We start from the raw sequence: 576,716 nt of genomic DNA, 5'->3' as shown, positions 1-576,716 counted from the left end.
ATAGAGCACCCTGTCCCTGCCATCATGTGGTAACATTCCATTGAAATAGGAATTGAGAGGTTCATTATATTACTGTCTTAGGCCAGGATTTATCAAAATGTGGTAAGTACCACATGCGATAGCTAAGTTAGTGCAAATTGCAATACCATTTTCAGATTCTGTGATAAGTGCCAGACCTGTTGTATTTCCTGCATTCAACCACTGGGGGACCATTGTTAATGGTCCCAGACACATGGGGGTGGGGGGGGGGGGGGGGGGGGAGAGAGAGAGAGAGGGAGAGAGGGAGAGAGAGAGAGAGAGAGAGACTGGCCATAATATCATGGCCCATCGGTAGGTATTTATATCCCTATAGTAAGCCCACCTAGTAACTCGAAGTGGGGTTTAGGTAAGAGTGTAGGGGGTTAGGGGCCACTTTGACATTCTACGTGACACCAACGAACAGAACAGTGGTCTCTTGTGAAGATTTGATGGCCTTCGGAGTGAGGAAACTCACTCCAAGATGAGATTTGGGCAAGGTTCTCTCAACCTAGCTTGATGGAGTGAGTTTCCTCACTCCGAAGGCCATCAGATCTTCACAAGAGACCACTGTTCTGTTCGTAGGTGTCACGTAGAATGTCAAAGTGGCTCCTAACCCCCTACACTCTTACCTAACCCCACCTCGAGTTACTAGGTGGGTTTACTATAGGGAAACAAATACCTACCTATGGGCCATGATATTATGGCCAGGCTCTCTTTCTCTCCCCCGAAATAGGCCTTACAGGAGACATCACAAATGGCGAGGAAACCTGATCGCATGATCACAGCAGCTATTGCACAGCCTAACGCAATTCAAAGAGGTGTTGTTAAAATCGGTGTTATGGCTCTGTGATAGCTCTTCACAGACAGGCTAACCCAGCCCACTCTCCTCCTATTTTCTCAATTTGCATCACACCATACGATATGGTGCTATCGCATGCGTTAAACACATTTATGCATGCGTTAAGAGCCTATTGCATGCGTTAATGGGGCTTTTCGCATGCGATAAGCCCTTAACGCATGCGAAAACACCTTATCGCATTTTGATAAATGACCCCCTCAGTTTGGTTTACTGTTTGATTATATGATTTTATTATGTATGTTCTTTTGTAATCTGCTGAGATTTGTGGAACAGTGGAATATAAATTTATAAAATAAACAAATAAAATCTATGCAGTCATTCATTCATCTACAGAATGTGAGCTTTTCTGCCTGGGCTTTTATCAACTAGTGCTCTAGGTAATCAAAATAAACACTTAGGGCTTGATTTTAAATGCCCTGCGCGTGTAAATCCGGCCAGATTTACGCGCGCAGGGCCCTCGCGTGCCTATTTTGCATAGGCCGCCGGCGCTCGCACAGCCCCGGGATGCCCGTAAGTCCAGGGGCTTCGTAAAAGGGGCAGGGAGGGGCAGGGAGGGGTGGGACCGGGGGCGTGCCTCTGGCCCGGGGGCGTGGTCGAGGGGCAGTTCAGGGCGGGATGGGGGGCGTGCCTCTGGCCCGGGGGCGTGGTCAGCAGGCAGAAATCTGCCAACAAAAGGTAGGGGGGGTAGGTGCATGGGGGTGGAAAGAAAGTTCCCTCCGAGGCCGCTCCGATTTCGGAGCGGCCTTGGAGGGAACAGGCAGCGCGCGCCGGGTTCGGCATGCGCAGGTTGCACAAATGTGCACCCCATTGCGCGCGCCAACCCCGGATTTTATAAGATACGCACGGCTATGCGCGTATCTTATAAAATCAGCGTACTTTTGTTCGCGCTCGCGCAAATTTATAAAATCTGCCTCTTAATATCAGTAACTTAAGAATGATCTTTATATAGATAAAGTATGGAATATTTCAGGAGAGTGCAAGTCAATTCAAAATCAGTCTCTCAGAACATTGTTGACACACAAAATTAACAGATTAACACTTCCAGTTTACACACCAATCAGCTAGTTTGTTTATTTGCATAACATTGTCCTAATTGGTTGGCATTATAATTTTTTCTTATATATGTTAATGAGCTGAAATTCTTGAAAGTCATGGGATTTCTTGTAAATTGAACCCAGAAGGCAGGAACAAAACTAAGGCTTAATTTTGATATCTTTTTTACTTCTGGCCTACATTCTAGCAATTCAGTATATTTTAGCATTTCAGTAACCTTGATAGTTTTACAAATCTGATAAGTGTTATTTCACAGTGCAGTAATAATACATTTATAGGAAAACTTTTTCAAAGCACCCTAACATTTTCCCCTTTTTGTCATATTTAGTATGACAACATAATAACTTTGATTCAAATGAGAGAGATAAGTCAATCTACTGAGACTAAGTTCTAAATCTTGGATCATAGGTAATATTGACATTAAGAATCATTTAAACATTTGACTTGAAAGTCCTCCCCCCTAGAGAGGAGAGGCAGGAAATGGTCAATTGTCTTTTGTCCATAGTAACTGTATAATCAACAATTAATAAAGTTAAAATTAGTTAGATTAATGTAAATGTTGTGGGAAGTAGATAGACTTCCAAAACTTAACTGTTTTCTGAAGGTCACTACTGGTCAGAGCAAATGCAAGGCACTAATATAATATTCTTAGTAGATCTAGTTCATGAATTCCTGTTACAATCCTACTTGTGGGATAGGCCCACAAGCAGTCCCTTACCTCCTTGTTTCCATCTCTCTGCTCGTTGCAGCCTGGAGACCACCCCCCCATCTGTCATTGCGGCCTGGAGGCCACCGCTGCTCTCTGCCATTTGCCGCCCGGAACTGCATTGACCAGCTTCACGGCCTGAGTGCCGCCTCTGCCTGCTTCTCACGGCCTGGAGGCCGCCGCCGAAGTCTCCACTCTTCACGGCTCAAACCGCTGCCATCCATGCCTTCTATGCGGCCTGGGAGCCGCCACCGTTCAGGCCTTCTACGAGCCTGGGAGCTGCTGTCAGCCTCTTCATGCAGTCTGGAGTCTGCCGCCAAACACCGCGTGTCTTCGCAGATAGGCTGCTGCCAGCTTTCCTCTTCAGTGGCCTGGAGGCTGTCCTGAAGCTCTTTTTCACATAGCCAGGAGGCCACCATCATCTGGGTCCTCTTCCACAGCCAGGAGGCTGCTCTGGAGCTCCTCTTCATGCAGCAGGATGCCACCATCAATTTTCTTCCTTTGTGGCAGGGAGCTGCCGTCATCAGGGACTGCTACTTCCTGTGCAGCAGGATGCCACTCTCCAAGGTCCTGCCCTCTTTCTTAGGCACGCAGCCACGCTTCCTCTCTTCTCTTAAAGGGCCAGTGGTGGGCAATCCTTCTGAGCTTCTCCTGCTGACATTCCAAGGCATTTCCTCTTCAGCTCTATAAAGAGGGCCTTCCTTCACTTAGTCTTCGCCTTTGCAAGGAGTTGGTCATGGAGTTGGACCTCTCCTGGATCTTCAATTCCAGCATTTCAGGAGTCCTCCATGATCCTTCTTCACTTCTTCAAGGCACTCTGTTCCTCATTGGTATTCCTTGTCTTCATCCATGGTTCTTGAACCTTTGTCTTGATCTTCTTTCCATGTCTTGGTCTCTTGACGGATCCCGTCCTCTTGTCTTCAGATGTCCTGATGTCTTCCTGTCTCCAGATGTCCTGATGTTCCCTTGTCTCCAGATGTCCTGATGTGTCCATGACTTCAGATGTCCTGTTGTCTTCGTGTCTCCTGATGTCCAGACGTCTCCCTATCTCCTGATGTCCAGACGTCTTCCTATCTCTGGATGTCCTGACATCTCCCTATCTCCGGATGTCCTGACATCCCCTTGTCTTCGTATGTCCAGGCGTCTCTGTCCTCTGATGTCTTAATCTGTTATGTTCCAGATGTCCTTAAGGTCCTCCTCTCTAGAGGTCCCTGATGTTCAGATGCCATAGATGTCCTGATGCCTAGATGTCCTGATGTCCCGAGATACCAGTGTCCTTTTGTATCCGATGTCCTATGTTCCAACCCTGATGTTCCGAGTTCCGAGTCCTGACCCTGATGTTCCAAGCCTCGCTCCTGATGTCCTTTGTCCAGTTCTGATCCTGAAGTACCCTTAGTTCCTAGCTCTGGGTTCAGCTTTGCTTTCTTCCCGGACCTCGTCTCCAGCTGACCTTCCCTGGGAGTAAATCCATTTGTATCCGGTGTCCATTTCCGGTGGCTGGAGCCCTCTTCCGGTTGGATCATTCCTCAAGCACTCCCCGGATGACTGCTCCTGACCTCAATCCAGATCCTGAGCCTTTGTCATTATCTGAGTATCCTCAGTTCTTATCCTTGTCTGAGTCTTCCCCAGTTCCAAGTCCTCATTGGAGTATCCGGAATCCTCTCCTGACTTTCTAGAATCTATCTCTGATCTTCATCCATGTCTGAGCATCTTGTGTCTGAGTTCCAAGCCACATCATGACCTTGTCTCGTCTAAGTTCCAAGTGTCTTTGTCTTATCTGAGCTCCCAAATACCAAGCTTCCTCGTCTCGTCTGAGCCCCCAAGTACCAAGCGTCCTCATCTTGTCTGAGTCCCAAGCACCACATGTCTTCATCTCATCTGAGCCTCCGAGCTTCCTTGTCTTGTTCAATTCATCAGCATAGTCCGAGGCCGAGGTCCCATATTGTTACGAGTTCCAGTACCATTGCTTATCCTTGACCTCTGGGAAGCGGTAGGCTGCACCTGCCGCTTCCCACTGGCAGGTCCGAAAGGGCTATCGAGTGGCCGGAGGGCTACACCAGAGACCAGCATTGCGTTGTTGGGTCTCTACCAGTGCGTGCAGGTTCAGCAGAGGTTAGGCTCGGGGGCCAGCCTGCTCCTCCCATGCTTGGACACGTCTTGCCTGCTGCGGTGCTTCCACGGAGCTCCTCTCTGCAGTTGCGTTGTGGTCCAAGGGCACACAGCTCCCTGGAACCGGGAGCGCTCCCTCAACAACTCCAAGGTTAGGAAATAAGTAATGCATACGTTTTTATCAACTGGATGGATCTGATGGAGTTAGTTGTCTTCTTTTCACTTGATGAGGATAGCTAGCTGGGTAATAACTGGAAGTGGATGTAATCATAGAAGAGTCAACATAATCAAATAATACTAACATACCCTCTTTTTCAATAGTCAATCTGAGACACATATCACTTTAAGAAAATTTAAATGACCATCATACTGGGCTTCATCGTTAACATACCACTTTAGGACTCAACCTTCTTTATAATCATCAGTCATTCTTTAACTGTGTAACCAATCCCAATGAACTCTCTTGTATCTAACAACTTGTAATTTTAAAATAAAAAAAATTGTCCTTATTTTTTACAATTTTTTTTTAAATGCTGTGATTAACAAACACATGATCCAAACACTTATCTGAAAATGCACTGCACTTTGCATTAGTCATTTCAATGTTGAAGCCGCCGTTGAAATTCAATCATCTCCATAACAGAGGTGCATTTCGATTAGATTTTCCTACATTGCCAAAGCCCACATTTTGACTAAAATTTCTTCTTAGCCTATGCCCGACATGGTACCATGTTTTGGAACAATGTCCTTTATCAAGGGCTGAAATGTTTGCATCGCGCGACGTGTCGCATCGACGAAGGAGCGAGACAAAGGAGTTCCTTTGTGCACCCCTTCATGCGCGATGAGTGTATTTATTTATTTTATTTATTTATTTATGGATTCTTTTATACCGAGGTACGTATAGCAATACATCACCTCGGTTTACAGTGAAACAATAACTTAGCAACCAGCTGTACATATAACAGTTTAGATGAGCTGCAATTTTTTGATAATGATGTTTCTCAGGCTGTTATTCATTCTATCCCTGTTATTTATGGAAGAGGGATTTACGGCAATCTTGCCAACTCTATTCATACTAAATCTTCCTGCTTAGTGAGTATTCCAACCACTTTATCAGCTTCTGCTTTGAAGTCTGTAAATTTGAAAATCTTGTTGATAAATGCCCAGTCTGTCAGAAAGAAATTTCAAATTGTATATGACTTATTAGTCTTTGAAAAACCTGATATTTTTTGCATTGAGAGTTGGCTTCAAGACTCTGATAATGTTATTCTTAACCAGCTATGTGCTACTGGTTATTCATGTGTTTCTCAACCACGCGTTAAGGGACGGGGAGAGGGGTTGCTCATTATTTTCAAAGAATTGTTGAACTTGAAATTTCAAAATCTTAGTGGGGCATGTTATAAAATACAGGGTCGGCGCACACAAGGCTGTGCAAAATCGGCAGCTTGCATGCACCGAGCCGCGCAGCCATCCTCCATTCCCTCCGAGGAACAGAGCGGCCTCTTGGGGAACTTTCCTTCCAGCCCCCCCCCCCCCCACCTTCCCCTCCCTTCCCCTTCCTTCCCCTATCTAACCCATCCCCCAGCCCTAACTAATTCCCTCCCTATCTTTATTTTACAAGTTACGCCTGCCCGAGGCTGGCATAACTTGCGTGCGCCAGCCAGCTGCCGGTGCGCCATGTTCCAGTCCAGGGGCTGGTCCGGAGACTGCGGCCACACCCCTGGAATGCTTTTGGGCCAGAATTATGCCTGCAGCCCCGCCCTGGAACGCCCCCGACGATGCGCCGGCCACGACACACCCCCTGAACGCCCCCCCCCCCCAGGAAAGCCCCGGGACTTATGCGCATCCCGGGGCTTGTGCGCGCCACCGAGCCTATGCAAGATAGGCTCGGCGCGTGCAGGGGGTAGAAGGGGCAGCTTTTCGGGGGTTACACACATATCTTACGCGCGTAACCTTTTGAAATTCTGCCACTTACTGTACGATCATGATTTCCTTACTGTTGGTTCAGTCAATAATATTTCCTCACATAGACTACAGACCTTGAAGTTGCAAGCACCAATTGTGTCACATTGTATACAGTTCAATCATTCTTTTCAGGATCTCAGATGGCGGGTGATCAATCAAGTTAAGCCCAGTCCTGGGGGAGGGGGGGGGGGGTTAGGGGGAAATCCTACAACATCTCTCAATTTAAGAGAACAGCAATGGACACATCGCCTTAATAGCACACAACCACAGGGGTTAAATGTGTCAGTGGAATGGTATTCTCTTATTTAACAGTAGGGATGTGAATCGGGCTTCGGACGATTGAAAATATCATCAATATTTTCAAAATCGTCAGAAATCGGGGGGGGCTCCCAAAACAATAGGAAAACCCCACGATATTGATCGTGGGGCTTCCCTTATCATTTTGGGGAGGGCGGGAAAAATGGCACACAAAAATAACCCCTAAACCCACCCTGACCCTTTAAAAGTAACCCCTTAGCTTCCCCCACCCTCCCGACCCCCCCAAAACCTTTTTACAGGTACCTGGTGGTCCAGTGGGGGTCCCGGGAGCGATCTCCTGCTCCGGGCCATCCTCCGGCTACCGGGCCGTCCTTTGCCCTTACCTTGTGACAGGGTATCCGTGCCATTGGCCGGATCCTGTCACATGGTAGGAGCACTGTATGGCTGGCGCCATCTTGTGCTCCTGCCATGTGACAGGGGCTGACCAATGGCACCGGTAGCCCCTGTGACATAGTAAGGGCAAGGCTATCGGCGCCATTTTGGTCATTGATATTTTTGAATCGTCCGAAGCTCGATTCACATCCCTACTGTTAAATAAGAGAATACCATTCCACTGACACATTTAACCCCTGTGGTTGTGTGCTATTAAGGCGATGTGTCCATTGCTGTTCTCTTAAATTGAGAGATGCCTCCTGACCCCCACAAGACTTGCCAAAAGTCCAGCGGGGGTCCGGGAGCGACCTCCTGCACGCGGGCCGTATTGCCAATATTCAAACTGGCGCCAGCACTAGCCTTTGGGGGTCCGGGAGCGACCTCCTGCACTCGGGCCGTATTGCCAGTATTCAAAAGGTAGCACCAGCGCCATTTTGTATACTGGCAATACGGCCCGAGTGCAGGAGGTCGCTCCCGGACCCCCGCTGGACTTTTGGCAAGTCTTGTGGGGGTCAGGAGGCCCCCCCAAGCTGGCCAAAAGTCTCTGGGGGTCCAGCGGGGGTCCAGGAGCGATCTCCTGCACACGTGCCGTCGGGTGCCAGGAACCAAAATGGCGCCGATAGCCTTGCCCTTACTATGTCACAGGGGCTACCGGTGCCGTTGGTCAGCCCCTGTCACATGGCAGGAGCACAAGATGGCGCCGGCCATCCAGTGCTCCTACCATGTGATAGGATCCGGCCAATGGCACGGATACCCTGTCACAATGTAAAGGCAAAGGGCCATCGGCGCCATTTTGATTAGTGGCAGCCGATGGCCCGGGAGCCGGAGGATGGCCCGGAGCAGGAGATCGCTCCCGGGACCCCCACTGGACCACCAGGTACCTGTAAAAAGGTTTTGGGGGTGTCAGGAGGGTGGGGAAACTAAGGGGTTACTTTTAAAGAGTCGGGGTGGGTTTTTTGTTTATCGGCTGGGCAGCCGATAAACAAAACGCGATCGGACCTGATGGGAAAAAATCCACATGTGAATCTGAACCGGAATCCGAACCGATTCCGGTTCCGATTCACATCTCTATTTAACAGTATTTAAGATAGAGACATTGCTGATGAATTTTGATAGACCCTAAGTGATGTGGACAGTTAAATATTTTTCATCACCATGAGGTGTTAATCACCTGCGCCCATGTGTCCACAGGTGATTGATAGTTTTGCTCTTTAAATATCAGTCAGCGGCCAGTTTCCGGTTTGAATGTTGGAAAAGAACGCCATTTGGAAGACTATTGGGGTATAGACCTTACAGTAAGTACCTGTTTCTTTATAAACACATTTGAGTACAAAACTTACTATGTCAAGTGGATGCCCAATAAAAGAGACTCTCTGTATCTTCAGATTTTTGTTTTCATATTTCTATACTCGCAGATGCATCATTCAGCCCTTGATAAAGGATGTTGTTCAGAAACATGGTGCCGTGTCGGCATAGGCAACACGCAGATCGCAGGAAGAGAGGAGACCAGTTGCCAAGACATCGAATGAAGGCAGGGACTATCCTTATAGTCCCTGGAAGATGATGTCATCAATGGAACCCATGTGGCTTTTCCTGCTGTGGGCCCTTTAAATCCAGCATGGAAATGCGTGAGTTTGCCCAGGGGGTCTTAAGCGAAGCTGAGCATTGGTGGCGTTCTAGTCACAAGAAAGCAGGGATGGCATCGGCTGATGACTCAGAGCCGTGGAGGACTGTGACGGGGTGAGGGGGTGGGGGGGCTTTGCATCAGCAGCAGGGAGCCCAGGCCTGCTTCTGCAGCAGTGGTGCATTGAAAGGTGAGAGAGGCCAGTCACGGGGCCAGTCATGGGTCTCCCCGTCCGGCAAGCATAACATGTTGCAATAATTATAACACATTTTGATAAATAACCTTGTTAGTCAGCTGGCAATATGAATATTTGATCATTTATTTGACTAAATTCTAGTCTGATAAATTAGGAACATTCCAGGGGCAAAACTGAAAGGAGCTAACCAGCTAATTCCAGTATTCAGAGTTAGCCAGTTAACTTAGCCAGGTAAGTCTGGTGGGCCAGTAAACCTGTCCTAAAGCTATTTATTTATTTAATTGTTTAAGTTATCTGATTAAAGAGACAGTTACCTTTAATAGTGTGGCTGCATTATTGCAGCTAAGGCCTAGAATAATCAAAATGCTATAAATGGGGGGTGGGGGGGGGGGAGCAAGAATGCTGACTATCACCTCTTTTATGTCTGGCATGCCTGGTTGTTCTGAGGAGTTGCTACTGAAGCAGGGGAGCAGCTTTCCCTCAGCTCTTGGGAGCAGGATCTACCACTGGTTCAGCAGTCTAGCATCTCAGATGAAGTGGCGCCAATGCTGGATGATGATGAGCTTCTAGTACCTGCACAGGAGGGGGTTGAGGAGTTTGCTGTGCCATGCCTTATCAATGCAGCAGGCTTGGGTCTACTCGGTTTGCCAGTGAATATCAGTGGAGAAGCAGCTTTGATCTCTCCATTTTCTCTGCCTGGTGTCAGCTGAAGAGCCTCTGGCTCTTCAGCTGACTTTGTGCTGGGTGAGTTGATAACCATGTTTTAAAAACCTGCAGTAGTTACATTGGACGCTGTTTGGGAACTAATGGAGCACTTTGCTAAAATTCTAATGGGTAGCCGACACTCAGCTTTGCCTTCGACCTCCTAGGCACGCCTGCGCATTTCCGTGCTGGATTTAATGGGCCCATGTTGGGAAAAGCCCTGCGGGTCTCATTGATGACATCATCTTCCAGGGACTATATAAGGATAGTCCCTGCCTTCATTCAATGCCTTGGCAACAGGTCTCCTCACTTCCTGCGTGTTGTCTCTGAGTTCCTTTCCTTTTTGTTGCTTCTGTTTATCTTTGGTTTTGACTTTGGACCGGACTCGACATTGCCTGCCTCTCTTCTGGACTTCCATCTTCGCAGAGGCCCCACATTTGTCCAGCCAGCCCCGGTACTCAAGGGCTCAACCTGAAGGGAATGTGGGCTGGTAGTGGTGAAGCTCCAGCAGGGTCTCTGCTTGCCATAAGCCTCACCTACCAATGGAGGGGACTTGAGAGGCTCTTCCCCACAGGTGGCATCAACTCCCCCTCAGTCCAAGGATCCACCAGCTCAACACAATGTGCAGCGCAAATGTAAATTTTACAAATTTATTCAAAGGGGTGGGATTAATGAAAAAAAGGGTCATTACCACACATGTTTAATGCCAGAAATAACTACACCTTTGTTCCTGGCATTAAGCTGTGTGATATATATCACAAATTCTGTTGAGAGAGAGAGAACCTCTGGAGTATCACACATAGTAGTCAAAATTTTATACTGCTATAGGAGGGCTAGCTAGTAACTTGAAGTAAGGATTTGGTGGTGGCCTACGGTTTTGAGGTCAGTTTTACATGCAGAGTGAGACATATGAACAGCACAGTAGACCTTGGCGAAGATTTGAAATGATTTGGAGTGAAGATGAGATTTCTACAATGTTCTCTTGCCCTAGCTTGATGGACTCTCTACCAGGGTGCTATCAAGCTAGGGTGAGAGAACACTGAAGTAATCTGATCTTAGTCTGACTTTCCTCACTTCAAATCACATCAAATCTTCACCGAGGTCTACTGTGCTGTTTGTATGTCTCACTTTACATGTAAAACTGGCCCCAAAACCCTAGACTACCACCAAAACCTCATCTCAAATTACTAGCTGGCCCTCCTATAGAGGTATAAATAGTTGACTACTATGAAAGCCTTATAAAGAGTCTCTCTCTCTCCCTCTCTCTTTCCCCCCAAACATGAGAAATGACTGTCTGGGGGACGTCACAACTTATAAAGTACAAATATTGCAGGGTGCAATAACTTCAATACATGGCATGATAAAGTACCTATAGGTAGTGCATGCTGTGGTAACTCTAAAATTATCATAGCCACACCCCTTTTCCTTATCATGGGCATATCCATGCAATAATTATCACATTTTGAAGAATCTGGGTCTAAATGCTTCTGAATATGAACCTCCTTATTCTAATATATTCATGGATATTGAAATGTATTCTACAAATAATAAAGTGCTGTGTGAATGAGAATGAAAGATAAAACCTTAGTCATTGTGGTTAGTTTCTTCATATCCTACAACTATTTCTTGACCTGTATTTCTACATATGTGAGTAGAATAACATAACCTACAATATTGTATATTTAGTTGACTTCCTGCATGTTAAATTATGAGATTTTGAAACACTCATTAGTGGTTGGTTATCTATTTCAGAAAATACCATAATATTTAAATTACACCTAAAATAATGGAGGGGGCCTGTGAGGCTCTTCCCCACAGGTGGCATCAACTCCACTTGTGGGGAAGAGCCTCACAGGTGGAGCCACTATGACATTGTAAGACAAAGAAGATAAATAAAGTGATGCCAAGTTAGAAAGTCAGATTGTAGACATTGGAAGAGTAAGGCCTATGCAGTAAAATAGATTCCAATGACCCCCTTCCATAACCGCAGAAGATTACCACAGGTAGTTAGACAACAGTGCTTATAAATTAAAAACATGTCCAATCTATCTGCTCTCAGAATCCCCTGTTCAAACTAGGAGTATCTCTAGATCTTGAAACTTGACCTTCCTGATCACAGCTGTGTTGATTTTACTGTAATAAATACATTTCCTGGACTCTATTTGTCTTGACTAGACTGTAAGCTCCACAGAGCAGGGACTATCTTTTATGTGTACTTGTTCAGAGCTGCACATACCTAATAGTACTATAGAAATAAGTAGTAGTAATAGTATTTCTGAGATTGAGTGCCATATTTCCTCAAAGAAAATACAAAATAACCATTTGGGGCACATAGATTGCAAAAATAAAGGTTTTCTTAAAGTGTTCCAGTTACTATAAGAAATGTGCCTCCGTATTCTGAATTTACTTATTGTGATGAAATAGTAGTAATATATGAATTAACATTGCTAGTCCTTTCTTCCTAAAAGGAAAAGAGGAGTAAAACTTGCCCGACTTGGTTCTTTTTTTCACTTAGAGACCAGTGTACTAACCCGCAATATTTTCCGCTGGTTAGCAGTCATTTTATGAAAGTTTGTCACAGATGCAAATGAGCTCAGGTTTGTGTGAAATGTTCTGTGCATGCCAGGCAATGGCAATGCACGAAACATTTCTCCTGCTGGTGGCCCCTTTGGAGGATGCTACGTTTTAAAGCGTCTGCATGACGTGTCATCTCTCTCTGTCTCCATAGCAACTACTCTCTGAAGGTGCTGGTGGCTCCACCACCCCCACACCGGAGCCCCTCATGGACCATAAAAAGTGAAGGCCAGAAAGGGAGGAAGGAGCTGCAGCGATCAAGTTCTTCTAATAAGAAAAATATTTTGTCATCTTTGGGAGCTTTAGGGGGGAACGGAGCATCAAATCATCAGCAGGCCTATATTTACAACACTTGGGTGGGGGTGGGCCACTAGGCCCACTTGAATCTTGCTTGCTTTTTTTTTTTTTTTATTTATTTCAGTTTGGTTGGTTAAAGTTATCTGGCTACAAGAAGCCGGATAAATTAACCCTGCTCTCACCACATCTAAAGTCAGCTGAATAACTTATTCCGCTAACTTCAAAACTCCCCTTACTAATTTGGCTAAATTTTAGCTGAATAAGTGCCAAAGATATTCAAAACTTTGCATTTAGCTGGATAACTTGCACGTTATCTGGTTAAATGCCTTTGAATATTTGCTTCTACATAAGTACAGCCCTATGTTCTCATATCATAGAAATCTCATTATAGAGACATTATAACTTGCAAAATTGCCATAACTTTCAAACTGAGTTTAAACATGATTGCAAATTGTGGCACAACTGAAATATACAGTTTTTACTGTTTTACTGTAATCTGCCTTGACATTATCTTAGGAAAAAGTGGAATATCAGTGTTTGTGAATAAATGACTCTGGAATTTGTTGCCAGAGGATGTGGTTTGTGCAGTTAGTGTAGTTGTGTTTAAAAAAGGTTTGGATAAGTTCTTGGAGGAGAAGTCCATTACCTGCTATTAATCAAGTTTACTTAGAAAATAGCCACTGCTATTACTAGCAACAGTAACATGGAATAGACTTAGTTTTTGGGTACTTGCCAGGTTCTTATGGCCTGGATTGGCCACTGTTAGAAACAGGATGCTGGGCTTGATGGACCCTTGGTCTGACCCAGTATGGCATGTTCTTATGTTCTTATGTTTCCTTCCTGTTTATAATTAATGGGATATTTTTTGTATTGCTACGGCAGGCACAAGACTGCATCTAGAATGCATTAAAGTTGGGGACAGATTTAGGATTTTTGCTGCTTCTAAGCACTGTTGGTGCTGTTGGATCCCCCCAACCCTGTCAGATCAGTCAATACAGAACAGAATGTCTCGGGCACAGACCCACAGTTTCGTGCAGCGGGATATTGGTAGATTCTGTGACAAAAATGAAACAATTCTGAAGCACATTGCCAAACATTTTTATCTTTCATTTTGCGTTATATAAATAAAGTACTTTTCCAACCCTTTGCAATTTTTTTCTTTTTAAGGGTGAGGAAAATGGATTTCAAATATCAGAATAGGGGTGAGATCTAGGAGCTCTCAGGTACTGGGAAAGGGAAAGGAGAGGAGAGGAGAAGAACCAGGGATGAGGAGAGGAAGGGAAGAGGGCCAAGAATGGGGTGAAGAGAAGATGAGATGACTGGAATCTGGGGAGGAGCATGATAAGGAAAGAGGACTGGGGATGGGGAGGATGGAAGATGGGGAAGATCACGAATCTGGGATGGGGAAGAAGACGGAGATGGAGGGAGTTCTAGGATTAAAGAAGGGGAGGAAAGAGTATGAGGGATTTGGGGTGGTTTCCAGGATCCGGGAAGAAGGAAGAGGTCCGAGGGAAGGGAGGTTCCAGGATCTGGGCGATAGAATACAAGATCAAGGGTAAAGGCAAGGTTCCCTCTACTGTGCTCTGATCCTGTTCCCCCGTGCATTCCCTGTCTAACCTCTCACATAATCTAGCATGCATAAACATAAACACACACACATCCCTTCTCTTTCACACATACAAACCCTCTGCCCCTGTCCCCCCCCCCCCCCCCCGCTCTCTCATACAGAGAGCCATGCCCCACTAGCCAATCCCCTCTAATCTCTCTCCTCACTGATCCCCATTCAGTCTCTCCAAACCTCCACCAAATGATCTCTCTTTGCTCTGTCTGCTGCAGGCACAACCACTCCCCTTCAGTCCCTGAATAGCAGAAGAGGAGGGGCTGTTCCTTGCTCTGCTCTGTCTGTTCTAGGCTCAACCCCTTCCCTCCAGCTCCCTGCAAGCTGTCTGGGAAGGGATTGGTTGGATCAGGAAGTAGGGGGCTGTTCTTTGCTTATCGAGATTCAGCACAGCTGGAAGGCAGCAAAGCTTCCGCCAGCCCCCTGCACCTAGATTTTTGTCATTTTAGGTACAGGCCGAATTGCCTATTGATAAATCTAGACCTGTATGAAGTTCAGCCACAACTCACAATGACATTTTTTAAAATTTTATGCAACAACAACACATAAGATATTATATTACAGTAATGGCCTGACAATATTTAATTCATATAACATTGTGATGGAGTCTACACTCTACACAAGAGGAGACCAAAAGATACAGATAGCTGAGCAATTAGAGGGAATTCCCAGGGGACAAAGTAAGAGAGCAAGTTCACTTTAAGGAAGAGAAGGGCCCTGGGAGTTGGAGTCCAGAGAAAAGGAATGGCCCAGACTCCAAACCACATCCCAAGGCTTTTAGAGGGAAGAAAGGAATGGTTAAGTGAAGTAGCCAGAGGACATTTGGATTTTGTTTCTGACTGAAAGTTAATAATGCTCTTTTCTGAGATTGGTCTAATAATACTTGGTGTATAAGGACACAGAGACTGTGAGTGTTGCATTTTCCCAAGTAGGAGGAGGGAGATGAGGACAGATCCAGGTCGGGCCCTTCTACACTTAGAAATATGAAATCCTCTGGCAGTATTAATTGGACTCTTTATTATTTTTTCCTGCTAGTGACTTCCAGAAAACCTTTACCCTCAGAAATCAATGACAGTTTAGGTCTGTGCTCCTTGAATATTGTAGTTTTTTTTTCAGCACAGGGAAATGTATACTGCACATTCCACTAGTGACTTAGTCCTGCAGTGCTGAAGGCAAAAATGGTATCTGAATTCAAGAAAGCATGGGATAAACACAGGGATATCGGAAGGATAACGGGAATTGTAAAATGAAATTAGTTGGCTGGATGGGCAGACTTAGATAGGCCATATGCTTTTTTTCTGCTATCACGTTTCTATGTTTCTGAAACAGAATTCTATGACTAGCACATTCAAATTTTGGGATTTTCTTGAAACCTTGCAGTATTTGAGTTTTATCAGCATAATTTAAAACCCTCATTTCTACTGGTCTGGGTTTTTTTTACTGTCCATTTCACTGCTACAAGGTGGTGCAATATTTCAAAGATTGTTAACTGTTGCTTTTTAGCTTTACAGATGTTTTATTAGTCAACTCCCACACATTAGAGCAAAATCCTTGCAAGCAATGATTTCAGTCAGGCTAATAACCCTTACATTAGTTTCTGTTTTTTGGCATCTTCAGTTCCTTCCCCTGGCAACATGGTTTGTTTCTCTGGCTTTGTAACTCAATATTTTAATTCACATCCATTGTGTCCCACGCAGAGATTATGTCCTCTGTTTCCTCTGCCTTTGCTATATGCTCATGCCGCGACCGGGCCTGCTCACCTGGCATTACCGTCCACCAGTGCAGGCTTACCCGCTGCCGCTAACCCCCGGCATCCCTGTCGCTCACTGCGGCCTCCCTCGGCGTCTCCATCCCTACAGGCCTCACAGCGGAGCTCCCATCGGGGCTCCGCATCATCAGCCTTTCATATATAAGGCAGGGCTCAAACCCCTGATCCATGCCTTCGTGTTCCAAGTGTCTCCTGTTCCAGCATCTCCCGCTTCCATGTCCTTCTCAGGTAGTACCTATCCGGACTGACTTCTTGGTACTGACCTCTACCTGCCTGACCATTTTTCTGTCTGCCGCCTGGAACTGACCTCTGCCTGCCTGACCATTCTTCTGCCTGCTGCCTGGAACTGACCTCTGCCTGCCTGGCCATTCTTCTGTCTGCCGCCTGGAACTGACCACTGCCTGCCTGACCACTCTTCTGCCTGCTGTCTGGAACTGACCCTCGCTTGCCACGACTACACACAGACTGACTCTGGTATTGACCCCCACTTTGGCTGACCTCTCTTGGACTGATATTCTGGCATTGTCCCTTGTGCTTCACTCGGACATTCTCTTCCTGCCCCCAGTGACCTTCGGGCCTTCACACTTGTATAATAACCACGGCATCCACATGGCTGGACCTGCAGGCGCTGCCTGCCTCATCCAGAGGACCTCTCTGAACTGTTGCCTTCCCGAGGTCTCCGGAGCTTCAGGTTCTGGTCTAGTCCACTCGCTCTGCATCAGCCGCGCACCTTTGCTAGGGGTGGGCACACCTCTCCGATACCTCTCCAAGAGACCACCGGAGACCCATCTAAGTCCAGGTGGTCTGGGTACCCAAGGGCTCAACCTGCGGAAACCCCGGACTGTTATTGGTGAAGCTCCAGCTAGCCTCTGTCTCCTTGTGTGCTCCGCCTCCTGGTGGCAGGCGCTCTCTGGGTCGGACCAGAGGGCCTTACCAATCCTGCACCAGGCCAAGGGTTCACCTCCAGTGCAACAATTTGATTTGATTTTTTCATAATAAGATAGTAAAATGATGGCAGATAAAAAACAAGTAGCCCATTGGTCTGCCTAGTAGAAAAATTTCCTTTCTGGTTCTCTACCACTTTGCATAGATAAACATGTACATTTTCACACTTAAGCAAACACTAACTTGCCCCATTTTTTTTTTTTTTTTTTTTACCATCTGCTGAATAGTGAGGACACTCATGCGCCCTTAGAGCTGACACCTATTTATTTTATTTATTTAAAAGTTCTTATTTTCCACATCTTCCACAATGTTCAGTGCAGAGTACAAGTTAAACATACATAGTAATTCAATCAGACAGTACTTATAACATTAGTAAGAACAAAAACATCTATGTCCTCCCATGTCTCACCACCAAGTTTTGTAATAATCCACAGCTAACAAAACTAGAGAAGCTGATCTCTGAAACACCCAGTCATTTTGTGCTCATGGATATAAAGATTATAATCAAGGCCCCAATGTAGGTTATCTGAGCATTTTTGGAAGCTTGATGCAACCATACTGACATTGTTAGTGTTGTGTACCCTACTACTGACAAAAGCTGACAACCTCTTGTAATAATACTGGTGAATATTTGACTGTGAAAAAGGGATGTAAATGTGTTTAAAAATCAACAATTTAAACTGTAGAAAAAAGAACATAAGAAGTTGCCATACTGGATCAGAACAGGGGTCCATCAAGCCCATTATCCGGTTTCCAACAGTGGCCAATCCAGGACACAAGTACCTGGCAAGTACCCAAAACAATAATTATCTGAATGATATACACCTGGAAGAGTACAGCTGTGAGGCAGGGGGAGGGAACACATCCTGCAATGTGCCATGTGTTCTCTACCCTCTACCCACTGCAGATGTTCTCAGATGTCCCCCGCTCCTGCACTGATGTGCCCACATACACCCTGCACCAACCAATAGTGGCTCTGCCTTTGGATCCCCCAGAAAAACAAAACAAAACAGAAGTCAGCTATAGGCCAACTTCAGTGGTTCCCTGGATCCTGGCAGAAATATAAATGTTTGACTTAAGGTTTAACTTATCATTTAATTGATTAAATGGTTAATATTTAACATGTTCAGCTCAAACAATACTAGCAGTAATCCAAATTTCAACCCTTCAGACACATTTTCTGAAAAGGCTTGATCAGGTTCGATGAGAAACTCATGAGCAAGTCACAGGCATCTATAGCTGTATACTGAATACTGCTTGCATGAGCTGACTGGTAGCCTTATAATTTTGAAAGCACAGAAAAGGACACAAGGTTTCAGCTTATGACTCCTGACCCATATGTACCCCGATGGTAAACATAATTACAATCTTCAGATGCTGACTCCTGAAAGACGGATGAACTGCATCTTCCTCCTAGGGACATATAGCAAGCTTAGATTATGCTGAAAAGCTGGAATCTTCTATAACTCTAACTCAAGTTACATCACTGAGTTAAGGGGTTCACACTCAGTGCTGAAGTAACTCTTGGCCTTCCTCTATCTGCATTACATGCATGCCCTCAACTTGGAGAAAGAATAAAACAAGTTTACTTACCTACCTGTAAACAGGGTTCTCTTTAGACAGCATAACATGTGAATAAGTCATCCAATAGCACCAGCAGAGACTCAGCTCTCAGAACTCAGTAAAGACTTTATTGAGCATGCTCCCACATGCATTTATTGCCTTGTGAGCCCCTCAGTCTCTTCCAGAGCTTCAATTTTAGTGAGGTAGTTAACTCTCTAAGGAGGCAGACGGGTATTAAATATTGTTAGTCATGTTGCTGTCTATGGAGAACTCTATATGTAAGCAAACTTGCTTTCTATGTCAACAAACAGGCATGAATTAACCATTATGTGTGGGGAGGTCCAAGTTCAGGATTGCATAGTGGACTAGCCACTTAAGTCAACTGGTCCCAGGGTAGAGTGGACTACTGGGAAACCAAACTGTGCAAAACTGCCTGTCTGAAGTTATTGTCTCCTCAGGACATGCTGCCCAGACAGTAGTGGGACTTGAAGGTGTGAACAGATGATGCAAATGCCCTCAATAAAAGTAACCCTGAAATGAGCCACTGAAGTCTTCATGGTTCTCAATGACTCATCATGACAGAGTTTGTAATCTGCAAGTCAGCCAGCGCATAACAGTGTGTAACACAGTCCAGTAGCCAACTGGTCAGAGTTTGTTTGGCAATTCCCTTCCTAATCTATAGGGATCAAAGGACACAAAGGGATGGATTTTCAAAGGGTTACGCACGTATATTATGCGCGTAACCCCGAAAACCCGCTCCTGCTCGCTCTTAGCCTATTTTGCATAGGCTTGGAGACATGCACCAGCCCCAGGACATGCGTATGTCCCGGGCCTTTATTTATTTTTATTTTTTATTTAAATTCTTTTAATATACCGATGCTGAAGACAAATGCCTTATCGTACCGGTTTACAGCAAAACCAGGGGTAACCAATTAAATAGAACGTTACAATGAACAGGGTGCAGAATTCTGGACAATTAAGAGAAAAGAATTAGCTTAACATGGTGCTACTAAAGCGTAAAGTAAATAACAAGTAATGTATAATGGTAACTAAGCCTATAATCTAATTCGAACAGAACAGTTCTTCAGGTAAGGGGAAGAAGGCCTTGAAAAAGGAGGTGGGGCGGGGTGGGGCTGGAGCCTCCAGGCACAGTGGCCATTTTCCACAGTGACCGGGATCGCGGGCCGGCCATTGGCCGGCGCGCGCAACCTACGCCTGCCCGGAGGCAGGCAGAACTTAAAAGTTAAAGGTAAGGGGGGGGGGGTTTAGGTAGGGCTGGGGGATGGGTTAGGAAAGGGAAGGGAGGAGAAGGTGGGGGGGGGGGGCAGAAGGAAAGTTCCCTCCGAGGCCGCTCCGATTTTGGAGCGGCCTCGGAGGGAACGGAGGAAGGCTGTGCGCCGTCCCTGGATTTTTTAACATGCGCGAGGCTGCGCGTGCATGTTATAAAATCGGGCATAGATTTGTGCATGCCGGGTTGCGCCACAAATCTACGCCCACGCATAATTCTTAAAATCCGGCCCAAACAGTTGAAAAGCTTGATGGTGATGTTGAGTCCTCTTTAAGTAATATGTCAGGGCTCTCTTAAAGTCCAAGGAATAAAGAGCCTGTTCTTCTTTGTGTGCATGTCATCTTGATAAAAATGTAGGTTGCACAATAGATTGATTAATGTGGAACATAGACACTACTTTTGGAAGGAATTAGAGGTAAGTTTGTCAAACCACTTGATTATGAAAAAACTGAAGGTATGGTGAAAATGAAACCAGAGCCTGTAATTTTCATTGACTTTTTGTGCCAAAGTGATGGCCACAAGAATCAACACTTTCCAAGTGAGAAACTTTAAATCCGCTGACTCAAGAGGTTCAGAATGTTTCATTAGTTGAGTTAGGATAACACTGAGGTGCCAAGACACTGGAGGTTTACTGGCCAGAGGTTTTAAAAGCCTCAGACCTTTCATGAATTTTGATACCAAGGGGTGGAGAAAGAGTGGAGCCTCTTCCACCTGCTGGTAATATGCTACAATTGCACTAAGATGAAGTGCTAAAGATTCAGGATAAGAGGCAGAATAGATACTGAGACAAGGCCCTCAGGCTACAGGAGAAAGGATCCAGCTGGCAGTTCCTATACCAAGATGAGGACGTCTTCCATGTGAAATCATAGGATCTTCTAGCTGAAGGATTCCTGGAGGAAATCAGGATATCCTTCACTTCTTCGGGAAGGAATAAGGAGGAAACTGCACATTCAACATCTTCCTTGTGAGGGGCAGTGATAGAGGTTCAGATGGCAGAGTCTGCCTTCCTCCTGTGCAATGAGAGTCAGAAAAGTTGGCAATGGATATAGAAACTGAATTGAAAAACAGATGAGATGAAACACTTACTAAGGCCAGGCTGATGCTACAAAGTTTATCCTTGCCTTCTTTCAAAAATACTTTCTGGACAGTTATGCTGATTTACAGGAATCAATGGGTATGCACAGAGTAGACCAACACTTCAGTCTAGCTCAAATGTGTTGGGAGCTGATCTGTAGCTCCTCAGATGCATGAAGCAGAACTTGTAAACCTTTCTGTTGTCCTCTGAGGTGAAAAGATTGATCACTGGCCTTCCCCAGAAACTGAAGAAATCATCAGCCATTCCTTGATCCATGGTCCACTTGTGCAGTTTTAGCACTCTACTGAGCCAGTCTGCCAATGAATTCTTGATCCCCTAAAAGTAGGTTGCCTGGAGATAGGAAGGAAATCACATTGTCATTCAAGCCTCACATCAGATTTTGAGAGCTTGGCAGAGGGTGTAAGAGCCCATTCCTCCCTGATTGTTTATGTAGAACATGGCCACTTGGTTGTCTGTCTGGATCAAGATTCACTTTCCTGAAAGAAGGTAAAGGAGAACCCTTAGAGCCTAGCAGATGGTTTCCAGCTCAGGGTGGATGATTTGTAGATAACTCACTACTAGGGACCTTGAACCTTGGGTCCACACCTTACTGATGAATGTCATCCACCCCCTTGGTGGTAGCATTGATAGATGCAGTTTCACTTAATGCAGTGGAATGTGCAATGAGAAGCCCACATTTAGAGCCTCCAGATTCATCCACCGCTGAAGAGTTGCTTTCAACTGAAATTTGTTGGGATAATGCCTGATAGAGCTGAACCCATTAATTTTGGAGGCCCCCTTGAAGGACACATATGTACAGATGAGTCAGAGGAATCACAGGAACTGCATCAGTCATGTGTCAGAGTAGAACCTAGACTAATATTGCTGACACTTGGTCCTGTTGAAGGAGAGACCTTATCAGGCATATCAGTAATATTGCATTTTTATTTATTTATTTATTTATAACTTTTTGATATACCGAGGTTCAATTAACAAGATTAATTATCACTTCGGTTTACATTTCAACCAGCAAAAAATAACAGAGACAAAGTCTTGTTTTACAATGAACAGGGTAGAAGTAACCTGGATTAAAACAATGAACAGGGTAGAAGTAACCTGGATAAACATAAAATGGGTGAAGCAAGAATAGAGAATTGGGTCTGTATAACTTGGGCGAAAAGCAGGGAAATTAAATAGGGGAGGACTATGAAGGCCTCAAGTTGGATAGTGTACTCATGATGCGGATAAGAACCAAGGCTGAAGTGAGTAGTTATGGGAAGGCTTGTTCGAATAACAAAGTCTTAAGTCTCTTCTTAAAGGTGATTGGACATCGTTCCAGCCTCAGTTCAGGAGGGAGCAGGTTCCATTGCTTGGGGCCCGAGGCGGATATAGCTCTCTTACTGAGGGAGGTCTTGATGGAGGGTGCTTGAAGAGTGCCTCTCTGGGCCAGTCTAATTGGATGGACCGAGGTGTGGAGTTGCAAAGGTATTGTAAGATCCAGAGGAGTAATGTTGTGTATGGCTCTGTGAGTGACTGTTAAAAGTTTATGAAGGATTCTAAACTTAATTGGTAGCCAATGTAGATTCTTTAAAATTAGAGTTATATGGTCCCTCTTGTTGGATTTTGTGAGGATCCTGGCCGTAGCATTCTGTAGTAGCTGGAGAGGATTGAGTGAAATATCAGGCAGGCCATGAAGGAGTGAATTACAATAGTCAATTTTGGAGAATATGATGGCTTGTAAGACTGACCTAAAATCGTGGAAATGGAGGAGGGGTCTTAGGTGTTTTAGAACTTGGAGTTTAAAATAACATTCCTTTACTGTGTTGTTGATGAAGCCTATGAAGGTCATTTGGCTGTCTATGATTACCCCGAGGTTTCTTACCTTGAGTGAGAAAGTAGGGGACATTGACTGTTGAACGTTATTTAGTGGTACGCTGCCATCTTGTGTGATTAGGATGTATTCTGTTTTGTCGGTGTTGAGTAGCAAATTAAGCTTTGAGAGGAGGTTGTTGATGTGGATGAGACAAGCATTCCAATGGAGAAGGGTTTTTTGTAGTGAGTCGGTGATCGGTATCAGAATTTGGACATCGTCTGCATAAAGGTAACATGTAAGTTTCAGATCGGAGAGTAGATTGCAAAGGGGGAGAAGATAGATATTGAATAGTGTTGGGGATAAAGATGAACCTTGAGGAACTCCTAGGGAAGAGATGAAAGGGGGGGATTCTTTGCTGTTAATCTTGACTTTGTATTGCCTATTTTGAAGGAAGGACTTGAACCAGTTTAGTGCGGTATTTTTTATTCCAATCTCCACTAGCCTGTCCATGAGACACTGATGGTTCACTGTGTCGAATGCAGCCGATAAATCTAGGAGGATGAGAAGACAGGGCTGTTTCTTTTCCAGGTTCATGAGGATGATATCTGACAGAGAAATAAGGAGAGATTCTGTATTTCTAGCTTTATGAAATCCTAGTTGGGCTGGGGAGAGGATATTGTTATTGTCCAGAAACTCGGAGAGTTGTTTGTTGACAATTCTTTCTAGGATCTTGGTGATGATAGGAAGGTTTGCAATAGGAGAAAGTTTGCTGGGTTGTCTGTGGAGAGGTTAGTTTTTTTTTAGAAGGGGTTTTAAGATAGCCAGTTTAAGAGGGTCGGGGATATGACCTTGTGCTAAGGAGGCATGGATGATAAGCGAGATGGGCTTAGAAACTTCTGTGGCGCTTGAGATGAGAAGATTGGCAGGAATCGCATCGAAAGGGTGGGAGGCTGGTTTTAGTTTCCTCAGTAGTGATTCTATTTCTAGTGAGGAAGTTGATTCGAATTCCTCCAGGAATGCTGTCTGAGGCAATGAGGCTTTGAAAGGTTGATTAGTCATAGAGATGAGAGGGGGTGCCGTGAGAAGAGGACATGATTGGCCCGGGGATGTTAGTGTTGTTCGGGCAGCCAGTAAGTTAGTTATTTTGTCTTTGAAGTAGTTGGCAAGTTCTATGGATTTGAGAGCTGCTTTGTCATCTGGGATAGCCGGAACTGGAGGTTTAGTAAGAGAAGAAACCAGTGAGAAAAGGGCTTTTGGATCAAAGATGAAATTGTGGATTTTCTGGGAGTAGAAATCTTTTTTTGTCTGAAGCATTTTGATCCTGTAATGGTGCATGAATGATTTGAAAGATGCTAGGTTTGAGGAGGAAAGATTCCTGCGCCAGCTCTGTTCCCTTTTTCTAAGTTCGCATTTAATGGATTTTAATTCTGGAGAGAACCAAGGTTTTTTCATGTCCTTGTTAGAGGGGATAACCTTAGTTTTTAGGGGGCAGGTCAAGTCTGCCACTTTACTCGTTATTTTAGACCATGAGGATAAGACAGTGTCTACGTCTGTGAGGTCCAAAAGATTAAGCTCTGGAGAGAGGTGAGAGATTAAGGTTTCCTGCTTGCATAATTTTCTGAGTTGAATTGTGGCTTTCTGTGAAGAGTAGAGCATAGAGAATTGGTTGAGGAGTGATGTGGAGATAAGTTTGTGGTCAGACCAGGGAATTGGCTGACAGACAATGTGGGATGCTTGGGCTAGGCTTTGATTGATAAAAATTAAATCCAAGGTGTGCCCTGCTTTGTGAGTGGGCTCCTTTATAAGTTGTTTGAAGCCCATGCAGGAAAGAGTATTAAGGAAGGATTCGCAGTTAGAGGGAAGCGGAGTGGCGTCCACATGGAGATTGAAGTCGCCTAACAAGATGGCCGGGGCGTCAGAGTTGATGTGTTTAGCTATAATTTCTATCAGGGGAGATGGGTCAGAATCTAGGCATCCAGGTGGGGTATAAGTGAGACCTATTTGAAGTTGAGCCGATTTGAATACTGCAAATTCAAGGGAGCTGGACGAGGTAGTTGATTGAAGTGTTAGCCCCAGATTTTTTTTTTGCAGCAAGGAACAGACCACCTCCTCTTTTCTTCTTTCTGGGAATGGAGAATATGTCGTATATGTGGATAGGTAATTGGTTCAGCAGAACCGTATCTTCTGGTTTGAGCCAGGTTTCTGTAACTGCACATAGGTCTGGCGATTCATCCAAAAGGTGGTCATATAGAAGATGGGTTTTTTTTGTGAGTGATTGGGCATTTAAAAGAGTTAGGGAGAAAAGGGTAAGACCTAGTACTTGGTTAAATGGTGAAAGCATGATGGGGATGATTCTTTTTTGTTGTTGTTGATGTTTGGTGATTGTTTGGCATGTAATAGTTGCTGCTGGTCTTCTGTGATAAGGAATGATCGGAATGGTGGGAAAGGGCATGGTGGAGGGAGGGAGTTTGGGCAGGATGGGAGGCAGGGAAGAGCAGAATGCACTTAGCTATAGAAGGAGGCTGTCGGTGAGAGCTAAGAATGCTGGAGAAGAACAAATTTTGCAAAACAGCCAGTTAGGACTGCAGGGTATGTGTCTCGGTCAGTGTTGCATGTAGAACTGCTGTGGTGGGGTAGTGTAGCGAAAGGAGGGCCTTTCGTCTGAATCCTCACAAAGACTCACAAAGGGGCGCACTAAGGGGCAGGACCCTTAGGTCACGCTCCTTCTGGCGCGAGATGCCCGGTGGCGATGCCCCGGGGAGCATCTGTAATTTAAGGGCCTGAAAGCAGTGTTGGGCTAGACCGGCTGGGTTGGGGGTGGGAGCAGTATCACTCACCACGTGGTCCTGCTGCTTCTCTTTATTTTGCAGGTTTCTGAGCCCTCATCTCCCTTTTTTTCTCTTAATTTCCCGGTTCACTGTTCACTGCTGGCTCACAGAAGGGAGGGGTGAGCGGGCTCTTGCCCTGACTGAGCTGTGCCGACTGCACGAGCCCCTGCAGTGGAGGAGGAGAGAGACTGAGAAAGGATCGCAGCAGAAAGAGCGACGCCCAGGGAAGCGTCTGTAATTTAAACGCCTGAAAGGAAGAAATTCTTTTTAACAGGAAGAAATGCTTTCTCCTGAAGTAAGTCTATCTAGGCTTTTCTGAACTGAATTCTTTGAATTGGAATCAGGTTTGATTTGGTAAAGTTGACCAGGAAACCCAGAGGCTGGAGGAGCCATATGGTTTTCTCGAGGGATTCCAGAACTCCTGACAGAGCTGAATCCATTATCAGCCAATCATCTAGGTACGGGAATACACAGACTCCCTTTCCAATGAAGTTATGCCACCACTACTTCAAGGCATTTTGTGAACACCCTTGAGGCTGCAGAGAGTCCAATGGAAGAACCTTGTATTGGTAGACAATGTCCTTCATCCCAAATCTAAAGAACTTTTGATGGATGGAGTGAATGGGTGTGTGTGTGCATAACCATCCTTCAGATCCTGAACATATATCTAATCCTTTGATTGAATGAAAGAAGAATCATCTGGAAGGAGTTCATCTTAAACTTCTCCCAAACTAACAACTTGTTCAGTCTCTGCAAATCTAGAATTGGCTTCATAGTAACATAGTAATTGGCAACAGATAAAGACTAAAATAATCCATCCAGTCTGCCCAGCATTGGATGCCCAGCATCTGGATGTCATTGTCCAGGTTACTGTAAGAGTAAGGAAGCCCCATCTGAGTCATACAAACAGGTGAAGCCAGACTCTGCCCCCCCCCCCCCACCCCTTGTATATTCATTCCTTCTAGCAGTGAACAGAGGACCGGTCCCTGCCATAGCAGCATAAGAGCGAACTGCCCCTTCCCTATCGCCATCATGAGTAAATTTCAAACTTCACTGAACTAATGTAAATAGCTAGATATGTAAGCTATACGTTAATTGTAAGATATGTCCAGATGGATCTCTTGAATATACCACTAGCTGTTTGTAACTGCTGTTCTGTGCAGGTTACCCCATGCAGTAATGTTACTCCAAAAATTACATGGGAAGAGTGGAGTAAGTGGCTCACACATATAGAGGAAACACAACATAAATAATGTGTGGCAAACAATGTACATTGGTCAATACTTATTAGCAGCAGGCTTTTTAATTGTGAATGTACACACAAGTGAAAATCACACTACATTTGACTATTTTGCCTTTAAATATGTACCACTCCAAAAATTACCAAAGGTTACCTCGGTTCTTTATTTCCATCCTTTAGCAAACAGGGAACCTCTATATTTATCCCATTCCCTTTGAATTCTGCTATCATTCATTTCTTCACAACCTCTTCTGGAAGAGCATTACAGATATCTACCACTCTTTCTGTGAAAAAATATTTCCTGGTGTTGTTCATGAGTCTACCCCTCTTGGATCTTCATATCATGACAGCTTCCATTCTGTTGGAAAAGGTTTGATTTTTGTCCATTATTATTACTTTTAAGGAATTTAAAAGTCTTTATCATATCTCCCCTATCTCTCCTCTCCTCTAGGATATATATATATATATATATATATATATATATATATATATATATATATATACACATTTAGGCCCTTCAGTCTCATCTTGTATGGCTTTTTAACCCCAAGTATTTTCTAATCCCCTAACTTCTTGGGGATTAGGAAATACTTGGAATATAATCCCTGGCCATACTTCTGAAAAGGGACATGATTAACCACCAAGGAATGACTCCACCTTCCAGCTGCAGATGGACAGATTGAGAAGGGTCTGAGCTGGAAACTGAAATCCATTGGGTTGGAGAAGGACGAGAGAAGCAAACATGAAAGCCATATTCCACAATTTTCAAGACCCATTCCAGGAGGTAATTACTGAACCTTCCTTCATCAGAAAAAGGGGAGAGACAGGTCTCAAAATCATCAAAATCTGTCCCAGACTTAGGCTGCATCTGCTGCTGACGCATTTCTTCTGTTGATTACTACTGCTGATGAGTGGTAGGAGCTCAATGACACTGAAGAGAGCAGAAGGGACAGTTTTCTGTTGGTAAAATACTGGCATCAAACAGTAGCTAGTTGGTCCCCAGCCACAGTGGATAATGATTGTAGGATGGATTGACACTCCTTAATCAGAACCATTAATTGCCACCCAATAAATTATCCCCTGTGCCAGGAACATGTGTGAGATGATCTTGCCCATTCTCTCACTTCCTTGTAATCACACAAGCTTTTGAGCTTCAATAGAAGTGGCCGAAATCCTGGCCACAGTGTCAAAAGCTTCTTAAATGGAACAGATGAGGTGATTCTCATGTGGTAGGCTCGCCTAAATGGGTGTCTCCACCCTCCGCCTCCCCCCAATGAGCTTACCTGATTCTGGGACCAAGCAGTCTAACCAGGGATATTTGATAAGTGTTTGATTGTAGCAACTGTGTTCCAGATATTGCAACAAAATGACTGCTGGGAAGTTTCACTTCCCCATTTCGAGCAGAGAGATGCCAGAAGGAAGCTGTTTCAATTTAAATCCAGGAATTTGACATGACTGTGGGAAAATTGTGTTTATAAAGAAAACCAGCAGCTGCAGGTTTAACACCACCAGGAAAACAAGGAAGGAATAACTCATCCTGAGTCAGGCTGTTGAGATTGCCTGAGGAGGTTGCATAACAAGTTGAATCAATGAAAATCCAGCAGAACAAAGGGAATAATGTCAGTGTGTCTCCCAGCCAATGAGAGGAAGAAGAAAATAAATTGTGTCTAGTTTATTTCTTGGAAGCCGGCAGCCATTAGTTCTGAGGGAGACTGGCCAGAGAAAAGTAGTGCTTACTGCTGAGCACCTTGAGATCTGGGCTGCCAGCAGCAGCTTAGAGAAGCAAGGCTGCAGTTTAGTTTACTTACTTTATCTAATATTTGATGAATTGCAAATCATATTGAAGTAAATCAATGTGATGTACAATAAAATTAAATTAACATAGTATATAATAAAAGAACAAAATATAATAAAATGAATATCACAAGATAAAATAATAAAACTAATACATAATAATAATAATAATAATAATAATAATAATAATAAACATTTAATGTAAAAATTAGAGACAACAAGCACCAGAACATAATAACATTTATAGAAACCTAAAATGAAAATAGTGAGGTTCAATTATAGAAAACACTTGAATACAAATAAAAAAACTAAAACCAAAATGTTATAAAAACATTAAAAGAATATACAGTGTCTTGAGTTTTAAGTAGTTCTGCCCAAGTAAAATCGAATCTAAAGGAAAGGTTAATAAGAATAGATGTGTCTTCATAATAGATGTGTCTTCAAGGCTTTCCTGAACTTGGTATAATCTTTAGGGATGTGCAGAGCAAAATTTTATGTTCATATTTTTTATGTCCGAAAGGGGGTCCCACTTGCGGCCAATATGGACATAAAAAAAATCCAATGAGTTGGGTATATGTACATATGTGCAAAAAAAAAATTTAAACCCCCTCACCCTCCTTAATCCCCCCCCCAGACTTACCACAACTCCCTGGTGATCGAGCGAGGAGTGAGGACGTCATTTCTGCAATCCTTGGCGAGAAGCATGTGAACGAGCCGGGAATCACGTGGCGCCGCGTCACTGACGCGACGTCACGTGATTCCCGGCAAGTTCGCGCCGGACGGCTTGTTCGGCCCAAAAAGAACTTTTGGCCAGCTTGGGGGGGTCAGGAGGCCCCCCCAAGCTGGCCAAAAGTTCTTTTTGGGCCGAACGAGCCGTCCGGCGCGAACGAGCCGGGAATCACGTGACGCCGGCGTCACTCGACGTGCCGCCGACGTCACATGCTTCTCGCCAAGGATTGCAGAAATGGCGTCCTCACTCCTCGCTCCATCACCAGGGAGTTGTGGTAAGTCGGGGGGGGGGGGGGGGGATTAAGGAGGGTGAGGGGGTTTATATTTTTATTTTGGCTCAACAATCGCGATTTCCCACATATCGAACATATCTATGTTCGATATGTGGGAAATCCGATCGTTTATGTCGAATCAATTTTTTAAGTAAAAAAAAAATATGAGTTGCGTTTTACTAATGCGGTCAATCCGAATGCACACCCCTAATAATCTTTCTCCGTTGTAATACTAATGGAAAAGGGTTCCAAAGGGTGTGGGCTAGATATGAGAAGCAAACCTCTCAAGAGTCTGCTCTAGTGTAATATACCTCAAGGAGGGGAGAACCAATAGTTCTTGCTGGGATGAATGGATTGCAAAACCTTACCAGTATAATATTTAGTTCTCATTTTTCTGGTTGTCTAATTGTTTTTCTGGAACTTTAGAGGCTCTTTCTTGGTTGGAAGATTTACTCCCATCACTGGAAGCACTTGAGTAGAAGTACTCACTGGTGTGAAAACATTTCTTGGACAGAAGATGCTCTAATCTCCTTCTCTAGTCTTCATGGCTTAATGGAACAAAGACATTCTTTCTAGCTCTGATAGCTTGGCTCCATTGACTGAAGGACCCTCTGTATCAGAGTGAGAGGAGAGACATCCTCTTCAGAGCATCAACTAATTCTCATTGAGAGCTGCAAGTAAAACTGAGGAGGAACCTGGCATCTTGCTAGCAGCTGGCTCTGAGGAACTCTGGGAGTCTGGGCCATTCCTTTTCTCTGGACTCCAACTCCCAGGGCCCTTCTCTTCCTTAAAGTGAACTTGCTCTCTAATGCATCGCTTTCTCCCCTGGGAATTCCCTCTAATTGCTCAGCTATCTGTATCTTTTGGTCTCCTCTTGTGTAGAGTGTAGACTCCATCACAATGTTATATGAATTAAATATTGTCAGGCAAATACTGTAATATAATATCTTATGTGTTGTTGTTGCATAAAATTTAAAAAATGTCATTGTGAGTTGTGGCTGAACTTCATACAGGTCTAGATTTATCAATAGGCAATTCGGCCTGTACCTAAATTGACAAAAATCTAGGTGTAGGGGGCTGGCGGAAGCTTTGCTGCCTTCCAGCTGTGCTGAATCTCGATAAGCAAAGAACAGCCCCCTACTTCCTGATCCAACCAATCCCTTCCCAGACAGCTTGCAGGGGAGCTGGAGAGAAGGGGTTGAGCCTGGAACAGACAGAGCAGAGCAAGGAACAGCCCCTCCTCTTCTGCTATTCAGGGACTGAAGGGGAGTGATTGTGCCTGCAGCAGACAGAGCAAAGAGAGATCATTTGGTGGAGGTTTGGAGAGACTGAATGGGGATCAGTGAGGAGAGAGATTAGAGGGGATTGGCTAGTGGGGCATGGCTCTCTGTATGAGAGAGCGGAGGGACAGGGGCAGAGGGTTTGTATGTGTGAAAGAGAAGGGATGTGTGTGTGTTTATGTTTATGCATGCTAGATTATGTGAGAGGTTAGACAAGGAATGCATGGGGGAACAGGATCAGAGCACAGTAGAGGGAACTTGCCTTTACCCTTGTATTCTATCACCCAAATCCTGGAACCTCCCTTCCTTCGGACCTCTTCCTTCTTCCCGGATCCTGGAAACCACCCCAAATCCCTCATACTCTTTCCTCCCCTTCTTTAATCCTAGAACTCCCTCCATCTCAGTCTTCTTCCCTATCCCAGATTCGTGATCTTCCCCATCTTCCATCCTCCCCATCCCCAGTCCTCTTTCTGGACAATTAAGAGAAAGAATTAGCTTAACATGGTGCTACTAAAGCGAAAAGTAAATATCAAGTAACGTATAATGGTAACTAAGCCTATAATCTAATTCGAACAGAACAGTTCTTCAGGTAAGGGGAAGAAGGCCTTGAAAAAGGAGGCGGGGAGGGGTGGGGCTGGAGCCTCCAGGCACAGTGGCCATTTTCCACAGTGACCAGGATCGCAAGCCGGCCGTTGGCCGGTGCGCGCAACCTATGCCTGCCTGGAGGCAGGCAGAACTTAAAAGTTAAGGTAAGGGGGGTGGTTTAGGTAGGGCTGGGGGGTGGGTTAGGAAAGGGAAGGGAGGAGAAGGTGGGGGGGAGGGTGGAAGGAAAGTTCCCTCCGAGGCCGCTCCGATTTTGGAGCGGCCTCGGAGGGAACGGAGGAAGGCTGTGCGCCGTCCCTGGATTTTTTAACATGCGCGAGGCTGCACGTCCATGTTATAAAACGGGCGTAGATTTGTGCATGCCTGGTTGCACCACAAATCTACGCCCACGCATAATTCTTAAAATCCAGCCCAAACAGTTGAAAAGCTTGATGGTGATGTTGAGTCCTCTTTAAGTAATATGTCAGGGCTCTCTTAAAGTCCAAGGAGTAAAGAGCCTGTTCTTCTTTGTGTGCATGTCATCTTGATAAAAATGTAGGTTGCACAATAGATTGATTAATGTGGAACATAGACACTACTTTTGGAAGGAATTAGAGGTAAGTTTGTCAACCCACTTGATTATGAAAAAACTGAAGGTATGGTGAAAATGAAACCAGAGCCTGTAATTTCCATTGACTTTTTGTGCCAAAGTGATGGCCACAAGAATCAACACTTTCCAAGTGAGAAACTTTAAATCCGCTGACTCAAGAGGTTCAGAATGTTTCATTAGTTGAGTTAGGATAACACTGAGGTGCCAAGACACTGGAGGTTTACTGGCCAGAGGTTTTAAAAGCCTCAGACCTTTCATGAATTTTCATACCAGGGGGTGGACAAAGAGTGCAGCCTCTTCCACCTGCTGGTAATATGCTACAATTGCACTAAGATGAAGTGCTAAGGATTCAGGATAAGAGGCAGAATAGATACTGAGACAGGGCCCTCAGGCTACAGGAGAAAGGATCCAGCTGGCAGTTCCTATACCAAGATGAGGACGTCTTCCATGTGAAATCATAGGATCTTCTAGTTGAAGGATTCCTGGAGGAAATCAGGATATCCTTCACTTCTTTGGGAAGGAATAAGGAGGAAACTGCACATTCAACATCTTCCTTGTGAGGGGCAGTGATAGAGGTTCAGATGGCAGAGTCTGCCTTCCTCCTGTGCAATGAGAGTCAGAAAAGTTGGCAATGGATATAGAAACTGAATTGAAAAACAGACGAGACGAAACACTTACTAAGGCCAGGCTGATGCTACAAAGTTTATCCTTGCCTTCTTTCAAAAATACTTTCTGGACAGTTATGCTGATTTACAGGAATCAATGGGTATGCACAGAGTAGACCAACACTTCAGTCTAGCTCAAATGTGTTGGGAGCTGATCTGTAGCTCCTCAGATGCATGAAGCAGAACTTGTAATCCTTTCTGTTGTCCTCTGAGGTGAAAAGATTGATCACTGGCCTTCCCCAGAAACTGAAGAAATCATCAGCCATTCCTTGATCCATGGTCCACTTGTGCAGTTTTAGCACTCTACTGAGCCAGTCTGCCAATGAATTCTTGATCCCCTAAAAGTAGGTTGCCTGGAGATAGGAAGGAAATCACATTGTCATTCAAGCCTAACATCAGATTTTGAGAGCTTGGCAGAGGGTGTAAGAGCCCATTCCTCCCTGATTGTTTATGTAGAACATGGCCACTTGGTTGTCTGTCTGGATCAAGATTCACTTTCCTGAAAGAAGGTAAAGGAGAACCCTTAGAGCCTAGCAGATGGTTTCCAGCTCAGGGTGGATGATTTGTAGATAACTCACTACTAGGGACCTTGAACCTTGGGTCCACACCTTACTGATGAATGTCATCCACCCCCTTGGTGGTAGCATTGATAGATGCAGTTTCACTTAATGCAGTGGAATGTGCAATGAGAAGCCCACATTTAGAGCCTCCAGATTCATCCACCGCTGAAGAGTTGCTTTCAACTGAAATTTGTTGGGATAATGCCTGATAGAGCTGAACCCATTAATTTTGGAGGCCCCCTTGAAGGACACATATGTACAGATGAGTCAGAGGAATCACAGGAACTGCATCAGCCATGTGTCAGAGGAGAACCAAGACTAATATTGCTGACATTTGGTCCTGTTGAAGGAGAGACCTTATCAAGCATATCAGTAATATTGCATTTTTAGCAGGATGAAATGCTTTCTCCTGAAGTAATTCTATCTAGGCTTTTCTGAACTGAATTCTTTGAATTGGAATCAGGTTTGATTTGGTAAAGTTGACCAGGAAACCCAGAGGCTGGAGGAGCCATATGGTTTTCTCGAGGGATTCCAGAACTCCTGACAGAGCTGAATCCATTATCAGCCAATCATCTAGGTACGGGAATACACAGACTCCCTTTCCAATGAAGTTATGCCACCACTACTTCAAGGCATTTTGTGAACACCTTGAGGCTGCAAAGAGTCCAATGGAAGAACCTTGTATTGGTAGGCTATGTCCTTCATCCCAAATCTGAAGAACTTTTGATGGATGGAGTGAATGGGTGTGTGTGCGCATCACCATCCTTCAGATCCTGAACATATATCTAATCCTTTGATTGAATGAAAGAAGAATCATCTGGAAGGAGTTCATCTTAAACTTCTCCCAAACTAACAACTTGTTCAGTCTCTGCAAATCTAGAATTGGCTTCATAGTAACATAGTAATTGGCAACAGATAAAGACTAAAATAATCCATCCAGTCTGCCCAGCATTGGATGCCCAGCATCTGGATGCTATTTTCCAGGTTACTGTAAGAGTAAGGAAGCCCCATCTGAGTCATACAAACAGGTGAAGCCAGACTCTAACCCCCCCCCCCTTGTATATTCACTCCTTCTAGCAGTGAACAGAGGACCTGTCCCTGCCATAGCAGCATAAGAGCGAACTGCCCCTTCCCTATCGCCATCATGAGTAAATTTCAAAATTCACTGAACTAATGTAAACAGCTAGATATGTAAGCTACATGTTAATTGTAAGATATGTCCAGATGGATCTCTTGAATACACCACTAGCTGTTTGTAACTGCTGTTCTGTGCAGGTTACCCCATGCAGTAATGTTACTCCAAAAATTACATGGGAAGAGTGGAGTAAGTTGCTCACACATATAGAGGAAACACAACATAAATAATGTGTGGCAAACAATGTACATTGGTCAATACTTATTAGCAGCAGGCTTTTTAATTGTGAATGTACACACAAGTGAAAATCACACTACATTTGACTATTTTGCCTTTAAATATGTACCACTCCAAAAATTACCACAGGTTACCTCGGTTCTTTATTTCCATCCTTTAGCAACCAGGGAACCTCTATATTTATCCCATTCCCTTTGAATTCTGCTATCATTCATGTCTTCACAACCTCTTCTGGAAGAGCATTACAGACATCTACCACTCTTTCTGTGAAAACATATTTCCTGGTGTTGTTCATGAGTCTGCCCCTCTTGGATCTTCATATCATGACAGCTTCCATTCTGTTGGAAAAGGTTTGATTTTTGTCCATTATTATTACTTTTAAGGAATTTAAAAGTCTTTATCATATCTCCCCTATCTCTCCTCTCCTCTAGGATATATATATATATATATATATATATATATATATACACATTTAGGCCCTTCAGTCTCATCGCATATGGCTTTTTTAACCCCAAGTATTTTCTAATCCCCTAACTTCTTGGGGATTAGGAAATACTTGGAATATAATCCCTGGCCATACTTCTGAAAAGGGACATAATTAACCACCAAGGAATGACTCCACCTTCCAGTTGCAGATGGACAGATTTAGAAGGGTCTGAGCTGGAGACTGAAATCAGCTGGGTTGGAGAAGGACGAGAGAAGCAAACATGAAAGCCATATTCCACAATTTTCAAGACCCGTTCCAGGAGGTAATTACTGAACCTTCCTTCATCAGAAAAAGGGGAGAGACAGGTCTCAAAATCACCAAAATCTGTCCCAGACTTAGGCTGCATCTGCTGCTGATGCCTTTCTTCTGTTGATTACTACTGCTGATGAGTGGTAGGAGCTCAATGACACTGAAAAGAGCAGAAGGGAAAGTTTTTTGTTGGTAAAATACTGGCATCAAACAGTAGCTAGTTGATCCCCAGCCACAGTGGATAATGATTGTAGGATGGATTGACACTCCTTAATCAGAACCATTAATTGCCACCCAATAAATTATCCCCTGTGCCAGGAACATGTGTGAGATGATCCTGCCCATTCTCTCACTTCCTTGTAATCACACAAGCTTTTGAGCTTCAATAGAAGTGGCCGAAATCCTGGCCACAGTGTCAAAAGCTTCTTAAATGGAACAGATGAGGTGATTCTCATGTGGTAGGCTCGCCTAAATGGGTGTCTCCACCCTCCGCCTCCCCCCAATGAGCTTACCTGATTCTGGGACCAAGCAGTCTAACCAGGGATATTTGATAAGTGTTTGATTGTAGCAACTGTGTTCCAGATATTGCAACAAAATGACTGCTGGGAAGTTTCACTTCCCCATTTCCAGCAGAGAGATGCCAGAAGGAAGCTATTTCAATTTAAATCCAGGAATTTGACATGACTGTGGGAAAATTGTGTTTATAAAGAAAACCAGCAGGAAAAACAAGGAAGGAATAACTCATCCTGAGTCAGGCTGTTGAGATTGCCTGAGGAGGTTGCATAACAAGTTGAATCAATGAAAATCCAGCAGAACAAAGGGAATAATGTCAGTGTGTCTCCCAGCCAATGAGAGGAAGAAGAAAATAAATTGTGTCTAGTTTATTTCTTGGATGCTGGCAGCCATTAGCTCTGAGGGAGACTGGCCAGAGAAAAGTAGTGCTGAGCACCTTGAGATCTGGGCTGCCAGCAGCAGCTTAGAGAAGCAAGGCTGCAGTTTAGTTTACTTACTTTATCTAATAGTTGGTGAATTGCAAATCATAGTGAAGTAAATCAATGTGATGTACAATAAAATTAAATTAACATAGTATATAATAAAAGAACAAAATATAATAAAATGAATATCACAAGATAAAATAATAAAACTAGTACATAATAATAATAATAATAATAATAATAATAATAAACATTTAATGTAAAAATTAGAGACAACAAGCACCAGAACATAATAACATTTACAGAATCCTAAAATGAAAATAGTGAGGTTCAATTATAGAAAACACTTGAATACAAATAAAAAACAAACCAAAATGTTATAAAAACATTAGAATATACAGTGTCTTGAGTTTTAAGTAGTTCTGCCCAAGTAAAATCGAATCTAAAGGAAAGGTTAATAAGAATAGATGTGTCTTCATAATAGATGTGTCTTCAAGGCTTTCCTGAACTTGGTATAATCTTTCTCCGTTGTAATACTAATGGAAAAGGGTTCCAAAGGGTGTGGGCTAGATATGAGAAGCAAACCTCTCAAGAGTCTGCTCTAGTGTAATATACCTCAAGGAGGGGAGAACCAATAGTTCTTGCTGGGATGAATGGATTGGAAAACCTTTCCAGTATAATATTTAGTTCTCATTTTTCTGGTTGTCTAATTGTTTTTCTGAAACTTTAGAGGCTCTTTCTTGGTTGGAAGATTTACTCCCATCACTGGAAGCACTTGAGTAGAAGTACTCACTGGTGTGAAAACATTTCTTGGACAGAAGATGCTCTAATGTCCTTCTCAAGCCTTCAGGGCTTAAGGGAACAAAGAAATTCTTTCTAGCTCTGATAGCTTGGCTCCATTGACTGAAGGACCCTCTGTATCAGAGTGAGAGGAGAGACATCCTCTTCAGAGCATCAACTAATTCTCATTGAGAGCAGCAAGTAAAGCTGAGGAGGAACCTGGCATCTTGCTAGCAGCTGGCTCTGAGGAACTGTGCACCAGCTGCATTGATAAGTTCTCTTGAATGGTGCCTTGGTCTCTTCTGCACCTGTCAGGTTGGCAGCCCCTGCAGTTCAAACCAGGCTGGGAATGGTGACTCACTGCAGGTTTATTGAAAAAAGGCAACTGTTATGTTTGGTGGCTCACATGACAGTCCCGGAAGCTGTTGCACTCACCCCCTGCCTCTGTCTATTATGAAGACACATCTATTCTTATTAACCTTTCCTTTAGATTCGATTTTACTTGGGCAGAACTACTTAAAACTCAAGACACTGTATAGTCTTTTAATGTTTTTATAACATTTTGGTTTTAGTTTTTTATTTGTATTCAAGTGCAAGGAAGAGGGATTCAGTTTTGTTAGGAACTGGGGAACCTTTTGGGGAAGGGGGAGTCTCTTCCGAAGGGATGGGCTCCACCTTAACCAGGGCGGAACCAGACTGCTGGCGCAAACCTTTAAAAAGGAGATAGAGCAGCTTTTAAACTAGAACAAAGGGGAAAGCCGACAGTCGCTCAGCAGCGCATGGTTCGGAGAGATGTATCTTTAAAGGATACTAATGATGCATTAGAATTAGGGCATCCCGACAGTGAGGTTCCAATAATTAGAAAAGTAGTCCAAGAGCCTGTAACTAAAAACTCACCTGAGCTAAAAAATTCTAACTTATCCCTATCAATTAAAAAGCAGAATAAAAATACAATCAAAAAACAAACTTTGAAATGTTTGTATGCTAATGCCAGAAGTCTAAGAAGTAAGATGGGAGAACTAGAATGTATAGCAGTAAATGATGACATAGACTTAATTGGCATCTCAGAGACATGGTGGAAAGAGGATAACCAATGGGACAGTGCTATACCGGGGTACAAATTATATCGCAATGACAGAGAGGAGCAGTCGGGAGGAGGTGTGGCGCTTTATGTCCGGGATGGCATAGAGTCCAACAGGATAAACATCCTGCATGAGACTAAATACAAAATTGAATCTTTATGGGTAGAAATCCCTTGTGTATCAGGGAAGACTACAGTGATAGGGGTATACTACCGTCCACCTGGTCAAGATGGTGAGATGGACAGTGAAATGCTAAGAGAAATTAGGGAAGCTAACCAAATTGGTAGTGCAGTAATAATGGGAGACTTCAATTACCCCAATATAGACTGGGTAAATGTATCATCGGGTCACGCTAGAGAGATAACGTTCCTGGATGGAATAAATGATAGCTTTATGGAGCAATTGGTTCAGGAACCGACGAGAGAGGGAGCAATTTTAGATCTAATTCTCAGTGGAGCACAGGACTTGGTGAGAGAGGTAACGGTGGTGGGGCCACTTGGCAATAGTGATCATAATATGATCAAATTTGATTTAATGACTGGAAAAGGAACAGTGTGCAAATCCAAGACTCTCGTGCTAAACTTTCAAAAGGGAAACTTTGATAAAATGAGAAAAATTGTTAGAAAAAAACTGAAAGGAGCAGCTACAAAAGTATAAAATGTCCAAGAGGCGTGGTCATTGTTAAAAAATACCATTCTAGAAGCACAGTCCAGATGTATTCCACACATTAAGAAAGGTGGAAAGAAGGCAAAACGATTACCGGCATGGTTAAAAGGGGAGGTGAAAGAAGCTATTTTAGCCAAAAGATCTTCATTCAAAAATTGGAAGAAGGATCCAACAGAAGAAAATAGGATAAAGCATAAACATTGGCAAGTTAAATGTAAGACATTGATAAGACAGGCTAAGAGAGAATTTGAAAAGAAGTTGGCTGTAGAGGCAAAAACTCACAGTAAAAACTTTTTTAAATATATCCGAAGCAGAAAGCCTGTGAGGGAGTCAGTTGGACCGTTAGATGATCGAGGGGTTAAAGGGGCACTTAGAGAAGATAAGGCCATCGCGGAAAGATTAAATGATTTCTTTGCTTCGGTGTTTACTGAAGAGGATGTTGGGGAGGTACCCGTAATGGAGAAGGTTTTCATGGGTAATGATTCAGATGGACTGAATCAAATCATGGTGAACCTAGAAGATGTGGTAGGCCTGATTGACAAACTGAAGAGTAGTAAATCACCTGGACCGGATGGTATACACCCCAGAGTTCTGAAGGAACTAAAAAATGAAATTTCAGACCTATTAGTAAAAATTTGTAACTTATCATTAAAATCATCCATTGTAGCTGAAGACTGGAGGATAGCAAATGTAACCCCAATATATAAAAAGGGCTCCAGGGGCGATCCGGGAAACTACAGACCGGTTAGCCTGACTTCAGTGCCAGGAAAAATAGTGGAAAGTGTTATAAACATCAAAATCACAGAACATATAGAAAGACATGGTTTAATGGAACAAAGTCAGCATGGCTTTACCCAGGGCAAGTCTTGCCTCACAAATCTGCTTCACTTTTTTGAAAGAGTTAATAAACATGTGGATAAAGGTGAACCGGTAGATATAGTATACTTGGATTTTCAGAAGGCGTTTGACAAAGTTCCTCATGAGAGGCTTCTAGGAAAAGTAAAAAGTCATGGGATAGGTGGCGATGTCCTTTCGTGGATTGCAAACTGGCTAAAAGACAGGAAACAGAGAGTAGGATTAAATGGGCAATTTTCTCAGTGGAAGGGAGTGGACAGTGGAGTGCCTCAGGGATCTGTATTGGGACCCTTACTGTTCAATATATTTATAAATGATCTGGAAAGAAATACGACGAGTGAGATAATCAAATTTGCAGATGACACAAAATTGTGCAGAGTAGTTAAATCACAAGCAGATTGTGATAAATTGCAGGAAGACCTTGTGAGACTGGAAAATTGGGCATCCAAATGGCAGATGAAATTTAATGTGGATAAGTGCAAGGTGATGCATATAGGGAAAAATAACCCATGCTATAATTACACGATGTTGGGTTCCATATTAGGTGCTACAACCCAAGAAAGAGATCTAGGTGTCATAGTGGATAACACATTGAAATCGTCGGTTCAGTGTGCTGCGGCAGTCAAAAAAGCAAACAGAATGTTGGGAATTATTAGAAAAGGAATGATGAATAAAACGGAAAATGTCATAATGCCTCTGTATCGCTCCATGGTGAGACCGCACCTTGAATACTGTGTACAATTCTGGTCGCCGCATCTCAAAAAAGATATAATTGCGATGAAGAAGGTACAGAGAAGGGCTACCAAAATGATAAGGGGAATGGAACAACTCCCCTATGAGGAAAGACTAAAGAGGTTAGGACTTTTCAGCTTGGAGAAGAGACGACTGAGGGGGGATATGATAGAGGTGTTTAAAATCATGAGAGGTCTAGAACGGGTAGATGTGAATCGGTTATTTACTCTTTCGGATAGTAGAAGGACTAGGGGACACTCCATGAAGTTAGCATGGGGCACATTTAAAACTAATCGGAGAAAGTTCTTTTTTACTCAACGCACAATTAAACTCTGGAATTTGTTGCCAGAGAATGTGGTTCGTGCAGTTAGTATAGCTGTGTTTAAAAAAGGATTGGATAAGTTCTTGGAGGAGAAGTCCATTACCTGCTATTAAGTTCACTTAGAGAATAGCCACTGCCATTAGCAATGGTTACATGGAATAGACTTAGTTTTGGGTACTTGCCAGGTTCTTATGGCCTGGATTGGCCACTGTTGGAAACAGGATGCTGGGCTTGATGGACCCTTGGTCTGACCCAGTATGGCATTTTCTTAAGTGTTTTCTATAATTGAACCTCACTATTTTCATTTTAGGGTTCTATAAATGTTATTATGTTCTGGTGCTTGTTTTCTCTAATTTTTACATTAAATGTTTATTATTATTATTATGTACTAGTTTTATTATTTTATCTTGTGATATTCATTTTATTATATTTTGTTCTTTTATTATATACTACGTTAATTTAATTTTACTATGAGCCAGGAGACCAAGGTTCAAGTCCCGCTGTCGCTCCTTGTGACCTTGGGCAAGTCACTTTACCCTACATTGCCTCAGGTACAAAAACTTAGATTGTAAGCCCGCTGGGGATAGAGAAATACCTACAGTACCTGAATGTAAACCGGTGTGATATCTCAATTGAGATGAATGTCGGTATAAATAAATAAATATAGAAATATAGAATTTTATTGTACATCCCATTGCAGCGGCAGCCACTATCACCAAATACCACCAACCATCATTGATATCACCATCCCAGCTAGACTGCTGCCTTCCTATAGATGCGTGTCTATGGATGTGCATACATAATATGCTGCATGGCGGGAAACCCTGAGCCATGCCTCCAGATGACATTAGCCTCCTGGCTAAGGCCCCACAGCAGTTCCTCATCTAAGCAATGGGTCTTCTACTCTTGAAGTAGCTTGTGTTGCTCCTGCATGTTGGTTCCTAATTCCTGTCTGTATTCCTGGTTCCTATGCCTTGACTTCCAGCCCTGTCTTGTCCAAACTTGTCTTCTCCAGTTTACTTGTCTAGCCTCACTTTGTAAAACTCTTCTTGTCCAGTGTCTTCATTGTGTACAGGGCCAGCGTGACTGGGTGTGCATACCGTGCATTTGCACTGTGTGGCACACCCAGTGGGGTGGCATCGGGAGCAGGGAGTGGCCCGTGTTGCCACCAGTGGACCTATCCCCACTGGCAGTGGAAAAAGTGGAGGCCCGTGGTACCGCTGGTGAGATTGGGTCCACTGACAGCAAAAGAAAGTCACATCCAGGTGCTCCTCCTCTTTCCTACCTGCATGGCCCCAGAAGAAAAACATTGCCGGAGCCACACAGGCAAGAACAAGGAGGAGCATCAGCCGCATACTGAAGAGGAACAGCATTTGTGTCAGGGCCGCTGCAAGGTGGGATCCCACCTGCGGCATCTTGAGAAGAGGAGGCCTGGCAACAAGGTCACTGTGGATCCCACCTCACAGTGGCCCGAGAAAATCAGAGCCACTGCGGAGCCCACCCCATGAAGTGGCAGCCCAGAGGTGAGAGAGAGAGGCTAAGGCCTTGTAGAATGTATGTGTGTGTGGGGGGGGGGGGGGGGGAGCGTGAGTTAAGAGATTGAGTGTGGGTGAAAGAGAGTGAGTTGAGAGATTGTGTGTGGGAGTGAGAGCCTGTATGATTGGAGAGAGTATGTGAGAGCTTGTTTGTATATGTGTTTGTGAGAGACAGCATTTGAGAGTGAGAGCCTGTGTGTTTGTGTGAGACTGCATGTGAATGTAAGAGCCTGTGCCTGTGTATGTGTGTGTATATGAGAGAGAGAGAGAGAGTGTGAGAATGAGAATCTGAGTATGTGTTTGGGGGAAGGATGGAAGAAGGGAAGAAGGAAAGAAGACAGGTGGATAGAGAAGAAATAAAAAGAAAGACCCTGTAAAAGAAATTGGCAAAAGACCAAGAAAGGGAAGGTGGGGAAAACAAGCCTATGACTAACCAATTAGAAAACTAAAATCAGACAGCAAAGGTAAAAAAAAAAAAAATAATAATTTTTGAATTTTTAGTGATTGGCATATGTTATCTGGTTTAGGTTGCTAGCAAAGCAGAAGTGTATGCTTTTTGTATTTGATAACAACTAATTTAAAAGTTTGCATTATTTTAATTGTGCAGCTATTGTTTTAGCAAAACGTTTCATAAAGCAGGGAGAGAAGATAGAGGTAGTAATCTGTCTCATAAGCTTTTTTCTCTCCTCCCTTCCTTCTTGCATGAAAGGATTGTAAACTGTTCCGGTTCTTGTGCTTAAGCAATCAAAATCACGTAGTTAGACGAGAATGAAATGTTTTTTTATTGTATAAGTTAATCAAAGTAGTAGTTTTCTACTTTAATTTGTAGCTCAGTTGCTTATAGCTATTCTTACTTTGTGATGTGATTTAAAAGAATTAATTAACCTCTCTTCGTATGTGATATTTTCTTTTTTTTTTTTTTTTTTTTATAGATTGACAAGAATGAAGACTGCTCTGCTTGATAAAGGGCAAAATCTGACAAGGTTTTTTTTCTCTCTTTCCCAGTTTTTTAACTGATCTGTTTTAAAAATTCTTATTTTTTTGCTTAAAAATGATCCCAATATTTTTTTCCCTTTAAAAGGCCTACTTTCTGAGCTCTAATGTAGATAATTGTTTACTGTTTGTGGTTTGTCATTATGTGTTCTGTTTGTGTATCATTATATGTTGTACATGTTACATTCTGTACAGATGTTTACTGACTATACAAAAGTGCAATGAATAAACAATAGCTTCTGACATCATTTAAGTGAAACAGACATCATGCTGAAGTTTTCTGGGCAAAATGTTTTAAATAATGTGTTCTAGAGTATAATATGCTAAGGGATGATAATTGATTTTTTTTTTCCTTTTCTCTTGTTAACTTTTGTTTTAATTCAGGAACTTGCAGGTAATGAGATACTGTGGGGTTTTGTTTTATTTTTTGCTACTGGGTTGTTTTTTATTTTTACAAGTACTTGTGAATTTATTTTCCCCTTTCCCGCCTTCCACTTTTTGTGGTTTACATTATGTGTTATGATCTTATATGTACAGTTTGAATGAATGAGGACCTAGGTTCTTTTTGTCTGAATATTGTGTGTTATCTTATAGAAAAGTAGGAAAGCAAAAAAGGGATTGGACATTACGTAGCTGCTTCTTTGAACCACGACAAAACAATATTGGATATCCATATGAATAGTGTATGTAGGGATTATTACATACAAGAAGTTATTGATGTTTATTGTAGAGTTTCTTATTTACTTATTTTCAGTTTTTATTCATCTCATATTAGGTATTAATCCATAAACACAGAGATAAGAATTAATGGTGAGAATGCAGCGGCTATACTTCCAGGATTGCTTCCAGAGTGCTATGCTAAGAGATTTGTACCCACAAATGTTGGTACCTATTCAAACCAAATCACACTACCTCAACACCTTTCCAAGGTGAGTAACTGACTAACTGAACTGAAATTTTCAACCTTTTTACTTAGGTATACACTGCTCCTAGCTTATTTCTAGCTTCTGGCTACTTTTTTTGTTTGTTTGTTTGTTTGTTTTTAAATTCAAATACTGAGAGATCCAAGATGGCTGCTGCGATGTGAGCACGGACGCGACTGAGCTCCGCGTCTCTCAAAGATTTGCCTAAGTTTTCTTCTTGAATATTTTTCCATGCCACATACGAAACGGAAAGCAAGGATCCGTGAGGTCCTTGCTTCTACACCACAGATATCTTACCGCCAGACGCGAATTGAGGAAGCGTTCCAAGCAGTGCAGTCTGTGCCGGAGAGCGGGGCTGCTGGTGAAGTAAGCAGAGAGCAGCTGTCCTTCACTCTGGCCGAGGAAATATCACTTAGCCCCAGTGAGCCAACAACTCCTATGCCCGGCAGACCCCCGAATGAAGGGGGGGTGGAACATCAGATGCAGGAGATGCCGATACTGCCGGTAGAAAAATCAGAAGACTCCCAGAGAAGAGGTATGGAATCCAGGCCTACTTCAGTGAGTTCTGTTAATTCAGACTCCAGGGAGGGAGCGGCAGAATCTGGGCTGGCTGAACCGGGCATTAAAGGCTTGCTAGACAAAGGAGATAAGGGGAAAAGTATACAAGTAACGTTGAACTATCCCTTAAGAGTGCCTGAAAAAATAACGATTGAAGAAATTTGGAAAGCCCTGACCACAATGAATATGGCTATAATTGACTTGACAAATGTTGTTAAAGAAAACATGGGAAAGACTAATTCTTTGGAGGAAAAAATATCCACTGTTGAAAAATCCCTGGTAGAAAATGAAAAAGAAATTAAACAGATTAAAGAAGTACAAACTAATCTTATAAAATCAGAATCCTTTGTTGAAAGGAAGATGGATGCAATGGAAAATTTAATGAGAAGAAACAATCTTAGAATATTAAACTTTCCGAGAACAAAATGGATGCCATTGAAAGAACTGATAAAGAGTTACTTTATTAATATATTGGCTTATTCAGAAAATATGGTACCTGTTTTTTCTAAACTATACTATCTACCAGGTAGACAGGAAAAAGAAAGAAAAAATACAGCAACGTGATGAATCTATGGGAAATAATACTCCTAAAGATAATCTAACAGAATTTTTGGAAAAGTCTTTTGAAGCAATAATTGAAGACAGAGCAACAGTTTTTATTACTTTTCTCCAAACATCTGAAAGAGATGATGTCCTAAGAAGAGCTTTCAAAAAGCAAACAGAGCTTTTTTATGGTTATCAAATACGTGTCTTCCCAGACATAATAAAGAAGGTCCAAGAGAAAAGAAAAGATTTCCTGAAAATGAGAAATGAGATTGTGTCCAGGGGAGCCAAATACTATCTTAGATATCCTTGCCGCTGTGTGCTGATTTATTAAGACAACAGGTATATTTTCACAGAGACGGAACAACTACGTATATACTTGGACTCTCACTCCATATAGTTCTAGTAGAATAGGCTAAACGTGAATGTTAACTGCACTCTCACAATGTGCTAGCATAATTTAATTTTTGAAATTTATACCTATTAATCCATTATGAACTGGGTCTCCCTTTTTCTTATAATGGTTGGAATGTGTTATACTGATATTGTTTCCTGATTTGTAAGATTTGAAAATTGGAGTTCTGTATAACAACCAAAATTTTCTTATATATGTTTCAATGTAATTTGAAAATTTGAAAATTTAATAAATAAAAAATTAAAAAAAAAATACAAACACTAAGTTCTGCTTACTAGCTGTCTTACTGACTGACGGACTATTTAAAAATAAAGTCTAACTTGTTTATTCGCTACCTTACTATTAAAAACACAAACACACTAAATAATATTCCCAAATAGTTAACTTTGCCCCAATACTTTAAAAAAAGACAATGTCCCAAGCAAAAACTTACTGATTCCTTTCAGCCACCAGCAAGGTGATCCTCTCCTCTCAGTGCTCCCACTGGAATGTTTATAACTTCCAGATGTATAGGCTGTTCCAGTAAATCCTTCCTGAGTAACTTCTCTGCTAATGAGGATGGTAAAGAATCTTCACTTATAACAAGTGATATTGAGAAGGTTGAAATTGGTGATGCTGTTTCTGTCTGGGAAACTTCTCCTGATGAGAAACCAGTTGGACTTGGCGGTGTATGCCTTCATGGTTTGTTCTATATATTCCCAGTAAATGGTGGGTTCCCAGGCGTAAATATTCACTTCTGGTGGAACAACTGAAAATCTTTCTCTGGCAACCACTGTGCTGATTGCTACATTCCAGTTTTTTGAGTCGACGCTCCAGTCCGCATGTTGGAAGGATGTTGAGCTAGCATAGCTGGAATGTGATGATAAAGAGTCAGGAGATCTTTCATATCCCCTTCTTGGAGACCCAAAAAAATGATATGCAATGCCCCTTCTTGGCCTAACTCCAGTTAGAGACCTCTGAAGCACTGGTCTGCCCTGGTCACTTGCACTATCTGCCTCCTGTTGTATAGGTTGGTGAGGCTCCTCAACTCTCTCCACTTGCATTTTTTCTTTAACGAAGAATTCCTGTTCCTCCGCATCCATTACATCGCCCCAGGAGGAGGTTGATATTTCTACTGGCATGACTTTATCTGGCCCTTGGAGGCTGGATTCCTCAAACTCTGTCTCCTTTCCTAAGGACTGCACTTCCGCCTGCGCTCCCAGACCCACTGGAGGCTTGGTTGGCAGCACCTCCAGCAATTCATGGAATGAGATATTTGTGTCTCCTGTGATAGGAAAAATGGGTATTTCTTTTGCCACGCTGGTCACCAACTTTGCGTTTTTATCCCTACTCCCTTCCAATCCTTATGAGGGGAACACAAATCATTCATGCCAAGTCACTTGACCCAAGGCCTCCACTAGCTGGTGGCTGGAGATGGGGACTGGGTGTGTGCTGTATAGTTTAGCTTCTATGTACAGCAAACTGGAGCAACTACAGCAAGAGAGGCTTACTGGTTGCGGGTATTGCAAGGTAAAGCACCTGGCACACTCCAGGGCTCCCATTGTTTGGCATCCGTGGTGAAGGAATTTAATCCTTCCTTTCAGAATGAAAGAGTTTGTGGTCTCACAGCCGTAGGGACCCTGAAGATGATCCGGCTCTTTTTCCTTCCGGGCGCAGCAGCGGAGGGCTGCCTCCTCCTCCAGACTTAAAGGATTCAGCCATGATGGTTATAATCTCTTTCCCCGTAGTGAGTGAAGAAATAAGATGAAAATGCTGTTCTCTTCCGATCACGGTCTTGCGGTTAGCTTGACTTGTGCTTGCTCCTTGTAGGCCGCTCCATGTGCGCGGTTTATAAGCTCATGGAGATGCTGGAGATGCTGCACTGCTTGATGACATCATGAGACAACATTCTCCCTTCCCCCTTACAAACATTTGGCAGGCTTTCACTTCTTGCTCGTGGTTTTGGCAGGAATGATAGCCATGTTTTGGAAGTGGTTTTTCGTCTCAATGCCACACAAGTTGTTACAATGCCACACAAGTTGTTACAATTGTAAAATAGCAGTACTCATATCCAATTCATCTCAGTTCACTCCCTGCACATCTCCTAGCCCCATGTTCCTGGGTACTATTTTATGTAATCCCACCCCAGTGTGCCTGTCCTGCTGGGTGAGTGCACAGACTTATTAATTACTCTTCGGGGCTGGAACCTCTCCCTGGCTGGCTGTTTCACAAGGGCTCCTTCTCCCAAAGCTGGATCCTTCAGGGATGGTTGCTTTACACATTTACTTTGTTTCTCCTGGGAGGATGTTTGTCCTTGATATGGGTACAGTGAGTGCAAAAAGAAATACTTCGGAGTCACTTTGTTAGTGTCCGAAAGAAAAGTCTTTACTGTTAAACTGGTGATAAATGTCGCAAAACTCAATCTGCAGCATGACAGAATTCTCTTCTCAATTTCTTTACAGTATCTTTCCCTATCTGTGCAGGACTCACTTGTGTCAGGAACAGGGAAACTTCCAAGCTCTTGGATTAAGTTGAGTGGAGCTCCCAGATGTGCAGATTCTTTTAAGATGGGCAAAACCCCTTCCAAACTGATACACTGGCAAAAAGTCTGAGGCACAAATGAGTAGGGATGTGAATTATTTTTCTGACGAATTGAAATATCGTACAATATTTCTAAATTCATTAATATATCGGGTAAAAAAAGAAATGATCACTTTTCCCCCCCGAATTTTCGTAAAAATCATTTTTCAGGTAAGCGCGCACTAACGGGAGTTAATGCCAGCTAACAGGAGCTAGCGAGCACTAACAAAAAAATGTTTATATTTGTTATTTTTTGTTACTTTTAGCTATTTTTGTTAGTGCGCGCTAACTCCTGTTAGCGCGCACTAACCCGAAAAACGCATTAACTCCATTATTGATGTGGCATTTATGTTCTGTTAGCCATGTTCTTAATTTTTGTTGGTACGGCCAACATACATTTTTGGACATGGGCACTGTAGTGCATAAACAACGTGATCAGTATTACAGTCGACGTCATTAAAGAATTTTACCTTATATCCGGTGTTTAGATCTTGCCAAACCCTTGACAGACGGAGGAATCCCCCTTTAAAAATGGTACGAGTCCAGCATTTTTTTTGGTCAGTTAAGGGTATAGCACCCGCACCGCGCCAGTAGCTTGCAGCACCGTAACAGTAAGTATGGAAAACACATAGGAATTACTCGCTACCCATTTTTATTTTTTCTTTTAAGTCCGCTCTTTAAATTTAAAATTCTTCTTTTGCCATAGCATTCATCATTAGCGCTATTTGACCACTGTCAGTTAAATCAGAAGTCTGATGGCAAAACTGATAGCATAGCGACCAATAAGTATGTGTCACAGAGGAGTCCAAGATGGCCGCTGCTGAAGGACGCTGAGTCTTGCAGTTCTGAGCGTTCTCTTGAAATAAGTTCCTTTTTCCTGGTAAAATCTTATTTGGTTTCAATTATGCCACATAAGAGAAAGGGCAAGGTGAGGATATATCCTCCGGACTCACCTTGCATCTCAGGACAGCGAATAATCACAGATTTCGCGATCCCAGGAACTAGATCGGGGGAACCAAGCGCCGCTGTGGCAATCTCAGGAGGAGCGAGATTATCACCTGGCGAAATCACACTGAGTCCTCCGGATCCCCGAGGCCCGCTGTGTAGCTCTCCACTTCTAGACGCTGGAGGTATTGGACACACTGACCCAAGTTTGGTCAGAGGAGTTCAAGGTGGAGGAACACCCAGCGTTGTAGGAGCAGAGGTGGGAGCCTCAGCCCAACCTATATCGCGTCAGGAGTGGGAGACCCAAGGAGGGAGAAATCTCGGCGTGGGAAGCATACCACCAGGAACATCAGACCAGAGGTCTAGACGGGAGGAGGTAGGAACTGTGGCTCCAATGCCTTGGGAGTTTGTGAAACCGGCGGAGATAACTTTGGAGTCCCTCTGGGACTTAATGATGGTTAATGCCTATACTTTAAGAGACCAGTCTCAGCAGATGGGAACAATGGTGAAAAGACTGGAGTTGGTAGAGAAAGACCAGAGAGAGAATACCAATCATAATAATGTGGCTATCCAAGAAATAAATGTGAAAATGAAACAGGTTCAAGATTTAAATATGACTTTAATGAAAGATCGATTATCATCGCAAAGAAGATTAGAGTCTATTGAGAATTACCTAAGACATTTGAATGTTAGATTGGTGAATTTTCCCAGAGTAATGGGTGAACCAGTATTATTAACGTTTAAAAGATATATGACTGAGGTTCTAAAAATCCCTGTGGAATTGCATCCCTCTACAAAGAAAGTTATGTTTTTGCCAGTTAAAAGTGTTATAACACAATTACCTGTGGGTGAAAACAGGGTAGATTTAGAAAACCTCACGGAATATCTAGAAAATTCAGCCTTGGAAGTGACTGAGAGAGCAGTTTTGTTTGTGTCTTTCTTTTCTGATCCAGAGAGAGCAGCTGTTATGAAAGCTTATTTTCAAAACATTAATACTCCCTTTATGGGGGCCACAGTTAGGGTCTATCCAGACCTTTCTAGGGCAACCCAGCAACGGAGGAAAATGTTTATAGATATGCGGCCTGAGGTTTTAGCCAAAAGCGCAACTTTCCTCTTACGATTTCCCTGCAAATGCGTTATAAAATATGTAGGAAATACCTATATCTTTTTCCTACCCGAACAGTTGAGACAGTTTCTAGAAGGAAGGACATAACCAGGTATTATTGGGGGTAATAATAGGGTTCCTGTCAACAGCAATGTTATAGTTATTTCCGTTTATCTCCTTGTATTTTCTGTTTTCCTCCCCCCATAATTTCCAATGTAATACAGCAAATGTTTTTCCCTACCATATAATTGGATTATATATGGGAGAAGTGATATGTTGATATCTTTTTCTTTGAATTTGCTTTCTGTATTTCCTTACAAAGTGTTCTTTGTTAATAATTTGAAAAACAATAAACAAATAAATGAAAAAAAAAAAAAAAGTATGTCACAAACCTTTCACTACTAGCCTTCTTAGTAAATTGCATTTGCAAGACTTAAGAACTCTTTGATCTCTTTATGCACAGATCAGTTTACAACCACGTCCACATCTATTCACACCGAGTCACCCTGAAGAAGGAGCCGCAGAGCTCCAAAACATTGCGATGTCGGCTTGATCTTCAGAAGAATAGTGGACATTTACAGATAAGTGTGACTCTTATGATGAAAGCTCTCACAAGAATCATTCATAATACTAATATAAGTGATCTAATGATTGAAAAAACCCAAAGGTTTATAGGGTTCATCTTCACGATAGCCACATAATAAATAGTGGCTACTTATGAAGGTCACTTGTCACTCAATGAGTTTCTTTATGTAGCAAGTCGAGATTCATATTGTATTTGCTTATCCATGCTACCACGTGGGTTTTCTTCATTATATCATTGTATCCTCAGCATTTCTGCTACCTCCTTAGAAATATATTGTTTCCTTATGCAGAGATTTGTTGCTATCTCTATAGTCTTTTTTTGGTGCTGATAAATTTATCTATGAAAGATCCTGGATTCCTCACAGGGCTTTCTCTACACTATCCATCATCTTGAAATCAGCCCTCTTGAAGTTTGGAGAGTCTTGACTTGGTGTAGTTTACATTAGATCAAAGGCTAATATTGAACTACACAATGCAGAGAACATTCGTCCCCTTTTTATCCCTACCATGAGGCCAATGATAAAAAGGTCATTAGTTAATACTAGGACTTAATAAAGCCTTCCCACAAGTGGGCTCTTCAGTTACTTGGCCACTTTGTATTTTATTGACTACTATTGATCTGGGGGGGGGGTCAGAGATGGGGGGGGGTCAGATATACTGGCAACCCAGGGCAAAAACTAAGGAGCAGGTCCAGCCAGTTCCAGAGACAACGAAGTTCTACCTCAGTGACATCATTCACCTTTGCCAAAGGGGCCCCTTTTGGTATGCCCCAGGCATTGCCTAGCTTGCCTCCCCCTAAAACCAGCCTTGTATTTCCCTAATGTCAAGAGCTCCTCCTCCCCCTTTACCCCTAAACTGTCTCTTCTAAAGAAATTCTACCTTTTATGACAATATCACAATCCTGATTTCCATTAGATTCAGTAATTGCAACCACAATCAAATCTGCCTCTGCCATGGTAGCCTCTCAGACAATGATTTTATTAATAAAACTTTGAAAATTTTCACACATGACTTCTGATTTTCTTTTGATCCTGATCTATTTCTCCCCAAGAACTATGCCACTAGCTATCCCTCCTCCATTTGTGAATTTCTCTTCTCCCCGATACTGCATAGTTGATTTGAGGGTTTTATCCCTTCAGAGCTTACCTTCTTTACCTCAAAATGAAGGCAAAAAGGGAATTTTTTGCCAAAATTTTGCAATGATAAAAGTATTACTTTTTTTTTTGCTTTCAGTCTTGATGCAACATTTTTCACACCCCTCTAACTGCTACCTAAAGGCTTCAAACAAGATTGTATATCTGAAAAATGAAAACAAGTGTGGTCAGTGATTCTTGTATTTAAATGTTCTACTCAATTTACTAATTTGATCAACCGGACAAGATGGGTCTCAGGACTGTCACCAGCCATCCTGGAAAGGACCATTCTTTCTAACCAGGGGAGGAGATCTTTAAGGTGGGTGTTAAGGCTAGAATTTTATCAGTATACTAGGCATAATATGAAGCTTTGACTATCTCTCTCTCTTCCTTCATTGTACCCTGAAATAATCCAATTCAGAAACAGTGAGATAATTTTTCAGGTATATGGAGTGAAAGGGGGGGGGGGAGGGAAAGCCCCCAAAAGATTTTCATAATGCCTCTTCTGAAAGACAGCAGTATAACACATGGCCAAGGAGCCAAGACCATCACAGATTCAGAGGAAGTTTACAAGAGAATAAGGATTATAGGTAAACATCACAGTCTTCTTTTCTTCACTAGACCTTTTCTTACATCCTTGAAATCTCAAATTTAGCTATTACAATGAAGTCCTGTTGCAGACAGAGCTGGTTTTTGTTATCACCACTTAAAATCTAATTAATCCATATCGAAGCACAATGATTTCTGTTGTGTTTTAGGGTGAGGGGTCATAGAGCCTTCTTTGTTCATCCCTAGGCTTGTAATCATCAGGCATTGGGATATAATTTTACTTAGCAAATTGAAAGGTAACAGATCAAATCCTTATCACAAACTTAACTCATGGTTCTGGCAGAATCCCTAGCCCCCACACGAAACTCTATATTCATTGAAGAACAAAAACGTATTTCAGAGCTTTCAAGGGGTTAAAACCAAAAGCTTATATTCAGTGCAACAAAGAACGAAGATCAACATCGCAACATCAGCCACAATAGATTGCAGCTGTTACTGAGGAAAATATCTTAGCTGTTTTAAAAAGTATATTGCTGTAATGGCTTTCATGAACAGGACTAATACACAGCTAAGTGGACTTTTATTAACTTTGTGTGGATGGGTTTTATCCTGTGTCACTACCTATGTACCTCTGTGGAAGAACCTCAACTTGGATTTAAATGAATTAGAGATCTGGACCATGGGACTTTGGCAAGTTTGTGTAGTCCAGGATGAAGGAGGAATACAATGTAAGGACTACGATTCCTTTTTGGCTCTTCCTTCAGAACTCAGGATTTCCCGGATTTTGATGTTTCTAGCCAACGGATTAGGGGCTCTTGGCCTTCTGTTCTTAAGTTTAGGGTTGGACTGTTTAAAGTTTGGAGAAGGAAAACAGGAGCTAAAGAAACGACTGCTTTTTCTTGGAGGGATATTCTCCTGGGCATCGGGACTAACAACTCTAGCCCCAGTTTCTTGGGTTGCATATATTACAGTACAGGAATTTTGGGATGAGACCATTCCAGAGATTGTTCCCAGGTGGGAGTTTGGGGAAGCATTATTCATGGGATGGTTTGGAGGATTTTTCCTTATATGTGGTGGCACATTACTTATTTGCACAGCCTGTTCTACTGACATCCAACAACCATCATCTGTGCATTATAAACCCACTGATATTCAAGATCATTGTCTAAACTTGGAACCAAAATATCCTGACCTGAAAATCTAAGACTCTGAAAAGGACAGAAAATTATATGTCTGTTGGCTTTAAACTGTAATACAAATACAGGAAGCTGATTCCAGCAGTGATGTGTAGGATTATTTGCTACTTAGTTCATTCATTTCACACATTAAGCTTTTATGTCTCAAATTCTTTCTGCATGTACATGTAAGATTATATTTTCTGGCAGAACTGGTAATGCTACGTTGGTCATGATGCAAGACATTAAAGTTGCCAATATTTAAACAATGTTAACATTCTTATTCTGTTGGTTACTTTTTTATTTTTAAGAATTGTAGCAGTTTCATACATAGCAGCTGATATATATAAAATGAATCTCCTCATTATTATAGGTGTTAGATAAAGCAAATCCTTCACCGAAACCTCATACCTGTTGGATTGGCTCTTGTCTAGCAAGCTGCCTTCTATAACTCAGTAACATAATATTTCTTTTCTTTTTTTTTTTTTTCCATTAAATAGCCTTTGAATTTCTCAGACAGATTAAAATACAGATTAAAATGATAAAGAAGGTACTCTCTGTGCTTTGTGGCTCATCCTAGCAAAGTCTTGCAACCCATCTTGAAAAGGGAGCAGTGCTTTAGTTAGAATCAGAATTACTGTGCTCTCAGCAGCCTTGCAGGCACTTCATCCTGTGCTGTACTCCCCTACTAAGGATAGTTAGTTGTCACTGCACTTTGAGCTGTTGTCTTAGTTAATATTCTTTCCTGTCTTCAGTTAACACAGTGTTTGCAGACATTCCCGCTGCTTTGTCCTGCAAGTTGCATGAAAATAGTGAGGGGAGGAAGGGGGGGGGGGTGGGAGATTGTGTGAAGTAGAAATGATTTTGTTAAATAAAGTTATTAATATCACATAAGCACTTAGAAAGTGAAGAAACAATCTTTAGTCTTTTTTTGCTGAGTGTTTGAAGCAAAGGCAAAATCAGATCAGAAATCTAATCATAAACATTCTAATAAAGTATTTAGTCCCATCTATGAATGTTTGATCCTTATTGTAGTGCTATCAGCAATAGTAAAATTTTAGAAACATAGAATCTTATTTGTATACATAATTTTTTTTTGAACAATGCATTTTTTACTTTTTATTTCTGCATAGTAAGTCAGCATAATAGATATCTCAATACACCAAATATATTCTCATAGAACATTAAACATCCAGTTCAGCTTTTTACTACATAAAACATAATTGAAACTCTAAGCTGATATGTTTTAAATCTCCAAAGATCAAACATTTTGTCACAATGCATGCCTTTCATCGTTCTTTTTATAGTATTGCCAAAACCTCCCCATATCTGTTCATGCAAGGTATCATCATTTCTCAACAAGTTATTGCAATATATATAGAATTATGTGACATCACTGGGTTATGTACCTGCTATTGATATATAATATGCTTTACTTTCTCTACTTTTGATAGGTGCATTAATATAGTTAAGCATTCACACACAGGTATAATAGCAGTCAATCAAATTGTGATTTTAGATAGCTGCTTTCAAAAGCCAAAATGAGAACTTCTGATTCTAGGTGTTTAGAAATTGCGAATTTATGCTTATTTTTCAATCAATTAGGTATTTATGGTGAATTCTAAAAACAAGTGTTTACTGGTATTTTCATGATGCAAAATAAAATTTTTAGTGCATTTTTAGGTTGATTCAATTTAGTAAGCTGTAAACAAATTTATCTTCAAATTATTGCATGTCTATTATTTAAGTTAAAATTGCAAATTCAACTTCACAATCCTGTGATGTGGGCTAAATGTATATGGCTAGGAGGAGTTACAGAATGCATATGTCTGGGCGGGGGGAAGCACTGGCAGTAGCGTGGGTGCATGTGGTGGAGGTGTGTGGCTAGAGCAGTGATTCTCAACCCTTTTTTTTTTTTTGGTCAGGACACAGCTTACAGATGATGCTGACATGCATGACACACTGAACGCATGTCCATCACAGGGCTAAATGTAAACATATATTCTGCATCCACAGGAATCTACTACCTCCCAACAATGGGTACAGGGCAGAATTAGGACAACTCACTATACAAAAAAGATAATCCAATTATATGGTCATCTCAGCAACAGAAACACAAATTCCCTCTGCTACCAGGCGCATCGTAAAATAATACAAAAACATGAAAAAGAAAAAAACTCTGCATAAGTTTAGCAAACTGCCCATGCTACAGCAGCACTAACTCCAAGGACTCAAACAGCAATAGCCCTATCCATGAAAAGGCAGCAGTGCACCACCAATGCATATCCTGTGGAGAAAACACAACAAATAAGATTGATACAAATCCCTACATCAGAGTGCTAACTCTGGTCCTCAAGAGCCACAAAAAGGTCAGGGTTTCAGGATGTCCAAAATGGATATTCATGAGATATATTTAATAAAATGGAGGCAGTCCATGCAAATCATTTATAAATATATTGAAAAGCATGTTTGCCAGTACAGATCCACTCCCCTCCAATGAGAAAATTGTCCATTTAATCCTAGTCTCTATTTCCTGTATTTTAACCAGTTTCTAATCCACAAGAGGACATCACCACCTATTCCATGAATTTTACTTTTCTTAGAAGCCTATCATGAAACACTTTGTCAAATGCCTTCTGAAAATCCAAATACACTACATCTACTGGTTCACCTTTATCTACATGTTTATTAACCCCTTCAAAAAAGTGAAGCAGATTTGTGAGGCAAGACTTGCCCTGGGTAAAGCCATGCTGACTTTGTTCCATTAAACCAAGTCTTTCTATATGTTCAGTGATTTTGATCTTTAGAACACTTTCCACTATTTTTCCTGGCACTCAAGTCAGGCTAACTGGTCTGTAGTTTCCTGGATCGACCCTGGAGCCTTTTTTAAATATTAAGGTTATATTAGCCACCCTCCAGTCTTCAGGTGCAAGAGATGATTTTAATGATAGGTTATAAATTTACACTAATAGATCTGAAATTTCATTTTTTAGTTCCTTTAGGACCCAGGGGTATATACCATCTGGTCCAGGTGATTTACTACTCTTCAGTTTGTCAATCAGGCCTACCACATCTTCTAGGTTCACTGTGATTTGGTTCAGTCCATGAAAACCTTCTCCGGAATGGGTATCATCCCAAAATCATCTTCAGTAAACACCAAAGCAAATAAATTATTTAATCTTTCCATGATGGCTTTATCTTCTCTAAGTGCCCCTTTAACCCCTTAATCATCTAACGGTCCAACTGACTCCCTCACAGGCTTTCTGCTTTGGATATATTTTTAAAAGTTTTTACTGTGAGTATTTGCCTCTACGGCCAACTTCTTTTCAAATTCTCTCTTAGCCTGTCTTATCAATATCTTACATTTAACTTGCCAATGCTTATACTTTATCCTATTTTCTTCTGTTGGATCCTTCTTCCAATTTTTGAGTGAAGATCTTTTGGCTAAAATAGCCTCTTTCACTTCACCTTTTAACCATGCTGGGAATCACTTTGCCTTCCTTCCACATCTGGACTGTGCTTCTAGGATGGTATTTTTTAACAATGTCCTTGCCTCTTGAACATTTTTTACCTTTGTAGCTGCTCCTTTCAGTTTTTTCTAACTATTTTTCTCATTTTATCAAAGTTTCCCTTTTGAAAGTTTAGCACTAGAGCCATGGATTTGCTTCTAGTCATTAATTCAAATTTGATCATATTATAATCACTATTGCCAAGCAGCCCCACCACCGTTATCTCTCTCACCAAATCCTGTGCTCCACTGAGAATTAGATCTAAAATTGCTACCTCTCTTGTTGGTTCCTGAACCAATTGCTCCATAAAACTGTCATTTATTCCATCCAGGAATTTTATCTTTCTAGCATGTCCTGATGTTACATTTATCCAGTCAATATTGGCATAATTGAAATCTCCCATTATTACTACACTACCAACTTGGTTAGGTTTCCTAATTTCCCTTAGCATTTACTGTCCATCTCATCATCTTGGCCAGCTGGATGGTGGTATACTCCTATCACTATACACTTCCCCAACAGACAAGGGATTTCTACCCATAAATATTTGATTGTGCATTTAGTTTCATGCAGGATCTTTATCCTGTTAGACTCTAGGCCATAAACAGACATAAAGTACCACCCCGCCTCCCAAATGCTCCTCTCTATCATTGCAATATAATTTGTACCCCGGTATAGCACTATCCCATTGTTTATCCTCCTTCCACCATGTCTCTGAGATGCCAATTAAGTCTATATTATCATTCACTGCTATACATTCTAATTCTCCCATATTACTTCTTAAACTTCTGGCATTAGCATAGAAACACACCTCTTTGCCACATATTCCCTCTGTCCTTCAGCCCCACACTTTCTCTCCAATACACTTGTCCTTGCCCAGCAGTCCTGACCCCTGACTCTTCATGCCTTCTTGACCAACAGACTCCTGAACCCTTATCTCCCCACATTTCCCTGCCTAGTATCTCCGTCTTCCCCCATCCCTCACTAAAAACACCCACCACCATTTCACTCTACCCCTCCATCTTCAGCAGCTTGCCTAGACCTGCTTTCTCCCCCACCCCACTCAGCAATCTCCTAATCCCCTTTCTCTCCCCCACATCTCCCTGTCTAGCAGCATTCACACCTGTTCTCTCCTCCACTCCTCCCTGATAGCAGCACCATTTCCCCTTCTACCTGGCTCCCAGCCAGCAGAAAAGCTTTCAGTCCAGTCCAGAGTTTCCCTCTCTCCTTAACAGCAGCAGATGAGGTCAAGAAGCATTGGGAAGAGGAAGAGGTAGTAGCAGCAGAATTCAGCAGTGGATTTGTGCATGTAAATCATGCATCTCTCTCCCTTGTGCTCCAGCTGTCTGCCACTTCTGGGCCCTGCAGCTGAAAACAGCATCAGCAGTTTCACTGCCAGATCTGACAGAGGAAGATAAAGTTGGTGTCCTGCTGGGTGCAGAAGAGCAAGAATTGGTGATGTCTTGCTGAAATCTTGGTGAAAGAGAAGGAAACAATCTCCCAGTGGGCCAGGAAGAGGATAAGAAAGCAAGAGCAGCCTCCGATCATACCAGATAAAGGAGAAGTGGTCTGATAAAGAGATAACAGTCTACTGCTAGCCCCATGATACACCTCCCAGAACCTCGCAACACACCAGTGTGTGCCGAAACACCTGAGGAGAACCACTGCTTTATTGTGAATAAAATAGTGATCATTACTATAGATTCTCTTGACTTTAGTTGATTTTGCAATCTCATGCAAGCACTTTTGGTTGTTTGCTGCAACAATATAAGGCGGCATGTATAATTCATACCATTATTTATGGAGACAGAACAGAATGGCTTAACGCCGCTTTACAACTGCATGTACCACAAAGAGACCTCAGATCCGCTAATAAAGGTATATTATCAATTCCATCCATTAAAACAGCACACCTTAGCCAGATTCGAGAAAGGGCACTATCCATGTTGCGGCCCCGGTTGCGAGTGCCGCGACCGGGACCTTACCTTCGCTGCATTAGCCCCTCCTCCCTGTGTGTGCACGCGCGCGAAAGGCCAGGAGTTAAAGGGCCTTTCCTGCCTTGGGCGCCCTGCCTCCCTTTCTGATGTCAGATGCCCCACCTCCCTTTCTGAAGTCAGACCCTGGCAAATACTTAAGGCTGGTGCCTGCCTCAGCTTACTGCCTTGCAACAAGTTTGCTTATCATTACAGTGTGCCTCTGGAATTCCTGCTTGTAATTATTCCAGTTGCCTGCTTCAGTTCCAGCCTTAATCCTGGTTCCTGTTCCAGTTGCCTGCTTCAGTTCCAGCCTTGATCCCGGTTCCTGTTCCAGTTGCCTGCTTCAGTTCCAGTCCTGGTTCGTATCCGCCTTCAGTGCCAGCCTTGGTCCTGTTCCTGACTTGCCTGCCTTGACCTCGGATCTTCTCATCGGATTCTCCTTTCGCCTAAGTCCCAGTGGCCCGGCTCCTACGGGCTCCTCCGGGGGAGCGTGGGCTTCCAGGGTGAAGATCCTTCTCTTCAATCTGTCCAGTATCTGCCTCCCGGCCTGTTCCACTAGTCCGGAGACTATTTCCATCTTCTCCGTCAGGCCGGCCTAAGAGTCCACTAAACCGCTTTAACAGTTTGCAAGGCCATGGACTCGGCGGATTTATCAGGTCTTCAGGCAATCCCTGGAATTGCCCAGCGTGTGCAGCAACAGCAGCATTGCATGGATGTTCTTGCAGTGACTGTAGAACGACTTGCTAATCGTCTGGACGCCATGCCAGATCCAGTGCCTGCTCTGCCACCAGCTTCAGCGGTAAACATTGGTTCAATTACTCAGCTACCGGCACCGGCACGTTACGCTGGAGAGGCTAAGACTTGCCGAGGTTTTCTGAACCAATGTTTTATACGATTCACGCTGCTTCCTCAACAGTTTCCTACTGATGCCGTAAAGGTGGCGTATATTCTGTCGTTGCTTGATGGGAAGGCTCTAATTTGGGCATCTCCACTCTGGGAGCGGAATGATCCCTTGCTCAGTAATTTCTTGCAGTTCATCTCTAATTTCAAGTTAGCCTTTGATGACCCGGCTCGCTTAACCACCGCCACCTCAGAACTACTGCAGTTACGCCAGGGTTCCCGCCCTTTAGCAGATTATGACAGCCTCCGGGCTGTGTTTATGGAGGGCCTGTCCGGGCATATCAAGGATGAGTTGGCCGCCCGCGATCTTCCAGAGGATCTCAACGGCCTCATAGATTTGGCTGGTCATATTGATCGTCGCCTCTAACAAAGGGCAAGAGAACTAAGACCCACTCGATGTACCCCGTCTCTAGCTCCTGTATTCTCCAGACCACTATCTTCAGTCCCCTCTCCAGGAGCAACACGTCCTGATTCTGCTTCTGAAGAACCCATGCAGTTGGAGCGTACTCCGCTTACCGCAGAGGAGAGACAGCGCCGCCGTACTCTAGGCTTGTGCCTCTACTGCGGTCAAAAAGGCCATTTCCTTGCTCGTTGTAAAGAGCGTTCGGAAAACGCCAGAACCTAGGAGGTTGTGAGGAGCTCCTCCTAGGTTGTGCTGGTACCGCTCCTCAATATACTGTACCCATCACACTCGAATACCCAGGGGGATCATTGGAGACCCTCGCCTTTTTGGATTCTGGAGCAGGGGGCAACTTCATCCTGGAGGATTTGGTACACCAGTTACAGATCCCCACTCGGCCTCTAGAGGTACTGCTGCGGATTACCGGGGAACACTTCTTTCAGGGAGAATCTCTGCTTCCACGATACCCTTGACTTTACGCACCGGGGCGATCCACTCGGTGGAGATTGCCTTCCTTGCTCTGGAAAAGGCCGTCCACCCCGTGGTGTTAGGCCTACCATGGTTACAGAAGCACTCTCCGATTATCCAATGGGACACATTACAGATCGTGAAATGGAGCCCCTTCTGCTTCGCTAACTGCCTGAAGGTTCCGAGAGTGTCTGTTCTCCCTCTCTTGCACACCACCATCGCTCTACCTGCACCATATGCCGACTTCTCCGACGTATTTTCCAAGACGAAGGCGGAGATCCTGCCTCAACATCGGCCGTTTGATTGTGCCATTGAGCTTTTACCAGGAACGACACCTCCTCGGGGAAGAGTATACCCCTTATCACTACCAGAGACTCGGGCAATGTCCGAATACATCACGGAGAACCTGGCAAAAGGATTTATCTGACCTTCAAAATCTCCAGCAGGGGCGGGCTTCTTTTTTGTAGGTAAAAAGGATGGGTCGCTAAGACCATGCATTGACTATCGGGGTCTCAATGCCATCACCAAGCGAGATCGTTATCCACTCCCACTGATTCCTGAACTCCTGGATAGATTACAGGGAGCCAGGATCTTCACAAAGCTGGACTTGCGGGGCGCATATAACCTTGTCCGTATTCGACCAGGGGACAAGTGGAAGACTGCCTTTAACACCAGGGATGGGCACTATGAGTACCTTGTCATGCCCTTCGGACTATGTAATGCCCCGGCAGTATTTCAACATCTCATGAACGAGATACTTCATGATTTACTGAATACGTCTGTCATCGTGTACCTGGATGATGTATTAATCTACTCACGGGACTTGTCTTCTCATCGCCTACATGTCCGTCAGGTATTACAGTTACTCAGAGACAACGGATTATACGCCAAGTTGGAGAAATGCTGCTTTGAGAAAGAGTCTCTTCCCTTTCTGGGATACATAGTTCCCCACCGGATTCAAGATGGACCCTGAAAAGGTAGCCGCCATCAGAGACTGGCCCCAGCCGAGGGGGCTAAAGGCGGTGCAGCGTTTCCTCGGCTTCGCAAATTTCTATAGACATTTCATTCCACACTATTCTTGTATCGTTGCTCCTCTCACCGCCCTAACTCGGAGAGGAGCTGACGCGGTGGATTGGCCTGATTCAGCCTGTTAAGCGTTCAAAATCCTCAAAGAGGCTTTTCTACAGGATACGTGTCTTCGTCACCCTGATCCGCTTCGTCCATTTGTCGTAGAGGTGGACGCATCAAACATCACAGTGGGAGCTGTGCTTAGTCAATGCACTGATTCCGGTCAGCTCATGCCATGCTCATACTTTTCCAGGAAATTCTCTGTTGCTGAGAATAATTATAGTATTGGGGATAAGGAGTTACTAGCTATCAAGCTCACCTTTGAGGAGTGGAGACAATGGTTGGAGGGAGCCATCCATCCCGTTACAGTATATACGGACCACAAAAACCTGGAGTTCCTGTCCCAAGCCCAACGCTTAAACCCTTGACAGGCCCGCTGGTCTCTATTCTTCAATTGCTTCAATTTCACACTACGCTACCGGCCGGCTGCCAAGAATGTTCGAGCGGATGCACTTTCGCGCTCAACTGAGCTGGAGGAAGAGCAGGACCAGCCCCAAAACATCCTAGACCCCGCAAAGATCAATCTTTCTGGGACCACTGTATGTTCTCTTGGTAAGACGGTGGTTCCCCGACAGTCTCGAAAGGCGGTCTTGCTCTGGGCCCACAATTCTCTTACGGGGGGTCACGCTAGCCGCGAGAAGACTCTTGACTTGGTAAACCGCTTCTACTGGTGGCCAACCTTGAGGAAAGATGTCCGCGCTTTCGTAGACTCCTGTCCCACCTGTGCGATACAGAAGGCGCGGACGGGGAAGCCTTGGGGTCTACTACAACCGTTGCCAATTCCAGTGGAACCATGGACCCACATTGCCACCGATGTCTTGGGGGACCTTCCAGCCTCAGAAGGCAATACAGTCATCTGGGTAATTATAGACAGGTTCTCCAAAATGGCCCACTTTGTTCCCCTATCCAAGTTACCGTCGGCTCTCAAACTAGCCAGCTTGTTCACTCAACATATCTTCAGGATCCACGGTCTGCCCCAGGACATTGTCTCTGATCGCGGGCCGCAGTTCACCGCCCGGTATTGGAAGGCATTATGTAAAAAGTTCAATGTGCAACTCAATCTGTCCACCGCCTTTCACCCCCAAAGCAATGGGCTGACGGAGCACACCAACCGCTCTTTGAAGACTTTTCTTCGCTCCTTTGTCAACGAAAGACAGAATAACTGGGCGCAGTTATTACCGTGGGCAGAGTTCTCGTATAACAACCATTCTCATGCAGCCACAGGCAGTTCACCCTTTTTCATCGTTTATGGGAAACAGTTATGACCACCTCTGCCACTGCTGCTTCCTAGTGCAATTCCAGCAGTACAAGCATCCGCCCAGCAGTTGCAATCTCTGTGGACGTCCATCCAAGGGAGACTTGCCAAAGCAGCCAGGGCCATGAAAAATTGGGCAGATCGTCACCGACAGCCGGCACCCATCTTCCTTCCCGGAGATCGAGTGTGGCTCAGCACAAAGAACATGCAACTCCGAACCCCATCCCGGAAGTTGGCTTTGAAATACTGTGGCCCTTTTCGTATAGTTGAGCGTGTGGGGGCCGTTTCTTACCGGCTACGCCTCCTCGATGCGTATACATAATGTATTCCATGTCTCCTTGTTAAAACCTCTCATCCTCTCCAGGTACCATCAACAAGTTCCTGATGTGGCGGATCCTTCTGTGTCCGATGAGCCAACCTATCAAGTTCGGGAGGTTCTGGATGTCCGCTTCCACCAACGATGGGAATATCTACTTGCCTGGGAGGGTTGTGGCCCGGAGGACAACACATGGGAACCAGCTCGTAACATTCTAGATAAGGAACTACTGCTCAAATTCCATCGCCAGCATCCCGGTAAACCTGGGCCTTCGAAGAGGGGGTGTAAGAAGGGGGGTACTGTTGCGGCCCCGGTTGCGAGTGCCGCGACCGGGACCTTACCTTCGCTACATTAGCCCCTCCTCCCTGGGTGTGCACGAGCACGAAAGGCCAGGAGTTAAAGGGCCTTTCCTGCCTTGGGCGCCCTGCCTCCCTTTCTGATGTCAGATTTATTTATTTATTTATTTAAGGCTTTTATATACCGACTTTCTTGATACAGATCAAATCAACTCGGTTTACATTGAACTAAGCAGAACTATAACCAACAATTCAACAAGAGACATTTAGAAGGAGCATAAAAGTTACATTATAACAAGGTTGCCTTAACTGGGAGAAGGAAAAAAAGAGGGGGAGAAACGAAAGATAGATTATTATATAAAATAAATTACTATATACAATGGAGTATGGGATGGAGGCAGAGGCCAAACCTCATGATAAGTTGTGAGCAAGATTAGCATTTGATTATTTACATAAGTGATATGATGATTCTAAATCAGACTGTAGAGCTAGATGCCCCGCCTCCCTTTCTGAAGTCAGACCCTGGCAAATACTTAAGGCTGGTGCCTGCCTCAGCTTACTGCCTTGCAACAAGTTTGCTTATCATTGCAGTGTGCCTCTGGAGTTCCTGCTTGTAATTATTCCAGTGGCCTGCTTCAGTTCCAGCCTTGATCCTGGTTCCTGTTCCAGTTGCCTGCTTCAGTTCCAGTCCTGGTTCGTATCCGCCTTCAGTGCCAGCCTTGGTCCTGTTCCAGACTTGCCTGCCTTGACCTCGGATCTTCTCATCGGATTCTCCTTTCGCCTAAGTCCCACCGGACCGGCTCCTACGGGCTCCTCCTGGGGGAGCGTGGGCTTCCAGGGTGAAGATCCTTCTCTTCAATCCGTCCAGTATCTGCCTCCCGGCCTGTTCCGCTAGTCCGGAGACTATTTCCATCTTCTCCGTCAGGCCGGCCTAAGAGTCCACTAAACCGCTTTAACAGTCCATCGCGGGAACAAAGCTATGGAACTCACTACCAATACAACTAAGAATGCAGCAAGAAAAAAAAAAAAGTTTAAAGCAGAACTTAAAACTTGGCTATTCTATGCGGCATATAATGAAGAGAAGAAATAGGCATCAATGTAATTGTACAATCTCAGGTGGCTCTGACCTTTTAACCTCAATACTTAAAGCATGCTTTATGTTTTAGTATTTATTGGTTTAATATTTATGGCTTCTGACATTATTTTATTAGGATATCTTTTACTCTTACTTGTAAAAATTTTATCTCTTATTATTACTGTTGTTTGTAATTTTCTTTTATTGCTATGTTAACTGCTGTGAAGGACATGCCGAGACAACGGTATATAAGTACAAATAAACCTTAAACCTTAAACAAGGGAATGACATCACAAAGTGGCCTTATCAATCAATTACATTGTCACATCCATTCAACATTCAAGACCATTATCATAGCAAGCACTCTGTTCTTTGATATTTTTTTGGGGGGGGGGGGAGGGGGGGAGTGTTTCTTCCTGTTCCTTTGATTTTCCTAGACTGGGATCTAGCACTGAATCTTCATTCACAATTACCATGGACTTCCCCCTCCCCCACCCCCACCTCATTTTATATCCTCCAGTCCAGTTAATGCTGTAACAGTTCTTAATTGAGGGCAATGCACCAGAGCTCTTTCTGGAATGCTGGAGTCATAGACCCTAAATGTGGGCATTAAGTATTCTTTATGTTTTAACAATGCTTGTAATTTACCAGAAAAATATGTTAAGGCATACCTCATTAAAAAGTAATGACTCTAAAGCTGATGCTGAGAATGAAGCACTTAAATTTGCATATTTCATTTTTAAAATACCCACTATTAAAACTCCAAAAAAAAACATCTTGACAAAGCTGGAAAATGATCTTGCCACACCCCTGAATTGTTCTTTTGAAACTCTGTTTCCTTACAGTACTCCTCTGTAATAATCATTCTGGCAAGGATCCTTTAAACGAAACAGAATACAGTATTCATGACCAATGAAAACACATTTTCTCAGCTTCTAAAGGGTTAATGCCAAAGCTTATATCCTGTGTCACATAAGAGCAAGGTTATCATAGCACCATCAACCACAAAACATAATAGCTGTTGCAGAGTTGCAGCTATCTTAACTCATTTCAGAAGTGCTATATTCTACAACGATGCTGGTTAACAGAATTAAGATGCAGTTTTGTTCAATCTTTTTCTCTCTCCTTGGATGTGTTTTATCCTGTGTTACTACCTACGTACCTCTGTGGAAGAACCTCAACTTGGATTTAAATGAATTGGAGATCTGGACCATGGGACTTTGGCAAGTTTGTGTGGTCCAAGATGAAGGAGGAATGGAGTGTAAGGATTATGACTCGTTCTTGGCTCTTCCTTCAGAGCTCAGGATTTCCCGGATTTTGATGTTTCTAGCCAACGGATTGGGGGTTCTCGGCCTCCTGATCTCAATCTTTGGTTTGGACTGTTTGAAGATTGGAGAGGGAAAACAGGAGCTAAAGAAACGACTGCTGATTCTTGGAGGGATATTTTTCTGGATGTCCGGACTAACAACTCTAGCCCCAGTTTCTTGGGTGGCGTACAGTACAGTGGAAGAATTTTGGGATGAGACCATCCCAGAGATTGTCCCCAGGTGGGAATTTGGGGAAGCAATGTTCATGGGATGGTTTGGAGGATTCTTTCTTCTGCTTGGAGGCTGCTTGCAAATTTGTGCAGCCTGTTGTACTGACACTCAACAAACATTTCCTGTGCACTATGTACCCGCAAAACTTCAAGATCACTGTGTATACTTGGAACCCAAATATCCAGACCTGAAAATCTAAGACTCTAATATGAACTATGCTGTAATTCTGTAGTGCACAAGGGGAAGGGGAGGTGGGAGTAGAGTCCAGCATTAATATGCAGAACTATTTTATTTCATGATTGCACTTATAGTTAAAATTCTTCTTCCACCACTGTTACATTTTATGGATACTTTCTTCCTATAAAACTGTTAAATTATTTTTGTATCTCCATACTGAACTTTTCATCTAACCAGCCTCAGTTAATAATATTTATCACTTTAACTGTGTTCTTGTTTAAGTAATGCCCTCAATGTAGTCGTTATGCAGTAAAGATGAATTTACTTGACTATAAAACAAATGAATCTGTTTATAACAGCCAATGCACAAACCATTTTAGATTAATATTTTGAAAAGTATTGATTGCATCCATTGTAATTATAGATAATATATAAGACAGACAATACTTATTCTCTACTCTATAATAATGTACCTTATTGAGTAATTATATGTTGTGGTATTTCAAAAGTATTTGCACCTGTCGAAGCTACTGTATATGGATGAGCACAGCATACTCTGTGGTTTCTTACCAGAGAAAAGCTTTAAGAACAAAGATTGGATTTATTAAATCTGTCTTATTCAGGCTTGTGGTAAAATTATTTTTGTTAAATGTGTAATAGTGATACTGTACAGGTAGAGCGGGGTCTGTCATATCCCAACAAGTGTTTTCTTATGGGCAAATTAATATTTTTGCTGAAGGATTACATTTCCCATTTTTAAGGGCTTAAATGTTTGAGCTAATTATAATGTAGCACTCATCTAGCTCCTTTTACAGATGGCAAAATTTAAAAATATCATTGATGAATTTATTTATGCTTTTTTTTTTTTTATACCAGAGTATGGATGATTTCTTTTAAATTAATATTGATAAGATTAAAAGCTTTAAAAATTACTTTGCTGCAGATTTATAATGCTAATATGTATTCAGACAGGCTTCGACAAGCGAGAGGTACTTGCCAGAGCCCTTGTTTATATTATTTTATGAATACAAAGAGCTTGTCACTATAGTGGATGCTGAGTTTACTTCAGTAAATGCCCTACGAGTCGAGTCTTAAGGATCTAAATATGCAAATCCCAGAGGAAAGGAGAGACATTCAAATGTATAAAATATAAGTAATACAAGAAATAAACCTTCTTGAATGGAAAGAAAGTTCTAGAACGAGGGGTTATGATATGAGACTCTGAAGGGATAGCTTCAGGAGCAAAGTCAGGGTGGTGCATGCATAGAACACCTTTCCAGTTAAAATGATAACAGACATTTAGAGGGATGGAATAAGCACAGAAGATCCTTAGCTGCCAAAGAAGAGTAGAGTAGCAGAACCATGACCTAGTAGCATGTATGCAAGTGTTAAAATGCCCTACTTGAACATGGTAACATGTTCAAGTCGATATTCAAAATATTTACCTGGCTGAAATGGGTTTCAAAATTTCCCAACTTTAGCTGGCTAAATTTCTGCAGGTAAAATCGCTTCCTTGCACAAATTTAACTGGATAAGAAATGGGCAAGGTCAAGATGTTCCAGGAGTGAGATTTTTAAATTTAGCTGGATTGTTCAATATTCAGTGCTACCTGGCTGAATATGAGTGGATAAATTTTGTGCGGGCAGATTCAGCTAGGTATTCAGCAGCATTTTTAACTAGATAAGTTCTAATAAAGAGCTGGAGAAAGACAACTAGTTACATTTACCTGCTTAGCTTTACCTGCTCAGCAGGTTTTTAAATATCGACCATATAGTAACATAGTAAATGATGGCAGAAAAAGACCACCCAGCCAATCAGTCTGCCCAGTTATTCTGTCCACACTGTTAAGGATACATCCCAGCTGTCAGTTACTGACTGTTTCCATCTGCAAGATGTCTCCTTATTCAGGAATCTTTCTTGTCTTTCTCCTTTGTATTTCACCATCTTGGGGAGAAGAGCACACAAGATCCCCTTTTAGTAACCTCCTACAACCACCTTTCACGTACCTAGCCACAAAGCTCTGTAATAATCTAAATAACTAGTAATAATAATAATAATAATCTAGCTGTTGCCCAGACATCCAGCCTTCTAAATCTCCTGTGTTGTTTGCTAGACAGATCCAACTGCATGAGCATTTCCACTAGGACCTCTAGTAATTACAAAACGTGCAGCCTGCCAGACAGACTTATTTTCAGGGTTGATTTTATCATCACAGCCGGATCTAAATAGCTACAATGACTAGCAAGCCTCTAAGGTCCCTTACATAGACTGCCAGATACCCAGCTATGTGACAGCCTGTGTTTCCACTAGGACTTCTAGTATTTACAGAATTTGCGGCCTGATAGACAGGTAGACCCAGCTGCTAGTTGATTCTACCATGGCAACCTGCCAGACAAACCCAGCCACGTGAATGCCAGCATTACCAGGATATCTAACATTTCATATTAGCCTTTTTGTCAAGCATTTTGTCAGCCCTAATACTCATTCTTGAATTAGGTGAGTACAGCACTATGAATACTTAAATACATGCTACTAGTAGGTTGTGCTTTCTACTCTCTCCACTTTTGGCAACTAAGAATCCATTGTGCTTATCCCATTCTGTCTTAAACGCCATTACTATTTTAGCTGCCCCCACCCACCTGGGAGGGCATTTCAAGCTTAATCCACCCTTTCTGTGAAAAAATGTTTCCTGGTGTTTCTCAGTTTACTCTTTTTGAGATGCTCTTGAAACAGGTTTTCTTCTTGTATGTTATTATCTTTCAGATATATGAATGTCTATTATATTTCCCCTGCTGCACGTCTCCTCTAGCATCTATATGTTTATGAAAAGATGAAATACTCCACAATTGGGCACAATAATCTCACTAGCAACCTGTACACAGCATAATCACCTTCTCATTTCTACTAGTTATGTTCCTCTAAATGCACCCTAGTGGTCATCTGGTCCTGGTCACCGCTTTGTTGTACCTTTTCCCTACCTTGAAATCACCAGATATAATCACCCTGAGGTCTGTTTCCTACTTCAACAGTATCTCATTCCTTATCGTTTGCCATGTCCTTGGATTTCTGTATCCAAAATGCATAACTGTGGGGGGTTTTTGTATTGAAATATAGTTGCCAAGCAGGTGATCATTCTTCAAGGTTTTAAAAATTGCTTCTCATACTACTCCTTCATCTTGTCCACCATGCTGCAGATATTAGCATCCTTACAAATAAAACCAGAATAATCTCAGGGGACTAGAGAAGGGCAATTGGAAACTACAGACTGGTTAGTGTTAACTTGGTAGTGGGAAAATTAATGGAAGCTCTACTGTTTATAAGGATAATGCACTATGTACAATCCACCCAGTGGGTTGCAGGATCTGAGGCAGATCATGGCAAACAAATCTGATTGATTGTTTTGATTGAGTCTGTAACAATTTAGATCAAGGGCATGTGATAGATGTGGTCTACTTGAATTTCAGGAAAGCTTTTGATACTTTCCCGGTTAAGAGACTCATTAATAAATTGGGCAATCTGAAGGTGGGTCCGGAAGTGGTGTACTGGATTAGAAACTGGCTGAGTGATAGATGACAGAGGAATTCAGTCTGAGGTGAGAAAAGTTATTAGTGGAATGCCTTGGGGACTGATCCTGGGGCAAGTTCTGTTCAATATTTTTTCTAAACGATAGTGCAAAGGAGTAGGAAGGAAAAATGTGCCCTTGTGCAGATGATCTTAAGATCTGTACAAAATTGGACACCTGAGGGAGTAAAAAGAATAAGAAATGGTGTAAGAAAGCATGGCTGAATGCTTGGCAGTTAAGATCCAATGCAAAAAAGTGCTCAGTCATGCATTTGGGTGCAGAAATCTGAGAGAGAGCTGTATATAATAGGGGAGAAGAAGCTGATGTACATTGACCAGGAGAGAGACTTAGGAGTGATAGTGTCTGATGATCTCAAGATAGTGAAACAATGGGATAAGGTGGTAGCCAAAGTTAGAAGGATTCTCTGGTGAATACAGAGAGTCATAACTTGCAGAAAAAAGTTGTTAATGCCTCTGCACATGTCATTGGTGAGACCTCACCTAGGATATTTAATTAAGTTCTGGAGTCTGTATATTTAAAACGATATAGACAGGCTACAAGTCTTTCAGAAAACAGTAACCAAAAGCCATATAAGACTTAAGGGCTGAAGACAGAAGAGACATTTAAATAACTGTAAAGTATTAACAATACACTAGAAATAAACATTTTTTCAATGCAAAGGAAGTTGTAGAACTAAGGTCATAACATGAAATTCCAAGGGGATAGACTCAGGATCAACACTAGAAAATATATATATTTTTTTTTACACAGAAAGAATAATGGATTCTTGGAAAAGCTTCTCAAATGAGTAGTGTTAGCTAAAATGGCAATGGGTTTCAAAATGTTATGAGGTAAACACAGAGGATTCTTGGAAAAAATGAAGGGACAGAGAAAGTAAGAAATAGTGGTACCACAGGTCATGGGGGTAGCCAAGGAGTAACCTGCACAGAGCTATGGTTACAACTCTAACAGCAGTGGCATGACTTCATTGGGCTTCCAATATACCACTGGAATAACCTGCACGGAGTAGCAGTTATAACCCAAAGAACAGTGGCAAGACTGCGTTGGGCTTCCAAGAAGGCACTGAGGTAAAGTACACGGAGCAATAGTTATAACCCTAACAGTAATGGTATGCCTGTGTCAGGCTTTCAAGAAAGCATGAGGTGATCATGGTTAAACCTAAACTTCAATGAACATTGGGATGTCAGATGTTTTCAACAATGGCTTTGCTAATTTTGATAGCTTTGTGGCATTAAGACAATGAAGGGATATTGGTGTTGGATTTACTGTTGTTCTTATAAGAATCAAAGAGGAAGATGACAAGGTCTGAAATGGCCTGCCACTGGAGGTGTTAGAGGCCAGTGCTTTACGAGATTCTGGGCATCCTTGGGACTGTTATGGAGCGCAGTGGTAGAAAAGGAGTTTAAAGTTCAGGAGTGGGTAGCTGGCAGACGTCTGAGCATGAGAATTCATATGCTTATCTACCCAACCAGGCCAACTGGATGGGCCAATATTGGGGCAGATATTCAAAGCTGGTCGTGAAAGTAACTAATAGGGTCATTCATCAAAATGTGTTATAGCATTAACGCTTGCGATAATAACAGTAGCGCATGTTCAAATGCAAATTTTGGCAAGGGGCGGGATTAGAGAGGGGTGGGATTTATGAAAATGAGCAGCAATATTGCATGGTTTTAAGACCAGAAATAACTACACCTTTTTTCCTGGCATTAAGCTATGCGATATGACCGAAATGGCCATAACACAATTCGCGATAAATGTTTTGAATTGCATTTTGGCCATTTCAGGAGGGGGGAGATAGAGAGAGAGAGAGCCTCTGGGGAGGCCCTCACGGTGTGCAACTATTTATATGCCTATAGGAGGGCCAGCTAATAGCTCGAGGTGAGGTGTTGGAGGTGGTTTAGGGGCCAGTTTTTCATGCAGAGTTCTACGAATAGCACAGTACACCTTGATGAAGATTTGACATCATCTTGAGTCAGAAAAGTCTCACATTGATGACATTTCTACTATGTTCTCTCACCCTAGCTTGATGGACTCTATAACAGGGTAACATCAAGCTAGGGTGAGATAACATAGAACAAAATTTCATCTTTGTGAGACTTTCCTCACTCCAAATAACATCAAATCTTCCCCAAGTGCTGTTTGTACATCTCAGTCTGCATGAAAAACTGGCCCCTAAACCATAAACCACTACCAACACCTCACTTTGAGTTATTAGATGGCCCTCCTATAGGCATATAGTTTCACAATGTGAGGGCGTCCCCAGAGGTGTGGAGTGTTTTCTCTCTCTCTCTCGCAGCACGAAATAGTTTACCACACCACATGATGCTACCAATGCAAAGCACTATGTTACTGTGAGGTGCGGTAATTCTAAAATTTCCATAAACATAACCCTTTTTCTTAGCACGGGCATTATCCATGCATTATTATAGCATTTTGATTAATCTAGGGGATAGATGGTTAGAATTAATCTGGCTAAGTTACAATGAATGCTCAGTGGTACGGCAAAGCTGCTGAATATACGCATATATGTGTGCACTTCGCCAGATAAGTCTACCTGGCTAAATTTAGACTTGTTCTATGGGTATTTAAACTTGGACGTAAACTTATATAGCTAACTCTGAATATCGGTAGTTAGTTGTATAAGTTATAGGGCTAACTCGCTCTGCCTCTGATCCGCCCAGTACATGCCTTCTTTTTGTGTGTGTTACCTTTAGTCATAAAAGGGACTTATATGGCTAAGTGGTGGTCGCTGAACGTAAGTGCATATTCAGCAGCCGCTACTTAGCCACATAAGTCCCACTTATCTGGCTAAATAGTGCTGAATGCACTTTGAACATTTGGCCCATTGTCTTTTTCTGCTGCCATTTACTATGGGATCAATTTTGGACAACTTATCAGGCTAAACTTAGCTGAATAACTTGTCACAGATATTCAGTGGGACACGTCTCCCACTGCATATACTTGGCTAAATAATTTTGCCAGGATAAATTAGCCATGTCGCTGAATATAAATGGCTTAAGTTATTCTGAACATAGCTTGGTAAGTATAAAAAAAACCCCTCTTGGACTACAGCAGCCTGATGGGACCCCCTCCACCCACTCATAGCCAAAATTGCATGGTGGCCAACATTCCCTTCTCACTGGACTCCCCCCCCCCCCCAAAGCAGCTCAGCGCCTAAATATAAAAAGAGTATTTTCATAAGGACATTAAATTTACAATCCTAAACACTGGTTATCTATGGGAGTAGAATTAGGGCACAGAAATATAGTTACATGCTAATATTTAAAAAAAAATCTAAGTATCTAGATTTAGAGATCTAAATTAGACACCTATTTCACTCAAAGTGAGGTTACATTTTCAAATGAAAAGTCTCCCAAATTTAGGAGCCTAAATTTAGACCTGCTATTCATTTGCCTAGATTAGGATAGATGCCGAGAGCTTAAAATAAGTGCTTAAAATCTAACTTTTTCCCCTGCCCTAACTCTGCACCTGTGGCCACCCACTTTTTAGACTCCTAAATTTTGGAGTCTAGTGAAACTAGCCCTAGTACATTTTTGAAAGGGCCAATTTAGACAACCTAAATCTAAATATTAGAATCCTAAAACTGACACTTTGTACAGTCTAAAATTGGGAAGATCTAAGGTTCTGCATATGTTTTGCTTTGCATCTCACACTGTTAATTTCTGAAGCACGTGCATTGTAAGTTATGCGATATGACCGAAATGGCTACTTTTTTTCCAGTAATAATTATTTTTTTTCCAGTAATAATTTTAAATAATTTAGGAAATAATCTTAATTTCCATTGAAAACTGGCTTCTTGGAAGCTTAGCACTGATTTTCAGCTCTATGCATCTATCATAGGCCCTGATGTAAAAATATGCCCTGGACTTCAGTGGACATTTTCTTTACTAAGACACTAAAAAAAAGTTAAGTCCAGGTGCAGTAAGGGGTAGATTTTAAGAGGCGCGCGAACAGCCTACTTTTGCTTGCGCATCAGACTCAAGCAAAAGTACGCTGGATTTTAGTAGATACGCGCGGAGCCGCGCGTATCCACTAAAATCCTGGATCGGCGCGCGCAAGGCTATCGATTTTGTATAGCCTGCGCGCGCCGAGCCGCGCTGCCTCCCCCCATTCCCTCCAAGGCCGCTCCGAAATCGGAGCGGCCTCGGAGGGAACTTTCCTTTGCCCTCCCCTCACCTTACCCTCCCTTCCCCTACCTAACCCACCCACCCGGCCCTGTCTACACCCCCCCCCTTACCTTTGTCGGGGGATTTACGCCTCCCGGAGGGAGACGTAAATCCCCGCGCGCCAGCGGGCCTGCTGCGCGCCGGGCCGCGACCTGGGGGCGGGTACGGAGGGCGCGGCCACGCCCCCGGGCCGTAGCCACGCCCCGTACCCGCCCCCAAAACGCGGCCGACACACCCCCGAAACGCCGCGTCGACCGGGCCCGCCCCCGACACGCCCCCGACACGCCCCCCTCCGAAAACCCCGGGACGTACGCGAGTCCCGGGGTCTGCGCGCGCCGGTAGGCCTATGTAAAATAGGCTTACCGGCGCGCAGGGCCCTGCTCGCCTAAATCCGCCCGGTTTTGGGCGGATTTAGGCGAGCAGGGCGCTGAAAATCCGCCCCTAAGTTAATAGCATGCAAATGTGAGATTTACTAAAAGCATATAAATATAAAAATATGTGCAAAAAAATGAAAAGCATGCATAAATCCTGATTAATGCATACAAACTCTGGTTTATGAGCACAAAACATGATTGAGCAGCATAACTTGATTTATTCACATTGCGGCCAATGCAATATGGTGCGCTGAGCCGAGCACACTGTTAACCTGCAGTCGGACGTGGGTAGAATAAGCGCTAATCAATCCCATAATGCAATAAGGGGATTAGCGCATATTTAATGCGCATCCAATGCGGAGTGAATCTAATAGCAATCCTCACATGCAAATGCATATGAATGAGGCTATTAGACATTCACTCCTGATGCAAAAAAACAAAAAAATGTGCGTCTTGGACGCACATTTAACTGTCATCTATTAATGCCTACCTGGAGCAGGCGTTAATAGCTGTGCGCATCAAACAAAAGTACAGAAAAGCAGAAAAAAATGCTTTTCTGTACTGCCTCCTACTTAATATCGTTGTGATATTAAGCAGGATGAAAAATAAAAGAAATAAAAGTTAAAAAAAAAAAAATTGACAGTTGGACCCATCACAAAAACTGACATCGATAAACTCGGCGTTGGTTTTCCTTAGCGGTGGATGGCCGTCACGAAAACTGATATCGATAAACTCGGTGTTGGTTTTCCTTACCGGCGGACAGCCACGAAAACCGACGCCGATAAACCCGGCGGCGGTTTTCGTGACAGCCATCCACCGCTAAGGAAAACCAATGCCGAGTTTAGCGGTGTTGGTTTTTCTTAGCGGCGAACAGTTTTCCTTACTGCCGTACGCCGGTCAGGAAAACCGACGCCGTGTTTATCGGCATCAGTTTTCGTGGCTGTCCGCCGGTAAGGAAAACCAACGCCGATAAACTTGGCGTCGGTTTTCCTGAATGGCGTACGACAGCCAAGAAAACCGATTGGGTTCGTGTTGGCAAGGATGCACTAGGGTTGCACAAGCGACCCTAGTGCCTCCTTGCTAATGCGACCTCCTAATTTTAATATTGCACGGCACCCCCCCTTGGGGGCGCCTGGGGTGTGTTAAGAGAGTGGGCGCTGACTATGGGCAGAAAACATGATTTTTGCTCCTAAAAGTTGTCCTTAAAAGTTAGAAGCACAACATGAATTCTGTGTATCGACAGACTGATTTTCAAATGATTTAGGCTCCTAAATTTGGACTTAAGGTTCTAGATTGGACCTTCCGAAAATTTACTAGGGCTGAATGCCTAAATTTGAGATCCTAGTTTCACGAGGATCCTAAATTTAGGATCTTAAAATGTGGGAACCTAACTTAGGCATAGATTTTTCATTCCGCAGCCAGAAAAGGGGCGGGGGGAGGGGGGAGGTGATAGTGTGCACCAGCCGCATCACGGCAGTGCATTTTCGCCTGCCATAGTTGCAGCCACGGCACACACTATTGCCCCCATAATGCCCCTGCAAAAGGTATAGTTATTTCTGGCGTTACTGCCGGTGATAATGTGTAAAACATTATCGCCCACAGCGCAACCCAGACCAAAATTTTTTAAATCCCACCCAAACCCTTCCCCTTTCCTTCATTTAAATGTTATCGTCACGATGCAATAAGGCCCTAACGCACGCAATAACGGCCCATCGCGTTTTGAAAAATGACCCTGCAAGATCCCTAAATCTAGGCAAATGAATAGCGGGCCTCAATGAAGGCCCCTAAGTTTTAGGATCTGACATTTTGGTGAATTTTCAACTGAAAACATATCCTCCAAAGTCTGATGAAAATTGGTGTCTAATTTAGGGGTTTAACGTATGTGCCTAAATTTAGGAGCTCTGCTTTTTTGGGAATAGTCTGAAAGGTTTTGCTGCTAAAAGTCAGCAGCAAAGCATGAATTCTGCTTATAAAAAGTGTACTCCTAAATGTTAGGAGCATTAATTGTGCTCCAAAGAGTAGTGTACATTAAATATTGGTTAGGAGCACATTATGCACACAAACATATATCATATTTTATATGTACAGGACCCTGATACCATGAACTCTATGCTCAGTCTCACAGACTAACACTAACCCCAGAAACTTTATTCCAAACAGGGGTTAAATTTCCATCATTAATAAAACATGAGTAAAGCCTACATAACTTTGGGAGTAATGGATAATGCTTTTATTGGCATGAGATTTGCATGGAGGAATGCAAATCTATGTACATATCTTTTGTGTTTAAAACTCCTTGCTACATCAGAAGAGTTCCACACACAAGAATGTGTGCAGAACCATGCGCACAGCCTACCGCATTTTGTTACATCGGGACTTTAGTCTCCTAAATCTAGGCAAATGAATTGCACATCTAAATTTTGGTTCCAAAGTTTTAATACCTAAACCTAGGTGACTTTTCGGACACAAATTTAAACTCCTAAGTTCAGCTGAAAATCTTTCAAAAATGTGGGCATCTTATTTACGCACTCATCATTTTTTGAAATTTCACTACTATGATCTGAAAAAAGATATTATTCTTCCTAATCCTTCCACAATATAGCTCACAGAGATGTTGAATAATTCAACAAGTATTGGGTCAAAGCGGGTAATATGAAAAGTTAGAAGTCCTAATTGAAATGTAGGCAGTCACATAGTTGGATCTGTTCGTCAGACTGTGATACAATGATAACATTAATTTGCAGCTGATCTGCCTGGCAGACCATGCAAGGGACAAGCTAAGAGGCTAGATGTTGAAGTAATAGCCATATTAGTATCAATAGTTAGATCGTAGGAATCAGCTCTGTGGGTGCAGTGTGTGTTTGAGCACCCGCAATATTAAGCAAACTCCTTGACCATGTCCTTTACTGTGTTGAGTTTAGCACCCCAAATCATTTGGAAAAGTTGGCTTCTGTGAATTAGATTATTATTACAAAGCATCATGGGCAGGAATAGGAAGGGAGAGGAGTTAGATGTGTACTAAGTGGTTGTACATTGTATGCTCATCTGCCTAAGGTGGTGAAGTACAAGGAAGAAAGATGACAAAAACTGTCCTGGATAAGAGAGATATTTTAATCGTGGTCACGCTTTATTTATTTATTTATTTAACATTTTTATATACCGGGATTCATGCAGAATTTGCATATCATCTCGGTTTACATTGTAACTGAAAAAGACATGCAAGAAGAGTGCAAGTTACATAGAACAGGGTTCTTAAAAACTTGGAACAGAATACATGGGTAAAATAACTTATAACATAATAGATGAAGGAGAGACTGAATATTATCTTAGTTGTAATGTATTATGTTTCAAGCTTGGTTTGAGAGTCTTTGGATATATTATTTGCTGGTGCGTAGGCATTGATGTGTTTTATTATCATGATTCGAACGCTTGTTCGAATAGCCAAGCTTCCTGGCTGGCAGCTGGAATATATCTGTAAGGCCTACCAGACACTTTAATAAGTGTCCACTTTAATAACTGCTAGAAATGAGTATAACAATAGGAGTGTATGGATGTTCATGGCCCATTCAAAAAACTATAAGTGCGCCAGGATTCAGTAGGGGAAATGATTCTGCCGGCTTTCTCTCTGAAGGGAGAAGGGGGGAATTTTCCTTTTGCTTCTTTTTGGGGAATGTTTTCCTCTTTGGTTTTAGAGTGCTGGTATGAGATTCAAAGAGTGGAACCTGCCTCAGTGGTACAAACTAAGAAGCAGTGCAGAGAAGGGCGACCAGAAAGGTGGAGGGTCTTCATCGGATGTCATACGAGGAGAGATTGAATAATCTAAATATGTACAACCTGGAGGAAAGGAGGAGCAGGGGTGATATGATTCAGACTTTCAGATACTTGAAAAACATTAATGATCCAAAGACAACGACAAACCTTTTCCGTCAGAAAAAAATCGGCAGAACCAGAGGTCACGAGCTGAGGCTCCAAGGAGGAAGACTAAGAACCAATGTCAGGAAGTATTTCTTCACGGAGAGAGTGGTGGATGCCTGGAATGCCCTTCCGGAGGAAGTGGTGAAGTCCAAAACTGCGAAGGACTTCAAAGGGGCGTGGGATAAACACTGTGGATCCATCAGGTCTAGAGGAAGCGTATAAAGAGGAGGCAGCAAAACACTGCACGGAGCGGCAGTAGCCACAGAGGCATTCACGGAGCGGGATGCCAGTGGCCAGTGGTTGGTGTTCCACCTTCACGGAGCGGAAGGATGGAGGGCTGTCATCTCCAAATTTAAAAAAGAAAAAAAACAACAAAAAAACAGGGATGGGTTCATGGGCTATATGTATTACCAATTATTAGGCTTATTCAATTACCAATTATTAGGCATTTCAATATTAGATGATAGTTAATGTGACCTTCAAGGCATACTTCACTTTCAATGCATATCCAGCATAGCTCTCTGCTTCAACGGCAGGGGAGAAGTAAAACTAATACTTCACGCATATCCAGCATTGCTCTCTGCTTCAACGGCAGGGGAGAAGTAAAACTAATACTTCACGCATATCTCTGCTTCAACGGCAGAGAGCTATGCTGCCGCTTAACCAACTAATCAAACTTAATATTTCACTTGGAAGCAGCTCCATTACTGCTCTCTACATTAATGGTGGGGGTGAAAGGGAAATAGAACCTAAGGTTACTAAGAGCCAAGAGAAACAGATAAGTATGAGAAAAAAAGAAGTGTGAGGCTTGCTGGGCAGACTGGATGGGCCGATTGGTCTTCTTCTGCCGTCATTTTCTATGTTTCTATGTTTCTATTCCAGCCCAGGGGATCGAAGGAACTGTCCAAGATGTTGCTGCACCAGCAAAGTATAGTGTGATCACTCCAAAGGGGAACCAAGGATCTCCGGATAATCTAGTAAGGATGCTGAGAAGACAGGAGGCTTGTACAAGTCTGGAGAGTCCTAATTCCTGCTACATTTCTCAAGGGCCTTCCAGAAACGGCTTGTCTGATCTTTGTCTTTTGAACTGTTTCTGATTTTTGTATTACTTTACTGCTTATAATTTGTATGCCAGTAGACTTGATTTTATTTTGGAACAACCAGCTTTTGTGTGAGGACTTTGAGTGACTGTGACCTTTTGCCTTGGGCCTAGATTCAACACTCCCCTCACTGCAGCCAGATTTTTTTCCCAGAACTCTGCAGCTCCTGAAGGTGGCCTCTTAGTCTATACTGTGCAAGGGGGGTTGCATATCCTTAGCAGTGTGCTCTGTGCTGGTGGCTCCTCTTTTAAACTTTTCCTGCTCATGCTCCATGGCCAATGGTTCAAATCCTGGTGTATCTAACAAAAACAGTGATTTGAAAATCTATTGAACAATTTGTGATGGGTTTTAGGATTTTCCCCATAACTTGGTCTACTTTTGACCTGCACAGAGGGACCATGGTTAAAACTTAAGGGCTGGATTTTTAAACCTATGCTACCCGGCGTGCACAAATGTTCGCCCAATTTTATAACATGCGTGCGCAGCCGCACGCATGTTATAAAATCCGGGGTTGGCGCGCACCAGGGGGTGCACACTAGTGCGCCTTGCATGCGCCGAGCCCTAGGGGAGCCCCGATGGCTTTCCGAAATAGGAGCAACCTCGGAGGGAACTTTCCTTCCACCCCCCCACCCCCCCACCTGCCCATCCCTTCCCCTACCTAACTCACCCCCCAGCCCTACCTAAACCTCCCCAACCTTTATTTTACTAGTTGTGCCTGCCTCTGGGCAGGCGTAGGTTGCGCACGCCGGCCGAGCGCCAGCACATGATCCCCCGGCCTAGTGGCCCAGCGGAGGCCTCTGGTGAAGTCCCCGCCCCAGACTGCCCTGCCCCTTTTTTCAAGCCCTAGGACATATGCGCATCCCAGAGCTTTGCGCACGTCACCGGGCTTATGCAAAATAGGCTCGGTGCGTGTAACCCCCCCTACATACATAAATCCAGCTGGATTTACGCATGTAGGGCTTTTAAAATCGGCCCCTAAGTGAACATGAGAAAAACAATTTATTTTTTTTTTTTTACAATAGCATCATTAACCTTGGTGGCTGTGGGGAATGATACAAAACTTAGCAATAAGACATAGGAGGGACCGCGGATGTTGGCATAAATATTGGTCTTGTAATGAGCAAAACTGAATATGGCAAGGTCTGAAATGCTCTGCTACTGGAGATGATAGAGGCCATCAGTGAACAGATTTTGGGCAATCTTGAGACAGATATGGAGGACAGTAGTAGGAAAAGAGGTTGAGAAAATAGGAAAAGCAGGTTGAAGCAGTAGTAGGAAAAGATTGAGAGGTCAGGTAAAAGACATGGGTTGCATATGGGAATTTAGGATGCACACCTACCCAAAGTGGATGAATTTCAACTCGGCAGATTGGGTGGGCATTTTTGATCTTTTTCTGCCTTCATCTTCTATGTTATTATGTATAGATGGGAATGGCTGGACAGACTGGATGAGTCAATTGTTCTTTTTCTGCCATCATCTATTATGTTACTGTGTTATGGGAGTTTGGACAGTGCTTCAAAAGGTAGAAAGGAAAACAACAGTTTTCATGAAAACTTGAAAAACAAATTTTTGAAAAAACTAAATTATTAAACACCCCCCCCCCCAGTTTTAGAATAACTGTAAAAATTAATGAAATGTGGTTTTATAACATGCTTCTCTTGCAAATTGATTTCCAAAGCAAGATGTTTGTAAGGCTAAGCTGGAATTGGATTTAATGCAGAAACAGCATTTATATCACAAACAATGGTGCAATAGTTCCACCTGATGGTCAGATTAGCAACAGTAGAAATGCATGAAAAGGAACTTCTAAACTTACTGATAGGAAGGGATACTCATTGATTTGCAAATTATGCTCTTTCATTGTCCGGTTAATTTCGGACTTAGCCAGACAAATCATGGGATTTCAAAATTCCACCAGTTGGACTGCTCCTAACATAGCCGGATAACTTTTTAACAGCTCAAAACCTATCTGGCTATGGCAGGGACAGTCTATGGGGTATTCTGAGCCAGTGCAATGTTATCTGGCTATGTTAGCCAGATTATGCCAATTTTCAGCATTATTTGGCCACCATAGCCAGATAACTTTAAAACTGCCAGAGAGCAAGCCTAAAATTAGCTAGATAAACTTAACTGGCTAACTTTTAGATAATCAGGTATATTCAGCAGCATGCCCATGCCACTGAACAGCAAAGTCAAGTTATCTGGATGTTTATGCAACTAACTTTGGCGGAAGGTTGGCCCCAATGTCTCTTATATTCGAGGGTGGGAATGGGTAGAGAGGAGAGAGAGACAATGCCTCACTGTGAATGGTAAATTACAAGAGACGTCTTGTTGGGTGCAGTATGGGGCCTGACTGAAGAAGGAAGTGAAGCCAGGATTACCAGCTGACTTGAGACAGACCAAGTTAATTTCTCAAATAAAAACTATGACAAAACTGGGATACAGATGTAAAGGTATCATTAAAGCACCACATACTAGTGACTTCAGTGTCTCCACAGATGCTACTGGATGAGGTCAGAGAGTGTATGACTATAGTTGCATGTCTGACACGCTTTAATGAAAGATGTCTAGCTGCAGTGAGTGATTTTAAAAAATCCTTGAACACACTTGGCTCAGAGTTCCTTCTTACCCAGAGGTAGGGTTACTAGACCCCTATGATCAGGGAGAGTTATCTTGGAGTCCAAGAGTGGATTTCTGAGATATTCTGAGGAGCCAGAGAAGAGATCTCAAGGAAGAAGGGAAGTTAGTCTCATTCTCCTCCTCTGTCTGAGAGAGATTTCTTCGATATCATGGAGAAAGAGGATTTTAATGGTGGGGAGTCAGAGGGAAAACTGTCTTGCAGGAAGGAGATCCTATGCAGTTGCTGATTAAAGGAAAGAATAAGAATTGCCATACTGGGTCAGACCAAAGATCCATCAAGCCCAGTATCCTGTTTCCAACGTGGCCAATCCAAGTCACAAGTACCTGGCAAGTGCCCAAACATTAAATACATCTCAAGCTACTATTGCTTTCTAATTAATAGCAGTTTATGGATTTTTCCTCTAGGAACTTACCCAAACCTATTTTGAACCCAGCTATACTAATTGCCCTAACCACATCCTCTGGCTATGAATTCCAGAGCTTAACTATGCACTGAGTGAAAAAGAATTTTCTCTGATTAATTTTAAATGTGCTACATGTTAACTTCATGGAGTGCTCCCTAGTCCTTCTATTAGATGAAAGAATAAATAACCGATTCACATTTACCCATTCTAGAACTCTCATGGTTTTAAAGACCTCTATCATATCTCCCTCAGCTGTCTTTTCTCCAAGCTGAACAGCCCTAACCTCTTTAGTCTTTCCTCATAGGGAAGCTGTTCCATCCCCTTTATCATTTTGGTCACCATTCTCTGTACCTTTTCCATTGCAACTATATCTTTTTTAAGATGCAGTGTCCAGAATTGTACACAGTACTCATGGAGCTCTATAGAGGCATTATGACATTTTCCGTTTTATTGACCATTCCCTTCCTAATAATTCCTAACATTCTGTTTGCTTTTTTGACTGCTGCAGCACACTGAGCTGATCAATGTATTATCCACTATGATGCCTAGATCTTTTTCCTGGTTGGTAGCTCCTAATATAGAACCTAACATCGTGTAACTAAAGTACCCAGGAAGGGATATTTGTCAAGAGTACCTACTGCTAGGGAAAGCAGTTTTGTTAGTGACTGTATATGCTGCGTCACAGTGAAGAGAAATGAGGCCCTGGTGTGTTGAACTGTGGCGAAGAGAAAGGAGGCCCCGGCATGCCGTCTTGGCGAAGAGGAAGGAGGCCCCAGCCTGCTGCGTTGCGCTGAAGATGGAGGTGAAAGTCCTGGCATACTGCATGCAGAGCAGGCCCTGGTGATTCTATGTGTAGTGGTTGTATGAGAGACTGAGAGGCTGTAGGTAGAGGTATGTGTTTAAGACTGCAAGTTGGGGAGTGTGTGTGTGTGTGTGTGTGTGTATGGGAGAGCATGAGTGAGGGTGTGTGTGTGTGTGTGTCTGCCAGAGAGAGGAAGTCTATGTGAGGATATTGTGAAGGAATGTGTATGCGTGTGTGTGAGAGATTGGAAGCTGGTGTGCTTGAAAAAGGGAGTATGTGTATGTGAGGGAGTGAGGATGCTTGCTATGTGAGAGAAGAAGCTTGTGTGAAGGGATATGTGTGTGTGAGAGAGAGAGATAGGTAGCCTGTGTGAGGGTGTATGCATGAGAAAGAAAGGGAGCCTGGGTGATGGCGTTTGTATATGTGTGTGAGAGAGAGAGAGAGGGAGAGAGCCTGTATGAGGGTGTACATATGTGCACAAGAGAGAGGGAGTCTGTGTGTGTGTGTGAGAAGAGAGAGAGAGAGAGAGAGAGAGCTAATTTGCAGGGCTGTGTGTATGAAAGAGAAATAGGTAGCCTGTGTGAAGGTGTATGCATGAGAAAGAAAGGGAGCCTGTGTGAGGGGGTGCGTATGTGCAAGAGAGAGAGGGAGCCTGTGAGTGTGAGAAAGAGCGACAGAAGGAGCCTGTGTGAGGGGCAGTACTAAGAGAGGGGACAAACTCTGGAAGTGGAGATAGAATGGAAGGGGTTGAGCCTAGCGGGAAAGGGGAAAGATAGTGGAGGGTGAAGGAGTTTTGGGGCCCGAGACGACATAGTGAAAGGAGACTGGCCAGGGTTTCCCCCACAGCCAGTGGCAGAAAAAGGTTCTGAGGTGTCACCAGCGTTTTCCCCACATCCGGCGGCAGAAGAGACCTTGCTGTGCAGCCAGAGAAAAGGTCCAAAATGTGCGTGTGAAAGAGACTTGCCCTGTGAGAGTGATTAGGTGAGTGTGTATGAGAGGGTGTGTATGTATGTGGGTAGATGCCTTTATGAGAGGGTGTGTGTCTGTATGAGAGGGAGGGTGGGAGTGTCTGTATGAGAGGGTGTGTGTGAGGGTGAACGTGTGTGTATGTATATGAGAGGATGGTGGGGGGGTATGTATGTGTATATATGAGAGGGTGGTGTGTGTGTATGTTTGTATGTATATAAGGTTGTTTGTATGTGTGTGTATGTATGTATGTATGTGTGTGTGTATATGAGTATATATAAGAGGGTTTTTGTGTGTATATATGTGTGTGTGTCTATGAGGGAGAGTGCATGCGTGCATGTGTGAGAGTACCTGTATTTATGTGTGTGAGAGATGTTAAAGTTTGTGCACCCTCCTACAATGTACGACAATCTCAGGAGGACTGGAAATCTAAAGTTCCCAGGAATGGAGAGTTGTTAGTTTTGATTATTGGATGTGATGTGAATGCTGTTTTGAAATATTTTATTAGTGTTTGGTAATATTTAAAACATTTTTATACATGTTTTTAATTGGCTGAATTTATCAGCAGATTTGACATTCTTGTTATTGGTATGTTTAATATTTTATATTTTTTGATTGCGTTTGCATTGCTGACAAAATTTTGCTTCTTGTGATTTCCAGTTCAGTTTTTGTCTGCATGTTTCAATTTATATTCTATGATCTCTTTATTCTGTATTTGGTGAGAGTCTATCTGTGTCTGCTTGTGTGACTGAGGCTTTAGGTATTCTGCTAGCATGTAATTTCTGTGTAGGGATTTGCAATGACCTGGCTTTAATCTGTTTTCCTAATAGGAGGTGTATTGGTGTTTAGGGCCTGATGCTTTTCAGTCTGGCTTTTTCATAGGTTGAGTGCTGGCAGTTCTGATATGGAAGGCTTGCTATATTGGAATTGTAGTTCCATTTATTCCTGGCTTTCTGTGGGCCAAGTCCACACCCAGTGTACTTTACCATAGACCTAATATTTATTTATTTATTTATTTATTTAGACATTTTATATACTGTGGTTCCATGTAAAGATGACAATGGTTTACAAAAGTAACATTCATAGTTATAATCAACAAATAATGATGGGTTACAGAGGTACCATATGGGATCCAGTAAACCGCCTTGATTACTTTGAGAAAGGTAATTTATTAAGTCTATTAAGCTATTATTATTGAAAGTGTGTTTTTTTGCAGTGTATGCCTATATAATATACATGTTGTTGTAAGTGATATTTTTACTTCAGAAGATTGCACTTTGAATGTCTGTTTCCCATATGCATTCTGCCTTTTTAGGTTAGGGAATTTAATACATTTTAAATTGGAAAAGAATACATATGTTTAAATTATGTGGGGAGGGAAGGGGGAATGAAAGGCTGTAAAGTTTGTTTAGGGCATCTAATACCCTTGTATCAGCCCTAAGAGAAAGTGTGCCACACACACAGACTCCCACCATTCACCAACCTTTCACACCCCCAAGGGGCAGATCCTGGAGAAGGGTGGGCGGCAGCAATAGGGAATGGAGGAGTTCCATTTCTAGACCCAGGAGATGGGGCGGCCAAAAGCTGCCCCGCCCCATTAAACATTTCTCTGGCGCCCCCTAGTGCAGACGCTGAAGACTGAGAACAAAAATTAAGAGGCCCAAAAACAGTGGTTAGAGCAGTGGGCTGCAAACAAGGGAAGCCAGGGTTCAAATCCTACTGCCATTCCTTGTGACCTTGGGCAAGTCACTTCACCTTCCATTGCCTTCCCCCTCCCCTGGCCCTCAGTGATTTCACCTGTACTGGGCTATTGGGAGGGGGGGGGGGGGCAGCATTTCATCCTTTGCCTCAGGTAGCAGATTGCCTTGAGCTGCCCCTGATATGCACCATTCATATTGGCCTATAACTGCCCTCAATAGGACTTATCTGAAGTTCCTTGTTGTATCTGAGATGCACAGCTAAGTTGCAGGAGCCTGTATGTGTTTTGCCTTACCTGACTGAGAGCACCACAACCTGATTCTATTTTGCTGAGGGATTCTCTGCTGTTGTACACAATAAAAAGGGACTGGAGTGAAACGAGCCAAAGTATCACTCACAAATCAGCTGACAAAGCACACTGATTTCTGGGAAAACCAAAGCAGTATGAGGAGGCAGACAGGACTCAGGGGACTGATCCAAAACAAAGGAAGGCTGAAATGAGTGAGTCCAGAGAGATTATCTTCCTGCAGGAGGTGCATGCAACAAGTAAAGGCAGAGAGGGCAGACTCTGAATCCAGCCAGGGATTGAACTTGTACCTGGATCTTAGTTGAGCAGGGAAAGCACTTAAACGTTTAAGAGTGTGACTGTGCTCCTGGATGGACTCTCTCTCACTGTGTCCTTGTCACAAGTCAGTGATGAGGTATGCAGCAGAATTCACATATTCATAGAAATCTAATAGTAGCCATGCTGTGAATACTTCTGCTATGGCCCCTGGCATTAGGCTGAGACCACATATCATGTCACTTAGGACAGTAGAACTGGGATTTGAACAGGTGAAGTGACTGAAAGAGAAAGGCTCTGCAAGGTTGTGACCATCCCCCCCAAGACATCACTGAAGACTGGCTGCAGGTTTTATGTTAGATTTGCTGGTGTTTGTTCTCCCTGAGAAGAGGGCTCAGAGCCTAATCATGGCCAATGATTTTGTTTGAGTAGTCACAGACAAGGAGGATCAGCAGCTTGAGAGGAAGCAGTTCCTGGGACCCTACTGGAGGGCCAGCCCACATGGACAAACTCTTGGAGTATAACAGAGACTGCTGAGATTGGTAGCTTAGCAGCGGGGAGGGGGTGGGGTAGAGATAGTTGCAACACTATTCTCCCTTATTCCTTTTATCCCTTTGCAGACTCTCTCTCTTACACACACATCCTCTTACCCCCAGTAAAGATCACCCCTGCACTCTCTTTTTTGCCTCTGTCCCCTGGACAGATCCCAGAACTCTCCCCTTTCATTCTCCAGCTATGCCACTGCCAGCATCTAACCCGCCAATCTCTGAAGCTGGAACTGCGGCAGTTCCTATGGGCCGATTCCACTGCCACTGCTTCCGCCTTTCTGCAGCCAATGCCACCGACTGCTTTTTTCTAGCCCACACAGCCAACTCCTCTACCTCTTCTTTCTGGCCCATGCAGGCTGATTCAGCTGCAGCTGCTTCCTTCTGTCCTGACATACAATGACCACCCGGAGATTTCCAGTATGCCTCCAAGAGACCGGGTAATTTCAAGAAAATCCTGCCGTCTCCGTAGTGTTTATGCATATTCCAGAGTAATAAAGGCAATCTTGTGTTTGTTTCTGGGATACCAATTGTGGATACACTGTGCCAAAGAAGTCATCCCTGATGGAGGCATAGGTACTTATAGCTTTATGTTATTTATTGATTTAAAAATACATACCCCGCATGATCATAAATTCTCAGTGGCTAGGAAAGAACATACAAAATAAGATAAAACAACTTAAAACGTCAGCATACGAAACTAACACATTTTTAACATAAACCACATGACTTAAGCTCGAATAAATAGCAAAGGTATAACTTGCTGTTGTACCACTGAATGATGGCGCTAATGGTCAGGACAGCTTGATAAAAGCTGACAAAATCTTATAACCACAGAATCCAAAAAAACCATGTATGTGTCATCCCCTCCAAAATCTGTACAGGTACCTCAAACTATACTCTTGGGATTTTCAGACAACTGCTAAAATCCAATTCTCTGAATAAGAAAAGGAAGAGTAATGAAGTTTTCAAGTTGTGTCGCTGCCACCTAGTGGATACTTGCACAATTACACAATCACTGTTTTCGTCTTGCTGGAATAATTCTGATTCAGATAACTTATTTAAAATTTCATTGGCATGACAATTTTTAAGTGCTGGTTAACATAAGGGGGAAATTACTAAATAATAATAACAACAGTAAAATAAATATACAGGGTACAAAAAGGACAACAAAGACAAGACTCAGTCCATATTGTTCCTAGTGGCAGGATGCCACATAATTTAATGCTGTTTCTGATGTTTCTCCTATTTTCTCCCAGGATTATACAAAGTTTTTCCTGTTCATTCTTTTGTGGGAAGTCTAAGTCTTTGATTTTCTCTGGAAAAATGTGTATCTCTGATATCTTTGCATTTTTACAATACAGGAGGAAATGCATTTCTGTTTCTATTTGTCCAGTGTTGCATTGCCCAAGAGTCTGGCTTCTTGGGGGTTTCCAGTTCAGTTCTTGTATACATCTTTTATTTCTAGTCTGTATTCACTTATTCTGTATTTGGTGAGGGCCTGTCTGTGTGTTTTACATGTGTGACAGCAGTGAGGTAATTCTACCAGCAAGTATTTTCTGAGTAGGGATCTGTAGCAATTCAGCTTGTTCCATTTTCTAATCTGCACCTCCCAATAGGAGGTATATTGGTGTTCTAGGGCATGTAGCAATGTTTGTGTAGCCGTTGTGCTCTGTTTGAGTTCTGGGTGTGATTGCTGCTTTGGTACAGCCAGCGGCGGATTCACGATGTCAGACCGGCCCGGGCATTTGCTGCCCAGGCCGGCCCAGGACACGTGGTCTGCCGAGCACGGCTCTGTCACGGCCGCGCACGGCAGACCATGTGACTGGAGCGATCGGCCCACCGGGGGATACCCGATCCCCTGGTGGGCCGATCCGCCCTTGGGTACAGCAGATTTGCTAAGTATGTGTTGAGTGGGGTTTTTTTTTCAGGGTTTTGTGAGAGTGGAGGGGGTTTGTGTCCCCATTATTGAGATGACAACAGAATTTGAATATTCTTTTTTGTGTAGGGAGTAGTAAAGAGAAGTATCCTAATTCTGATGTAGAGGAATAGGACAGAAGCCAGAAAAGGCTATCCTAATAGCTGGTATTGTAGGAGCTTTGTTGAAGCATAAATTGCAACTGTACTGGGATGTGAACAGAGTCAAAATCAGAACTTTTGTTTCCTCTACCCAGTTAGTGTTAGATTTGTCTGAAGCACAGAGTCAGATTCTCAGAAACTATGTTCAGAGAGAACTGCGAAAGGGAAATCCTAGAAAATTGTACATTCTACAAAAAACATGGAAGGGGCCGCTGAAGAACGCATAGGCCATTTCTTTTGATAGATAAAGATGGGAAGAGAACTTTCAGGGTGTTGATGCCATGTCAGGTGAGAGCCACACTGAACTTTCTAACTGAGAAACTGTAAATCAAGCTATGGCGCAAGTGTTGGATGTAGTAATGAAACCTCATACAGAGACCAATTTCTACAAGGGAATGAGAATTTTTTCTCAGGTATTATCCCTATTCCTAATGTTGAGGATTCATATGAACTTTGAATGGACTTTGCCACTGAAATGTTATTTATGTCAGTGCACAGATAAAAGAAAAGTAAAAATGTCTTGTAAAGAGCCCCACAGGGCCTGCCATTGATATTGCCAGATCAGTGTACAGGAGCAATCTAATAGCTACAGCCATAGATTACCTTAGAGCCCTAGAGTTGTCATATAGCACTACCGAGACTGGAGAGGACTTTTATCAGTGGGATACAAACCTGAAATCTGGCAAAAGTTCTCCCGATATTTTAGAACGTGGCTTATTCATTCTATTTTCACATATACCTGAAATAGGAAAAAACTTGTAACAAACCTTCTGAAAGATTTTTGGAAGAATCCCAAGGATCATTTGTCATTTGAATTACCCTCTGGAGCACAGTGCATGGACAGTGGAAAGGCTGAAATCCTCACAACTATAAAAAAAAACCAAAACAGGTTGTCATGATTGGTACTACTGAGAAGTTGAATTTACCAGGAGGACAGCTGGTATAATGTGGGAAACTCTCTGTTCCTTCTGCCTTTGCAACTCAGGTAAATGTGAAGGTGTGCAATGATACGTTATTATCACCTTATAGTCTGGTGCAACATTAGCACATATGTATGCTATACAATTGTGGCACTTTGCACTGAAAATAAGGGCCCTTATCAATGGTGCAAAGGGATATGCCCCAAAGAGTATATATTCCTTACAACTCTCAAAAATGTATTTGAGAGATGATGAAATGTTTGGAAGTAGCTGGGATGAATGTGATGAGATCATCCAGCATCTGTTCTCTTCACACTGATGCTAGTCTTGCTAAACTGGTAGTTATACTCTACTAGAAGCATGAGAATAAGCTGACCCATTGTTTTTGCCAACTGTAGCTGGAGTTATCCTGTTGTCAAATTGTAATTTCTTGCTTTAAAATAAGCATTGATATATGAATTTCATGTGAATGTTGGCAACCACCCTTTAATGTTGCGCACACAGGCTTTGGCAAGGTGTTGCCTGCAGGAGACCATGAGCATCTGTTGCGTGGGAACGAGAAGAGTGTGCCCTTGGACCTCGGCAAACCGGGAGAGGAGCTCCAAGGAAGCACCATGGCAGGTGAGATGGAGCTTCGTCTGGGGGGTGACCAGAAGCCCAGGCCCCCTCCGACCTACACGGCCTCCATGAGGCCAACCACACAAGGTTGGTCTCTGAGTGGTCCTCCGACCACTCCTCGCCCTTTCGGACCTGCCACTGGGTAACGGCAGAGGTGGCAGGCCGGACAGGAGGCAAGGGCAAACAAAGACTCTGGAGTTGAAGACTCAGACGAGGAACTTGGAACATAGAGACTCAGATGAGGAACTTGGAACATGGAGACTCAACGATGACGAGACGGGACTCTTGGAATATGGAGGAATCAGACAGAGTCACAATATCTGGAAATCTGGAGTTCTGAAGTGGTACAGCCCCACCACGCACCCTACACTACCAGGCAAGGTAGGTCGTGGACCACGCTTGAGGTTTCCCAAGACAGGTTGCTTGAAGATTCAGGTGGAAGACATGACAAGACTCAGAGAAGCCTGTACCGAGACACGCTCACCCGGCCAGTCAAGGCAAGGCACGACCACGTCAGAACGAAACAGGTTTAGGCAGAGTTCATTATCAAGACGGAAGCAGACGCAGAGGTTCCAAAGTATTGGACAGGATTCAGGATGAGGAGAAGAAGCTCTGAGATGGAACTCAGAGCCAGGAACACTGAGACGGAACTCAGTGCACAGAACACTGAGGCGGAAACCCAGTGCAAGGAACACTGAGGTGGAATTCAGTAAAAGCCAGGATCTTCAGGAGGCTTATGCTGCCGGGATGAAGGACATCTGGATACAGATCAGGAACAGGAACAACTGGAACATCAGGACTTGGAACATCAGGACTTAGTACATCAGGACTTGGAACATGGAACATCAGGACTTGGATCACAGAAAATCAGGACTTTAGATGAAGGACATCCAGAAGAGACCAGGATCACAGACAACGAGGGATCCCACAAAGAACATAGAAGCCAAGCAGGAGCAGAGATGAGAAGTCCTAGGGAGGACTAGCCCCTTGCAAAGGCAAGGAAGGAATGGAAGCATGACCCTTAAATAGGGCTGAAGATGAGGAGTCGCCCAGGGAGGAGTTCAGGTGGGCCCTTTAAATATAGCTGACAGACATGGCCTCGCCCCTTAGGGGAAGAGGGCAGGACCCTGGACAGCAGCATCCTTGCCGCTGCATGCAGGGGCCGGAGCAAGCCGCAGCCAGGCCCGATGCTGGAGTAGCGACATCCCGGCCGCGGAGCGGACAGCTGGGAGCGGCTTCCTGCCACAAGCGAGGCTGGGGACTGCGGCCTCTGGGCCGCAAAGTGGAGATGACGTCAGCGGCTCCTGCTGCTCTGGAACGCCAGCACGGCCCCACTGTGCCGAAGAAGGAAGGCGGCCTCCGGGCCAAGGAAGGATGGCAGCAGTGGCTCCTGCTGCTCTGGGAGGTCCAGGGATGACAGCGGCCTCCAGGCCACGAGGTAAGTGCCTGCTCACGGCTGGGCCCGCGAGCAGGAGTGCAACATTTAATCTGTAAGTTAATTGTGGCCAAACAGTATGGATGGTTTTCAGCTTTGTCCACATATGATTATCATCTGCACTTTAGGTCTGGATTGAATAATATTGCTGCAGATGTCCTGTCTCATCTCCCTCATTCTTTGAATAACCAGAAAAACTCTGATCCAAGTTACAGCAATTGAAGTTAAAGAAGTGCGGCAGTAGATACAGCTCTTGGAAACATCCACCACAGCTAACCTTGATGTTCTGCCAGAAGCTGTTCCTGATGTCTGTGTGACATTCAATGCTTTGAAAAGTTCAATACTTCCTCATATTGAGTCATAATGAGTTTCAGTATGCCTAGAGAACAGATTCTAGTCTAAAGAACATTATTTATGCTATGGAAAGGGTTAAACACAAGTTTATCATAACTTGGAATAATCCTGATGATTCTTTCATCAAGAAATAATGGAAGCTTGCTATGAGAAATGGATTATTGCAGGAGTGGACAAGTCCGGTCCTCGAGGGCTGCAAACCAGTCGGGTTTTCAGGACACCCCTAATGAATATGCATGAAATAGATTTGCATACAACTGAGGCAGTGTGTATGCAGGTCTCTCTCATGCATATTCATTAAGGATATCCTGAAAACCCGACTGGTTTGCAGCCCTCGAGGACCGGAATTGCCCACCCCTGGATTATTGTATCATATCACCATGGTACAAACCCCAATGATTGAGAAAAGTATTACAGTAAGTGTCTGGAAAATTAGTACTAACAGCTTTTGATGATGAAATGGGACATCTAGGAGTAGTTAAGGATTTAGAGGTGATAAGGCAAAACTTTACTGGTCAAGAATTGCCATGATATGAATCAAAAAGTCACAGTATCATCACCCACAAATCAGAGAATCAGATGCTGACAACAATGTTGTGATTTCTGGAAAAGTCAGAGAAACAGCACATAGAGAGACAAGATCTGGGACCATCTAGACTGAAGGATGGATGGACTGATTTCTCTGTTCATCCAAGCTGTTTGAGAAGTGCCTACAGTAAAGAAGGACAGAGAAGACAGACCTTGATTCTAGTCAGAAATTGGATATATCTGTTCCATAGTCAAGCAGAAAAATCTCCCTGGTTGTGTGCACTGTGATTGTGCTTCTGGAAGAAATATGTCAGCAGGAGACACCACTTATTGAAGTCTGGCATTAAGTTTTGAGTGAGAGCGGCTTGTTTCTGTATGTTCTAAGAAGAGGAGAGGGTATCAGCCTACTTAAAAGCTTATGCCCTAGTCATTGTTTGTTTGAGTAGTCAGAGAGAAGGGAGACCAGCATCTTGAAAGGAGGCAGTTTCTAGGACCAGACCAGAGGATCAAATGGAAAAATGATGGAAGTGAATGAGTGAAATGATCAACTTTCCAGATGACAAAAATATTCAAAGTAAGAACATAAGAACATAAGAAATTGCCATGCTGGGTCAGACCAAGGTTCCATCAAGTCCAGCATCCTGTTTCCAACAGAGGCCAAAACCAGGCCACAAGAACCTGGCAATTACCCAAACACTAAGAAGATCCCATGCTACTGATGCAATTAATAGCAGTGGCTATTCCCTAAGTAAAATTGATTAATAGCCATTAATGGAATTCTCCTCCAAGAACTTATCCAAACCTTTTTTGAACCCAGCTACACTAACTGCACTAACCACATCCTCTGGCAACAAATTCCAGAGCTTTATTGTGCGTTGAGTGAAAAAGAATTTTCTCCGATTAGTCTTAAATGCACTACTTGCTAACTTCATGGAATGCCCCCTAGTCCTTCTATTATTCGAAAGTGAAAATAACTGAGTCACATCTACTCATTCAAGACCTCTATCATATCCCCCCTCAGCCGTCTCTTCTCCAAGCTGAACAGCCCTGAACAGCCCTAACCTCTTCAGCCTTTCCTCATAGGGAAGCTGTTCCATCCCCTTTATCATTTTGGTTGCCCTTCTCTGTATCTTCTCCATCACAACTATATAATTAAAACACAAGCAAACTGTAAGGAACTATAGAATAAACTTGTCAGACTAGAAAACTGTGCATCAAAATGGCAGATGAAATGTAAGAAAAACAAGTGTAAAGTGAAGCACATAGGGTAAAATAATCCTAAACCTAGGTACAAAATAAACAATTAGGAGCTAACATCCAGGAAAAGGATCTTGGTGTCACTATGGAAAATACTTTAAAATCCTCAGGTTAGTGTGCTGCAACAGTTAAAACAGCAAATACAATGTTAGAAATTATTTGGAAAGGTATAGAGAACAAAATGGATAATATCATAATGCCTCTGAATAGATCTTTGGGATGACCATACCTTGAGTACTGCACTCAGTTCTCATTGCTCCAATCTCAAAAAAGATATAGTGGAACTAGATAAGGTACAGTGAAGGGCAAAAAAAAATGATAAAGGAGATGGAACATCATCCTTATGAAGCAAGGCTAAAAAGTTAGGATAGTTCAGCTTGAAGAAAAGATGACTGAAAGAGGAAATGATAGAGCTTTATGAAATTATGATGATGTGGAACATGTAAATGGGGAATGGTTATATATTTCTTGATCTGTAGCCTGCACAATTCAACGAACTTGGTGGGTAACAGTTCACATACATGATAACTACATAAAATAAAAAAAATAAAATTAATGGGAATTAAAAATAATTTTTACATAATTATGATCACATTTATTTATTTATTTATTTATAATTTTTTATATACCGCCGCTCATCAAAGATATCACGTCGGTGTACAATGAACAGGAACTTACGCCGGAGCGTTATACATTTAACAGATTATACATTTAACAGGTTATATATTCAACAAGTTATATATTAAACGAAAGTATGTATATAAATATTTAAATATAATACAAGTAGAATCTATTAAAAACACAGAACTATACTTTAGGGGTATATTAGTTGAGGTAAGTTAAACAGAACTAGGGAGCAAAGGGATTCTAGTAAATTGGGGCTGAGGTAAGGGAAAAGGGTTAGGAGGAGATGTAGCAACGGGATTCTAGTAAATTGGGGCTGAGGTAAGGGAAGGGGGTTAAGAGGAGATGTAGTTCTACATTAGATGTAGTAAGAGGGGGGAGAAAGCATTTCAAATGTAGTTAATAGCAATTGTAAAGAGAGGTATTTACAGTAGGAACAGAGGTAGGAGAGTTAGAGATGGTGTTTAGACAGGGGGAGACGGGTAGAGAAGGCAGTGAGAATATGGGAGAGGATCAACATATATATTTCAAGTATAGGCATGTGTGAATAACCATGTCTTGAGTTTTTGCTTGAATGTTTTGGGAGATGGCTCAAGGCGCAGTTCAGTGGGTATAGTATTCCATAACAAAGGGCCAGCAAAAGAGAACGCTCGTGCTTTGGTGGAAACATGGTTATATAGTTTAGGTGAAGGGGTTTGTAATGTGGCGAGGTATTGATTTCTGGTGGGTTTAATAGAAGATTGAAGTTGTATTGATTTATTAAACCATTTCATTTCAGGGTTGTGGAGGGCTTTATGGATAAGTGTTAGAGTCTTGTAGTGTATGCGGGATTGAATGGGGAGCCAGTGTAATTCCTTCAAAACTGGCGTAATATGTTCCTTTGAGTTTGTGTTAGTAAGGATACGGGCTGCAGTATTTTGCAGGATTTGTAAGGGGCGGATGGCATTTTTAGGTAGGCCTAACTAAAAACATCAACATTATAAAATCAGTAGATTAAAAACAAACTCACCATAAAAATAACTGACGTCTCATTCTGAAATGCCTGCTTAAAATAAAAAGCTGTTACTTGTTTCCTGGATGAGGTGTAGCACTAAATATTGCAAATCTCATCTGTAAGATTATTGGATCTGCTACTTAAAATATTCTTTCTCTGGTCTCTGCAAAGTATGCCTGTCTGGCTGATGGGATATCCAATAAATTACAACAAGTTGACTTCAAGCTATGCTGAGGTTTGTAAATTTTGATTAGTGAATTTATGCATAAAGGAATATCCCTACTTAATGCGCGATGAATTAGTGTCACAATTTTGAACTGGATCCTCCACTGTATGGGGAGCCAATGTAAGGGGGTGCAGTACTGGTGTGATATGATTGAATAATCTTGCTCGTGTTAACAGTCTTGCTACAGCATTTTGCACTGTTTGTACACCTTAAAAGGCTGGAGTCAGCATGCTAACTTCTACAGCCCAGAGGATTTTGCTTGGCCAGTCCTCACAGATTCCTCATTACACCAGGAAGTAATCTGAGTGTGTCATGGAATGACAAATTTCAGAGATGCAAGATGGTCAACTGCTTGAGATAGTGCGTTGTGCCACTGGGCAATTAATTCAATAGTGCTATTTTGTGTTGGTATGATAAGATTGGGTAGCACAAGTTCTTTTAATTTTTCACTATTAACATATATGAGGTTTTTACACTAGGAATATAACATAGCATATACTCCAAACAGTAGAGGTAAATAACATTTCATATGTTTGGTTCATTTCAGGATTGATTGGTTTTAGTTATATGACATTTTTCTAAGCAATTAGCAGACCTCCTCCCCTCCTAGTCCCTGAGCATGTGTGTGACATTAGCTGATAACCTAGGGGGACAGAGTTGATTCACAATTACGCAGTCAGTTTTGTATAACCACATTTCAGTAATATAAAAACTAACTCATGGCTATTTTCCCTTTTACCAATCTGGCATTCAATAGTATCATTGAAAGATGGTTGCAAATTATCATTACTGGGCTAAATAGATTACCATGTGACAACAGCCGAAAATCATGAGCATGTCTACCTAACACATCATAATGACCTTACCCTTGAATTACTGTGATTTTTTTTCACTTCTGCTGATAAACATGTTAAAATATAATAGGACAGCAAAACACAACTTTACCTGTTAGTAGTCTTACAGACAGCCTAGCCAAGCAGTCCTGGTCTCAGTCCCGCCAGGCATGCACAAAGGAGTGTGCTCCTTTGTTTGTGTTCCTTCATGCATGCATGCCTGGGTGCGTTGCGCCAATCATGCTTCCACGACTCTTCTATCCTCCAACTGGAGAGGTAGGAGCAGGTCACAGTCCAGCATTGGGAAAAGCGGCAGATAGATCTGCAGACTCAAAAGCAACAGGACCCAAAAGGTGGACATGGGATCATAGACTAAGCAGCAGACAGGGGAGCTTGGGTCATGCCATTCACGCTTCCTCAACTCTTCACTCCCGCATTCGGTGATATGATTTGAAAGTCAGGAGTAAGTCACAGTCCAGCATCAGGGAATGTGGCAGATGGATCTGCATGCTCGGCAGTAACAGAACCTGCAAGCTGGACATCAGCAGAAGTAAAAACTGTAGAAAGAATTTCTTCACTCAGTACACAATTAAGCTATGGAATTTGTTGCCGGAGGATGAGGTTAAGGTAAATAGCATAGCTATTTCCTGACTGGAAACTCCATAATCATTGGCCAGAAAGACTTTAGGAAAGCTATCACTTATCCCTGGGACTGTACAACAAGAAAATATGTACTGTTTGGGATTTGCTGGGTATTGCCTAGAGATCCAGACTGGCCACTGTTATTGACAGGCTGCTGTGCTTGATGGATTCTTGGTCTGACCCAGCATGGCATTTCTTATGTTCTTAAGCTCTTGGAGGAAAACAGACTGCTGTGAAACTCAGAGCTTACAATGCATGTAAAATCTACTTGGATTGAGTTAGGGATGTTTATCTAAATCCTGACTAAGGGCTGAATTTATACTGTGTATTAAGTAAGATCTTTAGTGCACCAATTCTGCTCTTTATGGTCAAGTCCCAGTATGTTGTGAAATTTCCCTGTGAATTATAGTTGTCACTTTTACGTTCTTAAACCCAGACATGTCTAAAGCCAGTCATCAAAATCAAAGCTGCAGTGATATAACTATCCTAAGGATTTTGTGAATATGTTTTTGACCTTGTAAAGCAGGAAGGTAATACCATGGTTGCATGCAATGGGTTATTCAATGGTTCATATACACAGGGATTCTAACATTCCTTCAGAACTTACTGAAGGATGAAATCAACTCAACATGTTACCCCTCCCCCTAGTAATTTGGATTGGGATAGAGGGAGGCCAGCAGGAGTAATATATAACTTCTCTAGTGAGTGCATACTATTTGACCTCACCCTGGTGCAGTCCCTCCCCCTGCAATCCTTACTCTTCTCTTTCAGGCTCCCCTTCCGTTTCCCCCAACTCTCTCTGCCACCACCCCTCAAATCCTCTATTCTCCTCCACGGCCTCGATGGGGGGCTAAAGATACTTACTCCCACCATGTGCAGTCCTCTCTCTTCCTCCATTCACTCCCATAGCATCCCTCACTCCTCTTCTCCCCTCCCCCCTCAGCTGTCTCATTTATCCTGTTGCTTCCTGCTCCCACTTCCTCTTCATAGGCCCCCAAGTGAGATCAAAGATGTCTTTACTGCTGCTTTCTTCCCAGGCCCCGACTGAGACCAATGTGCCATGGCTGTTTCATTTTCCCAAGCTCCAACTGAGATGATGATACTGCCCATCTGCTTCTCCCTACTAAGCAGACAAGAAAATCTCCTTCACCAGGTGAATGGATCTTGAAGCCCTGCATTTGTTCATCAGCCTGTTTATGCATTTTCCAGTCATAGTTTTCATCATAGTACCCCCACTCTGAATGTTTAAATTACTTTTCAAAACTCATTGGGCCCAATATTCAAAGAAATATGTTTATGTAAATCTTATCCAGCTAACTTACATGGGATATTCAGCAGCATGGCTTATCCTGCTGAATATCCCCATCAAAATTGCCACTTAAGCTGGATAAATTGTATCCAGCTAAGTTAGACATGTTCCATGGCAGGTCTAACTTATCTGGTTAGCTTAGCCAGAGAAGTACAAATATTGCTACTTATCTGGCTACATTAACTGGATAAGTAGCACTGCTCCGATCCACCCACAACTTATCTGGTTATCTATTTAGCTGAATAAGTGACTTATCCGACTAAGTAGAGGCTATAGAACATACCCAGATATTCAGTGGTCCCCACTTAGTCGGATAAGTCACAACTTATCCAGCTACATGGCTTTGAATATTGAACTCACTATACTTCACAAAGTTGTGAAAAACTGTGAACTCAATATTTTCAGGGTCCTCAGACTTAAGATTCAATTGTTTCCTGAAAACTTTCTCTTAAATTGAATTATAAAATGTCAAAATTGCTTGTCCTATAAGAACAATGTTATAAATGGGAGACTGTTTCCAGAACAAGGGCCTAATACCCCCATTTCAGCAACATAACCAAGACTTTAGTATCAAAGTACTGTAAAAATCACTGATACATTTTCAAGTATTTTTTTTTTCCGAAGAATAAAGTGCCAAGATATGCCTAAGAAGACATTACACTGACACTATTTTGAGAAGAGGGCATTTCTGATACTGACAACATCTCACCAGGCCTCATGGTCATAGGCACACCAATGTGTGTCCGTTGGGAGATGCTCGGGCATGTTAAAGTTGAAAGAAGTGTTGTAAATTGGATAATGTGTGTCTATTTAGAAATTATTATTATTTAAAACCTTTTATATACCGACATCCGTTTGCACATCGCATCGGTTTACAAGTAACTTAATAACTTTAGGCGAAGCCTTTACATTGAACAGTAACTGTGGTATTAGGAAACAAAAACAACTAAATAAATATGGCTATAATTTACAAGGAGTAGGAAGATGGCTATAATTTACAAGGAGCAGGCACCTCTGGAGGGGGTACTGCTTAGGTGAATGGGAGGGAAAAGGATATTTACACAAAGTTTAATAGAGATTGAGAATGGCATAATATAATGCTATTTGACAAATAATAAGTGGAATTACATTGGGAGCAGAGGGAAAGGGGGGAAGTAGAGAAGAGTAAGCACGAAAGGAAGATAGGGTGAGAGGTGGGCGGGGGGGGGGGGGGACGAGGGAGGAAGGATCAGATAACATTCGGAGAGAGGTTCATGTTGGAAGGATAGGCTTGTAGGAACAACCAAGTTTTTAGTTTTTTTTTAAATTTAGGGGTAGAGGATTCAGTACTGTAATGCGCTAATTCTGAATTGTAACTGGAAAGGCCTTGAGTCTAGGAGTTCCTGTACTTTCTTTAGCAAATGAAATGCCAGGGCTGTTTACCAAATGAATCCCATGAAGCCTAATCTTTCCATTCAATGTGGACTCCTGTTTTGATAAATTTGTCTGTGTCAGGGATTAAACTTCCTAAACAGATATTATTAATCTTTTCTGTAGCTATATTGCTTGCTTGTGTAGCTATATAGACACCAGTCAATTTTTAAAGCTAGCATAGAAGGACAAAAAGAGCTCATATGTGATATTTGGTTTTCTATAATATTTTTCACAAAAGCATTATCTCAGAGTACTTAAAAAGCCATGCTTACTTACATATGTCATAATTAGGCAAATGAGCTATAAATTTAAAGAAAGATTAAGCATGGCCATATAATAAAAACACAAGAAATGACATTCTGGGTCACACCAAGGTCCCTCAAGCCCTGCATCTCATCTCAAATAGTGGCAAGTCTAGATCATAAGTACCTGGCAGATCCCAAAAAGTAGATCTATTTCTTGTTACTCTCTCCCAGGGATAGCAATGGCTTTCTGTAGTCTACCTGGCTAATAATGTGTTATGGACTTTTTCTCTAGGAACTTGTCTAAACTTCTTTTAAACCCTGCTATGCTAGTCACCTTGACCACGTCCTCTGGCAAAGCTTCTACAGCTTGATTATGATTTCAGTAAAAAAGTATTTGATATGAGTTGTTTTAAATCTGCTGGTTGTTAGTTTGATGGAATGTCCCCTTGTTTTAGCAGTATTTGAAAAGGTAAATAACTGTACTTTATTTACTCATTCTACCCACTCATGATTTTATAAACTTCTATCATGCACCCTCTTGGCCATCTCTTTTTCAAGCTGAAGTGCACCAGTCTGTGTAGCCTCTCATTTTAAGGGAGCCATTCCATCCTTTTTATCATTTGTTGCCCTCCTCTATACCTTTTCTACTTCTGCTGTGTTTCTTTTGAGATGGGGTGACCAGAACTGCATATAGTACTCAAGGTGTGGTTGAAGCATGGATTGATACAGAGGCAATACATTTTCTGTTGTATTTTCCATTCTTTTTCAGATCATTTGACCTCCAAAACACACTGAGCCAAGGATTTCACTGTATTGTCCACAGGTCTTTTTCCTGGGTGAACCCAGCACTGTGTTCTTGTAATTGGGATTATTTTATCCTATATGCATCATTTTACATTTTTCCACATTAAATTGCATCTGCCACTCAGATGCCCAGTCTTCTAGTCTCTCAAGGCCCTTATGCAGTTCCTCATAATTTGTTGCTGTTTAACAACTTCGAATAATTTTGTGTAATATGCAAATTTGATTACTTCTCTTGTTCCCTTTTCCAGATTATTTATGAATATATTAAACAGCACCAGTCCTACTACAGATCCCTGTGGAACTCCACTAATGACCTTTATACATTTGGAAAACAGACCATTTAATCCTTCCCTCTGTTTCCTATCTTTTATCCAGTTCACAATAGGTCACTGCCTCTTATTCCATGACTTTTAATTTCCTGAGGAGTCTCTCCTGGGGGGGACTTTGTCAAATACCTTCTGACAAAGTCCCCCCCAGGAGACTTCTGACCCCCAATCGCTCCCGGTCATTCATTTCTTTCCCGGATCCCTGTGCTGTCTTGTGTAAAAATGGAACTGCTTGACTGTTTGTCAACTTATGCCCCTATCACCCTCTGGCCACACACTAGCCAAGTAGGAGATAAAAAGCTGTGATCTGGAGGAGTCAGGAGGGTGAGCTAGTTTGAAAGAGTGAGCTAGTTTGAAAGGGTCTAGAGGTCAGAAAGGGAGCTGGGAGACCTGGGGGGAGGGGCAATTTAGGCAAAGAAGGGCAATTTAGGCAAAGAAGTGGGCTTAGGAAAAGGGGATGGGTCTCCACCATACAATTAAAAACAAATTTTTAAAATTTTCTGGCATTGTAGCTGCCTTTGGAGGTGGCAGGGTTGGGTGGGGGAGATCTCCCAAGACCGCCAGGGATTTTTGTAGACTTTGGGTAGGAGAGACTCCAGGCTGCTCTAGCACTTTTGAACACAACATCAAGTGCATTAGGATACATTAGTGTCTCAATGCTCCTGAGGAAATTTAGCTATAACTCCAGAGTTGCAGCTAACTTTCATGATAATAACAGGACTTGCGATTTTTCAGCCATGCCATGTTATTTTATTACCATGAAACTGCCTAGTAATAATTGCTTTGCAAAGCAGTTCATTAAACTTTAAGCATTTAACCTCCTGACTACCTGAGGGTGAAGACAAATAAGAAACTGATCTGGTTCTCAAAGGAGGTGGCTGATAAAATAAAAGCAAAAAGAGCAGCTTTCAAGAAATATAAAGGATCCCAAAATGAGGAATACAAGAACGAATATTACTTGAAACTGAGGGAGATGAAGAAGGAAATCAAGAAAGCTAAAAGTCAGGTGGAAAAAAGGTTTGCCAAAGAGGTAAAGAGAGGAGACAAAATATTTTTCAGATATATCAGAGAAAGGTCCAAAATGGTATAGTGAAACCAAAAGGTGACAATGAACAATGTGTGGAGATAGATGAAGAAAAGGCAGAAATATTAAACAAATCAGTTTGGTGTTCACTAAAGAAGACCCTAGAGAAGGACCTTTATTGGTTAGCAAAACCAATGGTGGAGATGGGATGGATGAAACTCTATTTACAGAAGAGAATGTATGGGAAGAGCTAGGAAAACTGAAAGTAGACAAGGCCATGGGGCCAGATGAGGTACATCCCAGGATACTAAGGGAGCTCAGAGATGTGCTGGTGGGTCCACTGTGCGACCTGTTCAATAGATCTCTCGAAACGGGAGTGGTGCCGAGTGATTGGAGAAGAGCGGTGGTGGTCCTGCTCCATAAGTGTGGGAGCAGAGAGGAAGCAAGAAACTACAGGCTGGTTAGCCTCACCTTGGTGGTGGGTAAATTAATGGAAACTCTGCTGAAGGAAAGGATAGTGAACAATCTACAGTCAGGAGGATTGCTGGACCCCAGGCAGCATGGATTCACTAGGGGACGTTCCTGTCAGACAAATCAGATTGATTTTTTTGATTGGGTAACTAAAGAACTGGATCAAGGAAGCGTGCTTGATGTGATCTACTTGGATTTCAGTAAAGCTTTTGAAACGGTCCCACATAGGAGGCTTGTGAATAAAATGAGAAGCTTGAGAATGAGTGCCAAGGTGGTGGCCTGGATTACAAACTAGTTATTGGACAGAAGACAGTGTGTGATGGTGAATGGAACTTACTCTGAGGAGACTAGTGTTAAGTGGAGTGCCACAAGGATCGGTGTTGGGACCGGTTCGTTCAATATCTTTGTGAGTGACATTGCGGAAGGGATAGAAGGTAAAGTTTGTCTATTTGCAGATGATACTAAGATCTGCAACAGAGTGGACATGCTGGAAGGAGTAGAGAGAATGAGAAGTGATTTAAGGAAGCTTGATAAGTGGTTGAAGATATGGCAGTTGGGATCCAATGCCAAGAAGTGCAGAGTCATGCATCTGGGGGGGAGGGGGTAGTAATCCTTAAGAGCTGTATGTGATGGGGCTGTTGCACACGGAGCATAAGAGGGACCTTGGGGTGATAGTGTCTAGCAATCTGAAGATGGTGAATCAATGTGGCAAGGCGATAGCTAAAGCCAGAAGAATATTGGGCTGCATAGAGAGAGGAATAACTAGTAACCCCCCCCAAAAAAAACCGGTTGATATTCCCCTTGTACAGGTCCTCGGTGAGGCTTCACCTGGAGTACTGTATCTCAAAAGGGAAAGGGACAGGATGGAAGCGGTCTAGAGAAGGGCAACCAAAATGATAGGGGGTCTCCATCATATGACTTATGAAGAGAGGTTGAAGGACCTAAATAAGTATACCCTGGAGGAGAGGAGATGCAGGGGAGATATGATACCAACCTTCAAATACCTGAAAGGTTTTAATGATGAACAATCAACAAACTTTTTCCATTGGAAAGAAATCAGTAGAACTAGAGGGTCACGAAATGAAACTCCAGAGAGTACTACTCAGAATCAACATCAGGAAATATTTCTTCACAGAGAGTGGTGGATGTGGTGGATGCCTGGAATGCCCTTACTAAGGAGGGGTGGTGTAGACAAAAACGGTGAAAGATTTCAAAGGGGCATGGGATAAACACTGTGGATTCCTAAAGGCTAGAGGATAGAAATGATAAAATGAGTGCATGGGGGTAAGTTGCTGGTGTGGTGGTTACTACCCTTAACAAATAAGCCACAACTTCATCATTGCTCTATGCTTCAACACAGGGAGAAAGGACAAAAAGGGAATTAAATATAGACAGCAAATAACTAGGACATTGCATTTTGTGTTCTAGGAAAAATAAACATAGGGGTAAACTTGCTGATGCAGCTGTTACTTCCCTTAATCAATAAGCCTGAAACTCTTTATGTAATTCCAACATTACTCTCAACTCCAACATTACACTCTGCTTCTATGGCAGAAGGTAACAGGGAATTGGACTCTAACAACAACCAACAAGGTCCCTGACTTTTATGGTCTGGGAAACTGATAAGAATGGTGGACTTGAATGGCTAAACAGGACCAATGGATGGACCATTGGTCCTTTTCTGTTGTATTTTCTGTTTCTATGCTCAAGATCACATGAATCATCAATGGGATTTGAACACTGGTTTTCCTGATTCTTAGCTTGTAGCTCTAACCACTGGCTACTCCTTCCCACTGTGAACTAGTAGAGACAGCAACTGAACATGAACCAGGGTTGCCGACTCACGCAGGTTTGGTTTTGCCCCATTGCATGCATGGAGTTGTAGTTAATTTCCTAAGAAAAGTAGGATTACATTACATGCAATGCAGTAAATCCAGGACTGCATTAGATTGCATAGGTTCACAGCCCTAACACAAGGGTCCAGGAGGATTACATAGCTGTGTGTTGTACTAAACAATGGCAACCTGGAAAACTGAGCACTTTCCATTACAAAGAGAAGAGCACTGAACATATATATTTCGGGCCTAACAATGGCTTCCATTATGACTGAAATTGTAGATGTTGCCTCCTAAGCTAGAGTGCTTTACTGTGAAGGGAACAGGATGCCCATGGAGAATCTATGACTGGCAAGTGCAGAACTTCTATTTCCACAAATATAATAATGGGCAGATGATTTATATCTATAGAAGAAGAAACTCAAGAACAAGAGATAATGGTTTGAAGTTATAAGGAGGGAGAGGGAGGCTCAGAGGAAATACTTCTTGACTGAGAGATGGTAAATGTCTAGCATAGTCTAGTAGCAGAGGTGGTGGAAGCTAAAACAGTGACAGAATTCAGATATGCCTGGGATAGTGGTAAGAATAAAGGAGGGAGATGGTCTGGAAATTAAGTAGATCTGTGATGACTCAGTGGGCAGTAACTGGGCAGACTGGAGGGGTCAAGTGTTCTTTAGCAGCTGACAATTACAGCGTTACTTATGTTGGTATTGTAGGTCACTGAATTTGCAGTTTCACTTTTCAGTTGTGCTGTTGAACAATCAGTGGAAACCATTATTACGATAAAAGAAAGTTTATAAAAATAAAGAACTTATAAACAACATTTTGTTAAAGAAATGTATTTTCCCAATCACTGAAACACATGGAACGTGCTGAGACAAAGTTAATCTATGTGATGCAGTATTTGCATACTATTACAGACAAAAGACAAAACCAGAACAGAAACATATTCCGGATACAATCTGATTAAATATTTAGTTCAGTTCTGAGCATTTGATATTTAATACAGCATAGATATGTCAATAGTAAAAAATAAAAAAAAAATAAAAAAAAAATATTGGTTTTGAGTCCTATGAATATTACTGTTTAACATTGTTTATTTGGCTAAACAATATTATTGGCTTTGTAGATGTAATACTTAGATTTTGCTATACATAATAACATGCTAATAATTAAAATTGAAAACTAAATATCACACTTTTACTGTGCTCAATAAAGCCTAGTTTTCTAAAAGTAATAGTTATGATAATAAGGCTGGATTTGTTTTGGCAGATCCATTTTATCATTAATATTTATCATTCAATCTGCTGAATGTTTTGTCAAAATGAAGAATATTTAAGGTTGCAAAAAAAATAACAAAATGGCTAAAAGTAGTTTTAAATCGGTTTATAATACTAGTACTTATGTTGAAACTGAGTGACTATACATAAAAGTTTAAAATGAGAAATTTAAAAAAAGTAAAACCAAGAAGCAAAACTCGACAACAGGCCTTGACCATAGCAAGGATTTATCAGGCTGTGAGGAAATTCCCCTCTTAATACTTCTATGAAAGTGACCTGCCTTATAAATAGAGAACTGCTGGTTCAATGTAGACAGCTGTAAACAGTTCCCAGTGATAGTCTCATCTCTTTCATGACAAACATTTAAAATGTCCAGAACTGAACTACATTAAAAACAGAACATAAATAAGACTGCAAATAAATAAATGAAGAAAATAAATCATAAGGTAGAACTCTACACATCATCCTACAAACATTTTACAAAATCAAATTGGGAAAGTAAAAGAGCCAACCTTCATTACACCTCTACATTAAATAATTTCACACTTGTTTTCCATGTTTGACCTCACAAGCATTAAAAGATATTGCTTTAGTAGTCTTAGAATGCAGGAAAAATGAAAGAGGCATATCAAAGAATCTTCTTAAGTCCACTGAACTGACTTGTTCTTGTTCAAAATGGTTTGAGATCTAGAAATACCTTCTATATTCGTGAATGCGCGCACACACACACACACACACAAACACACACACAACATTATTAAGCCTTAAAACATGACTTCTCATTGGTTTTGACATCAAATGACTGGAAACAAATTGCCATCGAAATGGCCAACAATTCACATTGTATGCGACAGTAAACATGATGATATGACCAAATTATTTTCCTGTAGTTTTCCAAACAGTTGATAAGGCAAATGCAGACTGTAACTTTCATTTTACAAGCAAACCCTCAAAACAAAACTTAAAACCCCCGAGAGATAAGTAACCTCCAGAATTAATATTGCCTTCAATATGTGACTTCAGGCAATATTACCTTCTATTGGTTAGTTCTACATCCCTCAAATATTTTTGTTAATTGATTTACTCATGCATCCAAAGCCTAACATGATTGCCACTCTTCATATGACACACAAGAGAAATGTCTAGGTACAGAATTTGTTTATGCAGGTGCCTAATGTTCTCATCTCTCAACAAGACTAAAATTATTTTCTGAAAGAGCAATAAATCAATGAAAGTTGGTCATTAATAGTTTCTACAGTTGTGAAAAGAATCCTTCAAGATTTTCGAATCAAAGACACCGAAGTAACAAGATGCTGCACTTCCTAGATAATACAGGAAGAATCCTTGCAGGAGAAAAAACAGACTTTGTTCAAAATTCATGCCTATCAGAAAAAGCAACCAAAACATGAATTATGAGTGAAGAGTCTGTTTTTATTTTTGCATATTCTTTACCCATGTTTCCTTCAGTGTGCAGTGCTGTGTTTCTTTTGTGTTTGGCCTTTCTTGGATATTTAGCACTGCCAAAATCCCCAGTGTTTTAGTCTCCTGTTATGAAGCTTACTGTTTCTAAGCAAAGGGTACTGAAAAGCCTATTTTGTTTACATTATAATGATCTAACTTTGATGCATGAATGTGCACCGTTTCTTACCTGTAACAAGCAGGTCCGACTTTTCCATTAGGCAAACTAGATGCTCGTTTGGAGCGCCAAAACTTTGGGGGTAGCAAAGTCCCCACTAGCACTAGGTCCAGGACCTCTGGACCCATACAACCAGCAGCTGAAGAAGAGGAATAGGTTCGGGGCAGAGCTGCTGATGGAGCCCATCCTACCAGCAACCAAACAGGAAGAGGCCTGGGGCCACTAGAAGAGCCCATCCTGCCAATGGCTAAAGAATACAGGAGGAGGCCTGGTGCTGCCAAATTAGGAAATGAAAGAGAGAGGGATTCGAAAGTATGGAGGGGCAGAGAGACAGAGAAAGTACTGGGCAGGTGGTGGCATGGTCATAGTATACTTGGGGAGGGGAGAGGGATTATGAGAGAATGCATGTCCTGAGTGAATGGGAGGTGGTGGAGAAAGAGTATCTATGCTGAGGGGGTGGGGGCTGGAGATAGAAGTTGCTAAGTGATTGGCAGGGTGGAGGGAGAGAGAGAGAGGGGGTGCTGGGTGGGAAGGGGAGAAATAGGATGTTGGCATTGCAGAAAGAGGGCAAAGAGATTGGGGTAATGCTAACATGGGGAGGAGATTGCAGGGCAGGAGGGGCGGAGACAGAGAGGGGTTGCTGGGCACTGTAGATAAGGAGCAAACAGAAAGGACTACTGAGCCAGAGCCAATCCCTAGAAAGAAGGGAGTGTTGTGCTGGAGCTGCCACTAGTAGGAAAGTCAGGGGGGGGGCCAAGGTCAAAGATTCTGCTAGGGCGCCTAGTGCCCTTGCACTGGGCCTGGTACAGGTGTTCTCTAAAGATAGCATTTCAACGGTCACACAAATAAGTCATATGTGCACACAAGTTGCTGAGTGGAACAAAATTCAGGAGCTTTCTGGAAAAGAGCAAATGCATGCCACTTCCTGCACTACAGAAGCTCTGCAGCTTTTCTTAGTTCCCATTTAGCTAAGATCTATAAGGGAGAGGACAACTCTCAAGGAGGGGAGGAAGGCTTGTGTGACTAATGATTTGCTGTCTTTAGAAAATCCCTGTTATAAGTAAGCAACTTTGTTTTCTCTGAAGACAAGCAGATTTACCATGTCACACAAGTAGACTCCATAAATGAGGTTTGTCTTTAACAAGATCTTTTAGGGGGCATGAGATGTTTTGCAAATGTTGTGATTGTCTTGTTTAAGGTAATAATTTGGCGGATTGCATATGTTCAATTCAGATGTATTTTGGATACCTACTTTTAGATAGTTTATTTTACTATTGATATATTTATTTTATTGGTTGTATGCTGTGCATTTTCTGCTGTTATTGTGTATTATTTATTTTGTTGCATGATTGTTGGTGGTCTTTAAATGTTTTAAATCAAAATTAAATTAAAAACATCAGTAGCCATCACTCGGAAGAAGAAATATGTTTCGCTGGAAAAATAAGCCATTTGTATTTTGTAATGTATTTATTTATTTATTTTTTAAACAGGGAAGACAACCTGAAACCATAAAATAGGCCCTATAAGGGAGGGAGTTGTGCTCTACCTCTAAAAAAAAAAAAAAAAAAAAAAGCAAAGGAGGATGGAAAATTAAAATCTGCTATCCTGGTGGGAGGAAGATAATTATGTAAATGTGGACTAAATTCCATGTCACACCCTTCCAAATCTCCTTAAGAATATAGACCTTGATTAGCAATCAGTGTTGACATGCTCCTAACATGGTGCATCTTGACATGCTCAGGCATACCCAGGCATAACAAAGGGAGATGCAGTCTGCTACCCAATTGGAAATGGTGTGTTTTGTCACCACATAAGTCTATTGGGGTAAAAAATAACTCAAAAAAACTGGGTGGTTTTTCTATGCACTTGGTTTGCTCCAGACAGAAGGCAGTAGGTCTCCTGCAATCCAAAGTATGAAGAGCTGTTTATACTTATGAGCTCATAGTCTAGGGAAAAGTGTTAGTAGGTTGGCTAATTGATTATTGTTGAAGACTGATACAACCTAATAGGTGATATACACCCCAAGGTTCTGAAAGAACTAAAAAAAATGAAATTTCAGATCAATTACTGGAATTTGTAACCTAGCATTAAAACTGTTCATTGTACCAGAAGACTGGAGGATGATCAATGTAACCCAGATATTTAAAAAGGGCTCCAGGGTAGGCTCTATGATGGCTCCACTTATACTAACACGGAGTGTGACCACACTCTTTTTCATAATCTGAACCTTAGATATTTGCTACAGGCGCCATCCTCGGAGTTATCCCCAGGGATGTGCATTCATCTGCTGCTGGCACCAATACGCCATGCCTGGAAGGTCTTGTTGGCTGACCTTCAGCTCCCTAGTCACTGTTCTCCTTTCTTACCTATCCAGGGGAATTTGGCCTTTACTCCAGGGATTACTTCCAGGGCATTTCGGGATTGGAAGTGCAGGGGGCTGACACAATTACAACAACTCTTAACACCCAAGGGCATTTTTCTCCCTTTTGACATCCTGCAAAGGCAGTATGACCTCGGCCCCCTAGATATGTTTCCCTACCTGCAATTGAAGAATTATGCCCCGTCTTTGCCACGGGAGGTCCTATCCTTACAAATGATAGATAAACTGGATGATTTTTTCCAGGTGGGGTGGCAACGATTCTTGTTGTCATATTACAAGAAGACAATGCAGACAATGAGACCACCCTGGGCACTTGATTCCCTCCTAACTAGATGGCAGGGAGATGGGGAGATTCCTGTATCTCTGAAGGGGCTTACTCATTGTTTTGCAGAGATAAACTCTTATCTCTTTGAATGGTTATCTCCGAGAGATGCACTATAAATTCTTACACCGGGCATATGTATCTCAGGTGATATCCCACAAAGCCCGGCTGACGGAGGACCCCACTTGCCCCTGATGCCAGGCTGCCAAAGGCACTTTTTCCCACTCATTTTGGTTTTGTACAGTAGTTTTATCCTTTTGGCAGCGAGTTAATAACCGTCACCTCCCTTTACGCTCTGAGCTTCTTCTTTTCTATATGGACCTCAGGTCGCACATACCGAGGAAAAAACGATGATGTCTGGCCCGCAAATTGCTAGCTCAAGCCAAACATTCTATTCTATTGGGGTGGAGATCGACAGAGTCCCCCTCTTTTTGGCAATGGCACAATGCAGTCCACGAGATGCTGCAGATGGAAGCCTTAGCTGTGCAACATTCCCCTAACATGAGGGCTCACTTCCTTCAAGTGTGGGGCTTGTATTTGCACACCCTACCCTATAGAGCACGGAGTTTGATATTAAATACCTTGTAAAATGTCAGAGGTATCAATGCTGGCCATTTAGGACATGAGGTATAATCCCGGACCTGCGTTCACAGGGGGAGGGGGGGGGGAGTAGGGAATGCGGGAGGGGGTTCAGAAGTTTGCTTAACTCTTGTTTTTAGGGGGTTGGTGTATCAGACCATAACGCCATCCTGGACATGCTGTGATACTTTTGTATCTTTCTTGAATTTCTGTATTGGACGTTTGGGAAGGGGGGAGGGGGTTGGGGATTGCCCCCTGAATTATCCACAACAAAAATGAAAAATGTTATGCGATGTTCTGCTTGTTTTGTATTTTTTTGGTTGTTTAATAAACAAATTACACATTAAAAAAAAGAGCTCCAGGGTAATCTGGAAAACTATAGATCTATGAGCCTGACTGTACTGCCAGGAAAAATTCTGGAAACTATTCTCAAGAACAAAATCACAGAACATATAGATTCTATATGGTTTAATGGGACACAGACAGCATGAATTTATCCAAGGGAAGTCTTGCCTCACAAACCTGCTACATTTTTTGAAGGGGTTAATAAACATATGGATAAATGTGAGCTGGCAGATGGTATATTTGGATTTTCAGAAGGCGTTTGACAAAGTCCCCTATGGGAGACTACTAAAAAAATTAAAAAGTCATGAGATAAGAGGCAATGTCTTCCTGTGGATTGCAAATTAGCTAAAAGATCGTAAACAGAGTAGGATTAAATGGTCAGTTTTCTCAGTGGAGAAAGGTAAATAGTGGAGTGCCTCAGGGTTATGTACTTGGAGTGATGCTTTTTAAAAATATATTTATAAATGACCTGGAAAGGGGAACAAAGAGTGAGGTGATCAAATCTGAAGATGACAAAATTATTTAGAGTTGTTAAATCACAAATGGATTGTGATAAATTGCAGAAGGACCTTGCGAGACTGGAAGACTGGGCATACAAATGGCAGATGAAATTTTATGTGGACAAGTGCGGTCGGCAGCATCCACGCCGTGCGGGAAGGCCCAGGAATTAGTGCGTTCAGGAGGAGTCGATGCAGGAAGGCATAAGGTGAGCAACAGTGGTCGCAGCCGGCTGTGACCGACGGGCGTAACAATAGAAGAACATTATTTTTTCACTCAATGTACAATTAAGCTCTGGAATTCATTGCCAGAGGATGTGGTAATGGCAGTTAGCTTAGCTGGGTTTAAAAAAGGTTTGGACAAGTTCTTGGAGAAGTCCATAAACTGCTATTAATGAAGTTGATTTAGGGAATAGCTACTGCTTATTTCCAGCATTAGAAGCATGGGATTTATTTAATCTTTGGGTTCTTTCCAGATACTTGTATCCTGGATTGGCCACTAATGGAAAAAGGATGCTGGACTTAATGGACCCTTGGTCTGACCCAGAATGGCATATTCTTATGTTTTCAATGGAGTGATGTAAGTAAATGTAACATACTATCATAGCAATTTTCAAAAGTGCAAGTGCACTTAATGCGGGTAAACCTATTGACAATTCAATGGCATATGTTGTAGCAATTTTCAAAAACCCACTTGCATTTATATATTTTAAATCAAGTTTTAAGTGTGTAAATGTTTTTGAAAATCATATCCTTAGGTAGGACCTTGGGATGCATTTCATCCTAATATGATGAAATCTAGTGAAATATGGATAAGTTACCAGGGCCTGGAACTCAGTGATTTTGTGAGCTGAAGTGACTGTCACCAATAAAGCAACTTTCCAAATCAGGTACGTGAGCTCAAGTTCGTTGGCTGAAAAGAGGCTTTCATTAGTTGGGCTAAAATCATGGTGGTGTCCCTTGACAAAACAGTAGTCTAAAAAGAAGGCTTCAATTGAAAGAAGCCGTACAAGAATCTTGCAATTAAAAGTGGAACAGAAATAGTGTTCTTTCTCCATGTTGGTGATAAGCACCAATTGAACTGAGGTGTACCCTAACCAGCTTTTATTTCGGACAAAAGAGAGGATCTAGGACCTGCCCTCAAAACAGCTGATAAATCTTTTTCACTTGAAACCATAAGATCTGCTAGTAAATTACTTTCTGTAAGCCAGAAGGAATGAGACACTCCATGCAAAAAAACCCTGAGATCTCAAATTACATTCCCTTCAACATCCTGGATGTGAGGTCTAAGGACTCTATGTTGGAGTGGAAGAAGGACCCCTGATTTTGTGTAATTAAGGTTGGGGAAGACCCCAGCCTGATTAGTTCCCTGATGGATTGTTTCTGCAGAATCAGAAACCAAATCTGTCTCAACGGAGAACTATGAAAATCATTGTTCCTTGGACCTTTCTAGGGATATTGGAGGTTATGCCTACAAAAGAACTGTCTCCTCCCCCCCCCCAAAAAAAAAAAAAATGGAGAATGTGTCTGTGGCTAGCTTGCTTTCTGATCTCGTCCTGGAGTAGGACTGTACTACTCCTGTTCAGAACTATCACAAAAGATTTACTTTGGGAGTATCCCATTGGAGGATGATCTAATTTTACATGTGTCAGTCCAGGGACCATTTGTGGGGATCCAGGTGACAACGTAGCCTGTCTGCCAGGATACCAACCTTCCTCATCTATTATGTGGCCTTCAGGACTTTTCCTTAAGAGATGGACCAATTCAGTACCTTGACAAAATCTCAACATATGAGGTGAGAGCAGGTTCCTGTATAGTAGAACCTGATTGCATGTCTGAACTAGAACAATTTTGTTAGCTATCTGATTTCTGAAAGCCTTTACTGAGGTCAGTACTGCTCTTAAATCCACAAGACTTCTGTGTAGAATATTTCCTGGAGGGACCAGTGTCCTTGAGTGTGAAGCCACTCAGATTAGAGAGATCTGTGGTGAGAACAGTTGGAAAGGAAAACTTTGGAAGCATAATCTCTTTGTGAAATTGAAGTGAGAGAATCACAAAGTCAGGAAATATTTGAATTCTTCTGTAACACAGATGCATTCCTGAAGATTGTGAGTGGCTTGAATCTACTAAACTTCAAAGTCATAGGAGTCACATGCCTTCTAGAATAACACTATCAAAGGAAGTGGACCCTTGAAGGTACAGTGTGGTTGGCACCAACTAGTTAGCAAGCTCACTAGGCCCACATCAGCAGCTGCCAGAGAAGCCTGTAGGTGGAACCGACTGGAGCTTCACCTATATCAGCCACCTCCCCCACAGATTGAGCTCTTGGGTTCTGGCAGCCAGCAGGACTTAGATAGGTCCCTAGGGCTATGCTGAGTAAGAGTCTGATCTGAGCAAGTATCATGGCAGGCAAAAGACAGCAGAATGGGTAACAGGCCAGAGGTCGAGGCAGGCAGCAGAAGGTCAGGGGCCTGGTTAGTGCAGTTAGTGTAGCTGTGTTTAAAAAAGGTTTGGATAAGTTCTTGGAGAAGTCCATTAACTGCTGTTACTGGCATCAGTAGCATGGGATCTTCTTAGTGTTTGGGTACTTGCCAGGTTCTTATGGCCTGGATTGGCTACTGTTGGAAACAGGATGCTGGGCTTGATGGACCCTTGGTCTGCCCCAGTATGGCATGTTCTTATGTTGCCAAGATCTCTTTCCGGGGTGGTAGCTCCTAATCTGGAGCCTAACATCAGGTAACTACAGCAAGGGTTATTTTTCCCTATATGCAACACCTTGCACTTGTCCACATTAAATTGCATCTGCTATTTGGATGCCCAATCTTCCAGTCTCGCAAGGTCCTCCTGCAAGGCTAGAAACAGATTATAGGAGGTTCATAAAGAGGGATAACACATGGCTATTTCCAACAGATTAAATAATAGATCATTAAAGAGTAAGGACTGAGAGAAGGAAAACTATTATTAAAGACAGTTATAACTTTTATTAATTTTAAAGTTTAGCATATTGTTTAAAATGATTTTAGTATTGAGATTTTAATTGTTTGTATGTGAGATGTACTTTGTAAGTTAAATCCTTATGTAAAGGTTATCCTTTTAGGAAGATTAATAGATGTATACTGCTTAGAACAGATTATTAATTTGTATTAATGGCATAAAAGACCATTGCAATAAACAAACATGAAGAAAAGACTTTTAGCCTTTTCCAGAAAGGTTTGAAATTTCGTTCTGCTCAGCAGTACACATGGTCACATGTCCCACTTGTGTAACCCAGTGACATAATGAATTCACTTGTCTTCAGAGAAAAAAACCACTACTGATAACATTTCTTTTTGTTCTGGAGACCAGGCCTTGCACAGGATCAATGAGGGATGAATCAACTCAGCTCCTCTTCTTAGTTAATGTTATAGTAACATAGTAAATGACAGCAGATAAAGATCAAAATGGCCCATCCAGTCTGCTCAATTGTTACTGAGCGGACTGGATGAGCTGTTTTGGTCTTTACTGTCATTTGCTATGCATTGACTAAGAAGTAGAGCTAGGGGCATGTTCTGCTAGAAACTGCTAACAAGCACGTACATTTTCAAGAAAATTAATACAAATATGTGTATCAGGCGGAATGTACACCAATACTTTTTTGTTCATATTTACTCCCTATTCAGTTTGAATTACCTTTGTACAGTAAAACAAAAACAGTTTTGTATAGACTGCAGCCCCCTGCCAGCCAAACATCTCAAAGCTTATTTAAAAATACTATGCTAAATATATTACAGATGTATTAAAAGTTGTTTAAATCACATATTTCTATTTGGAAGAATTTATAATTTGGAATACTTTTGGTATTTAAACTTATTTAACTTGTTAAAATTTTATATCCTTATTTTATTATTTGTACCATACACTCAGTAAGGGAAAAATCCTTTCTGCAAAGGGATCTTTAACTGGGTGAGTTTAGTTTTCCCTTCTCAAAAACCAAACAAACCTTCTAGGACGGGTCCTCTGATATCTTGTTTTCCTGCATGTTTCCGGATGAGAGCATTAAACCATATCCACAGAGTATACTGTTGCATCCCAGTTGGGGCAATAGGTTAGGATTAATGTTGCATGGCAGCTTGATGGCTAACATTTAACTCCTCGCATTTGTTAAGTGAATCAGGACCATCTCCAATGACAGGAAGCCCTCAACCCACTTGGTAATACCATACTGATAAATTAACTGATAATGATTTGACAGATTCGGGTTACCTAGCTCTAAGTTCACTTATTCACTCCCTAAGAGCAGAGTTTAGTAGCTGTATTGGTCCTGGAGAAAACTGAAGTCTTTCTAAGTTGTGATACTTTGATAAGACCAGCAAAAACAGAAATTGTAGTACAGGAGCTTTTCAAGACCACACAGGATACTTCTTCAGATGATTGGGACTTCTGTGGTCTTGCAAGGCCATGCGCCGAAAGATCTTTTTGGTAGTCCTTTAAAAGGCACAACAACTACAAAGACTCCCGTTATTCTTCCAAAGTGATAAAACTTGTTCCTGATTGAGTCAAACGTACTGTAGACACACAACGCTAGGCTAGTTTTACATGCAAGCACTTCACATGTTTGTTTCAACCAAACAGAAGGAGAAGAAGAGATACAAAATGTTATTGAGGAAACAGGTAGAGACTCAGAAGCACCTGCTTTAAGAGGCAGCCTTGCAGTTTTGGAAATGAGCTTACACTTGTGGGGTTTTTTTTTTGTTTTGTTTTTTTTTACTTCAAAACTGGAAAAAAATAACTTTCTGGTACAAAAAATAAGTATTGCTTGGCCTGACAGCCATCTTCACAGTCTTCTCACAAAAAAAAGTGAAAAGATAAAAACTATTTCCCATTGAACATAATATTCCTCAACACAGTGCAGTTCAACAGGATTCATACTCAGTACTGCCATTGTTCCTTTGTTCCATCTTTACAAAATAAAAACACAGGTAAAAATACATCCAATCTGTACAAATTAGCATCAGTGTACCAGAATTAATCTACTTTGGTTTTCTTTTTTTTTCTTTTCTTTTCTTTTTTTTTTTACATACATAATTGCAGTACAATGTATTTTACAAATAAACATATCTATAGTCTGATGAAAAATAAAGAACATTTTTAAAGCAGGTTGCAGTACTACAAAATGTTCATCTAAAAATGATGAGCAACTGGAAAAATACTGTATTGAAAAATATAATCATACATCATCAGCTGGTAGGGATGGTATGCTGATCTTTGCTCTGGTGAAGTATGCTATCTTCTCCCTGCAGTCAGGAAGAAAAAAAAAAGCAGTTTGCTAGTTTGCACTTGATAGCAATCATTAGTTATATACGCAACCTAAGAATTCCAGCAACTGTAGTCAACATCAAGATAAACTATAGGCTTTCAGGATCAATATTTAATGAAACATTTATTTCCACAGTCGGCCTTAATCTAAAACAGTTCTGAAAAAGCTTTAGTACCCTTGAAAAGATCTGATTGATTTTAATAAGAAGCTGCTTACTGTATGAAGCCTGTTTGTTAACTCAGGAATTAAAACACTGGAGCAGAGATAATGCTTCACTTGGTGTGGATAAATGAGGCAATTTTGTTTTCCATATAAATCTAATACTCAGTCACATTATATAAATGTATGGTTACTATAAAGTGATCTAATCAAAAAATAAAAATGAGCAAACACAGTCCTCCAAACAATATCAAATATTTGGTTACTATAATGGCCATTTTGAAATGATTGATATTCGAAGGGCTTCTATTCTCTTCAGGACACAACAAAGGGAAAGCTAGAGTGATGTGCCTGGTAGTGACCTTCGACAACTCGTTAATGACTTCAGTTTATTCTCCCACTTAAAGTTAATTAGGTCATCATGTGTGCCACAGCAGCACATCGACCTAACTCTGGAACTGTTCACAAAAACAATAGAGGGTTTCAGATTCCACCTAAAATAATTTCACTACATGTGTCTGAGTTTATAGAAAGAAGCTACAGTCATAAAAGTAAAGAAAGAATACAACACGGAAGACAGAAGACAAAAGTTTCAAGCACTGTATAAAACACAACACAGGCAAGTTGACCATATTAAGAACAGCTGTACAACTCAATGAAAGTCAAAATCTGAACTGTACAAAATGTTACTCAAAAGTGAACAAAAACTGAGGAAGAATACTGGGAATATTAAAGTAATACCAAGTCGATCTGTTTCTTTGGATAAGAGGATCAGGTTATAAAGGTAAGTACAGAATGAAAGGAGGAACAAATGAATTTAAAAGCATCAGGTACTGTAAGGTTCGGAACCTAAAATAAAAAAAAGTCAAAAACGGTTGCACAAACTACTACAGCGTTTTTTTTTTTAATATGGATCAAAATGTAGGTGCAAACAGATTTGCCAGTATTCCCCAAGATGAAGCCACATTAGAAGAATCGAAAGTTAAATGGTAAAGCAGCCATGTGGCAATTCATGTAATACTAATAAGCATTCAGCTGTGGTCGTGCTACCATCTGAGGCGTTTTTGTTTTACAATCATCAAAGAAAAAAAGCTAGGGAGAAAATGGTTAAGAAGCACTGCACTTTCATCTACATCTGCGTCGAGACACCAAACTTAAGTTTGGCTAAGTTGGGACTTAGCTGGAGGAACCACAAGATTTAAAAATCCCATTGGTCTGACCAGTTCCAAATCATCCAGATAATATTCTAGCTGGATAAAATGTACCTGGATAAACTGGGGGTGTTTCAGGGGAGCTCCAGGGTGGGGAGGGGTTAGACAGATAATTTACCCAGCTAACATTCCGATAATCAGCCAGATAATTTATCCAGCTAAGTCTGGTTATGCCAGAGAGTGGCCCTGTCAGAAAAAAAAAAACATTAATTTGAGTTTTTATTAATAATTACCTATATTCAGTGTAGTCAGTAATCAATAGGCCATAAGAGAAACATAAGCATTAATTCCCATATGCCTTTTCACTTTTAAACCACAGCACTAGTCAAAAAGTCTCTGCTGGATACATTCCAGCACCCCCTTCCCAGACCTTGGAAAAAGCTGCTTTGAAGCTAATTCCTTATCTATAGTGGAAGAGGACTGTTCAAGGTTTGATTTTTATGGCCTTATGCAGCCTCAACTATTTGGTTTCTCAGGCATGTAAAAAAGTCCTCTTCCTTTAATTAAATGCCCCTGGAGTTTCCCCGGATAGGAAGGAATACATAATCTATTATCTCAGCAGAACCGACTGGCACAGCCTTGCATAGAGGATACAGGCAGCATTTTTAATTAGGCAGGAAAAACTCCCATTTTCTTTATATCCTGACCTTAAGAGGAAAAACAATTTTAATGAATTTGCTGAAATCTTCCAAGGTTGCAAACCATTTTCTTCCAAGACTAATTATTGAAGTATTGACAGAAATAATACAGTTGCCCAAGATTATGGATTTTTGGGGTTACAAAAGTGGGAAGCAGACAAAGGAAGGGGGACTACTTTGGCTTTTTCCTGACACGTGCAGCTGAGAGAGACAAAGAGCAGGACCGCTTCAGATATCTGGTAAAAATTATTTTTATTTCCAGCATATGAGAACTTAATTTTTAAACTAATTTGCTATTGTTTCTAAAATTGGCATATGAATTAGAAATGCATTAGTTAAATAAAAAAATAAAATTATGTGTCTGGTAGACCTATATTTAATATTGTTCTTATCTGTTACTGTAGTAATGGTCTTTTTATTAATAGTAATGTATTGCTTGATTAGAATAAGATTTACAAACGGAAATGTTTCATAGAATCATTTAGAGATTTTAAGATTTAATATTTTTCTTTATTTGGAATAAAGAAAATATTTTTACTACATATTGTCTGGTTTTATTCTAGTGCATGCTGTGCTGCATTAATCATTGGCTAATAAAATTCTGAAGTGAAAATAAGCCACATCTCTAAATTAAATAATAAACTCCTGTCTATAAGGCAAGAAGGGTAGAAAAAAGGATAAGAAAGGGTTTCCATCTAAGCAGGATCACCTGGTAAAAACTTTTAATTCTGCTAGTGGTAAACCCCAAAACTTATGCCCTTTTTTCCTTTTTTAGCTGGATAGGTTTAACTGGCTAATTAGGACTTTATCTGGCTATGTTCAGTGGTGTGCCTAATTGGCAGTGCTCTGCTGAATATCCAGGATGGTTTATCTGGATAATTTTGGCTGGGTCCATTCACTTTCTTGCTGAATATTGATCTCTATATTTCCTGAGTGTGTCCTCTGATTTTGTCAGAGTCCTTAAGTGGGTCCCAAACACAAAAAGCTTGGGAACAATGAGGTCAATATTCAAAAGCTATATAGATGGATAACTCACAAGTTATACGTCTAAATGGCAAATCTGGCATATGCCACTTATCTGGCTAAATTATAGCCGGATAAAAGAGGGGTGTTTGAGGGGAGGGGTTGAGTTATCCGGCTAGGTTAGCTTCTGAACAGATCTAAAGTTATCCGGCCTTGTGTGGCCAGATAATGTGCTACTTAATCTGATATCTTTAAAGCTGGCTGGCTAAGTAGCACTGACAATAAAGAAAAAGAACAAATAAATAAAAGGGCCAGCAGGCCATCCTTGATTCCCCCCCCCCCCCCAAATATCTTATAAAGGGCCTGTCGGGCCTTTAAGCTTGTATATTAAGCGGGATGTTTATCCCGCTGAATATATGGGATAAGTTATGTGGCTAACTTTAGCCAGATAACTTGTCCACTGAACGGCCTAATCATTATTGGCCTCCTCGTGTCTATTTAACCTTTAAGAAAATATTTTACCAGTAAACTTTCAGACTTTGCTTTGCAGGGAATTTAAAAATGATATGTATTGTAAATAAGGAGGGGTCACTATTCAGAGAGCCGGTGAGTGGGCATGTTCTCTGAATAAAGTTGGAGCACTGTGCCTATTTCTGAAGGCCATACCTCTGCAAAGAGACTGAGTGAAGGTGGTCCAGAGAGGGCTATAGAAGTCTGCACCAAAAGCTCTATGAGATGGAACGTAGGGATCTATATATATGCATACCCTAGAGCAGTGTTTCCCAACCTGTGAGCCATGGCACACCACTATGCCTTCAGACTGGATCAAGTGTACCACAGAACAGTCACCACTGCCTGATACTCAGATCCAGGCCAGCACCTGGGCTATGCTCTCGGCACCTTGCAACAGCAAGAGATAACATGGGTGGCTCTTAGACTGATAGGGCCTGATATTGAAATCACATTTAGCGCTAGATAGCCGGATAAGTAGGACTTATTCGGCTATCTAGCAGCTGCTGCTGAATATCCGGCTATGTTCACCGGCTGCCACTTAACCAGATAAGTCACTTATATGGCTAAGAGGATAATTAATGGGCAGGGAATGGGCAGATTGGGGCGGTGCTACTTATCTGGTTAAGTTATCCAAAAAACCTTCAATAGCAGGTCTAAAATTATCCGGATATAACTTATCCAGATAACTAAAACTTATCCGGTTATATTCAACGGTATAACTGTGCTGCTGAATATCCCTTCTAAGTTATCTGGATAACTTAAATAACCAGACTCTATAACAGGGTACCATCAAGCTAGGGCAAGATAACATTGTACAAAATTTCATCTTTGTGAGACTTTCCTCACTCCAAATGACGTCAAATCTTCACCGAGGTGTACTGTGCTGTTTGTACGTCTCACTATGCATGAAAACCTGGCCCCTAAACCCTAAACCACCAGCACCACCTCACCCCAAGCTATTAGAGGCCCCTCATATAGGCATATAAATAGTTGCATACTCCCCAAATGCTCTCTCTCTCTACTCCATTCCTCTCCTCTCTCCCAAGCCCAGAAATGGCTGAAATGCAATTCAAAAAATGAATTACTAATTGCTTTACTTCCTTTTTGGTCATATCGCACAGCTTAATGCTAGGAGAAAAGGAGCAGTTATTTCCGTCATTAAAACCGTGTGATAACACGTTATGCTAACTCACGGTTCAATATTGTCCCTCATTTTCATAAATCCTGCCCAAACTCCTCCCCAATCCCACCCCTTCCCAAAATTTGCATTCGTGTAATGCTCTAGTGCTATTATCGCATGCGTTATGGCGTCACTGCATGTGTTAACGTGTGCGTTAATGCCATATCGCATTTTGATGAATGACCCTGTGAGATAGACCCTGAGGGAGCTGGTGCATTGTGATAGGTTCATGTGTCTTCGCCCCCACGCTCCCTCTGTTTTAAAATCTGGACGAGAGACTGGTGGGGCTTTCAGTGTTAACTTAGCTCTTCTTTGGGCCATATTGGTCCTTTCCATGGCTGTGTGCTCCATGGAGGCTGCTGTGCCACACAAAATTTTGTTAATGCAAGTGTGCCTTGGGCATGAAAAGCGTGGAAAAGATTGCCCTGCCACTCTCCCACCTGACCCCTCAGGTGGGTAAATCTAATACTATTAGATGTCCCATCTCCAAAGCTTATCCACCTTGATGATACCAGAGAATGCGTTTTCTTCGCTGCAGGTCCTCTCCTATGGAACAGCCTACCAAACGAAATCAGCGGCCTCCGAGAAAGAACATTCTTATGAAAAGTCCTAAAAACATTTCTCTTCAAGAAAGCATTCCCAAACCTAAGTGATAATGTATCACTCCCTACGTATCCCTTCTCAGGGAGTTCTAGTTAGATGTCTAGTGACCACTCTTTTTGCTTCTTGTCTCGATAAAGTCAACTTCTTGCTCCCATATATTGCGCCTCATAATGAAGAATGATATAAGATGCTGTTCTATTATATCCTCCTGAATTATGTATGTTCATATTCTATCACGATCTGAACCTATTCACTTGATTTATAAATGTCCTTATTATACCATGAGCTGACCATATCCGCTTGATTTATGTATGTTCATACTGTACCCCACGCTGAACGTAGGAAGGGCGGGTAATAAATGCTTTTTAAATAAATAAGACCTGAAAGGTATTAAAGAAGCACAGGATGTAAACCAGTGGTCCCCCAACCCTTTCCTGGGGGCCCACCAGTCAGTCGGGTTTTCAGGATATCCACAATGAATATGCTTGAGAGAAAATCTGCATGTTATGGAGCCAGTGTATGCAAATTTTCTCTCATGCATATTCATTGTAGATATCCTGAAAACCCGACTGACTGGTGGGCCCCCAGGAAAGGGTTGGGGACCACTGGTTTACATCCTGTGCTTCTTTAATACCTTTCAGGTCTTATTTATTTAAAAAGCATTTATTACCCGCCCTTCCTACGTTCAGCGCGGGGTACAGTATGAACATACATAAATCAAGCGGATATGGTCAGCGCATGCCAGCTAATTTAGCTGGATAAAACTGAAAATTGGCTAGTTAGCTGGCTAATACAGTCCCACTCCACAATGCCTCTTTTATCCATTACAGTTTAGCTGGGTAATGACTTATCTGGTTAAAATCTAGCTGATAAGGGCCCAAATATTCAAAAAGTTGCCACTGCCATTTAACTAAACTACTTGTGAGTTATCCAGGTAAATGGTTTGAATACTACTGACCACAGAATTTTCCCCTCCCTCTGGAAAATCCTAAGACCAAATGCTATCTTCCTATGTTGGGAAACTCTCTACTCCTTCTCCTTGTCAAAAATATTTGGATTCAGAGAAAAAAAAATAGGACTGAAAAGCTTCATAAGGGCTTTCTTTTCCTTACTCTCCAAAGAGAGAATGATAGCTTACAAGCCTTTTCCTCTGGGCCTGCAGCTTCTGCCCTAGCACACAGCAGCTCCTTTTTGCTTGTGTGTCTCCTTCATGCTATCCCTCTACCAACTCCTTCACAGACACCTCAACTCTCTAGAAAACTCTAGGGGGTCTCATGCTCCACATACCAACAGCAGGACCAATCCACTCTGGCCATCTCCAAAAAGGGGTGCTTTTATTATTACACCACACCATTTCCCTCTATTCAGAAATATATCCCGCATTAAAGGGACACATTAAATGAGCAAGACATCTCAGGGGTCCTTACATCAAGATTCACCAATACCTCTTCCATAATTTATTTATTTATTTAAAAACTTTTATATACCGGTATTAGTATGCATACATCATACCGGTTTACAATGTAACTTTAAAGGTAGAAATTACAATGAACAGGGAGGGCGAACAAGGAGGAGTATACAAAGAGCAGGAGGTGGAGGAATTAAAGCATAATGCAGTTCCCATGATAAAAGTTCCCATGATAAAAGCATAATGCAGTTCCCATGATAAAATAGAAGTTAAAGCACAAGAACTGGAAGAAATGTTCTTATTACTGCCTTTGCACTGGGAAAGCCCAACAATGCTCAAGTAAAAAGTTAGGAAAATGCAAAACGAAGTAGGAAGCGCAAGGATGCACCCCTGGATAGCAAACTGAAGGAAAATACTACTGAAACTAAAATAAACCATTACAGGCATGCTAGCTGTGCACAAGGGTGACGTGCAAATGAAATGCAGCTGTGGAATAGAGTCAAAGCTCAATTACAGACTGCCTCAAATGCTGCCGCTATGGGGGCAGTACCTGAAGACCAAGGGACATGCCAGTGCCATCTGACTGGTGTATTGTGGAGGTGTATTGTGGAAACACTGAGAGGAGAGGATCACCTTGCTGGTGGCTGAAAGGAATCAGTAAGTTTTTGCTTGGGACATTGTCATTGACTTTTTTAAAAGTATTGGGGCAAAGTTAACTATTTGGGAATATTATTTAGTGTGTTTGTGTGTTTGTGCCTTTAATAGTCAGTCAGTGAATAAAACAAGTTAGACTGTTTGCATTTTTAAATAGTCAGTCAATAAGGTAGCAGTAGGTAGGCAGTGAATACACAAGTTAGACTGTTTGTATTTTTAGTCAGTCAATAAGGTAGCAGTAGGTAGGCAGTGAATACACAAGTTAGACTGTTTGTATTTTTAGTCAGTCAATAAGGTAGCAGTAGGTTGGCAGTGAATAAATAAACAAGTTAGACTGTTTGTATTTAGTCAGTCAATAAGGTAGCAGTAGGTAGTGTGTTTATTTTTTTAAAGTCTGCCTGACTATTAAAGTGTCCTCCAGACTTTTAAAGAGCTAAGTGTTTTATTTAATAAATAACTGAGTGCATTGTATTGAAAAACAAAAAAAAACACAAAAAAACCCCCCCCCACAAAAAAGTAGCCAGAAGCTAGAAATAAGCTAGGAGCAGTATATACCAAAGTAAAAAAGTTGAATAGTTCAGCTCAGTTACTCACCTTGGAAAGGTGTTGAGGTAGTGTGATTAGGTTTGAATAGGGAACAACATTTGTTAATCAAGGGAGCTGTGAGTCACTCAGGCTGACTAACTAAAGTTAGACTGTTTGTAATTCCCAACCCTCCCACCCCTCGCCCACCCACCCCAAGCTCATCCCTTAATTTATAGGCAGGTGCCACTTGCACAAAAAAAAAAACCCAAAAAAAAAAAAAACCCCATCAACAAAAACTTTATTGAGAATTCGATCAGACCCCAGTAGGCCACTACCAGACATATAGTGAATTCACTAATACATTTAAAGGAACTTAGACACATTCCTACTCCCATAGCAACCTAAAACTTAACTAGGAACTGATCAAAATTGAGATGAAGGCAGCAGTCCAGCAGCAAGAGGGGGGCTTCCCAGTCTTTGCATCGAGTGTCACATGAATGATTTTTTACCCACCGGTGAGAAGTTGTACATGTGCATGCGATGCAAAGAGCTCCTGGCTCTCAGAGAACGAGTCCGATCTCTGGAGGCTAGAGTGGCAGACCTGGAGGAGCTGAGGGAGACAGATAGGTATATAGATGAGACCTTCAGGGACATAGTAGTCCAGTCCCAACTTCAGACTGGCAGCCCTGGTGCTGCCTTGGAGGAAGAAGGTCTCATAATGGGAGAGCACCAACCAGATGTAGCAGGAAAGGATCCTGTAGCAAGGACCTGCTCTCTAGGTGATGCATTGTCCTTTCGCACTGAGGATATCTCCCCAAGGCCTACTGCCCAGGAGGGAAGGGTTAGGTCGGCCGTCATAGTTGGTGATTCGATTATTAGGAATGTAGATAGCTGGGTGGCGGGTGGGCGTGAGGATCGCCTGGTAACATGCCTACCTGGTGCGAAGGTGGCGGACCTCACGCGTCACCTAGATAGGATTTTAGACAGTGCTGGGGAGGAGCCGGCTGTCGTGGTACACGTGGGCACCAACGACATAGGAAAATGTGGGAGGGAGGTTCTGGAAGCCAAATTTAGGCTCTTAGGTAGAAAGATTAAATCCAGAACCTCCAGGGTAGCATTCTCTGAAATGCTCCCTGTTCCACGCGCAGGTCACCAGAGGCAGGCAGAGCTCCGGAGTCTCAATGCGTGGATGAGACGATGGTGCAAGGAAGAGGGATTCAGTTTTGTTAGGAACTGGGGAACCTTTTGGGGAAGGGGGAGTCTCTTCCGAAGGGATGGGCTCCACCTTAACCAGGGTGGAACCAGACTGCTGGCGCTAACCTTTAAAAAGGAGATAGAGCAGCTTTTAAACTAGAACCAAGGGGAAAGCCGACAGTCGCTCAGCAGCGCATGGTTCAGAGAGAGGTATCTTCAAAGGATACTAATGATGCATTAGAATTAGGGCATCCCGACAGCGAGGTTCCAATAATTAGAAAAGTAGTCCAAGTGCCTGTAACTAAAAACTCACCTGAGCTAAAAAATTCTAACTTATCCCTATCAATTAAAAAGCAGAATAAAAATACAAACAAAAAACAAACTTTGAAATGTTTGTATGCTAATGTCAGAAGTCTAAGAAGTAAGATGGGAGAATTAGAATGTATAGCAGTAAATGATGACATAGACTTAATTGGCATCTCAGAGACATGGTGGAAAGAGGATAACCAATGGGACAGTGCTATTCCGGGGTACAAATTATATTGCAATGACAGAGAGGAGCAGTCGGGAGGAGGTGTGGCGCTTTATGTCCGGGATGGCATAGAGTCCAACAGGATAAACATCCTGCATGAGACTAAATACAAAATTGAATCTTTATGGGTAGAAATCCCTTGTGTATCAGGGAAGACTACAGTGATAGGGGTATACTACCGTCCACCTGGTCAAGATGGTGAGATGGACAGTGAAATGCTAAGAGAAATTAGGGAAGCTAACTAAATTGGTAGTGCAGTAATAATGGGAGACTTCAATTACCCCAATATAGACTGGGTAAATGTATCATCGGGTCACGCTAGAGAGATAACGTTCCTGGATGGAATAAATGATAGCTTTATGGAGCAATTGGTTCAGGAACCGACGAGAGAGGGAGCAATTTTAGATCTAATTCTCAGTGGAGCACAGGACTTGGTGAGAGAGGTAACGGTGGTGGGGCCGCTTGGCAATAGTGATCATAATATGATCAAATTTGATTTAATGACTGGAAAAGGAACAGTGTGCAAATCCAAGGCTCTCGTGCTAAACTTTCAAAAGGGAAACTTTGATAAAATGAGAAAAATTGTTAGAAAAAAACTGAAAGGAGCAGCTACAAAAGTAAAAAATATCCAAGAGGCGTGGTCATTGTTAAAAAATACCATTCTAGAAGCACAGTCCAGATGTATTCCACACATTAAGAAAGGTGGAAAGAAGGCAAAACGATTACCGGCATGGTTAAAAGGGGAGGTGAAAGAAGCTATTTTAGCCAAAAGATCTTCATTCAAAAATTGGAAGAAGGATCCAACAGAAGAAAATAGGATAAAGCATAAACATTGGCAAGTTAAATGTAAGACATTGATAAGACAGGCTAAGAGAGAATTTGAAAAGAAGTTGGCTGTAGAGGCAAAAACTCACAGTAAAAACTTTTTTAAATATATCCGAAGCAGAAAGCCTGTGAGGGAGTCAGTTGGACCGTTAGATGATCGAGGGGTTAAAGGGGCACTTAGAGAAGATAAGGCCATCGCGGAAAGATTAAATGATTTCTTTGCTTCGGTGTTTACTGAAGAGGATGTTGGGGAGGTACCCGTAATGGAGAAGGTTTTCATGGGTAATGATTCAGATGGACTGAATCAAATCACGGTGAACCTAGAAGATGTGGTAGGCCTGATTGACAAACTGAAGAGTAGTAAATCACCTGGACCGGATGGTATACACCCCAGAGTTCTGAAGGAACTAAAAAATGAAATTTCAGACCTATTAGTAAAAATTTGTAACTTATCATTAAAATCATCCATTGTACCTGAAGACTGGAGGATAGCAAATGTAACCCCAATATTTAAAAAGGGCTCCAGGGGCGATCCGGGAAACTACAGACCGGTTAGCCTGACTTCAGTGCCAGGAAAAATAGTGGAAAGTGTTCTAAACATCAAAATCACAGAACATATAGAAAGACATGGTTTAATGGAACAAAGTCAGCATGGCTTTACCCAGGGCAAGTCTTGCCTCACAAATCTGCTTCACTTTTTTGAAGGACTTAATAAACATGTGGATAAAGGTGAACCGGTAGATATAGTATACTTAGATTTTCAGAAGGCGTTTGACAAAGTTCCTCATGAGAGGCTTCTAGGAAAAGTAAAAAGTCATGGGATAGGTGGCGATGTCCTTTCGTGGATTGCAAACTGGCTAAAAGACAGGAAACAGAGAGTAGGATTAAATGGGCAATTTTCTCAGTGGAAGGGAGTGGACAGTGGAGTGCCTCAGGGATCTGTATTGGGACCCTTACTGTTCAATATATTTATAAATGATCTGGAAAGAAATACGACGAGTGAGATAATCAAATTTGCAGATGACACAAAATTGTGCAGAGTAGTTAAATCACAAGCAGATTGTGATAAATTGCAGGAAGACCTTGTGAGACTGGAAAATTGGGCATCCAAATGGCAGATTAAATTTAATGTGGATAAGTGCAAGGTGATGCATATAGGGAAAAATAACCCATGCTATAATTACACGATGTTGGGTTCCATATTAGGTGCTACAACCCAAGAAAGAGATCTAGGTGTCATAGTGGATAACACATTGAAATCGTCGGTTCAGTGTGCTGCGGCAGTCAAAAAAGCAAACAGAATGTTGGGAATTATTAGAAAAGGAATGATGAATAAAACGGAAAATGTCATAATGCCTCTGTATCGCTCCATGGTGAGACCGCACCTTGAATACTGTGTACAATTCTGGTCGCCGCATCTCAGAAAAGATATAATTGCGATGGAGAAGGTACAGAGAAGGGCTACCAAAATGATAAGGGGAATGGAACAACTCCCCTATGAGGAAAGACTAAAGAGGTTAGGACTTTTCAGCTTGGAGAAGAGACGACTGAGGGGGGATATGATAGAGGTGTTTAAAATCATGAGAGGTCTAGAACGGGTAGATGTGAATCGGTTATTTACTCTTTCGGATAGTAGAAGGACTAGGGGACACTCCATGAAGTTAGCATGGGGCACATTTAAAACTAATCGGAGAAAGTTCTTTTTTACTCAACGCACAATTAAACTCTGGAATTTGTTGCCAGAGGATGTGGTTCGTGCAGTTAGTATAGCTGTGTTTAAAAAAGGATTGGATAAGTTCTTGGAGGAGAAGTCCATTACCTGCTATTAAGTTCACTTAGAGAATAGCCACTGCCATTAGCAATGGTTACATGGAATAGACTTAGTTTTTGGGTACTTGCCAGGTTCTTATGGCCTGGATTGGCCACTGTTGGAAACAGGATGCTGGGCTTGATGGACCCTTGTCTGACCCAGTATGGCATTTTCTTATGTTCTTATGTTCTTAACTCTGGGAGATGTAGAAAGAGAGCCAGGGCTGGGAGTCAGGCAACAAGACAGTGCAGGTGGCCCATCAGAGGCAGCACTGACCGAGAACTATAGAAACTCCAGTCTAACCTGAGGCACAGGTGAACCCCAGGGAATGCCTGGGAGAAGCCCCTCGCCTGCATAACCCAAAAGCCACAAGTCCCACACTACAGTACTAGAATCAAAAACAAACATTTTTAGCCATTCATAAAGAACAACTCCATAAGTAAAACACATCAGCACTGTCTTGAATTTTCAAGACGACTCAGATAACTGCACGGAGTGGCAGTTGCTACCCTTCAGAGAAACATGGGGTAGCCTCCACGGCACAGCACATAGTTGCTGGGCAGACTGGATGGACCATTTGATCCTTTTCTGCCATCATTTCTATGTTAATATGTAATAGTACAGACTAGAGCAATGAGCATACAGCCGAGATAACATTTATTGGGTAGTACTGTAAAAAAAAACAAAACCGAGTCATGGAATATAAATTAAATTTCTTAGACATATTACGACGGTGGTACTGTAGTCTAGGAACTGGAAAGAGTTCTTGTGATACTAGATATGAAGAATTAGACCAGTTGGAACATTCTTTACCTGAAAGACTGCACTTGCAGTGGAACTTTCTGGCTCTGCTCCCGCAACCTGCACACATCCTTGGAGGCTTTCCTCATCAATTTTTCAGCACTCAGAACCTGTTTTTGTTCTTCCTTGGATTGTTCAGCCTACAGAAAAAAAAAAGAGTGCAGCCATTACAGCACATTTTCACTGGCAGGGAGAACAGCGGAGGATCTGTACCTAGGCAAGCTGCTGTGCGCTGTCACTAAAGGTTTTCCCTGTGCCTGGCCGCTGTCCTGCCCATACACATGTAACACAGAAATGTTCCCACTGGTACCTAGGAAAGCTCCACAACAAACAGAACGAATGAAACAGACTGAAACGGTGCCATGCATCTCAAACAATCCCCTGAGAATAGGTGGCACATTACTGCAAGCCTATCCATATCTATTTCAAGCACTGGGGCCATCTAAAAATTGGCTTCCTGCTGAAGGATGATGTGAACAAATATGCACTTAATTTTTTCCCTCCTGCAATTTATACAATTTCTAGCTTTCTATTAATAGACTGTTACCTCTACAGGATAATATGTTAATGTGACTGAAACACTCAATCCATTGTACAAAGATGTTTTGCCCTACTGTACTCTTCCACCGGGAACAGCTAGGTTTAATATTATGAACCTAACTTTCAAACCTATCTGCAGTACATTTGTGTATGTAAATGGACATGCAGAGATTAATGCTAGTGTTTTATAAACTGTGCGACGGCTGCTGCACACCAGTCTAAAATACCGTGTATTTCTGCTCCAAAAGCATGCATGTAAGTGCATGCAAATATTTCCAATGCAGCCCCAGTACTGCCTTGGATCAGAAAGGTCTCCCGGTTGGAGAGCATCACCCTGGTGTAGTAGGAAGTGATTCTGTAACAAGGACCTGCTCTCCAGGTGATGAATTGTCCTCTTGCACTGAGGACAAGTCTCCCAGGGCTACTGCCCAGAAGGGAAGGGATAGGTCAGCCATCATAGTTGGTGATTCGATATTTAGAAATATACATAGCTGGGTGGCTGGTAGATATGAGGACTGCCTGGTAAATTGCCTGCCTGGTACGAAGGTGGCAGACCTTACGCATCACCTAGATAGGATTATAGACAATGCTGGGGAGGAGTCGGCTGTCATGGTACATGTGGGCACGAACGACATAGGAAAATGTGGGAGGGAGGCTCTGGAAGCCAAATTTAGGATTATAGGTAGAAAGCTGAAATCCAGAACCTCCAGGGTGGCATTCTCTGAAATGCTCCCTGTTCCATGCGCAGGTCCCCAGAGGCAGGCAGAGCTCCGGAGTCTCAATGCATGGATGAGACAATGGTGCAGGGAAGAGAGATTCAATTTTATAAGGAACTGGACAACCTTTTGGGGAAAGGGAAGACATTTCCGAAAGGACAGACTCCACCTTACCCAGAGTGGAACCAGGCTGTTGGTGCTTTTAAAAAGGAGATAGAGGAGCTTTTAAACTAGAACAAGGGGGAAAGCCCACTGTCACTCAGCAGTGCTTGGTTCGGAGGAATGTTTGTTTGAAGGATATTAATGAAACAGGAGAGTTAGGGCATCACAACAGAGAGGTTCCAATAAATGCAAACGTAGTCCATGTGCCTATAAGTAAAGAATCACCTGAGCTAAAGAATTCCAAATTATCAATATCAACTGAAAAGCAGGTAGTTAATACAAACAAAAAACACACTTTGAAATGTATGTATTCCAATGCCAAAAGTCTAAGAAGTAAGATGGGAGAGTTAGAGTGTTTAGCAGTGAATGATTGGATAGATATAATTGGCATCTCAGAGACCTGGTGGAAGGAGGATAACCAATAGGACAGTGCTATATTAGGGTACAAATTTTATCGCAATGATAGGGAGGATCAACTTGGTGGGGGTGTGGCATTTTATGTCCTGGAGGGTATAGAGTCCAACAGGATAAAGATCATACAAGAGACTAAATGCTCAGTATAATCTATATGGGTCGAAATCCCATGTGTGTTGGGTAAGAGTATAGAGATAGGAGTATACTACCATCTACCTGGCCAAAATGATCAGACAGATGATAAAATGCTAAGAGAAATCAGGAAAGCTAACTAATTTGGCAGTGCAGTGCTACTGGGAGATTTCAATTACCCCAATATTGATTGGGTAAATGTAACATCAGGACATGCTAGAGACACAAAGTTCCTGGATGGAATAAATGACTGCTTCATTTATTTTATTTATTTTTGGTTTTTATATACCGGAAGTTCCTGTATACAATACATATCACTCCGGTTCACATTTAACAGAAATAACTATCGCCGGGGAGGCGGTTTACATGGAACATATCGAATTAATGAACGGATAATATATAATAAAGTACAATCTATTGGGAAAAACAACTAAGAGCAACTTAGAACACAACTTGGAAACATATAACTGAAGTAATATAAACATTAGATTATTGCTGTAAGGCAAGGATGGTTGTTGTTCTTCTTGCTTTTAGCTCTCTGGGAAAGCTTGACGGAAGAGCCAAGTCTTGAGTTTCACTTTAAAAGTAGTATGGCACGGCTCAATGCGGAGGTCCGGTGGTAGGGAGTTCCAGAGAGACGGGCCCGCTGTAGATAGAGCACGTTTCCTCAGGGTAGATTTTGCAGGTTGGGTGATCATTCTGTTCTGGTATGCCCTTCTGGTTGGTTTTTTAGAGGAGTGTAGTTGAAGCTGGAAGGTTAAGTTGAGTGGAGAGATGTTATGTAGGGCCTTATGAATCATCATGCAGGTTTTGAACTGAATCCTATATTTGATGGGCAGCCAATGGAGATGCTGGAGGATCGGGGTGATATGGTCCCTTTTTTTGGCGTTTGTAAGTATCCTTGCAGTGGCATTCAGTACCATCTGGAGTGGTTTGGTGGTGCATGCTGGAAGGCCCTGCAGGAGTGAATTGCAGTAATCTAGTTTAGGGAGAATGATGGCTTGGATTACTGTGCGGAAATCCCTATAGAGTAGAAGAGGCTTTAGTTTCTTTAGCACTTGTAATTTAAAGAAGCATTCTTTTGTAGTGTTATTTATGAATTTATTGAGGCTGAGTCTGTTGTCTAGTAGTACTCCCAGATCTCTGACTTGAGGTGCGGTGGCATATCCTGAGGTGTCTGGAGAGTTGCTGGATGTTGGCGGGGCAGGTTGATCCGGTGCTATTATGAGTATTTCCGTTTTGTTGGTGTTTAGAACCAGGTTGAGGCTGGTTAGAAGATCGTTGATGGATTGCTTCATGGAGCAATTGGTTCAGGAACCAACGAGAGAGGGAGTTATTATAAATTTAATTCTTAGTGGAAGGCAGGATTTAGTGAGAGAGGTAACAGTGGTAGGGCCACTTGGCAATAGTGATCATAACATGATCAAATTTGAACTAATGATGGAAGGGGGACAATATATAAATCTACAGCTCTAACACTACATTTTCAAAAGGGAAACTTTGATAAAATGAGGAAAATAGAAAAAATTGAAAGGTGCAGCTGCAAAGGTTAAAAGTGTACAATTGGTGTGGACACTGTTTAAAAATACTATCTTAAAAGCACAGTCCAGATATATTCCATGCATTCAGAAAGGTGGAAGGAAGGCAAAACGATCACTGGCATGGTTAAAAGGTGAGTTGAAAGAGGCAATTTTAGCCAAAAAACATCCTTCAAAAATTGGAAGAAGGATCCATCTGAAGAAAATAGGAAAAAGCATAAAGCATTGTCAAGTTAAGTGTAAATCATTGATAAGACAGGCTAAGAAAGAATTTGAAATGAAGTTGACCATAGAGGTAAAAACTCATAATAAAAATGTTTTAAAATATATCCGAAGCACAAAATCTGTGAGGGAGTCAGTTGGATCGTTAGATGGCCGAGGGGTTAAAGTAGCTCTTAGGGAAGATAAGGCCATTGCAGAAAGACTAAATTAATTATTTGCTTCTGTGTTTACTAATGGGGATGTTGGGGAGATACTGGTTCCGGAGATGGTTTTCAAGGTTGATGAGCCAGATGAACTGAACAAAATCACTGTGAACCTGGAAGATATAGTAGGCCAGATTGACAAACTAAAGAGTAGCAAATTACCTGGACCAGATGGTATGCACCCCAGGGTTCTGAAGGAACTCAAAAATGAAATTTCAGATCTACAAGTTAAAATTTGTAACCTATCATTAAAATCATCCATTGTACCTGAAGACTGGAGGGTGGCTAATGTAACACCAATATTTAGAAAGGGCTCCAGGGGCGATACAGGAAACTAAAGACCAGCGAGCCCGACTTCAGTGCCAGGAAAAATAGTGGAAACTATTCTAAAGATCAAAATCACAGAGCATATAGAAAGACATGGTTTAATGGAACACAGTCTGCATGGATTTACTCAAGGGAAGTCTTGCTTCACAAATCTGCTTCATTTTTTGAAGGGGTTAATAAACATGTGGATAAAGGTGAACCGGTAGATGTAGTGTATTTTGATTTTCAGAAGGCATCTGACAAAGTCCCTCATGAGAGGCTTCTAAGAAAACCAAAAAGTCATGGGTTAGGAAGCGATGTCCTTTCGTGGATTACAAGCTGGTTAAAAGACAGGAAACAGACAGCAGGATTAAATGGACAATTTTTTCAGTGGAGAAAGGTAAACAGTGGAGTGCCTCAGGGATCTGCACTTGGACTGGTTATTTTCAATATATATATAAATGATCTAGAAAGGAATAGAACGAGTGAGGCAATCAGATTTGCAGATGATACAAAATTAATTGGAATAGTTAAATCACAAGCAGATTGCAGGAGGATCTTGCAAGACTGGAAGATTATGCATACAAATGGCAGATGAAATTTAATGTGGACAAGTGCAAGGTGATGCATATAGGGAAAAATAACCCATGATGTAGTTACACAATGTTAGATTCCATATTAGGAGCTACCACCAGGAAAAAGATCTAGGCATCAGTGGATAATATATTAAAATCGTCGGCTCAGTGTCCTGATCAGTTAAAAAAGCAAACAGAACTTTAGGATTTTTTAGGAAGGGAATGGTGAATAAAACATAAAATATCATAAGGCCTCTGTGTAGCTTCATGTGAGACCAAACCTTGAGTACTACAATTCTGGTCACTGCACCTTAAAAAAGATATAATTGCACTGGAGAAGGTACTGAGAAGGGCGACCAAAATGATAAAGGGGATGGAACAGCTCTCCTATGAAGAAAGGCTAAAGAGGTTAGGGCTGTTCAGTTTGGAGAAGAGAACGCTGAGGAGGGAGTATGATAGAGGTTCAGAATAGTAAATGTGAATCGGTTATTTATTCTTTTGGATAATAGAAGAACTAGGGGGCACTCCATGAAGTTAGCAAATAGCACATTTAAAACTAATCGGAGAAAATTATTTTTCACTCGATGCACAATTAAGCTCTAGAATTTGTTGCCAGAGGATATGATTAATGCAGTTAGTGTAGTTGGGTTTAAAAAAGGTTTGGATAACTTCTTGGAGGAGAAGTCTATTGCCTGCTATTAATCAAGTTGACTTAGGGAACAGCCACTGCTATTGCTGGCATTAGTAGCATGGGATAGACTTAGTTTTTAGGTACTTGCCAGGTGCTTGAAGCCTGGTTTGGCCACTGTTGGAAACAGGATGCTGGGTTTGATGGACCCTTGGTCTGACTCAGTATGGCAAGTACTTATGTTCTTAAAATGCATACTTTCTCTACGTATTTTATAAACATACATGTATATGATTTTGGTGTGTAAAAAAATATAACATGTATGAGTAATAACCCTGAATTACATGCAGAAGCAAGTATTTCATAAAGTATACCGTTTTGAAAATACTTATTTGATTGCATACTTGGAAAAACCAGTTTGCTAATACCATCACCAGTTCGCCCAATCCTTCTCTAGTTCACCTAGACCAGTGATGGCTAACCTATGACACGCGTGTCAGAGGTGACATGCCGAGCCGTTTTTGCTGACACGCGTAGTGTTTCGGGACTATCGAATTTTTTTTTTTTAATTGGCTGCGCCGAGCCTTTTTTTTTTTTTTATCGGCTGCGCCAACCCTTTAAAATTAGTTTTTTTAGTATCCCCCCAATGCCCCCGGGCGCATGCGGTGCAGCGACAGGCCCACGTCACCACAGCCCAAAGAAAAAGATCGCGTTTAAACGCGCTGATGCTCCTCCTCCTTCCTGTGCGGCCCCGGAAGTAAACGTTGCCGGAGCCGCGTGGGCAGGAAGGAGAGAAGCATCAGCGCGTGCAGAAGAGGAGCATCGCTTGCGCTTACGGGCCGCCGCGAATCCCAAGTCGCAGCGGCCCGAGAAGAGGAAGAAGCCCGGTAGCAGGGCCGCTGCAGAGCCCATCCTGCGGCGACCCGCGAAGAGGAGGCCGAGAGGTGAGAGAGAGGCTGAGGGTCTGTAGAGGGTGGGTGTGTGTGTGTGCGTGCGTGTATGAGATGAGTTGAGAGATTGTGTGTGAGGACCTGAATGTTTGCAGAGACTGCATGTGCTTGAGTAAGACAGCATGTGGGAGTGAGAGAGAGCCTGTGTGTGTGAGTCAGACAGCATGTGCCAGTGAGAGCCTGTGTGTATGAATGATTGTATGAGAGAGAGCGTGTGCCAGTGAGAGCCTGTATGTATGAATGATTGTATGAGAGAAAGCGTGTGCCAGTGAGAGCCTGTGTGTATGAATGATTGTATGAGAGAGAGCGTGTGCCAGTGAGAGCCTGTGTGTATGAATGATTGTATGAGAGAGAGCGTGTGCCAGTGAGAGCCTGTGTGTATGAATGATTGTATGAGAGAGAGCGTGTGCCAGTGAGAGCCTGTGTGTATGAATGATTGTATGAGAGAGAGCGTGTGCCAGTGAGAGCCTGTGTGTATGAATGATTGTATGAGAGAGAGCATGTGCATTGAGAGCCTGTGTGTATGAATGATTGTATGAGAGAGAGCATGTGCCAGTGAGAGCCTGTGTGTATGAATGATTGTATGAGAGAGAGCATGTGCCAGTGAGAGCCTGTGTGTATGAATGATTGTATGAGAGACAGCATGTGACACTGAGAGCCTGTGTGTGAGAGAGAGAAATGCATGTGAGAATGAGAACCTGACTGTGTGTTTGAGGGAAGAAGATGAAGAGAAAAGAAACAGAAAAAAAGACAATATAAAAGGAATTGGCAAAAAAAAAAAAATAAGAAAGGGAAGGTGGAAAAAAAAAAGCCTGTGACCAACCAATTAGAAAACAAAGATCAGACAGCAAAGGTAAAAAAAAAATTCTTTTTAGTGATTGGCACATGTAATCTTTGGGAATGTGCAAGAATAGCAACATCCCCAGTAGTCATGTGGCAGCAGTGACAGTGGCAGCAGAGGAATGAGAGAGGTTCTGAGGTTGCTGGCAAAAGAGAGGGGGGTCTGCCTTCAGTGTGTGCATGTGTATGAATGGGACTCTGCCTGGGGGTGTATGTGTGTGAATGCATGGGTGCCTGCCTGGGGTCTGTGTGTGTGAGAATGAATTGGTGCCTGCCTGGAGGATGGAGCGGGAGTGGTGTGAAAATGACTGGGAGCCTGCCTGGGTGTGTGTGTATGTGAGGGAGCCAGTGAGTGTGAGAGCATGATTGTGTATGAGAAAATCCAGGGGAGTAAGAGTTTGGGTGGAGGGGGAGAGAGTGTTTTAATTGAAGATTTAGCCGATGAAATTCAGCAACAAAAAAGTCACTAAGCAGGTAAGGTAAAGAATTATTTGTTTTTGCTTTATTAATAAATACAGTACATATTAAAATTATAACTTTGTTATTAATTAGAGCTACAAATATCACAATTATGGATTTTTCTAGAAGTGACACACCACTCGAGTTATGTCAGATTCTAGCTGCACTAGATGTTCATTTTAAGATTTATGCGGATGATATCCAAATTTATGTCCCCTATAAATCTTCCTGGGCTGATACAATTTCATTATGCAACTTGTATGTTAATACAATTAAACAGTGGCTAAGTCATAGCCGACTTAAACTTAATACAAAAAAAACAGAACTTCTCTATCTGAGTGTTCTAGATGACTCTCTAAATGGTCCTCCTTCATTGATCACCCTGGGTAATGAGATAATCAAAGTTAAGAAAGTTACCCGCAATTTGGGAATTCAAATGGATACAAATCTATCTTTATCCTATCACGTTTCCAATCTTGTAAAAAATTCATTCTTTAAATTGCACACTTTGAAACGACTAAAACCTTTACTTTTCAAAAATGATTTTCAAACTGTACTTCAGTCTCTCCTGTTCTCGGGTTTAGACTATTGTAACAGTTTGTTTCTGGGTCTTCCAGACTCTGCGATAAAACCATTGCAGCAAATACAGAATTCAGCCGCTCGTCTCTTAGTAGGACTACCTATGAGATATCATATTTCCCCTATCTTATATAAACTTCATTGGCTCCCAATTAAATATCGAGTAAAATATAAGGTTCTCTCTATAATTCATTCACTAATTCATGACCATGATTCCACATGGCTCTGTACATCTTTACGGTTGTATAAACCAATGAGACACCTTCGATCAACATCTCAATATTTGCTCGATGTTCCCACAGTTAGAATAGCAAGACTCAATATGACCAGGGAGAGGGCCTTTTCAGTGGCAGGACCGCTGTTGTGGAATTCTCTCCCTAACACCTTAAGGCAAATTATTAGTCATAGTGAATTTAAGAAGGCAGTTAAAACTTATTTATTTAAGATTGCATATGCTCATCTTGAAAATTGACTAATTCACTTTTTTTAAGCCACATTTTTTGTAGCAATCTACTATTCAATTACACATTTTGAAGGAATATGGTTTATATGAGTTATATTTTTAGATTTATTATTTCCTTTCTATCTTTGACTATTTTTGTTAAAAAATTAGTATATCTATTTTATGAGTAGGGATTATGACAATATAATGTATTTTTATTCTTTCTATTTCTTATCTATACTTTTTTAAATTTGACGTTTTATTTTATTTTATTTTTTATTTTTGTTTTTTTCTTTGGTTAATGGCTCTATATAATCGAAATTTGTAAACCGTCTTGATCAAACTAGTTTGAAAAGACGGTATAGAAATTTTTTTAAATAAATAAATAAAATGCTCGGTTTTTTTATAAATTTTGACACACTGAGCTCAAAAGGTTGGCCATCACTGACCTAGACCCTCCAGCACTTCACCCAAAACCCATACTAGTTCACCCAGACAAGTCTGATTTCACTAGTTTGAGACAATCAACAGGTGTAAAAGTGTCTGAATAAGATTGGTAATATTTACACATATATCTCTTACAAAATAGCAGCAGCTGTGCATTCTTCTGAACCTTGCCCTGGTACATCCCTAAACCACCCCCTTTTTCCTCCAGTAAAATATATGGGCAAAACCGAAAATACGCGCATACACTCGACGTTTATAAAATAGCATATATGCATGTACATACTACTTATGCATGGACATGCTATTTCCACGCACGGAACCTCTTTGAAAATTCACTTCTGCCCTATGGATCTTTTCAAGGAAAAGGTAGGTTTTTTTGGGGTGCCCCCCAGGTACTGCATTCACTTCTGTAATGGAAGGTAAAAGCAAAGGCAAAAGTAGAATTTATTACTGCTCTACAGGGGCACATTGAGCCACAAAATCATCAACTGCAAGGAACCGGGAACACTATAGTGCTGATACCAGCACAGTGTTGGCAAGGAGAATAATTCAGCAATGGAACAGCAAAGAAGGAGGGATGTCTGAGATGCTCAGTATTTGATTTTAAACAGTCACAGCTAAAAAACGGGAGTGAGGAAGTTGAAGGCTTGGCTGAGAAAGACAAGAGCAGCCAGGTGAGGGGAGAGAGAGAGACTGACCGCTGGCTGGATTACTGCAGGGTTATAAAGATGGGGATTTTAGGGGGCAAACATTTGTATATGATTGAAAACCTTATGTCAACCAGACAAGCAGAGACATCTCATTAGGAGATTGATAAGTGTGTGTGTGTGCTAGGGGAGCGGGGGGGCATGAATTGTTTCTTTTACTGTTCATCAATCTCAAGGGTCAGCTATGCCACCAAATTTTCCAGAGTTAGCTTGCTGGTCCCTGCTGAACAAAAGGTTGAAAATAGGACCCTAACTGAAAGTAGAGATAGAGAGAATATGTTAGAGCCATTCAAATACCTCACAGCTATAATTAATATGTAAAAAGCAAACCTTTTAGCAGAACAATAATTCTAGAACAGCAGTGGCCAACTCTGGTCCTCAAGTATCAGAAACAAGTCTGGTTTTTAGGATCTTTGCAAGTACTGCCTGATTTTCCAAGGGTTTCTCCCGTAAGCACAGAATGGAAGAAACCAGTTCCCAAGTATGAAGCAACTGATAAATACATCCTCTTTTTTTTTATATATATATAGGTATGTATGTATGTTATCCTGGTTCAGCTTCCCCCATACCTGAGTTTCTAGCACAGCTGGAACGAAAGAATTGCTATACTGGGTCAAACCGAGGTTCCATCAAGCACAAGATCCTGTTTCCAACAGTGGCCAGCCCAGGTCAGAAGTACGTGGCAAGATCCCAAACAGATAGATCCCATGCTGCTAAGGGATAAGTAGTGGATTTCCCCAAGTCTACTTGGTTAATAACAGTTTATGGACTTCTCCAGGAACTTGTTCAAACCTTTTTTTAAACCCAGCTAAATTAACTGTCTTTACCACATCCTCCAGTAATGAATTCCCTAATTGTGCATGACTGAAAAAACATTTATCTGATTTGTTTTAAATTTGCTACTTTCTAACTTCAAGGAGTGTCACCTAGACTTTGTAATTTTTGAAAGAGTAAATAACCGATTCACATTTACCCGTTCTATTCCACTCATTATTTTATAGACCTCTATCATATCCCCCCTCAGCCATCTCTTCTCCAAGCTAAAATGCCTTAACTCTTTAGCCTTTCTACATAAGGGAACCATTCCATTCCCTTTAGCATGTTGGTCACCCTTGTCTGTATTGTTTCCAGTTCAACTATAACTTTAAGATGCAGCGACCAGAACTGTACACTACTCCAGGTGTAGTCTCACCAGGGAGCTATACAGAGGCATTATGACATTCTCCATTTTATTCTCCATTCCTTTTCTAATAATTACCAACATTCTGTTTGCTTTTTTGACTGCCACTGCACACTGAGCTGAGGATTTCCTGGTTGGTAACTCCTTTTCCTGGTTGGTAACTCCTAATATAAAACCTAACATCATGTCACTATATTGTGGGTTACTTTTTCCACTTTGCACTTGTCCTCATTAAATTTCATGTACCATTTGGATGCCCAGTCTCCCAGTATCCTCCTGCAATTTCTCAAAATCTGCTTGTGATTTAACAACTCAGAATAATTTTAATGATAGGTTACAAATTACTAGTAATAAGTATGCAATTTCATTTTTTATTTTTTCAGAACTCTGAGGTATAAATCATCTGCAAATCTGATCAACTCACTTGTCGTTCCATTTTCCAGACCACTTATACATATTTTAGTAAGCGCTGGTCCCAGCAGAAATCCCTGAAGCACTCCATTGTTTACATATTTCTGCTGAGAAAATTGACCATTTAGTCCTACTCCCTGCTTCCTATATTTTAACCAGTTTGGAATCCACAACAGGACATTTCCTCGTATCCCATGACTTTTTAATTTTCTCATAAGAGTCTCTCAGGGATCTTTGTCAAATGTCTTCTGAAAATCCAAGTACACTATATCCATTGGCGCACATATTGGTTAATCCCTTTAAAAAAAATGTAGCAGATTGGTGAGGCAAGACTTGCTTTCGGCCTGTGCTGAACGCTCATTTTACATACAGCCTGCTTTTATTTTTAACTCCCGATGCATAAGCATACCATTAGCTTACTTCATTGGGAGTTTAAAAAAAATGTTAGCCTGTGTATTAGGAACTGAGGGCTGAATTGCTGCTCACAGTTTTAATGCTCAGGTTTCTGCATTGGCCTGTATGCTATTTGTCCTAACTACATCCTCTGACAACAGGTCATACCTGTCCTCTGGAAATGTATGCATACATTATACTCTCGATACATTCCAAATAGACCGACAGTAGCATGCAGTCAAGACCTTCAAGGGGTTCAGTGACTCCCCAGGAGACTCAGTACCTCTATTGCATGTGGACTCTCAGGCCCCATATGCTGAACTGCTGAATGGGCGCTGGAGCTGAGCAGTTCCAGCAACAGCAAGATCTCCCTTCCTGACAAATCCCACTGCTCAAACTAAGAGACTTCCACCAGTTCGTATACTATGCATGTTAGGCAGACAGCATACTTAGTCTTCTTTATATTTTTCCCTTGTGTGATTTACAAAGACTTGCAGAGTCTATCTTGCCAGAAGAAGCCTAGGCCCACCAGCTGAGCCCATCCTAACAGCCGCCGGAAAGGAGGCAGCTGGGGTAGCTGGCAGAGCCCATTCTGCCAGCCATTGAAGACTTTGGGAGGGTGAAGAATTAGGGTGGTCAGTTGGTATAACTGCAGCATCCCCCACCTCCTCCTTTTCCTCTATGGCATGTGCTTCTGATTAGACAGAAGTGCAAAAACGTAGAGGAGGTGGTGGGGTGCCACAGAGACAGCAGAAATTTGGGGAGAGTGCTGTAGCTGCTGCTGTCTTGTCCTGAAACATTTAGAGTTGGGGAGGATGACTGGAGTGGGAGAGCAGCCAAGACCAGGAAAAATGAAGAGGGGAGAGCAAATGTGTGAGTGGATGCTGGAGCACAAACGTAAGATGGCATGATGGGGTGGTGACATGCCATGATGGAGCAGGGGTATGAGGGAGAGAGCCATTGGTGGTGGTGGTGGAGGGGTTGTGATAGGGTGGATAATGTGAGAGGAGATGATGGGTGAAAGACCCAGAGAAGGGGGAGTTGATGGGGGAAGAGAAGGATTTGGCAGGGGAAGGAGGGTGGAACAGAGCATAAGCAGCGATGAGAGGAAGCTGCATAAGATAAAGGTGATGGGGGATGGAGGAAAGAGAGCTGGCAAATGGAGGGGGGAGAGGTAGAAAAACAGCATGACACAGGTTAATGGTTTGGAGAGCATAAAAGTGGATGATGGAGAGTAATGAATGAGAGAGAGAGTTACTAAGGAGTGAGCAGTTAATCCCTTACTGTGAATTGCAGTGCACATCACTGAGAATAGAAGATTTTTGTTTGCACAGATATGATAAATCATTTCACATTGCACATCACAAACTCCCGATGTGCAGAAAATAAAATACTATAAAAAATCCTACACTGTGACAGAAGTAAAAGCAGACTGATCCCCAAAATATCCTAAAAATGAGTCTTGCTTTGCTACTGGTACCTGTTTTTCTGCCTGCTTGAAAAGTTTTTGTAATCTTTCATCCTCAAACATACACTGAGGAAGCTCGGTCTCTCCCCTCGCTTTCATTTCCTCCAGTCTCTGCCTGAGGACTCTCAGTGTCTGCAGCTCGTCATTCAAACGACTCTGCTTCGTCCGAGATGCCTGGAGATCCAACTCCAAGTCAAGAGAAGTCCGCACAGGACGTTCTTGTGTTGCTCTTCGCATGATGGGCTGGCAGCTTGGCTGAAATGTAAAGAAAAATAATTATAGAAACTATAGTAGCAATTTTATCATGTCACAAAAGGATCTTGCAGCCACATGATGAGTAGAGCAGTTTGGATGAAAAAAATGTAAGGATTTTACTCTTTCTGGGTATTGTTTTAAATTCTAAAGCTCTGAATTTAAATTGATTGAACAGGGAAAACAGCATTGCTTTATATATATATATTTTTTTTTTTTATTTTTTTTTAGAGTAGTACATAAGTAGGGAAAGACAAAAAAAGGATAACAGAGGAGAGTAATACAAACAATATCTGGCCTATAGTTCAACTTTAATTTGTAAAATATTATACTATACAAAGATCTATATTCAGAGAAAAACCACAGTATCGTAAGAAAAACAAATTTTGTAGTAGGAACTAAGCTTCCTTGGTTTCCTATGGAATAAAACAGAATGCCCAACTCCATACAACGAGAAGACCTCAAGGCTAGAACAAGTGACCGCTGGCTATGAGAGGCTGGGCCCTTAGAAATCACCCTCTTCAGAGCAAGTCACAGGGAATCTAAGGTCGTGTGTGAAAGATTCAAGATTTCATTGTGGAGGTAAGTCACAAGGAGCACTGGATGGCAGTGTATGGAGTCGAGCTTTCCTCCTGTAGAGGTATACAGTAAGCTTGATAATTACTGTGGAAACTCTTTTCTTTTAAAATCTTTAATCTCTCTCCCATTCTTTTCTAATGTGATTTTAAATTAATTTGCCTTCTGTTGTGGATAACTTGGTTGTCTGCTTGAATGAAGATGCTCTTCCCTCAAAGAAGATGCATGAATGTAGAGCTTATCTGATTGCCCTTAATTCCAGCAGATTGTTGAGAAAAGTTGCTCTCCTCATGAGACCAGGTGTCATGGGTTTGTAATAATCCCACATAAGTGCTCCCTCTTTTCGAGAAGGGGTCAATCGCTAGCAAGACTTAATGAAGAAGAGTGCAAAGTGGCGCTCCATCCTGAAGCACATGGAGGATTACCACCAGAGTAACTCTCGCCTCGGAAACCTGGAGTACCTTGTAGTGGTCATAGGGAGAATCCATCTTGAAGCAAAGGAAGTGCCACTGGGAAGGATGGATGAGTATATGAGCATATACATCCTTCATATCAACAATGCATATCTAGTCATGCTTTGGGATGTAAGGGAGAATTGTGCTGAAGGAATTCATTTTGAATTCCTCTTGAAGTTGATTTTTGTTCAAGGGACTCAGAACCAGAATGGGCCTTAGTCCTCCTGATTTCTTGGGTATGACGAAATATTGGAAGTAGAAATCCTGTCCATGCTGGGATACAGGGACTGGTTCTATCATTTGTTAGTGAAGAAGTAATTGCACTTCTCAGCGAAGTTGCCGCAAGTGAAATGGTTGCAAATCAATATTCAAGCAGTGTACAAAGGATGGTAGCCAGGAGAAACACAAAAAGATCTAGATTCCACTATTTAGAGGATCTAGAAGTCCTTGGTTATCTGGTACTACGCCTCCAGGAAGATTTGGATTTTGTCCCCAATCAGAATGAAATTTGGAGGGATGAAAGACTGAACCCAGGGTTTATGCTGGGCCTGTTGTGTAGTCTTAGGCTTATGGCACTCACACTGCCAGGATCTGACCAGAAGTGGTTGCTGACATTGGGCCAGAAGAGGTAGTAGGTAATACTGCTGAAAAGGCTGGAATTGACACCTGTAAACCTGTGAAAGTATGACTATTTGTAAGTGAAGAAGACCCTTGAGAGGTTTGGGTCGCTAATATTAAGACTTTCAGAAAGAAGTTAAAAGCACTATACATTTTGAGGCATTTAACATATTACTGATGTTTTATTCTTTGTCTATTGGCTTGTATATGTAATATATATTTTATTGTCATTTTCTTTGTAATGTTTTATGAATATTTATCTTGTAATCTGTCCTGGAATAGGCAGAAAAGAAAAAAGATCAAACAAACAAACTGGTGCGTCGAGATATGGGCAGTAAGCATGGAGCTTTGAAAGACTCTTGCCAAAAATGTCCAGCAGCCTTTTTTAGGGTGGACTCAATGAAGGACTAATGTAGCACGACCCCAAAACATGGACATTTTTGGGTTGTGCATTTGAGATCCAGCTTGCTAGTCTATGAATGCCAGAGATAGGTGTTTCCCACCTATTCATCTGCAACAAGTTTAGAATATTGTGGACTGAAAGAGCTGCTGGATCTGACGAGACATCTAATATCTGGAGTGGCCTGAGATTTCTAAATGGAGTTCTTTGATGCTAAGCATTGTCCTGACCTTTTCCACAAAATCTGAATATGACAGGTGTTCCAGGGTGATGAATGGTTAGGTGTATCCAGAAATGAGTAGAAGGTATATCTGTAGACCCCTCTTCTGAACGTGAGGGTTTACTAACCCAGGAACCCAATTACGATGAAGGTGAACCAGGAGAATTTTCCTGTTGCCTCGGAGGGGAAAGCCTTGGTGAACAGCCTCTGAGAGACTTGACTCTGCTGCCATTGAGTGGGAAGATGAAGAACTCTGTATCACGTCGAGGGACTGATGTGTCCTCTGACCTAGTATAGGCAGGGGATCATCCTATTCAGGAACAAAGATAGGTTCCTGTATCTCAAACGGTTTTTTTGTTTTCTGAAATGACAGAAGTAAAATGAACCCTTCAGTAGTTGGCCTACAGTGGCTTACATTCAGCTGTGTAGGTATTGCAGCTCAATGATTTTGGTTTGGGGCTTGGTGCATCACATGCTTTGATAGAGTGTAGAGCAAGGATGTTTTTGTTGATGCATATATCAGTTGCATCAAAGGGATCGGCTTGTTTTGCGCTGTGCAGCACTGGGCCTTTAGGATGGTGGGTTGATGGAAAGGAATGCATCAAGTGCCTCAGTATGTTGAGAGTTGACTTATAATTTTTTGATGCAGGTTCAGATGCCAACAAATGATGCCGCTTTTTCCTTTGAAGTTTGGATTGCATCACTGAACCCAACTTCAATTTAGGGGAGTCTCTGAGGAGCTCTTGCTCAACTCCTGTCCTGGTGAGGCAGATGATGCTCTGTTGTAGGAGGATCTACTGAGGCTTCTGAGAGACTTCCGCTGTTCCTCTATGCGGTGCGCCCTGGAATGCTGAGACTGCAGAGACATCTGTGCACAGGTAGAATGGTTTGCTTAGTCATGGTCCGGGATCCAGGCAATGATAATCTGTGTGGGACATCAACTTGCCTCAGATACAAGCCATTTTGAGAAGGCAAAAGTTTAGGGGTTTTTTGTAGCACTGAAAAGTTCTTTGGTGCTGCAGTGTAGTAGGCAACTAAAAGTAGGAAAACTGAGGATAATAATGAAAAAGAATAAAAATTTTTAAAGGATTTTGAAAAACAAATCTGGCGAGACTGTGTACACATCTGTCAGACAAAAATGACTGAAGAGGCTCACGAGGCAATACCCGAATGGGAACTCCAGCACATGCTCAGTAGAACTCAAAGCTGTACTAGCTAGGAAAAACAAGTCCATTCAGTGCCACCAGGTGACATATCCCACATGTAATGGTTAATTCAGTCGTTTATCAATGGAAAATATGCAACATATTGATACATATATAGGAATATAAACACTTAAAGTTAAGGATATTTCAATGTTCAGAAAGGGAAACATGATAAATTTCAAACAGTGGAAATGTGGATTAGGTAACACATACCCTTTTTACTCGCAAGCTGCGTCGCTCTGTGGAGTTTCTCACAAAAGGGCACTTTTTGGCCAGTGTTGAGCTGTCACTGTCACTCCTATTCAACTGTGAAAACATGCAGGCAGTCAGTACAAGCATTACTTTCCAAACCCACTTTTGAGAACCAAAAGTGAAGCTAGTATATACTATGGTTACCATCATCTATAAAACATATTATCATCCTAACAATAACAGTAATAAGCATCTTAATGTTTAGCATTTGTGCAGCAGCATCAGTACATGCATCACTGGAAAAGTCAAGGCACCTGGCTAAAAGTGACCACCTGGAAGAATTCATAGTTTAGTCGGAGGATAAGATAAATGTGCACGAACACCTGAGTTGTGGTAAGATTTGAACCAGGTACCAGAACTTTGTGCCCTACGCACTGCCTTACTAATGTTTTCAGTGTTTAAGGGCCTGATTCACTGCACTTTTTTTCATCATAGACAAAGAATGAGAGAAAAGCCATAGAAATGCAAGCTTGTTGAGTACTGACCAGATACAAGGGCTTTATGCATCAGAAATATCCAAACCAGACAATTCAATCGACAGTTAGGTTTCTCTAATAAAGCCCCTCTATCCAAGCTCCTTATAACAGTGATAAAGGTAAAGGAACACTATTAAAAAAGCCAACTGATAGCCAACTGATAGCTTTAACCTCCAGGAGGTGAATAGCAGATGAATATCATGTTTTCATAAATATCTACTGTTGTAAAAGGGGATATTCAGTCATTATTTGGTATGTTATGAAACACTCCAAAAGATATTCACAAGGACCTGAATAAAGATACTGGGAGCAAGAAGATGACTTAGCCCGCCTATATTTTCCTTTATCGGGTTCCTTTTGTTTTTCTTGCCTCCCCCAAAGAATTATTCACCTGACTAGATGCAGGACTTTTATTTACCTCCCACGGGACTCAAGTAGTTTCCATTATTTCCAATAGGAGGAAAAATTAATGTTTACATTTTCTTTTCCACTCATGGAAAATCATGTGAGCGACTGTCCTGCCTTGTACTTTTTTTTTTTTTTTTTAATTTGTAAAATTTTTATTAAAACGAAAGAACAGGTTTAACAGACCATATGAAACAGCAATAGAACAGTAAAACTCAGTCCAATACGGACATAAAAACAAGCATACGCTGTCGTACATTGGAAACTGCACCAGATAAAACAAAGCAATAGTCTGCACTTCAAAGAGAGAAACCTAAGATGAATGTCAATGCTGTAGTTTAACATACCAAACCCCCCCCCCCCCGAGCCTCAATGGTGTGCAATTTAGGAAAAGGTAGGGAGAATCACATCACAAAGGGGCAGATAAATATGCCTAAGCAAAAAGAAAAGGGGGTCACTGCGATCCCGGAGAGGCAGAGGTCATGGACGAGTGCCACCGTTGGTAGGGGCGCCATATCATGTCGAATCGTGAGGTCTGTTTATGCTTAAATGCTGTGATTTTTGATAATAAAATAATAAAAAAATGGTATGCACCCTATGTTGTACGGCTGCTTTTGTGCTGTCTTGCCTTGTACTTTATTCAATTCCATTAGAATGGAATCAGGAAAAAAGTCTCCGGAAAGAGTTGGGAGCTTTTTCTTGATACCTTTGAAAAGACAGTATCACGACTGCCAACTGTTAAAAGCTGCAGAAACATACTAGTCACACAAATCCCCTCAACCCCACAGTCACGCTCCCAAGTATACAATACCTGGACCCACTGTTGGATTTTGGGAGGATTATAAATGTGCTTCCAATGAGGCACAACAGGGAGAGGAGAGGAGCTAAGGAGAAGTTCAGTAGTTGATGTGATTGTGAGAGGAGTTTCTGCAGTCTGCTTGTGAAGACTGCAAGTTTGTGAGTGTAGAAGGTGAATGGTTTGCTGGAGGACAAAAGAGGTACTCTCCTCAGTAAAAACTGGACAGCGATCTAGAGGGATAAAAACCCTCAGAGCACAGGGATACAGACTTATCCTGGGGAAGCCCACAACCTGAGTGATAAAAGAAAAGTTTTTCCTGCTTTTCACTGGGGCTGAAAGAAAGGAAAAGCCTCTGACTTGAGAGGGCAGAATCTTCATTTTTGACTGCGTTCAAGTGAGAAGTGAGAAACTACTTGAAAAATATGTGATTCTAAGAAGCTGTAGTTCCTGTGTTTTTGGTACTTTTGAACTGTGTGCTGATTTTTCTGCCTTTTTCTGCACTGTGATCTATTTTTAGACTTTTAAAAAATTTCTTTTTACTGTTTTGGAACACAGCATTGTGTGGAGCTTTTGTTTTTGTGTGTTAGACTCCCCTTGGGCTACACAGTTTTTGCTACTACCCAGTAGAAAAAACCCTGTACTGGGGGCTACAGAAAGGTTTTTTCTCCACTCCTGCAGTTGCCAAAAGTGATCCCGACGAAAAGGAAGGTTACACTACTTAGCCAGATAACTTGGATGCACTCCGAAGTTAACTGGACAAATGGCACTGAATATCAACCTCCTCATGCCAACAAAACAGAAAATATTTTATGTATTAAAGAAAAAATTAAATCTTTCAAACATTCTTTCCCCATTCCCAGGGATATGTAGCTTATTCTGAGCTCTTTGGTGGTTATAAACATCAGCCGTTAGAAAAGGGGCAAGCATCCTCCTCCAGACTTGCGGCTTGGACTGTACTGGACACCGTAGCGAGATCTGCAGTGTCCTACATATTTCAAACTGCTGGCTCCCAGTAGAAGTGATGGTAAATGTAGACTAAGGTGCTGTTGCTCTTCTCTTACTGTTGGCTAATTCAGTGGTGTGTATGTGTGTGTTAGCGGGGGTAAGAGTAGGAGAGGGCAGAAGGAAGAGAGGGTATTGGGTGGTTGGAGAGAGGGATTGGTGCAAGGTAGCTGGAGTGCGGGGGTGAGAAGTGGAAGGGAGAGAGAATTGACACTAGAGGGAGGAGAGTAAGATAGGAGATCAGCCATGTTTCAGGCAGGGGAAGGATTGAGGTATGAGTGAGGGAGAGACTTCCATGTGTGCACACCCATTCTTTTTTCACTCAACTCCTTCCTAGTGTGGCCAGTGCTGGTTTTCCAAACTTCTGTGGTACTCTGGCAATTCTTTGGCAAGGGTCAGATTTTGTGGATTTTGCGGTATCCATTGAATCGAGGAAACCAGGCGTTTGGCTTATAGTTTGCCCTATCACATTTCTTCTAAACACTAAGGTTCAGGGAATTCTTGTTCAAGAAAGACCATGCATCTCAATAACCTCTGACCTAAGAGAAGGTTAGTAAGATTAATTTGTCCTCACCCTGCATATGTACTGGTTCTTCTCTCCGGGAGAAAAGGTTTGAGAGCGCACAATCATGCTGTTCCTGACAAAGGGACGCTGCCTGGAGCTCAGGCTAGCCCTGTCCTTGGGTCGGATTGATATATTCACAGTTGCTGCTTCATCTGTGTTGGTCTCCTTATCAACCTGTCAGAATAAATAAAGCAACATCTTCTTATAAATAGGTTCACCTAAATTCCATCTGTCTCTTCAAAACCTATGCTTTAAATAAAATGGAGAAAACTACACAAGATCATGTCAGAGTTTCTTGGCCTGATATACTAAATTATGTATTTGCTATTCTTACCCAGTAGGAATACATGCTAAAACAGCAGTATTGCATACATTCATCAAAATCTCATGCTGCATGTTTCTTAGCATTACTACATCAACTGCTAGTCTTATTCCTCAGCCTCCATACATTTTTATCATATTTATTTCAAGATCAAACAAGGTTTTCCATCCCAGCTTGATAAACCATTAAACCAGATTATTAAAGCACTATGAAGCATGCAAAATAAGTACAAAAGTCCAGCAAGTCACTTTGCTTGCAGAGTTCTGTCATAGGATATCTTTTGCCTAAAGATTTCATTTCCTTCAAGTAAAGGAAGGGAAAAAAATACTTCAGAAAATGAAGTCATGCAGCAAAAGCTTGTACATAAAGCACTGAAGGACTTTTGCCTCAGTTTTAAATGCTGTACTTTCGGGCAAAAGTTCCACTACATGTTTTTTTCACACTTCTTTTTTTGCACAGTTATTTTCTGTGGGTGTTTTCCCCTTCCTGAAGTTTCAGGAAATTAACTCTTTTGGTAAACTACTTGATTTTTGAAAACTGAGCAAGATAGCTCATTCACAGGAATTTTAAGCTTTTTTTTACCCAACCTTAAATCTGGCCCTTTATGTAACCAAGGAGTGAAGGTAAAACACATTCTATTCCTTATAATCAAGTAACAGGATTGCAAATGCTATTCTGGAGCTTATTATTCCTTTACATTTCCTACTAGAGTTCTTTTCTATCACAATCTATTGGAAAATTAGTCTTATTTTGGCGTCTCCAGGCAATATTTAGGAGCACAAATATTTATGAAATACAATGGGCCAGATTTTATAACATGTGTGCGGGCGTAGATTTGTGCGCACAACCCGGCGCGCACAAATCTACATCGTATTTTATAACATGTGCGCGCAGCCACGCGCATGTTATAAAATCTGGGGTCAGCGCGTGCACCTTGTGCACGCCGAGCCCAAGGGGAGCTTTCCCTGTTCCCTCTGGCTTTCCCCGTTCCCTCTGAGGCTGCTCTGAAATCGGAGCGGCCTTGGAGGGAACTTTCCTTCCGCTCCCCCCCCCCCACCTTCCCCTCCCTTCCCCTATCTAACCCGCCCCCCAGCCCTACCTAAATCCCCCACCTACCTTTGTTGTGTTAGTTATGCATGCCTCCGGGCAGGCATAAATTGCGCTAAAAGGGAGCACCCAAGAGAGCTGTCAGGATCAGATTTAGGTCCCAGAAGGAACAATGGGCCAGAAAGGAGGACACAGTCTTTAACCCCCCCTTAAAAACCGGGACACATCCTTGTGATCAGCAATAGAGGCACCCTCAATGGTCCCCTGATAACACACAATAGCCACCACCTGCACCTTCAAGGAATTCAAGGCTAGACCCTTATCAAGTCTGCCCTGAAGAAAGGCCAGGATACAAGAAACTATGGCCCGCTAAGCAGACTCTGACATGTTGTGACAAAATTGCTGATGCCAGAGGCGGACGTAGGCTAAGGAGGTAGACTATTTCCTGGACTTCATCAATGTGGAGATCACTGTAGAAGAATACCCCCATCTCTGATCAAGAGCCAAACCATAAGAGAATGGAGTTGGGCCCCTGTAAAAAAGTTCCCACATCTTTGAGAGATTGAAAGGATGGGCCACCTGCAGTCAAAGGAGATCTGCGTACTAAAGCCTGTGAGGCCAATCCAGCGCGATTAGGATCACCTAATTTGGCTTCAGCTCTATCTGTTGTAGCAGCCTGCCAACAAGTGCCCATGGAGAGATGGCATATAAAAGGTCTCCCATCAGCCATGGTGGTACCAAAGTATCAATTCCCATTAACGACTAAGAAATTATCTACCTTTGCATTTTGACAGGATGCTATCAGGTCCAGCTGTAGACAACTCCACATGCGACAAATCATGCGAAAGGCATCCACACTCAACTCTCATTCCCCAGGGTCCAACGAATTTCGGCTAAGGAAATTGGCTTGAACATTTTCTTGACCCACAATGTGCGCTGTGGACAACAGGGAAAAGAGAAGGGATGTCTAGGGAAAGAGAAGGGGTGTTTCCTATGAAACATCCATGCTCCTTGTTCCCCCCTGTCGATTTACATAAGCCACAACCATGGCGTTGACTGAGAGGACCCAAACGGATCTCCCCCAAATCAGCGGGAGGAAGTGAAGAAGTGCCAAGCAGATCAACCTGGTCTCCAGTCAATTGATGGGCCACATGGCTTTCTCCGGGTACCAAATGCCATGAGCCATTTGCATCTGACAGTAAGTCCCCAATTGGAGAGGCTTGCATATGTAGTATCTAGAATCCAAGTTGGATTGATCAGGCTGACTCCTGTCAACAAGTTGGTGAAGTCCAACCACTACGGCAGGGACAGACGCACCACCAGACTCAGTGGAAGCCACACCATGTAGTCCTACATCTGCGGTACTCACTGAGTCTGGAGCGACTATATATGTGCCCTGGCCCATTGCACCAAGTCCAGAGTAGATACCATGAGACAGAGTATCTGCAGGTAGTCCCATGCCAAGGGAAGTTCCAAATTCAGAAACCCTCACCTGCGTAGCTTGTGCACCTGCTCGTTCATGAGAAACACTTGTCCTGCCTGTGTATTGAACTGCACCACTAAATACTCCAGGTCTGCGTGGCCTGTAACAAACCTTTAGTGAAATTGATGACCCAGCCCAAGTCTTCCAAGTCCTGAACCACATGACAGGACACACTCGTACCACCTCCTCGTGAGACAGCACCCAAATCAACCAATTGTCTAGACTAACTGAGTGGACTGTGATAACGTCAGATTGCAGAGCCATTGCCACTGCCATCATCTTTGTGAAGACCCAAGGCTCAAAACTGAAAACATTCCTGCAGCACATAAGAATGAAGATATATCTGATCCTTGACCTGAATAGGGATGTGCTGGAGGCTTCCGACAAGTCCAATGATCAGATAAATTCCCCCTGCCTCACTGAGGCCAGAACAGATCGTAACATTTCCATATGAAACCTAGGAATTCTGAGGCAGCGGTTCAGCCCCTTGAGATCCAGAATAGGGTGAAAGCAGCCATCCTTCTGGGAGCCACAAAGTAGATGGGAGTACTGACTGCAGCTCTGTTGTGTCGGGGGCAGGGGCACTACTGCGTCAAAAGCTTCAACTTTAGGACCACCTGCTGCTTGACCAGGCTTCCACAAGGAGAAATCTTGTAGGGTCCTTGAACAGGACAAAAGAGATCCAGGCTGTAACCGAGGAAAACTCTCTCTAGAACCCACCAATCGGCTATCATATGGGTCCCCTCCCTGTAAAACCCCTGCAGTCATTTTCCCATAGGAGTCAAGATGGAGTGAACCCACAAAGTCTCATGAGGAAGCTCCACTGATCCCCAAGGAGGGGGTGGATCTGCCATCTGGCACCATGAAATTACTGACCACAGCAGTTGGGGCCCACATACTGGGCAAATATTGCTGTGAGGTTCGAAACTGCCTGTGGACCCTGCTGGGCCTGTTAAATCTCAGACCAAGTTGGGGCTTGGGCTCTTCAAGATTCTTGACCAATTAGTCAAGATCTTCCCCAAACACTTAAAGGGTAACTTCCCAAGACAGGACTTGAACCAGGAGTCTGCTGCCCAATTGCGCAACCATAAAAGCCAGCATACCCCCCCCAGACAGGGCAACCTATCTGAAAGAGCTCCGCAACAAATCATACTGCACATCCAAAAGGAAGGCAGCAGCAGACTCCATCTTAGCCACCTCCTCACTCTCTGGAAGCTGCTGGATTCAGTGAAGAAGCATCCAGATTACAATGGCCAAACAGACAGATATCTGTACCACAGTGGCCGACGCAGCAAACAAACTCCTGTGGGGAGGCTCTATCTTCTTGTCTTGGGGGTCCTTCAGCAAGGCACCACCCTTCACAGGAATAGTTGTACGTCTGGTCACCACCATGGCCAACGCATAAGCCACAGGCACTTGAAAATATTTCTGGACCACCAGTGATGGGAGAGGGTAAAGCTGGTGTAAAAAATGGATCCCTCTCAGACCTGACTCTGGGGATTCCCAATCCAACATCATCTCCTCCACCTCCAGATGTAGACGAAAAGCAGTGGTGGTCTTGCACTTCCCCTTAATAGAATGCCAAACTGGAGTCTTCGGTGGGTTAGATTCTTGCAGTCGTCCAATCAGACCAACTATTTCATCTCCCATCCGCTTCCCCTAAATCCTTCAGATCCATCGTATCCCCCTCATGAAGGCCCCGGCACCTCAATGATTGGCCGAGCCCTCTTAGATGGAACAAATGGTGAAGGACCCAATATGGGACTATCCAACACACGGAGAACCCCCTTGCGCCCTTCCCCCGGTCTAGAAAAAGATCAAAATGCCTGGTGTAAAAAATGAAAAAAATATGGAGAAAAATCACTTTGGGCCCCCAGGGCCTCATTGGCACTCCTGCAGATGAAGGGCACTGAAATCCTCACCCAAAGCCAACCTCTCTTTGTGTTCTGTAGAATGTGCAGGAGAAGCTAAAATGGCCATTACCTTAGGAAGTGTTACCTTTAGAACAAAAAAGTTACCAATAAGGGCCCTGACCTCAGCGGTCAGAGTAACAGATATGAATGAGAAAAATAATTGTGAAAGCTTGCCGGGCAGACTGGATGAGCCGTTTGGTTTTCTTCTGCCATCATTTCTATGTTTCTATTAAGCTGCATGGTGGACCTTGAGTTCATCTCTTTGATGCCGGCAGCTCAAGGAGTACATCAGGTGAGGAAGCGGGAGCAAGACCAGTGCTTGACTACTCTCCTGGCTGCTCCCCCATGCCAAGCAAAGAGTCCCCTTCTCCTCGGCGGTTCTAGGTGTGCTTCAGGTCTCGCACTGCTGCATGGTCAGCTAAAACCTCTCAGCCTCTCTTGGGACTAAAGGCAGGAACTTCCCCTGCAAACAATACACACGTTCCTCTCCTACCAGCGATATGGCAAACCAAACTCCCTCGAGAGCTGCTACCTTTTTTTTCTTTGTTTTTAACAAAACATCCCTGGCTGCCCCAGATGAGGAAGGGGGGGGGGGTGTCAGGATAGCGGAACCAGACTGGGAAGAAGGAGAGAAACACAGGCAAACACCCTGTCAGACAAAAAGCCAATACTTAGCTGAGGTTCTTTTTCTTCTCCTTTAATTGTTTTTTCCCCACAAGTAAGACTGCTTTGTCCTAGCTCAGCCAATTACCCCCAGAGGAGCTGGAAGCTTTAGTATAGGCCTCGCACTTCTGGACAAAACCAGTGGCTTGATTGCAAATCCAATGTTGAGCTGCCGCACCAACCAGCCTTACCATCTGCTGGAGGCAGAAAATACTGGATCTCTGCTGCTATCACCACCTCTAATATAGTGGCTGTGATGTCACAGTAGAAATCTGTATAGTTTGCCTCCATATGCTGGTAGGGGGAGATAACCCACTTGTCATGGCTGGACTGGTGTAGCAGAGACAATATGAAAAGCAGAGTTGCTTACCTATAACAGGTGTTCTCTGAGGACTGCAGGATGTTAGTCCTCATGTAGGTGACATCATCAGATGGAGCCCGGATGCGGTAAACTTATGTCAGGGTTTCTAGAACTTTGACTAGGCACTCTGAGCATGCCCAGCATGTTCTATACCCAAGCGGAGTCCCTCATCAGTCTTGTAACATAGAATTATAAATAAAATAAAAAATAGAGAAACCCAACTCCGCAGGGTGGCGGGCAGGTTTCATGAGGACTAGCATCCTGTTATCCTCAGAGAACACCTGTTATAGGTAAGCAACTCTGCTTTCTCTAAGGAAAAGCAGGATGGTAGTCCTCACATATGGGTGAATATCTAGTTACAGACTGCCCCCAACACAAAAAGTGGACCAACGGACACCTAACCAGGTGCCAATGGGCACAAAGCCAGTGCTGTTGGTAACAGAGGGGTGGCAGCCAAAACCCAAACAATGGGCCCTAGGCGGAACAGTTGGGTTCTACACCTCAAACAGGTTCCAAATCTGCTGAAGAGTAGTAAATCACCTGAACCAGATGATATACACCCCAGGGTTCTGAAAGAATTAAAAAATAAAATTTCAGACCTATTCGAATTAATTTGTAACCTATCATTAAAATCATCCGTTGTACCTGAAGACTGGAAAATGGCCAGTGTAACCCAGATATTTAAAAAGGGATCTAGGGGTGATTCGGGAAACTATAGACTGGTCAGCCTGACTTCAGTGCTGGGAAAAATCGTGAAAACTATTATAAAGAATAAAGTCACATAATATTTAGATAGACATGGTTTGTTGGGACACAGCCAGCATGGATTTACCCAAGGGGAGTCTTGCCTCACAAATCTCCTCTATTTTTTTTGAAGGGGTGAATAAACATGTGAACAAAGGTGAACTGGTAGATGTGGTGTATTTGGATTTTCAGAAGGTGTCCGACAAAGTCCATCATGAGAAGCTTCTAAGAAAATTAAAAAGTCATGGAATAGGAGGTAATGTCCTGTTGTGGATTGCAAGCTGGTTAAAAGGCAGTAAATAGAGAATATGATTAAATGGTCTATTTTCACAATGGAAAAAGGTAGAGAGTGCTTCAGGGATCTGTACTTGGATCAGTGCTTTAATATATTTATAAATGATCTGGAAAGAGGTATGACAAGTGAGGTGATCAAATTTGCGAATGACACAAAATTATGCAGTGTAGTTAAATCTCAAGCGGATTGTGTTGAATTGCAAGAGGATCTTGCAAGACTGGCAAATTGGGCTTCCAAATGGCAGATGAAATTTTAGTAATGCATATAGGGACCAATAACCCTTGCTGTAGTTACACAATGTTAGGTTCTATCTTAGGAGTTACCACCCAGGAAAGAGATCTAGGCGTCATAGTGGATAATTCATTGAAATCGTCGGCTCAGTGTGTTGTAGTGATCAAAAAAGCAAACAGAATGTTAGGAATTATTAAGAAGGGAATGGCAAATAAAAGGATGTTCGTCATAATGCCTCTGTATTGCTCCACGGTGAGACCGCATCTGGAATATTGTGTGCAATTCTGGTCACCGTATTTAAAAAAAAATATATAGTTGCACTGGAGAAAATACAGAGAAGGGTGACCAAAATGATAAGGGGCATGGAACAGCTGCCCTATGAGGAAAGGCTATAGAAGTTAGGGCTGTTCAGTTTGGGGGAATATGATAGAGGTCTACAAAATCATGAAAGGACTTGAACAAGTTAATGTAAATCTGTTATTTACTCTCTCAGATAATAGAAAGCCCAGGGGGCATTCCATGAAGTTAACAAGTAGTCCATTTAAAACAAATCGAAGAAAATTCTTTTTCACTCAGCACATAGTTAAGCTCTGGAATTCATTGCCAGAGGATGTTGTTATGGCAGTTAGTGTGACTGGTTTTAAAGGTTTAGATAAGTTCCTAGACAAAAAAATCCATAAACTGCTATAAATTAATAAGCAATAGTAGTTTGTGATTTATTTAATGTTTGGGTATTTGCCAGATACTTGTGACTTAGATAGCCACTGTTGGAAACAGGACCCTTGGGCTGACCCTATATGGCATATATTATGTTCTTATGTTCTTATTCCTATCCAGACAGTAATGAGATGTGAATGTGTGAAGGGAACTCCATGTCACAGCCTTGCACATCTCCTCCACGGGAATTGTTCATAAGTAGGCCACCGTCACTGCCATGGCTCTGACAGAATGAGCCTTGACATGACCTCCAAGATGCAGTCCTGCCTGGGCATAAAGGAAGAAGATGGAATCTGCTAGCCAACTGGATAGTGTCTGTTTGTCATAGCAATGCCCTACCTATTCTTGTCAAAAGAAATAAAAAGTTGGGTGGACTATCTATAAGCTTCTGTCCACTCCAGATAGAAGGCTAAGGCTCGCTTGCAGTCCAAACTATGCAGTGCTCATTCGCCTTGGTGTGAATGGGGCCTGGGAAAGAATATTGGCAGAATGATTGACTGGTTAAGATGGAAGTCCATCACTACCTTAGGCAGGAACTTATGCATCCGCAAGACTACTCTGTCATGATAAAACTTAGTATAAAGTGGATAAGTCACTAAGGCCTGGAGCTCACTGATCCTGCACGCTGAAGTGACCTTCCAGGTCAAGTACTTCAGATCACAGGTGCGCAGCTGCTCAAAAGGAGCTTTCATCAGCTGAGCTATCACCACATTGAGGTCCCAAGACACAGCAGGAAGCTTAGGGGAGGCTTCAATTAAAGGAGGCCCTGCATGAAACGTACAACTATAGACTGTACAGAGATGGGCATACCATCCACACCTTGGTGGTATGCAACAATTGCACTGAGATTAACTCTAATGGAATTGGTCTTTAAGCCAGCTTCTGACAGATATAGGAAGTAATCAAGCAGAGTTTGTGGGGGGCAGGAGAATGGATCTAGGGCCTTCTGCTCACACCACACGGATAACCTCCTCCACTTCAGTCCATGCGACTTTCTAGTGGAAGGCTTTCTGGAAGCCACCAGGACCTGATACTCATTCTCTGAAAGATCAAGCGGCTTCAGGATTAACCTTTCAACATCCAGGCTGTAAGCGACAGGGAGGAATGCCACAGCCTGTCTTGATGATGAGATCTAGGGAAACATACATAGAAACATAGAATTGATGGCAGAAAAAGACCAGATGGTCTATCGAGTCTGCCCCACAATCTTGTTTTGAATTTGAATCACAGACCTTTAGTCTGGGCCATTTGTCACTAGCGTTTAATTGAAACTGTTGACCCTATGCCTATTATCTTTAGCTCGTTAGGAGGTTCACAAAGTTCAACCCATTCCCTAATTGATGTCTTAACCTGTATTCTTCACAATTTCCCATTTACTTCCTCCCTCTTGTTACTACCCACTAACTCATGGATTTATTTCCCTAAGGATCTATATAATCTGTCCCATGCTCTTTTAAAGTCCTTTACTGTATTCTTTCTCATCATCGCCTCCGGAAGGGTGTTCCAAGCATCCATCACCCTCTCCGTGAAGAAATATTTCCAGACCTTCAATTTGAGTTTACCTCCCTGGAGTTTCATATCATGACCCCTCGTTTCTCTTTATATCTTTCAAGTAAGAAAATCAGAACATGCCATACTGGGTCAGACCAAGGTTCCATCAAGTACAGCATCCTATTTCCAATAGTGGCGAATCCAGACTATAAGTACCTGGCAAGTACCCAAAAACTAAGTCTATCCCATGCTACTGATGTTAGTAATAGCAGTGGCTATTTTCTAAGTCAATTTGATTAATAGCAGGTAATGGACTTCTCCACCAAGAAGAGGTTTGTTTTTAGTTGTGAATCGTTTATACCTTTCATGCAACTGAAGGTCTGTATCATTTCCCCTCTGCACCTCCTCTCTTCCACGGTGTACATATTTAGGGACCTTAACCTATCTTCATAGGTCATATGGTGGAGGTCTCCCACCATTTTGGTTGCCTTTTTCTGAACAGCTTCCACTCTATCTCTGGCCCTCTTGAGATACGGACTATAGAACTGAACACAGTACTCCAGGTTGGACATCACCAAGGTTCTGTACAAGGGAATTATCACTTTTTTTTCTTACTAGATATTCCTCTTTCTATGCAGCCCAACATTCTTCTGGCTTTAGCAATTGCTTTATCACACTGTTTTGCCATCTTCAGATAGCTAGACACTATGACCCCTAAGTCCCTCTCTTGCTCCATACATATTAGCTCTTTACTCCCCAATACATTCAGTTTCTTTGGGTTGCTGCTCCCCAGATGCATAACACTGCACTTCTTTGCATTGAAACTCAGCTGCCATGTTTTAGACCACTTCTCTAGTTTTCTTAGATCACTTCTCATTTTCTCCATGCCTTCCGGTGTGTCCACCCTATTACAGATCTTAGTATCATCCGCGAACAGACAGACTTTACTCTCAATCTCTTCTGCTTTATCGCTCACAAAGATATTGAATAGTACTGGTGCCAGCACCAATTCCTGCAGCACACCACGCAACACCCTTCTCTCCTCAGAGTAGATTCCATTCACCATCACACTGTGTTTTCTATCCATCTCCAGTCTGATCGGTCTCCTGATGGATAACTCCTGAAGGAGTGGAAACCAAACCTGTCTCAGCCAATGAGGGGCAAAGCTTCAAGAGGGTCTTCGCTAATAAGGGTATCGGAGAATATGCATACAGAAGACCCTTGCCCCAGTGATGGGCAAGGTATCTGAGGTTGGTCTGCCAACTGACCTGTACAGGGAGCAGAAATGAAGCACCTTCCTGTTGCAAGGGGATGCGAACAGATCTATATCCGGTTGCCTCCAGAGGTGGAATATTTGATTTGCTATCCCCTGGTCCAGAGACCTCTCGTGGGGTCTGAAGGCTCGCCTCAGCCTGTCCGCTACTACATTCTCCATCCCGGCCAGGTACTTGGCCCCGAGCACCATCCCATGAGACAGGGCCTATGACCAGGTCTGGACCACTTCCTGACACAGGAGGTACAATCCCTTGCCTCCCTACTTGTTGACATACCACATAGCTACTTGCTTTTCTGTTTGGATCAGGACAACTTTGTTGGTCAGTCAATCTCTGAAAGCCCATAGCACGTACCTGATTGTGAAGCTCTAGGAAGCTGATTTGGCTAAAGTGTTCCTGGGTGGACTAGAGACCCTGGGTGCTGAGCCCATCTACATGAGCTCCTCACCACAGGGCAGATGCATCCGTGGTTATGACAATTTGGGTAGGGGGACTTCAAAATGAGATCCCCTGTTCCAGATCTGAAAGTACCCGCCACCAGGACAATGAGTCCCAGAAAGACAGGGTGACTCAGATGCAATCCTGGAGGCTCTGTGTGGCTGGTGCCACTGTGACCTCAGGGTCCATTAGGCTCTGCACATATGTAAACATGCCAAGGGAGTGACATGGATGGTTTCATCCATTTGGCCCAACAACCTCAACATGTGCCAGGTTGAACCTACTGGCTCTGTTGGATCTCTGCCGCAATGGTCATCAAGGTGATGGCCTTCTGGCGAGGCAGGAAGGCCTTGGCCTGAGCTGTGTCTAGCAGGGCTCCTATGAAGTCCATCTGAAGTAAAGGACTGAGATGGGACTTTGGATAGTTGAGAACAACCCCTGGATGGTCAAGAACATGGACCTAGTGGCCACAGCATACTCATCCTATCTCCGAAGAGATTCTCCCCAGGACATGGCACGTCAGCAACTCATTCCTATACCTCTGGTCAGAGATCAGAGGCCCACAGCCATGCCATTCTGTGGGCACCGATTCCCACTGCAGAAATTCTCGATGCCATCTCGAAAACACCGTAAGTCACATGAACTTTATGTTTTCAACACTCCAGGCTCTTATGCTCCAGCGACATGAGGGTGTCTTGCTGCTGTTGAGGCAGCTGCTCAGCCACCTCCTGCGCCTACTTCTAGATGTCCTGTGAGTACTGGCTCTTGTACAGCTGTTAGGTGGCAATACGGGCAATATACATGGGGCCTTGAAATACTATCCTCCCAAGAGCATCCATTGCTCTATGGTTTTTCCCCGAGGGCACCGAGGAATGAGTCCGAGAACACTTGGCCTTCTTAAGGGCATTTTACACTACCACCAACTAGTGCGGCAGCAGACGCTTATTGAATCCAGCAGCCTTTTGGACAACGTAAACCCCATCTGCTTTCTTATTGATGGGAGGCACTGTGAGAGGTTATTCCCATACCCTCAGCAGCAACTCCTAAGGTTCTTGTGTACCAGGACTGCCACAATCTCCTTATGAGGCTCCATGAACTAAAGCATCTCAAGCATTTTGTGTCTAGCATCCTCCTCTGTCAACAACTGAAAAGGGATGGCTTCTGTCATCATCCTCACAAACCTTGCGAAGGTCAAGTCCTCAGGCGGAGACTTCCTTTGCTCCTATGGATGAAAAGTATCTGAAGGGAGGCCCTCGGAACAGGTCTCCGAAGCATCATTCCACCCCCCCCCCCCCAGGTGTCATAAGAGTTCCTCATGCTCACTGAAGGCAACAGGGGTTGGGTCCCTAGGTGCTTGGCCTACGACAGAAATGCAGGCATCAGTAGAACTGGACAGGGGGAAGGGAGGTGGCAAGCCTCTGCATCTCCACTGGCTTCTATGGAGCTTCCTCGGAGGAGGAACTGGCAAAAATCACCATATCTGTAGAGGGGGGCCTCGGTGCCCTGGGGGCACTGACGCTGTCCCAGAAACCAATGCCAATTGGGTCGGTAACACACCGATAAGCATGTTGAGCTTCTCCAGAAGCAGAACAAGGGTGGATGGCACCAAGTGCCGTCAGTACCACAGAACCGAAACCCTGTAGCGCTCAGTCCACTGCTAGCTAGACTCGATGCTCCAGCTCCTCCTTGAATGTTGCTGATACCAAAAACGTCAAGGCGGAAGGAGAGGTAGCCAGATTTTCCTCAGACTCTCAAGGTGGATTGGTGAATGGCATCAGGACCGGTGGAGACCATCGTGGACCACCGGCACTGATGGATTGGCACTCCTCACCACAGGGTCCCTTCGGGGGTATTGCAGCAAAAGCCAGGGCATGCCTGAGCTTGGCACTGTGCATCAACGGGGACCGGTGCCGATGCTTCTTCCCTCTGATGCTTTTTCCCGTTCTTCTCTGGTGCCGAGGGTGATGACAAGAAGCCAGATGTCTTCAGCCTGGAGGAGTTCAACGATGGCCGGTCTCCAGTGTCCCTGTCTGCCGGCAACATCCATGGAACTGATGGTCCCACAGATGCCAATGGCTCGTGTCCATCAATGTGGCTCCTTGCTCCTTCGATGCTAATGCCGCTGATGCCAAAGTTTCGGTCTTCTTCGACCTAAAGAGTTGCTTCATTTTGTTGAGACGAAGTCAACATCCCTTTGGGGTCATCTAGGCACATAAGCGGCAACCCTGGACATCATGCGATGTCCCTAGGCAGAGGACACATGTCTCATGTGGACACATAATGGATATGGTCCTTCAGCACCAGGGGCATTGCCGAAAACCAGATGTGGCCATGATGGACAAAACAAAAGGGGCACTAATGAAGACAATGGCAGTGGGGTAGTGATGGTTATCAGGCACTGATACACTGCTGTCATGGGGGAATCGACTGCGAAAAGAAACTTACCTGAATCGCTGAAAACTCTGACTAGGAGACACTACATGAAGGCACAGAGGGGGACATGACGATGGAACAACAAGAAAAAACCTGCGAAAAACACGAGAAAAAGATGAACTTTTCTACAAGGCCATAAAACAGGCAAAGTGAGCTCACTCACGCCGCGATGCTTAGAGCTCCGCGGAAAAAGAGAGGCTAGAGAGGGACCCTGTGTGGACATGTGGTATAGGGCATGCTGGGCATGCTCAGTGTTCCTAGTCAAAGTTCTAGAAACATAAGTTTTCCACATCAGGACTCCATCTGATGATGTCACCCATATGTGCTTGTCCTTGGAGAAATAAATGTTCTTCATGCTCCTCATAAATTCACATGAAAATACTTACCAGTGTTGGCATTGATGTTAACTGTTGACATGCGTCATCAACATGACTCTGTTCTTGACCACTCTTGTTTGTATCAGTATCAGTGTATAGCCTTAGCTGGTCTACATCTGCCATTTTAATACCATTCTCTTCTTCACCCATCAAGTGAGGAGACATTTCTATTAGCAGATCTACCCTGCAAAGGAACCACAGAGGTTATTCTAGAAGGGTCCTTATCCCACAAGTAAAACAAATAAAAAATAGAATACCCAGCCCCATTACCATTATTAATCGTAAACTATTGGCAACACATTACCATGGGAAAAAATAAAAATATTTTCACCCAGATTCTTCTATATTACTTATTTGAAAACATATATAAATGACATATTTAAGGAAAAAATTAAGTAGTCCAATTACATAGGAAATATTACAAGGTTTTACCTGGGGATCTCGCTACTCAAATTTAGAAATTGTTCAGGGTCATATTATCAGTGGGCCTTATATTTGGGTACATTTCATAAAAATAATGAGGACATTATTCAAAAAAAGTAGAGCAGATAAGTTATATGGCTAAATTTTGCTGGATAAGTTATCTTAAATATTCAGTGGGATAAACGTCCTGTTCAATATCCCCAATTAAAGTTATCTGGCTACCTTTAGACAGATAACTTTAAATTTGAGTGGCTATTTTTTTTTTTAATATTGCCAGTTAGTTTAAAGCTATCCAGCTTTGTGCGGCTGGATAATTCTAGCCTTAATTGGCTACATTCAAAAGAAAATAGCTGGTTCAGTGGCACTGCTTAGTTTAAGCAAAGAAAAAAAAGCCCTGGCAGGCCTAGCAGCACAACTGCACCCCACACCCCCTCACCAACTCTAAGTTCAAAATCATGGACCTACGCTTTTAGCACCCTCCAGTCCCCTCTGACTCAATTTAAATGACCAAATTTGAAGGAGTCCAGGACCTGCCTCTCCCCAATTCATTACAAGCTAGCCCAAGTTAGTACTCCACTGCCTCCCTCCCCCTCCTGCCATCCCAACCCTAACCTCCCAGACTTGAGTCTTGGTACCTAAAAAAAACGTAAATCTTCAGCCTGGATAGTTGTACATTGCTACTGTGACCCGAACCCAGCCCTTTCTGTTTGTTTTGTGAGCGATGCTGGAAGCGTAAGCTTTCAGCAACAATGGTAGCTTGTGCTTTCGGTGGAGGGTTAAGTTTGGGTTAACATAATGAACCAGGAAGCAGGCGCAGGGAGGAGAAGGCAGGTCCCCAGACCCCTTCAACTTTGGAAATTTAAATCATGTCAGAGGGTTTTGGGGGGGCGAGAACCAGTGCTGAAGGCTTGGCCCATCGGGGCTCATGATTATGAGCTTGGGTAAGAGAGGCAGTGATTGGGCCACTAGGCTCGCAAGCTTCTTTTTTTTAAATCAGCAGCGCCACTTAACTGGCTATATTCTTTTCAATATTCTTTTGAATATAGCCAGCTAAGGCAAAGGTTATCCTGCAGATGAACCGGATAATTTTAGACCTGCTATCAGCCATGTTTTCAGTTAGCTGAGTAACTTATTTGGCTAACCTCAAATAAGGGAGTTAGCCGGCAAGTTATTCGGCTAGCTCAATCCCGCCCAGGAACGCACCCAAGACATCCCTCCCTTACTTGGCTAAATTTTAGCTGGATAATGACTTACCTGGCTAAAGGTTAGCTGGATAAGTACCAGAGATATTCAAAATTTGCCATTTAAGTGGATAACTTGTGAGTTATTCGCTAAATGGTTTTGAACAGTGGCCTCAATATCATTTTCAATATAAAATACATCCCCCTAAGCCACATCTCAAGGCAGGACCAACGTATGTGGTCTCAAAAGCTTACATATTACATCATCTTTGGATTATTCTCATGTTGGTCCAACACATAGCTGACAAAGAATTTAATTTTCTACAGGATCAATACAACTACTAGAACTTTACTCATCTGCAGTTAAATTGGAGTCAAGAGCTAATCAGTTGGCTAAATTTCTCTGTGTGAGGTACTTCCTAAACATAAGATAAAAAAAAAAAAAAGTAGTCAGAGAGGAACTATAAGCAAAGTAATTAATGCAGAAAATCCTTTTCTACAGTTTCTTGTGACAGGATATAACTTTGTAAATAGTGCAATAGAACAGTGTAATGTTTATATAGTGAGAAGGAGCTTTCTTTCTGAGAATACACCCTAGGCATATAACAAGTTTTTATAACAGCAGTTCAGATCCAGTCTTGACTCATCTTTCATATTTGTACTTCCAAAACAGAAACAATTAGTTGAAGCAGCTGTGAATCAAAACAGTCAAAACTGCAAAGAAATATTAGCAGCCATTATGGAAATCCATCTTCCTAAGAGAAAGATAAATATCACCCCTTCCCCTTTTGTTTAACTTTTCTCTACATTTTCTTTAGCTGTGATCAGTTTTAAGCTTCTTGTTAAGTGTGGTATAAGTGAGGAGATGTTGGAAGTCTCTGGATCATCTCTGATTTGAACTTCCATGTTGGATTTTTTTCTATAGCACAAAGCTAGTTAAAATAGTTGAGGAACCATTTGTTTTACAAAAACAAAAATTAAGAGGGCTATTTCGAAACTGTTAGGTGCAAAATTTGTGGGTAGTTTTCACTAGGAATTTTGCATCAGTTCTCAAAATACGTGTGTACTTTCCCTTTACAAATTGATCCAAGTACCCACAGAGATTTTCCTCTATTTCTGTGGATATCGATTTCCTCACCCCACCAAAAAAAAACATGCCTGTTTTTCAAAATACAGAATTAGGCACATTCTTGCAGTTCCTGCCCTAACACTGCCTTGAGAACATGAAGTATGCATGTTATGGCATAGATTGTGCACTTTCACCCATATACTGGCTGGGCAATTTTCAACTAGCCCTTTTATCCTTGTAAATAGCTATTTACATGGGTAAATGGCTTTTGAAAGTTTCCTTCTATATTACTGGAAAGTAGTTCTATTAACAATACTACTTCTAGAAGCAGTTTAATTCTTTAAAGACTGAGACCTTTTATTCATCCAAAAAGAAAAATATCCAAAGATGCAAACGTTTTCAAAACTAGATGGGCCTTACTGTTATTATCCATTGTCATTCTATGTATCTGGATCATTTAGAAACATAGAAATGTGACAGCATAAAAAGGCTGTACAACATAACTAGTCTGCCCATCTACTCCAACTATTCAGCTTTACCATGCCTACCTTGCCTTCAGAGATCCTCTCTATTTATCTCATGATTTCTTGAATTCAGAAACTGTCCTAGTCTCCACCATCTCCACAGAGAGGCTGCTCCATGCATCCATTACCCTCTCACTTTATCCTCCGTTGTCTCAGGTACAAACTTAGGGCCTGATTCAATAAGCATTTTTCCCATAGATACAGAATGGGAGACAAGCTTTACGAGTAGATTTTTAAAAAATACACGCATGCAACCATGTGCGCACTCTGCCCGGCGCGCACACATGGACGCATGATTTCATAACATGTGCGCAAGGGCATGTTATAAAATCCAGAGTGGCGTACGCTAAGGGGTTTTGAAAATAGAAGTTTTTTTATTTTAGATTTTTAGATTTTTTATATTCCGCTTTTTGCACTTTTTTTTTTTCAGCGCTTCAAAGCGAATTATATTCAGGTACTGTAGGTATTTCCTGCCCTAACGCTGAATAGTGGCCTCAATATCGCGCGGCAATGAGATTGGGCATCCCCCAGTTTCCTACCAGTCCGCTCCAATTAAGGAGCAGACTGGGAGGGAACTTTCCTACCCCCTACTTACCCCGCTGCCCTCTTCCCCTCTCCTTCCTGAACCCTTTGAAGGCCCAACCTTTTAGTTTTTTTCTTGTTTTCAAACTTACGCCAGCTCCTGAGCTGGCTTAAGTCAGCATGCGATCCCCTGGCACAGTGGCAAATGGCCGCTGTACTGGCGGCCTCCAGCTCCGCCCCTGGACCGTCCTTCCCTGCTCCCGGGACTGCCCCTTGGAAGAGGCCTGGCTCTTATGCGCGTAACGGGGGACACGTGCATGGCCGGGCCTCTTCTAAAATGCGCACATTGTGCGCGAGGCTCGGCCTCACGCATAACCCCCGTTTCCCCTGCGTGCAGGGGAATAAAAATCAGGCCTTTCGTGAATCAGGCCCCTCAGAGGATAGGGAAATTTGTACAGTACCTGCATGTAATCCACTCTGAAGTGCCGAAAAGTGGAAAATAAATAAATATTTCCTTAGATTTCTCCTGAATCTACCCCCTTTCACTCTCATCCCATGACTCCTCAATCTAGAGTCTCCTTTCTGTTCAAAGAGGCTAGCCTCCTCTGCATGGAAATCTTGGAGGTATTTAAATGTCTATTTCATATCTCCCCTATCCTGCCTTTCCTCTAGGGTGTACATGTTCAGATCTTTAAGTCTATATCCATATGCTTTAGAATGAAGACCACTGACCGTTTTAGTAGCCACCCTCTGGACCCACTCCATTCTCTTTGTATCCTTTTGACGATGTGGTTTCTAGAACTGTACACAGTATTCCAAATGGGATTTCACCAGGCACTTATTCGGGCAATATCACCTCTCTTTTTTTGTGCTATCCATTTCTCTCAGCGAGCAGCCAAGCATCCTTCCGGCTTTTTTTGTTGCTTATCCACCTGTTTGGCCACCTTAAGATCTTCCAATATGATAACCACCAAAACCCGCTCTTCTTTTATGCTTAGAAGCATTTACTGTACCTCTCCCTTGGGTTTTTGCAGCCCAACTTCATGACTCTGTTTTTTTTAGCATTATATCTTAGCTACCAGACTCTAGACCATTCCTCAAGCTTTGCTAGATCCCTCCTCATATTTTCTACACCTTCCTGGCTGTCTACCCTGTTGCAGATTTTGGTATCATCCGCAATAAGCCAAACTTTTCCAGAAAATCCTTCCACAATGTCACTTATGAAGATGTTGAAAAGAATTGGTCCAAGGACCAATCCCTGCACCACACTGCTATTAATGCTTCTCTCCTCAGAGTGAACTCTATTTACTACTACCCATTGTTGCCTCCCATCTAACCAGTTTCTAAGCTAGCCACTTAAGGGCCCATAACCAGAACGCTCAGTTTATTTATATCACCTATGTGAAACTGTGTCAAAAGCCTTACTGCAATCCAAGTACAATGCCATTTAGAGTTGTCCCCTTACTCAATTCTCTGGTCACCCAAGAAATTGATCATATTCATCTGACATAACATACCTCTGGTAAAAAAAAAATAACAAAAAGCAAAACAAAACACATGTTGATTCAGATCTTACAGTCCGGATTCCATAAACTGCACTATCCTCTATTTTAGCAGTGATTCCATTAATTTGCCCATTAAAGGGGTAAGACTAACTGGCCTGTAATTCCCAGTATCCTCCTTATTTCCACTTTTGTGAATAGGAACCCCATCTGCTTGTCTCCAGTCCTCTGGAACTACTGATTATAAAGAGGCATTGAAAAAGTCAGCCAGTGTTGCTGCCAGAACGTCTCTGCGTTTCCTGTCCAGTCTCATCACTTTACCTACTTTAAGTTTAGCTAGTTCCTCACGAACACATTTTTCTGAAAATCAACTGAGAATTACCTCACTTCCAATCCTATTTGTGTTCACTTTATGCGGTCCTGCTCCTACCACAGTGAACACCAGACAAATGTCTGTTACACAATTTTGCTTTTTATTTATTTTATTTACATTTTTATCCTGCCTCTTCCTATACAACAGTTCAGGACAGGTTACAGCAATATTCACTCATAAATTATTATAATAACAAATAATCAAACATTAAAAGCATTGTGACATAATAAAGTTTTCCATTGTTTTCAAAATTATTTTATATCACCTTCTTTTCTTAAACCTGCTGGTAACTTATGCCACAAAAATGGTGCTAAAAAAGAAATGGCCCTTATAATTAACCGTGATCGATATTCCTGACTTGGGGATAAAGCCAACAAACCCATTCTTTCAGATCTCAGTGATCTCTTTGGCTCGTATTGCTGAAACTTGGTAGCAGTCTGAATGAAGTAACTTATAAACAAGTATCATTTTAAACTGCGATCATTGGCCATCAGGGAGCCATTGAAGCTCTCTTAATACCAGGATTATATGATATCTGCCCTTACCACTTATAACCCTGGCAGTTGCATTTTGTACCAACTGCAGTGTTTGAAAAATCTAATCTGATAACCCCATAAGTAGCTCATTGCAATAAACATTGTTTTAGTACTAAAGCCTTTAGTACTGATCTAAACAAATGAAGAGGTAACAGTACTTTTGAAGATTTCAGCATTCTAAGTTTATAAAATGCCACCCTAGCTACATTTTTTTAAATAAGATTTACCATGGTCAACTAAGGGGTCGATTTTCAAACCCCGGTGCACGTAAAAGCCCGGGGTTTGCACGTGTGGCTGGACCTTACGTGCGCCGGGCTAATTTTCAAACACTCAGCCACGCGCATAAACCCCCGGGATGCGTGTAATCCAGAGGCTTGAAAAAGGGACTGTCCGGGGGCAGGGCGGGGCTAGAGGCACCCGGCATAGCAGCCATATGCTGCTGTGCCGGTGTGCACACCTTGCTCCTGCTCCGAGGCAGGAGCAAAAGGTGAGATATAAAAAATTGGGCTAGTTAGGATAGGGATAGGGGGAGGGGAAGGGAGGTTAGGCTAGGGGATTGGGAAGTTCCCTACCAGTCTGCTCCTTAATTGGAGAGGACTGAGAGGGAACTGGGAAAGGCCCTGATGCGTCGCCACGTGTAATTGCTTATCTCTACCCCCTCTTGCGTGCGCCAACCTGGCATTTTATAACATGCGCGCTAGCGTGCGCACATGGACGCATGTACGTAAGTTCTGACAATCTACCCCTTAGATCTAACAAAACTTCCAAACTACGCCCCTCTGTCAGAATAGATAACGGTACACCATTATAATTTATATGTAAACCATTAAAGGGAGGTTTTTTTTACCCACCACATCAACTTAGTCTTAGTTACATTCAATGAGATCCCTCTTTCTCCCAACCATGCCCAGATTTTACCCATACTTTGACAAAAGAAAGACAATGGAAAACTATCGTTATCACTAGGAAAAAAAAGCTGAAAATCATCACCATAGATGTACTAGGATAAACCCAACTCTTTCAACAAAATCCCAATGGGTGCTAGATATAAATTAAATAGCATGGAAGAAAGGGCAGAGCTCTGAGGGACTTCCAAGATCAAGAATTGCCAAGACGAAAAAGAATTGCCCAACTGAATTCTCTGCTTAAGTCCTTTTAAAAAAGATTCAAACCATGGTATCACTACCTCTCTTAATCCAAATTGATGCAGTTGGCGAAGCAATAAATCAAATGTAGCAGGTAAGTCCAGATGAGCTAATAATCCGACCCTCTTTTTTCCAGTTGACAGTACAATTCATCCAATAAGGAAACCAATAAAAGTTCAGTAATATGTTCCTTTCAGAATCCGTATTGTAAATTATCTAATAACCTTCCAATTCTACATAGTCATTAAGCTGTTGCAATACATTCTTTTCAAGTATCTTAGCAAGGGTGGGAAAGTTTAAAACTGAATGAAAATTTGCAACAGCATCCAAAGGTATTTCATCACTTTTACATGACAGTTTCACTGTTGCCAATTTCATAATTTCAGGAACAATACCTACAGTCAAAGATTTGTTCACTATGATCTTAACAACTCTATATGCTACATCTTTCTTCCCTTTAACAAACCTAAAGGGTCATGGATCCAACTACGAGCTTGCAGAATGCAAGCTGTTAATGATCATCTCTATTTCCTAAATTGTTACCGGAATAAACTCAGTCCACTTTGAGGGCACATAACATAGTAAAATGAATCACTAGAAATAAGCATTAACAAAAATAGTTGACACAATATCATTTTGTTCTCAAAGTATTCAGCAAGCCTATCACAATCTGGATATAACTTGATAACATCTCTTGGCTTGGTTAGTAACGTGTTTACAATAGAAAACAGCTTCAGAGGCTGATTTAGTGATTTGTCGAGCTGATATGTGTAGAAATCCTTCTGGGCAACCTGACAGTTTATACGATAATCTTGCAGACATTCTTTATAATGTTCAGTATTTCAATCAATCATTCTTTTTCTCAATAGCCTTTACATATTTCTCCTTTTAACCTCTGAGCTTCACAATGCCACTTTTTGCTCACGCTCTGATCACTAACATATCAAAAAATAGTCTTGTCCCTCTCTTTTACCATTTTTCCTTTTAGTTTTGCCCTTCGCTCTTTTACTTCCCCTAGATTTTGCCATCCAGCTAATAACTCCTTGAGGTACTCCTCCATTTTAACAAACTTACAGGGTCATTCACTAAAATGTGTTATGGTGTTAACACACACGATAAATGTGTTATCGCACGGCACGAATGCAAATTTTTAGAAGGGGTGGAAATGGGGAAGGGTTTGGGTGGGATTAATTAAAATGAGGGGCAATATCACATGGTTTTAACACCGGAAATAACTACACCTTTTTTCCTGGTGTTGAGCTGTGCGATATGCCTGAAATGGCTGTAATGCAACTTGTGATAAATTTTCTGAATTGCATTTCAGCCATTTGTGGGCTTGGAGAGGGGGAGGGAGGGAGAGAGAGAGAGAGAAAGAGCCTCTGGGAAGGCCTTCACAGTATTCAACTATTTATTTCATTATAGGAGGGGCAACTAATAGCTCGAAGTGAGGTGTTGGTGGTGGTTTAGGACACTTTTATATGCAGAGTGAGACGTATGAACAGCACAATACACCTCAGTGAAGATTTGACATCGTTTGACGTGAGGAAAGTCTCACAAAATTGAGATTTCTACTATGTTCTCTCGCCCTAGCTTGATGGTACCCTGTTATAGAGTCCATTAAACTAGGGCGAGAGAACATAGTAGAAATCTCAAATTTGTGAGAGACTTTCCTCACTCCAAATGACGTCAAATCTCTGAGGTGTAGTGTGCTGTTTGTTCGTCTCACTCTGCATATAAAAGTGGCCCCTAAACCACCACCAACACTTCACCTCGAGCTATTCTCTTTAGAGATATAAATATTTTAATACTGTGAAGGCCTTCCCAGAGTCTCTCTCACTCATCCAGGCACTTCATGAGCTGTGAAATAGAAGTATCGTGGAGTGTGAAAACTTTACCACACCCCATGATATACTACCTATGCAAAGCACTATGCTAGAGTGCGGTGCGGTAATTGTAAAATTAACATAAACATGCTCCCTTTTCTTACTGTGGCCATTATCCATGCATTATTATAGCATTGTGATGAATCTAGGGGTTAGTTTTCCTGAAGACTGGGACCCTCGCCTCTGAATGAACCTTTATCACCTGCACTCTAATACTGAACCACACCATCCGGTGATCACTGGAATCTAAATGATCATCCACCACAACATAAACACTGCCCCCCCCCCCCTTGGTGAGCACCAGGTCTAGTACGGCTTCCTTCTGTGTGGGTTCTGTTACCAGATGACGGAACAGTTTTCCTTGCAGAGAATACTGAAACTCCCTACTTCTAGAAGACATCTCAGTAGGAATGTCCCAGTCAATACTGGCAGATTAAAATCACCTAGCAATAGCACTTTACCTTTCATAAGAATTTTGTGAATATCTGCCATTAAATCTCTATCCATTTCTTATGTTTACAAGAGAGGTCTGGATATTGCACCAATATAAATAGATGTTCCATTCCTTTCTTTCCAAATTAGCCCACAGTATCTCCTCCTTACCTCATAAGCCCTACAAATCTGTTTTTATATATAGTGCCACTCCTTCTCTCTCTCTTCCTACCCTACCCTTCCTGAATAGCTTAGAGCCAGGTATAACTACATCCCAGTCATGGTTTTCCATGTACCATATCTCCATGACAGTCCCCCCCTTTTTTTTTTTTTTAAAAGATGTTTAGCATAGCTGTCACTCCCTGTGACCTTGGGCAAGTCACTTTACCCTGCATTGCCTCAGGTATAAACTTAGATTGTAAGCCCTCTGGGGATAGGAAAATACCTACAGTACCTGAATGTAAACCGATGTGATATGTCAAAATGAATGTTGGCATATAAAAATAAATAAATAAATATATTGCTTAGGAAAGGATCTTAGTAATTGCAAGAGAGGTCAATATTTAATAAAGCATTAAGTGGAGAAGTTATTCAGATAAAAGTTACTCTGATAACTTCAGCCAAATATGTAACAGCAGTTATCTGAGTAAAAGTGCCACTGAATATATTTGCATAACGTTATCACAATGAAGATATCTGGGTAACCTTTCTGCTCAATGGACTTTTAAATACTGAAAGATTTTAGATGGCCCGTTGTACCCTGATCCCCCTCTGCACCCCCAAGATTTAAAATGTAGAGAGCCAAGCAGTGCCCAATCTCTCCCTCTCCTGCCACAAAAAAACCCCTACCAGCATCACTCCAATCTCCTCCACCTAAAATAATTCTGGGTCAAATCCCCATCCCAAAACACCCCAAAATGCTCAGGAAGCCCAGCAGGAACAGCAGAGGCTCCTACCTCCTCCTGCAGGCCTAATACTAAGTACTGGTAGAGCTGACAGGTAAAGGACTCATAGCATTAATTTTTTCACTGTACTCCCAAGTGAAGCAACCAATCCCCATTCAGAACTCAGTACTGAATGGGAGTGAGGCGAGGGCGGGGAGACTCACTCCTTCCCTGTCAATGAGTTCTGGATATGGATTGGTCCCTTCTCTGACCAATCCCACTTCAGTATTCACTGACAGGGAAGAAGCCGATCCCCATTCAGTACTGAGTTCTGAATGGGAACCTACTGCTTCACCCAGGAGTCGAGAGAATACATTAATATCATTGCAGGTCCTCTCGGCTGTACTGGTACCGCCTAGTACTCTGATCAGCAGGAGGAGGTAAGAGCTTTTCCTTCTGTTAGGTATGCTGGGCAATTTTGTGGCTTGGGGGTAGGGTAGGATTTGGGAGTATGGAGATTTGGACTGACTTTCTTCAGGTATGGGATGGCGAAATTGGTGCTGCTGTCTCTTAGTTTTTATTAATCTTGAGAGAAGCAGAAGAGGATAATTGGGTGCTGCTGGAGCCACTACATTTAGAAAAAAAAAATCTTTGGAGAGGGAGAGGAATTGAGTGTTGTTCAGCCTGCTACATTTTCTATTTTTGTTATCTAGCTAACTTTAGGATGGTAATTTTTCTGACCAGAATTAGCTGGATAACTTTGTCTTGGGTTTTTGAACTAACTAAGGGCTGCATTCACTAATGCCGCAAGGCATAGCTCCTCCCACGGTAACGGGGGGGTGGGGGAGGGGAGACAGTCCTGCGATAGTCAGCGGCAATCACTGCCGGCGTCGTGACAAATAACTGACAGCGATAAAGGTGCTTAACTTTCGCTGTTGGCGCAGTCATTGAGGCGTCAGCCCCTGTGCTGCCCCGACTCCTCCTCTTCCGGGGCTGACTCCACCCCAAGTTAGCTATCGTATGCGTGCGATAGCTTTAGAAAATAACCCCCTCAGTTAGCCAAATAATCCCTTTGAATATCAACCTCAAAGTTCACATCCTTAAATATTTATTAGCCTTACGTTGGCTCTGTTACCTACGTTGCTGGTTTTCTTTTAACTTATTCTGCTTTTGACAGACTAGTCTTTGTTACATTATCTAAACATCAAGAAATTGAGCAATTAGTTATTCTAAGAGAGAAATTATATTTTATTTTTTTATTATATTTTATTTAAGGTTTTTCTATACCGGCATTCATGAAAGCGTTCACATCATGCCGGTTTACATGAAACAGGGGTGTGAAGAACAAACCAAGAACATAACTAAACGTGATGAAGAGATGCAGTTACAATTAACAGGGGCTGTAAACTGGGAGGAGGAAAAATAGAGAGAGAGAGAGGAGGTTAATTATATACAATAGTACAGTATATATACATAATCCGAAATATATAGTTGCTGAGTGGAGTCTTTAATGGTTGGCGTGTTAAGTGGAGTTCGGGAAGGCTTGAATTTACATTCGGGAAGGCTTGAATTTACATTCGGGAAGGCTTGAATTTACATTCGGGAAGGCTTGAATTTACATTCAACAATAAGATTATTTGGCATAGAAAGGGAACACTAAGTTCTACTCAGAGCCTTGCATAGTCCAAAATATTGTAATTAAACTAGTGTCACAACTATTGGGGGGGGGGGGGGGGGGTAAACTCCATTTACCAGGAACAGTATGTGAGGCAAGAGACCAAAAACAGAGCAATATAATAATGTTCGGTAATTAAAAAGTTTTTGGGAAGCTAGCAACCGAATGACAGACCCCCACCCAAGCTGTGATATACACACATACATACATGAAGAATATTCTCCAGGCAGCCACACTGCCAACCACTGAATCAAAGCCCCCATCTTGTTTCTTTTCAAGTTGCTGCAAGAAGCAAATTCACCCATACACATGTGCATAAAGACAGACACCTTGCGCCCAGATAGACACCCCTCATCCAGACAGAGTGAAACAGATATTCAGACAAAAAGACACAGAGACAAAGACATCCTAAACTCAGACAGACACCGCACAGAGAGATAGAAATCCAAACCCCAGACAGGCACAGAGACAGATGTACCACCATCTAGTCAGAAAACCACAGACAGATACATCACCCCCAGGCAGAAGACAGACAAACCACAGACAGACGCAAAGAGATACAGGCAAACAGACCTTATCGCACACAGAGACATAGACCACACATATAGATAAACCACCCCAGACACACATGCACACTCCATACCACACCCAGACACACACCACAATAGAAAGGGCTGGAAAAATATAAAATAAAATTTAAAAAACTTAGGTGCCAGCCAAAAGTTTTTAGGAGCTGAATACAACTCCATCCCAGCCTGCCCAACGTTATTTATTTATTTATTTATTTATTTATTTATTTTCAATGCTTTTTCCTATTTTGCTTTCTATTTTTGTACTTTTTTGCAGTTTGCTTGTCTTTTTCTCTCTCATGTTTTTCTTTACTTATTTTACTGTTTTACATTTTTGGCCTTTACCTTCCCTTCCACCCCCCCCAATCTTCTTCCTCTCTCCCATCCAACTCCTTATTCTCTCTGGTCTCTCTGCTCATTCCACTCCTCTACCTCACCATTTGTTTTGTACCAGGCGGACAACAGCTGTGATCTCTCTCTGCCTGGGTAGGGACCTGGCAGCAGCAGGAACACTGCAATGGCTCCTCCCGTGGCCAGTTCCGGCACAACGTAAGCAGCTCCCCCTCCCGGGCCCACCAGAAAAGGCACATGGCTAAGCCAAGGCCTTCTTACAGGGATATTACAAAATCAAAAGATCAGGGCAAGGGGAAAAAAAGCTTGTGCAAATAATCTACATAAAAACAAATGTTTTGTTTGAAGAATTTCTTATTTTCTATTCCAAAAAATAAAAAGTGATACATACACAAATATTTATTACAATACATTCCAGACGTCAACATCCATTCAGGATAATAAATCCTTCAAAAAACTATTGCCAACTAATACCAAGCCAACCACTCTCTCTTATATAAAATTAAGAATGAGATGTGAAAACACATGGAGGTTGTTGAATAACATTGGAGTTCCCGGTCCCCGTACACCCTGAGTTATGCCACTAGAAGTTTCTGGCTGTATTGTTAGTAATATTGAAAGTTTTTGCTTCCTCTGCACTGGTTAAAAGAACAAAGTTATTGCACCCCCCTGTTATTTGTATACCGGCATGATATGATTGTATCATGAATGCCGGTATAGAAAAGCTTTAAATAAAAATAAAATAAATAAAGTTCCAGTGTGATACCATCGTATGTTATCAGGATGATATGATGACTTGAATTTCTCCAAGAAGATAGACCTGGTGTTCTTGGGGAATCTACATTCTGAAAAAAAACATTTTTTGAAAGAAGGGATTCGGTCTAAATATTTCCTTAATATTTGGAAAAAGTTGTTTCTTTCCTGTTTGTGTGTATGCCATAAGATTAAACGTATAATTCAATATTTTCTGGAATTTTAATGGTTAGTGGGTTGGTTTTTTTTTAGAGTGGGGGTAGGCTTGCAAGAATTCCTATTTTTTGTAATTTTATTGTGGAATATTGGTGGGGAAGGGTAACTCATATGTATGTTTTATGGGTGATGGGGGGTTTAGACGTCTGTTTTATTTGGTATTTGTTTTTTGAAGGATTTATTTTCTTGAATGGATATTGATGTCTGGAATGTATCGTAATAAATATTTTGTATATGTAACACTTTTTTTTGAATGTTTAAAAAAAGTATTTTGAACACAAAATAAATTCTTTAAATAAAACATTTGTTTTTATGTAGTTATTTGAAAAATGTTTATGCACTTTCACAAATTTTTTGGTTTTGCAATATAATTGTGGGTTTGTGATAATTTAGCCAGTTTAATATTTACCAAATTGGGTCATGTTTACAGTGATGTCATTATACTCTGGCAGCACCAGATTGATTGGGCCCCCCTTCAGGATTGTTCCGGCCCCCACGGGGGGGGGGGGAGGGGAGGGGGCGTCCCCCCAGTTTGCTCACCCCTGCACTAAATCAGTGGCAGCATAAATCTATAATCAGATGTTGATTATAAAACAGTAATTGAAATAAGATATCTCATTTTGAGTCTTTGCCATGAGACATTAAACTAACAGAAATAAAAAAGAAAAATCAATAGTACCAGTCTTCTCCAGAACCTCTGTGCTCATGATCTTCATCATCATCATCTTCCTCCTCTTCGTCTTCTTCTTGAGCAAGCTCTTGTTCCACAGCTTCCAGTTCAGCAGATGTCCTTTCCAACAGTGCCGACACAGCATCCTGTAAAGCACAAAGCAGTGACAAGGATGACCCCACATCTTCAGGTCACTGAGGATGTTGTGATCCATTCCAGAGTTTTGACCCTACCAGTCCCAAAGCATTCTGAAATTTTCAGCATCTCTTTCTATGAAGAAAAGAGAACAGGTCACGGATATCTTTTCTGACTGGAAGCACTCCTACACCCAAAGCACAAAAAAAAAGTATACATGGGGCAACCTCCTACCACCAAAGCCCAAATAAAAGCAAAAGTATACAGGGGGTATTTTCAAAGGGATCGCTGCAGAGAAATGGGTGATTACCCAAAAATACCCTTTGAATATTCCTCTCCCTCCAAGTGGGAAAAAGAGATGGTGCCAGGGATTGGGTTAGGGTGGGCCCAGTAAAATACACATGGGGATTTCATTATTAAATTCCCATATGTTTTTTACTCCATGTATTTTGCCACTTGCAAAGTATGTATGATAAAGAATCCTCACAACACAGGCCCACCATGGAATTTTCAAAAGGAAAGCTCCGTAGGGAGTTTCCCTTTGAAAATCAGCTTGCAGAGAGGATAAAAATTCATTTTAAAAAGTTACATTGAGATATTATAAAGAGAAAGAACATATGGCAATAAGAAGAACCCCTAGGACAATTTAAAAGCAATTTTGAAAGCCATTTCCATGCGAAAAACAATGCTTTATCTGTGGAAATAGGTTTTTAGATAATAGCCCTATCTATGGGCAGGTAAACTTACATAAGCTTACCACCAATAATAAGAAGTGAGTCCAGGACTGGGGTTGGGAAGGTGCTTGCGCTTATGCACATACTTTTGAATTTTCAAACGTATGTGCTATCTTTTCTCAGAATAATTATCTGACCAAATCAGCAGGTGTAAATGTGTAGGGGCAATTGTTCTGGGATAATTTTCAAAGTGAAAGTAGGTCTATACTTTCACTTTGAAATGGATGCAAAATCCATGGGTAATTGACCTTGCAGCAATGTGGACAGTTAGAAAAACACTTCATACATAACATGCCTCCTCAGAAGAACCAGATTATCCATAGGTAAGTAAAGTCATTTAGAGGTCAAAAAAGATCTAGCCAAGTAACTAAGGAGTTCCATGGCTAGATTCTTCTCAGAGAAGCTAAAAAGTAAAAAAAAACTAGACACATTTGAGTGTGGTCACCCTATAACCCGCAGATGTGGCAGAAACAAAATTCTGCCAGTTAAAACAGCTGCTTGTGCTTACAAAGAAGCATTCATGACATCAAAAAACCAATAGAATCCAACGAAAATACAATTTTTTGTTTTCTTGTAACAAACAAATAAAACAACCTTCCGAGGTCCATATTCAGCAGCATTTAGCCGGATAACTTGTAATTTATCCTGCTTAATATGCTGACTTCTAAATATTTTGGGCACCTATACAGCTAAATGTAGACGCGTTCCTGGGGCATATCTGGGCAGAGTTAAATTAGCTGGTTAAGTTACTCGACTAAATTTGATATTCAGCCGGATAACATCTTGCTAAAGGTCATGCTGTGGACTAGGCTGGATAAACTTATACAGCTATCTTTAAGATAACTGGCTATATTCAATACTACAGCTGCACACCACTGAATAGCTCTCCAAATTTAGTTGGATAAGTTTATCTGGCTAATTTTTCAATCCAGCCAGTGAATGAATATTACCCCCTAATATGTCAATATTCAAAAAAGTTTTTTCCAGCTAAGTTCGGGACTTACCCGGACCAATCCTGTGTTTTAAATATCCTGCCCCGCTGAATGGCAAAGTTTTAGTCTAGTAAGTCAAATTAAAACAATCATATTTAAAAAAAAGCAGGCTGGGGCATTCTAGGAATTGGGCTTAAATTTAATCTGTTAATAATAGATATCAGTGCTATCCGGGTAAATTTATCTGGCTAACTCTGGTCAGAAAAAAAGCAGGCCTAAGGTTAGAGGGATAATATCAAATAGAAAAAACCCTACCATGTCAAGTAAGGCCAATCTCCATCTCATCCTGCTCACCTACCTTAAAAAAAAAAGTGTTGATCAAATCCCTACCTCCTGAAGAACCCCAAAAGTAATCTACTGGATTGAAAACTAATTTAACAAAAGAACATAAGATAAAATATGCCATACTGGGTCAGACCAAGGGTCCATCAAGCCCAGCATCCTGTTTCCAAGTCACAAGTATCCAAACATTAATAGATCTCAAGCTATTATTGCTTATTAATTAATAGCAGTTTATGGAATTTTTCTCTAGGAACTTATCCAAACTTTTTTTAAACCGAGTTACACTAACTGCTGTAACCACATCCACTGGCAATGAATTCCAGAGCTTAACTATGCGCTGAGTGAAAGAATTTTCTTTGATTCATTTTAAATTAGCTACTTGCTAACTTCATGGAAAGCCCCGTAGTTCTTCTATTATCTGAGAGAGTAAATAACTGATTCACATTAACCTGTTCAAGTCCTTTCATGATTTTGTGGCCCTCTGTCATATCCCCTTCTCAGTCATCTCTTCTGCAGTAGAGTTGACAGCTCCCAGCACTTTTAGGAAAATAAAGTTATATGGCTAATTTTAGGAAGACTGTTACTCGATTCTGCAAGAGGATTGGTCCCTTCACTGACAAATGTCAGTGAAGGGACCAAACATTGGAAGCTGCCCACTATCCAGGTGAAGATGGAGCACTTGTGAGGAAGAGGAGAATAACAAGTGATCATACAATTACAGAAGAGAGTGTTTTGAGGTGTGTTTTATAGGGGGCTGGGGTATGTGTGAATGGGGGAAGAATGCATGTGGGAATATGATGTAGGATGTCATTTTAAGTGAATCTAATGGTATCTGGCATGTCCAATGGGTAAAGTATAAAAGGCTAATGATATGTATGTATGTATTAAATTAAGATTGTAATAAATGTTGAAATATGTTAAATTCATGAATATGAATAAAAGTTTATAGAATTAAACAGTGTGAGTAATGTATGTATTAAAGAGACTGTATTGATAATCATAAATATTGTATGGAATACATGAGCCAATTGAGTATTGGGTAAAATACGATGTTAAAATTGTACATGTTGAAGAAAAACATAAGGACTAGTTCTGCGGATTGGAGAAAAAAAATAAAATTATAAAAGTGCCGAAAATCTTTACTAGAGCGGCCTAAGGAGGGTTTAACACCCTCTGGCAACAAAGAAGAAAATGTGGCCAGTAGTTTCAGTGAATAAACAATAACCGAGGAGAGCCCTGGGAACTACCACACATGGTCAATGAAAGGCTTCTGACCTTTCTAGAAAGCTATGGAGGACTCTGTTCTTTTGGCATCAAGTACAGTCACACGACTTGTGTATGTAACTTGGTGAACTGCTTGTCTTCAGACAAAAATGTTTTATTTTAGTATTATTTAAAAAAAAGAAGTGCTCCCTCTATGATGTTGAATAAGCAAGTCTGAAACTACAAAGATTGAACAAAACATTTCTAAGCAGGAGTTTGCTGGACATCGCATACCAGATAGCAAATCTTTTTGCCTTCTTAGGGGTTGATTTTCAAAATCATTTATGCACAATGAGAGTAATTTTCAGCAGTCCACGTAGGGCTAAAATTTGCATGTATAAAGTACATGCAGACTTTAGCCTGAATTTTCCAAGTGGACTCGTACGCATAAGTAGGTACACATGGAATTCAATACAACATACGTGCACACATTTATACCTGTTTATTAGCAGGTGTAAATGGTGCAAATGTGTATATTATTATTATTTTTGATAATCAGATTTATACATATAAATGCTATACCTGATCCAACTCTGTTCCCCAGAATGCATCTTTCAAGTGCATGTACAAAAGTATGCACAGAATTACTTTTGCCTGTACTTTTATGTGTAAAACTCCAAGGCAGGTCTCAAAAGCCCATTTATGCTTATAAAATTATTTATTTATTTATTTATTTATTAACTTTTATCTACCGACATTCGTGCAGCACATCATGCCGGTTTACAAAGAACTCAGGTGGGCGATACAATAAAACAATAAAACAATGTACAAAGAATAAAATAAAGTAACAAAAACATAACAATATAACCTTAGAACAAAATACTATTTCTTACGAAAAGGACACATTAACCGATCGTGATCAAAAAGGATAAATTAAGCAGTAGAGGGGGATGTTGTTTCTTCTAGGGTATCCATGGGTGGTGTGAGGGGAAGCGGGGAAACATAGGGAGGGGTGGAGAAAGTTCGAGCAGGGGGGGCTGGGAGAGATTAAATTTGGTTTGTGTCAGGATAGGCCTGTCGAAATAGCCATGTTTTGACTCCTTTCTTGAAAATTTTCAGGGATGTCTCTTGGCGTAGGAGGGTGGGGAGGGAGTTCCAGAGGTTGGGGCCAGCGACGGAAAAGGCTCTCTCTCTGGTGTGAGTAGAATGTGCTGCCTTTAGAGATGGGGTGTGTAGAGTGCCTGCATGGGTTGTTCTTGTGGGACGGTCGGAGGAACGGTAACGAGGCATTTCGTCTAGCCAGGTGTGATTATGTTTGTGTAGGGAATTGTGAAGGATGGTGAGGGTTTTGTATTGTGAGCGGAAGGAGATAGGTAACCAATGTAGGTCTTTTAGTATGGGGGTGATGTGGTCTCTTTTTTGTGTGCCTGTTATGATTCTAGCCATGGAGTTTTGCAGAATTTGGAGGGGTTTGATGGTGGCGGCGGGGAGTCCTAGTAATAGGGAATTGCAATAGTCTATTTTTGTGAGCATTGTGGTCTGTACGACTGTGCGGAAATCGTGGGTGTGGAGGAGGGGTTTGAGTTTTTTTATGATGTTAAGTTTATAGAAACCCCCCTTTAGTAGATTTTTGATGTGGGGTTTGAAACTTAGGTGTTGGTCTATGTAGACTCCCAGATCTCTTACAAACTGGGTCTGAGGGGTGGCTGTGGTTGTATTTTGAGGAGTGTTCTGTTGCATGGGGAGAGTGAAATGTTCAGGCTGCTTAGAGATGACGAGTAATTCTGTTTTTGATGAGTTTAGAGCAAGATGGAGTTCGGATAGTGAGGCGCTTATGGTGGCGAGGCAAGATTCCCAGCGTTGCAGAGGTTCTTTTATGGATCCCTGAAACGGGATGAGAATCTGCACGTCATCTGCATACAGGAAGAATTTCAGGCCTAGTTTGGAGAGGAGGTGGCAAAGGGGTATGAGATAAATATTAAATAGGGTGGAGGATAAGGATGATCCTTGGGGTACGCCTTGCGTGATAGGTATGTGTGAGGATTCGTGCTTGTCGATTTTAACTAGATACTCTCTGTGTGTGAGGTAGGAGGAGAGCCATGAGAGGGCTGTGTCGGCGATGCCTATTTCTGTTAGGCGGGTCATTAGTATCTGATGGTTGACAGTGTCGTAAGCAGCTGAGATGTCTAGTAGGGCGAGTATGTACGAGTTTCCATGGTCCATACCTTTAAGTATGGTGTCTGTCATGGCTAGTAGTAAGGTTTCGGTGCTTCGGTCTTTGCGGAAACCGAACTGTTGAGTTTGGAGGACATTGTGGTCTTCTAAAAACTCCGTTAGTTGTTTGTTAATATCCCTCTCTAGGACTTTGGATAAGAATGGGAGATTGGAAATTGGACGGTAATTGGCAGGGTCTGTGGGGTCGAGGGTGGGTTTTTTCAGGAGGGGCTTGACTATGGCCAGTTTGAGTGGGTCTGGGACACTGCCTGCAGTAATAGAGCAGTTGATAAAGTCCTTAATATGTTTGGTGATGGCGGGGGTGATGGAGAGGAGGGTTTTTGAAGGAATGGTGTCTGAAGAGTGTGTGGATGGTTTCATCTTTTTTAGTATAGTTTCTACTTCTATGTTGGTGGTGAGGTCAAATGTTTTAAGGGTGATCTTTTTGTCATTGGGAGTGGGGGGGAGGGGGGTAGTGTTGTCTGGGAAGCGGAGTAGAATATTGTCGATTTTATTCTTGAAGTATAGGGCTAGTTCTTCACATTTTTTGTTGGAGGTAGTATCGTTGAGAGTTGGTGAATTGGGATTGGTGAGTTCTGAGACATATGTGAATAAGGCGTTTGCATTAAATTGGTAGTCGTGGATCTTTGTCGCGTGGAAATCACGCTTGGCTTGGGTAATTGCATGACGGTATGCGTGTAAAGTGTTGTTATAGGTGGCTTTAAGTGTAGCCGATGGTTGTTTGCGCCAGGCGCGTTCTTTGGCTCTTAGTTCTTGTTTCAAGGTTTTTAACTTGGCGGAGAACCAAGGTTTCCTTTTCTCCTGTTGTGTAGAGGGTATTTCTTTGTGGATAATGGGGCATAGATCGTTGGCTATGGTCGTAGTGAGATTGTTCCAGGAGTGTAGTGCGGTGTCTGGATTGGTGAGATCAATGTTGTTAGCTATTTTGTTGAAAGCTAGGGTGAGCTCTTCCGTACTACAGTGTTTACGGAAAGAGATGGTTTTATGGTGTTTTTGTGTGGAAGGTGTGAGGGGTTTGGTTTCAAGGATTGTATTAATGAGGAAATGGTCAATTAGTGACAATTAATGCACATAAATACTTTGGAAAATCGAGCCCATTAAATCTGATTTTATAGCTAACAGTCACATTTACTAAGCTTTGTCAATAGTGGCACATGTGTCCCTTAGTGGTCTTCCATCATTTTGATAGTATCATATGATGTAAACTTAAGCCCAAACAGATCAAAGATTTTTCCCACAGGCACATAATAGGGAAAAGCTTTACAATTCAGATCTTTGTGCACAGGCAAAAAATACTGTTACTTATGGAGTCATATTTTGCTGCTTGCGTCTGTCATAGCTCAGCTCAAACCAATATGCATCACGTACCAAGTCCAGCGAGGCTGGCAACTGCTCATCTGTTAGAAATACTGAATCCTCATTTCGGTCCTTGTTCCTATGGCCAACGACTTGCTTACATGGCAGCAAATTAGACCACAGAGTATAAACTTCATTAGAAAATGATATGTCTGCAAGGCTGATCTGAGTTCCAGCCTGCAAGACAGAAATATGCAGAAAACAAATTTAAATTACATATTGTTTACATTCCTCTATTTTGTTAAATGGTTGTAGTTTCGGAAGGAACAGGAAGCATGTTATCATCCCACTTTATGGAACTCCCTTCCAGACAATATCCGTTTGACATCAAATCGTAGAGAATTTAAAAAACTGCTAAAAACTTACCTATTCACGTGCGCGTATAACTTACAATAATGTTTCTACATAATGTACTATATTCCCATCAACAAACATTGCAATGTATTTAAGTTTTGTATGTTTTTGTGTATGGTGTACTGTTTTTAATTATGTATGTTTTATTTTTGTAAACCGCCTAGACGGATAGACTTCTACCCCACTGTGCGGTATATAAAACTTTTAAACAAACAAATAAATAAATAAATAAATCATCAAGGGCCAAATTTTATCACAAACATGAAAAGAAATGAAATTGTGAAATCTGCAAGCACAAGTTACCCCAGGAGAAGGTGTGATCCTGCTGCTGCAATAACACGTAGACTCAAGTGAGCTTGCTGGTGGCACTGGGAAAGAAACCAAATGGGAGGCCAATGTGTTGCTGAGATCTTTATCAGGCTCCTGGCATTTTGGTGGAGATGCCTAATTATTGCTGCAGTCAAGCGCCTGATAACCAGTGTTTTTCTGAAGCAGGGGTGCTGAATTGGAGACATTATAGGGCATGGGCCCAGACAATGATGAGGAGTGCTAGTGTCTGTGCTGAGATTGTGGTGTGAAGTGTGGCAGATGGTGGAGGTGAGACCACTGGTTGTATTGGTCCAGCATTAGCTGTGTGAAAGTTTAGGAACATATTTGTGGAGGTGGCTGGACCCAAGACAAGGTCCCTAGTGTGCCAGCTGATGACCAAGCAGCAGAGGTGAGACCCAAGCAATAACAGGTTAAGAGGCCGATGTACTAACCCATGGGATTTCCTTTTGGCTAGTGGCCTTGTTTGCATACATTTTCTATCCATGCAAATAAGCTGAGTACAAACTAGTGCGCAAACCTGAGCTTCCAGGATGGCGGAAAAAAGATAACTACACCTTATTAAGCAATATAACAATGCTTACCAGGCACTCTTCCCGATGAGCCTTATTAACAGAGCAGATGTCCACTCGCAGAGTCTTGTGCTGCAAAGCTGACAAGGAAATAGCCACTCGGAATAATTCACTGAATAAAATGGTTTCAGCAGCAGGGTGGACTTTAGTGCGGAACAGACAGCTCATGTCATTTGAAGATGGAAGCATGGCAATCCTGAAATATCTTAAGAAAATAGAAACAAGGCCAACTTCATGTGGGCCACAAGCAAACTTGTAATAATCTTACAGAGAACCATAACAAAGAAAAGTGGGTTTTATATGAACAATTAGTCCATTAAACTGTATATAACAAGTATAGCGCTGGTCTAAATTTGGAGGCTGTAGGTATACCTTTAATTGTACTTTACATCTACTGCTTCACTTCTACCATTAGTCACAGTGGGTGGTAGGGTCTGCAGTAAAGGATAAACTTTGACAATTCACTTAAGTAAAAGTGCTGAGAGAAAGGACTGCTAGAGGGAGTATCACCCAGATATATAAGCCTGAGAATTTGAGTGGTACTGGGAAATTCTGGAGTGGCCTGGAAAGTCTAAAGAGGAGAGCAGTAACCATCTCTGGATTCTGGGGTTTATCCCCTGAGGTCTGATTGTTCCTCTGGTTTAGCAGGGCCTCTACTTTTATTATGGATGCTGGTGTGCTAAAGGGCTGCTCCTACGTGCAGATGCCTAGGAGGGATCATTGACACAGCTATTTATCAGAATAATTCCTACCCAGAGGGAGCGTCTGCTAATGGACTTGGGGGTATTATGGGGTCAACTGGAGGTTTTTTGTTTGCTTACTTGTTACTAGAGCAGTTTTAATTCTAATGGCTATTCTGCTATAAAGATTGAGGATTTGATTATCCAAGGCTATTTGTTGTTATCTCTGCAATTAGATCATGTGACTCATTCCATTATTTTATGATTACTGCTAATTCTTACTGCTGATACCCCAAGAAGAAAAAGCAATGTCACAAGTTGGAACCAAGAATTATTGTGCAAGACTCCATTTATGAGTCCCAAGATGTGGGTTCAAGAAAGAAAAGGCATTCTGAAAAAGGTCTGGGGAGGAAAATTAAAATTCCACTTTGGGAAAATTAGTTCACAAAAGAAACTTGGTTCTTAGCTGTTAATTTTTGTTCCTGGGATACCACAGATCAGTCCAGACTCCTGGGTTTTGTCTCCCTGGCAGCAGATGGAGACATAAGAAAAGCTTTAACAATACTGCTACTTAAACCAGTGAGACACCTGCAGTCCCTCAGTATAACCTGTACCCAAGCCAAGCTGAGAATAATTATAATAACTGAGACACTCAACCCCCCTCAATGAGCAGGAGGAAGTTGGAACCCCTATGGAAAAACTTATTCCAACAACACTAGGTAGAACCTTATTTAACTAAACAAGTCACCCTGCATCTTTAACATACTGCCATAACGAGCGGGCTTTACTGAAACGTGGGGCTCTGGACTGATCTGTGGTATTCCAGGAACAAAAGTTAGCAGGTAAGAATTAATTTTCTTTTCCTGTTCATACCCCAGATCAGTTCAGACTCTTGGGATGTACCCAAGTGCCCCTTATTTAGGATGGGAATGTGATAGCCCTGCTCACAATACACTTTCCAAAACATGTGGAATCTAGATCTTGGACATTCAAATGACAATGTCTGTTGAAAGACTTCCAAGTCGCCACAAAACAGATTTCATGAGGCAAGATCAGCTGATACACGGTCGATGAAGTTGCCTGCACCTGAGTTAAGTGAGCCCTTAGATCTTCATAAATGTATGCTGAGCCAATCGCCAATCGTAAACTGTGAGTCACCTTGAGATACCTCATCGCCCACCTCACATCCAACATACAAAGCTCCCTTGCATGTGGCTCTGTAGAAGCCACATTAGGAAAAGCAGGAATTCCATTGTTTGACTAAGATGAAAACCTGAAATCACTTTTTGCAGAAATGAGGGCACTGTTCGCAATGACATTTCACTCTCTGTGAACTGCAGAAAGGGATCTCTACAAGACATCTGAAACTCTAAATTTCTTCTGGCCAAACAAATCACCACAAAAAAAAAACCCAAAACACCTTCAGTAAGTCTTTTTGTCCTCTGCAATGGCTTGAACGGAGCCTTATACAACACCCTCCGAATTAAATTAAGATTCCATCGATGGCCGCAAGTATTTCATGCCATAAAGAAACTGAATCATATCTGGGTGGGAGGCCATGGAAATCCCTGCACCTTATCCCAAAGGCAGTCTAGAGCCGCCACCTGCACTTGAAGGGAATTATAAATACTAGGCCATTTTACAGAAAGATTTTTTACAGAAAGATTAAAAGCCCAATTAGGCTACATGCCTTATCTGACAAACCAATGTGGACGCCGCCTGACTTGCAAAATGTTGCAATGTCGTCTTTGGAATAACCCTTGCATCATAAGCTTTTCCTCTCAAATTTCAAGCTGTGGTATAGAAGCAATCTGCCGGATCCAAAAATATTGGACCCTGATGTAACTATCTTGTAAGGTGACCCAATCTTAATGGTTCATCTACAAAACCACGGACAAGAACATGGAGGCCAAGTGTTATCTCAACGCTACCAAAGCCATGTGTGTTGTTCCCCATTTGGCCCGAATAAGAAGCACTGCTTCCTCAAACAGCTCCAACTCTCCAGGGTTTAACTGCTGAGAAAATCTTCCTGCACATTTTCCACCCCAGCTATGTGAAACGCTACCAAAATTGCCAGGTGCTGCTCAGCCCAGTGACCCAACTCCTGAGCCTCCTGAGAAACCATCCTAGTAAAAGTGGGCTAATCACCCCCTTGATATCTGGAAGAGAAGAATGGACTAGCCTTGCTTCAGTGAGAAGACTTGGTCCCCTCCCACCCGGTTCCCTGACCAGGAATTGGTTTCCGCCCATTAAGAAAGGACTGGGTCCTACCTGAGTTTTGCCTCTGTACTGCCAAAAGGCTACTGTTCTGTCAATATCTCCTATAGTCTCTAAAATTTAAACGGACTGGACAGGATTTTCCCCCCACCCTTTTTGGCTTGTCCTCTGGCAACTTATGCCCTCCAAGCACTCAACCTGGATGATGAAGTCACCTCCTTCACCTGCAACTGCAGAACCCAGCGCAAACAAGCTCTCTGCATAAATCTGCTGTATACGGCAGGTCATCTACCCAAGGCTGAAACCTCAAAATTCCTCTTGAGGTAAACTTCCAGCTTTTGGACCTGCACATCTTTCAGTGCGGCAGACCCTACCATCGGAATGGTGGTTTTCTTGGTCATCACTGAGTCCGAAGCATTGACCTTTGTAATCAACAAAAGCTTGAGTGTCTCCTCCAGCAATAGGTACAACCTTGCCATTGCCCTTCTAACTTTCAGACCGGTCTCCAGATGGCTCACTCCCTGAAGACCAAATTCTTTATTGATTTGTGGAAAGGATAAGCCTTAGCTGGACCTCTAAAGTCATCCATGACTGGGTCCACTCAATCCTGGTCTGGCTCTTCCTGAGGAAGTTTTATGCCTAACTCTTTAATCACATGTGAAATCAAGGGCCATAACTCTTTCCTATGAAAAAGACGGACCACCTTAGGTTCGTCCCCTTCAACCACCGGCACATCCTCTGGATCCAGATCCAACAAATCCTGCGTGGACTCCACCCCCAGAGGCCGATCTGGTGGACAAGTCTAATTTCAGGATACTCAGACCCCTCGATGGGGCCACTGTGCTGCCCAGCCAAACCAATGGATGCTAGCTGATGCCTTCTTGCTGGTCACCTTGGGTCATTTAGCAGGCCATGAGCCACTTTGCAGCTTGTGCTGGGTATGAAAGTACTTCTTTCCTGTTGCCTTTCTGGCCAGATAGGCTTCCTGCCTCTCTGCGGGAAAGCTGCATAGCCGCAAACAGGAAGGAGGGGAATCCCTTGCATCCCTGGAAACCTCGCATGCTGCTGCGAATGCGCCCAAGATGGCCACCATTCCCACATTCACGGGAAAAGGATCTGCAGCAGCTCGCAACGAGCGAAGTGGTCTGTCACACACAGAATCAAGGCGTGCACTATTACGCGCACAAACTGTAAGTGCTGAAATGCAGTATGCACTGTCCGAGCTGCCCTCTCCCCTGGAGATGCAGTGCGTGCACTAATCTGCACAGCTAAGACATGTGTCCCATCTGTGCTACCTCCTCATCGCTCATAGACTGTCTCATCAAATTTGGGAACCCCAGCTATCATTGCCTCTCACCTATGTCGGGTGTGATTCCCGCCGAAGATGAGAATCCTGCTCCAAGCCAGATAGGCTTGGAGTGAGATAATCAAATTTGCAGATGATACAAAAGGTTTGGAGTGAGGTAATCAAATTTGCAGATGATACAAAAAATTGTTCAGAGTAGTTAAATCACAAGCAGATTGTGATAAATTGAAGGAAGACCTTTTGAGACTGGAAAATTGGGCATCAAAATGACAGATGAAATTTAATGTGGATAAGTGCAAGGTGATGCATATAGGGAAAAATAACCCATGCTATAGTTACACAATGTTGGGTTCCATATTAGGAGCTACAACCCAAGAAAGAGATCTAGGCATCATAGTGGATAACACATTGAAATCGTCAGTTCAGTGTGCTGCGGCAGTCAAAAAAGCAAACAGAATGTTGGGAATTATTAGAAAGGGAATGGTGAATAAAACGGAAAATGTCATAATGCGTCTGTATCGCTCCATGGTGAGACCGCACCTTGAATACTGTGTACAATTCTGGTCACCGCATCTCAAAAAAGATATAATTGCGATGGAGAAGGTACAGAGAAGGGCGATCAAAATGATAAGGGGAATGGAACAACTCCCCTATGAGGAAAGACTAAAGAGGTTAGGACTTTTCAGCTTGGAGAAGAGGCGGCTGAGGGGGGATATGATAGAGATGTTTAAAATCATGAGAAGTCTAGATGTGAATCGGTTATTTACTCTTTCAGATAATAGAAAGACTAGGGGTACTCCATTAAGTTAGCATGTGGCACATTTAAAACTAATCGGAGAAAGTTCTTTTTTACCCAATGCACAATTAAACTCTCAAATTTGTTGCCAGGGGATGTAGTTAGTGCAGTTAGTATATATTGTGTTTAAAAAAGGATTGGATAAGTTCTTGGAGGAGAAGTCCATTACCTGCTATTAATTAAGTTGACTTAGAAAATAGCCACTGCTATTACTAGCAATGGTAACATGGAATAGACTTAGTTATTGGGTACTTGCCAGGTTCTTATGGCCTGGATTGGCCACTGTTGGAAACAGGATGCTGGGCTTGATGGACCCTTGGTCTGACCCAGTATGGCATGTTCTTATGTTCTTAAGCCACCTGTCAGGCTTTTTTCTTTAAACTTTACAAATAAAAACAAATTAGAGAACTTTGTTCAATGCTGTGGAGTGGTAGATGGTTTCCGAGGGCTTTCTGGGGGATCGCGAGAACTAGACTACCAGATAATAGAAACCCTCTCAGTGTCCAGGCATGAGACACACCAAGGGTCACCAAACCCCTGCTTGTCCACCTCAACCAGGGAAGATGGTCCCTATCAGGTACCTAAGAACCCCCTACAATGAAGCTCCTGTTGATCTCTTTATTCATCTTTTTTTTTTCTTCACTCCAGACTGCAGGTTCTACACCTCTGCCATCTGCTGGAGACAGAGAAATACTGAGCTACTGCAGGCGGCACACTGGGTTAAGCAGCAGTGTCAATAAAGCTTTTCTTCTCTGTCTCTATCTGCTGACAGGGAGGCAAAAGAGGAGTCTGGACCGATCAGGAGTATGAACAGGAATTATGTTTTTGTTTTCTCTGTTCTGCCCTCCATTGTCATCTGAGCCTTGTCCAATCCAACATCTTTCGGTTGCCAGGACAAACCCCTTGTTTTCAAATTTCCCGCCTCTCTCAGCAGTGAAATTTCAGCTAGGTAAGCCATTACCACGTTTAGATTTAGCTGCATAAAAACAGACAGGGCAGGTGGTGTTCCTGGTCTATGGGTAACAGCGCTAGCCTATAATAGGTGCTAGCTGGCTAAACTTACTCAGTTAAGTCTGATTGGGTAAATCACTGTCCTAAATCTGCCCCAGGTAACTTTAACTGGGTATATATTCAGCAGAACGCTTATTCGGCTAACTTCCACTGAATATGTAGGTAATGTTACCCAGGTAACTTTCCTGCTCTCCAGCTTGCTCAATATTGACTTAATTGTGTTCTCGGGAATAAGTATATGAGAATCCCAGGAATAATTCTGAAGACCTCTGGTGGTTGTACTGTAAGGCAAATTTAAGAAATAATTAATGGCTTCATAATTATCTAATTAAATGTTTTTTTTATTAGTAGCTAATCTTCCCAGGAACTTATAGGATTTTGCTTTTTCTGTTAGAAAATGGTGTGTGTGTGTGTGTGTGTGTGTGTGTGTGTGTGTGTGTATTTGTGTCTATGGGGTGAGATTAGGGTGAGGTTAAGGGAAGTAGGGAGGAAATCACTATGAAAACTAAAATGCAAAAGGCATTTCATGGTCTTGGGCATGACAAATTTGACCTGTTCTGTTCTTACAGGATGTGAGTTAATGATTCCAGCAGAACTTCTGGTTTCTCTATATGCACAGTTCATTCCTGACAGCTGTCTGCAGTGGTAAAAGAAAAAAAAAAAAACTGCTGGGAAACACAGGATGATATTTTCAAGTGCTGACATCAGGAGCCACCAGGATGGCCACTGGTGATCAGCTGAGGGAAGGCTGAACCTGTGCTCCATTTTTTGGTGGACATAATGAAAATTTAGAGAGGACAATTTTCAAGAGAAATTCTGTGGGTAAAAAGCATTTTACCTATGTAAATCACCCGTCTGAAAATTGACCACCTTATATGTAGGTAAAGATTTGCACATAGTGACACAATGTGAAGGTGTTCCTGGGACGGGGTTAGGTCTGGAAGAAAACTAGGAGGTCCATATTCAAAAGGCTAGCCAGGATATTCAGCTGGGCTGTTGAATATACCCTGATAAACGTACTGGCTAACTTAAATGTTATCTGGATTAATTTTAGACATGCTCAATAGTGGGTCTAACTTATCTGGCTAACTTAGCCGGATAAGTCTAAATATCGCTACTTATCTAGCTAAGACCTACATTAATCAAAAAGCTATAAATGTAGTGAAAATAGTGCCCACGATAAAAAAGGGGGCGGTTAAGCTAATTTCCCTGCTCCCGCATCAGTAATTTCCGCAATGCATCATGCATTTATGGCACCCGCACTATTGTTCACATCGCATGCTGATTAGTCCACTCGGGGGGGGGGGGGGGGGGGAGAAGAGAAAGAAAGAGAGAGAGAGAGAGAGAGAGAGAGTAGTATGTAAATCTACTATTTAAACCACTGTAAGAAGGGGGCACTTTTAACGTGGGATGAGGTTTGGAGGGGCAGTTTTATATACACAGTCAGAGGTATGAACAGTAAAGTTGACATCACTGAAGATTTTCTGTCATTTGAAGCAATGAAAGGTAAAAGAGGAATTGATCTGTGCAATGTACTCTCTACCTAGCTTGATGCACTCTCTACCTAGCTTCAATCAATCAACTTTGCTGTTCATACCTCTGGGTATGTAAAACAGCCCACCCAAACATACCTCCACCCCCACCTTACCCCAAGTTAAAAGTGCCCCATTTTAGTGGTATAAATAGTAAATTTACATATTGGTCTCTCTTGATTTCTCTCTCGAACTGGCATGTGCGATAAAAACATTTTGGTCAGTATCGCCGCTATTTAATGCAAAATGATAAATGATCCTGTGAGTTAGCCAGATTAGTAGCTTTTCCCCTTCACGCTCATATCCTGCGCACCACTTAGCTGGCTAACTACTTAGCTGGATAAATAGTTATCCAGCTAAGTTGTGGCCACTGAACACAGCCAGATATTCAGACGCCACCACTTAACCAGGTAAGTCTGAAATTATCTAGGTGCACAGGTTTGGCCATAAACATTATTTGCCCAAAAGTAAATCTCTGCAGGTATCTTTCCCCTGGCAATTTTCTAAGTAAAAGTACACACAATTTCTCTTTGAAAATTGGTGCAAAGACAGGGTAAGATGTACCCACAAATTTTGCAGCAATGTGGATAGCTTAAAATTGTCCTTCAAAGGGAAAGTACCTAAAAAAAGTTTCTCTAATTTTATGTGCCTTTTGCACCACTTAAAATGCATCTCTATTCTTGTCCCATATTTCCCCTACTTTGCTGTTTTATTTTCAATCCATTTTCATCATTTCCTAAAATGATACTTGGCTGCATGGCAGGACAAGCACCTGTTGTTCTCAGTGCATTGTCCATAACTGGCAGTGGTTACAGTGATAGAGGAATTAATAGTAACAGCCAAACACCATGTCATCATGAGATTATGATATGATTCTGGTTTTCTAAGCCATCCAAATAAAATCTGCAGGACAGACAAGAACAGACTGCACAAAGGTGAGAGCTAGAGACCACCACTTAGACTAGCATTTCTTGGTGACATGGAATTTGCTAGGCAACACAGGGCTTTCTTGTAAAATGTCACAGTATACATCACCTCTGCAGATAATTTTTTTTCTCAGCAGGCAGCTTGTCATCCATTTCCAAACTTTCACCCTATCCTATGTCAATGATTAAATCAGAACAATTACTTTCACCTATGCTGGACATTCATACAGCATCTCCTCCAGGTCTCAGCAGTGTGAGATTTCCTACAGTGGAAGTATATTTCTTTATAGCAGTTGGGTGTGATGATACTTAAAGTATAAGGGCAAAGACGATTAATATTTCTTCTACATCCAATTGTTTTGAATACAGTAAGGGAAACGTTTTATTCTTAAGACATTGAATCCCCTTCAATGAATAAAGTTCTAGCTAGGAATTTATCATCACACCGAAGGCATTTAATAATACCATTGGTGATCAGTTTTGCATCTGCAGTACTTACAGTCTGGAACTTGGGGGCACAAACAGTGCATGTTGATTTCGAATTTGTATTATGATGATTACAAAGCTGGAGTTGCCAGTATCATATCTGTAGGAAACAAATAATTTAAGCAAAAGAGGACCAATTGGTGCAGTGCATTAAAAAACTGAAAATGCAATTTTCTTCTCAGCTTTACTCACCTGAGTCCTACCTGGACTTGAGCTGTCTCTAGAGTTGCTCCATCGTCCTCACTATATGCCACATCTTCAATTTCACTCGAGCTATGACAGATCAATAAATATGCTAAATGTCAATAATTTGGTTAATCTCATTATTTTGTCACAAAACAACAACCATGCTAGCCCCACTCAACAATCTCTATCTGACCTTCACACTATACAACAAGTCCGCAGCCTTGGTGTCATAATTGACAATCATTTTACACTAAAAAAATGTATCACTTCCACCATTAAAAATGGCTTCTATAAACTTCATACTTTGAAAAGGATAAAACCACTTCTACACCCAAATGACTTCCGGACTGTACTACAAGCTACTATATTATCTAAATTGGACTACTGTAACTCCATATTACTAGGTCTACCAAACAACTCAATACAACCAGTACAGATGCTACAAAATGCAGCTGCACGCTTGCTCACTAACACGCACCGCCACGAACACATTACTCCAGCTCTTCAATTCCTACACTGGCTTCCGATAGTATCTAGGATAATATTCAAAGTTCTCACCCTTATACATAAGTCATTATATAACCAAGATAATCATTGGTTCGCTGAATTTTTTACATTCCATACATCAAACAGACCAATTAGAAAAATGCACCAGGCTAAACTAGCTACTCCAACGCTTAAACAAATAAAATATGTCTCAACGAGAGAATGAACATTCTCGATAGCTGGAATCAACCTGTGGAATAAAATACCCACAGATCTGCGTCAGGAACCCTGCCACAAGAAATTTAAACAGAACCTAAAAACATGGCTGTTTAAACAAGCCTACAATTTGTGAACACTTCCCTTCAGATTATTATATTTAATATAACATTTATATAATAATATCTATTCATACCAATCAGTTACTATTCAATATCGCTAAGCACACCTTTTGTGACCTATATACTTGCAATTTTCTTATTATTGTAATTATCTGTCAATTAATTCTGACCTTCAAGAAATCTACATCTGCTTTGTTCTATATTCCCAAATTGTAAATATTTGTACTGTTAATATTGTACTATTACTCTTGATCCTCCGGCCCCATGCGTCCCTGCTGAATTTAGTTTATTTTAATTATTTATAGTTTTAATGTTGATCAGCCATGTATCATTATATAATTATTTTGGATTGTAAAGCTTGTTGCTAATTTAATGTTCATTGTAAACCGAGGTGATGTTTGCTAACGAGCCGCGGTATATAAAAACCCTTAAATAAATAAATAAATAAATAAATAAATAATCAATCAATCTCTTTACTCCTATTCACAAAGGCACATTAAGTGTTAATATGCCAAATGCATATTACTGAATAGGACTCAACTGAAAATAATGGGGCCTGCAGTATAACTTGCATTGTGGCACTTAATTACTTAATGCACTTTTGTGAATAAAGGCCAATGTTTCTTGCAAATAAAGTATATTTGTACAGAATAGAATAGTCACTTGGTTCTGACACTTCTATTAGCAATTCTGTTCTGGTGTTTTTCTCCTTTACCACTACATCTAGTTTTCTAGTATCAGGCTTTTTATTGGTTAGTCTGGGAATGTCCCATGTTAGTCTGGGAATGTCGCAAATAAAGAAATCTAGCTGGCATATTAGTGTCATGGCATACAGCATGTAACTATTTGGAAATATTTGTGTTTAAAATAGTGTGACAATCATTCTGTCCAATGGTGATAAGGCATGTGACAAAAGTGGATCATTCATGGTTGTAGCAGGGTAGAGATACTTTGCTATCCAGCTTCATAGACAGTATATGTCTTAATCCAAGCCAGCTGAGGCCAGAACAAAAAGGCAATATTCAAATTGTAGTTGGATAAAGCCAGGTGAAGATGTGTCCCCTAATAAGGGAACAAGCAGATTAAAAACTCTCTGCTTGCTGCATGGAAGGAGGAAGGCTGCAGAGCCCACAGATCTACAGAAGCTCTGCCATTACAATGAAAAAACTTTTCCTCCATAATAAAAGTACTGTTATTTAAAAAAAAACCCAAAAACAACTTTATTCAAGCAGACACATAAAAAGTATATAATGAATATACTTCTGATCACAATACTGGAAAAGTGAATAAGTACAAGGTATGGGAGGAAGCAACATCAAATATAATCAAAAAAACATATCACAAGAAAGTCAAGAGACAGAATCCTCCTTACTGAATGATTAAAGCAGGCTTTTTTGTTTGCTTTGGAAAGCTGACATGGCAGTGGTCAATGATTTTCTATTGTTGTGAAGTTGTTTTGTTTTAACTTTTGGAAACTACCAAAATACAGACTTTTTTTTTTTAACTGTTTACTGTGGTGGCTGAGCCATCCTGTTACTTCACCCAGTCTCCAAGTGTTTTTGCTCTATGAGTATTTCACAGCAGTTTGTGTGGCACAGATTCAGCGCTGACCTTGGAGGAGGATGCTTGACCACTGCACCAGCATGAAAAAGGCCAGATGGTAATCCACAAAGAGAGGCATAGGAAACAGAAATTATGATGTCACATTGGAACAGCTGGCAATAGGGGAGAAGAGAGGATAAAATATTAAGACCTCTGGTTCTATCCAGTTGTGTCATGGAGCACACATACATAGATGGCTATGAAAACTGAGAAGGAGAGAGAGACCACAAGCTCCCAGTCAGTAGAATCTCTGATAGATGTGCTTCGAGGGGAAAGCAATAGAGTGGCAAATTAGGTGTGAAGTAAGGATAAGCCAAAGCAACACTTCCACATGTCACCCACACCTCCTCACATGGCCTCCTGCCTTTTCTGCATGCAACACTGGTTTGCACCTTTCTGTGCAATTGCTACACATGTTGCCAAACAAGGGTTTCTGGAGCACAAGGCAAGCTGTCAATTTGATGGTCTCCATCAACATCCCTATGAACTGTAAGGTAAAGTTAAATATGCAGACAGCTTCATGAAGGAGCATGAATGATGACAGGCATTTCACCTCAGTTCTACGTAGTGGTAAAGGAGAAAAACACCGGAATAGAATTGCAAATAGAAGTATCAGAACCAAGTGACTATTCTATTCTGTACTACTTATGGAGAGACAGAAGATCACCAAGAGAAGTAATCAGAGACCAGGAACATGTGATAGAAAGACAAAGAAACTGTCCTAATTGTAGTAGGTTCCACCGGCCTGATTAAAAAGAACTTTAGCATACCTTGATATGTGGCCTGTATATTAAATCCTATGAAATGCAGAAGGAAGATCTCTTTGGCACAATGCAAGTATTAAGAAACAGCACTAGCAGAAAATCTGACTGACTGAAATCATATCCAACATACCTTGTTTATGAATGAAGTTCATGCCAATCAGACTATGCACAAAAAAAACCCCCCATTTTGAGACACTGACTCCTGGAGAGATCATTGGAACCAGGAAGGATACTGAACAAGCAAGGGATTAAATGCCTGCTATATAATACAAGGACTAGGGGGTCACTCCATGAAGTTAGCAAGTATCACATTTAAAACAAATCAGAGAAAATTCTCTCTCACATAACACACAATTAAGCTCTGGAATTCATTGCCACAGGATGTGATTAAGGCAATTAGTGTAGCTGGGTTTAGCAAAGGGTTGGTTAAGTTCCTGGAGGAGAAGTCCATAAACTGCTATTAATCAATAGGGAATAGCCACTGCTTGTTACCAGCATTAGTAGCTTGGGATCTATTTAATGTTTGGCACTTGCCAGGTACTTGTGACTTGGATTGGCCACTTCTGGAGACAGGATACTGAGTCTGATGGGCCCTTGGTCTGACCCAGTATGGCATATCTTATGTTCTTATTTTCTTATACAGATCTGGGTATATAGATGATATGCCAAGGACAACATTACATACCAATTCTTCATTTGTATCTGAACTGAGAATAAGATGGGAATGACAGAGGCCAGAAAGTATTGGGAATGCAGTCATTTATCCTAGGATTATAAGTCATATACGTGACCAGAATACATTTTAAAAAAAGGGATGCCTTGAAAACTGGTCCCTTTACCAGGGAGCCTTCGTATGTTTTCACATAATCACCGAGAGAAAAAAATCAACCTTGTTTTCTCCTGAAGACAATAACTGAGATTTCTGTATAATGAGCGTTGTGTCGCTTGTACATACGGTTTTACAGAGGGCTCGTAGACACCACTGTCTCCAGCCACAGACTCGTCTGATACAGCTGCTGACACGCAGGCAGTCTTCTCTTCCAGCAAGTGCTCTGCCGCTCTTCTGTGCAAGTCTGCTTCTACGAGGGGGAGAAACAGGTTTCATCAGCATTAATTAATAAAATAACTCCGGCACTTAGGCTTCAAGCTGAGCTTTCAATGACTACAACTACTTCTGGTAAGTACTGAGGTAATGATATTTAAACCTCCGAGTGAGTAAGATTAATGAGCCGCAAGAAAACCCTTCATTTAAAAAAAAAAAAAAAAAAAAAATATGAAAATGACAGTGAAAAGATACATTTTAGTTGATGAGTTTAATTCATGCAAGTTTTAAAGTAGCAGTTTAATTTATTCAAGTTTAAGATGTTAATATTTAAGATAACTATCCAACTATTTAGTAAAAAGAATTTTCAATTAAGAAAAACATAATTAAGATGGACTTGATGGCCCAATCATAACCCTGGATGTTGAGGTGCTAGGGATCAGTGTGCCGTCCTGGTGACAGCCTCCTAATTCCTCAGGTCAGACAGGTCCTCTTCCTTCCCCTATCCTTGGGAAGGACAGGAGGAAAACGTCAGTATCCCGTGACACTGCACAGAATGTCAAAGGGCAAGCTTATGGAACCATGAAGCTCCCAAGGCAAAGGAGTGCTGCTCCGAAGACTGAGCTGATGTGGGGACGGGGAGGAGACTGAAAAGGGGGGAAGACACCCCCCATATCTGTGAGTGATTGGTGGGGGTGGGGGGGGGGCGCTTCCATTTTACTTTCCTCCCCATGTCAAAAGGGGCTAAATTAAGACCAGAGCAAGTTCCTTTTTAGTTGAAAACCCAGGAGTCAGATGCAACAGGTCATCCCCACTCAAAATATCTCGTTAATGAACCCCATTCCCTGTGCCTAAATTTTCTCTACTTTCTGCTGACCTCTGACATCCACCATCTCTGGTGACAGAGCAGTTTAGGAAGCACCAGTTAAAATTTGTGCTCCATTACTCTTTTTGTTTTAAGAATAATTTGGACCTTTATTGATTTATTAATGCTTTTCTCCCATTCTAGCCCTGATTCAATAAGGTGTGCTGGGATGCAAGGCACATGTTGGCACACTGTCATGGATAAAAAAAATGTGTGCACAAATTAGTGCTCCACTATTCAAATTCCATATTAATCAAGGCATTAGCTATCACTCTCCAGTGCAGAGAACTGCATAGGCTTAGCTCATGTTTTCTTAATTCTGGAAATTTAACTCCTGATCAGAGATGGAGTAAAGATGCTGAGACTAATATTAGTCTATGAGACTGAATCTCGAGTTTGTAATACGTTCTGTATTTGGCATTTATGTGCAAAACCACAATTTGTGTACAAATCAGGTTTTAGAAAAAGATGGCAGAAAAAGACTGTATGGCTCATCTAGTCTGCCCACAGGCCCAACTAATTTACATTTATAATTCCCATAACTTCCTTAGAGATCCCCCTATGTTTATCCCATGCTTTCTTGAATTCAGATACTGTTTTTGTCTCTATCACCTCCATTGGGAGGCCATTTCATGCATCCACCACCCACTCACCCAAATGTTTCCTAACATTCCTCCCAAGTCTACCTTTCACCTTCATCCCATGATCCCTCATTTTAGAGACTCCTTTCCATTGAAAGAGGCTTAACGCCATCCTATGCATAAAAACCTTTGAGATATTTAAATGTCTCTATCATATCTCCTCTAACTCGCCTTTCCTTTAGAGTATACATGTTTAGATCTTTAAGTCTACCCCATATGCTTTGGAACAAAGACCAATGACCATTTTAGTAGCCACCTTCTGGACGAACTCCATCCTGTTTATATCCTTTTGAAGGTGCGATCTCCAGAACTGTAAACAGTATTCCAAATGACACCAGGGACTTATACAAGAGCAATATCCTTTCCCTTTTTCTTCTGACCATTCCTTTTCCATTGCAGCCAAGCATATTTCTGGTTTTTGCTGTAGCTTTATCCACTTATATATCTTAAGATTAGATACAATCAACCCCAGATCTCCCTCTTCCTTTGTACTTAAAAGAAACTTACCTCCAATCCTGTACCTCTCCCTTGGGATAAGGTACAGTATTGGAGGTAAATGCATTACTCTACATTTTTTAGCATGAAATCTTAGCTGCCAGACCACAGACCATTCCTCAAGTTTCACTAGATCCCTCCTCATGTTTTCTACACTTTCCTGGCTGTCCACCTTGTTACAGATCTTGGTATCATTGGCAAAAAGACAAGCCTTTCCTGAAAATCCTTCTGTCTTGTTGCTCACAAAAATGTTGAAAAGAATCGATCCCAGGAATGATCCCTGAGGCACTTCTTCCTCTTCACAGAAAACTCCATTTACCACTACCATTTGCCACCTCCCACTCAGCCAGTTTCTAACCCAGTCAGTCACTCTAGGCCCCCCCACCAAGGGCATTCAATGTATTTATGTCTCCTATGCAGAGCCATGTCAAAGGCCTTACTGAAATCCAAATATACTACATTTAGCATTCCCCCTTGATCCAACTCTCTGCTCACCCAATCAAAGAAATTGATAAGATTTGTCTGACAAGATTTACCTCTATTAAAGCCATGCCGCCTTGGATTTTGCAATGTATTGGATTCCAAAAACTGCACTATCCTCTGTTTTAGCAGAGATTCCATTAATTTGCTTATCACAGAGATCTGGGAGTTCCCAGGCTCATCCTTACTTCCACTTTTATGAATAGGAACCATGTCAGTCCTCTGGAACTACTCCAGACTCTAAAGAAGCACAGTCAGGACATCTCTAAGTTCTCTTAATACCCTCGGATGTATCCCATTCGGCCCCATTGCCTTTTCTACTTTAAGTTTAGTTAGCTCCTCATGGACACTTTTTCGAAAATCAAGTGAAGTTTAGCTCATTTCCCATCTTATTTGTGCTCATCTTGGGGCAGATTTTAAAATCTGCACGCGCGGGGTACATTTGTGCACGCTACCTGGTGTGCACAAATGTACACCCGATTTTATAACATGCGTGCGCTGCTGCACGCATGTTATAAAATCCGGGGTCGGTGCACAAGGGGGTGCACACTTGTGCACCTTGCGCGCGCCGAGCCCAAGGGGAGCCCCGATGGCTTTCCCCGTTCCCTCCCAGGCCGCTCCGAAATCGAAGGGGCCTCGGAGGGAACTTTTCTTCCATTCCCCCCCCACCTTCCCCTCCCTTCCCCTATCTAACCCACCCCCCAGCCCTACCTAGATCCCCCCTCCATACCTTGTTTTACTTATTTACGCCTGCCTCTGGCAGGTGTATCTTGCGTGCACCAGCCGGCTGCCAGCGCACCATCCCCCGGCACAGCCGCTGTGCCGGAGCCCCCGGACCACCCCCGGATGAGCACCACGCCCACGACCCCGCCCCTTTTTCAAAGCCCCGGGACATACGCACGTCTCGGGGCTTGCGCGCACCGCCGAGCTTATACAAAATAGGCTTGGTGCGCGCAGGAGCAGATTTTCGGGGTTACACGCATAAGTTACGCGTGTAACCCTTTGAAAATCTACCCTTTTATGTGATCCTTCTCCAGACTTTTCTACAGTGAACACTGAACAAAAATATTTAAGCAATTTTGCTTTTTCCTCATCAGCCTCTATATAATTTTCCCCTTCACCTCGAGTCTCACAATGTCATTTTTGCACCTCTATCAGTATCACATCTAAAAAAAGGTCTTGGACCCACATTTTATCATATTTGCTATTTTTTCTTCTATTTGAATTTCTGCATTCCTGACTACTTTGAGTTTTTCTTAATTTTTTCTAGATATTGTCGCCTGTATTTCTCTTTTTGCGATCTCTTGTTTATGAATACTAACCTTTTCTCCCTTACCTTTTCAGCTACTTCTTTTCTGTACTTGATGCTGTCACAATCCTACAACTTATCTATGTTCTATTACTTAGCTTTGACTAATGAAACAGCCTCCCAATGGAGGTGGTAGAGAGAACAATAATATCAGAATGCAAGAAAGTATGGGACAAGCACAGAGGATCTTTGGGGGAGAGGAAGGGATTGTAAAAGTGGACAGGCAGACTGGATGTGCTGTATGGTGGTTATCTGCCGCCATGTTCTGTCTCATATACTATGACTGGGGAAGAGAACTTCTGTTAGGTGAGTGGGGCTGTGTAACTGGCAAATAGCTGTTTTCAGAGAGCACCTGTTATAGAAACATAGAAATGTAATGGACCGCTAGTGTCTCACTTAAGCTGCAAGAGAAACTGATGTCAAAAACGTATGAAAGTAGTAATGCAAAAGGATATATTCTTATATTGTTACTGCCTTATTTTGTATGGATTAAGCACCACGAGTGATGGTCCATCAATATACTATTATAGTACAGTAGATTTGAAGTTTGGAGAAAGCTATCTCTTAATGAAAAAGGACTGGTTAAAGTAAAGAGACATCAGTAATTATTCCCTTGATACGTTTCATAAATTACAATATAAATTGTTATAATGCTGCTGCTGTTGCAAAACACTACATTCTGGGGTCCTCGGTGTTGCAGACTAAGACTGTAACAGTAATGCATTATATTTGATATCTCTTCTTGGATGTAAAAAGCTAAAAATGCTCAACACAGTCTTAAATCCTACTTCCAGTCTACATTTGTCTTTATAATTACAAAAATACTTCTTCCAGTTATCCAAAAGAAAGATCCCCAGTGATAACATGTGAAACCCAGAAGACCAATGACTTCTGCAGAACCCAGTGGAGGTAATCATTGCACATGCAGGCAGCCTTTTCCAGTAAATATTAAACCTACAATATGTACACCAAGTTTGTTCTAAACTGGCACAATCCCTCCTGACTAGCAGACACAAAATAATAAATTATGGAACAGTATTTTCTAAACCCTGGCCTCTGCTCTGGGGGTGCCCCAAGGCTCCCTACTATTCTACACCCTCTTCAATGTTTTCCTCCAGCCCTTAGCCATCATCAGAAATTTTGGACTCAAAGTATACATCTATGCTGACATACAAATTCTCCTCACAGAATATAACACATGGGGATAGCACGACAGTATTCCTGAGTCAATACCTCAAAATGGTAACCAACTGGATGACCATCAATAAACATCAACCAAACTAAGATAACACTGAGATCCTATGGATAAGCAACATCCAGATAACATCCCAACTTACTCTGGATGATATCACCCTACCTCCACAGCAAGAGGTAAAAAGTCCAGGAGTCATTGTTGCCATCACTGTGGTGAGCCAAGTATATACTGTCAGCTTGGTTAGTTCTTTTCTGGCTTTGTGTTAAGTAATGCCCTATGTAATTTTTAATTATGTTTGTTTTAACTTTTTGTAAACCACCTCGAGCTCTTGTAGAGTGCTGGATACAATAAATAAAAATAAATACATTAAAATAAATAAAGTAATAGCAGTAACATAAAATGCCTTTTGGTGGCTCTGCATGGTAAAACAATTATGCCTATTCCTGCAAGCAAATGATTTCAAAACTAACCTGTCCTGCCCTCCTGCCTAGACTACTGTAATATCATTTATGTCAGCCTACTTCAAAAGACCCTTACCAAACTTCAGGCTCTACAAAAAGCATCTGCGAAAACCATCACTAACATGAGAAAATGGAAAAAGGCCTGCCCCTCACTTCACTGGCTAACAATCTCTCTATGCATCAAATTCAAATTTCTCTCTCTCACCCTCAAAGCTAAGGAAGGCATAGGCCCAACTTTTTTTTTCTTAATTTATATTTATTCAGTTTTATTCAGCATTACATGAAATAAAACAAAGGAATTTCAGATATCATCCAAAGAAAAATACATCTTTTTCTTTGGATGATATCCAAATACATCTTTGTGTTTTTGTTCAAACACATCTTGAACAAAAGAAGTCCACATAATGAGAGTAGTAGCAATTATTCCTGGAACATAACCAATCAAGGATTCTCAAGAACTGGATCAAGAAAAACAAATGTATTTCCCTGAAATTCCACCAAACATTTACAGGGGAACTTTAGGAAGAAAGTAACCAATATTGCAAATATTCGCAATTTGAAATTAAGATAAAATTTCCTCTGAAATTGTATTTCCCTTGAAACATCTGGAAATACTTGCATAAAATGACCACAAAATAATGGACTATTATTTGAAATACTGTTGAAGAAACAGCTCTTTATCAGAAAGAGACACAAAAGAAACCACAATGGTTTACCTAGTAGAGATTTTATTAGAGGTGTGAAGAAAAAGATACATCAGAGCTATTGATTGACATCAAAACTTCCATTGCACCATCTGAGGTTCCAGCCAATCTCTTGTTATCTGACATATAATAAGAGTTAGACAAAGGAAAAGATTTTTCCGAAGAGAACTGCAATACTTCAACTATATTTTTTTTTTAATAACACCAGTGAGCAACTGTAGATTTCTCACTCTCAACCTACTTTCCAGCATTTCACATTTATAATAGAGACTCAACTTATCCTTAATTCCTGAAGCTAATGAAGACTGAATATTAGTAATAACTCCAGCCTGAACTCCTAAATTTCCCTCCATGAGCCACAGTCTTAATCTCAACTAATTTAGAGGATATGGCCGATGAAAACTGACAAAGCTTGGAAACAGTTTGAAAGAGAAGTTTCAATACATGTACAAATTTTCCATATGTCTTTTAAGATATATCAGCTGGGTCACAAGAGATGGCCAAGATAAGATGCCTCCATCGTGCGCTACTGGTGATTGTACAGAATCTGGAATAGCACAGAGAGATGTGGCAAGACCCCTCTGTCCACCACTATAAGTTCCATTGCAGTAGATTTCACATATCTTGAGTTATCCATCCCACTTGGAAGAGTGAGGATTGGTTGCTCTTTGCCCCTCCGCTACTAGGACTTTTCAAAGAATGGCTATTCATGAAAGTGGTGGATATATCTCTCTGATGGAATCCGATAAGAGTAGCACTGAAAAGGACAAGCTGGGTATAGCTGAGAAGCCTCCATCAACCATCAGCTGCTGTTCCCTTATCAGTCCAACTTATCTGCTCTCATCCCATGTCAGGTTGTAGGCTGACAGACTTCAGGCAATTCATGCTTTACAATTAGTGACTCAGAATAATATGCAATTAACTTACTTTAATGATTGACTAATTTTAGTCCTATTGCTAGTCATTGACAACCTAACATAATAATCATAATAAGCATCTAATAATCAAATTTAAAAACCTTAAAACAAAAAGACAATCAAATTTAAAACCCTTAGATTTAAACATATCCATTCCTTAATCAGCTTTAAAAATTTAGATGCAGACAGAACTCCAGCAGCGAGATGGGGGCTATTCGGTCTTTCGCCATGAGTGCCGAATCTATTATTACCTACTTATTGGTGAGGTTGTGCACCTGGTGCATAGAGCTCCTAGCTTGCAGAGAACAAGTTTGGAGGTAAGAGTGGCAGACCAGGAGAAGCTAAGGTAGACAGAAAAGTGTAAAGAGGAGACATTCAGGGATATAGTAGAGCTGTCCTAACTCCATTCAAGCAGACCTTATGCTGCTTTGGGGGAGCAAGGTCACCTGGAAGGAGACCATCAGCTTAGTGTGCCAGGAAGTAATCCTATAGATAGGACCTACCCTCCAGGTGATTCTTTATCCTCTCCCACCAAGAATGTGTCTTCAGGGCTATATGCCCAAAAGGAATGGCTTATGACTGCTTTTATAATTGGTGATTTGATCATTAGGAATATAGATAGCTGGTCATCTCATAAGCATGAGGTTAATTTGGTTACTTGCCTGTCTGGTACGAGAAGCAGTGGACCTCATGCATCAATTTGATAAGATTTTAGAGAATGTTGGAGAGGAGCCAGCTGTTATGGTACATCAGGGTACCAAAGACATAGGATGGTGCAAGAGGAAGACTGTGGTTATAGCTGAAATAGCCCAGATGGATGTACATAAAAAGCACACAGATGTAAATAATTTGATACTGCCTGTATATTCTGCTAATAAGCAGGTTGTGAATACAAACAGAAATAAAATACAAACAAAAAAACATTTTAAAATGTCTGCATGTGAATAGTAACTCTGAAAAGTCAGACTATATAGAATTATATGTAAACATAGATATTACATTCATTTCAGAGACATGGTAGAAGGAAGAAAGATAACTAATGGGACACTGAATAGGTATAAATTATATCGACGTGAGAGGGCAGATCAGATTGGTGGAGGGATGGAATTATATGTAAAGGATGGCATAGAATCAAGCATGATAAAAATTCTGCAGGAAGAAAAATGCACAGTGGAATCCTAATGGATAACAATTCCATGTATGACAGGTAAGAGAATAGCACTGGTTGCATTCTGATGTCTACCTGGCCAAGATGAAGAAACAGACTGTGAAATGCTAGATGAAATTAGAAAAGCAAATACATTTGGCAACACAATAATACTAGGAGATGTCAATTACCCCAATAATGATTATGTCAATGACTTATTGGACTTTCTGGCAGGTTAAGTCTATATATGTTATAAATAACTGTTTCATGGAGAAGCTGGTCCTAGGAGAGACAAAAAGGGCAGATACATTAGATTCAGTCCTCAGTGGAATGAACAGACTGGTGCAAGGAGTTACTGTGGTGGGCCACCAATCACTAATTATTATAATGCAATCAAATTTCACATAATCACTGGAGGAAAGACATTGAGTAAAACTACTGCAGTAGCCTGTAACTTTAAAAAGGGAGACTATGATATAATGAGGAAATTAGCCGGAAAAAGCTAAAAGGTGTGATTCCAAAGGTTAAAAGTGTGCATGAGGTGTGAACATTGCTTAGAAATACCATCTTGGAAGCCTGGATAAAATGTATTCCATGCATTAAAAAAGGTTGAAGGAAGACCAAATGACCACCAGCATGATTTGATGGTGAGGTAAAAGGAGGATAAATGAATAGAGCATCTTTCAAAAATGGAAAGCAGACTTAATTGAAGGAAATAGGCAAGAGCATTGGCAAGAGATGTAACACAAAAGTAAGAAAAGCCAAGAGAGAATTTGAGGAGAAGTTTGCCAGAGAAGCAAAAACTAATTAATAAAAACTTTCCCAAGTGCATTTGAAACAAAATGTCTGTGAGGGCGTCAACTGTGCTGCTAGATGATCATGGAGCAAAAGGGTGTTCAGGGAGGACAAGGAAATAGCAGAAAAACTGAATGAATTCTTTGCCTCAGTCTTTACCAAGGAAGATGCTGGGAACATACCCACACCTGGAACATTCATGGATTGTAATGACTTTGGGCAGCTAAAACAAATCTCTGTGGAAATAGTGGATATAATATGTCAAATTCACAAATTAAAAAGTAACAAATTATCAGGACCAGATGGCATTCATCCCAAAGGTCTAAAAGAACTTAAACATAAAACTGCAACCTTATTACTACTAATCTGTATCCTATCATTTAAAAAGGCCATAATACCTGAAGACTGGACGGTGGCCAATGTAACAAAAATTTTTAAAAAGGGTTCCAGGACAATCCAGGAAACTATAGACTAGTGAGCCTGGCCCATGAGTTGTTGCTGGGCAAGATGGTAAAACTATTCAGAAAAAATAAATCACTGGCCATATAGCAAGACATGGCATAATGGGAAGAATCCAAATATAAGAGAAGGAGCTAATTGCACTCCACAATCAATACACAGTCCACAGTCCACAAAGGAGTGCAATCTCTGAAACAGTCATTCAATTGTGCATGTTTTTGAAAATTGGAGTGGCGACTTTGAACATTTAAATAAATAATTTTGATGAAGATAAAAATTGGACCTATATTGTTCTTTGCACTCCTTTGTGGACTGTGTAATAATGGGAAGAATCAACATGGTTTTACTAAAGAGAAATCTTGTCTCACCAATCTTTCAGATTTTTTTTTGAAGGTGTAAATAAGCATGCAAATAATAGTGAGCCAGTTGATACAGTGTATTTGGATATTTAGATGGCATTTGTCAAACTACCCCATAAGAGATTCCTCAGGAAATTAAAATGTCCTAGGATAGCAGGCAGTGTCCTACTGTGGATTGGTAACTGGTTAAAACACAGGAAACAGATATTAGGACTAAACTGCTAGTTTTCCAAATGGAGAAGGTTCATTAGTGGAGTGCCACAGGGATTTCTACTGAGACCTGAGCTGTTTAATACATTCATAAATGATGCTGAAAAAAGAACAACGGTAAGGTAATCACATTTGCAGCTGACATGAAATTATTCTAAATTGTTATAACAGCAGTGGATTGTAAGGAACTGCAGAAGGACCTTGAGACTAAGATCAAGCATCTAAATGGCAGATGAAATTTAATGTGGAAACGTGCAAAGTGATGCAGATAGGGAAAAATAATCGCAACGTCAGACACACAATGCTGGGTTCTGTATTAGAAATTGCCAACTAGGTAAAGGACCTTACAGTCTTTGTGAACAATACATCGAAATTCTCTGCTCGATGTGCAGCGACAGTATAAAAAATAAATAGAATATTAGGAATGATCTGAAAAGGAATGGAGAATAAAATATAATATATCATACTGCGTCTGTATCGATACACGGTGCAACAGCACCTTGAATAACGTATGTAGTTCTTGTCTCGTCATCTCAAAAAAGTCATAGAGGATCTAGAAAAGGTGCAGAGGAGGGCAAAAAATATGATAAAGGGATGGAAAAGCTCTCCTATGATGAGAAGGTATACATGTTAGGGCTCTTCAGCTTGGAAAAGAAATGAGTAAGAAGGGATATGATAGAAGTTTATAAAATTGTTAGTGAGGTAGAACTGGTAAAGGACAGTTATAAACTCTTTCAAATAAAACTAAAATAAGGGAGCACCTCATGAACAGCATCTGAATTTAAGAAAGCATGGGATAAATACAGGGGCTCTATAAGGAAGAGATGAGAATTATAATGCTAAATGAATTGGTCAGATGGGCAGACTGGATGGGCCATATGGTCTTTTTCTGCCATCATGATTCTATGAAATTAACAACCAGAAGATTTAAAACAACGTAGATTAAAAACAACGCTGTAGAATCTGTTGCCAGACGATGTGGTCAATGTAACTAGCAATGCAGGGTTTAAAAGAGGTTACATAAGAACATAAGACATACCATTCTGGGTCAGACCAAAGATCCATCAAGCCCAGTATCCTGTTTCCAATAGTGGCCAATCCAAGCCACAAGTATCTGGCAAATACCCAAACATTAAATAAATCTCAAGCTACTATTGTTTATTAATTAATTGTAGTTTATGGATTTTTCCTCTAGGAACTTATCCAAACCTTTTTTAAACTTACTTACACTAATATTTAAAAAGGGCCCCATGGGCGTCTGGGAAACTATAGACCAGTTAGCCTGACTTCAGTTCCAGGAAAAATAGTGGAAAGTGTTCTAAACTTCAAAATCACAGAACATATAGAAAGTCATGGTTTAATGGAACAAAGCCAGCATGGCTTTACCAAGGCAAGTCTTGCCTCACAAATCTCCTTCAATTTTTTGAAGGGGTTAATAAATATGTAAAAGGTGAACTGGTAGATGTAGTATATTTGGATTTTCTGAAGGCATTTGACAAAGTTCCTTATGAGAGGCTTCTAGGAAAAGTAAAAAGTCATGGGATAGGTGGCGATGTGCTTTCGTGGTTTACAAACTGGCTAAAAGAGAGGAAACAGAGAGTAGGATTAAATGGACAATTTTCTCAGTGGAGGTGTGTGGGCAGTGGAGTGCCTCAGGGATCTGTACTAGGACTCGTGCTTTTCAATATATTTATAAATGATCTGGAAAGGAATACGACTAGTGAGGTAATCAAATTTGCAGAATATACAAAATTATTCAGAGTAGTTAAATCACAAGTGGATTGTGATACAATGCAGGAAGTCCTTGTGAGACTGGAAAATTGGGCATCCAAATGCAAATGAAATTTAATGTGGATAAGTGCAAGGTGATGCGTATCGGGAAAAATAACCCATGCTATAGTTACACAATGTTAGGTTCCATATTAGAAGCTACCACCCAAGAAAGAGATCTAGGCATCATAGTGGATAACACATTGAAATCGTCGGTTCAGTGTGCTGCGGCAGTCAAAGCAAACAGATTGCTGGGAATTATTAGAAAGGGAATGGTGAATAAAACGGAAAATGTCATAATGCCTTTGTATCGCTCCATGGTGAGACTGCACCTTGAATACTGTGTACAATTCTGGTCTCCGCATCTCAAAAAAAGATATAGTTGCGATGGAGAAGGTACAGAGAAGAGTGACCAAAATGATAAAGGGAATGGAACAGCTCCCGTATGAGGAAAGACTAAAGAGGTTAGGATTGTTCAGCTTGGAGAAGAGACGGCTGAGGGGGGATATGATAGAGGTGTTTAAAATCATGAGAGATCTAGAACGGGTAAATGTGAATTGGTTATTTACTCTTTCGGATAATAGAAGGACTAGGGGGCAGTCCATGAAGTTAGCATGTGGCACATTTAAAACTAAGCAGAGAAAGTTCTTTTTCACTCAATGCACAATTAAACTCTCAAATTTGTTGCCAGGGGATGTAGTTAGTGCAGTTAGTGTAGCTGGGTTTAAAAAAGGATTGGATAAGTTCTTGGAGGAGAAGTCTATTACCTGCTATTAATTAAGTTGACTTAGAAAATAGCCACTGCTATTACTAGCAACAGTAGCATGGGATAGACTTAGTTTTTGGGTTCTTGCCAGGTTCTTATAGCCTGGATTTACCACTGTTGGAAACAGGATGCTGGGCTTGATGGACCTTTGGTCTGACCCAGTATGGCATGTTCTTATGTTCTTCTTATGTTCTTTGCTGTAACCACATACTTTGACAATGGATTCCATAGCTTAACTATGCAGTGAGTGAAAATAATTTTCTACAATTTGTTTTAAATGAACTACCTGCTGACTTCATGGAGTGCCCCTTAGTCCTTCTATTATTTGAGAGAGTAAATAACCAATTTAAATTAACTTGTTCAAGTCCTTTCATGATTTTGTAGACCTCTATCATATCCCACCTCAATAGTCTCTTCTCCAAACTGAACAGCTGTAACTTTCTTAGCCTTTCCTCACAGGGCAGCCATTCTATGCCCCTTATCATTTTGGTTGCCCTTCTCTGCACTTTCTCCAGTGCAACTATATCTTTTTTGAGATGAGGCAACCAGAATATTCAAGATGCGGTCTCACCATGGAGCGATACAGAGGCATTATGACATCCATCATTTTATTTGCCATTCCCTTCCTAATAATTCTTTACAATCTGTTTGCTTTTTGATCACCAGAGTACACTAAGCTGGCGATTTCAATGTATTAACCGCTATGACACCGAGATCTCTTTCCTGGGTGGTAACTCCTAAGATAGAACCAAACATTATGTAACTGCTGCAAGGGTTATTTTTCCCTATATGCAGCACTTTGCACTTGTCCATGTTAAATTTCATCTGCCATTTGGAAACCCAATCTTCCAGTCTTGCAAGGTCTTCCTGCAATTTACCACAATCCACTTGAGATTTAACTACTCTGCATAATTTTGTGTCATCTGCACATCTGCATTTGATCATCTTACTCGTCATACCCCTTTCCAGATAATTTATAAATATATTAAAAAGCACCGGTCCAAGTACAGATCCCTGAGGAACTCCACTGTTTACCTTTTTCCATTGTGAAAACAGACCATTTAATCCTACTCTCTGTTTCCTGTCTTTTAACCAGCTTGCAATTAACAAAAGGCCATCACCTCCTATCCCATGAATTTTTAATTTTCCTAGAAGCCTCTCATGAGTGACTTTGTTGGACACTTTCTGAAAATCTAAATACACCACATCTACTGGTTCATCTTTGTCGACATTTATTCACCCCTTCAAAAAAATGTAGGAGATTTCTGTGGAAAGACATCCCTTGGGTAAATTCATGCTGGTTGTGTCCCATCAAACCATGTCCATCTAAATGTTTTGTGATTTTATTCTTTATAACAGTTTCCATGATTTTTCCAGGCACTGAAGTCAGGATTACTGGTCTATAGTTTCCCGGATCACCCCTGGATCCCTTTTTGAATATAAGGGTTACATTGGCCATCTTCCAATCTTCAGGTACATCAGATGATTTTAATGATAGTTTACAAATTAATTGAAATAGGTCCGAAAAATCATTTTTTAGTTCTTTCAGAACCCTGGGGTGTATACCATCTGATCCAGGTGATTTATTACTCTTCAGTTTGTCAATCTGGCCTAACACATCTTCCAAGTTCACCATGATTTGGTTCAGTTCCTCTGAATCACCCTTGAAAACAGTCTCCTGAACGGGTATGTGTTATGACCGTCTGTCACAGATGGCTGCAACCAATTCAACTCACATCATGTGCTGCCCTGCTCTCCTCTCCGGGTCTATTTGTGGCTGGGGCTAGCCGCTACCGCTGCATACATTCGGGTTCTCTAGCCTCCTTGTGGCGGCCGGGACACCACCGCCATCCAAGCAGACCCTAGGCATGTGCGTGCACACCACCAGGCCTCCCTTGGAAAGTTCAATGGCGGGAACCTCAGGGGCATCCCTGACTGATGACATCAAGGTTGGGATTCTTAAGTACCGCCTTCGCCCCTTGCAAACTGACTTGGCAACGAGTTCCTTCGCTGCTGGTGCTGCTCCTGTTTCCACGGACCGTGGTTCCTGTATCGGACCTTCCTGCGACTCTGGCTTGGATACCCGCTCCTCGTGGGCCTGCTTGCGCTCCAGTTGGAGACCTTCCCTCCAGGCTTCCCCTGCTCCTCAGGCTAGCCCTGCACCATCCAGAGGTCCTGCTTGCCGGCCTCCCTGCTCCTCGGGGTTGTCCTTCAAACTGCCTTACTGCTTTAGAGTCTCCACTCGGCGCTTCCTCGCTCCTTGGGGCAGTGCCTACTTTCTAGACCAGTGACTACCTCGCTTCCCGCTCCTCAGGGCAGTGCCTACGTTCTACATCAGTGACTGTACTCTGCACCTCCTCGTTCCTCGGGGTAGTGCCTCCGTTTCTCTATCAGAGATTTCCTCATGCGCAGCCCCGCTTCTCGAGGTTGCTTACGTCATTACTTCGGAGATTCAACTTGGGCTTCCCTACTCTGCGGGACTGCCTACATCATCACACCAGAGCCTTTCTCACTACGCAACCCTGCTCCTCGGGACAGTCTCTGCTGCATTCCTCCAGAAGTTCCTGTCTCACGCTCCCTGCTCCTTGGGGCCTACCTAGAGCTTCTCTGTCGAAGGTTCCTGCTCTGGTACCTGCATCTCCAGCTCTGCCTGAATACTGTGGGTTCCCCTCCGAACTGTGTCTCTTATCCCACTCCTCGGGATCCCCACAGTACTCTCTCTACAAGCTCCTGCGATCATGTGGCTGTGACGCAGGTCGCCCTATTCCTCTACCACTACTCTATCTCCTGCTGCAGCTGACCTCGCCTCCCAATGGTGAGGACCTGTGGGGCTCCTCCCCATAGGTGGTAACAACCCTCACCTCGGGCCAAGGGTCCACAAAACCCACGAATCCTGTCCCCAACATCCTCTTCAGTAAATGCCGAAGCAAGGAAATCGTTTAATCTTTCTGCAATGGCCTTATCTTCCCTAAGTGTCCCTTTAACTCCTCCATCATCTAACGATGCAACCAACACCCTTGCAGGCTTTCTGCTTCGGATATACTTTAAAAAGTTTTTAATTTGGGTTTTTGCCTCTTTGGCCAACTTCTTTTTAAATTCTCTCTTAGCCTATCTTATCAATGTCTTACATTTAAAGTGCTAATGCTTATGCTTTACCCTATTTTCTTCTGATGGATTCTTTTACCAATTTTTGAATGAAGATCTTTGGCTAAAATAGCCTCTTTCACCTCACTTTTTAGCCATCCTGGCAATCATTTGACCTTCCTTCCATCTTTCTTAATGCATGGAATACATCTGGACTATGCTTCTAGGAGGTTGTTTTATTTTTAGCTTTTTGTTTTTTTTTTAAACAACGTTCATGTCTGGTGCAGACTTTTTTCCTTTGTAGATGCACCTTTCAGTTTTAACTATTTTTCTCATTTTATCAAAGTTTCCCTTTTGAAAGTTTAGTGCAAGAGCTATGGATTTAGAAACATAGAAACATAGAAATGACGGCAGAAGAAGATCAAACGGCCCATCCAGTCTGCCCAGCAAGCTTCACATTTTTTTTCTCATACTTATCTGTTTCTCTTAGCTCTTTGGTTCTATTTCCCTTCCACCCCCACCATTAATGTAGAGAGCAGTGATGGAGCTGCATCCAAGTGAAATATCTAGCTTGATTAGTTATGGGTAGTAGGGGAAGTAACCGCCGCAATAAGCAAGCTACACCCATGCTTATTTGTTTTACCCAGACTGTGTTATTCAGCCCTTATTGGTTGTTTTTCTTCTCCCCTGCCGTTGAAGCAGGATATGCATTGAAAGTGAAGTATCAGGCTTATTTGGTTTGGGGTAGTAACCGCCGTAACAAGCCAGCTACTCCCCGCTTTGTGAGTGCAAATCCTTTTTTCTTCTCCCCTGCTGTTGAAGCAGAGAGCTATGCTGGATATGCGTGAAGTATCAGTTTTTCTTCTCCCCTGCCGTTGAAGCAGAGAGCTATGCTGGATATGCGTGAAGTATCAGTTTTTCTTCTCCCCTGCCGTTGAAGCAGAGAGCTATGCTGGATATGCATTGAAAGTGAAGTATCAGGCTTATTTGGTTTGGGGTAGTAACCGCCGTAACAAGCCAGCTACTCCCCACTTTGTGAGTGCGAATCCTTTTTTCCACATTTCCTCTTGCTGTTGTAGCTTAGAGCGATGTTGGAGTCACAGTAACCATGTGTATGTTTATTGAATAAGGGTATTATCTCCAGGCAGATGCTCCCCTTAAATCATTAATTCAAATTTGATCATATTATGATCACTATTGCCAAGCGGCCCCACCACCATTACCTCTCACCAAATCATGTGCGCCACTGAGAATTAGATCTAATATTGCTACTTCTCTCATCTGTTCCTGAACCAATTGCTCCATAAAACTGTCATTTATTCAATACAGGAACTTTATCTCTCTAGCATGTCCTGATGTTTCACTTACCCAGTCACATTATTCCTGCACCACTAATTTGATTAGCTTCCCTAATTTATCTTAACATTTCATTGTCTGTCTCACCATCTTGGCCAGGTGGATTGTAGTATACTCCTATCGCTATATTCTTCCCCAACACACAAGGGATTTCTACCCATAAAGATTTGACTGTGCATTTAGTCTCATGCAGGATCTTTATCCTGTTGGACTCTATGCCATCCCGGACATAAAGTGCCACCCCACCACCAAGATGCTCCTCTCCGTCATTGCTATATTTGTACCCTGGTATAGCACTATCCCATTGGTTATCCTCTTTCCGCCATGTCTCTGAGATACCAATTAATTCTATGTCGTCATTCACTGCTATACACTCTAGTTCTCCCATCTTACTTCTTAGACTTCTAGCATTAGCATACAAACATTTCAAAGTGTGTTTTTTGTTTGTATTAATAGTCTGCTTTTCAGTTGACAGGGATAAATTGGAATCTTTTAGCTCAGGTGTGTTTTTAATTATAGGCACGTGGACTATTTTTCTTATTGGAACCTCTATGTTGGGATGCCCTAACTCTGTTTCATTAGTATCCTTCGAAGATACCTCCCTCCAAACTATGCACTACTGAGCGACTATCCGCTTTCCCCTTTGATTTAGTTTAAAAGCTGCTCTATCTCCTTTTAAAAGGATAGCACCAGCAGCCTGGTTCCACCCTGATTAAGATGGAGTCCATCCCTTTGGAAAAAAGACTCCCCCTTCCCCAAAGTTTCCCCAGGTCCTTACAAAAATGAATCCCTCTTCCATGCACCATCATCTGATCCATGCATTGAGACTCCGGAGCTCTGCCTGCCTCTGGTGACCTGCGTGTGGAACAAGGAGCATTTCAGAGAATGCTACCCTGGAGGTTCTTGGCTTCCAGAACCTCCCTCCCACATTTTCCTATGTCATTGGTGCCCACATGTACCACAACAGTCGGTTCCTCCTCAGTACTGTCTAAAATCCTATCTAGGTGACACATGAGGTCCAGCACCTTCGCACCAGGTAGGCATGTTAACAGGCAATTCTCACGCCTACCAGCCACCCAGCTGTCTACATTCCTAATAATTGAATCACCAACTATGACGGCCGACCTAAGCCTTCCCTCCTGGGCAGTAGCCCTAGGAGACACATCCTCGGTGCAAGAGGACAATGCATCACCTGGAGAACAGGTCCTTGCTAGAGGATCATTTCCTGCTCTCCGATCATGAGACCTTCTTCCTCCAAGGCAGCACCAGGGCTGCCAGTCTGAAGTTGGGACTTGGCTACTGTGTCCCTGAAGGTCTCATCTATATACCTCTCTGTCTGCTTAGCTCCTCCAGATCTGCCACTCTAGCCTCCAAAGATTGGACTCATTTTCTGAGAGACAGGAGCTCTTTGCATCAGATGCACATGCAAAATTTCTCACCGGCGGTTAAAAAATCATACAAGTGACACTCTATGCAAAAGACTGGAAAGACCCCCTCTTGCTGCTGGACTGCTGCTTTCATCTTAAATTTGTTCAGTTCCTAGTTAAGTTTTCAGTTACTTTGGGAGTAGGAATGCATATAATTAGGGTCCTTTAAATGTATTAGTGTATTCACTATATATCTGGTGTGGGGAATTTCTCAATTTAAGTTAAAAGCTAATTTATGCTTTTTTTCAATTTGTTTTGTGTTATTTATTTATTTATTTATTTATTTAAATTCTTTTAATATACCGATTCTCAAGAACCAGGTCTTATCATACCGGTTTACAATAAACTAGGGAGAACCAGTTAAACAATGAAAGCAAAAAGTTACATTATAACAGGGAAAGTGGAACTGGGCTGTTAGAAAAAGGATAGGTTAAACAATTTCTAACTGGAAGAGCATGGCATGTAAGTAGGAGCAAGTGCTTACATGGTAAGAATATCTACAAATTTACATAGTGTATTATGATTAAGCAAGTTTTATGAAAGTGCAGTTAGCCGAAATACAGTTCCTTTGAATTCCGGAATACAGTTCCTTTGAGTTCCGGAAAGGGACGCAATCGTGGGGTATGTGACTGTGGGTGACCCTAAGGTTTCTTCAAGGGTATGCTTGGGTGAACAGCCAAGTTTTTAATTTTTTTCTGAAAGTTATATGGCAATGTTCCTGGCGGAGATCTGGCGGGAGAGAGTTCCAGTGATGTGGACCAGCAATTGATAGTGCTCGTTTTTCAATCGTGTTGTGAAGAACGGATTTTTTGGGGGGAACCTGGAGGGAGTCTTTATATGCAGATCTGGTGGGTCTTGTAGAGGAGTGTGGTTTGAGGGGTATGGAAAGTTGGAGTGAGGATTCCTGAAATAATGTTTTGTGGATAATAGTAAGTGTCTTGAAGAGAATTCTGTAGCTAATGGGTAGCCAATGAAGTATTTTAAGAATCGGGGTGATGTGGTCCATGCGGCGGGAGTTAGTGAGGATCCTGGCTGCAGCGTTTCACAGCATTTGAAGAAGTTTGGTAGAAGAGGCTGGGAGACCAAGCAACAGCGCATTACAATAATCAATCTTTGAGAATAGTATGGCTTAAAGGACCGAACGGTAGTCGTGGAAGCGTAGGAAAGGTCTTAACTGTTTTAATATTTGTAGTTTATAAAAGCCTTCTTTGGTGGTGTTGTTGATGAATTTTTTAAAGTTCATTCTGGAGTCTAGGAAGGCTCCAAGGTCTCTCACTTGGTTTACTAGAGGTGTATTGGTATTGAAGGCTAGTGGGTTATTGTCATTAGGCGAAATGACTAGAAGTTCAGTCTTGGACGTATTGAGAACGAGGCAGAGACTTGAGAGAAGGAGGTTGATGGCGTGGAGGCAACTGTTCCAGTAGTTTATATGTTCCAGTAGTTGTGTGAAAGTGCTACCTTCCTATACATTAAAGGATAAGCTAGGGGTGGGTAGGAGAGGGGTAGGAGGGTTGGGAAATACAAACACACAAGCTTCTGTTTTTTACTTGCCTTTCTGACTACCTATTTTATACCAAATACACAAGCTTCTGTTTTTTGCCTGCTTTTTTGGCTACCTATTTAATATCAAACACACACGTTCTGTTTTTTGCCTGCCTTTCTGATTACCTATTTAATACCAAACACACAAGCTTCTGCTTTTCGCCTGCCTTTCTGACTACCTATTTAATACCAAACGTCTCCTCCAAAATTTGACAAACTCCTAGAGGGAAAGTTCATAAAACATTATTAACCAGATAGACTAAAGAAAGTAATTCTTGGGAAGTAACAAGAAACACAGATTTACTTTTTGGGATGTGCCAGGTACTTGTGACCCAGAGAGGGAGACAGGATGCTGGGCTCAGTGAACTTTGTCCTGACCTAGCATGGAACTTCTTATATTCTTACACACTTCTATGGACAGTGAACCATAGAATCTCAACCTTAACATGATACCGAGACATCCTTAGCAAAGCAACTACCTTCATTTTTTCCCATTGTAATTGAATTAAAATATTAAGCTACCTTCTTTTCATTGTCATCATCTAGCAGGTAATACCTATCTTTCACCTTTATAGTAATTCTCTTTAAAATAGTTATCTAACCATGAAAGGCAGAATAGAAATCCAAAATTAAACTTATCAAATGTGGTTGCAAGGCTAAACACCAGTATTGAAGCACCTTTTCCTTCAACTACAATTTTTGTAAAAGGGATTTTACTTAAAAATAAAATTCTTAAAGGCTGAAAAAAAAATCCCATGGAGCTCAGTCAAGAAATTTAGCTACTATCATTAAATCCATATTATTTTTTTTAATACGGATCTATAGCATCTACTACCTTTTAATTTCTAAACTATATTCACACACAACAGGTGTCCCGCGTTGAGTACAAGCATTCATTTAAAAGTGGAATCCAAAGGTGTACTACATAATTTGCAAGCTTGAGCGGTTCTTTCATCTGCAAGTGAGCAAGTGTACTAGTAGTCACTATGCCCCCTTCTGAGTCATGACTTTACATCTGGTTAAGATGTTCGAGTTTTAAGATGGCACATTAGAGACACAATTGCTGAATTTCTGCTTTTAGCTGTGCTGGGAAGAGATGCTTTTTATCCCCCTTGATGATGAAGTGCCTTTTCTTCCCTTTGTGAGGGGTGAAGGTGATGACATGATTTATTGATTACCCCCAGGAATAACTACAGCTAGTCTGAAATTGACTTTGACAATGACAAGGCCTGACTTTGGAAGGACTGCAATATTATTCCAGTTTGGTTTCTTCCAACACAGACCTGCACACAGAACTAAAGATAGATAAAAAAAAAAAAAAGAATAAAAGCTTCACCCCCTGCAGTGCTGCCCGTTATAGGAGAATCTGGAGAATGTTTGTGCAATATTTAATAAAATTAGAAGACATAGTACACAGATAGGATAGTCACTGAAGGAGGATAAAGTTCTTTTGTGGCTTTATAAACTATAATTATTTAGGTTAAAATACATTTCCTACAACTTTAACATGGTATCTTCCAGAGATTAAAGGGGTAATTTTGAAAGCCAGTTGTGAGCATAAAACACAGGCTGATATGTGTGAATGGCCTGTTAGAAAACTGCATGGGGGTTGTGCACATAACAGTATCCATGCAACCCGATTTCATGCATGCTTTTATGTGCACAAAAAAGTAGACATTCTGGGGAGCAGAGCTGAGGTGAGTTGGGATTTATATGCATACTTCTGATTTAAAAAAGAATGTGTGTACATTAACCTATACAAGTTACAACCTGCAACGGTCAGGTGTAACTTTGTGTGGGTTAGTTTGTGCATGTTATAAAATGCGCATTCACTTTGAAAACTGGCATAACATTTGCACTTTGGCAACAAGTTATGCAGGCTCTAGTAAAATTTACCTTCCCTAAGTTTACTTGTTGTGACCTTAAAAATAATAGATTTTACAACTTTGATTAAGTAATAAGGAGAAATATTTATTGCCATGTGTGAGCTAAGGACCTGAGTACCCAAGTTTATATGGGATTTTATGTTATATTGTTTGTGTGTATCATGCTAAAAACCATATTATGTACTGCACAGACTATTTTGACATACACATAACATAAGCACAGATGGCAAATTTGCAGCAATTTGCTGGTGGAAATTTGTATATAGGATCACACAGGTGCCCAGACCATAAGATTATCTAGTGCCCCCAGGTCAGCACAGCGCCAACAGGCTGATATCAGTCAAGATTTCCCCAAAAACATCATATTTTTTGTTATTAGGGTCACTATCCAGTAACTGAACATATAAGACCTCATAAACTGTATTATTTTAAATACAGAAATCTATAAATAATAAAGTATTATAGAAATGACAAAGCTGCACTGTATTCATGTATCCAGAATGTGAAAGTTGATTTATTATTAGCAGTCAGCTAATGTTTGCTCTGTTCACTCACTCTACCTCTGTTGCTTAGCAATATTTTTTGCTCAATCCTGACTAAGAAAATAAGTGGTACCATGCTGGGTCAGATCAAGGGTCCATTGAGCCCAGCATCCTTTCTCCAAGAGTGGACAGTCACTTGGAAGTATCCAGCAGTTCCTAATGGGGAAATCCCTTTCCTGTTGCTCAATCCCAGAAGAGGTGGTGATCTCGAGCAGTGGTTCTCAACCTTTTTTCTGTCGGGACACACCTGATAGATAGTTCCCACATATGTGACACACTGAACACATGACAGTCACAAGGCTAACCCCACCCCAACCCCCGACCCTCAGTAATGGGTATAAAGCAGAACTGGAACATTCCCCATACAAAAAAGATATTCTGGTGTTATCTCAATAACAGCAACACAAACTCCCTCTACTACCAGGCGCAATAGCTCTATTTACAAAAAGACAGCAGTTCACCACCAATGCATGTCCTATTGAGAAAACACAACAAATAAGATGAGGTATTTTACTAACCTACATGCTAGTTAAATACCTCACCTCAGTCATACACACAAGATTGACCTTCACCAAGTACAGAAAGACCACAAATTACAAATATGGAGACAGAAACTAGAATGGAAACCCAAAAAAGCTACTGTTGCGTCCATCGGAGTCAGACGGCTTCGCCCCTTATGCCTTGCCTTTTTCTCGGCTCCTCCCACTTACTTTGGGAAGATGGCTACCGCCGCGTCTGCTAGCCGCCCTCTCCAGCGTCCCTGGAACGGCTGGGACGATGCCTCCTGCCATGTTCCTCCCAAGGGCCTACTAGGGTGCGCACGTGCTACCCATGTCTTTATTCCAGCTATGGCGCGAACCTCGGGAGCGTCTCCCTCAAGTGATGTCACGCCATCCGGGTATATAGCCTGTACTTGTTTGCTAGCTCACTGAGTTAGCAAGGATTGGTCTTGGCCGGTCTAAGCTACTCTGCCGCTTCCGTGCTGCTGGAAGTTCTCTACCTGCTCTTCGTGGTAATCTCTAACCTGGGTACCCGCTCCTCAGGAGCCCTCTGCTTTATTTCAGGTTCCTTACTGGAATCAGGTACTCGCTCCTAGAGGGCCTGCTCTCCCTTACTCGGTGCCTGTACCATCTACTTCTGCCTGGTGGAATCGCCAATCTACAGCTACCATCTAGTGAGTAATCTAACTCTCAATCTGTCTCATCTACAGCATTGCCTTGCTGGGAAACCTACACTGGAATCCCCCTATATCAACGTGGAGAGACGGGTCCCCTCTGCCGAGGGTCCTGAAACTGCTACCTCTGGATCAACTCACTACTGCCACTTCTGGTGGTATACATCAAGCTGTACAATAAAAGATCTAATTCTGTGTTTGTGCGTCCTGAGTCTAGCCCAGTACTGTGGCTCCCCATGGGGCTCCTCCCCATGGGCGTGGTCATCTGCCACAGTACCCAAGAATCCAGCCAAACACCGCTAAACCATAACAGATTGCTAACTCCATGGATTCGGCTCAACTCACCGCATTGCAGGCCATTCCAGGCCTGGCCCAGTGAATCTCCAAACAGCAGAATGCGCTGGAGAATTGGACTGCTGCATTCAACCAGCTGCACGCACAAATGAACTTACCCACCACAGGTAAAGAAGTTACACCGCCTGAAGTGACAGTCAAGACAATTGTACCTCTATCTGCTCCAACACACTTCTCTGGGGAAGTTTGGAAATTTAGAGGTTTTATTAACAATTGTTGCATGCACTTTCCCTGCAACCTAGCTATTTTCCCAGAGCCTATGCCAAGACCACTTACATCATGTCTTATCTGGACGGAAGAGCGTTGGTTTAGGCCTCTTCGCTGTGGGAGCGCGATGATCCTATCCTACATGATCTTGCCAGATTCCTTGAACTGTTCAGATCAGTTTTTGATGATCCTGCCCGGCATACCACTGCCGGATCTTCGTTGGTTCACCTGAAGCAAGGTACTAAACCTTAATCAGACTTCGCTATAGAATTCAAGACACTGGCGTCTGATTACATTGGGACCCTAAATGCCTGAGGACCCTCTTCTTTGAAGGACTGAACTCTCGTTTGAAAGATGAGCTGGCAGCTCGTGAGATGCCCGAAACCTTGGCTGAACTGGTGAAGTTGGCAACAAGGATTGATCGCCGACTTTGTGACAAGGTTCAAGAGACCAAGACTCCCAGAAGACTCCTTCGGGGCGAAGCTCGAGTTAAGCCCACACCCAGGCCTGTTCCCTCAGGTCCAGTAGCTGGCGAGGAAGAACCAATGCAATTAGGCCGCAGTCACCTGACGTCAAAAGAGAGAAGAACGCGGAAGAAGCTGGGGCTATGCATGTATTGTGGGCAAGCTGGCCATGCTGTTCAAACATGCCCTATATGTCCGGGAAACTGGCAGACCTAAGTCCTGAGGGAGGACTCTTCTTAGGTCTTACTGCACCCTCTCCGTCACTCTCTCTTCCTGTATCCTTGATCTGCGGACCTTTAGAATATCAGACTCTTGGCCTAGTGGACTCAGGGGCAGGAGGTAATTTCATTTTACAATGATTAGTGGAGCACTTGCAGATTCCCACTACCATCAAGATGTCTCTACTACTCCTATCTTCAATTCATGGAGAGCCCTTACCGGGTGAAGTAACCCAGCTCACTGAACCAGTATGTCTTAGGACCAGTGCTCTCCATTCTGAAACTATCTCCTTCTTGGTTTTAGAGAAGGTCATGCATCCTATAGTACTGGGGCAACCGTGGCTGCAGCAGCATCTGCCTCAATTCAATTGGGCCATTCTGGAACTTTCACGTTGGGGCCCAGATCGCCATGATAAATGTCTGATGGAGGTCGCTCCTTTACCCTGCATGCCAACTACCCCATTGATGCCTGGGTTGCTGCTCAATATGCATCTTTTCAAGATGTATTTTCCAAGGAAGCTACAGACGTACTACCGCCTCACAGACCCTACGACTGCACCATCAATTTGAAGCCTAACACTGAACCACCCAAAGGAAGGGTCTACCCTCTCTCCATGGTAGAAAATAAAGCCATGTCTGAATATATACAGGAGAACCTTCAGAAAGGCTTCATAAGACCCTCCAAGTCTCCTGCCGGTGCAGGCTTCTTCTTTGTGGGGAAAAAGGATGGTACATTGCGTCCTTGATTAGACTACAGAGGTCTAAACGAGATCACTGTGAAAGACCGCTATCCCCTTACCACTCATCTCAGAGCTATTTGATAGACTACAGGGAACCAAGATATTCTCCAAGCTTGATCTCAAGGGAGCCTACAACTTAGTTTGTATCCATTCTGGCAATGAATGTAAGACAGCCTTCAATACCCAGGACGGTCACTTTGAATATCTAGTGATGCCCTTTGGCCTGTGCAATGCCCCGGCTGTCTTCCAAAACTTGAACGACATTCTGCGGGACCTTCTCTATAAATGTGTCGTTGTGTACCTAGATGACATCTTGATATTTTCCCAAGACATAACCACTCATCTGGAGGATGTCAAAAGAGTGCTGCAAAGACTCTGCGAGAATCATCTATACGCCAAGTTGTCTAAGTGCGAGTTTTACAAGGAATCAGTGCCTTTCTTAGGGTACATTGTTTCCAACCAAGGGTTCCAAATGGACCCACAGAAGCTGGAGAGCATTAAGAAATGGACACAACCCACTGGTCTAAAGGCTCTCAGACGATTTCTAGGATTTACCAACTACTACAGAATTTTCATCAAGAACTATTCCTCACTAACTGTTCCGCTTACAGAGATGACGAAGAAAGGTGCCAACATCACCAATTGGTCTACGGAGGCAGTAACAGCATTCCAGAAACTGAAAGATGCCTTCTCGAGCAAGCCGTGCCTCCGACATCCGGATCCAAACCGGCCCTTCATCATAGAGGTCGATGCCTCTGACGTCGACGTAGGGGCCGTGCTAAGCCAGGCTGGTGATTCTAAGGCCTTACACCCATGCTCATTTTTCTCCTGTCGCTTCTCACCTGTGGAGAAGAACTACGGCATAGGAGATAAAGAGCTCCTGGCAATAAAGATGGCATTCAAGGAGTGGCGCCCTTGGCTTGAAGGAGCACAACATCAGATCAGTCTTTATAGACCATAAAAATCTGCAGTACCTCCGCCACGGACAGCACCTAAACCATAGGCAAGCAAGATGGTCCCTGTTCTTCAACAGATTTGACTTTGTGCTGAAATACCACTCTGGAGATAAGAACTTCAGAGCAGATGCCCTATCTCGCTCATTCCTCTCTGAGGATGTTCCAGATGAACCTCAGCATATCATCGACCCAAAAAGAGTTATCTTGTCAGCTACTCATCCAGTACCTGCGGGTAAGACCATTGTACCCAAGAACCTAAGAAAAAAGCATGGGCTCATGACTCTAAACTGGCCAGACACCCTGGTCAATGCAGAACGCTGGCTAAACTGCAGAAGTATTACTGGTGGCCCACCATGAAGGAAGACACATTCTCCTACGTTGCTTCTTGTGCTAATTGTGCCAGACAGAAACCGCCACCCAGTCGTCCTTGGGGGCCTACTTCAACCCTTGCCAGTACCAGACGAGCCATGGACACACATTGCTACAGACTTTGTGTTAGACTTACCACTCTCAGGAGGAAACAACACGATCTGGGTAACAGTAGATCGTTTCTCAAAGATGGCTCACTTTGTGGCTCTCCCTGGCTTACCCACAGCCATGGAGCTTGCAAAGCTTTTCATCACGCACATCTTTCGCCTACACGGCATGCCAAAGCACATCGTCTCTGATTGAGGAGCCCAATTCACAGCTAAGTTCTGGAAGGCATTGTGCAAGAATTTTGATATCTCTCTCGACTTCATCTCAGCATACCATCCACAGTCTAACGGGCAAACAGAGAGAATGAATAGGACACTCAAGCAGTTCATTCGGCCTATGTGGGCACTCGCCAAAATGACTGGGCTGAACTGTTGCCCTGGGCTGAATTCGCCATCAACTCTCATCCAGCAACATCTACTGGATCAACACCATTCGAAGTGGTCTACGGACGACTACCAGCACCACCACTACCACTTCAACTGTCAGTGTCGTCCCCGGCAGCTCAATCTACTGCCACAGATATTCAACAACTTTGGACTAAAACTAAAGAGATACTTCGTAAAGCAGGACAAAGAGCTAAGAAAGGCTATGATGCTCATCATGACAAGGCTCCAGAATTCCAGCTTGGTGATAAAGTCTGGCTATCTACAAAACATTTAAGACTCAAGCTACCATCAGCTCGTTTTGCTCCACGGTGCGTCGGACCCTTTCCCATTCTCTGATGACTAGGTTCTCTTACATACAGTCTGAAACTTCCACCAGCATTGAAGATTCACAATGCATTCCACGTCTCACTATTGAAACCATTAGTCCTTAGTGAGTTCTCAACCAAGACACCTGAAGCTACACCGATTGATGCAGAAGAAGACATCGGATACAAGGTAGATGCAATCCTTGATGTGAGAAAGAGAGGCAGAGTATGGGAATACCTCCTGTCATGGAAGGGTTATGGACCTGAAGAAAACTCTTGGGAACCTTTGGCTAATATCATGGATAAAGAGATGCTTCAGCAATACCACAGAATGCATCCTCAGAAACCAAGGTAGGAAGCCTGGAGGGTGCCCTTTGAAGGGGGGTACTGTTGCATCTGTCGGGGTCAGACGGCTTTGCCCCTTATGCCTCACCTTTTTCTCGGCTCCTCCCGCTTACTTTGGGAAGATGGCTACTGCTGCATCTGCTAGCCGCCCTCTCCAGCGTCCCTGGAACGGCTGGGACGATGCCTCCCGCCATGTTCCTCCCAAGGGCCTACTAGGGTGCGCACGTGCTACCCACGTCTTTATTCCAGCTATGGCGCGAACCTCGGGAGCGTCTCCCTCAAGTGATGTCACGCCATCCGGGTATATAGCCTGTACTTGTTTGCAAGCTCACTGAGTTAGCAAGGATTGGTCTCGGCCGGTCTAAACTATTCTGCCGCTTCCATGCTGCCACTAGAAGCTCTCTCTCTAACCTGGGTACCTGCTCCTCGGGGGCCCTCTGCTTTATTTCAGGTGCCTTACTGGGATCAGGTACTCGCTCCTCGAGGGCCTGCTCTCCCTGCCTGTACCATCTACTTCTGCCTTGTGGAATCGCCAACCTACAGCTACCATCTAGTGAGTAATCTAACTCTCAGTCTGTCTCATCTACAGCATTGCCTTGCTGGGAAACCTACACCGGAATCCCCCTATACCAACGTGGAGAGACTGGTCCCCCTCTGCCGAGGGTCCCGAAACTGCTACCTCTGGATCAACTCACTACTGCCACCTCTGGTGGTATAAAGATCTAATTCTGTGTTTGTGCATCCTGAGTCTAGTCCAGTATTGTGGCTCCCCACAGGGCTCCTCCCCGTGGGCGTGGTCATCTGCCACAGTACCCAAGAATCCACCCAAACCCCACTAAACCATAACAGCTACTCTGCATGCAGTACAAAACTGGAGAAATGGAAACAGAAATCTAGCACCTAACAATAGTACCAGGGTCTGCAATAATGCACACAAACTAATCTGCACAAAGTTACACCTGCATTATGGCAAGCACTCAAATGGCACAACCCTACCTATAAAAAGGCAACAATACAAATATTAAACCAGGCCCTAAACACCAATACACCTCCAATTAGGGAAACAGAAAAAAAAACAAGCGGCTACAGATTCCCACACAGATATAACTGGAAAACTATATGAATAAATGTTTTAAAACAGCTGATGAACATAACATCTTACAATTAAAAATTATTAAAAATTCTTAAACACCAATAAAATATTTCAAAACAGCAGTCACATCACACAATACCCAATAATTAAAATGGCAGTCAATCAAGAAAAATGAACTTAAAAAGCCACCTTTACTTACCCTCTCTAGCAGTTCTCCTATTCCTTTCCCTTGGAGGCCACACCAGAAGCAGCAGTAGTTGCTGAAGCTGTCCTCATGGTACTCTTCCTTAGGGACCACAACCAGTCTCTTCTCTCTCTCAAACACACATACACACACACACACACACACCAGTCATACCCTCAGGACCAGTGTCTCTCATACACCAATCATCTCCTTGATTAGACTCTCTCTGTCTCACACACACACACACACACACACACACACACACACCAGTCATCTCCCTGATCAGTCTCTCACACACATACACACGTCACCTCTCTGACCAGACTCTCTCAATCAGACAATGCTCTCTCTCTTACTTAAACACATGCTCTCAATCACACACATGCTCTCTCTATCTCACTTTCAAACAGGCTCAATCACACACATGAACCCCCTCTCTCTCACAGCCACAGCCAGCCAGAAACATGTTCCATCTCTCTCTCGTGCACACACACACACACACACACACACAGAAGCACCCTCCCTGTCTCACATACGCATCGCACGCACACAGAAGCACCCTCCCTGTCTCACATACACACCACACACATATATATAGAAGCACCCTTCCGATCTGAAATACACACACACACATACACACACCGGCCCCCAGCTGAACAACTCGTCTTCGGCCCCACCAGCCAGGTTTTCAGCAGCGTCCAACAGTGCTGGTCTGGTCTCCGGCAGCAGCCAGCAGCTCCGGTCTTCAGCCCCGCCGGCTGCAGGAAGCACGCAACGCACCTGCCGGTGCGTGGCGACACACCATTTAAGAATCGCTGATCTAGAGGTCTACCTGGCTAATAATTAATGAATTTGTTCTCCAGGAACTTGTGCAAACCATTTTCAAACCCGGCTATATTATTAATTTTGACCACATCCTCCAGCAAATTGCACAATTTCAATTGTGCATTGGCTGAAAAATGCTTTCTTACATTAGTGTTAAATCTGCAGCTGTCATGGTCTGGCAAGCTGGAGTTAGGGAACACCGCTGCAGAAGTGGTACAGGACAGCAGGGCATGACTGAAACTGATCTGCCTAACAGCCACTTCCTCTGCAGGTTGAGTCCTTGGGTTCTGGGGGCCAGTAGGACTTGCATCCTGCTGAACATCATAGCTGGAGTCAGGCACAGACTGAGCTGGGTCCCTGTACAGGTTGGGAACCGGGTACAGGTATTGGCTGTGAGCTGAACACAGGTACTGTGGCTGTCGGCTGGAGACAGGTACTGGCTGGGAGCTTGAACCAAGGACAAGGGCAAGGCCTGAGAAAAAGATAAAGGGCCGAACAGGACTGGACAAGGACAACTCTGAACAAGGACTGGACTGGACAAGGACAGGACTAGACAACGGACAGGACTAGACAGGAAAGAGGAAATAAGAAAGCCCAAACAGATTGCAAGGCTGGCTAGGTGAACCTAGAAGGCCCAAATGCCGCACGGTAAGACAGAAAAGCCCAAGAGGGAACATAGCATGGCAGGGAGGCCTAAGAGGCCACAGAGCAAGGCCAGAAGACCTGGAAGGGCCCAGGGCAAAGAAAGAGGCCAAGAGAGGCCACAAGGCAAGGCAAGATGCCAAGAGAGGCCATAAGGCAAGGTAGAACAGTAAGAAGGAGGTGGTCAGGTCAAGAAGCTGAGGTGACTGAGTTAAGAGGCAATAAGGAACTGGACAGGCTGGGATAAGTAGGCCTGGGGCAGAGACATCAGGTGATCAGTGAAGTGGTAACTTGCGCAGCTGGGAGCGAAGTACACTGAGGACATCTGGTGGAGGGGAGGCTGCACAGTAGGCAAAACCATGGCACGGGGAGGTTGTATAGTGGAGCTGTTTATTTTTTGTGAGAGTTTTGCTTTTTGGGATCCTGCTCCTGCCTAAGGAGGATTGTTATCCTTGCCTTAGGAGGTCAGGATAAGATGCTGTGATTCCTTCCACCCAGCTAAGGAGGGACAGTAGTCAGGCCCGGCATCACCGAATGTGCAAACCATACAATTGCACAGGGCAGCACACCTGGAGGTGGAGGTGACTTCTGGAGCAGGGAGAGGCCCATACTGCCGCTGGTGGACCCAGAGTGAAATTAGGAAGAATTGGACTCATGTCACTAAATTAGTCTGTATTAAGCCTCTGAATATGCATACACTGGCTTTTAAAATCCCTGGGGAAAAAGGACTCGGGGGGGGGGGGGGGGGGGGGACTCACCAGATTCCACTCACCAGCAAGAAGATGGAGATACTGCTCCCTGCCCCGCCCTTCAACTACGCTGACCGATCTGATCCAGGCTGGAAAAACAAATAAGCGTGGGAGTAGCTTGCTTGTTACGCGGTTTCTACCCTGAACCAATCAAGCCTGTTACTTCACTTTGAATACATATACAGTGCAGCTCACTGCTTCAATGGCAGGGGGGAATGAAGAAAGGATTATATTCAGACAACAACCAACAAGGACTAAATTGCACAGGCTAGGTAAACAAATAAGCGTGGGAGTAGCTTGCTTACTGCGGCGGTTACTACCTTGAACCAATCAAGCCTGAAACTTCACTTTGAATACATATACAGTGCAGCTCACTGCTTCAACAGCAGGGGGGGAATGAATAAAAAAAGGAATTATATTCAGACAACAACCAACAAGGACTAAATTGCACAGGCTGGGCAAACAAATAAGCGTGGGAGTAGCTTGCTTATTGCGGCAGTTACTACTCATAAACAATTAAGCTTGATACTTCACATTGATGCAGCTCCAGCACTGTTCTCTACATCAGTGGCAGGGGTGGAAGGAAATTAGAACCAAAAAGTTACCAATAAGAGCCCTGACCTCAGCGGTCAGAGTAACAGATAAGTGTGAGAAAAATAAATATGAAAGCTTGCTGGGCAGACTGGATGGGCCATTTGGTCTTCTGCCGTCATTTCTATGTTTCTATGATCCAGCGTCCTGAGGTGCTGTATGGAACAGCTCTCCAGCCCTGTTATTGTATCCAGAGTCACACTTGCCAGGGTCTTCTCAAGAGACTAGTCAAGTCCTCTGCCCCCCATCAAAGGCAAGTCACACAGCTGTTCCTGCTCTCACAGCTCAGAGACCAGGGATCTTCAAACTGGTTAGAAGGGGTTAATTCCTGGCTTACTGTCTATGGACTAGCAAGTTATGAGTGTTTTAAAGTATGAGCAAATTGCAGTTAAGGTGATGTGTTATTCTATGCTAAGGATTTATTATAAGTTTCTTCCTAGCATAAGATTTATTTTGTTCTAAGTGGTAAATCTGAAATGTCTGGAAATAAAGCTGTCTTATTCTGAGACAAACAAGTGTCCTTTCCCCAGGCTTTTCATATCGCATATAAGTTAATAAGTGCTAAGTTTCTGTAGGGAAAGGGAGGGGATCCAGCAATCTCCTCCTGGCTACATATACCCTTACACTAGCTACAGGTGGGTGGGCAAGGGGTAGGATGGAAGGGATTTAAAGTCCCAACTGAAATGGCTTAGCACAAACCTGGCCTTTTACAGCCTCTATTGCTCACTTACAAAAAAGTGCAGCCATCACCGTACAAACTCCATACTACAAGAGCAGCCTGTTCATCATAAGCACTTATGTCTAATAGGCGGAGAACACCAGTCCTTGACTGCAGAACTACCCTTACACATGCTCAGGAAGCCCTTTCCCCAACTCTGACAGGTCAGAGCTGAATCACTGTTAACATATGAAAACAGACTTCAGCTCCCAACTAAAATGGCTTAGCACATTCTGCACCCTTTACAGCCTCTACTCCTCTCTTCCAGAAAGAGCAGCCACTATACCACAGCTGCTTTTTCCCCCATCTTATTCTGGTACTACTTTTACCTGGTTCCAGTCTCCCAAATGTCTTGACATTGATTTTCTTCTTCTCTTTGCCATATCATTACTGGTGTTCTGCAGGACTCTTCACTTGGCTCTCTTCTATTCTATTACCATACATATCTGTTGAGAACACTAACCTCCTCTTTCAGTCCTTCATTGTCTCTTTGTCATTGACAAACTATTTTCCTGCCTTTTCACACTTTCACTGCTTTCTGCTTTGGCAAAATATAACACACTATTTTAATGCATGTCCTGCAACCAGTTACAGCTGACTATGAAAAACAAATGAGGCTCTCGTCCACTCTGCTTCTTTGACCCTCTCTTCTCTTATTCGGACCTCTCACCCTGGCACTTCTGTATGCAACTTGATAGGTTATCTTTGAAACCAGTTTCTCATATAATGACCACATCTCCAATTGTCAACCTGCAATCTTCAACTACTTAGCAGCTCTAAATCCTGTCCTTTCTTTTCACAGGATCTGGCCAAAACTATAGTCTAACCTCTCATGATTACCTGACTCAGTGATTACATTTATTTTCTCACTGGTCTCTAGTTCCTACTTCCAGTTCATTTTAAATTTAGATGCCAGATTAATCCATCATCACCAGAACTTCTGCCATACACTGGCTCTTAGTCATATCCTTCATTAGGTTTTTATAATTTGCTTCACAGAACTAAGTTTCAACTTTCTTTGCCCTAATTTTGAGGTCTGATACAAAGGGAGAATCTTACACAATACGCAGTATCTTTACCTGATAACTCTCCAACTCAGTAGCACAGACACAGCTGAAACTTACAGTGCTGGTATGCTATATCATTACCAGTAAGTCAGTGAGCTACGGAGTAAGAATCAGATGAAATCCAATGAAACCTGGTACATCAGGGCATTCTCCGAGTAAGAGGGTTTATGGACACAACTCTGGAATCAGAGTCTGCAGTGTGGTCATTCTCTTGCTGAATGGTTACTTCAGCATACAGGAGCCAAAAAAGATCATGGAAGTGAAGGGGCAGAAATTGGGATGCAGCAGTGAAAAAAGAACATAATTCAAATATAGAAAAAATGTTCAGTCACATTTAAAAATCATAAAGAAGCAATCTGTTGCATACATAGTGAGACTGTAGCATATCTTTTAGCATTGATTTTTACAAACTCAGATAGTAACAATGGGGTACAACAGTTTCTTGCTTGATACAAACAGTGTGGAAAAGAAGGACCCCTCCAGTATGTACTACCTTCCTTTGGGTAAGGCAAAAGTGGCCACATATGAACATCTCTTGAGATATCTCACCATCAACAAAGAAAAAAATCAGATGGTTCTATTGTGTAAGCAAGCCAGTAATATCTTCAGGTATTTAACAGTCTGTCTCATATTCACCCTGTCTCTCCTCTCCTTTAAGCAATACATATTTAGGTTCTCAAGTCTCATCTCAAACTTCCTCTATATTCTTCTCCTTATGACCTCACCTTGGATTAAGGGCACTATATTTTCAAGGAATGAGACATAATTCAGACTCCTGCCTCTAGCTAGATTAATTCCCAGACCTCCACCAAGCAGATTGTCAATTGCTCTGCCTAGTAATTTTGTGATATATAGACCAGTATTCACTGGGGAATGAACTGTGTAGACACTCATTATATCAGATTCAGCTTTTTTATCCACATTCAAAAATGCAGACTTCTACAGGAGTACAAAATCTACCACTCTTCACACTATTTATCCCGCAACATTATCTAAATCAGCTTTTCTGTTTCTACAACCAATACATAGCTTGCTCACATGGTGGCAGTATTGTATGCAAAAACAAGCACCTCAAAATGGCCATCAAGGATAGTCTACCATTAACTCTCAGCTCCTGTAAATTTGGGTGTAGACTTTTTTTTTTTTTTGCAATCATGTGAAGTGAAACAGGAGTTTATATCACTATGGCTTTCCCTTAAGATCTCAGGCAGCCACTGATCCAGTACTGTTAATTAGCAGCACAGCATCACTGTATAACTCCCATGCGCATTTCATTTGCATCCTCTGAAGGACAACTTTGAAAGGATATACTGCTACTTGCCTCATGCTTTCAGGTTCTGGATTTCCCTAACGAGTATCTTTGGCATAATCTTTATAGAAGTGTAGGCACCCAGAAAAGAAATCTTTCCACCAAACTTATAAGGACAGCAAATAATATTTTTATCCAAGATGTGAGAAATAATAACCACACATCAGACTCTTCCTGGCTGAATAGTCAATGCTAAAATTGTCTCCTTATAAACTGAACTCTTTACCACAAGACATATTTAATTGGGAATGTGAGAACATTGATATTGGCCTTATGAAACCTCTAAAACTTTTTAAAAGTTAAAAAATGATTCATAAAGCATTTTCAGCTTTGCAAAAATCTTTTGGGCTTTAACCTTTTACAAAACTCCCTACTTTTTCCAAGGATATTCCTGTTTCGATCCTGCTCGCGGACCCCATCCCGCGAGAAGGCCTCTACTTATCACCATCATCGCTGCCATCGGCCCGACGCCACTCTCGCAGCAGGAGGGGCCCTTGCTGTCCTCCTGTGCAGTGGGGAAGTTGCTGCTGCTGACTTTGCTTCCGTGGCGGGGAAGCCGTCGCCGAGATCTTCCTGTCGCAGCCTGCCTGCTTCTGTGTTCTTTGCGGCAGGGATGCCACTGTCCGTGGTCCTGCTCCTCTCTGGGCCCTCCTCTAGGTTCCGGTGGGCGCCTCTTCTTTGTGTTTAAAGGGCCAGCAGCGGGAAAAGCCTGCGGCCCCACAGAAATCCTCTTCACTCCATTTCCTGCTTCAGCCCTATAAAAGGCTCAGTTCCTGTTCTTCAGGGTCTTCGGATCGGACGTCATGGTTATCTATGTTCTTCCTTGCTGGACCAGGTCCTCTGTGGTCTTCATGTGTCCGAGATGGTTCTTTGTTCTGTGTCTTCATATTCCTGATATTGTTCCTTGTCGGAGCTCCTTCGTTGCCTAGTCCTGATGTTCCAGATCTATTTAATTAATTAATTTATTTATTTATTTAAGGGTTTTTATATGCCAACAATAGTGGGGAACTTCATGCCGGTTTACATAATAACTGAGAGCAGATGAAAATTACAATAAACGGGGGGGGGGGGGGGGGGGGGGTGAGGAGAGAGAACAGATAGAGGGCCAAAGGGGCCGAAAAAATGTGCAAACGATGCATAAAGGGTAAATAATACATGATACTAAATTATGTTCCAGATGACCTAGTTCCAGGTGTTCCGTCGTTCTGAAGTTCTGATGATCCTGTGTTCCAAGTTCCGAGTCTGCCAGCTCTTCGAATCCTCCAGATGGCCACCCCGAGGGTAAAACCGTATGGATCCGTTTCCTGTTTCCGGTCATTGGAGCCTCGTTTGGTTGGATCCCCTTCTGGCACTTGTCTTGCTCCCGCGTGGTCTGCATCCAGCCTTCCTAGGTTGTGTAGGGCACGCAAGCGGACAGAGTGGTCCGTGACCGGCCCACAGCAGGCTGTGTAGGGTGCCCTGAGGGACAGTGCCCACCTGTACCTTCCAAGTTCCAAGTCCTCTTCTGAGTCCTCGTCTGAGTCCTTCCAAGTTCCAAGTCCTCGTCTCGTTCCTGCCCTCAGCCTCTATCTGGCCTCACGCACTTGTCATTCCCAAGTGGCGTGTCTGAAAGTGCTTTCAAGTGGCTGGAAGGCTACTCCTGAGACCAGCATTGCATTGCTGGGTCTCACTGGTGCATGTAGGTCCAGCGAAGGGCTGATCCTACTTAGTTCCTGTTCCGAGTTCCTTGCCTCAGTTTCAGTCGTGCTTCGCCCATGCTTGCATGGGCGAAGCAGGACTGAAACTGTGTGCCTTGGGTCTCCTCCTTGAGTTGTACCGTGGTTCAGGGGCTCATGCTCTCCCATGAGCTAGCAACCGCACCTCCGTGTCCTCACCACCAGCCATAGGCCACGCCTGCATCAGGATCCAAAGTCCTCGGTCACAAAAGGATCCTTAGGCCTCGAGGCCGCGGTTGCAACAATTACACAATAACACAATTGAAGCTGTGGCATATTAAATAGAAGCCTAACTGAATGCAAATATCAATCAGCATCTTTCATTCTTCACACCATGTTCTTCTGTAATCTCAAAGTAAATTCATTCTCTAGCATATACTTGGGACACCAATGATGCTCCCTCTCTAGTCATATTCAAATCCAGTCTAAAAACTCACTTTTAATCTGCTTTCAAATCCTAACCAATTCTCCCATAGACTCTTGTTTGTAATGTAAATTTGTTTTGATAAAATTGTAAGCTCCTTGGAGCACGGATTGTCTCTTACATTTATCTGTACAGTGCTGTCTATGCCTACTAGCGCTTTAGTCATTATGAATAGCAGTTGTTGTAGTAGTAGTAGTAGTAGTAGTAGTAGTAAGGAAGCAACAGAGACAACTTCTGTTGGCTACATATGCCCTTACTTGTGTTAGTATCTATTGCAATACAATCTATATTGTATGTTTTGCCAAAACTTGATCCCATAATTTAGTCAAACTGGTTCTCCCATCCATATATTTAATATATAGAGTACAGTATAGCATGCAAGTGGGTTGCCATTCTTCCAGTTTGCAGATTTTTAACCCTTGTATAAATATTCAGAGGTCTAAGTGATATGAGTCACCTGTAACATATCTGAAAGGCTGAAATCGCAAATAACTGTTCTCTCACAAACTGTACAGGAATATGCAACTCTGTTAGTGAGACAAATGCCATATTCTCCATACATTTTGGGTATAATAGTTAACAGCTTGAACTGTGCCTTCTTTTGTATAGGAAACCAGTGTAACTAAGCTTTGGAGTAATACTACAAACAATTCTAATAGCAGACATCAACCTTGCATTGACATTTTCTACCAGTCGCAATGCACACAGCAAGGTATATAAACATACAAACTATTTACCTCTGAAAACCTGGATTCAAACACAATAAGTCCCAAATTATGATAGTTTGATTACCTCAAATAGTCTATAATGAGAAACTTGCCCCCATCATAACATCACCATACAACTAATGGCTGGCAGATAGAGGTCCAAGGCTGGAAGAGCAGGATTAACTCAAGTCAAGACTACAATATTGGCAAAGCTGAATAACAAAGCATACTACTACTGAATATACAATACGATTAAACCTGTGATTTAAAAATAAATTTTATATAAAATGTACTTTTATAAAACTAGATAATACTGAAATTGTCTCAACTGCCAGCAATTTGAAGGCACAGAGCTCTCAGGGTGTGTTCTCACTTACATGTTGAATATCGGTAGGTCATATGTTCATCAAGCATATGGTCTTTATTTTTGATGTATTATTTACTTACCTGCATTTCCTTCACTTAAGGGTGACAAAGGTGGCCTGTTCCCTTCCTGGAGCTCTTTATCATCTCTAAGTGCTGAGGAAACTCTTGCTTCAGTGTCCAGTAAAATCTGGTGTGCAGAGAGATTCAAGCCTGCAAAATCTGCAGGTAATTCACAGTCTTCAAAGTCTGTGGTGAGATGATGCAGAGGTAAGTCCTGGGCAGATGCTGAGAAAGCTCCTTCTAAAACCAGAGGAGACCCAGGTGGAGAAAGGGAAGAAAGGGAAGACCTTGAAGAAAGTGAGGTCACAGACTTGGGAGGCTCAGTCATTCTTGGAGTGTGGTTTGCTGCTGGAGAGTCAGAAGAGTTGTTATAACCCAGTCTGCTATGGGAGCCGACCACTTCGTTTTCATGAATTGTGGTGATGGGTCCAGAAGGAATGTAGCCACTCTTTTCTTGCAAGATGAAGTCAAGTTTATACTGATAGTCCAAGTCTGTTATTTGTTCACTTGGAGTATAATAGAGATCTGTGGAGCTCAGGGAATTTAGGGACCCCCTGCTGGATGTATTCAGAGAACCTCGACTAGATGCCAGCGAGCCAAAACTACTTCCTGAAGAAACAGATAATGTACTGGTAGACAAACTGTAATGAGAAAACAGAAGGAAGACATTTCTTACTCTTTTAAATCCTTATATAATATATGCATACTAAAGGAAGAGATTCAGGGGCAGAAGAAGTCACTCAAATATAGAAAAAGATATACACTGTAGCAAATAGCTGCAATGGTTATTCTCACACACAAAACTTTCTACTGAGTGTTCATGTCTGGAAAAAATTGACATACCAACAGCTTTAAAAACTGTCATCCTCTCTGAGTCCATAAAATACAGACAGACAACATTGGCAGATAGTATGTGCATGTGTATGAGAAAGAGAGGGAGATGGTGCGTGTGTGTGTGTGTCAGGGACAGACAGCCTGTGTATGTGTGAGTGAGAATGTGTTTGTGAGAGCATGGGTGGGTGTATAAGAGAGGGAGATGGTGTGTGTGTGAGAAAAAGAGAAGATAAAGTTTTGCAGCCTTAATACAGGACAATCTTAGGGTGACTGGAAATCAAAAGATCCCAGGTATGAAGAGTGGGGAAATATTTTATTCTTATTCTTTTAAATTGTTGGATGTAATTTGGTGTGTCTATTGTTTTGAAATATTTTGAGAACTTTTTAAAAATTTTCTTTGAGTTTAATTATTGAATAACCTGTTTACCTGTTTTTAAATACTTATTCTATTAGTATAGTTTTACTATTATGATTGATAAATTATATTTTTATTATTGTTTTATGAGGAATTATGATGGTTTTGTTTTTCCATTGTTGCACTGCATACAGTGTCTAGCTTCTTGAGTTTTCAGTCTGCACATTCCTTTTTATACTTTATGGTCACTTTATTCTGCATTTGGTGAGGGTCTGTCTGTGTTCTGCATATGTGACCGAGATGACGTATTCTGCTGGCATGTAGTTTCTGTATAAGAATCTAGAGCAGCTTGGCTTGTTCTGTTTCCCTAATATGAGATGTATTGATGTTTAAGGCCTAGTGTATTATTTGCAGTGTTGGGTTGTTACTGTTTGAGTGCTAGCATTTTGTGTTTGCTATGGGAGTTTTACTATAGTGCAATTGTAATTCATTTTCTGAGAACCAAGCCCACATTGAATGCATTTTACAATATGCCTAATACCATAAGCGCTCCAAGTGTCTTTTTTGCAGGGTTCTCAAGCTGGCATCATAGCAGTACATCTACAAATAATATACATGTTGTTGTTGTGATATTATCATCTCAGAAGACTATGAATGTCTTTTTTCATGTAACATCTATTATAAATGCATACTTTTTAACAACATGTATGGTGAGAGATGGGAAGGAGAGGGAGTTTAAAGTTCACCTAGAGCACCTAATACGCTCGCACTAACCTGAAGAGAGTCTGCCAAATACAGACCCCACTATTTACCCATCTCCCACTTCTTCATGTGGCAAATGTTGGGGGAAACAAGGGAGGCAGATGGTGAGGTTCCTCCGAGTGTGGCAGCTTCCTAGAAATATTATTATTGACACTCTATCTGCCACTGAAAAGGCCAGACACCAAAATGACCTCAACCCTATGACTCAATTATTTGACCTGTGCTATGTCTTGTAGCAGATTACATTATCTTTTATCTTTATTTCATAATTTATATTACGCTAAATCCAATAGTTCATAGTATATTTCAAGCAAAACATACATAATAAATTGTATCAATATCACAATTAACATAATAAAACATACTATCACAATTAACTATAAATAGATAAAACCAGAAATAAAAACAGACATGCAAAACATGAAGTTAAAACACATATCCAGGGTTGGCGCGTGCAGGGGTGTATACAATTGTGCAACCTGCGCGCGCCGAGCCGAGCAACCTACTTCCGTTCCCTCCGAGGCCGCTCCAAAAGCCCCAGGACTTGCGCGCTCCGGCTTGCAAGTCCCCTGCACGCATAAATCCGGCTGGATTTACGCGCGCAGGGCTTTTAAAATCTGCCCCCATATTTGTGCTTTCCCATGGATTAAAATAGAGCTGGTATCATAGGACACCTTCCTCGTATGCCGTCTGGAAGAGAACTGTTTTTAATACTGTTCTGAACTGTTTTGGATCTGACATTAGATGCAGTTCTGGGAAAGTGCTCTAAAAGGTGGGACCTGCAATGGAGAATGCATGTTCCAGCTTCTACCGGATTAACCAACCTAAATGAGGGAATTTCAAGCAAACCTCTACCAGCAGAGTGTAAAACAAGTGACGACAGATACATCTGAAGTAGGACACCAACCCATGGAACAGATTCATTATTCACCATCATTTTATGATTAACCATGGCCCCTGCCTCCTGCGGACCTGTGATGGGTCTTTGGAACTCTCTGAGTGAGAAACTCCTTAAAGCTTTCTTTCCTGACGGTGACTAAAGTCCCTAGGGACTAAAATCCAAGCAGAAACACAGGAGCTCACATAGCTGGGTCTGTCTGGAAAGCTATGCAGGAGACATAGAAGTAAACAGCTTTATAGTCTGACATGGGAAGAAAGAGGTGCAGGGTGTGAACTAAATAAGAGATCTTGTTTGATCATCTACCCAACATGGTGGAGTGCTAAGTAGGAAGACAACAAAAACTGTGCTGGATAGGTATCCATATTTTACAAATGGCCATGATGCATGGCTGATAGCTGGGATATATCCTTAACAGTGTGAACAGAAATAACAGGGCAGAATGGATTAGTCTTTTTCTGCTGTCACCTACCACGTCACCATGTATCTACATGGCATTGCACGACACTGCCACTGAGCCACAGGACAAGCTCAACTGATGGATTTTAAGCAAGAGCTAAACATCTGTCTGGAAAGCTAAAGTGCAGTGCATGATGCCTGGAGGCAGACTATATGACCTCATGGTCTCTTCCATATAGAGCGGTTATGCAGCCTGTGACCTGCATTCACAGGGTTAATAGTTAACTCGTCTCAGAGGTCAGCATGCAGCTGCTCCGCAGTGTTAGAGAGCTAGGTTGAACTGCTTGTGGGCTAGGCAGAGCACTGCATGGCCTTGCTGAAAGCTGGTAGTTACACTGAATAAATAAGCCTGTTCAAAGAGTTGTCTCCCAGTGTGTTTCATCTGCTGGATCGTATAGCCCATGGGCTAACATTCCAGACCTTGCTTTCCTTGATGTTATGATAAACATATTTGTATGATACTTGGAATGATTCTTGGAACAGCCAGACATATACAGTATTGGATAGGAAGGGTGGCTATCATCTACTGTACTCAAATGGTAATACAAATAAAACTACATAGATGAAAAAGCTGAAAGGTTAATTGGCAAAATCAGTCCCCGATATAAAATTAAAACCTAGAGCTCAGCACTTTTGTATTGTACAGGTAAGTCAGATCTATGTGATTGCTATTTGACCTTTCTATTTAAGCACAAAAAATGTACTGCTAAGTTTAATTATAGTGTAAATGCATACAAAAAATTCCCATATTGTGCATTTATTTAAATTGCAGACATATGTGCAGTCAATTGGAACCACAGAAACAAATAAAGAAAACCACAAAAGTGTTTTTAGACTTCAGCATAAAGGAGGAGCTCATTTAAAAAAAAAAACAAAAAAACAACCCAACCCCAAACTAGTGGATGACAAGTAAAACAAATCATGCCATACATGCATTTGAGTCTGCCAGCAAATATATACTGCTGACCCACCTTTTAAGTTGTGAATGCAAATAAGTAGCTAACATAGTTGTTTCTTCAAGTTTCCGTACCAGCTCCTTTCTCTTCTCTTGTATTTTCAACCTGAAAAAAAAACAAAAAAATCAAGACTCGTGCTCAAACATCTTTAGCATGGTTTCATATTAAAGGTGAAGAAATAAGTAGATGAAGGTTAGCGGCCCAGCCCAGTGGCTCAGTCGAAGAGCTGTGCAGTGAGGTTTATTCCCCTGGGTTGGCCAGGGCTGAAGACATTTTATTTATTTAAGAAATTTCTAGACTGCCAATTACCATTTCTTGGTGGTTTACAATGATACATCAATTATCTAAACAGACAAACATATATTCAATTATGACAACCAGCTTGGAACTTGTTAAAAAATATCATCTTAAAACAGCAGTCCAGATGTATTTCATATATTAAGAAAGGTGGAAGGAAAGCCAAACGACTGCTGGTATGATTTAAAGGTGAAGTGAAAGATGCTATTTTAGCCAAAAGATATTTCTTCAAAAATTTGAAGACGGTTCCATCTGAAGAAAATAGTAAAAAGCATAAGCATGGGCAAGTTAAATGTAAAGCAAAAATTAAACTATGATAAGCAGAGTGTCAGCAAGCCAGACGGCATGTCCTGTTGTAATAGGCTAGGACTGCCCAGACAGCTCAATCATCCATACACAGCTTAATTTTTTTTTTCAGAAAGCATATAAAATGAAAAGTTATAACAGTTTAGATCAATGGTACACAAGAAGTATAAAATGGCCGTTGTTTTGCCGGTAACCATTTTGGAAATACTCCGTGAAGACTCTGAGTCCTGCTCTGACTGATTACAGTCATTTTGGTAGATTATAAATATTCTATACCTCCTGAAGAAGCTGTTTTCAGCAAAACACCAGCCATGTTGGGTTTGTTACCGACATTAATAGTATGGAATCTCTTTAATGTTTGAGCACTTGCCAGGCACTTGTGACTTGGCTTGGCCACTGTTAGAGACTGGATACTGGGCTTGATGGACCTTTGGTTTGACCATCTTAAAAAGAATTTACCTGTGGGTCAATTTCTGCAGCTATGCCATCTATGTTCTACTAAACAGTAATTTGAACTACAAGCTGACATTTTGTCCAGAAGATTATTACATCGTGATTACCCACTGAAGGTTATCAAGCAAGCACACAAACAGGCGAGTAACACTGAACTCCAGTGGTTATTCTTGGATAATTTTGACACTGTTTCTAACTCTCCACTAGTTTGCATTCTGCGATATTCCACAAAAGTCAAACATATCGTTTGATTGATAAGATAATATTGGCACATTTTGAAAGTTCAATCTGTTTTCAAGGAACTACCGTTGATTGCTTATAGTAGAGGCAAAAACTTACGGGACATATTGGTATGGTCCTTTTTCACTGAGCCCTCTTTGACTGATACCCATACCCCGGTGGGAGATTGGCCATGTTCTAGATGCTCCATGTACACATTGACTATTTCAGGACCATCATGGTTGGACCATACTGGAGTCTGTTACAATGCCTACGTCAATACTAATTGTAATTCTAAGTCAGTCATCTACATTATTGTGTGTCCTTGCAAGAAATTCTATGCAGGACGAACAAAATGTTCAATCCGTACCCGACTAATAGAACATCACGGTTGTCTTTCTACAGTTAAACTACAGGCTCTATTAGTAGCTCACTACATGGAACATTCCCATAAATTTGAGGACCTTAAGTGGAGGGTTATTGATCATGTTTCCATCAATTAGAGGGGGGGAGATCCTCAATCTTTATTAAATCTTAAAGAACAACAATGGATTTTCAAATTAAATAATGTTCATCCACATGGTTTAAATTTAGCCATTGAATGGAATTCCATCTTATAACTTTTTTCTCACACTGGCTGATCGACAAGTGGGAGAACCTATCAAGAATCTGTTTGCATTTTGTGACACTTCCGGTAGAAGCTATTACTCATGTTGAATTTCACGTGTGTTGCCTCTATAAGAAGCACAATTAAAGAAACGCTGAAGACGCAGACATGCTCTAACAAGGTATGGGATTACTATCAATTGTTACAACAATCATATGCGCATAAAAATGTTTTTTGGACATTAATTCTAAGTGCTAACTTTTGCTGTGACCTCTCTTCATTCTGCTTTCACTGAACACTTAATATATTGCAGAAAACGCTAGCAGTACTGAAGACTCTGAAAACATTAGTGCCCCGTGAGGAAGGAACCTGTTCCAAAACATGGACCATGTCGGGCAACCTATTGCATCTAGGATTAAGACCAAAACAGTTTTTTCTGGGCTAAATACTATGGATTACAGTACACCATTGAAAGTTCTGCCAAGTTCTGCCAAGAATGATACTTATCTGAGATTTCTCATCTAAAAGTTAAGTGGCCTTTTTCATTTTCATTATTATTAATTTTTCAGATCTATTTCAATGCACAACAGTGTAAGAATATTACTATATTAGTTTGCTGAGCTGAAACATTATTGAGTAATTGAACAATTTTCAAACACATGGGAGTTTTACATCATAAAAAATAACCGATGATTATATTTGGTGGCAAAATCGAAGATGTGGTTTACACATTAAATGATGTGTGCTTAAGAACACAATGATGCCCAATATGATGGTCTTAAAAATTTACAACTAATTGCTTTTGGTGTGTTAGTCTCTTCAGTTTTTTGGTATATTTTATGTTATGACATAAAATCCAAAATTAAGAAGCAAATTTTATTTATTTATTTATTTATTTCAGATTTTTATATACCGGCATTCGAGACAGCAGTCACATCATGCTGGTTCACATAAAACAGGGGTGCATAGTAAACATAACTATAACAATGGTGTTGAAAAGGCAGTTACATATAACAGGGTGATAAGAACTTGGCTGAGAAGGAAGAGAAAGGAAAGGTTATTAAAATTAAATAAATAAAAGCATTAAAATTAAACAAATAAAAGCATGGATAATATATAGTTAAAAACTGGTTGTCTTCCCTGTTCTCACAGGCTGTTATGCAAATATCCAAATTCATTCCACCTAAGGGGGTCATTTTTCAAATCGTGTTAGGGCTTTATCTCAGGTGTTAAAGCCCTAACGCCTGTGATAATTCCATAACGCATCGCGAGATGTATGCAAATTTGAAAAATTTAGTCAAGTGGGAGGAGTAAATGAACATGAGGGGTGCTTGATGTTGTGTGCGATAACGTAAAGCACATTATCGCGGGATTTAATGCTGGAAATAACTACACATTTTTTCCCAACGTTATGCCTGTGATATCTGTGTGTTACAGCCAAAACAGGATTTATTGCAAATCTTGTTTTGGGCGGGGAGAGGCGGAGAGGGGGAGGGAGGGAGAGAGGGATAGCCTCTGGTGAGGCACACATATTAGTCAACTTTTGATACCACTGTATAAGAGGGGGCATTCTGAACTCGGGGTGAGGTTTTGATGGTGGGCTAGGTTTTGGGGGGCAGTTTTATATGCACAGTCAGAGGTAGAAACAGCACAGCAGATATCAGTGAAGATTTTATGTGATATGGAGTAATGAAAGTTATAAAAAGATGAGATTTGTATAATGTACTCTCGACCTAGCTTCTATCAAGCTTGGTCAAGAGCATAATGTACAAATCTCATCTTTTCGTATCCTTCATCACTCCAAATCACATAAAATCTTCATGGATATCTACTATGCTGTTCATACCTCTGACTGTTCATGTAAAACTGCACCCCATAACCTAAACCTCACCCCGAGTTACTGTTGCCCCTCTTACAGTGGTATAAATAGTTTACTTAATAAGTGCCTTATAAAGTCTCTCTCTCTCATTGCAGTAAAATACATGTGAAAAATTGGCCTAACCATACCCCTTTTTTATGGCATGTGCTATTTTCACAAAAATATACATTAACCAATATTAAATTTAAAAAAATATCATAAGAACATAAGAGCATAAGAAAATGCCATACTGGGTCAGACCAAGGGTCCATCAAGCCCAGCATCCTGTTTCCAACAGTGGCCAATCCAGGCCATAAGAACCTGGCAAGTACCCAAAAACTAAGTCTATTCCATGTTACCATTGCTAATGGCAGTGGCTATTCTCTAAGTGAACTTAACAGCAGGTAATGGACTTCTCCAAGAACTTATCCAATCCTTTTTTAAACACTATACTAACTGCACTAACCACATCCTCTGGCAACAAATTCCAGAGTTTAATTGTGTGTTGAGTAAAAAAGAACTTTCTCCGATTAGTTTTAAATGTGCCACATGCTAACTTCATGGAGTGTCCCCTAGTTTTCTATTATCTGAAAGAGTAAATAACCAATTCACATCTACCCGTTCTAGACCTCTCATAATTTTAAACACCTCTATCATATCCCCCCTCAGCCGTCTCTTCTCCAAGCTGAAAAGTCCTAACCTCTTTAGTCTTTCCTCATAGGGGAGCTGTTCCAGTCCCCTTACCATTTTGGTAGCCCTTCTCTGTACCTTCTCCATCGCATCTCCATATTCAAAATCTTTTATGAAGGCAGTGCTCACAGTTTCTGACGAAAGTCACAATCACCCAGTCCATGGCTCATGCATGCAGGGTTCCAGAGGGAGCCAAAGTACCTGATACTTGATTATTGTAATGAGTGGATTAAAGTCTGTTGGAAGGGAATATAAAACAGGGGAATAATCCCCAGGCAGCTGCAAATAAATGCTCATGTTGCATGTTCCCAGGCATGTTTCTGACTAAGTTGCAACTCAAAAAAAAAAATAAAAAGGGAAAATTAAACTGGTACCTTGGCTTGCATTAGAGAAGTGATGCATCTGAATGTGTGCAGCTGTTTTCTTTTTATGGAAATGAAACTATTAAGCAGAATTTCTCCCTTTTATTTACTCTTCTTTGGAGCTCCATTTCAACTGGAATCAGCCTCTATTGAGGGCCACATATCATAAAACCTTTATTCATGATTATTCAGGGGTTTCCCCTCCATTGTACATCCCTCTCCATCTAGCCCAGCTACCTCAAGGCAATCCTTGATCCGAGGCTAGGGGTTGTTGCTCCCTTCAGAACACAGTGCTGCTGTGCAATGGCTCGGACTCCCGCCTCACCGTTCCCCCACAGGGGCTGTCTATGCTGCCTCTTTGGCTGGCCTGAGGATCAGATGCTGGGCTCAGAAGTGAAACTTGTATTCCTCCATGTAGCAAAATTGCTATCTATTCTAAAGAAAAGATCCATTCGTTGTAAAAAAAACCAAAACAAAAAAAAAACCAGATCTTTTCTTCAAAGACAACACACGGCATTAACAGAACACACACTCAAATATTGACTCAAACCTTGTTTTTGAACTTCCCATAAACTCAATACCAATTGAGGATACTTAAGAGCTGAAAGGTGTTAAGTCTCTAAACATGGAGGAAGTTTCTCTTTAGGACTGCACATTACTTACTACTACGCTTTACAGCAGCCAGTTGAGTCGTTAATAGCATTTAAAATCGTGATGCTGCTGAAATTTATGCAGGAGATTTGAGAAAGAAAGATTGAAGACAGTAATCATGGATTGATGGTGGAAAGAATAAGTGATACACACGAGTAATTTGGGAAGTTGATGGAGTCTCCTTCTAGATTAAACTGGTGCTCACACAGCTTTGGATTTTGCATATCTATATTTTAGGTACATGATGCTGGAGACACTTAGGGAAACTAATATGCAAGCAAGAGTGCCCTTACATGTCACAAATTCCAAACAGTTGAACATTATATACTTAAGATATATATATTATCTAAGATTTATAAGAACCAAAGAGCACAAAATCAATTGAAATCTCAATTTTAAAAGTAAAGCAGTTTTGAAGAAACCAGAGGAACTGAGAAATGCTAAAATACTACCTCTGTTATTTGTGGTAGCTGGTTAGTACTGGTACGCTCAAAGCTCCCTCAATTAGAAGAAGTACTCTTTTTAGAAATGCAGGAAATAGTGGTTTGTTTTAACACTGCGCACTCACTTTGATCGGTGAGGAGATACCTAAATTTTAGGCTCCTAAATTTGGCTGAAAATAGGGACCAAAATTAAGAGCCTAAATTTAGGGGCTCAGCTTTTTTTTTTTTTTTTTTTAATATCAGCTTTGTTGTATTCTTAAAATACTTCATCTTTTTGTTCTAACAAAAGGTGATATGTAAATATTTCATAATTCTAATATCCTTCTTTGATCTCACATTTCTCTGATACAGAAATGTGCATATAGTTGTAACTACTAAATAATGTCCAGGCAGCTTTCAAATGCTTGATATTTGGTCGGCCTGGTGACTCAGTGGAGGTGCTGTCCACTACCATGCAGAGGACATGTGTTTGAATCCCAGGTCAAATATTCTGCTGCCTGGAGCTGGGAAATGAATCCTGGTCAAATATCACAATTATTGCAGTTCCTACCTGCAACCAATTGGGGGGGGGGGGGGGGAGAGAGAGATGTATGAACAGACAGTATACTCTTGTGAAGTTTTGACATCCTTCGGAGTGAGGAAACTCACACAAAGATGAGATTTGTACAATGTTCTCTCAATCTAGCTTGATGGAACCCGGATATCTTTAAAAGATATCCGGGTAAGTAGCGATTTCAGAGAAGGAGAAAAAAAAATAAAGGAGCCAGTAGCTGGATTCTTCCCTTCCTGCTTCTTAAATTTTGTACACAGACCTCTGGGGGCATGCATCTCCCACTTCCAAATTTCTCCTAAAATTATTAAAATTCCTGCCCTACTCATTTCTGTTAATATTTATATGAATACAGTTCCTTCCCCCGATCCCTCCCACCCACCTGCAGTGTTAAAAGTCCTGCCTGCATCCCCTATTTTCTTGGACTCCGCCATCCCACCTCCATTCTAAAAAAACAAAAAACCTGCCAGGAGTGAGGTCTCAACTCAACCACTCCTGGCAATCCAGCACTACTACTATTTTTTTTAGAAACATAAATTACCTGTAGTTTATGAATTATAGTTTTGATTTTTATGAATTATATTATAGGCCACTTTGGAATGGAAAAGGCAGAATATTAATTGTAAATAGAAAATAAAAATAGAAATACTGCAAGAGTATATGATGCAATACTGCCTGTCCTAATGTTCTATCAGAGGATGAGAGACTGTAGACCCAGTAGTGAGGTGAAAGTATGTACTAATGACCACGTGGCGGCTTTGCATATATCTTCCAGAGGTACCTCTCGTAAGTGGATGATAGAGGAGGTGATAGCTCAAACCTGGTGAGCCTTGTCTGGATTAGCAAAATCAAGTCGTGCACAGTGGAATAGCAGTGCTGGATGCATTCCATTATCCAGTTGGATAAGGTGTGTTTCGAAACCACTATGTGAAGTCAATTTGGATCATACGAAATGAAATGTTGGGATGATTGGCAATGAGGTTGAGTCCTTTTTTAGTAGACCATTGCTCTTTTACAGTCCAAGGGATGAAGACATTTCTCACTGTCATGAACATGAAGTTGTGGGGAAAAAAAGCTGGCAGAATAATCAATTGATGTGAAAATGGGAGACTACCTTTGGGAGGAACGTGGGATACATTTGAAGCACCACATTATTGTGCAAAAACTGTAGATAAGGTGGGTACTGCGCTAGAACCTGCAGCTCACTAACTCTGGGGTAGATTTTAAAAGCCCTGCGCACATAAATCCTGCCGGATTTACGCGCGCAGGGCACTCGCGCGCCGGCGTGCCTATTTTGTATAGGCCGCCGGCACGCGCAAAGCCCTGGGACAAGTGTAAGTCCAGGGGCTTCGTAAAAGGGGCGGGAGGGGGCGTGTCTGGGGGCATGTCGGCAGGCCGAGGGTGTGTCCATGGTCAGGGGGCGGTCCGGGGCGGGTCCGGGGGTGGGCCGGGAGGGCAGTCCCGAGTCCCTCGGCACTGTGGCCTGTGCCGGGGGATGCCGAGGCAGTGTGCGCAAGTTACGCCTGCCTCAAGCAGGCGTAACTTGCACAACAAAGGTAGGGGGGGGATTTAGGTAGGGCTGGGGGGTGGGTTAGATAGGGGAAAGGAAGGGAAGTTGGGGGGGACGCGGAAGGAAATTTCCCTCCGAGGCCGCTCCGATTTCGGAGGGGCCTCGGAGAGAATGGAGGCAGGCTGCGCGGCTTGGCGCCGATTTTACACAGCCTTGCGTGCGCCAGCCCCAGATTTTATAAGATACGTGCGGCTACGCGCGTATCTTATAAAATCCGGCATACTTTTGTTTGCACCGGTTGCGCGAACAAAAGTATGCGCACGTGTACTTTTTTAATATCTACCTCTCTGTGAGCAGAGGTGACAGTGACAAGAAAAGCCATCTTCCATGTAAGGTGTTTGAGAGACTAAAAAATCAGTGGGAAACCAAACCATCAAAATAACCAATGCAAAAATCAGAAGGACTGGTAAAGATTTCATTTCCCAGAAAACTTACATTTTCAAAATCAGATTATGTTTATTCTCTAAAGGCAGCAGTCAGCATATCAACAATGTCAGTAGTTTGAGTTGATGGTTTCCCGATACAGACTGTGTTTCCAGTATATTGCATCAGAAGGGATCTAGATTGTCTTAGAAACATGATAGAAATGCATTGAGCCCTTTTTTCCCCAATTGGAGCCAACGCTGTATGCGTCAATAGTGCCAATGCATCACAGTGTTTGTGCTTTTTCAATGCATATGAAGGCTCCGCTGAGTGTTGTTGCTTCGTCTTCTATGCATGACTGCCTTCCAACCCAGGCTCCCGATTGGGAGAAGGAAGGGGTATTTGAAGAGACATGTCTCAAGTGACTCTCCGAGAAGCCAGAAGACTCCACACTCTGAAACAAGGATTTGCCGCAGCTTCTGGCTGACTAATGGAAGCCTTCAATTTTTGCTGCTCTGGAGCACTGTGCCCACAGGGACATTCAACCAGGCAGTTTGGTTGATCATTTTCAGGCCCCAAACAACAACAGAATAGTCATCTGTTATGGCCTCAGATGCAAGTTTTAAAACCACTCGCAGTGGCTTTCTTCTTACTCAACATGATGTTGAGGAGAAGTTCCAGAAGGATCTTTCCCACGGATTATCCTTTTCTAATTTATATATATATATATATATATATATAACATTTTTTGAGTAACACTGAAAAAAGTGCTTATGGGAGCGCTGCTAAGGCAGCGAGGCAAGAAGAAAAAGGCTGGAAAAAAGTGGAAAAAAAACCGAGGAGAGACTTAACCGTCCTTGCTTTAGCTCGGATAAGAGAGGAAGTTTCTGAGGCATTGCGAGAACTTCCGCACAGGCTCAGTAGAGCTCAAATCTCTACTAGCTTGGAGAGATGAAATCATTTGGTGCCATCAGATGATGTCACTCAAAAATCATGGCTAATACAGCCTGCTTATCGATGGAAAAAAAATGGGCTTTTGAAAATTGCTACAATATATGCTATTTTTATGTGCATAAATCCTTTTGAAAATTACCTCTTGTGAAATAAGTTTTCATCTTAAAAAAAATGAAATCAACATAATTTGAGAAGTAGCATTTTCTTTCTCAAAAGCTTAAAACCACTACTTTTTTTCAACATCCAGTGTAGCTTATTATGTACGCTGGATATTCTTTTTATATCAAGTGAATACGTTTATATCTATTGTAAATAAAACCATACAGTGGTATACATCATTTACTGAGAGTAGACATTCCTCGGTTACTTAACATCTCACAGACATTCCAATATTTATAATAAAACCACTGCAGCAATCCAGCAGACCACTGTCACTAACTATGCCCACGTGCTCAGGGAGCTACAGTGTATAAATCTTGCATGAAAATTAGTGATCCATCAGTCTACTGAATGCAATTCACAGTACTAGTACCTAATGCAAACCAAAATACATGTTCCTCCATCCTTGTAAGAGAGCCAATGCTCAAAGCAAAGAAGTCACCTCTCTCATTTCAGGTATATCAACTTCTGAAATACCATAATTTCTCTTTTACACCATTCTCACTTATTAGTGACTCGGTAGGCTGAAAGGCATGAAATATCTAACATCCCCCAAAGATGAACACATACCTCTCTGCAAGTTCTTGACTAGGTGTGCTTTTCACAGACAGAAGATCTTCCTCCAATCTTTTTCGCTCTGCTTCCAGGTGTTCCAGTTCATCCTGAGTTCGTTTACGTGGTGTCACAAACTGCAATTCTTTCAAGAGTTCTTCCTTCTCATTGATCAGCATCAGTTTTTCTTTTTCGACATCCAGTGCTCCAGGCCAGGTTTCTCCATCTAACTTGGCTAATTCAATTTTTAAATTGGCCATACTGAAATAAAATGACAATTCAAGTGTTGGACTATGACACGCTGTTAAGCTAAATGTAAGATGGATTATTAAAGGTTCTGAAACATTTGATTTATCTGAGTATCTTCCTTAGGAGCCATTAAATAATCTGACACACCAAGGTCTATACATAAAGTGTAATTTTCAAATAGTTTGCATTGTGACAAAGTCCACAGATACTTTTTGCACCAATTTTCAAAGCAAAACTTGCCATGGGTAGTTGGACATTTGCAAATGCTTGTAATGTGGGTACTTTCTACAACACACAAATATTTCCCCATAAAGAAAGAGGAGTGGGGCCATGGCCAGCCCAATAAAGTACATATAGTGATTTTAATTCCCCACATGTACTTGCTAGCAGGGAGTCTGTACCTGTAGAAATAAACCCTTCCAGGCAAGAATGGTTCAAAGGGAAAATCCACAGGGAGCTTCCCTTTGAAAATTGGCTTGCAGACCTGTGGGTAACTGCAAGCATCATGGGGTAGTATGAAAATTGCTCTTAAAGAGTACATAATCAAAATATAGTGAGATAATACATTTCAAGTTGGATGCCATTTTAGGCTCACCCACTTTGGAGTGCAGAGGAAATGAGTTAAAAAGCAAATGAGTTCTACATAGGGTACAGCACCAAATTATACATATAAAAATCACTGTCACACATACAAGTACTTGTATTACTGGACATATCTATGGCCTTTGATAACTCAAATCATCGGATTCTCCTCTTTCATCTAAGGAATGTAGCATCTCTGGCCTAGCAGGTACAGATGAAGAATAAAATGTCAGAATGGCATAACATCTCAACTGGTGTCCCCCAGGGATCAGCTATGTCAGCTGTACTATTTAACATCTATATGGCTCCCATTTGTAAGTTGCTTGATGTTTTTTGTGCAGGATATCGGTTATATGCCAATGATATCTAGTTTTTCATTCCCTTGACCCCCTCATGATTTGAGACTGCTGAAATGCTATCCATCTGTTTGTCCACAATCAGACATTGCTTGACACATAAAAAATTGCTGCTTAATTTTCCTAAGATTGAGATTATTGAACAACATTCTAGTAATAATACAGTGCCAACAACTCTTTGTGTCGATTCCACTGATATTCCAATTGTTTCTCAAGTTAAAAGTCTGGATATTATATTGATTCTAACCTGATCTTTCATTTTTTAAATTGCAATCATTAAAGGGCTTAAAGCTACTTTTACCACAGATACGATTTTAGATCAGTTGTGAAGGCCATGATCTTACCTCTACTTGATTACTGCAATTCAGTTTTTGTTGGGCTGCCTGCCTATTCTTTGAAAGTGCTGCAAATACCGAAAAATGCTACAAATCTGGTGATTTCAGGGATGAAATTAAGGGAGCATATCACTCCAGTACTATTTGACTTGCACTGGCTGCCAGTTGAATGGTGAGTGAAATATTTTTTTATGGGTTATCATATGGTTTGGGGTTAACTGCACGGAGCAGCAGTTGCTACCATTAAGAGAAACATGGGGGTAACCTGCATGGCATGGCACATACTTCCATAAGAAGCTTGCTGAGCAGATTGGATGGACCATTTGGTCCTTTTCTGTTGTCTATGTAAATATAAGGTTGCTCTGCTAGTTTTTAACCTTTCACAATTTGATTCTCTTCCCTGGGAAAATGTTATGCTGAAAATTTATAATCCTTCTCACTCACTCTCCACTCATTGCAACAAGGCAGGTATGCCTGGCGGAGTCTAGAGAATGGACTTTTTTGATTGTGGTTCAGACACTGTGGAACTCTTTGCCAGAAGACCTTTGGCTAATGGCCTGTGCTAAGATATTTAAGGCAATGAAGTCTATTTTATTCCAGCTGGCCTGATTGCTAGATACTTTGGGGACTGAAGTTCTTTTTGCATTCCTGTTTTTTCTTTTTTTGTGATTTTGTTTTATTTTATTTATGTTAATATTTTATAAATGTTTTATTGTACATTACTCTGAGCCCTAGAATTGGCGACTCAGAAATGTTTAATAAACAAAGTGAGAAATATTACATAATAATAATTTTTATTTATATGCCACCTTTTATGACATTTCAAAGCAGATTACATTCAGGTACTGTAAATATCTCCCTGTCCCCAGAGGCTCACAATATAAGTTTGTACCTGAGGCAATGAAGTGACTTGCCCAAGGTCACAAAGAGTGCTAATGGGAGAAGCAGTATTTGAAACGCTGGCTTTCCTAGTTCTCTGTCTTACTCATTATCCACAAAGCTTTAAGAAACTATTGAAAACCCATCTCTTTCAACAGACTCCTAGCAGTCCAGGGTCTATTTTTCTTCTATTTTCAGTTCTTCTTCAGACTCTGGTGATTCTACTGTGATTCATGCTCTTATAAATTTGGTCTTGTGTGATACTAGCTCACAGGCAATAATATTTTTACCTACTATTTAAAATTTTTACTGATTTTCTATCTGTTTTTGCAGTTCATATTTTAGTTGTTTTGTATGATTCATTGTTATGGTTAACTGCCTTGAACCTTGTCTAGGTGGTATATAAATTCTTTTAAATAAATAAATGGAGATGGGGCAAGATGGAGCTCAGGCTTCAGGTTGAGTTTCAATGTATTGCGATGGGGGAATGCTTTGATAATTCCATATGCTGGGGCTGGGAGTGGAGAGAAGGAAGAGAGACCTCATGTGTGCACAGGCATGTTCAGGCCTGACTCCTTCCTCCTTCCTCCTAGCAGTCCCCTGGTTTGTTGGTTTCATGCAATTCTGTAGAAAACAGCGATTATAGCAAGGGACAAATTTTGCAGTCCTTGCTGTGGCATCACAGGAAAATAGGGACTGTAGCTTTAAAGTAGATAAGTCACTAGGATCTGGAGCTTACTGCCCTGCAGGCTGAAGTGCCTACCACTAAAAAATGAGACCTTCCAGGTTAAATATTTGAGCACACTAGAATCTAGAAATTCATAAGGAGCTATCATCATATGGGTGAGAATCCTGCTGATGTCCCATGACATTGTGGGATACCTGATGAAAGCCTTAAATTGAAGCAAACCTTGAATGAATTAGAATGGAGTTTCCTTGACAAGCATCAACTGCACTAGGATAAACCCTAACAAAAATGATTTTGAGGCCAGACTCTTAAAGATGTAGAAAGTAGCCAAAGTCTTTATGTGAGAAAAGAGAATTTAGGGCCTTTGCCTCATACCAGATGGCCAATCTCCTTCATTTAAAGCTAGAACACTTCCTGGTGGATTACTTTGTAGAATTTTAAACATCTTTTTGGAGAAACCAAGAAATCATGTTGAATCCCCTTCAACATTCAGGCTATAAGGGTTAGAGACTGAATGTTGGGGTGCAGAAATGTTATCTGATCCAGTGTGATCAAAGTTGGTAAAGAAAGAAATCCAGAATACGCACAAACAAAATCCATCTTGGCCAAATAGAAATTATTGAATTATACTTCCATGGTCCCTTTGAGGTTTATCAAGGTTCTAGCCACCAGAGGTATGGGGGAATATGCATACAGAATAACAGATCCCTAAAGGCAGGAGAAAGCATCTGTTGCTAGTTGTGGAACTGAAATAAACATTAAATTAACCCCCCCCCGCAGACACCAACACACACACAAAAGAACCTAAATGGAGCCTCCCTGGGCCCCTCGCATAGCAATGTTGAAAGCGGCCACAATCACGCTTGAACATCGCAATCCTGGCCTGAAGGGGCTGCATTTCTCAAGGTATAATATAGAGGGGAAGGAGAGGAAGAGCATTTAAGGCCATTTTCATTGTGGTAATGGGGAGGGGTTTTTTGCCAACCTGCAGACTCAAGGATTTTTTTTTTTTTTTAATATACTTTCAGAGGGATTTAGGAAGGTGAGGGGTGCTTGGCCCACCAGGGTCATTTGCAAAATATTGGCAGGGGTTGGAATAGACCTGCACTGCCCCTTTTATTTTTAAGTGTCATTTAACCAGTTATATTCTTTTGAATATGGCTGGTTAAGTCTCAAGTTATCCAGCTACATGAGGCTAGATAAATTTAAAACCTAACTAGTTATATTCAAACATAGCCAGTTAAGTATTAAAGTTAGCCAGCTACATATAGCTGGAGAACTTTAGGAAAAAAATATATTTAGTGGGACATTTATCCCTCTGGATATCCAGGACAAGTTATTCAGCTAACTCAAAAGCTAACTCAAACGTTATCTGTCTTAATAGCAAATCTGGCATATTCAGCCATTTATATGGCTAAATTATAGGGATGTGCATTCGTTTTAAATGAAATAGACAATGGCAACAAAATTGACTATTTTGTCATGTTTCGGGAGCACCCCAAAACGAAAAAAAAATTGATGAAATTTTGTAGAATTTCGTATTTTGTGTTAGTGCGCTAACTAGTTTGCCCACACTAACAAAAAATGTTACCAATAAGTTAAAAAGTGTCAATTGGAGAGTTATTTGTTAGCTAGAGGTATGGTTCTACATTCCTATTGGCTGTCTCCTTCTAACAAACTGCTCCTCAATTGACACTTTTTAACTTATTGGTAACATTTTTTGTTAGTGTGCACTAACTTTAGTTGGTTCGTACTAACAACCCATTTTTTCCGACCAAATATCTGGGACAAGTTATCCGGCTAACTTTAGCCAGATAACTTGTCCACTAAACTATTCTGCTTCTATTCTGCTAAACTATTCTGCTTCTATTCTGTCCTAATTGTACCCCTCCCTGTTTACCATTCCTGTTATATGTATTTTCAAACATTTTGTTACAATGTAAACCGGCATGATGTACCCACTAATGCCGGTATAGAAAAGGTTTTAAATAAATAAATAAATAAATAAATAAATAAACAATCTACTGAATATTGGACTCATAATGTTTTGAAAATGATACTTTCCAGTAAAGTCCAGTCTTAGGCTGAAGGTCTGGTGGAACAGATGTATGCATACGAGATCTTTTGAAGGTAGGTGAAGCAGCTGAATCCAGTCAAATTGGAGATCAACAATGAGTGTAATGTTACCCAGGCAAACATGGAAGCAGACATGATGGCAGGGTTAGAGCAGGGTAGGCAACAACATGCATAGTTTTGCATTTTCAAAACTATGTGCATTCTTTCCCATAGGAAAAAAAAATAGGTGTGTAGTTACATTTTCCTGAGGCAATTTTCAAAAGGAAAATCATCTCGTACTTTCCCTTTGAGAACTGGTACAAAGGCCACAGGCAAAAACTATCCATGGATTTTTGCACCTCTGCAGGTAGGTGACTACAAAAACTGCTTTGAACTTGGTCTAAAGCGGTCTATCCTTTTTTTTTTTTTTTTTTTTTTTAAATAAATAAATAGGTTTGAAAATTGCCCCATTAAGGAACTGTAGAGAAAGATATGAGAAAGCAAACTAAATCAATAGAATAAAATAAGCAGCTCACAGACCAAAAAAAGGGTGCCTGAGCCAACAACCTGCATCACTGCATGCATAATTTCCAAGATGAAAGCTTCTCCTCAGACTGTGATGGTTATGCAATGTGCTTCAGCAGTGGCACACAATAAATTGTAGCAAGGTGATATTAAACTATTGTTGGTGAAAACGGAGGAGTTTTAAAGCTAGATGTGCCAAAGGGACTCTCATTCTCATGCTATGGGAAAACTGCTTAATACTTCTAGGACTCCAGAAGCACGTGAGCAAGGATACTTACTTCAAAACCTACCAGAAATTAATTTTATTTAACTAAATCACCACCTCTTGGTTCAAAGCTAGCACTTCCTCGGGCTCTCGAGCCTTCCTTATCCCTGACAGCACAGATCAGGTTTAAGCAACCCAAATGCCTTTTGATGTAAGCATCTCTCTTGGCACCCTACCTCGTGCGTTCTTTATTGTTTGTTTGAATAAGGTTATCTGTGCCCCGGAGTTTGATGCACACAGTAAGCCAGTTGTTTATTCTTAAAAGGCATAAAAAATTCTTTTAGGAGAACCTTACACTGCACAAATCTGCACAAAATTATAAATATGCAATGAAAAATCTTTTGTGCACAAAACAATTGCATTTGAATCACTTTTTGGCTTTTGCAAGCTATGTTCCTATGGCTCCTATTGCACCACTTTGGTTCAAATCTTGTATAACCAGTCCTGGGATAGAAAACCTAATGAAACATTGATTCTAGAGGAATCACCTGAGAAAGCTTCACAGGGAGGGGGTGGGGAGGGGAGGGTCACATCTACCTATGAGCCAATACTGAGCTAGTGTCCTAGCATGACGGTAGGGAAAACTGCGTTGTCAAAGCGGTGTCATTTCTATGAAATCTAAAGACAGGGTCCCAGGTACTAAGGAATCAACTTTCAAAATGTCCACATTGGGACAAAATCCCCAGGCACCTTTCGCCCATGGGCTCCACCCTGGTTCTTATGCGTTTACTTGGCTTTAAAGCTTGTCGAGGGTACATCGTACCCGTAGGTGTTTGCATTTGAGTAACAGCACTTCTTCCATGGCAAATAACATGCATAGAATTGAAAAAAAGAATTATTTTCCTCTCTGACCTGCACGTGCCTCATCTGGAATGTCTCTTCTAAACGCAGCTAAGCGTGGCATGTGCACCTTTAGATGTATTGAAGGAAGGCAGTTTACAGACAACCGATTTATGCAGGTAAATCAGAATGGCTTTTAAAATTTGCCCTCTCAATAGCACAAATTACTTCTCACAAAAGCGGGGTTATCCAGTGTCCCTTGCCAAATTCGACTGGAAATATACAGTCTTTGATACTCTTCCTCAGATCAACATGCAGACAGAAACAACAAGGAAAGGAAACTCTTCAGGGTGAAATGCATCTCATTCAGATTAAAGGCAGCTCGTGCCGCATTAGTGAGCTCAGAAGCAAAATAAAGAACACAAAGTTTGTGGTAATGTCCGTAGAGAAGGCAGAACTTAGCTCCTTCTCTCAGATTACAATATCACATGCGAAGGTGCTCAACATGATTTTACCATTTTCCGCAGCAAAACTTTATTTCAATTTAACAATTCTTGAACAAAGCACAGTGTTAAAAATGAGTTGTAATTTGGGTTTTCGGGGCTAGGTAACATCCATTTAAGGAAACAATGCTTGCTCTGGATCAAAGTTAGCAATTACGCTTGTTAGCAGATATGCCCAGTAGATGTCACTGCAAGCAAAAGGATTATCCAGAAGAGGAGGATTATTTTCTTGAGCCCATTCTGGCACACAAGGTACTGCATTATTAACTCCTATTATTACCTTCTCTTGGCCTCTTCGTATTGTAGGCTCAGTCTGACCTTTTCAGCTAAATTTGATCTACTTCTTATTCCAATCTGTAGTAAGGAAGGGGAGAAAAAAAAAACCAAAGCTGTGCATCACTTTTTCAGGGTTTTAGAAAAAACACAACCAGTTTCCAACATCCAGAAATGTGTGTTCCTACCGACTAATACTACCAATGTAAAATGGTTAATATCAGGCTGAAATGCTATTTCAGTTAAGTGAAACAATACAGGCATGTGTAGGAATGCTAAATAAATCTCAGTCTCTCTTTCTCTCACTATACACAAACATATACATACACATGGGTCAAGAAATGTTTTAAAAGCCAATCAAAAGATCACATTTTTTAGGGGCCAGGCAGAAGGCTAGAGGCCATGTTTCTGCAGTATGGGAGAAGGGAACTGAGTTTTAGCAGTAGCACTCTCTTCCAACAGCTCTTTTCTCTTTCCCTCTCTCCTCCTCATCTCCATAGTCTTCACTTCTCTGTCTCCTTTCTTTCCCTCTGGACAGCATCTTCTCTCCCAGTCATAGATGGGGATGGCGGGGGGGGTTGTGCTGCCACTTTGCCTCTATCTCCTTGCACTGCAGAGAGTGAAATCTCATGGTTCTTTGCTGCTCTTCCTCTTGCTTTCCAGGCAGTAATTGGAGGACTCCAGGGACCCTGCACTGCTGCCTCTCTGCCTTGTCCTATCTAATGACTGCAGGGAGGAGTTTACTTCATGCAGAACCAGATGGGTGGAGATGCAGCCTGCGCTGGGACATAGGGATACGCTTGGAATCTGAGTTGTGGTTTTTGGTACATTTTTCAAATTCTGGGGTCTGTAGACCAGCACTGAATGAAGAGACTGATCATTGTTTTTTTTCCAAGATATTGACCCAGCTGAGGAAATTTGTCCTCATGTGGAGTCAAATAGATGTTGACTGATTTTTTTTTTTTAATGTTTTTCATGTCTTTTATTTTGGTCTGTATTATAGAATATGAAGGTAAAATCCCAAGTTTTTTATTTCACTTTTTTTTTTTTTTATTTGTAACTCCACCCTGGTGTTCAGATCCAGCATGGGTGAGGCCATAAAGTTATTTATACTCTTTGGGGAAGGAACCCTGACTAGCCTCTTGTACCTCCTTTACTTCCCAAGGTGTAGATTCATTGGACTGGAGGGGGAAAAGGAGTCCTTTCAGGTCCCGATGTGACAGGGATGGTTTCCTTACACATTCCCTTGTGTTTCCTGGGGAGGATGTTGGTCCCTTATGTGGGTGCAGTGAGTGCAGAAATAAATACTCTGAAGCCAACTGGTTAGTGTCCAAAATAAGTCTTTACTGTTAAATACTGATGGTGAATGTCACAAAACTCAAACTGCATCATCACAGAAATCTCTCTTCAATCCCTTTACAGTCTCTTCCCTCTATCTGTGCAGGACTCACTTATATCAGGGCAGGGAGAACCTCCACTCTCTTGGATTTAGGTAAAGTGGGCTCCCAGAGGGGCAGGGTTTTTTAGATGGCAGCCAAAAACCTTCCTCCTGGATCTTCTAATAAAAGTGTTCTTTCCCCAAAAAAGAACAGAAACTAACAGCGGAATCCCCTCCTCACAGCAGGTCACCACCACTTCAGGGGTGTGTATTCCCTATCCCTGGGCGGTTCACACGCAGGGTTCCCCAATCCCTGCATGCAAGACAGGCCCAGGTGTCCAGCGAGGGTCCTAATAAAAATCTCAAAAACCCCAAACTTACGATGAGAGGGATATCCCAACCAGCCAGTGAGTAGACTGGAAGGAAGACCCTGCGAACCCTGGTCAGGAACAGCAGCCTGGGTTAGCCTGCCTGTACTGACCGGGCCTCTAAAACAACAAAAGGTAAACTCTGTGCTAACAGAAAGGGACTGCCTCCTGAGCTCACTGTGGAGAGCCCCTAAAGAGACTTCCAGGGGGACGGCCATTCCAGACTCCACAGAAGGAGGCACTATATTTTTATGGTGCCTCCCTCTGCTCTAACCTTCTCTCTCTAGCTGCAGCAGGGACTCAGCCAGGTCTTAATGGTGACGAAACCGTAGGGTCCGTCATATATTTTTACAAAAAAGAAAACGGGGGGGAGGGGGCGGGGTACACCGCTGTTTATTATGGGTAAGCCTCGGACTGCTACATCTTTCTGATTTGTGATCCAGTGTAATAGCACTACGTGATATTCCAGATAGACACATTATGCCACAATGTTTAACAAAGCTCTAACACACACACACAAAAAAACCAAGTGACTGAAAAAAAAAAATACCATAAGCTGGCTAATTATAAAAATGACCTGCCTGACTCAGTTTTATGAAAAATTTGAAGGCGTAACACATAGAACAGAGAAATAATGGAGTAAATTTTCAGTAAACAGCACAGCGACAACAGAGAGATAAAAAAAAAAAAACTTGGTGTGATGGCTCAGCTGTTGACATAAAAAGAAAACCTGTAAAGTGTCAAACATCCTAACCAGGAAAAGCTAAGGGGGGTGGGGAGGTTAGAAAAGGAGCCTGAAAATGGAAAAATCACCAAGCAAGCAGCAGGAAAAACACAAAGAAATGTGCCTTAGCGTCAGACAGCTCCAGCGGGCGCAGGAACTCCCGAACGTGCGCAGTGATGGGCCTTTAGGATTTTCCAGAAAGCCGTGGAATGATTGCCCATTCGGCATCAAGCGTAGTCACATGACTATGCAACTTGGTGAACCTGCTTGTCTTCACAGAAAGAAGACTGAAAGAGGGAAAGAAAAAAAATGCTGCAAAATACAACAGAAAGGGAAGCAACTTTCCCAACAGCTTGCCCAGATGCAAAGTCTGCACATACTTTCCCTTTCAAAGTTGCCCATGAGCACAACTGGTCCATGGACTTTGCACCTGCTAGTTCCTGCAGGCTATGTTTGGTTGAAAAGAGCCCGCACACATTTGAAAATGAAGCATATGCGCATAATTTGCCAATCATACCAATAATCCAGAAAAACTATGCGTGCACGCTTTGACAGTCCACATATACCTTTAGCTATTGCTGTTGCTGCTGTGGGCCAGATGAAATTCAGCCAAGGGCCACATCCAGCCCCTGGGCCATAATTTGTTGGACTCCTGCCCTATAGGGTGCTTCAAAGGCAAACATCTCTAGATGACTCCATGAGTCACAGGGAGGAGTAAGAAGAAGGATACTGTGTCTTTCTTTTCCAATGAGCGTCGGTGTGCTGCTCTCTCAGTTGGTGGGCACGAAAGGACCCACCCAGCTCTCAGCAGTTCTCTGGAAGACAATTGTTCCTAATCCATGGGAAGGGATTGGGGCAGCAATCAGGGATTTTCATTGTCTACATGAGGAAAAGAGGACTTTTCCCTAAGTCTCAGATAGGTGTCTATTGGGAAAAAAAAAAGGTCCTACTTTCATTTTGTCTTACTTAAGTGGCATGACGAACTGTACTGTCTGGCGGTTTTACTGCCTACTCAATTATTTGAGAACTGTTTTCTGATTTGTGTAATTCTTTATCGTATATCTTTTGGATCATTAAAAAATATTTTTGATTTGGAAGATCACTATTTATTTATTTATTAATACTCATATCCTGCCCATAGCCAAGCAATCGTGAAGACCTTTATTGCAAAGACTGTGTGAGTGATCTCCTTGGGTCCTGCAGTTAAGCTGCTCCCTTCCACTGAAGAAATCTGAATCTGGGTTTGCAGCAAGTTGGTTACTGCTTTGCAATACTCAAAGCTGGCTCCTTGCCTTTTTAGGGAGCACCCTGAATAAGGTGGATTACATAAAACATTTCCCTTATGCTCATTAGACCAAGGGAAGAATGGTATCAGGACAACTGATTAAGGTGGAAGTGTGATAATCTTAAGCAAGAACTTGAGGTGGGTGCAGAGTATCAATGATTTAATGGAACAGAGTAAAAGGTGGACATGTCACTAAGTCTTGGAGCTCACTGACTCTGTGGGATGAAACCGGCAACAAAAATGAAACATTTCAGGTTAGAGTCTTGAATTTGCTGGGCACTGATATCTCATGTCACTGTGGTAGGCTTTAATTAAGGCTTCAATTGATAAAAGCCTCACATAAACCTGAGAACTAAAGCCTGTCCAGAAATCAGTCTCCCTTCTACAAGGTGATGATAGTTATTCAAAGTTGTTAACTCACAAAGAGGATTGTGACAGACTGCAAGAGGATCTTGCAAGACTGGGAGACTGGGCATGCAGGTGGCAGATGGCATTTAATGTGGACAAGAGCAAAGTGATGCACTTAAGGAAGAGCAGTCTAAATTATAGCTACACACTGCAAGGTTTCACATTAGGAGTCACCGCTCAGGAAAAGGACAATGTGTCATCATGGATAATATGTTGAAATCCTCTGCTCAATGTGTGGCAGTGGCTCAGAAAACAAACAGAATGCTAGGAATGATTAGGAAAGGAATGGAGAATAAAACAGAGAATATCATAATGCCTCTGTATCACTCCATGGTTCGACCACATCTTGAGTATTGTGTGCAATTCTGGCCATCGTATCTCAAAAAAGATATAGCAGAATTAGAAAGGAGACAGAGAAGGGCAACCAAAATAATAAAAGGGATAGAACAATTCCCCTATGAGGAAAGACTAAAGAAGTTAGGGCTTTTTAGCTTGGAGAAGAGACAACTGAGGGAAGGTCTATATAACAATGTGCGGAATGGAAAGATTAAATGCAAATTGGTTTATTCTTTCAAAATGTTCAAAGACTAGGGGACATACAATTAAGTTATTAGGTAATACATTTAAAATAAATAGGAGAAAATATTTTCTTGCTCAATGCATAATTAAGCTCTGCAATTCATTGTCAGAGGACATGGTGAAAGATGTTAGTGTAGCTGAGTTTAAAAAAGGTTTGAACAAGTTCCTGGAGGAAAAGTCCATAATCCATTATTAAGATGGACTTGGGGAAATCCACTATTTATCCCTGGGATAAGCAGCATGGAATCTATTGACCTTTTTGGATCCTGCCAGGTTCTTGTGACCTGGATTTGTCACTACGTGGATCAGGATACTGGGATTGATGGACTTTCAGTCTGACACAGTATGGAAAATCTTTTGTTTTTATAAGTACCAATTGGACTGAAGTGAACTCTAACTGAATTGTTTTTGAGACCAGACTTTCAGAGGTTAAAAGATATTCAAGCAGTTTTTGAGTGGAGCAAGAGAAAAGATCTATGGATTTGCACTCACATCAGATGGCAAATCTCCTCCAATTAAAATCATATGACAACTTGGTAAATTCCTTCCTAGAAACCAGAAGGTCTCAACAAAATATTTCAGCATTCAAAAATCCATATTATATCCCTTTCAAAACTCTGAGGGCCAGAGACTGAATGTCAGGATGCACCAATAACCCAGAGCTCTGAATGATCGGGCTTTGAGATCTGGCTATCAGGGCATCACTGGTCAACTCTCTGAGCCTTCTCCTTAGGTTTCAAGCTCAGCTGGATTGGTAAACTCAGAGTTTTCCCTTCCAGGCTGAAGCTGTCCTGGTCAATACCTTGGCCCTGAAGCCAAAAGGAGACATCCCGATCAGCACCAGGAAAACTTGGGGAAGCCAACACTTCTCTTTAGGAGTGAGATACAAGAAATAGATCAGCTATTTGGGATCTGATGGGTACTTGTGACCTCGTATAGCCACTGTTGGGGGTTAGAATGCCAGGCTTGATGGACCATGGCATCTTCTTATGTACCCACATTTGTAACAACTGGCGTAAAGAACCCACACCTACTCTACTTGCACGTTACAAATCTTCTCTGCAAAGCTATAGTGAGATGATAAACAATGCTAAAAAGAATTACTATGCTGGCAAAATCCACCAATTTCAATTCAATCCAAAAATTCTATTCGAATATGTCACTTCACTTACTAACCTCACTCCAAATATCATCCCAGAAGAAGAAGCCAAAATCAAATGCGAACAACTGGCCTCTTTCTTTCAAGACAAAATCAACAAAATTATGACACGCTTTCCCCACAATTCTCACATGCCCCAATTCAATCTCCACTGTCACATAAAAGACTCTGCCCCAAAGCTAGCAATCTTTGAACGCACTGCAACAACTGAAATTGAATCCCTACTCAAAAAAGCTAGACCTTCCTCTCACCCTTCTGATACCATCCCCACAAAACTCCTCCTCACTGTCCCTGATCTAATAGCCAGCCCTATCTCTAACATTATCAATGCATCCATCGATGCTGGGCAAGTGCCTAACTCTCTTAAATATGCTACACTTAAACCCACTCTAAAAAAACCCAAGCTCGACCCATTAGACCTTGTCAATTACCGCCCAATCTCTAATCTCCCATTTATTGCTAAAATCCTAGAAAAAACTATTAACCGTCAACTTAGTGACTATTTAGAAGAACACCAGATCCTCTCTCCTTCGCAATACGGATTTCGCAAATTACATAGTACTGAAACCCTTCTCTTATCGCTGTCTGATTACCTTCTCAAAAGCCTAGATAAAAATCAACCTCATCTTCTAGTGATCCTGGATATCTCAGCGGCTTTTGATACCGTTAGCCACCAAATACTCCTCCAACGACTACACGAGATCGGAATAACTGGTACTGCCCATAACTGGTTTATATCCTACCTGTCCAACCGAAACTATAAAGTCAAAATTGGCAACCACTTATCAAAGGAAATCCCCCTGATGCAAGGAGTCCCTCAAGGCTCCTCACTTTCATCTACCCTGTTTAACATTTATCTTCTACCGCTTTGCCATCTCCTCGCCAACCTTAAGCTTCCACACTTTTTGTACGCTGATGATGTACAAATCCTCATTCCAATAACGGAATCCATACCCAAAGCCCTTGAAATTTGGGACACCACCCTCGCTGCTATCAATAACCTCCTAACTTCCTTACAACTTGCCCTTAACTCCACAAAAACAGAACTCATGATCATCTCTTCTCCTACCCCCCTACATTCCTCTCCTACATCACCTATAACATCTACTCACATACAATTCTCCCATCAAGTCCGAGACCTAGGAGTCATTCTTGATGACCAAATGACCCTTAAAAAATGTATTAATGCGATTCTTAAAGAATGTTTTTTCAAAATACATACACTCAACCTTTGCTTCACGCATCTGATTTCCGGACAGTTCTACAAGCCATGTTATTTTCTAAAATGGACTATTGCAATTCTCTTCTCTTAGGCCTACCCAAAAATGCCATCCGCCCCTTACAAATTCTGCAAAATACCGCAGCCCGTATCCTTACTAACACAAACTCAAAGGAACACAATACGCCAGTTTTGAAAGAGTTACACTGGCTCCCCATTCAATCTCGCATACATTACAAGACACTAACACTTATCCATAAAGCCCTCCACAATCCTGAAATGAAATGGTTTAATAACTCACTACAATTTCAAGCATCTATTAAACCTACCAGAAATCCATACCTCGCCACCTTACAGACCCCCTCGCCCAAACTATATAAACATGCCTCCACCAAAGCACGAGCGTTTTCCTTTGCAGGCCCCTTGCTATGGAATACTATGCCCTCCGAACTACGCCTTGAACTGTCTCCCAAAACATTCAAGCAAAAACTCAAGACATGGCTATTCACGCATGCTTATACTTGATATATAGAACTTCTTTGAACTCCCCCCAAAGAATACCCAAAGAATTTTTCAAACCAACTTCAACCCCTTGGCAGTCCAAAATTTCAATACCCAGCCCTATGCCTATGATTTACTACCTCTGCCTACATTAGGCTCAGTATCATGTACTTTTATGTTATTATCCCCATATATTTATCTCCAAGTTATTTCTACCTGTTCTTTGTAAGACATTTACTTGTCACTGTTATTGTTCAGAATGTAAACCGAATTGATCAGTAATTCTGTTATTGGAAAGTCGGTATAGAAAAGTTCTAAATAAAAAATAAAAAAATAAATATACATATGTCTATCTACTCCTCTATGTGCCTTGCCTCTATCTACCCAATACTTCCTTTTATGCACCAATTCTGATTTCCCCTTATATCTGCTTACTACTTTCAATACCCTTCTTTACAACTGCTCCTAATTGCAATCTAAGTGCTTCTCTCCCCTCTGCTTCTCCCCCCTCCTACCACCTCTAATTTAGAATCCTATATCTTCTTTATCCTTCCCTAACCTCATACCTAAATTTCTTAGAATCCCTATATTCTCCAGCTTTGTTTAACTCAGTTCAGTTAAGTTGCACCTAAATGATTGTTTTGATTTAATTACTCCTACTTGTTTTATGTTCAATTACCTATTTTTTAACCATTGTTAAATGTATAACGCTTCTAAATGATTGTTTTGACTTAATTACTCCTACTTGTTTTATGTTCAATTACCTATATTTTAACCATTGTTAAATGTATAACGCTCCGGCGGAAGTTCCTGTTCTCTGTACACTGACGTGATATCTCTGATGAGCGGCGGTATATAAAAAACTATAAATAAATAAATAAATAAATAAATAAATAAATCTATAATGATCCATGAAGGACATCTTTGCAAGCACTGTGGGTAGTTCTTGAAACCACTGCCTTGCTTCTTAGGCACGGTAAGGGAAATCGATGCCATGAAGTAAAAAAAGAAGAGTTTCTTACAGGAAAAGATGCATTAAGTAGAAAACAATCTTCCTGATGGGTTCACTGACACCAAATTCAGGTTTATAGGGATGGACTGATACTTCTCAGCAACAGTAAACAGAAGTGTTGAAGAAAAAAGTTAACATGAAAAGTACCCAAAAACCTGACATGGGGGGGCCACCGGGAAAAAGGGTTACTCAGCTGAAAAATATACAAGAAGAAAGCACAAATGACCTGAAGTAAAAACCAGCCATGGAGTGGTCTGGGTATACCCTCCAACAATTAAAGAAAAACAAAAAGCTGAGCTGCTCTGGGTCCAGTGGAGCATGGGGCACAATGACACATGCCTATAAATCTTTCCTACAAGGCTGTGGAAAGATCCTTTGTGTAGATACCAAATGCATTCATTTGCAATTAAAGAGTAAATATATATTAGGGAGCTCTAAATATCATAATAGAGATACATTTGCAAAAAAAACTTACGTCACCAGAAATATCCGTTTGAGACCCTGCATCCAGGGTTTGTCTTGAGAGAGATAAATGTAAATTCATTGGGCTGGACCTTAAATCTGGTTCCGACCTCCCCATACTCTGGTCCAGGTGGAATCGTTCCTTCAGCTTAGCAAGACTCTAGACAGAGAGCACAAAATACTATACTGTTATATTTCTTCAACCCATACATTTTCCCTGTGTTCAAGCATAACTTAAACCCGATTCTTGGTTCAGCCTTCAGCCTCCATAGTTTTGCACCTTAAAAAATATTTTGTTTCTCATACAGGAAAGCAAGATTACAACTTTACTTACCAAGACATATTTGCCCATAGCAAAAAATCATTTGTAAGCAGGACATGCCAGTAAGAGAGGTTTATAGGTAAATATAGTATCAACAAAAAAGTCCATTTCAAATCTTCATACGCTGAAGTTCCAGGGTCAGTATTCTTTCCCGGTTCACGGATGACAAAAAATAAACCAAGTACTGAATATATATTTCTCCATAATACCTGCATGAGATCTTGCTTCTCTTTTTCTCCAGAGCTGATGGCCTTCCTGATAGATTTCAGCTCGCTGAGAATGGCTTTGGCCTCATTAAGCTCATACCCACTCTGGCCTCCAGACATTTTTTGGTCAATTCTATTAAAATAAAGCAAAAGAAATAAGACATACGTTTTGATGGTCAGGGTTCAGAAAGGAATTTCAGGTCATGGCAGAAAACAAATTTATGTGATCACCCTTCAAGGCAATTCATGCCAGAAAAATAGGAGTAATATGAAGTACTCCATCCTACCTGTTATTCCCTTTTTCACCAGTACTTTAGGAAATACGCATAGACGAGGACATTTAACCTATTATTTAAAGGACTAGATAGTTTCACAAAACCTTAAAGTTAACTATCTGTATTCAGCATGGATGCAATTTCATTTTTTTCCTATTCTTTCTAAAGCATCCAGTATATCATTTTCAGTTACTACTAAATGAGTTGATCTAAATTTTGGGAGTCAAACTGCAGGTGCCTAATGATTAAGATTTGTTTTTTTTGATCTGGCACCCTGACCTGGAATTAGGATCAAAATCATGAATCCCAATTTACATTGGGGGAAACTATTTATGGCTATATTTATATATAACATTATTATTATTATTATTATTATGGTATAGTGTTACCAGATGTATGCAGCACTGTGCAGACACACATAAGAAGCAGACCCTTGAGCTTAGAATCTAGTCAAGGTAGACAGACAAGACACACAATGGCAGAAACACTGATAAGTCCCTCACCACTGATCCAAAGGGACTCCAGCATAGCCTCCAGAAGCATACTGTTCCTAGGACTCGGGAGAGAACTTCCTCTAACTCTGGACTACCTTTATAGGTCTCCTAGCCAGGACTTCCTGTGGCGCTAGTTGATGATGTCATATCCTCCAAGCAGGGGCAGCTCAAGGCAGTCTGCTGCCTGAGGCAAGGGATGAGATGGTGCTCCCCCCCACCCGAGGCATGACGCAGGTCAAATCACCTCTTGGGAGTCTTGCCCTGTCAATTATTTGAAATGCTGTAGATGTGGATAGGCAGAGGGTCAGAGTTCCCAGAAGTATGGCAGAAAAGACTGGTGGTGATAATATTTTTAGGAAACTGGCAATCCTGCCACACTCCTGGGAACCCTACTATTTGCATCCCAACCTTCTCCAGCATTTGCACCCTGGGAAAGTGGGAGATGGTTGAATGGTGAGGGTCTGTGCATGACACTCTCTCTTAGGGCCGGTGCAAGGGTATTAGGTGCTCGACAAAATCTACAGCCTTGTGCCTGTCCCCACTCTCAACAAACACAATTAAAAATTATGCATTAATAACAGATTTTACATGAAAAGGGGCATTCAAAGTACAATCTTCTGATATAAAAATATCACTTAAAAGAACATAGATATTATATTTATATGCACTGCAGTAAAAACCCTACCCATGAACATGCAACATCGCAAACATTATACTAGGCCCTAAAACACTAATTAAGAAAACAGAACAAGACAAATTGCTATAGATCCCTACACAGAAACTACACAGTAGCAGAATACCTCATTTTGTCACACACCAGAGCACAGACAGACCATAACCAAATATAGAATAAAATGACCAGAAGCGTGCAGACAAAAACTGAACTGGAAATCACAAAAAGCCAGACTCTGCATGCTATGAAACAATGGAAAAACTGAAACCACTATTCCTCATAAAACAATAAAATCAAGAAATATAAAATATCAATCATAATAGTAAAACAATACTAATAAAAATAAAGAAATATTTCAATATTCCCAACAAATAGAATAGCATTCTATAATTAAATTGGCATTCTATAATTAAATTCATATAAACATTTTTAAAACATTCCCAAAAACAAAATATTTCAAACAGCAGCAGACACATCAAATAACATCCAATAATTATAACTAATAAGAATAAAAAAATTCCCAGCTTTCCATGCTTGGGAACTTCTGACTTCCCGTCACCGTGACATTTTCCTGAATAAGTGGGGAAAAGGGGCTACACACAGACCTTGTCCACTCTGTCTCATATACACACGCTTTCTAATACACATTTTTTCTTTCACACACATGATTTCTCATACAAGTGCACGCATTCATTTGCAGGTTCTCCCGCTCCCCTGCTTTCCGTCCCCTTACTCCTCCCCTTTCTTTTTCAATCACTCCACTTTCTTTTCCATCCTCCTCACACACTCAGTCCCCTTTGCTCCCCCTCCCACCTCCTCTCACTCCCTCACTTACTTATCCCCTCCCCTGTTATACCATTCCATTCCTTCTCACTCACCCCCTTCTCTTCTCATCTCTCATAGCCCACCGACCGGGTCTCTTCTTCTTCATGCCTGCGGTGTTCCCATCATAATTCCGCAATGGCCTGCGGTTTCTTTTTCTGCTCGCAGGGCCTGGGATCCCTGTAGCCATGGGACACTTAGTAATTTTGTGATGCTGCCTTCTTCCTGCCTGTAGGGCATCACAATTTCACGCCACTGTTGCTGACTTCTTTTTGCCTGTGGGGCTTGGGATCCCCTCAGGCAGATTACAATTTCAGGCTGCTGCTGCCATCGTCTTCTTGCCCGAGAGGCCTGTGATCCCCGTGAGCAGGTCACAATTTTAGGCTGCTGCTGGTGTCTTCTTTCTGCTCGAGGGGTCTGGAATCCCTATGGGTAGGTCACAATTTTGTATCGCTGCTGTTATCTTCTTCCTGACTGCGGGCACTCATCATTTAGAACCGTGGACATTTGTATCTGCATGCAGGGTGAGGCGGCCACCAGAGTTGTTTTTTTGTGGATGGGGGTGAGCACTTTTTGCCGCCTCCGAATTTTGCCTCCTGAAGCAGCCACCTCACTCTGCCTAATGATAGAACTGCCCCTGCCTCCAGGAATATATAAGGAAGTCTCTTGCAACCAGTCAGTGCCTTGGCAACAGGTCTCCTGAGTAGCCTGCTGATCAGTGTGTGGTGCTAGTTTGTGGTCCTGCCTTGAGCTCTTGGCTTGTCTGCTATCTGCTTCTTTCCTCATTTCATCTTGTGTGTCCTCCTGCCTGCCCTGCTTCTTTGGATTTGACTGATTGGACCTGTCCTTGACTATGGATCTGAATACTGCTTGCCTGCTGCCTGCCCTGACCTTGGTTCATCTCTTGGATTCTGCTTTCTGCTGCCAACCCTGACCTTGCTTTGTTCTCTTAATTTCCTTGTTTGCTGCCTGCCTCAGCCTCTGCTTGGACCTGGATATTCTTCCCTTGCCTTGCCCCTGGGACCTGCTTAAGTCCTGCCAGCTCAACCTGTGGGAATAACGGTTGTCCTCTTCTGGCACTTCCCCGCTGTGGCAATAAGAAGACCCGATTCTGGAAAACCTAGAGTGATTTCTTTGAGACTTCTGCCTCATCTTTGACAAACCAGGTCGAGCATCTTAAGCCATATCTGACCTCTTACAATTCGCCAGGGCCCCTGAACTGTGGGGGGAATATGCATTCTAGTTTTGGTTGCCAGCCTCAGAGCTTCAGTGGCGTGATGACAACCTGGTAGCTACTTTTCAACAGGGTCTCTTGGAGACCATCAAGAATGACCTCTCATGGTGAGAAATACCTGAGTCACTGGAGAAGCTCATTTGTTTAGCCATTCGGCTGGATCTCAGCTTCCATGAACATGCCTGAGAGCGAGGGCAGGCCTGTCACCTGATCTGTCTCTCACCACATTTTCAACAACCCGTGGTTCCTCTTAGAACACAGTCCCTGCCTGACCACACCGAGGAGCCGAAGCAGGTGGACCATCCCAGAGGAACACCAGCAAAGGAGAAGCCTGAACCTTTGTATTGCGCTGGCACCAGTCACTATATAGCTTGGTGCTCTATCAAGCCAGGAAACTCCTGGGCCTAGGGATGGTAGGGGTGGCCACCCTAGGTTGACAAGCCACTTCTTCACAAGTCCTGTTGCTGGTAAGTCTGGCCGTGAACAACACTATGATACATTTCCTCCTGGACTCGGGTGTGGCAGGAAGTTTCATACAAAAATCAGCAGTTCACCAATACAGCATCTCCGTGGAACCACTGAAGATACCATTCATGGTGTCCTTTAGTTTCTGGTGAACCCCTGCCAGGGAGTATTACCAAGACCACAACTCCACTTCTAATGTGCATAGGCATTCTTTCTGTGTCGCTGGCTGATGATGTCATATCCTTTATGAGTATATAAGGAAGTATCTTCAAACCAGCCAGTGCCTTGGCAACAGGTCTCCTGAACAGCCTAACTCCAGTGTGTGTTGCTAGTTCGTGTCCCTGCCTTGTGTTCTTGTCCCTGCTCCTGCTCCTGGCTTGTCTGGTGTCCGCTCCTTCCCCCATCTCTTGCATTGTGTGTCCTGCATCTGGTTTTTCTCCTGCCTGCCCTGTTTCTTCAGATTGACTGCTTGAACCTGACTTCAGCTTTGGATCTGATTACTGCTTGCCTGCCCTGACCCTGGTTCGTCTCTTGGAATCTGCCTTCTGCTGCCAGCCCCAACCTTGCTTTTTTCTCTGGATTTTCATGTTTGCAATCTGCCTTGATCTCTGCATGGACCTGGACATTCCCCCTTACTTTGCCCCGGGACCCACACCAGGGGCTCAACCTTGTTTGCAATCTGCCTTGACCTCTGCTTGGACCTGGACATTCTCCCTTGCTTTGCCCTTGGCCGTCTGATCCAAGGGCTCAACCTGGGGGAACGATGGCTGAAATAGGTGAAGCTCCCGTTGCTCTGTTTCTGGCACTTCTGCCTGTGGTGAGAGAAACCACATGGGTTCATCCGTGCAACACATTCCATTATCTCACCACTCAGGAGTCCACATCGCTACCAGTCAGTCCAAAAGAGCTCATGGAGTGGCTGGCACGTACCTTTCTTAAAAACAAAAAAAGCATGAAAAACAGCAAGACCATGACTGGGAATAACTAAACCAGGTGGGTTTAACTGAGCAGGGGACAACTTTTAATAAGTAAAGCCGAAAGCAATGAGGACTTTGGAAAGTTTATAGAAGAGAAATAGCCAGTGGGGTGGGTGAGTTTCTAAGTGAGGCAGACCTGCACCTGAAAAATCAGCTCCCAGTCTCCACCCAGTTCCTCTTTCATAGTATGGTAGGCATTTTTTTGACGAAATGGTAAAAACCACAAAAATAACCGTTCTGTATCCGCTATGCGTTTCTTATGCACAGCTTTAACAGATTACTTAACTTGGTCCTTACTTGCAGACAGTGGAAGCTGCTTCTTCAACACTAAAAGCTTTATTAACAGGTAAAATAAAGAGCAGTCTTACTATGCATAAATGGAAAATTACAGCAACTAGCATAGTCCGGGTCACAGAAATAAAGTCAGGGATAGCCAGGTTGGTTGCTGATTCATAGTTCTAACCAGTTCTGACTACAGATGGCTGAGAAAACCCAGGAGGCAAGAAATTCCCAGGCACCTCTGCTTCAGTCAGAAGTTTATTTAAAACAATTTATTGATCACTTTACTGATAAATCTCTCTAAGCGATGCACAACATTAAAACAAGATAAACAATTGCACTTCAGGGCCTCAAGCACAGCAATATACAACACAACACCACTGCTCTTCTCGAGATTCCAACCTGTCTCTTCTATATTTACAGAATTAGATGTCAAAAGCTGATGACATTAACCACGAGTTTAGTTGTTTCCAGTACCTCAAAAGATCCTTTTCTTCCAATTCCAGCAGGAGGCTATTCCACAAACTAGCAATTGTTGCTGAGAAAGACCTATTTTGCAGCCACAAATGACAAAAAGATTTGGCCTTTGGAAGCTCTTAGCTGAGTGCAAACTCCTACCTGCCTCATACAACTTCAAGCTCCCTTTTAAATGAGGGGGACATATCCCTTGCAGCATGTCAGCAAAGGATTCTTAAATATTACTCCTGGTGGAATTCTGAGCTGCTGCGGAGAGCAGAATTTGCGCAGAATTCCCCTCCTGCACAGAATTTGGAGCAGGCTCCGACATGCCACGAGCAGAGCCCATCCCGCTTGTGGCAAAGATCGGCAGCCACAAGTGGAGTCGATCCCACTTACAATGTGGAGGATGGGATCATTTAATTGAGCAAAGGTCCCTGCCCACTTGAGGTATATATATGAAAAGCAGGCACTGGGGTGGGTAGGGAAGGAGGTACGGAGGTAAGGAGTTGCAGGCTGATGCAATACAGTGTGCTCAACCGAGTGCACTGGTTTACCTGCAGTTGGACGCGCGTCCACAGCCCCTTTATGCTATAAGGGGATTAGCACGCCGACAACACGCATCCAATGCATAGCGAAACAAATAGTGCTCATCACATACAAATGCATGTTGATAAGGCTATTAGCTATGATCCCCATATGCAAAAAAAAAAAAAAGTGCACCAGACTTGCACATTTTTACGCTCAGAAATTAACGCCTGTCCAGAACAGGCGTTAATTTCTGAGCAGCCCAAAAAGTTGTACGTAAAAACAGAAAATACTGCTTTTCTGTATATCCTCTGACTTAATATCGTGGCGATATTAAGTTGGAGGAAAGAAAAGTTTAAAATTTAAAAAAAAAATATATATATATTTTTTTTTTAAAAAGAGTGCCGGCGGTCAGTTTATGAAAACAGACGCTCAGTTAACAAGCGTCCATTTTCCGAACCTGTGGCTCTGCGCCACTTACGAAAACAGATGCTGATAAATTCAGCGTCCGTTTTCTCAACCCATGGACAGCCACCTCTCCTGGGCACTCGCTGCCAAAGGAAGCGCTAAGGGCACTCAGCGCCCGAACACTCAGCGCCCGCTTTCGAAATGGTTTTATTGCATCGGCATCCTTGGTTTTCAAAATGAGGCCTTTAACTTCACCTGCATTTGAGGAAAGGCCACCTGTGAAACAGAGTTTGAGACAGCTAATAGACAGCATGATTAAAATAGAATTCAAAATAACAGTCTAACACAAATAACTAAGAATCTTTTTCATCTTAACTGAAAAACAGTTTTCTAGGTCAAGCTGAAAAGAAATGTGTGAATATGATATAAAGTCTGATGTTATATATATATATACACCAGGTAATTATGCAATTATCGCGAACACTAATGAAATGTATCTCTCTTTATACAATTACACTTCTTTATTAAACATTTTTTGTTTTACACTTTTTTTTTAAACATTGTTTGTTCATATCACATATTAAGCGCGCAAATGTCCTATCACAAGCCACTTATTAAATCTGAAAATGTCCAAATATCAATTGCAATTCTGCACTGCAAATGTGCTGTGTTAGGCTTCCAACCATTCTATCTGCCACATCTAGTATCCTTTTGTCAACATAAACTCTCCTCAACAAAGGACCTCTGTTTCACCAAAGCTTGGCTTCATTAGGAGGAAGAGATGCAAAAAAAGTTTCCCATACTTCCAACTGTGAAGACAAAAATAGGTCTATACCAGTTTCTGCATTTATAAAGCACTACAGCTTAGCATACTTGCTCTGGTGATCTTGCACCTACCACACCTCCAATATTCAAACTTTTATGGACTTCCTCATACCACAACTAGGAGATCACAGATATCAAAAATATTTATCTTGTTATATTAACCAAATAACCCACAATAAAAATGCAACATGTATGCTTTCTAAAACATTTCTAAAAATGTTTGCAACATACTTCTATATCAAAGATATGAAACTGAGGCTTACAGTCATGGGACCTGTAAGGCTCTTAAATACAGGTGAGACTGCAGCTGTTGCTTGCTGAATCAAAATGACATCAAATGTTGTTCTCATTCAAAAAAAAAAAAAAAAACCCCCTCCAAAAATTACTATGATTATCTTTCAAGAAAACTCTACATGTTGTGTGTTCTGTATTATGTGAAAAAATAGTATACAAAATAGGACCACAAAAATACCTCCCATTCAATAACGAAGTTAAGACTGACTGGAGCTATAGTGTAGACCAACAAAACAAGAAGGGAGGCGATCTATGAAAGCCGTAATGGTATCAACAAACAAGATAGATGCCAGATGTCCTTTATAAGCATTTATTGTAGTGGAGACGTAAAATGCCCGACTCAGGCCGAGTTTCGCCACTACCCAAGTAGCTGCCTCAGGGGCTGACATGTTCAAGAATATGAACATATATATATCGTTTGTTTTGAAGGTTTGAACAGCACCAGTCAATACCTGTCAGTTTGATAATATTCAGAATATAGTCTCCACTCTTGTCTTTGTGACAAAGAACTGAATATCATTTTTCTGTACAATTCATTTCTTGCCAATGTTTCACCAATGGTGATTCTGCGTTCAAATGCAGCTGTTGTGTTGAATGATTTGTGTCTTAACCACCAGCTTGGTCTATCCTATATACAACCTAAGACACAGACATTGGATGGCATATATAACTTGAGCCATATTGCAGTCATAGTGGTCCTTCAAAGAAAAACTAATTAGTAAAAAAGAATATGTAAAATTGCCGATCTTCATCACATTACCACATACCAACAACGGGTACACACAAACTGACCATGATCACCCAGACCTTCAATAGGATCAAATGCAGGTCCTGCATGTACTAGTTTATCCCGCAGATTGTGGTCCCGAGTGTGTGGAAACAAAGATTTGATATCAAAATCCTTGTGCAACTTAACCCAATGCTTAAGAACAATACTCTGTATCACATCAGATTTGTGTGAATAAGGCATTATACATACTGGTCTATTAGTGGATGATCATACTGTTTGCAACAATAGTTCTCTATTCATATGAAGACCTCTTTTGTAAGCCCATTTTATGACTCTGCTAGGATAACTTTGAGACAAGAAACAAGAATCCATTAATTGCGCTTATCTTTTGTAATCTTCTGATGAAGTGCATAAGCATTTTAATCTTAAAAATTGTCCCATACATACATTAATTCACAGATTACTAGGATAGTAGCTGTTAAAATGCAACAAGATGTTCCTATCAGTTGATTTTGTAAATATGGTGGTAACCAACCTACCCTCATAATTGTACATAAGGACATTAAAAAATGCTGAATGGTATTGTATTGTAAACTGCAAATTACTGTTTCTTGTATTAATCTAAGTACTGAAAAGATTCAGGTCTGCTTCTGTGCCAGACCAGATAAAAAAATATATCAATAAATCTCACCTACATATGTAAAGATGATCAATATTGAGAGGGATAGATGTGCATCTATCTCCTCAAATTGTGTAACATATAGACTGGCCACAGAAGGAGCCATAGTGATTCCCATTGCTGTTCCTTTAATTTGTTTAACAGCTGGTCCTTGAAAGCAAACAAATTTTCTCTGAATGTTACTGTCACTAATTGCATCACAAAATCACTAATTGGCTCACTATGATCATTTAATAGCAAAGACTCTTTAATGACTTGAAGGGCCTCATATTGAGAAATACCGGGGTAAAGAAAAAATATATATCAGCAGTTGCTACAAAGCAGGAGCCCTCCCATAGAAGCTTAGACTCTAAAATTTGGATAGAATGTGATATTTCTTATATACGATCTGCTTGTAGGGACAACAGATCGCAAAAACTAATCAGCACACGGACATGGGCTCCAAAATAGACCCAATTTCAGATATGATTAGGTGCCCTGGAGGCACTGTCAAGGATTTATGTATTTTAGGCACTAAATAAAAAGTTGGCATTCTGAATACAGTTCAAATAAAAAACAATATTGTTTAGACGTGATTCATTTCTTTTTTAACCCCTCTTCTGATATTAAGTTTATGTGTATCTGTAGCACCCAAGTAGGATCTTATTTAAGAGGACAATAAAAATTCATATCTGTCAGCTAACACTTCGCTTCAACATCATATGCCATCATATCCATTATAATGATTCTACTGCCCTTATCTGCTGGCCTAACAGCAGCTGAATTAGAACTCAGAGAATGACAAATGGGATCCTAACTGAACGAGGAAGCATTCCCCGATCTTCACACCAAAACACTCGCCAAACCTGCACATAAGCTAACAAAGTGGAGAACTTTCATTCTCGAAGCAAGGTGGCAATCACCACAGTAGAATATCCATGCTTCAACAAGCAGGCCTCTCATGGGCCATACCATAAGACAAAACTGAGTCAGATCTTCATGAAGGATAGGTCCATGCTGCAACAGATTCCTATGTGCTGGAAAACGGAGGGGGAGTCTACCAGGAATCTTCGCAGATTTGCATACCATGGTAAAATGGCCAATCCGGTGCCACCAAAAGCACCACACCCCTGTGAACTTCGATCCTCTGAACTATTCTGTACTACATGGGCCATGGGGGAAATGTATACAGCAGCTTGTCCTCCAGCCATACCTGCATGAGAGCATCAATACCCAAGGATTTTGGATCTCTCCTGTGACTGAAGAATCAAGGAACCTTCGCAATGTGAGATGTTGCCAGCAGGTCTAGAAACGGAAGGCCCCAGCGTTCCACTATCAGCTGAAACATCTCAACCAAGAATACCCATTCTCCTGGGTCCAAACTCTCCTTGCTCAGAAAGTCTGCTCTTATATTGTCTTTTCCTGCAAGATGCACTTCCGCCCATTCCATAAGTTGGTCTATCTCCTGCGACATTTTCTGGCTTTTGATTCCCCCATACTGATTACTGTAAACCAACATCGTTGCGTTGTCCAACATTACTCGGACTGTTCAACCTGGCAGCCTGCTGCTGAACTGCAAGCATGCCAACCGGACCACTTGGGCTTCCAGTCGATTGATACTCCAGAGAGACTCTTCTGTATTCCAGTGCCCTTGCGCCCTTAGTTACTGACAGTGAGCTCCCCAACCCTGAAGGCTCGCGTCTGTCGTGAGTACCAACCAATTCAGCGATGTCAGGGAAACTCCCTCTCTCAGATGATCTGCTTGCAACTATCACAGGAGGTGAGAACAGACTTCCATCGGCAGGTGGAGCCAAATCAAATATTTATTTATTTATTTAAGGATTTTTATATACCGCGGCTCGTTAGCAAACATCACCTCGGTTTACAATGAACATTAAATTAGCAACACGCTTTACAATCCAACAGATATAAATAATGATATATAGCTGATAACACAGAACTTACAAAAATTGAAATTAAATCAAACTAGAAATTAGCTAGGGGTATAAGACTGGCGGATCAACTTAATAGTACATTATTAACAATAATATTAACTATTAAAAATAGTCCTGAGACTGCAATTTCCAACGATACAACAGGAAGTGCTGAAGAGATTCATATGCACCCTCGCCCATGGCACCACTTCCAGCGTTGCTGCCATCAAACTGAGTATCTGTAGCTAGGACCACACTGTCGGGTGTATAGTGTTCACCAAAAGACGCACCTGTGTTATCAACTTCTGAATACAAGCTTCTGGCAGGAAAGCTTTCCCCTACCTCAGGTCAAACCAAACACACAGGTACTCCAAAGACTGAGAAGGTTGAAGACTGTTCTAGAACATAAGACGTTGCCAAACTGGGTCAGACCAAATGTCCATCAAGCCCAGCATCCTGTTTCCAATAGTGGCCAATCCAGGTTACAAGTACCTGGCAAGTAACCAAACACTAAGTAGATCCCATGCTACTAATAGCAGTGGCTATTCCCTTAATCAACTTGATTAATAACAGTTAATGGACTTCTCTTCCAAAAACGTATCCAAACCTTTTTTAAACCTAGCTACACTAACTGCACTAACCAGATCCTCTGGCAATAAATTCCAGAGTTTAATTGTGTGTTTAGTAAAAAATAATTTTCTCCAATAAGTTTTAAATGTGCTACTTGCTAACTTCATGGAGTGCCCCCTAGAACTTCTGTTATCCGAGAGAGTAAATAACCGATTCACATTTACCCATTCTAGCCCTCTCATGATTTTATAGACATCTATCATAATCTCCCTCAGCCGTCTCTTCTCCAAGCTGAACAACCCTAAACTCTTCAACCTTTCCTCATAGGAGAGCGATTCCATCCCCTTTATCATTTTGGTTGCCCTTCTCTGTACCTTCTCCAGTGCAACTATATCTTTTATAAGATGCGGCAACCAGAATTGTGTACAGTACTCAAGGTGTGGTCTCACCATGGAGCTACAGAGAGGCATTATGACATTTTCTGTTTTATTCACCATTCCCTTCCTAATAATTCCTAACATTCTGTTTGCTTTTTTGACTGCTGCAGCACACTGAGCCGACAATTTCAATGCATTATCCACGATGATGCCTAGATCTTTTCTTTTGCATGGTAGGTTCCATATTAGGAGCTAACATCATGTAACTACAGCATAGGTTATTTTTCCCTATATGTATCACCTTACACTTCTCCATATTAAATTTAATCTGCCATTTGGATGGCAATTTTCCAGAATCGCAAGATCAATCTGCAATTTATCACAATCTGTTTGTGATTTAACTACTCTGAATAGCTTTGAATCATCTGCAAATTTGATTACCTCACTCACTGTATTCCTTTCCAAATCCTACTTTCTATTTCCTGACTTTTAACCAGTTTGTAATCCATGAAAGAACACCACCTCCAATCCCATGACTTTTTAGTTTTCTTAGAAGCCTCTCATGAAGAACTTTGTCAAATACCTTCTGAAAATCCAAATTCACTACATCTACTGATTCACCTTTATCCACATGTTTATTAACCCCTTCAAAAAAATGAAGCAGATTTCCCTTGCGTAATATTCCTTGCTGATTGTGTTCCATTAAACCATGTCTTTCTATATGCTCTGTGATTTTGATCTTTGGAATAGTTTCCTATGTTTTTCCCGGCACTGAAGTCAGGCTCACTGGTCTATAATTTCCTGGATCACCGCTGGAGCCCTTTTTAAATATTGGGGTTACATTGGCCACGCTGCAGTCTTCAGGTACAATGGATGATTTTAAAGATAGGTTACAAATTTTAACTAATAGATTTGAAATTTCATTTTTGAGTACCTTCAGAACCCTGGGATGCATACCATCTGGGCCAGGTGATTTACCACTCTTTAGTTGTCAATCTGACCTACTACATCTTCCAGGCTAGGCTCACTTATTTTGTTCAGTTCATCTGACTCATCACCCTTGACAACCATCTCCAGATCAAATATCTCCCCAACATCCTCATTAGTAAACACAGAAGCAAAGAATTCAGTTAGTCTTTCTGGAATGGCTTTATCATCCTTAAGAGCCCTTTTAACCCCTCAGTTATCTAACAGTCCAACCAAATCCCTCTCAGGTTTCCTGCTTCAGATAAATTTTAAAAAGTTTTATTATGAATTTTTGCCTCTACGACCAACTTCATTTCAAATTCTCTCTTACCCTGTATTATCAATAACAGTTTTATACTTAATTTGACAATGCTTATGCTTTTTCCTATTTTCTTCAGATGGATCCCTCTTCCAATTTTTGAATGAAGATCTTTTGGCTAAAATAGCATCTTTCATCTCACCTTTTAATAATTGTTTTGCCTTCCTTCTACTTTTCTTAATGCATGGACTATGCTACTAAGATTGTATTTTTAAACATTGTCCATGCCCATTGTACACTTTTAACCTTTGCAGCTGCACCTTTCAGTTTTTTTCTAACTATTCTCCTCATTTTATCAAAATTTCCCTTTTGAAAACTTAGTGTTAGAACTGTCCCCCTTCTAGTCATTAGTTCAAATTTGATCATGTTATAATCATTATTGCAAAGTAGCCCCACCTCTTATCTCTCTTACCAAATTCTGCATTCCACTAAGAATTAGATCTAATATAGCTTCCTCTCTCATCAATTCCTGAACCAATTGCTCCATGAAGTAGTTTAGTTCATCCAGGAACTTTACGCCTCTAGCATGTCCTGATGTTACCTTTACCCAGTCAATATTGGGGTAATTGAAATCTCCTATTATTACTGCACTGCCAAATAGTTTAGCTTCCCTGATTTCTCTTAGCATTTCATCATCCATCTAATCATTTTGACCAGACGAACGAAAGTATACTCCTATACACATGGGATTTCTACCCATATAGATTCTATTGTACATTTAGTCTCTTGAATGATCTTTATCTTGTTTGTCTCTGTGCCCACACAGATATAAAGCATCACACTCCCACCAAGTTGATCCTCCCTATCATCGAGATATAATTTGTACCCCGATATAGCACTGTCCCATTGATTATTCTCCTTCCACCAGGTCTCTGAGTTGAGAATTATGTCTGTCTCATAATTCACTGATATACACTCTAACGCTTCCATCTTACTTCTTAGACTTCTGGAATTGGCATACAGACATTTCAAAGTGTATTTTTTTTGTTTGTATTAACAACTTGCTTTTCAGTTAATAGGGATAATTTGGAATCTTTTAGCTCAGATGATACTTTATTTATAGGCACATGGACTACTTTTGCTTTTATTGAAATCTCTCTGTTGGGATGCCCTAACTCTCCTGTTTCATTAGTATCCTTTGAAGATACCTTCCTCTGAACCATGCGCTGCTGAGTGACTGTTGGCTTTCCCCTTTGATCTAGTTTAAAAGCTGCTCTGTCTCCTTTTTAAAGGTCAGAGCCAGCAATCTGGTCCCACTCTGGTTAAGGTGGAGTCCGTACTTTCAGAAAAGTCTCGCCCTTCCCCAAAAAGTTGTCCAGTTCCTTATAAAACTGAATCCCTCTTCTCTGCATCATCGTCTCAATCCATGCATTGAAACTCCAGAGCTCTTCCTGCCTCTGAAGATCTGCATGTGGAATAGGGAGCATGTCAGAGAATGCCACCCTGGAGTTTCTGGATTTCAGCTTTCTAGCTAAAATCCTAAATTTGGCTTCCAGAACCTCCCACCCACATTTTCCTATATCAGTGGTTCTCAACCTTTTTCCTATCGTGACACACCTGACAGACCACGCTCACAGGTGTGACACACTGCTCATTACAATTCGCGGCGGAACTAAAAAATAAAGGCCCGGTATTATTTTTATAGTTAAGAATGACACAAGGGAAAGATAAGTACTCTGGCTGAACAGAAATTGCATAAATAGTAAACAGCCCACACCAAAACAGCACCAATTTCCAGCACTTAAACAGTAACCACCTTACCTAAGAAAAGGCAACACTGAAAATATTACACCAGGCCTTAAAACACCAATACCTCTCCTATTAGGAAAATGGACCAAGTCAGGCTGTTAAAGAGCTCCTCACAGAAACTACATGCCAGAAGAAAACCTCACCTGAATCACATGTGCTGACGCTCATCTAACAAAGAATAAAGAAACCAAAATGCATAACTAGAAGCATGCAGACAAAAACTAAATTGGAAACCGCAACAAGCCAGAGTCTCTGTATGCAGTGTAATAAAGGAAAAAAATAAACGTCACCAGTCCTTATAAAACAAATCAATAAATATAAAATCAATAGCAGTAAAAACCATACTAACAAAAAGAACAGATTATTTCAAAACAGCTGATGACTGGAATATCCAATAATTAAAAGCTCATATCAAAAATTTCTAGATACCAATAAAACATTTCAAAATAGCAGACACAAAGACCCAGTAATGAAAAATAATAAGGATACAAAAATTTTTTGCTCTGCATACCTGGGAACGTTTGATATCCAGGTACCCTGAGATTGTTTTGAATTAGCAGGAGGAGGGATGGTTTGCTTGCAACTTTCTCCTCTCTCTCTCACTCTGGCTATCAATCGCTCACATATATACATGCCTTTTCTCTCTCTCTCTTATATAGGCTCTTAATTACACATTTACACACATGCTGTCTATCTTTTCACGCTTACACACACAGGCTTTCAATCACACACATACATGCTGTCTTTTTCTCTCACACACAGACTCTCATGCACATGCTTATAAACATGCTCTCTCTCTCTCTCTCTCATTTACAAACAGGCTCTTAATCACATACTCACATGTTCTTTCACCTAAACCAGCTCTCAATTACACACACACATGCTGTCTCTTTCTCTCACTTTCACACATGCTCTCAATCACATACTCACATGCTCCCTCACCTAAACCAGCTCTCAATCACACACAGACACACACGCTCTCTCTCTTTCTCTCATTTACACATAGGCTCTCAATCACACACAGACACACATGCTCTCTCTCTTTCTCTCATTTACACACAGGCTCTCAATCACATACTCACATGTTCTCTCACCTAAACCAGCTCTCAATCACACACAGACACATGCTCTCTTTCTCTCATTTACAAACAGGCTCTCAGTCACATTCTCACATGCTCCCTCACCTAAACCAGCTCTCAATCACACACAGACACACACGTTCTCTCTCATTTACACACAGGCTCTCAATCACATACTCACATGCTCTCTCACCTAAACCAGCTCTCAATCACACACAGACACACATGCTCTCTCTTACTTATACACACAGGCTCTCAATCACATACTCAAATGCTCCCTCATATAAACCAGTTCTCAATCACACACAGACATACATGCTCTCTCTCTCATTTACACGCAGGCTCTTAATCATACATATACATGATCGCTCTCACACACATATACTTTTTCACACACACAGGTTTTCAATCACAAACGTACATTCATGCTATCTCTCACAGACAGGCTGTCAATCACACACATAATCTCTTTCACATATACAGGCTCTCAATCATTCACATACATGCTATCTCACTCACACACAGGATCTCAAATACACATGCTTGCTCATTCACTCACTCTCCCCCCCCCTGAACAAGTGGCAGCAGCAGCCTCCTCCCAACCCTAAAGGCAGCAGCAACCTCCTTCATGTTCAGCCCTCGCGGAGAAAGGAGTCCCATCGGCCGCGGGGGTTGACGTTGTTCCTCGTTTTTCTCCGAGCCACGCTGCTTATCCTTCAAGGCCGTGCCTCTCTTCTTTTCTTCGGGCCGATGCTGCTCACCCTAGCAAGTTCTCTTCTTCCCGCGCACGCACCCGCTGCTCACCACGTCCTCTTCCGGGCCGCGGGGGGCGTGGGAAGAAGAGAGCATGCCGGTGCCGCTGACTCCAGCTCTCCTGCCACGTTCTGCGAGGACTTTCAGCATTTTAAGCCCGGGCGGAGGACCTATTTTGCTTGGGTAGTGGGAGCAGCTGGGTCAGCGGAGGACCGGGAAGTGTGGTGACACAACTGTGTGTTCTTCGTGATACACTGGTGTGACGCGACACACCAGTTGAGAACCGCTGTCCTAAATCATTGGTGCCCACATATATTATTGTCAGCTGGCTCCTCTCCAGCACTGGCTAAAATCCTATGTGGGTGATGCGTGAGATCCACCACCTTTTACACCAGGCAGGCAAGTTACCAGGCGGTTCTCACATCCACCAGCTACCCAGTTTCTTTTTTGGTGCGCTGCCTGTGCGCACATTCTGGCACATAATTGATTGTGTGCCCAGGTTTGGCATGGGAACAGTGTGCTTGGCTTTGCAGTGCATAGACTTGAGATGTCAAAATTTTGTGCGCATAAATATTTTAGTGTGAATTCGGCTGGACGCACATCTTCAGTCACTTGTTAAGCATACTGAGGACTAATGGCACCTGTGGCTAAGAAACCTAAGCACCATTCCCTCTGCTCTGCCTGTCATTTTCAGGCATTTCAGCCTGGAGAGTCCTCTAACTTGTGCCACGCTGCTTAGAGGCTCAAGGAGAATTATCTTCCTCTATGTTACTAAGCCTGGTTCTTCCCAGCCTGATGGCCTGGTTAAGGACATGTCAGGAGGGACGCCTGATCTTGGAACTCCCTTGATTGGTTCCTCAGCAGGGGATGGCAGCTCAGTGGGTGCTGCACAAGTGCCTTCTGGTTTTGGCATGGAGCCTTCTGCCTTTTCTTGGGTAGAATCTTTTCAAGGATTGCAATCCTTTCTTCAGGTGTAGTCCTCAGCCCCTTCCAATCCTGTCAGATCAGATCCTCATGCGGTGGTCTCTCCCTTTTCCGGTACTTACTCTGTCAAGGCTCCTCATTCTGAGTGCTGTGGTTCCAGTACCCATGTCTCAAGAAAATACGGGTTGAAATTCCATTTATTTTGTTGTGCCCAAGAAGAAGGGCTCCTTTTTATCACATCCTGGATCTCAAAGGGGTCAACCATCAACTGTGGGTAACTCATTTTCTTATGGAAACATTGCTCTCAGTGATAATGGCCGGTCAGTCAGGGAATTTCTGACATCCTTGGACCTGTCCGAGGCGTAGCGCCACATTCCCATCTGATTGGAGCTCAGTTAGGTGGTGAATCTAGCGCTCGCGGAAAGAAAATTAACAGTGGGACCTAGCCCACCCGGGCTGCTCAACCCGCCAGGTGACCCAGTTCTCTTAACCCTCATGGGAGTGGGAACAAACGAACTTTGGAGCGGCGTGCCGAGCACGGAGATCAGAAGAAGTCCTACCATAACCCCTCTACTGTGTCTCTGACCTTTCTTTTCTTTTTTTTTTTAAACTTACCTGAGCTCAGCCTTCCCAGCCGAGTACAGAGACAGTCTCCGGCTATGGGGGAAGAGGGCATATACTGTCACCGCCACGCTCAGCTTACTGCACCCACTGCCTTTCAGCTGCTTAATTCAGCTAACTCCATGCCATCTGAAGAACCAGCCACTGGCCCAATGCACTCATCTGAGGGACCACGGAAATCACTACAGGAATTCTCAACTGGGGGAGGAACCATTAGGTATCATTGCAGGACAGTGGGGCAACTCAAATCTCCAATTAATTCTACTCTAAATTTAGAAGCAATCCCCAGTAGGGAAATGCATGTCCACAATATACTGGAGACTGAGTATACGGGCAGGCTGATGTTACTTCAGGAGTATATATACTATGACGTCAGTTTGCGCCATCTCCATTTGCTGGTAGAGGTACATAACACACTGTTCCTAAATCCATATGTCTAGATGCTAGGAAATGACCCCATTATATATATAGATATAAATACAGATAATGACCCTTTAGAAATCATTATGAACCTTTTGAGCTAGGAGAATAGAGCTTAAGTAGCAGAGAGAGGGGGGCACCATTCTGAAACAGCTCCTCCATGGATGTTGCTGGAATGGCCATCAGCCCTGCTAGATTATAAAAGCAGCCTGCAATAATGAAGTGTGGCTTTGGAATTAGAAAGTGGAGGAAGTAAGAGTGTTTTCTTCAGTTAGAGTTTGTTCCCCTGCTTTTCTCTCAAACCTAGATTACATCCAGGAGTAGGAAGGGGACCAGTACCTTCTGGGTGCTGATTCCAGATAGTTTGGTTGCTGATTTTTGGACTTATCTTTTTGAGGTTTCCTTCTTGTGAAAGTCCGGGTACCCCTGGATGGACGATTTTAGGGAGTCCAATAGCTAGGTTAGATCAGGAGGTAAGGAAGATTCCACTGCTCTTCATCCCACAAAACGTGGCTCATTTTGGTTCCTGCAAAGAGTTTTGATAGCGAGAGGAAGGTACAATTCGCATCTTCTGCCGCTTAACAGTGGAGCTTAGTTGTTTGATGGCTTCTGTGCTACACACACTGGCCCCTTTCTGAGGCATGCTGACACCATTTCAGGCTACAATAGCTCCCGCCAGATATTCTTAGCTTCTTTTGAACTCGCTTTGACACATCAGCTTCTCATTAGCGGGGTCGGCTGGGGTACTGATTCCTATGCAACAGGTTTTCGATATGCTCATGCATATCAACTTTCAAGCTCACAAGTTAGTTTTGTACTGGATGGTTTGGTGTTCTCTGCACCAGGGTTCCCCCTGAGGAAGCCTTTACCGGAAAAACAAGGGTCTTGTTGGGGCTTTTTTTGTCAACAGACCTGGGACACAACACACTGCAGTTTACAAATCCTGTTTGTATGGTGCGAATGCCAGTATGAGTGTGCAGTTATATTTCACAGATGTAGCATTTCATGCAATTATTTACAGTTAATATGTGTTTAAGTGCAATATGCATGTGTCTAAGCATATGTGAGGAAGAACAATAATAATACTTTAAGCTCAGCAAGGCCTTCCTGTATAGATAGTGTTTATTTATTTTATTTATTTAAAAGTCTTTTATACCGATGTTAGTCGAAACATCACCTCGGTTTACATGGAACAAAAGCAACGGAAATTACAAGTAACAGGGGAAGGGTAAGGGGTACAAAAAACCATAAGGAGAGAAGGAGAGCAGAGAAGCATAGGAACAAACAACAAGTGAACTATAATGTCATAAGAACAAGGTCATAGTCAAATTCAGGTCATGATCCATCACAATTCAATATTCATCAAGGGTGTTGGGGAAAGGCTTGTTTGAATAGCCAGGTTTTGAGCTGGGCTCTGAATTTGATGATGCAAGGTTCAAGTCTGAGGTGGGTTGGGAGTGAGTTCCAGTGCATAGGTCCAGCAATGGAGAGCACCCGATCCCTTGTAGCTGTGAGGTGCGCAGTAGTAGGATAAGTTCAGCAATTTTACTTTTAATATATTATCAAATGCCTAGGCATTGATTATAGACATTCAGCAAATTATTTAGACTGAGTTTAGTATACATAGTTACTTGTTACCATTGTATGAGGACAATTAAGTGTTATATATATATTATACTTAATGAACAACACATTAGACAAGTTCACATCAGGAACTGCTCATTTTATTTTATTTTATCTGTGTAAATTTTTGAATAAAGTTCTTTCATTTTTAATGTTAATATTCAGCATTAGTGCTTTTTTCCTTTGTGATATATATATATATATATATATATACACACACACACACACACCAAAACACTTTAAGTGACAGATGGCCAAATAAAGCTTTCTGGATTTAACGTTATAGATGTGTGGAAGAAGTAGTGAAAAAAATGGAAGCCCACATGACATTGTGGCTGCTTAATGGCAAAATAATGGCTTGCTTGAAGAAGCTGGAATTTTTGTGGGGGGTTTTCGGCACTAACACTCCCAGCCCTCCACCCCAATTTATTTATTTTCCTCTACACAGTGCTCTGTTAAGGATTTCCTTCTATTCTCTGTCCACAGAGAAAGTTTAAGTACATCATTTCCACTTTCCCCCTAAATAAATACTCTCAGAAGACAGAGGGTGACGTTCTGTATAGAATTGCTAGCAAAACAAATTATATATACTAGACAGCTAGGAACGTTTGCGAAAGACATTTCTCACAGTCAGAAGGATGCCATGTACTCATCAATAAGACAGCCATGAACATTAGCCATGGAAGCCTCATCAATGTAATATTCCCTCCTTTTTGTCATCTTCATCACTGCTTGCTACTTCTGTTACCATTTTCATCAATTAGAAACTCATCTTGATTTGGAGCAAGTTTTCCAAACTGCTCCAACATACCTAGAGGTGAAGTAACTAGTTGACTTTGATGTACGTGTAACGGCCATACACTATACTGCTAAGCATAAGCAGTGCTAAATATGTATTTAGAACAGACACTGCTCGCTGTGAGCAAGTTAAAAACATAGGCAGCTTGTAGAAGACTAGCCAGACAGTAAACTTCTCCTGCCAGCTCATTATAGAAAAAGACTGCCTTTCCACTCATCTGTTAATTTACACTCATGAGAAACGGCTTAATAATAATGCTTCAGTGGTAGCCAACAGTGTTGCTCTTTTTCAAGATTTTGCTTTATAAACCCACCCAGAAATGCCTTTTAATTTAAACCATGCCCAGGATTAAAATGCAATTATTTGTTTTGCTGCCATGTGACTGCCACCTGATCAGACTATTATCTGGAGTGAAACAGACTTGGTTGCAGTATGTACATTAGTAAAAACCGAAGTAGAAGCAGCCGATTTCTAGTTACTACCAACAACACTTTTACTTTTAAACATTAACTTTAAGTAAATAAAGCACAGAATACTTCAAAGTTAAGAAAATTGAGAGCCTTTAGCATCTAGACAGCATACCTAAGCACAGAGGGAATGCCATTTTCTTCTGATTTAACCATTTCAATGCTTTAACAAGGAGGGTGGTATATCATAGCAATGTATTTGCCAGTGATAGCCAAGAATTTTCACAGTCCCCTGAGCAATCCCAGTCGGCTCAACCTGCAAAGTTGGGGGTCTTATTTGACTTCGCTGTTTTCTTCTCTGCTCACATCCAAAACACTGCTAAAATGCGTCATTCCTTTACAACTTTATCAAAATCTGTCCCTTTTTTCTGAAGACACTACTGAAACCCTTACTCTTACAGATTATATGTATTGGGACAAAATCCACGGGCACTTTATACCCACAAACCTTGCCCCAATTTTCACAACGAAACTTGCCGTGGACACAAATTACCCGCACGCATGTTGTGCAGCACCACACACAGGTTTCGTCACATCAAGGGAGGATAGGTTCTAGCCAGCCGATTTGTCCATGTAAATGACTTGGAAAATTGTCCTCCCTTTGCAGATCTTAAGCATCTTTTGTAACAATACAAACCTTTACTCCTAACTCCCCTGCATTATAATACATAAAGATATTGAACAGAGCTGGCCTCACGACATATTAACAGGACACGCCACTTATCGTCTCTTTCTTCAGGGTGAACGCCATTTACCAACATGCTCTGTCTAATCCTCAACCAGTTTTTAATCCAGTTTACCACCTCATGGCCAACCCCTGGCAGCCAGAACCTTTCTGAACTCCCTTAATATCCTAGGATGTACTCCATCCAGATTCAGAGCTTTGCCCCCTTTCTGTTTCTCTAGTTCCACACAATGTGCATATTCATTGTGGATATCCTGAAAACCCAAATGGCTGGGGGGGTCCCCAGGACAGGGTTGGGAACCACTGTCCTAGCAAAATAACATAATAGGCTATAGTAGAAACTGATCAATTGGCCTATTTGGTCTGCCCAGTTTATTTTCTGTTCTTACCACAAGGATATAGCTCAGCTGTCAGCCATAAAAGCTTAACTACTTATAGGATATCATTTCTTATCCAAGTCAGGTTTTGTTTTACTGAATGATTCTCTACCATACTAGGAAGGTGAGCATACTTGATCTTCAACATCTGGTGTCCTTGATTCCCACAGAAATAAAGACCAATTGGCCCATTCAGTCTGCCTACACTGCTAAGAATAATCCCAGAGTGTGATTACTTGTAAGATCTCTCTTTTATCCAAGACAGTCTTTTTGTCTTCCTCATTTGTACTTCACCATCTTGGGTAGATGAGCATTCAAGATTCCCACTTAATTTCCTTCAGCAACCCATTCTTCCCATATCTAAACACAAAGCTCCGCAACAATTCAAACAGCCAGCAATACTAGCATCGGTCATTGCCCTTTTATGTCCCCCTACCAGACAGACCCAGCTACATAACTGCCTATGATTCTGCTAGGTCTTCTAGTTACTTCTGTACCTGCAGCATGCCAGACAGTCCCAGCTATTAGTAAGATTCTATCGACACAGCCTCAATTACATAGCTACCATTTTAATGAGACTCGTAGGTCCTCTGTGTAGCCTGTCAGACTGACCCAGATTACTAGAAACTACCAGGTCACCATCAATCTGTTGGTATCTACCCAGTTGATTTCTGAGAAGCTGTAGCCTCTTGGATCAATCCTGCTACCCTATAGCTGGCAGTACCTCATGTTTGTGCTTCATTTCTCTGCGCTTGGTTTGTCCTCAATAGCTATTACTATTATTACTACTACTTACCATAATTAAAGCACTACTGGACATACACAGTGCTGTACAGATAAATTAAAAGAAAGAAGTAAAAGATAGTCCCTGATACATGGGGATTAAAATATAGACAGAACATATATGACAAACAAGAATCTGTGGGAAGGACATTTATTGAAAAGAAGTGTTTAGTATCTAAAAGCAGCCTGTAAAAGGTGAGCTTTTAAACTGGACTTAAATATGGGCAGAGAAGGAGTTTGACACACTGAATTGGGAAGTCTAATCCAGGCATGTGGCATAGTAAGAAAGTACATATTCATGGCTAGCGGCTCATAGGATGCTCCTGCGAACCACCACAATCACTTTCAACGCCACTCCAAGCCTGACACGGCACAGATGCTGCTCCCTCTTGCTGTTTCACCCCATGGATGCCACCGTACTCCTCTCCCTGCTGGCTCTCTTTAGGCTCACACACGCCCAAAGTCTCCCTCTTGAAGGGGCCATGGTGAGAAGATAGCCATTGTACACTTTGCTGATGTCATGGACCATACAGTATTTAAGACTCTCCTGAACACTGCACCAGTGGCTCAGCAACATGAGCCCTGCTGTGCCTTGTGTCCCACTGCGTGTTGCTACTTTCTGCGTCTTGTTCCTGTGCTCCTGTCTTGTGCATGCCTTGTCCTTACCTTGTTCATACCCAACCCCAGCCCTTGTCTTGTCTATCCAGGTCCCTGTTCCTTGCTGTTCCCCCCCTTGACTCGACTTCCCGGATTCTGACCCTGGCTTGGACCCCGGCCTTCCTTGATTGCCACCTGGATCTGCCCTTCTTCTTTGGACCTGACCTATATTTGTCTGCTGCCTGCTTCAACTTCTGGCCTGTTGTCCGTCTCTCCTGTTTGCTACCTGCCCTGACCTCTGGTTTGTTATCCAACTCTGCTGTTTGCTACCTGCTCTATCCTCTGCTTGGCCTTGGACTTTCATCTCTGGACTGCCTTAGGGACCCACCAAAGACCTGCCAGTTGCCAGAAGCCAAGGGCTCAACCTGCGGGAGAAGTGACTGGTATAAGTGAAGCTCCAGCCAGTCCCACCACAGGGCTTCTCCGCCAGCTGTCGATGTCAGCCTAGTGGGTTTCCTCACTAAGCAGCGCCAATCAAAGCACAGCACCAAGGGTCCATTAAGCAAAGTCAGGAGTTGGCAGCAGAGGAGTAGGGCACAGACAAGAGCAACTTACCTGAAAAATGGAGTTCATGAGGAAGGATGTAAGGAGACAGAAGAAAAGCTAGGTAATGAGGAGCTGCAGAATGAATGCCTTTGTAAATGAGTAAGAAAAATTTGAATTGTACGCAGAAGCAGACAGAAGCTAATTACCTCTTCCCTTGCCTCTGCTCTTGAGGGTGAGATGGCAGCAACACGGCAACCTCCCAATCCTGTTCTTACCACTGTCATTCATAGGACAAATTGGTTCACCTAGTTTTCCCAGTTCCACTTCTGGTACAGTGCAGAGACCCCTGTTAACCTCTGGCTTTACCTTTACTTCTTTCTCAGCAATGTTCCCATGCACTTATCCCACATTTTCTTGAATTCTGCTGCTGTTTTTGTCTCTACCATCTCCACCGGGTGTCCTTTCCAAGAAGAAATATTTCCTGATATTGCTCCAGAGTCCTCTCTCTGAGGTCCTGGGAGCCTCCTACCAGAGCCATCCAGAAGTTTACGTTCTTCACAAAGAGGCTTTCTGAATATTCCATCTCCAAAGGCTGCGCGCCTTCATATCACCAGGGACTGCGCACTTTCAGTTGCTGGCCCAGCTCTCTGGAACTCTCTTCCAATTGAGTTGCGACTGTGAGAGTCCTTAAAATCTTTTAGAGGTCTTTTAAAAACTTTTCTGTTTAAGTCTTCATATTGTTGAATTCTTAGTTTTTATCTATTTAGTGATTTTTTTTATTTTATTGTAGATATATTTTTTATTCTTATTTTATTGCTCTATTTTATGTATGTTCCTTATTGTACATCGCTTAATCCTATTGCAGCGTTAAGCCATTAAGAAATCTTAATAACTGTAAAAAGTAGATGTATACCATGACCTCTTATTCTAGGGCATTTTTTTCCTCTGAAAACAGTTAGCATCCTGTGAATGATTTATACCTCTGAGATATCTGAATGTTTCCATCATATGCCCTCTCTCTCCTCTAGGCTATCCAGTCTCACCTCCACCCTTCTTTCCACCGACTTACCTAAAGAGGTTTTACCTCACTTTACCTCTTTAGAAATCGTTTCTTCCACTTGTACCTTTGCCATCCTGACCACATCTCCTGCCTCTTCCAGCTTAACCAGATATTCTTCCCTATGTTGCTCTTTCTGAGATAGCTAGTATGTTTTGCTTTATTCATCATATAATTAAGATAGCTGAGAGGGGTCTTTGAAATGTAAAATTGTGTCTTCCTGTTTTATAGTAATGGCATTACTTCTGTTTGCCTGAACTTCTATAACAACTGTCCATTGTTTTTATGTGGCAAGCTGTTGACAGTTTCTCAAACATGCTTTGGATTCCTATCAAAATTGCTTGCAAGCAAGCTGCTTTAAAACAATACACCATTGTTGCATTAATATAATAAAAACAGCGTGCTTGGCTAACCTTTAATCCTAGCACAGTGGTATGAGCTTTTATTGCTCTAGCTTCAGAGAAGAGAACATTTTTCAAAAATGAGGCTTGACCTACTGGGTAGTCAAACAATTAATTAAAAACTTGAATGTCATTTTTGCATGAGTCAAATTGATTTTGTTAAACTATTTTTTTTAGTTACTAATAAGGCCTTTCCAATATACAACCTGGTAAAGATTCAGCCAAGGCCATGAACTACTATTCTACATTTCAATTACAATTAGTACAGTTTTCCATGAAAGCTCAGCAGCTGCACATTGCCCTACAGGCACCTCAGGTTACAAAGCTGTAGGATATACCATTGAGATGGCACAGACTGAGCTGTTAGAAATGGTATGCACTGCAGTGGCAGAATTATTACTGCCCCTTAGTTGCTATTCTCTTATGCAAACTTTTTTTTTCCCTAAGGCTCATCAGTTACCTACAGTTTTTGTTAGAAACCCAGTTATTAGTCCATACTCTGGTTTTATCCCAGCTGGATTACAGAAACATCTTATACCAGAGTTTGCCCCTTACAGAGACCATGCTTTTGCTACTTTTGCAGCATCCTGCTGCTAAATTGATCTATGAGCTAAGAAAGTTTGATCTGACCACCCTGGTGCTTCAGTAATTATATTAGCTTCCAGTATTATGCAGAATCAGATTCAAAATTTCAGGTTTGGTTTTTCAATCTTTATTTTTTATTTCATTTATTTGATTTTTATATTCCGGCGTTCACCCACTTCAAAGCAGATTACATTCAGGTACTTTATAGAAAGGTCAACCTAAATATCTATCAGATCTTTTGATTCCCTATCATCCAGGAAGAATATAGCGTTCATCACAGCAGGATCTGCTAATGATTCCTCCACCCTCTGCTTTGAGGTTAGAAACATAACATATCACTTTTAGTTACCGAACACCGCTTTTCTGGAACACACTGACATTTGACATTCATGCTGAATTAAATTATCTTAAATTTAGGGACAAGGTGAAGGCACAGATTTTAACTCAGGCGTTTAGCTCTTAACATAGTATGAAAAGGATTGCAGTCCTATTCCTACAGTATTGGGTGGAGGTTATTAAGATTATTAGTGATGAAGTTACATTATTATTATTTTGCTGACATATTTACTTTTCTTTCGCTGGTCTGGGAGTATGGTCACTGGTATTACATACAGGTATTGTCTTGTCCTATTGTCTGTCTTTAGATTTAATTGTACATGTTGTCAGTGTTTATGTTTTGAAATTATAGATGTAAATTACTGATGTAAATGACTTGGATTCTGCAGCAGACATGCAGTATATCAGATTTAATAAATTATAACATTTGAAAAAAAGTAGCACTTCCAGCAGAGTTCTAAATTCAGCACAGGGCTAAATTCTCTAGCTATAGTAGTGCTAAGTTCAATTCTTAATCTGGTTTTCTGCTCTTGAGCAAAACTGAAATCCTTCTGGGTGGTGGTGCTCTGGCACAGCGATCAAGATGGCTGCCTGATCCTATTGCTCCTCAAGAACTTTTTTGAATTACTACGCCCATCCACCTTTTTTTTTTTTTTTGAGTCTGCATTTGGTAATTGTCTTACTAACACGTTCTGAGATGTTAAGACCTAAATCAGGGAAGATTGAGGCTGCTTTCACTGCAGTGACAGGCACAAAGTGCTCCAAGCAAGATCCACCAATGCCGGAGAAAGCAGCGCCTATAAAATCTATGGCGTCTACTGAACTGATTCTCACTGAATTGAAGCAGCTTAAGGAAATGCTGCAAATTAATATGGAGACCACGTCGGCTATTCATACAGATCTGTCGGCTATGGATCAACAAATGACAACTGTTCAGGTGTGATTAGAATGTGGAATCGCAAACTACATCACTGCTACTCGCGACAGGCCCGATCCCTCAACTTATTCAAAAGGTAGAGCGACTACAGAGGGACATCGAAGACTTGGCTAATCACAGTCATAGGAACAACATCTGGATCCTCAGGGTTCCGGAAGGCACTGAAGGCTCAGAAATGATTCAGTTCTTAGCCTCTCTGATTCCAACTTGCCTACAAATTACATTTGATATTCCTCTGGAGATTGAATGAGCGCAGAGAACTCCATCCAGATGTCTGCAAAACTCTAAGTACCCGAAACCAATTATATTTAAAATGCTTCGCTATCCTGGCGATCCTCTCTGCCACCCGTACCAGATCTCCGATCATATACCAGGGGCACACCCTTCTTTTCGTGCCTGAACTGGCAAAAACCACTGTAGCTAGACGGAAGGCCTTTCTAGCTTCTCGTCCCTGTTTAGAGAATCTAGGGCTTGCTTTACCCTGCAAGGATGAGGGTGACTTGCCATAATCAAACAAAGACCTTCGATTTGCCTGCTGACCTGGAATCTTTCCTCAGCTCCTTGGAAGCTGCATAGGATATGGTGACCTGATCTCTTGGGCCTCAAACTTTTTTTCCTTCATCTAGAATGGAAGCTTGGAAATGACCCCTAGATTCATCATTCTGCTATATTTATAGCAGAATTTATATTTCTATATTTATAGCAGAATGATGAAGTGTGAAAAAAAGGGGCGGGGCAATAGTGGACAGCAGGCTGCATCGCGGTGGTAGTTTCACCCGCCGCGGTGGTAGTTTCACCCGCCGCGGTGCAGCTGCGCTACACACTATCGCCCCCATAGCACCAGGAGAAAAGGTGTAGTTACTTCCCATGGTGCTGCCGGCAATAATGTGAAAAACATTATCGCCCACAGTGCTGCCGGGAGATAACTCCACCCAAACCCTGGCCACACTCCTCTTCTTCCCCTAATAATACCACTGCGATGCAGCTGGTATCGCATGTGGTAGGGCCTTATCACACACAATACAGGCATATCGCAGAATAAAGAATTACCCTGTGAGTTTGGTCTTTTTTAGTGGTTCAGGTTTATTTTTTTTTTACACTTGGCTACTAGGGTCAGGTCTACATTTTTTGTTTTATTCTAGTAATTTGCAGACTCAAATCAACAGTAATTTTTCTTACCCTTGCATCTACTTCAGCAGAAGATTGTCTTTGGCTGTTTAATTCTGCATAATTGGAAGATGCTTCTTTTTGAGAGTTTCTGCAAACTAAAATTGATGACTGTTTCCTTCATAATGATACTCCTGATGTTTCCTCTCCCATAATATGGGCCGCATTTAAAGTATCTATCAGAGGGGAGATTATAAGCTATAGTATCCGATCCCGGAAAGCACAAAGAGCAGCTTTACTTCGCTGCAAGCTTCTGTTTCCCAGTTAGAATGAGACCACATAGTTTGCCCTTCTTTTCCTACCTTGTTAGCCTTACAGAAAACACATTATCGAGCTTTAATGTTGGTAAATTTCTTTTTGCTCAACACATGCAATATTATACAGAGATTAATAAATGTGGTCATCTTCTAGCAAATTATTTGCAAAAAAAAAAGGAAAAGAAGAACATCCAAGCAATTAGGTCTCCGTCAGGTACTGTATTTTTGTCTGATTCTGATATCCTACATGCTTTTGGTGAATTTTTCTCAGGTTTATACCAATCTGATTTCTCATCCTGTACTTCTGCTATTAATCCATTTCTTTTGTAGCTTGCTCATCCTTCCCTTTCTGAAGATCAACGTTCGGCTTTGGATGGTCCTATTACTTTGCTGCCTTATCTCCTTTCCAAAGTGGGAAGCTCCAGGACCAGATGGATTTCCTATAGACTTTTATAAGGCATTTCAGAGGTCGCTGGTCCCCAGACTACTCACTTTCTTAGTTCCCAAACTGGCAAAGTCAGGGCCCTTGTTGTTTGCTGTCTGAGTCCAATTCCCAGTAACTTCTTGCCATTGAAACAGAAAGCAATGTTTGAGTTGCATCCAAAGTATCAGGCTTGTTGGTTAAGGGTATTAACTGCCACACCAGCAAATTACTCCCATGCTTATTTGTTTTCCCAGACCGTAAAATCCAATGTCCTTGTTGGTTGCTGTTTGAAGCTAATTCCCTTCTCCCTGCCGTAAAAGCAGAGAGCAATAATAGAGTTGCATTAACTGCCACACCAGCAAGTTACCCTCATGCACTCTTTTTTTCATTTCCATCCTCTAACCTTTAGGGATCCACAGTGTTTATCCCATGCCACTTTGAAATCTTTCACCGTTTTTGTCTTCACCACCTCCTCCTAAGGGCATTCCAGGCATTCACCACCCTCTCCATGAAGAAATATCTCCTGACATTGGTTCTGAGTCGTTCTCCCTGGAATTTCATTACGTGACCCCCTAGTTCTACTGATTTTTTTCCCATGGAAAAGTTTGTCGATTGTGCATCATTAAAACCTTTCAGGTATCTGAAGGTCTGTATCATATCTCCCCTGCATCTTCTCTCCTCCAGGGTATACATATTTAGGTCCTTCAACCTCTCCTCATAAGTCATTTGATGGAGACCCCCCCCCCCCCCCCACCACCACCACCACCATTTTCGTCACTTTTCTCTGAACCGCCGCCATCCTGTCTCTGTCCTTTTTGAGATACGGTCTCCAGAAGTGAACACAATACTCTAGGTGAGGCCTCACCAAGGACCTGTACAAAGAGACTATCACTTCCTTTTTCTTACTGGTTACTCCTCTCTCTATGAGGGCCCAGCATTCTTATGGCTTTAGCTATCACCTTGTCACATTGCTTCGCCATCTTCAGATCACTAGCCACTATCACCCCAAGGTCCCTCTCTTGCTCTGTGCACCTCCAAGACGTACAACTCTTTTGGATTACACATCCCAGATGCATGACTCTGCCCTTCGTGGCATTGAATCACAGCTGCCATATATTTGACCACTGTTCAAGCTTCCTTAAATCATGTCTCATTCTCTCAACAACTTACGGCATGTCCACGCTGTTCAATATCAGGACCAGTCCCAACACTGATCCTTGCGGCACACCGCTTAACACTGTTCTCTCTTCAGAGTAGGTTCCATTTACCATCACACGCTGTCTTCTATCTGTCAACCAGTTTGTAATCCAGGCCACCACACCTTGATACTCACTCTCAAGCTTCTCATTTGAATCACAAGCCTCCTATGCAGGACTATATCTAAAGCTTTGCTGAAATCCAAGTAGATCACATCAAGCGCTCTTCCTCGATCCAATTCCTTAGTCACCCTACAAAAACGTCAATCGGATTTGTCTAATTCTGACTGTAGATAGTTCACTATTTTTTCCTTCAGCAGTGTCTCCATTACTTTTCCCACCACCGAGGTGAGGTTAACCGGCCTGTAGTTTCCAGCCTCTTCTCTGCTCCCACTCTTGTGAAGCAGGACCACCATCACTCTTCTCCAAGCACTCGGCACCATGCCCATTTACAGGGATCTATTGAACAGGTCGTGAAGCGGACCCACCAACACAACTCTGAGCTCCCTCAGTATCCTGGGATGAACCTCATCAGGCCCCATTGCTTTGTCTACTGTCAGTTTTCCTAGCTCTTCCCATACATTCTGTTCTGTAAACGGAGTTTTGTCTACTCCACTCCCTTCCATTTTCTTGTTAACTAGCAATGGTCCTTTCTCCAGGGTCTTCTTTAGTGAACACCAAACTGAAGTATTTGTTTAATATTCACACAATTGTTATTGTTCTATGTAAGGGCCTCGCCCAAAAGTTCTTAGTTGTATGTAAACCGATACGATGTGCAAACGGCTATAAGTATAGAAGAAGCTCGAAAATAATATTCCTGTCATTTCTTCATCTCTCTCCACACATTGACCCTTTTCACCTTTCAATTTCACTATACTACTTTGGACCTTTCTCTTTTCTCTGATGTATCTGAAAAATATTTTGTCAACTTGCTTTACCTTTTTGGCAATCCATTCTTCCACTTGACTTTTTGCTTTTTTGATTACTTTCTTCATCTCCCTCAGTTTCACCAGATATTCTTCCTTGTGTTCCTCCCTTTGGGATCCTTTATATTCATTCTTGAATGAAGATCTTTTCACTAAAGTAGCCTCTTTCACCTGACCTTTCAACCATGCCGGCAATCGTTTTACCTTCCCTCCACCTTTCTCAATACATGGAATGCATCTGGTCTGCGCTTCCAGGATGGTATTTTTCAACAATGTCCACACGTGTTGCACACCTTTTACCTTTGTAGCTGCACCTTTCAGTTTTTTCCAACTATTTTTTTCATTTTATCAAAGCTTCCCTTTTGAAAGTTCAGTGCTAGATCTGTGGATTTACCTAATGTCCCCCTTCCAGTCACTAATTCAAATTTGATCATATTATAATCACTAGGGCCAAACAGCCCCAACACCGTTACTTCTCTTACTAAATCCTGTGCTCCATGGAGAATCAGATCCAAAATTGCACCCTCTCTCGGAATGCAAACCAATTGCTCTATAAAACTGTCTTCTATTCCATCCAGGAAATTTATATCTCTAGCATGCCCTGATGTTTCACTTACCCAGTCAATATTGGGGTAAATGAAATTTCCCATCATCACTGCACTACCAGTTTGGCTGGCTTCCCTAATTTCTCCTAGCATTTCACTGTCCATCTCACCATTTTGGCCAGGTGGATGGCAGAATATGCTTATCACTATTCTCTTCCCCAACACACAAGGGATTTCTACCCATAAATATTCTATTGTGCATTTATTCACATGCAGATCTTTATCCTATTGGACTCTATGCCATCCCAGACAAAAAGCGCCACATCGCCACCAAGATGCTCCTCTCTGGCATTACGATATAATTTGTATCCTGGTATAGCATTATCCCATTGGTTATCCTCTTTCCACCATGTCTCTGAGATGCCAATTAAATCTATGTCATCATTCACTGCTATGCACTCTAATTCTCCCATCTTACTTCTTAGACTGCTGGCATTAGCATACAAACAATTAAAAGTGTGTTTTTTGTTTGTATTTTCATTCTGCTTTCTAATTGATAGAGATAAATTGGAATCTTTTAGCTCAGGTGAGTTTTTAATTACAGGCACTTGGAATACTTTTCTTATTAATGGATCCTCACTGTTGGGATGCCCTAATTCTAATAGTTCATTAGTATCCTTTGAAGATCCCTCCCTCCAAACCATGCGCTGCTGACTGTCGACTTTCCCCTTTATTCTAGTTTAAAAGCTGCTCTATCTCCTTTTTTAAAAGGTTAGCGCCTACAGCCTGGTTCCACCCTGGTTAAGGTGGAGCTCATCCCTTCGGAAAAGACTCCCCCTTCCCCAAAAGGTTCCCCAGTTCCTTACAAAACTGAATCTCTCTTCCTTGCACCATCGTCTCATCCACGCATTGAGACAAGAAAATTATTCCTTACCTGCTAATTTTCGTTCCTGTAGTACCATGGATCAGTCCAGACGGTGGGTTATGTCCCCCGTCCAGCAGATGGAGTCAGAACAGAGCTCGAGGGCACCGCCTCCTGTACCAGCGCACCCTCTACTGGAGCTCAGTATCATGCATAACAAAGCCCAAAAGAGCCAAAAACAGAAACAATTTGGATCAAAAACCCTGACGTAAACCAACATCAAGAACAATGGATAGGCAGACCCAGAACGAGGTCGCCCTAGTCAACTTGTGAGGAGCTGTACAACTCTGAGAGAGAACCAGAGAGGAAGAGAAGATGAGACAGAGACACGCACAGAAGACCAAGCAGGGGAGCAGTATCCCAGAGTTGTGGGCGTCTGGACTGATCCATGGTACTACAGGAACGAAAATTAGCAGGTAAGGAATAATTTTCTTTTCCCTGTACGTACCAGGATCAGTCCAGACGGTGGGATGTACCCAAGCTTCCCTAAACCGGGTGGGCCCCTGAGAGCCCTGCTCGGAGAACCTGATCGCCAAAAAGCCCAGGGGCTGAAAGTGGCAGGTGTAACCGATAATGCCGAGCAAAGGTATGCAACGACTTCCATGTCGCTGCCCGGCAGATTTCCAGTGGCGAGACGGACCGAGACTCCGCCCAAGACGCGGCTTGCGAGCGTGTAGAATGAGCTCTGACACCTGTAGGCGGAACACGACCAGCCCCGATATAAGACGCCGAGATGGCATCCTTGATCCAGCGGGCAATCGTTGTCTTCGATGCGGCGGAGCCCTTCTTAGGTCCCGACCAGAGCACAAACAGGTGATCGGAAACCCGGAACTCATTGGTAGCCTCCAGGTAACGGAGCAGAGCCCGTTTGACGTCCAAATGACGAAGGGACCTCTCTTCCCCTGGCGAGAACGCCGGAAGTTCCACCGTCTGGTTCAAGTGGAAGTGAGAAACCACCTTCGGAAGGAAGGATGGTACGGTACGTAGAGAAACCCCCGCATCAGAAAGGCGGAGGTACGGTTCCCTGCAGGAAAGCGCCTGTAGCTCCGAGATGCGACGAGCCGAAGAAATCGCCACAAGGAAAACCGTCTTCATAGTGAGGTCCTTGAGGGAAGCCTCCTGCAGTGGCTCGAAAGGAGCGCCCGCCAGAGCCCGGAGAACTAGGTTAAGGCTCCACGACGGGCAGGGATCTCGAACCGGAGGCCGAAGATGCTTAACCCCCTTCAGGAAACGAGCGATATCCACTTGGAGAGATAGAGAAACCTCTGTCTGTACCAGGGCATTCAGGGCCGCCACTTGTACTCGGAGAGAATTGTATGCCAGGCCCTTATCCAATCCGTCTTGCAAAAACTGAAGGATTAGGGGAACCGTTGCTTCCGTCGGGCGGGTCCCATGACCGACACACCAGGACTCGAAGACCTTCCACACTCGCCCGTAGGCAACAGAGGTCGAGGGCTTACGAGCCCGGAGCATCGTTGAAATCACCGCCTCCGGATAGCCTCGGCGGCGGAGTCGACGCCGTTCAAAAGCCAGGCCGCAAGACAAAAGAGTGCCGCCTGCTCGAAAAATACCGGGCCCTGATGCAGGAGCCAGGGAAGATGACTCAGCCGGACCGGGCCGTCCACCGCCATGTGGAGTAGATCCGCGAACCAAGGCCGACGCGGCCATTCCGGGGCCACTAGGATTACGGGACCACAGTGGTTTTCGATTCTTCGGAGGATCTTGCCCACCAATGGCCAGGGAGGAAACACATAGAGGAGCTGACCTGTCGGCCACGGTAATACTAGAGCATCCACCCCCTCCGCGCCGCGCTCCCTTCTGCGGCTGAAGAAGCGCGGGGCCTTGGCGTTGAGGGCTGTAGCCATCAAGTCCAACCGTGGCGGTCCCCAGCGTTGAACCAGAAGGTCCATCGCCTCGGCGGAGAGAGACCATTCGCCGGGGTCCAACCGCTGACGACTCAGGTAATCCGCCTGAATGTTGTCTACCCCGGCGATGTGTGAGGCTGCGAGACGTACAAGATGGAGTTCCGCCCATGCCATCAGGAGCGTGGTTTCCGCGGAGACCTGCTCGCTCCGCGTCCCGCCTTGACGATTGATGTAAGCCACTGTCGTCGCGTTGTCCGAGAGAATTCGTACCTCCCTGCCCCGAACCAGGGGGAGGAAACGCTGAAGCGCCAAACGTACCGCCCTGGTCTCCAGACAATTGATCGGCCACCTTGCCTCCTCCGGGGACCACATCCCCTGTGTGGTGCTTCTGCCGCAGACGGCGCCCCAACCCACGAGACTGGCGTCGGTCGTCACTACCACCCAGGAGGGGACTTCGAGCGAGACGCCGCGGGCCAGATGAGCTGGAACCAGCCACCAGTTCAGACTTTCCCGAGCCGACTGAGGGAGGGGCAGAACTACCTGATACTCCTGCGACACAGGTTTCCAGCGAGACAGCAGGGACGCCTGCAGTGGACGTAGGTGTGCAAACGCCCAGGGCACCATGTCGATGGTGGAAGCCATCACTCCCAGAAGCTGAAGATAATTCCATGCTGTAGGGTCCGACAAGGCTGCAAAACGATGGATGTGTTCCCTCAGGGAGATAGCCTTGTCCGGACGCAGGAACACCATGCCCAGATGTGTGTCGAAGGTTGCTCCCAGGAAATCCAAGCGTTGAGATGGAACGAGGGAACTCTTGGGGAGGTTCACCACCCAGCCCAGGGAGCGGAGCACCTCCAAGACCCTGGCCACCGAGTCCTGACCATGCGAGAAAGACTTTGCCCGCACCAGCCAGTTGTCCAGGTAGGGATGCACTAGTATACCCTCCTTCCGAAGGGCCGCCGCCACTACCACCATGATCTTGGTGAACGTCCAGGGAGCCGTAGCGAGTCCGAAGGGTAGGGCCCGGAACTGAAAGTGTTGCCCAAGAATCTTGAAGCGTAGGTAACGCCTGTGGTCCGGACGTATCGGGATGTGCAGGTACGCCTCCGTCAGATCCAGGGAAGCCAGGAACTCGCCCTGATGAACTGCGGCAATCACGGAACGCAGCGTTTCCATGCGGAACCGGTTGACCCGCAGTGAGCGGTTCACCTCCTTCAAATCCAGTATGGGCCGGAACGAACCGTCTTTCTTGGGCACCACGAAGTAGATGGAATAATGGCCCGAGCCCACCTCGCCGAAGGGAACGGGTACAACAGCCTCTATGGCCTGCAGCCGGTCTAGAGTCTGTTGAACCGCCACCCTCTTGAGGTCGGAGCCGCAAGGAGAGAAGAGAAACCTGTCCCGAGGGGGGCGGACAAACTCCAAGGCGTAACCGTATTGGATGGTGTCCAGGACCCACTGGTCTGAAGTAACCTTTGCCCACTCCTCTGCGAATAGTGTGAGTCGGCCTCCGATGGTCGGGCAGGAGGAGTGGGCCGGTCTGGCATCATTGAGCAGATTTGGCGGGGGGGTTCCCCTGCCCCGAGCCCTCCCTCGAGGGCCTCCGCCCTCGAAAGGAGCGCGACCATGGCTGCGGTCTACTCGAAGTTGTGCGAGAACTTGGCTGCCGGTACGACCTGTAGCGCCGCTGCGCCCGAGCCCTGGTTCTGGTGGAAGCAAAGGCTCGGTAAGGTCTCTGCCGATCCTCGGGTAGACGATGCACCGAGTTTTCCCCCAGAGACTTGATGATCTGATCCAGGTCATTTCCGAAGAGGAATTTCCCCCGAAATGGAAGGGACCCCAGGCTCGACTTGGAGGAGGTGTCCGCAGACCAATTTCGGAGCCACAGGAGTCTACGAGCCGCCACCACCGACACCATGGACCGGGCCAGGACGCGAAAGAGGTCATACAGAGCATCCGCCCCGTAAGCGATGGCAGATTCCAGGCTGTCGGCCTGAGCGGCTTCATCCGGCGGCAACTGCTGCGACGTTAGGAGCTGCTGGACCCAGAGAAGACTGGCCCTCTGGGTCAAAGAAGTGCACATGACGGCGCGCATCCCCAAGGCGGAAACCTCAAAAACCTTCTTGAGGAACGTCTCCAACTTGCGGTCTTGCGTGTCCCGTAGGGCCGTTCCGCCAGTAACTGGGATCGTAGTCCGCTTAGTCACCGCCGAGACCGCCGAGTCCACCTTTGGGAACCGAACGAGATCCAGGAAATCCTCCGGCAGCGGGTACAATTTCTCCATGGCCCGGGCGACCTTCAAAGATGCCTCCGGGACGTCCCATTCCCCGGTGAGGAGCTGAAGAAACGACTCATGGACCGGGAAAGCCTTAGCCCTAGGCCTGAGGGCCGCCAGAACCGGGTCCCCTTTTTTGGAGCACGTCGCAACCGCTGGGGCCACAGGTGCCGGGGGATCCGGCGGAGGGTCCAGATCGAGCTCTTGCAAGGTCCGTTGTAGTAAGTCCTCCAATTCTTCCTTGTGGAAAATGCGCAGGGCTCGCGGATCGTCGCCTTCGGCCTGCCCCTCCAAATGCGCAGGATCCGGAGGGTCCGAGGGGTCAGGGCCCGAAGGGAAAACCGCTCCCACCGCAAGCGACTGGGATGGCAAAGCTGAGAATCCTGTGGCCGTCCCAGGTGGAACCAGGGACCCGGGGGCGGGGACCGCGAGTTTGGGACAGGCCCTCCTCGGGGCCCCGGTGCAGGCGGGGGGCTCCCCGAACTGCGTCCTGCTCATCCGGAGCGCGGTCCGCGCTGAAATCTTCATCCAAAATGGCCGCCGTTCCCGCCATTGCCGAGAACGTGGCCGGCCCGCGCTTCCCTGGCTGTGGAGAGGGGGGCGCTGGGCGCGAACCCGAGCCGTGCGCAGCGCCTTCCCCGTCGGAGAGGCAGCGTGGGCAGACTCCCTCGTTAGAAAAACGAGTCCCCGCCTCGCCGCAGGTCTCGCAACGAGACCCGCGCGGCATAAGGAGAAAAAAACGCCGCCGGAAGAAGCCTCGGGGGGGGGGGCCGATTCGAAAAAAAGCAGCGCGGGGGGGCCTGAAGGCCGACACAACCCGCCCGAGTGGTCCCCAGGCGCCGGCGGGAAGAACCGCTGCCGGCGCACCCAGGCCCGAGGTAGAAGTCGCCGGGCCGAGGGACCGCTGAAAAATGTGTGCAGGAGCCGGCAGTCCCGGCAAATGCCGAGAACAAGCAGCTGAAAGGCAAATAAAACACACTTACCCCAGACGCAAGTGAAACAAGCTGCAGGAGGAGACAGAACACAGAAAGAGCACGCCTCCTCAAAATTACTGACAGGAAGATTTTCTCTACTAATTTTTTTTTTTTTTTTTTTTTTTGAACAAACTTGATCCAAATTGTTAATATCAAAGGAAATGACAGGAGAGAGACTCAAAAGAGCAAAATAAAAAATCAGAACCTGTCACCTTGGGGAAGCACTGATTCCCCAACTCACATCTGCTGGAGTCAGAAAGATACTGAGCTCCAGTAGAGGGTGCGCTGGTACAGGAGGCGGTGCCCTCGAGCTCTGTTCTGACTCCATCTGCTGGACGGGGGACATAACCCACCGTCTGGACTGATCCTGGTACGTACAGGGAATGGAGCTTTGCCTGTCTCTGGGGACCTGCATGTGGAACAGGGAGCATTTCAGAGAATGCTACCCTGGAGGTTCTGGATTTCAGCTTTTTACCTTAAATGCCTAAATTTGGCTTCCAGACCTCCCTCCCACATTTTCATATGTCGCTGGTGCCCACATGTACTACGACAGCTGGCTCTTCCCCAGCACTGTCTAAAATCCTGACACGTGAAGTCCGCCAACTTTGCACCAGGTAGGCATGTTAACAGGTGATCCTCACGCCCATCAGACACTCAGCTGTCTACATTCCTAATAATCGAATCACCAATGATGATGACCAATCTAACTCTTCCCTCCTTGGTGTTAGCCCTGGGAGACACATCCTTGGTACAAGAGAACAATGCACCACTTGGAGAGCAGCTCCTTGCTACAGGTTCATTTCCTGATGCACCAGGTTGATGCTTTCTGATCATGAGACCTTCCTCCTCCAAGGCAGCACCAGGGATGCCAGATTGGAGTTGTGACTTGGCTACTATGTCCCTAAAAGTCTCATCTATATACCTCTCTGTCTGCCTCAGCTCCTCCAGGTCTTCTACTCTAGTCTCCAGAGATCGGACTTGTTCTCTGAGAGACAGGAGCTTTTTGCATCGGATGCACACATACAATTTCTCACCGGTGGGTAAAAAATCATACATGTGACCCTTGATGCAAAAGACTGGGAGGCTCCCCTCTTGCTGCTGGACTGCTGCCTTCATCTTAAATTTGTTCAGTTCCTAGTTAAGTTTTAGGTTGGTATGGGTATAGGATTGCGTACAATTATTAGAAGTGTGTACAAGAACATGCTACTCACCCAACCGGCAAAAACCTCACTGACGAAATGCGCACTATCCACGGCGGGTCCTACACTCTGGAATTCGCTCCCTCCGGACCTTCGCCTTGAACCTTGCCATATTACATTCAAAAAGAAGCTAAAGACTTGGTTTTTCGCCCAAGCATTCCCGGAGAACTAAGAGCCGGAAGAATACAATATCTTTATAGACATTGACCCCTTATCTCCTTCTGTACATACGTTTCGGAATAGTTCTTTATTGCAATTCAGTTAGACATGATTGTTCTCTGTAAGTTCCTTTAAGCTCCTTTTTGTTATTTGTTTCAATGTAAACTGCCCACGAGGCGACAGTTTTATTTCCTTGTAAACCAGTGTGATATGTATATTATACAGGAACATCGGTATATAAAAATTAAAAATAAATTAAATAAATAAATAAATAAATAAATAAATAAATAAATTAGGGTCCTTTAAATGTATTAGTGTATTCACTATATACATCTTGTAGTGACCTACAAGGGAATGATCAAACTCTTGATAAGGTGTGGGGAATTTCTGAGTTTAAGTTAAAAGGCAGATTAAAAATTTTTTTTTTTAAAGCGTAAAAGTGACACCTGCCTATAAATGAAAGGATGAGCTAGGGGTGGGTGGGAGAGGGGTGGGAAAAACAAATGCACAAACTTCTGTTTGTTGCCTGCCTTTCTATTTAAAACAAAACACATGAACACACTAAACAATATACCCCTATAGTTTACTTCTCCCCGATATTTTTATGTTTTAAAAATTTCTCCAAGCAGTACTTACTGATTCTTTCCATTCACCAGCAAGGTGATCCTCTCCTCTGCTCCCACTGGATAGTAGGCACGTAAAATGGAAGGTAAGCATGTATATCTATTGTCAACTACATATGTACACACCATCTGTTTTGCACGCCTACTATCCATTTGTGAGATACACGTGAACCGCCGAAATAAATGATACAAAAGGAGCAACGAATGCATATCTCTACTAAATACCTAACATCAGAAATGAAATTCCTATACTAGAGGCTGCGTGGTATCAGCCCCACCTGAAAACTAATGCCAGTTGTATCCCATCTTTAGACCACAATGTGCAGATCCTGCTTCTATGTGGTAGGGATATACTGAGACTTCATCAACAATGCAAAAGTCCTCACAACAGTCCTTATGTTCAAAGACTGACCTTGGCTGGGTAACAGTAGGTGATGTTTGCATTGAAAGAGTATGCAAGCCAAATAGTGTTGATGCTTTCACAATCAGTGTGCTAGATAATAGATGTACATCATTTTGCAAACCATCTGCTAAAAATTTCTTCATTAAAGAAATGCCTGACTACAAAGAACAACTAGATTATGCTGCACAAACCTACCTGATCAATTTCACCATAGAGAACTGTGATGAGGATCTTGGAAATATAGTGTTCCAGACTATAAGAGAGGATAATAAACCTGCACTTTCAAAGGAAGACAAAGAATTCCTGAAGATAATGAATAATGAATTCTTCAAAGATGAATCAAATAGCTAGGTGGCGCCACTTCCATTCTGCACACTTAGGTATTGGTTTCCTTGTATTGGACTCTGGAGAGAAATCCAGAGACAAAGGATAATTTTTGTGGTCTTCATGAAAAATATATTTGACAATGGTCATGCAGACCCAGCTCCGCCACTGAAGTAAGGTGAACAGTACTGGTATCTTCCCATCTTTGGCTTGTACCATCCTCAGAAATCTAGACAAATCAGGACTGTATTCAAGTGCTCAATTTCAAGGAATTTCTCTGAATGTGCTTCTTACTGGTCCATGCTAAAAAAACAGTCTTTAAGGAGAGTTAATCCACTTCAGAAAAGAGCCTGTTGATGTAACCACTGACAGCCAACAGATGGTCTGCTGTTCTGTGGTCCGAGAAGACAAGAAGAATTACTTAAGATTCCTATGATACCGTGACAATAATATCAGCAATGTCATCATCAAGTACGATATGAGAGTATATGTCTTTGCAATAGTCTATCATCAGCTATGGCTATCTATCGACTCAGAAAAACAGCATAAGAAATAGAAAAGTAGTATGGTACAGAAGCCTGAGTTTATGGAAAGGGTCTTTTTATATGGATGATGGACTCAAGTCAATGACTACAGAGGAAGACCTGCTGAATAGGACACAGTAGATGTTAGCTGTCAATAACCTGAAACTGTGAAAAATAGCTTACAACAGTGCAATGCTAACGAAGGCATTCTCTTTGGAGGGCCATGCAAAGTATCTAAACAATTTAGACCTAAGAGTCAACACATCACCAATACAGCACAACCTTGGTCTCAGCTGGAATCTCAAGAAAGACACATTCACCTTTCAGGTGTCTGTTATACTTCCAGCCGTGATCATCCGCGGCTGGCCCCTCCTACCTCTTCCCGCAGCGTCGGGATGGCCGCCGGCACCTCGGCATCATTGGGGAGGCGTCCTCGGGACTAGCCCTGCTTCCCTTCATTGGGGCAACCCTCTCGGTCGAGCTCCTGTCGTACCTCCCGGCAGGGGAGATGCCCCACGGTCTTCTCTGCACGGCCTCGGGCCGCCCTGCAACACTTCCGGGTTCGGTCCTCCCCTTAGGCGCGTGGTCGCACCTCCTGCCGGCTTTTAAAGGAACCTCAGCACCTTAAACAGCTCCAGCTGATTCAGATAGGGCAGACTCAAGGAAGTATATAAGGAGACTTCCTTTTCCAGTGCTTTGACTTGGCAAGGAGTCTGCTCACTCCTGTGAGTCTGCTGGTGTCGCTGGTACCTTGCTTCCTATTCCTGGACGACCTTCTGGTGTTTGACTTAAGACTGGTAATCGATGATTCTCTGGTGTCTGACCTCGGACTGGCAGTAGGTGTTCTCTGGCTCTTGATCTCGGACTGGACTTCTACGAATCTTCTTCTTCAAGGGCCCACCTAAGTCCCAAGTGGTCCGGGTTCCTATGGGCTCCTCCCGGGGAGGGGGGGGGCCACGGGCTTCCAGTGGCGAAGATCCAACTGGCCCTTGCTCCGATTCCATGAATCCTCTACCTCTCAAAGGTTCACCTAAGCCCAAGCAGCCCGGGTTCCTATGGGCCGCTTGGGGAACCACGGGCTTCACCACGGGCTTCCAGTGGTGAAGATCCAACTGGTTCCTGCTTCAATTTGGCCTCGCCACCCGACGGAGGAACCCGAGGAGCGGTCTCCTCAGGTAGAATCAACTCCTCCTCGACTAAGGGTCCACATCATCTCAACCTTCATAACAGTGTCAATCCAGGAAAAACCATAAATATGGTATTTCTTTTGATGGTTAACAGCCTATATGATCCACTTGGCTTTGTAGCCCCAGTTACAATACAAGGGAAATCTTTGCTAGGAGAGCTTTCAGCAGAGATATGAGAATGGGATACCCCACTGCCCCGAAGCAAGAAAGGGGAAGCATGGAGAGTTTCCCTACAAGCACTTGATCAGTTCCAGATTCCATGTATGTATACCTTGGTTTCTCCCACTGCAGCACGAAACATGCAAATGTGTGTCTTTTCAGATGCCTCAGTGAAAGCCATAGCTGCGGTAGCCTTCTTGAAAATATTGGAAAATGAAGGTAAGACTCATGTGGGATTTATCCTTGGTAAAACTAAATTAGCTCTGCAGATTAGCCACATCATCCCAAGACTTGAATTGTGTGGGATAATATTAGCTGTGAAAATTGCTGAACTGGTGCTAAATGAAATAGACTTACAACCTGACATAGTTACTTTTTTACACTAAAAAAAAGAAAACAGTCCAATGATCCATAGTATGTATATACTGTGACTATCTCAAATGACAATACATTAACCAAACTATTGACTGAAACTTAAAATCATAGGTAAGTTCCAGTCAGTGATATACTTAAAGAAGTATTATTTGAGATAGTCACAATATATATATAGTCACATATATATATATATATATAGTAATGTAATGCCACTGTTTTGGTTGGGTTGATTTTCTGATATGTTCAACACTGTTGCTCACATACACATAACATTTCCTGGTCTGATTGTATATATAACCCAAAACTACTTTACTGTCAATGTAAAAATAAAAATAGAAAAAAAGACATACGTAGCTGGATCAAGACAAAAGTTTAATCAGAAAAACAGAAAATAGTCCAGTAATCCATAGTATGTGTATATATATATATATATATATATATATATATATATAATCCATAGTGTGTGTATATATATATATATATAAATATATAGAAATAGTAATAGTATATATAAATATCCATAGTATATATATATATATATATATATATATATATATTTATACTATGGATTACTGGACTATTTTCTGTTTTTCTGATTAAACTTTTGTCTTGATCCAGCTACGTATGTCTTTTTTTCTATTTTTATTTTTACATTGACAGTAAAGTAGTTTTGGGTTATATATACAATCAGACCAGGAAATGTTATGTGTATGTGAGCAACAGGGTTGAACATATCAGAAAATCAACCCAACCAGAACAGTGGCATTACATTACTATAGAACTGAATTCTGCTGAGCATGCCATGAGGTCCATCTCTCCAGTTCTCTTACACAGACCGCATGATTGACAGTTTCTTTGGAACTGTGGCAAGACAGCAAACTCAATAGTCTGTTCTGAACTGCTAAATCCTGAACTAGAAGGCAGAGATCTGCTCTTCGGTGACTTCTCTGGTTACCAATATTCCAAGTAAAAAGCCACTAGGAAGACACCACTTCAATAGGTTTTCAAGATGGGCAATGCTTATTTTGACATTGATGGTAGTCTTAGCCATCATCAATGCCAAATCCTTAGTTCCTGTATTGACAGACCCAGAGTCTCCAATGATCCTGATTCCTGCTACCATCCTTACCCAAAAGACTGATGTGAATCTGGCACCACCTGGAGATCTCATCACCAAGACAATACCCAGCAGAGTTGAGAAGATCCATAAAGTTGACTATCAGACAAGTAAAAAAAACGTCGTCAGACCTATCACTGAAACAGTACATCTCTTGCCTCATGGAGAAGTGTGAGCACTTTGGACTCCTCACGCTGACTACAATATTGTAATTAGTATTTAATTAAAGAAAAGTTAATAGCAGAATCTTATGTTTCCAGGTGGAGAATGCCCTGTCTCCACCAGAGTTTTCCTGTTTATTCACTGTTGTCCTGCTTTTACAGTGTCCCGCTTCTACAGCAGCCTGTTTCTGTTGCCAGCATTGTTTATACTGTATTCTGCAAAAAGATTCTTGTTTTCTGTTACACTGCCAGCTGGTGGTCAGCCTGCTCATTCACTGCTTCTGCTGTATTCTGAGCAGCTGGCTTTAAAGGATTAACCTCTTCCTTGGAAGCAGAGGATCCCCATATCTGTCCAGTCAGCTCTGGCCAGGCCTATATGCTTCAGCAGCTAATTTGGCCCAACCCCTGCAGAATAATCCTCATTGTACTTGTCTGTTTCTATGGCCCAGACTGCATTGGTTGCTGTTACCTCCAGTTTAAGCACAGTAAAACTTTGTATGTTTTATCTGTTAATAAAGTTTGGAGTTGAAGAAGTGGCCTCCTCTGCAAGTAAATACCAAAGTTAGCTATCCGTTTAAGTAGCGCATAGGAAACACGCAGCGGAAACAGAATAACTACTGCAACAAGGAGCTAAGAAAATAAGGATACAAACAACCCCTGGCATACTCCTGATTATAATTTCTCTAATATTAGAATCACAGCTCCTAAAATCAACATGCAGATAGTTAAAATAGTATTATTTTCATCACACATCTGAGGAAGCTGACCACCTATTCACCTCCAACGAGTAGGCTACCACATTCCCCTCACACATTAAACTGAAGTGCTAATTTGGAGCTCATTACTACAAAGGTTTCCATGAGGCCAGCGAGTTCAAGCTCATTTTACTGTTCTTACAGGACTCTGAGTAACTTTAATCGCTTTTTATAATTTTCTTTTAGGGTAAATAAGAAGAACAGCTTGAGGCCCCTTTTGACAGTGTTTATAATCTCAAAGATTTATTTTTAATTGATAACTTCTATCCTTTAACCTTCTATCCTTTATCCTTTTTGTAAAGAAATATATCTGAAATTTGTTTTAGCAGCTAGTTTACTTGACACCCTAGTGATGCACTGAACATTACACTGAGATACCTAGATTTACTACAAATGTTTATACTCTGCCTTTTGAAAAATCCTAAGGCTGGCAACATTATTTAAAAATAATAAGAAAACCAATAACAGCAACAAAATAAAATAGACAGAATATGGCTCATTTTATTTTCTTCTAGTAAACATGAAGGGCTAAGTTTTCAAAGGCGTATTCAGGATTTACGCAGGTAATATAAACGTAGATGAATCTACATAAGTGGATATTCAGTTGCTTAAATTTCCGATTGCATATACTTTTGTCCCCATTTAAGAGAGGCATTTCAAGGATGTAATTGCAAACTACCCATGCACATTTAAAGTTTCAAAAAATGTAGGTACTGTTACTGCGACCACTGTTGCTCACCTCCTTCTTTGCAGCTTTGACTCTGTTGGGAAGACTTGCGGCCTGCGCTAGCTATCGCCGGCCTGCCTACCGTTCCCGGGCCTCCTTGGTTGCCGCGGATGCTGCCGACCGCCATCTTGCCCTCGGAATCCCCTAGGCGCGAGCGCGCGCACGGGCCAGTCTTAAGCACGTCATGGCGGGAACCTCAGGGGCATCCCCTCCGGATGACGTCATCCTTCCAGGACATTTAAGCCGGCTGACCCTGCCTACCTACGACTTGGCAACGAGTTCCCTCATTGCTGAATCCACTTCGCTCACTACGGACTTCCCGTTCCAGTTCCTGCTACTTTGGCGTAAGACGCTCTGGATACCTGCTCCTCGGGGGCCCTTCCTCGTCACTGGCTATCTGCTCCTTGGAGGGCCTTTTGCCTTGGACTACTGCTTGCCCCGTTCCCTGGGGTTTCTCCTGGAACCTTCGCTATACGGACCACTACCGTACCATCTCTAGTGAGGGTACACTGCGGGCCACTACCGCACCATCTCTAGTGAGGAACCCTCATCGGTGTAACCCGTGCTGCAGACCACTACCATGTCACCTCTAAGTGAAGATCCCTCATCAGTGTACCCCATGCTGCGGACCACTACCGTATCATCTCTCCTGAGGACCTTCACTGGTGTGCCCTGCTCCACGGACCATCTCTACTGAGGAGCCTCATGGCTGAACCCCGCTCCGTGGACCATTGCTGTATCGTCACTACAGAGGTAATCCCCTTGGGTATACCCCATTGCACAGATTCTGTGTCTTTCTCCTGCACTCCCCGCTTCACGGGCAGTGCCCCTCTAGCTCTCTAATAAAGACTCTATTCCACAGCTGTGTCTGCCATCTGCTGAGACCTTGCCTCCCAACGGTGAGGCTCACAGGGCTCCTCCCTGTGGGCGGTACCATCTCTCACCTCAGCCCAGGACCCACATACCTACAAATCCTAACAGGTACACAGCAGGCATGCTGCCATTCTGTGTATTTTATACCACAGTTGAACTCCATTTAAACATTCTCGTGCATCTTGTGCCTGAAAACTGGTTAGGCTTGTGAGGGCTGAAAAGAAAGCATGCACTTGGGCACATAGCTGGGCACCCTGTGGAAAATGTACCCTCCGGCACATTAGAATCTTTGTCCCTTGAAGTTTATCCTCACCTGAAGGCATAATCCTCTTTCCATCTATGACACAGCAATGCCACTGCACTGATTATATGCCACAAGGAGAGGCTTAATTGAAAGAAGATGCATCAAGATCATAAGGATTCTCAAATTCAGTTTTGCTTTTGCATAAAGTATGCCATTAATAAAAAAAAACAAACATTTACAATGTTTAAAAAAGTAAGATAAATTCAAGTACATCTACCATATATCATTTTGCATATAGTCCCAAAATGAGAGTGGCAGCCCAATAATTTTCTTAAACTTACCGCTGCAACGTTTCGAACCCTTGTTCTTTGTAGAGTAGTTCTTGTTTCATTTGTGAGAGCTCACGTTTCAGTTTTTTCACCTGGAGTGGGGAAGGAATCGTGACATTGTTAATTGGAAGAATGTGTTATTTTAAAATGCTGAAACAGCATTTCAGTACAACTCTCTTACTGAGGTGTAGTTTTGAAGCCAAACTATGCTCTAAATTATATCCAGGAATATATTTCACATTCTCTAGCCTAATGAACAAAATATGTACAAGTGATTCCTTAAAACAAAGGCTCTTAAAAGCGTGAGGATTTTAAACTTTTCATCCTAAAAACTAATAATAGAGGGTGCAGCACTAAACAGGACACTGGCTCTTTTGCCCTTTCACAAAGCTTCCCAACCTTCTCCTGGAGGCACACCTAAACAGTCAGGTTTTCAGGATATCTATAATGAATATGCATGAGATAGATTTGCATACAGTTTATCTGGAGAGTTGAATCAAACAGCAGCAGAATATGGACCTCATTATTCTTAAAATAAAAAAATATTCACTTAAGTCCCAACTCCAGCCCCCTGGAACGCCTCTCCCATGTGCGTAAAAGTGTGCACGCACAGTATATATGTGTATAATTTTACACACATACTAGTTGCACAATTTTCTTAAGGGGCATGCCTGCAGGGCAAGTACAATTTTACCCACAGAAGTCCCTTTGAAAATGACCCTCATAAAACAAAACTGTCACTGGTATTTCTGGAAAGGATTATGTGGATTAAAAATCCTTCCCCCCCACTACCAGTCACTCCACAAAATTCAGCAAATATGAAATAAATGATAACAACAGGAACAAGTTTCACATTTCTTTTGGGCATAATTTCAAGAAAGCATTTTTTGTGCACTAAACTATGTTTTCTGATTATAAAATATGAATTATTTATGAACATTTGATAGTCCACCTTTTCCCAAAATTGGTCTCAAGGCAGATTACAATAAATTTAAATGAACAGAGGCATCAGGACAGCTTACAGTCAAATCTGAATTTGCAATTAACACAGCATTGGGATCCAGCATAGGAAAACCCATTCATGATAGTTTCAAGACCCACTTGTGTCCCTGTTGTATATAACACAGTCCCTCATCATTATGCACATAAATCATATTTTACTGAGCACTGAGCTTATCTTTGTGTACATTTTCCAGTTTATGCACATTTTTTAACTCCTGATGCATTAGCATACCATTCGGTTACTGCATCGGGAGGTAAAAATAAAATTAGCTTGTGCGTTAAGAAACTGTGTGCTAAATTTCAGCACACAGATTTAAAACTTTTTGCATCGGCCCCCAAATGGTCTAGAATACATCCAGTACACAGGGAAAAAAAGTAGTGACCATGGCAACTCAAAGCAAAGTCCAAAAAACTGAAGATATTGCCAATTATTTCCATGGCTGTCTTTTAAGAAACATAAGAACATAAGAAATTGCCATGCTGGGTCAGACTAAGGGTCCATCAAGCCCAGCATCCTGTTTCCAACAGAGGCCAAACCAGGCCACAAGAACTTGGCAAGTACCCAAACACCAAGAAGATTCCATGCTACTGATGCAATTAATAGCAGTGGCTATTCCCTAAGTAAACTTGATTAATAGTAGTTAATGGACTTCTCATCCAAGAATTTATCCAAACCTTTTTTGAACCCAGCTACACTAACTGCACTAACCACATCCTCTGGCAATAAATTCCAGAGCTTAATTGTGCGTTGAGTGAAAAATAATTTTCTCCAATTAGTCTTAAATGTGCTACTTGCTAACTTCATGGAATGCCCCCTAGTCTTTCTATTATCCGAAAGTGTAAATAACTGAGTCACATCTACTCGTTCAAGAGCTCTCATGATCTTAAAGACCTCTATCATATCCCCCCTCAACCGTCTCTTCTCCAAGCTGAAGAGCCCTAACCTCCTTAGCCTTTCCTCATAGGGGAGCTGTTCCATCCCCTTTATCATTTTGGTTGCCCTTCTCTGTACCTTCTCCATCGCAACTATATCTTTTTTGAGATGCGGCGACCAGAACTGTACACAGTATTCAAGGTGCGGTCTCACCATGAATCTTTTCAAACATCCACACACAAAAAAATGAGTATCAATATGCTAAACCAGTGGTTTAATGGCAAAATTCAAAGCAATTCAAAGCATGACATTAAAAGTTGGTCCCCCGACATGGAGCCGTGTTTCACCCAAAGGAAGCATCAGGAGGAACAGACCACCTAAAAACAAGAGAAATTAAATGTTGTATAGTATATCATCATATAAAATAAACAAAACCCATGTGGGCTACACACTGCTGACCAGAGGAACAAAGAAGGAAATACATACCAGAAAGCACCAGATTCGCAAATTAACTAGATATGCATTCACAGGCTGTAACATAAAATGCGTTCCGAGCTCCTAGGAATACATTCGGCTCACTAAAAATCTGCCAAAATGACCACATGACAAAGGGAATCAATCAAACCATGAATGACAGAACCATATGGCAAGACAAAGCAAATTAGAGGCCAGCATCAGGCTATCAAAATACAACTCGGACGTATCAGGTCAAATAGGCTAATGCATAATAATCAATGACTAAAGGAGTACAAAACAGAAGGGTTTATGTAAATGACCGTGAAACACTAATTGTTAGGGTCAATCTGTTAGGGTAGTGGATCCTTGGTCCGGGACGAGGGATGATACCCACAGGCAGTGCCAAGGTGTGCTCGTCTCCAGAAGGTGGAATGTACTGCAGCAACGCGATGAAAAAGTTCCAGGCAAAGGGTCCGAGGCAGGTGGCAAACAACACAGTCCAAGTTCCAGGCAAGGGGTCCGAGGCAGGCGGCAAGCAACAAAGTCCGAGTTCCAGGCAAGGGGTCCGAGGCAGGCGGCAAGCAACAAAGTCCGAGTTCCAGGCAAGGGGTCCGAGGCAGGCGGCAAGCAACAAAGTCCAAGTTCCAGGCAAGGGGTCTGAGGCAGACGGCAAGCAACAAAGTCTGAGTTCCAATCCGAGTCAAGCCAGAAGACAGAGAATCCAAGCCACAGGTCGGGGCAGGCAGCGAACAACAAAGTCCAATATCCAGGCAAAGGTCCGAGACAGGCGGTGAGCAGCAAAATCCAAATCCAATCCCAGTCAAGCCAGAATACAGGGAAACCAGAAGAAAACTAGCAGGCAACCACTGGAACCTTGTTGCAAAGGCGTCTTCCTGTCTTCAGGGAGAGGTTTAAATCTCCCTGGCTGATGATGTCATCTTCCGGGGCCGGCCTGGTTTTCGCGCTGCTGCCCCTTTAAGAGGCGGGGTTTGCCGCGTCTTCCCCGACGCTGCTCCCCGACGTCCGGAGGCAGTCGCGCCGCGGCCCATGCGCTGCTGGCCGCCCCGATCGGGACCCTGTGCCGGCAGTGTGATGAAAGTAGGGGGGCCTGGCCGCGGGTAAGCGCGGCCGGGAACCATAACACTAATAATCAGAGATGTTCCAAAATGTACCAACACTCTGGGGGATACTTAAAAATAAAAAGAACATTCAGTCTCCTGATTAAGCCTATCAGGAGCCAAAGAACAGAGTATATATATATTTATATCTCCCACCGATCCCGGTACATAAGAAGGGTCGGAAAATCTCCACCACAATCACAGCACCTGAAAACCTCAATGGCAAAAAAACTCAGGTCAGATAGGTCATGTTCTTGCAGTTTGCTCCTGGATTGGCAAATACATTTGCAATGTTCAAAAATACAGGTTTTCATTTTCTCCACATATAAGAGAAGGCAGGAGCACAAAATAACATATACGAGTCCTATCTGGCCAGAGTGCAAGTCCTGCCACTCGTGGAATGGGTGAACACAGAAAAGGAACATGACAAGGAGCAGGCGAAGCCATGGCTGCAAGGATGGCAACCGCTATTTACGCAGGAAGAAACACTAAGTTCCCAGGTCACAAGAATATTGCTTAAATTCTTCCCACAAAGAAAAGCAAAACGTGGAAATACATGAAAAACAGCGTGTGGGAATAACACTGACCAATATTTTCTAATGATGGAACAAATGAGTCCAACTTATCCCAAAAAAGGAAGTATACCGTACAAGCGAGTCTGTCTGAAATGCCTAGAATACATATTGCGAAATATGGTGAACGCTTACAGTCAATCATTTTACCATTACATGAATCCACCCCCAAAAATGTCTGCTGGCAAGTCCACAGGCAATGGATGTAGACACCATCCCTTTGGCACATTTGAGACAGGCTCGATAGCCTGCAGTAACTGCTTCCCCTGGATGGAAGTAGCTTGGCGTACAATTTGAACTATGCTTCCTGCAGAAGGACACTTTCTGTGTAGATTTATATATCTTTAAATCTATTTGGAATCAGACTGATGGAAACTTAGATTGTCAGCCCTCATGGGGCCAGGGAGAATACTTACTGTACCTGAATATAATGTGCCTTGAGCTATCAGTTAAAAGGTGTGAGTTAATTGCACAGTAAATAGATGCATAAACAATTACACTATTTGCCATCTAGTTGCTAGCTAAGCTATGCATTCAGTTGAAATCAATTTCATAAAAAATACATACAACCTAGATAATGGTTTCTTAAGCAAAGTAGGTTAGACTATTGATTAAATCAGTCTGTTTCACTTAAAATCATCATTTTTTGCTAAGACTATGCTATTTATTTAGTGATGCACTTGTAAATAGGCAAAGAAATCTCTGTTAGAGAGATCAAATTATGTTTTCAGCTATTGGGATGAACAGATTAGGAGATAGTCAGGCCTTAAGAATGAATTAACACACTGCAGCCCTTTAGGAGCCCATCTTGGGTAGGCAACGCATTAAAGAACAGCTCCACGCTTATACGGCCAAGGGGGGTGCGCCTGCCTCAGCTGACTTTTATACTTACCACATAGAAGCGGGGGGGGGGGGAGCTCGCTGGTCACTAATTTAGTTACGAGTTGTTATGGAGTTTTGTACAGTTATGATGACGTTATTGATATGTTTGCTAATTGATGATTATTCAATGTCTATGGGCTGCGGCCATCTTTGTCCAATCAATAAAATCTGCTTTTCGGAAGAAATTATGTAAATTGTGCAGTATTTGGGAAGTGGGAGGGGGAGGGAGGGTAAACGCAGCCTTTACACTGCCCCACATTGTGGGATGAACAGATTAGGAGATAGTCAGGCCTTAAGAATGAATTAACACACTGCAGCCCTTTAGGAGCCCATCTTGGGTAGGCAACGCATTAAAGTCTTGGTTGGAATTCAGCTCTGCCTTGAATGGATAAGCAAGCTGAATACTGCAGAGAAATTCTCATTGATTTATATTCAGACTGCCACGCCCATTGTGTAAGACTAACAAGAATGGCTCATATACATCTCTGCTAGGAGACAGGAGTTTTCACATGCAATACATACTTCAAGGGAAACGGTTTAACCAGTTGACTTCTGAATCTTATGGCACTATATTCTGAAGAAAACAGCATCAAGCAAATCTAAACAAGGAAAGCATTGTACTTCTGATGTCAAAGGCTGCTGATCACCTTCATGACAGGGAAGGGCTAATTTCCTCATGGATAGTCTTGACTTCCATTCCAAATAAAGGCAGATAACATGCTCCTAAGTCTCCTGAGATCATAATTAACAGAGACAGATTTTGTCTTCTGCTGGCCCTACACACTGATAGTGCAGGAGTGGTGGTGCAGATGGCCCCCCCACCCCCGTCTCTCTGCTATTGGGATCCTCTGGCTCAGAAGTATACAATTTCTTATAATAATCTTCAGTATTTTATAAAAAAAAAAAAAAAAAAAAAGTTTGTCTTGAAGTAAATGATGGATACTTGAGTTTTTAGATGTAGTATTTAGACCCATTTGCATTAACAGAAATTCTTCTTTGGAGACAGTGAAAGGGTTATTCTGAATCTGTGTCTAGTCTTTTTAAATTTTATTTTTAATAAGAAAATCTGTGAATTGATTTTCTTTTTTTTTTACTGTATTCTCATGGGGGTGTGGGTGTGTAAATTACCGAGCCACTCTTAAACCTGTATCTGGACTTTAGGACCTACTCAGTGCTTTCCAATTAGAATAGTTAACTGACTAAATGATAATAGTTCAATGGAAAAATATCTCTGCACTTAAGAACATAAGAAATTGCCATGCTGGGTCAGACCAAGGATCCATCAAGCCCAGCATCCTGCTTCCAACAGAGGCCAAAACCAGGCCACAAGAACCTGGCAATTACCCAAACACTAAGAAGATTCCATGCCACTGATGCAATTAATAGCAGTGGCTATTCCCTAAGGGGCGGATTTTAAGAGCCCTGCTCGCATAAATCCGCCCGGATTTACACGAGCAGGGCCCTGCGCGCCGGTGCGCCTATTTTACATAGGCCTACCGGTGCACGCAGAGCCCCGGGACTCGCGTAAGTCCAGGGGTTTTCCAAGGGGGGCGTGTCAGGGGGTGGGCCCGATCCGCGCGGCGTTTTCGGGGCGGGACGTAGCATTTCGGGGGCGTGGTTACGGCCCGGGGCGGTCTGGGGGCGTGGCCACGCCCTACGGACCCGCCCCCAGGTCGCGTCCCGGCGCGCTAGCGGCCCGCTGGCGCGCGGGGATTTACGTCTCCCTCCGGGAGGCGTAAATCCCCCGACAAAGGTAAGGGGGGGGTTTAGTCAGGGCCGGGGGGTGGGTTAGGTAGAGAAAGGGAGGGGAAGGTGAGGGGAGGGCAAACGAAAGTTCCCTCCGAGGCCGCTCCGATTTCGGAGCAGCCTCGGAGGGAACGGAGGTAGGCTGCGCGGCTCGGCGCGCGCCGGCTATACAGAATCGGTAGCCTTGCGCGTGCCGATCCAGGATTTTAGCGGCTACGCGCGTATCTACTAAAATCCAGTGTACTTTTGTTTGCGCCTGATGCGCCAACAAAAGTACGCCAAATCGCGCTTTTTGAAAATCTACCCCTAAGTAAATTTGATTAATAGCCGTTAATGGACTTCTCCTCCAAGAACATATCCAAACCTTTTTTGAACCCAGCTACACTAACTGCACTAACCACATCCTCTGGCAACAAATTCCAGAGCTTTATTGTGCATTGAGTGAAAAAGAATTTTCTCCGATTAGTCTTAAATGTGCTACTTGAGATCACTGAATTGTTACTGTGGTACCTGCCATTCAGAAAGCACAGGCATTGCTGCTATTTGTTGAAACCAGTTGGCTGTGGTCGGGATTGCTACAGCCCTGCATTTACAGGGTTAATCTTCAGGCTGAAAGTGACCTACTGAAAGACAGAGAGCAGGCACAACCTTTGGGTTCCCTGCTGATCTGCTTTGAACCAATAAGAGCTAGGAGTATGTTGCAGACTCAATGGAATCAGCACTTCCTGTGTGGTTTTTTTTCACTGTACCCATGGACTTTTGGCAAACTATTTTTCTTGCATAAGAACATAAGATATGCCACACTGGGTCAGACCAAGGGTCCATCAAGCCCAGTGTCTTGTTTACAACAGTGGACCCAAAAAACAGCAAGGCAGGCGATCTAACAACACCGTGAGGAAACAAAGAGGAATAGATGCCCAAGAAAGACTTTTTCAAATCTTTTCTTGGTGGAGACGTGTAGTACTTGTTAAATGCATTTAAATGCACACACTTTACAACAGTGGCCAATCCAAGTCACAAATCCCTGGCAAGTAACCAAACATTAAATAGATCCCCATGCTACTAATGCTGGCAACATGCAGTGCCTGTTCTCTACTGATTAATAGCAGTTTAGGGACTTCTCCTCCAGGAACTTATCCAAACCTTTATTAAACCCACCTACTCTAACTTCCTTAAACTTATCCTCTGACAATGAATTCCAGAGCTTAATTGTGTGCTGGAATTTTCAACAATTTGTTTTAAGTATATGACTTCCTGGGGTGTCCCCTAGTCCTTGTATTATCTTACCACCAAAAAAGCTCCAGAGCTGTTGTGAAAGAGAGCAGAGAAGCCAGAAGGAGAAGCTGCTGGGATAGAGAGAAGGAGAGTAGAGCAGGCTCCGAGAGACGGCTGGCACCTTCTTTGCCGCCTCTTTGCCACGGTGGAGCCAAGACATGTGAAAGCAGATCCTGTGTTTCCGTGTCCTTTACAAAGAAACTCCATTTCTTCTGCTACATCTTTTTTTTTAGAAGAGATTTGGATAAGCTTTTCTTCTGAGGGTTTAAGCTTTTTCAGCACCACTTCCATTCAGTCTACCCTGGGCGAGGTTCTTTCATAGGATTTCTCTTGCTCGTAGTAGTCAGCAGTTCTAGAAGGTCTTCAAATTTTTTTAAAAAGACACAGAGGTCAATATTCAAAGGCATTCGTCTGGATCGAGATACCCAAATAAATTCCGAATGTTATATATCGCCACTTATCCAGATAAGTTATATCTGAATAAATCACTACCCGGAAAACAATTATTTTGAAGCATTCCATGGCAGAGTTGATTTGTGGTGCAAAATAAGTTATTACAAATTAAAAAACAAAAACCAAACAAGTCTACCAATCCAATTTCTTACCTCCACCCCAGAAAAATAAATCCCCCTCCCCACTGAGCCCCTAAAATAATTATAAAATGTCGAAGGCCTATAGTCCCGAAAAGCTTCCTCCCCCCTAAATTGGCCAAATAAAATAATAAGAAATGTCCCCTGTAGAAGGGCACCTTCCCCCTCCTCTTGCCCATCAACACAACCTGATGCTTTCCACCCCATGTAACCCCACCACCCAACCCTTTACCATGGCTCTTTAATATTTTTAGCTACTTTTTCAAGCATGTTCACTTTTTTGTAAAAAGCAACTGTGAAGACAACTTGTTGTTTGATGTTTATTTCATTTCCAATAACTCAGTCTTTCAGGTCCTTAACTTCATCTTTAAGGTCTGAAACCACTATCAACATCTGTTCTCACAGCAATCATTTCAGCATATCAGCATTATTACGACTGCTTTGATATGTTAGATGAAATAACTCTAAATTAAGCTTGAAAATAAACTTTAGTTACTAGAGGGGCAGAATTTGAAGGCTTATTTGTGCCTACTGCAGTGGATTTTGTACTGCCAGAGTCGGCTGGAGAGAGGCATTGTCCACCATGGCTGAAGTTTGCCAGGGTAGATGCATGTGTCTGTTTTCTTGCCCATGATTTTATTGGTAAGTGATTCCTTGTGCAAAAGGAATCAGTTAAGAAAAGTCATGCAGATCCACTACTTGCACTGAGATCTTCTGTCCTACAACTTCATTGGGAGCCCATTAGTACAAATAGGGTAAACCCTTCCTTCTCATCTAGAAAAAAGAAAAATTAGGGAAAGTTCCTTCACAATTCTGATGTATAGTCATAGAAGATAACTTTCAAACAAACGGGCATAGCAACATACACTTGTGTATATGGCCATGAGCATATGTATACAAGTATTATATGCGCATTTGATAGACACGTGCTTTATAAAAGACACATATCTCTACCCCACAATATGGGGCAGATTTTCAAAGGGTTATGTGCGTACCTTACGCACGTAACCCCGAAAACCTGCTCCTGTGCGTGCCGAGCCTATTTTGCATAGGCTCGGCAACACGTACAAACCTCGGGACACGCGTATGCCCCGGGGCTTTGAAAAAGGGGTGGGAAGGTGGCGTGGTCGTGGGCGGGGCACCGGTGGGGCGGGCTGGGAGGGCATGGGTGGGGCGCCGATCACAGCGCGCGCATGTTATAAAATCGGGTGTACAATTGTGCGCACCGGGTAGCGCGCACAAATGTACCCTGCACGCGCAGATTTTAAAATCTGCCCCTATATGCGTTTATGTAGGTTTTGTATTGAAATGACATATATCAATGCATTGAGCACATATAATTTTCCTACCTATTTTAAAAATATTTGCACATACATTTAAGGCCTGACTTTAAAAGGGCCACCTGCATAAAACTGAGGGTTATGCGCATGGCCAAGCCTTGCGCATGCTGTGCGCATTTTAGAAGAGGCCCGGCCAAGCGCGTAAGCCCCGTTACACGCAGAAGTGCAGGGCCCTGCAAAAGGGGCAGGCCAGGACAGCGCCATTAGCCATTGTCCCAGGGAAGCATGCACCAGCAGCCGGCCACCGCGTGGAGTTTACTTCTGCTCCCAAGCAGCAGTAAGTGTGAAAATCGCATGCCGGCAAGCAGTGGCGTAGGCAGACGCAAGAGGTAAAATAAAGGTCAAGGGGGGTTTAGGATAGGGCTAGGGGGCAGGAGGGTTAGGGGAATGGAGGTTAAGTTAAGGGGTTAGGAAGTTCTCCGAAATCGGAGCGGCTTGGGAGGGAACGGGGGAAGGCTGCGGGCATCGGCGCGCGCAAGATGCACTAGTGTGCACCCCCTTCCGCATGTAGACTACCGATTTTATAACATGCGCATACCTGCGCGCGCATACCTGCGCGCGCATATTATAAAATCGGGCATCCATGTACGCATGCCGGGTAGATGTATGCCTGCGGGTAGGTTTTAAAATCTACCTCTATATATATATATATATATATATATATATATATATATATATATGATGTGGGATTTAATATTGAGGTCAGGTGATTAGCTGTCTGTTTTGTAAATTTGATAGATTATATAATAAAATGTGTTTTGGAAAGATTGTTTCAATGATTGTTCATGCTAAATATTCTCTCTCATTGGGCTGACTTGGATTTTGGTACTATCAGCTACCCTGTGCATTCTCCTTAACTTTATTTTACATGTTAAAAGCAAAGAGGTCAACATTTAAAAAAAGATGAGCACCTAAATTTGCTGCCTATTTTCAGTTAGTAAGAGGTCAAATTTCAAAGGGATTAGAAGCCTAACTTGAGCGCTCAGCAGTACGCACGGTTTACTTGCAAATATGTGCACATTTATTGTGCACAAACTTTACTCCTGATGCAATAAGGAGTTATGTACACAAAAAAATGTGTGTAAAACTATGTATATCGGTTAGTGCCCTCACATCTATCTATTTATTTATTTATAACTTTTCTATACCGAAGTTCAAATAACATGTAAATCAGATGCTAAGGAAGGCATTAGCTATTATCCTGCAATGCAGAGAACTGCGTAGGCTTAACCCATTTCCATAAGTCCTAATTTTCAGAAGCCTGTGCGCGTAAATTTCGGGGGCTGCTCACGTGGCTGGGACCTGCATGCACCATGTGCATTTTCCAAAGGGCCCAGCCCCGCCCATAACTCCTGATAGACGCCGAAGTGCCGTACTTCAAGAAAGGGGAGGGCTGGGGAAGCGGCGTTTAGACGGGGAGCCGCTGTCCCGGGGAAGCGTGCCCTGGAGTCTACTGCTTCTCCGACAGACCAGTAAGGTAAAAAAAAATTTAAAAATCGAATAGGTAGGGAGTAGGAGTCTGTGAGGAGAGGAGAGGAGAGGAGAAAAGGTAGGAAGGTTAGATACGGGCATAGGGAAGTTTCCTCCCGTTCCGCTCCTTAATTGGAGTGGACTGGGAGGGAACTGGGGAAGCCGTACTCGCGTCACCGCACATTGCTTTTTAAAACCCCCCCCCCCCCCATGCAAGTCCCGGGCCACCCGCACGTGCGCGCACGGATGTTAAAATCTGGCGCACATGTGCACACAGATATCATATTTTATAACAAGCGCACGGCAACGCTCGCATGTTATAAAATCGGCGCATCCATGTGCACGTGCCGGGAACTGCACAACATGGCATGCAAATGCTCCTTTTAAAATCGACCCCTTAATGCTCAAAATTTAACTCCTGGACAAAGGTGGAGTAAAATTCCTGAGGCCTGTGTTAGTCTATGGAGCTGAACCTGGAGTTTGTAGTACGCGGGTTCCTGTACTCAGAATTGATGCCCAGAAAAAATTATCTGCACACAAATCAATTTTTCATGCATAAAATATTTTTGCACACACAAAATGTTTTTATGCACAGATCACTTTTTCTGTATCAAACTGAGCTAATAGAAAAAATGAAAACATAATATAGAAGTACATAAATCCTTGTTTATAGACATCTTTTGTAAGACAACATCTCTGATAGCATAGTGTCAGGTATTGGCTTAGCTCTCTATTAAATCCTTATGTTATTCTTTTTTCACTCAAATGATTGAAGATAAGTTGTACACATTCCTCATCAAAATTAAAAGATCTAAGAACATAAAAATTGCCATTCTGGGTCAGACTGAGGGTACATTAAACTCAGTATCCTGTTTCCAACAATGTCTAATCCAGGTTCTTGGCAGAATCCCAACCAGTTGACAGATCCAATGCTGCTAACTCACAGCAATAAGTAGTGAATTTTCCCAAGTCTATCTGCTTATTAACAGTTTAGGACTTCTCAAGGAACTTATCCAAACCTTTTTTAAGCCCAACTATCGGGCCGATACAGTAAGGTGCGGTAGAAAGGGGTGCGTTAGTGCCGGGCGCACCCGCATTTGCCGCACGCACAGTTTGAAACACATACCGCTCGATACTGTATTTAAATGGCATGCAAATGCAAGCCGCGTCCAACGTGCGTCCAATAAGCACAATCCATTTTACTTTTAAAGAGGCGGTAAGGATGGGTTAAAAGGGATAGTGAATTGCAGGTAGGACTAACGCGGCCAAATTGTGAGTAGAAAGTGGGTTAGAAGCAGGGTAACCGCGGCCGCACTTTACTGTATCGGCCTGTATGATAGATGCCTTCTCCACATTCATCAATGAATTTCTGAGCTTAATTGTGCTTTGAGTGAAAAAGAAATCGTTGAATTGTTTTAAATGTACTAATTACTAACTTCATGGCGCAACCCCTTGTTTTTGTATTATTTGAAGAAGTACATAACCAATTCACATTTACCCATTCTATTCCACTCATTATTTTAAAGACCTGTATCATATCCCCTCTTAACCATCATTTCTCCAAGCTGAACTGCATTAACCTCTTTAGCCTTTCCTCACAAGGGAACAGTTCAATCTCCTTTATCATTTTGGTTGTCTCTCTCTGTTCCTTTTCCAGTTCAGTTATATTTTTTTTTTGAGATGTGGTGAACAGAATTGCACATAGGGCCAGATTTTCGAATCTACATGTGGGCATCGATTTGTGCAAGCAAAAATCAATGCCCAATTTTATAACATGCGCGCGCCAAGCTCTAGGGGAGCCCCGATGGCTTTCCCCGTTCCCTTTTGATATGATATTATGATGCTGTTAGTTGTACAGTATGGGGTAGATTTTCAGAGGGTTATGCGCGTAACCCCCGAAAACCTACCCCAAACCCCCCCTGCGCGCGCCGAGCCTATCTTGCATAGGTTTCCGGTGCGCGCAAAGCCCCAGGACGCGCGTAAGTCCCAGGACTTTCCTGGTGGAGGCGTGTCGGGAGGCGTGTTGCGACTGGCGCATCATCGGGGGGCGTATCGGGGGGGGGGCGTGACGCGGCCGACGCGTCATCCAGGGGCATGGCCACGGCCTCCGGACCAGCCCCCGGACTGGAGCATGGCACGCGGCAGCCAGCCCGGCGCGCGCAAAGTTACGCCTGCCTCGAGCAGGTGTAACTTGTTCAACAAAGGTGGGGGGGGGGGGGGTGTAGATAGGGCCGGGGGGTGGGTTAGGGAGGGGAAGGGAGGGGAAGGTGGGGGGAGGCCGAAAGAAAGTTCCCTCCGAGGCCGCTCCGATTTCAAAGCAGCCTCGGAGGGAACGGAGGCAGGCTGCGCGGCTCGGCGCGTGCAGGCTGCCGATTTTGGGCAGCCTTGCAAGCGCCGACCCCAGATTTTAATGGATACGCACAGCTACGTGCGTATCTATTGAAATCCCGCATACTCTTGTTCGCGCCTGGTGAGCGAACAAAAGTACGCGTATGCGCAAATTTATAAAATCTACCCCTATGTGTATCAGCCTATACTATATAAATACACAGAGCAAAAGAGCAACATTATAAGCATCCCTGGAGAATACACAAGAGAAAGAGGAAATAATAATCGATTGCCTAAATTTCACAAAAGGGAAGATGATGATTTCAAAATAAAAAGACAGACTATAACCAAGTTAAAATACATAGGGAAACAGTACAAAGGAAATAAAGAATAGACTAGGGGACAAGTAATTTGCAAATTGTGATCAGGTAATATCAAATTGTTTCATTAAGCAGTGTATGCTAAGTGAAAAGTACTAATCCTACTTGTCTTATGAACTTTCTGTGTGCCTCAGTCTTTAGTCTTTATTAATCAAACACAGGATAATGTACTAAGCTGTATAAAAATCTTCTAATAATGCACCTAATAGCCAATGTTAATGCTAGTGTTATATCCTGCAAAAGAATATATTAAACGCCAAAGGAACATTAAACCCAGGTTTTTGTGAGCAATAAGACTGATAATAATTTGCATTTGTATCCCACCTTTCCAAATAATGCTGAAGGCGGCTTACAGAATTATTAGTAATCCAGGTTCTATAAGGGACTGCTCAAAAGAGCTTGCAAACTAAAAAGTGAATATTAAAAGCCCGGCGGCCACCAAATCAGGAGATGCATGCACAAGTCGGGCTCACATGTGCCCACCAAATTTTAAAAGCCGCCCAGATGTGCACAGATCTCCCACTGCATGTACAAACTAATTTTCCTCTTAAAAAAAGGCAGTCCAAAGAAATGAAAAAAAAATGTGACTGAGTATACTACTGGCATGGCTATGAAGAATAACCCATGGGTCACTTCAGCAGGAATAACAAATAGAAAATACAACTTTCAAAGTGCCATAACCTAACTAGGGCTATCTAGAAGGAGTAAGCAGAAAACGTGAGAAAGAAGAAAAATATTTTCTAAACTTTACAGGGCCACAAGAAGGAAAATAACACATCCAATAGTCTCAACAAATAAATACAAACCAAGGGAAGCTGCAAAGCTGCTTTAGAGTAGGAATTGTCGGGCATGGGAAGTAAAACTCTTGATTTTTCTATAAAGCTCTGGAAGAGCACAGTAATCTGACCCTCTTGCGTGGCTCGGTGAACTGCATCTTCAGAGAACTTTTACTAGGAATCTTCCAAAGGAAAAAAAGATGAGTAGTGGCACAAAGCAAGAGTTCATCTGCTCTCCTGCTGGATATAGGATTTTCAAGTCTATTCTGAAATGAGATGGCATAAACTGAAATATTTCTCATGTTATTTCTGCTTTTCTTCTTCAAGAAAGCATCTTGCACTGGAAGTTAAAGCTTTTCAAGATGATACTGCATTCCCCTGGCATTTCAACCATAATGAAAAATCCCTAGAATTCAATCCTAGGCCTATTTGAGGTTGACAGTTCCCTAAAAGTTAGATTTCTATATAGCCTGAGTTCAGCTAGCTCCAAGCATAACCTTTCTAAATAAAACTCCCCTGGAGCTAAAATGAATATGCTTACCCTAACTGTTGTAGTTGAGATCTCCGCCTTCAGGATATCAGGGTCATATTTAGTACTGGATGATGATCCTGAGAACACTTGCAAGAAAAATAAGAAAAATGTTAATAAAACCACTGTTAATGTATATGTTAAAGCTACAATATAATTCTCTTTCTTTGCAGAAAAATGTTTCAGACTATTTGATATGAGATCAATTTTCCACAAGCTGCTGAGCAGTAAAGATAACGGATTCATTTGTTACTTTTAGATGTATTTACAGCCAAACTTACAGGCCGATACAGTACAGTGCGCTCCAACGGAGCACACTGTTAACCTGCCCTTGGACGCACGTTTTCCCTTACCCCTTATTCAGTAAGGGGCGGAAAACACGCGTCCAACCAGCAGCACCTAATAGCGCCCTCAACATGCAAATGCATGTTGACGGCCCTATTAGGTATGCCCGCGCGATACAGAAAGTAAAATGTGCAGCCAAGCACACTGCTTTTCTGTGCACCCTCCGACTTAATATCATAGCGATATTAAGTTGGAGGTCCCGAAGGGTAAAAAAAGTAAAAAAGAAAAAAGAAAAAATGTAAAATGGGCCGGCGGCTGTCGGGCCGAAAACAGGACGCTCAATTTTGCCGGCGTCCGGTTTCCAAGCCTGTGGCTGTCAGCGGGCTCGAGAAACGACGCCAGCAAAATTGAGTGTCAGCTGTCAAACCCGCTGACACTCAAAAGGAGGCGCTAGGGACGCGCTAGTGTCCCTAGCGCCTCCTTTTGCCCATTTCTACCGCACCACCTAATTTAAATACAGAATCTTCCGCTCTCCCGCGGACTTTACTGAATTGGCCTGTTAATTGGCTAGGTTTGCAGCTGAAAATTTTCCTAAATCTAGCTGGATAAATATCATTGACTGATTCTGTTTAAGAACATAAGATGTGCCGTACTGGGTCTACCCAAACATCCATCAAGCCCAACATCCTGTATCTGACAGTGATCAATCCAGGTCACTCAGAAGCACCCAGGAGATCCCAAAGAGTAGATCCGTTCCTTGTTGCTCACTCAAGTGGATAAATGTTTGATGTCCAAATTTTATCTGGCTAATAATAATTTATGGACTTTTCCTCCAAACCCTTTTAAACCCAACTATGCTAGATGCCTTTGCCACATACTCTGGCAACGAACTGGACACTGAATGAAAAAATACTTTCTTCAATTTATTTTAAATCTGTTACCTGTTGGTTTCATGGAGTGACCCCTTGTCTTAATACTATTGGAAAGGGCAATCATCCCGTTCTATCCCACTCATGATTTTCTTCACCTCTTATCATATCCCTTCTCAGTTGTCTCTTCTCCAAGCTGAAGAGCCCTGACCTGCTTAACCTTTCTTCATAAGGGAGTTATTTCAACCCCTTTATCCTTTTAGTTGCCTTTCCTCTGAATCTTTTCTAGTTCGGTTATATCTTTTTTTGAGATAGGGCAATTGGGAACTGCACACAATACTCAAGATGAGATCTCACCATGGATCAATACGGAGGCACAATGATATTCTCTGTTTTATTCTCCATTCCTTTCCAAATAATTTCTGACATTGTTTGCTTTTTTGATTGTTCTAGTATACAAGCTGAGGATTACAATGTGTTGTCCTGAACTCAAGATCCTTTTCCTGGGTGGTGACTGCTAATATGAAACCAAGCACTATGTACTTATAGTTGGAATTATTTTTCCCTATGTGCATTCTTTTGCACTTTTCCACATTAAATTTCATCTTCTATTTAGATGCCCAGCTACAATTCCTCACAATCTGTGTTATAACAACTTGGAATAATTTTGTGCCATCTGTAAATCTGATCATCTTGCATGTTACTCTCTTTTTTAGATAATTTATCAAAAAAATAAATGTGTGTCTCAGCTGAGCACATTGAAAAGAAGTACAGAAAAGCAGCAGTTTTCTCTGTTCTTCTTTTAAAGTTTAAAAAAAAAACAACTCAGCTGGCCACATTGAAGACCGACGCCGATATGCTTGGCGTCGGTTTTCATAACTGCAGTCCGCCAGTTATCGGCATCAGTGTTCATAACCGGCAGACCGCTGGTAACCACGGGGTCGCATTAGCAAGGAGGCACAAGCGACCCTAGAGCTTCCTTGATAACGTGACCCCCTAATTATAATATAGCATGGTGCCCCCCCTTGCGGGCACCATGCGTGCATAAAGAAAGCGGGTGCTGACTTTTCAGTGCCCGTTTTTCGGCGCGTTTTTTTGGCATCGGCCCCTTAGATTGTAGGTCCTCTGGGGATAGGGAAATACCTACAGTACCTGAATGTAATCTGCTTTGAAGTGGTACAAAAAGCAGAATTTAAAAAACTCTACAGAAGGTATGGGAATATTTTGCACAGAGTGGCAGTTATAACCCTAAAAACCTTGCTGGGTGCACTGGGTGGGCTATTTCGGTCTTTTTCTGCCATTATTTACTATGTTACTATGGTCCTACTACAGATTCCTGGGGCATTCCACTATTTCCCTTTCTACATTTAGAAAACTGACCATTTAGTCCTACTCTGTTTCCTGTCTTTTAACCAGTTGCCAATCCAAAATAGGATTCTGCCTCCTATCCCATGACTTTTTAAGCCTGCTATTCAATCACATAGTTTTAGGCTTAGCTGATAGGTGCTGAAAATCGATGACAACAAGCTTAACATCTTTCCCCCAGCCTAACCACATTTTATACATTTAGGCACTTAAATCTAGCTGGTCAAATGGGAGGAATTTTTTAAAATAGTTTAATTGACCAACTCCTTACTTTAATTGGTTAAACCTTTTGAAAATTCCTCTACGAAAATAATGTAATTTCATCCACTGATTTATCAGTATATCAACTCCCTAAACCTTCTTCTGTCCCTTTCATTCCCATATAGTCAGAATCACAATGGCACAAACAAAGAACATAAAAAGCTAAAATGTCATTATTTTCCATTCATTATTCTGAGCAAGTCATTTTAGTTTCTTATTTACTTACAGCTTGTGCGAGAACTTGATTTTTCTTTGTAGGCATCATTTAGTCGCACATACTCATCCAAGGCTAGAGCCAGTCTCTGTTCTTTCACCTGGTACAGCTCTTTCTGCATACTGAGGGCATCCTGTGCCACCATAAGATAGTCTTTTAGCATCCTCTCCTGCTCTTTCCTCCATAGTTTGCGGGGATCTTCTATCTGTGTGGTTTCTTAAATGCAATGTAAAAAGTTTTCAAGATCAATATGCACTATTAGAATAAATAGTAAGTCAAACAGAGTATTTTAACTTGCTATTGAAAATTAGTATTCATTCTCTAAACACAAGCAAGCACCAAGAAAAAAGGTTGCAAATTGCTGAAGTAAGCATTGTCTGAATTATCAAGGCTGCTCTCCCCGTAAAAATGTTGCTAGTAGTACTACTACCCTTAACATAAGGTTTGGAGGTTACCTGCCCGGAGCAGCAATTACTACCAGAAGAAACTTGCTCTGCAAACTGGATGGACCATTTGGTCTTTTTCTGCCGTAATTCCTATGTAACTATATATTTATTTCTTTATTTATTTACTTACTTTTATATACCGGTGTTTGATTTTGCATATCACATCGGTTTACATTTAAACAAAATTTGCAGGAACTTATGCATTACCTTTGTCAAATACATTAAACATTTAAATATGGGGATTGTTAACAAGGGATATAAAAGAACATGGGGAATGGCTAACACTACGGGATGCATGAAGGGATGCACAAAGGGGAGTGCCCCTTTGTCGTGCCCCTTCAGCGCGTGACGCCTTGTGTTATGGCGCCGTTTAACGTCCATCACAGTCCTCAGTGACATCAGAGGGGGCGGGTCTCCCAATCAAGGATTACACACCGCCCCTCCCCTCTCAGTTCCAGATGGATTCTTTCACCTTTTTTTCTTTCTTTCTGTCTTTCTCATCACAGTTAGTTCAGGGAGCCCGCTGGTGATGGTGTGTGGCATCCCTGTGCGCAGGCACCCGGTGTATGTATGTATGTATGGCAGTTCGATTTAGTCAGCTCAAAATGTTGAGTGAAAATGAGATCTGCGGTTTTACAGCACTAAGTATACACCATTTTGCAGAGAAAGTGAAATTGCTTACCTGTAACAGTTCTCTGGGTCGCCAGTCATATACACATGGATCACATGACTGAGCTTGGCACCAAATAGACGGAATCTTCCACAGCTTTCTGAAAAGGGCAAAAGCCTATTAATGCCCATGTGCAGTAGTTCCCATGCTGCTGTGGCCCTGTAGTTCCCCTCAGTTCTAAATTAACAGTGTGAGTGGTGGAAGAACAATTCTCTGAAGGGAAGAAGTTATGGTTTCTGTGACTAATGATGAACTGCTATTTTCAGAAAACACCTGTTACAATTAAGCAACTGTGCTTTCTCTGAAGACAAGCAGTGTACCAAGTCACACACATGGGACTCCCTACCTAAAGTTTGTCTTAAGCAAAAAGAGGAAACAAACCCCAATGGATAGGAATATTTTTGTTGGGAACATTATTTTATATACAGTCATACAAATATATATATATATATTTTTTTTTTTTTTTTTTTTTTTTTTTAAACAGGGAAGACACCCACATTTATAAAATAGACCCTAGGAGAAATGGTATCTGGACCATGTCTTCCTAATGCAGATCCCCTTAATGGAAGTACAGTTTAGATAATATGGGCAATCATTAATCAACATCAACATAACCCTAACGTTATGGGCTTTGACATACGCTAAGGTTTCATCTGCCTGGGCATAACAGAAAGAGAAAGGCCTGCAAACATAAGAGCCTGAGAGAATCAATGACCATGTCAGAGGTTCTCAGAGCTTCTTCAAAAGCAGTGTAGGCCATACGGACCAGATACTTTTCATTCATCTCACCAATATATCAGGTGACAGACCTCTGCCTAAGAACATGCCATACTGGGTCAGACAAAGGGTCCATCAAGTCCAGCATCTTGTTTCCAACAGTGGGCAATCCAGGCTATAAGAACCTGGAAAGTACCCAAAAACTAAGTCTATCTCATGCTACTGATGCTAGTAATAGCAGTGGCTATTTTCTAAGTCTATTTGATTAATAGCAGGTAATGGACTTCTCCTCCAAGAACTTATCCAAACATTTTTTAAAACCAGCTACACTAACTGCACTAACCACATCCTCTGGCAACAAATTCCAGAGTTTAATTGTGCATTGGGTGAAAAAGAACTTTCTCAGATTAGTTTTAAATGTGCTACATGCTAACTTCTTGAGAGAGAAGCTCTTGACGGAGGAGCTTTGAATTTCTGGGCTACTTCCAGGATTGTATACAAGTATCCCATTATGCAGATTTGGTAAGAAGCTATGTGGGACTGAAGAATAACATTTTGATAATGTTTCTTCCTCAAAAGGTCCAAAGTCTGAGAATCATATCAAGGGCGTATTGAGGCATGGGTACTACTACTTTTCCCTTTTAATGGAAAATTTGACTGCCATATTCTGGTGGTATAACTGGGGCTTGTTAAATCCCATAGCTGCCTGGATCCAGTACTTAATTTCTACCTTCTTACCAACAGGAAGTACAGTGTGTCATATTCCATACATCCTGAACAAAATCTGTTTTAATTGTTTTTACGTATTTTGATATGTTTGTAATATTTTATGTATATTTATTATGGCTGTTTATTATGTGATCTACCTTGAGCTATATATCGGATGATGTGGAATATAAATTTGAATAAATAAAAAAGAAAAGGTCTTAGGTGGAGATCTAAGGTCTGAATAGGTTAGTAGGGTATTCCTCTTCAGAAAAGTATTCCCCTGACAGGTATCTAGAGCACAGGGTTTGTCTTAGAAAACATTGCTGAAAGGATGTTTTATAATTGCACCAACTCTTGGAGCCTAGGACCTCTAAGGCCTAATTATGTCTAATTGGGCTTCAGAAATAAGTGGAATGAAAAGGTAGGAAAGGTTTTCTGCTTGATCCCATTTGACTTTGATTTGGAATAGATGCTACAAAGACAGCCTCAGGAGTGCTGAATCAGTGTTGATGCTGATATGCTCATCACCAAAGGGGAGGTGCCAAGAGAAAGATCACTTGAAGTACCAAGAGGTATCAAAATGCCCAGTGCTGGGTCCCTGACAAGTCTGATGTGTCATGTGAACACTATGTCAATTCTCCTGTTCAAGTCTGCCTTGAAGAATTCTAATGACAATAGCGAGGCTGGCCTCATAGGGGAATGGATGTCCTCCAAAGTTCATGAAGTCACCACCAAAGTCTTTGGAGACCAGTGCAATGTCTCAGCCTGGAAGATAGAGTTGCGGCTTTGGATAGTTTGGAACTTCTTAGGCTCTCAGATGCACATATCAAAGAGACATTGATGCCCTGAAGCCTCCACTCAATGGTCAGCACCAATTATTCAGCTCCTTGCATGAGCAATCAGAGCCCTAGGCTTAAATTGGAGGAGTGACATTTCTCTCAACTCTTGGGACTATCATAGACCACAGCTTAAGAACCTCTTTGGTGCAGCCTGGTCATTAGTGCTCAGTGTAATCTGTGGTCTTTGAGTTGAGTCTTTCATGCCAACTTGACAAAGATGGATTTTAGTTCACCAGCAAGGAAAGCTAGTGTGTCTATTATTTGGGATCCTGCTGGGAACTTGTGACCTGGATCAGCCACATAACTGACAGGATGCTGGACTTGATGGACCTTTGCTCTGACCCAGCATGGCATTTCTTAGGTTCCTATGAAGCGTTATCTTTCCAAATCCAAACTATATTGAGTGGCATCTTCATACAGATGTTACAGTGGCCGAGTCCTCGCCTTGTCCCAGGTACATGTAGCAAACTATCTGATGGTCAGTACTGGATAAGGTTTTTTGTACTGGGGAAAGAACGCAAAGCTTCTGGCCCTCTTCTCAGAACAGTATGGAAAATTGGCAAGCCAAAATCAAACTAAAGGATTTTCCCTAATCAGAAAGATGGTCCAAAGAGATGATAAAATCTGGCATGACAGCCTGTTAGTATAGTTACAATGAAGGAAAAACATGGGCCGGTTCATCAAATCAAGAAAGGAAAAAAAGAAAACCGTGGTGAAAAAAAAAAACTATCTAAGGAAAACTAAGACTTTATGCAAAAGACTGAAGACAAAAAGATCAGCTTCTAGATCATCTCAGCCAAAAAAAACAAACTAAGACAAGCTGTGGGAGCTGCAGCAACATGGGAACTAATGCTCATGGGCAGCAAAAGCTCCAAATGAGAAATAATGCCCGCTGTACAGCGCTCTGAAATAATCCGTCCCTTTGGTACTGCGCAGTTTCGTGATCCACATTTGTGTGTGTGCGACTCTGTGAGCTGCTTGTCTTCGGAGAAAATAAGTTATAAGCTTTGTTCTGCACAAATTCACAATTTGCTTACAGATGCTATAAATTTAACTGCTTGCCAGCTTCTCTAGAGACTACCAAGATTCCAGAAAGGTTGCCGCAGGGAATGCGGTGTCACCGGGGAGGGAGCATGCCTTTCCAGTGCTTGACTGGATCATATGGGGAATCGGTTCAATTTAAGCTTACTTAAACTGAATTTACTTTGATGCTGCCTCTCCCTTTGTTTTGGTTATGCAAATGAAACTGCTAATAAAACCAGACCAGCAGTGTTCAGAAGTACCCAAGATAGCTGTTATTTTCTAAAAGGTAAACATGTATACATTTCTGAATTTCTTTGTACACTTTTGCACCTGCTAATTGACTAGCACAAATCAAATCGGATTTGCTTATTGTCTGCAGTTTTTGGGTGGGAGATGTGGGTGAACTGGTGGGGATTCAGGGTGAAATGCAAGAAGGTCTAGGAGAACAGGAAGACGACTGGGTGAACTGGTAGAGGAATCAGCAAACTGGCGAGTCCAAGAACTCATGTTTATTTTACAAAATACTACCCGACTCCGCTTTTTATTCTGGATGGTTATTTGCGCAGCGTCAAAATTATTTCACACGTAAAACAGAAGAGGATAACTTGAAAACATGCAAGAGTGTGCCCATATAAGCTATATGGACGCGTGCACGCATACACCTGTATTCTACATCATGCACACAAATGAGCGCACACTATATAAGAGCAAATCTACCCATCAGCATGTTGGCATATCTAAAAATATGCAGCATGTATTTTAAACATAACCATACAAGTTTTAACTTATCCGGCTAAGTGATGAAAAAATCTGGTTAAATAGCGCTGTGGCGACTTATCCAGCTAAGTAGTGATGTTTAAAATTTATTCGGCTAAGTAAGATTGCCAGATAAGTAAGATAGATGAATAATTAGTGTTTGAAGACTTGTCTATCTTACTTATGTGGTCTGGTAGCATTTTTTAAGACTTATTCAGATAATTTGCGTTATTGCTATGTCAACGTATTTATACTCCTAATTTTAAACATTTACATGAGGAAAAGTAACTTGCATATCTTTCTTAACATTTGTCGGCTTTTACGCAAGTAAATTATCAAATTTTATAACGTCTGCAGGAAGGAAATTACCACTTTACCAATTAGCCCACCAATTTGCCTAGCCTCTCTCTAGTCAAGAAGACCCCTGGTTCTTCAGTCTGAACTCCCCACAGTTTACCCAGACTCCTCATTCAGTCAGTATTTGGCTAGAAAGATTTTTAAGCTGACTTACACCAGATAATTAGCAGGTGTAAATGCTCAGGTAACAGCCATACGTGCATCACTTTTACAGGTTATAAAATAGCAACTTAAACACATGAATGTGGGCCTCACTCTAGAATGCCCATGACTCACCCCTTCTTCTTATGAGCAAACTTATTTGCACATTATTATTTGCATGTAAATTCTGGAAAACCCCTACAGGGATCCCTCGTGGGATTTCCCTGGGAGGCCCATTCATTTGGCTTTGTACACTTCTGGCAGTACAAATTAAAAACTCTAAAAGAAAGATCTGTAATAACTAACGAACCAGAATACAATAACCAGCTTCCTTTATATTTATTATCTGATCATGCATGTGCAGATAAAACAGGTCATCAGCAGTAAGCCAAAATATGAGAGCTCTGAGCGGTGAAGCAAAAATTCACACCTTATAAATGATCTTAAGACACTGATAGCAAGCAATAAACAAATCAATGGTCAGTATATCATACTCTACATGAATATTAATGACAAATCAATATTCATCGAATTGCAAGAACAGAGGGGTAGATTTTCAAAGGCGTGTGCGTTGACCAGTGCATGCGGTTCCCGGCGCGTGCACATGGATGGGTTGATTTTATTATATGCGCGTGTCACCGCATACATGTTAAAAAATACAAATCCCCCATGCACATGCGCAGCTGATTTTAATATCAGCACGCAGCGACGGGAGTAGGCCATTCCCATTTCCCTCCCAGTTCGCTCTAATTAAGGAGCAGCCTGGGAGGGAAATTTCCTATCCCCCTTACTACCCTTATTACCTTTTCCCCTCTCCTCCCCAACCTCTAACCCCTTCCTATCTAGGCAAACTTTTTTGGATAAATTACTTACTGCTCCTCCAAAGGAGAAGAAACTTCCATGTGCCAGCCCACTGCCGGCGTGTGCTACCTTAGGACAGGGCCTAATGGCTGCTGCCCCGGCCGGCCCCACACAGACCCCTGTCTCTTTGAGACAGGCTGGCACTTCTGCGCATACTGAAAGATTTGCTAGTGGCCGTTTCTAAAATGCGCTCGGATTGCACAAGGCCCAACCATGCGCGTATCCCCCGGTATTTGTGCGTACCAGGCTTTCAAAATTCACCCAGTAAACCTAATTTGTGTAATTAATATTTATCTGTAGGCTTACGTTTTGCCTACATGATAACAGTTAGCTTTTTGGAATAAACACTCTAAATATCTCCATATACGGTTATGCTTGGCTACTAAAGATTATATAAATATATAATTCCTAGCATGCTGTAGCTACATCATTTTCAGTACTTCTGCCTTCAGCTGTTTCTAGCTAGGCCTAAAAACACAGTCTCAGTCCTTATGACGGCTACTTAGCATAACCTAGCCAATATTTCAAGCCTGAAATCCAGAAATTCATTACACTATGTTTGAGGTTTACAAAATAGCACTTACGTGAATAGGCACTACTTGTGCGTACATGTGATAATTTTTACATAAACATTCTTTTACATAAACATTCTTTTAAAATTCACCTTTAAGTATGTAGGTTTTTAAAACAGATAGAGAAAATATGCATTTTCTTGCATTGTTGATATATGCATGCACTTTCAGAGATAAATTATGTGCCATTTTATAAACTGTGCCACTCTTGCCACACAGATTATAACATACTAGTATTATTGTCTGTGCATCCACTTATGCATGCAAATACTGTACCATGGATAGGTTTGAAAATTTGACTCTGTATTGGAGTTAGGAATTAGGGAAAAAGGAAACTGGCCAGCTTTTATAAATTACACAGAAGACCTTTGGACTTTATTAACACTTTTTTTATAACCAATTTTAAAGCAGGATCCATGCTATAGAGGTGGGTGTGATGAAGAAATGCCATTTTGGCTCCCCGTCTCCCCCCAACAATTCTTCTGTCTAGAGACGCCACTGATTTTTTGTGACCTTAAGCATTAGTACAAGAAGGATTAAGGGGGGAAGCTGGAGAGGCACACAAATGCATTGGCCCCCGGGCACCGGAGACCCTTGATGCACCACTGGGTGCAAGCCATATGGGGCCGCAAGCGGTGGCAAAGAGGAGTGGAGATTTGGCGGGACGCGAGCAGTGCCCAACCTGCTCGTGACCCAGAAAACCACATAGTCGGCGGGCGTGATCGAGAATGAGGTAGGAGTCGGGGCCGAGACCGGGGGGTGGTGGCACGACCCGGGGGGGGGGGGGGGGCGCAAGGGAGAAGGCTCACCTAGGGCGCCAAATCCCCTTGCACTGGCCCTGGATGCTGGAGGTGCTTCACTCAAGAGGTGAGGGGTGTTACAGTGTGTATGTTCCCTACATTCTCCTCAGTAAAAACTGGGGCAAAGAATGAATTCAGTTTCACTTATTTGGATTTTATTTACTGATAGGAAGCATCCTTCCCATATATGTTTATTTCTATCTAGGACAAGAGTAAGTCTTCACTAGCTAAAGTTTCCCATTTGCATAAAGGGAGAAACTATATATGGGGTACTGAGCAGAATAACCAAAGGATATTGCTTCTGTGACAACATGAAAGGTGAGTTAATTTTAACTAGCAGTTTTGTCAAATGGATCTGGCTAACTTGCGCTGTATATTCAGTGGTGCAGCCGGCTTACTTTAGGACAGACCTATGGCCCGGCCAGAGTTGGCCAGATAATTCAACCAGCTAACTCTGAATATCAAGTTAATAGTTAACTTAACCAGCCACTTCAACTCCTCCCTAATCTTCCCCAACTTAGCTGGCTAAAAACTTCGCAACAAAAAAAAACTGTCCTAATGAAAATAAAGATTAGCTGAACCCATTGAATCAAATGATTTCATGACAATATTTAACACAATATACAAATTCCAAGAAGGTAGTGGCCTCAAGACCTCAAGACGCTGCATATTCATTGCTTTGAAAAATCTCACCATGTCCAAGTGAGACAAAACAAATTAGAAACAGATTCGCTGTACTAGATTTTAGGTTTAAACCCTAGCCCCCAAAACAAAAAAATCCTGAGGCTATCTACGGCTTTTGAGACCCTGAGATACTTATCTCTGTACCACATGACAATGAAGATCCATACAGTATATTAGACTTTGCTGATAAAAATCTTACTTGCTCCTAACAGACCAGAATAACTGAGTAGCACTCATCTCTTAATCCAAAGCTTCAGTTTCAGAAAGCATAGGTGAAGATAAAGAATAGGACTTTTGTCTTACAATGTCTTGACTGGTAATTCAAGAGTTTGTTCCACCTCCAAATTCAGTAACTCTGGAAATCAAGGTAGTCTTGGTCATAAAGGTTCCATCATTACTGCCTCTGTTTTTCAAGATCCTTTCAAAATCTTATTCTTGATAACACTAGAGGTAGCACTGTTCAAAAGTAATCATTTCCAATGTTGGGCAAGTGCATCCATGGCCACCAGCATGCCATTAAAGGCTTTTGAAGATCAAACTTGTCAGAAGTACATGAGAATTAGAACAGAAAATATGGTGATAGTAAGCTATTTGAACAAACATGGCAGTACAGAATGCCAGTATGATCAAGGAGACATTCAAAGTGCTGAGATGTGCAGATCACAAGACAATGCATGGTCAGCCAGTGCAACTAAGATTTTGTTCCCTTGCCAGCAAGAGGGATTTTCGCTCCCCTCCTACTGGTTAAATCATTGCAATAGCCTGGAAATGGTGAGCAGCATACTGGACGTTAGGGGGCAAAGCAAGATATTACTTAGGAGGATGGGGAAGCCCAAACTGGAGGCCTGCTTCTCTTTTTTAGAGGGATCAAGAATCAGGGTTGTTGCAGCTGTGTTGGGCCCTAGACAACTGTGGGTGAAAAGCAGGAGTTATCTGGAGGGCCTTGGTCAGGAACAAGCACTAGTAGCCTGACAGCAAGATGGGCAGAGTAAACAAATAGAGGGATAGATTATTGGTTCTAACAGAGGAAATTGGGTGGTGAAACAGATTCCTTGGAATAATAGGATGGATACAGGAACAGGGCCAGGGCCAGACAAATAGAAGTTCCAGATGAAGTAGCTAGGTATCTGTTATGTTAGCAGGTGTTGGTCTCTGTTGCTCTCTTTATATAATGCGATGAATCAGGAAGTGTCCCCTAATGCACCAATGGGGCTCTCTCAGGGCGAGTTTAACTTCTTTGTCACTTGAGGGCAACTATCTCCTGGCCTGTCTTCCTTTCTAAGTCTCTTATGGCACCTCTGTAGTTTGTCTTTCCCCTCTAGTATTACCAGGGTCAGGGCCTGGAAGCCCACTTGTATTGTCAGAGGGGTAAGATGTGTGTGGGGAGGAAGGGAAATGAGGAGCCAGAGGCTTGTTTAATCATTTAATGGAAGGCTGGAATGAGGAGGGAAGACCAGAGGCTCGATAGTGGTGCCATCCTACCTCTGGACATAGTAAATCCAATGTTAATACCTGAAGAAGCTAGCTGCATAAATTTAAAAAAATCATTTATATGTGCATTGGCATTACTGTCAGGAACACCTATGGTAAAGCTATGGTGTATTCAAATTATGGGGGCCGATGCAATACAGTGGGCTCAGCCGAGTGCGCAGTTTAACCCATGGTTGGATGCAGGTTTTGGACGCGCTTCTACAACCCCTTTTTCTATAAGAGGATTAGCGTGTCCAAAACGTGCAACCAAGCCCTCGCAAAACTAATAGCACTCATCACATGCAACTACATATTGATGAAACTATTAGCTATTCTCCCCAGATCGAAAAAAAAATGTGCACCCGACCCGCACAATTTTATGCTCAGAAAAGTGGTGATAATTAAGTCTTATCACCACTTTTCTTTTGCCCCCATCTTATACTTTCCAGCTGATAAATATGCATAAGCTCATGGAGTGGAGGTCTTTTCCCCCTCCCCTTTTGTTCAGGGCGGGTCCTGTCACTAAGGCTGTCAGCCATGTCAGCTTTTTTTCTATTTCAGAATACTCCCCCTTCATCCAAGGGTGGGGGTCCCTCTGACTTATAGTCTTCCCTTGACCAGTCCGTGACTTCTGCTTATGAGCAAACATTGCTACATTGTCCTTCTGCCTTGGTTTTATTTACACAGAAGCTTACAAATAGGCAGATCTTGATAAGCATCCTTCAGTTCTGGTTTAAAGTTCTCATCTGGGCAAAGTTTTTTTTCTTTAGCTATGAGTGTTTTAGGGCCTATCAGCATTTGTTTCTGTATCCCTCTTTGACTATTATGATTTATATTGGGTGCTTTCAGTTGTTAAACATGGGATATCTCCCTTCAGACAGTAATATTTATGACTAAAACCAAGCAACTATCAAACTCATAAAATTATTGCTAGCAACATTTTTACGGGGTGAATAGTTTTCTTGATAATTCAGACAATGCTACTTGAACATGCTTTGCTTTTGGACTTGGCCATCGAAGCAGTCCCAAGTTTTATCCCTAATGTCTGCATATCAGTACTCTGGACTGTAAAAGATGGGTGCTAGCTGTCATCTGAATCCAATTCCCCTCCCCCCTAACAAAGCAAAGTGCAAAGTTGCAGTTGTGTCACAAGCATCAAGGCAAATTGGTTAAGGGTAGTAATACCTGTGCCTTCTGTTAAGATTAGTAACTGCTACTCCGTGCAGGTTACCCCATGCACACCTTCTTTCATTTCCAACCTTTAGTCTTATCCACAGAGTTTGTCCCATGCCATTTTGAATTCCTTTACTATTTTTGTCCTCACCATCTCTTCCGAAAGGGCATTCCAGGCATCCACCATCCTCTCTGTGAAGAAATATTTTCTGGTGGTGGTTCTGAGTCATCTCCCTTGGAGTTTTATATCATAACCTCTAGACTACAGTATCCTTTCCAATGGAAAAGGTTTGACGTTTGTGCATCAGGTATCTGAAGATCTATATCATATCTCCCCTGCACCTCCTTTCTTCTAGTGAAAACATATTCAGATCCTTCAGCCTCTCCTCAAAAATCTTCCGATACAGACTCCACACACTATTTTAGTCGCCCTTCTCTAGACTGCCTCCGTCCTGACCTTAAGGAGCAGATACAGGCATCAGGAAGTGTTCTACCATTCTTCTTGTCAGAAAAAAGGATTTTCCTAGTCCAAGGGTTTCAAAGGGAGATGAAACCTTGTGGAAAACTAGGAAGGATTCCCTGAGTCCAACCCCAGTACTCTAGTGGTTTGAACACTTGTCAGTGTTTTTGACACTTTTTGAACTTATTATTGGACTAGCAGAATATTCGTGCTTCACTACGGTGGAGAAGATAGAAACGTGTAAGTTTATTTCATGCAAGTTGAAAAGTAATTGTTTTGAGTGAGGGCTTTAGAGTTTATATATTTAAATTGAACATATTATTATAGAGTGAGGTTAGTGGTAATTAAAAAATGTGAAATGAATATGTGGAATGAATGTACTGTGAGTTGCCTGTCACGACGTAATAATTTCTTTGTATACAACGTTTGCTGTGCAACCCTCTGGCTGCAGTACGATGAGTCTATCAGCTGAGCTGACGCTAGAGCAGGCCACGTACAGCTGGCCATGCGAGAAGCAGTGGTGCCTCAAGTCGACACCAATGACCTTGAGAGTCTAGCCCTGAGATTTGTTAGTCATCACGAAGCACACTCTGACCGGGAACTGCAGGCGTTTAAATTGAAAGGGTACATCTGATTATATAAGGGGGATGCGAGGGATGAAAACTGTCTCCCCTCGTCCACAACCTGTGAAAATGATTGCTTCAATGACATTTCTGTGGAGGGACTTGACTTGAAGTCTGGTGCCATTGCAGAGTTTTGGTGGCTGTAGATTTCTTAGTAACATAATTGGTGCGCCGACTTTCAAAATGAGGTTGTGCTGAGGAATGCCTGGAGAGTTGAGACTGTGCAGGAACTCGACAGGGTAATGTACCGCGTCGTCGAATTCGACGATCGAGTCCACAGACTTATAAGTCTTTGTTTCTGAGGTGAACACCTGCAGGAGTGTGTCATTGATAGAGTTTGTCATGTCATTTGTAGAAGTTAAAATTGCCATCTCTCTAAACCACAATGTGGCCTTCATGTGGATGTTTTGTGTAAGAATTTTCAAATCTGTGACCAGGTGACATAGATTTGCCGGCAGTTTCACTTTGCCATCTTGTTCATGAAGTGTACCATCTCCTATAGCCAAAAGAAGGCGTGAAAACTCTCATGTCTTGACGTCACCTGTCAGGTGCACCCTCATGTTCACTCTCAAAGGCAGGACTTTCACTGTGGATTTGAAGAGGATTTGAAAGAGGCTTTAACTTCATCGGCACTGGTCCCCTGCGGAACAACTGGCAGAGTCTGACTGAAGTCCCCGGCAAACAGTATTGTCAACCCTCCCATGAGGCTGTTGTTTCGGATGTCTGGGAGCATCCTATGGAGAGTCTCGATGCCGCCTCTGTGGGCCATGGTGCACTCATCCCACACTATGAGTTTGCACTGTCGGAGTACCTACGCCATGTTGCTCTGTTTGGAGATGTTGCACAGAGGTGTTTTGGTGTTGTTGAGATTGAGAGGAAGCTTGAAGGCCCACCTTCCAGAAGCATCACTGCGATGCCAGAAGAAGCCACAGCAACGGCAATGTTTGAGTCTCTTCGTACCCTGGCAAGCAACAGGTTGATGAGGAATGTTTTACCAGTACCTCCTGGAGTGTCTAGGAAAAAGATTTGGCCACTTTGACAATGAATGCTGGTCATGACTTCGTGATAGACGTTCCTCTGCTTGGTATTCAGCCTTGGCTCGTTGTCGTCAACTGTCTTGGCCAGATCGCAGATATTGTAAGCCAGCTCTCTGAAATAGTCTGGGTTAGCTGCAGCGTGTTCGTGTGATGCGCAGGCAAGTCGTACTTGTGAAGAGGTTGGCCTCCTACAGCCAGTACACAATCTTGAAGGAAGGAGAGGCATTTGTTATAGATTATGGATGACCATTCTTGGACATCGTCTTGGAGAAATCCCCTCTGCAGCTGCCTACGAATATCCTCTGAAAGACTATCTTTATGTTTTTCCCATATTGGTAAAGGTTTTGCCTTTTGACAGAACGTCAACATAAGAGCGAAGAGCTGACGGATACTAGGTGGCGAATGTGAGAGTGCAGCTTCCTGGAGAGTATTGTCCCAGTGCATATCGTCTTCTAACAGACTGATTGCTCGACAGGCAGACTGGAATGTGGGTTGTAGCACACCAGTGACAGTTTTAAGATATTGAAAGGACATGGGCCCTCTGACCTCATGAAGCAAGAGTCTGAGATTATAGCACTCCAAATTGTTTGAGTGGACTTTGTACACTCTGCCAAGGACTTGGTCCTTTTTCACTCCTGGGTAGCCTGGTACGTGCTGTCCCTGTTTCCGCCTAACAAATTGGTTATTCTTCCAAACTGGTAAGCTGGAATCATTTTTCCAAACAGTAAGCTGGAACCTCAGTGTGCAGGAGCTGTTTAGCAAAATCATCCTGTGTGCAAAGATCAAAGAACTCCAAGAGGGTTGTTTGAGGAGGATTGTGTACTTTTTGTACAACGTTGTCAGCTGTGAAGTAAATCCTCTGGCCGTTCTCCAGATGAACAGCGAGATGAACGACTGGGGGAAAACGTTCTACCTTGGGAGCGTCTCCCTTCGGCTCTGATGGACTGATGCAGCCGCTGCTTCTCCCTGCCTCTTGGTCCCAGTGTCCCCGGACTGGCTTGACTCTACAGATCCGCCATGTTCCTGATGACGTAAGGGCGTACGCTCCAGACTTTATACTAGCAAGGGCGCGAACCTCGGGGGCATCCCCCCGTAGTGACATCATCCATTTTCACTTTAAAAGGTCTTTGTTTGCTAACCTCTAACGAGTTAGCAAGGAACTCCAACAGGACTTGCTTCGGCAGTCCACAATACTTGCAACGTCGATCCAAGTCAGCGAGAGGAATCCTTCCCCACTGCTCGGCCTTTTCAAACTTACCAGGAATACCCGCTCCACGGGGGCTCCGCACTCTTTTCTTGATTTCAGATTGCCAAGACGGGATCCGGTACTCGCTCCTCGAGGGCCTACGTCCCTGAATACTCGGAAGACTTCTCATTGCCTGGAAGCGATCGCAGACGTGAACACAGTGAGTTCTATTGTAGATAGGAATCGGTACTTGCTCCACGAGGGCCTACATTCCTATAGCTCTGAAGACTCCCTTCCATCCAAGACGTTCTCGCAGGTACGGAGATCAAGAGTTATATTGGCAAGATTGCAGATAGATACCGGTACTCGCTCCATGAGGGCACATGTTCCTAGAATCCTTTACAGACTCTCTTCTACTTTAGAAGCCATTTCATATACAGCTATTGTGAGTTCTTATTACAGACTGTTTATAGGAACCAGTGCTCGTGTACGGCTCCTGTTCCTGAGTATACTGAAGACTCTCTGTGGCATAGAGACCATTGCAGACATCTACTATTGTGAGTGTACCATCTTGTATCCAGTATACCCTGTCTACTCACTACTTCTAGTCTCTCTCTACAGCTCAGCGACCCAGAGATTATATTCCAGTATCAGAAGGACTTCAGCCCTGCCGGCCACATCGACTCACTACTGCCACCACTGGTGGTCCAACTTCTAGCCTAATAAAGAACTGTTTGTGTTTATTTCATATTCTAGCCTAGGTGGTGGTTCCTCTCAGGATCTCCTCCTGGGAGTGTTGTCATCTGCCATCGGTCCAGGGATTCACCATTTCCTCCAAGTGGTCATTCCTTACACTACTGTCACTCTGTGGGAGCCAACCACTACCCACCACTAACATCTCTTATGTAAATATTATATAGATTGCTACCTTCTCTTTCTATGGGACTGGCCAGCAGCCTATATATAACAGATTGCTACTCCGTAGCGGAGGCATGATAGATTGCTATCTCAGTAGTGAAGTATATATACCTATTGTTAGCTCCTCTCCTCAGAAGAGTATCATTGAACAGATTGCCAACTCCTCCCCCTTTCAGGAGAAAAGTAAAACAGATTGCTAACTCCACCCTCCTGGCAGGGTGAGCGATAACAGATTGCTAACTCCTCCCCTCTAGAGAAGGCGAGCGTAACAGGTAGTGCACTGGCTGGGCAGCTAGGGAATGTGCTGGAACCAGTTAATGTGCTTCATTCAAAGTTTAATGAACTCTCAAGCTTGGCTAGAGGTACTGCTAATACATCTGAGTGGATGCAGTACAGAAGGACTTAGCTATAATTGTGGGTTGGCTTCCATCAACAATTGTTTGTTGGTCAGATATAATTCCAAGGCCTGTTGCAATGAACCAGATTTTGTGGGGGAGTTGTCAGTCTAAGGCGAATCAACAAATTGGTTCATGGTTGTGTGTTTGCAAGAGGGGAGGCATATTAAGTATGGGTATGGGATGTTTGTAGGGACCTCTATCATTCAGATGTGGCTCACTTATCTGACGTTGGGCTTGATTTATTTCTTAATGTATTTTAGGAGACCTTGGAGGATGCATTATATTTGGAATATTAGGTTTCATCTTTGGGGAGGGGGCATGGGATAAGCTGCCTGTGGAAGGTTACCCAAGCTTTGTTAATTTACTGAGTTGCATTCCCAACCAGCTGGGATAGTTGGTGGGGCAGTGATGGAAGATTGACTGTGTTTGAGCAGGTACAGTCACTTGGGGAGTGACTCCTTGCTGGGCTGTGGTGGGGGCTGCATATGGAGGCAGCATGGCACTGCCAGTGGCCTGAAGGCTATAAGGCCAGGGGCTGGATGTATCCTGCTGGGGCATGATGTGGACTGTTGGCTGTTGTTGAGCTCGGGTATTATGCTGTTTTGGTGTGTAATAAAGCTGCAGCCTTTTTGATCCCAATGGTTTGTCCTTGTTTTTATTTGCTTGAATTGTTGTGAAGAGGCTGGGGGGAGGAAGCGAGGATCCTGGTTGCCCTTGTTATGATGTGCATGACCAAACCTTTTTCTTAAAGAATATGAAAAAATATGCAATATAGTAATCACAGCAGAAAAAGACCATATGGTCCATCTAGTCTGCCCAGCAAGTTTCTTATGGTATTAACTGCCTCTCCATGCATATTACCTCCAAGCTTTATATTAAGGGTAGTAATATTTACAATCAAAACCAAGCAAATATCAAGCCCATACAAAAAATTACTTCTAGCAACGTTTTTACAAGATGAGCAAGCCTTCTTGATAATTCAGACAATGCTACTAGAACATGCTTTGTTTTTCAACTTGGCCATAGAAACAGTCCTGTGTTTTTTCCCCATCTGTGTATCAGTACCTCAGATTGTAAAGATCAGGGCCCAGCATTGGCTGTCTTCTGAATCCAATTCCCTTTTTTCCCCTATCACTAAACATACAGTGGTACTGCATGCCAGTGCATTAATATCATTGCCAATTACTGCTAGTCAAGCTGCCTGGGGGAAAAGTAACAGAGTGTTGCCATTTCCCTAAAGAGGATAAGCATTTAACAATAAAAGTCTGGGCTACACTCACTGATGGTACACTGTGCCTAGCAGCAGGAAAGCTGGCTTCTCTTTTCCTACTATCTGAGCATAGCTCAGCTGGGTGCATATTAGACTGAAGATCTAAAGGCCCCCTGGATTAGTCCTGATGTTCAGCAACTACTTATCTTGACAGACTGGATAGACCAATTGCTATTGATATATCATCTACTTGTTACTCACTAACACCTCTTCACCATCAAACCCTCAATCTTTTGTTAATGAATTTTACTTTTAGTTTTAATATAAATATATTCATTCTTAGTCTAGTTTTGCTTTTTTTTTTTTTTTTTTTTGCTTGACTATTTCCTCATACCCACACAACATCCCAGCACAGAAAAATGTATTCATTTATTACAAAACATTTATGGCACGCTTTACTATTGAGGCACTCAAAATGAGGTACAGCAGAGGATAAACATAAACCACAATATAACCGGTCACACGATGTGTAGAAAAGAGCCTGATACAATTCATCACAGTGATCAACTCAGCAACCGGAGTAAGCAGAATACCTGACAAAAACGCCCCCATTCAGAGCAGCTTTGAAATAAATGGTAGTGGCATGCCAAGAAGATCCCAAGGCTGAAATACTGTAAGCAGACAATACTCATTCTTACAATATTTCATCGGATATCCAAAACTGCAGAACCTGTTTATGCATAGATGTACACATCAACAGTGAACACATACTCACAGACAGACACTCCTATGTCAACAACAGAACAATCCCTGCAAAATATGAACATAGGACCTGGTACAAATGGTAATGGAGGTGGAGCTTCTTGGCAAAAGTGATCACAATGCAATCATATTTGACATAATCACATAAGGGATAATATTAACTAAAATTACTGGAATAACATTTAACTTTAAAAGGAAGATTAGGATAAAATGAGGAAATTAGAAAGAAACTAAAAGGTGTAGTTGCAAGAATTAAATGTTTGTATGAGGCATGGAGATTCTTTCAAAATACAATCTTGAAAACCCAGATAAAATGTATTCCACACATTATAAAAGGTTGAAGAAAAAGACTGCCCGCATGGTTAAATGGTGCTGTGAAAGAGATTATTAAAACCAAAAAGGCATCTTTTTACAAATAGAAAGGAAGTCCAAATGATGAAAATAGGAAATAGCATAAACAGTGCCAAGCTAGATCTAAAAACGCAAGCCAAAAAGAATTTGAGAAGAAACTTTTTCAAATATATCAAAAGCAAGAACCCTGTGAAGAAGTCAGCTGTATCATTACATGACAAGGGGTAGGAGAAGGTGCTCAATTTATTCTTTTCTTTGGTCTTTACTGAAGAGAATATTTGGAAGATAACCACTCTAAAACCATTCTTTGAAGGTGATGATTCAGAGACATTGAAACAAATCATTGTTAAACTATGTGTTAGAGCAACATGACAAGCTAAATAGCAGCAAATCACCAGGGCCTGATAGTATTTATCTCAGGGTTCTGAAAGAATACAAATACGAAATTGCAGATCTATTAGTAATCTGTAAACTATCATTAAAAAAATTGTTACACTGACTACCCTCCAGTCCTTAGGTATAGTGGCAGATTTTAAAGGGCTCAAGGGGATGTTCCAAGAAACTACATACCAGTAACCAGTAAGTCTGACATCAGTGCAAGGCAAAATAGTAGAAATTATTGTTAAAAACAGAATTACTAAGCATTTGGATATACATGGCAAAGAACCAACATGGATACAGCAAAGGGAAGCCATGTCTTACTATACTATTAGAATTATTTGAAGGTGTAAATAAGCATGTGAATAAGGGCAAGCTGGCTGATTTAGTATATCTGGATTTTCAGAAAGCATTTGAAAAAGTCCTTCATGAGAGACTCCTCAGGAAATTAAACCATGGGACAGGAGGCAATGTCCTATTGTGGAATGGTTAATTGGTGAAAAGACAGGAAAATGTAAAGCTAAGTGATCAATTTTCACAAAAGAGGGATATGAATAGTTAAATCTCCCTGGAATCTGTATGTTATGCTCAGGCTTGTGAACCCTTGGGCTGACGGGAGGATGGTATACTTTAGGAGGAAGATCCGTAGGTTCTCCCATCGGGTGGCGAGGCAGGAACAGAAGACGTGACCAGCTGACCCTCGGCACTGGAGACAGAGGCGACGTGGAGGCAGGCAAAGAGTCGTGACGTCAAGGAAAGGAACTGTGTCTTCGCCACTGAAAGCCCACGGTCCCCCCAGGAGGAGCCCGTAGGGACCCGGACCGCTGGGACTTAGGTGGACCTTTCAGAGGTCAAGAAGTCAAGCGTTCGGTGCAAGGGCTGACTGGAGCTTCACCCCTGGAAGCCTGCTGTTCCCCCGGGAGGAGCCCGTAGGACCCGGGCCGCTGGAACTTAGGTGGACCCTTGGAGACAATGGTCAAGAAGAAGTCCAAGGACAAGTGCCAGAGGGTCGTTGCTTACCAATCCGAAGTCACACACCGAGGGATCACCACTTGCCAGTCCGAAGTCACACACCAGAGAATCACCGCTTGCCAATCCGAAGTCACACACCAGGAATCACCACTAGCCGATTCGAAGTCAGGAACCAGGAACACCAAGACAAGACAGGAACAAGGATCCGACGTAGAAGAACTCACCGAAGCAAGCAGACCTGACTAACCCAAAAGTTGCCAAGTCAAGGAATGAGCAGAGGAAGCCTCCTTTTATACTTCCTCTGCTCTGGCTCATTGAAGACAGCTGAAAGTAGTTAAAGGGATCAGGTCCCTTTAAATCTAGTGAGGAGGCACGGCCTCGTGCCTAAGATAGCGGCGGCCATCTTGGATTCCAGCCGCGGGGGAGAAGCTGTAGATGCCGCGCAGGAGGATCAGGGACGGCTCCCAGCCCTGTGGTCACCCCGGGGGCCCATGTCGACGCGCGGGAGCAAAGGCACCAGACCATGGCTCTTCACCTGGTGCTTGCCGCGGCGGGTCGCCATCGCGGTCAGGTAGGGGGGCGCGGAACACAACACTGTATAGAGACCAGTGTTGTTTAACCTATTCATAAATGACCTGTAAAAGGAAGCAAAGAGCAAGGTGAACAAATTTACAGATGATACAAAATTAGAAGGACAGATAGCGTGGAGTAGTGATATTAAATCAAAGCATTGTAAAAGGAGAGGAAGTATTAAATAATTCTGCTTGCCTAACAGCAGGAAGCCTGTCTTGGGGAGGGGCTGTTCCTAGTCAATAATAGGTAGATCGACTTGTGAATTACAGGGACAAGTGCCCGTCTGCTTACTGGTGAGTTCCCGTCCACAACGCTCCAAGCTCCAAAAGCTAAATATCTGATATTACTGACTGAAATATAACCAAAAGTTCTTTGGGTTTGCATTGTGGGGGCAGGTAGTGTGGGGTAGTGATTCTGAATCTTAGCAGTGCTAAAAGAGAAGATATATAAAAAAAAAATCCCCCCCCCCAAAACAAATAAATATATATATATATATATATTTACCTTACTTTAAGTAAACAGAGGATCCTATAAAATTCTATACATAATTGGTAACAAGATAATTTGCTAATTTGGTAATTCTTAAGGTGTTCTTTGTCAAATCAACCGCATCATTCTTCAAAATGCGTTATGGCGTTAACATACATGTTAACGCATTAATGCATGAGTTAACGCTATAATACATGCAAAAAATGCTGTAGCACATGGCACAAATGCATATATTTGGGGGGGGCGGGAATTAGTTAAATTATGGGACATTTCGTACCATACAATAGCATAATATCGCATGGTCTTTACACCAGAAATAACTACACCTTTTTCCCTGGCGTTAAGCTGTGCGATATGACCGAAATGGCCATAACACAATTCGCGATAAATTTTTGGAATTGCATTCTAGGCTGGGAGAGAGGAGTAAGTGAGAGAGAGAGAGAGAGAACCTCTTGGAAGGGCCTCACCTAAAAGGGTACCATCATGCTAGGGTGAGAGAACATAGTACATAGTACAAAATTTCATCTTTGTTAGACTTTCCTCACTCCAAATGATATCAAATCTTAACCAAGGTGTACTGTGCTGTTCGTACATCTCACTCTACATGCGAAACTGGCCCCTAAACCCCAAACCACCACTAACACCTCACCTATTAGGCAGCCCTCCTATAGAGATTTAAATACTTAATTACTATGAGGGCCTTGTAGATAGTCTCTCTCTCAGGATGCAAAAAGTAGGGTTTATTGCTCTGCGTGGTAAACTTACCGTGCAGTACAATACCACCAATGCGAAGCGGTAAGTTACTGCATAGTGCAGTAACTCCAAAATCCCTAAACACGCCCCTTTTTGCGTGGGCATTATCACTGCGATATTAAGACTTTTTGATGAATCTAGGGGCAAATGAGCAAAATGACAACTATCCAATGTAACAATTGTAGAACCTTTATCTTGAGGCAAATCATCTGGAAACTTAGGGCTTGCCCCATTTGTTCAGAACTCTCTATCCTGAAAAAGGAATTGGCTTACCTTAAAGTTGAATTAGCTGCAATAAAGAAAGTATCAGAAGCCACCAAAAAATCCTCACCCACTTTACAGAATTCAGGAATCATTTCCCCCTTACCACAGAAAATTCAAAACCTCAGATAAAAGTGTTTTTCAGTGGGCTCAGGGAAAATAAGACCAGTGACCCAAAGACACCCATTCTTCACAATTGTGCAGCCTACATGCCCCCCCCCCCCCAACACACACACACATACATACATACACTTACTCAGAGCATACAGGAACCCAAGAAAAATGGATTAAAGTGAGCTCTGGTAGAATAGGATCACAAACTCTCTCAGTTTACACAAGTACAAAATATCTTCTCTGTCTTAAATAATGACAAAGCTCTAGCGATGGAAATTGAAATGGTATCTGAAAGGAAAGAGGAAACTCAATGCATGCAGAAATTCAATTATATAACCAATAAACATAAGAAAAAGCTCCTTGTGCTGGGTGACAATCCTCAGAGGCACTAATATGGGAATTCTTTTCAAGGGAAACACTACAGTTAAAAGCCTTCCACGATCATCGGCTGGTAGAAATGATATTCAGATAGTCAATGCAATCCAAGAAGAAAGTAAGGACTCTGAAGTTGATATTAGCATCCATCTGGGAACCAATGACCTTGGTAGAAACAACATCCAAGTGGTACAGAGTGATTTCTAGTCTCTGGAGAAGCAGATTAGTCACATGGCAAAGACTATTGCTTTTTCAAAAGTGTTACCTGCTCATGGAAAGGGGAAAGAGAGGCTAAGCCATATAGATAACTTCAATGCATGACTCAAAGCTTGGGGTAAGGAACAAAGTTTTGGATATATTGGAGGCTGGGGCCATGTATGGAACAGTTAAAAGCTCTATGTCAAAGATGGCTTACATCTGTATGTGGAAGGAAAAAGGATCCTAAGAGATAAATTCAAATCCTATGCCATAAGGCATTTAAACTAGACAATGGGGGTGGCAGATGGAAATTGGAATGTCACCCCCAAATCTAAAGGAAATGGGTGAAGGGGATAACAAAAGTCAGCTGAATAAGGCACAAAAGAAGTCCAAGAAGAGCAGTAACCTGAAGGAGAGAAGCGGGAAAGCTATGAGCACAAATGCTCATAGTCTGGGCAATAAAATCCCAGACATGCAAGCCCTAATGGTGAAGGCGGACTTGGACTTTGTTGCTGTTATGGAGACATGGTTCACGGCCTATCATGATTGGGATATGGCCATATCAGGCTATAACTTGTTAAAGACAGAGAGGACAGAAAAGGAGGAGGAGTAGCTCTTTATGTCAAAAAAAATATCCAAGCAACATAACTGCAAGGAATGTGGGGTAGAGAAGAAGCATTATGGGCCGTCTTAAAAAAAGATGATGGTGCATCTATTTTTACTGGAATTGTTTACAGGCCTCCAACTCAAATGCAAGAACTAGACAGAGATTTCGTTGAAGACATCTGAAAGGTGAGAAAGAAGGGAAAAGTGTTGATTGTTGGAGATTTTAATCTGCCAGTCGTAGACTGAAGAATCCCTTCTGCAGAATCTAACAGAAGTAAACAGACTGTGGTCGCCCTGCAAGGAGCTCCGTTCAAACAAATGGTAATGGAACCCATGAGGGAGGGAGTTATACTCAACCTAGTACTCACTAATGGGGATAATGTCTCTAATTTCCGGGTGGATGCCCACCTCAACACCAGTGATCATCAAACGGTATGGTTTGATATCACAAATAGGATATGGAGAAGTCACACGAAGACTCGAGTTCTGAATTTCAAAAATATGGACTTTGTTGAAATGGGGTAGTACCTGGAGGTAGAAGTAGAAGACTAGGAGAAAATGAGAGAAGTGGAACAATAGTGGGCCAAACTAAAATGAGCAATTACAAAGGCAACTAATCTATATGTTAGAAAAGTAAACAAAAGCAAGAGAAATAAGAAACCTATCTGGTTCTCAAAGGAGGTGGCTGATAAAATAAAAGCAAAAAGAAAAGTATTCAAGAAATATAAAGGATCCCAAAAAGAGGAACACAAGGAAAAATATCTGGTGAAACTGAGGGAGACGAAGAAAGGTGGAAGAAAGGATTGTCAAAGAGGTAAAATGAGGTGATAAACATTTTTCAGATATATCAGAGAAAGGTCTGAAGTGGTATAATGAAACTGAAAGGTGAAAAGGATCAATGTGTGGAGAGAGATGAAAAAATGGCACAAAAATTGAACAAATTCTTCAGTTCTGTGTTCACTAAAGAATACCCTGGAGACGAACCATCACTAGTTAACAAGACAGTGGATAGGGATGGAGTAAACGAAACTCCATTTACAGAAGAGAATGTACGGGAGAAGCTAAGAAAACTGAAAGTGGACAAAGCCATGGGCCTGATGAGGTTGATCCGAGGATATTGAGGGAGCTCAGACTGTTTAATAGATCCCTGGAAATGAGAGTGATGCCACTGATTGGAGAAGAGCAGTGTTGGTCCCGCTTCACAAGAGTGGAGCAGAGAGAAGGCTGGAAACTACAGGCCAGTTAGCCTCATCTCGGTGGCGGGAAAAGTAATGGAGACTCTGTTGAAGAAAGAATAGTGAACTATCTATAATCAGGAGAACTGCCGGACCCGAGGCAGCATAGATTCATCAGGGGAAGTTCCTGTCAGACAAATCTGATTGATTTGTTTCAATGAGTGACTAAAGAATTGGATTGAGGAAGAGTGCTCAATGTGATCTACTTGGCTTTCAGCAAAGCTTTTGATATGGTCCCACATAGGAGGCTTGTGAATAAAATGAGAAGCTTGGGAGTAAGTGCCAAGGTGGTGGCATAGATTACAAACAGCGAGTGATGGTAAATGGTAGAGATGTGAATCGGAATCGGTTCGGATTCCGGTTCAGATTCACATGTGGGTTTTTTCCCATCGGACCCGACCGCGTTTTGTTTATCGGCTGCCCAGCCTTGTTTATCGGCTGCCCAGCCTCGCTGGTGCCATTTTGAATACTGGCAATACGGCCCGAGTGCAGGAGGTCACTCCTGGACCCCCGCTGGACTTTTGGCAAAGATATTGAACAGGACCGGTCCTAACACTGATCCTTGTGGCACTCCGCTTAATACCATTCTCTCTTCAGAGTAGGTTCCATTTAATAGGGATGTGAATCGGGCTTCGGACGATTGAAAATATCGTCGATATTTTCAAAATCGTCAGAAATCAGGGGCTCTCCCAAAACAATAGGAAAACCCCACGATATTGATCGTGGGGCTTCCCTTATCATTTTGGGGGAGGGTGGGAAAAACGGCACACAAAAATAACCCCTAAACCCACCCCAACCCTTTAAAAGTAACCCCTTAGCTTCCCCCCCCCTCCCAACCCCCCCCAAAACCTTTTTACAGGTACCTGGTGGTCCAGTGGGGGTCCCGGGAGCGATCTCCCGCTCCGGGCCGTCCTCCGGCTACCGGGCCGTCCTTTGCCCTTACCTTGTGACAGGGTATCCGTGCCATTGGCCGGATCCTGACACATGGTAGGAGCACTGGATGGCTGGCGCCATCTTGTGCTGCTACCATGTGACAGGGGCTGACCAATGGCACTAGTAGCCCCTGTGACATAGTAAGGGCAAGGATATCGGCGCCATTTTGGTTCCTGGCACCTGACAGCACAAGTGCAGGAGATCGCTCCCGGACCCCCTCTGAACCCCCAAGCTGGCCAAAAGTCCCTGGGGGTTCAGAGGGGGTCCGGGAGCGATCTCCTGCACTTGTGCCGTCAGGTGCCAGGAACCAAAATGGCGCCGATATCCTTGCCCTTACTATGTCACAGGGGCTACTAGTGCCATTGGTCAGCCCCTGTCACATGGTAGCAGCACAAGATGGCGCCAGCCATCCAGTGCTCCTACCATGTGTCAGGATCCGGCCAATGGCACGGATACCCTGTCACAAGGTAAGGGCAAAGGACGGCCCGGTAGCCGGAGGACGGCCCGGAGCGGGAGATCGCTCCCGGGACCCCCACTGGACCACCAGGTACCTGTAAAAAGGTTTTGGGGGGGGTCGGGAGGGTGGGGGAAGCTAAGGGGTTACTTTTAAAGGGTTGGGGTGGGTTTAGGGGTTATTTTTGTGTGCCGTTTTTCCCACCCTCCCCCAAAATGATAAGGGAAGCCCCACGATCAATATCGTGGGGTTTTCCTATTGTTTTGGGAGAGCCCCTGATTTCTGACGATTTTGAAAATATCGACGATATTTTCAATCGTCCGAAGCCCGATTCACATCCCTATTAAATGGAACCTACTCTGAAGAGAGAATGGTATTAAGCGGAGTGCCACAAGGATCAGTGTTAGGACCGGTCCTGTTCAATATCTTTGTGAGCGACATTGCGGAAGGGTAAAAGGAAAAGTTTGTCTTTTTGCAGATGATACTAAGATCTGCAACAGAATGGACACACCAGAAGGAGCAGAGAGAATGAGACGTGATTTTAGGAAACTTAAAGAGTGGTCAAAGTATGTCAGCTAGGATTCAATGCCAAGAAGTGCAGAGTCATGCATCTGGGGTGTAGTAATCCTAAAGAACTGTATGTGATGGGAGCTGAAGGGTTGTTGTGCACAGAGCAAGGGTCCTTGGGGTGATAGTGTCTAGCGATCTAAAAACTGAGAAGCAATGTGACAAGGCAATAGCTAAAGCCAGAAAAATTCTGGGATGCATAAAGAGAAGGAATAACCAGTAAGTAAAAGAAGGTGATAATCACTTTGTACAGGTCCTTGGTGAGGCCTCACCTAGAGTATTGTGTTCAGTTCTGGAGACCATATCTCAAAAGGACAGAGACAGAATTGAGGTGGTCCAGAGAAGGGTGACAAAAATGATGGTGGTCTTCATCAAATGACTTATGAGGAGACATTGAAGGACCTAAATATGTATACCATGGAGAAGAAGAGTTGCAGGGGAGATATGATACAGACCTTGAGATACCTGAAAGGTTTTAATGATGCACAATTGACAAACCTCCGTTGGAAAGAAATCAGTAGAACTAGAGGTCATGAAATGAAACTCCAGGGAGGACGACTTGGAACCACATCAGGAAATATTTCTTCACAGAGAGGGTGGTGGATGGCTGGAATGCCCTTCCAGAGGAGGTGGTGAAGAAACAAATAGTGAAAGATTTCAAAGGGGCATGGGATAAACACTGTGGATCCCTAAAGGCTAGAGGATGGAAATGAGGAAAAGAGCTCATGGGAGTAACTTGCTGGTGTGGCGGTTACTACCCTTAACCAATAAGCCTTCACACTGTTGACACAACTCCATTATTGCTCTCTGCTATATCGGCAGGGGGGAAAAAGAGGAAAGGGGGAATTAATTTCAGAGAGCAACCAACTAGACATTGAATTTTACAGTCTGGGAAAACAAATAAGTATGGGGGTAACTTGCTGATACGGCTGTTACTACCCTTAACCAATAAGCCTTATACATATGATGCAACTCCAACATTGCTCTCCGCTTCAATGGCAAGAAGTAACGGGGAACTGGACTCAGTCAGCAACCAACAAGGGCCCTGACTTTGATGGTTTGGGAAACAAGGTATGGGGGTAACTTGTATGGCGAGGCAGATGCCTCCCCCTGATGCTGGCATTATGGGGGAGACCTGTATGGCACTGCTGATGAACCATAAGCTTGCTGGGCAGATTGGATGGACCGTTTGGTCCTTTTCTGCCATCATTTCTATGTTTCTATTCAAAATAGTTAAAACATGAGTGCTTTGTGAAAAACTGCAGGAATATCTTGTGAGACCAGGGAACTGGACATCTAAATGGCAGATGAAATTTATTGTGGTCCAGTGCAAAGTGATGCACAAAGGAAAGATAACCTCAAAAATAAATATAAAACACAATGTTGGGTTCTATATTATGACTTACCAACCAGGAAAAGGGCCTTGTAGTCATTGTGGGCCATACACTGAAAATAGCTCAGCGTGCAGCAGCAGCCCCAAAAAAATTCCTAACATTCTATTTGCTTATTTGTGTAGCCCTAGCAGTCTTCCTGATTTTTCTCACTACAGACAAAATAACCCCAGACTTTGGAAAACCAGCATCTATGAAGTTTATGTGGTTTGCTATTCCCTCTGATGTTTCAGTTTTCCAACAGGAGCCTCTCCAACAGTAGAAAGGTAGCTGTAGGGTGTCAAATCAGGAGGCAGCTTGCAGCAGAGCCATTCAGAAGGGAGATAATAGTGTTGCTGTGAGACAGTCACAGTCACGTTGAACTTGGTTGTGAGCCAGAGGCAGGGCCAGCGCTATTATTTTTGCTGTCCTGTACGAAAAATTACTTTGTTATCCCCCACCCCCCGATTCATTCATTGTCTGTCCCAGGCCTATCAAATAAAGCTGAGCCCCGGCTTGCAATCTATTTTTTTTTAAACTAAGCCCCCCACCCAGAACCCATGGATAAGGAAGTGTATTAGGTACCCTAGGCAAACCTTACAGCCTTGCACACATGCCACCCCCCCCCCCCCCCCCCAATACACACGCACACTCCCACACCCTTTACAGACCCACACAATGCATTTATGACAAATTTTACATGAAAAAGAACATTCAAGACTATAGTCTTCTGAGGCAAAAATATCACTTACAACATGCATATTATATTTACATGCACTCCTGTGGTGCCAACCAGAAAACCCTGCAAAAAAGACACTTGGGGCTCCTATGGAATTAGGCTTTTTGTAAGGTGTATTAGATGTGAGCTTGACCCTCAGAAAGCCATGAACAAACCGAATTACCAATACAATATAGTAAACCTCCCATACTAAAACAACCCTAACAATTTTATCTATGAAAAGGCAACACTGCACATATTACACCAGGCCCTAGAACACCAATAAAACTCGTATTGGAATCCAGGCAGCTATAGATCCCTACACAGAAATTAAATGCTAGCAAAATACCTCACCTCAGTCACATATGCAGAACTCAGAGAGACCCCTCACCAAATTCAGAATAAAGAGATCAGAAAGTATAAACAGAAATGTGCTGAGAAGAACTGAACTGGAACCCACAAGCCAGCCTCTACATGCAGAGCAAAAATGGAAAAACAGAGACAGTACCATTCTTTATAAAACATTAAATAATAAAAGAAATATAAAACAAGCTTATTTGTAAAATCATATTCATAAAAAGAATATGACATACTTTGACCACTCTTTGTTTCCTAAAATCACGTCTCATTCTCTCTGCTCCTTCTGGTGTGTCCATTCTGTTGCAGATCTTAGTATCATCTGCAAAAAGACAAACTGACAACCTTGCTCAAATGTTTAAGTTCAGTCACCGACTATTAGCCATTTAGTTCGAGGTCACATAATCCTCTGGGTTTTTTTTTCCCTTATACCGTTCCATGTAACCTTTCTTTGTTCTTTCTTTGACCGTTCTATGTAACAAATTGTTCTATTGTAAACCGGGGTGAAGGCTTTTTGATAAACCTCGGTATATAAAAAACCTCAAATAAATAAATAAATATCAAAAATTTCCCAAACACTAAAAACATTTTAAAAAATCTGATGAATAAAAAATCCAATTAAAAACTGTTCTATTCCCCTCTCTGCCCAAAAAAAATACATATTTCAAAAGAACCGAATCATCAAATTATACTCAATAATTAAAACTAATAAGGATTTAAAAATTTGCTCTCCATACTTAGGATCTGATTTCCACTCACCCTGAGATTGTCACAGATTGGGGGAGGTAGGGCCACACAAATTTTATCTTCTATCTCACACACATGCACAATAACACATTCATTCTCTCACATACTCCCTCTCTCTTACATATACAGGCTGCCTTTCCCTCACCCTCAAAGATACATTGTGTGTGTGGGGGTGTGTGCCTGTGAGAGCCTATATGTGACACATAGGCTCTTACATGCACACAAACCTACACAAACACACAAGCTCTCACACAGACACATTCACAGGCACACAGGATCTCACACAGATACACAGGTTCACACACAGTCTCTCACACACACAAACAGACTCTCACTCAGTCACACATACTTTCAAGCTCACACACATGGTCTCCTGTTATCATCGGGCCATGGTGGGATGAGCCATGCGGTATGGCTTCGCAAATTATGAAGCCAGCTCACTTGGCCACAAATCCTGCCCCAAACTCCTCCCCTTTTTCTAATTTGCATCAAACTATGTGTTATGGCGTTTTCACATGCATTAAAGGCATTTTTTTCATGCGAAAACGCCTTAACGCATGTGAAAATGCCATACAGCACTTTGATAAATGACCCCCTTGGTTAGTTACCTTGGTTACCACATGTGACTGTTAGAATTCTTTCACTACTGCTGTTCCCAACTCTCAGAATAAGTCACATCAGTGCACGCTCTTCCTGTCTCACTCAGTCTGGTAAGAGAACTGAGGCTGGAAGGACTCAAAGGAGGAGGCTCAAGAATATGAAGAGGAGGATCTGCTGTGTGCAATGTTTGTGGTGCATAAAGTGGGGTGCAGCTATACATGCCCTGCATGCTGCCCATTAGTTCCCACATTGAAACTAATGCTGTAGCAAGGAAGGAGAAGCATGCTAAGTATGTTCTTAGAAAAGAGCTCCTGCTGGTATCTCTTGCTGTGAGGTGATGAGGGCATAACACAGGTGCTGATACCTGAGCATCAGGCAGTGGTAACATCTGTGGCACACCTGATCAGGTCTGAAGGCACACCAATGCGCTATGGCACACTGGTTGGGAAACACTGGACTAGGGGACACTACATGAAATTAATTGGTAGTAGAGTAGAGAGTTTCCCTAAGTCTAAGGGAGTAAATCTCTACACTCTTGGGGTTTTCCCCAAGGGAAGGGAACTCCTGGTCGAAGTTCCATTCAGAAATAAGACCCACAAACAATAGACAAAGGCTCTTCAGTTTATTCTTCTTTCCATTTATAGAAGAGAAAGAGAATCAGCCATTCTGACTTATACACAGAGGGTCATCCAGGCTCCAAAACCCAAAGGAGAGTGGAAAGATTAGCTATCAGGTAGGAATGTGCATTTGTTTGAAATAAATGAGGAATCTGCTGTTTTCATTTTGGCAAATAGTTCACCTTATTTGCGGAGAAATTTGAAAAAAAAAAAATCTACACCACTCGCCACTTCTACTATCTCCTTAGTCCTTTCATTGGGGTTTGCAGCAGAAGAAAAGGGCAGATGTGATCTCTAATTGCTCCTGCCAGAGACCCTTTAAAAATGGCACCAGCAAACCATGAAACTGGTGCCAAGTTAAAATCACAAAATAGCGCTGGTCTCAAGACTGTACATGAAAATGGTACTGGTTGGCCCTGAGACTGGCAACATTTTGCTGTCGTCAACTTAAAGCCAGCCTCGGAAAGACTCTGCTGGGGCAGGAGTAACTAGGGATTGCTCCTGCTCCTTTCTTTCTGCAAAACCCCCAGAGGGGTTCCAGCTCATTTCCAGAGAGATGGGAAGGGGTATTAGAGGAGCCCGGGCTGTACTTGGCTTAGCCTAGCCAGCTTATTGTTGATCAGTGGGAGGGTCCAAGAGGCCCAGGGAGGTCTGACAATGCCTCCCAGGACCTGAGGACATAGAGGCTGCGGCATGAGGAGACACTATTTTAGTTTTGGGTTTTTTTTAATGTTTTGGGGGATTTAGTGGTATTTTCAGTTTGGCAAATGAAGCGTACCGAAATAAGCATTAAAATGAAACAAAAAAACCTGAAATGAAAAAATGAACCAAAATGAAAAGCTTTTGGCTGCATATCCCTACTATTGAAGTACCACTAATAAAGAGGAGAGGATAACAAATGGGTTCAAGGAGTTAAGGTACAAGGGGAAAAGAAATCCTGTCCAACCCAGTCCCAACAATATGGACATCTGGTGCTTAAGATTCATCTCACCAAAATCATGAGGCTTTGTGTAGGAGGGTATTCAGTTGTATTTATGGATGCTACCACAAGAAAGTGGTATTTTGACAAAATGTCACAATCCAAGGCATTTTGCATCAATACATTTTGTTTTGACTTGGAATGCCCAACACCTCTGTGGAGCATGGTTATTGAGAAAAGAGAGAGTGTCTCAAGGCCTCTGAAGCTTTTCTTCCCCATTATAAAAGGAAACCAAGGAGATGCACTAGGGTGTGTCAGGTGATAGCAGCTCTCCAGTTAGCATCTTGCACAGTAAGGACATGGACAGAGACTATATAAGAAAACAAAGGGATTATTTTATTTCAAGTGTCTGGCTGTTTTTGGCAATCTAGCAGTTATCCATCGTAGGCCTTGAGCAGTGATCTGCCACATATACACAATTTGTAAACCACCTTTCAAATTTTAACTCAAGGCAGTTTACGATATCTTTTCTGACACAATCACTGTCCAAAAGAGCTTACAAGCTAAGGGCCCGATGTTAAAAGCCCGATGTGCACAAATCCCGGGAGATACGCGCGTAGCAGTCCGGACTGCAAAAAAGGGCCGGGGCGGGGGCCGGGCAGGACAGCGTCATTAGGCCGGCGCGCGGAACTTACTCCCACTCACTGGAGCGGGTAAGTTCAGGGCCAAAAAAAATTAGGGTAGGGAGGTAGAGCAGACTGGGAGGGAACTGGGGTAAACCTACTCATGTCGCCGTAAAGCTTTTACAAACCCCCCCCCCCCCTCTCGTGCACGAGTGGGGCACCCGAGCATGCACCTATACTTAATTGGGCGCATATGTGCACACAGACATTGGATTTTATAACATGCACGCAGCGACACGTGCATGTTATAAAATCAGCACATCCAAGTGCACATGCCGGGAACTGTGTGCACATAGACATACGCGTGCGAGTTTTAGAATTTACCCGTAAGTGGGTACCTGAGGTAATAGGAGATAAAGTGACTTGCCCAGGGTCACAAGAAATGTCAGTGGAAGAAGTAGGATTTGAATTCTGGATTCCATGTTTGCAATCCATTATTCTAACCACTAGGTCATTCCTTCCTCCATATCAACACAGCGTGCCTCGATTTATTTAGATGTAAAATAGGATAAATAGGAGGAACATTAAAGAATTTTAAACTTGAATATTTAGGAAAGAAATAACAAATTAGAATGAAAAAGGAGAGTGAATGATTTATATTTTAAATTGCTAAGTTACTTTTCCAAAACAAAATGAATTCACTAATACTTCAGGTTCAAGGCATGTTTCCTTTATTGTGTGATGCAATCTATTGGAATTAATTTCTCTTTAGTAAGTCTATTTAGCAGGAACAATACTAGTTTTATATTCTCTCTGCATCAAAGGAATATAAGCAACAATACTCAAGAAACTAAAAAATTTCTCTTCATAGCATTACAAATCTGTTTAAAAGTATATCCTGCAAGGATAATATAAAAAGTCATTACCAACTCTTGCGCTACACCAGATGAAGTTGCCTTTATTGCATGTTATATTATGTTGGGTGCCAAACAGGAAGGCTAGTTTTTCTCAAATATAAAACCCTTCCAAGCTCTTCATTAGATATGTAATTATAAACTAAAATACTGAATGAAAATAAAATCTAAGTTAACAATTAATTGCATCAACAATTACTAAAAATTCTTGTAGCTACTAATATATATTTTTTTTTCTCTCACTTTTGCTCAGTCTAAATGCCAATAGGACTGCTCATTCATTTTCTCATAGTGTGAATAGGCAAACAGACATATCTATTTTGGTTAATGGATATTCTATACTAAAAAAAAAGTCTCTCTCCTTTTCATAGTCTCTCAAAGAATGCCATTTTAGATGTAGAGTGCCTAAAGCATCTCTCTTAAGGTAGGTGGTTCAATTATCACAGGAGAACAGTACTATTATTGATGGATTATAACTCTCCCATGTCGGAGACTGGAATGGTGCATCCCATGGGATCATCTTAGAGTGTGGACTTTTTGGTTATCCCTTGTAGAAGCAGTGTGACACTATACTGTCTAATTTTCCTTTGTTTTCTAGGAAAGGACTTATCTGATTTGTATATATACATACATCAAGTTATTTGTAGATTGCTATACCTTTTGTTGAAACACCAACAGATTTATAGACAGATGCAGAACATGACTTTCTGGGCAACACTGGTCTCTTCTTCACATATAACCAAAAACAATTAGACAAACCTTATGGGGAAAATTCAGAGAACTGTGCAATTCATTCAGGTTAAGGACACAGCATAAAACTGATATTTTCATTACATATTCCTGCAAAAACAAAATCCTGCTTGCACAGTCTGTTGCTACCTCCTCTGAACTTTTTTCCCCTGCCTTTGACAGCTGCTACATACATTCATGCTTGAAATTCTAGGCTGTACATTGCATGTTTATGTCTTTCAGTTATTTATTCAATATTAAACTATGCTTTGAAATAGGACAAAACAAATACAAAGTCTTTCTTCACTGTTCCATGCACAGGATTCTCTACTAATGTAGCTTGCTGCGTACACTGTGCTCTTTTCTTTCAGGTACACTGCCATGACATTCTTTACAATCTTTGTTTATGCCAACTACTGAACCAGTGTTAACACAGTGGAAGTTTAATTTTGCTTGGCAACTAGATGATGACAAAAGCCGAGCTTCTATTAAGCCCCTCCCTAACCTCTATACTTTCAAGCATTTAAAAAATGTAAACATTCTTTGTAATGAAGAAGTACCTGCTAGTCGTGTTGTTCTTTATGTACCACACTGATAAAGTGTTGTTACAATGTTATTTTAATCTATTTTTGGTATCTTGTTCTTGACCTTCACCCTTAAATTCCACTTCTCATTCCAAAATCACAGGCTCTGCAACATTTGACATAGCAGTTTGGGATATCTTCTTATCGAGCTTTACATACAGAGGTAAAAAAGAAAACCAAACAGATTGCAGGTGATACTTTTTTTTTTTTACTGAATTAATTTAACATTTTTTTTTACTAGCTTTCATAAATTATCCTCCTTAATCAGGACAGTACAAATATTCACAATACACTAGTCTGATAAAAGAGATTATAGCTCTCAAAAGCTAGTCAAAACTGTATTTATTCCAATAAAGAGATTATATCTATAACATTGACTCCCAGCATTTACATTTCTTTTAGCGATAATAATGAAAATGCAACATGCAGTGGGTTTTATTTATATCTTTAAAGTAAAAGGCTCAAAAACTGATTCCATGACACATTTTAAATGAACTCTTTGAGTGTGGGGTCATCCTCAAAAATGCATAGGTAAACTGACATTACCTTACATTGCATATCCAACTGTTTAATAACCCAGTCATATTTGGAAAATCCCTTTGGGACATTATTTAATCCTCTTTGAAAACCATGCCAATAATGCTTCCTGTTGAAGCATGACTTACAAAAGACTGATAGTGATAGGCAGTATCTCCTGGTATATATTTATTCCCAATAAAATTATCATTTAAAAAAAAAAAAAAAAAAACAAGACTAGAGACCAATATAGTAAAACAAAATGGATATTGAAAGCTGAACATCTAGATAAGTTAGTAGTGCCAATTAGCTGGATAAGTCTTATCTGGCTAATTTAGACCAGACATAGAGCAGGTTTAACTATCCGGTCTGAATATTGGTACTTATCTGACTAAGTTAACCGGATGAGTAGCACCTCCCCATTATGCCCACATCATATCTGGCTATCTACTTAGCAGGATAAGTACTTATATGGCTAAGTGGCAACCTCTGATCACAGCAGGTTATTCAACAACCACCACTTAGCCAGATATGTTCTTACTTATCCGGCTAAGTAGCGCCAAATATCGGCCTCAGTGTATATTAAAGTTATATTAAACACTCTAATGCAATATCTAATATGGTATATTATCTGTTAGCTTCCTAAATTCTGGTATATAGTGTGTTACAGCCAACTTCATGCAGTTCATTTCATTTACTGATATCAATTTCTTTTCAGATAAAAATTGCTTAAAGTGATGTACAAGAACACAAAATTACAACATATTACATAAAATATACATAACATACAACAAACAGATAATGCATTTGTTGAAGTAGCAGTCAAGCTGATATGTACTTTAAGATGAATTTTAAATGTGTTACGCATGCAAAAATGAGTATATACATGCATAAGTAGCCACAAAGTGTATATTCCTTTTTTTTTTTTTTTTTTTTTATAAAAGCTGCAATTACACACATATATTAATTTTTGTGTGCGGATATACGCATGTAAAAAAAGGGGTGGTCTAGGGTGCTCTGGAATGGGGGCCAATATGTGCGAATGTAAGTTGCTACTTTAAGACACATACATGCATACCTTTTCCAAATTACCTGCGCATTTTTATATCTGATAATTATCTGGCATAAGTGATAATAAACATGTTTATTTTGAAGTACTGACTGGGGGTCAGATCTGGAGTACAAGCTGAAGAACTAGGAGAGTCTTGATGGCCTGGAGAAGAACTGGGCAAACTGGTGAACTACTTGATAAAACTGGTAATTTCTGTGATGCACATTATAAAATTGGCCGAGTTGTGCAAATCAGGACTTGCGCGAGTAAGTCCTCGTTTACTTTCATTTGTAAAATATGCACGTATATATTTAAAATAGGTGGGTAAAGTACACTGATTCAATGCATTAAAATACCTGGTTTAAATGTATTATATGAATTGCATGTAGGCCTATATAAGCACACATGCTGTGTAGCAAACATGTTTAATATATAATATTCGCATATGTCAAATGTGCATGTTAGAAAATACTACAGTAAACTGGTGCACGGCCATATGTGCGCATATATGGCCACATGCGCGCATGTTTCAAAGCTAGCCAAATCTCTGACATCAGGTGCTTAATTATCAAAAATAGTCTCACAAAAGTAAGTGGCTCTGAAAAAATTAAGTATGTAAAGATAGAAGCTCCCTCTTTCTAAAGTGTCCAAAACTTCTTGTCAGACGACTGAGAATTCCGATATGACTATTTTGATCTCTGGGTAGGCACTCTCAGGTTTCACCAAGTCTGCTAACTTGGATGTGATGTCACTGGTATCAGTGTCAGTGAAAGGATGCTGAAGGGAAATGGCAATGAGTTTGACATGTGCAGTCACTGAATTGTCTTTCAGTAATCTGCAATTTGTTTCAGCTTGTTCATCTGACGTTCGCTACTGAAGGGTGCATTTTCTTCATGCTTTTTCTCTAGGCCTTGAAAGTGAGTGAGAACGTCCTTCTTGATTTGAGCATTCCATAGTTTCAGCTGGATTCTGAATGCATTAGCTGATCCAACAAGTTATGTTAGAGCTGTGTGTTTCTGTGGAAGTTCAAGGTTCATGGTATTCAGGTGAGAAGTGAGACCAGAAAGAAATACCAAATCAGTGAGCCACTGATCACTGAGCTATTGGTAATGTTTATTTCTTTCTACCAAAAACGTTTTTATTTCTGGAAGGAGTTCCTGGAAACTTTCCAATATATTTTTCCCTTGCTGAGCTGCTGCACTTTGAAATACAAAATAAGGTCACTGTACTGCACATCAAGTTTAGACAGGAGTGTCTTGAACAGCCTGTGTTGCAGTGCTATAGCCCAAAGTAAATTGATAATCTTCACAACTGTTTGCTGTTTTGGTGTGATTTTATATTGTTTTATATAACAGCTGTTTTCGTCAACGAAGCAGGACATAAAACCCAATAAATAAACCACATCCATGATATAATTGAGCACTTATGCCCACAGGGGTAGGTTTTCAAAGCAGCGAGCGCACATCCATGTGCGCGAGGTTCCCAGCGAGTGCACATAGATGTGCTGATTTTATAACTTGCATGTTGGCGTGCGCATATTATAAAATCGAATGGTCGCGTGCACATGCACGCCGGATTTTAAAATCCGTGCACACACATGTGCAGGCAGCGCAAGCAGCACGGCAAATTTTTGTAAAATATGCGTGCAATGCAATCGGCCTTCCCCAGTTCCCTCCCAGTCTTCCCCAGAACAGCAGCTAATGGCCACTGTCCTGGCCGACCTCCGTCCCACCCCACTCCTCCCAGCCCAGACCATGCCTTCAGCCCACCCCTTTTTCAGGGCCCAGCACTTGTGTGCGTCCTGGGATTTTTCTTGTGGCCGGGCCCATATAGTCATGCCACCTACAGTAGATTTGATCTGCAGAGCTCCTGAAATGGTCTCCACATTGGCATTTGAGGTTCCTGTTGGTGAGTGAGGGTCTATGTCACCCTATAGCCAGAGTTGGCAGGCAGGGAAAGAGGAAGAGCGAAGAAGTGAAAACCTATCAGTAGCTGAACAACTGAATGAATATGTTAGCCTTTGTCTTTACTGAGGAGGATGTTGGAATTATACTTATGCCTGAAACATTATTTAATGGTGATGATTCTGAACAACTAAATAAAATCTCTGCTATAATGGAGGATGTATTTGATACAATTTACAAACTAAAAAGTGACAAATCACCAGAACCAGATGGCATCCATCCCAGAATCTTAAAAGAACTCAAACATGAAACTGCAAACTGTTATTAGTAATCTATAACCTATCATGTTAAACTGCCATAATACCTGAAGACTGAAGGGTGGCCAATGTAATTCCAATTTTATAAAGGGCTCCAGGAGTCATCTGGGAAACTATAATCCAGAGAGCCTGATGACAAAACTGGGCTAAATTGTAGAATCTATTCTTAAAAACAAAATTACATATAGACAGATACGACTTAATTCAGAAGAGTTGACATAGATTTAGCAAAAGGAAGTCTTGCTTTACCAATCCTATATATGTTTTTGAAAGCAGAAATAAACATTAGATAAAAGTGAGTCAGTTGTATTTGGATTTTTGGAAGGTATTTGACAGTCCCCTAATGAGAGACTCCTCAGAAAATTAAAAAGTCATGGGATAGGAGGCAGTATCCCACTGTGGATTGGTAATTGGTTAAAAGATAGATGCAGAATGACAGAATGTTCAGTTTCCCAAATGGGGAAAAGTTATTAGTGGAAAATCACAGGGATTAATATTGGGATTGATGTTCATTCATAAATGATCTGGAAAAGGGGACGACCAGTAAGATGATCAAATTTGCAGATATAAAATTATTCAAAGTTGTTAAAACAGCAGCGATTGTAAGGAACTCCAGAAGGACCTTGTTGGTTTAGGAGACTAGGCTTCTGAATGGCCAGATGAAATTTAATGTGAAAAAGTGCAAAGTGATGTACATAGGGGAAAATAATACCAACTACAAGTACTTAATGCTGGGCTCGGTATTGGGAGTTACAAACCAGGGAAAAGGTCTTAGAGTCCTTGCAGACAATACATCAGAATCCTCATCTCAGTATGAGGCAGCAGTCAGAAAAAGCAAATAGAAATGATTGAAAAGGAATAGAGAATAAAATGGAGGATTTCATATTGCCTCTTTAATGATCCATGCTGCGACTGCATCTTGAGTATTGTGTGTAGTTCTGGTCAATTTATCTAAAAAAAAAAGATATACCTCAGCTGGAAAAGGTGAAGAGGAGGGCAATAAAAATGATAATGGGGATGGAATAGCTTCCCTATGATGAGAGGCTATGCAGGTTAGCAAGAAGCACATTTAAAACTAATCAAAGAAAATAATTTTTCACTCAATGCACAATAAAACTCTGGAATTTGTTGCCAGAGGATGTGGTTAGTGCAGTTACTGTAGCTGGGTTTAAAAAAGGTTTGGATAAGTTCTTGGAGGAGAAGTCCATTAACTGCTAATAATCAAGTTGACTTAGGGAATGGCCTCTGCTATTACTAGCATCAGTAGCTTGGGATCTACTTAGTATTTGGGTACTTGTGGCCTGGATTGGTCACTGTTGGAAACAGGATGCTGGGCTTGATGGACCCTTGGTCTGACCCAGTATGGCATCTTCTTATGTTCTTATCAATTTTCAAAAGCCCATTTATGCGCAAAAAGTCCATTTAAATACGTAAATCCTTTTGAAAATTACCTCTTTTGAGCAGACTGACCTGTCACAGGTAAAATCTCCATTGGTGGGGGAAAAGGGATTTGGTGTGCTCCTAAATCCTCAAACACGTTCCCCAGGGCCCCTGGACAGTGACCTGCTAGTAAGGGGGGAGCCTGCAGCTAGGCTCCTTGTGCTTAGTCAAGCTCTGGAGGAGGTTGGTTGAAGTGTACCCTTCTTCTTTGTAGCCCATTCAGGCCAAACAGCTAATTTTTTCAAAGATGGAGAAAAAAAGAGTAGCAACTGGCAGTCAAAGGGCTGACAAGGTGGCTGGAGATAGAAAAAACAAGTGCTCTGTAGACTAACAGGGAGAGATATGTATTCTCCCCAGCAGGAAGAGTTGAAAGCTACGAAAGTGTCTCCAGTCTCATCCCAACAGGTAGCACTGTAAAATGTAAGCAGAATACAGATTATGCTTGGATATCTTAATGTGCAGGCAATGAACTCACAGAAAAAAAAAAAAAAGAAAAGGTAGGATACAGGTTAAGAACATAAGAACTGCTATGCTGGATTAGACCAAGGTCCATCAAGTCCAGGTTGCATGTACCTGGCAGATCCTATAAAATAAATCTAATTCCCGTTACTCATTCACAAGGATAGCAGTAGCTTTCTTTAGTCTACCAAAACTTATTTAAATCAGATTATGCTAGTTGCTTTGATCATGTCCTTTGGCAAACAGATTCCATAGCTTGATAATGCGCTGACTTTCTACAATTTGTTTTAAATTTGTTGGTTGTTAGTTGACTGGAGTGCTCCCTTATTTTAGTATTATTTGAAAATTGCACCCTACTCATAATTTTATAAACTTCTATCATGTCCCAGCTTTGTTATCTCTTTCCCAAGCTGACGAGCCTTAGTCTGCAAGGAATTCATCATAGAAGATAGGGTCCATCCTTTTTATCATTTTTGTTCTGCTATGTCTTTTTTGAGATGGGGCAACCAGAACTGCACACAATACTCAATATGCAGTCACACCATAGAGCGATACAGAGGCAATATTACAATTTTGCATTTTATTTTCCATCCCTTTTTGGATTATTCCTAACATTCTACTTGTTTTCTTAACCGCTGTCACGCATTGAGCTGAGGATTTATATACTGCCAACAAGGACTCTAAGGTCTTTTTCCTGGATGGTGACTTCAATTATAGAACCCAATATCACATACCTGTCATTGGGTTATTTTTCCCTATGTGCATCACTTTGCACTTTTCTACCTTAAATTTCCTCTTCCATTCAGTTGCCCAGTCTCCTAGCCCCACAAACTGCTGTTTTAACAAATCTGAATAATTTAGTGTCATCTGCAAATCTGATCACCTCACTCATCGTTCCCTTTCCCAGATCATTGATGAATATGCTAAACAGCACAGGTCCCAGCACTGATCCCTGTGGTATTCCATTAACAACTTTTTCCCATTTGGAAAACTAACAATTTAGTCCAATTATCTGTTTCCAGCCTTTTCATCAGTTACCAGTCCACAATAGAACACTGACTTTGTAATTTCCTCAGTAATCTCTCATGGAAGACTTTGTCAAATGCCTTCTGATAGTCTAAATACACTATACCAACTATAAAGCCTTTATCTACATGTTTATTTACACTTTAATCCAAAAGACTGGTAAGGGAAGACTTCCCCTTGCTAAAGCATGGTTGCCTCTTTCCATTAAGTCATGTCTCTCTATATGGCCATTGAATTTGTTTTTAAGGATTGCTTCTACCAATTAGCCCGGCACTGTCAACAGGCTGATCGGTCTTTGTTTCCTGGATCACCATAGGAGCCCATTTTAAAAATTGGCATTAGATTTCAGGATTTCAGATTTCATGAATGGTGGCCATTTTCAATGAAAGGTTACAGGGTTGATACTATCTGGACCCGGTAATTTGTTACTCTTTAATTTGTCAATCTGAACTATTACATCCTCTATTGTCACAGATATTTGTCTTAGTTGCTCAGAATCTCCACCATTAAAGAATATTTCAGGTTTGGATGTGTTCCCAACATTCTCCTCCATAAAAACCAAGGCAAAGAATTCATGCAGTTTTTCTACCTCCTTGTCTTCCCTGAGCACCCCTTTTGCCTCCTTGGTCATCTAGTGGCCCAACCAGCTTTTTACAGGCTTTTTGCTTCAAATATACTTCAAAAAAGATTTTAGTAGTTTTTGCCTCACTAGCAAGCTTTTTCTCAAAATCTCTCTTAATTTGTCTAACTACTGTTACATGTAACTTGCCAATTCTTAAGCTCTTGCCTATTTTTATCATTTGGGTCTGCTTTCCATTTTTTAAATATGCCCTTTTAGCTTTAAATGCTTCCTTTACCTCACCATTAAACCATGCTGGAAGTCTTTTAGTCTTCCTTCAATCTTTTTTAATGCATGGAATACATTTTATCTGGGCTTCCAAAATGGTATTTTTAAATAATGTCCACACCAGATGCAAACTTTTAACTTTTGCAACAATCCCTTTTGGGGTTTTTTCTAAATAATTTCCTCATTCTATCATAGTCTCCTATTTTAAAGTGATATGCTACTATAGTAGTTTTAATTAATATCCTCCCTCTAGTGATGTCAAATTTGATTGCATTATGATCGCTATTGCTTAGCAGCCCCAACTACAGTAACCTCTCATACCAGGCTGTGCATTCCATTGAGGACTATTAGCTGTGCCTCTTGTCAGTTCTAAGACCAGCTGCTCCATGAAGCAGTCATTTATGGCATCTAGAAACTTAATCTGAGACACAATCTTTTTCTTCATTTTGGCCAAATTGCTGGTCGTATACATCCTCTACTATACTTTTACCTGTTATGCATAGATTTTGTATCCATAGGGAGTCCACACTGCATTTTGTCTCCTGCAGGATTTTTATCATGTGCAGAATTTTTATCAGGCTTGACTCTATGCCATCTTTTTCATACAGTGCTACTCCTTCACCACTATGATCTGCCCTGTCACATTGATATAATTTATACCCTGGTATTACAGTGTCCCACTGGTTATTCTCCTTCTATTACTTCTCTAAAATGCCTATAACATTTGTATCCTGATATAATGCCATACATTCTAATTTAATAATCTTACTGTCCTTACTGTTCAAACAATTGGCTTTTGCACACAGACATTTTAAAGTATGTTTTATTTGTATTTTCATTTCTTACAATATTTACAATCTGCTTGTTAGCAAATGGAACAGGCAGTTTATAGTCATTCATATCTGGGTGCTCTTTGCTTACGTCCATCTCAGCTACTTCAGTCTTAAACACAACCTCTCTACTAGGATATTCTAACTTCCCTTTCTTGCACGTATCTTTTGATGATAGATCTCTTCAAACCATGTGACTGCTGGCTTTCTCCCACGATCTAATTTTAAAGCTGCTCTATCTTTTTTTTAAATGTTAGTGTCAGCAGCCTGGTCCCACTCTGGTTAAGGTGGAGTCCATCACATCAGAATAGGATTCCCCTTCTCCAGAATGCTCCCCAGTTGTTAACAAATCTAAACCCCTCTTTTCTGCACCATCAGCTCTGCACAATCATCTCATCTATAAGGTATACCATACTGGGTCAGACCAAGGGTCCATCAAGTCCAATATCCTGTTTCCACAGTGGCCATTCCAAATCACAAGTATTTGGCAAGTACCCAAATACAGGAGGCAAGCCAAAGAAGAAGGTCGAGAACAAATCCACACTCGGTATATAATCACACAACAAAAGATGAGTGTAGAGAGGATGAACCAGTCCCCACAAGTTCACAGTCCCCTGCATCTCCACTCAAAAGAAACTCCCAAGTCCGAGCCGATGAGTTGTGGATTTATTCTCTGCCCTCTTCCCTGGCCTGCCTCCTATACCTGGGCACCCGCCAGTACAGCTGTTACTCTCTGCAGCTGCATCAACTCAGACCTAGGAGCTTCTCCTGAACAAAAATGCAAAAGACCACGAACCTGCAAGGCTACTTCACTCTCTCCCCACTCATCTTTTGTTGTGGATGTACCCAAATATTAAATAGATCCCAAGCTACTAATCCTTATTGATTAATAGCAGTTTATGGACTTCTCCTTTATAAACCTTTTTTAAACCCAGTTACACTAACTGCTGTAACCACATCCCCTGGCAATGAAGTCCAGAATGTAACTATGTGCTGAGGGAAAAAGAATGTTCTTCGATTTGTTTTCAATTAGCTACTTGCTAACTTCATGGAGTGCCCCATAGTCCTTCTATTATCTGAGAGAGTAAATAACCGATTTACATTAACTTGTTCAAGTCCTTTCATGATTTTTTAGACTTCTATCATATCCCCCTCAGCTGTCTCTTCTCCAAACTGAACAACCCTAACCTCTTTAACCTTTCCTCACAGTGGACTTATTCCATGCCCTTTGTCATTTTTGTTGTCCTTCTGTGTTCCCCGCTCACATCATTATTAGAGGGCATGCTATCTCCTATCAGGCGAGAAGAGTACTTACTTAGTATATTCTTCTTATTATAGAATATGTGCTCACTGCTCACATTATCATTACTGTTATTGCAAGGCTTCTTGTGAGAAGAATATTTATTATATGCTCCCTGCTCACATTAGCATTAGTTATTATTACATGGCATGCTAGCTCCTATCAGGAGAGAAGAATATTTATTATTATTATTGTCGCGCCTCTCCCTGCCCCCGCCATGACGTCATAGGGTGTGCCGGCAATCCCTGTCTCTCGCCTACCGTTACCGGTTTCTTTTACTTTCGCCGGGCCACATCCCGCAGGCATCGGTGCAAGCACCGCTCTAAAGAAGCCACCGACACCCGTTCTTCTGTCTCCTACTCCTGCTGCCGGGCTCAGGCCGAGTGAGACTTTGGAGCTCAACCTAACTCTGGGGACCTGCGCATGGAATGAGGAGCATTTCTGAGAATGCAACCCTCGAGGTTCTGGATTTCAGCTTCCTACCTAAAGAGCCTAAATTTATCCTCCATCTCCCATGTGGTACCCGACATGTACCACGACAGCCAGCTCCTCCCCAGCACTCTCTAAAATCTTATCTAGGTAGCATATGAGGTCTGCTGCCATCATACCAAGCAGGCAAGTTACCAAGTGACCGTCATGCCCTCCAGCCATCCAGGTATCTACATTCCTAATGATCAAGTCACCCACTACAAAGGCTGCCCTAAATCTTTCCTCCTAGGCACCCAACCCTGGAGACAAATCCTTGGTGCATAAATGAAGGGGAGGTCCTAGCTACATGATCACATCCTGCCACACCAAGGTAATGGTCTCTTGCCAGGTGACCTTGCTCCTCCAGAGCAGTACAAGGGGCTGCTTGAATGGAGCTGAGGCCACTCTATGTCCCTGAAGGTCTTCTCTTTATACCTCTCTGTCTGCCTCAGATCTTTCAGGTCTGCCACTCTGACCTTCACAGAGCAGACTAATTCTCCGAGAAGCTCTCTGCACCAAGTCCATACATATAACCTCTCATCAACAGATAGATAATCATACTTGTGGTATTCAGTGCAAAAGACTGGATAACCCCAACTCACTGCTGGACTTCTGTCTGCATCTTAATTTTATTGTTGCTTATTAAGAAATTGGTGTCTCTTAATTTAAGGGTTTTTTTTTAATTTGACTAGGGTTTTTTAATTATTTGGTGTCTTTTTAATCTAAGATTTTTAAATTGATAACTACATGACTTATGTTAGTTTGTGAATGACCAGCAACACTAAAGTTAGTCAATCACTAAAATCAAGGTTAATTATATGTTATTCTACTTCACTAATTGACTCTTATTTTGAAGATTTACTTCCTAACTAGAGGGTGTAGTCTATTTAACAAAAAAAAGGAACTGGACTGGGTGAGAGATGGAGGGGGGGGGGGGGGGTGTGGATGGGAACCAAACTAGTCACTAGTTGCCCAAAACACAGTATTCTCACCTTTTTCAGATCAAGTAAGTGACCTTTGCAAACTCATAATTCTTTATTTTTATTATTATTGACAATTTTTATTGAGAATAATAGATAACTGAACATACAATAAACATCAGCATTCAGATACAGCCATAATATAATCTAAAAGAACATCACAAACTGCAATACTAACATGATCCAAAAGCCCTGTCCAAGACTCTCTTCCCTTCCAGTTAGTCCTTCTGCCCCCCAGCACCCCCTTCCCCTTCCCTCGACTCAATCCCAGAAAGCATAATAAAACAGGTGTTTCTCTCTCTTAGTCTCACTGAAATACAAGATGAATCAGATAATGCCAATGTATTCTGGCCCTAGCCTCATCGCCCAATTCGGGTCCATGCCCTTCAAAAGTGACAAGAGTATCGGTCACTACACACCCTCGTCCATCAACCTAGGTGTTTCCCCATCACTGTCCAAGTTCTATGGAACTTGGGTAAGGTATCGCATCATATAGCTGTCAGTTTTTCCATATACTGAATTTGTCTCAATTTATTAAGAAGCTGAGTTGTGCTGGGAGTATCAGATTTCCACTGGGCGGCTACCAGCTAGCGGGCCGCAGTCGTAATAAAGGTAAACAACGCCTGCCTCTCGACAGCCAGTTCCGGGTAGGGGAGCCCTGTTAGCCAAACTTCCATCTGTAAGGGGATCTGCACTCCCAGAATTCTCGCAGTAAGCCTTTGGCATTCCTCCCAATAGGATCTAATTTTAGGACATTGCCACCACATATGTATGAAGGTGCCAATTTGAGAACACTGTCTCCAGCAGAGAGGGGAGCCCTTGGGAAGCCAATACACTAACCTAGCAGGGGAGTAATGCCACCAGTACAATAGTTTATATTGATTCTCCAACATTGTCGCTGACATAGAAAACTTCCCTAACGCCCGAAAGCACTCCCCCCATTGTTCCCTCTCCTACCGGATCCCCAAATCCTTTTCCCATGCCACCAGATGAGTTGCTGTTGCCTTCTTGCCCGAGATTAGCAGTTGATATACTTTAGATATATGAACTATTTTGTAATTTACCCGCTAGAATACAATATCCCTCAAAGATTGAACGCCTTTGTTGCAGGTCCCGTTGAGTTCCTCTTGTATACACAAAGTGCCATACTTGGGCATACGCTAAAAAGTCCTCATTTGGTAATCCAAAGATTTTCTGTAACTCTACAAATGGGACAATCCCATTAGACGACAGCTGCCCTAAACTTGCCAATCCACGATCCTCCCACCTACGAAAAGTGGTGTTCCTCAGTCCCGTAGAAAATTCCCTTAAGTACCTATTGGGAGATAGTGCAGAGTACACTTTTGGGCCTACAAGAATGGACTTCCATCTCTTCCATATAGTAAGTGTGGTCTTCAATCCCGGGAGAAGTCGATCAAATTCTCAATACAAATTCCCAATACATAGCGTGAAGTGGAACCCCTCCCGCCAACTCCTGTTCAATTACTACCCATTATTTAGTGGAACCTATATCATGACTGTCTATGATATTTTTGAGTTGGAAAGCCACATAATAATGCAGTAGAGATGGTAACCCTAGCCCTCCCTCTCGCCTAGACCTAAACAGAACCTGCCTGGAGACCTGTAGGGGCCATCTGCGCCAGATAAAGGAGAACAACTTGCATTGTAGAGGCTGTAACTCATGGTGCGGGAGCAAGCAAGGTAATACCTGAAATAGGCATTCAATTTTTGGCATCAGGTTCATTTTAATTGCTGAAATCCTACCAAACCATGAGAACTGCATCCTCTCCCACTTTTCGAGGTTCCCAAACAGCGACCGTATTAGAAGCCGATAATTCTGTAGCACTAAAAAATCAAATTCCAGACCCAAATTCACTCCTAAATACCAAATGGGGCCCATTGTCCAACATAATGGGAACTCCCATTTGCCCTCTCTCAGCAGATTTTCAGGGAAATTTACTGGGCGAATCTTTGATTTGTCCAGGTTAATCCATAGGCCCGACAGATTTCCAAATTGTTCTAGGTTTGCCAACACCACTGACAGCAAGACCATAGGTTTTGATAGCGAGAAAATGATGTCATCAGCATATAGTGAAATCTTATATTGCTGGTGTCCGCCTATATCCCCATGCACATCCTCTGCTTGCCGTATTACCATTGCCAGAGGTTCCAGGCTAATGGCAAACAATAGTGGCGACAAAGGACAGCCCTGTCTGGTCCCCCTGCGAGTCTGAAAATTTGCCATATAGCTATGGTTAATCTTTAAGCATGCTAGATGGTCCCTTTAAAGCTCCACCACCCAAATTGAGAAAGTGCCACCTAAGCCCACCTTGTCCAATCCTGCAAACAGGCCAATAGACATGGTCAAAGGCCTTTTCCGCATCTATAGTCAAAAAGGCTGCTGGCTCGCCTTTAGTTTTAGCAATATGAATCAGGTTAATTAATCTCCTAATATTATCAGCCGTCGTCCTGCCTGGCTTTAACTCTGTTTGGTCAACATGAATAAGCCTACCTATCACTCCACGTAGTCGGAAAGCCAGAATTTTAGCCAAAATTTTCAGGTCAATATTTATGAGTGAGGTGGGCCTATAGGAGGCACAACTCATGGGGTCTTTCCCCGGCTTGGGCAGTATAGTAATTCCTGCTACATTCCCAAATGGTAGGAGTTGCCCCCCTCCCTGATCTTATTAAACATAGTCATCAGTGGGCCCCGCAGTACGGCTCTATATAAAACAGGGGGGTAAATCCATTAAGGCCGGGGGATTTCCCAGATTTTAAATCTTTTATGACCCTGTCCACCTCCAATTCCGATATCGGTTTCCCCATCTGAAATTGGTCCGCTTCTGGCACTGTGGGCATATCTACCTCAGCTAAATAGGAGGAAATGTCATCCCGAGATGTTTCGGTCTCAGGGGTATATAGTCCCTCGTAGTATCGGTGAAAACGGGTCCGGATGACTTCAGGATCTGTTAGCATTTCTCCCGAGGGTGTCTTAATACGGTATATCAACTCCTTCGCCCTCTTGGATTGCAACTTCCTGGCTAACAGCCTTCTGCTTTTGTCACCAAATTCATAATATTGTTGTTTTAGTATGTCCAATTTGAATGCTATTTCTTCAGCATCTAATGCAGCAATCTCCTCCCTTTTTTTAGTTATCTGCCGGATTGGAATTGACCCTGGGTTTTGCTTATGTCGATGTTCCAACCCACCCAATTCGATCATTAGAGCCTCTCTTCGAGCCCACTTCTGTCTTTTGAGGTGCGAACCTAAACTAATTAGATGCCCCCGGATTACTGCCTTCATGCCCTCCCAGACTGAAATTGGTGACACCTCTTCCCCTTCATTTAGGATAAAGTATTCCTCTAGAACTTCCCCTAAACAGTCCTGATAGCCTGTCACCTTCAACAAGGAATCATTTAATCTCCAGTACTTTCTGCCTATCTCATTATGGGACTGAGACAACGTCCAACATATTGGGGCATGGTCTGACCAGGTTATTCGCTCAATATCTGTTACATCCATATGAGCGATTAAGTCTTTAGTGATTAAGAAATAATAAATTCTGGTTTAAGAGTCGTGAGGGTGAGAATAGAAAGAATAATTTCTACTGTGTGGGTATTGAGGGCACCATATATCTACTAGTTGTCGAGACTTAATTAGTCGTTTCAGCGCCTGTCGTGCTTTCCCTTTCCCTCTTAAGACTCATGCAGAGGTATCAACTGCGGGTGTTATGGCAACATTAAAGTCCCCAGCAATAACTATGCTGGTGCCAGTATACTCTGATACCCATTGATTTACCTCCCCCAGAGTCTCAGCTTGCATGGACTGATGATAATCAATGCTTACCAACACCAGCTGCCTATTTTGTATCATCACTCGCAGTATTAAATAACACCCAGAGGGGTCCCAATATTTATCTTGCACCTGAACCACAAGGTTCTGGGCAAAAAATATCCCCACTCCACTGTATCGTCTCTGGCAAAAAATTGTAGAGGATAGTTTTTAGAAGCTAAAAGACGCTCATCCCTGCATCTGAGGTGAGTCTCCTGGACAAATGCCATGGTTGCTTGCAATCTGATAAGTTATTTAAATAGCATTTGCCTCTTAAAAGGGGAATTGAGCCCTTTTACATTTACCGAGATGCATTTAATGTCAGCCATCTATCAAGTGGGCTTCACCCCATCCCATTCCCTTAATAAAATCCTTGAAGCGTTTACCTCCTTCACATTAACATTCTCAGCAGACATTACCCACTTTTTTGTACCCACTACTAATCCTTTCCCCTTTCCCTCTATTCTCCCTTCCCCCCCTCCCTCACCCCATCCCTTCCCCGCTGCCTTTGCAAACTCACAATTCTAATACTTACAAATATTAACCTATAGTATTATTCCAAAGTCTATTATCCTCAAACACACACAATTCTTAAATCTTGCAAACAATACTAGCCTTAAAAACTAACACACAATATAGTCAGTAATAGTTTAACCCTTTAAGAAAATACAAATTTCAAGATTTAAGCATTCTTTCTCAGCAAGTCCAGCTTACCACCAGCAGATAGATGAAGGTTCTGCAGTCAGCATGATACCCACTGCTCTTCTCTACCATGAAAGAAGTGTCTGTATAGTAAGGCAGCATGTCCATAAATTATATTTTCTGAGCCTGAATGAAGTGATGACATTTCTTCCTGTCCCAGAATGTTATGCTATCCATAACTGCACCCTGAATTGAACTACTGTTGATGAAAGATGCGTTAAATTCATACATTTGCTCCAGTTATATTTGCTCCAAATATAGTTACTCAGTTATGGGTAATTACAATAAGATATCCACAAGTTTTACATCAACAGAAAGCCCCTCTTGTGCTGAAAACAATTTGATGTATGGTTTGCGTAGGATGAAGGAAGAATGTGGCATTGTGATTTTATCATTTTATTGCACTATATCTCTATTTATCAGTAGAAATTGTTGATTTAAGAGTTTTCCACAATTTATAAATTAAACCCCTAGGGAAAAAGTCTTGGAAGGAGGGAAGATTGGAGGAGTATTGAGAGAAGTAATGAGTGTTGACCTGCTTTTTGAGGTATTCTCCATTTTTTGTATTTTCAGTGGCAAGCCCATTTGTCTTTACATACAGACAACAGTGAGCCTGTTCCTTTGCTTTTTTCTACTATATTTCATGGTGGGAACGTTTTCCCTTTTTCTCCAAAGGGGAAGAAAGCTCAAATCAGAGCTTGTCTCAAAGGAGGAGAAATGGTTTTTTGATAAACCTTTAAGACCGAGGATTTCTAGTGGCATAATAGAATTTTACATAGAGGGCTGCTGGCTTGCCTTATGTTTTCTTAGTGCTGGAAACTTAACTCCTAGTTCAAGCTGGAGTAACGTTTCCAGGGCTAATGTTAGTCTGTGGGTGGACGCTGGAGTTCAGGTGTCAGAACCTGCAGTCTGCATTTTATATACAGAAAACATGAATAAAGCATGTTTTCCAAACATAAAACATGAACTATGTGCAAAAAAATTTGTTTTCTGAGCAGAAATGTTTGTGCATATAAATCATTTTATGCATGGAAAACATGATTTGTGCACATAAACAATTGTTTGCTGTGCACTATTGGCCCGATTTTTAATGGCCCGCGCACATAAAATACAGGAGTTATGTTAGGGTAGGGGGTAGGACGTTCCCTCCCAGTCAGCTCCTTAATTGGAACAGACTGGGAGGAACTAGGGAAGCCGATCGATGCGTCGCCGTGCGATTTTGGCCTATGTCTACCCCCCCCCCCCCTTGCGGGCGTTCTTTTTTAAAATCTACCCCTCAGTCTTTTCTTTGCGCAGATTTTCTGGTTTTTGCACTTTTTTTTTTTTTAACTCTCGCTATATTAACTTAATAGTAACTTACTGTATCATAAGTTAAAAAAAATAGCCTATATTTTAGGAAACTGTGCACTGAATTTCAGCATACAGTTTTAACACTTAGCGTTTTACAGGGGCCTCTTTGTTGTCTAATCCTCGTACCAGTGTGATCAAGCTTGGGATGGCATATGTGTGACTGAGAATTCCTATTTCAGATCTAATCATGAACAGTGAATAAAAAGCACTCATTTCAATTCACATGCTAAACACTTCTTTAGACCTCACTGTAATCAATTAGTATAAAAGATGCATGCAAAAAAAAAATTTCTGCAGTCAACCACAGCAGAATCAAGTGGGGTGGCTAGAGCTGCTAAACTGTGTAAGAGGCGAGATAGGAGGGAGGGCTACTTAAGTAGCTGCACAAAAGACGGCTTGCAAAATCTCTCCCTCCCACTGCAGGGATTAAGGAAACTAATTTGCTATGGAGATTTGTAATACATATCATGATCAAGTCAAGGGTAAATATATAAGGTTCAGAGTTTGTCCCTGTTTGATCCCTTGTTAATATTTTTAGAACCAGCAGGAGCCCTCACGATGAGTATGTTTCTTCTTTCAGCAATTATCACACGCTTTGATGATGTATTTTCCATGACTCTCTCACAGGAATATTCAGATTTCTACATAAAAAATGGACAAGTACTGTAATGGAATACTAGATGTCAATAAAAATGATGGCATGCTCTTAAAAATCTAAGAAGTGTCCTGAAAATGGTAACTGCTTCCTGTTCCTTAGGCTAACCAAGGCTGGGGATACTGCAGAGGCAACACTGACAGTCCCTGGGGAAAAGACTTCCATTTATTCAATTCATTCATTCATTGCACAATAGCAACACCTATGTTTCAGTTTCTGAAAATGCAAATTTAACTAGAGCCATAAATGCAATTTTTGAAAGTTTTTTTGTCCACCTCCCATATGCCACGTTCAATATACATTTTCCAGTTCATTAACAGAAATTAAATTCAGCACAGCTAATACATGCACGTGGAAACTAATTTTACTGCACTCTCTTCCAAAACATGTTTGGAAAAATCTCTTAGATGGAAGCATACTTGTAGAGGCCAGCTACCTGGCTCAGGCTGTAATTCTGCATGTTGCAGGGGATCTGCATTCAGATAACCAATCTGTTGGGACCTGTTGAGCCTGGGTGCACCACAGAGGTACTGCACTATGGTAAAGCAGAATATGAATAAACTTGGAACAGATAGGATAGAGAATTTGATGTGAACAAAGGACTTGCCAACAATCACTTCAAAAGGTTACTGAAAAATCATATCCTCATTTGCTAACATCCTATGGTATCAGCAGCTAGCTCCGCTTGATGAGTGACAGCTGAATAAACGAAACTAATGTATATTGGGCAGTACATACATATTACAAATATTTTTTCACATTTCTGTGATTTTCTCCATAGTCTGTAGGTTTTTTATTTGCATCACTTACGTATACAACATGTTTCAAGCATTTTTAATTTAGGTTTTCCCTATGGAGCATACCATTATGTGGGGCACAGTTTCCAAATCATCATCATCATGTCATGTCTTCATACTGATTGGGTACATGCGCTCACTCATTAAAAGTGCTTACATTGTCTAACAGACACCACTGGAGCAGGTGTGGCATTGTTGACTCTTCGACGCAAATGAAATTCATTTTCTGGGTCTGGTCAAGACAGCCCTACTTCTGAAGGTTCGCTCTTGAGCAGCTGCCATCTGTACAGTGATGGTTTAGACCTCATGAAATTACCCATAGTTCTTCTAACCATGGTAGAAGAATCTCATCAGCTGCACATGCTGCTTACACTTGTGCCTTGCATAACTGAAGCCACATGGAGTGGGGTAAAAATGAAGCATTATGGAACATCCTAAAAAACAGCAGATGTTTCTTCCATTTTTACCGGTGTGATCTATAGGCATCCAACTCAAACAGAAGAATTGATCCGAGATCTGATCGAGGACATCCAAAAGGTGGGGAAAAAAGGGAGAAGTGTTGTTGGTTGGAGATTTTAATCTACCGGATATGGATTAGAACATCCCTTCTGCAGAATCTACAAAAAATAGAGAGATAGTGGATGCCCTTCAAGGGGTTCTGCTCAAATGAATGATAATGGAACCCACAAGGAAGGGTGTGATATTTGATCTAATGTCTCTGATGTTCGGGTAAGGGCTCACCTGAACACCAGGGATCATTAGACGGTATGGGTCGATATCGCGAACAGGATACAGAGAAGTCACATAAAGACTCGAATTTTGAATTCCACAACTATGGACTTTGACAAAATGGGGACAAACCTGAGGGAAGAACTAGAAGACTGGGAAAAAATGGATGAGTAGGTCAAATTAAAAGGAGTTATTACAAAGGCAACAAATATATATGATAGGAAAGTAAAGAAGAGTAAGAGGAAAAAGAAACTGATCCAGTTCTCAAAGGATTGGTTGAAAAAAATAAGACAAAAAGAACCGCAAAAAAAAGTATAAAGGATCCCAAAAAAAGGAACACAAGGAAAAATATCTGCTAAAATTGAGGGAGATGAAGAAAGAAATCAGGAAAGCAAAAAGTCAAGGGAAAGAAAGGATTGCCAAAGAGGTAAAGCGAGGTGACAAAACATTTTTCAGACATATCAGAAAAAGAAGGGAGGCCCAAAGTGGTATAGTGAAATTGAAAAGTGATGAGAAGAACTGTGTGGAGAGAGATGAAGAAATAGAGGAAATATTAAATACTTCAGAACATAAGAACATAAGACAATGCCATACTGGGTCAGACCAAGGGTCCATCAAGCCCAGCATCCTGTTTCCAACAGTGGCCAATCCAGGCCATAAGAACCTGGCAAGTACCCAAAAACAAAGTCTATTCCATGTAACCATTGCTAATGGCAGTGGCTATTCTCTAAGTGAACTTAATAGCAGGTAATGGACTTCTCCTCCAAGAACACATCCAGTCCTTTTTTAAACACAGCTATACTAACTGCACTAACCACATTCTCTGGCAACAAATTCCAGAGTTTAATTGTGCGTTGAGTAAAAAAGAACTTTCTTCGATTAGTTTTAAATGTGCCCCATGCTAACTTCATGGAGTGCCCCCTAGTCTTTCTACTATCTGAAAGAGTAAATAACCGATTCACATCTACCCGTTCTAGACCTCTCATGATTTTAAACACCTCTATCATATCCCCCCTCAGTCATCTCTTCTCCAAGCTGAAAAGTCCTAACCTCTTTAGTCTTCCTCATATGGGAGTTGTTCCATTCCCCTTATCATTTTGGTAGCCCTTCTCTGTACCTTCTCCATCGCAGTTAAGTGTTCATTAAAAACGACCCTAGAGAAGGACCATTGCTGGTTGACAAGACCGTAGATGGGGATAAGAAAGGTGAAACTGTTTATAGAGAATGTATGGGAACAATTAGGAAAACTGAATTTAGACAAGTCCATGGGGCCAGATGAGGATCATCCAGGATGCTGAAGGAATTCAGAGATATGCTGACAGGTCCGCTGCATGATCTGTTCAATTGTTCCTTGGAAAAAGGAGAGGAGCCATGTGATTGGAAAAGAGTGGTAGTGGTCTCGCTTCACAAGATTGACAGCAGAGAGGAGGCTGTAAACTTACAGGCTTGTTAGCCTCATCTCTGCGGTGGGAAAATTAATGGAGACTCTGCTGAAGAAAAGAATAGTGAACTATCAACAATCAGGAGAGTTGCTGGACCTGAGGCAACAAGGAATTACCAAGGGAAGTTCCTGTCAGACAAATCTGATTGATTTTTTTGTTTGGGTGACTAAAGAACTGGATCAAGGAAAAGTACTTGATGTGAACTACTTGGATTTCAGCAAAGCTTTTGATACTGTCCCGCATAGGAGGCTTATGAATAAAATGAGAAGCTTGGTAGTGAGCGCCAAGGTGGTGGTGTGGATTACAAACTGGTTGACGGATAGAAGACAGCGTGTAATGGTATATGGAATCTACTCTGAAGAGAGAACAGTGTTAAGTGGAGTGCCACAAAGATCGGCGTTCGGACTGGTTCAGTTCAATATCTTTGTGAGTGACATTGCAGAAGGGATAGAAGGTAAAGTTTGTCTATTTGCGGATGATCTGCAACATAGTGGATACACCGAAAGGAGTAGAGAGAATGAAATGTGATTTAAGAAAGCTTGGAAAGCAGTCAAAAATATGGCAGTTGGGATTTAATGCCAAAACGTGCAAAGACATGCATCTGTGATGCAGTAATCCGAAACAGCTGCATGTGATGGGGGGTGAAACACTGTTGTGTAGTGACCAAAAGAGAGACCGTGGGGTGTTAGTGTCTAGCGAGCTGAAGACAGCAAAGCAATGTGACAAGGCGAAAATCAAAGTCAGAACAATGCTGGGCTGCATAGGGAGAGGAATAACCAATAAGAAAAAGGAGGTGATAATCCCTTTTACAGGTCCTTGGTGAGGCCTCACCTCATGTACTATGTTCAGTTCTGAAGACTGTATCTCAAAACGGATAGAGACGGTCCAGAGAAGGGCGACCAAAATGGTGTGGGGGTCTCCATTAAATGACTTATGAGGAGAGGCTGAAGGACCTGAATATGTATACCCTGGAAAAGAGGAGGTGCAGGGGAGATATGATACAGACCTTCAGATACCTGAAAGGTTTTAATGATGGATGAACTTTGAACATTTTCCATTGGAAAGGAAACAGTAGAACTAGGGGTCACAAAATTAATCTTCAAGGGGACAACTCAGAACCAACGTCAGGAAATATTTCTTCACGGAGAGGGTGGTGGTTGCCTGGAATTCCCTTCTGGAGGAGGAGTCAAAGGGGCATGGGATAAACACTGTGGATCCCTAAAGGCTAGAGGACAAAATTGAAGAAAAGAGTACATGGGGGTAACCTGTTCGGTGAGACAATTACTACCCTTAGCAGAAGCACGGGGATCACTACCCTCAACCAATAAGCATTGATACTTTTGATGCAACTGCTACATCACTCACCATTTGGATGGCGGAGGGAAAAAAGAGGAATTGGATTCAGGCGGCAACCAAACCAGGCCCCTACTTTTATGGTCTGGGAGTACTGATATGCAGACATAAGGGAAAAAGCACAGGACTGCTTTTACGGCCAAGTCCAAAAGCAAAGCAAGCCGGCACCATTTTGAATATTGGCAATATGGCCCGCGTGCAGGAGGTCGCTCCTGGACCCCCGCTGGACTTTTGGCAAGTCTTGTGGGGGTCAGGAGGCCCCCCAAGCTGGCCAAAAGTCCATGGGGGTCCAGCGGGGGTCCGAGAGCGATCTCCTGCACTCGTGACGTCGGGTGACAGGAATCAAAATGGCGCCGGCGCTACCTTTGCCCTGTCATATGGTAAGGGCAAAGGGCCACCGGCACCATTTCTATTAACGCAGCCGTGGCCCGAGAGAGGGAGATCGCGTCGGGACCCCCCCACTGGACCCCAGGTAATTTAAAACATTTTGGGGGGCTTTGGGAGGGTGGGGGATTTGTTTTAAAGGGTCGGGGTGGGTTTTAGGGTTGTTTTGGTGTGCCGGTTTTCCCGCCCTCCCCCCTCCCCCGATTTACGGTTTTTTGACGATAAATCGGGGGAATTGCTATTGTATCGCGGCTCTAACGATTTTTGACAATTTAAAATATATCTGACAATTGTTTTAAATCGTTAAAAAACGATTCACATCCCTAGTAAATATTACTATCATTATTATAAGGATTGGGGGTAACTGCATGGACTACCTTTAAGAGAAACCTGGGGGTGACTTACACAACGTGGTAGATATTACAATAAGAAGCTTACTGGGCAGACTGCATGGATGGACCATTTGGTCCTTTTCTGCCATCATTATTATTTTATTATATGTATATGTTACTATGTTCTTGGAGATGAAATGAAAGTTTCTGTGGTGGTAATCACTTATGTGATTTGAGACTGCTAGTATAAGGAATACACTAGTAAACTGAATTCCTTGGTTCTGTGTGCTGGAGAGATATTCTGCAAGGTTGGCTACCATTCCAGGGCTGAGATGCCATCCAAAATCTAGAGGATTTGATTATTTACCTTTCCAAAGCCAAGATCAAGGAAAGTTACATAACAGGTACAGTAGATGCTTCCTTGCCTGATAGGGTTATAATCTATTTATTTACTTGAGGTAATGTAAGGTGAAATGACTATCTATTAGGGATGTGAATCATATTTCTGATGATTGAAAATATCATACGATATTTTCAAAGTCGTCAGAAATCGGGAGCTCCCCGAAACCAATAGGAAAACCTCTTATCGTTTTGGGGGAGGGCAGGAAAAACGGCACACAAAAACAACCCCTAAACCCACCCCGACCCTTTAAAGCAGCTCCCTTAGCTTCCCCCACCCTCCCGACCCCCCCCCCCCAAAAACGTTTAAAATTACCTGGTGGTCCAGGGGGGGTCCCGGGAGTGATCTCCCGCTCTCGGGCCGTCGGCTGCCACTAATAAAAATGGCACTGATGAACAAAAAACCCACCCCGACCCTTTAAAGCTACTCTTTGCCCTTACCATGTGACAGGGTATCCGTACCATTGGCCGGCCCCTGTCACTTGGTAGGAGTAATGGACGGCCGGCCAATGGCACGGATACCCTGTCACAAGGTAAGGGCAAAGGGCCATCGGCGCCATTTTTATTAGTGGCAGCCGACGGCCCGAGAGCGGGAGATCGCTCCCGGGACCCCCCCTGACCACCAGGTAATTTTAAAACATTTTTGGGGGGGGGGGTCGAGAGAGTGGGGGAAGCTAAGGGAGCTGCTTTAAAGGGTCGGGGTGGGTTTTTTGTTCATCGACTCGGGTGCAGCCGATAAAAAAAACCCCGATCGGGCCGCATGAAAAAAAAAATCACGATGTGAATCGGAACAGATTCACATCTCTACTATCTATATTAGTTGACTTAAGACTGTCATTAAGGCTTTTGCAGCATTTAACACTGGATTGTCATTTTTGTTCACATAGGGCATACATATTCTTCTGTTGAGTAGCAGAGCCAATGTGGTTGACCAAAATGTGAATCCTCATTTAGTGTTGGCCAATTTCAAGATTATGTTACACTCACTTTCACAATGATTTTCTTAACATATATCTTATATATATCAGGAATCAGTTGAGCGTTACACTAAGGTAGATAGGTTCCAGATGATGATTACGAAAAGCCTGATGCTCATATTACCTTATGTCATTTTGCCATCCAAGCTAGATTGATATAATATTCTGGAAAGAAAATTATCATCATTTATCCACATAGTCATTGTAAATTTTATGAAAGATACCAGATTCTATTAGTTTGGTATATTCCCTGCCAACTGTATGCCCTTGCAATTGTCTTCGCTCCCTTGAGATCACCCTCTTGGCTCCAAGACATCATCATCTTTAACACACTTTACTGGATCCTAGAAAAAAGACCCAAACCAGTTCTCCTGTATTGAAGAACTACAGACAAGGCAGGGGCAGATCTCACTTATACAAGGTGGCCCATGGAAAAGTAGCCTGCCTCCAATGCACTGGTATTGGAGGCAGGCTACTTTTCCATGGGCCACCCTGTAGCAATAAATACTAGAGATGTACTTCATTTAAATATTTCAGTTCGGGCTTTGGATTGGGCGCTCCACGGGAAATTTTGGTTTCCCACGGTTTGGGGGGTTTTTTTTCGGCAATTTTCAAAGAAGTGCATTAGTGTGCACTAATGGGCCTTACTGCGCACTAACAATCAGTTAGTACACACTATCTCCGCATTAGTACGCAGTACAATGAATGATATAGTACGCACTAGCTAGATGTTAATGCGCATTAAGGCCCGTTAGTGCACCCTAAAAGAACTTACAGTGCACTAAGTATGTAGTAGTGCGCTGTAACTAATGTTAGTGCGCACTAAAAATATGCTACTTAAAAATTAAAAAGTATCAATTTATGAGGAGTTCGTTAGCTAGAGAAACAGTGTGCACTAATTGGTATTACTGCGCACTAAGAGATATGCAGTGCGCAGTAACTCCGTTAGTGCGCACCAACACGAAATACAAATTTTGCCAAAATTTCGGCAAAAATCACTTCGTATATTGGTGCTACCGAACCGTGACAAATTAGACAATATCGTTGACTGTCTAACTTGTGAAAAATGAATGCATATCACTAATAAACACTTGTTCACAATGAAACAAGATTTAAGCCTACTTTAGCCAACTTTGAATCTGATCCACAAGCAGGGCCTATTAGCAAAAAGTATAGCTGCCCCAGGCCCTTCCCCTTTGGTCCCTTCCCTCCCAGGTAGCATGAAGGGAACAGCAGGGAGGATGGTAAGTCCGGATTCAGATTCAGATAACTTTATGGGCATGGTAAGTTTATATGTGTTGCAAAATAATAGACAGAATGATTAACATAAAGAGGGGAAAATTACAAAATAGTAACAGTAAAATTATGGTTTACAGAAAGTACAATAACAAGCCCCAGATTTTGGGGGTGGTCCATATTAGTCCTGGTCAGATTTTATTTCTGGACTAATGATGCCTCTTGTAGCCAGGGGCATCATTAGTCCTAGGCACATGGGGCCATGCCCCGAGTTTCCTCCTCGGTGCCCTGAGTATCAATTGGTGGCTGTTGTGCCAGCAGGTTGTATGGGGGCAATAGGATTTCAACCGCAGACCCTGGAGAAGAGAGGCCAGATCACTATCAAGGGAGCTATTCCACCCATGGGAATTGGAGAAGCAATTATATTGACAGCTTTCCAGCCAAACATTCATTGGTGGGTGTCGGATCCACCCTGTAAGCTCAGCTGTTTAGGTTCTAGCCAGCAGGAAGTTCACTGCTGGCACGTCTCCCAAACATTGAAGACTAGGTCAGAGCAGGTCTATGCTGAAGGATAATTGAAAGCCTGGATCTCTTCTAAGTTACCCTGTAAGGGAAACCATTTTGCTCTTTTTGGTTCTTACCCTGCAATCTGAAAGCCAGGGAATTGGTGTCACATATAACTCTTGTGTTTGCGTATTTATTTATTTATTTATAGTTTTTTATATACCGCGGCACGTAATGCACATCACCTCGGTTTACATCTAACAGTAATTCAGCCAAAGGCTTTACAATGAACATAGGTGGAAAAAGCAACGTGCTAAAATTAACAGAAAACTAGGAGTATACATATCAAATACATATGTGTAACAAATTTAACAAAAGGGAATTATTTGTAAGGAAAAGAGGGTAAGGGAGAGGGGGAATCATAGTGGGGGGGGGGGGAAGGGAGTCAGTAAGGGAGGAAGGGGAGTCAGTGGGAAAGGGAAAGGCAAGGTAGAATAGAGGAATCAGGAGTAGGTTGAGAAGCGAAGTATGTAATTGCATGATTCCCATCCTTCAAAGAAAGGCTTTTCTAAACAGCCATGTTTTTAGGTTCTGTTTAAATTTTCGGTGGCAGGGTTCTTGGCGCAGATCAGCAGGCATACTGTTCCATATTTTGGTTCCTGCTATGATGAGAGAACGTTTTTTAGTGGATGTAAGTTTGGTTAGTTTAGGAGAAGGGATCGGTAGTCTGGCCTGATGTTGGGATCTGCTTGGACGGTTTGTTTTTTTGAAATACAGGTGCTCAGGAAACCATTGCATGTTTTGGTTATAGATGGCTTTATGAATCAGAGTAATCGATTTGTAAATGATCCTGGATGCTACGGGTAGCCAGTGAAGTGATTTATGTACAGGAGTGATGTGATCATGACGGTGTGTGTTGTTGATGATGTGTGCCGCTGCATTTTGAAGCATTTATTTATTTATTTTATTTATTTATTATTTTTATTATACCGAGTTTCATGATAGGAATCACATCAACCCGGTTTACAATTAACAATGTGAGTAAAGGCAGAGAGTAACAAAGTAAAACATTTCCCAATTCAACGTCACATATAGAATGAAACTTAACAGATATAATAACAATATTTAGGATGTGAGAAAGTTACAAAAAACAAGGAAAAATAACTAGGATCTGAAAGGGGGAGGAAATTGAAGGAAGAATATTAACATTTTAGCCAACTGTATCAATTAATAAATATGTATAGTATTATAAAAATATAGATGAGTAGCAAAAATGATCAAATATGATGCTGTTGTGAATTATAATAATAAGATGCTGTGACTGCGTATGAAGTTAATGGGTTTATTACAGTTCACTAACTTTGAGTTTGTGCTGATGGGTGGGGAATTTAATCCAGTTCTGGGAACGCTTTTTTAAAAAGCCACGTTTTTAGTCTCTTCCTAAAAGTTGGGGCGCATGGTTCTTGTCTTAAGTCCGGTGGGATGGAGTTCCAAAGGATTGGACCTGCTGATGAAAGAGCTCTTGAACTGTAGGATTTATGTTGGTAAGTTTTGGCATGAGGTACCTGAAGTGATTCTTTGTAATGTTCCCTGATGGGTCTGGCGGCTGTGTATTTTTTAAAAGGGATTTGTAAGTCAAGTTGAGTGTGTTGATGGATGTTCTTGTAGATAATCATGATGGTTTTGTACATAATTCTGAAGTGGATCGGTAACCAATGAAGGTCTTTGAGGATGGGGGAGATATGGTCGATTTTCCTGGAGTTTGTAAGTATTCTAGCTGCTGTGTTCTGTACCATTTGTAAAGGCTTGGTGTAAGAAGCTGGGAGGCCTAGTAGTAGAGAATTGCAATAATCTAGTTTGGAGAAGATTATTGCTTGCAGGATTGATCTAAAATCTTGCGCGTGGAAAAGTGGCTTTATTCTTTTCAGAATATGTAATTTGTGGAAGCAGTCTTTTGTAGTTCGGTTTATGAATGGTTTGAGGTTAAGACGGTTATCTAGGATGGCTCCTAGATCTCTTACATGGGTGGTTTGTAGGAGGGTAGGTGGCTTTGAGAGCGTGATGTTGTTTTCAGGTGCTATAAGGAGATATTCCGTTTTCGACGCATTAAGGACTAGGTTTAAGCTGGTAAGGAGGTGTTTGATTTCTAATAAGCAACTATCCCAATATTCCATTGTTGACGAGATTGAATCTTTTATAGGGATCACAATCTGTACGTCGTCCGCGAAGAGGAAGTGTTTAAGGCTTAGTTTTGTGAGTAGTTGACAGAGTGGTAGGAGGTATACATTAAATAGGGTGGGTGAGAGGGATGAACCTTGTGGCACCCCTCTGGTGGAGTGGTGATATTGGGATTCTGTATTGTGAATTTTGACCCTATATCCTCTGTTTTCCAGGAAGGGTTTGAACCATGTTAGTGAAGTAGCTGTCACTCCAATATTTGCTAGTTGTTTTAAGAGGAGGTAATGGTTGACAGTGTCAAAGGCTGCCGAGAAGTCGAGGAGGATTAGTAAAAATGCTTTGCCTTTATCGATGCCGGCGAGGAGGAAGTCTGAAAGTGCAAGAAGTAGTGTTTCTGTGCTTGCAGCTTTTCGAAAACCATATTGGTTTGGAGACAGAATGCCGTGGTCTTCCAAGTAGTTGGAAAGTTGGGTGTTCACCAATTTTTCCATTATTTTGGCTATGAATGGAAGGTTGGAAATAGGGCGGAAGTTGTTGGGATCACTTGGATTTAGATTCGGTTTTTTTAGGAGGGGTTTGATTGAAGCTGTTTTTAGATCATCTGGGTAGATACCCTGGGAGAGGGAACAGTTTATAATTTCGGCAAGGGATTTTGATATAGTATCAGGAATGAGAAGTAGCATTTTGGAAGGAATTTGATCAAAAGGGTGTGATGAAGGTTTCATTTTCTTCAGCACTGATTGTATCTCTGTGAGAGTGATGGGTTCGAATGCTTTAAGCTGTATATCTTTGTTAGGGAGAAGGTATGTGTTGTCTTGGGAGCTAGTGGTTAGTGATAGTTGATTGAGGAGGTCAGAGATTTTTTTGCTGAAATGAAGAGCCAGTTCGTCTGCTTTGGTCTGAGAGAATTCGGGTGGTATATCAGGAGTGATAGGTTTAGTGAGATTGGAAACGAAGGCGAATAGGGCTTTTGAGTCAAAGATGAGGTGATGAACCTGATGGGCATAGTAGTCTCTTTTTGTTTTCTGTGTACTGCTTTTGTATTGGTGGAGCGTGCGTTTGTAGTCTGAGAGTGAGGCTGGTGAAGGGGCTTTACGCCATTTTCTTTCTTTCTGCCGAAGTAGTTGTTTGAGATTTCTCAGTTCATCATTAAACCAGGGTTGTCTTTTGGATGCCTTTGAAGAGTGTTTTTGGTGGTCAGTGGGCAAAGTGTGTTTGCTACTGATTTTGTTATTTTGGACCATGATTGAAGAGCGCTGTTAGGTGTAGAAACATCGATGGATGGTAATTCTGGGGCTAGAAGTTTGCTGAGGAGTTCAGAGTTACATGTTTTTTTGTAGAGGAAAGAAGGTCTTGAGTCAGGCTTGGAATCTGGTTGTAGTAGGGAAAAGCTGGTGGAGATTAAGGAGTGGTCTGACCATGGGACTTGTTGACAGTCAGGTTGATTTGTTTGGGAAATGCCGGCATTTGTAAAGAAGAGGTCGAGTGTGTGTCCTGCTTTGTGAGTGGGTTTGTTGATTTGTTGTTTGAAACCCATTGCGGACATTGCGGTGAGGAAGGCTTCGCAGTTCGTTGAAAGGGGAATTTTGTCAACATGTAAGTTGAAGTCACCCAAGATTATAGCTGGGGAGTCAAGGTTTAGGTGTAAAGTTATAGTTTCTAGAATAGGAGAGGTGTCTGACTCTAGCAGGCCTGGAGGGGCGTAGACTAGAAGGATTTGGAGATCTTCTGATTTGAACAATCCTAGTTCTAATTTGGTATTTGTGTTGATAGGATAGAGAGAGAACCTCAGGGATTTTTTGGCAGCTAGAAAGATACCCCCTCCTCTTTTTTTTTGTCTTGGGATAGAGAAGAAGTCGTAGATCTGTGTTGGTAGTTGGTTAATAAGTGCGATGTCAGTGGGTTTGAGCCATGTTTCTGTTATGGCGCAAAAATCCGGTGTTGAGTCCAGCAGTAGGTCGTTAAGTATTAAAGTTTTGTTGGTAATTGATTGTGCGTTAAATAGGAAGATGGTGAATAAGGTGAGACCTAGAAACTGTGTGGTAGGGGAAACCATGATTGGGATGAGGGATTTGTAGGTGCGTGGGCGGCAGAGCATTGTCTGTTGAATGAATGCTTGTTATAGGTACCAGGGGAATGGCCGTATGAATGCTATTGTAGGTCGGATAAGAGTTGGATGAATGCTGTATTGAGCTGGTTTGGTGCTGGTTGAATGCTGCTGTGATTTGGCTGAGTGCTGGATGAATGCTGCTGTAAGTTGGCTGAGAGCTGGTTGAATGCTGCTGTAAGTTGGCTGAGTGCTGGTTGAATGCTGCTGTAGGTTGGCTGTGTGCTGGTTGAATACTGCTGTAAGTTGGCTGAGTGCTGGTTGAATGCTGCTGTAAGTTGGCTGAGAGCTGGTTGAATGCTGCTGTAAGTTGGCTGTGTGCTGGTTGAATGCTGCTGTAGGTTGAATGGGAGTTGGATGAATGCTTTTGTGAGCTGCCAAAGTAGGGGCAAGAGTGAAGTTTGCGTAGTCTTAGTCTGTCGTTGTTGAGTAGTCTTAGTCTGTCGTTGTTGAGTAGTCTTAGTCTGACGTTGTTGAGTAGTCTGAGTCTGTCGTTGTTGAGTAGTCTGAGTCTGTCGTTGTTGAGTAGTCTGTGAAGTTTGCTTATTCTGAGTCTGGCATTGTTGAGTGGATGCTGAAGCCCTGGAGAGTTGTCTGTCTGTGATTGTAGTGTGGGTATGTTTCTGAGGTGCCAGGAGGTGCCAGGAGGTGCGAACCACGTGGCTCGGCAGGTTAGGGCGAGTGTAAAAAGTAGTCTAGAGAGTGCCTTACCCCGGTGTGCCTAGCGACGGTTGCAATGCTCGTCCTTTCAGCTGGTCCTCCTTCGGTGGTATCGCCGCGTGATAGACCGGAGGTCAGTTGGACTTAAAAGGATCTAAGGAGGTTCACTTCTAAATGAGTAGGCCCTGGATCTGGGGCTGCTTAGGAGGCGCGGCTCTCTCGCCGCGATGCTTCCTGGGCCCGGTGTTTTGTTAGCCTAAGTTTTCTTTTACTTGGCTCCCTTCCCCCTGCGCGGCTCACCTGGTTGTTGGAGTGTGAGCAGGCTCTCGCCCCGAATGGGCCGCGCGAGCCTCGGCAGGGAAAGGAGAAGCGGGTGGACGCATTGGTCTCGGGATTAATTGACCGGTCTTTGTAGATCTTGTTAGGTCCTGGGCTTCGATGATGCGGTATTAGGCTAGTTGATTTTCAGGTAGCTGTAGTTATCCCCAGGTAGGTGTTGTCATCTGCATGGGGCCCTTGTTTATTTGTAGGAACTCCCTGGGTGGTGATCGGGACTGCAACGAAGGGGCGAGACAAAGGGGCTAGCCCCTTTGTCGTGCTCCTTCGGCGTGCGACGCTCGGCGTGCGACGCCTAGGAGCTGTGGTTGATTTAAAGGGCTCCTGGCCCTGCTGCTATTGGCGGCTGGTGTCGGCGCGGATTGGCTGCTTCGCGGCCCGGAGGAGGGCTGAGGGTGGCGCCTCGGATCGCGGCTCTGTGCCTTGTGGTCGGCGCTGGGGGCTGCCGGGGGCAAGGGTGCGAACAGGGCATTTGTAATGGTTGCAATGTGTTTTTTGGTAGGCCTAATAGCAAAGCGTTGCAGTAGTCAAGTTTTGATAGAATTGTAGCTTGTAGTACTGTGCGGAAGTCGTATGGGTGTAATAGAGGTCTGATACGCTTTAGTGTGCTAAGCTTCCAAAATCCGTTTTTAACAGTATCAGCGATGAATTTTTTAAAGGTAAAATTGTTGTCTAAGATAACGCCAAGGCTGCGGACTTGTTGTGCAGCCGGAGGGTAGCCTTGGGGTAGGACTGTTGTGTTCAGAGTGGAGTTGTTTGCAGGTGATATGAAGAGAAGTTCCGTCTTATTAGTATTGATAGCTAGAAAGTTGTCGGTGAGAATTTTTTTTATTTCAGTGAGGGCTGCATTCCAAGTGTTCAGAGCACTTGAAAGAGAGTGGGCGGGACTGGACGGCAAGATGGCGTTTCAAGGCCCGCGATCGGCGCTGGAGCCCCCGAGAGTAATGGTAAATAAACTTCAGTTAAAAGCACAAACCCTGATTGAATTTTTATTGACTGACACAGGACCACCGTGGATTCTATCTTGCAGCGAAAGAAGAGGTCCAGCAGGCCGCCACAGATCCCATCCTATAGTGGCCAAAGAGGCCTGGCAGGGCCGCTGCAGATCCCATTCCACAGCAGCCAAAGAAGAAGCCCAGCAGGCTATCAAGGATCCATCCCATGGCAGCCAAGGAAGGGGCCCAGCAAGGCCACTGCAGATCCCATCCTGTAGCAGCAGAAGAGGAGCTCCAGCAGGGATATTATGGATCTTACCTTGCTACGGCCGAGAAGAGAACCAGTGAACCCATCAGTGGCATAAGAGGAGGCCCAGAAAAGAGAGAGAGACCCGGAGTGACAGCCTCTATGTGTGTGTGGGATATCCTGTAGGAGTAGGAGCTTGTGTTTATGTTTTGTGTGTGTATGGGAGCCTATGAGAGAGAGAGCCTGTGGGAGTGAGAGTGTGTTTGTCTGAGAGGGAGTATGTGCGAGAGAGAGCCTGAGAGGGAGTGTGTACAAGAACATGTGTGTATATGAGGACAGAGCGAGCCTGTGTGAGTATGTGAGAGACAATGTGTGCGTGTGACAGAGAGAGGATAAAGTTTGTGCGACTGCCCCCCAACCCCCTCCCACCCTCACATATAAAATATACACACACAGTGAAAGTCTCTTCAAATTACCAAACAAGTATCAAATTCCAGGTTATAATAGACATATTCATCTTAAAAAGATAGTTTGGTCCACCATCTTAACACCATTTTGCAACAAATGTGTCCACTATAATAATTGTAAGTACACAAGGGTTTGATATCTGTTTTGGCAACAGAGATTTTCACTGTTTTGTGTTATTTAGAATCACTCCTTGAAGAAGGCATTTGTGTAATGTTGAAACAGGGGTGGTATCAGGAGATTGTGGAAAAGAGGATGCCAGTGTTTGAAGGTTCTCCAACTATTATTGAGTGTTTCAAATGACAGTTCTATGCAACATTTGGGGGACTGCAGAAGAAGTTAAGTGTTACTGGATATGTTTTTCAGTAAATCAACTCAATAATACATTCCAAATTTTCTGAGAGACTAATTAGCATATTTTTTACTTGCAAATATATAAAAACTGATAAACAATGCCATGGTTTAAGCTTGATATATGATTATATCACAGTGATATTTTTTGATAATATTGAAGAGGTACCTTGATTATGATATATTAGTAATATTGAATTATTTGTTCTATATATTATTTTTTGTTGCCTAACAGATAATAAGCATATTTGCTTCACTCCTCTATTTGTCTATTATTGTGACAGTGGAGCATGTCACCTTTCTTTTTGATTTGCCATTTTTAAAATTATCCCATGCCTCATTCATACCTTGAACCCTACTGTTGGATTCCGTTACGATTCTTTCTAACCAGCTTCCTCATTTTTGCATAATTCCTTCTTGAAATTCCGCCAAATGGCTGCAATCTTGCCCTTGACTTTTATTCCAATACAGTATGTATATCAAATTCGGTTACATTGTAGTCACTGTTGCCCAGCTGATCCACCACAGTTACCCCCTGCACACAATCCTGCATTTCACCAAAGGACCAGGTCTAGGGTGGCACCTTGTCTCATGGGCTTTCGTGTCAATTACTCAAAGAAGCATTTGCAGTATCTAGAAATTTCACCTTTCGTGTGACCAGAGGAGACATTCACCACCTTTTAGACCTCATCTCCAGATCAGATGCTTCCAACACGGAAAATAATTCACTTGCAGTCATAAAGCCAATTAAAAATAGTATTGGAAAGATTATGGAGGTGATTTTAGCAATCCATACGTAAATAATTTTTATTGCTGCAAGGTCGTGGCAAGATAAAGCAACTAGTGCAATAATTTAAAGAAAAACCTTTTATTTGAAAAGTCTGTGTCCCTTGCTTTTATGATTTAAGATGAACAATTCATGCTGACAGCAGCCAGAAACACATATGGCATGGTTCTTTTATTCATTTTACTATTTCATTTCACAAACACCTTTTTTGTTGTCCCTTAAGAGATCAGAAACTATAAAGACTTCAGTTATTCTTTTTCATAGAATGATTAGGCTACACTTTTTTACACAGAGATAATTTACATATAAAGGAGCTGAATTAGCACAAGTTTGAAACTTGTGAACAGTAGCGCCAATCGTCAAGGCTTCAATCCTGGCTACTTACCTCTTGCTTGGATCTGAAATGGCTGAAGAGTTTCAAAATTGTGCTAATTCAACCCCTTTTTGAATCTGCTCCTATGTGTCCAAATATATGCATGTGTACTTTTCAGGGATAATTTAGGGAACGACACCTGTAACATTTGTACATAGCATGCTGCCTTAGTTGCTGGCACCCTTTTGCAAGTACACTGTAGTTGCGATATAACATGGGGTACAAAACTTTATAAGTGAGCCCGTGTTATATAGAGTTAAAAATCTGCTACCACTTAGCTGGATAAGTCTGTACTTAGCTAGCTAAGTGCCTGCCACATTATATTAGAACATCTCAATAAACTTTAAAAAGGGTGAGCAATATCTAAATGTTTGATGCATGTCATACAATGATATCATGTTCTTTACACATCTACATTGCACCACATGAAGTCCCAAATCACAGTACAGTAATGTCAATAGAACACATCAGACAGGCCCCCATTCCAAAGCAGATCTAAGTCCCTGAAATGATCTTTAAAAAATAAATAAAATCAGACAAAGAAATTGTGCAAAACAATTCTGCTGAAAAAAAAAGAATAATATTTTGTTCTGCTTTCCACCCAGCTTGCAAGGCTCCCAATTTCAAATTTCATTCAGTGCCACTTAGCTGGATAAGTCCATACTTAACACTATATATTACATAACAATTTATATAATTTATATTATGTTAAAGAAACACTTCGGCCTCGCCACCTCAAAAGTTAGGAAAGCTTAAATGTTTCCCTAATGATTTATAAAATATACATAATAAAGTCTTATGAGCAGGAAAGCAGAGTTGCTTACCTGTAACAGGTATTCTCCAAGGACAGCAAGATGTTAGTCCTCACACATGGGTGATATCATCAGATGGAACCTGATGCGGAAAACTTATTTCAAAGTTTCTAGAAACTTTGAATAGGCACACTGAGCATGCTCAATACCACATGTCCTCACGGGGTCCCTCTTCAGTCTCGTAACATAGAATTGCAATGATAAATAAAAATAGGAAAAACCAACCCTGTAGGGTGACGGGCTGTTTCATGAAGACTAACATCCTGCTGCCCTTGGAGAACACCTGTTACAGGTAAGAAACTCTGCTTTCTCCAAGGACAAGCAGGATGGTAGTCTTCACACATGGGTGAATCCTTAGCTACAGGCTGCTCCCCAACACATAAGGGGACCAACAGACACCTAACAGGTAGCAATGGGCACAACAACACTGGTGCTGTTGGTATCAGAGGCGGAGACAGCCTGAATCCAAACAACGAGCCCTAGGTTGGGAGAATTGAGTTCTACACCTCGAACAGGTTCCTGAGGACAGACTGGCCAAACCTCCTGTCACGTCAGTCATCCATATCTAGACAGTAATGGGATGTGAATGTGTGGAGAGAACTTCATGTCACAGCCTTGCAGATCTCCTTCATGGGAACTGCTTGCAAGTGGGCCACCGACGCTGCCATGGCTCTGACAGAATGAGCCTTGACATGACCCTTAAGATGCAGTCCCACCTGGGCATAACAGAAAGAGATGCAACCTGCTAGCCAATTGGATAGTGTCTGTTTGGCAACAGCAACGCCCAACTTATTCTTATCAAAAGAAACAAAAAGTTTGGTGGACTGTCTATAGGATTCCGTCCACACCAGAGAGAAAGCTAAAGTTAACTTGCAGTCCAAATTGTGCCGTGCTCATTCATCTTGGTGTGAATGGGTCCTGGGAAAGAATATTGGCAGGGCGAGTGTCTGGTAGAGATGGAAATCTGTCACCACCACCTTAGGCAGGAACCTAGGGTGCATATGCAAAACCACCCTGTCATGATATAATTTTGTATAAGGTAATAAGTCACTAAGGCCTGGCACTCACTGACCCTGCATGCTGAAGTGACCGCCACCAAAAATATGGTGCAGTTTTTGTGTGGGGCAGGAGAACAGATCTAGGGTCTTCTGCTCACATCACATGCAAACCTCCTCCATCTCTGTCCATAGGACTTTCTAGTGGAGCTTTCCTCCCTCTTAACAGCCAAAGTAGTCAAGCCCATTCCGCCATGGCAGAGGGTGGGGATTTTACTCCAGCTACTTCCTGATTCCAAAGAGAATAGAAGGACTTCGTCCCATTCTAGACCTGAGGGCCTTGAACAAATTTCTGGAAAAAAAAAAAGTTCAAGATGGTTTCTCTGGACACCTTGATCCTTTTTTTGCAAAAAGAGGACTGGCTGTGCTCCCTCAACCTAAAGAACGCATATACCCCATATCGTGATCTTCCCAGGTCACAGGAAGTATCTCAGATTCATGGTAGGAAAACAGCACTACCAGTACCGGTTGTTGACTTTTGGGCTTGCAACTGCCCCACGGGTATTCACAAAATGCTTGGCCATGGTGGTGGCATACCTCCACACACTGGGAGTGCATGTTTTTCCCTATCTGGATGATTGGCTGGTCAAGAGCACGTCTTCAGCAGGGGTAACCATGTCTATGAGCTTGACTATTCATGTGTTGAAGTGACTAGGGTTCGTTCTCAACCACCCAATGTCTTATTTCAGTTTGTCACTTCAATTGGACTTCATCAGAGCTCTGCTAGACACAGCTCAGGCCAGTGCCTTTCTGCCACACCAGAAGGCTCTCGCCATAGCGGCAGAAGTCCAACAGAGCCAGCAGGTATCAGCTTGGCACATGTTGAGCTTATTGGGCCACATGGCCGCGACTGTCCATATTACTCCCTTGGCACGATTACACATGTACAGAGCCCAATGGACCCCCAAGGTCTCCGTGGCGGCAAGCCACACAGAGCCTCCAAGATTGCATCTAAATTACCCCTCCCTCCAGGACGCCTTGTCTTGGCGGTGGGTCCTTGTCTTGGTGGTGGGTACTTTCCAATCTGGAACAGGGAATCTCCTTTTGGAGTCTTCCCACTTAAATTGTGTTAACCACAGATACATCTATCTTGGGGTGGGGAGCTCGTGTGAAAGGGCTTGGCACCCAGGGCTTATGGTCCACTCAGAAATATTCATGTCAAATCAACTTCCTGGAGCTCTAGGCGATCAGGTATGCACTATAGCTGATGCACTACTGGCCTCCAATACAGACACAGAGGACAATTTGGTGGCACACTCAATAAATGTAATAGGTACCCCTGATGGACGATGGACAGAACCTACTGGAACAAGGTTACACTGGGCCACTGCTTTGCAAAGAACCATAGCCTGCCCCCGACCAGAGGGTCCATTGCCCCGGGTATGGGCAACTGGCTGATACTCCCTGCAGCCCAGTCGAAACCTCATCCCCAAGTTTGACTGAGGAGCCGGCTGGGGCTTGGGAGCTCTCTGCTGCCTGGGACAGCCGCGAGAGTTCTGATGAGGTCAGGATCAAGGAGGCGGAGGATAGTACTTTCTTTGGTGAAAGAAGAGTTTCTTTGGCCCTGCTTCAATGGCCTTCTGGAAGAGGAGATGGTGGAGAGTTGTTCATAGTGGTCCCAAAGTTGTGTTACAGCGTCCCTCACCCTATCTCCAAAGAGATTCTCTCTTGTACAAGGCATATCAGCTAGTTGTTCCTGTACCTTCGGTTGGAGATCCGAGGCCCGCAGCCATGCCATTCTGTGGGCATTGATTACTGCTGCAGAGACTCTCGATGCCATTTCAAGATCATCATAGGCCGCACGGGCCTCATGTTTTCTACACTCCAAACCCTTGCATACCAGTGACATAAAGGTGTTTGCTGCTGTTGAGCCAGCTTCTCAGCCACCTCCTGCACCTGTTGCCAAAGGTACCATGACTATTGACTCATGGAGAGCTGGTAGGCAGCGATGAGGACAGTAAGCATGGCACTTTGGAACACCATCCTCCCAAGAGCATCCATTGCTCTGTAGTCATTCTGTGGGGGTGCCAAGGAGTGAGTCCAAGAGTAACTGGCCCTCTTGAGGGCGGATTTAACCACCACCAACTGGTGGGGCAGCTGACATTTATCAAATCCGACAGCCTTCTGAACAAAGTAAACCCTGTCTGCATTCTTATTGACAGGAGACACTGTGAGAGGGTGTTCCCAAATCCTCAGCAGCAATTCTGAAAGGATCTGCCAGGATCTCCTTAGGAGTCTCCACAAATTGAAGGCTCTCAAGCTTCTTGTGCCTAGCATCATCCTCCATCAACAGCTGGAATGGGATGGCCTCCGCCATCAACCTCACAAAAACTGCGAAGGTTAAGTCCTTGGACTGAGACTTCCTTCTCTCCTCAGGAGGAGAAGGGTCTGACGGGAGAGCATCTGAGTCCTCGGAGGAAAACTCCATCTGATCATCCCCCTAGGAGCCATAGGGACCCTCGTCTTCATTGTATGTCACAAGGAATGGGGCCCTAAGTGCTCAGCAAACATCCAGAGTTGCAGGCACAGATGAAACTGGACAGGGGGCTAAAGGCCTTGGTGATTCCACCGGCCTTGGTGGAGCTTCCTCTTTGGAAGAACCAGTGATAACCACCATATTGGTCAGAGGAGGCCTGGGAACCGACAGCAGCTGGGTTGGTAAGGCACCTATGAGCACACTGAGCTTCTCTAGAAGCGGTATGAGAATGGGTGGCACCAGCTCCTATACCATGGCCCTGCATCGCTCGCTCCACCGCAAGTTGGACTCAACGCTCCAGCTCCTCCTCGAATGTTGCTGATCCCTATACTGACTGGGAGGAAGGAGGGGTTGCCAGATCTTCCTCGGACCCTTGAGGAGGATCGGCAACTGGCACCAAGACCAGTTGAGACCATCGCGTATCCTGGGCATCGATGGAGGACTGGAGCTCTTCACCACGGGGTCGCTTTGAGGGCATTGCGGCAAAAGCTGGTGTATCCCCGTGCCTGGCACCAAGCATTGACGGAGACCAGTGCTGATGCTACTTGAGCTTCCCATGATGCTCGGCCCTGTCTTTCCCCGGTGCAGAAGTAGAAGACGATGAACCTGGCGTCCTCGATCCAGAGGAGATAGACAGTTGTCAGTCTACGGCATCCCTATCCACCAGCAACTTTGACGGAACCAACGATCCCACCGATGTCGATGGTGAGGTGTCCATCTATGTAGCTCCGATGCTCTTAGATACAGATGCCACCTATGCTGACGTCAATGGGTCGGACTTCTTCAACTCAAAGAGGTACTCTTTCTTGTCAAGCGAAAGTCGACATCCCTTCAGGGTCATCTGGTCGCACAAGTGACAACCCCAGATGTCATGAGATGCCCCCAGTCAGAGGATGCAGTTGTCATGCGGATCGGTGATCAACATGGTCCGCAGGCACTGTGGATATTGGCAAAAACAGGATATGGCCATGACGGAGTAAAACAAAAGGGCCGAAAGAGAACGGTGGCAGTGGGTGTTGATGACCAGCGGGCACCAAGGTACCGCCAGTATGGGGGAATCGACTGCGAAAGTAAACTTACCGAAAGACATTGAAAACCCTGACTGGGAACACTATGAAAGAGCACTGAGAAGGACCCAGTGACTGAAGAGAGAGAAAAAAACTGCGAAATTGAAGTTTTCCACTCAAAGCCAAAAACTTTTAAGAGCTCAATCAACTGCGAGGCTCACAGCTCCACGGAAAAGAAGAGACTGAAGAGGGACCCCATGTGGATGTGTGGTATAGGGCTTGCTGAGAATGCTCAGTGTGCCTAGTCAAAGTTTCTGATGATGTCACCAACGTGTGGGGACAACCATCCTGTTTGTCCTTGGAGAAAAAGCTATTTATTTCCAGAATAGGCTCAACAGGGGATTCAGAAATCACCAGGAAGGGGACAAGTGCTCCACCATGCTACAGGACCCAGATGGAGTAGAATATCTCATTTCAAAACTTTCTTCTTAAGGTTCTTTTATGCTTAGGGACCTTTGATTTCAGTTTTTGTTTTATGTTTAGATCTTTTTTTATTCAATTTTCACCATATTTTTTGTTTCACTTTTCCTGGGAATTTCAATGTTAAAATAAAAATCTGTGGAAAAATTACTTTTCCACTGATTTTTCTCCTGTGTGTTATAACAAAGTCATTTTTCCATAGACTTTTTTATAATTATATCATTGATGGCCAGAAAAATAAAATAAAAAGTGAAAATGAAAGTAACTGTATGCTGTACTTTAGCACAATAAATCCTCAGTCTTGCATTTCAGTTTAGAAAACTTTAGAGTCAGTTAAGTTGAAATGCTCCTTTAAGAATTATGGATCATGTCTACAAAAAGAATTTTACCACGTTGTCTTACCTTAACCACTTTTCGCATCTCTAACCATTACTGTAGGACTTCCCTAACAATGAACATGTACAAGATCAATTTTCATACAATGGAGGTGCCAGTATATGCAAATTTATATCAAGCATATTCACTGTAGGATTTCTGAAAAATGATAAACTGAGTGATCATCAGGGAAGGTTTGGGAAGCCTTGCATTACTGGCATAGTGTGACAGAATCTTCCCATATGATAGCAATCTTCAGAACGTTTGATCCATCTGCCCAACTAGTGAAGGCCAAAACATGATGGAAAAAAGCTGTAAGTTAAATCTTGTATGTAATGCTCCCTGACTGATAAAGCATGAGATATTTGATGACAAAGGGTACATTTTTAAAATAGTTGAATATTCATTCATAAAAAGGAGTGGCATATGTCTGGGAAGATCGAACAGTGTGTCCCTGGATACAACTTGTGGTCCTGTCATGATTTTTTGCTCTGTGTTCCCTTGGTTAGGACCTGATGATTGGGAGGGACTCTAAACACAAATCTTTTTCTGTGTGGACCCTGCCCTTTGGAATTCCCTCCCAAAAGAACTCTGCCTTGACAGGGAGTTTCCCAGGTATAGGTCGTTATTAAGGGCTTATTTGCTCAAGAAGGTTTTTCTTTGAATTCCACAGTTCTGCTTGAATTTTAGATTATGAAATTCCTTTTGTAATTCTGTTTATTGGCGAGTGAGGCGTTTTGGGGGGTTTTTTTTTTCCCTCTGTGCTAAGATTTATTTATTTATTTGCTTTTTTATCATTCATGGGTTGGGTTGGCTAGTTGGGAGTTTCTGTATTTTTATTTTTCATTTCATCTGCAACAAGGTAGACATCCTGGATGGTGTGGAAAACATGAGGAGGGATCTACTGAAGCTTGAAGATGGTCTAAAGTCTGGCATCTTAAGTTTTAATGCTAAAAAATGCAGGGTCATATATTTAGGTTGCAAAACCCCGAGGAAGCAGTATAGTATAGGAGATAAAGTTCTGTATGCAAAAGAGCGAAACCTGTGGAAAAACATATCTGAAGCTCTTAAGGTGGCCAAACAAGTAGGTAAGGCAAGAGCAAAAGCCAGAAGGCTGCTCAGATGCATAGGGAGAGGAACAGCCAGCAAGAAAAAGGTGGTGATACTGTCTTTGTATAAGTTTTTGGCGCAAGCTCATTTGGCGTACTGTGCATAATTCTGGAGACAGCACTTTTGAAAGGATATAAACCAAACAGAGTTGGTCCAGGGGACAGCTAATAAAATGGTCAATAATTTTCAGCATGAAACATATGGGGAGAAACTTAAATATCTAAATATTTATACACTTGAGGAAAGGAAGGAAAGGGGAGATGTGATATAGATATTTACTTCCAAGAAATAAATGCATAGGAGGAATACCTCTTTCAACAGAAAGGAGGCTCTGAAGCAAGGGATCATAGGATGACAGGCAAGGGGTACACACTGGAGTAAACTAAGGAAATATTTCTTTACATAAAAGGTAGTGGATAGGAACAGGCCTCCCTGTGGATGTGGTAAAGATGAGGGCAATTTCAGAATTAGGGAAAAATGTGGGCCAAGCACATAGGATCTCTGAGTGACAGGAAGGAACTATAACGCTGAACTATAAAGATTTTTTTTCTAGATTAAATATTTGTGGCTTTGAGGGATTGCTATTAATGGGTTAGGGAGGATATGGTGTTGGTTGCTCCTTTCTTACAAAGAATTTCTTTTGTATGTACATATAGCTGCATAACAACCCGATATTCAAACACAATTTACACAGGTACTGTGTGACTGCAAATAGGCGTGTGTACAGACTTAAAAGTACGCATATGATTTTGCAGTTAGGCACCCTATTGAAAATGCACTCCATTACATCTAAAAGCCAGGCTGATGTATGCAAATATATCATATACATATTCATAAGTGATATCTTGACATCCTGACTGGCTAGAAGGGTCCCCAAGACATGTCTGAGAATCACTTTACTAATTCTAGCTAGAAATAACAGCAGCATTTTGTAGCATGCCATTCCCTTGGTGGGTATCCATATATGTAACTGCAGATATTTTATACTAACATTTTACATTTGTGTCATTTTCAAAATTACTGAGTAATGAAGTTGTTGCTTGAAAATAAAAGAGCAAAATGTTTTCATTAAGAGGATAAAGTCAAATATAATTTTTTTTTAAAAAGTTACGGTTATGTGAGATAAGTCTGTCATCCCAATCTACAAACATGATTTTAAAGACTACTTACGGTTGATATGATCAATGTAATAGACACCAATCTGTGGGTCACAGGCAGCCTCCCAACCCCATGGCAGCTCATCCCCAACACAGTCAGCAAAAGACAAGGGTTTTGTTAACCTAAAAATAAACAGTAACCCAGTTAAGACTATGCAGCACTCATCAAAAAAATTAATCTCAATTTATTCAGCAAAAAACAAACATGAGACAAAAACGGTTTCCAATAAGTAGAAAATAATGTTTTCTTTGCATAAAATACAAACTTGAATTCAATAGCTTCAAGATGCAGTTTGCTTGAAGCGCTTAGATTCTTTAAAGATAATATGGATATAAGTGTCTATAACCAGGCTGGCTGATGACAAGGAAATAGGGATAAGTATCTTCTGTTGCTTCTGTACAACACTCTGACAACGACAAGCTGATGTTTTTTTCTGATTCACACTGGCATTATCTGTCACCAAATCTTGCCCAGCTACCAGACACTGTCCTGTGAGCATCCCCCCCACCACTCACCACCACAATAGGATCCACCAGAGATTAATTGCAGCCTTCAACCTCAAGAAGTCATCTAGTCAATCTTTCTGCTTCCAGGCAAGATACATTGTACCTACATTTGATTAGGAAAACATTTATCTGAGCCATTCTCAGAGACAGAGATTCTACCACCTCCCTAGGTAACTTGCCATGGTATTAGTTACCTTGCCAGGGTTAAGTTAAAACATTCTTCCTGGTATCTAACTTACATCTCCCCAGCTATAATTTTAGCTCTTTGCTTCTTGACCTTTAACTCAGTGAAGAAGAAGCACAATTGATTGAAGTCCTCAGTGCAATCCCCTTTATGTGTTTGAAGACTTAATAGGAGTTGATATATTTAAAACTTGGGTACTAGCCAAAACTTTTAGGAGCCAGGGAATTTTATTTTCCTTATAATTTTTTTGCCTTTGTCAATTTTAAATTTAATTTAATTACATGATTTATATTATGCCTTCCATGGCTGAAGGCCATTCCATGACAGATTACATTCATTAAACAATAAAAATAATAGAAAAACAACATATCGATCCTAAGCATAGTTTATAAAGCAATTATAAAATGAAAAACCAAAGCCCCAAACCCATTTCCCAACTGGATGAGTGTGACATATTGCATTTCAGTAGTCTAACAATAATTACAAAACAAAATCAGAACCTGCATAGATGGAATTGCACTGAAACCTGTACAGATGGAATTGCACTGCAGTAGTCAAGTTTATTTATTTATTTATTTATTTTAAAGCTTTTCTATACCGTCGTTTGGAAGATACCGTCACAACGGTTTACATCAAGGCACATAAAATTAATGATACTGTGATTCGCACACTTACAAGAGTGCCATAAGATTCGGTAACATAGTTAGTGATCAATAATGTTAAATGTAACTAATCATGTCCATGTCTCTATCTCGGTTATTATTATAGATTTACTTTAAAATCGTGATTTGTCCTTTAATGACTACACACTTGGTGAATACAGTGTGTGTGGATGTTATATTGAATGTGCTTTGCCTGTCCCTGGTTTCTATTCTCCCTTCTCTTTCTGAAAAGCTTGTTTAAAGAGCCAGGTTTTTAAACCTTTTCTAAAGGTTTTGCTGTCTCTTTGTAGTCTTAAATCTAGGGGCATGGAGTTCCATAGTATGGGTCCTGCCAGTGATAGTGCTCTCTCTCGCACCTGTGTAAGTCTTGCAGTTTTGACTGATGGAATGGTTAGTAGTGCTTTGTTTGCTGATCTTAGGTTTCTGTTAGGGATATGTACACGTAGGGCTGATAACACGACTACCTGCGGTACAGTTTTCGGATCCTGGGGTTTTTAATTAACTGCAAATGAGTGAAGGCCTTCTTTGTAACTGCTCAGAACTGACTCTCCATAGACAAGAATCTTTTCCAGACAAATCTGTATTTCACCAATTTGAAGCTTAGAAAACTCCTCAGGACATGAAGAAGTTCCAATCCATAAAATCTCAATTTTCTTGGTATTTAATTTCAAATAATTCAGTCTTATCCATGCTGCAAATGTATATAACAAGTTTTCAAGAACCCCGACAGAGGTTTCCCAAAGAATGTTGCAGTGATACTATGGTCTATGTTTTTACTTTACATGCTTCTCCACAACACATCTTTCCTCCATCCTCGTCTCTACACCCTCACCCCCAGGTTTATAAATACGAATTGGCCCTCTACCAACTGGCTTGGAAAAGAGGTATTGCATTCTATCTGGATTGAACTGAAGCACTTAAAATGTCCGCTCAGCTTTTTGTTTCTTCTGACCCCTAACAAGCTGGTCTTGCAGTGAGAAAATACATCTTTTCTAATTGGTTAGCAGACTGCATCTCCCACTGTTAAGCCCTGGAAGGTTTGAACTTTGAAAGGCATGTCAAGACCCATGATGTCAGGGCCATGGCAACATCAGTAGCCAATCCAAAGTCTTCCTTTCTAGAGGAAATTTGAAAGACTGCGATGAGGAATTCAGTACACTCCACATACTCATCTTATCTTTAAAAGTGAATTTTCAAATGGGTTCCACACAAGTAGCATATATGCGAATATGTTTTTATGCACGTTGAGACTATTTATTTATTTATTACTTTTATATACCGATGTTCCTGTATAGGATACATATCGCACCGGTTTACATAGAAACTGAACTGTCACCGTGAGGTGGATACAATGAACATGTGGTACAATGAACATACGGAAACAATAAACATGTGGTACAATAGAAATATACTATAATATAAAGAAACATAGGGCTATACATGATGACACTTCAAAATAAACTTTTGGTGAATGCTTTAGTAACGGGAAAATTGGAGTAACTGATGGATAACGGGAAGCGATAACTTGACTAGCAGGCAAGTTAAAAGGGAAGAAATCAAACAAAGATGCATTAATAACGTTTAATTTACAGGTTCATAGAGGGACTAAGTGACTTCTAGCTGCATATAGGACCGCAGCTAGGTTAAGGAATTAATGTAGTCTCTGGCTTCCGGTGTAGTTAAAGAGCTGGGGGATATATGGAGTGCGGGTATAGTTAAGTGGGCTAAGACTACTTACATATTTTCTGTTTCACGTCAACATTTACCAGGAAACTAAATGGGCAGTATATGGACATTCTGGAGCAAGGTTTAAAATAGTTGCTAATTTGTTAGAGATATATACATACACATTACCAAACTTATTTGTACAATATTACAGCTGCTGACTCAAGCAAATGAAATTGGTCTTGTCTGTTGTCTAGTTTTTGAGTGGTCTGTACAGAGTATGTGAACCCTTGGTACTGTGGAATATTTGACACAGCCTTGAAGGCAAACCCTCGAGGCCTATGCCAGCAGCTGGTGAACACACCCTGTAGTGGGACAGTCTGGAGCTCCAACTTTACCAGCCACCTCCCCCGCAGGTTGAGTCCTTGGGTTCCAGCAGCCGACAGGATTTAAGTGGGTCCCCTAGGGCAGTGATAACTAAAAGTCCAAAATCACACTGGGGTCAGGGAAGGCATCAGACTAGTAGAGTCATAGACAGGCCAAAGTTGGGACAGGCAGCTAGCAAAAGTGGTCAGATCCAAGCAAGGGGTCAGATCCAGGCAGCAAGCAATCATGGTCAGGTCCAGGCGAAAGGAAATTGTGGTCAGTTCCAAACAAGAGGTCAAGATCCAGAGAGTCAGGCCAAGGGTGAATGAAGACCCGCTGAAAGCACTGGACAAGATGGATAAGAGGTGAGGCTGGACAAGGTGGGCTGGATGAGGAAAGCTGGAGAAGGCTGGACAAGGCAAGGTTGGAAGGCAAGGCAGGAGGCAAGGCTGGAGAAGACAAGGCGGGACGAGGCAAGGCGGGACGAGGCAAGGCTGGATGAGGCACCGTAACACAAGAATCAGGAATGCTAGGCAACATGCACTGCAAGACAGAAGACCCGTTGCTGAGGCAAGGAAGAGCAGAGTGGCTGGGCCTCAAATAGGACGCTGAGTGAGTCATCACTAGGCACCGTGAAGCAGCTTTCCCACCATGGGTCATTTAAGGTGCGTGCATGCACTTAAGGCTGGTGCAGAGCGGAGGGGAGCAGCATCTTGGCAGCGTACGGGGCCTCAGTGTGCACAAGATAAGTGCGGCCGGTCACAGCTCCTGCCAGCGGACAGCCAAACATAACAGGTGGGATGTCTGGATGAACTGGTGAGTTCAGGATGAAGTGCTAGAGGGTCTAGATCTGGAGAAGGATAGGTGAACTGGTGGACTGGTGACTCCAAGTTTTCAGGCAAGTAAGTATTTTCAAAACAGTATACACTGTTTTGAAAATACTTCTGGGTGTCTGTGCAGTGTCATGACTATTTCGCCTGTAAAATATATGCATGTATGTTTATAAAATGGATAGAGAAAGTAAACATTTTCTTCTATTGGAAATGCAGTATATGTGTTTACTGAAATACATGCATGTACTTCCAAAGCAGAAAAATACAGTATTTTATAAACTATGCAGCTCCCACCACAGCATTAATCACAGATACTTTTGAAAGTTTATAGGGGGCAATATTTAGCCAGTGGCCACTTTGCAAAGTTAGCCAGATAAACTTATCCGGCTAACTTTGGCAGAATATTCAGCGGCACAGTTGCACCACTGAAAATATCCAACAGTCTTAAAAAAATAACCAGATAACTTTATCCGGCTTACTTTAGGACTAATATATGGCATGAAGAGAATTCACGAGATAGGTTGGCTAACTGAATATTCTATTCTGGGACATTCCCGGACAGAGTTAAGTTACCTGGATAAGTTATTCAGCTAACTCTGATTATATGGCTAATTTAAATGGCTAAAATGTAGCTGGGCAAGTGCCTAAAATATTCAAAAGTCAGCAATTAGCTAGATATCTCACAAGTTATCCATTTTCAGAGCTAGAGTCTTACTTCCTCCTTGCTAGGACTCTTTTTTTTTTTTTTTTTACTGTAACCAGCTCCTAGTTCTAATCTTATTCCTGGCTATTGAGGTTTGTTGAAGTGTGCTGAAGTAGATGATATGATGGACTGGGCCCAGTGGATCCCTAAATGAATTATCTTTACTGGCCATCAAAACGTCTTCCTTCTGTGATTGCTCAGTGAAAGGACCAATCAGAAAGCCAGTGAATTGAATAAATGCATAATAAAAGTCATCATGGCTCTGTCGTACGGACATTTAATACTGAAACCAGCAGGAGAAGAACAAAACCTCTCCTTCTTCCACTTGCTTAGCACTTTTGGGGAGAGGTGAATGGAGGTTGAGATAGGACTGGCATTGGGGGGAGGGATCGGAGCTGCTCACCCACTATAAAATAATTATTCTGGTGATCAGGAGGGAGCAGGAGAAATTGGGGCTAAAAGACCTAATCACTCCCTCAGTAGCCAAAACTTTCACCTCATATCTTTAAAGAGGGCAATAGTCAGAAGTCTTTTAAAGACTAATCTAACTATAGACCCATTTCTTTATCTTATACAGCTAAAGTCTTGGAAAATGTGGTTCTTCAAAAGTTGACAACTTTTCTTGAAGAACATGATATCTTGGACCCAATGCACATTGGGGTCGATTTTAAGACCCGCATGCCAATTTTATAACATGCACACGTCGGCACATGCATATTATAAAATCCATTTTCTGTGCGTACATGCATGCTGGATTTTAATGACTAAGTGCGCATGTACAGGCGGGTGGCCAGGTTGTATCTGAGTAGTGATGATGTTATGGCATTATATGTTCATGAACATTTTAAAATGTTATATGTTTTCTGTGAAGTAAACCACTTTAATTTGTTGAGAAAGATGGTATATCAAATTTTATTAAAATTAAATTAATTTACCCTGAAGACAGTCACCTTGTCAATTTTGGGGTAATTAAAATCTGCCTTTATTATTATTATATTTATGATTTTAATAGACTGTCTAATCTTTTAATATTTTACAGTCTGGCTTACTGTTTTGGTCAGGCACAGGATAGTATACCCTCACTGCTGTACTCATGCATGGAATGTCCATCTATGGACCATCCAGAGTGCAGGCTGTTTCCTGCAGAACTTTAATCTTATTTGACTCTATGTCATCTTTCAGAGCTGGAAACCTCCCAAGTGCCAAAAACATCAAGGCTCACACTGAAATTATGAGGCGTAATAGTCCAGTACTTTTTACTGCAGCACTTCAAGCCAGTAAAAAGAAGTGCCTGCAACCTGGCTGTATTCTTTTGCCTGCCACTAAAGAAAAGCCCTACCACTGCCATGGAATCCTTTCCTCCTGCACCAGACTGCTGAACAAATAAAGTTGGCAGTATGAAGAACAGAACCCTGAGATCCCTCAGCTACTTCCTACCCCTCCTCCACCCATTTCCTTTCTAAATAGGAAGAAAAAGGTGCACCATATGTAGAGATGGGATGGGAGAGAATGAAAAGAAGCATCATGGGGTGGAATGGGAGAGAAAAATGTTGGTGGAGGGATGTCAGTTTGTGTATGTCATGGGTGTGAGCCCTTCTGGCTATGGTGTGATTAATCGAACCTCATAGGAGAACCTGATAGGCTCATGCCAACAGCTGGAGAACCTGCTCGGGCTGAGACAAGAATGAGCTTCACCTATACTAACCCCATTCTTCACAGAATTGAGCCCTTGAGTGCAGGAGCTGGCAGAACTTAGAAGAGGATCCCAGGGAATGGACAAACAAAGTTAGGAATGGTCCAAGGTCAGGGAAGGTGGCAGAATCAAAATCTGGACAACGGTCGAGGCAGGCGGAGATCAGTGTCAAGGTCTAGGCAAAGTTTAGGCAGAGCCCCTTAAGCGGCATCCATATTCTCTCTACTTTTACATATTCCACAGAAAGGACACTGTAATGTACATCCAGCAGAGTAAAATCTACAACCACTGAAACCTCCTTCCTGCCGACCTTTTGGATATCTTCAGCCAGGTCTCTGTCCGAGTTGAAGGGCCTATAGACCACTCCAATATAAAGGGAAGTGCCATCATCACTTTGTAAGACAGCCCACAGCGCTTCCTCCTTTCTCATGCCCCCTACAATTTAGTTGCTTGGATATTATTTTTTACATAAAGAGCTACTCCTCCCCTTTTTCTGTCCTCTCTATACTTCTTCAACAGGTTATAGCTCAGTATGACCATTTCCCATTCATAAGACTCACTGAACCATGTCTCTGTAATAGCAAAAATATCCTTCTTCCACCCATTAGAGCCTGCAGTTCTGAAATTTTATTACCCAGAGTATGGACATCTGTGCGCCTAGCTTTTCAGATGTTCCTCCTTGGATAGCTATGCATCCTGGTGTCCTTTTCTGCCCTTATATTGAAGGTGGACTTGAAATTTACTACTTATCCCTGGAATAAGTAGTATGGAGTCTATCAACCTTGTGACCTGGATTGGCCACTTTTGGAAACATGATACTGGGCTTGATTGACCTTTGGTCTGATCCAGTAAATCTTATGTTCTTATGAGTGGAATATTGAACTGATATTTTATTTACTCCACCCAATTCAAGTATTTGTTGGGGGAGACATTACAAATCCATTGGCTTCCTTCTGCCATCCCCATTCTTTATTTTAAATGCCTAACGGCATATGATCTGAATTCCACAGGATCCTTTTTCCTGCTACAGAAAGATGTAGTTCATCTTTATCGTATAGTCTCTTATTGTTTTATACAAGTCTCAAGCCCCCAGAAAAAAAGACAGTAAAGGATAGTTTTGAAAAATATGGATCAGAAAAGAATTCTGACTTATCTAAAAATATATATCGGAGAGTTCTAGAATCTTGGGCAATGCAAAATAACCTGAGTGAATTTTTAATGCACATGAAATACATATTTATGAATATATGGTAATAAATGTGTACATTGTGTATACATACTTTATTAATATTTTTTCCATTTTTCTAAAATTTGACTGCAGAAAGTATTCCAAACTAAACTTGAAACAGAAGTCTTATTAATTTTTCACACAATTGTGAGACAATGTATTTATGATACAATCTGCAATGTACTGATTATGCAGAGGGTTCTGAGCTGTAGATGTTCAGGTGCCTGTATCTCAGACAACGTTTGTGCCTTTAACTAAGACCAATAACGTTCTTGCAAATTAGTTTTTGAATAATGAGCATATAGCTGAACTTGTCCTCCAGAGAAAAAAGACTGGATCACTTGGATATATTACCATCTTAAAAGTTGAAATTTGTTAGTACCCAATAGTACAATGAATAGAGTAACAGAGCTGTATTTCAGTACTTTTGAGTTTGAAGAATTTGCTCTTGCAGATTACCACAAATAGTGACATCATACAACTGACTATATTCAGATTCATACCTACTTCAACAAGCATTTTCTTATAGCTGCTCACATTAAGTATTAAGAAGGAATTACTTTTGCAACAAAAACTAATTTATATTTTCTAGCATCTAGTGTTTCTTTCCAACAGTTTGAAACAATTTTAATTTAACAGAAAGGTATGATCAACTTTAGCCATTTCTTCAATTAGCTTTGCAGAAGGGAGCTTTAAGATGTCAAAACTTGCTTTTTTGCCTTTATTCTTAATTAATATTCCTGCTATGAGGAAGTCAGAAAATAGCTTGTCTGCCTAACAGTGTAAACAGGACAATGTTTTAAATTTTAATAAAATACCGTATTTTCCGGCGTATAAGACGAGTTTTTAACCCCTGAAAATCTTTTCAAAAGTCGGGGGTCATCTTATACGCTGGGGGTCGTCTTATAGGGCGAATAATTACCGTATTTTTCGCTCCATAAGAGCACTTTTTCCCCCCAAAAGTGGGGGGAAAAATGTCTGCGTCTTATGGAGCGAATATACAAAAAAATAAAAATCTAACAAAACCCCCACCCTCCTGACCCCCCCAGAGCTGCCAAATTAATTTACTACAACCCCGCACCCTCCTGACCCCCCCAAGACCTGCCAAAAGTCCCTGGTGGTCCAGCGGGGGTCCAGAAGCGGTCCGGGAGCGATCTCCTGGACTTAGGCCGTCGGCTGCCAGCAATCAAAATGGCGCCGACGGCTCTTTGCCCTTACTATGTCACTGGGGTCAACCAATGGCAGCGGTAGCCCCTGTGACATAGTAAGGGCAAAGGGCCGTCGGTGCCATTTTGATTACTGGCAGCCGACGGCCCTTTGCCCATACTATGAAAAATAAAAAACAAAAGTTAAAAAAAAAAAATTTGACACTCGGACCCATCACAAAAACAGATGCCAAATTTATCTGCGTTGGTTTTCTTTACCGGTGGACAGCCACAAAAACAGACACCGATAAACCTGGCATCTGTTTTCGTGACTACCGTTTGCCAGCAAGGAAAACCGACGCCGAGTCTCTCAGCATTGGTTTTCGTGAGGGCCATCTGCTGGTAAGGAAAACCAATGCTGATAAACTCGGCATCAGTTTTCTTTGCTGGCGAATGGTAGTCACAAAAACCAATGCCGATAAACTCAGCGTCGTTTTTCGTGACCGGCATACGGTAGTCACGAAAATCGATTGGGTTCGCGTTACCTAACGCAACCCCCTAATTTAAATATTGCATGGCACCCCCCTTGTATTCCGCGCCCGCTTTCTACGTGACTTTATTGCATTGGCCCCTAAGTGACTTGTAACTCTGCGGTTAAACATTAGAAGTCGGGTATATATTGTTTTTATTAAAAATATAACCTATGGTTAGTTTTATTTTTAACCTATGAGCTGTCATAGCCCATTGCTTATAAAGCTAGTGCGGGAGTTATCATGACCCATGCTTTTAAGGAAGTAGTTTGGGGGCATCCCAGGCCTGGGCTGCAGCTATGACAATGACAGAAAAGGTTGGTCTAGCTGCCGCAGTCATCACAGAGATGCAGGAGAAACAGGATTAGCCGTCTGAGACAGCTGTGAGGGTCCCAGGCCCCGTGGATGCAGAGAAATAGCCGGCAGTCTGTGTTTCCGGGGTGCAGTGGTGAAGGACTGTCCTGTGAGATGAGGTGGAGCTAACACCCGTGATCATGGGTGAACCAGGAACAATTGATTTCTGTAGTGGCAGCTCTGGGGACACTGCCGCTACAATTGAGAGCCATATATTAGCATCGTGGTCTTCTTCCTGCCAGCAGATTAACTTCGGACCCACCACAGCGCAGGGCCTGTTCTTGATGGTGGGGGGTGAGAAGAGCACCAACACATCACTGTACTGGACTGTTCTTCATGTTGATGGGGGTTAGGAACCCCGCCTGCTCGTGACTCCATGGCACTGCAGTGCAGACAGGCCCTCTTCTTACTGGACACGTGACGCAGGCCGCATTTAATAATCATTTTTTACAGACAGGCAGGCCAGATAAAACTTGGTGATGGGCCACATTTGGCCTGTAGCCTGTAGTTTGCCCAACCCCTGATATAACCCATGTGCTATAAACATGCTCCTGTGTGAGAGTTCTCTGTTCATAATGCTGGAAAAGGGATGCATTGTTTTTTATAACGGGTCGGGCAACTCATTGGATGACTCATTGGAAAATTTCATTTTCCAATGAGTCGTCTTTTTTTTCTCAGCAATTTTTGCCGAAAAAAACCCCAAACAGCCCAACCCTTCAAATTTAGTTAATTACAACCCCCCAAAACTTGCCTAAAGTCCCTGGTGGTCTAGCAGGGGTCCTGGGAGCGATCTCCCGCTCTTGGGCCGTCGGCTGCCAGTAAGCAAAATGGAGCCGGTGGCCCTTTGCCTTATCATGTGACAGGGGCTACCGATGCCATTGGTCGGCCTCTGTCACATGGTAGGTAGATGTAACTCAGTTAACGTGATACACCATAAAGTCCTATGTTGCATACCTTTCTCCATATGAATAGAATGTACTTCTTATTTCCCAGTTCAAGCTCTTCTCTTCCCTATCCAAATGATAGCATAGTGGTCCATGTCCACACACAAAAGGTACCACTGTACTTCTTCTAAAGTCCACATGTCAGAAGAATGAATGAGAATTCACTCCTGCAGTAACCTAAAGAGTTATGGAGTCTCTTTAGATGAGAAACTCCTATACTCTCTCAAGATAACCTTCCCTGAATCCCTGGATCTATAAGGAATTCACTTAAAAGATAAAAATAAAACCAATCTCTAAAGGTAACCAGAAAAGAAGGATGGATAAATGCCTTCCCTAAACAACAAAAAGGGTCAAAAGCTGAAAGTTTTAAAATGAGAGAAAGGCACCTCCTTTTCTAGTCTAGATCACAAATTTCTTTCCAAGAAACCAAAGGTTCTCTTCCCAGAAGCTAAACGAAAGCCAGGACCAAGCATGATAGCATGTTATCCCTGAAAAGAGCAACTCAAAATCTACACCTACAAAATGATGCTTTAGGATTTTATAGGCCAGGACTTGACCATTACATTCTCCAAATGGGGGAGCTTTAACAACTAAAACTAACACTTTTCGCTTCCTACATAATGAATTGTTATGCTGCTTTAGTAGAGATCCAGTAAGAATTTCTACATATGCAAAAAAAATTGAAGATACACTAGACAGGTGTAAAGTGATTTCACTTGGGAAGTTGTGGTTAGTGGATAAATGGGCGGGACTGTTGGTAAGTGGATGAATGGATTAATGCATGGATGGGGGGTAGGTATATATGGGTGTGTTAATGGATTGGTGGGATAGAATATGTGTGGGGGTTGTTAGGAAAGTGGAGGATGGGTTGGGGTAGTTAGATGGGTGGGCTGTTAGTGGGTAGATGGGTTGAGCAGTCGCAGAAATAGTTCCTCTGGCAGCCGACAGCCTGAGAGCAGGAGATCGCTCCCGGGACCCCCACTGGATCACCAGTGACTTTAGGCAAGTTTTGGGGGGTGAGGAATCGGGAGGGTGGGGGAGTTGTAATTAACTAAGGGGTGGATTTATCAAAATGCGGTAAGTACCGCATTCGATAGCAAAAGGGGTGTGTTTTATGCTAATATAGCATTTATCACAATTTGTGCTAATTACCTGTGTGAAGAGCTAAGGTAGCACAAATTGGTAAAAATGTTGCCTTTCCCCAAGATTATACCCCTCATTATGGAGTCCCCAGTTAGAATTTGTTTATTTTTCCTTTGATGACCTCAGCTACCACATTCAAGGTCCTTGCTATAGAAAACTCCCTCATCAAGGGTATGCCAGGGTCAGGACAGGCCAAAAGCTGGAGATACAGAGGCAGGCCAAAGGTCAGGACAGGCAGCAGGCAAACATGATCAGGTCTAAGCAAGACTTTAGTAACAGGAAGTCAGGCCAAGGGTGGACAGAGATACACATAGAACATTGGACAACACAGTTGAGCAAGGCAAGGAGGAGTGAGGCAAGGCTGATCGAGGCAAGACAGGACAACAGGAGTCAGGAATGCAGGAACAATCAGGAACCAAGAAGACAGGAGCAACATGCACAGCTGATGCAGGAGACTCGTTGCTGATGCGTCTGCTGCTTGTCCGAGGCAGCCCTCAAAAGTGGGAGCGAGTGACATCATAGGGCTTTGGTTTCAGTTTTCTCATTATGTGCCCTTTAAGTAGGTGCACGTTGTACACACCGGGAGGAGAATTAACAAGGTGGGGCCATGGTCCTGGTGGACTGAAGCAGCATCCCTGCTGTGGGTGGCTTCGAGCTTTGTCGTGGATAAGTGAGGGAGTTGCAGGATCTTCCTGTAAGCCACGCATTATAACATGTAGACACACAGTAGTTCCAGAAATGTTAATTAACTTTCATTCCTTATCTGACCCAGATGTCCAAGCCTAAAAACAACCTATGAGCTAAGCAATGGGGTAACCAAGATTCCCAAACCAGAGGAACTATTTCTGCGACTGCTCAACCCATCTACCCACTAACAGCCCACCCATCTAACTACCCCAACCCATCCTCCACTTTCCTAACAACCCCCACACATCTTCTATCCCACCAATCCATTAACACACCCATATATACCTACCCCCCATCCATGCATTAATCCATTCATCCACTTACCAACAGTCCCGCCCATTTATCCACTAACCACAACTTCCCAAGTGAAATCACTTTACACCTGTCTAGTGTATCTTCAATTTTTTTTGCATATGTAGAAATTCTTACTGGATCTCTACTAAAGCAGCATAACAATTCATTATGTAGGAAGCGAAAAGTGTTAGTTTTAGTTGTTAAAGCTCCCCCATTTGGAGAATGTAATGGTCAAGTCCTAGCCTATAAAATCCTAAGGCATCATTTTGTAGGTGTAGATTTAGAGTTGCTCTTTTCAGGGATAACATGCTATCATGCTTGGTCCTGGCTTTCGTTTAGCTTCTGGGAAGAGAACCTTTGGTTTCTTGGAAAGAAATTTGTGATCTAGACTAGAAAAGGAGGTGCCTTTCTCTCATTTTAAAACTTCCAGCTTTTGACCCTTTTTGTTGTTTAGGGAAGGCATTTATCCATCCTTCTTTTCTGGTTACTTTTAGAGATTGGTTTTATTTTTATCTTTTAAGTGAATTCCTTATAGATCCAGGGATTCAGGGAAGGTTATCTTGAGAGAGTATAGGAGTTTCTCATCTAAAGAGACTCCATAACTCTTTAGGTTACTGCAGGAGTGAATTATCATTCATTCTTCTGACATGTGGACTTTAGAAGAAGTACAGTGGTACCTTTTGTGTTTGGACATGGACCACTATGCTATCACTTGGATAGGGAAGAGAAGAGCTTGAACTAGGAAATAAGAAGTACATTCTATTCATTTGGAGAAAGGTATGCAACATAGGACTTTATGGTGTATCACGTTAACTGAGTTACATCTACCTACATCCTAAAATTTGAGAGGGAAAGACTGTATGCAAAGACTGTCTTAACAATGTTCAGGGCCTTGGCAATCAGGTCCCTTCCCAACCCAGACCTACATGACAGAGAATCTTGAAACTCAGAAATGGGTTTTAGCAAGTGTCTGGGAAAATCTGAATAGTGAGCCCCGAAGAGCTAAAAGTGACCTATGGACTCCTTGGTGAGGACCTCAGGCCGAACAGGGACCTTGTGGCTTTGGAAATGCGACTTTGTGAGAAGAAACTGTGTTTTTGCTGCAAGTGGAGCTGAAGCCATGATGTATTTTCAGAACTGTGACACAGTCCTAAGATAGCCACTGTTGCCGCCGAAGGGGCATAATGAAGTAAAAGCGCATAAAATCCAACTGAAAATGAGTTTGTGCACATCATTTTGTCATTTTACAATGTTAGCAGTTTCCATTAGGGATGTGAATCGTTTTTTGACGATTTAAAACAATCGTCAGATATATTTTAAATCATCAAAAATCGTTAAGAGTCGCGATACAATAGAAATTCCTCCGATTTGTCGTGAAAAATCATAAATCGGGGGAGGGGGGAGGGCGGGGAAAACCGGCACACCAAAAAAACCCCTAAACCCACCCCGACCCTATAAAACAAATCCCTTACCTTCCTCCACCTTCCCGAACCCCCCCAAAACTTTTTACGAGTACCTGGTGGTCCAGTGGGGGCGCGGGGACCGATCTCCCGCTTTCGGTCCATCGGCACCATTTTGGCTGCCACTCAAAAATGGCGCCAATGGCCCAATAAAAAAAAAACCCACCCGACCCTTTAAAAATGACCTCTTAGCTTCCCCCACCCTCCCAATCCCCCCAAAACATACCTGGTGGTCTAGTGGTGGTCCCGGGAGCGATCTCCCGTTCTCAGGCCGTCGGCTGCCACTCATAAAGATGGCACCAATGGCCCTTTGCCCTTACCATATGACAGGGTATCCGTGCCATTGGCCGGCCCCTGTCACATGGTAGGAGCACTGGCTGGCCGGTGCCATCTTTAAAGATGGCCACCACCTTCGTAAAGATGGCCACCACCGTATTTAAAGATGGCTGCTGCTGTCATAAAGATGGCCGCCGCCATCTTTAAAGATGGCGCCGGCCATCCAGTGCTCCTACCATGTGACAGGAGCCGGCCAAAGGCACGGATACCCTGTCATATGGTAAGGGCAAAGGGCCATCGGCGCCATCTTTATGAGTGGCAGCCGACGGCCTGAGAACGGGAGATTCACATCACCCACATCACCCACGATCAGAATTTTTCCCCCCTCTAGCCGAACCCGATCGTTAAGACGATCGGGCACACGATTCACATCTCTAGTTTCCATCAAATGTAAAAGGACAGCATAGCATTTATCATCATCACGCAATCAATGTACAACATAACGTGAAAAGCAAGAGGCATAGGAGTAGGGCTAGACTGCAACATGGTCCAGCAGTGTGTTAGTTGTGTGCTGCAATTAAAAAAAAGAGACAAGTAAAAAAAAACTACCAAATTCGGACTGCTATCATTACCAATATAACCAGCTATTGCAATCCCTGCAAGTTGCTGCTATCAAAAGAAGACTAGAGCCATGCTGGTTCAGATGGAAGGTGCCATCAAGCACCACATCTAAAGCCAACAAGTGATCTGTGAGCTGCAGACAGCCACTGACAAAGCAAAACTATAGACTGTTGCATTACAATTGTTTTATCAATCTCATTGTCTCTGTGTATGATCTAGGATAAGAGACTGTCGTTGGGCATATTATGATTCAAGTACACTACCTTAGAAGAGCTTTCCCATTGTGAGGAGAAAGGCAACAGGTATGGAGAATGTCCAGGAGCCTCCTACCTCTTAACCACATAAGGAGGCACATGTGGTTGGAGGTTGATGATGGCCTGTCAGGTGTCAGTTATGAGTGCTGGGATTGCCATGTTCTCCTGAAGTGTGAAGTATGTCAAAGGAAGAATGTTCACAAAGGAATTGATCAAGGAGCTGTTACCATTTAGCACTTTTGTTCTCAGATTTCTAAAATACAGAAATGGAATTCTGAAAGAGTGTTGTTTCTCTAGCCAAAGTGCCATTAATGGGGCATTTTCATGGGACATCCATATGCAGGAGCAGTGCTTGTAGATACGATGTTTCCCTGTTCCTCCCCTTAATGCAGTGGAGATTTCTCTCGTATTTTGATAACACAAGCAAAGGTGGATTCACACCCTTAACACTGTAATCCCCTATGGTTTTAATGTCAATACTGAATGGTCAATATTCTTCTAAATATACATTTATAAATCAATTTTTTGTATTTTCTTGTATTTTTCTGCATTAATTTAGATGTTTTCAGCATTTTATAATCTTTGTTTATATTCAGTGCTATTCTCGCTGCCATTATTTCAATTTTTTATTAATATTTTTTTGGTTTATATTCCTTTTACATTTTCATCCTTCATTAATATTATAGCTATTTTTAGTGATTTTCTGCATTATATATGAATTTGCTTTCTTTGATATTTTATTTATTACTGAAATCAGTTTTGGCATGCTTTTTCCTATTTAAATCCCTATGCCGGAAGTTCCGCTTTGATGTGCCATTCAAAGTTATATGTGGTTGTCCCCAGGTAAGTGCTTTGTTCAATATTTATGTACAGGCTTTGTCTTTTGATGCTTTTGGTCCACTTTTTATTATAACATTTGTTTATGTCTATATTTTTAGCTCAAGGTCCCTCCGACGCAGTTATTCGAAACACGGTTCCGTGTTGGGGGATCATGTAAAACGGATTACAAATGCACTGTCGATACCTTTAAGTGTTAATAAAATATGTACTAAATTTCTTCAAAAAGAACTCTGTGGACTGTACAAATTTTTGACCATCCTTCTTTTCCGATTTGGATTTAATCGCTCAATGCTGCAATAGGTCTAAACGATATACAATAGGGAACATACATAAAAAATACAATAATAAAAGTAACAATAAAAAGCATATCTACATTAAAATTCAAAAGACACAAAACTAAGTTCAAGCTAAATACAATCAGCAATATGAAGACTTAAAAAGAAAAGTTTTTAAAAGGCCTCTGAAAGATTTTAAGGACTCACATAGTCGCAGCTTTATGGAAAGAGAGTTCCAGAGAGCTGGGCTGGCAACTGGAAAAGTGCATCACCTGGTGATGTGAAGGTGCGCAACCTTTGGAGATGGAATGTCTAGAAAACCTCTTTGTGATGAACATAAGCTTCCGGGTGTCTGATATATTTTCAGTATGGTATTGGACCAAGGACAAGAGTGTACATTAATGAGTTTGAAGATAGTCATACAAGTTTTGTATTTGATCCGCTCACTGATTGAGAGCCAATGTAGATCAATCAGTACAGGAGTAATGTGATCATATCACCTTAAACCAGCAATGACACTAGCAGCAGAGTTTATAATTAGTTGCAGTGGTTGTAATGTGGAGTAAGGAAGGCCTAGTAAGAGACTGTTGCAGTAATCAATAACTGGGAAAATAAACAGTGGCTTGTATCACAGTGCGAAATTCAGATGAATGGAGTAGCTTCTTAAGACCAATGAGGACACACAATTTAAAGAAACCCTGTTTAACAACCGATTTGATGTGAGAGCGAAAAGTTAAAGTGGAGTCTAGCAGGACTCCCAAACTTTTAACATGATCTTTGATTGGAAATGAATTATCTAAATGAATGATCTTATCAGAGACAGTAATGCAAGGACTATGAATAGTGAGAAATTCAGTTTTAGACATGTTTAAGGAAAGATTATTATGATGTAGCCAAGATTTTATGGTGGAAAAACAAATGTTCAGATTCAGTATTTTGCCAGGTAGAATGTAATTGTAACAGGAGCTGAACGTCATCAGCATACACATTGTAACAGTAGGAAAGATTGGAAAGAATTTTACAGATAGGAGCAAAGTAGATATTGAAGAGTGCAGCAGAGAGAAAGGAACTTGTGGAACACCTGTTCTGATTACAGAAACAGAAGACACTTCATTCTTGAATTTAATGAATTGTGAACGATTTAAAAGATTGGTTTCAATCCTTTTGAGAACACCCCCAACCACACCAAATTCATGAAGACCATAGAGAAGAATGTCAATATCAACCATATCGAATGCTGAAGATATGTCAAGTGAAACAAGAAAAAATTTATGGCAATTATCAATTCCTCTTCTTAGTGCATCAGTGAAGGACAACAAAGAGGATTCAGTGTTCAAAGCTCACCTGAAATCAAACTGGTGCGGGTCCAAGAGTTCATGTTGGTCAAGATGGTCTGTAAGTTGTTTCAGCATCACATTTTCCAAAACTTTAGCTAAAAAGGGCAGAGATGAAATAGCTCTAGTCCCAATAATTACAGACCTATCTAAATTTCATTTCTTTAGAAGAGAACGAACTGCAGCTTTTTTAAGTGAGCCAGGGACTAAACGTTCCTCAAGGGAAAGATTGACAAGCTTGGAAACAATGGGAGAAAGAGTAAAATAAAGCTGTGAGACAGCTGCAGGAAGGACACATAACATCATTGATATTAGCAATGCTCTGCTCAACTTTGATAGTAGAAACAATCAAAAGATTCCCATAGAGAGAGTGAGAGGTGAGGGATAAGAATACTAAACTGGAACATTAGAGAAATTAAGATATAATTTCTCAATCTTCAAACTGAAATGTATGAGAAAAGATTCAGCAGAAGGATGGTCAGTTGAAGTGGAATTAGCAGAAGTTGAGTTTGTGAGTTTCTTAGCTAAAGAAAACAACGCTTTGGGATTATAGCCAATGCCATGTATTTGTTTTGAATAGTAATATTTTTTGGCCTCACTTATTTGATGTTGATAGGCATATAATAACTTTCTAAAAACAGAAATTGTTTCAGGGCTCATTGCCATTCTGATTTTCTCAATGATTGGTGAAGCAGTTTAAGAGAAAAGGTCAACCAAGGTTGGGGGTCTAAATTTTCTTGGTTTAATGGTTTCTGATCGGGCTAGTTTGTCTAAAACTGAGGAAAGAACAGAATCCCAGTTAGCAATAGAAGTTGTAATGTTAGAAAGAGAAAAGTTAGCCAACAATGGTGAAATGGTGGAGCTGAATTATGTGGCATCAATGCTACAGCATCGAATATAACTGGTTTGAAAATTAGAAAGAGAAGACCCTGAAGTAATAGGAATTTGCAGTTTAATTAAAAATGGTCACACTAAGGCACCTCCAAGATGGATAAAGACTTAAGGCAGTGCTTCAAAAAAGACTCCTTACAAAAATAAGATCCAAAGTGTGCCCTAATCTGTGGGTCACAGATTGAATTAACGGATGCCAACCAAGAGCTTTCAGAACCTCCAAGAATAAATGGCATTATGAAGAGAGAGGAACAACATGAACATATAAATTGAAATCACCTAAAATTATCATCTGATTTAGATTAAATTTGGATGATAGCAGTTCCTCAAAAAAAGGGGAAGTGTTAGTCTGTATTACATTAGGTGGACAATAAACTAAACACATAGAAAAATCAGTAGTAGAGACAGTGAGCATTTCATAATGAGAATCATTGCTAAGGTGTTCAGATTTTAATTTCCAAAAATATTTGTAAAAAATCAATAGACCTCCTCCTCCTCCTCGTCTCCTCTTTCGAGGCTGAGAAACATAAGAATAACCTGTTGGACAAATCTGATTTAAAATTATGAAATCGGACTCTAAAAGTCCAGATTCAGTGATACAACAGAAGTCTGGTTGATTGTCAGATATTAAATCATAAATCAGATGGTATTTCCTCTTAATAGACTGAGCATTAGAAAGAATAAGAGAAATGTGTAGGTGTAGAATTCGTAAAGTTCATCACAAGAAGAATATTAATAAGGCAAGTGGCTGCTGTGAAACTGTTGAGGACTTAACAGCGTAGAGATCGTAATACCTTCCTTGTCCAGTCTTTGATGAAACTGAAGATAAAGGGTGGCCCAAAATATTAGGGTAAATTTCTTCAGCCTCGGTGGCCCTCGGTGCGCATGAAGGAGTGCACAAAGGAGCTCCTTTGTCACGCTCCTTCGTGCGCATGCACCACCGGTGCGCGGCACCTCTGACGTTGCACACCGGCTCTTCACACCCCCCCTCCAAGTTGACGTCATGGGGTGGTGGGGCCACGAGTCGCGAAGGAGCCAAGAAGTTGAGACTGGCTCGTTGGTCCGGGATGAGTACAAGCAGCAGCAGCAAAGGTTCTTCATTGGCATTGCATGCCGGTTCTTCATCCCCTCCCCCAAATTGATGATGTCATAGGGGTGGGGCCATGAGTTACAGGTGACAGGTTCTGCAGCGATAGCAGGAACATCGAAGGGTCTGCGCTGACTCTCCCAAAGGAGCCAGGGATTTCCTATATTTGGCTTGATCTCCCATCTTTGTACATGCAATAATTTTATAACAACCTGTATAAATTTGATGGTAAATATGCACATAAGTTACACCAATTTCAAATCCAAATTCTGGACTTATGTTCGCTTTTAGAATTATCCCAAACAACTTGCACACAATTACACCTGTTAATTTGTGCACAGAAATGTTTCTTGCGTGCATATTTTGAAAATGGAAAAGTATGAATGTAAATGCAAACACTTCTTGAAGCCAACCTCCAGGAACACCTCTGCACAAGCTACATAAACTTATGCAAATACAGAATGTACTTGCATAATTTCATCTGTATATCAGGCAGGCAATTTTATCATAGGCCATGTCTGCAGGTAAATTTGTTGCGATACGGCCCGTGGCTGGAGCCATGAGCCACCACTTACCCTCGTGGCATGGAGGCCGCAGAAGCTGGGGCCTTTCCCGCAGCCTGGAGCTGCCCCTGGACCACCCAGGACACCTCTTTACCACAGCAGGAGCCACAGACCAACTCCTTCTTCGCGGCTGGAGCCGCTGTCGCCCACGCCGCTCTGCAGCCCGGAGGGGCCTTCATCTCCAGTGTCTTCCCACGGCAGGAGCCTCTCCCACCGGTGTCTTCAACAGCAGGGAGGCCGCCTCTTCCATTGAGGCCTGCCCAAGGCCAAGCTTCCTCCTGTTCCAGCTCCTGCACGGCAGCAGAGGCATGGCCACTGAACATAGTCCTGCCCCCTTCCTCCTAGAGGGCGATGCCACATCTCCTTTCCCTTTTTAAAGGGAAAGCGCAGGTGTGGCTCCTGTGGACTCCTCCCTGCGCGTTGCTCATCTCTACCCTATAAAAGGGCTCCTCGTCCATTCCATCATCGCCTTGGCAAGGAGTGAACTTCCTGGAGTGATCTTCCTTGGAGCAGTCCTCTCTTGGACTCCTAGGTCCTGCTCCATTGGACATCCTGTGATGTCTTCTGTCTTCAGTTCCAAGTTCATGTGATGTCTTCTGTCTTCAGTCCCAAGTTCCTGAGATGTCTTCTCATCTGTCGTCTCCGGATATCTTCATGGCTGGGCAAGTCCCTGGAGGTTCTTGGCTTTTAACTTTCCCACACTGAGTCCCGTCTCAGTGTTCTAGCTCAGAGTTCTGTCTCTGGGCACTTGGCTCCAAGTTCCGTCTCCGAGCATTCCCTTGAACTGTGTCCAGGTCCTCAGAGCTCCTAGCCCTTGCCTCCGTCTCTTCAGTCTTCAAGTCCTTATCTCCAGTTCCACGTGCCAAGTCCTTGCCTCCAGAACTCTGTTCCCAGACAAGGTTTGTCTCACCGCAAGGACACACTCTCTCCACCCAGCACTGGGGCGCGCCCCCTAATGCTCCCTTCTACCGCAGCGCAACAAAAGTACTATTTTACCTGCAGTAATATTTTTGAAAATTAACCTCCAGAAGGAAACTTCCAAGAAAATTGCCACTCACAATGTGGCTAAAAGTCTGTGCATTGTTCTCTAATGTGTATTTTTAGCCAAATTCAGCCGAGGCATTCCCACAGGCATGTTTATATCGGGGAGGAAAAGTATGCACATAGATGGCATTTTCAAATCTATGCATGCACTTTTGAAGCAAACTTCTACCTACACAAAAGATGTAAATGCAAAAGTCCATTTCCAAAGTCAAAATCCAAAGCAATTTCCAAAGTCAAAATCCTCACATACTTTCCCTTTGAAAACTAGTACGAAAACTGGGGGTTAAAAGGTACCCATGGATTTTGCACCAATGTAGGCAATTTGAAGACTGCCCCATATATAAGAATCACAACATTAGCCATTGAACTACACAAGAAACTGAATTACTGTGGGTTACCATGGGAAAAAACTAAGAAGATTTCTGTATATATGTATAATGTACAGACCTCCAGCAGTAGGAAAAAAAATAGACTCAGACATGAAGAGAAACATCAGGGTGGTGAGATGACAAAAGAGTTTAAAAGTCCTTTGAATGGCCTTTTGGAAGACTAGCACAGCCTCAGAGTCAGAGGCCAGAGAATTCTCCAAGAATGATCACTATGGAACATGAATAAGTATGTCTGAATTCTTGGAGCTATGCATCAATGAGGAATACCAATGGGCTAAAGCCTTCACTAAAGGCTTGGCACATGTGGAGAAGTGGCCTAGTGGTTAGAGCAGTGGGCTACAAACCAGGAGATCAATGTTTGAGTCCTGCTGTTGCTCCTTGTGACCTTGCACAAGTCACTTTACCCTCCATTGCCTCAGGTACAAACAGGGGGTCATTTATGAAAGTGCTATATGGTGTTTTGCATGTGAAAAGCACCTTTAATGCATGCAAAAACACCATAATGCATAGTGTGATGCAAATTAGGGAAAAGGGAGGAGTTTGGGGTGGGATTTCTGGCCAAGTGGGTGAGCCAGAAATCCCACCCCAAAATCCTATCGCACAGCTTTAACATGGATTTTAACTACACCTTTTTCATTTGCGTTAAGCCGTGCAATATGGCTTTATCGCACTTTGCTATGTTTTCATAAATAGCAGTTTCAGTATTTTAAGCTGCTAGGGAGGAGAGAGAGAGAGAGAGAGAGAGAGAGAGAGAGAGAGAGAGAGAGAGAGAGAGAGACACTAGCTATAAGGCCCTCCAACTAGGTAGGTATTTATACCTCTATGTGAGGCCCACCTAGCTATTCGAGGTGAGGTTTAGGTATTCGTGTAGGGGTTAGGGGCCACTTTGACATTCAGAGTGCGACATATGAACAGAACAGTGCACTCTTGTGAAGATTTGATGACCTTCGGAGTGAGGAAACACCCATTGATGAGATTTGTGCAATGTTCTCTCAACCTAACTTGATGGACTCTTAAGCTGGGTAACATCAAGCTAGGTTGAGAGAACATTGCATACATCTCATCAATGGATGAGTTTCCTCACTCTGAAGGTCATCAAATCTTCACAAGAGTGCACTGTTCTGTTCGTATGTCGCACTCTGAATGTCAAAGTGGCCCCTAACCCCTACACTAATACCCAAACCTCACCTTGAGTAGCTAGGTGGGCCTCACATAGAGGTATAAATACCTACCTAGTATGAGGGCTTTATAGCTAGCTCTGGCTCTCCCTCTCCCCCCCCCCCCCCCCCACCCCCCAGTGATTGTAGGTAGGAAATACAACAATTTTGGCACTTATCGCAAAATGTGAAAAAGTTATCACAGTTTGCGCTAATACCTATGCGAAGCGCTAAGATAGGCTGTTTATCGCAAAGTGCGCTATTACCATAAAACACGCCCCTTTTCCTATCACATGCGGTATTTAGTTCATTTTGATAAATCCAGGCTTTAGATTGTAAACCCTCTGGGGATAGGGAAATATCTACAGTACCTGAATGTAATCCACTTTGAAGTGCTGTGAAAAGTAGAATATAAATCTAAATAAATAAATGCCCACCTTAAGCTTTGAGCCTTTGTAATGACTCAAGCAGGTATTTGTCCTGGATACCGGATCTATCCTCTATCTGAAGCATCAAAAGGGCTAGTAGGGATGTGACTCGGGCTTCGGACGGTTGAAAATATCAGTCAATATGTTCAAAATCGTCAGAAATCGGGGGCTACCCCAAAACGATAGGAAAACCCCACGATATTGATTGTGGGGGTTCTCTTATTTTGGAGGAGGGTGGGAAAAACGGCACACAAAAATAACCCCTAAACCCACCCCGACCCTGTCACACGGTAGGAGCACTGGATGGCCGGCGCCATCTTGTGCTCCTACCATGTGACAGGGGCTGACCAATGGCACCGGTAGCCCCTGTGACATAGTAAGGGCAAAGGCTATCAGTGCCATTTTGAATACTGGCAGCCAATGGTCCAAGTGCAGGAGGTCGCTCCCGGACCCCCGCTGGACTTTTGGCAAGTCTTGTGGGGGTCATGAGGGTCCCCCAAGACTTGCCAAAAGCCCCTGGTGGTCCAGCAGGGGTCTGGGAGCGATCTCCTGCACTCGGGCCATCGGCTGCCAGTAATCAAAATGGCGCCGATAGCCTTTGCCCTTACTTTGTCACAGGGGCTACCAGTGCCATTGGTCAGCCCCTGTCACATGGTAGGAGCACAAGATGGCATGGGCCATCCAGTGCTCCTACCGTGTGACAGGGTCCAGCCAATGGCACAGATACCCTGTCACATGGTAAGGGCAAAGGGCCATCAGTGCCATTTTGATTAGTGGCAGCCGACGGCCCGGGAGTGGGAGATCGTTCCAGGGACCCCCACTGGACCACCAGGTACCTGTAAAAAGTTTTTTGGGGGGGTCGGGAGGGTGGGGGAAGCTAAGGGATTAGTTTTAAAGGGTCGGGGTGGGTTTTTTGTTTATAGGCTTGGGCGCAGCCGATAAACAAAACCGCGATCAGGCCCGATGAAAAAAACCCCACATGTGAATCAGAACCGGAATCCGAACCGATTCCGGTTCCGATTCACATCTCTAAGGGCTAGTAACACTTCAACAGGTCTGACTACCAGCAGGACCAATGCAAGAGCATTTGGCACCCAATATAAACCTTCTGTCATGCATCCCCACTCCCCCCAACTTAACTTTTGGTGGCAGCTCCAATGGATCACTCCCTACCAGCAGCTGTGGCTCCAGCTCAGTGCTCCCTTCTTTGTCTATATTGTCTTTGGCACAGCACTCATCTGGGCCTTGCACTGGAAAGATCTTGCCATCACCATTATTTTGGCACTTAGTTTGCCTAATGGAAGCATAAGCCTGGCCACCAGCATGATCTTGGTTAGTTCTTTAGACTTTGAAGCCAAGTTTGACTTATTTGTAGTGGACTGGTTGATGCAGTACCTCACAGGCTGTGCCCACAATACTCTTAGCAACAGCTTGGTGTAGAAGATGCACAAAGCTATTGAGACCCCTACCCAGGTACCTATAGCACTCAGCATTATGATACATCAGACATCTTGAAGCCACTAATTTGCCTGCCAACTGGCCCTGGAAGAAGGACTTGCCTCTGGGTCCAGGTCAGAACTCAGCAGAGTGTCTACTATTAGGCTGCAAGAAGAGGAATGTCAGGGGAAGGAAGAAAGGAGAAAAGGATGGTTGGGATGGGCAAAGGAGGGCAAAAAGTGGCAAAACAAATACAGAAAAATAAGCAAAAAGGGTTTAAAATAAAGCTGAAAAGAAGTTTTTTCCCCCAGGTGCTAAAAGATTTTGGTCAGTACCAACATTTTCTAAAATATGTTATAACCCTGGATAAAATGTAGTAAAGTCTGTGATTGTTCCAAGCAGAGACGTATAAGAGATAGGAGAAAAGGGGAAATCGGAAGAAAGCCATATCAATAGAACACAGAGGCCCTAGTTGTTAGAAAACTAGTGGAATACATCTCTGAAGAAGTCACCTTCAGGCATTTCTTAAAAGGCTTCCCTCTAAGAAGATCCAACCAGAGGTCCCAAAAGGGAAAGAATGTTGTGTTTACCATAGTGCTAATTAAAAGCAACCAAAATACATTTACCCTGAACAAATATTGACTCAGCACTAATATTCAACTCAGATTTTTATTTACTATGTAAACTTTGATAAATCTATTTCCAGTCAAACAGGGTTCACTATAGTTTAGTTTTCAAAAAAATAACCTTGACAAACTCTATAGATCTATATTCAATCAGCCAGTGAGCAGAAAAGTTATTTAACTAAATTTAGCCTTGTGTGTCCAGATAACCTGCCATTTAGCCAGATATCTTTAAAAAAAATCTTAACTGCAGGCCTCCTGGCTTGCTTCCAACCACCCTCCACCCCCCCCCCCCCCAAAAAAAACAAAAAAACAAAACCCATTAAAGGCCCCTGCTGGGTGAGCCCACTCCCTCAAAACCCTCTAATGAAATAAGTAAAAATTAAAGTAAGAGAGAGAGAGAGAGAGAGACTTTCAATACTTCTCCCCCCTCCCACCCCCCTGGACCTCCTTCTGGTAAAAAAAAAAAAAAACCCCTAAAAATAAGGCCTCCTCCCCCAATTCTAACCCTAACTCTTGTACCCACACAGCAGCACCAGACCCTTGGGCCTGTTTCCAGCATGGAGTTCACTGTTAATATTTTTTTTTAATATTAAGAAATTCTAGTATGAAAGAGAAGCAGAAAGTGCAACTTCACAGCAACAAATGCAATAATACAGAGGCTAAGCTATGTTTTTCTAGTGCTATTAAACACACAGCTCTCCTCTGAATTTCTTTTCAGACAGACAAAAATGGGTCCTGTACTAGATAGTAAAATTACACACCTGGAATGTTAAGAATGTCTGATAGCTTTATCTGTCAGAGTTTATTCCAAAGTCCTAAATGAAATTATCTGACCTATGAGCTTCTAAAAAGAAAACTCAGATACAGCTGAATTACAATGAGGCTATTTATATCCAATGCTATTATCACATTTTTTTTCAATTTTAATTTAATTTTAATTTATTCATTTACAATAAATGAAATAAAACAGGTATAATGTAAATCAAGAAAATACAATGAGGAAACATCTCCAAGCTTAACAAAAACAAGAAAAAAAAACATCTTAGTCCACATCTTGGGAGACACACAATGCTGAGATGTTTCTACAATACAGGAGGATCAACTATTTATATTTATACTTCACACCTACCCTCCAGACATCTTTAATAAAAGCATCAAGATGTAGTAGGTCAATAAACATAAAATTGTTCTTTTTATATGTCACTAAAAATTTGCAAAGGTATTTAAGAAAGAATGTATCGCTTAAGGCAATAACTCTTTTCAACTGTAGAAATCTTCTACAATTTTGTGTAATTCATAAAACACCTGGAAAGAAATAAAACTGTTGACCACAAAACAATTTCCTTTTACTAACAGATTTTTTTGAAAAACCAGATGCTTGTCCCGCTCTGATGCAAAGGTAACTAAAAGGGTAGCTCTTAAGACAATGTCATCCATAGAGGGGTCCAGGAATGCTGAAAGAAAGGGACTCTCCTCTTCATGAGGGATGATAGAGTGCAACAATTATCTGAGGAAATAAACAAAAGTTTCCAATAAATATTTCTGAAACAGCTCAGCTGCAGATAATAATCTAGGGGGTCATTTTCTATAGCTTTCGCACGCGAAAAGGGACTTTTCGCGTGCAATAGCAAGATCAGGGCAGAGTTGGGGCGGAATCGGCGCCGGAAGGGGAGGAGTTAGGGCAGCACCGGGGCGGACATGGCAAAGACATCACTGCAGGCATACCCCCTGCCCCTGGTACCGCACAATTCACTAAGACCTGCGATTTTAGAAAATCCAGGCCCTAGTCACTGGAACATTTAAAAATCTCAGCTTCTTAATTCTCAACACATTTACTATATTTTCAATCTGGGAATGTAATATCAGACTATCTAATGGGCATCCTCCACACTTTGGAGTACAGATATTTGAGAATTTTAGAATTAATAATGACCAACACGATCAAGCTCACAAATTTTTACCCCAGTAGCAGCGGTAATCTTACTCAAATGTTGGACTATAGCAGAGAAAGAGCTATCAAGTTTGGATACTACAAACCAAATGTCCCTCAAGTTTATTATTAGATTGAATGGCAGTATCTCCTGTTTTAGAAGGAAGGGCCTTCAATGGCCCACTTAGTTCTTCCTCTTCAACTGGTGTATTTGACAGCTCTATTTGTAAACCACCAACCAAATCAGGAAATACTGCAGATAAGTCATCTTCCATATGAGTCTCAAGACCACTGCATTTGCTGGGAGAACTAATTCCGCAAGACATTTTAGTGGCATCCAATAGAGATGATTCTAATAAAGGTTGGGGCGGGGTAAACTTGAAGCTAAGAAAATGCCATACTGGGTCAGACCAAGGGTCCATCAAGCCCAGCATCCTGTCTCCAACAGTGGCCAATCCAGGCCATAAGAACCTGGCGAGTACCCAAAAACTAAGCCTATCCCATGCTGGGCTTAACCTCGACATAATGAGGCAATAGATTACAGCGATACTCCATTTCCTCTGTCCATCATGGTATCAAATGACAGCCAAGATACATAATGGTTCATTGGGCCTCTAGTCACTGCTCAAGACAGTGAACTAGTTTTTCCTTTCCTTTTTCTGCCCATTTGGGCTTTTCTCAAGCCAAGAGAAAAACTGAACAAAAGGGGTACGCCCCTTTGGTCCGTGGCTTTGGCAGTGCATCCAGACTGGCATGCCACAGCCATGCTGATTTTCAAGGGACCAGAGTCGCAGGTAGATAACATTGCCACTCAAACAAATTGGCAGGCAAGGGGGTGGAAGAACAGTCTTCCACCACACCAATCTCATCAGCAATCCTCCTCAGCTGACATCCCCAACCTCTGCCACAGCCATGCTGATTTTCAAGGGGCCAGAGTCGCAGGTAGATAACATTGCCACTCAAACAAATTGGCAGGCAAGGGGGTGGAAGAACAGTCTTCCACCACCCCAATCTCATCAGCACTCCTCCTCAGCTGACATCCCCAACCTCTGCCACAGCCATGCTGATTTTCAAGGGGCCAGAGTCGCAGGTAGATAACATTGCCACTCAAACAAATTGGCAGGCAAGGGGGTGGAAGAACAGTCTTCCACCACCCCAATCTCATCAGCACTCCTCCTCAGCTGACATCCCCAACCTCTGCCACAGCCATGCTGATTTTCAAGGGACCAGAGTCGCAGGTAGATAACATTGCCACTCAAACAAATTGGCAGGCAAGGGGGTGAAAGAACAGTCTTCCACCACCCCAATCTCATCAGCACTCCTCCTCAGCTGACATCCCCAACCTCTGCCACAGCCATGCTGATTTTCAAGGGACCAGAGTCGCAAGTAGATAACATTGCCACTCAAACAATTTGGCAGGCAAGGGGGTGGAAGAACAGTCTTCCACCACCCCAATCTCATCAGCACTCCTCCTCAGCTGACATCCCCAACCTCTGTCACAGCCATGCTGATTTTCAAGGGGCCAGAGTTGCAGGAAGATGACATTGCCTCTCAAACACCTTGGAAGACCAGGAGGGGGGGGGGGGAAGAGGGCAGTCTCCACCACCCCGATCTCATCAGCACTCCTCCTCAGCTGGCATCCCCATATTTTTAAACCTGTGTATGTGAGCAAGGTCAATAAAGAAGGAAACTCTCTCAACTAAATGTATTAACTTTAAGAATAAACAATTCAGTTTTTGACAAGCATATTATTTTCAGTAGTCTGAATCAAGTTTCCATGATTCTTATTACAGCAGAAAATGCAATCCATTAGCATCTTTGTAGGGTTTCGATGGATCAGTTTAGAATAGTATAAAGTGAGAAACAAGCACTACTTTATAATTTAGTTTGAACATAACTAGCACGGAAGGTCTCACAAATGACAGGAGAGTCTAACCTTGCTCACTTTGCCACCTCTCCCTAGGTAGACGTTGCCATAAACAACCCCCCACATACAAGCTCCAACACAGCATCATGATTCTCTTCTATCCCCCATCCCTCCCAATGAACCCAAACATCCCTCTCAGTTGCATCCTCCCTCTTATCCCATGGCACTCCTCAGGGCAGGAGCAAAACATGTTCCTGCCCTGCCAGCAGCAACAGCCAATATGGTGCCAACTCGCTCTAACCTGAAATCTGCATGTGTGCAGACCAGTGTTCGTGGAACACAAACACCAAAGCCAGAAGACCCAGCTACCTCATATATACCCGGCAAACACGATCGCACCCGCACCCGAACGAGGCCCGAACGAGACGCACAGACGACGTCACGAACCCGCGACCTACCAAGGGATTTAAATCCCCACCCGATCCCCAGGCGTCGCGCGCCTAGCGTCGCGCGCATAAGGAGCGCGACAAAGGGGCCTGCCCCTTTGTGCGCCCCTTAGTGCAGCCCCGAGGAGCTGCCCGACAGACCACATAAAAAACCAGACTTTGAAACGCACTGAGCTACCAACTCTAGAAACGCAAATAACAGACCTTCCCTCAATCCCTCCTTTCTCGTACCAACTAACCACTTCCAACACACCCTCCTACCACCCCTCACTTAAACCTGAAGCCTACAAACCAACAAAACCAAGCAAATAAGCAAGAACACCGAAGAACAACAGAACTCCATACAGCTAAACAATTCCACAAATAACAAGATGCCTCCACAAACAGGATTCAGACAACTTGTAAGCATCCCTATCAAAAAAAACATCAAAAACCTATTCTACCTCACCTTCTTCCTTCTAAACGCTCAATCTCTGACAAAAAAATTCATGCTAATATCTGACCTGATACAAGACACAAACCCCGACTTCATAGCAATTACAGAAACTTGGTTTAAAAACACTGATCAAGTGATACTGAACCAGATCACCAACAACGAATACAACTTATTCTCAATCCCTCGTAAGACACGCAGAGGAGGAGGACTTCTCTTAATAATAAAAAAGAACTTCGCAATGATCAGGATCAACAACAACCTTCCCAATAAATATGAAATCGCCCTCTTCGACTCAGAATGCCTACAGATTTACCTAATCTACTGCCCCCCCAAGCTACTAGAAAATGATATCTCCCCACTACCGGAATACCTAATCACAAACATCAACACAAAGAAGCCAACAATAATCCTAGGAGACTTTAACCTCCATATAGATGACAACCCCAGATCACAAAACAGCCAAACACTAATAGACATGCTGGCCAGCCTCTATATGACGCAACAAGTAAACGTCCCCACTCACAAGGCAGGACACACCCTGGACCTAATCTTCACCAGTCACCACTTTTATGGCACATCAGTCTCAGCCAACCCAATCCCATGGTCAGACCACCTCCTACTACGATGCAGAACAACCAAACAAGACAACGCACCGTCAAATGATAACAATATCACCTCATTTACTTACAGACCTCCCTTCCAAATAAACATATTAAAACAAGAGCTAGGAAAACAAATCAACAACCTAGACCTCTCCTCCAGCAACAGAGCAATACAATCCTGGATACACCTAACAGAACAAACAGCTAATAACATAAACCCCAAAAAAACAAAACTATTAAAAAAAACCAGAGATAAGAAAAACCCTTGGTTCAACACACAACTCAAATCATTAAAAACAAACCTCAGAAGACTGGAAAAAGAGTGGAAGAAAACAAAATGCGCAACGACCCTTCAAAGATACCGCACCCAACTTGCCATTTACAAAAAATCGATCACAAACACCAAGCGTGACTACTACAGCCAAAAGATAAAGAACGCAACAAATAACTCGAATGCACTATTCAATATCGTCAGAAACCTCACCGAAGAAAACAGCAACACCAACACAAATTCCTCAAACAACCTAAGCCACGACCTAGCTATATTCTTTAAAAACAAAATAAGCAAAATAACAAGCAACTTTCAAAGCAACACAACCACAGAAGACAAACTCGAAGCAAATTCCATAACCCCGTGGTCAGAATTCAAACCCATATCAAACTTGGAAACAGAAAAAATGCTAAAAAAAACCAACCCTGCTCGCCATGACCTTGATACTATCCCAACACGAAGTTTGAAAGAAATAGCACACATTGTCGCTCCAACAATTGCTGCCATCATTAACAAATCTCTAGAAGAAGGAGAACTACCAGAAGAACTAAAAACCGCAACTATCACCCCCATACTAAAAAAGAAGAACCTAGATCCCACAGACCTAAACAACTACAGACCAATCTCAAACCTCCCCCTAATCGCAAAGATGACCGAGAAAGCAGCTCTTACTCAACTCAACGAACACCTTGAGGACAACAACATTCTCCACAATGCCCAACATGGATTCAGAAAAAACCGCAGCACAGAAACTCTCCTTGTCAACCTAACAAACAAGATAATTAGAGGCTTCGACAACAACCTAAGCCACATCCTCATCTTACTTGACCTATCAGCAGCCTTCGATACCATAGACCACACATGCCTACTGTCGAGACTAGCCAGCATTGGGCTCACAGGCAAAACCCTCAACTGGTTCAAATCTTTCATGAAAGATAGATTCTTCAAGGTTACCATTAATAACCAATCTTCAAATCCTCTCCCACTCGAAACTGGCGTACCACAGGGATCTGCACTTTCTGCGACCCTCTTTAACATATATCTACTCCCTCTATGCCACCTCCTATCAACGATCGGAGTTACTTTCTACATGTACGCCGACGACATCCAACTCCTCTTCCCAATAACATCCACAATAGAAGAAACATTAAGAACCGCAGCCAAACACCTAATCACCATCAGAAACATGCTGAACCACCTAAAGTTATCCCTCAACATGAATAAAACAGAATGCATACTAATAGGAAGAAACAACACTACACAATCCTCCACTCCCCTCTCTCTACAAATAGAAAACTTCAACATCCAACTAAAAAACTCAACAAGAGACCTAGGAATCTGGATCGACAACGAACTCAACTTAAAACAGAACATTGCTTTCAAAACAAAAGAAGGCTTCCACAAACTACATGTCCTCAAACATCTAAAACCACTACTACACCAACATGAGTTCCGAACAATTCTACAATCGCTCATCTTCAACAGCCTCGACTACTGCAACTCCCTCCTGATTGGCCTACCAAAAACCACCTTAAAACCTCTGCAACTACTACAAAACGCCGCAGCAAGAATTCTAACCGGAAAAAAAAAATCTGACCATATCACACCAGTCCTCAAATCACTTCACTGGCTCCCAATAGACCAGAGAATTAAATTCAAAGCATTAACAATAGTTCACAATGCAATACACTCAACGGATAACACCGCTCTCAATGAACTTATCCTAACACACAAACCTCAAAGAATGACCAGATCTGCAAATAAACTTCAACTTGAAATTCCATCAATTCCTCTAGCCAAACTCACTAACACCAGGAACAGAGCTTTCTCCATAGCAGGCCCAAACTTATGGAACAACATTCCACAACATTTAAGCGCAATTCATGACATCAAAGCATTCAAAAAAGAACTAAAGACCTGGTCATTCAGTCAAACTTTTAGAGATGGCGTGGGATAAGAAATCCACCCCCTCTCGAACCATTACATGCTGACGACCCCATTCCTTCGACGATCCTTTTCTATTAAACACTGTCTCATCTCCCTTCTCCCCCCACCCCCCTCTCTCCCTCTCACCTCCCCTACTCTGCCCTCTGCCCTCATCCCTCATCCTCTTCCAACCTTTCTCAAGTCTTTACCTGTAGCACCTAACATGCCCCGAGCTCCTACTCTTACCCATATCCTACATCAACCTTCTACCGCTCAGATTGCTATTCGTTCCACATAATAATTAATGAATATCATATATTTACTCCTCGTGTCGATTACCTCTTTCATATAAATTTCTCTTCTAATATGTTAAATAAGGTTATACTATATGAATGTTAAATACAGTTATAAGTTATTTGTATGTATTACGTTGTTATCCTGTAAACCGGAGTGAAGGCAAAACGCTATACGTCGGTATATAAAAAACCACAAATAAATAAATATATATATATATATATATATATGTAATTATGATTTCCTAATAAATATTTAATGAGGGCATCTCATAATGCCAAAATCACAACTAATACATAAAATCACAATTTAGCACCAGGCTTTGCTAAAATTGTGTCTTTTCTCCTAAGATTTTAATTGGGCTGCATGGTTTAGCCCAGTGATAAGAGCAGGGATGCCAGGATTCATATTCTGCTAATCTCCTTGTGATCATGGGTAAGTCACTTCACCTCACTTGCCTCAGGTACAAACTTGGGGATTCATTTACTAAGCATTTTTCCCAAGACACAGAATGGGAGAAAACCTTTGTAAATTATGTCCTTAGATTTAAGCCTTCCAGGGACAGGGAAAGACCTAGTGGACCTGAATGAAATCCACTTTGAAGTGCACAAACAGAATATAAATAAAAATGCATTAAATAATTATTTAAATTACAGGCTTATTAAGTAAGGCACCTCTCCATTTAATGTCAGGGAAATAGTTAAAACCTGAGAAGTGCATTAGTTGTGATATCATCTCTATTCTTCCCTTCAGAATCATTGTAAGTTCCCTTGACAACCATTTTTATCAGACTAAAAACAAATGGGTCTATTTTCAAAGGATTTGAAAGCCCAATTTAGGGAGTTAGACACCTAAATTGGCCCCTTTGAAAGCTGACTAGGGCTTAGTACCTAAATTTTGGAACCTATTTTTAGTGGGCACCTAAATTTAGTTATACAAATAGTGGGCAGTTATGGAAGTGGAGTTGGGGCAGGGAAAAAAGTTAGGCATATAGGACTGGTTTTAAGCATGTGACACCTAATTTAGTGGGTCATTTACTAAGCTGCATTGGAGAAATTACTTACCTGATAATTTTGTTTTCCTTAGTGTAGACAGATGGACTCAGGACCAATGGGTATAGTGTACTCCTGATAGCAGTTGGAGACGGATCAGATTTCAATCTGACGTCAGCCCTAGTACTTATACCCCTCCAAGAAGTGCAGCTCTTCAGTATTCTCCTCGAAAAGCATTGTGGATATATGCATGACTGAATAATTTGAATAACTTGATTAACTTTATAACTTGGTTAACAATTAATTTGAACAGGTTGAATTGGCTATAGCTGGAGTCCGCCAGTGCCCTCAACTGAGAAACGTCGACACCCGTAGGATGGGTGTCCTAGATGAAGGGAAGCAATGGCTTACCCATGAATCACTCGCTCCCGGGGATGTCCCCCGAGAATTCCATGAGTAACAGCAGCCGTGGGTGGGATGCTGAGTCCATCTGTCTACACTAAGGAAAATGAAATTATCAGGTAAGTAATTTCTCCATTCCCTAGCATGTAGCAGATGGACTCAGGACCAATGGGATGTATAAAAGCTACTCTCGAACCGGGTGAGAGGCTGCCCGTGACTCACTTAATACTGCCCTGGCAAATTCTGTGTCTTCCCGAGCCTGAACATCCAGGTGGTAAAACCTGGAGAAGGTGTGGATGGAGGACCATGTCGCCGCCCTGCAGATCTCAGCAGGTGACAGCATCTTGGTTTCCACCCAGGACACTGCCTGGGCTCTAGTAGAATGGGCCTTGACTTGTAAAGGCAGTGGCTTGCCTGCTTCTACATAGGCCGCCTTGATGACTTCTTTGATCCAGCAGGCTATGGTTGCTCGCAAGGCCGCTTCCCCCTGTTTCTTCCCGCTGTGAAGGACGAATAGATGGTCCATCTTTTGTACAGATTCCGACCTTTCCAGGTATCGGACTAGGAGCCTGCCGACGTTGAGATGGCATAGACTTTGAGCCTCTTCCGAATTCGTATGCTCATCTGGTGATGGTAGCGAGATGGTTTGGTTGAGATGGAAGTGAGACACCACTTTGGGGAAGAACGACGGAACTGTGCATAACTGGATGGTTCCCAGGGTGAGTCTGAGGAATGGCTCTCGGCAGGACAGTGTTTGTAGCTAGGATATACGATGGGCCGAACACACTGCCAGCAGGAAGGCTGTCTTCAGTGTTAATAGTCGGAGAGACAGGCCGCGGAGAGGTCTGAAGGAGGTCCCTGCTAGGAAATCTAGGACCAGGTTGAGATTCCAGAGGCACCGGCCACTTCAGGCGTGGTCGGATCTGCTTGACTCCTTTCAGAAAGCGGGGAACATCCGGGTGAGAGGCTATGCTGCCACTCTCGCTCTTGGTTCCATAGCATGACAATGCAGCCACCTATACCTTGTTGGAGTTGAGAGACAATCCTTTCTGTAGGAATTCCAAAATCGCAGGAATTTTGACCGAGCGTGGTATGATGTAGCGGTCCTCACACCAGGCTTCGAATACTCTCCAAATCCTTATGTATGTTAGGGATGTGGAGAACTTGCGTGCTCGGAGTAGGGTGTCAATTACTGTCCCCGAGTATCCACTCTTCCTTAGGCGAGTCCTCTCAATGGCCAGACCATAAGAGAGAATCGAGCTGGATCCTCATGGAGGGTCGGTCCCTGTTGGAGCAGGTCTCTGTGTGGAGGTAGCGGCAGGGAGCTCCCTGTCAACAGTCTTCTCATATCTGCGCACCACGGTCTTCTTGGCCAGTCCGGGGCCACTAGAAGTACTGGTCCCTGTGGTATTCTATCTTGTGGATGATTGCGCCCAATAGGGGCCACGGTGAGAAGGCGTACAACAGAGTCTCCTGTGGCCAGGTCTGTACCAGGGTATTGATTCCCTGGGACTGGGGGTCCTGCCTGCGGCTGAAGAAACTGGGAATTTGGGCATTGGACCAGTTTGCCAGGAGGTCCATGGTTGGTGTTCCCCAACGGTTTACTATCAATTGGAATGCTGTGGTCGACAGTCTCTATTCTCCTGGATCTAGACTTTCTCTGCTGAGGTAGTCCACAGCGACGTTGTCTTTCCCGGCAATGTGGACGGCCGAGATCTCTTGAAGATTCACTTCCGCCCACGACATTAGGAGGTCTATTTCCAGAAACACCTGTTAGATTCTGGTTCCTCCCTGATGGTTGATGTAGGCCACTGTTGTGGCGTTGTCCGACATTACTCTGACCGCTTTGTCTCGGAGTCTGTGAACGAACCTTAGGCAGGCTAGTCTGACTGCCTGGGCTTCTATGCGATTGATGTTCCATCCCGACTCTTCTTCGTTCCATTGCCCTTGGGTGGTTAGCTCCTAGCAGTGTGCTCCCCATCCACATAGGCTGGCATCCATGGTGAGTAGGATCCAGATTGGTGAGGATAGTCTCGTTCCCTGGCTCAGATGGGCTTCTTGTAGCCACCATCGTAGTTGGGCCCGAACTCTGTCCGGGAGCTGAAGCCATACGGTGTAGTTCTGGGACAGTGGATTCCATCGTGATAGTAGTGAGCGTTGTAGGGGTCTCATGTGAGCTCGTGCCCATGGCACTACTTCCAGTATGGATGCCATGAGGCCGAGAACTTGTAGGTAATCCCATACTGTGGGGCGAAGTTCGCTCAACAGGGTTCGTAACTGGGTCATCAGTTTTGATGACCTTGTCTTGTTTGGTGTCAAACTGGACTCCCAAGTATTCTAGAGATTGGGAGGGCTGCAGGCAGCTCTTGTTTGTGTTGACCACCCACCCGAGGCTCTCCAGGAGAGTTTTGACTCTGTTGGTTGCCTGGTGGCTTTCCTCTGGGGATTTCGTTCTGATCAGCCAATCGTCTAGATAAAGGTGCACGTAGATTCCTTCCTTCCTCAGTGTTGCTGCCACCACCACTATGATCTTGGTGAACGTCTGGGGTGCAGTGGTGTGCCCGAAACTGGTAATGACAGTCCAGGATCGAGAAGTGTAGAAAACACTGATGCTCTTGATGGATTGGAATGTGTAAGTAGGCTTCCGACAGATCCAGGGATGTAAGGAACTCTCCCGGTTGTATCGCCCTTATTGCCGAGCGTAGGGTTTCCATGCGGAAGCGAGGAATCTTCAGGTGACGGTTGACCGCCTTGAGGTCCAGGATGGGTCTGAACGTTCCTTCTTTCTTGGGGACGATAAAATAGATGGAATAATGTCCAGTATTTATTTGGCAGGGAGATTCCACAAACTTGTCCAGAGGGAGGTGGTGGAAATCCAGGTAATATCCCTCTCGAATGATGGATAGGACCCACTTGTCCGAAGTTATCTCAACCCATCTTTGGTAGAATAGGGCAAGTATGCCCCCTATGGCTTCTTCCTTTGGATGGGTCAGCTGATTTTCATTGTGGGGTGCGGCTGGGGCCGGAAGCCAAGCAGGCTCCCCTTTTGTTGTGCTTGTTCCGAAAAGACTGTCTCTGGCCTGTGGGGCAGGCCACTTGATATGTGCTTCTATATGGGTTGAAGCACTGTGATCCTCTGCCCCTGGAGGTTCGGGGGAAGGATTGCTGGTTTCTCTTATTCTTGTCCTCCGGTAGCCACGGCAGTGGGGACTCGCCCCATTTGTTGGCTAGTTTCTCTAGTTCGCTTCCGAACAGGAGTGTTCCCTTTAAAGGCATCCTTGTGAGTCTCGTTTTGGAGGACACGTCGGCCGATCAGTTTCAGAGCAAGATTTGTCTTCTGGCTGCCTCGGCGGATGACACTCCTCTAGCTGCTGTGCATACTATATCAGAAGCGGCGTTGAGGAATGATACAGCTGGTTCCAGGGCCTCTCCAGGAGTGTTGTTCCTGGTCTGTGCTAAGCAGGTGCGTGTCACCATGGCACAGCAGGCCGCGATCTATAAAGTCATAGCGGAGATGTCAAAGGACTGTTTGAGGATAGATTCCAGACGTCTTTCTTGAGCATCCTTGAGGGATGCTCCTCCCTCCACTGGGATAGTAGTGTGCTTCAAGACCGCGCAGACCATGGCATCCACTTTCGGACATGCCAGGAGATCTTTGGCGGCTGGGTCCAGAGGGTACATGGCTGCCAGAGCCCGGCCCCCTTTGAATATAGTTTCTGGGGCATTCCATTCCAGGTCAATTAGTTGCTGAATGGCTTGTAATAGTGGGAAATGGTGGGAGGTCTGACGGAGTCCCTCTAATAGTGGGTTCATCTTAGGTTCCCCCAAGGCACTTGTGCCCGGGATAGCAAGCTCTTTTAAGCTGTGTGTGACCAGGTCTGGAAGCTCTTCCTTGGTGAAGAAGCATCTCATGGTTCGGTGAGGCTCTGTCCCCGGAGGGAGTTTCCCTTCCTCAAGGGGTTCTGAATCCTCATCTGAGTTGTCCGTGTCCCCGAAGGTGGGGCTTCTGGGCGGTGGGATCACTGCCCTGGGCATAGAGGGTCCCGGCGTGTTGAGGACCTCTGGTCGAGCCTGTGGCCGTATTATAGTAGGTCCCGGTTGCATGTGGACGAAGGTATGCAGACCTTTGAAGAATTCCACCCAGGAGATAGATGCTGGGACTAGACTAAGGGGTGCAGTGTCCCTGGGGAGCCCCGTTTGAGGGGGTGTCCCGCTGTGCAATGCTAGGTCCAGCGTACTGCTCGAGAGGCTGGAGCCCTGTACCGGCTGGGGAGGGCCATGAGTTGGATCCCCTACGGCCTCTTCGCACTGTATACACAGGACCGTGGCCTCCTCTTCCTGTGAGTTTATTTTCCGGTGAAGCCATGGCTTGTGCGCGTAAAATACAGTTGTGCGCTCCGGTGTGCGTCGAAGTTGTGCGCGTACGTTTGGTGTGCGCGCTGTTGTGCGCACAGGTCGAAATTATGAGCCCGGCACAGTAAGCGCGTGGTTATGCGCGTCGCTTTTGCGCCTAGTACTTGGGCGCGCGATGTTGTGCGCACAAGGTATTTGTGCGCACGGCTCGCCTCTGTGTGCACTGATCTCATCATCCCACTCTCTTATCTCCTTTTATTCCCTATCAGTAGAAAGAGAGGACTCTTCACAGACCTCAAAGCAACAATATGTTTGAATAACCCCTTCCCTTCATGGCTTACCAAACAGACCAAAACAGGACTACTCAGCCACCTTTAGAACCATCAACTCCTCATTTTCAGACCACCTAAACAAACTGTGGTAAGACCCACACTGAAGAAACCAAATCTGGATCCAAACACTCTAAACAATTACTGCCCAGTCTCAAAACTTCCTTTGCTCAACAAAATCATTGAAAAGGCAATCCTGTTAAATTAACAACTTCTATAAGCCACAAATCACTTGGACCCCTTCCAATCTGGTTTCAGACCCTACCTCAGTACAGAAACCATACTAACTTTGTCTCACAGATTATCTTTGATTATGCTTAGACTGTGGTCAACAGGCTCTTCTGCTGCTACTGGACCATTGACCATAAACTTAACATCTTCCTAATGGACCTTGGTCTCTCAGGCCCAGCCCTTACATGGTTCAAATCTTCTCTCATAATCACACCTATACCATCTTCCATAGATGGATGTCCTCTCACCCACATTATGCAGTGTTCCCCCTACTCTATTCAAACATGGCAAACTATGCTATGTAATTCAGCTACTATGCTCCCTAGGCTCCAACCCTGACCAAGCAATCACAAACCTCAACAACTATCTTAAAATGATATCAAACTGGTTACACCTTAACAAACTAAAGCTAAATCCCCACAAAACAAAGGCACTGTGGGTTGGAAAAAGGACCACACTCATATCCACATCAGAGCAGCCCTAGAATGCTTCATTTTTCCTTTCAGCCACCAAGTTCAAAGCAGACTCCAAGTCCAACTCCAGACATAACTATTCAGGCTCAAATGCTATTCATTATAAATTTGGCCTTCTTTCAACTTTGACAATTCTGCCATCTCTGTCCTTTCTTTGATGGCCCAGCCTTTGCAAAAGTCATCTAGGCCTGTGTAATCTTTCGCCTGGACTACTGCAATTTGGTCTACCAAAACGGTAAATTATACTTATTTATTTTAGTTATTTATGTGTTTTATATACCATCGTTCCAAAATAAAATCACAACGGTTTACAAAGTCATACATTGAAATTGTCAGCTCAGTGTGCTGCGGCAGTCAAAAAAGCAAACAGGATGTTAGGAATTATTAGAAAGGGAATGGTGAATAAAACGGAAAATGTCATAATGCCTCTGTATCGCTCCATGGTGAGACCGAACCTTGAATACTATGTACAATTCTGGTCACCGCATCTCAAGATATAGTTACAATGGAGAAGGTACAGAGAAGGGTGACCAAACTGATAAAGGGGATGGAACAGCTCCCCTATGAGGAAAGACTAAAGAGGTTAGGGCTGTTTAGCTTGGAGAAGAGACTGCTGAGGGGGGATATGATAGAGGTGTTTTACCCATTCCAGACCTCTCATGATTTTAATGTGAATCGGTTATTTACTCTTTTGGATAATAGAAGGACTAGGGGGCACTCTAAAAAGTTAGCATGTAGCACATTTAAAACTAATCGGAGAAAGTTCTTTTTCACTCAATGCACAATTAAACCCTGGAATTTGTTGCCAGGGGTGTGGTTAGTACAGTTAGTGTTGCTGGGTTTAAAAAAGGATTGGATAAGTTCTTGGAGGAGAAGTCCATTACCTGCTATTAATTAAGTTGACTTAGAAAATAGCCACTGCTATTACTAGCAATAGTAACATGGAATAGACTTAGTTTTTTGGTACTTGCTAGGTTCTTATGGCCTTGATTGGCCACTGTTGGAAACAGGATGCTGGGATTGATGGACTCTTGGTCTGACCCAAGTGTCTCACTCTGCTGCATCTTGAAATAGCCTGGTCGATGGTGCACCAGATCTGGCCCTTGGCTGCCCTCAAGGTCTTCATCGCATAGTTGTCAAAGAGCATGGCATAATGTTCCAGGACCCCAGTAATTATCATCTTTGCCCTCAGGGCTGAACTTTAACACACTCAGATGAACGCGCCCTGCTGCCTGAAAGGGATACTACTTCCACTTCAGGAGAGGTGTCCTCCCTTTCCTGAATCTCGATCCCACTCCTCTCTCCCCTCCCTTCCCCCCCCCCCCCCTCTTTGCACCTGCCCTACAGACTCCCCTCCCCTCTGCCCTCTCTGTCTATCCCTAACCTATCATCTTGCTTCCAGCACTCACCTGCCTATCTCCCCTTCCCCCTCCCTATCTCTACTCATGTCCCTGTCCCTAGTCATACTCCTTCCCCTAGCACTCCTGCCCTTGTCCTCCCTCCTCATGCCTCTCCTCTCTCCCCCTGCCTCTCATGCTCCATCCTCTCCACTCCTCTCCACACCACACCTCACCACTTTCCTCACCTCCTCCATTTCACCACTTCTCAGCACCACTCCTCCTCCTGACGCAAACACAGATAGAGAAACAGTGCTAACTGACAAAAACTTTCACTCACACAAAGCAAATGACCAAGGTAAAGGAAAACAGATAAGAATAGAAGACAAAACAAAGGACTTAGGAAATCGAAATCAATAAGCATCTTCTCCCACTAATCCATTCACCAATTCTCCTCTTATTTTTCCAACGCCTGACATACCATCAAAGAGGTAGCTTGCAGGAAGCTGGTATATATAAACTAGAAAAATAACGCACCATGCACAAATCAACGTGCGCCATGTAAAATGACATGCAATGCACTGATGCAATGCGCTACGCACTGACACAACACACAACATGATAATTTTGTCTGCGATGTGATACACAAGAAATTAGCCTAACCATGCCCACTTTTATTTACCACTAGTGCTATTTCTGCTATATTTATAGCAATTTGCTGAATCTAGGCCTATGTGGGTAGTTTCTCTTTTGAAAGTTTGCTTAACATACAAGTACAAAAGTAGCCTTGTACTTTGTGCAGGCAGAGGAATTTAGTTTATTTATTTATATAAATGTTTATAATCCATCATTTTAAGAAAAATACTGCCGAAAGTAGGAACATGTTTCAAGTATACATCATGAACAACATGATATAAAAATGGACACATAAATAAGCAATAAAGAAACACGTAATAAAATAAACTAATAAAATACAGATAAGACTCTAATAAAGCAAACCTAACAAGATTCCCTACATTATAGTAACAACAACCCATGCAATTACACAAAAGCATTAAAAAAGTAAACAGAACAAGAGCACATTTTCCCTTTTTCAATCAGGCTAGAGGTGAGTATATGTATGTGATATTATAATTATTTTGTAATTGTATTTGTTTTTCTTATTTTATGAGTGTATTCAGACATTAACTTTCAAACGAGAGTGCGTGAACCCACCATCGCTGGAATTTTAAATCATCCACACAAGTGCACATGTACTATTTAAAATAAGCCTAGCATGTTTATGGTGCTCCTGATTTTAAGCAGTTAAGGTGAGGAAATGTTTGTAGTGTATCTTTCCTTAGGACTTGTCGGCTTTTACATGCACAAGCGAGCACATTTTAAAACATGCACGCGTGAAGGAAATAACCAGTTTGACCAATTTGTCCAACAATTTGCCCAGTCTGTCTCTAGATCCTCAAGACCTCTCTGTTTCTTCAGACTGCACTCCCCCCAGTTTAACCAGAACCCTCATCAGGACAGTTTTTGGCTATAGCAAGTTTTAGTCTGACTTAGATCTGAAAAAGAGCAAAGTAAATATGCACAGGTAACAGCCCACTGCTTGCTGCGTTCACCAGTTCACCAGTTTTAAAATCAGGATTTTCATACGTAAATGTTGGTCCCATTCCTCCTCTGACAAGGCTCAGCCTTAAAATAAGCTGGCTTTTCCAAGGGATCTCTGATAAGGAAATTATATACACTGGATATCATGCCTTTCATTTTGTCTGCATGATCACACCAAATTTCGAACTGGGTTTTACCTAGAAGCAGGTCTTCGCCCACTCTCTCTGTTACCTTAAAGTGGCATATTTGAAGGTATGGAAAAATATCTGTCCTCCGTAAGCGGTGCCTATCTTGTAGGGCAGGAAATGTTAAGTAATCACCAGCTCCCTACAACTGGCCTAAACATACTAACCCTTTTTCCACCCAATTATTAAACGCATACATATTCCCCACCCACTGGAAATAATGTATTGCGATTTAAAGAAGAATTTAAAAAAAAAAAACCTTCTTTTAACCACTAGTTTAGGCTGCCATTGTTTCCAAACCCTCAGTGTGGTACCCTAGACAGAGGTAAGCATTTCAAAGGTTTCCAGGTCGCCCGTGGTTGCCACATCATCGCCCACAAAGGCATGCTTCCAATCACTGTTTGTTCCAACAAAACCCAAAGTTTAGATTCCCCTGTCCTATTCCAATCAAAAACAGACCTCATTTGTGCAGCCACATAGTACCAACTGAGATGCAGAACTCCCAAGTCTCCACTCATTTTTGAACAGCGCATAACATTTCTTGCAATACGAGGAGGCCTTTGTTTCCAAATAAAAGCAAAGATACGCTTCTGCCATTGCTTTAAATAGGAAGAGACTGAAAAAAATAACAGAATCTAGGTAAGACATTCATCTTTATAGCAGCTATTCTGCCCAACCAAGAGAGGGAAAATTCAGACCAGGTATCCAAATCATAAAATATTTTGTTAGCTAGAGGAAGAAATGTAACTTATATAATTCCTCCAACTGATTACTTATATATACTTCCAAATACTTAATCTTTTTAGTGGCCCACCTAAAATGAAAAGTAGATCTCAGCGTGGAGCTCTGGAACAGATAAGTTAAGCAATTCAGACTTATCCAAATTTGGTTTGAAACCCGAAACGGCACTAAACTCCCTCAGAGTTTTCACAGCCCCACCCAAGGATTGATCAGGCTTGGTCAATAAAAACAGAATATCGTCTGCGAAAAGAGACAGTTTATAGCTGTCACTGCCCACAGATACCCCGTACACATTCTCGGCTTTGCGAACACTAATTGCTAAAGTTTCCAAAATTAAAGCGAACAGCAAGGGTGATAAAGGACAGCTTTGCCTAGTCCCCCTCTGAATAGAAAAAGGGTCAGAATAAGAACTATTGACCTTGACATTGTGCAACTGCTTTAGCCAGTTGAGAAGAAAGGAACCAAAGTTCATTTGTTCTAATGTGCAAAAAAAGAAAGGCCAATGCACCATGTCAAAAGCTTTCTCAGCGTCCACCAAATAAAGACCTATAATATTTTACACATTGTCCACCGCCATTCTGCTTAGTATGAAACCAGCCTGATCAGGATGCACCAGCTTAGCCATCACCCTATTGAAGCGGTTGGCCAAAATTTTGGCTAAAATCTTAAGATCCTCATTAAGAAAAGATATAGGCCAATATGACCCGCAGTTGAGTCCTGACCGGGTTTCACAAGAATGGTTATGCCCACTATATTAGACCCTGGAAATAGAGAATTACCTTCTCTTAAAAATTAAATAATGCCCTTAGTGGGGCCACTAATTCCAGTGAAAATCTTCTATAAAATTGGGATGTAAATCATCTAAACCCAGGGCTTTATTAATTTTAAGATATTTTCTCACTTGTTAAAATTTCAAAAATGGAAATAATTGAAATCACCCAGTATTACTGTGTTGCTAATTTTGTTAGCTCTCCTACACCGTGACCTGAGTGCCCGAATGGACCTCTGAGGTCATGGCATTCGCTCATGCGCATTCGCTGCCCAAATTGGACGTGCGTTCTTGCACCTTCGCCGGCGTTTGAGTGCTCAAGGGTCAGGGGTGATGTCACAAGCTGCAAGATGGCGCTGGGGAGGCAGTGAGCGGCGGAACGGAGGGAGGCAGGCAGGCAGGTGAGCCGGTAGGGGAGCCGCCGCCCCGCCCCTGGCTCCGCCGCTCTGGCAATCTTCCAGTTGCCTGCCGGTGCAATTTTTTTGGCATGATGAGCTCGCACCGCCTGTACGTCCCATTTGGGCGCTCAAGCCAGCGAAGGTGCCTTGAGTGCCCAAATTGGACGTGCGTTCATCACCGGCGGGTCTGCTGGAAGCCGCTTTCGCTGCTGGCTGCCCCCAGGAGGCAGGGGAGCCGCGGTGGGCGCCTCGGGAGGAGGGGAGAGAGGACTCGGGCTGCTGAAAGCATGCAGTAAGTTTACTTTAGTTACAATTTCTATTTTCTTAATAACATGTCGAGTCGATTTTCGCCCTGCGCCTTGCTTCGGGAGGGGGGGAGAGAGGACTGGCAATCCCCGATGCCCGAGCGTAGGAGAACCATCCACTTCCTGGTACCTGTCATTTCAAATGTCATTTGAAATGACATTTGAAATGACAGGTATCAGCGCACCCAGGATACTGTATAGGCGCTGTATAGCACTCTATACAGTAAAATGGATTGCGCTTCATGTACGCTTCTTGGACGTGCTTTGGACGCGGCTTGCATTTGCATGCCATTTAAATACTGTATCGAGCGGTATGTGATCCAAACTGTGTGCGCGGCAAACGAGGGTACGCCCGGCACTACCACACTCTTTCTACCGCGCCCTTACTGTATCGGCCTGCTAATTTGTTAGCATTTCAACATCTGTCTATTCATTCTGGAGAGGTGGACGGTAGTACATGGGCTCAGCATCCCTATCTCAGTGCCCCTGGTTTCCTGTGGCAGAATTTTCTAAATTCTGCAACAAGGGTTAGCAAAGTCTAATGCAGATATTTCAAAATTCTGCAGCAATGTTGTGGTAAATTTGCATAATTGTGGATAAAGATTTATACCTTTGACTATTCAAAAAAGTCTGTTTTTTTACTGAAACCAATTCATAGTATTTTTTTAAACAATATTTAAACTATATACAAATAAAAATGTATCAAGTATAAAAATAAATGTATCAAGTTAAGACATATGGAGGTCCATATTCCAGTCACTGTCCAGAAACAAAATTAGCCAGATAGACTTATCCGGATAACTTTGAAAGTATATTCAGTAGTGCAGTCACACTATTGAAAATAGCCAGCTATCTCAAAGTTAGCTGACTAATTTTATCTGGCTAACTTCTGGACAGCTTGTTAGCCCAACCATATTTAGGGAGCGATGTTATCCAGCTGGTTAACTCAGCTGGCTAAATCAAATCCTCCCAGTTAAACCCCTGAACTCCCCAAACTTATCCAGCTAGAATTTATCCAGCTAACTTATTAGCTGGTTATAATTTAGCTGGATAAGTGCCTGAATCTTCATTATGCCAGATAACTTCTTAATTATCCAGCTAAATGCTTTTGAATATGGACCTTGTTAAAAATTACAAACTTTGAACTATGAAATGTCACTTTTGTTATGAATTTAATAGTGCAACCATCCTTTTTATATTTTCTTCAGAAAGTCCTTGTTGTCTTTCCAAGTATGTGTATGAAAAATGTTGTCAACATCAACAGTTTGTCATGCTGTTAATTACACAAAGAGTTATGTACACATATATTGCACACTTGGTAACAGACATGAAAAGGGGTTGACGTAGCACAAGTTGAAACTTGTCAGCAGTCATGTCAGTCCTCAAGACTTCTCTGGATTGAAATTAATACCTTCTCTGCCAGCTGTGAGATATCTGAAGTTGAGGACTTCCTAAACACATCCTGATCTTTGTAAATGGTGTATGACTTGCCATATATGCAGATGCAATAACTGTATAAAGATGAAATTCTTCTAAAATGACATCACTCCATCCAGGAATTATATCAACATCATTTTTGGTTTCATAAGATTGAGGCATCAAACATTCTGTTTTCTCTGTCCACTCCCACTTCACCACACCTCCCCTCCTTCCCAGTTGCCCTTTCCCTTCACTTCAGGGCAGGTGGGTGGGAGAAACAATAGAAGGTTATCCTCAGGCTGTTTGTGAAGAAAGGGGCTGGAGCAGGAGCAGAGAGAGAGAGAGAGAGAGAGAGAGAGAGAGGGCTGAGACTGAAGGTAGGCAGGAACCCTGCAGTTTTCGTCAAAAGATTGAACTAAGAGGTGTGAAAGCTTTGAGGAATATTGATTCTGTGGCATACAAATTATGTGGCAGCAAGCTAATTATGTGGTTTCCCCTGAAGCTGCACAATTGCAGAAGGCTAGGGGCACTACCTATGTACTTGGATTACCTGTACCGACTTTCAGAAGCTGGCAGCGGACCGCTACAGGGATGGTAACAGTCCCTGTGCTTATGCTCCCTCAATATCCCCAGGGTGCACACTGTCAGTTGCATTCTGCTATTGCCAGTTCCAGGATTCTAGAAAGAGCCTGGTGCATGATCCCCCAGCTGAGGACAGTCACTGTGAGGGGATGCAAAACAGGGAAAAAAATGTGAATGAAGACGCATGGTTTCAGATGCTAGCCCTGACTGAGTTGGAAACCCAAAGGGGCAGGAAGAAACTGCTGGATTCCCCTCCATGCACATAAAACCTACCTTTTTTCCCTCTAAATTGATTATTTTAGGACAAGCAACTCATGGATGTTAAAATACAGATCTTGATTAGCGTGTACTTTCTGTGTGCAAGGGCACCATACTTTACTTTTGTCCTCCTGAGAATCTGCTCAGCAGGTATTCCAACTTTGGTAAACTAGAACTTACAGCAACTCAAAAAAAAAAACAAAAACTTGTCTGCTTTTTCCACAAACGGTTCCCTATCCTTAACTGTCTCAGCTCTTCATGTCTATGCAGTGCCATCTAAGATGCCTCTTGGCTGCAGTCTGGTAGAGCGTTATCGCTGCAGGAGATGAAGGGAGCATTTGGAATGCAAGGTTTTCAAATAACACAGTTCTGTCACACTCTGAGCTGGGCCACAGAACCCCCCTACAGGCACAGGATAAAACACTTGGGCTGCTTTAAAGGGAAGTATTGTCTGCAAAGGTCTTATATATTCTGCTCCTTGCTTCAGGCAATGTTGCAATCAGTTTGTTTTCTGCTGAGAGGTGGTTTTAAAAAGTAACTTTCTTTCTAGGTCTCAGATCAGCATGCTCGCAGCCATCGTATCAAGATGAGACCCAAGATATATTTTTCTCTGTGATTTCAGGCTCTCTTTCCTCTGCACTGTTCATCAGAAAGTCTGGGCCAGTGCTAGCAGTTATATACAAGCACGTTTGTTTCTAATCATGCCATTTCACAGTGACTTTGGAGGACTAGATAAATCTATTATATATTTGTGAATATGATAATTTAACAGTGCATTTCAAAGAGACAATGAAGTGTCAGAATATGTAGACACTACCTATAAGCAACAAAGAAGCAGAATATGTTGACAGATAAGGACTTTAAGGCTCATCTAGTTTGCTTCCTTTTGCATGCCATAGACTACAATTGATTTCTGACATCCCTCAGCACAGCACAAACAACTATTACTTAACACTTCTATAGTGCTATACGATGTACCCAGTGCAAAGACCTCACTGTTTCCCAAAATCTTTTGGAATAGGAAACAAAGAAACTGAAATGGCAATTTACAGGAAAAACAGAGAAGAGCTCTAGAAGCACTTTGCTGCGCAGGTATTAGATAATCTGAAACACAAAAAAGTAAACAATAACCATGTTTCATGTATGCCAAATGCAAGGTTCCTATATCACAGAGAGAAAAATTCCAGTGTGCCAGGTAGACTGTACTCTCTAGAACGCGGCCCAAAGATTTGCCACCAATGCAGTGGTCCCATGAGGAGCCATTGTGGCAGGCCCAGGTCAAGTCACCAAGGCTTGGGGCTACTCTGCCAGCACAGAAGACAAACTGGAGAAAGAAAAACTAGAGGGGAGAGAAAACATAAAAACAAAAAATACAAATAATAAAAAAAAAACCAAGCAAATTAAGAATCACAAATGACAAAACAATTAAGAAAGCAAAAAAAAAAAACAACCCCAAAATAACAAGCAAAATCTAGTCACCCTGTTACATGTAACTGCCTTTTCCGCACCACTGTTCTAGTTTATGTTTTTTATGCACCCCTGTTTTATGTGAACCAGCATGATGTGACTGCGGTCTCGAATGCCGGTATATAAAAATCCAAAATAAATAAAATAAATAAATAAAATAGAAATAAAAAAGCAATAAGAAGATTAAACAAGTAGAAACTAACATATTCTGATCAGCCTCAGTTCTATTTCTCTCCATTTGTAACAAGAAACAGGACACCTGGTCAGAAATCACATTTCTACGCTAAATCTTGCCTCAATTAGGTGTCTTGTTTTAGGAACCCAGTAACCCAAATGCTTTTTCTTCTTCTGCTTCCCCACTTCCACATAGCTAATTCTATATCCTACACACATATTTATTATCACAAGTTGACTAATTACTACCAAACAACAAAAGTCACATCCCTGCCTAAGTCTCTCTGCCCTCCAAAATGTGATACCCCTATGTATAACCCTACTTATAACCCCACACACACACAGAGCATGACATAAACCGCAAACCCACACAGACATTGGTACAATCTGATAAGCCTCTATTCAGCAGAACCAAGGCTAAATATAAATCAAAAAAAGGAGTCAAAAAAGAAAAGGTGACGAAGAAAAATAAAGATTTTGTACTTGGTATATTTTTTGTTTGTATGTAGTTTAAGTTGTGTTTAAAATCAATGAGAACGATTTTCAATTTAAAACATTATTTTCATAACCAGAGCTGTTAATCGTTATACAAAATTATGCAAATTCACCACATAGAGGCGGCAAGATGGCCGCCTAAGAGTGGACTGAATTAGAAGCTTGAGTTAGTGGCTCTTACCTGTTTTATTATTTCCTTATGCCACACACTAAGAGAAAGGGGAGGCTTGGAGAGGCGAAAGATGAATCACCCTCTATTGACCCCCAGCAGCCACAAATCGAGGGGTTCTTTTCAGCTGCCACTACTTCGTCTCCGGAATGCCTGGTCACTGGGAGAATACAGCTGGAGCGAGCAGTTTCTCCCCAGACTCATGATGTAACCTTAAGCCCCGGAGAGCCCAAAAGACCCATATAACCGGGAAACAACTGATACCTGGCACCCCGGAAGGCGCGTGGAACCCTTCAGAGATGAGCCGGAGTGAGAGAGAAGCCGCGATTCAGGAGGCAAACAGTCTCGGAGCCCATGGACTAAGAGAAGAAATCTCTCAGGTCCAGAGGAGTGACTTGGAACATCAAAGGTAAGACTCCGAGCTGGGGGCTAGAAGGAAGGAGACATCTATAATGCCTGAAGGTATCGAGAAGGGTATGCAGCTGAGTGTAGAAGCTGGAGACAGCATCTTTGAGGCTTTAACGGCAGGCATTAATATTGTTACACCAGAAAAGATTAACTTAAGAGGGGATATGGACAGCACTAAAGTCGATTGAATCCTCTATCAATGTGCTTGCACAAGCTACAATTGAAACTAGAAATCAATCGATAATAAATAAACTTATTTCAAAATATGGGGAAAAAGTTGAAGAGCTGGATAAGAAGAGTTCAACAATTGAAAAAGTGCAACAAAAACTAATTATCTCTGAAAATGTTACTAACAAAAGGCTTGAGAGGGTGGAAAACGCCATTAGGGCCCATAATCTTAGAATACTAAATTTTCCTGTTATGCAAATGATTTCTCCTCTTGAGTTAATTAGAAACTACATGAAGTCTATTCTTAAGATTCCAGAAACTGCTTTACCAGTCATTACGAAGGTATATTACCTTCAAACTAGAACCCCAGTTGAGGGAACAGAAACTGAAGGAGACCAAGCTCAAGAGATGAATTTATCTAATATATTGGAGATAACTATCGATACAGAAGTAAAATCTAGACAACCATTATTAATCTCTTTTGCGTTTTTATCCGATCAGAATTATGTTATGAAGCTATTTTTTAGAAATAGATAAAATTCCATGGATACCCAATATGGATATATCCAGACGTTATAAAATCGACACAAGTCCGGTGCAGAGAGTTTCTTGCAATGAGACCTTCAGTCCTTCAACTGGGGGCTTCGTTTAATCTCAAATACCCCTTTAAATGTTGCATAAAGCATATAAATGTAAATTATTGTTTTCTTGAACCTGTACAGCTTAAAGCTTTCATAGATGCAAGAGCCCGTGTAGAAACCACCCCAGTTTAGGCTTTATTAAAAGTAAAGTAGTGGCAATGCTAGGCGTACTGTTTTCCTAATTGGATATATTCTTTTATTATTAATCGCTCATTTCTGCCTCCCTAATATTTCTATAATTTAGGTTGTCTACAAATATTTATTGTAAATGCAAATATTTCTTTGTGTATATTGCCTAATTTGTATGCCACCGTTTTGCTGTATAAGATTCTTTCTTGGGAAGTTTCAAAAATTTTGAAAATAAAGAATTGAAAAAAAAAATTTCACCACATAATTGCCACAGAATTTGCTAACTCTTGCTGTAGAACCCTGAAAAATCTGTTGCAGAAAATCAAAATTTCTGATCATTATTCCTGGCTTGCACGGAACAGGCATCTCCAGAAATTCATATTTCCCCCTCCATTTTAAGAATCCGTGGATACATAATATTTTAGAGTATTTTTAATGCAGATTTCCCCTCTCCCCTCCAAAAGTGGTCCTTTTTCACATGCCAAGGTCAGAGTTACGGAGATAACAAAAAAGTATAAAGACACATTAAAGTTAAACCAGCCAAATTCTCTTTCTCCAAACAGCGACTGCATGCTTTTCATGCAAGCATTGCTAACATTGCTGTACCTGCTGTGCTGAGTGAATGCAAACCACTATTAAAACTGAGTAATGCATGGAGCATAAGCTCTAGAAGCAATTGCTTATAATCCTGTTTTCCCTAAAGTGGACAGTTAGTAATTTAACAAGTCTGTCAAACTGCAGCATAAGTCACCTGATCTTCCCACACAGTTCATAAAATTTTAGTTTGATACGGTTAATAAAGAATCCATCACAGAGCATGGTTAGCCAGATCTTTCCTCAGACCTTGGTGGCTGTGCAAGGCCTGCTGAGCTTGTGATGGATCTATGCTGGTAAAGTGAAAGAACTGTAATTTTTTTTAAGACAAAGACAAATAGAAAAACATTTAGAAAACCTGGGCACCAGATGCCCTCACACACCCACCCACTTTCATCCACATTGCGGAATCCCCACCCCCCCCACACACACACCAAAAAGGAGCCCGGGCAGACACAAGCTTCAGTCCTCCTGGGTAAGAGTCCAATATTGCTCTCACACCAACATTGTTAGCATTCACTATCAACATTCCTGTCATATCAGTGGTAGGCACTGAGAGGGCAAAGTCAGCAATTTATCAATTTAAGACATAAAATTATGACATCATTTTCATTTTGAATTGAAATAGTACATACTTTTTATATTTTCTTGAGAAAGTCCTTGTCACGTTTCAGAGTATATGAGCTTTCAAATTCTTAAAAACACCATCAACATCAGCAGTTTGTCATGCTGTTAATTACACATATGTGCATATATATATTGGGCACATGGTAACACACACACACAACAGGGGGGATGAATTAACACGAGTTAGAAACTAGTCTGTACTGCCAGGCATCAAGGCTTTTATGAATTGGCAGAAAAAGACCAAATGGTCCAGCCAGTCTGCCCAGCAAGCTTCCTAGGTAGCAAATGACACTCCGTGCAGGCTACACTCATGTTTCTCTTAAGGGTAGTAACTGCTGCTCTGTACAGTTATCCCAAGCTTTATGATAACCCATACAAATTTTATTTGATTTATTTGTTTATAAGCATTTATTACCCACCCCTCCAATGCTCGGGGTGGGGTATAAAGCATTATCACAAACAGGTGATGAACTTTCTTGAAAATTCAGACAGTGCTGCTTGATGTACATTGCTTATGGACTTTGCCGTAGAAGCAGTCCTGTGCTTTTTCCCTTATGCTTAACTATCAGTACCCCAGACTGTAGAAGTCAGGGCCCTCTTGGTTATTGTCTGAATCCAAATCCCCTTTTAACCCTGCCTTCAAAGTGGGGAGCAATCTTGCAGTTGCATTAACAACATCAAGGCTTATTAGTTAAGGGCAGTAATCTCCATGCCTTCTGCTAAGGGTAGTAACTGTGGCATCTGAAAGTTATGCTCTGCATGCTTTCTTCAGTTCATTTCCTTTAGGACTGGGCTGTAGAAGCAGTCCTATGCTTTTTCCCTTATGTCTGCAAATCAGTATCCCAGACCATAGCAGTCAGGACCCTCAATATTCTGAATCCAATATTCCTTTTCCCCACTGCCGAAGCGAGGAGCAATGTTGCAGTTGCATTAAAACCAATCAACATATAGTGACATATATAATGTTACAATCTTTATTAATATCAAAGACAGAAATTTCCAAAGGACTTTACGTTCAAAATTTCACAACATTACCCCATGGAATACCCATCTAAAAATCCCAACCCATAATCACACACCATAATCACACACCATTCATACTACTTACACACACACATTCTCCATAATACCTCCCAAACATTAAAATTACTCAAATTTTGCTCTTATTCTCAGAACAAATGTTTTTAGATGTAAATAGAGATTCTCATTACAATACAGACCTTCAAAATAATTCTGTTCACAAGCAGAGAAAAATTCTATTTCTCAGATATTCTCTCGTTCTCAAAACGAAATTCCTTCAATTCTTCTTCATCCTCTCTTTTTTTTTTCAGTACTATGTTACTGTGCATATTTTCTGTTTTCTGACGACAGAAAAAGGCCAAATGGGCCATCCAGTCTGCCCAGCAAGTTTCTTATGATAGTAACTGCCGCTCATGTGTCTGTTAAGGGTAGTATCATAAGACCAAATGGTATTCATCCCAGAGTTCTGAAAGATCTCAGAAATAGGCTGCAAATCACTAGAAACAAATCTGCAATTTCATCGTTTAAAATGGCCACAGTACCAGAAGATTGGAGCGTGGCAATGTGATGTCAATTTTTTAAAAAGTGTTCTAGGGATGTTGCATCCATCGGTCTTAGACGGCTTCACCCCGTTTGCCTCACCTTGTTCATGGCTCCTCCCACTTACCTTGGGAAAATGGCTACCGCTGCGTCTGCAAGCCACCCTCTCCAGCGTCCCCGGAATGGCTATGGTGCTACCTTCTGCCATGCTCCTCCCAAGGGCCTACTAGGGTGCGCGTGCCTCAAATGATGTCATGCCATCCGGGTATTTAGCCTGCCCTTACGTGCTAGCTAATCGAGTTAGCAAGGACTGGTAATCGGATTGGTCTCAGCCAGTCTAAGCTACTCTGCCGCTTCCTACTGCCACTGGAAGCTCTCTCTCTGCCCTTCGGGGTATTGACTAATCTGGGTACCCACTCCTCGGGGGCCTTCTGCTTTATTTCAGGTGCCTTACAGGGATCAGGAACTCGTTCCTTGAGGGCCTGCTCTCCCTGCCTCGGTGCCAGTACCATCTATTTCAGCCTGGTGGAATTGCATACCTACAGCAACCATCTAGTGAGTAATCTAACTCTCAGTCTGTCTCATCCACAGCATTGCCTTGCTGGGAAACCTACACCAGAATTCCCCTATACCAACGGGGTGAGAAGGGTCCCAAGACTGCAACATCCAGACTACCTCACTACTGCAACCTCTGGTGGTATACATCAAGCTGTATAATAAAAGATCTAATTCTGTGTTTGTGCATCCTGAGTCTAGCCAGTACTGTGGCTCCCCATGGGCGTGGTTATCTGCCACAGTACCCAAGAATCCACCCAAACACCGCTTAACCACAACAAGGGGTTACCTGGGAATCTACACACTGGTGAGCCTGATGTCTGTGCTGAGCAAAATGGTCAAAACATAAAAAGACATAATTTAATGGAGGAGAGTCAATATGGGTTCTACAAAGGGAAGTTTTGCCTTACTAATTTAAAACATTTTTTGAGAGTGTAAATAAATATGCAGTCAAAAGGTGAGAAGGTTGATATAGTGTATTTCTATTTTCAGAAGGCATCTGACAGAGTTTCTCATGAGAGACTCCTCAGGAATTTGGGAGGTCATGGGATCAGAGGCAGTGTCCTATTGTGGATTGGTAATTGGATAAAAGACAGGAAACAGAGAGTAGGACTAAATGGTTAGTTTTCTGAATGGAGAAAGGTCATTACTGGAGTGCCCCAGGAGTCAGCATTATGATCTGTGCTATTTAACATTTTTATAAATGATCTGGAGAAAGGAACGATGAGTGAGGTGACCAAATTTGCTCATGACACAAAATTGTTTCGAGTTGTTAAAATGGCAGCAGATTGTGAAGAACTACAGAAGGACCATGTGAGACTAGGAGAATGGTCCTCTAAATGGCAGATGCAATTTAATGTGGACAAGTGCAAAGTAATGCATGTAGGGAAGATAATCCCAACTACAAGTACATGACGCTGAGTTCTGTGTTAAGAGTCACCACTTAGGAAAAGGACCTCTGAGTTCTTCTGAACAATACCTTGAAATCTTCAGCTCAGTTTGTGTCAGTGGTCAAGAAGGCAAAGAGAATGTTAAGAATCATTTGAAAAGGAATAGAGAATAAGACCGAGAATATCATAATGCCTTTGTATAGATCCATGGTGCAGCCGTACCTCGAGTATCGTGTGTGGTTCTGGTTGCCATCCCAAAAAGTCATAGAGCGGACACAGAAAAGATACAGAGAAGGGCAACAAAAGTGATAAAGGGGATGGACAAGCTCCTTTATAGAGAAAGGCTAAACAGATTAGGCCTCTTTAGCTTAGAAGAGAGACAACAGAGGGGATACAACTGAAATTTATTAAACATGAGTGGGGTGAAATGAGCTAATTGGGAACAGTTATTTACCTTCCAAACAACACTAAGACTAGGGGACACTCCATGAAATTACCAACCAGAAGATTTTTAACAAATCATAGGATGTATTTTTAACTCAGCACACAAGCCAACTATGGAATAGGTTGCCAAAGGATGTGGTCAATGCAACTAACATAGTATAGTGTAATTCAAAAAAGGATTGGATAAGTTCCTGAAGGAAAATAGTTACTACCCAAGTAGACTCGGGAAAGCCAGCACTTATCCCTGGGAGTGAGATACAAAAACCTGATCAACTATTCAGAATCTGCTGGGTATTGTCAGAGACAAAATGCTGAGCTACAGGGACCATGGTCTGCACCAGCATGGCACCTCTTATGTTCTTATATTCTTATCTTAGCAGATGAATGGAATAACTCTAGCTGACAGTAATGGGCAACTAATGAAATCACACTTGAATCCCTAAACTTAATACAGTAACAATTCAAATGTAGTGTATTCTTACTTTGCTCTTTGTGCAGTCATCCCATACCTGTCATACAAGTACAGCAGGAATAGCATTGATTGCTACTTCTGGGACAACTGCAGCCCTTTTCAACATGCATTGCCAGGACTAGAGGGTCTCAGTCTCAGGGAGAGCAGGCTGGGATTCTACCAGGGAGAGCCACATTGAGCTGTGGATAGCCGGGAGAGCATCAGGTACTGAGGGCTTGGTCACAGCCAGTGAAGCCCTCATTGGTCCAAGGAGAGGCTGGCAGAGTATCACTGAAAACTGGTTTTCTGGGTATATTCACATCTGTTGATGGTTAACCCTTTATGTGCATTTTTTTTTTTTTTACTGCAACCCTGGTTCTTGAAATCATACAAAGCTGCACTGTTTTATCTTGGTGCGTTCATTGGCTCACAGGTTAAGGGGGGTGGGGGGGGAGTTGGATGCACATTAATACAAGAAAAGCAAGTTAATGTTAAAAGCAAACTCATGTTAATGCTGCTTTAATGTACCTTAAGCAGTAACACATGCATGTAAAAGGCATTAACACAGCTTAGTAAATAGGCCCCATTATCATAGTCAAGTCCACATTTCTACACCAAAGAAAGAAACCAGGCAAAATAAAGTGTTTACAAATCTCGTTTAAAGCCCCTATTCCAGGGCCACCATTTTCATTAATCCAGTCTGGGGACTTTCTGCATGGACGTGCACACTGAGTCACCAGACTGGACCAGCCCATTCCCCTAACTTAGCTTCATCTTAATGCCAAGTCCAGAGGCCTGATTTATCAACATTTCTTTTTCCATGAGCACAGAGTCATAACAGCACCTTTGATATATGAAATCCAATGTCTCACACATCAGTATATGCCAACATATATTATTAAATTGGATTTAATTGTTGCAACATGAACATTTTAAATTAATATGTCATGAAACAGAAAATTTATAATATAATAACTGGTAAGCTGGCATGAAACCATAGCAACTTTTCTTTAAGCAAATTTTAATTGACAAAATTGTAATGGTTCATGGCACTGAATTTAATAGAGTTTACAAGCATGGAAAAAGCATCCTAACCCAGACTCCATTTCACTGCTGCAGTAAAGTCTCTAAATAGAAACTGGATTATACATTTTTGGATCTCATTAATTACCTCATAGGCATGATATGGCTAAGTCTTGGCTGTTAATTTTTTCTCCTCCATAGAGTATACAGAGAGATACAATTTCCAGCATTTGCATTTTACTAGAGTCCTCAGCATTTCAGTATTTGAGACCATCATATCATGCATTTGAATTTCCAGGAAAAATTTAAAGTCATTGGGGGGGGGGGGGAGTATGGATCTTGTTTGCAAAGTTTATGCTGAGCACAACAGCATTGGCTCCCAACTGAGAATACACAATACACTTCAAAACTCTCTATGTAGTCTTCAAATGTGTGAGCCAACTGGCCCTGGAATATCTCTCCCAGCTTCAGTTTTCCTCCCAAGAAACCTTTGATCTTCCCAAATGGACCTCCTCTCTTCTTTGCCTTTGGCCACTGGCAAGCTCACTTGCACAAGACTCCAGGCCTTCAGCTGCCATGCCCCAAAATTAGGGAGCAGACTACCACTACCCCTTCACCTCGAAAAAACCTACCTTAACTTCAGAAAGCAAGTCAAGGTATGGTTATTCATCCAGGCCTTCACACAACCTCCATAACAAAGACATCTGCATTAAAAGAACTCCATCCTATCAAGAAACAAATCATCTATCTGAGGGCTTTATCCCAATCTCTAAATCTAATCCTCGTCTACCAATTCCTGCTTGTTCCCTCTGCTCATCAAACACTATTAACAAACATGTCCATCAGACATACTCCGCCTCAAACCTAACAACCACAAATACTCTACACCCTCTTTCTACTCCCCCCAATTCTGCCTTTGATTATGGATTCTGTGATTATTCTAAACTAAGATCTCTCTTATAAATGCAAACCGCTACAATCTTCCCAGAGCAAGTGACTTAGAAATATTTTAAATAAACAAATAACTTTGGAACTATTGGTAAAAAAAAAGTGGAATATCAAATGTCTATAAATAAATAAAACAAATAACACGAGGGCCCCAGCTTAATAAGTATGTTAACCACGTACACTGAGCCGTCAAGTCTCCCACATTCAACAGGAGACTCCTGCTTTCACGGCCATCTCCTGCACTTCCACCTAGGCAGCCTCAACTCCCACAGAAACCCCAATGGTTTTAAAATGATTAGAAATCGGGCTGGTGTAAAGGACTTACTGAATGAAGTGACCCCTCCTCTCCACTGCTGGGCGAACAGGTTTAAGGAAGGGCAGGGCCAGTATTTAGCAAGGGAGAACTGTGCTGGGTCCCATTCAGGCCTGCCCTGCCCCCTTTCCCATGCTCTGACTGAAAGCTTTTTTTTTTTTTTTTTTTAAACCAGCTCCCTGATCTTTTTGGCCTATCTGATTACTTCTGTTTCTATTGACCAATCCCATGAGGGAAAGGCCCTGAAGTAGGCAGCCTATGTGGAGCAGAACCAATGGGAAGGAGCTTGGGGTGGGGCTGTACAACAACTGAAAGATCCACTTTAGTAACAGGAAGAGCGCTACAGGAAGCTTCTGTATTAGCAGGCTAGGCTGAGCAAGTGGAGCCAATGAGTGTCCTGGACAGGGAAGGCAAAGCAGCAAATGGAAGAACTTCACATGATGCCCCAGTACTATTCCTTAGTAACCTCAGGGGAGAGGAGTCATTTGCTATGTGAGCAGTCAATAGCAGCAGAAGTGTGTATTTCAGAGAGTGAGAGATAGAAAGCATGTGTGTGTATATGTGCATGCGTCTCAGAGAAAGATGAGAGAAAAAGTGTGTGTGTGTGTCTCTCAGAGAGAGAAAGCATGTGTGTATGACAGGCGCATACAATCCCTCCCTCAACCCAATCTACATCAATTATGGGGAGACAAGAATTCAAAGGTTTCCTACTATACTGGTGGCAACATACAGCTTCATGGTTCTATCTACTTTTCTATCTATTTTTGACAGTGGACAGAAAAGTACAGAAGGAAGGGAGAGACAAGGCATAAGGGTGGGAGAGGAGAAAAGAGGGGCAGAGGTGTGGAAAGAGCATAGAGACACGGAGGTATGGAGGGAAGGAAGAAAGGATGGTGAGAGAGATGACAGAGGAAGAAGGGGAATTGGAGGGAGGGGGCACCGGGGAGGTGGGGAGATAGGGAGAGAGGTAGAGGATGGCACAGGAGAAGGAAAGTCGTTGCTCTGTGTGTGATTATGATTAAAATAATGTCTTTAATTTTATTTTAAAAAATGCGTGAGGATGGTGGTGGTGGTGGAGTGCGGAAACTGGAGCAGGGTTGTGTTGGTGGCATGTGCTGAAATTTTCCCCCTTAAAAATTGCTTCCCCTTGGCAGCTCTGCATACGCCAAGGGGCCAGCTCACTAAGCATTTTTTCCCATTTTCTGTCTGTGAAGAAAGATATAGATGAATCAGGCCTTCAGGGCCGGAGGACCCATTAGGCGAGCTAGGCCTGTGCCTAGAGCGCCAAGACTTGGCAGGTGGCAGAATTTTGAAAGGGCAAAAAGTGCCCTTTCAAAATTCTGCCACACCCTGCCTCACTTTGCCTCCCCCCGAGGCCCCCCTGGTGGACCAGCGGAGGACCAGGGAGTGATCTGCCGCTCCCGGGGCCTCGGCTGCCACTAACCAAAATGGCGCCGGTGGCCTTTAGCCCTACCATGTGACAGGGGCCAACCAATGGCACCGGTAGCCCCTGCCACATGGTAGGGGCTGAAGGCCACCGGCACTAGGGGCGAATTGCCCTATCGGAGGATCGGGCTTCCCCCGGTGGAGCAATCCGCCCCTGGCGCCGGTGGCCTTCCCAGCCAAAGAGAAGAAGAGGGTCTGCTGGCACACGGTCCGAAGAGAAACCTGTGGGGCCGCAGACAGCCGCAAAACAGCCATGCAGGGCCGGAAGAGAGGCCGCAAGCCCCCACCGGAGCCCAAGCCGGCGGCGGCTGAAGAAAGGAAGAGGGGCCGTGAGCCGCTGTCGGAGCCCAAGCTGGCGGCGGCTGAAAAATGTAAAGACAAGCCCAAGTGTCGCCGCTAGGACCCGGGAGAGTGACGTCGCTGCCAGCCACTACCCGCCAGAGAGCAGGCCGGCGGGGACTGAAGAAAAAAAGATTGGCGCTGTCAGCTGCTGCTGGAGACAAGGCCGGCAGGCCGAAGACGAGCTGTTCAGCTGGGGGCCTTTCTTTGTGTCTGTGTGGCGTGTATGTGAGGCAGGGAGGGTGCTTCTGTGTGTGTGTGGTGTGAGACAGGGAGGGTGCTTCTGTGTGTGTGTGTGTGTGTGTGTGTGTGTGTGTGTGTGTGTGTGTGTGTGGTGTGTGTGCGAGAGAGAGATGGAGCATGTTTTTGGCTGGCTGTGAGAGAGAGAGGGGGCATGTGTATGATTGAGCCTGTTTATAAGTGAGATAGATCATGTGTGTGATTGAAAGCCTGTGTGTAAGTAAGAGACAGCGAGAGCTTTGTGTGATTGAGAGAGACTGGCCAGAGAGGTGACATGTGTATGTGTGAGAGAGACTGATCAGGGAGATGACTGGAATATGTGTGCTTGTGTGTGTGAGAGAGAGAGGCTGGTTGGGGAGATGATTGGTGTGTGAGAGATGAAAAACTGGTCCTGAGGATGTGACTGGTGTGTGTTTGTGAGAGAGAGAAGAGACTAGTTGTGGTCCCTAAGGAAGAGGACCGTGAGGACAGCTTCAGCAGCTACTGCTGCTTCTGGTGTGGCCTGCAAGGGAAAGGAGTAGGAGAACTGCTGGAGAGGGTAAGTAAAGGTGGCTTTTTAAGTTCATTTTTCTTGACTGACTACCATTTTAATTATTGGGTAGTATGTGATGTGTCTGCTGTTTTGAAATATTTTATTGGTGTTTGGTAAAGCTTTCAAAATTTGCATGAGTCTTTAATTATTGGATATTCTATTCATCAGCTGTTTTGAAATTATTTTATTAGTATGATTTTACTACTATGATTAATGATTTATATATCTTGATTTTATTGATTGTTTCATGAGGAATGGTGATTTTTGTTTTTCCATTGTGCACTGTAGAGTCTGGCGTCATGCGTCTTACAGTTCAGTTTTTGTCTGCACATTTCTATTTATACTTTATGTGGCTTTATTCTGTAATTTGTGAGGGTTTGTGTTCTGCATGCAAAGTCTGAGATGAAGCATTCTTATCTTAGCATGTGGTTTCTCTGTAGGGATCTGTAGTAGCTTGGCCTGTTCTGTTTTCCTGATAGGAGGTGTTTTGATATTTTAGATTCTGGTGTACTATTTGTGGTATTCTTTTTCATAGGTAAAGCTGTTATTCTTTGAGTGTTGGCAGATAGTACTGTGCTGATATGGGAGGACCATGCCAAAACATCATAATAGGTATGATGCCATATGAATTCCAAGATGCAAAGTTGTCTTGTTGGCATCACAACAGTGCATGAAATATCACAACAACGTGTGTATATTAATTTTACCTCAGAATGTCATTTTTCATGTAAAATATGTTGTAATAAATGCATAATTTAAAATTGTGTATGGGGGGGGGGCACCAGGCTGCAAGGTTTGCCTAGGGTGCCTAATACCCTTGCACCGGCCCTGCAGGCCTTAAATGTGACAAAGTTTCACTTAACAGAGTCCAGTGTTTAAATATGCCACTGCCGACCTCTGTGGTTTACTGCAGCCTGGTCCATGCCCTGCCATCCCACTACAGATAGCAAATATGATTAGTGGAGACAGAACATCAAATTAGTTTGATAAAGAAAAACTGTTATTTCATGAAACCAAGTAATTTTAGTTGGTTTATTTTAATCTTTCATAAATGTTATCTTTAATTTTAATATTTCTTATATTATGTTTTCATGATTTGTCTGTGGAGCCAATTTTGAATGTATTTTTGTTAAACCGCAAAGACATTTTGATATGCAGCATGCAAATCTTTTAAAATAAATAAATAAAGTAGACTTTGGGAAGAGAAATACATTGGAGGGAAAAGATGGGAGAGGGAAGGGAGAAGAATAGGAAGAGGATAAGGTTGAGGATGAGGCAGAGGGGGTGAAGTAAAGAGAAGAAGAAAAGAAAGCAAATTTCCCAATAATTAGCAAAAAAAGAGCAAAATAAGCTAAAAGAAACACAAAAATATATATCAATGCCAACTCCTTGTACTGTGTCTTGACAATCCTGAAATAGTTTAAAGTAAGAGATATTAATTCACGTCCTGCTTGTTTATTTTACTTTTTGTTTTTCTGGCCTGTGTGTTTCTTTCTGTTCCTTTGGGTTTCTTTTAACCCTTTCCCCCTCTCCACCCCAGCCATCATGGCAACTTACTCAGGCCAGGACCAAACAAACATTGCAGCTGCACCCTGGTATACTGCACCCCAGTTCTGACCACTTGGGCAAGTATTGTAATCCCCCCTCTGCTTCCACAGCATCCCCAAACCTCAGTCAGCCCATGGGTTCAGGAACCAAATTCAGCTCTCCCGTATAGCAGCATGCAGCGCCGCTGCTGAACCATCAGGCTGGCTATCTGTGTGCATTTGCAGTTGTGCTCGTGATATTTAAAACTGGCAGCTACTAGTTTAATATGGAAAAACTTTAACGTCATCTTGTCAGGAATTAATTTTAGTAGCACAGCGAGACAATTCACTAACCCAGACACAACATCCCTGCAGTGCTAATGAGGCTCTTTTAAAATGGGAAAGATCGGATGACAACTGCTAAGCAACTCATGAAAGATGCAACAGACAACTTTATAAATGGTGAGCAACTTCTTTTGGGAACTGCATTAGCAATTCAGATAAAATATTAGTAACTCCACAATGTGTAACACAATAAGGGGCTGCATGTGAATATTTGTGCATTAATAAGGAACAAAATGCCTTCAGTTAAACATTCCATTATATTTTTGATCTATACTAATTCCGCCATGCTCTATTTTCACTTGTACATATCATGTTGACTATGTGAGCTATTATTACACATTATTTCTATGTTAAATCATACCAAACCACAAACTATGACTAGTGACTCAAGAACTAAATGCTTCACTGCTCTGCTGATTCCCATAATTCCATTTGAATACTATTTGAGAAATGTTTTCTTAATGTGTCATATAAGTTCTCATTTCACCAACATTCCTCCTGTCACCACACCACAACTAGCAAAGTAGAGAGCTCCTTCTGAACACTGCACTGTTCATAACTGAGGTTTCATGAGCTATGTGACCTAAATTAACATTTTTACATCCAGTTGGAATCTAACCAGCATTTTAGAGCCACAGTGTCAGTGCATGAACAGTCAGGAAGCAGCACAGCACCCAAAGACATCAGTGCAATGCTGTGGAAAGCTGTGCAGGACATATAGGCCTGGGACCCAAGCATCTACTATCCACAGGGCTACCTTAAGGTCGGAGCCACTAACAGCCAAGAGACAACCAGTCATCATTCTGTTTGCAACAATGACAGGCAGCAAACAAGCTGGAGACAGCTCTGAGGATGACTACATCCTGCTTTTTCAACCATAAGAAGGTGCTACAGCACCCAATATTAATCCAGAAGGGGTAATATGCTAAGAGGAAAAGCCCCCAGGGCCCATGTATAAGGTACTGAAAGGGCACAATTTTGAACACCCTCCTCCAGACGGCACGAGTTGAGCTATTTGCCCTAGCCCTCGCCTCAAGCCCACCCTCAAGCCTCTTTGTGAAGTGAGATTAGGGCATATTGCCCATCTAGATGTGTCAGTGGTTAATCTTTGGAGGCTTATTTAAAAAAAATGCAAAAAACATTGTCTAAAATGAGACCCAAAACTTTTAAAGTATAAGACACAAGGAAAAAGTAATAGTAACCTCCTGGTGTACACCTATAAATATATTTGTTAAAATGCAACAAAAATCTCACAATCACAACAGAGCAGTTAAAGTAAATACCTGATCAAGGGACCGATGCTGACAATTTACTTTATGCAAATTCCCATAATTGAAAAAATGATATACAGTCAACCAGAAAGTACAGTCATGCTCCTATGCCATTTTAATACCAGCAATTTGAAATCCTTCTTTATAAAACTGTTTTCATCAAACCACAAACATTTTCAAATAGGTTAACAAACTCAGAAAAAATAACACCATACTAGTCCAACTACAAAATAATCATACCAACAACAAGCAAGCCTGAGAGTGTGTTACCATGAGGATAAGGTGGTGGGAAAACTAATGGATACCCTACTCAAAGACAGAATAGAGAAGTAACTAGAATTCAGCGGGCTGCAGAATTCAAGACAGCACGGCTTTACCAAAGAAAGATCATGTCAAACAAATCTGATCAAGTTCTTCAACTGGCTGACAAGAAATTCAAATGTCTGCAATGGATGTGGTCTACTTGGATTTCACGAAAGCTTTTGATACTGTCCCTCACAGGAGGCTCATAAATAAATTGAACTGCCTTGGGGCTGGTCCCAAGTTGGCTGATTGGATTAAAACGGGTCAAGTGAGAGGAAAGATAGGGAAATGGTTAATAGAATTCACTCAATGTAAAAAATGGTGATTAGTGGAGTTCAATCCTTCGGCCAGTTCTGCTCAATATCTTCATGGGCAATATTGCCGAGGTGCCTGAAGAAAAAGGTTACTTTTATGCAGATGTCACTATAATCTGCTACAGAGTGGACACCCCTGAATGAGCAAATAGACTGCGAAATGGTCAAGTGATGGGCAGTTAGGGTCAATGCAAGATCATGCAGGTATACAAATAATGTGTCCAGTTCTGGAGGCCATATCTGAGATAGGATATAGAAAGACTGGAGGCAGTTCACAGGAGGACTACTAAACTATACATGATATACACCAAAATCTATATGAGACTAAGGAATCTAAATATGAGATAAGAGACAAGGGGGATAAAACAGAGACATTCAAATACCTCAATGGTATAAATAATGCACAGGAAACAAACATTTTCAGAGAAAAGTATGCTCTTGACGCGCCAAGGAAGCCAACTCAAGAGCAACATCAGAAAATATTTCTTCAAGAAAAGAGTTATGGGTGTATGGAATGGACTCCCAAGTAAAGTGGCAGAGGCAGAAACGGTAATTGAGTTCAAGAAAGCAGGGGAAAAGCACAAAGGATCCATAATACATAATACATAATACCTTATACATGGGCCCTGGGGGCTTTTCCTTCAAAAAAGACTTAAAACCCTGGCTTCTCAGCCAATCCTTTAAAGATAGCACTCAATGACTCTAAAATTCTTTTATATATTCTGCCATTTTTTCATTCTCCCTGTTACAATGACACAGATGCCCTTCAATGCTTCATGAGATATATGTACATCTATTCAGGGTTCTATCCTATGTTATCTTGTTATACATTCTCCTGTTGTATTTATCATCGTTAATTTTAATTTGTAATCTTCATACATCGTTCTATGTAACATGTTGTTTCTGTATGTAAACCGGAGTGAAGGCAACTCTGCTATACCTCGGTATATAAAAAATGCTAAATAAATAAATAAATAATGCAAAGGTGAAGGAAAGGCAAAGTCCAAGTGGGGTCTATGGCTATGCACCGTGAATGAAACTGAACAGACTAAACGGGTGTTTCGGTCCTTATCTGCTGTGTTTAAAGGTTACACCTCACATAAAACTCCTGTCACAACCTCTTTTAAAGAAAGACATACACGTTGAGCATTCTGCTCATAGGAGCATTTTTATGAAACCACACAGGTAAGCGGGATTCGTAGTACACCTATGTGACTCACCACTGAAAGCAAAACATTGACAAAACAGTTCAAGCCCAATTAGTGGAAAAAGAAAGGTCAACAATTGCTAATGCCAAATAAGTTGCACATGATACCTTTCTATTGGACAAACCTAATATACTTCTGATTTTAAAAAAGTATCACTTGCAACCTGTTTGTTTACCTTTATTTCCAAGTTTTTAAGTAGGCTAATATAGTGCAATCACAATTCTTTATTTAAGCACAGTTAACAAAGCACAAAATGCATATAGGAGCCATGGATTTCCTCCCCTTGTAAAAACTCCTCAATAAAATAGTAAGTTGTTATCAAATAAAAGTGGCTGTTTGTATTTTAAGAAGGAAGTTTAATAGTCTGTATCCTAGACAAAATAAATATATAGGCTCCGTTTGCGAGGCTCTCTGCTATATTGGTACTTCTGATTATTAAAGCACTGTACTCTGCCGCACATTTTCAGTCTATGACAGCTACCCATATCCTAACAAAATCTAATCCTCCATGAATGTGAATAGAGGAAAAATTCCATATTCATATTTCTTGCTCATGTTTAAATGATTCATAAATGTATTGCCCACCTATAAGCCTATGTAGGCATCACACATGGACAACCATAGCTAAATCCTGTCTGGGTAGTTACGAGAGAAGTAGATACGGGTGAATTGATTTCAGTCATGTGTCTGCCAGTAATGAAAACAGACACTGAGTTTACCGGCGTTGGTCTTCATAACTCGGCGGTCTGCCGAGTTATTTTATTTTATTTTTTTTACTTTAAAAAAGAAGTACAGAAAAGCAGTTTATTCTGCTTTTCTGTACTTCTTTTCAATGTGCTCAGCTATTAACGCCTGCTCCAGGCAGGCGTTAATATCTGAGCGATAAATGTGTGAGACGCACATTTATCTTTTTGCATTTGGCCCTCTAACTCAAACACATGCCCTGGCTAGAAGACATTTCACACTTCCCCCGCCCAAAAAAAAACCCATAAGAATTAAGCAATAAGGGATAATTCTTATGAATGAAATTATTGCATCCTGAATCTCCACATAATCATATGGAATGGATTTTAATTCGTGTTTAGTTTCTCCACATTTTCCTGGCCCATAATAGTTCAGTAAGTGTGTAGCTTTTTCTAAACCCAGGCTTATGTACAACTTACTGTAAGTATTAAATGATCAATCAGATCTCGAAGATGAGCAAATGTTTCCCCCATAATATTAGTTCCCAAGAGAAAAACATGAGTTAACTGTGTAACCACCATGCCAGTAACACAGAAGATGGTATTCTGTACCATTTTCCATAAAAGGATAATATATGACCAATTACAGTATAAAATACCAAGAACCTGTTTCTATACAATCCATCAACATAGCTGTGAAGCACAGGGATCCCATTTATTATGTTTTAGGAAGAACATAACTTTTCATTAGATTTGTGTATTGGGTAGAAAGAAGACTAGATGAAATGCAATATTCTTGGGCATATTTCCAGACTGAAGACAAAGTTTCATTCAACAACTCACACCGAAAGTATAATGCTGGGATCCATTAGGCGCAGGGGTCGCTCACCACGCAGCACCCCAGCAACCAAACTACCCCATCCCACAAATTTGGAACAGAGGCCTGGATGATTAAGAGGCCACAGATTTATTAAAACATTCAAATATATATAACCACACAATTAAACGGAGCACGAGCCACTTTACGTTTAAGCCACAAATAGCTACCGGGCGCCACCCGTCATGTCTCCTAACAAGGTGGCCCCTTTGTCCCGACACCCTCCCCCTGCTGGGACTTCCTAGCAAGGGGGGGGGGCAAACCCAGGCCTACCTATTCAGCCCGCCCAGCTCGTGCCCCCTCCTAAAGCTGCGACAAAGATTTTTTTTTTTTTAATTAATAATACAATCCATATGGTTATGATTACAAACATAAAATTAAATAGGCAAACTAACTAACATAACGGCCTAACTGCTATAACATTAAACCTTGCTGCTCCTCATAAGGAGGGTGGACGGGAAACCTAAAGCGCTGATGGGGGAAAAAAGGGGAGAGGCACCGAAGATGTCCGCCTTTTAATCAGGGCTATGACACCATTCGACGCGCATGTCGCAACCCTGATTATGCCACGGTGCTCGCAAGAAATCGCAGATAAGGGGGGTCTCGCGGTTTGCGCTCCCCCCCCCCCTCGCCAGTGGCCCCAACGTTAAGGTTGGGCTGTCAGGCAGGGAGCGCGAGCCCTTTACATTCTCCCATTTATTAATATACACAGGTGGAAAGGTCTGAGGCACCAGGTCAACTAGATTCCTAAAAATGGATGCCTGGTACCTGCAACTGGACCAACCCAAAAGGAAGAGCCACTTTGCTGGCCTTGGCAGGCCTGGAGTTATTGATAGGGACACTCAGCCTAGGAATAGGGCAGAAAAAGCCTGGGGGCAGCAGACTGGCTGAAGATTTGCTTCTTTCCAGCTGTGCTGAGTCTCGCACCAGCAATCCTTTCCCACTTTCACAAACACCACCCCCTGCAGTCTCACTCAGCACAAAAGAGCCCTTTGTTTCCTGATTCAGCAGCCCCCCTCCCTCCCCGGACAACGTGCAGGGAACAGGGGATTGGCTTGGGGCCATGTGACTGTGTGTGAGAAGGGGGATTGGAATGTGTACGTGGGAAATGATTGCTGAGAGAGGGGAGTAAGAGGGAGCAGAATTGGAGCATGGGAAGACATCTACATTCTTTACACCCCCCCACCCCCCCATACACACTCACACAACTAAAATTCTCTCCCTTGATCTATAATTCTATCCTCCAGATCTTGGAGCCTCCCTTCCTTCCTACTTCTCCATTCTCCCCAGATCCTGGAACCCACCCCCTAAATCCTAAAACACTCTCCCCTCCCTTTACTCAATCCCAGAACACCTCTCCCAGATTCCTGATCTCCCCCCTTCCTTGATCTTCCCCATCTTCCATCCTCCCCATCCCCAGTTCTCTCTTCACTTGGTTTTTATCTCCCGCTCCTCCCCCAACCCCAGTTCTCTGTTCTTCTCATATTCCTACCCCATCCCCAATCCTCTCACCATCTTCTCACCCTATTCCTAGCCTTCCTCCCTTCCTTCTCCCCATTCCCTGAGATCTCATTCCTGTATTGATACTTGAGATTCCCTTATTCTCACCCAGTAAAAAGAAAATAACTTATACAGATAAAGCAAGGTTGGAAAACTATTTTTATAATGTAAAATAAAAGATGGAAATGTTTTGACAATGTGCTTTAGAATTTTTAAATTTTTGCCACAGAATTTACCCCTGAGCTGCCACAGGGAAGGAAATGGCAAACCAAGTCCCAGGGATGCCAAAATCCTTAATCCATTGCTAGGGCCCCGGCCCCATGGAAAGAGTGATCGCTGCTGACTGTGAGTGCTCCCTCTCCTCTCAAAAATGAAACTATAATAAGACAAAGCATTAAAAAAAAAAAAAAGCTAAAAAAATAACTATTAAATATTAGGAATATAACAAAAGCTCTGAAAGTAGCAAACGAAAAAGAAAACAAGAAAAAAAATAACAGAACAGAAAAATAAAAAGAAAGAAGCCTAAAAATACTCAAAACAAAAAATATATAAAAGGAAGAAATGTCCAAAAACAGACAAAACAAAAAAAATAGAAAAAAAAAAAAGTACATAGAAAAAAAATGAACCAAAATATTTGACAAGAAAAAATGTTCTACCCTACTTCCTAAAGGTTTTGACTTCTATCCAAATTTCCTCTTAAAAGGTTTAGGTAGATTTGAAAAATAAAAAATCAAATAGTCAATTATATAACTCCAAAATTAGGGCTTTAATTAGGAAATGCTTATAGAAGCGTTTCTCCAAAAGGAAATAGGCGCCATTAGGTGCCAAAGCAAAATGGCAAATTTGAAAATATTGAAAGAAATGGGGTTAAACACCCAATATCTACTGTATTTGTTATAGTGATTTAAAAATGGACCCCTCAAAGCATTTCAGCAAATCAAGTTATTTTAGCAATCGAGTTATAAACATCCATTTATTAGAATTCCACAACAACCACCAACTACAATGTTGGGAAGTAGCTGAACTGTGAAGAGGGAAGCAAAGGTGAAACTGGAAAGCAAGTATGGTCTGCCATATTGCAAAACGTAGGAAAATTGGCAAGGCCGGATAGGCATTCTAGGGTTTCTTTACCATCCTATGCGCTGCTTCTCTGTTGCCTTTCTAGGTGAGCAAGGCAGCACCATTGCTCACAGCGGTGCACTGAAAACTGGCAGTCTTATGTCATCCTGCAGCAAGTAAGCGGAGGTGTGCGGGTGAATGATTTGCTGCTGCAAATGAGCACCAATTATCAAGGTCAGATGGGACTGTAGCAAAACAGCAAACAACCGACAGCACTGCTCTGTCTCTAGCCAAGCGTTCAGACAGAAACACTGGGACATGTCAAGTGGCTAAATTAACAAGCTGACAAACATTTGCTCCACAGTTTGGAGTAATGACTGTGATGGAGAATTCATAAACTTAAGTTTCTCCTTTTCCCCCCCGTGTACACCGGGGGAAAACTTGACACTTCGCCTCATTTTAAAACCAATATGACGGAGGAATTCCAACATGAAATGTCACAGCAGTTGGAGGTTCTGCTGTAAACTGAACTGGGTACCTGCCAAGTATTTTCACTGGTAAAAAGTCATCAGTTATTGTTAACTTGCCATCTGTCTTTACTACAAATCCCCTAAAATATATGCTAAAGCCATCACAATATTTTTAGCCATCCTCTCTTGCATTAGGTATAATTTCTCTGACAAAAATTACAAGCTCATATTGTAGAATGCAAAAAAAAAAAAGGTACTCATCTAACAGCGTTTCCCTAAATTAAGTGCACCAATAATAAAGCAGTAAATTAATTCATTTTCACTCTCCAGTCAACTCCATCCAGCTTTAAAACATCTAAGTTATTTTTACAATAAAATCAACAGCTACAGATCAATGAAGAAAATTCCCTTCCCACTATTTCTGTAAGTGGGCAACATAGATACCCTATACAGTTTTATATAGCATCGTATAAACAAAAATAACCCAGACCAACTGCAAGAAACTCAGAGCTGTGTTTGCAGGATATTCCATTGGTCCTTAAGGTCTACGCGAGTACGTGTTACGCTCACATTTGTAAAACAGCATCTGGACAAACCATCTGGCATGGGAATAGCTTGCGCACGCTGTGGTGAATAATTGCACAATTTGTAGTCAGCCAGAGACGCACGGAACAGACTGGTTTAGTGTACGTTTGAAGGCAAATGCATTTATTTTAAACCATTTTATTTTTACCTAAAGGGATACGAACGTGGTCTGAATATTGCTATGTAAAACCCAAAGGCACGCAATGCGCGTGCTTCTGAAGTCAAGGGCATGATGAAGGGGCAAGGGGCTTAATGGCAAGTTCTGTTGTACGGCCATGACGCGGGCCTGCGGTTCAACTCCTGGGTCAGGAGGTCCTCCCCCCCCCCCCAGGCTAATCAGGACCAAGGATGCTGCAGAGGCAGCGTTCCTAGCTCCCGGTGGGGGGGGCAGACTTAAGGTCCATTTCAGCCTGCTAGGGAGGATGCTGTGAATTGTGGGCCTTGGTGCTGTAATACAAGAGTCCAATTCAGACTGAATTGGAAACCCAAAGGAGCAGAAGGAAACCACTGGGCAAAAACATCACAACGTGGGGTGGGAAGGTTTGCTGGGCATTCCTACTTACTGATGCTTAAAGGGAGGGGGGGTTAGTGTTAAAAGGCCATTTTAGACAAAATAAGCCAGCATTTCCTCTTGTTCACTCAGAATCAGGGCTGTCTTTCTACGCCATGCAAATGTGAATTTTACTGCAGTTAGGAGGCACCGCTGCCTCACTATGCTTTTGTACTTTCTTTTTTTTTATGGGCACAGCACACACACCAAGGGTCTTTAATCACTAAATAGATTTGTAACTATAAAAGTAAGGGCAAACTCATTATGATACGTAGGAGCAGAGAGGCCCATGAAAACTGGCCAATAAAATAACAGTCGGTCTCTGCCTCAGACACTCACTGGCTCTCTGTCATGCAAACATGCACTTGATCAGGTCATTCTGCAACGTACCCTCAGGCTTTCTGTTTCCACACACTCTCAGTACATACGGTCTTCTTCCTGCAAGTCATTCTCCCATACACACTCATTCACCATCTCTCACCTGCATGCTCCGTTCGGCTCACTCAGCCAGCTCCTGTTTGTTTCACCGTGCATTATTTTGCATTTCCACTTCCTATTGTCCTTTAGTGAGCACTTTGGGCATAGCATTATTTCACCTGAGGGTATGCTATTTGGCTTTACTACACACTATGGACATGCTGTGGTCCAATTCCAGCTGCTGGACAGCCAAAAGCGTTAGCCAGGTAGACTTATTCGGCTGAGCTGGCTAGGATATGCTGCAGCACAGTCAAGCTACTGACTAGTGAATATACCCAGCTATCTAAAAGTTAGCTGGATAAACTACATTAGCCAGATAACACTGAAAATCACTGTTATCCAGCTAATTTAGCTGCAGAGTAACACTCCACTCCCCCCCCCCCTCCCCCAACATAGTCACATAAGATTTTAGTCTGCTAAAAATGTATCAGGCTGTCAGGGGCTGTCAAAACAGGATTTTTAAATCTGGTGGTTTCTAGCTAAAGGAGAGGAGTAGCTTAGTGGTTAGAGCAGTGGGCTATAGACCAGAAAAAGCAGCATTCAAAGCCCACTGCTGCTTCTTGTGACCTTCAGCAAGTCACTTTACCCTCCATTGCCTCAGGTACAAAGCCTCTGGGGATTGGGAGATACTTATAGTACCTCAATGTAATCCACTTTGAAGGGCCAAAAAGCAGAATATAAACAAATAAGTCTGAACTTAGCCAGGCAAACAACTTTAAATATTAGCCCTTTGCGCATTTTATCTTATTTGAATGCACGATGTTCCTCTTTTGTACATGCTCTTTGCCTCCCAAAACCATGATAAATGCCAAAATAAATGATCTCCCCTTTTTCTTTCAATTCCCATTCTCATGGAAAAAGTTTGGGTGGTAAATCTTCAGGTGAACACTAACCCCCCCTCCCTTTAAGCAAATACCCAAAAAATCTTACGAAAAACTAATTTTTCACAGCATGACCAACACAAAACCACTAGCAAATTCTATAGATAGACAAATACGGATAAATCATGAAAGAAAAATGTCTTTATATCTATGTGGGAGTAGGCCCACCTTATAAGTTTGTACTGGTTCCAAAGAAATGGGTCCAGTGTTTGCACCAGCCAGTCCTAAAAACTTGTAGCATGGGCCAGTGACAGGAGGAAGGAGTTAGATTAGACACAGAGACCCCCACTAATACCCTATATCATCTGGCTCCCAAACAGGCTGATACAGTAAAGTCCACGGGAGAGCGGGCAAATGCCCGCTCTCCCGGCGCGCACAAAGGCCACTCTCCTGTGCGCACACAGGCCACTCTCCTGTGCGCTCGGTTCTGTATGCAAATTAGGCCCGGCGGTAAAAACAGGTAAAAGGAGGCGCTAGGGACACTAGCGCCCCTAGCGCCTCCTTTTGGACGGAGGCTGCTATCAGCGGGTTTGACAGCCGACGTTCAATTTTGCCGGCGTCGGTTCTCAAACCCGCTGACAGCCACGGGTTTGGAAACCGGACGCCAGCAAAATTGAGCCGCGGGCTGACTTCAAATTACTTTTGGTAACTTTTGGGACCTCCGACTTAATATCGCCATGATATTAAGTCGGAGGGTGCACAGAAAAGCTTTTGTGTGCACTTTCCCGGTGCCCGAAGAAATTAGCGCCTACCTTTGTGTAGGTGCTAATTTCTGAAAGTAAAATGTGCGGCATGGCTGCACATTTTGCTTTGTGAATCACACAGGAATACATAATAGGGCCATCAACATGTATTTGCTGCTGCAAGAAAATATAGACACAGAGAAAGAGAGAGATTAACTCCGAAATTACCTTCTACATTGCTATTTTGTAACTTTTTGATTAGTGATCCTAATAATGGTAACATTCAGTTGATGTTTTTATGGGATTTGTTTTGGTTCTAACATGGCTGCAAATGTTTTATAAATAAATAATTCACTTTAAAGCTTTATTTTCTGGGGTTTTTATTGCAAAAATCATTCTTTCCTTAAAATAAATCTCTGTTGCAAATTACACGATGGATAAAAAAAATCCAAGATACTCAACCATTCTTGTCCCTTAGAAACATTTGCAAATTTTGATGAATGCCAAAAAAAACCCCACAACTCGCACTTTTTTCATAAATTCTTACACATACATATATACATATTCCTCCTGTAAATCAGCTGGTGGGGTAAGCATAGGATAGTATATGTATATGTACTCTGCTGTGGGTCTCTGCCAATGTTTGTGTGGATCACAGTGGTGTATTGGGGTTTCTGGTGATGTCACTGCGTGAAATGTTCTGTGGATCCTGCTTCCCTTCCCCCTACCACAGCCCCCGCAATCCCACCTGTCTATCAAAAGATTGAGTAAATCCACACAGTCTATGGTGCTTCCAGAGGGCCAGACATTAAGGCTTATCTCTAAGGGAAAACCCCTTAATAAATCAAGAACAGAATCTGGGAGGAGGCTGAGATGCAAAATAATAAAGATGCGTTAAACTGTTCCAGGTAGGTTGGAGGACAATTTTATTTAACTCTTGCTGAATGAACAAATGATGTTCAATGCAGGTGATGGACTTTCATTCAGGAAAACAGATAAACAAAGTCAATATACTGCATATAATCCAATCTATATAAATAAAAATGTTAAATAGTTTGTACAAAATCGCTAATCTCAGAAACCACTGCACAGATTGCTTTCAAATTTGGACACAACCTTCCTTTCGCTTACGGGAAGGTTCTTCTGTACTTACATTACATATATGTCACAACTGTGACAGATAAAAAAGGTTTAAAAATTGGTTCCACAAAACAGCGACATCTGGTGGACATCGGACGTCAGCGCATCCTCTTACACCTTTCACAAACACTCACACACCCCACACACATGACAAATGTATTTAATTCACACACCCTCCGAACACACAGAAATCCACACTCCTCACACCACCACCCCCCACACACACACCCGCCAATTGAACTTACTTCACACACTCTGCCAAAACACACCAAAACGCACCAAATTCCAGGCTGCTACACCGGGGGGCCACGCACATGTCACATGTTGGCAATTCCCACACCCTCCAAACTCACACTAAAACACCCTCCTCACACCCCCCACGTATATGCCTATTCTACTTACTGCCCACACCCTCCGAACACACACAAAAGTGGAAACAGGTCCGCGCTGCTCCAGCGGGAGGCCAAGAACGGTCCGGAATCACATCGCGTACACTACGGCCGTCGGCTGCCAGAAATCAAAATGGCGCCGGCGGCCCTTTCCCTTACTATGCCACTCGGAGACAACAATGGCGGCAGTAGCCCATGTGACATAGTAAGGGCGAGGGCCCGTCGACGCCATTTTCAGGACTGGCAGCCAGCGGACCATTGCCCTTACTATGTCAGGGAACCCAGCGCTCCCATTACTCCTCCACGGTGACATAGTCAGGTGAAAGGGCCGTCGGAGTCATTTTCATGGCTAGCAGCCGACGGCCCGAACCCAAGGCTTCGATCCCGAACCGAACACCCGCTCCACCGACTGACTGTTTGCACAGGTATCCGGGGGGCTGCACGGTGGGGGGCCTTAGTTATTTTCTTGCGCACGTGTTCAGGGGGGGAGGGGGTGTTTCGGTCATTATGCAACTCTCGTGGGGGGCGGGAGGGTGGGTTACTGTATTTCGCCGGGGTGGGGGGGGGGGGGGCGTATATAAACACTGCATTTATGGTGAGGTTCTTTTGGGGTGGAAAGACGGAGGGCACACACAATCACAAACACAAAACGTCCCTGATCTCGGAAAGGCACCTAATTAGCCCTCTACAAAACAATTAACTAAATAGAGAGTGCTAACTTGGTTAGCCACTCCCCTATTTTGATACAGAACATGCACAACCTCCCACGTTTACCACCACCAATTTCTATTTCAGTGTTTTTTTCTCAATCGGCATCCTAGCTGCTTCTTACAGTCTGGGTCCTCTTACCTAAGAAAGCATACATTTCAGGGGAGGGAGAATGAGGGGAGAGGTGAGTGTGAGGGGAGAGAGTTGGAGTGGGGACAGGGGAGGGAAGGGGGGGTGAGTGACCAAGGGGGAGGAGGAGGAGTGACTGAGGTAAATGAGCAAGGGGAAGGGGGAGGGAGGGTAAAGAACCTGACTCTGCCACTGCAACGCGTGGCCGGGTACCGCTAATATTTAATATAGAAACAAATGCTAACACCTTTCTCCTTTTCTCTTTCTTTAAACGGGTTCTCTTTGATCAACAGAAAAATGTTTCTTCATATGGAAATTTCTCCCTGTACTCCTTTCACCTTATTTTAAATCTGTGTTAAATTTATAAACTCTGACTAATTGTATTTCTTTTCTCAGAGGTTCAAACACTCTTACAGGTAAATCACGCAAAATAAATACAAGATGCGTTATGGTGTTCTGCTAAACTTCCTTAATTTATTTATTTATTTTTAATTTTTATATACCGATGTTCCTGTATAGTATACATATCGCACCGGTTTACAGAGAACTGAACTGTCGCCTCTGGGGCGGATACATTGGAACAGGTTGAAAATGAACTTACAGTGAAACAAATGGACTGCAATTCAAAACACGATTAGCTAAAATAAAGTACAATTCAAAACATATTTACAGTGGGGTTGGTGGACCAGCGTCTATAAAGTTCGATTCATCGGATCTTAGCTCTCAGGGAACGCTTGGCTGAATAGCAGCCCCAAGGGCAGGGACCGACCCTGCAACATAATTTGCCTCCTGTTCTTTGTTATCCGGGTTTACCAGAAGCAAACATCAACATTAAAAAATACTTAAAACTCACAAATGTTTTGGCACAAATTGGTTGCAGCACACAATTTTTTCCCTAAAAACTATTTCACTTTGTAATCCGAGCCCTCTGTTTCTCCAGACAAGGAAAACAAAGTTCAGTGTTCTTCACAAAGTTATTCAGACTCGTGTAATTAAAATTAACAGAGCAATGTTTCTTCACTTATTCTCATAAGAAAACTTCTATAATTGGACATAAAAACATCAGAACATAAGAAATTGCCATGCTGGGTCAGACCAAGGGTCCATCAAGCCCAGCATCCTGTTTCCAACAGAGGCCAAACCAGGCCACAAGAACCTGGCAATTACCCAAACACTAAGAAGAACCCATGCTACTGATGTAATTAATAGCAGTGGCTGTTTCCTAAGTAAAATTGATTAATAGCCATTAATGGACACATGAGCTCATGGTTACCTTCCACCAGGGGCCCTTTAGCGGGTGATTTCCCAGTCCTCTGCAGGCTGGTCCTGATGATATATACTGTATTGGGCCCACGATGCAGACTCTTGATCATGTCACTCGGGCTTCTTCTGGTCACACCTGTACTCCCTATGCTTTAAAAAAAAACCTCACAGAGATAAACTCTCTCCCTTGCACCTTTTAATCTTCCTCACTGTGTTGTTCATTGGTTAAGATACCTCATGTATGACTGCGAATCTTTCTGTTTGAAAAGAAAATAAAATCATGTGCACCTAGTGCTGATTTCTTGCAGCAGCCAGTAGTACCATTAAAGCATTGCACTGCACTCTGTTACTCATTGGCGCATATAGCTTCTTTGCACTTTGAAATTTCTTATCATATATACAGTACTGACTCACACAGAATTTCTAGTCCTTAGATAAACCTGGTTTCTCCACACAGCAGCCAAATCCTTTATTTCAAGTATTCACACAGCCACAGTATACGTTGCTTTTTTTAAGAGTCTAAGGTTTTATTCCTTCTAGACCTCATTAAGATCGTCTATCTCAGGCATATACTTCCCTGAAATATCTTTCCCCAGGATCTCCCTGGTAAAATGTTAAAAACTATTTCTCCCTCCAAGAACGCAGTCTAACACAGTTCCACAGTCTCACCTTTTAATCTGTCCCCATTTCACAGCCTGTTTACCATGCTCTATGTTTACAGACCTCTTTTGTCTTTCAGAGATCTGATTCAGGGCAGGCATTCTGCAGCCCATGTAAACCTCTCTCCCGCATTCACTTGTTTCTTTATCTCCTGCACACTGACATTCTTAGCTGGCCTCATAAACTTATCTATTTGCAACAAGCTGCTGCTGCTGCCGTCCTCTCTACCTGCATGTCATTTTTTTTCAGGCACAGGCTAACAATATGCTTCTGAATACAATCCCTGAGCAAACTCCATGCTGCTGTTGTCTCAAAACACTGTAGCTGCTGCAAAGGAAAATTTGGTCTCATTTCCTATAGGGTGTCATTTTATTGTGATGCCAGCTGGCTATTACTGATATCCCCCTGCAGCCTCCTGAAAAACTACAGCTTGCTGAAGCACAGCCTGGGAACTGCTAAAACCTTCAGTATTCTCCTGAAGGGACAGTATGCACCCACTCCCTTCAATATAAAAGTACAAACATATTTTTTTTCTTTTTAATTGTTTTGCAGTTTTCATCCCTAATTACACTTCTTCCTGTCTTATGTCATCCTTGACATTACAAACCATCCTTTAATGCACACAATTAATACAAATTGTAGTTTTCAGGCTGATATTTTGAGTGATGGCCCCCAGTTCTCCCCAAAAAATCTTCAGGAAGGAAAGGGAAAGAACATTCTGTTTCTTTTGCCAGTATTCTCGCTAAGGTGCTATTTATTTTTGGCTCAGTTGGCATAATCTCTCTTGTGAATCTACAAATTCACATTCAAGTTTAGGCTCAGCATATCAGCACTTTCAACCAGGGTTCTCTCTGGGCCTAAGTCTGGTTCTCACATACCAGAACTGGTCACTGGTATCACCTTCTGACTTGGCACTTAGCCAACTAAATTTTAGCCAGAGAAGTCCTTATTTGTAAAAAATGTAGCCAAATAAGCTAGTTTGTGTTTTTAGGGGGAGGAGGATTCCAGGGCATGGATCAATTAGCTGGGAAACTTAGCCAGCTAACTCATTTACCCGAATAAGTTTTTCCACTAACTCTAGCCGGTGTTATACAAGCGGCGCTGGGCCAGTGCGCAGACACCGCCAGTAACCTGGCTCTGCACCCAAAGAGGGGTGGGGTGTTGCAGAGTCGGCTCATTAGGCTTTGTGTCAGGAGTTCTGGTAGCCCATCTCGCGTCAGCGGGGTCCCTGGCACTTTAAGGGGAGGTTCCACCAGATCCAGTGTTGATACCAGCGTTGGGAGAGGCTACAGGCCCAGGGCCATCCTCCACCCCAGTTGTAGTTCCACCGGCTCACCAGGGAGCATCAACGCAGGCATCTCAAGTTGCTAATGTGGCTATCGAATACCTTAAGGATGCAGGGCACAAACACAAGCATAGGGGCAGGATGCACTCCTTTGCTCTGATGCATCCGGCAGCCAGAGCTCCTCCTTGGCATCCTCATCAGGCTCCCAGGATTCCTTGGTGGCGGAGGGTGCAGGGTGCACCACTGCCACAAACGCAGGGCTTCCTTCACTAAACACTATGAAGCAGTAGTGGCAGGGTGTGCCCTTTTCTCTCTGGCATTGCATCAGGCCCCGGTAATATGTAGATATATTTTGCTTGCTGGAAGGATGCAGGAATGGGGAGAGCTCACAGAAAGAGTGCAAGCAGCGTGATCCACCAACTGGTACCAAAAGGATGGTGAAGAACATAAACAACTGGGTACGTTCATTTGCTCACCTGGCATTGATAGTGGGCAGGGCTGATCCCTCTCAGCACCTAGTGATGTGGTCCTATTTGGACATGATCATCAGTGCCTGCTTGGCATACAAGGAATTCACCTGGCTAAACTATGATAAGTGGTTTAGGGAACAGATGGTGGACACCACAAGCATGTCCTGGGTTCCCATGACATTGAGTTATGGCTCATCCACATGACAGCAAGGAGCTCCAATGCACTGATAAGCAACTAGTCCTTTCAAGGTCAGGGCAACTCCCAGGGTTCAAGGGCGCTCAGGGCACTCCATCGCAGATACCTGTTGGCTTTTCAACCATGGCTGGGGCCAGTCATCCATGGCCGCAAAGGAAAATAATGCTTTCAGGAGAGCCTCAATCCCAGTATGGGGGCCCTCAGTAGAGAGGAGCTTAATGTATTATCCAGATCAATAGGTTGCTGATAAACTGCAGGAGGTATTCAAAAATGAATTTAGGATCCTCTATGGGGCTCCTTAGCCACAGCCCTTTGCAAAAATGCTCCTTCTGCGGCCCGGTTCACTCCAGTGGTGAAGGAAAAGCTGGCTATTGAATTGAATCTGGGCAGGATAACAGTCCTTTGCTCTCAGCCCCCCTTTTCTGAGATGGTTGTCTCACTCCTTGCTGTACTGCTCAAGAAGGAGATGATTAAGTATAGGTTAATACCCAACCTCTCTTACCCTGCGGGCAGAGCCATCAGTGACATCATCCCACAGGAGTCATGCACAGTGCATTACATGTCCTTTAATAGTGCTCTAGACCTCCTCAGGAACTGTGGGGATGGGACCCTGATGGCTAAAACTGACATTGAGTTGGCTTTCTGGCTCCTCTCTGCACACCCAATTTTATTTATTTATTTATTTAATACATTTATATACCGTTTCACCAAGTACAAGAGATGACCGAAGCGGTTTACAATATTTTCAAAGAAAATTAAAATAACGTAAATTTTATAGAAATAAAATAAAAATAAAAATACAAATGAGATAAAACTAAAAAAACAAAAGCAAAATGACATTAAAACATCATGATCAATAACCAACAAAAATAAAATAAGTACACAGGAGTAACTTTAACATTAAATTTATAAATAAATAATTAAAACAAAACAATTTACAGAGCTTATTTGATTATAATTCAACAGCTAAGCGACTAACCTATCCAAGGTCTAAACAGTATCTAGATTACTGAAAGCTTCATTGAAAAAATACGTTTTTAGGGCTTTTTAAAATTCTTTTTTATTGTAAATTTGCCTTAAGGGGTCTGGCAAGGCGTTCCACGGTATAGGTCCCGCAACTGAGAATGCTCTTTGTCTGGTGACGTTTAAGATGGCCTTTTTTACTGAAGGGACTTCCAGAAGATTTTTTCCTTTTGATCTAAGATCCCTAGAAGGTTTATAAATTCTAAGTTCAGAACAAAGCCAAGTAGAATCCATATTGTTTAGTAGTGAATGAATAAGATTGAGAATCTTATATTTTACTCGGTACTTCACCGGCAACCAATGTAGTTTCTGTAAAACTGGGGAAATGTGTTGCCTCATCGGGGTAGCTGTAAGTAGTCTCGCTGCAGAATTCTGAATAATTTGAAGTGGTTTAATGGTGGATTCGGGTAAGCCTAGATATAGACCATTGCAGTAGTCTATGCCGGAAAGAATTAAAGCTTGCAAGACTGATCTAAAATCATTAAAGAATAATAAAGGTCTTAATCTTTTTACCACATGTAATTTAAAAAATGAATTTTTCACAACCTTAGAAATGTGTTGTGAAAGTGATAAGTTTGAATCGATCCAAACTCCCAAGTTCCGAGCGATTTTAGTAATTTGGATGGTATCTTTTCCCAGCTTAATATTTACAGGAGGAGCATTATTAGAATTTGATATAAAGCTCAGTAGTAGAATTTCTGTTTTCTTTATGTTTAATTTTAAACGGTTATGAGCCGTTTAACTTCCCCTAGCTGGGCTTTCCCTTTGACTGTGTATTTTACTTTGATAAGTGCATGCCGATGGGTTGCTCCATCTCATGTGCTTACTTTAAGGCTTTCAGCATCTTTCTGCTTTGGGAACTGTCTTGTTAAACGGGTTTGACAACCCTAGTACACTACTTGGACAATTTTCTATTTGTCGGCCCCAGCAACACTGATGCGTGCTGGGATTTATTCTATGGTTTCCAGAGTATAGCACGAGACTTGGGCGCTGGCAAACATTCCTTAGCATTGCGTTGGACTCCACTCAGATGGTGTTCTGAATCCCTGATGACAAAATTCAGAAGCTGCAGGCGCTGATCCACAGCACGTGCCAGTCTCACAAGGTGATGCTAGGATTTGCACAGTCCCTCATCAGGAGTCTAGCATTTTCTTGCAGGGTTATTCCAATTGGGTGGCCTTATTTTTGCACAGACTGATTTTGGCATCCATGACAGGCAGGAAGAAGCATCACTGGATAGAAGGTCACACGTTTACTGCGGGAGGATCTGGCAGTGTGAGAACAGATTCCTCACCAACTTCAATGGCATAGTGATGTGGCTGCCTCCCCCAGTTTCCAGCGCTGACTTGGAACTGTCTCAGTGGATGTGGGATTTGGCTTTTATTGCTAGAGGTCCTGGTATGCAGAAACGTAGCCAGAGGACTGGACTCGGTTCGTGATCACTTTGCATATCACCTTTTTAGAATTGTTCCTGGTTGTGGTATCGCTCCACATCTGGGAAGAGCATCTGGCCAACAGGAGAATGATATTATGGCGCAATAACCCTGCCGTGGTCCATATCATCAACTGCCAATCTGCCAAATGTGCAGCTGTGTCTGAATTACTGAAAGTGATGATGTTAAGGTGTCTGCAGCTGAATTTGGTAACAAGGGCTAAGCACATCCCCTGGTCACGCAATGAGATTGCTGATTGTTTCTCTCTTTGCAAGTGGAAAGAGTTCCAGAGGTTGGCACCAGATGCCGAGAAGTCGGGGATGCCAATGCCAACAACGTTTGGACCACAGGAGTGAGGATGCACTTGACGTGCTGCAACAATCCAATTGCACCATCCAACTGGATCCCTATGTGAGGGATTACAATGCAGTTATGGAGTTTCTGAACACTACAGTCCAAAGGAGTGGTCCTGCGCCCTCTCATCAGATATTCCAATACATTGTACAGGCTCAGCAGAGCAGAACATCCAGGGGCATGATGCAGACCAACTTGGCTTTTTCACCAAGGCTCAGGGTTGGCCCAACATAGACAGGAACTTTGCGGTTAAGAAAGTTCTCATGGGCTGGGCTAGATCGAGGCCCGGTGTCCCTGACACCCATAGGCCAATTTTGCATAATCATCAAAAGGGCCTGACACCATCCTTTTGAGTTAGGTCTGTTTCACGCTACATTCACCATTGCCTTCTTTGCTGTGCTCCAGGTAAGTGAGCTGGTGGTGGCAGCAAGCTGCAGGCACAACAGTTCTGGACTCCATGCCTCAGACGACTCTGTACATGACAGGAGGTTGCTGCTCAGGATTCGGAGGTCCGAAACTAACCAAACAGGTCGGGGCATGTCAGTCATTTTGGAGGCGGTGCACGGGCTACCCACGTGCCCAGAAGCAAATGCCTCACACTTTGCTGCCCTTAGGCCAGCCAATGGGGTGCAGTCCTTAATTCACGCAAATCTGCTCCCTTTGAGCAGATATCAATTTGACACCATTTTGAAGCGCGCACTGGGTGCGGCCAGGATGCGGGCAGGCCAGTTTGGAACCCATGCCTTCCGAATTGGGGCTGCTTCCAGTGCTACCACATCTGGTCTCCCAGGCTCCATCATACAGTGCACTGGCAGGTGGTGGGATAAAAAGATTTTTTTGTTAGAATATCTAGGAGGAAGATTTTAGCTGCCCCTTCTTTCTACCTTGATAAAGTAACATTGAAAGCTGCGAGTTCTAGAGGATCCCTTCCCAACTTTGGATTCATGAAATGCGAGTGAGATCGAAAAGAACAGAGGAAAACTGAAAGACCAACCTTGAATTACATCAGAGTCTTTGCCCCTGGGAAGAGAGATAATTGGGAATACTGAGCAGAGGCTGTGTGATAGATTTTTGGCCACTTGGAAAGGGTTTTTTCTGTACAACAAGGATATCCTTGCCCACTTGGGAACCTCATTAATTCAAGCCCTGGATGGTGAGCGTTTCCCATGCCCCTGGACCAAAGTAAAGACCCTTTCACAGACAGCAAGAGAAAGAACTGTCATAGCCACCTGTGGAAACTAAAGCCCAAATTTTCAAAAGGCCGTGCACGCAAATATCGGGAGATATGCGTGTGGCCGCACTGAGCGCATTTTAGAAACGGCCCAGGCATGCACCTATCTCCCGCTATACGCAGAAGTGTCGGACCATCAAAAAGGGGAGGGCCAGGACAGCACTATTTTGTGCAGTCCTGGGGAAGCGCACGCCGGCAGCCGGCCAGTGTGTACAACTTATGTCTGCTCCTTAGAGCACATAAGTAATAAAACAAAAAAATCTAGAGTAGTTAGGGTGGGTTTAGGGGACGGAAAGGAGACGGGAAAAGGAAGGAAGGTTAGCTAGGGAGATAAGAAAGTTCCCTCCCAGTCCGCTCCTTAATTAGAGCGGGCTGGGAGGGAACTGCGAAAGGCCTTCTTGCGTCGCCGCACATTTTTTTTTAAATTTCCCCCTTGCGTGTGCGAGAGGCCACCCGCCCGCACATGCGGATATTAAAATCCGGCTCGCATGTGCGTGGGAACTGTATTTTATAACATGGACGCAGCTACGCATGCATGATATAAAATCGCCGCGCGCACATGGATGCACGCACTTTTTAAAATCTCGCTTTAAGAGAATTACATTGAATTGTGCCATTATTTCACCTGAATACCCATCTGTAGAAGCTTTGATTTTGGACATGCAACAAGAGTCTCTTGTGTGTTCTGGCACCTACAGCATCCACAATTTTGGAAAAAGGTGTATCCCTCCCAAAGAATACATAAGAGCTACCCCGTCACATTGTTACCTAAAAGGAAAACGTTCCCCTCCCATCTACAAAGGATCCAGCCCTGGAGGAAACAGGGACAGTGAGTGGTTGCAGCCCCGAAGAGCAAATTCTTTTATGGCCCCATCAGGTAGCAGTCTGCACCCAGGCATGAGGTTACAAAAGTTTTTCTGAAGAAGATTTTTTGAAATCATATTAAAATAACAGAGAGATCTAGAGAACAATTTGGTGTTTGATCCTTGTTCTTTTGCTGATTTTTGGCTATTATGAGTCATTAATTCAGACTGCCTTATTGTAACAGAATCCAGAGAATTACACCAAGGAATATTCTAAGTATGTATAAGACATCCTTTATATTTTAGATGTCGAGATTGTAGGCTTGCTTAAACAGCCAGGTTTAAATTGCCTTTTTACATGATTTAATATAGCCAATGGTATGTAGATATTCATGTAATGTATTCCAAAGCAAATGAGAAAACCCGATCTCATGTCTCTATGAGATGGGCAAGTTATGGAGAAGGTACTTTGAGGCAACCGTGCTGTGCAGATTTCAAAGACCGTGTTGGTCTGTGAATATGGAGAGTGATGCTGATCCAAAATGAAGGAGCATTGTTCAACAGCTTATGAATGAGCATTGCTAGTTTAAATGTTATCCTCCACTCGATAGGAAGCCAGTGGAATGAACAGAGAATTGATGTAATATGATCTTAAATGTTAGGGATGGGTTGTGGAATTCTGCATGATTTTTTTAAATTCTTTATTTATCATTTTTTAAACAGTTAACAAGTTAAAGCACTTGACAAAAAATGGTATAAAGAGATTCATACATTAGAAGAAGAAAAACAAGTATTACATAATCTCAATAATACCCTTTTAGACCACTAAAAAAGGAGGGTATTCCAATTGAAAATTAGTGAAGAGATTTTAAACAAAAGTAATTATAAGCAACAAGCCACCCCCTGCTAACATGTTGAGCTCTCTAAATCCTATTGTCGGGACAGAATATTTAAGAGCTAGTCACAATGGGAGATGAATCCTATCTTATTCTATCATTCAAGAAAGAATTTAGCTGGGACGGATCAAAAAAGACATATTTGACCCCAGCGTGCTTAATAACACATTTACATGGAAAATATAACCAAAAAACAGTACCCAAACTAACTACTGCATGGTGCATTATCAGGAAACGCTTCCTTTTTAACTGTGTTACTTTAGCAACATCCAGGAACATTCGGATCTTATATCCTAGAAACATTATATCTCTCCTTCGAAAAAACATTTTTAATACAAAGTCCCAGTCTGAGTTCAAGGCAAAAGTGACAATTAATGTTGAAGATGTTATTCCTTCTTCGTTTGAACTCTCTAGGAAGGAGGATAAATGAGATGTATCAATTGCTGCGATATCTGCAGACCTGTTATCCAATTTTGATGATATTTTATTCAGCATGTAATATGCTTTGGAGATAGGTGGAAGCGGAATTTCTTTAATAGATAGTACTTCTAAAAAGTATCGACGAAGCATCTCAACAGGTGTTGTAAACTTTTTCTTAGGAAAATGTAATATCCAAAGATTACACCAACGTATATTATTCTCCATATTTTCCATTTTGTTCTGCAAAAACAAATGGCCAGCCGAAATAGTATCTACAGGTTTCTGCATAATTGTCCCCTTGGACTCCAAAGCTTCCACATGTTTTAATATCGAAAACTTGGGTCTGAGAAGAACCAAGTCACGTTGCTGAGAAAAATTGAGACTTGGTTTGAGAGATTTGCAATTGCTTCCCAAATTATATCTAAAGTTGTATTGGGAGGTTTTATTAAGGAAACAGTTATTACCTCCGAAAGAGACGGTGTAGCTTGCCCAGCCATCAAGGTTATCGGTGAAATGTTCGGCAGAGGTTCATTTCCTTTCTTAATCCGGCAGACTGTTCCTTCTACACGCTCCTCCACGCTGGCCCCTGCAGACGCTGTTACTGTCGGTTGATCTTGTTCATCTCCATGCGACGGGAGCAGGCTGCTCACGCCAGCCTCTCTCGCGGGAGGGCCAGGTTGAGGAGGGACCTGACACAGCTCTGGCGAGAAAGATGGTTCAAGGTCTGTGACTGGCAGTGATGGAACACCACTCCACTGTCCTCCCAAGGATGACTCCACGGAGCCCTGTGAGAGCTCCTGGCTCCGAACAACATGTTGGTCCATCGGGCCTGAAAATGGCGAACCATCGGGGAACGCTCTGGCCCTTCCTTTCCTTTTCCCCATGTAGCAAGTACTCCAAAAAAGAATAATATTACAAAGAAATTTAGGGGAAGCAGGTCGTCTCAGAGCGTGGTAGGTTAGTGTGCAGCCATCTTGGAATCCCTTCCACGGGTGCTGGGAATTCTGTACGATTTTTAATGCTCTAAGGGCCAGATTTTAAATGCTCTGCACGCGTAAATCCAGCCAGATTTATGTGCGCAGGGCCCTCGTGTGCCGGCGCACCTATTTTGCATAGGCCGCCAGCACGCGCACAGCCCCGGGACGCGCGTAAGTCCCGGGGCTTCGTAAAAGGGGCGGTTCAGGGCGGGACCGGGGGTGTGGTGCCGGCCCGGGGGCATGGTTGAGGCCTCCGGACCAGCCCCCGGGTCGGGTGATGGCGCGCCAGCAGCCCGCTGGCGCGAGCAGATTTACATCTGCTTTCAGCAGGCGTAAATCTGCCAATAAAAGGTAGGGGGGGTTTTAGATAGGGCTGGGGGTTGGGTTAGGTAGGGGAAGGGAGGGGAAGGTACGGGGGGGGTGGAAAGAAAGTTCCCTCCGAGGCCACTCCGATTTCAGAGCAGCCTTGGAGGGAACAGGCAGCGCGCGCCGGGCTCGGCGCGCGCAGGTTGCACAAATGTGCACTCCCTTGCGCGCGCCGGGCTCGGCACGCGCAGGTTGCACAAATGTGCACTCCCTTGCACGCGCCGACCCCGGATTTTATAAGATATGTGCGGCTACACGTGTATCTTATAAAATCCAGTATACTTTTGTTCGCGCCTGGTGCGCGAACAAAAGTACGCGCTCGCACAAATTTATAAAATCTGTCTCTAAGAGTACTTATAGGAAGTCCATTGAAGAGAGAATTACAATAACATGTATGTTTATGTCAGATATGTTGTCATGTGTGTGTAAGAAATAGAGGATGAAGTTGAGAACCTGGTTATTTCTGCAGATATGTTGGTCAGGAAAATCATGAAGTAAATAGGAGCTATGCTTGACATTGTGCAGCATCATTAGTTGTTTGTTTTCAATTTTTACTTTTAATTTTACTTAATTTTATGTTTTTATGTAATGTTTCGTTGTGTTGAAGTTTTGGATTATGCATGTTTGTTGTACCTCGCCTTGGGCGATCTCTGTATAGCAGATGCAGTTAGCAAGATATTTTAAATGAATTAATTAAATAACTAGAATGGAAGCGGGAGTGTGTGGAATGCGTGTCAGAAAAAAGCATGCCTGTGTTTCAAAGACAAAGAATAGGCTTATGTTTGAGAAATTGAGTGTGTGTGATGTATATATCATTGCCCATTTCCTTCCATGTGCAATTTTAACTTAAGTCTGTAGGCAGGTAAATTCCATGGCATAGGAAAACTATGAACTTATGTGGACTCTGAAGTGGGAAAGGATATCATCAATTTGCTACCAATAGTCAACATATGTGCCTAATTTTCTGACACCACAGAACTTACATGCATAATTTTCTTGGCAAAGGAAAATTACATGTGTAAGTTGAATAAAAACACAGCCAATAATCAGTGTCAACATAAGATATTTTGCAGTACTCCCTGTAAAGGCCTGAAAAGGTAAGCATGAGGGTCATGCATACATTAATAAGCCTGATAATATACTATGTCAAAAAGAAGTAGAAGTTTTTGGGTACTTGCCAGGTTCTTATGGCCTGGATTGGCCACTGTTGGAGACAGGATGCTGGGCTTGATGGACCTTTAGTCTGACCCAGTATGGCATTTTCTTATGTTCTTAAGATAACCAAAATTTGTCAGGGGTTTGTTCAGTTGAGGAGGTATGCACTCTGAACTGCATTTTGTAAACAGAAGGTTTAAATATATTTATTCACAGGAATGACAAAAATCTCACTTAGATAGATATTTCCAAGTCCTAAATCTGGAAAAAAATAGGACCCCTGACTTTTTTTCAGCAAGGACTTCACTTTGTTTACCATCATTGAAAGAAAATGCAAACAAACTAAAGAGTAAATAAAACTAGGAGATCTGAAAGAAGCTTGAGTTGTCTTTGAGAGCAACCCCGGCAGATTAGAAAAGTTCACTGCTCAAGCTGGTGGAAACTGGCGTGAGACATAGTGAGGAACTGCTCTCCCTCCCCCTTCCCAGGCCTGCGGTGACATAATCTTACCATGACTGCTAACTATTAGACCGGGCCCCTGTAGCACGCAGCCGAAGCCACGCAACCCTAGGTACAAATAAGGTGATAAAAGAAGGTTAAAGTTTTGCCATCTTCACTGACATTGGTAGTGATCTGAAGGTGTTACGATTCCTCCCATAGCTGTGCCACAGGAGGCCTCTCACCTTTCTCTGGAGGCCACTCCGAAGCCAGGGCCTCACCTGAGCAATTGTCCAAATTCTGCTCCATGGCCTGGGAGGCCTTCGATGTTGTTCGGGGCCTACTCGAGGCCTGCTCCACTGCAGCCTGGATGTTCTGGTTTGGGCCACGCCCTTCTCCCTAGGGGTGGGCCCGCGGCTTCTCTCAATTCTTATAGGGCCAGCGAGGGGCAGCCCATCTGGACTCTACCCAGGGAGTTGCCTGCTTATAGCATTATAAAAGGATTTTTACTGCAGTTCCTGTTTGCCTTCGGATCGGATGCCATGCTTGTCCAGGTTCTCCTGTGCTGATCCAGGTTTCCACTGGTTTCTTTTATTGATGGCTCCATGTCCAGTGTCTGCTTGTTCCTGATGTTTCAAGGTTCCACTCCTGCTTCAGTTGTTCCTGTTCCTGAGTTTTCCAAGTCCTCTGATCCTCCAGCGCTGTGAGTCTGCCAGATGACTTCCTGAGGGTAAATCCGCGAGGTCGGTTCCTATTCCCGTCATTGGATTCTCGTCAGGCTGGGTTCCTTTCCTGTGCTGGTCCCGCTCCCGTGGGTGTAGGACAGGGTGGTCTATGACCAGCCCCATGGGTGGGCTGTGTAGGGCACCCTGAGGGACAGTGCCAATGTCTAATCCTCCCGTCCTCGTCCTGACCTAAGCCTTTGTCTACAGTACCTTGTTCCAGAGTCTACGTCTGCAGTACCTTGTCCCAGAGTCTTTGTCTTCAGTGCCTTGTTTCGAAGCCTTCTATGTTTTAAGGTCTTTGTCTGCCATCATCTTCTGTCCGGCCTGCCGCCTATTGCCGTTACCCAGCGGCAGGTCCGAAAGGGCTTGGAACGGTCAGAGGACTGTTCATTGACCAACATTATGTTGCTGGTCATCCTGAGGCGGGCAGGTTCGGTTGAGAGTCAGACCTTCAGTTCTTGTCTTTTACCTTGTCCTGCTCCTGGCTACCCATGCTCGCACTAGCTTACCTCCCGTGGTGTGTCTGGGGCTCCTCCCTGAGTCGCGCCTGGCTCAAAGGCTCACAACACCTGCTTTAGAGGCGACCGCGCTCCTCGCGCTGGTAACAGAAGGCCAATGAATGAGCATGTTCCCCAGGTATTTCAGCAGCCCACTGGGGACTTGAGTTGTGAAAATCCCTCTTCAGGGATTTCTCTATGTCCTGGTGAGGACCAACCTCTCTATGTCCTGGTGAGGACCAACCTCAACCTCAATCAGCAGGTCAATTATTAACAGTTACTTTTTTATGACATGACTGATTTCTGCCGATGGAATACACAATCAACACATGATTTGATGAGGTATCTGCAGAGGGGAATTCTGCTGGGACAGTTCCTGCAACTAAGGATTCTCCACTTAGACCCTCAAAAGAGTATTATTCATATATTCTTTATTATTTCATTTGATGTAAATGATTTAATTAATAAAGATTACATTTAAAAAAAAGAGTAAATAAAACTTAATATGTGAATCCAAGGCCCGTTATAAAAAATGATCTGAAAACATTATTAAAAGAACCACCACATACACTAGGCAGAACATAAGAACATAAGAAATTGTCATGCTGGGTCAGACCAAGGGTCCATCAAGCCCAGCATCCTGTTTCCAACAGAGGCCAAAACCAGGCCACAAGAACCTGGCAATTACCCAAACACTAAGAAGAACCCATGCTACTGATGCAATTAATAGCAGTGGCTATTCCCTAAGTAAGAGTGACAATTCACTAAACACGTTACATTTGTTTCCCTGTTGTATTGTAATTAGGGACCTTCTTTTTCAGTTTTTATTTATTTTTCCTGGGAACTTCAATGTTATAACAAAAAGATTCCATGCGAAAATTACTTTTCCACTTATTTTCCTCCTTTTTTCCCCATGGATGTTTTTTGGGTTTTTTTGTTATAACATTAAAATTCTCATGAAAAAAATTAAAACTGAAAATGAAGATCTTGAAATTGAATTCAAGAAGATGCATGGACAGTCATATTTTACAACATAGAATAACTTTTATCACAGGTTTTATAACTAAGCTTGTAAATGAATCTGTATTATTTATTTAGCTCACACCTTATCATTGGTAGCTCAAGGTTAGTTATAGTCAGATATTTCCCTTTCCCCAGAGGGTTTACAATGTAAGGGCCTCATTTACTGAAGTTTTTTTTCTCATTATGTGTCTATGGGAGAAATGCTTAATAAATGAGGCCCTAAGTTTGTGCCTGAGGCAACGGCAGGTGAAGTGACATGTTCAAGGTCATAAGCAACATCAGTGTGATTTGAACCCTGGCTTCCCTCGCTCTCAGCCCACTCCACCATTCTAATGTTGTTCTTATAGCTATTGCAATCCAGTGTCAGTTCCCATCCACAGAACTTGAATGTGTTATCCTAAAAGCAAAACTGCTCATTTTAAATTTACAGCCCTATCATGCATCTCGCTTTTGTTCTCATCTTACAGCAATGGTCATTTCCTAACACATCTGCTTAAACAAAACACATTACAGCAAACTAAAATGAAAACTGAAGCATGCCATCTAAAAATATTTAAAGCTCTGTTTCTTAAAAAAAAAAAAAAAAAAGAAGCACATCTTGACAAAGAAAACTGTTGCCAAATTCTGCTTTAGTCAAATATTGAAACAGGTGCAAATGCCATTCTTTCTGTGAACTCAACCATCAGTGACATTTACAATGGTTCGATTTACACAAAATATTTTTGACTTTTGGAGGACAAATGAGAGCCAAAAACACAATTGTTGTAAAGGCAGATATTTTGGAAATATTTGGTATAAAAAGAGATTCAGACTGCATAAGAGGAATAGCTTCCCCCACTTCCCCAACAGATATGCCAACAAACACCCATTCACCCAAATGCATACATGCTTTTTATTCACATCTGGGTCTCTTCAGACGCAAACATATTTACTGCTGCTCCAGGTTAGCTTGACTTTGGGCCAAAATTCTCTATGCTGTGTGAAATACAGAAAAAACAGAGAGGAACAAACCTTCTTGTATTCTATCAAATAGCCTTTAACATTTTTGAATAACCACCTCCCAATTATAGCGGTAATCCTTCTTATACATAAGATTTCAACATTAAAATAACTTATTTCATTTTGATAAGCATACAAAAACTCTCAGTTAAGGTGAGTTCTTATCCGTCGCCAAGTAAATATTGAATAATACAGTAACAATTGAATAAAGCAAAAATCTCCCCCCGCATCCATGTCCCTCCCTTCCTTTCCCTAAACTAAATTCATCCTTCAAAAGATGAAGTTCTGATATCCATTAAGGCAGTGTACAATAAAAAACTTCATCTGATTAATCAGTGAAGAGATCATTCAAGATCATATTACGAGGGCAGTTACATATCCCAAATTAGTAGAAAGGCAGGTTTTGACTTATACATATCATATTGTAAAATACACTTCTCCATACTACTTTAACGAAATATAGTATTCAACTGGGTCATCTTAGGCGGATGAGGAATTAGCCACCTCTATAAATTTGCCTTTTTAGCTAGGAGGATTATTTTCCTGCACCATAGGAGGACATACCTGTTACGAAAAATACATCTCACAGGTCATCAAAAAGGACCGTTTTTCCGTCAAGGGGGTATCTGAGTCCCGGTAACAGAGAAAAAAAGCCCTAGAACTCTTCGCCAGAAAAGCTGAATTTTAGGACAAGCCAAGAAATGGTGGCCAAGGGTGCCTATCGCAGAGGTCTGATGTAGCCAAATGAAGGGCAGGCCCTTGCTTTTGTGGAATATAAAAGTAGAGTAAAAATTTACACTGGGTTTCTCTCACATCCATAGAGATATTTTTTAAGGGCCAGTTTTTTTGCCTGGTATTCTGGGTCTTACTTTTTATAAATAGCTTAGATGGACTCAAATACCTATATTAGTCTAGATTAGCAGTGGGCAATCTATGTCCTGGGGGTCATACCTGCTCCACATGATCTTGTAATCTGGCTCACAGAGGTGATTTGGCAGTGGGTTCTGACAGCATTGGGTAAAGGTGTGGCAGCTGTACCTACCTGATTCTTCAAGCTACTCTGAGGAAGTGGTAGCAGACAAAAGGAGTTGCCATCTCCTCCTCAGATCTCCAGAGGGACTTCCATCCCCCCACCCCAGCAGCACAGGTTGGCAGCCAATATAGCCCTCAGGCCAAAAAGTTTGCCTACCATCATTCTAGATAATCACCGATACCACTACTATACACAGGGAGGATAACTTTGATACCAGCAGATGGGGGCACATGTACACACATATACCGGCTCACATCAAAGGACGTGGCCATTTCATAACATATGCACATATATAAGCATACGGTATAAAATAGGCTATACACACATACATGTGCGCACAATTTTATATGGACGCGTGCATGTGGGCGCAAATGCCGTCTCTACCACATAAGTCTTCCTGCAAGACTTTTCTTGCAAGGCTTTTCCTTCCTGCAAGACTTCTTGCAAGGCTTCCTGCAAGACTTCTTGCAAGGCTTTTCCTTCCTGCAAGACTTTTCCTGCAAGGCTCTTCCTGCAAGCATTCCCAGAGAGCTAAGAACTAGAAGATATAACAACCCCTGCCCTTTGGTTCTAATGTACTTATCCAAGATTATAAATTGCCCTATTTATATGTTTAAAGTTGAGACTAATTAGTTTCTGTCTTCTTATTACTTAGATTGAGTATTCTGATTTGTTCCATGCAAATGGCCATGTTAACTGTTCCTCGTAAACTGTTCCTTGTAAACTGCCACCCGGCAGTAATTATTACTGTTCTCTGTGAACCGGAGCGATATGTATTGTATACAGGAGCTCCGGTATATAAAAACCATAAATAAATAAATAAATAAATAAAATAAATAAATAAATAAGTGGGGGATTTTGGTAGACACGCATGCCGACGCAATTATCACTTTTCTCAGTTCATTCCCAGTTTGCCTGGGTAAAGGATAGGACTTCCTAAACCCACTAGTTAAATAACCTCCCTTTTACCCTGTTATTCCTGACCCTTAAAACCCCGCTCACCTCTTTAGTTTTTTTTTGCCTTATTACTTACACTCCATCCCTAGCAGAAGTTACGTGGCCAGGGGATATGCACGTAAATACTTATGAGCACATTTCATGTTAATGTCCCTTCTGAAAGAGGATTGGTCCTTTCACTGACATGTGACAGTGAATGGACCAAGTGGCAAGAAGTGAAGGAGCGAATAAACTAATCAAGTGCCCAACCCTTAATATTAATGTATTCGCTCCTTCACTCAGGCAGGGGTTCAGATTAGGCCAGACCTTGGAGGTGCTGCTTTCTGTGGTTACCCCTGTGAGGAACCTCAGAAAGCAGGATTTTTACTTTTGTTAAGCCCTTGAGCAGGACATAATTCAGCTTTCACAGACAGCAGGATTTTGGGGGGTTTTCGACAACCCTTGAGCGCGCTTGCTTTAATGCCTGCTCCTGGGCAGGCGTTACATTTGCAGTGTTAAAATGGGCTCTGTGGTTGGATAATCTCTTCCATTTGCTCTGAAAGTTGTAACTTGTGATTTCTCTGTTTTCTATCATTTCTCTATGCCTCAATAAAAAAATGATTTGGTGGAAAAAATGGGATCTGTGGCCGCGTGGCAATTTTTTGCATCGGGCAGGGGTAATAGCTAATAGCCTCATCAATATGAATTTATATGTGATAAGCACTATTAGCTACATGCTGGTTTGGACATGCGTTTTGAATGAGCTAATCCCCTTATTGCATGAGGGATTTTGGACGCACGTCCAAGCAGGTGTAAAGCCATGCGCTCGGCCAGCACACTATATTGCATCGGCCTGTTTTGAACCTTCACTCGCAGCTTCAAGGAAATTTCTACATTTATTTCCCACCCAGCCTGGACGCTGCAGCAATGCTCTTCAGACAAAAAAGAAACACCACACTTCTCCTCAGAACCTAGTGCAAGTAAGTTCAATAGTGATGGCCAGGATTCTCTTTCTCTCCAGGGCTGAAAACTCTGAAGGGTATTTTCAGAGAATTTAACATCGCCCTCAATGGGTTTGCAGATAAGAGTATGAGTGAGAGTATGAGGTGTAGCTTAAGTGGTTAGAGCTGTGAACCAGCCAAGCCAGGCTTCAAATCCCACTGATATCCTTACCTGCTTAGGGAGGTTACTTCACCCTCCACTGCCTCAGGGACAAAAACTTAGGGCCTCATTCACTAAGCATTTTCCCCCTCAGAAGAGAACGGCAGACCAGCTTTAGTAAATCAGGCCCTTAGATTGTAAGCCCACTGGGGATAAAGAAACACCTACGGTACCAGAATGCAATCTGCTGTGAAGCTTCACAAGAGGCAGAATATACATTTTAAAATAGCGAGATAAGAATAGAAGTTAGATGAGGTACCGCCGCTAGGCCATCAAGCTGACTCTCGTTTACACAGGCAGTCGTACTTTTTTTTTTTTCCACAAAGTTTGCAGATGCATCTTTTCGTTTCCTTTGTGTGTGACCTAGTTGTTTGCAGTCGCCTCCAAAATTCACACATCTTACATGACAAGAAGTGCCATTCTACTTCCATGAGATAGATCACTTGCTGAGGGCTAGGCAGGTGAGCTTGAGGAGGGCAGCTCGTTCAAAATTCCCCTAAACTCCCTTTGAAAAATTAGCTCTTTAGTTAGCTGGGCATGGATGTGAGAGTCTGGTAATAAGAGAGTCCCATGGAATGTAGAGCGGTGCGGTCTGTGAAGCAACAGGAGCTCCTTAATGCGCAGTATAGCTGCTAAAGGGAAGGAGGACAAGGCAAAGAGTGGCATGGGACCCTTTCCTGTGCTTCTTTTTTCACTTCACTAGACATGTGAGATGTCTCTTAAGTCCAGGATAACATTCCTTCTTACTTCTTCAAACATAATTTTTTTTTTTTTTTTTTTTTTAATGAACGGAGATATTTGTGTAATTTTCCTTTACTCACTTTCCCTATAATATCATATGGCATATAGCTGTATAAGAGGTTTGGAACTTATTTAAATAAGGCATGTGGGGAGTGGGGAGCAAGTTCCTCTTCTTGTCCTTAATTAAATATGACATCATGGTGGGAACATATTCACTGCACTTCTTCCACCCAATTCCAGATGTTGAGAACAACTGAAAGCGAGCCAACTCCACAGATCCAAAAAGGGATAATGAGATTAATATATACATTGTAATAAAATGGATAATGTATTACATACTTTGGGGAACAGGCTGGTCTAAAAAGGCACAAAAAGAGTGTTTATGTGACTTTTTTTTAAAGATATACAAAGCCTGTGGGCCAGACTATTCTTTATAAAGGATGTCATTATTTTCATTCGCCAGTTGTCAATATTTTTCTCTCTGCAAAGTTTGCAAGTCCCAACTTTGAGTGAATCCTGTCTCAGATTGCTAACTGTTGCAAAGTGGAAAAAAACAAATAACTATGTGACACCGTACAGTTAATTTTAACTGTCAGACTAGGGATGACAGGGTGTGAAATGCTTGTTAAATCTTTCACCATGATCCAACAGCAGTATGATGATCTGCAATTGCATTTTTTGTAGAATATAGATGAATATCAATTTAATATGGTTGGGTAGGTACAATTTTTTCTTTTAATTTAAACAAGCTGTCTTGCAAGAGGATGCTCTCTAACAATCATTTAAGATATCAAACAGCAGATCTGAAATGCCTACTTTATGCTGGCTAAAGTTTTTAAAAAGGCAGACCAGGCTAACTGAAAACCTTTTATTTAAAAAATATTGCTTTCATTATGAATGTTTAAAAAAAAAAAAAAAAAAAAGACTTCATAAACACCCCAGGATAACCCATTTAGCATTTTATTTATAAGAACAAAGCAATCACAATCCTTGTGGGCTGGAAAGTTAACAGAAATCTTTAAGGATTTGGGGGGGGGAGTGCAGAAAACCCTACATTTTCATTCTGTTCCGATTACTACATTAATTAGAATGTTGGTACCATTTGTTCGGCGTAAAAGTTGCTGTGGTCTCCGTCCCAATGATTTCATGGAAAAGAATGGCTTCCTCCGCCCAGGCCAGAACGGTTTGGGGCTGGCCGAGGCCTACATTAGTAACCAATGAGGCCTGGCTGACTGGCCAGTCCCCCACCCCCCCTCTCCTCTCCGTGCCAGGGCTGCTGCCGCTCCACTAACTCCACCGCTTCTCCTTTCCGCCTCCTGCAATTCCTGGCCCCAGGGGTTCAAGAAGCCTCTCGGGCAACGGGCACAAGCCATGCACGGCTCGCAGAGACAAAAGTAACCGGGCCGGGGGGGGGCTGCCTGTCTGTGTGCACCAGAATCTCCCAGGGCAAACCCCCTCCCCTAACAAAAGCAGGACTCCTCCTCAACGCGCGATGAAGGAAAGCTGCAGTTAGAAACGTACTCTTGTGTGACTTCGTGATATTTATGAGCCCCTGACTCCTCGTCTGAATTTTGAAAATGCTCCCTCCACCCCCCACCCCCCACATAAATATCGTCCTGTAAATTGCATCTGACGGATTAAGTGATGCATTTGTTTTCCGAAACATAAACCAATATAACACCGACTCCCAAGCAATGAAAAAAAAAAAAAAAAAAAGATCCATCCTAAAGGGAGTTAGACTTTCAGGAGTTCAAAGGAAACAAAAACCAAAAAAAAATAAGAAATAAAACCAGATAAGGTCGCCTACATGCGAGACCAGGGAAAGGCTCCGTAAAGTTTTCTTGCATTCCCCTTTTTCACTCCAAGGACGGAGAGCCCTGAAAGTTGCTCTGCAACATTTTTTTCTCAGAGTCTTCGCATTCCTCAACCCCCACCCCTTTTCTTTTCAATTTCCAAGCAGGCTGACACTTTTGTTCCCCTCCCCTCCCTTCTTAGCCCTCAGACCTGCCGTAATCATCCCGTCCTTCTTCCTCTCCTCGCAAAAACAAACAAACAAAACCAAAACAGCTCATCCCTCTGCCGCCCTCCCCCCCCCCCCCCGGTGGGACCCTCACATCCCCCCCCCCCCCGCGGGCAGGATGCTGCCCAGGCTGCTTTTCTCTCTGGCTCCAGCCCCCGCTATGTGCCCCCTTTCTTCCTCCGCACGTCCCTACCTGTCCCGGGGATCAATCCAGCTGGTCTGCTTGGTGTTGTGGTCAATGTAGAAAACCTTGCCGTCGTAATCCCTCGCTTCTTCCCAGCCATCCGGTAAGGGCAGCTGTCCATTCCCTTTCCTAGGCATGATCAGGCTCAGAAAACTCCTCCATAAGTAACAGGGAAAAACAACAACAACAAAAATCCAGGGGGAGAGCAACAGATTTCTTGAAAAGAAAAGAAAAAGAAAGGTGGGCGTAGACGGGACCCGCACGCGCAAGAGGAATTCTTTCAGCAGAGCCAGCTCGGTACGATCAGTCCACCATGTCCGCTGCCCTCTCTCGCCTCATCCAGCTCGGCTGAAGGGGGCCGGCACTTCGCGGGGGCTCGGGCCGCTCCAGAGCCGTCTGGATGGGGATGCGAGGCAGCCAATGGCTCAGCTCCTTCCCAGCCAGCAGCTCATTAGCATGAGATTAGCAGCCGCCTCATCTGCATGCACATTCCTCGCGCCTGCATTCCTCAGCGTTAACCCCGGCCTGCCCGGGCCCGCCAGGCCACCGAGCGGGGAGCGGGCTGCTGGGGCAAGAGCAGCCGCCGCAACAAAATTACCCCCCCCCCCCCAGGCGGAAAAGGAGGGAAAGCAGACGAAAGCGAAAGGGATTCGAAAAGATGGGGTAAAAAAACAGCCGCAGTTTGTCTTCTTTGATTATGCCCGCTACATAGGTTTTTTTTTTTTTTCAGCTTTCTCCCAAAAAAGAAGCCTACTGTGAAGAATATTTCAGTTGACAGGGGAGCACTATAAGAGGAATCTGTCCTTTTAGCGGGATTTACAGTCTGATGTAATTCATGTAGGTTGTAGGGACTCTGCTATAGTACAGAAAGTTAACTGTGAAACACCACAGGCACGCCTGCACCTCTTGTCCCCATAACCAATGGCAACCCCACCTCCATCCAATAAATACTGAGACACCTTAATCAAAACCAAGGTTTATTCTTTCAAATACAACATAACGTGTAAACTTTAACTGTAAATCTTCACACTGGAATATATAGGCCACAACTTTTAAATTAACTACATAAATAGTTATAATCTAACCAACAACCTTACACCTAAAGCAGCATTCACCGCCAAGGAAACTTTTCTTTTCTGCTAACCCTTTCCTTTTCCATCATGATTTATTTATTTTTCCACCACCTTGCCCCTCATCAAACTGCACTGGGTAAGACGTTCAAGGCTGGGACGGGTGTACTGTCCTGCCCCCATCATTTGTTATTTATTATTCCACCACTCCCCAGCCCAGCCAGACCACAGCTTGTGTCGGATCCCGGCCTTGGGGTTATTTATTCTTGCCTTACATTGCACTTTCCTTCTTGGGGGTTATTCACAATGTACTAAAGTAAACATTAATACCTACTACCAGCCCAGGTCGTCGTCCCCCCCCCCCCCCCCCTATCTAATGGCACCTGGGCACCCCCATTTAGTCTTCCTTTTGGCTGGTGAGCTGTCACCACAGGAGGGACCAGTAATCTAGGGCCCGACCCACCCCCCCCCCCCCTTTTTTTTTTTTTAGGATTCTGTTTGGGCCTCTATTACTGTTTGTTTAAATTAAAAATGTCTTGTCCTATATCCGTTTGGTGGATCCCATCCTATCTGAACAGACCTTTACATTCAGCTGTCAACTTCGCCTGTTGAATTCTCCATCCTCCTAGTTCCTTCACATATAAACCCACCTCTCTGTTTACATTCTTTCTGCTTTTTTCTACTCGCCTGCTCCTGGCTCCTTTCCATACCAACCCAGGGATGATCTGAGAGCATCCGATTATCACGCTCTGTCACTTTGCTCTATTCAATGTCAAATCTCTTCTTATTGCTATAATCAGGTTGACCCCTTTTTGTGCCTCCAAATCATTATCCCCCAAGTGTATAATGATTATATCAGGCTTAGGGTGTACCCTGGCCTCTTGCCATAGCCTAAGAATCAGCGGATACCATTTAATACCTCTTTGCCACAAACAACTTATGATTGCCTTTTCTCTGGGAATGCCCAGTGTATCTCCACCTGGCCTCTTTGCCGCTTTTTCTTGCCCAGTTTACAAACGAGTGGTCTACAATCCTCACCATTTGTGGCCGATGTTCACTTGCTGCCCTTTTTCCTGCCATGATAAGAAAAGCAGATGATGATGGATATTTGTTGCCAATGCTTTGCTCCCCTAACATAGCCCTTAAACCTGTTTGATGTCCAGCGCCCAAATTGCTGTATCTGTTCATCCTCCATTTATGTTCTTATTAAGTTCTTGGAGGAGAAGTCCATTAATGGCTATTAATCAATTATACTTAGGGAATAGCCACTGCTATTAATTGCATCAGTAGCATGGGATCTTCTTAGTGTTTGGGTAATTGCCAGGTTCTTGTGGCCTGGTTTTTGGCCTCTGTTGGAAACAGGATGCTGGGCTTGATGGACCCTTGGTCTGTCCCAGCATGGCAATTTCTTATGTTCTTATGTTCTTATACCTAATTCTCCAGGCAGCAATGCGGCCCCAATCCTAAACGAGTGCGTTCCATATAACTTGGGATTCTCACCCACAACCGCAAGTCACTGTGACATTCCTCTTTTGAATTGGAACTGTGAAAGTGCAGACCCATCTTTGTGCTTGAGGAAAGGCCCCTCCCTCAGTGGTTTCATTTTTACATATTCCTCCACTGCCCTATCTGGGCATAATGCCCTGTCTTGAGCCCTCTGCAGTAACACCTTGCAGCCCTCTGCCTTCTTGTGTGTTTTTGATTGTCACAGCCACACTTCTACCTGCTCCTCCCTTAACCGCACATTCCCAATTACTTGGGCCAGATGATATTTTGTAGACCTAGTCTCAGGCACCTCTTTGCTAACCCTAAATGCCCCCAAAAACATGATCAGGAATGCTGTGCCTCAGAACTATCTCATGACACCTGACTCAGGGTCTCTCTCATTTCCTTCAAGATTCCTATTGTTATGGGCCTCCTCCAATCCTTGGCTGTTCCAGATCGTCTTTTCCACCCCTCCATTACTTTCTTAAAGATGAAGGCCTTTGTTAGGTCTTCCTTGCCGCTAATCTTACACATAAATGCCATGCCAGTCAAATAGGACTTGGTCTGTGTCACTGAATAGTAGGGATGTGCATTCGTCCTGGTTCGGGGACCCCGAAACCCAAACAAATTTTTCCCGAAATTTGGGTTAGTGCGCATTAACCTGAAATTTGGTTCCCCCTGAATTTCAAAGTCCCGAACTGCGGGAAATATGATATTTCCTGTGGCGGGCAAAAAGCGAAGCCTGAACCAAAAGGTTTGGGCTTTGCACATCTCTACTGATTAGCCCTTTTCCTCTGAGCCACTATGATCTCAAACAGCATACTAGAGCTGATGTCCCCCCCAGTTTGACAGGCCCTTCTTTTCTGTGAATTCCATCAGCTTTCCCATCCGTGCTTGTAGCCTTTCCAGATGTTTCTTGCCAGAGAATGACGCACCAGTTCTAATGCTCTAAGAGCCCAATGTTCCATAGCCATGGCTATATTTTCGTAGGCTGTGCTTCTGCCTCTGGTGCCAGTAGCCGGAAACGACACCACTGGAAGGGAGAAAGAGCATCAGCAATGCTATTCTTCTTATCAGGCGCATGCTTTGCCTTGAGCTTGCCGCATAGCTCCAGGCACTTCAAAAGTAGCCGCCTGAGCAGATCCATCACCGAATCTGAGTGTGCCTTTTGTCTATTTATTGCCTGTACTACTGCCATGTTATCAGCCCAGAACACCACCCTCCTATTTTTGAAATCTGCCTCCCAAACATGTAAAGCTACTATTATAGGAAACAGTTCCAGAAATGTAACAACCCTGGTTCTACCTTTCAAGTTGCCAGTTTGTGGGCCATTTGTCGGCACACCATTTTCCCTTTAGGAATGCCCCAAAGCCCTTTCCCTCAGCTGCATCTGTGAACAACTGCAAGTCGTTGCTGCTAATTGTTGGGTGCTTTATTACTTTTCCCATTGAAACCCTCCAGGAATTGGCCCCATACCATTAGGTCTTTTCTCATCCCCTCAATGACTAATGAAGTGGTGCACTTTCTTGGCTCCAGCTGTAGCACTCGCTAGCCTCCTTGTGAATGCCCTACCCATGGGCATTACTCGACAAGCAAAATTAAGATGACCTAGAGGGCTTGCATGTGCTTCAATATTACTTTCTTGTTTTGTGTTGTAACCCCAATTAATCTCCTCACTGTTCCAATTTTGTCCATTGGTAGCCTTGTCTCCATCCTATCCAAATCAATCCCAATCCCCAAGAAAGTCATTTCTTGTACTGGCCCTTCAGTTTCATTCTGTGCTGGGGCTCACCCAGCTCCCTTGTCTTGTGCTGAAAAGTTCACAGCACCTCCAGGCATGCCTCAGCATTTTCTGGGCCTATAGAAAATCATCCAAATAATGGACAATCCTATGTGGTCTCACCAGACTCTCTGTTGTACATTGCAGGAAGGTGCTAAACCTTTCGAAGTACACACAAGAGATGGAGCATCCCATGGGTAGGCATTTATTGAAGTAAAATGTTTCTTTGAACTGGTAAGCAAGCAAAATTTAAGCTTTCTGCCTGAACTGGCAACAATCTAAAAGCTGACTCTGTGTCTGCCTTTGCTAGCCATGCCCCTTGCCCCACTGCCTGACTAGCTCGGTTGCTTGTTCCACTGAAGAGTATTGTACCGAGCATAATAGTGAGTCTAAAAAATTGTTCACGGAGTTCCCCTGTAGATAAGACAGGTGATGTATTAATCGGAATTGACCCAGTTCTTTTTTAGGGGCCACCCCCAATGGAGAGACACATAGGTTTTTAAGAGAACGTTCCGCAAAGGGGCCTGCTGTTCTACCTAACTCCAATTCCTTTTGTAGTTTTTTCTTTACCACCTCTGGGTGTTCCAGGACTGATTTGAGGTTGATAGAGGAATATTCTGCTTGTGGGCCCACGTATGGTATAGTAAAGTCAAATGTAAAGCCATTCATTGAGAATGAATTGTGTATCCGAATTACTGTAATCCTCCAACTTCTCCCGGAGTCTATCCATCTTAATTGGTGCAGGAGCTCTCGTATAGCTGGTGTCCCTATTCCCCAACTCTTGGTCAGCATGCCCCTGTACCCCCACACTCTTCTAAAGCATTTTGCCTGGGGTTGATTCCCCTTACACTCACTGCAGATATGCTTGAATCTGCAGCTATCCTGGTACCTGCAGAAACCCATGTTGTATAACCTACAAATTCCAGCCCCTTGTGGAGCCTGCCCCTTTTTTCCCGGCTGGGTGCCCACCCCTGTCCACTCCAGGGCCTCAAAAAGACTGATAACCTCCACCCCTGCTGCGCTGCGGAGCACTACCCACCTGACCCCAATCATAGCCCTGTTGCTTCTGGGCTGGCCATGTCATTGTTACTAGCCACAAATCTATGTTCTTCTTGACCCTTTCCAGGTTACTCTTCCCTGCCATATTGAGTCTAAAACTCTCGTCATCATCTAGCCATGCATTTCCCCCATAAGTCTTGTATCTGATGATATCCATGTATTTAAACAAGGCTCAGCATTTTTCTGGATGGTGCTCCCCAATGATACTGGCCATTATCATGAATGCTGCGGACCAATTTGCTATGCTCTTTACCACCAGAATTTTGTGCCTTACTGGATTATTACATTTTTCTTTACAATCCAAACCATGTTTCATTTTCTTTATTCAGTAGCTCAGATATATCAACATACTCATTGTTCAAGATTTTTTATTTGATTGATACCTGCACATGCCAGCCTATTATGCTGGTCATACATAACAGCTCTGCCATCTCCATTGACCTTTTTTCCCGTTACTTCCCCAGTATCAGGTTCTTTAGTTTTTTCTTCATTTGTCCCTTGAACCCCTGCCTATTTCTCCCCTTTTTCTACCTGTGCCTCCTTACCTCCTCCCTCAGCAGCTGTTGCCCTGGCTCACCATTTCTCCCCATCCCTTTGCTCTGCTTGCAATCACTGACCTTTAATTGAGCCCTCCCTTCTCTGTCCTTCCCCACCCCCCTCCTGCACCATCCGGGCTCTTTCTGCATTCTCAATTGTGTCAATTTTCTCTATGAGTTTGTTCATTACTGTCAACAACATTGAATCGCCTCCAGCTTGCCCTTTGTTAACCTGCCACACTTCCACCCCCTACCCGCTCCAGTGATGCCACATTTTCCCCTCCCTTTAACCTATCCCCTTCCCTTTGAGTGTTCTCTCCCACATGTTCTTGCACCTTCTAAATACTCACACTCACCCTGCTGATGGGTGCCTCCTCACATGTTCTCTTCTAAGCCTTTTGTCATTGACTACTTTCTTCTGCACTAAGTACTCTCTAGTAGCCCAGTCTCCCATGTCATGGATGGCTGTGATGGTGGCATGCTCTGTGCAGGAGCAGCAATGAGGCTTTGCAGCTGTTCCAAGCTGTGAACGGCTGCTACGGCTCTCCACAGTTTTATCAAGTCCATGAGCTGCTGGTCCTCACCAGAAACCAGTCTCTGTTGTTGATTGCCATCTATGTTGTCCGCACCACCTTGCCGTTCCATCTCGCTGATGTTCCTGCTCTGTGTTTTTCCTCTTTTCACTCCTGACCTTCCTGCTTCCACTTTTTTCTTTCGTTCTCTTACTGCCCTTCATAGAATTTGCTTTTTTCAGTTAATGTTTCCCATTGTCCTCCTTGTCTGCACAAGTCCAATGGTGCTGGTGCTGGGGCTGCAGCATCTTTTTCTTCCATCTCCACCCAGGAGATGCTACTACCTCACCCTTCTAGATGCTTCTGGCCCTAGGGGATTCACAACTATGGCCAATCACAACTTTCTCATGCTACTGGGCACAACTGGGGCCTGCTGGATTCTATGGCTGTGGCGAAGCTGGCAGGATATGTCTTGATGCCTGTGTCAGTACTCCCCGAGGTGATATCTGTGCCTCTGGGATTGATGTTCCTTGCTGTCCCTGTAGCTGCAATGAGGGGATCAGAAGCCATGGAGACTGGAGTGACTGCAGAGGCTCCCCTTGATAAGTGGGGTACTGATCCTAGCATGCCCCCCCCTCCAAGCCTGGGGTACCCTACAGCCATGTCCAAGATCTCTGCTGCAGCTGCTAAGGCTACTGAACTGCAGATCCATGGATGCCACAGAGAAGAAGAGGTGTCCATCCGAGGGGGTGAATTCTGCTTCCCACATTTCCTTCCTTGTATTCGTTATCAGCATTACTGTGAATCTTCTTCTTGCACAGTCCCTTCATTTCTTGCTGATTTTCATACCTTGATCCCTCCCCCCAGTGAGGTCTGAGGGAGGGCTTCCATTGTTATTCTCTCTCCCATTCGTGATAGTGGTGAGGGCCAGGGTTTGATCCATTGGGGTGAGCAAATATTTGCCAGGATTGCTGCCATTGTAATGAAGGCAAATTGTTGACTTGAGCACTCTGGCTCGCCAAAAGCCAGTCCAAAGATGGCTGCTGAAATGAATGTGCGAGATACACACAATATGACAGCCGGAAACGGCCATGGACAGACTTCTCAAAATGGCATCCAGAAGTGACCTGACTGAACTGCCAGAGGTGAGACCACGGGTTCCTGTTCAAGATGGCCTCTGGACCAGACCGGAGAGGGAGTCCTGGGCCAGCCTCAACTTGAGGTGGATGGGGTGGGGTATCAGCAGCTTGCACTGGGAATGTAACTGATGGGGTTCAATTGGCAAGAGGTTCTTGTGTACCAATTGGGCCACCAGCATACTCAAGGAGGTGGATCTAGAGGCAAATTAAGTTAATCTACTGTTTGTCTTTTCGCTGAAGAGCCAAGCATTAACCAAGTGGGCTATTTTTCCCCCCCAATGATTGGACCAATGTCCACTACCCCATGACCCCTCAGATCAGATGCCACAATTGTGTAAAGAGTGTGCTGAATTATGCGGTGGGTGGTCAGCCACTGGGACCTGTCACCATTTAAATACCTTTTCCTACACCTTCTTGGCCCCTTGTTCACTATGTCCTGATTTCTTGACCTGTTTGTGCAGGATCTGCCTGTTGCTTTCTTATAGAAACATAGAAACATAGAAATGATGGCAGAAGAAGACCAAACGGCTCATCCAGTCTGCCCAGCAAGCTTTGCACTTTTTCTTTTTCTCATACTTATCTGTTACTCTTGGCTCTTAGTAACTTTTTGGTTCTATTTCCCTTCCACCCCCACCATTAATGCAAAGAGCAGTGTTGGAGCTGCATCTAAGTGAAATATCTAGCTTAATTAGTTAGGGGTAGTAACCACAGCAGTAAGCAAGGTACACCCATGCTTATTTGTTTACCCAGACTATGTGATTCAGTCCTTGTTGGTTGTTTCTTCATTCCCCCTGCCGTTGAAGCAGAGAGCTATGCTGGATATGCACGATGAAGCAGAGAGCTATGCTGGATACGCACGAAGTATCAGACTTTCTCCCCTGCCGTTGAAGCAGAGAGCTATGCTGGTTATGCATTGAAAGTGAAGTATCAGGCTTATTTGGTTTGGGATAGTAACCGCCGTAACAAGCAAGCTACTCCCAGCTTTTTGTGAATGCAAATCTTTTTCCACATTTCCTCTTGCCGTTGAAGCTTAGAGCAATGTTGGAGTTGCATTAACCGTGTGTATGTTTATTGAATAAGGGTATTGTCTCCAGGTAGTAGTCATCATTCCCGCGAGCCATCCACTCTTCATTCACGTCCTCTAGACTTGATGGATCCACAGTGTTTATCCCACGCCCCTTGAAGTCCTTCACAGTTCTGGTCTTCACCACTTCCTCCGGAAGGGCATTCCAGGCATCCACCACCCTCTCCGTGAAGAAATACTTCCTGACATTAGTTCTGAGTCTTCCTCCCTGGAGCTTCAAATCGTGACCCCTGGTTCTGCTGATTTTTTTTGGATGGAAAAGGTTTGTCATTGTCTTTGGATCGTTAAAACCTTTCAAGTATCTGAAAGTCTGTATCATATCACCTCTGCTCCTCCTTTCCTCCAGGGTGTACATATTTAGATTCTTCAATCTCTCCTCATAAGTCATTTGATGAAGACCTTCCACCTTTTTGGTCACCCTTCTCTGGACTGCCTCCATCTTGTCTCTGTCTCTTTGGAGATACGGTCTCCAGAACTGAACACAGTACTCTAGGTGAGGCCTTACCAAGGACCTTTACAAGGGGATAATCACTTCCCTTTTCTTACTTGATATTCCTTTCTCTATGCAGCCCAACATTCTTCTGGCTTTAGCTATCGCCTTGTCACATTGTTTCGCCTACTTCAGATCATTAGATACTATCACCCCAAGGTCTCTCTCTTGCCTCGTGCACATCAGCCCTTCTCCCCCCATCGAATACAGTTTTCGGATTTCCATACCCCATATGCATGACTCTGCACTTCTTAGCATTGAATCTCAGCTGCCATATCTTCAACTACTCTTCCAGCTTCCTTAGATCCCGTCTCATTCTCTCCACTCCTTCCGGCGTGTCCACTCTATTGCAGATCTTAGTGTCATCCGCAAAAAGACAAACCTTACCTTCTATCCCATCCGCAATGTCACTCACAAAGATATTGAACAGGACCGGTCCCAACACTGACCCCTGTGGCACTCCGCTCAACACCGCTCTCTCTTCAGAGTAAGTTCCATTTACCATCACACATTGTCTTCTGTCCGTCAACCAGTTTGCAATCCAGGCCACCACCTTGGCACTCACTCCTAAGCTTCTTATTTTATTCACCAGTCTCCTGTGCGGGACCGTATCAAAAGCCTTGCTGAAGTCCAAGTAGATGACATCGAGTGATCTTCCTTGATCCAATTCCTTGGTTACCCAGTCAAAAAAGTCAATCAGATTTGTCTGACAGGATCTTTCCCTGGTGAATCCATGCTGCCTCTGGTCCAGCAATTCTTCCGACTGTAGATAGTTCACTATTCCTTCTTTTAACAGCGACTCCATTACTTTTCCCACCACCGAGGTGAGACTAACCGGTCTGTAGTTTTCAGCCTCCTCTCTGTTTCCACTCTTGTGAAGCGGGATCACCACTGCTCTTCTCCAATCACCTGGCACCACTCCCGTTTCTAGGGATCTATTGAACAGGTCACACAGCGGACCCGCCAGCACATCTCTGAGCTCCCTCAGTATCCTGGGATGAACCTCATCTAGTCCCATGGCTTTGTCCACTTTCAGTTTCCCCAGCTCTTCCCATACATTCTCTACTGTAAATGGAGTTACATCTACTCCATTCCCCTCTATTTTCTTGTTAACTAGTGATGGTCCTTCTCTAGGGTCTTCTTTAGTGAACACAGAACTGAAGTATTCATTTAATAATTCTGCCATTTCTTCATCTGTCTCCACCCATTGATCCTTTTCACCTTTCAATTTCACTATACCACTTTGGACTTTTCTCCTTTCACTGATGTATCTGAAAAATGTTTTGTCACCTTGCTTTACCTCTTTGGCGATCCTTTCTTCCGCTTGAATAAATTTTCGCTTTCTTGATTGCTTTCTTTGTCTCCCTCAGTTCCACTAGATATTCTTCCTTGTGTTCTCCTCTTTGGGATTCTTTATATTTCTTGTATGCTGTTCTTTTAGCTTTTATTTTGTCAGCCACCTCCTTTGAAAACCAGATAGGTCTCATTTTTCTCTGGCTTTTCTTTACTTTTCTAACATATAGATTAGTTGCCTTGATAATTGCTTCTTTTAGTTTGGTCCACTGTTGTTCCACATCTCTCTCGTTCTCCCAGCCTTCTAGTTCTTCCTCCAGGTACTTCCCCATTTCATCAAAGTCCATGTTTTTGAACTGCAAAACTCGAGTCTTCGTGCTACTTCTCCGTATCCTATTTGTGATATGAAACCATACTGTATGATGATCACTGGTGCTGAGGTGGGCACCCACCTGGACATTAGAGACGTTATCTCCATTAGTGAGAACTAAGTCGAGTATAGCTCCCTCCCTCATGGGTTCCATTACCATTTGTTTGAACAGAGCCCCTTGTAGGGCATCCACTATCTCTCTACTACTGTTAGATTCTGCAGAAGGGATTCTCCAGTCTACGTCCGGCAGATTAAAATCTCCAACAATCAGCACTTCTCCCTTCTTTCCCATCTTTTGTATGTCTTCAACTAGAGCTTTGTCAAGCTCTTCTATTTGATTTGGAGGCCTTTAAATCACTCCATAGAAACGGAAGCCCCATCATCTTTTTTTAGGTCAGCCCATAGAGCTTCTTTGCCCCATCTTCCTTGCAGCTCAGATGCTTGGATATTGTTTCTGACATAAAGAGCCACTCCTCCCCCTTTCCTGTCCTGTTCTTGCTGCTCACTTGCCACTTGTGCCAACTGTGTAACTTGCATCTGGGGACTTTGGGCTTCTGTGCTTTCCTGCTGCCATTGTTGATATTTCTGCACTGCCCCTTCTGCTCTGCGCCTATATAGATTTCTGGACTAACCCACCCCCTCCTTGATCTGCCCAACCAGACCTGGGCTATTGAGTGCCCAGGCCAGCCCGCCCCTCATGCTTGTGGCCACTCTTCCATTGTTCCCCCACCCCAAGAGTACCAACAGCTAGGAGTTGAGACCCCTATGCTTTATACACACTAGGGCATGAAGATCAAGGGGTGGCAGCTGCGTTATGCACCACTGGCCACCAAGGGATATCCATGGTAACTGATTATTTCCAATGAGTTAAGGGAGAGAAGCAGGGCCAGCTCTAGGCTATTTATTTATTTAAATTTCTTATAGGCTGCTTATAAACAGCATTAAGCAGTGTACAGAGTTCACATCCACACTCATGTAAAACAAAACAAATATGCAAAATTATAAAATTAATAAAATAAACCTTCAGACAGCAACAGCCAAAGCCTGTCCTCATACTTGCCAATAAATCTAACCAAGTTTCAATGCCTTAAGAAGTAATTTATTTATTTATTTATTTATTTGAAGGTTTTTGTATACCGACATTCGTTAAGAAAACATCACATCGGTTTCCATAGAACAATAATTAGCCAACAGGGCTTTACAATGAACTTGATATGATAAACTGGGGAGGGGGAGAGCAGGGAAGGAGTGGGGAGGAGGGGGTGGGATTAAGGTGGGAGGGAGAAGACGGGTAGGCTGTACAAATATGTTAACATAAAACATAGTTAAATACAATTATAAATAGCGTACAAGATAATTATAGTTAATACGAATATAGATAATGTACAAGAATTGATAAAGTACAGAGAGTACTTGGAGGAGAGTATAAGGAGAGAGGAAATTGGTAGGGGATCTAGTAAGGGTGAAGGGAGGGGAAGGGAGCCTAGGGGTTGGGAGAAGGAGGCGGAGGAGTAAGGAAAAGAAGGTGAGGTGGGAATAGAGGGCTCATGAGTAGGATTGGGGGAATAGGAGTAGGGTCAGGCTCATGAAAAGGATTGTGTTTATGAGTAGGATCGGGCGAACAACCAGGTCTTGAGGTTCTGTCTGAATTTCTTTGTGCAGGTTTCAAGGCGAAGGTGAGTAGGCATAGAATTCCATAGGGAGGGTCCAGCTAGGGATAACGCACGTTGTTTGGTGGTTGTTAGATGGTAGAGTTTGGGAGAAGGTGTGTTAATGTTTGCTGTGTAGGGTGCTCTGGTAGGTCTGGAAGAGGAGCGTATATGTAAATGTTCTGAGAACCAGAGCATGTCTGGATTGTGGATGGTTTTGTGAATAAGTGTGAGTGTTTTGAATTGAATTCTGGCTGTGATGGGGAGCCAGTGGAGTTGTTTGAGTATAGGTGAAATGTGTTCTTTCCTGTGGGTGCCTGTCAATATTCTTGCCGCAGCATTTTGAAGTAGCTGCAGGGGGGCAAGGCTGTTCTTTGGGAGGCCTAGGAGTAGAGCGTTTGCATAGTCTATTTTAGATAAAATGAGAGCTTGTAGGGCTGTTCTGAAGTCATTGTGGTGCAGAATAGGTTTGAGTTTTTTGAGGGTGTGTAATTTGAAGTAACAGTCTTTGATGGTTGAGGAGATAAATTTCTGTAGGTTGAATTGTGGGTCAAGTGTGACACCTAGGTCTCTTACAGATTGCGAAAGGACTGGAAGAGAAGGGGGGGGGAGTTGGTGGAGGGTATGGGTGCTTGGTTGATGGGTTGCGGTGAGATGATCATGAGTTCAGTCTTGTTAGGATTAAGGGCTAGATTGAGTTGGGTGAGTAGACAATTGATGGAAGAGAGGGCACAGTCCCATCTTTTTAGGGCGTTGGAGATGGAGTCGGTGATGGGGATGAGGGGGAGGAGGTATATGTTGAACAGTGTGGAAGATAAAGAAGAGCCCTGTGGTACGCCCCTTGTGATGTCAATTGGCTCGGATTCATGGTTTTCAATTTTTACCTTGTATTGTCTATCCCTTATATATGAATTAAACCAGCGAAGTGGGGTCCCAGAGATGCCAATGTCAGCTAGCCTGTCGAGTAGTATGGAACGGTTGATAGTGTCGAAGGCTGCAGAGATGTCTAAAAGAGCAAGGATAAATGTGTGACCTTTGTCAAAGCCTTTGATGATGAGGTCGGTGAGGGAGAGTAATAAGGTTTCGGTACTGAATCGCTTTCTGAAGCCGTGTTGTGAAGGAAAGAGAATCTGGTGCTGGTCTAGGTAATTTGACAGCTGAGTATTGACTGTTTTTTCAAGGACTTTAGCAACGAAGGGGAGGTTGGAGATGGGTCGGTAGTTGGATAAATCGGAGGGGTCAAGATTAGGTTTCTTTAGGATGGGTTTAACTATGGCAACTAACACATGGCAAATGTGAAACCTAAGCAGAGCTTAGGTTTCACATTTGCCATGTGAAACCTAAGCAGAGCTGTAGCTAGCCTATGGCCAATAGGCGCCATCTACCAAGGGATGCTACCGCTCACTTACAGTGCGGCTTAAGAACTATCTCCCCTCCAGCCAATACAGCCCTTATGTCTTAAGAGCTCTGGATCTGAAGGAGAAGAGCTGCTATGCCTGTTCCTGGTGTCCCCTCTCCCCTCAGGGCCCTCATTAAAGGCAGGGGTGAATCTGGACCAAATGCTTCCACCCAGCTCAGAGATGGCCTGTGCAGTGCCCAGCCCCCACCCAGGAGCAGCGGGGTCAGAAGAAGAAGCAACGACAGAGAAGCAGCAAGGCTGTGGGGCCACCAGAAATAATGTCCTCCTCCCACCTCCTCTTCAGCAGTAAGGCCGCAAAATGTATCCGCTCTCCTCCCTGGCAGTGAGGAGCAGCGTGGCTGCAGGATCACTGCAGCCACGCTGTAGTGTATTGTCCTTCTCCCTCCCCCACTGCAGTCAGGAATAGGGCAGTTGTGGAGCTGAAAGAATTATCGACGGTGTAATATTTTCAGTGTGGGGCAAGATGGCCGCCATCGAGTAGGTCCACTAAGACGCCACTTGAGGAGAGGGTTTACCTGAATTGAAATTTCTTCTGTTCTCCATGCCACACACAAAGAGAAAGGGAAGACTAAGGGGGTCGGTTGATTCCCCGTCGGTCGATGCCTCTCAACCCCGAATCGAAGGCTTCTTCGCGGGAGCAAAGGTGTCAACTCCGGAAAACTCAGTCACTGGAGGAGTATCGCGAGAGCAGGTGCTCTCCTCCTTGACTCCTGAAACCACCTTGAGCCCTGGCGAGCCGGTGAGACCAGCCCCCAGACCAACAGTGATGCTACCCAGCATTCCCTGGAGAGAGGAAGCCCTCCCTCGATGATGGTTCGAGGTTGTGAGGCACTGACGATCCAGGAGGCAATCCAGGCAGCGCCGTGAGCAGAGGCAGCTCCAGGGAGAACAGAGGGGGAGTTGCCTGCTGACATGAACTGGAGAGAACAACTACGATTGCTGGAAACAACTCAAGGTATGCTGTCTGAGAGGAGCGGTAAACTGGAGGAGGGAGAAAACCACTTGAGGGCCCTGCTGTCGGGTTCACTAACAGAGACAGATAAAAGTGGTACATTAGTATCAAGACCCTATCACTGGTGACAACGGATACAAGACACCAGACAGTAATAAACAATAATTTGATTATTTCCTATACTAAAAAAGTAGAGGATTTGGAAAAGAGAGTCACAGTTACCGAAAATACCCAGATAAAATTAATTACACCTGAAGGACTCTTGAATAAAAGAGTAGAAAATGCATTAAGGGCTCATAACCTAAGGGTTATAAATTTCCCTGTAATTAGGTTAATTTCTCCTCTGGAACTTTTTAAGGAATACATGCACCAGGTCCTTAAAATACCGGAATCCACTACACTGGTAATTGTAAAAGCTTACTATCTTCCACAACAACAACAGCAGGCTCAAACTGAAGAAGGGGAACAAGAAGGAAATGTAGATGCTACTTTAGATTTAACACATTTCCTGGAAACTTCCCTGGGAACTGAGGTGACCCAAAGGAAACCACTCTTAATTTCCTTCACTTTCCTATCAGAGCGCAACCAAATATTATGTTTGTTTTTGAGGAATAGACAAATATTGTTCTTTGGATGACCCTTATGGATCTATCCAGATGTAATAAAGGCGACACAAGTACATCGGAAAAAGTTTTTACAGATGCGATCTGAAGTTCAACAGTTGGGGGCAAGCTATGTACTTAAGTACCCGTGTAAATGTGCAATAAGGTATCTGAATGTACAATACCGGTATATATTTTATGAGCCAGAGCACTTAGGGCCTTTTTAGAGGCTCGCTCCCTATCACCACCAGTTATTATCCCGGCTCAAGTAACCTAAAGTACCATTGCTCTCCTCGATGTAAAGGCCTTGTTTCCTTTTGTTATATTAAATTTCTTGTTAATATTGCTCTTTTTTCTGCCCCCCACTATTTATTTATAATTTTGGATATTGTGATCTGGAATTGATTTATTTTTGAGAAAGAAAAGGTTTCTTCTTTTTTTCTTTTATATAGAAATAACAATATCCTGTTTTCTGTACAAGGTTATATACTTGGAATTGTTTTTGAAAACGTGAAAATAAAGAATTAAAAAAAAAAAAGAATTATTGACTTCCTCCCCCGCCCATCCCCTAGTGATGAGAAGCAATGTTGCAGTAGATCCTAAGAAGCATCAGCTGCCCGTGCTCACCACAATCAAAAGCAGGAGCAGCACTTCCTGGAGGCTGCAAGAATCTAGTGGTCCATGGGGGCTGAAGGAGAAGGCTGCTGCTGCTGCTGCTACCACCCCATATGTTTCCAGAGGGGGAAAATAAGTGAAAGAACATGTATGTGTACACAACTGAGAGTGAGAGAGAGAGAGAGAGCAAATGAGCATGTGTGTATCTGTGTGTGTGTATGTATATATGTATGTGTTTGATTCAGAGCAAAAGAAAGCAAATGAGCATGTATGTGTATGTTTGTATGACTGAGAGAGAAAGCAAATGTGTGTGTGTGTGTGTGTGTGTGTGTACATTTGGGAGAGAACAAGCAAGTGTGAGTATATCTATGTATACGACAGGGTAAGAGAGAGAAAACAAGCATGTGTGTGTGTGTGTGTGTGTGTGTGTGCATGACTGATAGAGAGTGAATGAGCATGTGTGAATGACTGAGAGAGAGAAAGAGAGAATGAACATGTGTGTGTATGTGTGTGTGTGTATGATCATAGGTGCCAGCTCTGTGGGTGCAGTTAGTGCTTGAGCGCTCCCAATACTGAGCAAACTACTTCAATTTGTGTAGGGAGGGGTAATTTTTATTGAGTTTAACACCCCCAATCATTTTAAAAAGTTGGCTTCCAAGAATCTGTTTATCATTTGCTTGAAAGAATTTGTAACACTATTCTGTGCATTTCTACAGTATACAGATATTACTGGTTCATTGACAGTATTTGTATGATTTGGACTGAGTTAGATACATGAGAATCTTAAACAATTTTTACAACTCTTAATGCATTTCATTCTTCAATCAGATTCAAAATAGACTGCTCAATCAACATTGGACATTTAAAACCATCTGTTTTCAGAAAACCAAGCTCTCCCCTCACATACAAAAAAAAAAAGCCTATCTTATGTAACTAGGCCACACAGTTTATTTTTAATATATTCCACCTTTCACCTTCAAAGTGGATTACATTCAGGTACTGTAAGCGTATGCAGTACCATTAAATATGCTCTAACCCAAAGGAGTAAACGCCTGTAAATTTGTAATGAATCCTTAGAAATAAGTGTCAATCAAGTTATAGGTGATATTTTTATACTGGACTAAACTCTATACAGCTATGAATCACTTTGGAAAGCTGTGCTCTCTTCATTAGGGATGTGAGGGTTAGAATTTGGCCCTCTTGGGATGTGAGGACCACTATAGTTTTTTCTTAGGTGCCAGCACCGAAACACTCAGCCTTAATAGGCTCCTTTCATTGTGTCGGTGAAGAAATGTGCAGTAGTACTGGGTTTAAAAAGTATAGTCGACTAAGCATGAGGTTGTCTGCTTTTGCCATTACAGTTTAGTAAAGGGATCAGGTGGGGGTTGACAGAAGTGACAAGAGACAGCATAATTTTACAGTTCCCGTTACTGAAGTGTAATGGCACATGCAGTTAACCTCATGCCTGTTACATTTGCCGGCTCGCAGGCTGAAGCACAAGTTGGCTCACTCACTTCAGCACTGGTCTCTCTAAAGCATAGCAGGATGCCGCCGAAGGGCAGCCAGACGCCACAGCTCCTGCTGCTTTCTGATGTGCCCCTAGGCGAGTGCACACCAAACTTGGCCAGATATAAAAGGACTGCAGCACCCTCAGATGACATCACATGCCTAGCTTTATATAGGACTTTCTCTGCCTCTCCCTGGATGTCTCAGCAACGGGTCAACTACCATCCCAGTAGTTTGAGTTACTGCTTCGGTGCCTTGCCTCTTCGTCTACAGCCTTGCCCAGCATTGCCTTGCCTTGCCTCTTTGTCTCCAGCTTCATCCAGCCTTGCCCTGCTTTTTGTTTCTCCAGCCTTGCCTTGTCCTCCCTTGGACTGATCCCTGGTACTGACCATAGCCAGTGACCTGACCATCCTTGACTGCTGCCTGCCTTGACCATAACCTGTGACCTGACCTTCCTTGCCTGGCATTTGCCTCAACCACAGCCTGACTACGGAACCTCTCTTAGCCTTCACCAGAGATACTCACCTAAGATCTGCTGAACCCCAGCAGATCTTAACCCACAGGGAAAGGGTCTGGTACAGGTGAAGCTCCAGTTAAGTCTCTGCGCAGTAACTTGAAATACAAATTATCACAAAATTTTGAGGTTTTTTTTCATTTTTCAGGATTCCTGAAAAAAAAGACAAATAGACAATTTCATTGTCTATTTCAATTTTGTTAAAAACAAATAAACACCTCTATTGTTTTCCACCAGTTGGCAGTGAAGACCTACTGGGTCTTCACAGTAAATGGCATCGATCTCACTCCAACACAAGGGTCCACAACTCCAACAATGCCTAGCTAATCCCCATAGGAACATAAGAAAATGCCATACTGGGTCAGACCAAGCATCAAGTCCAGCATCCTGTTTCCAACAGTGGCCAATCCAGGCCATAAGAACCTGGCAAGTACCCCAAAACTAAGTCTATTCCATATTACCATTGCTAATGGCAGTGGCTATTCTCTAAGTAAACTTAATAGCAGGTAATGGACTTCTCCTCCAAGAACTTATCCAATCCTTTTTTAAACACAGCTATACTAACTGCACTAACCACATCCTCTGGCACCAAATTCCAGAGTTTAATTGTGCATTGAGTAAAAAAGAACTTTCTCCGATTAGTTTTAAATGTGCCCCATGCTAACTTCATGGAGTGCCCCCTAGTCTTTCTATTATCCGAAAGAGTAAATAACCGATTCACATCTACCCGTTCTAGACCTCTCATAATTTTAAACATCTCTATCATATCCCCCCTCAGCCATCTCTTCTCCAAGCTGAAAAGTCTAACCTCTTTAGTCTTTCCTCATAGGGGAGTTGTTCCATTCCCCTTATCATTTTGGTTGCCCTTCTCTGTACCTTCTCTATCACAACTATATCTTTTTTGAGATGCGGCGACTAGAATTGTACACAGTATTCAAGGTGCGGTCTCACCATGGAGCGATACAGAGGCATTATGACATTTTCCGTTTTATTCACCATTCCCTTTCTAATAATTCCCAGCATTCTGTTTGCTTTTTTGACTGCCGCAGCACACTGAACCGACGATTTCAATGTGTTATCCACTATGACGCCTAGATCTTTTTTCTGGGTGGTAGCACCTAATATGGAACATAACATCGTGTAACTACAGCAAGGGTTATTTTTCCCTACATGCAACACCTTGCCCTTGTCCACATTAAATTTCATCTGCCATTTGGATGCCCAATTTTCCAGTCTTGCAAGGTCCTCCTGAAATGTATCACAATCCGCTTGTGATTTAACTACTCTGATAAATTTTGTATCAACCACAAATTTGCTAACCTCACTCATGGTATTCCTTTCCAGATCATTTCTAAATATATTGAAAAGTACCGGTCCAAGTACAGATCCCTGAGGCACTCCACTGTTTACCCTTTTCCACTGAGAAAATTGACCATCTAATCCTACTCTCTGTTTCCTATCTTTTAACCAGTTTGTAATCCACGAAAAGACATCGCCTCCTATCCCATGACTTTTTAGTTTTCTTAGAAACCTCTCATGAGGGACTTTGTCAAATGCCTTCTGAAAATCCAAATACACTACATCTACCGGTTCACCTTTATCCACATGTTTATTAACCCCTTCAAAAAATGAAGCTGATTTGTTAGGTAAGACTCCCCTTGAGTAAATCCATGTTGATTGTGTTCCATTAAGATTTTCTTTTGGCTAGAATAACCTCTTTCACATCACCATTAACCATGATGGCAGTCATTTGACCTTTCTTCTACCTTTTTTAGTACATGGAATATATCTGGTCTGGGCTGCCAAGATGATAATCTCTTAACTTTGCTCCTTTCAGGTTTTTTTTCCTAGCCAGTTTCCTCATTTTATTATAGTGTCCCTTTTGAAAATTAAATGATGTCACAGTAGTCTTCCCTCCAGTTATTAAGTCAAATTTGATCATGTTATGATCACTGTTGCCAAGTGGCCCCAACACTGTTACCTCTCACACCAAATCATGAGTTTCCCTAAGTATTAGGCTTCAAATGACTCCCCCTCTTCTCTGCTCATGAACCAGCTGCTCCATGAAGCAGTCATTTATTTCATCTAGAAAACGTTTCCTCCTTATGTCCTGATGTGACATTTACCCAGCCAATACTGGGTTAATTGAAATCATCCATTATTACTGTGTTGCTAATTTTGTTAGCTTCTCTAATTTCTGTTAACATTTCATCATCTGTTCATTCTAGCCTCCTGGATGGTAATACACCCCCACTGCTATTCAATTCCTCTTCCCCTTCCTGGCCGCTTCAGTTGGCAGAATTTTGAAGGGGCAAAACGTGCCCCTTCAAAATTCTGCCCAGCCTCACCCTGCCTCTTCCCCCCATTGTGCCACTCTCCTGACTCCCCCCCCCCCCCCCAGGACTCATGAAAAACCTTGCTGGTCCAGCAGGGGGCCCGGGAGCAATCTGGCCACTAACCAAAATGGCGCCAGTGGCCTTTAGCCCCTACCATGTGACCTACAAACACCAACTTTTCCAGAGACAAGGACTGGACAATTGGGGGAGGGGTGCCTCCTTCTCATTTGCTCCCTTAATTTCTGAATATGCTCTTTTCCATCTGTTCCTTGTGCCACCACTGTTTCTCTTCCCTCTCCTCTGTTCCCTGTGTCTTACTCTGTTTTTCTCTCTTGTTATACCTCCTTTTTTCCCTTCCTCTGCAGCTTAAGCAGCTTTTGGCCCTCACCTCTCCGAAGGCAGAGGACATTTACTGTTAGACTGCCTGAGGTGCAGAAGTTAGAGCAGCTGATAGTTGTTGATGGGAATTCTGAGCTATGACCCCATAACTTATTCCCATGCTTCTGGTCACAGCACTAGAGAGGAGGCAAGGACAAAGCCATAAGAAAGCAACTACTGAGAACTGTGCTTGCTGAGGTCCCACCCTCTTTCCTCACAGTTTCCAATCACAACACAGGGAGGGCTGCAGCTCAGCTCAGCTCTTTGTGTTGCGATCCCTCCTGCGGCCAGAGCCACGGGAGGCTTCTTACCTCTGTGGCCGGAGGCCGCTCTCATCCCCAGACTTTCCTGAGCGGCAGGTACTGCCCGAGTGTTCCTCCATGCGGCCTAATGGCCGCCGATCCTGCTGTTGCCTTCATGACTGGAGCTGCAGATGACCATCTTTCAAAAAACAGAAAAGGGATTCAAATGAAGAAAACATGAAATAGCATAAGCACTGGCAAGTTAGATACAAAGCATTAATAAGGAAGGCAAAAAGAGAATTTGAAAAGAAACATGCTGTGTAAGCAAAACTCTTGCTAGGGAGTCAGTTGGACCATTAGATGATCAAGAGGTAAAATGGGCATTATGGGAAGACAAAGCCATAATAGAGAGATTAAATTAATTCTTTGCTTCTGTCTTTACTAAGCAAGAGTGAGGCAGATACCCATGCCAGAAGTAATATATAAAGGCAACAATTCAGAGGAACTGAAACAAATCTCCATGTACCTGGAAGATGTAATAGGAAAAATTGACAAAATAAAGAGTAGCAAATCACCTGGATGAGATGGTATGTATATATATATATATCCCAAAGTGCTGAAATAATTACTATTTGTAATCTGTAAACTATCATTAAAATCAGTTACAGCACCTGAGTACCTGATCACAGCACCTAATCACAGAGACCTGGCTGAAGCCGACAGATGCTGTCTTAATAAATCAGCTTCCCACTCAGATATATGACGTCTTCTCAATTCCCAGACAAAAGAAAAGAGGGGGAGGTCTTCTCTTAGCGGCCAAAAAAGATCTTCATCTCACCCTGCAACCTATCAACTCAATATCTAAACTAGAGGTAGGCTTGTTCAAATCCAAATCCTCCTCACATATGCCCCCCCCCCCCCCCCCCCCCCCCGGTTTGCTAGACTCCGATGCATCACCTCTAGTGGAAATCATAGCTAAATACCTGACCCTGGATTCCCCAGCTATAATCCTAGGGGACTTTAATTTACACATCGATACCTATCCTCTTTCATCCAACTGCGAAGCTTTCTTATCCTTCCTCATGAACATGGGCTTCAAACAACTCATCAACCAACCCACACATAAAGCAGGTCATACACTTGACCTCATCTTCACAAACACCAGTCTCTTACAACATTCACCCCCCCCCCCCCCCTTATGCATCCCAGTTCCATGGTCAGACCATTTTATTATCACCTCCACTCTCAAGACAATAGAAAGTTCACCTGTACCCCCTCCGCTCTCCACACTGCACTACAGGAAATCCTGCTCTTCAGAAGTACTCAGCAATGCACTGGTCAAAGAACTTCCCAACCTGGATTTATCAAACCCCAATGCAGCCATTCTCTCTTGGCAAAACATCACAGAAGCCATAGCTAACAACTTATGCCCCCGTTTGACAAAGACTATCAACCCTGCTCAGAAAAACAAACAACCGTGGTTCTCAATGGAGCTCCACACATTAAAACAAGACCTAAGACAGAAAGAAAAGAAATGGCGGAAGACCTCCAACCCCCAACTCTCTAGCCATATATAAAGCTGCTCTCCACTATTACAGAACTGCGACATTACGAACAAAAAGAGATTTTTACGCCCACTGAATCCACGATCTGAAATTCGACGCGAAGGTTCTCTTCTCTTACTTTTCGGAACTCACTAAAACTGCGACTTCATCTATTCCTGATGACCTAGCCCAATCGAAAGCCAATGATCTGGCCCTCTTCTTCCAGAATAAAATCTCCAACACTCTAACTAGATTACCTTCCAGCCCTAACACACCACCTTTGGCTCCTTCCTACCTCCCTAACTCGGATGCGGTCTTGGAATCTTTCAAACCGACATACACCATAGAGATTGAAACAATTCTAAAAAGAATGAAACCTTCCACTCACCCTCAAGACCAAATTCCATCCAAATCACTACTCCTAGTACCGGACTCCATCTCTAAATATCTAGCAGATATCATCAACTGCTCACTCTCACAAGGAATCTTCCCGGATGCTCTCAAACTGGCTACTCTCAAACCCATACTCAAGAAACCAAACCTGGACCCGGACGACCCTAACAACTATCGCCTTATTTCCAACCTGCCATTTGTAGCCAAGATCATGGAGAAAGTGGTAAATAATCAACTATCAAACTATTTGGAAGAACATAAAATTCTCCATCCATCACAATACGGCTTCCGTAAATCTCATAGTACTGAAACCCTCCTCATCTCACTCTTAGACCACGCATACATGGGCCTTGACAAAGGACACCCCTTCCTACTAGCGCTCCTTGATATCTCTGCAGCATTCGACACAGTAAATCACTCCACCTTATTAAATCAGCTATCAGATATAGGAATCACAGGATCCGCTCTCAGATGGTTTGACTCTTTCCTCAGCAATAGAGGCTATAAGGTTAAAATCAATAACAAGGAATCATCATGCACCAATTCTCCACTCGGAGTCCCACAGGGTTCCTCCCTCTCTGCCAACTGCTCACATCTCTAAATCTGAAATTCTATATATACGCAGACGATGTACAAATTTTGATCCCCGTAACTGACTCGTTGGCAACAGCAGTCAAGCAATGGGACTCTCACCAGCAAACGATCAACCTTCACCTTACAGGCCTTAACTTAGTGCTTAACACTACCAAGACAGAACTCCTGCTTATCATTCCAGAAGACAGCCATCACCAACAACAGTCTCTTGCTAACTTCCAAATCTCTCATGCAAGAGACCTCGGAGTCATAATCGATAGTTACCTGAGCTTAAAGAAGTTTATAAGCCACACTACTAAGGAGTGCTTCTATAAACTACAGGTGCTCAAAAAACTCAAGCCTCTACTATACCACCATGATTTCAGATCTGTTCTCCAAGCCATTCTGTTCTCCAAAGTTGACTACTGCAATTCTATTCTACAAGGTCTCCCTGCAGCTACTATAAAACCCCTCCAGATGCTCCAAAATGCGGCGGCAAGAATCCTGACGAATACCAATTGGAGAGAGCACATTACACCAATACTAAAGGATGTGCACTGGCTCCCAGTTAACTTTAGAATACTTCACAAATCACTCACTATTATTCACAAAAGCATCTACCATCAGACCCCCCTTGACCTGCTATACCCGCTCAAAGTACACTCTACGGCCAGACCCATAAGGGAAGCTTACAAGGGATCTCTACACGTCCCTCCAAACAAAGTTGTGCACCGATCAAATATCAGAGATCGAGCATTCTCAACAGCGGGTCCTTCCACCTGGAACGCTATACCCCCGGATATCCGGCAGGAAACCTATCTCCAAACTTTTAAAAAGAAACTCAAGACTTGGTTGTTTGGTCGAGCCTTCCCCTGTTCCTAGTCCAGAATCACGGTCCTAGAATCTAATCTAGTATTTCATTTGGCAAAACCTAGTCTAGCATTAAGTTCACATAAACATGTCAAAATCTAGAGGTAGGCTATCCAAGCTGCCCAACACACTTATCAGCATTTAGTACCTTGGTGGGGATATGATCCCTTGGATCATATCCCCACCAAACATCACTTGACAATTCCTGACTACATCTCCAAAACTCTGGCAGACATCATAAATTGCTTTATCCCAAGGATCCTACCCAGACGACCTCAAACTGGCTTCCCTCAAACCACTCCTCAAGAAACCAAATTTGGATCCTAAAGACCCTAATAACTACCGCCTGATCGCCAGCCTTCCCTTCATAGCCAAGATTATGGAGAAATTGGTGAACACTCAACTATCGGACTACATTGAAGACAATAACCTCCTATTCCCTTCCCAATACGGGTTCCGCAAAGCATTAAGCACCGAATCCCTCCTCATTTCACTGACTGACTACCTTATCATGGGTCTCGACAAAGGGCAATCCTTTTTACTGATCCTACTGGACCTTTCGTCAGCCTTCGACATTGTCAACCACTCCATCCTCATAAACCAGTTGGCTTCCATAGGTATTTCAGGCACCGCACTCACATGGTTTAAAACCTTTCTCAGCAATAGAGGGTACAAGGTTAAGATCCAGAGCAAAGAATCTTCACGCTACGACTCGTCAGTAGGAGTCCCACAGGGTTCCTCCCTGTCTCCTACGCTCTTTAACATCTACCTTTTACCGTTATGCCAGCTTCTCACCTACCTCAATCTTAAACATTTCCTCTACGCGGATGATATCCAGATCTTGATCCCCATCAAAGACACCTACGCGAAAACTCTTGTTCACTGGGAAAACTGCCTCCAAAACATCAAACGCCTTCTCACCAGCCTAAACCTAGTATTAAATTCCTCCAAGACTGAACTCCTGCTCATCTCTCCAGAGAATAGTACCATCACCTCTACGCATCCAGCCATCCCAACAACCACACAAGTGAGAGACCTAGGAGTTATAATTGACAATCGCCTGAACTTGAAAGCTACTATCAACAGGACCACCAAAGACTGCTTCCACAAACTCCAAGTGCTGAAAAGAATAAGACCTCTTTTCCACGCTCAAGACTTCAGAACGATCCTACAAGCAATCATTTTCTCAAAGTTAGATTATTGTAACTCCATCTTACTAGGTCTCCCTTCCTCCTTCACCAAACCACTTCAGATGGCACAAAATGCAGCTGCTCGAATACTGACAAACACCAGGAGAAGAGACCACTTCACTCTAATCCTAAAAAACCTCCATTGGTTGCCAATCCACTTCAGAATCATCTACAAGTCCATTTCCATCGTATACAAAACCATCCATCAACTGGTCCCAATTGACCTAAATAACCCTCTCCGATTTCATAACTCTTCAAGACCGACAAGAGATGTATACAGAGGATCACTACAGGTACCTCCTACTAAAACCACAAGACACATTACCTTAAGAGATCGGGCCTTCTCTACAGCCGGTCCACCTTTATGAAACTCCATCCCCCCCGATCTTAGACTGGAACCCTGCCTCTCAATCTTCAAGAAAAGACTCAAGACTTGGCTGTTCAAACAAGCATTTCCGGACTCCAAATAGTTTAGCCTCTCACCATCAATACATAAAACTCAGCCATTGCAATGTTAACTATTTGTAATTATTGTTAGCCAACGTTAACCTTTCCTTTCCTTTTGTTTCTCTCCTCGCCCAGTTCATCCACCCTTGTTATATGTAACTGCTTTTTTCCGCACCACAGTTCTAGTTTGAAGTTTATCATGCACCCCTGTTTTACTGTGAACCAGCATGATGTGACTGTGGTCATGAATGCCGGTATATAAAAAAACCTAAATAAATAAATAAATAAATAAATAAATATTATCCCCCTCTTCATTTCCAACTCCCAGTTGTATCCCCTTGTTTTATTGTAACTTTATACTTCTTCTAATTCTCTCATGTTAATTGTTGTTGTTATTGTTATTGCTATTGTTATTGCTAAGATCTTTTGTTCTCTATAAACTGAGTTGATTTGATTCGTATCAAGAAAGTCGGTATAAAAAAAGCTCTAAATAAATAAATAAATAAATAAATAAATAAATAAATAAGATTGGAGGATGGCCAACGTAACACCAGTTTTCATAAAGGGTTCCAAAGGTGTTCCAGGAAACTACAGACTGGTGAGTCTGATGTTAGTCCCATAAAAAATGGCTGAAACTATTACAAAGAATAAAATTACTGAACATATAGATAGTCATAGTTTAAATAGGGCAAAGCCAACGTGGATTTAGCCAAGGGAATTCTTGCCTCATCAATCTGCTACATTTTTGAAGGTGTGAATAAACATGTGGATAAAGGTGAGCCACTTAATATGGTATATCTGGATTTTCAGTAAGTATTTGACAAAGTATCCCATAAAACAGTGATGGCCAACCTTTTGAGCTTAGTGTGTCAAAATTCATAAAAAAACAGAGCATAACTCGGGTGGTGTGTCACTTCTAGAAAAATCCATAATTTTGTGATATTTGTAGCTCTAATCAATAACAAAAAGTTATAATTTTAATATGTACTGTATTTATTAATAAAGCAAAAACAAATAATTATTTACCTTACCTGCTTAGTGACTTTTTTGTTGCTGAATTTCATTGGCTAAATCTTCAATTGAAGGTTGGTATTTCGTACACTTCAAGTCCAAGCAAGCATTACAAACTTCATCTGTCAGTCGGTTTCTTTTATTGGCTCCCATTCATTTTCACACCACTCCCTCCCCATCCCCCAGGCATGCACACATTCATTCTCACACACACAGACCCCAGGCAGGCACCCATGCATTCACACACATACACCCCCAGGCAGAGTCCCATTCATACACATGCACACACTAAAGGCAGACCCCCCTCTCTTTTGCCAGCAATCTCGGAACCTCTCTCATTCCTCTGCTGCCACTGTCACTGCTGCCACATGGCTATTGGGGAGATGCCGATTGCTGCTACTGACACTGAAGCCCATTCTGCTGCCTCCTCTGTGCAGGCCCCGTGGGCTTCCACTTTCTCCATGCTGATCTCGTACATTGTGAGATCCGTAGAGAAAGTGCTATTCTTGCACATTCCCAAAGATTACATGTGCCAATCACTAAAAAGTTTTTTTTTTTTTTTTTTGCCTTTGCTGTCTGATCTTAGTTTTCTAATTGGTTGGTCACAGGCTTTTTTTTCCCACCTTCCCTTTCTTATTTTTTTGCCAATTCCTTTTATATTGTCTTTTTTTCTGTTTCTTTTCTCTCCATCTTCTTCCCTCAAACACACAGTCAGGTTCTCATTCTCACATGCATTTCTCGTTCTCATACACACACAGGCTCTCACTGGCACATGCTCTCTCTCATACAATCATTCATACACACAGGCTCTCACTGGCACATATGAACATAAGAAAATGCCATACTGGGTCAGACCAAGGGTCCATCAAGCCCAGCATCCTGTTTCCAACAGTGGCCAATCCAGGCCATAAGAACCTGGCAAGTACCCAAAAACTAAGTCTATTCCATGTAACCATTGCTAATGGCAGTGGCTATTCTCTAAGTGAACTTAATGCTTAACATGCTCTCTCTCATACAATCATTCATACACACAGGCTCTCACTGGCACATGCTCTCTCTCATACAATCATTCATACACACAGGCTCTCACTGGCACATGCTCTCTCTCATACAATCATTCATACACACAGGCTCTCACTGGCACATGCTCTCTCTCATACAATCATTCATACACACAGGCTCTCACTGGCACATGCTCTCTCTCATACAATCATTCATACACACAGGCTCTCACTGGCACATGCTCTCTCTCTCTCTCACAAACACACAGAGGCTCTCACATGCTGTCTCTGCAAACATTCAGGTCTTCACTCCCACACACAGTCTCTCAGCTCATCTCAAACACGCACACATGCACACTCTACAGACCCTCAGCCTCTCTCTCACCTCTGGGCCTCCTCTTTGCGGGTCGCCGCAGGATGGGCTCTGCAGCGGCCCTGATCTTCTCGGGCAGCGGTGGCCCTGCTACCGGGCCTCTTCCTCTTCTTGGGCCGCTGCGACTTGGAATTCGCGGCGGCCCGTAAACGTAAATGCTGCTCCTCTTCTGCACGCGCTGATGCTTCACCTCCTTCCTGCCCACGCGGCTCCGGCAACGTTTACTTCCGGGGATGCACAGGCAGGAATGAGGAGGAGCATCAGTGCGTTTAAATGCGATCTTTGTCTTGAGCCTCATCGCTGCGCCGCATGAGCCTCCCTGCGCCCGGGGGCATTGGTGGAGGGGTCCGGAGGGTAGGGGGATACTAAAAAAACAAATTTTAAAGGGTCGGCACAGCTGAAAAAGAAAAGGCTCGGCACAGCCGATAAAAAAAAAAAAAAATTCCCGATAGTCCTTGAAACGCTGCTCGTGTCAGCAAAAACGTCTCGGCATGTCACCTCTGACACGCGTGTCATAGGTTAGCCATCACTGCCATAAGAGTCTTTTAAGGAAATTAAAAAGTCATGGGCTAGGAGGAAATGTCTATTGTTGATCGGGAACTGGTTAAAAGACAGAAAACAGGGTTTAGGGCTAAATGGTCAATTTGTTTCAGTGGAGTACTCCAAAGATCTGTACTGGAACCACCGCTTTTTAACATTATTTATAAATGACCTAGAGATGGGAACGAGTGAGGTGATCAAATTTGCTGATACAAAATTATTCAAAGTTGTTGAATGGCTAGATGCAGAGAACACCACTCTAGGAGTGACACAGGACTGCAGGGCAAGACTTGGGCCGGTCTTCTGCCTAACCAGCCCCCTCCCCCACAGCTGAGCCCTTGGGTTCTGGGGCCAGTAGGTCTCTGCTGCAGCTGTATAACATGGTGCATCTGGAGCAAGGCTTGGATAGGCAGGCTAGGCTAGAGCAAGGCTTGGACAGGCTGGTAAAGCTGGAGCTTATACCAGAACAGAGCGCAGGTAAGGAGTGGAGTATGAGCCAGAACAGAATGCAGGTAAGTATTGGAGCTGGACCTGGAACAGAGTGAGTGTGAGGACTGGAGCTTGTACAATGCAGGAATGGATCCAAGGACAGAGACAGGACAAGGACTAGAGCAGTTACAGTCAAGATAGGATAGGGACAGGAGTGGGCTGACGGACTGGAACAAACTGAACAAAACATGAAAACCTGAAGGCAGCAAGGCTAAAGGCCAAAAGACCACTAAGCTAGAGGCCCCGGAGGGAAAGGCCAGGAAAGATTTAGACAGGCCACAGAGTAAGGCAAAGCCTAGATAGGCCAGAGAGCAGGATAAGGCCTAGATATGCCACAGAGCAAAAGTTGGTCTGGATAGCTGCAAAGCAAGGAAAGGGTCAAGAGGGTCCTTAGGCCACAAGGTAAGGCAAGGAGAGAGAAGGCTGGAAGGCCAAAAGTTCAGGCAAAGAGTGAGAAGCCCACAAGGCCACAAGGCAAGAAAAGAAGCACGAAAGCCAGAAGGCTGCATGGTAAGGCAAGGAACAAGAAGGCCCAGAGGCCACAAAGTAAGGCAAGGAATGAGAAGGCCCGGAAGCCGCAAGGCAAGACAAGAAGTAGCCAGGCCAAGGAGCCAAGGGTGACTCCATGTGAAGGCATCTGGGGTTTGGCAAGGCAGGATTATGTAAGGCTGAGGCTTGGGTGCAGGCAAGGAGAAGGAGCTCGGCAAGGTTGGAGACATTTATTTTATTTATTTAGAGATTTTTATATACCGCGGCACGTAAATAACATCACCTCGGTTTACAATAAACCGTAATTAGCAACAAGCTTTACAGATAATATTAAATAATGTGAACATGGTTCGCCATGTTCACATTATTTAATATTATCTTAAAAAATGAGACATTATTATATTAAATAATGAGACATGGTTCGCCAAGGACTCCTGGTGTATAGGAGGTTGCACCACAGGTTGACTTTGGTGGCCTATGAGGAGATGGCTTCAGTGGCTAAGCTCACCAGAGGCCTCTGCAGGAAGGGAGGCATCATAGTCAGGGTTCTATGAAGCTGTGCAGCAGTCAGAATCGTAATAATTGTTAAATCACAAGAGGATTTTAAGAAATTTCTAGAAGATCTTGCAAGATTTAGAGACTGGGCTTCCAAAAGGCAGATGACTTTTAATGTGGATAAGTGAAAAGTTATGCACATAGGGAAGAACAACCCAAATTATAGCTAGACAATGCAAGGTTCCACATTAGGAGTCACCACCCAGGAAAAGGATCTAGGTGTCATAATAGATAATATGTTGATATCCTCTGCTCAGTATGTGGTAACAGCCAAAAAAGTGAATAGAATGCAGGGAATTATAAGGAAAAGAATGGCGAATAGAACAGAGAATATCATAATGACTTTCTATTGCTCCATGGTGCAGCTACATTTTGAATATTGTGTGCAATTCTGGTTATTGCATCTCAAAAAAGATACAGAAGAATTAGAAAAGACCCAGCGAATGACAAACACATTGATAAAGGGGATGGAATTATTCCCCTATGAGGAACAGCTAAAGAGGTTAGGGCTCTTCAGCTTGGAGAAGACACAGTTGAGGGGAGATATGATAGAGGTCTATAAAATGAGTAGAGTGGAATGGATAAATGCAAATCAGTTGTTTACTCTTTCAAAAAGTAAAAAGACTAGGGGACATTCAATGAAGTTACTAGGTAATACATTTAAAACAAAAAGGAGAAAATAGTTTGTTACTCAACGTATAATTAAATTCTGGAATTCATTGCCAGTGAGGTGGTAAAAGCTATTAGTTTAGCTGGGTTTAAAAATGGTTTGGACGGTTCCTCCATAAACCATCTTATTAATGGTTTATGGAGGAAAGTCCATAAACCATTATTAAGATGGATTGGCAAAATTCACTGCTTATCCCTGGGATAAGCAGCATGGAATCTAGCAACCTGTTTGGATCTGGCAGATACTTGTGATCTGGATGGGCCACTGTCGGAAACAGGATACTGGGCTTGATAGATCTTTGGTCAGACACAGTATGGAAAGTCTTATGTTTCTATATATTACAATCCAGATACTGAAAAGACACTTCGAAACTAGTCTAGAGAATGTAAGAAAATACTATGCTAATATGCTACTTTGAAAGAAACACAAAGGGACTTAAATGTTTGACATTCCACCTTTGCCAAGCTGGTCTCAAGGTGGTTTACTATCACATTTATAGTTAAATTACCAGTCATTGTCCTACTGTAGCTGTAAATTTGCTGATCTTCTTGATAAGCAGCAAATATATAATTTGATTTGATTACTTCTAGTCCCCATTTCCAAATACATATATTTTCAATGCAGATTACAAAAAATGAAATCCAAGACAAGAAAACAAAGCTATAAAGAACTAGGAAATATTTCTTCATTGAAAGAGAAATAGAAGCATGCAGCCACCTCAAGGGAGGTGGGGTAAGCAAAAATAGTAATAGAATTCAGAAAGCCTAGAATAAGCACAGAGGATCTTTAGTTTTGGGGAAGCAAAGGTAAAGCTGGAGATTGGGTAGAACCTGTGATAAAGAGATAGGAAAGGAAAATGCATAGACTACATGGAACCTTATGGGCTTTATTTATGTCATATTCTCTTGTTTCTATATAACTGGGAGAGAAAACAGACTGACAACAATGAGACCTAGGAACAGCAGATATGGGAAGAAGTGAAAAAAGAAAGCTCTGGGAAGAGAGTCATAGGCAGAAGAAGAGTTCCTGAGTCAGGGGAGATGTATTCTGAAGAGACAGAACCCATGAATAATGGCATATTTAGAATATGATGATACACAAACTCAGACTATGAACTGATTCTTCCATCCTTGATGACTACTTAGCTCAGAAGACAGAACTGTGAGTGACAGCCATTTCCTGATCTGTCAAGCATGGCTATATTCAAGACCCCTAGTTTTCTATACTGCTGCAGATGCTTAATTTGCTCAATATGCTCAATGCCACTGAATCTCTCCTTTTTTGTTTTGGACCCAGCAGTTTGATCCTGCTCCTCCAGCTTAGTCAGAATCAGGGTTGATATGTGGCACCGTGTGCCTTCGTTTACCACTACTCAGGGATTACCCCTCTCTAAATACACCTCTCTTTCTCCCCCTTTCCCCTCCATCTCATCCTTTTTATTTACACCTATGTGCAACTTTGAAAATCTACAATTTACTTGCCTAGTCAGGCAACATGTCATGACCCTGAGCTCATTTTGCCCTGTCCTGATAAAAGAAGCGTAGCTCTCAAAAGTTAGTTGCAAATGTATTTAGTCTGATAAATGTATTACCCTCAACTGGTTTGTTGACCTTTATTACTATGTATCTAGGTGAACTAACAGGGCAACCACACTGCTTTGTTCTACAGAGGAGAGAGACTCAGCAGTCAAAAAGAACCTCAGGCAGTTTTTCCATAGAGATGAACATACCAGGCAAGAGACCAAGCATGGTTATCCTAATCAGATCAAAAATATATTTTTATTTTGTATAAAATTACTAACAGCAATAATGTAGTCTAACACCTGAAAAGAAATAGATGAAGGTAAGTCAGGATTTAAAATGAACAAGTTTTTAATCATACTATGGAGACTTGCCAATCTCTTTCTGATGAACTCCTTCTCCTACAATTTTATCCAATTTCAAGGACTCAGATCTTAATACAAAGCTCTTGAACTGTAGATTTGTAACTTGAAAAAGATTTTCAGAAATGTTTTTATAACTCATTTTGTTATTTAATGTATATCTGTCAGTTATCCAGACAGACAAAATAGAAAAGACCTGCTCCTCCCCATTGCCACCTACAAAGAGCAGAGGAGGTACATAGTCGTACAATGGAACCTCAGAGTTGAAATAGATTTAGAAGCCTATATATGTTAACCTATGGTATTTCCTGGGGATTTGCAGCTCTTTTGTATACAATTTTGCTATACATGCTAATGAGCTTGGAGCTTATTAGCATGTGCAGCAAAATTGCACATCAAATTTGATGTGCATTGCCTCAGCCAGGACTTTCACACATTCCTAGCATTGGCAACACGTGAACCTGTCCCAGGATCTGTGAACTGCTGCAGGGAGCTATCAGGGCCTCATGGCCTGTTGCCCCTATCCTCTTGCCCCCTCCTCCTTAAGTGTAAGACCATGGTGGTCTTAGTGGCTCCCCACCCTCAACCACGCAGGTCATAAATGTAAAAATAAAACCTTGTAGGGAAGCCCCCACCCCTTGTCCTCCAAGATCAATGAAAATTTCCATCTGGGTTTGGTCCAGCCTCATGCCCCCACCCAACCCTATACCTCCATCAAAGGGGTGGTCTTCCGAGGGCAGGTATGATCTCCCTCTTGCTTCTGCCTGGCTAGCGTCTGGTTTCAACATGGCTGACCTCAGGAGTTCCATTGGCATGTGCAAACCAGGCACAGGTGAGGAGGACAAGAGTGAGCAGGGAACTGCTTCTGCTCCTGGAAGACCATTTCTTCAATGAATTAAGCTTTTGGGGCATGGGGTTGGCCCATCAGGTGAACAGATATAATACAAACTATGCATCTGTAGTCAGCATCCATGGCTAACATCCATGTCTAGCAAGGATCACGAAAGATATTATTTAGATGTATTTTGGGTAAGTGCTGGATGGAATAAAAAGACTCAGAGATTTCAACTATCTGACATATATAGGATCTGTAAATTCTGCTCTTATCGCTCTAGTCTACATATTGTTCCTCTAACTCTATGGCAATATGTTCTATTTATATAAAAAAAATAACCATAAAGAGCAATATTTCTTCAGTGCTGCACAAACAAGGAAGATTGTGATTGGCTACCACTGGACATAAAGGGGGCAATATTCAAAAGGTTTTATTAGGTAAATGCGTGTTTCCTCATATAAAAATGTGATTTGAAGATTGCACCATACCCCTCCATGACTGCTCTATGCTTGTAAAAGTGTGTGTGCTGAGTTAACTGCATAAAATGTTAGGTGGAGTTAGTTTTTGGTTTGTTTGTTTTTTTTTTTTTGGGGGGGGGGGGGGGAAGTATGCATAATGACTGCATTTCCAAATGACTATGCATGTTTTCCAGCATGTATTCTGTACCTATTCCCATGCAAAGGTACTCACGCTGTGTGCGCCACTGGAATTTTCTAAGGGAAATTCAACAGGGTTTCAAAATTGCCAGTGAGGTTTCCAGATTGCCCTCAAAATGTGCCAGATATGATACCATCTGAAGTGCTGCAATTCTACAAATTCATGTTAGTGTTGTTAATTATACTTGTAATTAAACAAAGCACAAATAGTTCTCTTAGTTCACATTCAATCAAAGTATAAAGATATTTTGTTATGGTTTTTAAACTCACATTTCAATATCTCAGTGTCATTAAGCAGATGCAGAACATAATTGCAATTAGTTTGTAATAAAAATAAGGAAGACAACATGTTAATCTACAAAGTTCCAGGCTGAGGCAGAAAATTAATAGCCCTTAGGTACAATAGTTTCAGAAAACAGGAACCTCCTCTTTCCACTTTATATTTATATAACCACTGATCTTATTAATCAAACAAAGTACATTAAAAAAAATGAAAACCAGTTTAGCCAGTCCGTTTAATATGTCACATGACTGCATTCACTTACATAACGGCATAACCAGAGGCATTTTTTCAAATGCCAATTGCATTTGCCTGCTTGGAATTTTACAAACTGTCAGGCCGATACAGTACAGTGCGCTCCGACGGAGTGCACTGTTAGCCTGCTATTGGACGCACGTTTTCCCTCACCCCTTATTCAGTAAGGGGAGGAAAATGCGCGTCCAACCCGCGGCACCTAATAGCGCCCTCAACATGCAAATGCATGTTGATGGCCCTATTAGGTATGCGCGCGGGATACAGAAAGTAAAATATGCAGCCAAGCCGCACATTTTACTTTCAGAAATTAACGCCAACCCAAAGGTAGGCATTAATTTCTCTCGGCACCGGGAAAATGCACAGAAAAGCAGTAAAAACTGCTTTTCTGTGACCCTCCGACTTAATATCATAGCGATATTAAGTCGGAGGTCCCGAAAAGTAAAAAAAGTACATAAATAAATAAATAAATAAATACATTTGAATTCTGCCCGCGGCTGTCGGGCCGAAAACCGGACGCTCAATTTTGCCGGCATCCGGTTTCCAAGCCCGTGGCTGTCAGCCGGCTCGAGAACTGACGCCGGCAAAATTGAGAGTCGGCTGTCAAACCCACTGACAGCCGCCGCTCCTGTCAAAATGGAGGCGCTAGGGATGCGCTAGTGTCCCTATCGCCTCCTTTTCCCCGTTTTTACCGTGTCACCTAATTTAAATACAGAATCGCGTGCACCGGCCCTTCGCTCTCCCGCGGACTTTACTGAATCGGCCTGTGTGATAGAAGCTTCAGCCAACAGAATGGAACACACTTAGGGGTCACATGCTAAGGAGAATTAGTGTTAGTGCTCACATTAAATGTGCATCAATGTGCGCATTAACTAATGCCCATGCATTCACAGACCAATGCAATATTGAGTGCTGAGCCTAGCACACTGGTTAACAAGTGCTTGGACGTGTGTTTTGGACATGCTAGGCTAACACCCGATGTAATAAGGGGATTAGTGCATCCAAAATGTGTGTGCAAACCAGCGTGTAGCTAATAGCGCTCATTACGTGTAAATGTATGTAGATGAAGCTATTAGCTATTACCCCGGATGCAAAAAATCACGGTGCGCCTGAGTCGCATGTTTTAACACTAGGGCTGGCATTAAGCCTTTACATGCTCCCAGCCATCTGAAAAATGCCCCAAAAAGCCCCCCAAAAAAACAAAATTCTGCTTTTCTGTTGTTCCTCCTACTTAGCATGATACTAAGTAGGAGGAACCACAGGAAGCAGCATGAAAAAAAAAAATCTTGCCGGTGGTCAGGTTAGGAAAACGGACTCCCATTAATTGAGCATCCATTTTCCTAACCCATGACTGTGAGCGGGTTAGGAAAACGGATGCTCATTAATTTTCTAACCGACGCACAGCCACATCTCCTGGGTGCCCGATGTCATGGATGTGCTAGGGACACACATTTATCCTAGCATATCCTTTTTAGCATGGCGGCTCATTTGTCTATTGCATCGAGCACCCAGAAGAGGTGATTGTGCATGCATTCAAGAACATGCGTCTAGTTTGGAAGCGCGTTTTGTGCACATTTTAATTCATCGGTCAGTTAGAGTGTTAATAAATCCTAATTGCCTGTGCATTGGCGCTACTGCTGGTTTCCAGGTAGCAATTTTTTTATTATGATGGGCTCATTACATATTAACGCTGGATGTGCTATCCAATATGAATACCTTAAAATGGTTAATGGAGGCCAGAATAGGTAGTAAAGTTAACTACGCTGCCAGTAGAATAGTTAACTTTTCAACCAACAGTCCATGTGAACACATACCACCAGGCTCAAAAACATGCTTTGTGCCCCCTTCCTTGAAACCACCCCCTGTACTCTTGACACAAAGATGAGTCTCCAAATCTTCCCTCAACCCACCCCTCCAGGTCACCTCTCAACTCACTCTCCCCCATCCTGAAGAAGATGGACTTCTCAATCCATCCCTTGAGCTCCACTCACAGCCTCCAATTTATCCTGAGTTTTTGCTAGGAGGAGGGGCTTGTTTACCTCCTGCTTGCCATGATGTTGAATCTAAAATGATGATGCTGACCCTCTGATTTGAACATTGGTATCTTTCTTCTCTGGGGGAAAAGAGGATAGGAGGTGAGTTTGGAAGGGGTTCCCCAGAAGCCTGATCTGTTCTGAGATGCTGAGAAGAAACCTAATATGCAGAGTGCAGCAGTGTTAGCATAACCATGCTGTGTTTAATGTGGCAATGGTAAAACTGCTGTGACCTGCATATCATTACTATCACATATTGGATGCTAAAGACTTAACATCCCATGTATGATACTAATGATATGCAGAATTGCCACTTTTAAGGCTTCTAGTACATCGGGCTTTACTTAAAGCCTGATACACTGAAAGCCTTAAAGTTGGCAACAGCCAAGTTGGTGGCAGTGTTGCATGCGGTGGACCTGGGTTCAATTCTCGATCAGGTTTTCTGCTCTCTGGGTCAAATGGGGGTGTAGATGCTCAAAATCAACTTTCACAGCCCCTTGGGAGGGGGGAGAGAATCATAATCTGTGCACAATGACAACACCAGGTGAACGGAGTTAGGTTCTTTGATTGTAAAGTTCCAGAAGGAACCTTGGTGCATAGACCCTGTCTAAGGACCTTTGCTGCCTTAATGGACTGAATAAATTTGGGGGGAGCAGGGGAGGGTATATGTAATAGAGTAAAATTCCCTGGCTTTGAGTACCAGGTCCCAACCCTAGTTCTAATTCAGATGAAAGAGCAGGAGGAAACTGCTGGTTCAAAACCACCTTCTACTCCAGCTCTAAAAATATAAAATCATATAGCAGGTAAGTCATTGGTTTTAATACTAGTTAATACATAAACACCATGATGTTTTATAAACAAAATATCAACCATAAGGTATTTTTATCAACTTACTTTGATACTTTTGTTTACTGGAGTACCTGCAAGTTTCCATTTCAAAGCACATAAAATGCTGAACAAAATACTGTATTTTACTCATGTTTTTTGCCTAATTCTATAGCTGTAGTTTTGCAATGATCACAGTCATATTCCTTTGTTATCTACATTTTTATCTTGATTTAACAGACTACAATAAAACAGGAAGTGTTACACAAAGTGATACATATATGTACTGTAAAATAATCAGATCTGACAACGTATTCCTGGCTCTGTTTAAAGCATTCTTACTAAACTAGCCTCTTTTATGAATGCACAGGGCCATAAAAATACATAAATAAAAATCATATGAAAGCAAGGTGCTAAAAGAGGGGAAGTAATTAAAAATAAAGGCACATATTGCACTGCTGCTTTTAGATACTCTGGAGCTCCCTCACTCCCCCATAGACATGCATTAATACACTGAGCTACAGACCCATCATGACTCAAAGTTAGGGGGTCATTTATCAAAGTGCTATATGGTGTTTTTGCATGCAAAAAATGACTTAATGCTATTAATGCATGCAAAAGCACCATAATGTTTGCTGTGATGCAAATGAGAAAATATTTTGGCCAAGCTCTATTGCATGGCTTTAATGTGATTTTTAACTACACCTTTTTCATGTGTGTAAAGCCATACAATAGGGCTTTATTGTGGTTGTGATCTCCTAGAGAGGCAGCCAAGCTATCAGAGAGAAAGAGAGAGAGACTGACTAGCCATAATGCCCTCACATTAGATTGGTATTTATATCTCTATGGGAGGCCCACCTATTCACTCGAGGTGAGGTTTAGGTATTAGTGTAGGGGTTAGGGGCCACTTTGACATTCAAAGTGAGACATACCAACAGAACAGTGCTCTCGTGAAGATTTGTTGTCCTTCGGAGTGAGGAAACTCACCCAAAGATGAGATTTGTGCAATGTTCTCTCAACCTAGCTTGATGGACTCTCTACCTGGGTAACATCAAGCTAGGTTGAGAGAGCATTGCACAAATCTCATCTTTGGGTGAGTTTCCTCACTCCGAAGGTCATCAAATCTTCACAAGAGTGCACTGTTCTGTTCTACATCTCACTTTGAATGTCAAAGTGGCCCCTAACCCCTACACTAATACCTAAACCTCACCTCCAGTGCTAGGTGGGCCTCCCATAGAGATATAAATACCAATCTAGTGTGAGGGCATTATGACTAGTCTCTCTCTCTCTCTCTCTTTCTCACACTCTCTCATCCCCCATCCCCCATCCCCCCAGTGGTTGTATATAGGAAATACATAAATTCTGGCACTTATTGCAAAGTGTACAAAAGTTATCACAATTTGTGCTAAGATAGTGCTTCACATAGGTATTAGCACAAATTGTGATAAACTGCCTATTACCATAAAACACACCCCTTTTCCTATCACATGTGATATTTAGTGCATTTTGATAAATCCAGGCCTTAAAGACAGACTATTTAATAAATGCACAAACAAGAGAGCTTTCTCCCAGCAGTCATATTGACTTTGAATTTTAATCACAAAGCAATTTTGCAGCAGAGTACAGATAACATGCATGACATAACGTACTTGAATATTTTCAGCTGATAACATACCATGCCTTTAGGTACGGACAGTGGAGGACAGTACTAAGCCAACTACAACAAAATACTCCATTATTTCAGTGAGAAGTATGGGGTAAAATTCTTTTGTCTATTTTTTAATTTATTATTTTTAATCATGGGGAAAGCAATTTTCAAAAGCCATTTCCACAGGTAAAACAGTATTTTACCCACGAAAAGGGTTTTTTTGAAAATTGGCCACCCTCTATGTAGGTAAAATATTTTAATCACATTATTTGGAGGCATTCCCATGGGTGGGGAGATGTCAGAGCGCTCATAGTTTTGGCTGAGAAAAAATAACTGCAGAGACAGCAGGTACAAATCTCTGTGGATAATTTTTCTGGGGCAATAATAATAAAAAACTACTTTGCTTTGATTATTGGTGCATACCCTGGGGCCGATGCAATACACTGCGCTGAACCCAGTGCACTGTACAACCCGCAGTTAGATGCGGGTTGTAGAGGCCCTAACTAATCCCCTTATGCAATAAGGGGATTAGCGCCTCTACAACGCACGTCCAACATGGATTGAAACTAATAGCGCTCTTCATATGCAAATGCATGTGAATGAGTCTATTAGCTATTCACTCCCTATGCAAACAAAAAAAAAAATGTGTGTCTAGGATGCACATTTTAGTGATCAGAAATTAACTTCTGCTTTTCTGTACTGCCTCCTACTTAATATCTTTGGTCCTTTCACTGACATGTGACAGTAAAGGGACCAATCAGCAATTGGCCCCTACACTGTCACATGTCAGTGAAAGGACCAATCCTCTTTCAAGACAGCCTTCTGAAAGGAGATTGGTCCTTTCTCTGACATGTGACTGTAAAGGGACCAATCTGCAATAAGGGAAGGAGTGAATAAATTAATATTAAGTGCCCAACAATTTAATATTGATTTTATACACTCCTGGTGCCGGTAGTCAGGTTGGGAGATAAATTCAGCGTCCATTTTCTTAACCCTTGCATGTGCGCTGGTTAGGGAAACGGGACGCCGATAAATTCAGCGTCCGTTTTCTTAACCGGCGGACCGCCACTGACAGCGGACCTCTCTCCGGCTTGCGCTGTCAAGGAGGCGCTAGGGGTGTGCAATCGCCCCTAGCGCCTCCTCGATAGCGCGAGCCCTAATTTAAATATTGCATCGCGCCCCCAGAAGAGGTGCCTGGGGGCGCGTTATGAAAGCGGGCGCTGAATACACAGCGCCCGCTTTCAGCGCAGGTTTTTTGCATCGGCCCCCCTATGAGTAAAAGCTAACCACAGATTTTGCACCAGTGCAGGCAGCGTCATTATTGCCCCCAGGGAGGTTGATTTTCAAAGCAATCTAGCCACATTAAAGTAGATTTAACTCCCCCAGTAGGTGGAAAGAATGCACAACATCTTTAGCGCACATACTTTATGCTAATTTTCAAAAAGAAACGACCTAAAGAGTAAAAAATGAGTGTAAAGCAAGCACACTAAAGGTGCCTAAAGCAAGCACACTAAAGGTGCCTGCATGCATTACATCTATATAGGCTATTTGAAAACCTCCCCCTATAATATAAGAGAAACTTTGTACAGGAAACAGTGAGAGTGGTAAGAGCTATTTATGTAATTAGAATAATTTCTGAAGGTGTCCAACCAGGGTAAGGATGACTAATGCTGCTAGATTGCCCTGGTTGAAAACTGCTCTCCCTCAGTTCAGCCAGAAGTATGCACCTTGTTTCACAATGCATATGCTTTTAGCCAAGGGAAGAATGAGGTGGGGCTGTGGTTACTTCAGGGAAGGACAGTATGTGTAGGGATTTCATTGTTAATCTCCGCACATCCCGTTTCCTGCATGTACTGTGCATCTGCTGTAAAACAGGGGATAAAGACCTGTGGGTACTTTTTGTTCACATGGTCCCTGCCAGCCCCAAATTTTCAAACTCTGCAGGGAGTTTCCCTTTCAAAATGAGTTTGCAGGTCCAGAAAGCTCCCTTGAGGAATTTCAAAGTTTCCCACTAGGGGGCTGATTTTAAAAGCCCTACGCACGCCGAGCCTATTTTGCATAGGCCCGGTGACGCACACAAAGCCCTGGGATGCGCGTATGTCCCGGGACTTGAAAAAAGGGGCGGGGTGAGGGCGGTCTGGGGCAATCTGGGGCGGGGCAGGGGGCATGTCCAGAGTCCTCAGTAGGGCCGATAGGCCGGGGGATTGCTACGCACAAATTATGCCTGCCAGAGGCAGGTGTAACTTACAAAATAAAGGTAGGTGGCGATTTAGGTAGGGCTGGGGGGGGGGCGGGTTAGATAGGGGAAGGGAGGGGAAGGTGGGGGGGGGATAGAACAGGGAAATCCATCAGGGCTCCCCTAGGGCTCGGCGTGCAAGGTACACTAGTGTGTACCCCCTTGTGCACACCGACCCTGGACTTTACAACATGCGCGCAGCTGCGCGCGCATGTTATAAAATCGGGTGTACATTTGTGCGCGCTGGGTTGCGCACACAAATGTACGCCCGTGCATACCTCTTAAAATCCGTCCCTAAGTGTAGCAATAAAGTAACCCAGGGACAGCCTATAAATAAAAATGGGGGGGGGGGAGAAATAAAGAAAACCACCATATTTTTATTCATGCCGTAAAAAAAGGATATATTTACAAAAAAAATGTAAAGGAAATAAATATCAATAAGCAATATGGAGACCAGCAAAAAACATCTGATTAATTAGAAGGTTTAACAGTAACAATACTGATTTCCACATACATACCTCGTCCATTGATGACTATGACTCACGGTAATATCTGGGGGTCTCAATTTTAGGGACAATAATCAAATGGTTTTAGGCAAACACTGTCAGGTGGGGCTCCCCCTCAGAGCTCCAATGCTCTGAGGATTGAGTGGGATGGGAGGGGCTGGCCCCTTCAGAGCTCCGGTTGCATGTAAAAGGAGAAAATAGCGACTAGTTAGTGGAGACTTAACTACCACTGGCCTGCAGGAGGAAGTAATATCTACCAGCTAGTGGAAATGATGACACCATTGCAGACTGGGCCACTCGCACTGCAGGCTTTGAGAAGGATGCCTGCAGGCCATTTTGAGTGATCAGATAATATAGTTATTGAGGGGTTAAACTGCATTCTGCAGCAAGAGCAGGCAAATATAACCTGAAACTGTTCTGGACTGTGTTTGTTGTTTTGTCAATAATCAGTAAAATACTTTCTCATGTTACCAGTGTCTATGTGTTATGTTCCCTCAGGAGTCAGTATAATTTGGATTGGCAGTGTGCACCTGACCATAGAGTAAAAGAACACGGAGTACTACAGATATGGATTACATTGGGTGGGATTCTGATGTGATGAGGGCCAAAAGTATGAGGTTTTAGTTTTGGGAGTGAGAGAACCTGGAAAACCCTTTTTACTTTAGTGGAAGAGGTGGGAGGAACCTGATAGGGAGATGGCTTTTCTCTTTGGGACTGGAAGGAGGGGTTTGGGCTTTGGAGACTTGAGAGGGTCCTTTCTGGGGACAGATCCTGGATATTGTCTCCAACTGTAGCTTAATTGCTGGGATGTGCATTTAAGGAATCAAAACTGAACCAGATAGATTTGTATTGGTTCATGGAAATCGAATACTAATGACCAGTGCCCCAAAAAACAAAAATGTGTTTTTATTTACCATTGAAGTCTATTGGGCAAACAAAACTGCAGGGTTTTTTTTTCTCCTGAAGGCAGTGATATCACATGAACCTAGACTGACTGGAGAGACAGGGACAGGAAGGGACAAGGAACAAGCAGGGCCAACTAAGGTGAAGCAGCTATTTTTTAAGCAGCCTATCCTAGCTGGCATCTGCATGGATTGACAGACTTCATCTTTTATTTTTCAAGAAGAGAGTGAATAGATTTCGAGCTCTGAAAATTGTTGAGAATACATCGAGGAAAGTGAGACTAGGAGAAGTGAAAAGTGAGGTAGGCTCTAGTTCTGCTGTTTCCTCTTGTCAGAAAATGTGTCAAAATATTTTTGCTTGTTTTACAGTGATACAGCACACACGCACATACTCACACACACAGTGTAACTGTGACACTGCAAAAACAGAGCAGAAGGAAAACTTAGCATGGGCTTTTGTCAGTGAGTGCAAGTCATAGTACTAAAACAGAGATTTTTAAACTACAGAAGTGTACTGCACTGTGTGTGCGCTGATTATGAAACAGAGAAAAGGAACCAGGCTGAATTTTTGCTTCTCTGACTCATCTTGGAGTGGGAAAGTGTATAAACTATGAGTATGTAATGGTGTGCCCTTTTCCCATAAACCGTGTTTTCATCTGTGGGGGGAAAAAAAACAAACAGTACCACTGCCAGGTACATGTGGTGTGTGTAAGAGTTTTGAAAAGAGGAGTAGACATATTAACACTATAGTGCTTGCAAAAAGACAAACACCTTTCCGTGTCATCATTTTCATCATGCCACAGGGATTAGCAGGAAGAGGAATGTGCTGTGGTAACAATACAACAAAGCCAAACCTCAAAATGTAGAAAACAATAATACATATAAGGAAGATCCCACACTAAAGTAATGCTGAGATGAAAATCTTGTCTTAAGGCACTGACTGTGCAGGTTAAAATACATCTATGGCCCCTTGGACTGGGATGAGATTGGCTGAACCTGCAGGGAGGGGTCCCCCAGATTCTCACTGAGGGCAGGCAGACCCAAGCGTGGCAGAGACCAAAGTGAGGCTTCACCCATACCAGCTCATATTCCCTTCAGGTTGAACCTTTGGGTATCGGGGCCAGCAGGATTTAGGCAAGAATGTCTGGGGGTAGGTGAAACAGTGGAATCCTGGGCCAGGCCAGGGTCAAGGCAGGCAGTTAATAGTCAAAATGAGGGTCCAAGCAGAGGTCAGAGACAGGCGACAGTCAGGCGACACGAGGGACAAAGCAGGGGTCAATACGCTAGATCAGTCCAAGGAGCTAGGAGAGTGGAAAGTGGGGCAGGAAATGGGACAGGCCGGGCAGAGGAGACAAGATCAGGCTGGGCAGACGAAGGCAGGCAACATGCAATACCAGGTAGCTGGACCTGTTGCTGAGGTGAAGGAGGGCGTCTGAGAGAACCTTATAAGGGGAGGGGGCAATGACATCATCAAAGGGCACAGCAGGGGATTTCCTGCCGTGGGTCATTTAAATGTTATAATGTCAGCAAACTCACATGCTAGAGGGACTGGCGGCATCCTGTTGCGTTGAAGCTGATGGCAGCATCCTGCTGCAAAGATGCTGGGAAGAGGTGGGTCTAGCAGTTTGCAGGGAGCTCCCATGAGCCGTGGATGTTACACTTACATATGTGAAAAGTCAATGATAGATCCATTTTAGCATCCATAAAACAATTCTTACCTCTTACTCATATATGCAAAGATGTCTTTCCAGAAACCTTGAGTTATGTCACATGTCCAAAACATATGGCTTGAAGGGCTTGTCTCTGAATCACAATTTATACATTGATCAGAGTCCACCATATGAACCAGAAATACTTGTCTCTGAGAAATATATGTTCTATGTAGAAAATTGAGCATTTGTTTTCCTAACCCATCCACAGCCAATTCTCCTGGGTGCCCGATGCCATGGATGCACTAGGGACACACAATTTATCCCTAATGTGTCCTTTTTAGCACAACGGCTCATTTGCCTATTGCATCGAGTGCTCAGGAGAGGTGATTGTGTATGCGTTAAAAAAAATGTGTCCAGTTTGGACACATTATAGAGCATGCTCTATAATGTGTCCAGTTTGGACACATTATAGAGCATTAAGAGTCCACGTTTTTAGCATGTCAGTATTGCATCGTCCTGAGTAATTGTAGATGTCGCTGATATCTATCTGATTGTTCCAGTGAGATTAATAATCTATGTGTGCTAACAACTGCCTGCCTGCCGTTTACAAATCCTACCTGCTCAGGAGTAAATGCAGGAAAATCAAACTTAATCTGTCTACCATTAATTTTGCTAGGAGTTTTATATCCACATTCAGGAGAGATCTCGGTCTATAAGATCCAGAGAGAGTAGGATCTCTGCCTAGATTGGGTAAGACAATGATAGTGGCCATATTTGAATTAAATGGTGTTTCACCTCTTCTATTAGAGCCTCAAAGATTTCCCCCAATGGTAAACATATCATCAATATCTTAGAGAATTCTCTAGGTAGTCCACCTGGACCTGGAAATTTGAATAGCTGGGATTTTTTGATAGCCCTCCATTTTTTTTGTAAAGTTAAAGGTCTGTTAAGCCTTTGTAACTGTTCTTCAGTTAGCTTAGATATAGGAATGATCTTCAGATATTTCCAGGTCAATTGAGCATCATATAGTTCATCTGTTACGTTTAGTGATATTGAGAAATGATCTTTCTAATTTCTTACATTTTATGTGTCAACATATTCATGTTATTTCGTAAAGAGGTGATATAGCTCCTACCCGACCGGTTTTTAATAGTGTTAGCTAACATGCGAACCATTTTGTTTCCATGTCATTAAAATATATGCTTGTAATATAATAACTCTTCTTCACTCTGGTATGTAATAGAGCATTAAGAGTCTGTATAGAGCATTAAGAGTCTGTATAGAGATAAACTGATATTTAGTTTCTTTCGAGGTTTGTTTACCATAACTGGCCTTATCTATAAGTAGTTGCTTTTCTAAAGAATAATTGCATGTCTATCATCTTTTTCAGTTATGCAGCATAAGCTATAAAATCTCCTCTGCTTGCTGTCACTGTTAGCTCTATTATTAGTTGGTAACTTTCAAACAGCCGCGCAGGCGTACATGTATGCGCATATGCCAGTTCGCGCCTGGAGCCATGGCTATTTAATAACATATCCGCACGTATGCGCATATGATATAAAATCATCTGTACATGCAAACATGTAAGTACAATTTTATATGGGCACGCACATGTGCACGCAAATGCAGGCTATACCGTGTAAGTGGGGGGAGGGGGAGGATTTTAAAAACAACTCGTACTGACGCAATACCCCTTTTTCCCAGTTTACTCCCAGTTTGCCCAGTTAATGAATCAGATTTCCCAACCCCCCCCCCTGCCCCCGGTATTTAGCCTTCCTTTTACCCTTTTAACACCGATCCTTAAAACCCCACTGAACTACCTTTTTTTTTTTTTTTTTTACTACTTACACACTGTCCATAGCAGAAGTAAAGTTATGCCGGAATGTCCTTGCCCCGCCCTTGCTCTGCCCAGACCATGCCCACACCCTGCCACTTTTTAAGACATTTTAATTTGTGTATGTATTGGGAGATACACGCATTCTCGCTGGCTTTTTAAAATCTGCGTGGCACACGCCGGCCCAAGACACGTGTGTATGTCCCGGCTTTGGCGGGTGTAGGGCTTTGAAAATCGACTTTTTAAGGTGCAGGGGCACGAGAAGGCAGTCAGTGGAAGACAGCACTAGCAATGTCAGTGGAAGGGCATGGGAAAGGGTAGTACTAGGAGAAGAGCAGCCAAATGCAGCACTGTACTCCTACCTGATGCTTCGTTAAACATGTTTGCGGCAAATTCTGCAAGAAAGTTATGATTCAAAGGAACCATGTGAGGGCTTCTCAGAATCAGAGGACATAGAACAGCCAGTAGCTTTGGAGAAATAGAGAGATCCAGTTACCAGCGTTCTGTCCTCTATTAAGCAGGAAGAAGAGGCAGAAAGCAATAGTTTATTTTATTTTATAGTTTGCATAACCTGTGCAAACTATAAAATTGGTTTACATTCATAAAAATTTAAAACAATCACAAAGAGCACCCTCTAAGAAGAGGAGGTAATACAGGGTTTCAGTGATGCCCCTGGCCTTTTGCCCCTTGGTCCGTCCTCAGTCCCAGGAGAGTAGGGAGACTGCTGAAGTTGGTGGTGCATCAGAAAATGTGCTGCTGCCACATGACCAACTCTCTGAGCTGCCCCCCCCCCCCCCCCAGCCTCCCATCATTAATAAAAGCCAGGCACAAATGTCTCCTTTGACATGCTAACATGTGCAACATTGAGCCGGTCTTTGACGATGACGTCAGGCTGTGGGAGGCAGTGCAAAGTGTTGGCAGCCGAAAGCAGGAGCAGTGCTTTACTTTATCGGTAACTGGTGCCGGCAGTTAAGAACAGGCACGGTTCATGGCAATCTGCTGCCTGACGCCAGGGCTAGGACAGGATGAGATGCCCACCCTCCCTCTCAACCGTGGCCCTCTCAACTGTCTCTCAGAGAGTGGGATACAGTCTCTAAGAGACAGCCCACATCAACTCACCATACAAAAGAATATTCAAATTCTGGTGTCACCTCAGTAACAGCCACACAAACACCTTTCATTGCCAGAAACTGTTTGAAGTAACACCTGGGAACTTCAGATTTTTAGTCACCCTGAGACTGTCGAGGATTAGTGGAGAGGTGGTGGAAGGGGGCAGAGAACATACAAACCTTCTCCTCTCACGTACACACGCAAAACCCTTCTACCCTCTCTTCTTCCTACTCCCGTCTTCCACTTCATCATTCCCCCTTTCCTCTTGCTCATTCGCCCCCTCTACCCTTCCCTCTCAGACACTCACCCCTCCCTGCTACTCACCCTATACCTTTTTTTCTCAGTCACTCAACCCCTCCCTCCCACTCTCCACCACGTGGGGTTTCTTCTTACTGGGGAGGGATGGGGACCCCTCTAGCACATCACCACAGGGTGCGCAGGGCTAGTGCTAGATTTTTTTGCTGCCCTGTGTGAACAATTACTGTGCAGGCTCCTTCTCATTCTATTTTTTTAAACATTAGCAGGCCTATACAGTACAGTGCGCTCCGACAGAGCGCACTGTTAGCCTGATCTTGGACGCGCGTTTTCCCTTACCCCTTATTCAGTAAGGGGAGGAAAACACACGTCCAACCTGCGGCACCTAATAGCGCCCTCAACATGCAAATGCATGTTGATGGCCCTATTAGGTATGCGTGCGGATACAGAAAGTAAAATGTGCAGCCAAGCCGCACATTTTACTTTCAGAAATTAGCGCCGACCCAAAGGTAGGCTCTGTGAGTGCACAGAAAAGCAGTAAAAACTGCTTTTCTGTGCACTCTCCGACTTAATATCATGGCAATGTTAAGTCGGAGGTCCCAAAGGTTGTAAAAAGTAAAAAAAAGAAAAAAAAATTTAAATCGGGCCGGCGGCTGTCGGGCCGAAAACCGGATGCTCAATTTTGCCGGCGTCCGGTTTCCAAGTCCGTGGCTGTCAGCGGGCTCGAGAACCGATGCCGGCAAAATTGAGCGTCGGCTGTCAAACCCACTGACAGCCACCGCTCCGGGTCAAAAGGAGGCGCTAGGGACGTGCTAGTGTCCCCAGCGCCTCCTTTTCCCCGTTTCCACCACACCACCTAATTTGAATACTGCATCGCGCGCACCGGCGTGGGGCCGGTGCACACGCTGGGAGAGTGGGCATTCGTCCGCTCTCCCGCGGACTTTACTGAATCGGCCTGTTAATTTGTATTCTTTTTTTAATCAGGGCCAGGGCAAGGTTATTAGGCACCCTAAGTGAATCTTACAGCTTTGTGCCTGACTCTCTCCAAACACAATTTAAAATTATGGATTTATATTACAAGATTTTACATAAAAAAAAAGAACACTCAAAGTACAGTCTTTTGAAGTAAAAATGCACTTCTGTGCATTTAATGTATTTACATGCACTTCTGTGGAGTCAACCAGAAAACATTGTATAAAAGTCAATAAGGCACTTAGATCATATAAGGACTATTGTAACATATATTAGGTGTGGGCTTGGTCCTCAGAAAGCCATGAACAAACTAAATTACAATTACAATATATTAAATCTTCCATTCCGAAACAGCACCAACTGCCAGCACTCAGTTACAATTCTACCTATGAAAAGACAGCACTGCAAATATTACAGCAGGCCCTAAAGCACCAATATACTTTCTATTAGGAAAACAAACACGCCAAACTACCATATATCCCTACATAGAAATAACATGTTAGCAGAATACTTAACCTCACTCAAACATGCAGAACATAGACAAACCCTCACCAAAAACAGAATAAGGTGGCCATAAACTATAAATGGAAAAGTGCAGACAAAAACAGAACTGAGAACCACCACAAGTCAGACTCTGTATGTAATCTAATGGAAAAAACAGAAACATAACCATTCCTTGAAAACATCAAGCAACAAAATCAAGAAATATAAAGCATCAATCATTATAGTAAAACCATACTCACAAAAAGAATTAATATTTCAAAACAGCAGATGAACAGAATGACATCCAATAATTAAAACTTCATAACAAAACTCATAACCTTGCCTCACAAATCTGCTTCACTTTTTTGAAGGGGTTAATAAACATGTAGATATAGATAAACTGGTGGATTTTCAGAAAGCATTTGACAAAGTTCCTCATGAGAGGCTTCTAAGAAAAGTAAAAAGTCATGGGATAGGCGGCGATGTCCTTTAGTGGATTACAAACTGGCTAAAAGACAGTAATCAGAGAGTAGGATTAAATGGACAATTTTCTCAGTGGAAAAGGGTATACAGTGGAGTGCCTCGAGGATCTGTACTAGGACGTGTGCTTTTCAATATATTTATAAATAATCTGGAAAGAATTACGACTAGTGAAGTAATCAAATTTGCAGATGATACAAAATTATTCAGAGTAGTTAAATCACAAGCGAATTGAAATAAATTGCAGGAGGACCTTTGAGACTGGAAAATTGGGCATTCATATGGCAGATGAAATTTAATGTGGATAAGTGCAAGGTGATGCATATAGGGAAAAATAACCCATGCTGAAGTTACACGATGTTAGGCTCCATATTAGGAGCTCCCGGACCCCCGCTGGACCCCCAGGGACTTTTGGCCAGCTTGGGGGGGCCTCTGATCCCCACAAGACTTGCCAAAAGTCCAGCGGAGGTCCAGGAGCGACCTCCTACACTCGGGCCGTAATGCCAGTATTCAAAATGGCGCCGGAGCTACCTTTACCCTCACTATGTCACAGGGGCCGACCGTCGGCCCCTGTGACATAGTGAGGGCCCCTGTGACATAGTGAAGGCAAAGGTAGCTCCGGTGCCATTTTGAATACTGGCAATACAGCCCGAGTGCAGGAGGTCGCTCCTGGACCTCCGCTGGACTTTTGGCAAGTCTTGTGGGGGTCAGGAGGCCCCCCCAAGCTGGCCAAAAGTCCCTGGGGGTCCAGCGGGGGTCCGGGAGCAATCTCCTGCACTCAGGCCGTATTTATAATATATTCAAAATGGCGCCGGCGCTACCTTTGCCCTGTCACATAGTAAGGGCAAAGGGCCATCGGCGCCATTTTTTTTAGCGCAGCTGATGGCCTGGGAACGGGAGATCGCTCCCGTGGCCCCCCTGGACCACCAGGTATGTGTAAAAAGTTTTTGGGGGGGGGGGTCGGGAGAGTGGAGGAGGCTAAGGGGGTAATTTTAAAGGGTCCTGGTGGGTTTTTTTTTATCGGCGCGGGCCTCACTAAAACAAATTAGTGATGTGAATTGGAATCGGAACCGATCCCAATTCACATCTCTAACGATCAGATTTCCCCCCCCCCCCCCAGCCGAACCCAATCGTTAAAACGATGGGGCACACGATTCACATCCCTAGTCTCGAAGACTCGTGACAAGGCATCCGCCTTGAGATTCTTCCCGGCAGGGAGATAGCACAGGACAAATTTAAAACGAGTAAAATATAGCGGCCAACATGCTTGTCGAGGATTGAGTCGCTGCGCCTGGTGCAGGTACTCGTTTTTATGGTTGGTATAGACCGTAAACTGGTGTTGTGCCCCCTCTAGCCAAGGGCGCCACTCTTCTAAGGCTACCTTTATAGCCAAGAGTTCTTGTCGCCTATGGCGTAGTTCCGCTCTGCCAGAGAGAACTGGCGGGAGAGGAAGGCACACGGATGTAACTTATGACTTCCAGAAATCTGGCTCAGAACGGCCCCTACGCCTTCTGAGGACGCGTTCACTTCAATGACAAATGGCCGCTGGGGATCCGGATGGCATAGGCATGGCTGCTGCAGGAACGCCTCCTTGAGACGGCAAAAGGCAACCTCCGCTCCTGGAGGCCAATTCTTGGGGTCCGCGCCTTTCCGGGTCAGGGATGTCATTGGGACAATGATGGACGCATAGTAAGGGATAAAAGATCGGTAGTAGGTTGCGAAACCCAAAAACCTTTGGAGTGCCTTTAGTCCTGACGGCTGCGGCCATTCCCGAATGGCTTTCAGCTTCTGGGGGTCCATACGGAATCCCTCACTGGAGACTATGTACCTCAGGAAGGGAAGGGACTCCTGCTCAAAAAGGCACTTTTCAAGCTTCACATACAATTTATGTTCTCGGAGGCGTTGCAAAACTTGGACGACGTGCTAACGGTGAGCAGTCAGAGTGTCTGAGAATATCAAAATGTCGTCCAGGTATACGACCACGCGCTGATACAAGAGATCGCGGAGTATCTCGTTCATGGTGTTCTGGAACACCGCTGGAGCATTACAGATCCCGAACGGGTGTTGAAGGCCGTCTTCCATTCATCACCCTCCTTGATACGGATCAGGTTGTAAGCCCCTCGGAGATCCAACTTAGAGAAGATCCTCACACTTTGCAGCCAGTCGAAGAGCTCGGTGATGAAGGGCAAGGGGTAACGGTCCTTGACTGTTATAGCATTCAGGCCCTGGTAGTCAATGCAAGGGCAAAGGCTTCCGTCCTTCTTTCCGACGAAGAAGAACCCAGCCTCTACTGGGGACTTTGATTTCCGAATGAAGCCCCTCTTCAGGTTTTCTTTGATGTACTCTGTCATGGCCTTCGTCTCCGCAGGCGAGAGGGCATAGGTGCGCCCCCGAGGAGGCTTGGCGCCAGGGAGGAGGTTGATGGTGCAATCGAACGATCGATGAGGAGGAAGTATCTTGGCCCTTTGCTTTGAAAAAGCATCCGCGTACGAGGCATAGGGGGTCGTCAGACCCTGAAGACTGGTGGAGGCAATGGAACAGGAGACTGGAGTCACTGATTGGAGGCAATTGCCGTGACAATTCGGCCCCCAGCGCGATAGCTGCAAAGTCTTCCAGTTGAACTGAGGAGCGTGCTCCTGAAGCCAGGGAAGGCCCAGGACTAGTGGATGCATAGAATACTCTAACACATAGAATGGCATCTGCTCCCAATGAAGGATCCCAACCCTCAGCTGGACGGGAACCATGGTGTGTGTCACACGTTCTGGAAGAGGTTTACCTTGGATCGAGGAGATGACCAAAGGAGCTGGAAGACGAACTTGTGGGCTCTTTAAGTGTTCCACCAGGCTCTTCATGATGAAATTGCCGCCGGCGCTGGAGTCCACCAGGGCTAAGGTGTGGAACTCACCGTCGGCAAATGTTAATGCCACTGGTAGCGTTAGTGGAGGTGTAGGTGAAGTACAGCCCAGGAAGAGACCTCCTTCAAGTCCTAGACCCGGAAGTTTCCCGATCACGTCGGGCATGTGGCTACTTGATGGCCCGCTGCACCGCAGTAAAAACAAAGTCCTTCCTTCATTCTCCGCTGGCGCTCCTGTGGGGAAACTCTCCCATGGCCCAACTCCATGGGCTCCTCGGCGGGCGTTCGAAGGGCTCCCAATGCCCCCTTGGAAGAAAGCGAGGGCCTCTTTGCTGTCTTAACTTCCGAAAGGCAAAACCGCATGCGACAGTCCACCTAATTGGCCAAATCTATCATGCCGTTAAGGTCGTCCGGGAGTTCCTTGGCTGCTAGTTCATTCTGAAGGCGTGAGGATAGGCCCTCCAAGAAGATCCCATGGAAGCAATCCTCTCTCCAGTTTAGCTCCGCGGCCAGGGTACGGAACTCTGTTGCGTATTCGGCCACTGTCCGAGTACCCTGTCGCAACCGGAGTAGTTCTGAGACAGCGGTAGGCTTGCGAACAGGCTCATCAAATATCTGCCGGAAAGCGGACAGAAACTGGTTCAAAGTTTCCAAACACCATAGGTGAGAGGCCCAGATCAAAGGCTTCCCGTCGAGCAGGGACATAATGTAGCTGGTTTTGACCAGGTCACTAGGAAATTGAGCAGGCAACAAGGAAAAACAGACCTGGCACTGGCTGAGGAATCCCTGACACAACTTCGCGTCTCCGGCATATTGAGAGGGCGCCGGGAGTTGCATGGGAGTGACTTGTCCAAAACCTCCCACGGTGGCCTGCATGGGGCCCTGAGGAATAGAGCGGCCCCCCAGAGCCACAGGCAGGGACATCAGAGTAGGGTTCATGGGCCCTAACGCTTCAATGCGTTGGTTCAGGCCCTCCACTGCAGAGACAAGGGCATCCAGGGTCTTTTGCTGATCCATCAGGCGCTGGACCATTCCTGGAATGGCCTGGCGGGCAGATACCTCTGCCGAGTCCATGGACTTGGCAATCTGTTATGCTGAGGCTTGTAGACCCTTTGGACGACGGGGGGATGGTATTCCTGAGGAGGAAGATCCATAGGTTCTCCCATCGGGTGGCGAGGCAGGACAGAAGATGCTGCCAGTTGACCCTCGGGACTGGGGACTGAGGCAACTGTGGAGGCAGCGAAGAGTTGTGGCGTCAAGGAAAGGAACTGTGTCTTCACCCCTGGAAGTCCACGGTCCCCCCAGGAGGAGCCCGTAGGGACCCAGACCGCTGGGACTTAGGCGGACCTTTGAGAGGTCAAGGGGTCGAGAGTTTGGTGCAAGGGCTAACTGGAGCTTCACCCCTGGAAGCCCACAGTTCCCCCGGGAGGAGCCATAGGGACCCGGGCTGCTGGGACTTAGGTGGGCCCTTGGAGACGAAGGTCCAGAAGAAGTCCAAGGTCAAGTGCCAGAGGGACGTCGCTTACCAGTCCGAGGTCTTACACCGAGGGATCGCCACTTGCCAGTCCGAAGTCACACACCAGGAATCACCGCTTGCCAGTCCGAAGTCACACACCAGGAATCACCGCTAGCCGATCCGTAGTCATACACCAGGAATTACCGCTAGCCGATCCGAAGTCAGGAACCAGGAACACCAAGACAAGACAGGAACAAGGATCCAAAGTACACGAACTCACCAAGGCAAGCAGACCTGACTTCGTGGGAAGTTGCCAAGTCAAAGAATGGGCAGAGGAAGCTTCCCTTTATACTTCCTCTACTCTGGCCCATTAGAGACAGCTGTGAGTAGTTAAGGGGCCTGGCCCCTTTAAATCTGTGGAGGAGGCACGGCCTCACGCCTAAAGATGGCGGTGGCCATCTTGGATTTCCTCCGCGGAGGAAAGCCTGCAGAACGCCGCGAGAGAGGAGCGGGTCGGCTCCCCACCCGGCGGCTAGACCGAGGACCTGCGCCGGGGTGACGGGCACCGGCCCAGGGGCATGGCTAGGAGTTGCCATGGCAGGTCGCCGCCACGGGTGAAATAGGGGGCCGCGGCCATGGCTGTCCACGGGCGCAGAACACAACACTTATGATGTGTATCCTTTTTTTGTCTTTTGTCTTTTGTGTTTACTGTTCACTTTCAGTGTTGTTTGTCCCTTTGTGCTACTTTCCTATTGAGCTCAATTAAATTCTGATTGCTAGTTTGATAGTCTGGCTAGACCTAAGGAGTGATTTTCTTTTGTAGATATATGTATACACTTATCTGGGATCCAAGCTCAGTCTGTTGTGATGCAATGGTCTGAGGCACAGCAACTGTCTCCTCTAGGTGTTGGGTCAGGTTGCTGACGTCATGTCTTCCTCCATCGGTGTCCGCCTCCAAAGGGATACCTGCTAGCTAACTATACCAACTCAAAAATAGACTACCTCCCTGACACTGAATTATCTTCCAAAAACTAAAGGTCTTTCTTCTGTGGGTGTCCGGCAGCTTAGTGAAACTGTTTTATCTAGCTAAAGAAAATAAATGATGATCAGAAAATCCTTGTCTTTAATTTCAGGAGAACATCAGTTACTTTACACACAAAACAAAACCCATTCCCTTCTAATTAGAACAGGCAAAAAACAATTACTGCATTCCTGTTCAGATGCTTTCACTATTAATTACTTTATCCCTCCTTTTCTTTACTTTCAGGCACAAGAATCTTTCTGGGATATGGAATCAAATCTTCTTTTCTCTTTCTCTCTTTCACATCTCCCAGGGACACAGTAACTCAATAACTTCAGTGTTACTGGTCCTGGCTAATCGGAGAAAGTTCTTTAAAACTAATCAGAGAAAGTTCTTTTTTACTCAACGCACAATTAAACTCTGGAATGTGTTGCCAGAGGATGTGGTTAGTGCAGTTAGTGTAGCTGTGTTTAAAAAAGGATTGGATAAGTTCTTGGAGAAGAAGTCCATTACCTGCTATTAATTAAGTTGACTTAGAAAATAGCCACTGCTATTACTAGCAACGGTAACATGGAATAGACTTAGTTTTTGGGTACTTGCCAGGTTCTTATGGCCTGGATTGGCCACTGTTGGAAACAGGATGCTGGGCTTGATGGACCCTTGGTCTGACCCAGTATGGCATGTTCTTATGTTCTTATGGCTGTTCCTCTTCGGTGCAGACTGGCTCCACCATAAATGCTTTTGGGGTTTGTCAGAAATGACAACCAGCAATTCTGCCTTCTACTTAATTCCCTATGTGGAAAATCTTTCTCCCAGAGTAAATCATTGCTCCACTGATGTCACTGTAAAATAGTGCAACTTTTAAAAACATCTGTACTTTCCCTGGAACTGCCACTCTCAGCTTTCCTGGTGACAGGGCAGAGGTGTCAGCCACTTCTATTTAATTTTCCTTATATTTTAAAAAGTAGCTGCACTGTCCCAAAACAAGGTTCTATGGATTCGTCACCTTACTTTTTAGTGCTCCTACCTAGCCAAATTACTGACAAAAGCCATGAGGCTAGCCCCCCACCCCATGTTTGTGAGCTGTACAATACATATACAGGGTGCCTGCAGAAAAACTTGGACTGGATTCCAGCTTAGACTGTGGTCCCAGCACAGGGGCTTTCCCTGGACACATAAAGACACCCAATCAGCCTTGCTTAAGTGATGGAGGCTAAAACCCCAAAACACTCAATCTGGTCCATTTATTTTTAAACTATTTTTCCTGGGGGCTACATGGACTTGCTTACCGGGATTTATCTTTATCTCCAGGACCCTCTCTCATAAGCCCAGCAACAAAGGCTATCTCAGCATCCCTTGCTGCTGTGCTCTGATGTACTTCAATCACTTCCAGGGGATTGGGGGGGCTGTGGTAGCTTGTTACTGCTGCAGGAGCTTGATAAGTGCCCTCTGCTGCACATCTTTTCCCTCCATGCCTTTATTTTAATCTGTCTTAATTTTGTTTTGCTTTGATTTCTTTTATTTTACTTTTGTGCCTGCCCCTGCGGGGCTGATATAATCTGGCCCCTTTAAGAATCCAGGCTATGACATCATCATTGCTGGGCTGCTACAGTGAAACTAAATCAGCTGCTCTGTAATTACTGGCAGAGCATCCCTTCTCTGTGCCTCAAGCAGCTGATACACTGGGGGAGAGAGAGTACCCAAACAAAAGAGAGGCATGCTGTCTCTGCTTTACCCTGCTCCTGCAGCAGCCCAGGTAACTTTTATTTACTAATTTTTTAACCTGTTCACAATAAGAACAGTTATGGACCATAACACCCATCCAGTGTGCCCTGTATCCTTCAGGGGCATAGCCCCAGACCCTAGTTGCTGTGAGACTTCCCTTGCCTTTTTGGCATCTATGGATCCTGTGTATTTCTTTCATACTCTATAACTCAGGTACTATTTCTGTGATAAGCCTTTCCCTTCGGAATTTATTCCATACATTCAGCACACTTTTGGTGGTCATAGTTACATAGTGGAAGGGATCATGGGGGAGATTTTTAATGTTAAATTTTATTTCTAATTGTATATGGCATGGATCACTATTTTGGTGGTTTATGTCTACTGTAACTCAATGTGAGCTGAAAGTCTGAGTGTGTAATCAAGTATAACTAAATAAGTAAATAGTAACATAGTAGATGGTGTCTAAAAAGGACCATGATGTCTCATAGCTGTCCCCACAGCTAAGACTATCTCCCAGCTATCTACCAGAGTGTGACCACCTGCCAGATTTCTCCCTATTCTAGACAATCTTTTTGGTATACACCATGTTAATTAGAAAAACATACAATTTGTGTTGCGGCCCCGGGCCGTGCCCCGGGTCCCCCACCTACCTCGAGGCTGGCCTGGGCCGCCGTGGATCCGATTAGGCCTGCTCGGGCCTCTGCTGCGGCTCTCCCTCCTCGAGGGAGACGCCGGCGTTTTGCTGCGGCTGGCCCCGCTCTCTAGGTGTGTGTATGCGCAGGGGCTGGAGAATTAAAGGGGCCAGCGCGGGAAACCTCAGGACTGCCCCTGGATGACGTCAGATGCATTGGCTTATTTAAGCCCTGCTTCTTGATTCTTCCTTGCCTTGCAACGAGGTTCCTCAGGTGTTCCTGACTTGCTAGTTGCTGTTTGCACTTGGATTGCTTCTGTCTTCAACCCGGCTTGCTTCTGACCTGTCTCCTGCTTCTGTCCCTTGGTTTTGGTTTTGACGTCCGACTTCTGGCTTCTGACCCAGCTCCATCCCACGACTTTGTCTTCGGCTTCTGTTCCTGGCTTGGTATTGTCTTCTGACCTTCTGGCTTCTGACCCGGCTCCATTCCTGACTCCGTCTCCTGCTTCGTCCCTGGCTCTGGTGTGGATCTCGGACTCCTGGCTCCTGATCTGGCTTCGCTCCTGGACTTCGACTTCAGCTTCTGCCTCATCTCAGGTATCCAGTACTTACTGGCCCAGAGGTTTCTCCTAAGTCCCAGCAGCTTGGGCTCTCACGGGCTCCTCCCGGGGGAGCCGCGGGCTTCCGAGGGTGAAGTCTCTTCATCCACCTGGGTCCAGTCATTGTCCGTCTCTTCAGCCGTTACCTGGGTCCTTGATCGCATAGGACTCCACCTAAGTCCAAGAGGTCCGGGTTCTTACGGGCTCCTCCTGGGGGGACCTTGGACTTCCGGTGATGAAACCTCCTCTGAGTCTCTTCCGAGCCACCTCCCGGCTGGGACGCTTGCTGTGGCCTTCCATAGCATACCATCCTCTGTCCCAACCGGCACAAGGGCCCACGACCGTAACAATTTGCTCACTTATAGGTAATTTTTTAAAAGGCTGTGCATGGAAAAATTAGCATATATATGTGCAAAAAGCATTTACTCACATAAATGCTATTTTATAAACCTCAAATATATGCACATAAATAGGTTTACATGTAAATACTGTATATGCGTGAAAGAAGGGGGCTGTCTAGGGGCCTCCCAGGGTGGGACCAATATTTATATATGTAAATTGCTATTTTATAAGAGACTTATGCATATAGATTTGGCAACTTAAGCTTGTATATTTACACCTTCTCATTATTATTTATTTATTTATTTAACAGTTTTATATACCGAATTTCTTGTAACAGGTTACAAATCAAAACGGTTTACATAATAACAATAACAGTGCCTCAAATAGTGCAATTACATAAAACAGAGGAATACAGAACTAGGATCATGAAACTGTTGAAACAAACCAGGGTATATATATATCGAACTATGAAACATGGCTGGTAGAGAATGGTTAGGTTAAGACCATGGTATTGGCAAAGGGCCTTGGGAATTGGGGCTAAAGTAGGACATATAGCAGTTGACTGAATCGAGAGAAAGCAGGCAAGAGTCAATGAGTTACTGGTGATAGAGTTGATTTAAGATCATCTGGCGTATGATTCAGCAAAGGCCTGCTTGAACAGCCAGGTTTTGAGTCTTTTCTTAAATATGACCGGGCAATGTTCCAGCCTGAGGTCTGGTGGAAGAGAATTCCAATGTATTGGTCCAGAGGCTGAGATGGCTCTCTTAATTAATGAAGTTTTTAAAGGGGGGACCATGAGGGTGTCCTTATATGCTGCTCTTACCGGCCTGGATGGTAAGTGAGGTCGGAGAGGGATCTTGAGTTCTAGTGGGGTGATATTGTGTAGAGCTTTGTGAGTAATGGTGAGAACTTTGTACCAGATTCTGTATTTGATCGGGAGCCAGTGGAGGTTCTTCAGGATGGGAGTAATGTGGTCACTTTTTTTAGTCCTGGTGAGAATTCTGGCTGCTGCATTTTGCAGCATCTGTAGTGGTTTGATGGATTATCATTATTTGATGATTATCATTATCTGGCGTAAGTTATATTAAATGTGTTTATTGTGTAGTACTGATTGGGTGGGAGGTCTAGATGAGCTGGGGGGTGTTCAGGCTGAAGAACCAGCAGGGTCTTCATGACCTGGTAAAACCATGTAATTTCACTCATGCATTTATGTTATAAAATTTGTGGACTTAGACGCGTAAAAAGCAACTTACCCAGGCTAAGTGCTACTTAAATTTTGCATGTAACATCTCCATATGTATATTTTTAAAATATAAAGTGAAAAAATGTGCCTATAGAAGTTCAGTACCACTTAGCCAAATAAGTAGTATTTTTAAGACTTATCTGGCTACCTTAAATATCTATTCACTCAAATTTTTACAGCCATTCGAATGATGCAGGGAAGAATTACAAATATTTTAAAATCCACATGTATATGATATGTATGGGTTATAGAATACTGGGGTAGATCCATGCATGGACACATACACGCATACAGGTCTTTTAAAGTTATCCTTTTAGTTGCCACCAGTACCCTCTTTCCCATCCTATGCAGAACAGTTCTTGAGTCTACTTCCTTGAAGGCTCTTGCCTTTCAGTGGTAGAAGACCCTGTAGTTAAATTTTCTGCGGAGGACCAGCCAGGCACAGGACATCCTCTGCAGATTTCTTTTGACTCCATGGATGGGGAACATCTGGCCCTCATCAGCCATCCTGCTGTGTGAAATTTGGCTTACGGACCATGGGTTCAATTTTCCCGATATCCCCACGCACTGCCAAAAGTGAAACTAGTACAAGTACACACATAACTTTTGTGTGTATAAAAAGCATACATGTACATTTCACATATATGAACAAGTTTTGGGCAAAAATACACATTTTCTAAACTATGAGGCTCCTGTATCATAGTTTATAAAATACAGGTGTAACTTTTGCCACGCCAACCTCCATGTGTTGCTTGCACACATTATTGAAAATTACCCTCTGTAAGTACACAAGACTGCACACTGTTTACAGTTTTACAGTGCTTTGGTTCCCCCATGTGGTATATTACATCCTGTGTGCGCTGGGTTATGTGTAATAAGAGACTTACTGTCTGTTTCAGCAGTTTCTGTTCACTCTGTAATAGCAGCAAGTCTCTCTGTCTCACCACTGTCTTCGGATCACATGCTTGCTAAAGAAAGCAGAAAAAGATGTGAGTCATTAAAATAATTTTACACGTTTTCTACGGAGCTGCAAAGAGAAGTTGGGGGTATCAAAATATGGAAAACACTGTGGACGGGTAGCATACTTAATTCACACCTAGCCTATATAGAGGAAATCGAATGAAAACAGTCTTAGATGCTGAGTCAAGCCCTAGGGGTATTCTTTTATTTTGTTCCAACAGGAAAATTCTTTAGTGGCTAGGTCCCATGGGGATTGACCTTTTGAATGCCAGCAAATCTTTTTGGAATTATCTCAAGAAAGAGAGCTAATCATACATTTCCCAAGGGAGGGATAGGAGTTCATAATTTCATTTAGCTGCAGACAATGCAAATGATTAAGACAGCTTTTACTTATAACAATTCCATAGCATATAGTTTAACATCTTAAAGGGCACCATTGTGTGCATCCTTATAGATGTCACAATACCCCTCCATCCTTACAGAAAAATAAATATTTTTGCCATAGCAATATTGATTGCTAGTGGCTGGTAGGACCACTATTGTTAGCTTTTATTAGTTTTTCTTAAAGTCATCTAGCAGTAAAATTATAAAATGACATTTTATTTTTACAACAGTGCAGCATGCCGTAATGTCTTTTTTTATGTTGTAGTTAAAGCTTAGCAATATCCCTCTGGTGTGAGTCAGCAGGTGCATTTAGAGTCATTGCAACTTAGCCCTTAGCCTTATTTTGACATGATCCAGAAAATATATTCCAAAGAAAAGGAACTGCAGCACTCCGCAGAACATGTTCAACACAGTGAATAAATGTGACTGAAGCTTCATTCGTTTGCCATATAAAAACAGTGAAATGAAATTTAGGAATTTTATTGAGGAAAAGGAGCGGAGAAAAACCCATCACAAACTTCTAGTAGCTAAGCAAGGAAGAACCCCAAAGTAATAAATGAGAACTTGGAGGAAGAAAGAACTGAGGAAGCTGAGATAAGAATAAAAACATAGTAGCAGGAGGAACTTCTAATAGGACAGGTCCATCCAGTCTCCCCAGCAAGGTGTTCAGGGTTATAACTGCCACTCCATGGCCCTTGCTTTTTTGTTCAGGGTTGTAACTGTCATTCCATGCCGGTTATCCACATTTCAGAAAAGTTACCCATATATTACCCCAGCACTTCATTTCTATCCTCAGTGTTTATCTCATGCCCTTTTGAATTCTGTCACGGTTTTTGTCTTCACCATCTTTCCATCAAAAATTATTTCCTGACATTGTTCCTGAGTCTACCACCCTGCAGATTCATGAATCCACTAATTCTACAGCTTCCTTTCAATTGTAAAAGTTTGTCTCTTGTACATTTTTAATATCTTTTATATATTTAAAAGTCTGTATCATATCCCTCTCCTCTAGGTTATACATATATGGTGACTCTTTGGGATCCTTACTATATGGCCCTAGTTCCTAAAACCTAAATGATCTAGGAGTAGGATTTAGTAGAGGGAGGGATCTCCACAGTTGTTGCTGGAATGGCTAGCCCCCTGCTGGTATAAAAGCAGTTTACAGCATTGCTAGGTCTGGCATTATGAGTTAGCAGCAGCAGCATAACCATGAGTGGGCCTGGGTGCAACTTTTTGTTACACTTGGAAGCCACCATTTAGAGCCTTCATGTTGGTGAGAAGAGGTACAAGTGGGAGTTTGTGCAGAGGCTGAGACCCTGTTTTTCATCTGACAGTATTTTTGGAAGGGGATTTTCCATCCATAAATAGGATACCCTTGTCCATCTGGGAAGTCTTGCTTTTCCATGCCCTGAAGGGTGAGTTTTTCTGTGGCCCATATACTGAGAGACACTTGCACAGATAGAGTTGGAGAACTGTGTTTACAAGCTGTTTGTGCCAGGAACTGATGTCTAAAGTGCCACTGTTTGCTATTGAAGTTTTGTTTGAATATCCAGCATGAGAGTCCAGAGTATTTTGTTGGCACTCACATGCTTCCTATGAGAAAATGAAGAGAAACCTCTCTAGAAAAGATAATTTGAGAGTCACCCCACATCTAGGGCCTTGGAGGAATATTCTTTCTCTTTCCCCTTCTCCCCCATCTCAGGTCATTAAGCGTCTGACACCCCTGAGCCATGGGACAGAGAGAAAAGAACTGGCTCCAGGACCCCTTGTGACCCCGGCCTTCCAGGCCCAACCACTGGAACAGGGGGCTACCTATAGTTGTTCTTCATGTCTCCTCTCATATGTCTTCTGGTGTAGACCTCACACCATTTTGGTTGCCTTTCTCTGGGCCATTTCTATCCTCTCCCTATCCTTTTTGACATATGGCCTCCAGGACTGAACACTACTCCAGGTGAGGCCTCATTAATGACTTGAACAGGAGCATTATCACCTTCTTTTTGCTGCTATTTATACTTCTCTCTGTGCAGCCTAGCCTCCCTTTGGTGCTAATCAACACTTTGTCACACTGCTTTGCTGTCTTCAAATCATCAGATGCTATCACCCCAAGTTCTCTCCTGGTCTGTGCTCTTATCCCCATCACATACAG

The 576,716-nt window shown here is 42.6% G+C and overlaps 3 protein-coding genes across 5 annotated transcripts; 2 read left to right on the top strand and 1 right to left on the bottom strand.

Annotated features, from left to right (window-relative positions):
• The first annotated feature begins 53,284 nt into the window (after nt 1-53,284).
• LOC115092950 (claudin-22-like) lies at nt 53,285-53,950 on the top strand. The gene has a single exon (XM_029604456.1). The coding sequence runs from the start codon at nt 53,285-53,287 to the stop codon at nt 53,948-53,950; it is 666 nt and encodes a 221-aa protein (XP_029460316.1).
• Nucleotides 53,951-66,247: 12,297 nt separating this feature from the next.
• Nucleotides 66,248-67,804, top strand: LOC115080040 (putative claudin-24). The gene has a single exon (XM_029584071.1). The coding sequence runs from the start codon at nt 66,319-66,321 to the stop codon at nt 66,979-66,981; it is 663 nt and encodes a 220-aa protein (XP_029439931.1). The 5' UTR covers nt 66,248-66,318; the 3' UTR covers nt 66,982-67,804.
• A 49,900-nt stretch (nt 67,805-117,704) lies between these two features.
• Nucleotides 117,705-513,751, bottom strand: WWC2 (WW and C2 domain containing 2). 3 transcript variants are annotated; one of them, XM_029581662.1, is made up of 23 exons: nt 513,347-513,751; nt 414,583-414,692; nt 337,594-337,797; nt 334,600-334,676; nt 319,262-319,341; nt 271,520-271,649; nt 271,002-271,148; nt 261,901-261,974; nt 254,422-254,664; nt 244,385-244,474; nt 240,127-240,746; nt 201,533-201,656; nt 197,394-197,474; nt 197,215-197,301; nt 188,260-188,452; nt 187,007-187,171; nt 180,067-180,203; nt 165,359-165,533; nt 151,570-151,734; nt 148,275-148,367; nt 144,348-144,590; nt 131,036-131,163; nt 117,705-117,984 (listed from the first exon to the last, which is right to left on the bottom strand). In XM_029581662.1, exons 1-23 carry the CDS (start codon nt 513,472-513,474, stop codon nt 117,918-117,920), a joined length of 3,561 nt encoding a protein of 1,186 aa, XP_029437522.1. In that variant the 5' UTR covers nt 513,475-513,751; the 3' UTR covers nt 117,705-117,917. The 3 variants fall into 3 exon arrangements, with proteins under 3 accessions (XP_029437522.1, XP_029437601.1, XP_029437676.1); XM_029581741.1 differs by lacking the exon at nt 513,347-513,751 and adding an exon at nt 507,149-507,221; XM_029581816.1 differs by lacking the exon at nt 513,347-513,751 and adding an exon at nt 371,806-371,978 and having other exon boundaries at nt 414,583-414,694.
• Nucleotides 513,752-576,716: the final 62,965 nt, after the last annotated feature.

The sequence above is a fragment of the Rhinatrema bivittatum genome, chromosome 1 (assembly GCF_901001135.1).
Source record: "Rhinatrema bivittatum chromosome 1, aRhiBiv1.1, whole genome shotgun sequence".
In the NCBI taxonomy this organism is placed as follows: domain Eukaryota; kingdom Metazoa; phylum Chordata; class Amphibia; order Gymnophiona; family Rhinatrematidae; genus Rhinatrema; species Rhinatrema bivittatum.
This window is presented reverse-complemented; position numbering and strand designations above follow the sequence as displayed.

What these genes read in the sequence shown, in the direction of transcription:
- LOC115092950 (XM_029604456.1), top strand. Translation starts at nt 53,285, where the DNA reads ATGGCTTTCATGAACAGGACTAATACACAGCTAAGTGGACTTTTATTA.
- LOC115080040 (XM_029584071.1), top strand. Translation starts at nt 66,319, where the DNA reads ATGCTGGTTAACAGAATTAAGATGCAGTTTTGTTCAATCTTTTTCTCT.
- WWC2 (XM_029581662.1), bottom strand. Translation starts at nt 513,474, where the DNA reads ATGCCTAGGAAAGGGAATGGACAGCTGCCCTTACCGGATGGCTGGGAA. An exon ending in TTACATTGATCATATCAACC is followed by an intron (nt 337,798 to 414,582) that starts GTAAGTAGTCTT and finishes ATTGCATTTAAG; the next exon opens with AAACCACACAGATAGAAGAT. An exon ending in TCTCAACTACAACAGTTAGG is followed by an intron (nt 319,342 to 334,599) that starts GTAAGCATATTC and finishes TCCCCACTCCAG; the next exon opens with GTGAAAAAACTGAAACGTGA.